At 41.9% G+C, this 474245-nt stretch overlaps 10 protein-coding genes, 3 long non-coding RNA genes, 1 other non-coding gene and 1 pseudogene across 52 annotated transcripts; 8 read left to right on the forward strand and 7 right to left on the reverse strand.

The window, feature by feature from the left end:
* The first annotated feature begins 8224 nt into the window (after window positions 1-8224).
* On the forward strand, window positions 8225-187317 carry DIP2B (disco interacting protein 2 homolog B). Of its 3 annotated transcripts, none has more exons than XM_054696612.1 (38): window positions 8225-8354; window positions 96372-96443; window positions 116253-116381; window positions 119471-119596; window positions 128339-128551; window positions 131524-131679; window positions 132158-132280; window positions 135774-135971; window positions 137382-137473; window positions 139339-139449; window positions 140693-140816; window positions 141425-141534; window positions 144160-144262; window positions 145304-145368; window positions 147304-147397; window positions 148090-148209; window positions 149769-149883; window positions 150458-150597; window positions 151397-151533; window positions 154038-154118; window positions 156285-156412; window positions 158484-158598; window positions 162703-162904; window positions 166385-166494; window positions 166609-166689; window positions 169707-169830; window positions 171044-171165; window positions 173172-173283; window positions 175571-175680; window positions 176128-176258; window positions 177787-177955; window positions 178701-178871; window positions 179745-179806; window positions 180534-180591; window positions 182641-182715; window positions 183959-184136; window positions 184969-185092; window positions 186792-187317. In XM_054696612.1, exons 1-38 carry the CDS (start codon window positions 8255-8257, stop codon window positions 187042-187044), a joined length of 4734 nt encoding a protein of 1577 aa, XP_054552587.1. In that variant the 5' UTR covers window positions 8225-8254; the 3' UTR covers window positions 187045-187317. The 3 variants fall into 3 exon arrangements, with proteins under 3 accessions (XP_054552587.1, XP_037370623.2, XP_037370624.1); XM_037514726.2 differs by having other exon boundaries at window positions 132158-132277; XM_037514727.2 differs by lacking the exons at window positions 8225-8354; window positions 96372-96443; window positions 116253-116381; window positions 128339-128551 and having other exon boundaries at window positions 119477-119596.
* Window positions 183050-202969, reverse strand: LOC119247914 (uncharacterized). Of its 2 annotated transcripts, XR_005125842.2 has the most exons (5): window positions 202600-202969; window positions 201703-201935; window positions 200502-200667; window positions 186907-187072; window positions 183050-183704 (listed from the first exon to the last, which is right to left on the reverse strand). It is a non-coding gene; the product is annotated as an uncharacterized LOC119247914 (long non-coding RNA). The 2 variants fall into 2 exon arrangements; XR_005125841.2 differs by lacking the exon at window positions 202600-202969 and having other exon boundaries at window positions 201703-202592.
* Window positions 202970-203183: 214 nt separating this feature from the next.
* Window positions 203184-234930, forward strand: ATF1 (activating transcription factor 1). Of its 2 annotated transcripts, none has more exons than XM_037514728.2 (7): window positions 203184-203290; window positions 210697-210795; window positions 220715-220815; window positions 226650-226780; window positions 230754-230936; window positions 231022-231181; window positions 234343-234930. In XM_037514728.2, exons 2-7 carry the CDS (start codon window positions 210703-210705, stop codon window positions 234485-234487), a joined length of 813 nt encoding a protein of 270 aa, XP_037370625.1. In that variant the 5' UTR covers window positions 203184-203290; window positions 210697-210702; the 3' UTR covers window positions 234488-234930. The 2 variants fall into 2 exon arrangements, with proteins under 2 accessions (XP_037370625.1, XP_037370626.1); XM_037514729.2 differs by lacking the exon at window positions 203184-203290 and adding an exon at window positions 203706-203748.
* LOC129146007 (uncharacterized) lies at window positions 205961-248131 on the reverse strand. Its single transcript, XR_008552305.1, has 4 exons — window positions 248100-248131; window positions 241050-241230; window positions 206175-206318; window positions 205961-205990 (listed from the first exon to the last, which is right to left on the reverse strand). It is a non-coding gene; the product is annotated as an uncharacterized LOC129146007 (long non-coding RNA).
* Window positions 248132-248281: 150 nt separating this feature from the next.
* TMPRSS12 (transmembrane serine protease 12) lies at window positions 248282-259543 on the forward strand. Its single transcript, XM_054696789.1, has 6 exons — window positions 248282-248496; window positions 248781-248979; window positions 249175-249370; window positions 253117-253385; window positions 256078-256220; window positions 258982-259543. The coding sequence occupies exons 1-6, from the start codon at window positions 248314-248316 to the stop codon at window positions 259225-259227; spliced, it is 1236 nt and encodes a 411-aa protein (XP_054552764.1). The 5' UTR covers window positions 248282-248313; the 3' UTR covers window positions 259228-259543.
* Window positions 259544-264166: 4623 nt separating this feature from the next.
* Window positions 264167-272445, forward strand: TMT1A (thiol methyltransferase 1A). Its single transcript, XM_037514731.2, has 3 exons — window positions 264167-264314; window positions 264542-265041; window positions 271069-272445. The coding sequence occupies exons 2-3, from the start codon at window positions 264544-264546 to the stop codon at window positions 271303-271305; spliced, it is 735 nt and encodes a 244-aa protein (XP_037370628.1). The 5' UTR covers window positions 264167-264314; window positions 264542-264543; the 3' UTR covers window positions 271306-272445.
* Window positions 272446-286201: 13756 nt separating this feature from the next.
* Window positions 286202-352169, reverse strand: SLC11A2 (solute carrier family 11 member 2). Of its 19 annotated transcripts, none has more exons than XM_054696614.1 (19): window positions 328017-328045; window positions 326506-326592; window positions 321855-321949; window positions 318717-318788; window positions 316147-316295; window positions 315468-315593; window positions 314969-315088; window positions 313012-313118; window positions 312784-312854; window positions 312613-312680; window positions 311381-311536; window positions 309083-309241; window positions 308197-308283; window positions 307432-307551; window positions 307131-307280; window positions 306496-306569; window positions 305736-305889; window positions 303915-303968; window positions 295198-298995 (listed from the first exon to the last, which is right to left on the reverse strand). In XM_054696614.1, the coding sequence occupies exons 4-19, from the start codon at window positions 318748-318750 to the stop codon at window positions 298918-298920; spliced, it is 1707 nt and encodes a 568-aa protein (XP_054552589.1). In that variant the 5' UTR covers window positions 318751-318788; window positions 321855-321949; window positions 326506-326592; window positions 328017-328045; the 3' UTR covers window positions 295198-298917. The 19 variants fall into 19 exon arrangements, 14 of the variants coding, with proteins under 14 accessions (XP_054552589.1, XP_054552590.1, XP_054552593.1 ...); XM_054696615.1 differs by lacking the exon at window positions 328017-328045 and adding an exon at window positions 327846-327972; XR_008552303.1 differs by lacking the exons at window positions 321855-321949; window positions 326506-326592; window positions 328017-328045 and adding exons at window positions 286202-286220; window positions 329963-330018 and having other exon boundaries at window positions 298830-298995.
* Window positions 292213-300953, forward strand: LOC119247919 (uncharacterized). The gene is made up of 3 exons (XR_005125843.2): window positions 292213-292274; window positions 293642-293714; window positions 300908-300953. It is a non-coding gene; the product is annotated as an uncharacterized LOC119247919 (long non-coding RNA).
* Window positions 352170-352349: 180 nt separating the features above from the next.
* Window positions 352350-362477, forward strand: HIGD1C (HIG1 hypoxia inducible domain family member 1C). 2 transcript variants are annotated; one of them, XM_054696622.1, is made up of 6 exons: window positions 352350-352470; window positions 353466-353543; window positions 354252-354322; window positions 355017-355118; window positions 359302-359436; window positions 360849-362477. In XM_054696622.1, the coding sequence occupies exons 4-6, from the start codon at window positions 355025-355027 to the stop codon at window positions 360911-360913; spliced, it is 294 nt and encodes a 97-aa protein (XP_054552597.1). In that variant the 5' UTR covers window positions 352350-352470; window positions 353466-353543; window positions 354252-354322; window positions 355017-355024; the 3' UTR covers window positions 360914-362477. The 2 variants fall into 2 exon arrangements, with proteins under 2 accessions (XP_054552597.1, XP_037370639.1); XM_037514742.2 differs by having other exon boundaries at window positions 354252-355118.
* A 3829-nt stretch (window positions 362478-366306) lies between these two features.
* On the forward strand, window positions 366307-375676 carry LETMD1 (LETM1 domain containing 1). Of its 2 annotated transcripts, XM_037514749.2 has the most exons (9): window positions 366307-366448; window positions 367003-367154; window positions 368666-368781; window positions 369667-369749; window positions 370449-370635; window positions 370754-370855; window positions 370944-371096; window positions 371522-371618; window positions 372407-375676. In XM_037514749.2, exons 1-9 carry the CDS (start codon window positions 366327-366329, stop codon window positions 372475-372477), a joined length of 1083 nt encoding a protein of 360 aa, XP_037370646.1. In that variant the 5' UTR covers window positions 366307-366326; the 3' UTR covers window positions 372478-375676. The 2 variants fall into 2 exon arrangements, with proteins under 2 accessions (XP_037370646.1, XP_037370648.1); XM_037514751.2 differs by lacking the exons at window positions 368666-368781; window positions 370449-370635 and having other exon boundaries at window positions 366317-366448.
* Window positions 373831-388705, reverse strand: CSRNP2 (cysteine and serine rich nuclear protein 2). Of its 5 annotated transcripts, XM_037514745.2 has the most exons (6): window positions 388689-388705; window positions 387990-388160; window positions 383889-384129; window positions 382568-382827; window positions 378742-379038; window positions 373831-377267 (listed from the first exon to the last, which is right to left on the reverse strand). In XM_037514745.2, exons 3-6 carry the CDS (start codon window positions 384037-384039, stop codon window positions 376344-376346), a joined length of 1632 nt encoding a protein of 543 aa, XP_037370642.1. In that variant the 5' UTR covers window positions 384040-384129; window positions 387990-388160; window positions 388689-388705; the 3' UTR covers window positions 373831-376343. The 5 variants fall into 5 exon arrangements, with proteins under 5 accessions (XP_037370642.1, XP_037370644.1, XP_037370643.1 ...); XM_037514747.2 differs by lacking the exon at window positions 387990-388160 and having other exon boundaries at window positions 388689-388704; XM_037514746.2 differs by lacking the exon at window positions 388689-388705 and having other exon boundaries at window positions 383889-384125; window positions 387990-388267.
* Window positions 388706-393558: 4853 nt separating this feature from the next.
* Window positions 393559-434899, reverse strand: TFCP2 (transcription factor CP2). 3 transcript variants are annotated; one of them, XM_037514753.2, is made up of 16 exons: window positions 434788-434899; window positions 434200-434339; window positions 414377-414528; window positions 412846-412922; window positions 411831-411936; window positions 409316-409422; window positions 408439-408591; window positions 406777-406887; window positions 405896-405984; window positions 403780-403828; window positions 403285-403378; window positions 402013-402103; window positions 399413-399537; window positions 398873-399015; window positions 396357-396408; window positions 393559-395962 (listed from the first exon to the last, which is right to left on the reverse strand). In XM_037514753.2, exons 2-16 carry the CDS (start codon window positions 434319-434321, stop codon window positions 395925-395927), a joined length of 1509 nt encoding a protein of 502 aa, XP_037370650.1. In that variant the 5' UTR covers window positions 434322-434339; window positions 434788-434899; the 3' UTR covers window positions 393559-395924. The 3 variants fall into 3 exon arrangements, with proteins under 3 accessions (XP_037370650.1, XP_037370649.1, XP_054552598.1); XM_037514752.2 differs by lacking the exon at window positions 434788-434899 and adding an exon at window positions 434517-434677; XM_054696623.1 differs by lacking the exons at window positions 434200-434339; window positions 434788-434899 and adding an exon at window positions 421506-421682.
* Window positions 396422-397746, reverse strand: LOC119247926 (mediator of RNA polymerase II transcription subunit 4-like; annotated as a pseudogene).
* Window positions 417664-417766, forward strand: LOC119248561 (U6 spliceosomal RNA). The gene has a single exon (XR_005125978.1). It is a non-coding gene; the product is annotated as a U6 spliceosomal RNA (small nuclear RNA).
* A 6724-nt stretch (window positions 434900-441623) lies between the features above and the next one.
* POU6F1 (POU class 6 homeobox 1) lies at window positions 441624-468102 on the reverse strand. Of its 9 annotated transcripts, none has more exons than XM_054696624.1 (12): window positions 467520-467581; window positions 462756-463744; window positions 458600-458686; window positions 457017-457212; window positions 452946-453067; window positions 451818-452043; window positions 451044-451297; window positions 450248-450376; window positions 449462-449665; window positions 446553-446694; window positions 445768-445936; window positions 441624-444840 (listed from the first exon to the last, which is right to left on the reverse strand). In XM_054696624.1, exons 2-12 carry the CDS (start codon window positions 462771-462773, stop codon window positions 444495-444497), a joined length of 1893 nt encoding a protein of 630 aa, XP_054552599.1. In that variant the 5' UTR covers window positions 462774-463744; window positions 467520-467581; the 3' UTR covers window positions 441624-444494. The 9 variants fall into 9 exon arrangements, with proteins under 9 accessions (XP_054552599.1, XP_037370653.1, XP_037370652.1 ...); XM_037514756.2 differs by lacking the exon at window positions 467520-467581 and having other exon boundaries at window positions 462756-462834; window positions 463581-466091; XM_037514755.2 differs by lacking the exon at window positions 467520-467581 and having other exon boundaries at window positions 462756-462860; window positions 463581-466091.
* Window positions 468103-474245: the final 6143 nt, after the last annotated feature.

The raw sequence follows: 474245 nt of genomic DNA on the forward strand, positions 1-474245 counted from the left end.
CCCCACCCCCCAAAATGGTATGACACATGCTCATGCATATTATGTTAAAATGAGTACATCCTTGTATTGTATTTTTGTTTTCAACATTGCCAAGGTGCTATGGGAAATTAACACAAAATTAGAAAAAAAAATAAAATGGTTAAAAAGCATTCCTTTTCTCTAGGTGGTTTGTGTCTAATAAGTACTTGTGTTTATTTCTGGATAATTTTCTGTGTTGACCTTCCTAATTGCATCACTATTCTGAACTCAGCTGTTTTTTGTTTTGTTTAGCCTTATTTGGGGAAGGGTGGTCTGGGGTTTGTGATATTTCATCTGTAAAATAAGGATAGCGAGCTAGACGATACCACTTCTTGATGCTGGGGTATCTTTAATTCTTTCAGTGTCAGAAGCAGTTATTAAAGGAGGAAAAATTGTAGGGCAATGTGCCCTACAATTTTTCAGGATTTTTGCTTTCATGAGTCTGATTATGGCCTGATAGGAGTATGCAAACTTTTATTTTCAAGAGAAAAACATTACATCACTGATCTTTTCAACCATAAGATTAGAGTGTATCAAACCTTAGAGCTAAAGAGTTGGGGAGCTTTTTAAAGGAATGCTCATTGGGAAATTTAAATGAGTCTTTAATTTTGTTTTTAAACTGTAAGAAGGCAAAAATGGGAAAACCGAGTGAATCTCTGGCTTTTTAACACCTGGTTTCAGTAAATTAATGTGACAGCTCAACTTTTATTGACTATAGTACTTCTAGAAAACACTTGAGTGTTTCATAGCTGTTATATCAGTTTATTCTCGAATTGTCTACTTAAGATGAACTTATTAATAGCAGAAATCTAAGTCTTTTATTACATATAAACTAATTCCAAATTAGATTCTCTAATTCTCAGAAATATTCAGAAATGTTTACTCTTTTACCAAATTATGGGATAACATAAATGTGTTTGTAAATAAGGTAAGTTTCCATGTGAACATTCATTTTGATAATTACTCATTTTGTTGGTAGCATTTCTCCCTTAAACAACTAAAACTTCAATTTGCTAATGAATAGTTACTTAAGGAAGATAACTATTATCAGTGAGCAGAATAATCCAGTAATAATAGGTAACGGGGTTATGTGCTAACAAAGTCTTAGGGTCTTATATCAGTGTTAAACTTTGCCCTAGAGAGGAGGGCACAGAACTAAAATTTCTTTATCATATCAGGAACTGAGTGTAATTGTGTGTTCTTTTTGGTGGACTAATAACCAAATTGGTAAGCATTGTTATGTAGGCTTTTGTGTTACATTTTAAATGAATGGTTTTGTCAACAGTCCCATTACTGAGGTACTTGACACCCTTTAAATAACTATGCCTTGTTGGACAGTATGTCAGTGTGTCTCCAAGGTTACATTTCAATTCAGTAATATGCTTGGATACTTTTATTAAAATCTTAACAATTACTACTAAAGGGTTATGAATTTCCTTAAAAGTCTGTGTAATGGAAATTATCTAAACTATCTTTATATGAAGGTTTAAAGGACCCTGGGGTCTTTTCACTTTCTTCATAGTATTGCTGAGTAAGAACCTTCATTTTCTTCTGGTGTAGGAAAGAGTAAGATACTCAAACTTTGATCTTGGAAAATTCATTTTCTGGTAGCTGCTGTACCAATCAGTGAAGCTGCTTTACTTGTATTTCCTTTGTATAGCAACTGTATCAGGCTTAACAGTAGTAGGACTCCAGCCTCCCTATACCATGAATAATTTTAATTATAATTTGAATAATTGTATTGCATTTTTAAACTGTAAGAAGATCAAAATTGGACTGAGTGAATCTCTGACTTTTTAGCAGGTGATTTCAGTAAATTAATGTGACAGCTGAACTTCTAGTGACTGTAGTACTTCTTGAAAACACTGAAGTGTTTCATAGCTGTTATACTGAAGTATAATTTTGAATTTTCTAGTTATCTTGCATTTCATATCCTCCGTGGACAAGCAAGCAACTATGACCTTCACTTGTCAAAACTGAGGGCGTTGATGTAGCATTGGAATTAATCATAAAGGATATTAACCAGAATTCATTTAGCCAGTTCTGTTGCATACTAAGTTATAGGCTTTGGGCCAGGCAGAAAAAATATCAATAGATTCCTGCTGCTTAACATGAAATAGTCATAAATGACTGCAAAACTAAACTAATATAAATATGAAAGCTGGAATCAATCTTTGTGCTTGAAGTAGGGAATGTACAGAGGGAAAATGCTTCCCTGAGAAATAGGACAAATAATTTGTAGAGAAGGAGAATTAAATGAACTGGAGGACAGTTGTTCTACACGAGGGAACAACTTACATATACCAATTTACAACGCTGTGGGAGAATTGTAGGATCCTGCAGATAAAGCATGGGGAACATTCTTCCATCTTCTGAGCTGACCCAGACTCCTGGATTTGAAGTTTGAATTTTAGGAACAGGTGGGAAACCAATTAGGATGTATCTGATGATGATGCATTGAAGCAAAGTGGAAGATTTGAAAACCATTTAGCAACAGAGCTTGAATGGACTTGGAGGAGAAAAGAGGGTGGTAGCAAAAAATGAGAAAGTTTTGACTTGTGGAACTGAATGAAAGTTTGTACCATTCACCACGATTGGATTCAGTGGCAAAACAAAAAAACTCGTGGAAAGGGAGACTATCAGTAGTTTTGAGATGATTGTGCTTGTTCTTTTGCATTATATTTGAAAACTAATGGAGAGGTAGAGGGGGGCAAAAGTAACAAACTAAAGTTGGTCTTTTTAAATTCAAAAGACAATTCATCTCCAGTATATGTAAGTCTTAGATTACATTTTCTCTAGCTAATTTTAAAAATGAATGTTGGGGATCAGGCTAAACATCATTTGGCTTTGTCTGTTCCTATTTCTCTTAATTGTTACGGCCTTAACCCCAGTATCCCAATCCTCATCCTCTCTCCTACCTAGTCTCCAGACCACCAGATATCCTAAGCACCTAACGTGATTTCATTTAAGACTTCATATTTCTAGTCCTCACCAATAATATCTGTCACGTATTGCAGATAATAAAAAGCATAAACCTTGTCATGACTTTAACCTCTAGACATTTTCTTTGTTACCAACTTTGCAAACCAATTGTGTCCTAGAAACCATGAAATCCACCCATAAACATGGCCTGAAGGTTGCAGAAATTGTTGATCTAAGGCTTTCCCCCATAGTGGGTTAAATATAGGCTTCCCATAGCTAAGACTAACTTGGTATATTTAGACAAATTAATTCAGCTTGTGTATACTCACATACAAAAATTAGAGAGTAATAGGAAATCCTCAGATTCCAGATGTAGGCTTTAAATTTTTAATGTTACTCTTTTAACACTATTTTACTGTGCTATTTATGCGGCATGCTGTTTTTCATCAATATTCAATTGTTTAAAAATACCCCTACACTAATAATGACCTTAATTTTCATTTATGCCCATTTTGATCTTGAATAAGTCTATAAACCAATAGGTACACAGAGTGCCATATTTATTGTCTCCACCCTTTATAGCTATACAGTCAAGCATTATAAGCCAAAATATTGCTGTAAAGTGTTTTGTATGCTTTGAAAGGAATACACAGAGTTGTCAACCCTCTGTTGGGGTCAGGCATTAACTTTGAATTAAGTCTTGATCAACGTGGTGGCTAGATAGACAAAAGAATGGGGCATACATACTAACGAAAAGGGCAACAAAGGCAAAGAGACTTGACAAATTCAGACTTGGCAAATTTAACACGTTAGTTTGGAATGGGTGTAGCATAGATGTAAATGATTATGGCAAGAGAAAAGCTGAAGAATTTGTAGTCGAGTCATGCCCAACCGCTAAGAAAATTACTTCTCATTTGATTCTGTAAGGAATGGGGAACCACTCAAAGTTTGTTTTATTTTGCATTTTCTTTTTAAGGATTGATTTATTTATGCACAAGAACTGGGTTACAGGCCAGAGGCACGGGGGGTGAGAGCATTCACCAGAGACTAAGCGGGGGAACAGAACAGGCGGACTGACTGAAATACACTGCTGAGGGGAGCAGTGGGCGAGTCAGGAGAGGTCTGTGCCATGTGGGTAGCTCCCTGGCCCGCTGGGGGGGATCGAACTCTTGCTGCAGAGGCTGCAAATAGCTTCCTTAGTAGTGCTGTGCTTAACCCCTTGTGCCACGAGGGCAGGCCCCTGTTTTACATTTTAAAAGGAACATTAGGAAAAGGATAAATGAAAAAAGAGACACCTGCATAGTCACAGAAAGGGAGTACTCAGAATCTTTCAGTAGAAGACAATATTTGAAAATGAGAACATAATTCTGGTAGCTATGAAAATGGCTTGGGGATTGTCCAGGTGAGAGAGGGGTTTGGAATTTAACAGTTAAGATTGATGTGATGGGCCCTCCCTCGTGGTGTAGCAGTAAAAGTTTTACAATCACACTCTCAGGAGCTAACCCACATGTGGCCCAGCAGACCTCGCCTGTCTCGCCCATTGCTTCCCTCAGCGTGTTTCAGTAGATCGCCAGTTCTGCTCCCCACTCTGTCTCTGAATCCTCTCATCACCATCCCCCGTACCTCTGGCCTGCACCCCAGTTCTTTGATGCAAAAAAACCCCAAAAAAACCTTAACCATTCAAAACATCCAGCAGACCAATGTTTCTCAAGATGCTGCTCATATCAGCAGCATCAAATTAACCATGGAACTTGTTAGAAATTAATGGGCCACATCCACAGCTATGAAATCAGAAACTTTGTGTTAGATGCAGCAAAAAAAATTTTTTTAAAGATATATTTATTTATACAAGCACTGGGTACAGTCAGAAGCGCGGGAGGGTGAGAGAATTCACCAGAGCCAGAGCAGGGAGCAAATCAGGCAGAAGGACCGAAGCACACTGCTGAGGGGAGCAGTGGGTGGCAGGAGAGGTCTGCACGCCATGTGGGACCCTCCGGCGGGCAGCTTCACAACCCAGTGCTCAACCGCTGCGCCACCGGGGAGGTCCAGCCAACTCTGTTTTAATAACCTTTCCATGTGGTTCTGAGGCATGCTGAAGTTTGAAAACCACTGCAAGGAAGAGTCTGTACAATTATAGCCCCATTCAGAAGAAGAGCTATGCAGAAGACATTGTTCCTGAGCTCATATCAGACCCAGTTATCAGCTTTTGCTGTGTAACAAAGTGACGAAAATGAGTAGCTTTAAATGACACCCATTTTTCGCTCATGTGCCTTTGTAACATCTCCATAAAAGGGAAGTGCCATTTTCCCTGCCCCACAACGATGGACAGAGCTGAGTGGCCAGGTGAAGTTATCTAACACAGAAGGCAATTGATCTTGAGGGGGAGACGTGGAGAAGAAATGCTCCCTTCTGTCTCAGCTTTGGACTTGCACCAGGGACTTGGGGAACTTGGAGCAAACAGGTGGTTGAGAGACATGGGGAGGCTGACAATGGGCAGCCATTATCTTGACTTGTACTTTGATTTTGCTCCTTTGGTCCCAGACTCACCTGACCCTTTTCACCCCCTTCTGTTTTTTTTTTTTTTTTTAAGATTTATTTATACAAGCACTGGGTACAGTCAGAAACGCGGGAGGGTGAGAGAATTCACCAGAGCCAGAGCAGGGAACAGAACAGGCAGACTGACAAAGTACACTGCTGAGGGGAGCAGTGGGCGCGGCAGGAGAGGTCTGTCGTGCCATGTGGGACCTTCGCTGGTGGCCAGGGATCAAACCGGCGCTGCAGAGGCTGCGGGCAGCTTCGCAGCCCAGCGCTCAACTGCTGCACCACCAGGGGAGGCCCAAATCATTAACTTTTGTTTATGCTAAATATGCTTTATCTTTGTGCACATAGCTGGCTGTATCCCTTTACAGTGTGAGTTTGAGAGTCCTGGGGTACCCCTTGGTGTGCATGCATGCTAACACATTGACTGGGTTGGGCTCACTTGTGGACTGATCAACTATCGGTGTATGGCCTTGTGGTTGGTTGGGTTTCGCCTGGAGCAACGCAGATGGTTAAGCTGTATCTCTCCATCCAATAGTCTAACTCACACTCATCAACCCCTGGTGGCCTACAGGTTAAATCTCATGAAATCTCAGCACTCTCACTGCTGCGGCCTGAATTCAGTCCCCGGCCAGCAAGCTGACCCACATATGGCATAGCAGAACTCTCCTGTCTTGGCCACTGCTCCCCTCAGCAGTGTATTTCAGTCAGTCTGCCTGTTCTGCTCCCCACTCTGTCTCTGGTAAACCACCTCTTTTTTTTTTAAACATTTATTTATTTATACAAGCACTGGGTACAGTCAGAAGCGCGGGAGGGCGAGAGAATTCACCAGAGCGGGGAGCAGAGCAGGCAGAAGGACCGAAGTACACTGCTGAGGGGAGCAGCGGGCGGCAGGAGAGGTCTGCGCGCCATGGGGGACCCTCCTCCAGTGGCCGGGGAGCAGCCGGGGATCTAACCGGCGCTGCAGAGGCTGCGGGGCAGCTTTGCAACCCAGCGCTCAACCGCTGCGCCACCGGGGAGGCCCTCTGGTAAACCTTCTCATCCTCCACACCTCTGGCCTACACCCCAGTTCTATGCATAAATAAAATAAACCTTTTAAAAAAACAAAAACTGCAACAATACTGGGTAAAATAGAGGAGGCAGATGCTTATATTCTCATAGATTCTCCATACATTGTAGTTATAAGGAAATTTCAAAGTCCACCCCTCAATCAGCCATGATGTCACCACCCTTTTTCAAGGTAAAATTCTTTTCTCAACTTAAAATTTTTTCTCTCTCCTTTCTATCCCATGAATGACAAAACACTGAACAGATACTGTACCTTGTTCTCTTAAAGGACCGATTTCGTATCAGCATGGAAATGAAGTGCAAACATTGAAATTCCTCAAATAGGGGATTTGACATTAAAAAAATGCAATACTATTTTTATAATTAATTTCTTTATTTGTATATATTTTATATCAGGTTTAGTCCCCATAAAATGTCCACCCCTAATTCACCCGTGCACCATCACCTTAGTCCCTTGTGCTCCTCCCACCCGCGTTTTTGCTCCCTCCCCTCCCCCTCCCCTGCAGCGTCTCTGATTTGTAGTTGTCTGATTATTTTTGTTTAGTTATGTCGTGTCTTTTTTTAGATTGTTATTTTTTCCCTGATCCCTTATTTTGTTCCTCTGTATTCCTCCTATAAATGAACCCATCCAATATTATTTTTCCTTTTGATTTATTTCACTCAGCATAATCCCTTCTAGCTCCATCCATATTCCTGCCAATGGCATTAGATTATCAAAAAATTCAATACTATTTTTTTTGGTAAGGATTTATTTATTAATGCATACAAGAGCTGGGGTACAGGCCAGAGTTGTGGGTGGGGGTGACAGGATTCACCAGAGACAGAGTGGGGAAAAGAACAGGCAGACTGACTGAAATACACTGCTGAGGCGAGACAGGAGAGGTCTGCTGGGCCAGAGCGGGGCTTAACCCCTTGCGCCACCAGGGGGGGCCCCTAAAAATTCAAAGGAAGAATATGAATGACAATATAAAGCATCTTCTCAGTGGTTCCTGGAAAATACACGCAAAGCTTTGGAGTCTCCTTTATACTGGATTACAGTAATAATATTTTCGAAACGCATATTAGGTAATACACTGAAGGTGATAAAAAGACAAGACTAAGTTCCCTTGTTGCCAGTAATTAGAAACCTAGGCAGGAGGACAGATTCTCCCTCTCCTGTCTTAAGCTAGAAGGAGGTAGAAACAAAACTGGCAGATGGGGCAGCAAAGCCCAAACAAGCAGTGGCCTGCGATCAGGTCCTTGTAAATGGGCAGGTGTCAATCAGGAGGAAACGGAGGCCCAGATAAGACAAAATCATACATTACCAAGCGAAGGGAACAGGAAAATTAAGACCCGGGACCCAGGAAGACGCCTTGCTCGTGCGTTTCTAAAAGGCAAACCGTACCCACCCGCGCTGACACCACCCAGAGCCCAACTTCGCGCCGGAGAACAGGGCGGCGGGCCGGGGCGCGTCGCCCCGGAAGCTGCCGGCAGGGGGCGCCGTCCGCGCGGGCGTGCGGGCCGGGCCGGCGCGGGGGCGGTGCGTCTTCCGCCCGGGGCGGGGCTTCGCCGTCACGTGACCCGCGCTCATGGCGGCGGCGGCTGCGACGGCGGCGCTGGCGGCGCTCGGCGGCCGGAGCCGGATTCTGTAGCTGGGGTGTGGGCCGCGTCAGCCGTCCCTCCCGCGGCCCCCTCTCTCGTCTTCCGGAGCGCGGCTGGCGGAGCCGGGATGGCGGAGCGAGGCCTGGAGCCCGCGCCGGCCGCGGTGGCGGCGCTGCCGCCCGAGGTGCGGGCGCAGCTGGCGGAGCTGGAGCTGGAGCTCTCGGAGGGTAGGAGCCGCGGCCGGCGCGGGCGGGAGCGACCCGGACCCCGGGGCCGAGCGCGCGCGGGAGACGGACTCGGGGCCCCGCCGCTCCCGGGAGGGCTGTCCCCCCGCCCCCCCGGTGGGGTTCCTCGCCTTCATTGTGTTTTCCGGGCGCGGGTTCAGCCAGGGCTTGGGGGCGAGTCCCCCCGGGCCCGGGCGGCATCTGCTCTCCCTGCCCCCCAAAACCTGAGACAAAGCTGCTCTCTCCGGCCTCAGCCCGGGAGGCTGGCTGGACACGGTGGGGGGGGGCGCGCCCGCGAGCGGGGCGCTGACAGCCTGCGCCCCGCGCTGCCCTCTGCGAGGGGCGCCCCTCGCCCGCGCTGCCCCCCGCCCCCTCGGAGACAGACCACGGGAAATCCGCAGCGTTTCTTCTCCCGGTAACAATGCGAGGTGCCTCCCCGGTGACAGGAGTGCGGGGGGGCCGCCGAGGGGCCGAAGCTGTGGCCTTCGTCCGGGGAGAGGCACCCGGGGCCGGGCTGGGACCAGCCTTGTCACTGGCGGCGGCGCCCGCCGCCCCCTCCCCTTCCCTCGCCTCCCCTCGCCTCCCCTCCCCTCCCCCGACCGCCTTTGGCCTGAATTTTCCGCATCTGGTCACCTTTGGGGTGAAGAGGGAAGAGAGGTGGCTGCGGGTTACAGGCAGATCCTGCCCAGCACCCTCTTTCTTTTGACGACGGGTTGGTACGAGGAGGGCTGGATTTATTTTCAGAATTCGAATAAAGGCCTCAAACAAGCCACTATTATTGGAGAAGTCCCTTGGACAACAATGAGAGAAACGATCTCTGTTGTGGGCATGTGATCGGGCTTCTCTGCAGTTGCGATCAGTTCTCCATAAAGTTCCTGTTTTCATCCCCGGCTGCCTCTGAGACAAAAGCAGCATTTTCTCCAAACTTGATGTCAGGACTATAGCCGTGTCCCCAGAGTTGCATATTCTTGCTGAATTCTTTGCCAGAGGCCCTCTTCACGAGCATTTTTTCAAGTGGATTAAAAATTGTTGATTGGAAAAGAAGAATGTGGACAAGTTCCCAGGAGAGTTCTGACTTTTTTGTTTACTTGTGGAGGCTTTATCTCCCTTCCCTGCCCTCCCCAATATGATAGATACAGTGAAAAGCCAGAAGTAGAGTTGAGTATTTAAATCCAGTTGGGCATGGAAGGAAATAATTATTTTTAATAACCCTGTTAGATTTTCCCAATGTATAGGGAGGTGTTGTTTTCATTTGAACTTAATTACCAACGTATTATTTTTCAATTAATCAGTTTGGGAAGTTACTCTTTGGCCAGTCCCCAGAACCCTTGGTGGTGGATGAATTTGTTCTTGTGAAGTGTTCAGGGCATGAACACAGGTTCTGTTTCTCAGGATACCTTATTCTTCTAGACTCAAGCAGTCATTAAATCTGTGATGACTTCCATTCTAATCTGACTTTAAACTGACTTTATAGTAACAAGTTAGCGATCTATGATTAGCCAGAAAGAGAGGTTTGGCTCGATGTTTGCGTCAGAGCAAGATTAAAAATAGGAGTTGATTGCTTTTACACAGAGAGGGAAATCCTGGAAGCTCCTTATTCTTGCTATATCTGCTTTCAGCTGATTATTGTTTACTTCTCTGGGTGTTTCTAGAGATGATTCTGAGGAACTATTTCTAGGACTCACACAGATTAGCTCACCTTTCTTTCCTTCAGAAAAGTGTGAAACTCCTACAAACTGGAATCAAGCTTAAACATTTTAAGTACAGATGCAGGGTTTGCTTTCGACTGCAGGATTTTTTTGGCACGTGACTTATTTTGAACTGGTTCCTTGTAGATCTGTATTATTCTAGTCTATATTTCATTGTTTAGCAATGGACAACTTGAACAAATGTAGTTGAAAAACCTTGAGTCTGCGTCTGCAGTGTCAACAGCTTGGCCATCTGTCTTTCTCTCTTGTCTCATGTAGAGGATGGTTGATTGCAGAAGTAGATAAGACATTTTGTAGAAATCCAAATAAAGTTAAAACAGCCCAGCAGTCCCCAGATCTGTAGCATGGTGTTATTTGTGGTGTTTGCAGCATATTTCAAATGAACCTTTTTTGTTTGTTTTACATTTTCTCCATAGTTACTGATCTGACAAGTTACTGGTCTCTCTCTCTCTCTCTCTCTCTTTTTTTTTTTTTTTTTGTTAAATTAACTGTCTATATCACATACCACCGGCTCTGGTGCACTCATTTCTTGATTTTCATATTTTAGGTTCAGGCTGTAGTTGATCCTAATTATAGTAATAGCCTGAGCTGTATACTGTTAAAGAATTTTCTTTGTGCTTGCCTGTATTTTTAGCTGCAGGCTTTGGTCACAGATCAGCCAACTCTGTGCTGAAATGTAGGTTTGTGCCTCCTTGGGATGTTTGCCGCAGAGCGTGTGTTGCAGAGCTTGGTGCTGTGTTTGGTGCCTCAGGCAGGTCACCCTGGACTTGGTGGTGAAAACCTCCTGCTTCTTGCACCAAAAAGAACAGCTGGATACTGTCTGGAGAGTTATTTAAAATTGAGCTTGCACATAATGATGAGCTTTCCTAGAGGTAAATTCAGTAAGAGGTTTGTTTCTAACAGTATTCCCATGTTTGGAATTTTTTTCATGACCCACATTTATTATTATATTAATCGTATATTAATTATCTGTTTGACAATAAGCTCTGTTTTCTGAACTTTAGTCATACATTTTAGATCGTGTGCGCACATAAAGTAACACTAATGATGAAAATTATTTGTTTAAATTTGCCTGCTAATACATTATATTTCTGTAATGATTTTATACATTAAGTCATTTGAGCTTTACTACAACTTTGTGATTAGGTAGAATAGGTAGCGTTATCACCTGTCCTACCTTTTCTATTTTGTTGGTTTAACCGAAGGGGAAAGTTAAAGGTTTTGTGTAAAGTTGCTTATGTAATAAGTGCTATTATCTCAAGCTGCCATGTAATTATGGCACCTGTTACCATCGAATGATTTGAATATCTTTACTGCTATTGCACAAGCTATTAACTCTAATTTTTATTCTAAGGATATGCTACAAACCAGTTATGTGCCACAATTCCAAACAGTCCTGTTGACTCTCTTTCTGAAATGTCTTTCAAATCTATCATTCATGTATTTGACCCAGGAGACACTTATTTTATGCCTACTGTGTGCTAGAGATATGTAGAAGTGAATGAGGTAATAAGTTAGCTTTGACGGAGGCTTCAAGTCTGATAGAGAAATCACTTAAAAATATCAACCAAGGGGCCTCCCTGGTGGCCTAGGAGTTAAGTCTCAGTGCTACCACCTGATGGCCCTCTGTAGTGGCCTGAGTTTGATCCCTAGCCAGGGAACTGACCCACATGGCGCAGCAGACCTCTCCTATCTTGCCTGCTGCTCTTGTTAGCAGTGTAGTTCAGTAAATCCACCTGTTCTAATCCCCATTCTGTCTCTGGTGAATCCTCTTACTCCCCTGCATCTCTGGCCTACACCCAGTTCTTCTGTGCAAGAAAAAATAAATAATTAAAATCTTTAAAACGAACAAACAATAACAACAAAAACCAACCAAACGGTACAAGAGACCATGATGAGTTCTGTATAGAGACTGCCTTCTAAGAAAAGAGGGAACTGTCTGTTTTGTCATTGTGAAAAAGAAAGAGCAGAACACTCTTAAATATAAGACAAGATTGGCTAGTAGAGAAGACTGATTTGGCTTGTACAGTTCAGTCCTAAGAGTGAAGACAAGAAAGAAGTCGTAAATCCCATACATCTGGAGCTCAAATTTTCCAGTGTCTGAGTCCAGAGATGGCGACTGGAAAGGTATTTAAGATGACACTTACAGGATGGGGTCCTCATTTGCCCACCTCTTTGAGCATAAATACAGCACAGTCACATCCTCCCTTTCTCCTGTGCATTTCGTTAACACATCTCTGTGGTCCTTACAGCTTGGCACAGAGTCCACCTTGAAGGCGTAGGGATCGGGGCAGACTGCTTCCTAGGAGTTGAAGTCTGTCGCCTTTTAGGAATGGGAAAGAGTGGGGGGAGTTGAAGAGGAAGATGGAAAGAGGCTGCATGGAAATTGTATTTCACAGTCTCAGAGGCAGGCAAGTAGAATGACACCACCAGAAAACTAATAAATTTTCTCACTTCACCTACAGTTGGAAAGTGGGCCACTCCCCCCAAAATGCATAGCATAGTCATGAGTGCATAGCATACGCCCTTATCAGAAAATTAGGAAAACATTTGTCACACCTGAAGTGATAAGTATTAAGGAAAGTCAGGTGTGCATTTTTAAATAACCAAAACCTGGCATCATCTACCCTTTAAAACTTGCATGTATCTGTTGGAACTCATCTTTAGGAATTGCTTCCTGGGCGCCTGGCACGTTCTTTTGAAAATTCTCATGGTGGCAAATTTTAATTCTTTGCAGGTAGACTTTCATTTTGTAGGTTATTTAGACTGAAATAGAGAAAAATGGGTTGATCTTTTTTGGAGCCCAAGCTAGTTGTGACTGAGAAGATGAGAGTGATTAAAAATTGGTTTTAGTTATGACTCTCCAAAAAATTAGAATGACCGTAAACTGATTTTGAGGGCAGTTTTAGAGGAGGCATGACAGGCAAATTTGTTGGAGGAGTAATCAGCTTTACTGTAAAAGGTAAGAGCTTGTTTGGACACCCTAGTTCTGGTGTGTATCTTGAAAAATTATTCTTATTTGACAGCCCCATACCATTGAGCTGAATAAGATAAATCATTAACTTTTCACTCTCAGCCCAACCATCGGTTTCTTTCCTGGCCCGTATTAGCGCAGGGTTAGCACCTAAGAGCTGAAAGTTCAGGTGATTGGCTAAAAAGGACCATATCCCTGTATGTGTAGTATTATTACTGCAGTTCTCCCTTGGTCCTTCTCATGATTAATTCAGGATTACTCTTTGAAATATTCCTTCCTGCTTGTTTGCACAACTTCTCATATTTCTTTGAGTTCAGTTGAAGTACTACCTTTTTTATAAACCTCGCTTTGACCACGGCAAACTCTCTCACTTTAAACCCTAGAGTACTTGTACTTGGCATCGTTTTTTTTGCCAATCTTATGTTTTGTAATTATTTAAATTGTTTCTCCTTTCAACTCAGTGTAAGCTCCGACAGAACTCATTCACAGCTGAAACTTCAAATAAGTACCCAACTCTTTCCCTCTTGTTTTAGGAGTGCAATAAATTTTTGCTCACTTCAATTTGATTTGAATTGAAACAAAGTCTCTCTGTCTTGGGAATTTGATTTTTGGTATGAAGCGCTTGTGTAATCATCTGAGAAGCACTGGTTTTGGCATCTGGTGGGTGTGAGTCTAAGTCCTGACCTGTCATTTATTACCTTGTGACCTTGAACAGACTGCGTACCTTTTTGGCTTTAATTTCCTCAACTCTCAAAAAATGAATGACAGCCTCATTAGAGTTATAATGAGATAAGAGGAGAAAAGCTAGCCCTAGTATGTAGCGTGGACGGAGGGGTTGAGTACACATAATCTTTACTGATTCTGATAGTGAACAGATGCATAGTGACTTGGCTGTTTTTAATATCTGTGTTACTTAGTAGACTCTGGTTGCATATGAAGTGATGAATGGAATCAATCTGTGTGTATATCAATTTTAAAAGTAAGACCTAACTTCATGAGTTGCTCCTGTGGGTACCTTCTACCCTTAGTGCAGCACATGTTGGGTCATTGCAGGTGGTTGGCTTGAACAAAAAAGAGAAGCTGTTTTTTTCATAGTGACATCTGGCATGTAATCATTTCTAAACCTGCAGATTTCTGTCAAAGGGCTCTGAAATTTAAGTATGGTTTTTGGGACTCAAACATCTCCAAGCTATGAAAAGGCAAATGTGGATCCTCAAAACTTTCAAATGGTTTTTGACTTACCCTTAGTGAACAGATTTTTTGATTCTTCCTTCAAAAATTTTCTTATATCCTCTTTTCCTGTGAGTTGCACCTACCACCAGCAATCGTCTGTCCTCTATCTTCAGACCCAAGGATCTGATTTTTGTCTCCCTTTAGCTCTGGGTTGCTCTTTAATCTTTTAAAAATACTTCAGCTCTTGCTGAATCTAAGGTTTTGTCTCTCATTGCCTTTCCATTATAGGTTTCCTAAAGGTGGGGATGGTTTTCTATGCCCTTATCCCTAGAGTCTAAGTCAAGTGCTTTTGTGCACATCAAGTAATCCATCTCTTTTTGGTGACTGGTTATGTCATAGAGGTTTAAATAGAGTTTTCATACTTTTGTGCTTATAAGAAATAAGTTGCTTTCCTGTGTGGATGTTTTCCTGTGAACAGAATTGGTTCTGAAAGGTTATTTTTTGGAATTCCATGGTGTCACATGGGACAGAATCTATGGATACGTGGATTGACTTCAGCAGACCTGGAAACTCTGAAATTGTGTACAGAATTTTGAATGTGAGTGCTTATGTGCCTTTTTGGGAGCAGAGTCCACAGCTTTCACCAGTTTCTTGAAGAGGAATATAAAGCGAAGTTAAGAACCAAGTGTATGTGTTACCCCTTTCATTTTCCCTAGCTTGTAAGGAGAGCCAGACTCCTTCAGAGACTTATCTAATCATTCCCACCCTTATCCTCTTTCCTTCTTTGCTCAGAGAAAGAAATCTCCCCTTCCTCATCTACACTGCGTCCATCTGACTGTCTTCTGAGTCTCATCCCTTCTCTGGGGTCTTGAGATCTCATTTCAGGAATTGATCTATTCAGTCACAGTCTTCTTGCATTTGTCCCCTTCTCTCATTTTCAGTCTCACTTAACACCTGCCTCTCAGCTCCTTCTCTTAAGCCTATAACATGCTGAAATTTCTCATCTCAAAGAAATAAAAGCAGCTTCCTACTCTCTGGCATTGGAATCTGCTCGCTCTCCTGTGTTCACATTCTTTCCCTCTGAGAGATCCTCAGAGGTGTAGCCTACATTTCCTTTATCTTATTTCTTACCTTTGCTCACTCCTCAGTGCATTGCTTCTGCCTTATCAAGTCTCTGAAAAAGCCTTCTCCAAGGCCACCAATGATTCTGATTTCAGACTGAAAAGTACTCACGGGCTCCAGCACCTTTCTGTGGCATTGGATACTGAGGATCATTATCTCTATAAAGCTTTCTCCTTCCTTAGATTTGATGGCATGTTTCCCTCCAGCTCCCTTATTGTTTCTTCTTACGCTCTCTCCTGGGCTTCCTTTTGCTAGCTCCTTCCTGTTACGGGTATTACATATATCTGTCATGATCCGTCATCTCACATCACATCCAGTTTGCTGAGTAATCTCATGGCCCTGCCTTGGCTCCTTAGTCTGTGTCTGGAGCCCTGAGTCTCTGCTCCAGACATGCCATTGGTCCCCCAATTCCTAGCTGTCACTTAGGAAGCCCAGCACTGTACTATACTCCTTTTCAGTCTCTCTCCATTCACTAAACAGATTCCCTATTTTAGACTGTCCATTTGCCCACATCAAAAACTTGGGTTTGTCCTTCCAGTGGTTCTCTTAAGTTCATTGATCCTGCTTCCTCCTCCCGTCTATTCACTTTGTTTCAGTCTTTGTTCAGCTTTTATCTCTCTTTGAGGGGGTGTGGTATCCTAACTAAACTGCCTCTCTCCCTTCTCTTCTCTCAGTCCACAGTCCCTCCTTCTCCAGGCGGTGGTGGAATGATCATTCTGAAGCACAAATGTAATCATACCCTTTTTCTTGTTTAAAATCTTTCATTGACTTTTATCCATGGCATAAAAATCAAAGCACTCCTGGGCCTCCCTGATGGTGCAAAGGGTTAAGACTCAACCTATGAAGCTAGTTGCAGCCACTGCAGCATGAGTTCGATCCCCAGCCAGAGAGCTACCCACATGGCGCAGCAGACCTCTCCTGACTCTCCTGCTGCTTCCCTCAGCAGTGTGTTTTGGTCGATCTGCCTGTTCTGCTCCCCACTCTGTCTCTGGTGAATCCTCTCAAACACCCCCCCCAACCCTCTGGCTTACACCCCAGTTCTTGTATGCATAAATAAATAAATCTTAAAAAAAAAAAACAAAGCACTCTTTATGTACCAAGACCTGCCTTCACTTCTAGCCTTATTCCTCTACCCCTTTTGTATTTATCCTCTGCTCCCCAGCCTTGTGAATGCTTGCATTTCCTTGACTGCTCTGTGCTTTTTCACTTCCATACCTTGTACATGTTGCCTTTCTCAGAAAAATGCCCACTCTGACTTGTTCTTCCCCTTTTTACTGCCTGGTTTCCGCCTGGTTTCTCTTCCACTCAGTTTCCTCTAAGAAGCCAGCCTTTCCTAAATTCACTTAAGAAGTTCTCTGTAAAAGTAGCCATCAATTATGTATTATTTAACAAGCCCTGTGCCTAGCACTTTCTCTGCTCTGTCTGACTGGTAGATCGGCGCTGAATAAATAGCTTCTGTTATCTTGATGATGAGGGAACAGAACTAGCAACAAGCAACTGAACCCTGAGTGGAACATAGTGTGTGCCACGTTCCGCCCTTTTGTTGGGCATGGCCTGATCACCCCCTTCTCCCTGCAGTAATGTAACATTCTCAACAATGAAAGGGGAAAGAAAACTGGACTGCAGAGTCTTTTGAACTGGGGACAAGTCCTGTTTTTGCTGCTTACTCTATGAAGTCTTTGAAATGTGCTTCTAATCCTGACAACTTCTAAAGATGGTTGTGTGATTTCCATTTGGTAGGGACCTGTTATAAAAAATAGGAAGCCTGAAAATACAGTGTGCTGGTGTTGCTTTCCTCCAAACCCCACCCCAGACTCCACACTGCTGTCTACCTCCATCTCCCTGAATATGATTCAAATAATTTCACCAAAATTCGTTTCCATCTTAACTCATGGGCCCTACTTTGCTGAGGATACAGTTTCTGCCTTTGGAGAAGGCAGAATTTTGGAGTTAGGGCTCCCTTAGGGAAAAGAATGGGAGTTTCTACCTATTCTCAGAGAAATAGAACTTGGAGTGAAGTTGGCTATTTTTGACCTTGCTTTGCCAGGACCAGAGAGGCTAACACTCTGAGCTATATTTGGAGAAGTTTCCTCATGCCAGCTTAACTTCTGGTAAGACGGAACTTCTTTATTTCTTAAAAGAACAAAAAATGTTAGGTAAAATCCCATAAGACTACCTATAAAGTGAAAAATAATCTAAAGTATTTATATTTTTATATGAAATTAATTTTTCTTCCATGAATTGACATGGGGATATAAAAGCTGGAAAGGGAAACCCAGGAGGAAAACATTAATATTTTGGATGGACAATACCTAATGTATTGGACAGCCCTAAGTGAAATCCACAGGTCTGGCACCTTGGAAAGATCTTCACTGAATTTGATCTTCTGGACTATTGACACATGATTGTGGTTACAATCTGGTTCAAAAGATTTTTAGTGTGTCCCCCCCCCCCCGGGATATTTTAATGTTAAATTATGAAATTAATGTATGTATTTATGTAAATGACATGTATTACAATTGATTTTTCTTGGAGTTATTTTCTTGTGAAGGAATAGTGCTCTAATATTTCTATTTTCAAGGGACTGTTGCTTCTAGGGATGAGTTAAAACATCTATGTGACTTTTTTCTTCATTTTTAGGGACCTTGGATTATGTTGTTTCAAGTTATTCAGAGACTCAAACTTGTAGGTTTTAACTCAGATCAGGCATAAATGTGTTTCATGGTACTGACCAGTCTTGTCACTAAAGTCTTCTTTATAAAGATGAAATCAGCAAGGGGCCTCCCTGGTGGCTCAGGGGGTTAAGTCTCAGCACTATGAAGCTATCAATAGCCACTATAATATGACATCGATTCCCACCCTCCACCCCACTGGGGAGCTGATCCACATACCGCACCAGACCTCTCCTGTCTTGCCCGCTGCTCCCCTCAGCAGTGTATTTTAATGGATCTGCCTGTTCTGTTCCCTACTTTGTCACTGGTGAATCCTCTCATCCCCCAGCTCTTGTATGCGTAACTAAATAAAATCAAATCTTAAAAAAAAAAAGACCCAGCAGGAATTGTTAGGCAGAAGCTTCTGATAGTTTCTTGTTTAGTAAACAAAGAAAAGGCTAATGTAAATATGCTGTCTTAAAATTTTAAAGAATTGCCATTCTTACTTTTTGGACTTCCTCTCTAGCTTGGAGATATTTTCTTTTTTAAATTAAGCATGTTGAAAGAGCATTAGTACGTGTTTTCCTCTCATAGTTCTTTGCTTGTTTTCTTCAAACAGACCAAGGGAAATGCTAGAAGATGAACTTCCTGTTAAAAAAGACAGCTTCCTCATTTGTTGGTTCTCTGAGCTCTGGTCTTCAATGTTACCCATATGTTATAGTTATTTTTCAGGTATCTTGAAGTTGTGGAATTATCCTTTGCTTAAGTAGTCTTAGCTCCACTTGTAAGCTGCATGAGGACAGTATGCAGCATCCTTTAGTGTAAGTGCTTGTTGATATTGCCCAGTCAGCAAATGAATCGCAACTCTGTCATCAACCTGCCTGTCCTACTAATGTCAGACAGACTGGTTTCCTCACTTCTTTTCCTGACAGGCTCATTTTACTCACTGTGCCTTTGCAGTGACTATTTTTTGTGTCAGAACTGCCTTTTCTCCTATTAAAACTTTTTTTTTTAATTTTTTTTAATAGAGGCATGTTTTATTTTATTTATTTGTTTGTTTGTTTTTGTTTTGTTTATACATGCACTGGGTACAGTCAGAAGCGCGGGAGGGTGAGAGAATTCACCAGAGCCAGAGCGGGGAGCAGAGCAGGCAGAAGGACCGAAGTACACTGCTGAGGGGAGCAGTGGGCGGCAGGAGAGGTCTGCACGCCATGTGGGACCCTCCTCTGGTGGCCGGGGAGCAGCCGGGGAGCAGCCGGGGATCGAACCTGCTCTGCAGAGGCTGCAGGCAGCTTCGCAACCCAGCGCTCAACCGCTGCGCCACCGGGGAGGCCCTCTCCTATTAAAACTTAACTAAGTTTATGGCTGGGCTAATGCCTCCCTCCTCATGAAACAAGCTGACTGCTTTATTCTATGTTAATTTCTTCTATTTTTAGACTATTGTTGCATTCAGTAACATAGTAACACTGAACTGGCCACTGTTTATTGATTCATTTACCTTATTTTTGACTCCTCAGTTAAACTTGTCAGTTTCCTGGGTGTAAGTGATAAGTCTCTGCCTTTTGAAACTTGTAAGTTTCCCTTGAAAGACATCAGTATATTAGTTAAGATGTATTGCACGCATATATTTACAAGATCTATTGAGAGATGATGTGTGAAAGGTAGATTCCTTGATTTCAAGGAACATTCACTTTAGTAACTTCTCAGTAAATAGCTGTTGGGGTTTTAAAAATACTAATTTAGGGCCTCCTCCGTGGCGCAGCTGTTGAGCACTGGGTTGTGAAGCTGCCCGCAGCCTTTGCAGCGCCGGTTCTATCCCCGGCTGCTCCCCGGCCACTGGAGGAGGGTCCCACATGGTGCGCAGACCTCTCCTGCTGCCCGCTGCTCCCCTCAGCAGTGTACTTTGGTCCTTCTGCCTGCTCTGCTCTCGGCTCTGGCTCTGGTGAATTCTCTCACCCTCCCGCGCTTCTGACTGTATCCAGTGCTTGTATAAATAAATAAATAAATCTTTAAAAAAAAAAAAAAACCAAGAGTTAGAATGGGAATCACAAAAGTAAAGTTAAAAGATTTGGAGGATTCGCCCAGAAAACCCAAAATGCAAATAAGAATTTTAGAAGGAGAAATAAGTAATAGAAGACAGATTCTTTGAGCTGAAAAAAAGATGGCAAATTAGAAAAGACTGCAGGTTGAATGAGTTCACTGTGTTCCAGGTAAGATTGATGGAAACAGGCACAGACCTAGGCATATTTCAATAACATTCCTGAATTCAGTGATAAAGGGGGGAAAAAAAACAACCCGTGTGCCCCTCAATAAAAAGATAAAGTTAAAGCTACCACAACCACAACAAAACAGATTGCTCTCATTTGCAGTGCTACAGCTTTGATGATGGTGTAAGAAACATTCAGGAGAAATGTTCTATGTGCCATGAATCCTATCTGCAGTTTAGATAGTATTTGCCTTTCAGAGAAAAGAAAGCTCTATGTACATATGTAAGGATTCAGAGATTATATCACCCACAGACTCCACTCTGATCAAAGTACTCCTAGGATGTTAAAGCAGGATCTAAAATTATGGAAATATATACTATGTTCCTGGATGGGAAGAATAAAATACACACACACACACACACACACACACATAAAATATATAAATTTAATGGAAATGAAGTGCAATTCCAATGGAGAATTCTTTTTGGGGTGACGAATTAGATAAAATGATCTGTGTTCATATGGAAGAATAAATGTTTTAGGGCCTCTGTGATGGTGCAGGGATTAAAGACAGAGCTATCTGCTGCCTACTCTTTCTGGTGAATCCTTTAACCCTTCACACCTCTGGCTTACACCCCAATACTGGTATGCATAAATAAATCTTAAAAAAAAATGTTTTACATAGTTGAAAAGTTTAGAAAGAATAATGAGGCGGTCCCTTCTTTATCATGTATTAAAGTAGGTTCTAATATTGTTATACTCAAAGCGGTATGATATTAGTATCCAAAAAAGGATGAGTGAACAGAATTAAGTGCCCATGTCCATATCCTTATATAAGAATAATAATTATGAAAAGTTTCATGAGCTTACACCAGTTGACTTCACAACTGTCTCAAATTAGAAAAGATCTTAAAATAAATTGGCTCGTCATTAGAAATACTGGAATAGGGCATTAGAAATACTGAAATTCCTGGCATTCTATTTATCCTGCAAAGAGGAGCATGCTGGAACTAGAAAGAAAGGCCCCTTCATCTTGCACTGTCTATCCAATATCCCTTACAGAGAAAGCTTAATTACCATCAGGCAAAGGACAGATACTTAAAGGGTTCATTTTAATTTTCACAGAACAGGCAGTGAGGGTAGCTTTGGAGGTGAGAAACAAAATATTGATAGTTGACATGTCCTCTTCATCAAACGCTCCATATGTAGTCCATCCAGTGTTTTTGGTGTGACCTTGAGAAATATCCTAAGTCTGATTCTTGCCATCACTAATCACTGCCAATCATTGCCTTGCCTTTACCTCATCTCAAGCTCACTAACTCCTTACTTAGTGTCCCTGCTTTCTTCTTTCTCATTTTGCCACATAGCACTGTGAGCTTTTTAAACTACAAATTAGATCATGCTGCTTCCTTAAAACCAGCCCTTCGATGTAGTGTCTTTTTAATAAATTCAAGCTCCGTGGTCTGTCTACAACGCCTGTCCTCTCATCTGCTCTCCCTCTGTGTTTTGGCCATGTTGACAGACTCTTTTTCTCTATCTTTTCCTCCCTCTTGCCTTTCTTTTCCTCCTTTTCCCGCTCTCCTATCTTTCTTTCCTTTTTTATTTATTTAGCTGCTATATATTGAGTGTCACCTATATGCCAGAAATGTCCAGGCAGTCTAGCAGTGGTTAAAGTAACAAAAATCCGTGTACTTAAAGGGACTTACATTCTGCACAAATAGACAGAAATTAATAAGTAATATATATTGTCTGTCAGGTGATAAAACTTTCAGTGGAGAAACTAATGTAGAGGAATAGAGAATGCTGGGACAGGGTAAATGGTACAATTTAAATTAGGGTAGTCAGGGACCAGCTCATGGGGAGATTTCATTTGAACCGTAACCTGGTGGGGAGGTGAGGTTTATTTTCCTCTTCCTTGGATTCATCATGCTCCTTCCTACTTCCAGTGCCAATGATGTTTCCTGACTTTTAGTTGCTTTCTAGTGTTTGTTTTTCCTTTGTTTTCCTCATCTACTTCTCTGTGCCCTCTGATTTTCCATGTGACTTTTATAGTTGGATGATGTATGAGTGACAGTTTTCCATTTCATCAGCCTCCCTGGCTGCTGTGCTCATTTACTGTGCAGATACTGACAGAAGACACAGCTCCACACCCTCTCCAGTGCTGGAATGAGCGTCGGAGCCCTGCGCCGAGGGCCTCTGCTCCCTGCATGTTCCCTGTGTTTCCTTGTGCTTGGCCCACGCTGTGATCCTCTTCTTCCCTACCTTAACCAAATGTGTTACCCACAGGGCCTGACCTGAGGTGTCAGTTGATTCAGTGGGTTTTTCTGTAGACCAAATATTATTAGCAAACTTTATTTAGTTTAACTGGTTAGTCCTGGTTCAGGAAGATTCAATATTCTACATGCCTGGTTTTCCAACATCTTTTCTTGACCACATTATATCTTTTGCAAAATGTTGGAATCTGGGGTAGGTGAACTATATGGTAAATATTGGGTTTGTTGAACTAAGTCAGACCTTTGGTCGGCTTGTCCTAGTTTAAGCAAACAGTGTGGCTAACTAGACTTCTGGCAACATTCATGGGCCACCCATAACATAGCCAACTGTACACACAGAGCATTTTTATTTAGATTTTACTGATTATCTCTCAGTTATCTATTTTAGAACCTATATTCTAGATAATGTTCAAACACTAATTTATGTAATTTTTCAATAGAAAAAATTCTTAAATATTCCTTTTGTCTATTATGAACTTAAAGGTTATCTTTGTGACTAAGAAAAAGAGCTTGTAAAGCATCTTAATAATTAATATATCCTATTTCAGTAAAGAGGGAAAGAAGCATGATTAAAATCATAATCATAGTGAAAACATGATTAAGATGATTAGTGAATGTTAATTAACAGAAGATCATTGAAGATGAAGTAAATTGCTCAGAATCCTGAATTTGATTTAATTATTTTACGTCTTTCCTTAACAGTTATTAAAAAAAGAGATGTTATTTCATTAGATGTGGGGATTTTTCCCTATATTCCCTGTCTCCTCTTTCCAGTTGCCTCAGTTTCCATATCTGTAAAATTAGGGTAATAATAGTGTCTACCTTACAGGATTGATGTACTTAATTAATACATAAAAGTATAGTGATTAGAACAGTGCCTGGTGCATAGTAAGTGTTAGTCTTATGCCACTGTGTTGCTATGTTATTTTATATTCCCAGAACTTCCACCAAGGCAGAAGTTGTGACTGGTGAATAGAGTATGTAAACTAAGTATGGACCCACATTTGGTTTCCAGCCTTATCTAAAACAGGATGATAGTTAAAGCCATGAAAATAGTTACGTTCACCCGGGAAAGAGGTTGGTTTTTTTTTGTTTTTTTTTAAGATTTATTTATTTATACAAGCACTGGGTATAGTCAGAAGCACGGGAGGGTGAGAGAATTCACCAGAGCCAGAGCGGGAAGCAGAACAGGCAGAAGGACTTAAGTACACTGCTGAGGGGAGCAGTGGGCGCGGCAGGAGAGGTCTGCGCGCCATGCGGGACCCTCGCTGGCGGCCGAGAATCAAACTGGCACTGCAGAGGCTGTGGGCAGCTTTGCAGCCCAGCGCTCATCCGCTGTGCCACCAGGGGAGGCCCTTTTTTTTTTTTTTTTTTAAAGATTTATTTATTTATGCATACAAGACTGGGGTACAGGCCAGAGGTGTGGGGGTGAGAGGATTCACCAGAGACAGAGTGGGGAACAGAACAGGCCGATTAACCGAAGTACACTTCTGAGGGGAGCAGTGGGCGAGTCCGGAGAGGTCTGCTACGCCATGTGGGTTGTTCCCTGGCCGGCCGGGGATCGAACACATGCTGCATACAGCTTCATACATTGCGTCTTAACTGTTCACGCTACCAGGGAGGCCCCAAAGAGAGTTTACAGTGAACAGAGGAGTATCTCAGACAGACCTCCAAGGACTGCTAACTTGAGAGGAGGGAAAAAAAGCCTATAAAGATGTCTAAGAAGAGACTGGAGGTTTAGCAGTGAAACCATAGAAGGACAATTTGGAGAATGGGGGGAAGGAGAGAGAGAGGGTTAAAAAGACAAAAGAGGAAATGATCAAATATTGTTGCAAATACAAGAATGGCAAGGGTAGGATGGGTTTAGCAACAAAGTGCATTATGAATTTAATGAGTGGTTTTAATGCAGCCTTGTAGGGATCAGAAGATTATAATGGGTTAAGGAGTAAATGGGAGGAAATAGATGAAATTAAAAAATTAATTTTTAGTAAGATGACTTATTGGAAGGGATAAGACATGACCATAGTTTTTTGGTAGTTTTTTGCAGAGATAAGATATTGCAAGCAGTACCTATTTATTGCACAGTAGTAAGTGCCATAAAGAAAGCATATACACATCCTGAGAGTGAACGAATAAGGAAGGGCATTAGTACATGTATACTTGTAGAACTCTGGGAAGATTCCTCCAGAATAGTGTCACCTGGACTTAGAGGTTTGATTAAGAGTTTGATGGAGATGGGGCCTTCCCAGTGGCGCAGCGGGTTGAGCACAGCGCTATGAAGCTGTCCACAGCCTCTGCAGTGCTGTTTCAATTCCCAGCTGACCAGGGAGAAACCCACATGGCACAGCAGACCTCTCCTGCCTTGCCCGCTGCTCCCCTCAGCAGTGTATTTCAGTAGATCTGCCTGTTCTGCTCCCCACTCTGTCTCTGGTGAGTCCTCTTACACCCCGCATCTCTGGTCTGCACCCAGCTCTTGTATGCATAAATAAATAAAATCTTTAGTAATCTTTTTTTTTTTAAGATTTTTTTTTATTATTTATTTATACAAGCACTGGGTACAGTCAGAAGCGCAGGAAGGTAAGAGAAATCATCAGAGCCAGAGCGGGGAACAGAACAGGCAGACTGATGAAATGCACTGTTGAGGGGAGCAGCGGGCGCGGCAGGAGAGGTCTGCGTGCCATGTGGGACCCACGCCGGCAGCCGGGGATTGAACCGGCGCTGCAGAGGCTGCGGGCAGCTTCGCAGCCCTGTGCTCAACCGCTGCGCCACCAGGGGAGGCCCAATAAATAAAATCTTTAAAAAAAAAAAAAAAGTTAGATGGAGAGACAGACAAAGGAGGAAGATACTAAAGCTTTGGAGAAAGGCATGGATTTGTGAATTATTGTACCATGTTTGAGGAATTACAATGATTTAGTAAGAGCCAGCACATAAAGTGTAAGTTCAGTATATCTAATAAGCCTGGATAGGTAGGCAGGATTTAAATGTGGCATGAGTGGGCCTTAGAATCTTAAATTTGATCTTACAGGTCCTTGCTTACCAGTAGAGGTTTATGTGGGGGTGCCAGGGGAACTCAAAGCTCTGGGGTGATGTGTTACATCTTGGAGTATCAATTTAATTAAATTTGGGGGAATAGTATTGCTATATTAAAACATGAATATACTGTAATGCAGAATTGAAAATCTGATAAAATTTAACCTTAAAATTTAGGGTGAAAAAAACATTTTCCCCTAGTGACTGGTTGGTTCAGGCTCTACCTCTTATACACCCTACATCCCCCATTAATTTCTTCATGTGAAAGACTTTATAGGTCATGCAGAGTCATTGAGGAATTATGAGCAGTAGTGGATTACACCTTTATTGGCAGGGATCACCTAGTAAAGGACTATTTTAGGTTCCTGTGTCACATAACCAAGGGGCACCATTCCCTTAGAATTCAATGCAAAATAGCCCTAAATAGGTATGAACAGGGTAAGAGGGCAAAATAGGTTTCAGAAACTTTTTTTTATAAGGAGACAACTGAAATGAGTGAGTGGTCCCTGCAGGAAGATTAGGGAAGAGGGAATGTAAAGAGCTATTTAAGGAAGCAGAATTGATGAGACTAGTGATGGACAAGGAGGAGGGCATATGATGTGATGAAACCACCTAGGGAGATGCCTTGCTTTCTGGTTAGGTATCTTCAGAGAAAGATGGCACCATTCATGCCTCCCCTAGAGGTGCAGGCGGTTGAGCGCCGCGCTGTGAAGCTGCCCGCAGCCTCTGCAGCGCGGGTTCAATCCCAACCGGCTGGCGAGAATCCCGCGTGGTGCAGCAGACCTCTCATGTCTCGCCCGCTCGCCTCTCATGTCTTGCCTCAGCAGTGTATTTCGTCAGTCTGCCTGTTCTGTTCCCTGCTCTGTCTCTGATGGATCCTCTCACCCTCCCGTGCATCTGGCCTGTACCCTGGTTCTTGTATAAATAAATAAATAAATCTAAGAAAAAAAAAAAAAAAGAAAGATGGCACCATTTCCCGATATAAGGAATAGAAGAAGAACAGTTTTATGTATGGGAGGAGGTAAACACAGTGTTACTGAGTTTGAGAGATCTTTGGTCCGTGCAAGTGGAGATGCATGGATCCACAGCAGGCAGTTGGCTCTGTGTATTTGGAGTTCTTTAGAAAGGAATGTCCTGAGGATAGTATTCAGTGTTCCTGAGGGGCCACCATTAACAGTGGAACCCAATGGCATGGCTGAGAGCTGGTCTGAGGAGAGCACATTGGGTAAGAAGAACCTTTAGAACAGAGCTTCAGGAAACATTGCCATTTAAGGGGGAAGCCAAAGGAAAGAAACTTGAGAAAAATGGTTAGAGGTATGTGTCACCAAAAAGGAGAGGAGCAAAGCAAATAGGATTTGAAGAAGAGCCTGCGCTTGTAAGGCGTTTAACCCGTTAAACTAGGGTTGATGTTGAAGGATTTCTCTCCTGGTGTTTTTAAGAGTGACCTGAGACATGCCATTGAGATGTATGAGCGGAGAAGGTCATACATCATTGGTAGAGACCTTTGCCTGAGTGATTTCAGTGGTATTGGGGATCGGGACTGGAGTCAGGAATCCAAGAAGGGAGGGGTGAGTAGAAGTTGCAGGCAGTGTACACTGCTCCTTTAAGTCTGCCTGAGTGACATGAAAGAGAGAAAGAAACAGAATATTCCTATCTTTGTCTCTTTGTTTTTTTCCCCACTAGAAAGTAAGTTGCAGGAGGGTAGGGATTTCATTTTATTCAGCTACTTTATCTCCAGGGTGGAAACCGGCTCTTGGCACATAGGTGCTCAGTAAATATTTGATGACTGAGTTAATCAGTTATGTTAAGGGAGAGATTTGAGCATGTTCATTTGTGGGGTGGAAGGGTAAGAGGTCTTGGAGGAGAGGTTGAAGCTCCAGAGCAGAAAGAATGTGATAGAACAAGGTCTCTGTGAATCAGGGTAGCCTAAGACCTTAAGCGCTGCTGGAGAGAATCCTGGAGTGACTCCTTTTCTGCTGAAACAAGAGAATGGGAAAGGGTGGGATGCAGAGGTGGGGGTGGGGGGGTGGGGGAGGAGGAAGTTGAAGGATTTCTATCCTGCTGGCCTACGAGTATTCCCTGAGTTAAAAGTAAGTTAGGAATGAATCTATATCCTTGGAAAACACTACGAAGAGCCCCATTTAAGCATGCGGAAAGCCATAGACATGCAATTGTAAGCACATACAAGGCTGTGATTAGTGACATAAAGGGTAGATGAGGTAAGGTTGTGCCAGAAAGGATGACTAAGTAGGTGAGACAAGAGGTCTCTCATCTCAGACGTGAATGTAGGGAGTGGTTGTGAGCTGAGAGAAGGGACTTCACACACCTGTGTGAACTCCATTTCATTCTGCTCCAGAAACAGCAGGAGACTGTCCTGGGACTCTCAGGGAGTGGAGCGGAGGAAAGACAGCCCATGAGGCTCACTTATTCCTCCTTGAGGTAAAATGAACAGTAACTGGAGTCTTGAGTAAAGTAGAGTAATTCATTGTCAGCATCTCCTCTGGTTCCAACCAGGCTGGTTTTCCAGTGATTTATTTCTGATTCATTTGACAGGAAACTGCTTTCTCAACTTTTGACAACTTGTTATCTAAAACAAGTTCAGAAGCAGAGGTAGTAGTGAGAAAGAGGATGTGAGAGTGTCACAGTGAGTCATGAAGAATAAGACATCACCTTATTTGTTTACCTCATCAAGTTTTGTGTTTTTTTTTTTTTTAAGATTTATTTTATTTATACCAGAACTGGTTATTTTATTTATACCAGAACTGGGGTGCAGGCCAGAGGGGCGGGAGGGTGAGAGAATTCACCAGAGACAGAGTGGGGAACAGAACAGGCAGAAGGACCAAAAATCACTGCTGAGGGGAGCAGCAGGCAAGACAGGAGAGGTCTGCCGCGCCATGTGGGTATCAGCCTGGCCGGTTGGGAATCGAACCTGCGCTACAGAGACTGCGGACAGCTTCACAGCGCTGTGCTCAACCTGCTGCGCCACCTAGGAGGCCCTACCTCATCAAGTTTTATCTAAGAACTAATTAAAAGAATAGTAACACATCTATTGTGCTTTAATTAGCAGTTGTTTAGCACTTGGTTCATTTGTTCAGAATTCTCCATTTTCAGTCTATCAAGTTTAAGATTATGTATTTCTCAGAAACTCTCTGAAAGGGAAATTGGAGCAGCATGGGTCTTATAGTGTTAGACTTCAGTTGAAATTAAATAAATCAACCAAGTCTGTTATTTTCTTTTTTGTAATTAACCTTACCAGTCTTTATTGCAAATGGACCTCAGACACTTAAGCAGGGTAGAGTGGGACTTGAATTTTGGCTGCTTCTGCTTTTGCATTTCTCACATGTTAGAACATGTTCCCTGTAAAGTAAACAAAATCCTTCAGAAAGGGAACAGATTCTAAGAATAAAGGTGATTTTGGTTCGAGTAAGTTGCAAATTCTAATCACTATTTAACTGCCCTATCAGGAAGGGAAATTTGTAGTGTGAAAAACACCTGCTGTTTTTTTGGAGATGCAGAGAAATAAGTTTTTCTTTCTCTGATAGAGGGTGAAATCAAAGGTGGACTAAGATGTGCTAATTGGAACTTGATATTACTATAGTCGGCTCAGTACTTAAAATACATTTTTTCTAAGCCATTCCAATTCTGATGGGGGTTGCAGGAAATCCAGCGTTCCCCCATCTCATTCCTCAAATTCTTTTTTTATTTTTTTTTTATTTTTAAAGAGGCACGTATTTTATTTATTTATTTGTTTGTTTGTTTATACAAGCACTGGGTACAATCAGAAGAGCGGAAGGGTGAGAGAATTCACCAGAGCCAGAGCGGGGAGCAGAGCAGGCAGAAGGACCGAAGTACACTGCTGAGGGGAGCAGCGGGCGGCAGGAGAGGTCTGCGCGCCATGTGGGACCCTCCTCCGGTGGCCGGGGAGCAGGCGGGGATCGAACCTGCACTGCAGAGACCGCGGGGAGCTTCGCAACCCAGCGCTCAACCGCTGTGCCACTGGGGAGGCCCTCATTCCTCAAATTCTTATAGTTAGAACTGCAGTTAGTCCTTTATTTGAGGGGGAAAGAATGATTATCAGCATTTAGGGGGAGAACCTGAGGAATAAGAATCTTCTGGTCAATTTGGCATCAGTACATTAAGCACTCATTTCTCATTTTTAGAGAACTTAGAGAACTAAGTTATAGCCAAGAGACCTGTTTTCCTAAAGTTTAGTTTATGTGTGTCTAAAAGGCTATATTCAGGTCTTTTTTTTTTTTTTTAATTTTTTTTTTTTAATAGAGGCATGCTTTATTTATTTGTTTTTTTTTTTGTTTCGTTTTGTTTGTTTGTTTATACATGCACTGGGTACAGTCAGAAGCGCGGGAGGGTGAGAGAATTCACCAGAGCCAGAGCGGGGAGCAGAGCAGGCAGAAGGACTGAAGTACACTGCTGAGGGGAGCAGCGGGCGGCAGGAGAGGTCTGCGCGCCATGTGGGACCCTCCTCTCGTGGCCGGGGAGCAGCCGGGGATCGAACCGGCGCTGCAGAGGCCGCGGGCAGCTTCGCAACCCAGCGCCACCGGGGAGGCCCTATATTCAGGTCTTTTGAAAGAGACCTGAGAACTAGACCCTTCTTACAGGTTCTCATTTCTGTTGGCTTTTATGGGAGTCAACCTGGAAAAGCCTTCTGAGATGAGAGGCAGAGGCATGTTTCACAGGCAGGGAGTGAGATAATGTGGAAAAAGATCTCTGGGTCATGTCCTATTTCTGCTCTTTGCAAGCTTTGTGACCTTAGGCAAGTTATTTGACCTCTCCTAGCCTCTGGGAGAGATGAAGTGGCTAGATGAGCATATTTAGTTCTTCTCAGCTCTTAATTCCTGGGATGACCTGTGAGTATATTTATGAAAATATACAACAATGGAAACCCTACCTTAAATTCACCAGGGTTGTTTTTTCTTTTTAAAGATTTATTTATTTATACAAGAACTGGGGTTCAGGCCAGATGTGTGGAGGCTGAGAGGATTCACCAGAGACAGAGCGGGGAACAGAACAGGCAGACTGATGAAATACACTGCTGAGGGGAGCAGCGGGCAAGACAGGAGAGGTCTGCTGCCTATGTGGGATTCTCCCTGGCTGGCCGGGATGGAACTCGCACTGCAGAGGCTGTGGACAGCTTCACAGCGCTGTGCTCAACCTCCTGCGCCACCAGGGGAGGCCCCATCAGGGTTGTTTTTTAAAGAAAATTCATGTACAGTGAGAACCATCACTGCTTAACTGATAGTCAAAATTTGTATGTTACATTTATAGTTAGTTAATAATATAGTTAATTTTTCAGGATGCCTGCTAGTGTGTTTTGGTCCGTTGAGGACTGGGAGACGGGACTTTAGTTCTCATTCTTTACAGCTTGTTGAGTTCCCCTCCTAATTCATCTCCTGTCCCCTTTCTCACCTACCCCACCCCCAGTCTCAGCATCTTGTGCTTTTATCTTTTGTAATGATTATCAGATTATGGTAGTTTGATCACCTTTCTCTTTATCCTGACCAGAGACTGGGGACCATGTCCCATTCATCTTTGCTTTCCTTGCTGTAAAATATTCTGAAGAAGGATGGTGAGATGTGAAGAAATAGGTAGTGGCAGAGTTAAGGGTGGCTCCAGTTTTGAGTTTGGGCAGCTGTGGGGTCGATGGGTGATGTGTAGGAACACCTGAGGTGCCAGTTCTAAGAGAAGATGATGACTATGTGGCATTGGCAGGATGTTCAGGTAGATTGTTCATTGGGTAGTTAGAAATAGTGATTGTATCCTGAAGCAGAAGGATTTAGGCGTCATCTTTATGAGATTCATCAGGATGAATCAGATCTTTGAAAGGGAAAGTTAAAAATGAAGCTAATGGGGGATGCCTAGGGAGCTAGAGGAGAAAGAAGAGTCATCCAAAGTGCCAGAGATGATTGCACAAGTTGGAGGTGGACTGGGGTGGGTAGTGTGCTGCTGTGTGGAGATAAATACTCCCCAGTGTTCAAGCTTTAGAGAGATTGGAAGAACCAGATGAGGGAACACAGATGATTGGATTAGTCAGTTCCGGTCCTGCGGCTGAATCAGAGCCAACATTAAAAAGTGATGAGGACATAGAAGCAACGAGTATAGACTTCTCATTTTAAAGATGGGAAGAAGGAATGGAAAGAACAATAGCAGAGTCAAAGGAGTACATGTTTATTTTACTTTATTATTATCATTAATAATAAAGGACACTGAGGAATCTTAATAGGCCTTGGGAGGCTAAGAAAAGATGGAGTTGGCTGGAGATATTTGGGCAGATTAGTGAGCACGACGGTGGGCTGTGGTTCTGGTGGAGTGGAGGGACGAGCATCCCCTTTTCTGGTTGAAAAAATTGGCTTAAGGAGGGAAAATTGTTGTGGGTTAAAGGGAAGAGATTCCTCAGAGAGATGAAGTATGGGGTTTTGAGAAATGTGCGCAGAGCGCCAGCTGTGGGGCGTTTGAGAGCAGTTCATGAAACGGTGAAGGCGAGGGCAGTGCTCACGTGGAGCCAGCGTGGCAGTGTGGGTTGGAGTGGGCACAGCTGTGTGTGGTGTGTGTCAAGCTGTGAGACCAGGATGCCATATGGGTTACCAGTACAAATGTTGGTGGCCCCAAGGAGGACTGCAGGACCTGGGGTCTTCTGACTTTTTCCCAGTTCCCTGTGCCCCTCGGTCTTATTCAGCAGCTATTGTTTCTCATACGTTATGTTGTCATTTTTCTTCTTTTTTAAAAATTTGGAGTATTTGGGAGGGTGAGAGGAAGGTGCCCAAGGGACATTGGAGGATTATGGGTGTTTTGTTGGTGGGTTGTAGCATACATCTGAAGAGGTGTGAATCTGTACACCAAATCTAATAGAATGTTGAAACCATTGTTACATCGATAAAAATAATGCAAATTCCCCCCCCCATTTATTTTTAATATGGGATGTATGAGTGTTACACTTTTAAGTCTGTGGCTTTCAGAAATGTTTCTGTCTCTTATTTGATTGTCATTTCTTTGGTGCTTATTTTTATAATCTGGGAGCTGTAGACTCTGTGTTTTATCCTTAGAGTTTGAAAATTTCATTAGGATGTTGTCTAGGTGTGTCTCTTCCCTTTCATCTTGGTTGGGCCCTTTCAGTCTGACTTCATAGACTGTCTTTTTGCAACACAGGGATTTTATTATTTTTTCCCTTCCATGTGTCATGTTTTAATTTTTTTTGTTGTTGTTTCTTCTTTTAAAAAAAATGGCTTGGGCCTCCCCGGTGGCGCAGCGGTTGAGCGCTGGGTTGCGAAGCTGCGCGCGGCCTCTGCGGCGCTGGTTCGATCCCCGGCTGCTCCCCGGCCACCAGAGGAGGGTCCCGCATGGCGCGCAGACCTCTCCTGCCGCCCGCTGCTCCCCTCAGCAGTGTACTTCGGTCCTTCTGCCTGCTCTGCTCCCCGCTCTGGCTCTGGTGAATTCTCTCGCCCTCCCGCGCTTCTGACTGTACCCAGTGCATGTATAAACAAAACAAACAAAGAAACCAGCAAACAAATAAATAAAGCATGCCTCTATAAAAAAAATGGCTTATTCTTTTTTATTTTTCAGATTTATTTATTTTGCATACAAGATCTGGGGTGTAGGCCACAAGTATGGGAGGATGAGAGGACTCACCAGAGACAGTGGGGAGCAAAACAAGCAGATCTACTGAAATACACCACTAAGGGGAACAGCAGGTGAGGCAGGAGACGTTGGCTGGGCTGTGTGGGTCACCTCCCTGGCGGGGGATGGAACTCAGGCCCTAGAGGTGATAGTGCTGAGACTTAACTCCTAGGCCTCAAGGGAGGCCCCTAAAAATGGTTTATTCTTGCCTTTATGGACAGTCTCTCTAAGCATACTAATTAGAATTTTTTTTGAAAGTCCTCTAACTCTTGGAATATCTAGTATTTCCTTTAGAGCAAATTTTTCGAAAATGTTGAGAATGATATGGAATAAAATAAATCTCAGGACAGGAAATTGTGAATGACTAAGAATTCTTTTATCAACTTCTTCGTATTTTTCCGTAGTTCCTTAAATGCCTTAGTTTTAGGCATTTAACTTACGGGATTTTTAGAAAGCACTTTTACATAGACTTATTTTTCTTTGGAAAAGACAGAAAAGGGTAAGAGCTAATAAGAGAAATTTACAATAATGTAGGAAGAATCAGTGTATCGTTCATGTGTTAACTATGGTTTTTGCACTTAATGGTTTTGTGGAATCATTGTTAATGCCATCTATATCAAATGAGTCTATTGTAAGAATTTCTAGCCATGAACAGTGTGTTGGTAAGTTTGTAACGTTAACAACTTCTTTTCTGTTATTTTCCTTTTCATCTACTATCCATCACTCAGTTTTCCTTTGTCAGCAATATGTAACCCATCAGAAACTTTTGTTATCTAAAGACAAGTAATATTTTAAAGGTTTAAAGAGACTTAGGAAAATTATTTCTTTTAGGTTAATTGAGCTTTTTGGATTGTAAAGTTTTTGATTTTTGTTTTGTGTTTTCATGCTCAGATTTTCAGACTAATGCATGCCCGGCTTTTGATAATAATTTTGACACCCTGCCTAAGTCACATAGGCTTATTTAGGGTAGAAATTTTTCTGTTCCTCACTGATTCAGCATTAAAGGTGATTGAGCATACAGTAGCATCCAAAGCAACTGATAACAGAGCTTGGGAAATTTTTACTCAGCTTTGATTTATTAATAAATAATAGAGCTCATGAATTTGGCTTCAGACATAATGAGAAATCCATTTGAAATTCTCTATTAACTTTGTGGAACAGTGTTATTTGACCCTCCTTTAATGAGGTACTCTCTCAGATAAGTGTCACTCAGAGGCCTTTGCGTGCTCTAAGGCAGGAATTGAAAGGTTTCCTGAAGTATACAGTGTGGTGGTACGTTCTTTTAAACCTAAGGTAGTTGGTTGGAAATTTCCTGATGATTACCATGGTAATTAAATTTGGTTAATGGAACTTGTTCGAACATGAGAAACTGTAAGCAGTTTCCCCAGCTGGGTTTATAAAAGAGCCTAAACCCCAGGTTTTGGAGGCATCCCAGAGGTCGTCCTCCCTGGCACCATCCCTTTGCAGCAACATGTACTGTACAAACTTGAACAAATTTGGCCAGAGTGCCAGTTTTAGTTCAGGAAAGTCAAGTTTCAGAGTTGGGGTGGTGAAAAAAGTTTCTTTATAATAACTCAGACGCATGTATGGCTCAAGAGATTAAAAAGTAAAAATTTAGGTTGATGTCAGTAACCCACTTAATGCCCATATTAACTCTTAAAATGTGAGCACTTCATTTCCTGTGCCATCTCCTTTTTGTATTTTATCAAAAAAAAAGTAATCTTTCTGTATGGGAAAATCTTTTAGAGATTATGGTTTATCCTGACCAACTTAAAAATATTTGTGGATGGATTGTAGAGCAATGTTACATTTTCCCATATAGAATATGATTAATGAGTGCCATTCCTAAGAAATTTATAGTCTGGAGGAATAAATGGGAATGACCCCAGATATTGTATGCAACATTTTTATGATGAATATAAGTGAAGGGGAGCAACATGTACTTGATTTGAGTAAGTCAAAGCCTGTAGTTAGTAATAGTTGTCATTCCAGTTTGAAATTTGCCATACTGTAGGATGAGAACTGAACTGATGTACTTAGAGTTGGAGAAGAAACTGTATTTAATTCACAGTCACGAATAACTTTTGTTGGGAGACCAGAGAAACACTACGAGAAATACAACTAGAAGATATTTAATACTGCATCGTGGCATTTCATATTCCCTTAAATTTTGGACCAGACTTTTATCAGAATTCTATTAACTTGAGGGGCATTTGTGACTGCCAAATGTCTGACCTTTTGGAACTTCTGGAATCTAATTCCTTTTACTCTCTAACCCATCATGTGGGAAAGTGTCTTGCTCTCGCTCTCTCTCTCTCTTTCTCTTTCTCTGACACACACACACACACACACACACAATTAGGGAAAGCTAGAAAATCTCATAAATAGAATGGTGAAAGGTTGCAGTTGTCTTAGAATTCATAAATGTGTTCAGACATTAAGTTTTTTACCTTTGTAGATTTACTTTTTGATAATAATTTTTCTTCTCTGCATTTCCTCATAAAAGGAAAAGATTTGGTAATCCCAAGGTATCACACGCCTAAAGTCTACTGTTTTGCCCAGATTTATGCTATGTATAGAGTGTTATGTCCCTGCCCACGTCTGATATGGAAGGAGACACAGACAGGCGAGTGGGTGACTGACTCAGAGAGATGTAAATGATCTTATTATACTTGAGCAGCAACCACACCTAGAAACCTTGACAATAACAGGGCCTGTGTTTGATATACCTCACTTGTTAAATCCTGTCTGGATTTTCGAATGTCACATGTGTGGTGTTCATCAGCAAAGTTGAACAGGTGCTACAACAATTACAAACTTTAATCAGAGTTATGATTACACTCTTCTCATTTTGACCATACAAAGGAATTGAAACAATAACTGAAACAAATTTCTAGTTGTTTCTTGTATTGTTGGTTCTGATTCAGTGGTTTTAATGCTATAAATCCTCTACCAAGATAGATTTTCATGGGTAATTTCATTACGGTGAGGAGAATCTCAATATCTGTAGCAAGCTGTTAATGTTTTAAAAATACCTCTTTCCTCATTATAAAAATAACACATGCTTAATGAAAAAGGAAAAGGGAAACTAAAGAAGAAAATGAATTTTTCCTCAAATATATAGCCCAAATATAAACTCTAATACTATCTAAGTAAATTTCCTTCCAGTTGTTTTTATTTATTTTTTAATTGTGATAATATAGAACATACACTTATGTCAACAGAAGAAAATTATTTTGAGCATATCCTATTTTATCATTCTTTAAAAACATGACCAAATTCCAATGATTTGGGTATACCATAATATTGAGATATTTACTTACTATTGGAATTATAGATAGCTTTAAATTTTTCTATAATAAACCTTTTTAAAGTAAAATTTTAATTGACATATAACATACATACCAAAAAATCAAATAATCAATGTGTAGCTTAGTGAATGTGTAGTGAATTGAAAGTGAACACACACACGAAACTACTACCTAGCTCAAGAAAAAGAACATTAATTCTAAGAAAAAGAACATTAAATCCAGAAATGGTTCTCAGTTCTGTCTTCCACAGAGCTAACCAATACTCTGACTTCTGTCATTAGGAATTGGTGGTGGCCTGTTTTTGAATTTCACATAAATGAAGTCATATGTGTGTTCTCTTTTGTGTTTGCCTTCTGTTGCTCATCTTTACATCTGTTTCATCTATGTTGTTACTTATAGCAGCAAACTAATTCCTTTTCATATTGTACAGTATTTAATTGTATGACTGTGCTGCAATTACTCTAGTATTCATGGACATTTGGTTTGCTTCCCCTTTTGGCTCTATGGATGTTCTTATATGTCTTTTGGTCCTAAATTTTGGATATATACCTTGTAATTATTAGGTAATGAAATTGCTTGGTCATAGGTATGTGTTTTAGGTTTCATTTTTAATAGATATTATCCAAAACTTTCTGAAGTGTTTATGTCAGCTTTCATTCCCATCAATAGCGTATGAGAATTCCACTTCCTCCCATACACCCTGACATTGGTATTGTTAGTTTTTTTTTTTTACCTTTACCATTCTACTGGATATGTAGTGGTAGTATTTCCTAGTGATTTTAATGTGTATTTCCTTGATGTCTAATGGTATTGAGCACTTTTTGATCTTTTTATTGACCTTTTTGATAGCCTTTTTTTTTGTGAAATAAGTGTTTTGGCAGTAATACAATCAGAAATTCTGTTGTATATTGTTTTGCACAGAATCATGATCATGGTTTGTGATGGAGTTCTGATGAGCTGTTAGGGTTTAGGTGAGTAGGGTCCTTGGGTTAACACTGAGAAAAGTTCCCCTTTCAGCAGAGCACCCCTTTCAGGGCACGAAGCAAATTTGCCAAGGAGACAAAGACATTTGGTTATATCCAAAGGGCAGGTGGTTCCAGTGGCTGCACCTGCCAGGGCCACAAGGAGGGGGACCAGGGCAGTTGTCCTATGTTTATGAGAAGAAAAGGCTATGTGATGGATTAAAGGCATAGGCATAGACTCACTGGATTCTCTGATGGTAATGTGTGGCGTCACAAACCCTAGGGAGCAGAGGCCTGTCCCTGCTGGGGGAAGTGTTTGATAAGCTGAGGTGTTGCAGAAGAAATATATGCCACTTTCTGGGACAATGGTGGCAAAAAGCTCTGTATCTGGATGGTGAGTTCTTTGGCTAATGCACTCCATCCCCAACCTTGTTTGAAATATGTGTGTAGCTAGTATCAGCTTGCAGCCATAGCCATTGACATCAGGGGGTTTGTGTAGTTATGATTTCTCTGTGCTTCATTTTGAGTTGTATGTTCTAGAAATAGAGTGTTGTGGGCTGGATCAAAGAAGAACTCTGTGTTGTTTGGGGATGAGGAGAACTTAAGACTTTGGCATGGTCCCTAGGGCCCAACCATCAGAGTTTGCTTGCAGCCAACAGGGCAACCGGTACATGATAGAGAAGTTGTGGAATTTGGATTAGAGAGGAGAGTTAGGTTTCAGGCCCTATTTATACCAGCAAACTAATGTCAGACCAGGGCATTAAAGAGTTCTTGGGTGGCTCGTATCCTTGTGAGGGGGAGATAAACTTTAGATGAATCTACCCAGAATACATGTTCACAAAAACATATGTAAGGCTTCCCACTGGGGAGCTGTCCACTGTGTGGGACACAGATCAGGTAATGAATGATGTTAGGAGTGAGTGTAACTTTAGTGAAGAAGAGTCCCTTGACTGGGATAGTGTTTATGCTTGGGGAAGCAGGAAAAAGGGAGAGGAGAAGTTGGATTTTCCTAGCCACAGATTCATGTGACTGGGGGGCCTCTGTGGATGGGTTTTGAGGTAGAAGCCCATTGGGGTGGTTGCTCACATTAGGACAGGAGCTGAGTTGCCATTCCCACTGCTTGGGAGTTCATGCGTATTCAGGGGATGCTTAAACAGTTGGTCTTTTAAGGTACTTTTGTGTTATCTTAGCTAGGGTGAATCCTGAGTGTGGAATCTCTTGGTCAGAGAGGACAAGGTGGGTAAGAATTACTTGAACTGTTTGGAGAAATTCTATGATAGAACTTCTTAAAGAGAACTATTGACAGAGGAGAGAAGAGCAGGCAGAAATTAAGGAAGTTAGAAGAATTGGAATGTCAATCCAGTTCCGATTTAGCTTGCCGCTCAGTCATTTCTGGACAGTTGCTGCCATCCCCATGATGGTCTGCAGTCCCCCTTTGTTGTCTTTTGAAGAGTCCAGGCCAGTTTTGCAGGAGTGCTGCTCCTCTGTTTTAGGTGATACCTGTGAAGGAGCTGAGAAACCTCCTTTATTGGAGACAGTTGAGTTCAGTCCAGCTAGTTTGACTGCTGTGGGAGTACTTAGAATGACTTTAAAGGGCCTTGTCCACTTTGGACTTAGCTAGTCCTTTTTAACAGCCTTCCAAGTTTAAAGGTAGTTACAGTTGCCTGGGGTGGCAGCTGTCAGAAAGTTGGTGTAAGGCTGAGGTAACATTCCGTCTCCATACTCAACCAGTCCTAAGCTAATGGTGTGAGTTAAAAGAGAATTGTATTCAGGGTCACATACTAGATCTGAAGTGAAGAAGGCTTTTCCTACCTCATTTCAAAAGGACTTAGCTGTAAACCTTTCTTAGGGGTTATGCGAGTTCTCAGAGATCCAGAGGGAAGGAGTACCATTAGCCAACTCTCCTTGATTTTTTGACAGTTTGGCTAGATGCCTTTTTATAGTGTGATTTGCCTTTTCAACCTTTACAGAGGATTGAGGGTGCCAGGCTGAATGTAAATGGTATTTTATGTTTAAGGCCATGGCCACTTGCTGAGTTATTTGAGCAGTGAATGATGGTCCATTGTCACTTTGGAGGGATCAGGGAATTCCAAACTGGGGGATTATTTCCTTCACTGGGGCCTTCCTTACCTCAGAGGCTCTTTCTATTATAGTAGGGAAGCCTTCAGTCCACCCTTTGAAGGTGTCTATGAATACTAGGAGATATTTATAACCCTGGCAGGGAGGCATTTGGGTAAAGTGTAACTGCCATTCCTCTCCTGGATCTGTCCCTCTTTGTTGAACCAGTTTTAACAGAGGAGATGGATGTTGGTGTTTGTTTCCAGCACAAAGGTTGCGGGCCCTAGAGTGTCCTTCACTGCCTGCTAGAGTCCCTCTCCCATAAAATTGGATTTTATCAGGGTCCAGAGGGCATTCAGTCCCAAACGTGTAGCCTCTTGGAACCCCTGCACTAACTTGTACTGCACGCCTTTGGGGACAAGTTACTGGCAACTTTCTTGAGTTTGGGTGGTTCCCTTGACACTGAGTGGTTCTCACGCTTCCTTCTGTAGTATGGTAACCACTTTTCTATATTGCCATGTGCCAGGAGAAGCCCCATCTGTAAGACTCCTTGGGCTGCTTGTTTGGCTGCCTCATCAGCCAGCGAGTTTCCTTGTCCCCCCCCCCCCCCGCTTCTTTTTTCAAGATTTATTTATTTATTTATACAAGCATTGGGTACATCAGAAGCACGGGAGGGTGAGAGAATTCACCAGAGTGGGGAGCAGAACAGGCAGACTGACGAGATACACTGCTGAGGGGAGCAGCGGGCGCGGCAGGAGAGGTCTGTGCACCATGTGGTACCCTCGCCAGCGGCCGGGGATCGAACCGGTGCTGCAGAGGCTGCGTGCAGCTTTGCAGCCCAGCACTCAACTGCTGCGCCACCAGGGAGGCCTGAGTTTCCTTTTTCTATTAAGTAGTCGTCTTTTTGATGCCCTTTGCAGGGCACCACAGCAAGTTCTTTTGGGAACTGGGCTTCCTCAAGGAACTGTAAGATTTCTGTACCATGTTTAATAGAGTTACATGTCATGAGGAGCTCTCTTTCTTTCCAAATGGCCATATGGGCATATAAAATTAGGAACACATATCTGGAATCAGTAAACACATTCAACCTTAACCCCTTTGAAAGCTGGAGTGCTTTCGTTAAAGCAAGAATTTCTGCCTTTTAGGCTGAAGTATTAGAAGGCAAACCCGTACTTTGCCGCTGTGGTGTGATTTAGGCTAACTACTGCCTAGCCAACCCTCTTGAGGCCTTCATCTATGTAGCTACTTCCATTTGTGTACCTAGTGTTATCAGAATTATCTAATAGTCAGTCTTTTAGGTCAGGCCTATTAGAGTACACCAGATCCATAATTTCAGTGGAGGGAGGGATAGGTCAGGGAATCTATATTAGGGACAGGCAAGAGAATACCTGGGTTTAAAGTTTGGCATACCTTAAGGGTAATTTCAGGAGAATCAAGAAGCACCACCTAATATTTGGCAAGGTGCCCACCAGTGGTGCCAGGCAGTGGTGACCCTATATATCTTGTACTCCCTGAACCTGGTGCAGTCTGAACTTCAATGGACATGGAGACAGTCCATTGAAGCATCCTCAGTCATGAGCGCAGTGGCTGCGATAGGCTGGACACCCCTGTGCTACTAGGTCCAGTTGTTTGGAGAAGTAAGCTGCTGGGCCAGTGATAGGTCCTACCCTTTTGGTAAGGATCCCTAAGGCATTTCCTCTTCTTTCTGACACATACAGGAATGGCTTCTCTAAGTCAGGCTAAAGCAGGGGCAGAAGTCAGATGGACTTTGAGGGTTAAAAGGCCTGTTGGCAGTCTCTGCTGCACTCCAGAGGTTCAGAGTCAGCACCCTTTAATATTTCATATAAAGGCTGTGTGGCGACCCCAAAGTTGGGTATCTATATTCTACAAAATTCTGCCATTTCTAGAAAAGTTCTCAACTGTGTTTGGATAGCTAGGGCACTAAGGGCAGTCTTCTTAGCAGCAGAAAGTCTGAGTGAGCTCTTGGCCAGACATGGGTGAAAGAGCCTCCCAAGGCAGGGGGTTTGCTCATAGCAGCAAAGGAAAGAAAGGATAAAAGCAGCAGAGAAGCCAGAAAAGGAGAAAAATCCACAACATAGAGGAAAGAGTCATAAAAGCCAAGTCTTGGATGAAAATCATAAAGCTGAGAAGCCATAGGGTGGGGCTTGTGGAATGCTCAGGACAAATTCCTACAGTGTCCCACCCTTTGTCTTTTAGCTGCCTGGGCTAGAACTAACCTGGGGTGCCTAGTGGGGGTGCCTATGAGCTTATCCTTTGACAGGAGCCTTAAGTCTTAAAAACCTTAAAGGTTTTAACTGGCTGTCCTGTTCCCATACTTTTAAGCCACAAATGAGACCTTTTTTGAAAGCAGAAGAGCTCAGAAGCAGGTACTTTTCCCAAAGAAAAGAGAGAAAGAGAATTGTCCCTTGTGCTGAGGGATAGGAAAGGCGATTAGAGAGGGTGAGAAAGGGGAAGAAAAAGGGGAGTCAGGTGTTTGCCCTTTCTGGGCTGAGGGCAACTGGGAGGTGAATCCCCCACTCTTTGGGACCTGCCAAAGAATAGCCTTGGCCGGGGACCATCAGTTTGCCGAGGGCAGCCAAGCAGTCACCAGACACCTCTTTCTAGAGAGAAGGCAGCAAAAGTAGCTGCCTCCTGTTTCCTTGGATGATAGGAAGGGGAGAGGGAAAAATCTTACCAGTGCTGTGAAGTCCCCGTGATGGGTGTTGGGAATGTTGGGGTTCAGATGAATGGGGTCCTTGGGTTTCTGAGAAAAGTTTTGGCTGAGTTCCCCTTTCAATGATATGTGGCAAGTTTGCCATGGAGACAAAGACGTTTAGTTATGTCCAAAAGGGCATGTTTATTAGGGGGAATAAAAGGAGACACAAGCACATACGCAAGCAGGCAGAAGGAGCTGCCTTTTGCCAGGGCAGGAATTATTCTGCATAGTGTTCCTTTTTGGAAGAGGGATTCATTCCTTTGTGGAATTGTTATCTATTGTTAAATGAATCAATGCTAGGGTGTGACTCGTTAATTTATAAGGAGCAGTGATTCTCTGTAATGGCCCTCCATCTCTGTATGCTTACCCCTCCATCTCTGTATGCTTACCCCTCCATCTCTGAATGCTTACCCCTCCATCTCTGAATGCTTACCTCCTCCTCCTCCCTGCATTCTCCATAGCAGTCTTCTGTAATGATGGACAGTTCCCCTCTCTCTCTCTCTCCCAGCCCCTTAAGAATTTTTCATCTCTGTAGCTGGTTTAATGACTATGTTAATCATTTCTACCCCCACCTCCAATTTCTAGTCTTGTGACTCCTTCATCTGAGCCTCCATTAGTTTGTATCCCCAGTGATACCAGCTGTCTTACAAATAAATGGAGACCCTTGGTTTTGAGGAGAACCAGGTGAGCATGTGGACCAATCAGTGTAAATTGATCTTTACCTTAGGAGACTTCCTGGAACTCAATCCCCACTCACTGAAAGTGGTTTAACCTGTATTACACATACAGGTCAGTGCTTAAATTGCACACAGTGGCTTTGGATCTTGATACATTTTAGTTTATTCATTTGGAAAGTATTATAAATCTGTAAAAATTTATTGTATTTTCTCCAGAGTAAGAGTAAAGTAAGAGCTGCCAGTGGGCAGGTAAAAGTAAAGGTAGTAAGGACAAAAAGACTGAAAGGTAGTATCATTTAGCGGTTGAGAATTTAGGTTCTGCAGTAGGTTGGAAAGTTAGCAGGTAAAGGAGTAAAAAGATTAAAAACAATTATTATTTTGTTAGAACAAATTACATATGCTTTCAGGAAAATAGTATTTAAGGGAGAAATAAAAAAAGATACTTGTGATCCCAAAGGTTTGAAATTTTATAAATTCAGAAATGTTTCATCCTACTTCTCTTTAGCTGCCAGTCTTTAAATTTCACAAATGAGTCTTCTTCCCTGACTCTGCCACATTCTCACCTTTTATCCTTCCTACTTTGATGTGCCTTCTACTCCCATCATATCTCTGGATATTATCTAATATATTTGACGTTCTTTTATTTTAAATCTTGTTCTTTCCCTGTACTTTCTTTTCCTTATCCGAATATAAGTCCCTGAAGGGCAGGACAGTTCCAGCATCTACTACTTAGAGTAAGTGCTCAGTGAATGTTGTGAAACTGTAACTAGGTTTTTTAAATTAAGTGTTTTCTTTATTAATCATTTACAAGACTTCAATTCTATTATAATACTTAACCTCTTTATATATTTCAGGAAACGAAAAGACAGGAGGTTAAATAATTTTCTTAAGCTCATACTTGTCCATCCCTCTCTGACTTTTAAACCAGTGCTCTTTCCATTATACACCACACCCCTTAAAGGCCTGATGTGTCTGCAGGGGTAGAGACTGATATGAAACCTGCCTTTGCCTCCTGATACAATATTCAAGAGTAAGCCAGCAGGACTGAGTTGGAGGTCAGTTATCAAGAAAACTGTGTAAAAACATTTTCCATGAAGGGACTAGGGAGATAGGAAATAGAAAGGGAAATAAATTGGGAGGGTCAAAGCAGGAAAAGCTGCTTAGTTAGACATCAGCCTGGAAGGACTGCAGCAGATAGGAGGCTGGAGAGACAGTGAGAGAGAACAGAGAATGGACAAGACACAAGGCATATTACAACTGGTGTATGTCAGCTCTCACAAACATGAATTTCCTTTATTTGCAAGTCCCGTTAAAAAACACAGTTGGATGTTTTTGCTATTCCGGAGATGGGTTTGCAAAGTAAAACAGATTGAATACAATTTGAGAGTCAAGAACCAGGAATGCCTAATGAATATTGGTAGCTGCATGCATGATGCCTAGCATACCATAGATACTTAATGCAGATTTATTGAGTTAATTCAGTAATGACTTTATTTCTATTTAGCATTTCTGATGTGCAAGAGATGCTGGTAACACTGTGATTTTGTAAAAATACATTTTCTGTTCTCAGTTGGCAGTATTCAAAAAGGAAAAATAGCTCAGCTTGATATGTGAGGCAGAAGTTTAGGAGAAATCCTGAAAGGTAATGTTCAGAAAAGAAGTTCTTAATTGGACTTTAGAGAAAAGGGGCAGGATAGCAGAAGTCAATGCCTTAATGCTTGGTCACTGTAGGGTCAATGAAGTTGATTAGGCTTTTAAGCCATTGGCCTCTGTGGCTATCACCTGTGGCCTTAATTTTGTTAACATAGAGGGTGCATGGGTGCGTGGCATGCGTGCCTGACTATGGACGTCGGAGCGTGTGTATGCGCGTGCAATGTGCAAGTGTGCACACCTGAACCTGGAGGGCACTGCCATAAGGGCAGCGTTAGAGCGGAGGAGCGAAGGCTACGAGAGGAAGAAACAAGGAGAGAACGCCCGAGAGAGCCCAGAGAAAAGAGCACATAGAAGTCACAGGGGGCTCAAATAGCGGTCTCCCTGTTGGCTTGTGTTCTCTGCAGACTGTTAAAACCTGTGAAAATGATGCCAAGGGCTCCAGAATTCTCTTTCAAATTGCTAGAACTGACGGTGAACCTACCCTGCCTAGAATGGTTGCAAAACAGTCGCCAATATAATTAAATTCAGTAAGTATCTTTTGAATATCTACTAAGCGGCCAAGACAGTGTGTCAGGCTGTGCTAGGCTAGAAATACAGGGATTGATTAGATGGTCTGCTCTTTGGAAACTCAGTCTAGACTACAGGGGTACTGAGAAAACAATGGCAACCCTTGTCATTGGAATATGCCTGACGAAGAGAGGAACAGAGAAGTTCTTTGTTAGAATCAGGTTCAACTGAGATAGTCAAGAGAACCAGATTAACAGTGATTTAAGTGAGATAGACTGTTTCGTGTTAGAGGATCCATGTTGCTGCTCCACCATATGTAGCCTCAGTCTCTTAGCATGAGATGACAACATTTTTATTTAGGCAGCAGGATGGGAAAAGGAATGAAGAAGAGGAGGTGTTGAGCTGTCTCTTAAAGTAGGTCTGTGGAAAGTTGTGCTTGCATTTCATTGGTGAGCTTTGTTGTATGATTCCATGTCTAGCTAAAAATGGGGACGTCCCCTAACTTAGAAGGGGAGTATGGATTTTGTAAATCAACTAACAACCTCTGTCATTAATACCAAATCTTACCGTTCAGAGGAGGTGATCCCTAAACTGGGACCTGGTTGTGATTGGAGGTTAGCCAGGGGTGATATAAACCAGGGCATGAGGGAGGAGATGGGCAATTCATGGAACTTCAGGTCTTAGGTTTGGCCTAAAATGGTCTCTGACCATTTAGAATTACTTTTTGTATTTTGGGATGAAGTAGGGGGTTCATATTGCTTCTTTTACAGATGGATATCCAGTTGTCCTAGCACCATTTTTTGAAGACTTTGTATTTCCCCCATTGAATTGTCTTGCTCTCCTTGGCAGAAAGTAGTTTTGGAATTGAGTGTGAGTCCTTCAGCATTTTTCCCTTTTCAGGATTTTTTAACTGCCAAACTCTTTATTACTTGCTAATTTTGTTTGTTTTCTTTGCCTGGAACACTTCTCCTGCCCTTGTTTTCCTGGAGAATTTTACTTTGCCTTCCGGATTCAAATCAGTACAGCTTCTCAGTGAAGTCTCTTTTTTAACCTTTGCTGAAGCTGCTCTCGTCTTCAAGTCACCACTTGCCAGCCTTCTGAACACAGGAATGGGCAGGCCAGGCCGGAGAGCCAAACCTTGCTCTTCATTTTTTTGGTTTAATGACCTCGGAACTAAAAATGGTTTTTACATTTTAAAATGGTTACATTTTGCAGTAAAGGTTTTTGGGTTTGTTTCAATTTAGTTTTGTCTATTCCTTTGTTTTGTCTCTTTTTAAAAAAATTATGTGTAGCTTTAAAAATGTTTTTTCTTCAATATTATGACCTCTTTCTATTAATTTGAAGCACAGGAAAGAAACATTGTGATACTTTGGAAATTCAGTGGCACAAGGTACACTGCCATGCCTTGGGGTGGAGAGGGGTGCATTATACAGTTTAAGAAAGATGAAACAAAAAGGAAAATTAATTTATATAAGTTCTGTAAGTACCTATATAATAACCTGAATTTTGCTTTTTGGCCAATAAAGCCTAAAATATTTACTGTCTAGCCCTTTAAGAAAAAGATTGCTGACCCATTCATCGCACAGTGTATGTATTATTTTTTTACTTGTCTCATAGTAGACTGAAGTTTCTAAGGACAGGGGCTGCATCTTATTTTTCTATTACTGTTTCCTGGGAAAATACTGGTATATAGCAGGAATTTAGTGAATTTTCTTATGAAGGTTTGACACAAAATGCTAATTAAAAAAATTTTCAAGTTTTTTGCTTTAACTAGTTTCATTTTGTTTAAGTATGAATTATGTAGCTTTCAGAATTTCTATTTTAATTTTATTTACTTTTTAAAAATATTTTGTAGAACTGGGGTGTAGGCCAGAGGTGCAGTAGGTGAGAGAATTCACCAGAGACAGAGTGGGGAGCAGAACAGGCAGATCTACTGAAAGACACTGCTGAGGGGAGCAGCGGGCGAGACAGGAGAGGTCTGCTGCACCATGTGGGTCAGCTCCCTGATCAGGGATCCAACTCAGGCCTCAGCGATGACAGCACTGAGACTTAACCCCTAGGCCACTGGGGAGGCCCTTCAGAATTTCTTAACATCTTAAAGATTTACAGAACATTCTGATGGGACACCTTTTGACAGAAAAAAATCATAATACAAATAAAGAAATATTGAGAAATCGTATAGCATGTGAAGAAACAAAAGTAGAACTTAATCCGTTGATTTTAGTTTCTTCTGTGGAAAAGATCTGAGTACTGTCGTGTAGAAGGCTGCTTTGCCGATAAGATTTGTTTCCACTCTGCATGTATTCCATTATTTTGCCATATTTTAGGTTAACCAGATGTGCTTCTTGTGTCACATAAAATTAAAAGAATTTGTTGCATCTGCACATTTGCAAATATGCATGTTTCCAGAAATACCATTAACCTAGCAGTGAGAGGCAGCACAGTGTACTGCAGGGATGGCATACAGTTTTAGGTGCTAACTCATTCCTGTTGGAGTTACATATTGTGAGGAAACTGAGGCCATCGGGCCTGAAAGCACTGAATAGTTGTTTGTGCAGCAGGAGTGACAAGCGTGTCACGTAATTACCTGCTGTATGTAGTGGAATAAGGCATGTTGCAGAACATGACCCTGTCTGATTTAGATATAAGTAACACTTGTTTTTAGGTATTATTTTCTTCTTTGGGAGTCTCACCTTTCCTTAGAAGTTTCCTGAATTGAGTACAGTAATACCTCCTTTACATTTTTGTTAGGAATTAATACATGTGAAGTATCTACTCTGCGCCTTGCAGGTAGATAATGGGTGCAGGTAATGGTTAGTTCCCCAGTGGATATACTTTTAAACCAAGGATGATGATATCATGACCCCGTGTCTTATATTTCAGGGCTAATGTAGGAAATAGTGGAGAAAAAAATAACACAGATATGTCTTTTGAACTTATAACTGGCTTTATGTGTAAATACTTTAGCAATGCATTACTTACAAAACAATTTAAAAATACACCACTTTCTATTTGAATTTTCCCCTACTTTACTGAAGCTGCTTACTCAAAGGTTAATAATTCACACTGGCCTCTTTTTACTCCTTTCCCTCCTTGATATTCACCAACTTTCTTGAAACCTTTTTTATCCTTGGCTTTAGTTGAAACATCACTTTCTAAAGCACTGAATTTCACTCTTGTGTGTTGTGTGTGTGGGGAAAGGATATCCTTTTTATAGAAACAAGAAATTTGTGTATTTAGTGACTGACTATTGATTCACGTGGTAGTTAAATTAAGTTTGGCTCAAAAGAATGAAAAATTTCTGGGAAGTAATAATTTCCCTGTGTAATTGAATGATGACTGTATAACACAAGAGCAATTTAAAAATACTTAAAGGAAATATTAATTGGTACCTTCTTTTTTGGAAGATAAGTTTGGTAGTAACTCAGAGCAAGGTTATTTTTATATAATCTAGCACCGACAGTTGTTTATCAGGCAATCTCTCACAAAAATAATAGCGTGAATGATATTACTTGAGATGTAAATCACATCATTACTTATAAGAGCAGAAGTGGTAAACAACTTAAACATTTGTCAGTTGAAAAATAGTAATGTTATGATTTATCTTTACTATGTTTACTATTAATCACGTTTAAAAAGTAAGCCAGAGCTATATATGTATTGAGCTAAAAAAGATCTATATTGGGCCTCCCCGGTGGCGCAGCAGTTGAGCGCTGGGTTGCGAAGCTGCCCGCGGCCTCTGCGGCGCCGGTTCGATCCCCGGCTGCTCCCGGCCACCGGAGGAGGGTCCCACATGGCGCCAGCCCTCTCCTGCCGCCCGCTGCTCCCCTCAGCAGTGTACTTCGGTCCTTCTGCCTGTTCTGCTCCCCGCTCTGGCTCTGGTGAATTCTCTCACCCTCCTGCACTTCTGACTGTACCCAGTGCATGTATAAACAAAAACAAACAAAACAATAAATAAAAACATGCCTCTATTAAAAAAAAAAAGATCTATATTGTTTTGTTAACTGAACATAATCAGGCTGTGACATAGTCCATGTAGCATCATTTCATTTTTTGTTTAAAAGTTATTTGCATGTGGGTTACATTTTGTGCAAGCATAGAAATAATCATAATCGTGACAGTGATTTCTACTGGGGTTGGGTTTGTAGAAGCAGCATAAGGAACTTTCACTTCTTACTGGATATGCTTCCAAAAAAGATTAAGTGGTTCCGGGTGACTTTCACATATTATGTATGTACTCTTCTGTGATTTTTGAAATAAAATAATCTTAAGAATAAACAGAAATTAATAGAATACTGAGGGGAAGATACAGGTCTCCAGTAGCCACTTTATTAATTTTTAGCTTAATGAGGATGTCCTTTAAAATTGTATATATTTATATGTATACTTATGAATATATGTAAGTATGCATATATGCACAGACATACAGAGAGACTGTAGTTGGACCTTCAATTAAGCTACAAGATGCATTGTATTGACATGCATTTTGAAGTGCGCTGTACAAAGAAGGTTTTTTTTTCTTCACACAACACAATGTACAATAATGGTTTATGTTCTTTAAGTGACAGCATTTGTTCTGGAAATGTACAGTTTTCTAGTGTCACAGTAATATGTATTCAGTTTTCCTTGATGCAGGTTACAGCTTGTTCATGTGTCTGAGTTAGATTTAAATTTTACGGTAATTAAGCAATTGCATGACCTTTGAAACTGAGCAAAGAAAGTATTCCAGAGCAAAGAAACTCTCAGTACAGCTGCTCCGGGTTTGGACTATAAATTGGAATTCCCTTCCATTAACTAAGTCAGGGATGAGAGTAAGGCTATTTAAAAAACCTGTGTGAATTCATGATTTCTGAATTTTATTTTTAAGAGAACATTGGTAGCTTATTTAAATTTATTTTTTAATGTTCTCCTTTGCACATAGAAATATGTGGTTACTGTATTTTTTAATTTTGTTTTACTCTGATTTTTAAAGAATTGAATTTTAAAAAAATTGAATCTTTTTCTCAGACACAGAGATTTAAACTCCTTCTGTAACAAAGGGAAAATCTTATTCCAAATTCATTAATCAAAGTACCCTGTGTCAGATTTGGAAATTTTCTGAACTTTCCCTTCATTGTCATAGGCATTTTAGATTTTCTAGGGACTCCTCACTTTGTAAAGTGTCCAGGCTTCTGCTTTCCTCCTCCAGCCTCTGCCTGCAGAATAGCAACCATTTGTTCTGTTAGTTCTTTGCCTAGTAGAGGAAAATAGAAATTATTTTCCTGTTTTAGAAACTGTGAATTTTGTTTTTCGGATTGGTTTATTTTGTGAATAATTGATAGCATTAAGCTTTAAAAATTTCCATGCAATCTCTTGGGTTGTAAATTTATGGTTAATAATGGTGTACAGCAGAGCCAACTTGCCTTTTCAGACTTGGTTTCCTGCAGATTTAGATAGTTTCTTTGTTAATTTTTTTCATGACACTGACATTTACAAGAGAATTGAGAAATTGAACTACTCATATTATGAGTGTTTAATGAGAGTCACCCAGTCTAAATAGAACAATTAGCCTCAATATTATTCAAAACCATTAGTATATTAATAGCCTATAAAAACTTCCCATAGTCCAGGGTTCCTGAAGGTAATGGTCTGGATAACCTAACAGCATTTGCTTCTCTCATGATTCATTTTACTTATTGAAAAATTATTTTAAACAGAAGGAAATCAATAGGCCTGCTAAGACCATATTCTAAACCCTGTTACTTTAGTGGGAAGGGAGCGGTTAGTCAGTCAGTGCTTGTGGGCTGTTAATCCGCAGTCAGCACACGGCCAGCTTCTGTGTGGTTAGTAAACACTGCTGTGGGCCTGCTACAGGGGCGTCTGCAGGGATCCCCAAACCAAATGACAAATTGTTATTTTTCTAGGGATTCTACTTAGCTATAAATTGAAAGCAGTAATATTTTCAAAACATACATTTTTTTTAATAAATTTTATTTTTATATTCCCCATACAATTACAATCCCCTTATTTTGACCCCAATCCCTCCCCTCCCCGCCTCCCGCCCCCCATAGAGTGTCTCTGGTTCATAGTTTTTTGTTGATTTTGATTATCACTTTCTTATAGTTATTAATTTTCCTGGTCCCTTATTTAAGTTTTCTAGATTCCTGCTATAAAACATACATTATTTTGAGGACCAGATTCTATCATTTAATTTTTTTGAAGTCTGTAGCCAAAAGCAAAGTATGTAATATGTATATACATTAATAATGGCTTATAATTATTGACTGCCTGCACTGTGCTGTGCTTTTGTATACATTATTTCTGCAAAAACCCTGCAAGGGGCCTCCCTGGTGGCACAAGGGGTTAAGTTGCAGCAATATAAAGCTCTCTGCAGCCACTGCAGCATGAGTTCGATCCCCAGCCAGGGAGCTGGCCCACATGGCACAGCAGACCTCTCCTGTCTCACCCGCTGCTCCCATCAGCACTGTATTTCAGTAGATCCGCCTGTTCCCCCCACTCTGTCTCTTGTGAATCCTCTCATCCCCGCACTCCTACACCTCTGGCCTACACGTACCCAGCTCTTATATGCATAAATAAATAAATCTTTAAAAAAAATCTACAAAACTACAAAAAAGTAAAAGTCACAGATAAGCAAAAACAATATGAAAATTATTCATGTATCACAGATAACCATTTTTCCCCCCAAAGGACAGGTTTGTTATGAAAAAAGGAAAAAGATACTCGTGTAGATACAGATGCCAATCTTGGGAGAGCTGCCACCATTGTTAGTATTTGGTGTATATACCTGTATTTATAAATATATGGAGGTATAAACATGTATATAAGGACTAAATAGACCTCTTTATCTGGTTTTAATTTTTGCCAAATGAAATTAAATCATATCTTGTAATCTGCTTTACATTTGAATTATATTTTGGACAATTTTTTTTCAATAAGCAAACATGTCAAAGAATTATTACAGTCTATATAAAGAGAATCCATACGGCAGACAGTTATGGACCATCAGGAGTGCTGAAACAAATTTACTAATAGATGTAAAACTTGTTTTTTTAGGGGGTGAAGGGAGGTGAAATGGCAAGTGTGAGTTATATGCTCTCTGAACAAATTTCATTTCTGAACAAATTTCACCAATTTTCCACAATTGCAGAGTTGTAAATTGCTCAACAGAATTAGCTCAGTCAGTGACAATGAATGGTCCAGACCCCTGTAGTGTCAGAGAACCTGATGTTTCGTAGAAAGAGCACCCATTTTTACAGAATCATTTTTAATCTCATGCTATTTCATGGTATGTTTATAATGTAGCCTATTTTCTTTTTTTTTTTTTTTTGGATAATCTTCCCTTATAAGTGTGAGTGGGAAGCTTATTATGTTTTTGATTTGTATTTCCCTGTTAATTGGTCATGCTCAGCATCTTTTCATATGCTTGTTGACTATTTAGCATTTTTAGAGACATGTCTATTCAAGTCCATTGCCCATGTTTTTGGTCTGGTTATTTAATTTTTGTTGTAAGAGTTTTTGTGTCTATGTATGTGAACTCTACATTCAGAATAGAATAATTTAAGTTAGCACTCACATAAACACATTGCATCTAAGATAATGAAATACCTTGATTTTTGGAAGTATTCCTGAGAAATTGTACAATAATTTTTGTTTATATAAATTTGTTTTATCATATAATTGGGCATATTAATTGACTTTAACGTAATTGCATTAAATCCGTTTTTTGAGTTTTTTTTTTTTAAGATTTATTTATTTATTTATACAAGCACTGGGTACAGTCAGAAGCGCAGGAGGGCAAGAGAATTCACCAGAGCCAGAGCGGGGAGCAGAGCAGGCAGAAGGACCGAAGTACACTGCTGAGGGGAGCAGCGGGCGGCTGGAGAGGTCTGCGCACCATGTGGGACCCTCCTCCGGTGGCCGGGGAGCAGCCGGGGATCGAACCTGCTCTGCAGAGGCTGCGGGCAGCTTCGCAACCCAGCGCTCAACCGCTGCGCCACCAGGGAGGCCCCGTTTTGTGATTATTGGTCTCTGTTTCCCATTGAGGGATTTGTGGTCTAGCAAGAGATCGTGTTTTTTAATCTCTGTATTGCTAGTACCATTTAGTTCGTGTTGATTGAATTAAAGAGAATAAATAATAAAGTATCATAGTTCAAATATTGGAATCACTTTCCAAAATGACATGTAGGTTTTAGTTTTAGTTACCTCTCTAACCTTTTTTTTTTTTTTTTAAGATTTATTTATTTATTTATACAAGCACTGGGTACAGTCAGAAGCGCAGGAGGGTGAGAGAATTCACCAGAGCCAGAGTGGGGCGCAGAGCAGGCAGAAGGACCGAAGTCCACTGCTGAGGGGAGCAGCGGGCGGCAGGAGAGGTCTGTGCGCCATGTGGGACCCTCCTCTGGTGGCCGGGGATCGAACCGGTGCTGCAGACGCTGCGGGCAGCTTCGCAACCCAGCGCTCAACTTCTGCGCCACCAGGGAGGCCCACCTCTCTAACCTTGATGGCCAAGGGGGTGTGGGGAGAAGCTTTTGAATAGAGGAGGGGAGAGAGGTGTCTTAAGCTGTTCTTTCAGATTTCAGAGCAAGTTTTAAATGGTGATTATACTCGATTCTAGAATACAAAGCACTGTGGGGCACGGTGAGGGAGTATATATGATAATAAAGATAAGAAGGAAGTTATAATTCATTTCTCTTAATGTACATGGGGTTGGAGCAAATGCTTAAAAGCATAGAGCAGGACTTTCTGATCCCTTTCTAGCAGTGCCGATTATATATTTGAAAGTCAAGATATTAGTTTTCTTTTTGAGATATCCTGAATTGTTTTTAGTAGTTAGATTAACATGTCATTTAAATACAATGCATTAGTATGACTTTATGACCATTCTGTGTGTCCGGGAAGGGGCAGGTGGTTGGTAGTGGAGGACTAATTATAATACAATACTGAAATGTAAGCAAAATGAATAGTTCTGTTCATGCCAAGGGAATAATTTTAACTACTTTTGGGCCACCAAATACCCTGTAAAACAGTATTTCAGTTGACCTTACTGTCACAAAGAAACCTCTAATACTTTAATAAATTAATTGTAGAATAATTGCTAACAATTTTAAGATTGTAAACCACAGCTTGATTTACTCATTGAAACATCAGAAGACCAGTGCATCAGTTTTCATTTGGTTAATTTGGGAGCTGGTGGTTGTTTCAACAAATGCTTAAGTTTTGTTTAAGATGCAGTTTCTACCACATGTTTCTTTTCTTGCTCTTGAAAGCTGTTATACTGTGTACCTTAACTTCCTTGCTTTTAAAGTTTTGAAACCTTGACATTACATGTGGTGAATATATTTTTCAGTCCTTGGGTGGTGAGGATTAAGCTAATAGTCTCAGTTCGCAGTATACCATTAGCCATTAGCATTGGTCTATGTGAGTCCTCTCTTTTAGCTTTTAAAAAAGGTAATTAAAATTTTCCTTTTAACTCCACTTCCTACTTCACTTCCCTGCCCCATAAAGTTAACTGTTCTGTATTTATTTGATAGATAGCTTGTATTTATGTATGTTGTTATCACTATATGGTGGTGGTTTTTTGGTGTATGTTGTTAAATTTACCTAAATGGCACTCTGCTTTGGTATTTGCTTCTAATTCTCCCATTCCTTTTTATTGTTTAATGGCTAATTAACAGTTATCTTTGTTGCTGTTGCATATTCTAGTTCTTTGTTTCTGACAGCCTTCTGTTCTTCCTGTAAATGATTGTTCTCTCAGTCCACACCTTGCTTTGGCCCTTTTTCCCAGTCCTCTGGCCAGAATGAGAAAGTTTCTCCCAGCATTTTCAAGTGTGTACGTGTGTGTCTGCTGTACCATTTTATGAATTGGGCCTCCTGGACCAAGCTGTTCTTGGGTGAAGGAACTAAAAATGCAGGAAACTCACTGGCAGTATAATGCAAGCTTTGACTTCCCTTACCTATTTTTTTTTTTTTAATAGAGGCATTTTTTTTTTTTTTATTTGTTTGTTTTGTTTATACATGCACTGGGTACAGTCAGAAGCGCGGGAGGGTGAGAGAATTCACCAGAGCCAGAGCAGGGAGCAGGCAGAAGGACCGAAGTACACTGCTGAGGGGAGCAGCGGGCGGCAGGAGAGGTCTGCGCGCCATGTGGGACCCTCCTCCGGTGGCCGGGGAGCAGCCGGGGATCGAACCGGCACTACAGAGGCCGCGGGCAGCTTCGCAACCCAGCGCTCAACCGCTGCGCCACCGGGGAGGCCCTTCCCTTACCTATTTGCTACTTCTTTACTTTTCCCTGGCAATTTTTTGTTTTGCTTTTTAAGATTTATTTATGCATACAAGAACTAGGGTGCAGGCCAGAGGTGCAGGGGGTGAGAGGATTCACCAGACAGAGTGGGGAGCAGAGCAGGTGGACCTACTGAAACACACTGCTGAGGGGAGCAATGGGTGAGACAGGAGAGATATGCTGTGCCATGTGGGTCACCTCTGGCAGGGGATGGAACTTGTGCTGCAGTGGCTGTGGATAGCTTCATAGTGCTGACACTTAACCCCTTGCCCCACCAGAGAGGCCCAGTTTTGTTTTTTTTTTAAATTCAGTTGAGAGTTTTTAGTTGTGATCAGTTGGAGAGATAGGACTGTACAGGACATCCTCCATCTTGGCAGACTTCAGAAATATGTATCATTTTTCAAGAATGCAAAATTTGGTAAAATAATTCCATAAGAGTTGTAGTAGAAAATTAAGCTTTGTGTGAATGATTTCAAAGGACATAGCTTGATTCTTCCCAGTTGGAACAGATTACTGATAAAGCACTTTATAACAGGCTTGTTTGTTAACTTTTTCTCCATTGGAATTTCCCCATATATGCCACAGGGAAAAAGTGGCATTACTGCACAGAAGTGATTCTCTCCCTTCCCAACTACTAATTTGAAATAGTGTTTCAGTTAGTTGTGTAGGGAGATTTGTTTGGTAGAGTATAATTTAATTTTAGGGCAGAAAAGCATCAAATAACAAAAACTAGTTAATAGCATGGATTCTAGAAGTAGAGAACTAGCTGGTACTGAATGTAAGTTTTTTTTTTTTTTTTTTAAGAGTTTTTTTTAAGATTTATTTATTTTTATTTATACAAGCACTGGGTACAGTCAGAAGCACGGGAGGGTGAGAGAATTGAGCAGAGCAGGCAGAAGGACCGAAGTACACTGCTGAGGGGAGCAGCGGGCGGCAGGAGAGGTCTGCGCACCATGTGGGACCCTCCTCTGGTGGCTGGGGAGCAGCTGGGGATCGAACCTGCACCGCAGAGGCTGCGGGCAGCTTAGCAACCCAGTGCTCAACCGCTGCGCCACCGGGGAGGCCCGGTACTGAATGTAAGTTTTCTGTGGAATTGTCTCCGACTCCAGGGAGAGTGTTGAACTGTTCATACCCATTGGTGTGTTGAAACTTATGGGTGGAATGTGAGTAGTGATCTGAAATGTAAGCAAAAGTGCCTGGGTCACTTTCTGTAGACAAACATATTAGATGGAATCCTATGAAAGACAATCAAATACTGGCAGTTTCATATGATCCAGCCTATATTTTACTCAGTTGTGAAATGTTTGAAAAAAGAAAATGAAACCTCAATTTAAAATATCTGCATTAAATTAAGGCAGTACTTTACTAGAAACATTCAGGGTCTCACATATATAACACGGTAAAGGACAGGGAATTGGGGAAACTGCTCAGTGAAATCATTCAGAGGCCCAGGGTGATGACTTTTGTTTTTTTAAATACTCAAAAGAGCAGGTTTATTATAAAAAAGGATGGGACGTTAAGGATGCTTGCACAGACACAAGTGGGCAAAAAGAGCTGCCCCTGAAAGGAACAGGTTTGTTACAAGAGAGGCTGCCTAGTCCCAGGCAGGCAGCCTAGTCTCGGAGAGCAGCCTCAGTGCTTTGCCAAGGGAGAAGGTTGGGGAAGAGCAACACCTGCTGTGTTGGAGGGCTGCAGGAGGGCAGGAGGGCTGCTGCTGCTGATAGCTGATTATTCAGACATGGTTGCCAGGTGGCTAGGAAAAGGAGATGGTCATGGAAAGAGTGAGAAAAGCATGCCTACTTCTTAATTTCATTCTAAAGTGCACCTACTGGGTTGGTGAAAATCAGCCTAATTACAAGGCAGGACGGGAAATGTAGTCCATATGTCAGCTGCTTTCTAGCACCAGTTGTGAAGGGAAACATGAATCTCAGGTTGTCAGCTAAACTGTCTCTGCCACACCACTCCTTATCATTTGGAAGCATCTTTTTACTGTGGGTACTGTTTTGCTAGGGCAAATACCACAGAGCGGGTGGCTTAAAAATTTTACAGTTCTGGAGGCTAGAAGGTCAGGGTGACGGCAGGCTTGCTTTCTTCTGAGCCCTTACTCCTTGCCTTCCTGCTGTGTCTGCACGTCCTTGGTGTCTCTGCGTCCAACTTCCTCTTCAAGTAAGAAAACTGGTTCTAATAGGGGCACCAGGACAAGGCTCCATCTTAAACTCAGCTCTGTAAAGCCCCTGTATCTAAATGCAGTCACGTTCTGAGATATGGGTGGCTTGGGCTTCAGTACATGAATTTGGGGCGGTGGGGTGCAGGCACAATTCAGTCGTAATGCACATTGTATGTTATAAATGAATGTTTTCACTAAAGTTGTGACCCTCCATTCAAAAGAAAAGAAAAAAAATGTTAGATCTGTACTTTTAATGGAGCAGTAATCAGTCTTGACATATAGATCAATGAAGATTGCCAGTCCAAGGTATTTTTCCTTTCTTTGTTAGTCAAAGAAAAAAAAAAAATCTAGTGATGGAGATAGTTTAGTTTTATTGTATATGATCATTGATCTCTCTTCCTGCTTCTTTTAAAAGTTGAGTTCTTGTATCTTATGTAAGGGGGTATTATGTTAATTAATGATATTAAAAGAAACTTAACATAAGTAAAGAGTTAGCTAACTGTGTATTTTATATAGAAATTCTGTATCATGGGCCATCTCTTCTCACCACTTTCTATATTTGGGGAGAATTTTGTTTCATTGTGATTTGTGAAGTGACTTTACGTTACTGAACACCCAAGCCAGTGTGGATTGGGAATGTCCTTTCAGCCTATTAGACATTTGAAGGTAGAGGAGAAGGTGTCTGTGAATTCCACCATCTGAACCATGGGGCCATTTGTCTCGGCTAGCTGTGTTTTGTGAGCTCTTTTCAGTGTGTAAGAGCAAGGCCGTGAGGAAAAGACAGGGCCCTTCAGCCCCAGTAGAGGTAGCAATTAGAAATTGCTGTCAGTTTTTTTCCTCCTTCCTTTTTTTCTTGACTTCTCAGGATTACCATTTACCAAATCATGACTTGAGATTTGGCTCTTTTACAAAATGATACCTTTAAATGAGCTATTACTATTTTTATTTTTATTTTATTTATTTTTATTTATTCTTTTTTTTGGTGGGACCCTCACCGGCGGCCGGGGAATGAACCAGCGCTGCAGATGTTGCGGGCAGCCTCGCAGCCCAGCGCTCAACCGCTGCGCCACCAGGGAAGGCCCAAGCTATTACTATTTTTAAAAATTAGTATATAAATAAAATTGGTCTCAAGATTTTGCTCTTTTCATAATTGCAATTTTATTTTTATATCCAATAGGGGAGATTTATATAAAAATGAAAGGGAAAAAAGGATGCTTGCATAGACACAGACAGGTAGTCTTGAGATGAGAGCTGCTCAAAATTACAATTTTAAATAAATACTGGTCTTTCAAAATATTTTATGTTTACATGTTTTTATATTTGTTGGAAAACTAATAAGTTTAAAAAATCATTTGACTTTCAAGAAGGAGTTGGAAATCAATGCTAGAAAATTTTCCAAGTCCTGGTTAAAACCGAGAAAGGTATCTGATTTTCCTTTATAATTTATGTTAAATCACATCTTGAAAATAGATTTGTCTTTTATATTTTGTAGTATATAGTAAATATTCTGTCTTGGTCTATCTATTTGTGTGTATTTGGACATGCATATTATTCCAGATGTATTAATTGCATCAGTAAATATTTGAGCACCTACTAAGTGCAAACAGTATTCTGCATAAGATAGTTACTGGCATTTTAAGGTATGGAGATACAGGCAGACATTATGTACAGCTATGATGCATAAACAGATGTTTTTCAGTGCCATGGGTTACTTGAAGCCTTCCATTGAGTGATCAACCTTGAATTTTTAAAACAAGATTCTCAGAATTTTTCACTATATTCTTTCAACAATACTTTGACTGCTTACTACTGGTAAACACAGGGGATAGTGACTATGACAGCTGCTGTCCACAAAGAGCTCATTGTCTAATCAGGAACTTATTTATGATAAAAAGGAAATGAAATATGATTATATGCTAAGGCAAGTGATAATCGAGGTATGAACAGAAAATGCCGTGGCTCATGGGGGAGGGGTTGAGTAAAGATGGGGTTGACAGGAAGGCCTCACGGAGAATAGATTATTATAGTCTTTTGAGCTACTTTGGCTCTAGGTAGATGGGGGTCAAATTTTCTGTGATTGTTAAAAGCTGACTTTTAAATAATTCATATAACTTTAGCATATATGAAAGCAGGACTGGGATGTATGCATCTATCATTCCCATTTAACCTTTAAGTTTAACTTATCCTTTAGGAAAAGATACATCTGTGCTACACAACAGCACTAGGCATTTGCTATTTTAATGCATCACAATACAGTTCCCTTTACATTGTTTTAAGTTGCTTTCTCCTTTTTTTTTTTTTTAAGATTTATTTATTTATATAAGCAATGGGTACAGTCAGAAGTGCGGGAGGGTGAGAGAATTCACCAGAGCCACAGCGGGGAACAGAACAGGCAGAGTGACAAAATACACTGCTGAGGGGAGCAGCGGGCACGGCAGGAGAGGTCTGCTTGCCATGATTTCTCCTTTTTAACACACTATTTTTCATCTAGTCTCTACAAAGCAAAACTTTTTTTTTAATCAGACTTGGATCTACGGTTTTATTCTTACCATGTTCAAGTATCTCTTTTCCTTCAAAACTAAGAGGCCCATCACATGCTGTTAATATTACCCCTAGACTAAGACTGTAGTTACCTCAGACTTTGCTGAGTGTGTGTGTGTGTGTGTATGTGTGTAGATATATATATATATATATATATATATATATATATATATAGTTTCCCTTTATGAAGGAGAGAGTTTATTTCCCTTACTATAAAGTTAAGATGTATTTCCTAGAAAAACACTTTCCTATAAGCAGAACTGAAAGCATTTGCTAAGGAGAGTTAAGGGTAAACTTGTAGTGTGCTGGATTGGTGCTGTGCTGAGAATGCTTTTGAAACAATTTGATTCAGCAAAAATTTACCGGACGCTGTGATCAGAGCACTACTGCCACATGCCGCTGGATAAGAAAACTGAACAAAACACAAGTTCCGTTTTACAGGACCTTCTGATTTATGGCCCTGTTTCTGAATCTCCTCTCTTCCATCTACTTCTTTGCTGTTTCCTAGATAATGAAATTAGAGCTCTGATATATCAATTCTGAGAGTTGGAAAGTCTGTACAATTGGTTTGCTTAAAATGTTGGTTGTTGGTTCTCTTTTGTGCTGGCAGAATTAGAAATAACAGAAAACATTTTGGTGTCCCAGTGCCTCCTTCCATAAATTAACATTGATGTCAGTGGCAGCTTTTCACGGAGCATCTTGATCCAGCTCTTCTCATGCTGTTACTCTTCATTGATATTATTAAATCAGATCCGAGCAGCTCTAGGAGACAGCTGAGAGTATGAGAATATGCCCAGGGTCAGCATCTTGGCTAGAGCATGCTGTTGAAACAAAGAACACTCTTGGCACCCAAAAACTGATTAGACGTGTAGCAATCTACATGTGAGCTCTAATAAATAGAGTCGTGCAGGGTATTCTGTGTTTCTGTTTGGGTGGAACTAAATGGTTAAGTGTCCTGTTAGGCTTTCCTCTAAATCTAGCCCAGAAAGTTAGCACATGAACCAGAAGAAGTAAATTGTACATCTTCCAAAAACAGCCACTTATCCAGAAGCTGGAGCGGGGACTTCACCAGCTACAACACTCAGTTTCATTAAACAGATAATTACTTGAACTATGTAAAGGTCTGTGCTGGGTACTTCAAGGTGTAGAGCAAGTAAGATTGGGAACCTGTCAAGTTGCTTACAGATTTAGTAAGTACCCCGCTTTAGTCAGTTCATTCTGCGTTCTATTGTAAGTCCATTTCTTCCTGGCAATTCTGATTCCAAACTCTTATGCCAATACAATTTGTTTAACCTTATCCTTAATGTACAGTAGGTATTGGAAACCGTAGAGTTGTGCCTTGCACCCTACATAATATCTGCAGTGATTCGCGGAGTTCTATGATTGTCATAAGTAAGGCGATCTTTAAAAATGGTTAGTTCATTTTCTTTACATTTCCTTTATATAGATCATGTATTTTTCCTTCCTCAGACTGAAAACGGTGTAATGGTATGACTATATTGCATGAAATCATTAAATATTCAAATAATTAGTCTTCTCAAGTTGTTTTTGAGTGACTAGAGATAAACATTTATGATAGTTAAGTGCTTGGAGGGCTTTTTAGCGTTGTGTTTTTCTTAAGAATAGAATGTGCTATGATTTACATAAATGTGTTTAATGATATTAAGAGTTCCTAGAAATTTGCAAAGTCTTGCAATCTGAAAGGAAATGAAAATTTGAAGTTAATTTCAGATGTATCTTTAATGGCGATGTTTTGCCTATTTCATATTATAAACAAATGTGAAGCACAGCACTCACTGTCAAAATAATGAAGAAACTTTCATTTAAAATGAAAATCAGGCACTAAAGTAATCTGTTTAAAAGTCTTACATTTTGTTTGGATTATGCTAGATTGATTAAATGTCAGGATCTGGAAGAAAGGGAAGAGCAATAAATACTATCTCTCTTCCTCACCTGGTTCTAAAAATAATGAAAAAACAAAACAAAACCTAAGGGATTAGCAGATGGGAGTCATAATTTTTTGATAAAAATGGAGGTAAAGGAAACAATTTAGTTTCGGAGCCAAATTAGAATGCTGAATTCCAAAATTAGGCAGACCATCTCCCTGGTTAAGTAGTTTTGGATTGGAGAAGGCATATGTGGTATACAACCCTCCATCCAACCCAGCTCTACCGGCAGCTCATTCATGAAGGACACAGCTGGACTCTATTTTTTCCAAGTTTGCCAATCAGGTCAGTTGCTCCCTTCCCCAGTAGAGAATCATCTAAGTGGCAGTGAGGTGTTACAATGCTGGACCTCCATTCATGGAGGGAGACTTTATTTATTTACTTATTTTTTTGTTGAAAAGTCAGCAGTTTCATGTTTTTTCTTTCTTTCATTTTATACATATTCTACATCATTCTTCCTTTTTGTGCAGTGTATGCTTTTTCCTCTCGGGTGTGGTCCCTGTAGAATCCCACCACCAATTCACCCCTGTACCCTCACCATAGTTCCTTGTGCTCTTCCCTCCCCTGCAGAATGTCTCTGATTTATAGTTGCCTGTTAATTTTGGTTTTTAATTTATTATAATTATTTTGTTTCCTGATCCCTTATTTATTTCCCCTACATTCCTCCTATAAGTGAAACCATCCGATATTTTTCTTTTTCTTTCTGGCTTATTTCACTGAGCATAATCCCATCCAGTTCATGGAGGGAGACTTTAGAAGTGAGGAATAAACATGCCCATCTGTACAGAGTCCTTCCTTGCATGGTTTATAGGAAGAAGGCGTTGGTGCCAGGGTAGGAAATCGTAGTATAACTAGAACAAGGAGTAAATTTTGTTTTAGAGAAGAGACCTTGAGACAGTTGGTCTTTTGGAAGTAATAGCAAACATTTGTTTACCAGAATCATGGGATGTCCTTGCTGCCCTCTGAAACATCTGTGATTTTCATTCCTTCCTGGGTGATAAATGATGGCCTCCAACTTGGTTTTCGGCTGCCCTTTAGTATTTAGACATAGACCTGACTCTCAGTCTCTTCTTACTAGTTTTCTTCACAGGCACACTTTTTATTCGCTACCCTCAGACCCTAGTGTTTCCTGTGATTATGGCCAACTTTCTTCTCATGTCACTCTCTCACCTTGGTGGTCAGCCACTACTCAGTTTCAACTGTTTTCTGTCTTGATTTCCAACTGTCTTTCCTACCCAGTGTTCTGAGCTCCAAATTTATTTATCAAGCACTCTATTTAACAGTTCACCTGGCCCACCTAAAACTGAACTTACCGTTATACTCACCCTCTCAACAACTCAGAAACCTTTGACTTTTATTTTGTGTTTGGTCTTTGTGAGTGTGTCCACTAGGTAACACCAGAAGCCTCAAGCTGTCCCTCCCTTAGTGCTTCTCAGATCCCAGATCAGGGGTCAGTGGGCTTTGACTTCTGGGTCAAATCTGGCCAGAGACCTGTGAGCCAAGAATGATTTTTACATTTTTAAGTGATTGCTCAAAAATAGCATTTATATACACACACATGCACATATGTGCCATATGCATGTCACACACATATATGACAAAGGTCCTGTGTGGTCTACAAAGTCTAAGTATTCTCTGATCCACCCCGTCCTACATCAGCTAGCGCTGCTGTCAGTTCTCCCTCTAAAATAATACTTTTACTTCCCTTTTTCTGTCCCCATTATCCCCCTCGATCTCACCTGCCCTGTTTTCCCCTTGGACTCGTATGGCAGCCTTCTAGCTTGTCTTTCTCCACACTGTTGTCAGTTATCTTTATAAAGCACAAATCTAATCACATCTTTTCTTGTCTAAATATTGCAGTGTATTTATGCCCTTTTCTGTTTTTTTTTATTTATTTATTTTTATTTTTTTAAAGATTTACTTATTTATACAAGCACTGGGTACAGTCAGAAGCACGGGAGGGTGAGAGAATTCACCAGAGCCAGAGCGGGGAGCAGAGCAGGCAGAAGGACCGAAGTACACTGCTGAGGGGAGCAGCTGGCGGCAGGAGAGGTCTGCGCCCCATGTTGGACCCTCCTCCGGTGGCCGGGGAGCAGCCAGGGAATGAACCGGCACCGCGGAGGCTTTGGGCAGCTTCTCAACCCAGCGCTCAACCACTGCGCCACCGGGAAGGCCCCTTGTTTTGTTTTTTGGCATGTAACAAGTTCTTTATTTGTTAGGATTCTGCTCAGTTGTCACCTTCTCCATTAAACCCACGTGACTCCTAGAGTTATGCCCCCATTCAGCCTTGTGTGTACTTACATTGTTGCACATTCCAGATCAAATTCTGAGAACTCATTTGCCATTCAGTCATAGTTATTGGATAAGGCACACCTTGAGGGCAGGTCCATGGCCTATTCATTTTTATATCCTCTTTACCTAGCAATGTCTGACATGTTACAGGACCATAAGGAATCAATACTACCAATGGGTGCTTTCAGGAATAGTTTTTATTCCTAAGATAGGAAAAATATTGGTAGTCTGAAGATATTAATCAGTTTGAGTTGGTAGGCAGGAATAATAGCACTTAGATTTTGATAGTCATCTTTTAAAAAAAAATAATTACATTTATTTATGCATAGAAGAACTGGGATGTAGGCCAGAGGTGCTGGGGGTGAGAGAATTCACCAGAGACAGAGTGGGGAGAACAGGCGGATTGACTGAAATACACTACTGAGGGGAGCAGCGGGTGAGACAGGAGAGGTCTGCTGCACCATGTGGGTCACCTCTCTGGCCGGGATCAAACTCATGCTGCAGGGCTGCTGATAGCTTCATAGTGCTGAGACTTAGCCCCTTGTGCCACCAGGGAGGCCCATGAATGATTTTTTAAAAACATCATACATTGATTATTTGGAAAATACTGAATCCCTAAGTTTCTTTAATTAGGACAAGTTTTACTATAAAATATCAAAAATCATATATTTTTTTAATGTCACTTTGAATCTTACCAAAAAATGCTAACTATTGGGAAACTTGCACAGTTTTTCTAAAATTTTGAATTTTTGCTTGAAACCATTGTCCGTTCATTGAAATTGATCACTATCAATGCTGACAGCGACAGATTTACTTTGTCCATTTTCAAGAAAATGCCTGTGAGGTACGACATCTGAATAACCAAATTTGCCTACCTTCATTCTTTGAAGTAGAAATAGTATTAAATAAAAAAACGTCCAGTTCATCTTACAAACAGTTGAACAAGTGATTTTCTTCAGGACCAAGCACTGAGAAAGATACGGCTGCCTCGGGGTCGAGATGTAAATACGATCAGCAACTTCTGTGAGAGCATCGCCTGGGTTCTCATGGTCTTCACTCGTGCTAAGACTCCACCGGTTTTACTCCCCAGTGCTTTTCAGTGCAAATAATTCAAGATTGTAATGTTTGAGATCCAAAAAGAGGCAAAAAGGGCAAATAATGTCTTACTATTAAAATTATTTTGTAGACACCTGTAAATTTTTGAGGGGGTCCCCAGAAACCCATGGACCACATTTTGGAGAGCTGCTGATTTACAGTAGTTATTTCTGACCTCTTTCTTTCTCTCGTATAATTTCTTCTCTTTGTCTTTCCTTACTTGAGACAGACATAAAAACTTACAGATCTGGGTTGAGTGATCAGATTTACATTCAAGACTGGCAGCCTCAGGATGGGGGCACCAGACTGATCTTGGAAATGACCCTGGACACAAAGGAGCCTCACCTCTGCCTTGAGGGACAGAAGCATCAGGGAAAGGCCACAAACCTGCTAACCTTGTTGGCTTACCCTGTGTGCCTCAGAAACTGGTCACATCACATGGACGTGAGTCCACAGGGAGACATTAACTATGAGTCAAGTGCTTCCTTCTGAAGAAGTCGTCTTTGAGGCTCCAGGGCAGGAGAGATTCTCAGGCTAAAAAGGGCCCCTTCCAAAGGTCTGTCAGAACTACACTCTAGTTGCAGACCGTCTGAGTCATTTTAGTCTTTCATTCTAATTATCTCCAGGAAAGGGCCCCCAGTTTCCTGGCTGTGATAAACCTTAGGAGTTAAGAGGCTTTTCCTTGAGTACTCTCAAATGCTGCTTTTTATAACTTAAGCCCACTTTCTTGGGTTTTGTTTTTAATACTCTATTCTCTTGCATTATATTTTGAAGACAGTTTCATTTTCTGTATCATCCTCCCCTGTCTACTTTCGCCTTTCTTCAGTGCAATGGTTCTGAGCTGAGATGCCCCAGGGGATATTTGGTAATGTCTAGAGACATTTTTTGTTGTCACAACTTGGGAGGATTGCCACTGGCATATGGTGAACAGAGGTCAGGGATCTTGCCTTCATTTCAGCAAAATCATTTTGTTATTAAAATAAGATTTTCATAGAATTTATGTTAAAATGATAGGAACTTCCCACAATGCACACAACAGCCTCTTATCAACAAAGAAGTCTTCTATCCAAAATGCAATAATACCACTTTTAAAAGACTTTAGTCCTTCCTTGTAATATTTTAACTCTTTGCTAATGTTTTTCTCTGAATTAACAACTCGGTTTTACTTTATACTATTATCTGGAATTGTGGTTTTATTTTGGAGAAATTATTTTGATTATGTTCAGTAAAACTAAAGCTTTTTGAGGTGGGTCAGTCTTTTGAATTATGACTTAGTGTTTGTACATTATGTTGTACTACATCATTACTGTCTTTTAAAAATTAATTTTTAACAGATAATATTTGAATACCCCCATCAGGTATTACCACCATAGTGTGTCCACCACCATATCACTTAAAGTCCACCTCCATAGTCCATTGTGCTTCCTTCCCTCTTGTTCTGCCCTCCCTTCCCCTACCCTTGGTGCTTCTGATTTGTAGTCAGCTATCAAGGGTTAGTTTTTAAGCTTGTCTTCATCTGACTCTTATTTTAGTTGCCTTATATTCCACATATCAGTGACACCATCCAGTATTTATCTGTCCCTTTCTGACGTATTTCTCTTAGCATTTTCCCTTATAGCTTCATTTATGTTGCCACAAGTGGCATGAATTTATCTTTTTGATTACTTAGTAATATTCCACTGTGCATATATAAACATTATTAATTTCAAGCCTGAGTGAGCATAACTACCTGATGACTTTTTAAAATACAGATTTTTGGACTCCCAACTGAGTCTTAGAGATCTCCTCCTGATTTTCCTACAGTTAGCCAGATTTGGGAATCACTGAGGCAGATATCTAGTCATAAGCTTAGAAATTGATGATCTTTTAAAATAGTTCCTATGAAAAGAAATGTTCTTTGTGGTTCTCAGAGATAATCTACACCCTCCTGGATAACCAGTTCTGTCAGTAAAACAAGTTAAGTAACCCTCACACTGGCACAGTTGAATGAGAGCAGTGGTGTCTAGTAGGGATTTGTTTTTTTCCAGCCACATGCTGAACAGTTCATCTTATTTTGCTACAAGATTGGTTTTAGAAGGGGAGGGGTGAAAAGGATGTGGGAGAGGATGGAGAATTGCTAATAGAATCAAAGAAATACTATATGCCTTATTTCCCAGAAGGGTAGTTACTCAGTGCTTATTTCTCCTTCAAAGCATCCATTTGCTACCCTCATTTACCACAATGTAAGTGTCCTTAAAAGCTGCTACTGGTATAAATTAACCTGACCAAGATAACAGAGACGCAGGGAAGCACAAAGTTCTGTCCACTCTGTTCTCACAAAGATGCTTGAGGTCCTAGATCTTTATTTCTTAACCCCTTGCGCCACCAGGGAGGCCCAACAGAAATTTTAAGGAAAATTGTCTCTTGAAATCATATGCTTTTATAAAAATACATTCTGTAGCCTTGCTTAAAATTTATTTTGATAGCTATAGCTACCAAAGTTTAGCAAAGCTAATGTTGAAATAATACATTGGTGAAACAGCTGAGAAATTGTTTTGTTAGTGCTTCTACTATGCAGTAGTTGCTTCCTTAAACTTTAGCGAAGATTAAGAGGACCTCTTTTTAGGGAAAGCTATCTGAACGAGACATCTTTTATCTCCTGAGTTGTATAACTTTCCTGAGTGGGGAACAGTCACCACAACAAGACCATGTTAACTAGAATCTCAACCCGGTTGCTGAGTTCTGTTTGTAGCCTTTATTGTTCAACTGGGTTTTATACCTGTTTCTATAGAACATTGTAAGTTTGAAGGGTTGGGTGTTGGGCCTGGTAAAGTGAAATATAAGGGAAATTTTCTTAATGTTCAGAACTTACACTTCCTCAGCTTTAAAGGTAGTTGACTGAATGATATGATTGCCAAGCATGTGTCTTAGTAATTTAAAATTGTGGTAATCCTTTGGTTGTCTTACGATGTCTGGTTTTCCTTAGCAAATAATTGCCATAGTGTGTTATTTGCTGTTTTCAATACGGCAAAAATGGAGGGTTAGAGAATGCTATTTTTTCTCTAGGATGATCAGGAATAGCCTTTTGAAGATGTGACATTTGAGCTAAGATGTGGGCCATCAAAGAGCCTGTTTATGAGAAAATCCAGGGAAAGTGTGTTTCTGACACAGAAAATGACTAAATCAAGAATCCTAAAACTTGGTGTATTCAAAGAACTGCAGGAGTGTGAGAAGGGTGAGTCAACAATGTGGGAGTAGATAGGGTCCATGAACACAGGTAAACAGGGGCCAGGTGTTGCAGGCTCTTGTAGACTGGGAGAGGATTCTTCCTGTTACCTAAATTTTTAAACAATTGAGTGATTTAAGACCTTTGGGAAGGAAAAATTGAAGAAGCTAAGGGAGGAACATTACCTGAACATTGGCTTGGTATGTGCTAATTAGGAGCTGCTTAATCTTCCTAAATCCCTATACTTCTTTCTTTCTCTTTATTCTCTACTTTGCAGCTAGGGAAAGTTTGGGGGTGGAAGGGATGATAGGCAGAATGTTTTTTTATAGTGTGATTTCTTTTTCCCTTTAAAGATGCCATTTGTGGCCTCCATTAGAGACATGATTAAGAGTTCATAGTTGTGGGCCAAGGAGTGAATCCTTGGTTTAATTGTTACAGCACCTGTTACTAGAGCATCATTTATGTGATCATTTGCAGTGAAAGCTTTTTTAAAAAAACAGATATTTAGACTTTAATATAAAATTACAGATTGATGAAGTTTTGATGTTGTAAAACTTTAGCCTGTATGTGAACCAGAACCTAAGTTGGAAACTCCTTTTACAAGTAGAGATAGCATCTATTCTTATTAAAGGAACTAAATTTGTCTCACTTCTCCATGTATTTTGAAGGCCAGGAAGCTGGGGGTGCTAAATCTAATGCCCCGTTGTTGAACCTGAAGTTACTGTAGGGTTTTCTTGTATTGATTTTTGGGGTTTCTTTCTTTCTTTTTTTTATTATTCTTATGTGTTATTTTAATTATTGTTCTTTAGTGGGCAACTAAATTTCAGTCTGAGCTAAAACTACATTTACATTTCTACAGCCTTTGTATACATTGTTTTCTATGCTTGCTAGAATTAAACTCATAACTTATGAATAGCTCCTGAACTTAATGTCCTGAGATAAGACCAGAGTTGATTGTAGTCTCCTAGAAATATAAACGAGTTGTCTTTATGTTAATATAAAGCAGCAGTTAAAGGTACTGCCCAGCCTTACAAATGTTTCCACCCATTTTGCATATGAGAAAAAAACAGTCAGAGGTGAGTGAATCACCTAAGGCCACAACTGGAGATGCTAAGTGGGAATTATCTGGAAGTCAATAGTTCCTGTTGGGAACACACCCCTTTGTTTCTTTTCAAGTGAGGTGTGAAAGTCCAACCAGCCCTTCTCTGGTGCATCCTAATTAGAGCATAGAACCAAATGTCATCCTGAATTTGAATGTGAACCATGACATTTTTACCTATTTTCTCTTTCATCTGATTCACATACTTGTCGGGGTAAGTGTTTACCTCTGGAGATTTTGTGAGAATTAATTTAGGTTTACTTTTGTAGATGGGTCTCTAAAAGGAATGGAACTCTTCCCTTTTTCCTTTGACTATGTCTGGGCCAATTTTAGAATTTAGGGGAATTTTCTTTAATTTTACGAAGTAAAGTCAATGTGTATTATTGTGAAACTTGGTATATAGTATTACCTACTCATATAGGCCCAGTTCAAATGTGGCATATTTTAAAAGATTTTTAGTAGTTTGATATGTGATAAAATGTTTTGCTAGTCTCTTGTTCTTAATTCAATTTAGATATTTTGCTATTTTTTATTTTACCTGACTGATTCTTAGATAAGATTAATCTGGTTAAATAATGTAAAAGAGTTTAACAGAGTCAACCCAGGTATGTCTTGAATGACAAATTGTAATGGGCTTGTCTTAGTTATCCATCTTCTAGCTTTAAAAAAAAAAAAAAAAAGATTTTTATGTATTTTTACATAGAAGAGCTGGGGTGTAGGCCAGGAGTGGGGAAATGAGAGAATTCACCAGAGACAGAGCGGGAAGCAGAACAGTCAGATCCACTGAAATACACTGCTGAGGGGAGCAGCAGGTGAGACAGGAGAGATCTGCTGCACCATGTGGGTCAGCTCCCTGGCTGAGGATTGAACTCAGGCTGCTGAGGAGAGCCTTGATGGTGGTAATGCTGAGATTAATCCATAGGCCACCAGGGAGGTTAATCCATAGGCCCCATCTTATAATTGTTAACATTTTTTTAGTTTGTTTTGACTTTTCTTTTCCTGTTGAAAGGGAGGAGCTCCACTTTGTGTAGCATGCTGTGCTTAAATAATTATTTTCATAGTACTGTTATGGCCATATAAATTTTCATGGAGCACAGGTTCAAGGTCTAAAAGGAATTACACTTCACAGCTGTTGATGCTAATGAGTATAAAGCCTTGCCAACTCTGTGGATCTGTGTTAGCAAGCTAGTGGTGCAAATAGCTGGGAGGTTTCCTGTCCTTTTGTCTATTGGTGAATATATTTAGAACTGGAGAGTAAGCCGGTAAGTTTTTACTAACAAAGTTTTCAAGTATACAAATACATACTTTCTGTGGTCATTGAGGAGAATACTACATATATGTTGCTTAAGTTTATTTCTTTTTTACTTTGTGATGTATTTTTGAATGTACTTTTTTAATGTATTAACCAATGGTTCTGTATTGATTTACATTGTAAAAACAAGTTATTTAGTCACAGAAGAAAAGTCTCCAGAAGGATTAAAGTGAAAATGTATGAGAAAAGAATTATCTCTGGCACAAGGTCTCCTGGGAGTGTATTGAAGGGCTCCGACCATCTCCTTTACTCTCAGCTTTCCTCCTTCCTCCCTCAAATAGTAAAATTCTTTGTGCCTTTGTGATCTCAAAACTCAAGTTGGCCCCTAACTCAAAACTCAAGTTAGATTCTTTCCCCCTGTGTTTTAGGTATTTACAATGTCCTAAAACTATAGACTGGTAAAGGTATAGACTAGTCCTAAAGGTATAGAACAGCAAAGCTGAATGAGTCTGTAGCACTTTGCCGGTAGGTACCTCCTGTCTTACACAGTGTTCTGGGCGAGTGCTCCCTGGCTTTAGGACTTTGGTTCATGTAAGAATTCCATCTCATTTATCATTGTTTATATAACTTAGATAATTCACAAAAAAAGATGACTTTGGGAGGGATAGAGTTTCAGAAATATAAAATTAAAAAAATAGAAATATAAAATGAGAATCCTAAGTAGAATGAAAAAGTGAAAAGTTGGGAGAGGGTCTTGAAGACAAGCTTTTGAGTATGGGTCAGGTTGTGTCTATTTTGCACAATGATAAAACAGGTTAATAGAAGCTGTGTGGATGGGTGGTTGGAGGCCTGTCTGTTCCATAGACTGGGCTGATCCCTTGTCTCTTAGAGATTTCTTGCTTGTCTTTTCCTAATGACAAAATTACCAGGCCAAACTGAACTTACCCTCTGCTACGTGCCCAAGACCAAGAGACTGAGAATGTTTAGATGATCCTAAAAAGACAGTTTTCAAATGGAACTAAAATAGACAAAGGATTGGGTAACTAAGGAGTTTGGTAACCCATGGTATTTAGATACATTTGGTTAGCATATTTTTAAAAATAGCCTTCACTTGTCTTTTACTTCTTTGAAACTTGGTTATTTTATTTTTTTATGACAGAATAGGTAATATTTGCTTCAAATGTAGTCAGATATTTATATAAAGTCAGTAAAAATTACCACTAACTTTTAAACATTATCTTGGGTAGATTAAAACTCAAACATTTCTCCAGACTTTTGTGAATCCTTCAAGTTTTCCCTTTAGGCAAAACTTGCATATACATGCAGGAAATACTCTATATGAAAGGACTCCACTATATAAGCCCTTCTGCACTTTGTTTACATTCATTTAACTGTATCTTAAGAGAACTTTTCATGTCAACATACATAGATTTACTTCATACTTTCTAAGGGTTGTAATAGTACATATTGGAATGATTTATTTAACAACATAAGCTCCCAAATCACTGTAAAAATTATTTTACTTTAAGCAAAGATGTTAGAAAATCTGTCATCTTACTATATTGAAATATTTGGGTTGTTTGCCAGCATTATGGTGCTCATTTAGATGACTTTCTTCATTTATCCATTGTGCTCATGGTTTGTACACAGCTTCCACTTCACTATCCTGATTACTCTAGAGAAGGGCAAAGTTCAAAATGGGAATGCCATTTTAATGTAAAATATTGGGTAGTGCTGTAGCCTTCTGTGCTTGGAGTGTTATTTAAAAAGAAGCATCGCTTTTTTGAGTCAAAGGGTGGTGTTTGAATGCATGTTATCCCATCCTTTGAGGGAGTAAGAGAGGAGGGTTGGGGAGAACTCACATTGGGAGCCGGGATGAGGGCATGAGGAGAGCACTCTCTGACCTTTCCTGTGGCCCGGGCTATTGTCACTGGTGACCTAGTGTGGCATGAGGTGAGTGCTGACACCTCTAGCTCAAACAGTAGAGTGCTTTAATGATATTCTTAGCATCTTTTCATAATTACTTTTCCAGTCTTTGTGAATATGAAGTATATGTTGTATTAAAGTGAATGCCCGCATGTAAGGGAGAATGTTGACAACTGAACTGTGAAGTTCTTATGACGATTTTACTCATCGATTTGGTTGTTTTCAGCCTCCCAGAGTTTATCAATTTGGCAAGTGTGCTTTTCTACCTCCCACTGGCCTGAAGTGAGTGGTCTTGCAGAATGTGGTCACACTTAATTCAGTCAAGTTGAGTTCAGTCATGTGGCTGGCTGTAAGATTCAGAAATCACTCAAGTAATTTCTGAGTTTGATTCATTTTGCTTTCCTTAATGCAAACAAGTTATTCACATCTGCCTATTTCCTCAGTAGTAAGCAAAGGACTTTACCTTTAAGGAAGGACAGATTAGGAATCCTGATGATTTATAAAAGTCTGTAATCCACTTTTTTTTTTTTTTTTTTATTATAGAGGCATGTTTTATTTATTTATTTGTTTGTTTCTTTGTACTGTTTACACATGCACTGGGTACAGTCAGAAGCGCGGGAGGGTGAGAGAATTCACCAGAGCCAGAGTGGGGAGCAGAGCAGGCAGAAGGACCGAAGTACACTGCTGAGGGGAGCAGCGGGCGGCAGGAGAGGTCTGCGCGCCATGTGGGACCCTCCTCCGGTGGCCGGGGAGCAGCCGGGGATCGAACCGGCGCCGCAGAGGCCGCGGGCAGCTTCGCAACCCAGCGCTCAACCGCTGCGCCACCGGGGAGGCCCTGTAATCCACTTAATTAAGGTAATGATAATGCTAGTGCTGTGGGAACAGTGGCTAGCTATCACCTGCAGCCCGAGATGTACTGCTCTTCTTGAACATGATTTTTTTAAGTATTCTAAGTCCTGGGACTTCTACCCTTGAGTAGAACCTAACACAAGCTTTGCCTCCTGTCCCTTCAGCATAGCATCTTTCTCCACCTATTTCTTAACCTCCTCTGCTTAGAGACTTTTGGAACATAGTATTTTTCACTTTTTCACGGCTTCTCACATTGCTCTAAATGTGTCTGTACAACTCTACACTCTTCCTGAATGTAACCACTTCATCTCTGGTCATCTGTAAACTGGTAACTTCACAAGGCAGCCTGCTTTCCTTTTCTCTTGTATGTCGAGAATATAAAATACTTTCTTTATGTTTTAGTTTTTTCCTTTTAGGCGCAATTTTGATGATGATCCTTTACTAACATCTTTCAAAGATTTTCAGACTTTGTAATTTCCTTTGGTTCTCTCTGACTCTTGCACTCTTTCTCTCTCTCCCTCACATCCATCCACCCCCCCCTCACATACCACTGTGAGGTGTGTTGGGTGTTCATATCCCTAGTTTATAGAGGAGGGTACTAAAAGAAGGCTGGAAATGACTTGATTAAATTCACACAGCTAGTTAGGAATACAACCAGATGATTTCATTCCAAAACCAATGCTTTGGCACTGCACTATGCAGTCTCATGTTTCCATCAGCTGTGGACCATGTTTGCAGTGATGGTCCTAGAAAGTCATGCCATATATCCTTGTAGTAGTATAGTAGACTATCTTGTCTGGGTTTGTGTAATTATTCTCTGTGATCTTTGCACAAGAATGAAATGGATTTCTCAGAACCTGTCCCTGCCATTAAGTGCCACATGACTGTACTGTCTATATTCTATATTAAAGTCTTTTCCTAAACAAAGATAGTTCCCTTCTAGTAGAGGAATTCTTAGTAAACATCTTTTTACTAGATATATACTATTCCAAAATATTTTTTTAAACTGTTCCCACTTGTTCATCACTTAAGATTTTTTTTTTTGCAATTTGTCACTAAATAAAACATTGAGTGGATAAATTTGTCTTTCATTTGGGTAGATTCTGAGAAGATGTAATGAATCAAAATATACAAACCGTTTTGAACACTGAACAGTTGTTCCCCTTGAGGGAATGTTATAATTTCATATTAACCAGAAATCCATATAACATAACCTAGAAAGCCTTTGTGTAGAGTGATTGGAGTCACTGGTTGTTATTTATTAGTTTAACTGTTATCATCAACACCATTTCTATAAAAATTACCAGTTTTCTGTGATGGCAATAGGAGATTTTGAGATTATGATCTTTTGTATTGTTTTGCTCTTTTCCTGATCATGTAATTTATTACAACAGTTCTGTAAGGACATCCGTATTTACATTCACATTCAACTGCTTCCATTTCCTGCACTTCAACTGAGCAGAAAAAAATTTGAAATATTTGGTACCTTTGTTTTTAAATTAGTAAGCCTGCTCACATGGTGGGGAGATGGTGTTAGTTTGTAGAACCAGTAGGAGCTATTTTCATGATGGTTATCAATTAACATTTATTCACTCATGGTAGAGGACAGGTAAATTCAAAAATCATGTTTGAAGTAGATGCATCTTTGCCCTTCAGTTTGTACATATGAGGAGGGTGGTTAATTTAGACAACTTTTGCTGTTTCAAGTGATTTCCAAAGCCACCCTTTAGCCCCTACTTAACTAGTACCTGATGAAAACAAAATATTTTCTTAGAATTTACTGTTTTAATTATTAACAGCATTAATACCAGAATAAGTTGATTGCTCTTCTTCACTGAAAAGCCATTGTTGTGCATAAATGTGGGTGTAAATAGCACTTTACAAATGAGAAAAACAAATCTCCCAGCTATCAGTCTCAAATTCGATGTGCTTCCTGTGTGGGGGCGCAGCCTGATAGCAGAGTGAAGATCTGTCCACTCCCTGGAAGCACAGGCTACAGCAGGCCTGACAGAGCAACAGGCAGGCTGGGCTCCCCAGGGCTCACTTCTCCTGTCCTACCCCCAGCACGTTGGCTAGTTCACAAGAACATTCACCTATCTGTTTAGTCATCTTAGTTTATTAGTTTTTAATTTGGTGGCTTCTTAAAATGTTTCTATAAAATGCAAATATTGCTGTTTATCTTTTTTTAATCCCCTCAGAAAATTATGTTCTAAAGATGAATGAGCGAGAAAAGCCTGGTATTTGCTTCTTGTGTTCATGCTTACATGTGTATATTTCTCAATGTACTGATTTGCATACTTCTTTCCTGTTCCTGGAAGACTCCTACTGGAAGGCTTTTCCCAAGTTAAACCTATGTGTCTAACTCCACCTTCAGGTCTTGCTCAAGCTCACTTTCTCCAATGAATTCCGCTTGATTGCTCTGTTTAAGTACATTTAGTCTTCTCCCTCATCTGTATCCCCTATACACTCTCCTTTCTTTAACTTTTTCCATAGCATTTTCCACCTTCTAACACCATATGTATCTACCTGTTGTGTTCATAATTTGTTGTTTGTCTCTTCCCTCAAATATAAGCCCTACAAGGAATCTTTGCTTTGGCACCCCCCAAGTATCTAGACCATTGCCTGACTCCTAGTGGACAATCAACGCTGGCTGAAAGCTGTAAGCTGTATGTGTGTACTTGTGTGTGCTCTTGTGGACTGTCCAAAATGTGCGGAATAGGATGACCAGAGAGACCGCTCTAACTTAAAGATGCTTGCTTTTTGTATTTTATATGAATGATTTTATTCTTTTATTTATTTTATTTTATTTATTCTTTTATTTATTTGGTTTTTATATCTTAGCCTGTTCAGTGAACACTTCTCTTGCTTCTGTAGGCTAAATCTGTATAATTTTGGTGCTAGGCCTTCTCTGCTCTGGCTTGTCATTATTGCCAGAGTTTTTGCTCCTGTTATATGTAACTCACCGTTCTGATCCTGTGATCATAGGAAAAATCCTCTTGTTGTTACTAGTGACTCTGGGCTGGATCAACAAAGGAGCTCTTGGTGTTCTGGAAATCTCCCTTGTCGACCTTGTGCAGGTTCATATATTTAAAATCCAAATTTGTACATTATTTTACTGAAGTAGTTCCCACCTTTTTATAAATTAGCAAAGAATATAGTGTTGCCTTTGATATATCCTGGTCTTAAAAAAGGACTAGGCAGGGTTGTAGAATTAGGAAGTGAGAAGATCACAGTATAGGGAATGGACACTTATTTTTGTTTCCATATGACACCTACTTCTGTGGATTAAAAGTAAGTAAAGCAATTGGGTCTTTTATAAAAATGACTCAGGTTGGCTAGTGACATTTATCTTGGAAAGGAGAAGGGACAACTATGACTTGCTGTGCCATTTCAGCAACAAAGAAGATTTTTGACTGTCTTTCACAGTATTAAGCTAGTTGGTCACTCAGGTGATTGAAGCCAGCTCCTATTTTCTGTTGGGCCCAGGACCTGGTGGAGGTCTTTTCTCAGGAACTACTCAAGGATAAATCCACAATGATGATAAAGCCATGGACTGGTTCCAGGCTTGGCTTGCTGAACTAGAAGAACACATTGGGGAAATGTTGACCTTGGCACTGACCAGAGCACCAAATTCCTTTCTCTGCATTGTTTTGCATCTCAAACAAGAGCCTCATGAATTGTGCACTCCAGATAGTAATAGTGCACTGAATACTCTGTTAAATTCAGAGTAAGCTTTTGAAAGAATGAGTATAGACAAGTTAGGCAATAAATATCTATAGTACCAAAAGATTTACTCTGTGAAGCTTTTAAGTAGCAGGCTCCCTAATGCTCTGAACTATGATTGATTATATATACTTTTTGAGAAATATGTTAAATATAATGAGGAAATCTGTTGGCAGTGTGCAAACCATATACCCAACCTCAGTCCATTTCCTTATGAACCAACATTATCAAATGATAATGCACAATGCACAGTGTATAAATGATACAGTAATTGACTTTTTAAAGGCTTGCCTATAAAAAGTTATTTTTTATTGAATTATAATTTGATTGTACTGTTGGCGGATCAAGTTGCCTGTATGATCCCAGTTTTTCAAAATTTTCATAATTTGCTTTGTGGTCATATGTGTTCAGTTTTCATAACTGTTCTATTTGTCTTCAAAGAATAAAATCAGCTAGGGTTCCACAAGAGAATTAGGCTCTTTAAAAAAATGAGTGCCTCTTAGTTTTTCTAAGTTTGGTACTGAGCTGATTATCTTAAATGCATGAGAGAGAAGGCATGTAAGTAATGAATAGAAAGAAATAAGAAAGATAAACCATTAAAGATTCTTATATGTGACTTGGAATTTTATATACACATATCTACAGTCTAGTCTGTCTTCTAGATGACAGTATAGTTGATTAGTTATGATTTGAATCATTAAATTTTAGATGCAGTTTTTACTTTTCAAGGAAGTGTTACTGGGGTATAATTCACATATTTAAAGTATATAACCCAGTGTTTTCATGTAAGTTCATGGTGGCATGCAACCATCATATCTACAGAACATTTTCATCACCCCTAAAAGAAACTGCATGCCCATTAGCAGTCACTTTCCATCCTCTCTGTGAATTAGACTATTTTGGACATTTTGTATAAATGGTATCATACAAAATGTGGTATTTTGTGAAAGGCTTGTGTTACTTAGCATGTTGTAGCATTTCATTCCTTTTTATGGCTGGCAAATATTTCACTGTTTGGACATATCAAATTGTGTTTATCCATTTTTCATTTGATGAATGTTTGGATTGTTTCCATTTTTGGGCTATGACTAATACTGCTATAAACTTGGCAGGTACAAATTCTTGTGTGATTGTCTATTTTCATCCAGGGAATTTTTTTTAGCTGCTCTTAAACGTAAGTGTCAACCATTCCAAAAAGGTTCACAATCCACATCACAGCCCTTTCATTTGTAATTTGTTCTGAGATTTTGATGCTTGGTGGTATGGGCAGAGTGGGTGGACATTTATTGAGTATTCACTGTGGACTAAATACTTAGCACCTTTGCATACATTATCTCTTTCAACCCTATCAACAGTCCTATGACATGTGCTGGTTTTCTCATTGTACGGATGGAGAAAAGAAGAACCTAGAAACTTAATAATATTTGTCCAAAGAGACAAGATGGTAAGATGTTAAGTGATGAGCAAGATCTAGAACCTTACCTGTCTGATTTCCAGAGCATCACAGATGTGGAAGGTCCATAAATTTTTAGACAATAGAAAAAAATAGGATAATCTTACTACTTTTCATCAAATTAGGCCTTTTTCATGATTTATCTTTGCTTCTTTACTTGACAGCATTTCTTTTCTACTGAAAAGAAGTCCATTGCTCTATGCCTATTAGCCTATTAGCTGTATATTTAGTAGTTTTAAAATCTTTGGCTAAGGTGAGGTCTTTTGTTCAGATACGGTCTTATACTAAAGCATGTTTGAATATAATTGGTAAATGCAGAGATGCTTTAGTTGAATTTGGAGAATTTCCTGGAATAACTAATGGCTCTGGTATAGCAGGTTCTTAGTCTGAAAACAATGGAAAAGCATCATTCCTCACACAGCTTGCTTGCTGTAGTCCTTCAATAATTGGCAGTTAGATTAGTAATTGGAATTTGTGTTCACACATCTATTTTTAACTGATGGTTTATTTAGATAGTATTTTTGCAGGGGAACTCATCATATCAAATGCTTGCTGTTTTAACTTCCTGAATAAAAATAAATACAAGTACAAAGTAGAAATGCCATTTTGATTGTGTTGAACCCTTTCATGAAAACAGCGTTTATTAGCAATGTTAACATTAACATAGTCTGTTGATGAACTCAGCTCAAGACTTATACATTAAATTAAGAGTTGCTCTGCAATATTCTGATTTAAAATAAGTAAGCCAGATTCACTTTTGTAAGAATTCAACCTAAATGAGATCAAAATCTCATTTATGTGAGGCCGGATGTGAAGGTGGATTTATCAAGTGGCTTCACAGTGAAAAGTTGTGAGGAAATATCTCACTTATATAACAGTTAAATTAACGTTCAATAGTTTTAGTACAATAATTTGTGTTACTGGTGGGGACACCAAGTGTAGTAGCAATTATTTACTGCCACAAGCTGGAAATCCTCTCATTTACTGTGTACTGGTTGGATTATAGATTTGACTGTATGTAAAAGAGACTTCAAATAACAGGGACTTCAGTAAGATTGAAGTTAATTTCTATGTCATCTAATAGTCTGCACTAGAAACGCTTGCTTTTTGAGGCCCTGGGTCCCTTTCTATCCTATTCACCATCCTTGGATCTGGCCAGCAGTTTACCATAATCCCACTTCAGCCATCAGGAAGGAAGAAAAAGGGAGGCTGTACCCTTTAAGGGCAGGATCTGCGGGTTACACACTTTTCTTCTGTTTATACCACATTGACCGTACCTGACTGTAAGGGACTGGGAATATGAACTTTATCCTGAGTGGTTGTTTTTGCCTGACTAAAAATTCTGTTATGGAAGACTAAAGAAGGCGATGATGGTACATTTGTCTCTTCTTAAACCTCTTGGCACAAAAACTACTTATGCCTGGCTTATCTTTCTTTTATACTTGGCTTTTATATTAATGTTTCCTCATCTTCATGTTCTGTTAAAACGACGTAATTGCATTCTTAAAAAGATTCATTATGAAAAAATCTGCATTACAAAAACTCTTGTTTGAGATGGGAGAGGGAACAAGAAAATAGCATTTCAAATTCACAATGACAAGAATTTTTAATGCAACAATGTTAATAATAAAATTTAAAAAATTCTAAGTATATAGCTAAAACACCTATATGTGTAATTGAACAAATTCAACTTTTGATTATTTCTCGCTTTTATTCTGGAATAATGTTTTATTTAATACTCATAAGAAATGTTTATCCTGCTTGATACTGACATTTTCATATATTGACAGTATTCAAAGTTTATTTTTCAATAATATGTTCAGATGTGTGGTGATATTTTGTTGTTAGGGTAAGGGTAGGAAAAGGATGGTGTCCTGGGCTTTTTGTTATTGAGAGTAGGTAGCAGCGGTGGTATTTTTTTTCCCCTTTTAATTCCTAGTTTTGAATGTGATTAGTACATTTAGTGCAGTACAGGAAATATCTGTTCAAACTCTGAAGCATTATTCTTCACATTGTTGTCTTTGCTATTTTAGGAAGGCATTTGTTTTTTTTTTTTTCAAGTGAAATTGCAGGAAAGAAGTAGATTTTTTTGGTAATGATATAAGAGATTTAAATATCTCTAGGGGAACAATAGCCTCATTACAGAAAGAGGGGAACCATACTCTTTTGGCCAAACCAAAAGTTACAGCTCCTAAACATTGGTGTATATGTGTTTATAAAATTTCAAGTCATCTATAAGAAACCTTAATGTATTTTTTCTTGGATGGATTGATCCTTAATCGTAATCCTTCATCGTATTTTTTCACTATACACTCTTATCTGCTAAGAATCTCAGCTCTTGGATTACTAAAATGCCAAGGGCAGCTTTCTATTGCACAAGGTCATTGGTATTCTTTTTGCGTGTTTGGCCTCCCTTGTTTAGAGATCTTCTATTGCTAAAAGAATTATTAATTAACATTCTCTCACTGAGGTTGCTTTGAGGGCTGTGGGTTGTTTTTATTTGTTTTAAAAAAATAGTTACCACCGCTAGTTATTTAAAATTTTGCAATTGTAAAAGAGGAACCAGCAGTAGCATCTGGTTGTCTTTTATGAATGTTTGCTCCCTGGTGCACACTACTGGGTTTACAAACTCTCTTTCCTTCTCACCCCTGCCTCTGATGGTTTTAATTCTCCTCCTCTCCCTCTTCTTTCCTCTGCCTCTTTCCTAGTAACATCTCCCTTCAGTCACTCTTTCATCAGACCCGATCCTTGTCCCTGTCCTCAACTTCTACCACCATGGCACCCAAAGCCACTCTCTGCACCAGCAATAATCTCCTCTTTATTCTTTATCACCTTTCCACGGCTTTTGTCTTTAATAGATTTTTTTGTGTTTGCTATATTTCTTGGTCTCTAATGGGTTCAAAGTGAGAAAAAGAAAAGCAGGTGTGGAAAGTAGGAAGGGAGAATTAGTCTAGGAGGGAATCTTTATGTCCTCCTGATTTCTCTTTCCAAATTCCTTACAGCTTTCTCTCCTTTGGGAATCCTGTTACTGCTTTCGGAGAGTGATGTGTTCTGCCACCCCAAGATGAATCTTAAGTGTATTTCCCATAAAACTTACATAAAAGTTGCAGAAGTTAGGTTGCTAGTACTATAGATCATTTATTCAGTGAATATTATGGAATGATTATTGATCAGCAAATACTTGTTAGCCTCAATCCCATTATCCTCTGTGCCAGCCTCTTTTCCTGTTCAGTCCCAGCTCTTATTCACATCATCAGCCTTCTCTTCCAAGGGCTAAGGGAGAAAATCACATAACCGGAAATTGTTCTTTTTTTTTTTAAAATATCCAAAAGGGAGGCTTATTATAAAGGAAAAAAAAAAAAAGAGAAAGGAAAGAAAAGGATACTTGTACACACAGAGGGCAGAAAGAACTCACCACTGTAAGTTCTGCTGTCTCCCTGGACCCTCCACAGTGCCTGGCACATGCTGCATTTCATTGGTTAACTCCCTCTGCCTTTAGAGTAGCAGATGTCTTGGAGTATTTCCTTTGTGCTGGGCACTGAGAATTTGCATGCTTTATCACTTTAATCTTCATAACAATTAGTATCTTTTTTTTTATAGTTAAAGAAATTGAGTCTTAGATTAATTTTTCCAGACACAGCTGATGAACAACTAGCAGAGTTGGGAGTCCTGCCTACATCACCTTGAGAGCTTGTGCCTCCCATTCCTCCTAGTGTCTAGAGAAACCCTCTCTTCCAGCCCTCGGTCCCTCTCATAAAGAGCCTTACAGAAGCAACTTTGAGTAGTGATTAGAGCCTAGAACCTGGAACCAGACCCTCCCAGCTGAAGCCGCCTCCAACAGTGCTGTGTCCTTGTCATTTAATCTGCCTGTGCCTTATTTTCACCTAAAAGCTGGAATTAATAATATCAACTGCATGGGATTGTTTCGAAGATTAAATGAGTTAATGCACGTGAATGCTTTAGATAAGTGGTACCTGACATAAGTATTGATTGAAGGTAGAGGGAGAAAATATTCAATAGACAAAAAACCTTTACTCTGATTTGTAGGCAGAAAGAAATTCGGACCAGGGCCCCATCACCTTCTGGCCCATTACACCTTCTGGCCATCTGTACTTACTTGCCCATCTTTATCTCCTTTCTTAGAGAAAAAAATGTATCCTCCAGGCCCTATAAGATTTCCAACCTTTTAAACAAAACTTGACAAACATAGAAAATGATAGTATTTGTTCAATACAGTGGGATTAAAAAGGTTGTTTGCCTTATTGAAGTGACTGCCCCAGGATTCCCAGTTTCTCTGAGCTCTGTCAGGCAGCCCCAAGGGCAGAGGATACGTGTTTATACACCTATAAAGCACTCACGAATCTAGGGCACAGAGCTTGGGGAGCCCTGGAGCTTAACCCGTGAAGTCACCCAAGTCCCCAACTCTTGATCTTTTTACTTCTCATGAGGTTTCAGAAACCTCAGTCTACAGTTTTACCTTTTCCTTTGCTATATTTGATCTTGCTACTCTTCTTTTTTATTAAAGCCATTCAATGGCTTGCTTGCTCATTTATAATAATACCCCATATCCTTCAGATGGTCTTCAGGACCCTTCAGGATCTGGCTTCGGGTGCCTCCCCTGCCTCATCATAGGATACTTGCTGTCCTGGCCTTCAGCTCTGTTCCTGCCCAGATCCACTGCATTCGTGGTCTTCACAAGAAATATGCTTAGCATACCACTGGAGGCCTACAGGCCGTTACCATCTTTTATTTGCAAAATATTTAAAAATATTTATTTATGTCTCAGCTTAAATGTTACTTCCTCAGAACAGTTTTTCCAGCTCCCCCATAAATTTCAGATTTGGGGGTTAAGCTTGCCTGCATTTGGCAGTGTGCCTGCTAACGTCTGTCAGAGGGCTCTCAGTCCCCCGGATGACTTCATTGTAGCCTTATCATACTTACAATGGAATCATTAATTATATAATTGGCTTTGGATGTCACTCTATGCTGGAAGACACTATAAACTTCATGACCATGACTACAAATTTCAGGGCCATTTCCATCTTTTTCCATCTTTAATAACCTCTAAAGTAGTCCTTTCGGGTAGGAGTTATTATTTCTTGGTTGAATCAGTGTTTCACCTTCTTTCTGTATTTTATAAATTTGTATATAATATAAATTTGTCATCTCTGAGGAAAAGAAAAAGACTGTCCTTGACTCTTGTAGCCTTCTGTTGATACTGCCCTGTATCATGTCCATTTTATAGCAAAATGTATTATAAGAAATCTTTTACTCACACTTCATCTCTTTTTTCTTACATATTTAATATATTGAATATTTTATTTATCCCCCACTACCATCCTCAGTGTTCCTTCCTCCTACCCTGCTTAACCTCAGAGCCCTTAGGATATTTTTTGATGTCCACTGTTCGTTTTTTTTTAAGTGTTTTATATTATTGGGCCTCCCTGGTGATGCAAGGGTTAAAGACACAGCACTATTGAGCTATCACCAGCCATTGCAACATGAGTTCGATCCCCGGCTAAGGAGCTAACCCACAAGGTGCAGCAGACCTCTCCTGGTTCACCTGCTGCTCCCCTCAGCACTGTATTTCAGTAGAACTGCCTGTTCTGCTCCCCACTCTGTCTTTGGTGGATCCTCTCAACCTCCCTCTCCCATACCTCTGGCCTACACCCCAGTTCTTGTATGCATAAATAAATAAATCTTAAAAAAAGTTTTATATTATCAAATTGCCTGCTATGTAAATGGCCAGTATTTTTATTTTTCTGACTTTGCTACACATAATTCTCTCAAATTCCCTCCATTTTGTTGAAAATGGCTACATTTCATCCTTTCTTATGGCTGTATAATACTCCATGGTGTTTATATTATAAATAATGCTATGAACATTGTTGTGTGCTGTTCTGTTCATGTGTTCTCCAACATTGTGTTTTTGAGCTCATTAATTCTCACCATTGCTTGTTTGTCTGCTATTGAGACCTTCAATTGTATTTTTTAAAACCAGTCATAGTATTTCTTAACTTTGTTATTTCTAATTATAACTGCCTCATATTTCCCTTATCTTTATGCTGTTGTTTTATAGTCTCCATTGAGTTGTATTTTTTTTGGGGGGGGGGAGAGTTCCATGACCATTGTCAGAATTGTTGCCCCGAACTCGCATTCTGTCATGCTCCCTAGTTCTGTTGAGTTGAGATTCTATTCAGGATTTTTATGCTCTGACGTTTGTGATGTGTTCCTCTTTCTCATTTTTTTTTTCTTTCTCCTCATTTTTAACATCTTAGGGGTTTTGATAGGGGTATACTTTCAAACTGTTGTCTTTGCATCTGTTCAATCTGCGGGCCAGTAGCAGCGAGGATAGTAGATATCAGAGGATTGAGGCAGTAGGACACCAGATGACTCCATTAGACCCAAGAATTTCAACTTTGCTGTGTTGTTGGTTCCAGAATTGTGGATTCTTTCCTGTAGGCCAGCCCTTAGTCTTGTGTGTCTTACAGTCTTGTGTCCATTTCTGGTCTAGGCTATTTTTAAGCTCTAGATGCAGCATTGGGTTTTTGATATGGGGGTCACAGACTGGGAGTTTTCTTTTCTAGCACAGAGTCTCATCCAGGAGTGTTTGCTTCTGTTACTGCTAGGTGCTTGAGTTCTAATTGGTTTTTGTATTTCTTTGTTTGGGTTTTAACCTGGGAGTGGGGTGGGGGACCAAGTGTTTTGGATATCTCCTTCTGGACTTGAGTAGAGGACTCTACTCACCATCAGGTGCTCTGACCTAATTCAGGCTACAGCTATTTTATATTAAGAGCCTCAGGCTCAAGCCAGTATCTCGCTTGGTGTCCCCACCCCTGCAGCTCTCCAGCAATGCGCCTTCCACCCTGAGTGCCTGCTTGTGCACCCCTATATTCTGTGCAGCGCCAGATCTCTGGAGTCTTGATATTGGTATGTGCGGAGTCAGTAGCTGTAGGGGGCTCTGCGCAGCAGCTGCTCCTCCCTGTTGTGGGTTGTGCTGTCCCGTTACACTAACCACAGTTCACTTAAAAGTTTTTCCTACTCCTTTCCACCCGACCAGTACTCCTAGTGTGTGCTGTGGTTGTCTTTTTCCCTTGGTGGTTTTTCTGTCTTTGTTCACAGTTAATTAGTTGTGACTATCTAGAGCAGGCAAGCCCAGTGTCTGTACTTGGCCACCATCTTGCTGGGTCCCCTCTTTTTATTCTTCTACTCTTAAATAATCTGTCTTCTTTCTTCACTGTCCCTTTAAAACTGTCTTAACTGTGTCATGAGTGATCTAGCTGCCAAATCCAGCAGGTGTTTTTCTATTCTCATTTTATATCTTTGATGATGTGAGTTTTTCACTTTCCTTACCCTTTTTTCTCACTCCTTCTTGGTCTCCCTACTGTGTCTTGGTATCATCTTTTTTCCCTCTGCCCATTCTTTAAATGTTAATTTTCACCAGGATTCCTTTTCTGGCCTTCTGTTTGCACTCAAGAGTTCCTTTTGATGATGGGATTCACACCCAACCCTTCAGTTAACCACCTCTTTACACTGATGGTGTAAATCTACTTATCTGTCCCAGCGTTTGTCCACCCTACTACCTGCTGGACATTTTCCCTTGTTTTTACCTTGTGGCAGGCATACATAGTGGCAGGCATGCGCATTCATCAAAATTGACCAAGAAGCAGCTTTAGAGCTCATTTGATTCTTTCTTGTACAGATGAAGAAACTGAGGCCCAGAGAAGTATAATGGCTTGCCCAGGGTCATAGTAGTTTGGAACAAAATATGGAAGAAAACATAAATCTCCCCAGTTCTGAAATATGAGATTATAAACACATAAAGATAATTAATCTGTTTTCTGTCTCCTTGGAAAGGCCCTTTTCCTCCTGACCTGAACAAGCTGTTTATTTTGATCCACATCTTATAGCACTGGCAGCATTCTCCCTGCTTGGGTTTTGTCTGGATGTCTCTCCAGAGCAGTGTGAATTGGCTACCTCCTTCATCTTCAAAAATTTCACTTTTTTTCTGTACTTGTAAGAAGACATACTTAGATTTTGATCAATTTTTAATTTTTTTCTACACCATTGACAATGAATTCCTGACACATCATTTAATTCAAATTCAGTGATTGGTATAGATGATATTATTTATTGCCTAGTTCTTGAAAATTATTCTGATGCATTCCCGAATAAAAATAATAATTGAATATACCTAACTGTTCCAGAAACAGTTTTCTAATTCTGAGAAAAAGATCAAAGTTAAGTAAAAGAAGAAACCATAAAGAAATATTTTTTTCCCCTTTTTTTTTGTACTGGGAGTTTTTCCCTCCCAGGGAAGGAGCATTTAAAGTTCTAGCCTAAATTAAAATCAGAACATCTGTAGTTAGATGCATTCGATCTTGTTTTGTGCATAATGACACTGTTTACGTAATACATTTTCCATTTATTCATTTTTAACTAATCACTGCTCATTACTAGTTTAGATTTGTACCTCCTCTGTGATGTCGGTTTTCCTTCTTAGAGTTAGAAACCAAAGGCACTAACTTTGTTGGCTCTTACTGCTAAGGGTCCAGCACCATTATGTCTTTGCAGACACATAATGCATTCTCTCTCTTTTATAAAGAGAAGTTACCAACTTAGAATTTTCTAAATAACCCTATTAAGAATAAAGTTACTTTTCTCACTTAGGGTGGGGCTGGGACTAGGGTGGTGTCAGTGGAAACGAGTTGAATGTGTGTATGTGCCAGGGATTTTGCATTTATTCTCTCACCTAAGACTCATCACAAGCACTTCAGGTAGGAGTTATTCCAGTTTTACCTCTTATGAAACTGAGGCAGAGTGGTTCGCTCACTTGTCAAGGAGCCAATAAATGGCAGCATGATGGTCCAAACCCAGGTCTGCCGGATGCTGAAACCCATGCTTTTTCAGTCAGCTGAACCAACCCAGGCATTCCTTCTGTTCCGTTTAAACATTAGGTCATTTGTATAACAAATTTTTTTGTAGACATAGTTTTTCTAATGGACAAATGAACATACCTTTGGTGTTAGATGGATTCGTTTAGCCAGCTGCCTGATGATGTCCTCAGACTAGAGTTCAGTTTCTCCCTGTGTTTCAAGTGTTTTACACTGTTGCTTTTTATTTGTTTGAACTTGCTTGGTGCCTTAGGTGAAATACCATCTGTAAGAAGTCATATATATTTGACCTAGAAAACAGAACTGTGCAACCAAAACAATTCTGATTTGAGTTTTGGGAGAAACTCTTTCTTCTCAAATTCTTGACATGGAAAATGTCTAGATATTATTCTAAACAAGGTGAGAGGACATTTGAGCATGGAAATTTGAATGATCTGAAGTTACCTTCCTTAAAAATCTTTTGTAAGATTAGCAAGGTTGAGTTAAAAGTAGAGGAGACTTTATATATCTATAGACTCTAGTTAAAGACTTTCAGAACTGCTGGCTTTTCCCCAGAGGAAAAATTCAAGTAAAAATTTTCAGCTTCAACAGATTGAAATATTTTAACAGTTTCTGGCTAAACTATGAAAATATTGTACTTTTTCACCCTTCTTTCAACATGAGATTAAGTCTATGTATGTGTAAAAAACTAGAGAGTTTTTAAAATTAATAAAAGTTTTTAATTTTTTGGAGCCCTCTTGGCTACTTTTCATTTCAGATATGGCAAGAAAAAAAGGTAGACAAAAGCCAAAATGCCCTGTAGCTGGTTTAAGGGTTGTTTTGTGTGACGGAACCCTCATTTTGTGTTTGTGACTCTTTGTATCACCTCTGGAAGGAGAATGTTGGAGGTTGGGTTGCTATGACATGTAATTCATTGAATAGAACATGATAAAACTTTGATAATATGCTCCAAAATTCTCAGTCTTTCTTAGTTTTGCTAATGTTGGCTACATTTAAATTCTCAGATATATTTTTGGGTCTTTCTCTACATGTGTCTACTTATGTCCCTTATGTTCGAATAGTCATGACCCCAGTCCTATACTACCCATCTCTAGCCATAACTTGTACCACCTTCCTGGTTTCAGATATATATGTAGAGGATAGAATAGGTCTGTTAGATTCAGGTATGGATTTACAGGTGATGCCTCTAGAACGTTTCCCCCTTAGTTTCTCATTTCTTTTCCCTCCTTATTACTCCTTAACAGAACAGAAAGGCCACATTCTCCGTTAGCTGAATATTTATTAATGATGTATAATGATGTTTAATTGCAGTTGGACACAGTTTCTACAGTTGGCTCTCTCATTTAAAAGATTATTAAAAGAGATAATTCATGCAGGACCCTGTTGGTCGGGGGGTGGTTTAATGTCTTCTGGAAAGTCATCTGTATTTTGGAGTGAGTCATAAAAATTGTTTATCCCATGTTATTTACTTTATGAACAATAGGTTAGTTTTATACTGTTATTGCATCTGATTTGGGGGCCACCTACAGTTTAACAATGGACAAAGAACAATAAGAAAAGACCAGAGACCCAGATTCTACTTTAGATGTATGTCCTTAAGACATTCTAGAGTCACTACATTCAACTTTTTTCTTGTCTGAGTTTTTTGTTCTGTCATAAAGGATTTTTATCCTTTTCTGTTTATGGAAGAGGATATTTAGGCAAATCAGTGAATTGATGTCACAATATTTTGAGAAGTTAGACTGCTGATGGCTGAGTTATATAGAGGTATTTAATGAAGAAGGAGGTAAATTGGTGACCCACTGGATAAATATCAGCCCTAAACTTCAAGTATGTGAGGACTCCACTGTGAGGCACAGAGTCCTCTTATCTGACCAGAAGGGTCAGGATCCATTTAATTGGAGATTGAATTTACAGTTTTAAAATCCTTCTGTTAGTTTTGAGGAACTGTATCTTTACCCTCGCTGGCGGTATCATTTGGCTCTTCCTTGAAGACGCAATCCAAGAGCAACTTCTGTGACGTCTTTAAAATCTTTCTAAAGCCAAATTTGAAACTTCTCTCTGAAAATGAATACTGGGTAGTATTTAAGAGACGGGGCCCTGGAACTAAGTCTGCCAGTGTTCAAACCCTCTTCACAGCACTTTTTAGGTATGGCAGGTTGCTCAAATTTCCTGTGTCTCTGTATCCTCACTTGTAAAATGGGAGTGATGACAGTATCACCATGTAGGATTGTTGTGAGGTCTTTAGAATAGGCTGATACATACTAAGCCCTCAATAAAAGTTGTTATATATTTATTTCAGATTATAATTATTTTTATCACATTATTTCTTTTATACTTCCATAGGGCTTTATATATAACCTCTAGGGTAGCCTTGTCACTTTTTTTTTTTACTTGTCACTTTTATTGTACTTATTTAAACTTCTTGAAGACATAGATACATAGATATTGTTAATCTTTGCTTAATACTTTATCTTCATTCATTAGGTACTCAAATATGTTTTCACTGCATCCTGAAAGTCCCCCCAGACATTACAATTTTTGACTGAATGGTAGGTGTGACTTTGAGGCAGGGCCACAGTAACATACCATTTTATTTCTATTGGTGCAAAAAGTTTGTGGCTAGAGCTATAATCCTTACTACTTGGTGACCCTGCAGAATTTCCCAAATCCTTTTTTTATAGTGCTTGATCTCTCAGGGTGCTGTGTAAGGTCATGTAAGAAAATTATTTATCATTGCCCTTCTCTCTGGAGGTAAGAATCTGATAGTAACTGCCAAATGTGGCCATACCCATACAGAGCCAGTCAACAGGAAAACCAGCAAACCACTAGGTAACTGCATCATTCAGAGTTTGTATCATCATTGTGATGTTCCACTAAAAAGTCACACTCCAATCTAATGTCACCTACCCTGTAAGCCCTTCCTTTGCCTACCCAGGCAGAGATGATGAGGCTTCCTTCTTGGTTCTACAGTGCATTTGGCGTGTGTCTCTCTTGGGTCACTTAATTATTGAGTATTACCACTGCCAGTTTGCCTGCATCTCCTTTCTTTGCTACTTACTTGCATAGCCCTACCCCAGCCTGGCCAACAAGGTAGGTTTCAGCCGACTTTCAGTAAATGGTTATTGAGAGTGGAACTTTCTATAGCCCAGACCCTATACTAAATGCTTTTTTTTTTTTAAGATTTATTTATTTATGCATACAAGAGCTGGGGTACAGGCTAGAGATGGGGGGCGTGTTTGAGAGGATTTACCAGAGACAGAGTGGGGAACAAAACAGGCAGAATGACCGAAGTACACTGCTGAGGGGAGCAGTGGGTGAGTCAGGAGAGGTTTGCTGCACCATGTGGGTTGCTCCTTGGCCGCCTGGGAATCGAACTCATGCTACAGAGGCTGCGGATTGCTTCATAGTGCGGTGCTTAACCCCTTGCACCACCAGGGAGGCCCCTCTACTAAATACTTTTAATAGCAGTAAAAAATGTTCCCCATTTTACAGACATGGAACCTGAGACTTATCAAGAGGTAAAATAAAACTTAAGTTGAGGAAGTGGTAAGGCTGTCGTTCTGTCTAGCTCAGGTTGTTAAGTTATTAACCACAGCACAGTGCTGCCTCAGCATTGTAAACATATGCTTGAAAGGTTAACTGATTGCAGGACTATTCTCCTGTCAGGACTGGTGTTTAAGAGGCTTGAGTTGACTAGTAGACTCACCCCACCAACCCCAGTTCCTCTTGTCAATCTGCTTGAAGATGCTTTGTGGGCTGCTTGTGCCAAACTGCTTTCATTGATCCCAGGTGGTTAAGAGAGAAGTTAAGAACATGTTTCCTGTTTGTTCCACTCCACACATGTATCTTGCCATGTATGGTATTGGCTCTACAAAATTGTGGTAGTTTGAAGCAATAGACAGTCTCAAGTCATGTGAATCCCAGGCTGCTCAGGGCTTGTCTGTGGTTGTTTGGGTCAGTATCTTATCAGACCAGGTGCCTCCACACATTCCAGGTGCAGCAGCCCCTGGAACTGGCTACTTTTCTGAGTGTATTCCTGGTTGGAGAAATACATTACCCCAGTGGGAGGGGAAGGCTAATCCTCCCATTATTTGTCTGGTTCTCAAAAAACTTGAACAACAGGTTTAACTTACATCTGTGCCATTTTAATGCACATTTTTTACAGGTATACTTATGGCACTCCTTTTTGCTCCATAGCCAGATGGCCCCCCCAAAAAAATCTCTTCTGAGTAAGAATGCCTGTGGTATGACTTAGTGTCTGTGAGCTCCCGTGAGGCTTTAGAGCCAAGACAGCGTTCTTCCCCTCCTCTTTTGTACCCACCTCACATTAATTCAGCAGAACCACCCAGCATATTATAGATGTGATTCTGTAGTGCAGCAGTTTCCAAACTTGCTTGATTTTAAAGAGTCATTGGAAGGGATTTGTTACACACACAGGTATCTTGAGTATTAATCCAGACTTAGTGAATCAGAATCTTTATGGGAGGGGCCTGGGAATTTGTATTTTTTTTTACAAGTTCCTCAGGTGATTCTTAAAAATTGAGCAAGTTTAGAAAACATTGCTTCAGTGCAGCAAAAATTGCTCAACTATAGGTGGTGAAAATATTTAAGCACACAGACTATAAGTGGACAGAAATGTAGAATAACACATCAGTTCTTTGGGATAACTGGATTCCTTCTGTTTGCCCTTGCCTTCTAGCTAAGGGATACATTGCTATCTGGTGGAGTTCCTTCTGCTTTTATTGCTCAGTGGTTTGTGTACTGTTCCTCTCTCCAGGCAGTCCAGGTGGTGCTTCTCTGGCCACCTTTTCAGGTCCTAGCTGTCAAGTTTCAGTAAACTTCTGGTTCACTAAATTCTTCTCCATAGGTCTTTCAGCTTCTTCTAGCGAAAAGACCTCTTTTTCCTCCCATTTCTAGTTGTCCATTCAAGTATACATGTCTCTTTTATTGTTCTCTCCGTGCTTCCATTTTATGAATTCATTCAGGCATTCATTCAACAAGTGTCTATTGTGCCCGGCTGTGGGCTGATTACAGAGATGAAAAAGACACAATCCTTGCCCTCAAGTCTACTAGGGACACAGATGTGTAAACAAATAATTAAAATACCAGTGATGTGCTTAGTACTATCATAGAAGTGTGTGCAGATTTGTAGGGGCTCCAGGAGGAAGCGACAAGCAGGTTGTGGCAGGTGCAGTGAGGTGACTGAGCAGGCTCTTGTGACCAGAGAAAAGTGGAAGGCATTTTTAAATTACTGTATGGCCCATCACCATACTCCTCACATTCTCATTGTCGTTCATCTTCTGGGTCTTCTTAGTATCTTTGCTATCTATGGTCTAACAGAGCCAATTGGAGTGACTGAATTTTTCTCTTGATTGACTTTCCGAGATGGTCATAGTTGATATCTAAGACAGCATGTGTCACCCTTTGACCAATGATCATTGACTGACAGTGCATGATTGAGAGTCTAAGCATTTAAGAAAGCTAAAAATTTTAAAGGCCTTTCTTTCACTTTACCAAATGTGTTGTGAGCCAGCAGAAGGGGTGTTTTGCCACTTAAGGGAAGGGAGAGGAGAGAGAAGCTTGTGAGTGGAGAATAGAACAGGAGAATACTCTGTTGTTTCTTTTGCAATAAAAGATATGATTTCCTGTTTCTAAGGAAGATTTCCTTGATAGGTTCCAGTGTTTCTATTGTGTGTGTTGTTGAACTCTTGGACTTGCTAATTTGAAAAAATTTGGTTTTATTACTGCAGTTTCACTTGAGAAATAGAGATGAAGGGCCATTGTGGTTCAATATGTACAGTCTAATAAGGAGTCATGATTGAAGTTATGAAAGAGTCATTGTTTCTTGAAATAATGGATGTTCATATTAGAAAATACAGGGATGCAAAAAAGGAAAAAAAAGCTAAAACAATTCCATAATCTTGCAAGTCATAGCCAGCGACTGTTAGTATTTTGGTGTATGAATATCCAGATTTTTAAAAATATATATGTGTGTAAAAGTATTGTTTTTCCAAAACTTCAGTGTACTGTATAAACTGTTTATCTTGCCTTTTTTCTCTCATATATTGTGAGATCTGAGGTTAGCAAGTATGTAACTACAGAACTCTTTCATTCTTTGTTTAAAAAATGTTTTGTTTTTGATATCCTGGAAATCATTCAGGCTTTTTTTTAATCAAAATTTTTTGATTTGCCATTCATTTACATAACTTTACAGGTCACCCCCTCCCCTGCCCCATCAAACACTGTTCAACTATATAAGACAAGTGAAAATCCTCCACCTCTCATTCCCCAAGGCTAAACATAATTTAGTGGGTATGTGTAGATCTATTAATGTAGTTTACAAAATTAGTTCCTATTTTACCTGATGTTCTGCAGGCTGCCTTTTACACTTAGTGTGTTTTCAGACATCTTCCTGGGCCAGTGCCTTTGGAATACCTGCAGATGATGATGCAAACGAGGATTTCTCATCCTCGGTGCCCCTGACGTTTTACATTGTGTAATTCATTGCTGGGGGGTTGTTGTGTGTTTCAGGATGTTCAGTGGCATTCCTAGCCTCAATTCCTTGGATACCAGTAGCACCCCCTCCTCTAGTTGTGACAGAATGTCTCTAGACATTGTCACTTGTCCCCTGGGACCAAGTCGAAAGCCACCAGTGTAGACGTGTCTGTAAGAAAAGCATCAATAGTCCTTCCAGTTTTTCCATTATAAAGAATGGCATAGGGAATATTCTCATATTGGTTTTTATGCACCTGTGTGAATATTTTCATTAAATTCCTAGATGTGCAGTTGCTGAATGGGAATTTTGATTTATAGGAGGAATATAGGGAAACTGAACAAGGGGTCAGGGAAAAAAAACTAGCAGGCAAATTATAAATCAGAGACATAAAGCCTGGAAGGTAGAGAGGATCAAAATAGGGTAGGGAAGAGCACAGGGACTATGGTGGTGGTGCACCAGTGATGTGTTGGTGGGAGTTTTATGGGGACTACACTTGAGGGGAGAAATCAAATATTGTACAAAAATGAACAATAAAGTAAGAAAAAAATCCACAATGCTTAGGAAAAAAAAAGGCCAAATTACTCCAAAATAGTGTGTCAATTTTTTCTTCAGCTATATCCTGATGATTCCAAATCTGTATTTCTTTCTTGAGTTCTAGATCTATATAGCCAACTGTTGATTTAACATCTCTTGTGGATCCCACTGGCCTTTCCTAAACTTAACTATTATCTTGTTTGACCCACCAAACATGCCCTTCTTGCTGTATTTCTCTAGCAGAGAATATTACCACCATCTGCTTGGTTGTACACTTAGAAACCTTCTCCAGCTTACATCCAAACAGTAGTTAAAGCCTATCCAATCTTCTTCCCTAATGTCTTTCTTCATCCTTTTCTTCCCTGCCACTTCTTTACTACTGCTCTCTTTAAGAGTGAAGCAGTGAAGTAAACTTGCCCAAATCAGTCTCTTCTGGCTCTACCCTTGGTCCTGTTTTCAGCAAGAGTGAACTTGCTGCCCTATATGCTCTGTCAGTGTTGCTCCCCTGTAAGTCTCTCAGTGAGCTCTGCTCTGCTGCCTCTCCACCGTCTTCTGGCCAACCTGATACTCATCAACCTTGGTTTCAAATCTGTGTCCATCAAAATGTGCTTTTTACCCCCAATTGACTATGTAATAAATAAGTGTTTAAAAGTATAAATTTTTATGCTAAAATTTTGACTTTTAAATAAAGTTTTCTCTGAATTAAAAAAAAAAACTTTGGAAAATAATACTTTATCTTGTCACCTCACCACAAATATTTATTCTCTCAGCCTTGAATTGCTTATTCTCCCTTGAATGTCCTTTCCCCCACTGCATCTCCCTTCCTTTTAGTTCTCTCCACCCATCCATTTGTTACTACCGTTTCCTTAGTATCTAGCATATTTCTCAACACCTCACCCACACATCACCCCCACCCCCAGGTAGTCAGTTTATCTTTGCTGCATTTATTGTATTTACATTTCTTGTATGTTTTATGTGTACTTTATTAATTTTATGAAAAAGGTATGCTTGTGTATGAATAATGAAACTGGTGAACCACAGGGAGATGTGCAGATTTTAGCCCCTATTCCAGCATACGTGATAAGATGCAGAAATGTCTTTCAAATATCCCATCCCAGTGCCTGAACCTTGATTTCTCTTAATTGAATGTCTAGTTTTATGTGGTTCTGTGTAGCAATTTAACACCTACTTATTTGCTGCATTCATTTGGTCACGCTGAAACTTTGGGGAGACCATCATTTGTCCACCTCCTTTGTAGCCTTCCACTTTGGTATCTCTTGAATACAAAGGAAATAGGGGTAGGGCTCCTAGAACCTAGGAAACTGTCTGCCAAGTGTGCAGCATATTGCTTTGCTGGATTGGTCTAAGGATAATCCTTACAGTCTTCACAAGAACTCAGCTCCAAGTCTGTGGGAAATCACACATAGCAAAATCCTTGGCAAGGAACTATACATCTTTCCCCCTATTCTATATGTGGTAATTCTATAACATTCTAAATGTGGTAATTCTATACCATTCTGTAATGTGGTAATTCTGTAATTAATTTTATTTTTATAGTGAGCAACCACAGAGGAAGAATAATGGATAATCTGTTTCTTTTTCTTGCTATTTCAGGGGACATCACACAGAAGGGATATGAAAAGAAAAGGTCAAAACTGCTGTCTCCTTACATCCCGCAGACACAAGGTAGGCAATGAAAAGGCATTTAAACCTATTTGGTATTTTTACACCAAAGACATGCTGTCAGAGACACAAGAGATGTGTCTTTGGTTGGTTCCTGTTTTTTCCCTCCCTCACCAGGGGAGAGGAAAAAACGGAAGGAAAGAAAGGAGGAAATGAATCTTTATTGAGCATCTGCTGTGCGCTCGGCCCTTGTAAAAATCCACCGTCATCAAATCACTTACATGGAGCTTGGGTGGGAATGTGTCTGTGCAGAACTAACGTGATTGGGTGGCAGAAAATGCCAGGCCGTGGAAAAGCTGCGTATTATGCCTGAGCATGAACTGTAATGGAGAGGAGCAAAAGGAGGAAAGGTCAGGAGGAAGGACAGTTCAGTACTGCAAGGCATCCCAAGGATTGGAGAATCTGAGGATTTGGTTCTAAGAACCCTAAATAAAATTTTAAATTGATTCACAGCCAGACTTATTCCTTTTACAAAGAGACTGGCACGTTCTTTATCAGAAAGACCTGAGTCATTTTTGTGCTTATTCCGAAGGCTTTAATTCCTAGGGCTTGCCTCTAGGCAAGGCTGTCTGTCTCTAAGTCGTCATTTTTTTTAAAGTTAAGCTGATTCCAGAGTCACCTTTGATAACCTGTTTCTGCTTGAATCACTTTTACTAAGAGAAATTTTTTCTTGATTTCCAGTTTCCCTCCTGCAGGCAAAGTCCATTTCCATTGTGGAGCTAATTGCATTTATTTCCAGATTACAGATACCTTGAGGACTTTGTATCCCCTGTGGTTCTGATATCAAGCCTTGCACAGGGTATATAGTCTGTAAATATTTGCTGAATGAGTAATGGAATAAATAAGTGAATAGTGGTATAGTCAATTGTTTTATTTCCTGAATTATTCTTAGAAATTCTTCCCTATAAAAACTAAACTAGTAGGTCAGTGCAATCATAGTCAGTTTTAAATACCTTAATCATGAGTGGATGTAGAAATGAATTAAGAGGGAAGAAGTAGAAATTGGGCCAGTGACAGCTAATGAAAAATCAGCTTTTGCTGAACAAGGCATAACAGAGAAGGCGAATACTCAAATTGACTGTTGAATTGTCAATCTGGCCCATGAAGGCCCAGAATTTTACTTTAGGCACTTTGTGCAAAAGCAACCAGATCCTGAGAGAGTAACTGAATAAGAAATCTAACTACAGACAGGACCATGATCTGCCTGTAATCTGTAGGCAAACTACACAGAAACCAAATCATGTTCTAAAACCAGTTTATCAGTTTACTATGAGAAATCACAGAGACATACTCCAAGTCTGTGTGGTCAGCACATTTTTACCCCGAGGGCAGGCCTGTGTAGGGTGCCAAATAACAAATAGAAGGTTGCTTAGTAAGTATAGATTTGAGGAATCAGACATTTAAGTGCAGTAGGCCAAGAGAGTGCAGCATAGCCATTTCACAGTAGGGAAGGTCTTGCTGATGACCTCATGGGGGAAATAGAAGCTATTTGATGGTATCTCTTTGAGCTTCCTATCAAACTTTTCACATTTGTCCATCACTTTGATCTCCTTCCTTCTTGTTAAAAAGGTGATTTCCCCTCCTCATCAGAGCAAATGCTTATGCTTTGGGTCTCTTCTGTTCCTCCCCTTTCATAAGACTTGGTATCATTCAGTGACACCAAGGACAGACCAGAGGACGTGACCACTCCGGTATAGGTAGTCACGGTACAGTGTCTATAGAGCGTTTAAACAGCCATAATAAAACCAACAAGAAGTTGGTCTGCTTTTTATTATCACAGTGTGTAGTGATTCTAAACACTGTCAGCAATAAAATGCTCTATGGTCCTCCTGCTGAAGCAACTGCATTGTCCTCTTGGTGTGCCTTTGCTGTCAGTTCCTCGTCTCTTGTGCACTCTCTCTTTCCCTTTCAGCCATATTCTTCCCCTCAACAGTTCATCATACTCATTACTGTTGTTTTTTAAATCCTTGTCATCCACGTCCATCTCCGCCTTTTTTCTTTCTCACCTTAATGAACAGCAGCTCAGAACTGCCTGTACTCACTATTTTCTCAACTTCTACTCATTTGTCAGCCCGTTCCAGTCCCTTCTGAAGCTATCATAGTTGACGCCTCAGTGGCATATCCTCATCTTCCTCTGTTAAACGTTGGAATTCTTAGTACAAAGTCCCAAGTCCTCTTAACGTTTCACTCTGTATCATTGGTTTGCAAATTCTGGTCTGCATCAGAATCACTACAGGACATGTTAATATACAGATAGCAGGACTCCATTCTCAGGGATTCTGATTCAGTAGGTCCAGGGTAGGGCCCAATAACTTGCATTTCTGTCCAGTTCCCAGGTGATGCTGAGGTTGCTGGTCCAGGCACCACACTCTGAGAATCAGTGCTTATCTTCCTAGAGTATTTCAACCATACCTGTGACTTTAATTGCCATTTGAATACTGCTAACTCTCAAATAAGCATTTCGGAGATTTCTCAGTGCAGATTTCTCCTGAGCTCTTGATCCATAGATATCCAATTGCATATTTAACACCTCCATTATTTATCTTAAAGGAAACATAGCCATGAAATTTATGACTTCTGCACACCATCCCACCACCACCAGCACCACCACCTGCTCCTTACATACACAAACACAGAAAACAAAAGGCGAAAAACAAAAAAACAGTAACGATGACATTGAGCCTACTTCCACACTTTTCTTCTGGTTTTCCCCTTCTGAGTAAGAGGACTTACATCCAGCAAACCCACAAGACACATTCTTAAGTCATTCTCGGCATCTCTTCATCTCGTCTTTTGCTAAGTTTTATCAGTTTTCTATTTATTCATGAATGGTTTTGGTAATTAGTGTTTCCTAGGAATCTGTTTTTGTATGTTTCCAAATTTATTGTTTGTTAGTTATTATACACTGTTGTCTTTATTTTTAATTTTTAAAAAAATTGTATATATTGTTTACTTGTATTTCTTTTCTTTTTTCTTTCTGTTGGTCAGTTTTCCCAGAAGCTTGTCTTTTTGATTTTAATTTTATCTTCTTTTAGTATATATTTTCTGATTTATTTTCAGCCTCTCCCTATATTTCCTTTCTTGAACTCTTTTTGTTTACTCTCTTGTACTTTTTCTGAGTTTCCTGAGTTTTGGATGTTTAGATTTTCTGTCTTCTTTCCTACGATGAGTATTTCTTAATTCTACTCTGATTAGAGAACACACATATACAAAATCAAGTCTTTGTTATTTGTTAAGACATGCCTATTGTATTTGGCAAATTTCTATAACATCTATTTGTATTTTATTTGTTGAGTGGGTTGTTTGGATCCATTAATTCAAAGTGGTTAACTGTGCTGTTCAGATCTTTGCTCTTTATTTTTGTATAGTTGAGCCGTCAGTTCTGGTAGAAGTGTGATAATCTATACCATCACTGTGGCTCTGTCAGTTTTCCTTGTACTTTTGTCAAGTTTTGCTTTATACATTTTAAAACTGTTTCTAGCCTTTGTGAATTGTTCCTTTTATCATGGAACTGTCTTTGTCCCTGTAAAATTTTTTATCCGAAGAATTAAAAAAAAAATTCTCAACTGTTCAGAGTTATTAGATCTCTAATTCTCCTCCCAAACAACACAAGGACTTTAAAAAGATTTTCGTGTTGACTGCCATCACTCCCACCTTATATTTTAATATCACCTTGTTTCATACCCCCTCAATTGTCAGTTACTGTTTTTTACGTACTTAATGATAGTCAATATCCGTTTCTTTGTTCCCTCTTTCCTCTCACATGTCACTCCTTCCTCTCAGGTCAATTTCCTCCTTCCTAATAGTAACATATACATCCTATAGTAATGACATATTCTAACGAGGGTTTCTTAGTGATAAGTTCTGTTAATTCACGTTAATCACTTTCTTTGCACATCTTTGTTCTTGAATATGTTCGCGTCTTCTGAAAGGGGATTGCTTGTAGGTTAATCTGTATTACATAGGTTCTCTTGCAAAAAAAAAAAAAAAACCAAAAAATTACCCTCTCTGGCGTATTTACCCCATATAGTTTTGTAAATTTTGGAGAAGGCATTTAGTTTGATGTTTTGAATAGCATTGGAATTTGTATTTTAAAGTTATGAAATTATTGATGTCTCACATAGGATGAAATGAAATGAAAGTCATTTTAATATGTATTTTTAAAAAACATATTTATTTTGTAGAAGAACTGGGGTATAGGCCAGAAGTGCAGGAATGAGAGGATTCACCAGAGACAGGGTGGGGGGCAGAGCAGGCAGAGCGACTGAAATACACTGCTAAGGGTAGCAGTGAGATCGGAGATATCTGCTGACCATATGTGGGTTAGCTCTTTGGCCAGGATGGCAATCAGGTCACAGTTGTGATAACCTGAGACTTCACCCCTAGGCTACCAGGGAAGCGCCCCCTCATTTTAATGCTTTCGATAGGAGTTTCCTACTTCTTATTTCTAGAGAAATTTGACCTTTTCCAAACTATAACTTTGTTAGATTTCATTCACTCCAATTGTGCATGCCCTCTTGAGTATAGTCCATGCAGGTAAAATTTTTCCACTAATCTTTTTTTTTTTTTTTTTTTTTTTTTATAGAGGCATGTTTATTTATTTATTTATTATATTTGTTTGTTTGTTTTGTTTATACATGCACTGGGTACAGCCAGAAGCGCGGGAGGGTGAGAGAATTCACCAGAGCCAGAGCGGGGAGCAGAGCAGGCAGAAGGACCGAAGTACACTGCTGAGGGGAGCAGCGGGTGGCAGGAGAGGTCCGCGCACCATGTGGGATCCTCCTCCGGTGGCCAGGGAGCAGCCGGGGATCGAACCGGCGCCGCAGAGGCCGCGGGCAGCTTCGCAACCCAGCGCTCAACCGCTGCGCCACCGGGGAGGCCCTCCACTAATCTTTTTTGAAACAAAAATTAATATTGACTGCAGCATTGTATTACTAGAATAACCATATGCATGTGCTTATTAAAAATTTTGAATTATCTGAAAATTTAGTGAGTGATTTTTCTGCAATTGATATGGTTGAGTTATCTTGGGCTATTTATGTATATTTTAGATTGCTTTACTCATATTTTACATAAATCTTAAAAATAAGACTTTAGGAAAAAATTTAATAGTGTGCCAGGGAGTGGGGAAATATGAAAGAAAACACAGGCTAAAGAATACATTTACAAACAGGTAGTGGAAATCGAGTAAGAACAGTGTTGGTTAATAATAAATGTAACTTGGGCCTCCCCGGTGGCGCACTGGGTTGAACACAGTGCTGTGAAGCTGTCCGTAGCCTCTGCAGCGCGGGTTCGCCAGGGAGAAACCCACATGGCATGTCAGACCTCTCCTGTCTTGCCCGCTGCTCCCCTCAGCAGTGTTTTCGGTCATTCTGCCTGTTCTACTCCCCACTCCATCTCTGGTGTATTCTCTCGCCCTCCTGTGCCTCTCGCTCATACCCCAGTTCTTATATAAATAAATAAATAAATCTTTAAAAAAAATAAATGTAGCTTAATTCAGTAGCACCACAAGAGTTAGTGTCAAAAGTCAGTCTATGACAAATGTGATGTGTCAAAACTAGTCTTAAAAATCACTTAAACCTCCCAACATTGGAACTGATTGTTGTTTATATGGTATTTGAGGTCATGCTATCTGAGAAATGCAAATCTTGATAAAGATTGAAATCATACTCCGGGCCTCGGGATGTGCTCACTGTGTGAGGCAAGGGAATGAATGCACAGCAAGTGCATGTTTCATTCTGAGTTACGTGCTCTTCGAAAGGAATGATCCTTAGAATATCTTTCAATAGTTGAAAGCTACAAGAGCCTGCGTTTAAAGCTTCACACATGCCTCACTTAGCAGACTTGCAGGAAAAGGGGCCAGAAATTAGCTGTCTTTTGGCATGGCCCAAAGAATTGAACCACATGTGCTGTCTTACTCCTCCATAAATTAACCACTCTTGGAGCTGCAGGAAAATGAAAGATTTTGTGTAGGGAGGAAACTTTCTGAACTGATTCTGTGTCTAATCTTTAAGACTCTTTGGATACAAATTACTGATAATTCCAATTAGCTTTAATAGGAAAGAATTTATTTAATACACAGGGCTTACTGACAGAACCTCAGAGGAACACGCAATTACTAAGTGCCGTCTGTGTTCCAAATACTATTAAAAGCAGTAGGCAGACATCACTGGACAAGGCCAGTGACAGCCTGGGAACCCGGTGACTTCCACAGAGAACCTCCTTGACCAGCCCTATTAAAAACAACTCATTCCTTTTATTTGAGCTGAATTTATAAAAAGTTCGCTCTGACCTTCCCATAGATTATGGTTTGCATGTGTGTCCTACTCCCTTAATGGATTCTTCAGGTATTTAAAAGTCAGGAGCATTCTCATTTCATCATTATCATTATTTTTTATGTCCCTAGTTTCTAGCATTAGTGCTTGCATAAAGTAGATGTTCTATAAATAGCTGTGGAACTAAGCAGAAGGGACATCTAGAATTCTAATACTTTCTTTAGCAAACAAATTGGAGAGTGATTGGTCCTGACTATGTTTCTCCAACCTAAACGAATCTTTTAATTTAGGCTAGTGAAAAACTCCAGAGAGTGAACAGTATGTTGATTCATATTGAAATTTATTTATTTTTTTGTGGGACCCTCGCTGGTGGCTGGGGAACGAACCAGCGCTTTAGAGACTGCGGGCTGCCTCGCAGCCCAGCGCTCAACCGCTTTGCCACCAGGGGAGGCCCGAAATTTAATATTTATCTTTAATTTTTACTTTTAGATGAAATTAATACATCCATTTTAAACAGTCAAATAGTAGTACAAGGTTTGTAACAGCAGCAACCAAAATGAGCAGTGACTTCTATACAGGCAGCTTCTTTTCAGTTTTTTTAAGGGTTTGTCCTGGCATTTGCCTCTGTATTTCTAAGTAACATTTACTGCTGTTTCTTGACTTTTTTTTCAATTTGAAGCATTATTTATTTCATACTGTAAAAAATTAAAATTGGTCTCTCTCTACATATTCCCACCTCAACCACACAGATCACACCTGTCCTCCTGTCCCCTCCACCCCTTGCTTCACTTCTCTCATCTCATACTAATTCTTGGCAATATTCTGAACATATCACCCTTTTTGTTGTTAAATCAGCATTCACTCTTTGCATTATTATGATTGTGTAAATATAGTTCACAACTAAGTCACTTGGTTACTAGGATTACATTTCCTTTCTCCCCCTCTCCCCATTTAATCCATCGGTTTTATTACTGTTTTTGTAGAGACATTTACTATCATCTCTATTCCTATAGCCTTCTGAGCTGATAGTTTTGTTCTGTTCCAGGCCTTCATTACCATTCTAGTAGCCTTTTGGGAAGGAGTGGGGCTACTCCTTCTTCCTTCTCCAAAGGAGATATTTAGGTGGTCAACGGACACATGAGAAAACACTGATCATCACTTGTCATTAGGGAAATGCAATCAAAACTACAATGAGGTGCCATCTCACACCTTTGAGAGTGACCTTATTGAAAAGACCAGAAACAACAAGTGCTGGTAAGGATGTAAAGAAAAATGAGACCTCACCACTGTTAGTGAAATGTAGATAGGTCCAGATCCTTATGGAAAACAGCATGGAGATTTCTCAAAAAAATTTTTTTTACCCCTTCTCCATGTAAATTTTTTTAAGATTTTATTTATTTATGCATACAAGAACTGGGGTATAGGCCAGAGTTGTAAGGGATAAGAGGATTCACCAGAGACAGAGTGGGGAGCAGAACAGGCAGACTGACTGAAATACACTGCTGAGTGGAGCAGCAGGCGAGACAGGAGAGGTCTGCTGCGCCATGTGGGTCACCTCCCTGGCAAGGGATGGAATTCATGCAACAGTGGCTGGTGATAGCTTGATAGCACTGAGACTTTAACCCCTGCGCCACCAGGGAGGCCCCCTCCCCATGTAAATTCTTTAAAAATGTTTTATTTATTCTTAAACATCCTTATTTATTTTTTCACATTTTAGGACTTCTCCCCTCAGTTGCGGTCACAATAGTTGTACCACTACCGGAGTACTCACAGTCCACCACCACACTCCACTATGCTCTCTACTCACCCTGTTGTCCCCCCTCCCACATCTCCCTCTCCTCCTGAGTGTCTCAGATCTATGAGACTATGGGTCTGCTACCCAGGGGCAGTCTTAGAGTTTGTATTTGTCTCATCCTTTGTTTGGTTTCTCTAGATTTCACATATAAATGAAACCATCCTGTTGTGGTTTTTGGAGTTAGTGGGTTTGGGGTGCGGGGTCCTTGCGTTCACTCTGGAAAAGGTGTCACCAGAGCTCCTGTTTCAGTGACACGTGGTGAGTTTCCCAGGCGAGTTTTTCCATGAGACAGAGACGTTATTTTTAAAGAACAGGTTTATTAGGGAAAGGGACGGAAGAATAAAGGAAACTTGCATAGACACAAGCGGGCAGGAGGAGCTGCTAAGAGGCCTGCATGGTTGCAGGCAGGCAGCCTTGAGGAGAGCGGCCTCCACTGAGGGAGGTCAGTGAAGAGAAGCCATGGCAGGTACAGGTCACCTGCAGGCAGGAAGGCTGCTGCCCTGCAGAGGAGAGTTGGTGAAAAGAAGTACCTGCATAGTCACAGGTGGGCAGATGGAGTGCTGCCCCGAACCAGTGCAGAGACTGCACTGATATGGTCTTCTTCTGTTTGGGAGGGTCTCACTCCTGGTGAGCCTTCAGGTTAGTTGCTGATTTTGGATAACTATGTAGAATCTGAAAAGGACCTGAGATTCCACAATGGACTCAATCTCCATATCTTTACCTTTGGATGCACCTAAGGATCTTGGCTTCCATAGCTGTGTCCTCTGTGCCTAAGGATCTTAGTTTCCATAACTGTGTCTTCTGCACCTAAGAATCCTGGTTTCCATAACTGTGTCGATGGTTGTGCTAATAATAATCTCTTCTACCCCCACCTCCTTGTGTGAGCCAAGTTTCTGGTCCTGTGGCACTTCCTTTTTCAGTTTTTTTTTCCCTGTTCCTGTCCTTCATCAGAATTGCTGAGTCATATGTTAAATCCATTTTTTAGTCTTTTGAGAAGTCTCCACACTCCTTTCCATGTGTCTGGACCAGACTACCTTCCCATAAACAGTGGAATAGGGGTTCCTTTTTCTCCACACCCTCATCAGCGCTTGCTGTTTGTGGTCTTTTCAATATGCCGTGAGATGTCATCTCATTGCAGTTTTGATTTGCATCTCCCTGGTAAGTGATGATGAGCACTTTTTCACATGTCTGTTGGCCATCTACATGGTATTCTCAAACTATTTTGAAAAAATGGTCTGTATGATTAGCAATCTATTCCTAGGCATCTACCTGGAGAACACAAAAACATTAATTTGAAGGGATACATGCACTCCTGTTCATTTTAGCACTATTTACAATAGCAAAGTTATGGAAACACCTAAGTGTTCAAGGACAGATAAGTAGATTAGGAAAATGTGGTATGTATACATAATGGAATACAATTCGGCTATAAAAAAAAAAGTTGAAATCTTGCCATTTGTGATAATGTGGATAGAACTGGAGGGGATGATGTTAAGCAAAATAAGTTAGGAGGAGAAAGACCAGGGCCAGATGGTTTCACTTGTATGTGGTATATAGAGAGTCAAAGCATCAGACAAAACCAAAACCAATAACAGACCCTAGAAAACTGACTGTGGGATCAAGGCTGCAAGAATGTGAGGGGGATACATCATTGGGAAGGGGTACAATGGACTATGGTGGACTGTAGGGATCTTGGTTGTGAGTGTGACATGGGACAGATATCTGAGGTGTGACCCTGTGCATCTGAATTACAGTGTTGGACACCAATGCTACCTCAATAAAAAAAAAATTAAAATTGCCCTTGAATTGTAATGGTGTCAGCTTCTCTTGGACCTCCATATCATTTGCTTTAGGGCATGATCACAGCTTCTGTTTTTTATGGCATTGGTGTCAACATTCCACTCTGTGTATCTGAGATAATTTGTGACCTTTATGTATTTGTTTTTCTTTCTTCATCCTCTGACTTTGTTCTACTATCTCACTTCATTTAAGTGTGTTTGTCTCCTGCTTCAGAATTGGATTTCACCTTTTATGTCTGAGATTTCCACATTATTCCCCCCCACCCTCCCACCCCAGACCCTAACAAGATATATCAGCTTATGAAATGGTTGTTTTCTCTAGCTTGTCCTTATCAGAAGTTCTGGTGACCCAAAGGTTTTTCTCAAACTTGGATTCCTTTTGTGATTACTGCTTGTTTTCCTGGAGGGTATTTGCTCACCCATATTCCAGTATGTACACATACACAAGCGCCAGTTGTTCCACACCCTTTCCATCACATTCTTTTGAGTTCAGTCCTGCTTTTGAGATTGTGCAAGTGTATATATGACCAAATTAAAATAAAATGAAGGAAAACCCTTGTGCTTTATCAAACTCTTTCTAAAGCCTTTGATGATTTTTCTCAAGGATAGTCTATCACCTTATTTTTCTTTATGCTCTCATGTAAATATGTTAAAATTGTGAGGCAACTTTTGACAAAAAACTTGTAGCTGTACAAATAAGCAGGATTTTCAGATAAACATTTAAATCCTTTTCTTAAACTGCTGTCTCTTCATACTTGACTTTGTTTTTCCCAGCCCCTCCTTCCTTCCCCCTACCCCAACCCCCCCAGCCACTCACTACCATTGGTAGTGGTAAGGAGACAGATAAGATCTTAATTATTTATTTTAATCAAAATATTGGGTGACCACAGTGTATCAGACCTAGAGCCAATTAGTGGGGAAGATATAAGATGAATTAAAACCAGCCTCTGACTTCAAGGTGTTTATACTGTACAAATGAGGACAATAAAAGAGTAAAATAAGCATTGTAAGAGCTCTAAACAAAGTCCTCTGGAAATTGAAAGGGACATGAATTTAAAGTCAGCTATTGAAATCAGAAATGGCATTTTGGAATCCTCTGGAACATTTCCAACTACGTAAATATTAAGTAGGCAGTGTGCCTTTGCGTGTGTGGGTATATAGCAGTGTGGGGGTGGGTGGGGTCTATTTTATTCTATCTATCCATTTTGATTAAAAGTTCCTTCCCAAGTGTGGATCATAGCGTAATGGAAAGAACATGGAATTTTTAAATTCCAGGTCTAGTCCTGCTCTTTCATTTGCCGGTTTTAGATAGTATTATTTTCACTATGTGCTGGAATATACACATTGCTGTCATATCTTTCTCCACAGACCTTATCAGAAGGAAGTCCACTATCTTCCTCTTGGGGCTTTTCTTTCCTCTTGAATTGTCCAAGAACCCCTGGGGATACTAGGTAGTGCAGAAGGAGAGGTGATCAGTGCAGCTTCTGTACCTGAAAGGGAAGAGCCCCATAGTCAGCTGGTGCGTCTCAGTGTCTTGGGGTGTTCCTGAAAACTGGTCCTCCTTTTGACCAGTAATCCTGACCCACACTGAGTCTGCTTTCTGAATCAGTCACTCCGATGCATTCTGAAGGAGGAGTCTGTTCTGCTTGACTCTGCCAGATTTCCCCACCGGTTTTCTCAGGGTAGAGTTCTTAGTATTGTACTCATTTGTAGCCCCATGTACAGCCATTTTCTTCATGTCAAGTGACCCAGGAACCCTTGGTCAGTAACCTGCCATTACACAGACCCAGAACCCCTAATATCCCTCCTTCCCAAAACCCATCCCTGGGATCAGGCAGGTGGCTCCTTTTCCAAATTTCAAATGCCTCTAGGTATTCTTTCCTCCTTCCCCTCACGCTGTGATATTCATCACCCATTCTTCTAACAAGAAAGGCTCTTCTCACCTTTAACTTTCCAGGGTAGATTCCATCAGTGATTCAGAATACCCTCACCATCATTCTTGGGTGCAGTGAGAATGGGAGGGGAAGCCGAAGATGATTCAGGGTAATTACTGACACCTGATGGGTGTTCTGCCTCATGAGTGCTTGGTGTAAATCCCTTCAAAGGTTGCTCCTTTGGTTTAGGATGAGTGACCAGACCCCTTTATACTTCTCTGGCCTTGCTTTGTATCATTCCTCCTCTTTTCTGTGCTTTAGCCCGTCAGTATTTCTTAGACTTGTTGAGTTCTTTCTCCCTCGCTGGACTTCTACAAATACCATGCCTTTGTATAAGGTGGCATTTCCATCTCTCTGAAAATACAACAGTATTTTCTTTCAACCAACTTTTCCTGAAATTCTTAATTTAGATCCCCCATTATGTGGGCTCAGAGAGCCTTGTTCTTTTCTTTTTAGCACATAACATGATGTAAAAGATACGTGTGATTTGGTGATTACTTATTTAATATATTTCTTCTCTGGATACCAGCACTAGCCCACTGAGCATGTTTGTTTAAAAATTTGAATTATTATGTTTCTTGGTTCTCAGAGTATATTCTGCTTCTTTCTGTTACTCTTGCTGGTGAGAATATCTGTGAAATCACAGGCAGACTTGAAAGATAGAAGTTAAAAAAAAAAAATAAAAAAAAAAAAAGATCAAAGCTCAGCTTCGCCTTCTTCCCTCTACCTGAGTGGAAATTTTGTAGTTTTATACTGCTATCAGCTGCTTTTCAGGTTTTCATTGTTATTATGTTCAAACTATAGACTCATAGAAGACTCAGCTGTCCCTTTCTATAAAAGGGACATAATGTACATGTTGATCATTAAAAGGGAAGGCTTTGTGTTGTAGAAGAAATCAAAATTTGTGGTATCACTTAAACTTCTTATTTAGCATTAAAACATCATCACTGTTTAAACATGATGCTGACACCTAGTGGATATTCTGTATAACAGACTCAGAAGACAGGAACCCCCAAAATAAAGCTGTTATGATGGGCTAGTGAGGAGTTTTTTATTTTGAATCTCAAGTATGTTTAGCTTGAATTTAGGGGTTTTGAAAAAGACTTGATCTGTAATATTTGCAATTTCTGGACAGTGCCATCTGCATTTAGTATCATTTAAAATTACTATGATTTCACATATAACCCTCTATAAACAAAACAAAGAAGTGATCAAAAATTACACTATTTCATTTCAGATACTTAAGGGATTTTATGCCCCATTTCATCCTTATAATTGTATATAGTTTTTATATACACAGTTGTGATCATATATACAATATTTTGTGTTCTTTAATCATTTGACATTTAGACCTTTCAGTGTGTCTGTATAGTCAATAGGTTCTAATTGTTAATGCATGTAATTCTCTTTGATTTTAACTTCTTACTATGGGGGGTGAAACTGTTCCTATTCAAAATACAGAAATCTGTTTTTAGGCCCCAGGTAATTCCTGAGATCTGGTGGGAGTGTACAACCCTGGCCAGGAAATAAATCATTTTTAAGCAGTATCTTGTTTGCCCAGCTGACACTGGACATGCTGTTGAGTAATGCCCTATGGTGCGCTCATGTCCCCAGCCCCTGCCTTCTCTCTCAGAGGGGACCTGCCGGGCACTGTTTCCTGTCCCCATCCGTGATAAATGTTACCCTGGCAAGTAAGCTAAGGTGGGAATAAGCCTTCCAAAATTCCTCAGATGCAACCATAACATAGTTCTGGTTCATTCTCCAAAATGCACTGATTTGCCACTTGCTTTAGGGAAAGAAAGTAGAGACAACTGATTTTAGAAGATTAGGAAATCCTGCTCATAGTGTCATAATTTGTCTGGGAAACTGAACTTTGAGTAAGATAATTGCTATTAACTTTACTGTATTTGCTTCCTTTTTTTTTTTTTTAAGATTTATTTTTATGGGCCTCCCCTGGTGGCGCAGCGGTTGAGCGCTGGGCTGTGAAGCTGCCTGCAGCCTCTGCGGCGCCGGTTTGATCCCCGGCTGCTCCCCGGCCACCTGAGGGAGGGTCCCACATGGTGCGCAGACCTCTCCTGCCGCCCGCTGCTCCCCTCAGCAGTGTGCTTCGGTCCTTCTGCCTGCTCTGCTCCCCGCTCTGGCTCTGGTGAATTCTCTCACCCACCCACGCTTCTGACTATACCCAGTGCTTGTATAAATAAATAAATAAAATAAAAAATTAAAAAAAAAAAAAAGATTTATTTTTATACAAGAATTGGGGTACAGGCCAGAGATGCGGGGGGTGAGAGGATTCACCAGAGACAGAGCAGGGAACAGAACAGGCAGACGGACTGAAATACACGGCTGGGGGGAGCAGCAGGCAAGACAGGAGAGGTCTGTCCCGCCATGTGGGTTTCTCCCTGGCTGACCGGGAATCAAACTCGGCTGCCTTGGCGGCTGCGGATTGCTTCGTAGGTTGCGTCTTAACCCCTGCGCTACCAGGGAGGCCCTGCTTCCAATTTTTTCAACGCAAATATAAAATATATTTAAAGATCTTACATTTAAAAAAATTAACACCAATACATGGGGGTAAAGATTTACACAAATCACATAAATTGAAGAGTGATTATTTATATTAGAGATTCTACTTTCTACCTAGTTTCATTGTTAAGCTTCCTGTTATATATATGAAAGATTAGATTCCTAAGAATTCATTTTACTCCTCTTTTTCCTTTACGTCATCTCTCTTGGATAGCATCTCTGGAATTTGAGTGTTCCATACATTTGAACCAAGGCTGCTGGGTCAGAAACCCAAGTCTTTGCAACATTGTGCTCTGGGCATCTGAGGAATGCTCACTAAACCAACTTGTTAGCCACTTATTGAAACTGCAAATTGACCTTTTGGTTTCAATTGTAGCAAGCTACATGAAATGTTTGTCATAATTTTAGACCCAGAAGAGACCTGCTTTGCTTGGATGACTAAATTCCTGTGGGAACTGAGATAAATACTGCAGATACTAATGTTGCTTGGTGAATAGCATGTCGTGAGGCTTTTTGTGTTTTGTTATTCATTTTTGTACCAGTTTAGTACTCCTCTTGGCTAAGTGTCATCTACTCTCACTTCTCATCAGATGTCTGCATTTGTGTTACATTTCCTTATGGTTTGAGCTATGATAACCTCTAGATAATCCCAAAGGGAAATTTTAATCTAATTCTTCCTCAAACAAATGTGACAACTTCCACATCCTTACTTCTCATTTCTTTGTAACAATTTGTACTGTTTAGCCTACATTGTCTTCTTTCTCCTAATTAATTACATTGAAAAATACAAAGTGAAAGTATGGGGTTTGAGAAGAATGGTAAAAAAAAAAATGCATGAACATTTTCTGTCCATCATTTGTGAAGTGAGAATCTAGTCATTCTTTTTACCCTCTGGATTATTAGCTATTAAGTTTGGAAGCACCACGTTTCTTAGCAGGGTAATCGATCTGTCCTGAATCATTTAATTAAAAAATCAGTTGGTAATTAGTTACAAATTCACTATGACACCCCCCCCAAAAACGCAAAGCTTATGCTTTAAACTTGTTGCTGTAAAAAAATAAACTTGTTGCTGTAAGTCAAACTATTTTGACTTATTTGCAAATTATTTGCATGTTTATAAGCAAAGTAGCTCATGTGGGCTAATCTGATTTTCTTATGTCATCTGACTTTAAAATAAAAATTGCCCCTTTATTTTTTTGTTCTTTATTTTAAGTTAATTAGAAAATGTTTTAAATAATTACTGTAGCGAATGACTAAAAACTTTATCTGGAGGATCTTTTTAAATAGAACCTCTCACATGATAGCAGGGGACTTTTTAAAAATTGTTTCTAGCTACTGACTGTAAATCCTGAAATAGTTAGACAGTCCTAAATGAAATCATTTCTTCTGGTTGAAAATTGGTGGCATTAGATAATCTGGGTTTGAATCCTGAATCTGCTATTCCTTGACTCTGACTTTGGATAGCTTCATCCATTTCTTTGTCCTCTCTATAAAAAGACGGTAGTGATAATGCTGACTTTGTGGGATTGTGTGAGGAATAGATAAGAATAAAGGTGAAAACTATAATTCACAATGCCTGGCACAAAGCAAGTACTTAAACGTTGCTTTTATGATTATAGACCAGAGATAATGTGTGTGTGTGTGTGTATGTGTGTGTGTGTGTGTGTGTGTAGATAGTAAATATCTAGACTTGGAGCACCCCACCATCTCTGTCACAAGTTAATTCTGCTTTTACAGTGTGAAAGCATTCATAGGCAATATGTAACAGGTGAGGGTCTCTGTGTTTAGATAAAACTATTTTTCAAAACAGAAATGGGCCGTAATGTGTTGATCCCTGTTCTAGAGTAATAAAGCTAACAAATGAACAAGGTATGGAAATATAAATTCAATAAAGCTCTCCTATGTAGTAGATATCAAGAGAATTTAAGTTGATTAAAAACTTCAATTTATGGAAAAACTTTACTGAAATTCATAGGGGCCTCCCCGGTGGTGCAGGGGTTAAAGACAGTGCTATCATGCTATTGCCAACCACTGCTGTGATCCCAGGCTAGCCAGGGAGCTTACCCACATGGTGCAGCAGACCTCTCCTGTCTCACCTCTGCTCCACTCAGCAGTGTATTTCAATTCTGCTCCCCACTCTGTCTCTGGTGAATCCTCTCACTTCCCCTGAGCCTCTGGCCTGCACCCCAGTTCTTATATGTATAAATAAATCTTTAAAAAAAATTCATAGGCAATCACAAAAGACCCCAGATAGCCAACGCTATCCTGAAAAAAGAGAGGGAAAATAGGAGTATTACACTTCCAGGCTTTAAAGTATGAAGCCATAATAATGAAAACAGAGCAGATACAAAGACAAGTGGAATAGAAATGAGAACCCAGAAATAAACCCATACATTTATAGAGAGCCAAACTATGACAAAGGAGAGAAGAATATACACTGGAGAAGGGAAAGACTGCGATAAATGGTGCTGGAATTATTGCAGTGATACCTGTAAAAGAATGAAACTAGACCACTCCATCACACCATACACAAACATCAACTCAAAATGGACAAAAGACTCGGATGTAAAACCTGAAACCATAAAACACGTAGAAGAAAACACAGGCAAAACACTCCACAGCATAAGCCTCAGAAATACCTTTACAGATTCATCCCCTGCAGCAAAGAAAACAAAAGGGAATATAAACATTTGGGACTACATCAAACTAAAAAGCTTTTGCATAGCAAAAGAGACTATAACTAAAATGAGGAGATTCCCTATTGAATGGAAGAAAATATTCACACACCATGCATCTGACAAGACTGACATCAAAGATCTGTAAACAACTCATACAACTCAACAAAAAGAAAACAACCCAAACAATAAATGGGCAGAGGAACTAAACAGGCACTTCTCCAAAGAAGACATAAGGATGACCAATAGGCACGTGAAAAATGTTCATTACTTAATCATGAGGAAAATGAAAATCAAAACCACAATGAGATACCACCTCACACCAGTGAAAATGGCCAGAACAGAAACAAATGCAGGTGAGGGTGTGGAGAAATGCGGGCTGGCCCAGCCCCTTTGGAAAGCAGTATGGAGGGTTCTCAAAACACTGAAAATGGGTCTGGCATATGACCCAGCAATCCCACTCCTAGATAGCTGTCCATAAAATACAAGAACACTAATTCAAAAGGACACCTGCACCCCCATGTTTATAGCAGCATTATTTTCAATAACCAAGAGTTGGAAATGACCTAAATGCCCCAGAACAGATGAGTGGATCAAGAAGATGAAGATGTGGCTTTATATTATTAGTGGAGTACTACTTGGCAACCAAAAAAGAAAAATGTATGCCATTTACAGTGCCACCGTTGGAGCTAGAAGTGAAATAAGCCAGAAGGAGAAAGATAAATACTAGGTGTCACTTACTGTGGAATATAAAAACTAACAAACATAGAGTCAGACAAAGACAAAATTTAAAACCAACCCTTGACATGTAGCAGGGAAGAGGGAGGGAGAGTGGTCAAATCAAAGGACTGTGGCTCACAGGTGCTGTGGTAGTGGGAGAATTATGGGAACTACACCTGAGGGGAGAAATCAAGTATTGTACAAAAGTAAACAATGATGTAAGAAAATAAAAGTTTACAAAATAAATCAATCCTTGAAAATTGACTATTGATCTTAGCCTTTCGGGGGGGAAGGGAAGAGGAGAGGGGGAAACAATGGCATGGGGGTGGACAGCACAGTGGACTGTGGTAAAGGACTGTGGGTGCTTGGGTGGTGGAAGGGCTGCAGTGAGAGGGGAAACTCTGTGCTGTCCAGACAATAGCCAGGGTGTAAATTAATGGTACATTAGTAACAGTATACAAATAACTTGAATTTACAACCCAAGATATTAAATTTCAAAATCTCGGCATTGAAACACGTTCTGTTGAGTTAACATATTGTATAATAAAAATCTCACCTATCTGGACCATCAAAAATATATATTTCTAGATCTATAAAAGCACTTTACTGTAGAGCATTTGTGAAAACATAGATGAAGTTGAGTGAAAGAAGCCAGTTACAGAAGAACAAATACTATGTATGTGTGGTTCCGTTTACATGAGGAATAGAAAATAGTCCAACTCAAAAGCAGAGAGTAGAATGATGGTCACCAAGGTCTGGGGGGAGGGGAAATGAGGAGTTTCTCTTCAATGAATAAAAAGTTTCAGTTATGCAAGATGAATAAAAGCTCTAGAGAGTCCAGCATCATACCTATAGTTTATACTGTCACATTCTTAAAATTTTATAAAAGGGTATATCTCATGTTTAATGTTTCTGTTACAATTAAAAAATATTTAGGAGCTAACACCATTTGAAAATAAAGGTAGTGAAATATCAGAACTTAAGTGTTTTTCTTCTGCTTATTTTACCTGCTTATTTCCCTATCCCCTATATTCTTTTTTTTTTTAAAGATTTATTTATTTATTATTTATACATGCACTGGGTACAGTCAGAAGCGCGGGAGGGCGGGAGGGTGAGAGAATTCACCAGAGCCAGAGCGGGGAGCAGAGCAGGCAGAAGGACCGAAGGACACTGCTGAGGGGAGCAGCGGGCGGCAGGAGAGGTCTGCGCCCCATGCGGGACCCTCCTCCGGTGGCCGGGGAGCAGCCGGGGATCAAACCGGCGCTGCAGAGGCTGCGGGCAGCTTCGCAACCCAGCACTCAACCACTGCGCCACCGGTATCCCCTATATTCTTGATAAGACAGTAAATGTTGGGAGACAGTATATGGGGACTGGAAAGGGACAATTTCAGTGGTGACTCCTGCTGGAGGAGGGGATAGCAGACTTGATTTGAAGCTATGTTTACATAATAAGCATACAGTTTTGTTTAAATTTGTTTATTTAGAGTAACATGGTAGGGAAACTAAAGCTTTCCAAGCTATTTTTTGTACCACTATGCTGAATAAGAGGGTCCTATGTGCCCCACTGACTCTTAGTCTCTCAAACAACTTTTTTCACATATATCTTCATGCTGTTTCTCTCTTAAAATCTTTTTTTTTTTTAAGATTTATTTATTTATTTTTACAAGCACTGGGTACAGTCAGAAGCGCGGGAGGGTGAGAGAATTCACTAGAGCCAGAGTGGGGAACAGAACAGGCAGACTAACGAAATACACTGCTGAGGGGAGCAGCGGGTGCAGCAGGAGAGGTCTGCCGCGCCATGTAGGACCCTCGCCGGTGGCCAGGGATTGAACCAGTGCTGCAGAGGCTATGGGCAGCTTCGCAGCCCAGCGCTGAACTGCTGGGCCACCAGGGAGGCCCTCTCTTATAATCTATTGATAATTATAGTGCTAAGATATTTTCTAGCCTAGATGACTTCGCATAATTTTATGTATTTGTATTAAAGTTCTCCAACCTTATATTTATCTCAAAGTGTTATAAGAGTGCTATGAAGTGCCCAGAAAATGTTACCTATAATTGTTATCAGATAACCATCTTCCAAACTTACTTTTTTTAGAAACTGATTCAGCACTACAGAAAGAACATAGAAACCAGACACCTGCTCCATCTGCAGCTCAAACTTCTGGTCCTTCTAAGTACCACCGCACTCGATCTGGGGGAGCCAGGGATGAACGATATCGATCAGGTGAGAAGGGACTGTAAAATTACCAGCAGAATAGTTTGCACTGACGTTAGTTTAAACTGTGTATCCTGAGAGCTTCTAATGCTTATTTTGTTATGTTTTTTCCTTTAAGCACCAACAGTTCCATATCAATTCATTCATCGGTCACTTATTGAGTATCTGTTACGTGCCAGATGGGATAGGTACTCTATATTTGCTGGAGATATAGCAGCAAATAAGACCATCTCTGCCCTCAAGGGCAGAAGATGAAGCAGACAGTTAAAAAGACAATGTGAATAAATAAATATACACAAAGACTGAGTTAGGGTCATGCGGGGTATTACTGGCAGAGCTCAGTGGACTCTTTTGGAAGAGACCAGTCCTGTTGTCTTTGCCAGAGTTGTTGATTAACTAGTCTCTTTAACTGGTGGAGCTGGAGTAACAGTTCATAATGAAGTTTCATGTAGTAAACTCTTAAACTTTATTTCTTCTGATCCCAGAAATACTCATGGGAAGGAAAAAAGCAACTTACAGTGGTTGGCAGTGGCAGCATGTTCCTGCCATGCTATGTCCAGGCCTGAAGAGCTGAGAAACAAGTCGTGGATGTGCAAGGGGGAGTGTGGTGTTGCCAGAACTCCCAGCCCTGCACTGTCCCCTGTGCTCACCAGCCCCTGCAGCATATTTTTTGTTTAAATGGCAGAATTAAGGAAGACTAACCAGAATGTTATTTTACAAACTCAGGTTTTTGTCCCCTTTATACTAGCCAACGTTGCCACAAGCCTTTCTTGAACTGAAAAACAGGATGTATATCATATCCTTTGAGAAACCTTGAGAGAAAATGAGGAAAAGGACCTGTTTGCAGAGCAGATTCAATCCTTTTGTGAGCTGAATTTGCTGGATATACATGTTACACATTGGAAGGAAGGAATGAAAGCATTCGATCAGAAAAACAGACCTTACATGCCACCCCAGAATTTTCCTTTGTCTTTAGCCTGGTCTTGAGTGATCAAGGGAAGCTTTCTTAGAGAATAGGACACCTAACTTCAGTCTTGGCCAACATACCGAGCTAGGGAAATATTGTTAGATGTAGATGTGAAAGCAGTTTATTAGAACTGGAACTTATAATTCAAGGACCCAGAAAAAGGTGGGAGATGAGTGTAGGAGGATTATCAGGGAATGAATTTGAGAAATCTTCAATATCCTGAAGGATTTTCAGCAAAGAACAGCACAGGCAAATTTGTATTTATTCTAGTAGTTCACTCCAGCTGCCGACCGGTGCTCTACCATGGCTGGGCAACAGTGCATAGAGCTTTAAGTATGTAAGAGCTAAATAGATATTTTGGAGAAAGGAAAGAATAAAAGTAGTTATTAGTTGAGGAATGAATTATATGGTGGTAAGGCTGGGTGTAGAAAAGCATATCAGGAGCCCTTGTTTGTCACCACACACCCAAGCCCAGATTCCCACGCGCCCCCCCCCCCAGTTGTCTTTTGAGACTGGAGCCCAAGTTCAGCGGCAGTGTATTCTGACTCAGTCCAGAGGACTCTAGTCTTTTCAGCCCTAATTTCTAGCCCTCTTACCCTCATTTCCCCTCTTCACTGTTTTTTCCTTTGTTTAATACCATGTAATTAAAAAGTTTAATAAGGAACCTAAAAGGTGATTCTCTGCATCTTCTGCCCAAGCAGAAAGAGCTCATTCAGTAGTGTAAAACTTTGACCTTATCCTGATAAAACCCAGCTGTAATCTCCTGCTCCTGTTCTTGTATGCCAGTTCTTTCAAATTTATCCCAAATGTCAGAAAGTGTAGTCTGTGAATCAGATACTGTTCAGCAGACTGTGGAATTTCTTGGTTAAGTGGAGGTTAGTCCTCAACCCATGCTGGTCAAGGCTGGTGAGCCACTGACTACAGGAGCAGTTACGGAAATCTCCTTGTGTTCCCTAGAATAACTAGGAACTTTTCTACTTTCAATAGTAGGTTTTTTTTTTTTTTTTAAAGATTTATCTATTCATGCATACAAGAACCGGGGTACTGGCCAGATGTGTGGGAGGGTGAGAGGATTCACCAGAGACAGAGCTGATTTTTTTTTGGTATTGTGCTTTTTTGTTGTTTTTAATTAATTATTTTGAATTGATATAATATTTGTATACCCCCCCTCAGTTATTACCATCGTAGTACACCCACCTCCAAATCACCCATAGTCCACCACCATAGTCCATTGTGCTTGCTTCCCTCTTTGCTCTAATTACTTCCCCATTCAAAAGGCAAATGACAAACTGAAAGAAATTATTTCTGAGAATCTTTTTGGCCCAGCTTCTATAGGGTCATATAGCACAGACAGGACTTTAAGGATGATTTGCGTGTAGCCTGGGCCCTTTCCTTAAGAGGAGGAAACTGTTGTGGGTTAGAAAGCCTTATCAGTTATTATCTATCTCAGGAGAATTTTGAGTTAAAAATAATCAAAACAGTGTATAGTGTGCTCACAGAGCACTGTGTGATCCTATTTTGTAGAACTGTAGAGTGGATTTTTGGGTGGAAAAACGAGTTCTGTCTAGATATGTTAATTTTGAGATTCCTAGTAGACAGTCAAGTGGAAAACTGTAATCTTTCATGACCGAAATGGCAAAAAAAGTTACATCAGTCCTTATATTTTTCTAGATCAGAATTCCTTCTGTTCAGAATCCGTTCTGTTCCTGTGGCATAGAACTGAGGGTTCTCAGCCATGTCTTCTTTCAGACAGTTAAACAAGTCATCTCTTCTTGAAGAAGAGCAGGTGTCCTCTATGTCCCTGTACCTCACACTTCCAGGGAGTAGTGGGTCCCCTGCTTGGCATTCACGTTAGACCCTTCCCTCTTTCCTCCCCCTCCCCCTTCCCACCCCTTCCATCAACTCCTTGTCTGGTGTGTTAAGCAGTCATCATCCTGGATTTCATTTTCCTTCCTTATAAAATTATCCTGGATTCCTTGTGTCTCTACTTTTGGCTTTTATTTTTAATGGATCTAAAAGAAATGATAAATGAAAATCACCTAAAGTCCTTTTTTGGCAATGGAAGCATAGTTCAGGCTACAGAAGTAAACAAGATCTAGGAGCTAATAATTGCAAATATTTACTCCTACAGATATCCATACAGAAGCGGTTCAGGCTGCACTGGCAAAGCACAAAGAGCAGAAAATGGCTTTGCCCATGCCAACGAAAAGGCGGTCCACGTTCGTCCAGTCTCCAGCCGATGCCTGCACGCCGCCCGGTGGGTTTATCAGAACCTGTTCTCTCTGACTGTTCCTACTTTGATGCTTCAAAAATAAGTTCTGCTTTTTCTTTCCTGCAGTAGCCAGAATTCTCTCCTCATCATCGGAGGTGTGTAAAACACATGGAAGGTGGCAGGTTTTGATTGTCACATCATAAAAACCATAAAAAGACAACAGTAAAGAGTAAAACTATTACGATTTTTTCCTTTTGAATTTCCAGCATTTCCTTGATAGAATCCCCAAATTCATATAATCACCAACAGGTTTATGCTCCTAAATCAGGTGCTTTGTCTCTGCAAGTCATAGGAGTAAGAGAACCTGAGACAAAATTTTGTGTCATTAAAGATGATAGAGCAGTTGTGCCAATTGTAATTTGTTGAAATTGTATGTGTGTGTGTGCAAATATATTTTGTATACATTTATGTATTTTTAAGAATCTGCTTTTTTTTTAAATTGAGATAAAATTGGTTTACAACACTGTATATCACGAATCCACTTTTTAATGGGGTCACAGTATCAGTGAGAACTAAGCACTTTTATTCCATTCTCATTCCCCAGACTTCAAATCCTTACCCCAGACAGTAAATCTAAGAGTTACAGCATTATTTGAGGAACAGTGAAATAACATTAGTTGTCTTTATCTATTTGGAATCTCTCCCACAGTTTTTTAAACCCTTAAAAATATGCTTTTTTTTTTTTTTTTTTTTTGGAGTGAGCGCCTGGGGAATGAACCGGCACTGCAGAGGCCGCGGGCAGCCTCGCAGCCCAGCGCTCAACCACTGCGCCACCAGGGGAGCCCCTAAAAAATATACTTTTAAGGTCTTACTGTGTCTTTCGGGGGAGATTCCTAGGAAGATTACATTATTGTGATTAACTTCGACTGACATCGTCAAGTTGAGCTATTCACACTCATCCTGTTCCCAGTCTAGGTTCATATTAATAGTTTTCTCCTAGGTTTTGGCTAACTTCTCAGAGCATTTGGGTGTGCTGTGAGCTCATTAACTGTGTGTGCTTTTTTCCTTTATATGTGTGGTGTCAATATGTTTGAAAGAGAAATAGTTCTGTGGCTTCAAGTGTTTCTTAAATCGTAACACAGGATACCTCGAGCAGACCATCACAATAAGACATTCTGTGTCTGTGGTGGTGCATACTTCAGGCCCACTCATTCAAAATCTTGGATGACTTCCATTTTGCATTAGTATAGCACTGGTTGGGCCCTTCTGGACAAAGGGGGTTCTCAGTTTGTTAGCTAGTCCTTGTTGGCAGATTCTGCTGCTTGCAGCATGGCTGAGAGTTCAATTGTAGTAAATGGCAAAGGGTAGGGAGCTGTGTGACTCGGAGTTCTTAGAAACAATCCTGTCTATAGCTGTATTAAAGAATTGCAACTTCAGAGAAATAGAGCCTGCTCTCATGGCCTCAGATTAAATGTGAGAGTGCAGCAAAGGATCTTGAGAATGCTTAGAAGGAATGGAAACTTTTTAAATCCCCTTTCAGAAACGTCACTGCCTAAGGGGAATTTACCAACTCTAGAAACAAATCATGGCTGTTCCATTGCTGAATGAGACCATAGTCCTTTGGAATTCACTACAGACCTCTGTATTTCTAAACACTGATGTTCTACTCTGCCTGCAACCTTAAACTACACACACACACACACACACACACACACACACACTCACTCACTCACACCCCACCATGCTTCCATAATGTTCTTGAGTACCTTACATGTTTTAATAATTTCTTAAGTATAAAAATAAGGCCCTTTCTTCTAAGATCTACCTGTAGTTAGCAAAGTAGTAAAAAAGTTTCTATCCATTTCTCTCCTGTTTTGGGAATTTCTGAATAGTATATGAGAAGCCTTGATGAGCTACCAGGGACGTCCTTATAGTCAAATAGAATCAAATAGAAGAGGCATTTCCCCCAACATGAGGAAATATTGAGAGCGTCCAACAGTGGTTTCTGACACAGTCCCCACATGGAGCTCGATCTTGATGCCCTTGTTCAACAGCTGCCCATGTGCCTAGGGCAAATACTGTGCCCTGGTGTGAGGGAAGGTGGCAAGAACTGTGTCGTGAGGCACCTTTCATTTCTATTCCTTAAGTGCCTTTCATTTTAGGGGAATAGAATTTGCTGTCTTCAATTTAGGATTTGGATGCCAGTCTCTCATTGCTTAGAGAGCCACCATTTAGAGACTTGGCTGTCTCCCATTTCTTTTGCAGTTTAATCCTCTACCACTATCTCCCTGAACCTCTAATAACCTAACCCAGAGATCCAGGAAAACTTTATTATGCATATTTACTCTGTTAGCCTCTGACTTACTGAAGTCTAGAGGAATGCCAAGCCTACACTCAAGAGACTGAGGAAGAAGAGAATGGACATTGAGGATTACAGGCTGTTTTTTAAAAATCAGGTTCAAAAAAATATTTTAAAATATTTTTAAAATAAGTTGAAATCCAGGTTTCTGTCCAGGTTTCTTGTTTTTCTTGGTAGAAAAACTGTGCCACTCTGGCTGCTCACTTAACCTCAAGTTTCATAGTATTTTAGTTGTGCAGTTTTGTGCTCTGCCTGTGAAGATATACCACCTATCACAGAGCATGCTTTTGGGCAGGACCCACTTTCGGCACGTGCTGTCCAGCGTGAACCCTAGTTCCTGGGATACCGGCTAGAGTGTGCTAGCCAGATGCTACTTTGGGAGGCACTCAACACATAGTGGAACTAGTGAATTCATGAAAATCCAGAGCAGATTTTGGAGTCATTTGATAAAAAAGGATTTAAGGAGTAAAATGTCATAAATCTTGGCTTCATTTATAGTATTCTATAGTCTGGAAAATATGGTAAATAGTTGGCATAGGGAATAATTTGCCTTTGGTTCATAAATCATTCTCCAGTAGTAAAATGTCAACTTGAAATTTGCTTATCAATCTATACACTAATTTTTATCTTGTGGATTGGAAAATTTAAATTCTCCAACGTATTAGTGATCTGTGGTTATTTTAGTGCCTGTGGCCTTTTTCAGAGTCTTTCAGACTGCTTGAATTACTGCCATCCAGTTCCCTTTATGTGCTGAAATCATTTACTAATGTCATGAGACAATTACCTCAGCTCTTTCTTTGTATGGCTTCTTTGTGTAACACTGTTACTCATTCATACATACAAATACAATGCAAAAACTGCAGTGTATATTTTTTTCTTCTCTAAGCTTTTCTGCACCATGTAGGCTTATACTATGCTGCATTCTGAGGGTACACAGATAATCAAACAGACTGCATAATGACCCCGAAGCGCAGTAAGCTGTTTTGACTGGCTTGGATAGAATAAAGTTCAAGTTTAGTTGCCTGTTTCACACAGTGACTATATTAGTAATTTGTGGGACCAATCAAGGAGAAATTTACCTCTCTGTATTTCTATACATGAAAATGATGCCCAAGGACAGACTGGGGTATTGTTATACCCTTAACATACTGTAACAGTGCTTTAGGAATTACAGTACATTACTCTGTGAAAATGGCTTTCACATACTACTGGTTACCCTGCATCATTTGTTCCTCATAAGCATTCTGTGAAGTAGGAAGAGCAGATTCCTTTAGAGAGTGGAAACAAACATGGTCATAGTAACTAAGTTATTTGCCTCAGATCAAGTGCAATTATGTGTCGGACTCTAATCTTGATTTTGTATTTTACTTTACTAAAGTAAATTCTTTTTTTCCCAAAAGAAAAGAACTTTGATAGAATTAGTGTGCACAGCATAGAAAGAGAGAGGGGAGAAAGGATAATAGCTTCCCAATGAAACACCCAGAGTTACCTGGCCCAAAGTGAGGCCACTGAGCCCCAAAGGCTTGCCACAAGTCTGAGGCATCTTCTGACAGGGAACTATAAGAAAGGGGCAAAAAGGACCAGAAAAGTCTGTAAGGAAAAAAGAGCACAATCAAAATACAAGTCAAGATAAAGGACGCCATTGTCAGCCTCCTTTTGGTTCTCTCACCCACGTCTCCTCCAAGTGTCTCAACAACCTTCCATGTTCCCCAAGTCCCTGGTACAAGTCCAAGGCTGAGAAGCAAGTAGCTTATTCTTTACATGTCTTTGCTCCATGTGCCTCCTCCAAGTCTTCTCTCTGGAAATTCCTTTCTTAATAGATAATCATGTATGTATGGTGCTGGAATGAGTAGTATTCCAAACAAATTAGTTATCCCATCCGAGAGAGAATAGCCCAAACATTTATCAGCCAGTTAACTTGAATTTGGGAGCGATTGTCAGTCTAAATTACCAGTCTAAATTGGGGGCATAGTCTCCCCAAATATTCTAATTTTGACAATTAGGCCTTGATAAATATGCTCTGTTTTAATATTCAGATCATTTTAATAGCAGGCTTTCATTTCTGGTATGGGTTATGAGCAATGATCCACAATTATTTGAGAGACTAGTAAACAATATCCTTTAAGCCAAAGTACAATTAAAACCCACTTTATCAGATTGAATTAATTTCAGTAGTTGATTGTAAAACGTAAGGTTTGCTAGTAAAAGTAATTTCATAGCTATCATTTATTAAATATCCTCTGTGTAGCAATGAAAGCACTAAACACCTATAATTTTTCATTTTTAGTTCTCTTAACAAACTCTATTCCATTTTACAAATGAGAAATCAGATTAATAACTTGCCAGACTTCTGTTTCTTGAATATGTAGTCAATTAGATACCTTGAAAATTCCCTCCTAGAAACAAGAGAAGGAAAACTTCCCTTTAGAAAATACTAAATAAAATATAAACCAGTTTTTAAAATACAGATAAGATGGAGAGAGAGCGAGAGAATTATCATTGAAAGTCAGTGATGGGGTGGAATTGTGTGAACCCAGAGGCAGACTCTGTCTTTCCAGAAACTTGTCAGCTTCTCCTTGGTATATTAAGTGACTCAGATAATACTGTCCTTTTACCAAGGCATCATTTCTCCCCTCACAAGTCTTTTTAAGTTTGTCTTTTTTATAGCTTAATTAAATTATAAGTGACACAAAATAAACAGCACATTTAAACTATATACTTGTCTAAGTTATAATACAGCAAATTCACACACCTTTAGCACAGTTCAGGTAATGAGGATATCAAAATATATCATTTCCCCAAGTTTTTTAATCCTTTTATAATCTCACCTGTAGACTTGTGGTACTTATGTCAAGGCTTAGGCAAGGGACTTTAGTTACGATAGGTAAGCTTTGAGTTTCATGTTTAACCAAAGCAGTGTCAGTGGGGAAATGTGGCCTTATTTCTATGAATATTAATTTAATCTTACCCATATGGCTAATCATAGCAATTTCCTGCATAACACTTACCCTAAAAAATTTTTTAAAGCTGCCAGATAAACATGTATATTTAAGGTAGCTCATTTTTATTTTTATTTTTTTAAAAGATTTATTTATTTATTTATTTATTTATTTATTTATTTATTTATTTATTTATGCAAGCACTGGGTATAGTCATAAGTGTGGGAGGGTGAGAATTCACCAGAGCCAGAGCGGGGAACAGAACAGGCAGACTGACAAAGTATACTGCTGAGGGGAGCAGCGGACGCAGCAGGAGAGGTCTTCACGCCATGTGGGACCCTCGCCGGTGGCTGGGGATCGAACCAGCGCTGCAGAGGCTGCAGGCAGCTTCACAGCCCAGCGTTCAACCACTGTGCCACCAGGGAGCCCCTCATTTATATTTTTAAAAAGGACTGTCCCAGCCCAGTGGCTTACATTTCACATGATCTAAACACATGAACAGGACCTCCCTGGTAGCACAGGGGTTAAGATGCAACCTATGAAGAAATCCGCAGCCACTGCAACACGAGTTCGATTCCCGACTGGCCAGGGAGAAACCCACATGGCAGGACAGACCTCTCCTCTCTCGCCCGCTGCTCTCCTCAGCAGTGTACTTCAGTCCATCTGCCTGTTCTGTTCCCCGCTCTGTCTCTGGTGGGTCCTCTCACCCCCTGCATCTCTGGGCTGTACCTAATTCTTGTATAAAAATAAATCTTTAGAAAAAAAAATAAACACATGAACGACTTTAAGTTTTGCTCAGCCGTTTTGTGTCTGTGAGCTAACTTAGGATAGTTTTTTTTCGGGGAGAAGGGAAACTAATGTTTGTTGGCCAGCTGCTGTGTTCTGATACTACTGGTGGTGCTTTCAGTACTTTGTCTCATTTTGTGGGCTCCTGCTGCACTTAAAATAACGCGGAGTTTCCTTAGCATGTGTTACTTAGCCCTTAGCAGCCCGATGTTGTCGAGCAGTCCAGCCTCATCTTTCATCACTATCCTGTGCTTCAGCTAAGTCTCCTTTCTCTCAGATCTTCAAATGTGCCTTGTTTTCTGTCCCCTCCCAGCTTTCTCACATGATGTTCTTGCTCCCTGACTCTTGTTGCCCCCTACCTCTGTAGCCCACATAACTGAGTCCTGCTTAACATTCTGGCTTTGGTTTAGGCCTCACTTCCTCAAGGTCCCTGCTTTGAAATCTAAAGTCTCAGTCCTCTTAGAGTAGGAACTCTGTCATCTGCTCACCGTTTTATTCCTACCAGCAGTGTAGTTCCCAGTAGCATTTGTTGATAGATGAGCAATAAACCACCTTCTTGGAGGGATAATTTTGTCCCCAATTCACTTAACTAGTAAGTGATGGATCCCAGAATTCAAATGGAAAATGGACATGAAAGCCATATTATTTCTGCTATACTAATCTGCCCCCACAGTTGTACTCACCAAATCCTCTGAGGAGAACTGGCAAGCAAATGAGGTAATTGAATTGAAACAATACACCTAATTACATAATTGATCCAATATAGAAACATAATGAAGCCAATTTTCCATAAACCTAATCATGAAAATACTGGTTTTACTATCTTTTAAAAATTGGGTTATTCTGATTTTAGACTTAGACAAATTAAAATAAACGATGCAATAAAGACAGCCTGCAAATCCAGTGGAGTTTGTGGGATCCCAAGAAGTACTGTTGTAAAAATGCTTAGGGTCAGATTCACCTGTTCCATGACAAGCCTCCACCCACCCCCTTTTTCTTTAGCATATATGCAAATAGCATATAGGCAGAAATTTCTTCCTCCAAAAGTACAGAGGAAATGTTAGACTAATACCTGAAATTTTGCAAAACACTTTGCTTAAATAAAAGGTTATACTTTACCCTTCTCTTTAATCAATTTTCTTTTTTCTTTTTTCTTTCATTTCAGATCTCTTTCCCCCTTTAAAGAATTTCTTTGCTAATTCCATTAGGGTCTGGCCACTACCTCTCCTGCCTCATTTTTACCCCTTACCTCTTCAGATGTCTTTACCCATTTACATAGAAGTACTCAAAATCCCTAAGATTGGTGTCTTTCCTGTGAAGCCCTTTCCTTACCCCATTTCTTAGCATTTCTTGCACTTTTTTGTCTCTGGCAGTAGACTAAGCCTTTTTAGGGAACTTGTCTCCTAAGAATTCATGCATCTCAGACTCTTTGGAATATGACATAGTTCTGGGCTTATATTATAGTATTATTGTAACTTGCAGAAAACAAAAGCAATAAGTTTTGAACCTCCGCTCTCCTTTAACTTGAGATAATAAGTTGGAGGTGATCCTGAGCAAGAGTCAAGGATAGAATCGTTATTTTAGCTTTCCTTTGCTGAATCTATAAATTTTGACTTCTAGATTAAATTACTCATTTATGTTCAAATTTCTGTTTTTGGGTGCTAGTAGTATATAGCCGCCTTGTTAGTTATCTCTGACTCTTTGAACCAGAGTAGAACATAAACTACAGTTAAACATGGGTTAGAGAAAAGTGTTTAGCAGGACTAACCACAGAGTATTTATTTTTTTTTTTTTAAATTGAATGAAAATCAGTACACAGGTCACAAATTACAAGAAGGCCCCACATTAGACCAGATACCCTTGAACTTGTGTGCTTCATAAGCTTAGAGCCCTGGAATTAATTCCTAACTTCTACTTCCCTCAACTATTCTATATTTGGTTGAACTTTTCTTTAAATTCTTTTTCAACATGCTTTTCTAATTTAGGCCTTATTTTCCTGAAGTCAGAGCCAGGCTAAATACAGACATCAATGAATTTATCACAAGTCTTCTCTGACTGAGAGTTAAGAAGAGAAACACAGATCTGTTCTATCTCCTGCCATGTTTCGAAAGCTTACCTGTGTGTGGCCTTTGGCCAGGCAACCTTTTCACTACACTAAAGCCATGACTGCTTCTAGGCTAAGACAGTTTCTTGTTCCGCATCAGTGTACCAACCTTACTGGTCGACGCTTAAGTTTTTGCTAATAAAAAAATAAGTTTTTCTATTTCCCTATCACGATCATTTCCTTGTAAGAAGACGCTAATTAATAAGTACTTGTCAAAATCAGGGTAGCATCCTATCACAAGGTACTCTCAGAGACTGAGAGAGATACATAAGCACTTCAGTACTGTTTGGAACATAAGTAGATATAAGTCAGGAGAATTTAGCTACTAATTAAGCTCAGAACAGAAAAAGCAATGAAATTTAAATACTTAAAGGGTTTTTAAAAAACAAACTTTAAATTGCCTATAGATTTGGGCTGTCTTACTTTTGCCGATTTTGTTCTGTGGACTTTTACTCAGGATTCTTGAGAAAGACATGTTAAACTACCTTAATGGGAATGTTTTGCTGGTGTCAAAATTGAATGTGTGGTCAATGAGCAAGAACTGAAAGGTCTGTATTCTAGGCAGGATCGAGAACTTCTTTTTTTCTAATTCCACACAGACACGTCTTCGGCCTCTGAGGATGAGGGTTCTCTGAGACGCCAAGCTGCGCTCTCTGCTGCCTTGCAACAGAGCTTACAGAATGCTGAGTCCTGGATCAACCGTTCAATTCAGGGATCGTCCACTTCTTCATCTGCATCTTCTACGCTGTCCCATGGAGAGGTCAAAGGAACCAGTGGGTCTCTAGCTGATGTTTTTGCCAATACTCGAATAGGTAGGCACTGGATATATCCAAGAAGTCCAAATTGTTTTCCATTTGGCTCCCAATATCCAGGAAATATTTTATGATTTGTAGTAGGTTTTTCAGAGTGCCCTAAAAATTAGAGTCAGAAAAAAACTTAGTGAGGCAAAGAAGGAAACACCAGCAATACATTTGGAGTGATAGGTATTATCTGCTTTGTTGGTACATAGGATTGCCCACCTGAAGCCATAGCTATTTCCATAAGCAATACTCAAGCTGCAAGATATAACACCAGTCTTAGCACGGGGTTATCCCTGTTGAAGAATATTCCCTGTACTCAAAGTGATAAAACCTGTAACATCTTAGACATTTGCAGGATTGTTGTCTACATTTTCTCAAAACAAAACATTTACCCAAAAAAATTCTGCACTAAGACAAAGCCCTTTGTCTTTATTATAAAGACTGGATTTATTGTCCTTGCTGCTGTGTTATTGCTACAGCTGGAGTGTGCAGACTGACGATGTTGGTACTCTGTGAGCTGCTGCTACCTGCTGCCAGTGCTCCTTTATGGAGTGTAGCTTTTGCTTGGCTCTGCTTTATGTTTTTGTGTGTGTGTTTTTTAAGAGTTTGTGACATGTGTAGATAAAGATAGAGCTTAGAACTGTTTTTGCTTAATTGGTTTTGTCCACATTGCACTGAGTGATGTATATGAACATCATGTGTCTGTGATACTTTTCCCTTTTTTCTTAACAATCAGTTGCATTTTGGTGTCTTAATTTTCATAGCAGTGATCTTTCTCCATCACTTTGTGTCTATCTTTATTCTAATAATGGATTTCTGAAAACTTGGAAAATTTTAAATTCAAGCATGTAATTTTTAAAGGAAATAGCTACCTTGAGGATATGATTGCCCACAGTAAAAAGCCAAGTGCCAACAGCTGATGGCAGGTCCTGTATTCTTAGCTCTGCCTGTAACTCACGGAACTTCCTAAAGCAGCTGCACACCAGCGTGCTCACCACCTTTTCTTTTGGGGAGGGTAGGCAACAGGGTCCTGGTTGAGTCAGGTTTTATTTCCACATTTGTCTAAAAAAATTTCACTTGTTGAAAATATTGTCCTGATAGCCAATTAACTGTACCTGCCTTTATGCATAGTACCTTTTAGATGCTTCCACTAACAGAAGTAATCATGTTCCTAACAGAAAATTTGAAAATACAGATAACAGGAAAAGTAATCTATAATCTACCTTCCCAAGATAACACTTTTAACATCTTCACTTCAATTTACATCCTTCTATACTTTATTTGCAGATGAATATGTAAGATTTTTTGTTTTATTTTTACAAAAACAAAATTGTACTTAACAGTATTTATAACCTGCTTTTCTTAGCAGCATATCACAAGCATCTTTCATTTCATTAATACAGAATTATACTATTGTTTTTATGGTTTCTAAATGTGCCATTCTTTGACAGTGCCAGGATGTATTTAGCCACTTCCCCATTTTGTACTTTTAAGTAGTATCCAGTTTTTGCCATTATAAAAACTGCTGGAATGAATATACAACTATGTATTTATCTGATTATTCCCTTGGGATGTATTCCTATAAATGAAATTATTGGGTCAAATGAACATTTTTTAATGCTTGTTACCATTATCCTATAGAAAGAATATTTAAAACTTTAAAATCTACAGACTTTTTTTTTTAAAAGATTTATTTATTTATTTGTTTGCTTGTTTATGCAAGCACTGGGTACAGTCAGAAGCGCGGGAGGGTGAGCGAATTCACCAGAGCCAGAGCGGGGAGCAGAGCAAGCAGAAAGAAAGACCGAAGTACACTGTTGAGGGGAGCAGCAGGCGGCAGGAGAGGTCTGCGCGCCATGTGGGACCCTCCTCTGGTGGCCGGGAGCAGCCGGGGATCAAACTGGCACTGCAGAGGCTGCGGGCAGCTTCGCAACCCAGCGCTCAACCGCTGCGCCCCCAGGGAGGCCCAAAATCTACAGACTTTTTTGGACATAGATGGAAACTTTACTCCCAAGTTGATTTTAGAAATTGTTTTTTTCCTTTTTTGAATTTTTGAGTGGCTTTTTGTTATTCTTATGAGTCATAATTTACTTCCTCTAATTTTCTTTTTCTTCTTCAGGTGTTTTCTTCAACTTTCATTCTAATACATTCCTGTTGACTGGCCCTCTTCCAGTGGTTTCATTTGGTTTCTTCATATGAAGAATCCTTACATGTAGCAGAGCACAATAACACTTGATAATCACACTTACAGCAAGGGAAGTGCCTTGTCTGTCAAGTCGATCCAAGTTACCTGTGTGTTATTTTGTAAAAACTATTAGCGGACTTTATATGGTTTTCTTCATCTGGAAACCTGAATGAAAACACTCTTAAGACATTACTTGTCTTTGATGGAAGAGAAAACATAGATAAACCACCAGACATGTGGAAACACTCAAGCGAGTAGAACATTGGTAGCCATTATGGTCATTCTCACTTTGGTGTCCTTTTGAAGTCACTTTGGCAATTTTTTATTATGATTATTTTTATAGCATGGATTTCTCCCAGAGTTTCTGTGTAAAAAAGAATGTATGTGTGGTTTTTTTTTTTTTAATTGAAGGAATGTTTTAACATTATATAAGTTTCAGGTATGCATCATGAAGAATCAACCTGTGTATATGCGACATTAACAAGTTTACTACTAAATGTCTAATTCTAACCTTCAGCATGCTATCAGTCCCTTTGTCTGAATGAAGAGAGTGTTTTTAAGAAACATTTCGTATGTGATTTACTAAGGCTACTGGATTTCTTGAGAATAATAATTTTGGAAAGCTAATAAGCCTGAGCTAACCTCTTGCTCTCCTGTTATGTCTTGCTAGAAGAATTTGTTTTGAAATACTGTTTTACATGAATTAGTGCCCTATTTATATAGTTGTCTTCCTTATTAAAAATTATTATTTTTACTGCTGAAGTAATATAATTCTGAATTTTGTTTTCTTCTCTCTTAGAGAATTTCTCTGCTCCCCCTGATGTCACAACAACTACCTCTTCCTCCTCATCATCTTCCTCAATACGCCCAGCAAATATTGACCTGCCCCCCTCGGGGATAGTTAAAGGCATGCACAAAGGATCCAACAGGTCCAGTCTTATGGATACAGCTGATGGTAGGGAGTTCTTTTTAGTAACTAAGTAGGGGCTTAAGTCAAACTGGAAAAAATCAGACTATAAGTGTAGCACCTGACAAGTCCAGGAGTTGCAGAACTACATGGCATTTGCCCCACTAACCCAGTCATCTTGAGAACCCTCTATTCAGTAGTCTGCATAGGGGCAGCACTGACACTTGTTCAGGATTAGCCTATACTTTCCAAAATACTTTGAGCAAAAAGCTAAATATGGAGAAAGAAAAGAATAGATAAAGATTAGATGAAACCTTTAAGCAATGTTAAAAATAGCTCTGTATTTGTTCTCCAGTCTCATAAAACATGTCATGTGCATATTTGTTCCTATTTGGTCCTATTGAAATATAATGAGATTGTAGGCAGAGATCAGAATTCATTAGAAGTAAAAGCTCCTAAGAGAACTGAGGAACTGAAATATCCTTAAAAATCAATGAATTTTAATTTAGCATTTTCTCCCCTGTAGGTGTTCCTGTCAATAGCAGGGTATCCACAAAAATCCAGCAGCTTCTCAACACTCTGAAACGACCTAAAAGACCTCCCTTAAAAGAATTTTTTGTGGATGACTCTGAAGAAATTGTGGAAGGTAGTAGTAATAATACAAAAAATATATATTCCTTAATATTTCTTTTTTTTTTTTTTTTTTAAGATTTGTTTATTTATTCATACAAGCACTGGGTACAGTCAGAAGCGCGGGAGGGTGAGAGAATTCACCAGAGCGGGGAGCAGAGCAGGCAGAAGGACCGAAGTACACTGCTGAGGGGAGCAGCGGGCAGCAGGAGAGGTCTGCGCGCCAGGTCTGGGACCCTCCTCCGGTGGCCGGGGAGCAGCCGGGGATCGAACCGGCGCTGCAGAGGCTGCGGGCAGCATCGCAACCCAGCGCTCAACCGCTGCGCCACCGGGGAGGCCCCTATTCCTTAATATTTCTTAAACAAGTATTATATGTAGGGTATAAGAATGGAAAAGACATCATTTTTTTCCCCAAAGATAATAGTTCTCTGTTCTTCTTCACCTAAGAATCATTTATATTTTAGATCTCAGATGAAAAATAAGGGGGAGGGAGGAAAGAAGTAGGCAAAAAAATAACTATGGAACATAGAACTATCCATGGAAATGCGCGTTTGAAATTAGGAACTTCTTAAATAATTTTAAAAATTACTTATAATTGGCATTATCCTAGGATATGGATATCAAATTTGATCTCAAAGGTTTGCTTTGTATTTTGGGTATTATCCAGTCCTTTTATTAAATCAGCCACTCAGCACGTGTGTGTCAGCTTTCTACAACACAACCTAATAGGTGGTGAAAAAGGTTCAAAGATTTATGAACTTACAGTCTCTTCCTTTGTGTTGTTTACAACTTAGACTAGCGCTGATATATGTCCATATGAAACTTAAGCCAATAAGTATGTACTATATAGGCAGTTGGGAGAAAACAAGAAATCATTTTCCTCTGTGTGGTTGAGGAAAGCTTCATAGGGGAGTGGTGATTGTCAGTGGTTTATTCATTCAATAATTAAAACAATTATGGATGAAATTATATGATGTCACAGTTTAATAGGAAGGATTGGGAGGAGAGCTTATAGATCAAATGAGGGCTGCCATTTGGTAATTATTGAAGCTAGGTGATAAATAGGTCCACCTAATGAAAACTTTTGTCCAAAGAACTTGGCCGTGGTAGCTTCGTAGTCCTTTTTAACTCCTTGAGACTTAAGTAGGCTTTAATCACATACCAGTTAATGCAACTAGGAACATTAGTAGCCTAGAGGTGGTCTTAGCCTATTTTATACAGCAGGAAGCAATGTGATCTCACATAAGAAGTTAAGATGCATTTCTGCTTCTTTAGGTGTCACTAAATTCAAGGAACTATGGATATGTTTCTTGATGTATTGATGTTCACGGTGCTTATGTGTCAGTAATGGCCTCTCCTGTCTTCCTAGCATTGTTTTTGACCAGGCAAATGAAGTTCAAGGTTTAATAGGAATCATACCTGCATAGTCTTCATTGGCAGAATAAAACTATCAGTTTTCCAGATTATAAATACGAAGCAGTTGCATACAATTATCTTTGGAAAAGTAAAATACCTATAGAGTCTTGAAAGTCTTGAGGATGTGCCTCAGGGTCTGCATTGAGGCCTAGTGGATGACAATATGTGCAAACATGTGACCGGTAAACTATGCTTATATAGTCTGTGCATAAAAGCAAAGCTTTTTATGTAGAATCAAATCTTTTTTTTTTTTTTTTTTAACAGCTTAACTGATGGCTCAGGGTTTGGGAATATACAAAGTAGAAAGGCAGCTGAAACATTATTTACCCAGGGCAAATTTATTTTTTGTATCAGTTTATGTCAGTAGAAAAATGAATCAACACATTTTAAGTAAGATTCCCAAATGTGTTGTTAAGTTGAAGGTATTTATTTTCTATTATATTTGTTTATCTGATGCTGATTGATCATTCTGTCCATTCTAAGCTCCTTTCATTTCCCATAGCCTGGTCAATTCTAACCTTTCCTTTAAGACTCATTGGTGGCCTCACAGGTAGCTCAGGGTTAAAGTCTCAGTGCTATCAAACTAGCGCCAGCCACTGATGCATGAGTTCGATCCCCAGTCAGGGAGCTGACACACATGGCGCAGCAGACCTCTCCTGTCTTGCCTACTGCTCCCCTCAGCAGTGTGTTTCAGTAGATCTGCCTGTTTTGCTCCCCACTCTCTCTGGTGAATCCTCTCACCACCTGCACCTCTGGCCTACATCCCAGTGCTTATATGCATAAATAAATACATATAAATCTTAAAAAAGATTCATTGGGTGACCATCCCTTAGCTGGTGATTGGCCCTCTTCTGTCTCTCATATGTATCTGTCATGTGTGGCTCGTGTTTATTCGGAGAGAGAGACTGTGTGCGTATGAGAGACATGCTGCCCTCTGGAAACTACTTCTTGTACTTAGCACTTGTTAGAAACAATATGTTTGTTCAAAGAATGATATGTATGGTATTTCCTCAGTGTTTTCCACATCCTGTGTACATAACTGACACTTAGTAAATATTTAACTTTTTGTCCCATGTGTAAAATTAACAAATTTTTTTTTTTTTACTATTCAAATAGTACCTTTATTATAAAAACAATTAAGTGGAGTTTAGTTTTATCTATCTGAAAGAACAGAAATATCATTCACTTTCAATTTCCTGGAATGACCATGTTAATAATGCAGTGTTTTTTTCCCTCCAGGTTTAGTTCAATTTAATTAACATTGATTGAGTAGGCAATAAAGAAGAATTACCATGGCTTCTCTCAAGAAGCTGTCAGTCTTAGGGGGAGAAAAACTTTTGTATAGTAGAAGCCCTTGAGGATCCTCAATGCTCTGAAAAGGTCAGACTAGCACCTAGTGTGGGAGTGCTCATTCAGAGGACTGGGGATGGTCCAGGGATGGTGCTGTTTAAACTGCATCTTGAGAAGGATGAGTATGAGCTCACCAGGAGGCAAAAGAATGAGAGATATGTGCAAAGGTAGGAAGACATGGAACCCTATTGGACCTGATACTGTTTGAGTCTAATAATGACTATGCTATAAATGTTACTATTTCCATTTTACAGATAAGGAGAGTAAGGCCCAGGTAACTCATTTTATCTAAGTTCACATTAGTAAAAAATAATTGTAAACTTGGGTTTTGTGACTCACCTTTTCTTTTTCATTAGTCATAACCTTTTAAGTAGGACCTCGCTTTCTAACATTGGACACAAACTTTAAGGGTTTAAAAACAAGTTTACTAAAAATTGTAAAATTGCTTAAAAAGGAAATTTGTACTTTGTTCTTTTCTATATGGTCAGTGATTTGCTTTGTCAGGATTTGCTTGTTGTTTAATGTATTTTAAGAATGATTCACAGTTCTGTGAGAAAAATAAAGACCCAATTTTATCAGTTACTATTTCTAATGATGTCCTTTCTTTCCTCAGAGTGAGTTTAAACTAGATAAATATGAAGGTGAAAGGGAAATATATTTGAGATTAAAGCGCTAAGTTGTGTTAGTGGATATATGTACTTATTTGACATTTTATTTGCATAACCTCTTTGGGTTTTTTGGTGCAGTACCTCAACCAGACCCCAACCAGCCTAAGCCTGAGGGACGGCAGATGACCCCCGTGAAGGGAGAGCCCCTGGGAGTCATCTGTAACTGGCCTCCTGCTCTCGAGTCTGCCCTGCAGCGCTGGGGCACCACTCAAGCCAAATGTCCCTGTCTAACTGCACTGGATGTGACGGGGAAGCCAGTTTACACTCTGACATATGGTGAGTTTGCAAGATTGCTGCTCCTTTCTTTCCTCCAACAGATCTTCAGATTATCATGGGGAGTGTTTTCATCTTGACATTTAGCAGTTGCTCATCGTTGTGTTTCAATTTGTGTTTTAAATTATTTCATTGAGATGCTAAATTCCAAGTACAACCATCACCAAATATTTTCTTTTGCTAAAGTGTCATTTAAAAGAGTAAAGTGAAGAGATGGGCTTCGTAACTCTACTGATGCTTTAACATAAAAAGATTTTAGGAAGATATTTGGGCAAGATTAAGAATGTATGGTAAAAATCAGATCGTTTTATCTAAAAATAGAAAATGATTACTTTTTAGGTCTTTGTAATTTACTTCATCTTGCCTCTTGTGTATAATAGGCATAGAATTATCTAGGGAACCAAGAGTCAGTGCTTTCCCATTTAGTTTTGCCTCTCATTTCTTTAAAAAAAAATAAAAGCCATTTATTTTTCCTTTTAAATAACTTTCTTTTTTTAAATAACAAAGTATTCAACTAATTATGAATGAGATTTTATTCTATTTTATTCAAATAGGTTGCTTTTCCCCTTCATATATGGAGTGCTCTGTATCTATCTCTAGAGGCAGAATAATTTTAGAGGATAGATATTTTTTATTTAAAGAATTGTACAGTTTGACGTGAGTTTAACTTTAGATACTTCTCTAGATGAGTTATTTGTAGAACTAAAATGTCTATTCAAAGTAGCTGATTCTTCTTTCCTTTTTGTAATCTAAAATAAGAGTTTCTAAGGGTGGTTGTGGGGGAGCAGGCACAGGGGTAAATAGGCCTCCTCCTAGTAACTTAGCATTCATTCCAGTAGCTGTATATTAATATCATCCATATATCCCTTAAAGAAAGCAGTGAACTGGCTAATTTTTTTCATGTTTGTTTAAAATCTGTGAATGTAGCTGCATGTTTCATGTGATTTCCATTTCATTGTCTATAAATACAGTGGTATGAAATATGTAATCATTTGAGTCATACTTTTGCTTTGTAGTTAACCTCAAGTATCTAAATAGCTTTCTATAAGGAAACACATAGTTTTTAGTGTTGTGTTAAAAAATTTTTCCCTCCCTTTAAATATGATCTGCTCACATCAAATTATTTCTAAAGATATTCAGGTTACTTCAGAAAAGAATTTGAAATATTATCTAGAGTGGGTGTCCAGTTGTATTTTCTTTTTGTTTGGAGGCAAGACTAAATTTTGTAAACTAAAGTGAATGTAATAGCACTTTACTAGGGGAAGCGGCTTTCTGTTTGTCAGAGATAGTATTTCTCCTGCCATCATTTGGAAGTGAACATTGTCTTCTTAAATGTGCTGCTGAACTGAATGCCCTCTCTCTAAAGTAGGCCCATGTTTTTTCTATATAACACCTTTTTTTTTCTTTTTTCAGGAAAGTTGTGGAGCAGAAGTTTAAAGTTGGCCTACACATTGCTTAATAAACTGGGGACCAAAAATGAGCCTGTATTAAAACCTGGAGACAGGGTAATTGTTTTTTTTGGTTTTTGGGAGATGATGTTTTGTGTTTTCTAATATACTCATTCTGGATTTTTATATATACATCAGCACAATTCTTAGAAAATGAAAATAGTTTGATTCCAATCCAGATTAACCTAATGCCAGGTGATAATTCTTGCATTCGGATTGAAGGAAATTCATATGTCTCTTCCTGTGGCTGCTAATCAGTAAGCTCTTGCCATGTTAATTTAAAGAAGAGAGAAACCTAAGTATTTTGTTGTCAAAATACTGTTATAGTTAGCTTTCAAGTTTACTCTTTAATTTTTTTCTTTAAAAGTGGCCATAAAGCTTTTAAAATGATTTTCTGTTTAAAAAAAAGTTAATTCTAAGAAGAGACATTGACATCATTTAATCTTTAATTGGAGGTGACATGAAATGTTTTTTAGATTTTTGAAGATTTTTTTTCTTATTATTCTAAATATGATTACATCTTACCACCAATTATTAATTTTTTTAAAAAGATTTATTTATACGAGAACTGGGATACAGGTCAGAGGTGGGGCGGGGGGGTGAGAGGATTCACCAGAGACAGAGTGGGGAACAGAACAGGCAGACTGACAAGTACACTGCTAAGGGGAGAGGTACACTGCTAAGGGGACAGGAGAGGTCTGCCACGCCATGTGGGACCCTCGCTGGCTGTCTGGGAATGAACCGGTGCTGCAGAGGCTGCGGACAGCTTCACAGTGCGACGCTCAACCACCTGCAGGGGAGGCCCTAATTACTAATTTTTTATTTGGAATTTGTAGAATGAAGCACTGTAACTATGTAATAGTTCTTCCAGTAATTATGGACTCATAATGATTGGATCTTCTAAAATAGTCTTTTTAAAAAAATTTTTGCATTGTGACAAAGGGTACCTAAAGGGTGACTTCTGTTTATAAATATGACTCCTGAGTGTTTCCTAATTCTCACTGAACGCTAAGAAGGTGATTTTATATCTTCCTAGCAACATGGACACATGTGGGAGGAAGATGAGTTGTTTGGATTAGTGTCTTATGGAATTTGTATGTTTTAAAACTCTAGGAGGTTCAACATTGAACTTGGGAGTGGGCTAAGAGAATTTGAAGCTAAAGAAGGGAAAATCTGCTGGCATAATTAAATTTCAAATGTTAATATGTGAATATCAAAGCCAAATAACAAACTCTATAATGATAGTAATTTCTGTGTTTTGCATTCCTTGAGTAAATTAGGAAGTCAGTGATCACAGGTTTGGCTATATTATATAGAGGTTTTCACTGTTTTTTGTTTTTTTTTAAAAATAAATTAACTTTATACCTATAATGGTTTCTGCCAGTATTGCTTATAGCTGTTACCAAATGCCTTCATTCCAGAATACTTGCTTTGTTGGTGAAGTGAGAAAGGATTAATGCAACAAGTTTGTCAAATAGTAAGAAACCTTAGGCTCACCCTGAGGTGGTAATCAAGTCACTCAATGCTTGAAGGTCCTCCCTGAGAGATAGACTAGCATATTTAATATGCTAGTCTATCTATAGAGATCCATTACATTTATTTTATCTCTAGCCCTCTTCTGAAACATTGTTTTGGGTTTCACAAGTAATTAGCTTACTGCTTCAGGTGAATTGTTTATGGCTAACTCACCAGTACTATTAAGTGAAAAATTCTTATGACCATGATGATGAATTGCATTATGGTTCCCAAAATGTGTCTTAGATTTGTGCATCCCTTTTGATAACTTAAGTTCCCTTAGGCTATTAAATAGTTTGATTTATTGTATTCATGATAAATGTTATATATAAGTGTTTATCCTAGGGAGTGACTTTGAAAGCATTAATCTGTTCTTAGTTCTGTTAGTGAATGTCATTATGTTTTAGGTTGCCCTGGTTTACCCCAATAATGATCCGGTCATGTTTATGGTGGCTTTTTATGGATGTCTCCTGGCAGAAGTGATTCCAGTGCCTATAGAAGTACCCCTTACCAGAAAGGTAACATCGCTTAATTTAAGAGGAATGTAGCCTGAGTGACATGTTGGGCATCAATCAGGTTCTTGCATTGACTGGCTCCGTCAGGACACTGGGAACAGTATGACGATTTTCTTAAGTGCTCCACTTTCTAAAAACATGAAAGTTGTAAAAATATTATTTATTAAGAGTTTCATGCAAATAACATTTTCAACCAAGAATTCTTGTACTATTATATATACTATTATATATGATTTTACTTAAAAATCATCGGGGCATACTTGACTTTGCAACAGTTACCATGTGCAGTAGGTGAGACTGTTTTGTAAAGGGATTTCCTTTAACTCTTATAAATTGAACTAGGATTGCCATTAAGTCAAACAATGATGCTCTGATGGCTTGTTACTCCTCCAGGGTGTAAGATTTTAGTCTGACCACACTTGAGCCCTACTGAAATGAAGCATCTGTAGCAAAGTACACTTGTAACTTCAACAGAATGATTTTTCCACGAGCTGTTTGACTCTTAATTTTCTCATGTGGTTTATTATTCACAGTTGATGATAAAGACAAATATGGTACAGACTGGATTTACATGAAAATTTTTTTGAAAGGAATTATATTGGTAATATTACTGAAACTCTGGTTGATGATATAGTGTTTTTAGATTGATCAGAAATCATAGGGTTGTTCTTTGTTTTTAAGTTGACTGTGTGGTTTCATAAGATAGTTTTAAAATGATATTTTAATGGTGATATTTTAGACTTTATCTTTGGTTGTTTTTGCTGCTGATGTTGTTAAGTAATCTACCACTTTTGAAATGGAGTAATAAAACAAGCATAACGATCCATTCACTTTCATTGGACATTTTGTGTCTATAATATTTATTTTATTCTAACTTAAATTGCTCTGTTTTGGGATTTGGGGTGGAGGTAGGGCAAGGCAGCTTAGCCATGTTCACATTCATTCATTTGCCTGAAATTAATCAGTGTTTTGTTAACCTTTGAGTAAAATAGTCTTATTTGTCTGAAAGAATTCATCATTAGTAATGTCAGGTTAGTAAAATATTTGATTTTTACTCAGAAAATCATTGTATTGTAGAAATTATTTGGAGGAAACATATTTTCAGTGGATTTTGCTGATTGCCAGATATCAGTGGGGTTCCACGAATGTTATTAGGCAAGTGCCAAAGCATTGCTAAGTGTTAGATTGTGGACATGGGTGTGCTCATGTTCACTCACCTACTGTGCTCATTATCTTCTCTCCGCAGGATGCTGGAGGGCAGCAGATTGGCTTCTTGCTAGGAAGCTGTGGTATTGCTTTAGCTCTTACCAGTGAAGTTTGCCTAAAGGGACTGCCAAAAACGCAGAATGGAGAAATAGTACAGTTTAAAGGTTAGTCATAGTTATACCTGAATTATCTGTTAAAACTTAAAGCTGAGTACTTTAGCATTTTAATTTAATAACTAAGTAATTTGCGTATATTTTCTTATTTGATTCTCACAAACTTATGAAGTAGGTACCATTATTATCCCCATTTTACAGGTGAGGAAACTGAGACACAGAGAGGTTAAGTAACTTGCCCAAAGTCACAGCTAATAGATGGCAGAGCAGCGATTTGAACCCAAATCTGTCTGATTCCACAGCCCACACCCTTAACCTTTATGCTGATGATTGGAAAAAGCTACCACTCTGTTCACTAAAGCTAAATGCTACATGTAGAGACAGAGGATAGACCACTAACCTCAGTGGACTTCCACTGCCAAATGGACCTCCCAATTGTTGAGGTAATGTCAAGACCTGGGTTAGCATGTGGAACCATTGTGCTTTTAAAAGAAGGTATAATTGTCTGGTGATTTATCACTGAAAGCTAATAAAAGTAAAGTATTTTACCAATTAATGTGACCTTGATTTAGTCTTTTGATATTTATAATGACCAGTTCAATGTAAACTCCTTCCCCTATGCCTTAGGCAATTCAATTTTTATTTTGGGTTTGATTTAGGTTGGCCCCGGCTCAAGTGGGTTGTTACAGATTCCAAGTACCTTTCAAAACCACCTAAAGACTGGCAACCCCACATCTCACCTGCTGGTACAGAACCTGCATACATTGAGGTGAGTCCTGGGACTAGATACACATTCTGGCTTTTCTTTAGGCATTAGTTGCTAGCTTACAAAACTTAAAACTTAACTTTTTGGAGTTTTAATATTAGAAGGTTGTCCTGCTTTGTTAGATTTCCATCTTTTGGCTTGTAAAATGCCTTGACATGGACTTTCTATTTTAATTATTTTTAACAAATACGCGGTCAAGAGAAAGACAGCAAAGAATTTGCTTCTTGCCACATAAGATAGTTACAAAAGATTTAGGGAAGTACAAGGTTTAATAAATGATTTACTGGCAGTGATATTTTTCCTGCTCTTTTGGGGAAAAGAGGAAGCCAGATTGTGGAACAATGACGAGGTAAACTAGTTGTGCCTCAAAAGAACAGATTCAATAGATGAAAGAAAAAGAGCAAGAATAAACAAATGGCTAGAGGGTTTGGCATTGAAGGTCAGTATAAGAACTTGATCCAGTGAGGGATTAATTCATTTTGCATACCAGACACTAGGCCAACTGCCTTCAATGCATTTTCTCAATCAGTCCTCACAAGTACCTTGTGAGGCAGGGATTATTAATAAACCTGTTTAGTAGATGAAGAGAGTAAGATGTCAAGGAACTTGAGTAACTGACCAAAGTTCCTAGACTAAAAATGATTGAGCTAGGACTCAAACGCACATGTTTGAGTTTTTCACTCCAGAAGCTATGCTCTCTACCATTCTGCATCCTGCTTGAGACACATTAGTAAATGTTCACCAAGTGTTTGCTAAATTAATGAATAAACAAGCCAAATAACTTCAAAAAAATGGGGGAAAAATTCACCCAGCCATGAGTCTTGTGGTAACAACAAGGTTAGACGGTTTTTTTAATAACTTTGGCTTTAAAAGGGGAGAGGGTGGGCAGTAAGTAGCTTTGAAAGGTGATGTGATAGTGTATGCAAGGATTATTTTTTAAAAATGGGAGAGATCTGAGTATGTTTAAATGACAGACAAATAAGCAGACAATTAAAACGCCAAATTTGATGGAAAACTCTGAATCCATCTCATCTCTCAGTGATGACATGGTTCAGTACTCCATCTTCCCTAAAATTGCTCCCTGGCCTCCTGGACTGCTCTGTCAAGTCTGCTGCCTCACTGACTGTGCTTTTCCATCTTTATTGGTGAAGGGCCCTTCAATAGGTGGCTTCCCCTTTATTCTCTGGCCTCCCTTAGAGCTACTACCTCTACACACCCTGATGTTCTGAATGAATTAACTGGCAGTTCTCACTTGGGATGACCCTCCTATTACCCATAGGACATTACTAGTGAAGCTCAAGTGTCCTGTGAAAAATAGGGAACTACTAAAGGCTTGTTGGTAGATGTGTGATAAGAATAAACAGCTTATTAAAAAAATTACCTAGTTCCATTGGGTTTAGAAGGAAAATGGAGAGACCAGTTTTTACATTTACTGGGTGAAACCCAGCTCACGGTGGTGGGGATAGAGACAACTGGATGGAGCCTGGAAGACAGTGAGAAAGTCAAATAGGTAAGACTTAGTGACTTACTCTGGAGAGGGAGGAGGCAAGAGAGACCCAAGTATCTGACTTGGGCAACTGGAAAGATGGCAGCCTCCTTCACTAAGATAGAAAACAACAAGAAAAGTTTTTATGGGCAAAGGATTGGTGAAGTGCTGGGTATATTGGGTTTCCCTGGATCTCTGAAGAGAGGTCTGGTCTAAACGCAGAGAGTTGGGAGTTATCAGGACATGGTATCCTGATGGAAAAAAGTGAAGAGGAGGAAGGAGAACAGAATTTTAAAGGAATGCCAGCTTTTAAGGAATGGGCAGAGAAAGTAAGAGAGAGAGGAAAGAGAAAGTACCAAGAAAGGAAGTAGTCAAATGTTGCAGAAAGATCTGATAAGATAAAATATGCACAGCAGGGGAGGGGTAGGAGAAGGGTCAAAAGAGGGGAGGGAAGAACACTCAGGACTGTGGTGATGGATCACAGGTACTGTCATGGTAGGAGTCCCTGAATGGATCACAGGGACTACACCGGTGGGGAGAGATCAAATACTGTACAAAAATGAACAAAGATGTAAGAAAATAAATAAACTTAATTAAAAAAACATGAAGTATGTAATATATCCTTTTGATTTAAACAACCAAAAAATTGCTGATCTTGGTAAAAAGCAACTTGAATGAAGCATTGAGGTAAAAGCAGACTTACAGTTGATTGATCGATAGGCCATTTCTAGGTTTCCTCCTCCCAGTCTGGGAGCTTCTGACAGACCCGGGCCACAGCTTCCATGCCCTTAAGTGTGCCATGGCGCGCTTGCTGCGTATTCGTGCAGCGCTGCTTTTAATGCAGTTCAAGCTCTTACTTGTTGTAGCCTCGTTTAGTCACTTTACACTGATGACCAATTACACTTTTAAGGCTTTTTCACACATATTTTTTTGAACTTTGTCATTTCCCCAGTCCTGTCTTTGTGTGATGAGAGTTTGGAACCCAAATTTCAAGCCCGGAATAGTCATATAAAACATGTGAAGTTCAGCCCCCATTAATATGACTTCTTTGGTTTCATTTTTGGATTCTGGTTTTGCTATTTGAAATAACCCATTTTACTGTGTTTCTTATATCTTTGTTTTGTGTGTGTGTTTTTTCCTAGTATAAAACAAGCAAAGAAGGGAGTGTCATGGGAGTTACAGTGTCCCGACTTGCCATGTTGTCTCACTGCCAAGCTCTGTCCCAGGCCTGCAATTATTCCGAAGGTCAGACTCCATCCCATGACTGCCTCCCTGTGAGCACAGGCGTTTGTGACTGTGAGCAGGGTGCTCATTGATGGATTCCAGTTAATGAACAAATCAAGAGTGAAATTTTATAACACATTCTTGGCGTGCTTTTTGCTTTCTTCTCTTTCAAAAATATGCTGTAATTTAAAGGAACTAAAATTCCTGGCAAACCAAGTAGAAATCTAGAAACCATGATTTCTAGAGTACAGAAATAGAAAACTAATTTAAACCATGTGTTTATTAGCTGCAGAATGTCAAATATCTCTACCTTCTCCTATATATAGAACTACCATCAGCTATACATTTGGAGTTAGGGAAGAAATTCGACTACCAAAAAAAGAAATTAAAACACAAAAATGTATTCTGTATTGTTGAACTTTAGATGTATTGAGATAGAGATAGAGATACACTTTGACTATTTACCTTACAATGTTCTTAACAATGTTATTTTAGTGTTTTATTTTCCTTTCATAAAGTGAAACTAGTTAAGTGCATTATAGAAAAGCATTGTTGTGTGGTTAAAAAATGTATATAATGCAAGCGATCAAAATGCCAAGAAATTGGCATTGATTAAATACATCAGTGGTTGTACCTTAAGGTATTAAAGTTCATGTTCTTGAATATTAAACATGGGGAAATTGTTTCAACATATCATTAAGTGGAAACAAATTAGTTATACAAGTATATGGCCCATTTTGTTAGAGACGAAGCTATATAAGTGTGCTTAGAAAGATATGTGTGTGTGTAGCTTACATATGTATATGTATTTCAACATTTTAATATCTCAGAAGACAGTGACTAAGTCAAAGGAGTTTTGAACTCACTGTCTCTTTTCTGACCATATCATCATTAGCCTATGACCTATGATTATTAGTCCTGTCAATTTGAGGAGACCTCCAAGTTATCAAAAGCTCCCAAGAGTGATTTCTTTAAAAGTACAAAATTAGTTATGTGTCTTTGCTACTTAACACTAAAGAGGATTTCCTTTTTATTTTTTTTCCTTTTTTTTTTCTGTTTTAGGAGAAACAGTGGTAAATGTTTTAGACTTTAAGAAAGATGCTGGGCTGTGGCATGGCATGTTTGCGGTAAGTTGGAATGACGGCCTTTAGTGAAAATTATGCTTGTGATTCAAATCAGTAATGCATGCTGTGTGACCAGAACATTTCTCAGTGTCTGAAGTTTAAGCCCACAAAAGACCAGTAATATTTTCCAGAGGAATTTGATCTTATAGTACAAATAGTAATTTTTTAAAAATGAGAATATAATTCTGTTTTTCCTTAATTGTGGAAGAATTTAGGATTAAAATTTTTTAAAACATCTGCTGTGATGTCTCAAAGTATAAAAGATTCTGCAAGTGACTATTATGATTTCTAAAAATTGTTTGATATTTACCTTTTTTCTGATGAAAGGCTTACATAAATATGAGTCGAACTTCACGACTGTGATTAATAACATTTAACCTTCTCATTCGCAAAATGTATTGAATAAATTGCTGCTGCAGCTAAACACTAGAGTAACAAGGTAGATCAGGTTGCTTTCCATAGAGAGGAATAAGTAACAAGCATTCTGTGAGATTTAGAGAAAGGTGAGTGCCTGCCAGCTCTGGAATCAAGACAGTTTTTATGGAAGAAGTGACATTTGAGTTGGTCTTTGAATAATGGGTAAGATTTAGCCATAAAGAAATTTGGGGAGTAAACAGAGAGAGAAGGGACATTTCACATAGGAAAAGCTACCATACATAACATGCTGGTTAGGAGGGGAAGGTAGAGGTCCAGGATCCTATAGTTGAAAAGTAAGTACCTTGTTCAACTTCTTTACACATTGCAGTAGTCTGGAAAAGGATAGAAAATGAGGCATGGGGAAAGATGAGGAGGCTCCATTTTCACTTGTGACATTTTCACTTGTGACACCTCAAATTAAGATTCTTATTCCTCAAATGTACATACTTGCCTTCTCTTTTCTAAAGCCCTTTTTTAAAACTCATAGGTTAACACTCCTTGTGAGGAGTTAGAGGCAGTCTTCTCCCTATGATCTGAAAAGCAAGCTAGGAACATAATGTGAAGAAATAGTTATAAACATCATTCTTTCCCTGACATATAAAAGTTTGTCATTGTAGCTAGAAACCTGGGGGAAGGAGAGAAAAGATCTTAATTTATTTGGTTGGGTCACTTTGGTAATGAGCAAAATGACCAGCCTAAATGCAAGACTAGTTACTCTGCCAGGCTTGGTCTCTGGGTACCAGAGTTACCTAGGTATATGTTGTTTGGATGGCAGGAGAGAGACCAATGTGTAGGGCCCCTCAGCTCACTCAGCTTTATCACCCAAATGCCTAATAGGAATGGCCAGGACCTTCTCTAAGCAACAGGAAAATTTTTATTTCTTGCTTTTTAATACCCAACCCTTTGAGGTGGCAAGCATGAGCATGATGAAAGCGCTTAGTAGTTTGGTGGGCAGTGTGACACTGTTACATTTTTTAAAAAGTTATATCCTATGACCTAACAGTACCACTTTTCTGTATCAACCCTAGAAAAACACTTATATATGTGTATAGGGAAATAAGTACAAATAATGTTCCTTGAGACATTGTAATTGGGAAAACAAAAGTGTGAGAAATAGGTTCACACATATAAATTGTGGTATAAATTATGATATTCCATATTATCCTATGGAATACTGTTCAACAATTCAAGAATTATGTAGATTTCTTATATTGATGTGCATAGAATTAGTGCTAAAATAATTAGAAAAAAGCAGCTGTATAGTGTGATAACCTTTATGGACAATACACTGTTTTTATGAGGACAGATTCAGTGATTATCTCTGAGAAGAGAAAGCAACCAGATTTGAGGGAAGATAGCAGAAAGGTCTTCAGCCTTGGAGTTACTATTTCAGGTTATTTTCAAAGCGCATGATTTTGAATATTATGCATGATTAAAACCATTAACAAAATATTAGTTGAACTTTAAAATGCTCAGTGTGAATTAGATATTGAATACTTTTTATCTTTCTTTGCTTTTCAGAATGTAATGAATAAGATGCACACAGTTAGCGTACCCTACTCTGTTATGAAGACTTGTCCTCTCTCCTGGGTCCAGAGAGTACACGCCCACAAAGGTAGCTGTACACAGCATCTAAATTTTAGTTATGTGACTGTTTTTGAGCTAGGATTTTAGAGATTTTTCACTTTGTCCTTCTAGAGACGTAATTCTTCGTTTTGGTGACTCATAAAATCATATCATCACACCACCATCCTTCCTTAAGAATTGCAATGAACTGGCCCAAATCAGAGCCATGATTTGCTTATATTGCTTTGGTGTTCGGTGCTTCCTTGGCTGAGATGTATGGCCTGTCCACAGGTCACAGTGCGCAGAACATTTGTATATCAGTGAGACTCTGCTACCTCAGCACAGGTCCTTTAAAACCTTTTTTATTTTTTGGGCCTCCCTAGTGGTGCAGGGGTTAAAGTCTCAGCGCTATCAAGCTATCACCAGCCACTGCTGGCGTTCAGTCCCTGGCCAGGGAGCCTCTCCTGTCTTACCTGCTGCTCCCCTCAGTGTATTTCAGTAGATCCGCCTGTTCTGCTCCTCACTCTCTCTCTGGTAAATCCTCACACCCCCTGCACCTCTGGCCTACAGCTTAGTTCTATGCATAAATAAAATAAAAATAAATCTTTTAAAAAATAGCTTTTTATTTTCTCTAAGTGAAAATCAGGATCCCTAAAATAATTGAAAATCTTATTATAGTATATTAATCTGCCACATTTAACATGCATGTGTGTGTTAACTTTATCCCTTTTGAATTTATAGCTAAGGTAGCTTTAGTAAAGTGTCGGGACTTGCACTGGGCTATGATGGCACATCGGGACCAAAGAGATGTGAGCTTGAGTTCCCTTCGGATGTTAATTGTGACTGATGGAGCTAATCCCTGTGAGTATTCTAGAGTGTGTGTCTAGGATTATTTCTTTTGATAGGCTGAGGTTTTTGCCCTCTCTCTGTAAGCATTTAGAAAATATGTCTGTATTGCAATGTAAATCATACATCTTAAAACTCACCCATTTAAAGTGTGCCCGTCAATGGTTTCAGAATATTCAGTTAAAAGTATATGATGTAGGGCCTCCCGGGTGGCTCAGAGGTTGAGCACTGGGCTGCAAAGCTGCCCGCAGCCTCTGCAGCGCAGGTTCAATCCCCGGCTGCTCCCCGGCCACCGGCAAGGGTCCCACATGGCACGCAGACCTCTCCTGCCGCGCCCGCTGCTCCCCTCAGCAGTGTACTTCGGTCCTTCTGCCTGTTCTGCTCCCTGCTCTGGCTCTGGTGAATTCTCTCAACCTCCCACGCTTCTGACTGTACCCACTGCTTGTATAAATAAATAAATAAATCTTTTAAAAAAAAAAAAAAAAAAGTATATGATGTAAATTGTTACAGTATTTTATGATTTAAGTTTAGAACATCATCACCCTCAAAAGAAACCTGCTAATAGCCACTGAAAATCACTCCCCATTTCTTTCCAGCTACCCCCTAACTAATCTACTTTTATGTCTCTATAGAATAACCTATTTATCTGTTCTAGACATTTCATAATGCTGTATTTTGTAGTCTTTATGACAGGCTTTGTTCACTAGCATAATATTTTCAAGTCTTATCCATGTGTGTTTTAGCATGTGATCATACTTCGTTCTTTTCCATTGCCATGTAGTATTCCATTGCATAGGTAGACCACATTTCATTTATCCGTTCTTCATCTGATATAATGAATGAGATGCATATAGTTGAGTACCAGTGGCTTTTAAAACCACTCTTTCTTGCTCATTTACATTCTTTTTCTAACATGTAACTAAAAGAAGTGATTAAAAAGGTGACTTAAGTAATGAAGTGTCTGAACATTACATAAATTCCCCCTAGCAGCAAATTAAAGGAATTTGTGAAACCTTTTAGTGATCTTAGTATGTTTCTTGCTTTTCCCCACGAGCACAAACATTCTGATCCTCTACCCAATAGCATCAGGTAAGCATTGGATAGTGGCTCCTTGCCATAAATAGATATTTATCAATATTCACATTGCTAATCCTGATTTAAAACACAGACATGGAATTGACCTTAACTAGAAATAAATCAGAGAATATTACAGAGAAGGGGTAGAACTACTGCACTGGCTGAAGTAGTTCCAGGAAGAGTTTCTTAGTTCTAAACTTGCTGCCTCATGCCCACAGCACATCTCTACTATTGATGGGGCAGTTTGATAGGCATGAAACTTATTCCAGATTATAACGTTTAATCAAGTCTGTGACTTTTCATGTACTGGATGAGCATTCATTTGTCCTTTAAATGTATCAACAATCTCGCAGGCACAGTAAAATATTTGGATGGAATTAATGTACCATAGAGTTCTAATGAGAAGCAAATATGTCAGGTTTCTGCTCTTTGCCAGTTTCTTGCAGTAGTGAAAATCACAATTTCAGCTTTCAAGTTGATCTGTTCCAACTCCTTAGGGTCTGTGTCCTCCTGCGATGCCTTCTTGAGTCTGTTCCAAAGCCACGGGCTGAAACCCGAGGCCATCTGTCCATGTGCTACTTCTGCTGAAGCCATGACTGTCGCGATCCGCAGGTATTGTCCCAAATGTCAGTGCGCTCGATGTATGTCACAGCGCTGATCAAGTGTATAATATTTACCAGGCAGTGATGAACTGTGCTAATTTCTTCATAAGCCTAAAAGTGAAACTGACTTTAAAAAGCAGTTTGAAGCATCTCATTTATTTTTCCCACTCTTGTCCTAAGTGGTAAACTGATAATTTAATTATTTCCATCCCATATTTGTGAATTAGTTATTTTTGTGGTGTTTTGGTCTTCTGAAGCCTTAGTTGGCATCTTAGACTAGAAATAGACTATTCTTGATCGTAGCTTAAGTATGGAATGTGTATCTATAGTATGCCAAAGACCAATATATTCTGAACAGTTGATTAAAATTTACTTTTTTCTACCTGAATCAAAGTTGACCATACAGGTCATGTGAATTTTTACATGTGAATTTGATTAATCTGGCTTGTTCTTAGCAGAGAAAATGAAGATTGGGGCCGGGTTGGGGGGAGAAGAAGAGAGAGAGAATCAGAGAACTTACTTTTCTTACATATTCATACTTTTACTATCATTTAATTTACCAAATTTGATTATTTTGTTTTCAGGCCTGGAGTGCCAGGTGCTCCTTTGCCGGGGAGAGCCATTCTCTCAATGAATGGATTAAGCTATGGGGTGATACGGGTCAATACTGAAGATAAAAATTCAGCACTGACAGTCCAGGATGTGGGACATGTCATGCCTGGTGGTGAGTTCTCCGGGGCATCGTTTGGCTTTTCATAAAGTTCTGTCATTAGAGAGAGTACAGCCTGATAAAATATGAGTTTAAAAAGCCAGAAATCCAAAATTTAGTACTTAGTCACTTAATTTCTCAAAAGCTCTATTAGTTAAGTGATTCTAATTATACTTACCTTCTAGCACTAGAGTGTGATTTAATTATAAATGCTAATTACAGTTGTGTACATGGAAAGCTAAGTACTGGATGACAGTAAATTTGTCTGCTTTTCGCTGTAATTGCCAAACCCTTGCAACTGGCTGAAAGTTGGCACCCACTGCTCCATGTTTGAATTTTATCTGGCAAATTAATTTTACCTGTTTCTTTGAATTTTGCAGTCAATTCTAATATGTCACTGTCTTTAAAAGTTTTGTTCTGCATTGCATGTTTTATTTGTTGAACCTTAAAAAAATTATCAGGGCTAAAAGATGGAAATTTCAAATGTAGTTTCAGTTCTATTTCTGTGGCGTTTCATGTCTGTCTTTTTTTTTTTTTTTAACATAGCTGTTTGTGTTCTTCTTAGTAAATGTAAAAACCTTCTTGGGTTAACAAGGATGAAATGGTTATTTTGCCAAGGATTTCCAGAATCTATGTGTCTCTCTTTATTTTTTTTTTCCTTTTTTTTTTTTTTTTGTGGGACCCTCGCCGGCGGCCAGGGAACAAACCAGCGCTGCAGAGGCTGCAGACAGCCTCGCAGCCCAGCACTCAACCGCTGCACCACCAGGGGAGGCCCCAGAATCTATGTCTCTTAACTATAATTTCTGTACACTAGGGATGATGTGCATTGTGAGACCTGATGGCCCACCCCAGCTCTGCAAAACAGATGAAATTGGAGAGATCTGTGTCAGCTCCAGAACAGGAGGCATGATGTATTTTGGGCTTGCTGGTGTGACAAAAAATACATTTGAGGTATATGATACTAAAGTTTTGCAAGGAAAATGTTTTATGAGGGTTTTGGGAGGGCAGATGACCTGGCTCATGGAAAATAGCTTAAAGTGACAGCTAAGAGCATGTCCTTTACTAATTGATCTTAATCTTTCTGGACCTCAGTTTCCTTACCAAGTGCGAGTGATCATAGTATCTACCTCATAGGATTGTTCTGGGAAGTAAATGATGGTGATTGTCAGGTGCTTAAAACAGCACTTAATTGGGTCACAGGAAGTGCTGTTGTTTATCTGTTAAATAAAGCATAAGATGCCTCACAAAAATTCACTCCAGTGACTGTTGGTCTGAGTTTCATAAGCCCCCAAATTTAATTTTGAAAGTACAATGAGAGTGGACCCATGCCTTAAAGAGTAGTCAAGTTAATGTAGCTTGTAAAAACAGATAAAATTCAGAATGTCTGGTTACTAATAAAAATGAAGAACTGTCCTGTCACAGGGCAGATTGTTCCCATTATTCAAACTCTCAGACATATTTTCTGGGCACCTTTTATATATCTGGCACTGTTCTAGATGTTTGGGCTCCATCAGGAAAAGAAACTAGCAAGGCTCTTGGAATAGCTCATATTTTAGTGAAACTAGCACGGTGTTTCCCTGCAGGATGTTCTGCATACAGAGCCAAATAGTAATGAAAGTTTGCCTGGTGAGTCTGGAAATCAGAGCAGCATAATTAGTTGTCTATATTTTGTAGCTGGGGTTAATCTGCCTCAGGCTGACTGCAAGGAACAGAACACTTCAGTTTCTGGCCCACATCCCCTTCACACTGGACAAGGCTTACAAGAGTACAGTCAGTTTTCAATTCTTCAAGCTATGTTTTTCTCCAATCTAGACTACTGGCTCTCAGCATGGCAGGACACGTTGTCTGTATGAATAGCGTGGTAGCTGAAAAAGGTTAAGAACTCCTGAGCTGACTGTCGTCTGTGTATACCTAGCTTAACATGATATAATATAAATTATTAAATGTCTGCTTTTGTTATTCATCATCATTACCTTCTTGTCCTACCTTCAAAAATTGTGATCATTGGGGGCTTCCCTGGTGACACGGGGGTTAAGTTTCTACGCTCTCAAGCTATCACCAGCCACTGTGGCACAAGTTCGATGCCTGGCCAGGATGCTGACCCACATATTGGGCAGCAGACCTCTCCTATCTCACCTGCTGCTCCCCTCAGCATGTATTTCAGTCATTCCGTCTGTTCTGCTCCCCATTCTGTCTCTGGTGAATCCTCTCACTCCCTGCACCTCTGGCCTGTACCCCAGTTCTTGGATGCATAAATAAATTAAAAACAATAATTTTACAAAAAAAATTGTCATCATTTCAACTTGAGAGATGTAGACATTCATAAGCTCTTCAGGTATGTTTACTGCCTGTCTTTTGGTTCACTTTCACAGGTAGCTCTCTGCTGAGTGTTTTTTACTAATTTAAATTTCACCCTATTTCTCTGATTTTTAAGTCCTTAGGACTACATGTTTCTAATACCTGAAATTTTTTTCATTGTGTATTCCTTACTATAAACAAAATCCACAAGCAGTGTTTGAATATCTGATAATTTTTTTTTTTACCTGGGAAGGCAGCTGCCTAACCAGAAGTTTCAGATTTGATACCTGCTAGGTCCACAGCAAGAAAGAAATTTTGGTTATATTATAAAGGCATTGGGAGTTCCATTTTATGACCATAGAAACAGGTTTGGAGAAGTCCAGGAACTTGCCCAAGGTCCACATTATTAGTAACTGGTAGGGCCAGAAATTGAGCTTATGGCCGACTCCAAGGACTATGTTCTCTTGCCACTGAACACACCCTCCCAATGGTATATTACAGAACTATGTACAAAGGAAGCCACTCTGACTGTTACCAGCTTGCAGGGGTATCCATGATACATATATTACATGAAAAGTATGTATTTGTAAAAAAGCAAGTTGTGCAACAGTGTTTATAATATGATACCTTAAAAAAATTCTCATATGTTAGTATATCTAAAAATATCCAGAGAAATAAATAACAAATTATAATTATTGTTATCTCTTATTTGTTATCTCCAGGCTTACTGGATTACTATTACTATTTATATAATATTTTTTCAACAAGCATGCATGAATGTTAAAATTTTTTTTAATAACTCTAAAGATTGGGGCCTCCCTGGTGGCGCAAGGGGTTAAGACACAACCTATGAAGCTGTCCGCAGCCACTGCAGCACAAGTTCGATCCCCAACCAGGGACATACCCACATGGCACAGCAGACCTCTCCTGACTCACCCGCTGCTCTCCTCAGCAGTGTATTTCAGTCAGTCTGCCTGTTCTGTTCCCCACTCTCTCTGGTGAATCCTCTCACTACCCCCTACCTCTGGCCTATACCCCAGTTCTTTTATGCATAAATAAATCTTTTAAAAAAAAAAAGTTTAAAAAAAAAACTCTAAAGATTGAATGCATTTTTAAGAAAAAGCTAAGACTTACACTTCGTTCTTTCTTCTTTTTAGGTGATTCCAGTGAACTATGCAGGCTCTGCTGTTGGGGATGTGCCATTCATCCGGTCAGGATTGCTGGGATTTGTAGGGCCAGTAAGTGATGCTTTTATTTTGGTGCATCTGATCCAAATACATGGTCATTCATAGACCATAACAAATTCTGATTAGTCTAAGAGTGTAATAGGACCACTTAACTTAGAGCGTTTTCTGTAAGAACATAGTAACATGATTTAATGTTTATTGCCTTTATTATGCAAGTCCAGTTGACTTTCCAAAACTCTTTTCACTTATTCTTGCTACCATTCTTTCATTTGATTATATATTCCAATAAGTTAGAAAGTGCTGAAAAAAGTTATCTTCAATAGCAAAGGAAAACTATAATAATGTATAAAGCATTTTCATACAAATTATCATACTACACCATGTAGTAAATCACTGAATGAAAATGATTTGTTTTTAAACAATTGGTGTTTACAGGCACTGGAGTTACAGTTACTGGAACACAGAACACAAAAAGCCTGTTCTCAAAGAGCTCACAGTTAGCTTGATGAGCCAGCAGGCGGCGGTGAGCCAGATCACCAAGGGCTTTGCATGATGTAATGGGAAGGTTGGATTTTATTTCTAATAGCAGTCTTTATTGTAGTTGAGCTCATATACCTCCATCCATCTCTAATTACCTTCCTGCTCTCTCTTCTCTTAACAGCTTAAGTTATATAAGAAAAGATCTAATTTTACTTTATTTCTTCCCTGCCATTTATGGCGGGAAGGGGGCAAGAGCATGCCTCTGAGAGACTCACTCTCCTAGAAACAAATCTAGATTTACTGTCTTCACTCAGCACCAAGAAATCCTTCGCTCCTTTTAGCTTACCACTCTACTATTAAGGTCCAAAATGGAGCTCCAGCTATCACATCTGCATTCCAGGAAGCAGGGCAGAGGAAAGAATGCAGTCCTACTCTCTCTTAAGGAAGATTTCCTGAAACTGCTGTGCCACACTTCCATTTATATCTCATTGTTCTAAACTAGTCATATAACCACATCCAACTACAAGAAGGCTGAAATGCAACCTTCATTTTGGTCAGCCATGCCCAGCTGGAAATTCTGTTACTCTGAAAGAAATGGAGAAATGCACTTGGGAGGACCAGTGGTGACTCTCTTGTTCTCTTATTTCCACACACTTATCAACTTTGTTGGAAATAGCTGGTCCTTTTCTGTCATCTGAGATTGACCAGTAGCTTCTTTTTTTTTTTTTTTTTTTTTTTTTTTTAAAGATTATTTATTTATTTATTTATTTATTTATATAAGCACTGGGTACAGTCAGAGGTGCGGAAGGGTGAGAGAATTCACCAGAGCCAGAGCGGAGAGCAGAACAGGCAGAGTGACAAAGTACACTGCTGAGGGGAGCAGCGGGCGGCAGGAGAGGTCTGCGCGCCATGTGGGACCCTCGCCCTGGGTCGGGGATTGAACCGGCACTGCAGAGGCTGCAGGCAGCTTCGCAACCCAGCACTCAACCGCTGCGCCACTGGGGAGGCCCATTGACCAGTAGCTTCTTAAGGCTAGAATCTGTCTTTCATAGCCCAGTGTATGGAACTGCATTATGTTCAATAGTAAATCAATAAATGACATTGATAGTTTAATGACTGCTAGGTCTTTTAATATATGTCAGTAGCCCAAGATCTAATGAAAGGAAAGGTTGATTTGCTGCAAATTGGTATGGGAGGATTATTGACAAGTATTATTCATACAATGATGCTGTTAGGGCGTTGACAGCAGGTTGCCCTGCAGCTTTCTTAACTTCTTGAGGAGAGACTCTTACGCGTTACCTTTCTTTACTAGCTTGTTTCTAATATTGCCAGATTGAAACAGCTTTACTCTTATAAACCTCAAGCAGTCATTCTCATGTTCAAACTATTCTAATCTCTAATTCCAGTAATTATTGAATTCATATTTTATATTCATATGTTTGTATCACAGAGGTACTTTCTATGAATAGGTGCAGATGAACTGATACATAATCATGATTGGCAAAATAAACTATGCCTGTGTGGGATCTTGGTTTTTATCTTATAAAATTCCTCCCAAAGAGTAAATATAAGTGGATTTCCTCATTATATATACTGTGGACACCATTAATTCTAATATTCTGCTGATTCTTGAGAAGTTTCACATATTTTGGTGAGATCTATTTCAAGGCAGGAAGTAGAATGTTTGTTTTACTATTTAAATCACGGAAATCAAGGTAAATTGTTTTTACCTTTCAGGGCAGCCTGGTATTTGTGGTTGGAAAAATGGATGGGTTACTGATGGTTAGTGGTCGAAGACATAATGCTGACGACATTGTTGCTACTGGATTGGCAGTTGAATCAATAAAGACTGTTTATAGAGGAAGGTGAGTAGTACAGAATCCAAAAGTTAGCACTTCCCACAGAATCTAAATATATCTCCACAAGGTGACTTGAGTTGTGTCTACAGATTCTCTTTCCAAGTTACTGAGTTATTTTTGGTTAAGCATAGCAGAAATGGGGCTTTGAATATTTATTTAAAATATCTGGTTCCTTGGATTTTATTGAAAGGAATAAGACATAACCATATACTGTATTTCAGTTTTGTTTTTTTTAAGATGTATTTATTTATGCATACAAGACCCGGGGTACAGGCCAAAGATATGGTGGGTGGGAGGGTGAGAGGATTCACCAGAGACAGAGCAGGGAACAGAACAGGCAGACTGACTGAAATACACTGCTGAGGGGAGCAGCGGGTGAGACAGGAGAGGTCTGCTGCGCCATGTGGGTTGCTCCCTGGCCGGCCAGGGATTGAACTCGTGCTGCAGAGTGCTTCATAGTGTGGTGCTTAACCCCTTGCGCCACCAGGGAGGCCCCTGTGTTTCAGTTTTTAATTTATTACTATTTGTTTTAAATCCTGAAGACTGAGGAGAATACCAAAACATCGAGCTTCCTATACTCCTTCAATAGGAAAGGGGTGCCATTTGGATTAATGGAGATAAGATGCTACTCTGTAGGAGTTTTACAATCTGTGAATGATTTCTCTTACTCATCTCTAAATTATTTTAACACAAAATTTTATGCAATTTTAACACAGAAATTAACATTATATCTGAGCACTAATTTTAACTTATGTCCATGAAATCAATTGCATATCCTTTTTTCTTTGCTTATTAATGTGAGAAAAGAGCCAGATACTTGGCTCTTATTTGAATAGTGGATATCCTGTTCAGTAGTTTATGATCATGGCTATGTGTCTTAAAGCAATCTTGGTGTCCCTTTTAGTTTTTTAAGAAGTAAGGAAAATTAAGCCAATAGAGAACCAATACCTGAAACGTATAGTTTTTGAAATGCTGTGGCTTCCTGTGAGATAGATGGCAGCTCCCCGGGCTCTAGGCCCTCTGTCTCTGGTCACAGTTCTGTCCCCAGCACTCAGCATGGTGCCTGGTGCATAGTAGCTCAGAAAGTGTGTATAGGAGGAAGGAAGGGAGATGGTCAGGCAGACTGGCATATTCTCTGTTGAAAGAATTTGCCATTCTCTGATGTATTCATTCCATAAGAATTTACTGGGAGCCAACTGTGTGCCATTGTTCTAGAAGCTCAGGGTGTGACAGTGAGCAAAACCAACCAAGTCTTTCGCAGTGAAGCTCACACTCTCATTGGGAGAAACAGTTATCACAGAGAGAAATAGATAATACATGGGATGGTAACCATTTTGCAGAACAAACACATGGCGCTGGGGGTGGAGGGGAGAATTTGCCAGCTTAAATAAGGTGGTCTGGGAATGCCTCACTCTTAGGGAGACATTTTGAGTGGAGACCTCAAGCAGAACAAAGTCCATCCCTCCTGTGGCCTGCCAGGTCCTCCGAGACTACCCTGGCCTGGATCTGACTCTCCCCACCACTCTCTGCTTCACCACTCTGCTCCAGGCACACTGGCCTTCTTGCTGTTCCTCAAACCTGCCAAGCTCGTTCCTACCTCAGAACCTTTTCGCTTTCTGTTCCTTCTGCCCGGAAACCTCTTCCTCCAGAACTCCGCATGGCTCGCGTCCTCACTTCATTCAGGTCTCTGCTCCAGGGTCCTCTCCTCAGGGAGGCACTCCCCAACCACCCTGCCCTCATAGTACGACCCTGCACACCACTCCACCCCCTCACCCTGCCTTAGTTTTACAGTATGACATTGCTTTATATTTATTTGTCTGTTCTGTCTTCCTAACATGCGAGATCCACAAAGTCAAGGACTTTGTCTTATTTATCACTGTGTGCCAACATTCACGACAGTGGTGCTTAATACATTTTTTTTGAGTCCTCATTTGATGGTAATGATTGTGACATGTTCTTTTTTAAACTGCTCATTTCTGGGTAGTGTGGTGGGGATGTCTCCTCATAATTCCAATGAGCAAAGCAAATAGGACTGGTTGTGAAGGGAGTCCTGATGTGTTTGATCTGTCTCTCTTAGAATTGCTGTGTTTTCTGTGTCTGTGTTTTATGATGAGCGCATCGTGGTGGTTGCGGAACAAAGACCCGACGCCTCCGAGGAGGATAGTTTCCAGTGGATGAGCCGTGTGCTTCAGGTGAGCACCCAGCCTCTTTGTCCCGTAGGCTGGCTTTGTTGTCAGAGATGACAGCAGGGACTGCATAAGCATCTTTTTTTTGACGGGCTGTTTTTTTCCTTTCCCGGTAACTCTTCAAGTGTTCAGGGTATTAGCAAAAGTTGTGTGAAATCAGGTAATTAATACCATTTCTCCTGTGGGCCACGTAGGTTTGTGGTTTTTTGTTTTTTGTTTTTGTTTTTTGCTCAAGTTGCCAAGAACAATTTACTTGACTTGCCTCAACAAACTCACTTTTTTGTGCTAGAGTGTTTATTACCCATGAAAGTTTTAATCGTCCGTATGTGGAACACATTGTTGACAGTGATCAATCTACTTGTCAGCAGCTCCAGTCTTACCAAATGCTGTAAATGCTGCCTAGAGTGCAAGATTCCAATAAAATATATAAAAATATAAAGGAGTTTTACTGTCAAGTTAGAGAGGTGGGTCATATAAGCCATTAGGGAAGGCTAAAGATCTGGGTTCAGTATAAGGAATATGTTTCTAGGGGATGACCGGGGAGAATGATGGGAAGAGCCCAGTCCACTCTGGGATCATAGGCTTTGAGTCCTGGCTCCAGTCCTCAGCAGATAGGTGCCTTAGGCAAGTTACTTAACCTCACTGGATTTGTTTCCTAACCTGTAAAGTGGGGATAAAATTATCTGTTATAGGCTATTGGAATGATTGAGATAATTAATTGAAGTATATAATGCCTGCATTTAGTAAATAATGATTATTATCAACATCAAAAATATTGGTCATAAGCATAATCTCCAATAAGGAGCTTAGAGAAACCCATTCTGTCTTTAAATAACATTTCCTTTCCCTCTGTTCCCTCAGTCATCTTTATTTTTCTCAGTATTTATTATCATGTAAGTGTATATTATAAACATGTAATGTTTATATTATGTATTTTAAACATTATATTCATCATATATTAATTGCTTTCATTATATGGTCATATATTAATTTTTTTTCTACATCCGCTACACCATAAGCCCCATGAAGGCCAGGTCTTTCTCTTTTGTTCCCTGCTCGACTCCCAGAGCCTGATAGCTCTGCCAGCTCATCATCGCAGAAGGTTTAGTAAATGTTTGTTGGCTAACTGCATAGTCCGAAGAAAGCATGGATTGTCCTTGCCACAGCAATTTATGTGTTAGTGGCAGTGTTCCCAGCATGCATAACTTCTCTGTTTGCCGCATTTATATTTATTAACTGCCAATTAGCAGTACTGTTAGAAATGATTTAAAGATGAGATGCGTGATAGAGCTAAATAACTTTTAAGATTCTCCTCTATGCTCTGAGTCTGTGATTCTGAAGTCTCAGCTGGTACAGCATAGGCTCTTTATAGTGGAACATCACAGAGAAGAAAGAGACCCTCCTGGAGCTAGGCCATGCAGAAGAGACCATGTGTCGAGTGGGACTGGGCCGATCTCTGACACACGATTGAGAGTCAGATCTGCAAAGAGACTATGTTTTCATACCATTCATATTTTCAGACAAAAAAAGCTGCTTATTTCATTCAGAATGAACTTTGAGGCATAATGATAGAATCTTGTGGTAAATTACACATTTTTTCCTATTACAGGAAACTAAAATTCCCCAAGATATTTGTTACTTTTCCATGGAAAGAAACTATAGGAGGGCCTCCCCGGTGGCGCAGCGGTTGAGCGCTGGGTTGCGAAGCTGCCCGCGGCCTCTGCGGTGCCGGTTCGATCCCCGGCTGCTCCCCGGCCAGCGGAGGAGGGTCCCATATGGCGCGCAGACCTCTCCTGCCGCCTGCTGCTCCCCTCAGCAGTGTACTTCGGTCCTTCTGCCTGCTCTGCTCCCTGCTATGGCTCTGGTGAATTCTCTCACCCTCCCGCGCTTCTGACTCTACCCAGTGCATGTATAAACAAAACAAACAAATAAAACTTGCCTCTATAAAAAAAAAAAATTATAAAAAAAAAAAAACTATAGGAATTAAATGCACTGCTAACTTCCTAATCCAGATTCTTGTAAAAGTCATTTGGCGTCTACTTTGGGCATGAAATAAGAGGGCATTATTTTCCCAGTCCTGTAGCTTTTCAATCTGGGACATTTGGATCCACAGTAGAACACTAAACACACTGTGTGTTCTGTAGGTTAGATCCCAGAGATTGTTTAATTCCAGGTTTGTGTATAATATGAAGCAGATACCTAACACCTAAGGAAGGTGTTTAATAGATAACTTACAGAGTATTTTCAGTGGGGAATTCAGACTATATATAATATATTTGTTAACTTTCTGTATATTCAGAGGTGCCAGACTTAGGAACTCTGACAGACTTTCCTTTTCTCAGTTTTCTCTGTTGGTTAGTAGGACAGTCTGAGAAATATGATTTTAAAGTTTATTCCTTTGCCCATTTAAGTTATTTTAACAGAAGATCTGACCTTTTTATTACTGTCAGTCCATTCTTCTTTTGAAGACTGTATGTCCTTTTCAGTAAGATTATAGGTAAAAAACAGTGATCGTTCTTAATTGAAAGCAATTAATAAATATATGATGAATATAAACAATATATTGATAGTTAATCAGTTATTTTTAAAAGATAAGTGAAGCAGAAAGTCATAAAAAATGAGAAATTCTTTAAGTATTGTATTTTATTTTTTTCCCCCACTCTTTTATGTGTGTGTGTGTGTTTTTAAGAATTATTTTATTTATACAAGAACCTGGGTACAGGCCAGATGTGCGGGAGGGTGAGAGGATTCACCAGAGACAGAGTGGGGAACAGAACAGGCAGAATGACCGAAATAACACTGCTGAAGGAAGAAGAGGGCAAGACAGGAGAGGTCTGCTGCGCCATTTTGGTTGCTCTGTGGCAGGTGGGGATTGAACCAACACTGCAGAGGGTGTGGAAAGCTTCACAGTGCTGCCCTGAACCGCCTGCACCACTAGGGAGGCCCTCGAGTATTATATTTTAATACAAAACATACCAATATGTTGTCATTTTATATGCCAGGTGAACTTATTTCTGTAAACTACATCCCAACATACTGTCTTTGGTTTCCAGCTTCGTTTCTTTTAAATTAGTCTAGAATATAAGTATTTGTAGGGCCTCCCTGGTGGCGCAGCAGTTGAGCGCTGGGTTGCGAAGCTGCCTGCGGCCTCTGCGGCACCGGTTCGATCCCCGGCTGCTCCCCGGCCACCGGAGGAGGGTCCCACATGGCGCGCAGACCTCTCCTGCCGCCCGCTGCTCCCCTCAGCAGTGTACTTCGGTCCTTCTGCCTGCTCTGCTCCCCGCTCTGGCTCTGGTGAATCCTCTCACCCTCCCGCGCTTCTGACTGTGCCCAGTGCATGTATAAACAACAAACAAACAAATAAATAAATCTTAAAAAAAAAAAAAAAAAGAAAAAAAAAATAGAATATAAGTATTTGTAAAGGGACTTTTAGATTTAACTTGCCCATACCTGTGAATAGTAGTTTTTTAGGAGCTCACCTTCAATGAATCTTTCTAAAACATAACTCTTTTTGCACTCATCTTTTATCAACTGATATATTAGTTAAATTTTATGTACATAGTAACAAGAACAGCTGGCACAATAGTTGCAGAAGCACTGAGGGAGCTTATGGCCTTCATGGCCCAGTGAGCAGGGGCCACACCTGGTTTGCAGAGTGGATTCCTGGTAACTTCTTGAACCACCTAAGCAGAGGCCTTTTTACAAAGTTTCTGTTGTAGTCATAATAAAAATACTTGATGGGATGCTGCCAACTCATGAATCATTTAAGAAAGTCAAAACTCAAAAAAAAAAAACAACTTAGCCTCTATTTAACTGACCAGTGTTAGACAGCTAAAATCTTAAAAGCATCTAAACAAATTTCAAGGTTTTTTGACCTTATCACACAAGACAGAATATACTAGGATATGTAGACCAGTATGTACCTTTGTCCATGCTTACCCCTTCTGTTAATTTCTGCCATTACTGAATATGAGATTTTAATAATTAACAGATTCTAGACCTGGAATAGATAGAAAAAGAAAATCCAAGTGAAATAATGGAGTATGTCAGGAATATGTCAAATGTAGTCAAATTAATCTCATTGAATAATTTTCTTTCTGTTTTTTCTAGGCCATTGATAGCATTCATCAAGTTGGTGTTTATTGTCTTGCTCTGGTACCTGCCAATACATTGCCAAAAACTCCACTAGGAGGGATCCATATATCTCAGACTAAACAGCTCTTTCTGGAGGGCTCTCTGCATCCTTGCAATATCCTCATGTGCCCACATACGTGTGTCACCAATTTGCCAAAACCCCGGCAAAAGCAACCAGGTAATATGCTGGCTTTGTATATTTATCAGTTTTTGCTAGTGGAAATAGGAGTTTATGGAGGCTAATTTTCTGAAGGGGTAGTTAAAAATCAAAAAGTCTGTACATTACTAATCAAGAAATGTATAAATAGAAATCTCTTCAAAACACATTGTTTGCCTAAATATCTTACACATGTATAAAACACACAAATCCCCCTCAAATCCTGTTACACTGAAGTCATGTATTTATTTGCCATATAGGTGAAATCAATTTAAATAGTATTTAATCTAGGATTCTCTTAACAAAACTTTGATGTCACATTATATGCTACTTAGAGACATAGTAGCTGCTTAAAACTGTTTTGCTAGTCAAATTTCAACCAGTTTTATTAAATGATAAAACCTACATGAAAGGTTTATTCCACGCCCCCATAGGTATAGCAACAGTCTGATGAAAGCATTAGGTTTGGAGTCTGTATTTTTGCTCTCCATTTTGATTGCCCTCTAAGATCTTAATGGGGTGCCTATGAGTCAGACCAAAGCAGTTTGAAAATCATGGCATTGATGAGATGTGGGTGATGTGGGCATAGCATGAGAGGTTGGGGGTTAAGAATACAGGAAAGTGAAGATGGGTAGGAGTGAGGTCAGAAAGGAAAGAGAAAAAGGAAGATGAAAAAGGTATTAAGAGACAAGTTTGTTTCTTTCTCAGGTAAAAGAAATCTAGAGCTAGGCAGTCCAGGGATAAGATGGTAATTCCTCAATCATTGTGTTCTAGTTTCCCATCTTTTTGTTCTGCCTTAGGATTAGTGAGTTGTTACTCATTAATTGTTATAGGTATGCTGCATAACAAATGACACTGAAACTCAGTGGCTTAAACATGATGTACAATAATATAAGATTAGTTGCTGAACTGACAGTTACATCTAAATAACTGTGGTAAGCAGTTCACACAGCAGATCATGGAAGTAAATATTTGCGGATCATAGTAACAGTAATTTAATACCCTCATAAAAACATGCTAAAGAGTCAACCTTACCTTATATTTTATTATTGTACATCATGTTTATCTTTAGTAAAAGGTATCTTACAGAAATATAATTAAATGCCACACTTTCTCTTCCCTTCCTAACCTTCCCACATTTGGTTGCATAACAATGACACTGAAACTCAGTGGCTTAAAACAAGCTTTTATTTTTCACTCATAAGACGTAGTTTGGCTGAGATAGACAGGGGCTGGCTTGGCTCCAGCGTGAAGGCTGGGTTCACTGTTCCATGTGTCTCCTCGCCTTGGGACCAGCAGCTACCTGGGCCACATTCTTCTCAAGGCAGATGGCAGAAGCATGAAGGCAGGCCAAGCCATGCAAACACATCCAAGCTTCTGTTTGTGTCATGTCTCCTCACATTTCATTGTCTGAGACAAGTGAGACCATGCCCAAAGTGAATGGAGCAGAGCAGTGTGCTCCTCCCGTGTAATCACAGCAAGGGCAGGTAGGAAAGCATGTTAAGAAAATGAAGTCCTCTGCCACAGCTTCCTTCACATACAGAGTCAGGGCCCAGTGAGGCTTCCTGACCTCCGGCCATCCTTTCTGCATTCCAGGTGAGAGAAAAAGGCAAAGACGGGAATACCCTTCCTGTTTCATTGTATTTTCTAGAGTTTCGTGGATTACTTCCTCTTATGTATTGTTGTCACGCTAAAGAATACAGTCTTTATTCCAGGCATTGGCCAACTGAAAAGTGGCAGTTCTGTTATTAGGGAGCAATGGAGAATAAATATTGGAATTGATGAGTAGCAATATTTTCCAAGGGAAATTTACAATTCTGTGGGGAAAATAAAAAGGTATATTACAGCAGTAAGCAATAAGCCCCCTAGATGTTACTGCTTTCAGTTATGTTTTCATTTTCTGTGACCCGTAAACTCAAGAAATGACACATAAGGAACTCAAGAAAATTGCTGCTATATTTTTTTGTTTTTTAAGCGCCACTGAAAATTTCCCTTTTTAAAATGTCACATCTTTATTAATTTTACTGGATTGGACAACTTACATAGTCAAATATTCTGAGATCCTGTCTCTATAAAAGGCTATCTCCACCTTCATGTAACTATAATTTATGTAGTTTCTTAGGAAGGAATTTTGCAGATTATACTTAAAAATTGCAATAGACACTTTGGAGACCAAAAGTATTCAGCAGTCAGAGAGCTGGAATATTACCTCCTTTTTAAGTTTTATAGTTGATGTTTAATTTTTTAACTTCATTTTGAAATAATTCCACACTTATAAAAAAGTTCCCAAATAATCCAGTTACACCCTTTCCCAGCTTCCTCAAATGTTAAAAAGCATAATTTCAGTGATTTTTCTTTCAGCTGGAAACAACAGGACCAACATTCAGAACCAACAGATTTTAGAAATAAAAATTATTTAGTAAGCCAAGTGTAGCATCAGCGTTATTAAAAGCTCAGCTGGCAATAAATTTTATCTTTTAGCCATCTTCTTAGTTTGAGACAGTAGCATCTTAACCTTTAAGTAACCTCTAAGAAAGTTATCCAATTCCTAGCACTTCTTTTCTTGAGAGGAGGAGAGTTCTTCCATTTTATTTTGAAGTTTCAAATCCGTGGGGAAAAGTTAAAAGAATAGTGTAATGAAGACCCATATACCTTTCCCTAGATTCACCAAACAACATCTTCATACCAAACTTTGTAAGTAAATTGCAGGCATGACACCTAGCCCCTGAGTATTTCCACAGTGTAGCCCCAAAAAGCAAAATAGTCTCTTAAATTTTTCCTTACCAGCCATAATGCCATTATCCAATTAAGAAATTTAACTTTAATATAATACTATCATCAAATAATGCATACTGCATATTCAGGTTTTTCCACTTGTTTATGTTTGAATTTTTCTTTTTAAATCCACTGTTAAGTCAAAGTCATACATTGCATTTGACTATTGTGTTGTTTTAATTTAGACTTCTCAGCCTTATTTTGACATGGACATTTTTGAAGAATCCAGGCCAGTTTTCTTATTGAATATCCCACAATTTAATGAAAATCTTCTGCTATTCCTGCAATCTCATGGATGGCAGCCTTCTTTCCAGGCCCAATATTCATTACTGTTAAGCCCACTTTAAGGGTAGTATGTCTGGAGCAAATGAGATTATTTATCAACAGGAACCAGTGAATAATGTACCTCCCTATATCCACCTACAGGAGCCCACCTGCTCCACTCACCCTGCTCCCTTCCAATCCCTCTGTCTCCCATAATCCTGGATTTTTTTCCCCTAGCATTTCCTGCTACTCGACAGTATTTATTTGTGCATGTACTTATTGGTTGCCTTTCCCCAGTAGAATATAAGCTGTTTTCTTCTGTTGTATTCCCAGTGCCTCAAGGAGCACTGAATTGGCATTGATGTATGAACATTTGAACCAGTTTGGGTCAGTCTGGGATGCTTTGGGGCTACTTGGCTCCATCTCCACCTCCAGAGAGTTGGTTTTTGCCTTTCCTTGTAGGTGTCGGTCCTGCTTCTGTGATGGTTGGGAATCTGGTTGCTGGAAAACGTATAGCACAAGCTGCAGGGAGAGACCTTGGGCAAATTGAAGAGAATGATTTAGTGAGAAAGGTAAGCGTTCCAGAGCATTGATTTTTATAAGCAAGTTAAGGACAGAACTTACACTTAAGGTAACTTTTTAAATCTTGCTGACTCTGATTCTTTTTTTCTGCTTCGTGACTTTAGCACCAGTTTCTGGCCGAGATTTTACAGTGGCGAGCCCAGGCAACGCCTGACCATGTACTCTTCATGCTGCTAAATGCCAAGGTATTAACAATCCAATTGTATCTCTAATGAGCTAATTATTGTCAGAGTATTTTAGGCATTCTTGATCTTTCATCAGAAAAATTTCAGTTGCCAACTTTGAAGAAGTAGCTATAGCTTTCTCCTTGTTTTAACATATGAGGATAAATTGTGCAATACTTCAAGGTCGAAATGAGACCCGATGGAGTGTTATTTAATACTGTCTCTTCTTGTTACAATCAAGTTCTCTTTATTCAGGTCTGATAGGAATGGTGGGGCCAGCGTTGCAGTTACTTAGATCTGTAGATGTATAGAAGGCATTACGTCGTCAAATTTTTTATCCAATTTGACATTTTTAAAATTTCTGCCAAAGAGAAAATGACTTTAAATCAACATTTTAAAAAACAGGTTTTTTAATACATGACTTAAAAGATTTCTTGCTAACAGATGAAAAACATATGGAAAATTATATAAGAATGTATTTAATATCTTTTAGTGGAGGGTCACCAGATTATTGTGTTTTAAAATAATGCATTCTGTGGACATTTACTTTAATAGCTGAGTCAGAGGCTAAAAGTACTGTGCCCGTGGAATATAGCAGTATTTCTCACCAGCAGGGAAAAGCCTGGAGGGCCTATTAGATTCTCTTAGGGAACCTATCCAAATTGCCTCCTTATGGAGGCCCTCTCGGTTCTGATAATGTGTGTGTGAGTGCATGTGCGCATGTAACACATGTGCGCATGTGCATGTAACACACACCTTTAGGAACTTCAGTGATAGACTGTAATGAGGGAAATCTGCTGTACGTCTTAGTGAAAAGTAATCAAATACCTTCAGAAGCAGTGCTCTAGAATGGAAAACTTGGAGACTTCATTGCCCCACCTCTGCATGAAGTGGGCTTCTCTTCAAGTCCATGGGTTCATTTCAGTAAGAGGATGTCGGCTCCCCTGTTCACTTCTAAGCTGGCTACAGTTAGTTATGGCCCTACGAAATCCATGCCACAGATTTTTTTTTGTGAGCATGAGTTTGAATTTGCCTCTTGGTTAGAGAAATATTACATGTGGATGACTAAAGGACATGTAATCTATTTATTCTTCTGCATATTCTAACATTTACTTTGGGCTGGCCCAGGTCACTAGGAAGTTTAGTAACCATATGACATTGTTCCCTCAAACCCAGAAAATTATTTTACTCGAGTTTAATTTGCTCTTGTACCATGAACCCAAAAGAGGAATGTTCTAGGACATGATTTTATTAGCACTACCTGTGGCAGTTAGTAGAGTATGATATTCTTTTCTTTTTTTTAATCTTGCATGTGAATTTATGTAATATATAAATTTTAAAAAGCCAGGAAAACATGCACTGAAATGTTAATAGTGTTTACATCTTACTAGAAGGGTTATATTTATATTTTCAAATTTTCTATATTGAATATATACTACTTTATATAAATGAAATAAACACATTTTTAAAAAGAGTGACACAATAAAACTTATTTTTAATGTTTTTTTGAGTTACAAAGTTATGACACTTAAGAGAGTGTGATACTGACACAGTAGACAAAGGATAACTTGACATCATCCAGTAAAGTTTGAGATATGTGTACCCAGTGACCCAGCACTTCCATCTCTAGGTCTGTACCCTACCAAAACTCATATATTTATGCACCAGGGTCTATGTACAGGAATGCCAGTGTCCATCAGCAGTCAATGGGTGAATAAATTGTTGTACATTCATTATTATACAGCAACAAAAATGAATGAACTAGACACGCACAGCAGCAAAGATGACTCTTAAGATAATGTTGAGAAAGAAACAAAGGACAGAAGTATAGCAGCTCAATTCTGTGGGTAGTAAATCCCCAATTTTTCATGGATAGTAAAAATATAAAGGAAAAGAAATCAGTGATTAATATTAAAAAAATCAAGGTAGTTTTTTCTTATGGAGGGAAATAGGAAGCTGAGTGGGGTAACCCATGCCATGCTTTTGAGCTGTGTGGAGGTCTTTTTTCATGTCACGCTAGTTCTCACACGTTTGCTTTTAATTTTTCATTAAGCTACACATTCTTAATCCCATTTGTGTGTTAGGTCTTTCATGGGAAAGGGGTTCAAAAGGCCCAGAACTGTGAAACTTGAATTGCAGATAAGGATGGAGCATTTATGAAAACCCACAGGAGAACTTATCCTCAGGGAATGATTGGTCATCTCCTAATCTGCCTGTCTTTATTACAGTGGACTTGCATTCACTGTTATTGCTTACACCTTGTTGTTAGAAAACTTACAAGCAAACTTGTGGTTTCTGGTTTTGGGGTGTGATTTGTTTGTTTATTCAAACCTGTTTTATGTGTAGCAAGTACTTGGGACTAGATGGTCATCATTTATTGTCCTGACCTCACTCTGCCTTCCTCCTGCTTTCAGTTCATTTATTTTCCCTCTATTCTTGTTTCTTCCTTTAAATAGATCCCGATGTGTTTCTAAAACTACCTTGAACAAGGGATTTAAATACATATGCTTGATTTAAATAATGTTGATAGGGCCTCCCTGGTGGCGCAGCTGTTGAGCACTGGGTTGCGAAGCTGCCCGCAGCCTCTGCAGCGCCGGTTCGATCCCCGGCTGCTCCCCAGCCACCGGAGGTCCCACATGGCGCGCAGACCTCTCCTGCCGCCCGCTGCTCCCCTCAGCAGTGTACTTCGGTCCTTCTGCCTGCTCTGCTCCCCACTCTGGCTCTGGTGAATTCTCTCACCCTCCCGCCCTTCTGACTATACCCAGTGCTTCTATAAATAAATAAATCTTTTTTTTTAAAAAAGAGCTTAATAAATTTGTAAAAAAAAATAATGTTGATATTCCTTAATTACCTTCAGATACTGATAATAAAAAGAAATAGCACATACACCTTTGGTTCCAGGGAAATTTTCCCGGGGATTGATGCTTTGTTGAGATGCTCTTCCCAGGCATAAGCCTTGCTGTTATCGTGGGAAACTGGCTTTAATTGTGCCTTATTTCCTTGAGTCTTGACTAGCTTATACTTTCTTTTGTTCAAAGGGAACTACCGTGTGCACAGCGAGCTGCCTTCAGCTTCATAAGCGCGCGGAGAGGATTGCATCAGTGCTTGGTGACAAGGGTCATCTGAATGCAGGAGACAATGTGGTGTTGCTCTATCCACCTGGTAAGTGTCGTGTTGGTGGGCCGGATTTCAGTGCCATTACCAGACTGCAGACTCTAGGGGGACAGGAACTCAGGGATGCTATGTATGACTGTGTAGGGTGCACACGCCCCTCTCTGGGAGCAACCACATGCAGGCTAGGGTGCAAGCCAAGACCACCCCACCATACCCCCAAGCCTTGTAGCCCGCTGGCTCTGCTGGGGCCTGTCTGTCTCACTGTTGTATCCAGCACAGTGCCGGCACAACGGTCAATACTGAATGAATGAAACAACTTTTGGAAATCCTCAGAAGAGATGCTTTGTCTTTGGGAGTGTTTAGGAATGGGACCACGTCACACAGTTTCCAAAAGCATGAAGTCTTTTGATTCAGTATTCTTTATGTTAACCGTATGTTTACTATTCTTTGATAATTACTGCTTTCAGCTTCCTTGCTTTAATTCAACAATCTGTTTTTCATACTAAGAGAGATTTAGAATTATGTGGTGATCATTTGGCATAACTATTCAAAATTTTAGCTGAAGTATTTGAGTTTCCCGCATCGTCAGTCCTCTGTCACCTCCTCATGTCTCAGGCCTTCGTTGGTCTTTTATCTCCCGTACTTCCTTTGCTCTGTGATTCTTACTGTCCTGTTTTATTTACACTGGTGCTAAGATTTCTTAGAAAGTCATTTGGTAAAGGGGCCCTCCTGTAATATTCCTGTGTGTTGTCTTCCATCTCCTGGTGAGTGAGGAGGGGAAGCAGAGCCCCGGCTGTGGAGGCCACGCACCATGTCCTGGTGTCACAGGGCTGTCTCCATGTGGTCATGCTTTGCCTCCCTCAAACTAGTTGTTTTTCACATAAGGGCCTTCTAGATCCTTGAAGTCCAGCCCTTCTTCATCTCTCCTTTCCCTATTATTTTGCTTCCCAAGTTAAGCAGCCCCTAATTTCTGCAGTTATTTCTTCTAAGTATATCAAATAATGATGCCAGAATACCTTCTAGAAGTATCTTTCAAGAGTTTCCTTTACTTCTGACTTTGTTCCTTGTTATTTACTCTGGCTTCTCTTTATCCATCATATTTTACATGTTCTTCCTTAACTTTTAAAAAATTTCTTCAATTGCCTCTGCTAAATTGTCATCTGAATAACCCATCTGGTACATGATTTAATAAACAGGTTTTAGAAGATCTGCCTGTTAGTTTCTCAGCGATACTAGGCAGGCACGTGACTCTGTGTTGCAGGTATCGAGTTGATCGCAGCATTCTATGGCTGCCTGTACACGGGGTGCATACCTGTGACCGTCCGGCCCCCTCACGCCCAGAACCTCACTGCCACGTTGCCCACCGTCCGCATGATTGTGGATGTAAGTACCGGTATATCTCGCCTTGTCAGCTCATAAAATCCAGATTTAAACAACTGAGGAGTCTTCTAATTTTCAAGTTTTGTTGAGTTGGGAAGTCAAATCTGTCTCCTTAAAACTACCTCTATTTCCTTAACTTGACCAGAGTGGCCAGTATTATTCAGTGAAGGAGTATGGGAAAGTGGTTATTGGTGAGTTACAGAATTCTGCACGTTTATCATGAACATGTAGGTGCTAAGGCTATCAGTAGTAAGTCTTGATAAAATTTTCTTTTCCCCATTCAGTCTTTTTTAATACTATTTCTTCACAATAACCCAGGTTATTATGAATGGAAAGCCACACATAAAAAAATGAAGTTAGGTCACTCTCTTAACTCCACACACACAACTAATTACAAATATTTTAAAGATTTGGGTATAAGACCAATAAAATATGTAACAGAAAGCACTGGTAATATGTTCTGTGACATAAATGATAATAAAGATAATTTTGGAGACTTGGCCCTTTTATCATGGGAAACAAAAGCAAAAATAAACAATTGGGGTGCCTCAAATGAAACACTTTCATGCAGCAAAAGAAAATAGATGATTAAAGAGGCATCCTACTGAATGGGAGAAAAATATTCACACAATATGTAACTGATAAGATGTTAATATTCAAGATATATAAAACAACTCACACAACTTAGCAGTAGAAAAAACAATTGTTAGTAAATGAGATATGAGCAGATATGAGCAGTTTGCCAAAGAGAATATCCAGCAGGTGCCAATGATATGTGAAAAAATGTTCATCTTTGCGTCCAATGAGAGAAATGAAATTTGAAACCATAGAAACCATCTCATATCCCTGAGATGTTAAAAAGGAATAAAATAAATAAAACCAACAAGTGCTGGAGGGGGTGTAGAGGTAGGGGAACCAAGGAGAGCATTCTGGATTCACCTTAGAAAAATAAAAATGGGAATATATTCTACCCAGAAACTGGGGTCTTGGGCATGTAGTCGACAAGTATGAAACCATCCAGGCAAAATACGTAGGCCCTACGGTGTTTATTACAGCGCTGTCGACAATAGCTAGAACATGAAAGCAGCCCGAATGTCCACCAGTGGGTGACAGGATCAGGAAGATGCAGTTTTTCCATCAGGAAAGGAAAGTGGAGTTATTTTCAGGAAAAAGGAGCAAGTTTGGGAGAATTATCCACAGTACGGTATGTCAGAATGAAAAAGAAATAGTGGCCATTTTGCACAGCACATGATTTGATAAAGTAAAATACTTAGAAAAACTAATGAACATTAGCAAACACCATGAGGGTTCTGAGGTTAAGAGGGGAGGGAGAGGAGAGAGGGACAAGAGGGCCTCTCAGGGACATTGGGGGGAACATAGGATGGTCCAGTGAAAATAAATAAAAGCCATGCTGGCCACAGATGGTTTTATTAGAAAAGTTCATTTCCACAAATTGTCTTGTTGTATTCTGCAAAGTAGGAGGAGAAGCAGAGAGGGGAGTGGGGGTGCCCTTCCACCGACAGTTATGGGGGGCGTCGGGCACCTTGCCTTTGTTTCCATGTGCAAGCGCGCAGGAAGCTCAGTTTCTGTGAGCACACGGTCTCTCACGTTTAGACTCTGCTCTCGGGCTAGCAAGTTTCGCCGTTCACTAAGTTGTTGCAAAACATTGACTCCTTCAGACATGATCGTCTGACTCCTCAATCCCTGAGCGCTACAAAACTCTGTATTTTTATTTTATCATGGTCTTCATGCAATCAAAAAACTGGGAGATCAATACTAAGATAACTGTGGAATGTTGGAGAGTTACCATTTTCAACAGTAACTTGCCTTGTGAGCAGTCTGTCGTTGTGAGACAGTCAGGTGTTGCACAGTCCAGGATAAACGTCAGGGAAAGCACTGACCGGCTCTGTCCTATGTGTGCTCTTTAAACACTGACGCTGCTGTCTGGAATGCTGCACAGGTGCAGGTAGCGTTAGCCAGGTGCTTATTTCTGTCCATTTGTGTTCTAGGTCAGCAAAGCAGCCTGCATTCTTACCACCCAGACACTGATGAGGTTGCTGAGGTCCCGAGAGGCAGCGGCAGCTGTGGATGTGAAAACTTGGCCAACCATCATTGACACAGGTGAAAGGGAGACGTCTCCAGACTGTTGGGGAGCAGGAACATTCACCTCTGAAATTTCCTAGATTCTCAGGCCAAGGCTGTTCACACAGCTTTTAGGTTGCATTACATTCCACATGCTAAAACAGAGGCGAAACTTAATACCCAGTCAGCTTATATTTCCGAAGGGCTGGATACTACAGCAGCCAGATCCAAAGCAGCAGAGACCAATGTGCTAAAAACTCTTGAAACAAAGTGTTTTGTCATCATTAAATGGTTTGGTAGGTTTACGCCAGATGCGACAGTGTGCATGGAGGGCCCTGTAAAGTATTGAAAATCTCTGATTCGTGTCTTCCGGATGTGGTATAGTTGAAACAGCATTTGACTTGAAGTCAAAACTCTGCTTCTAGTTCAAGATCAGCACTGCCTGTATAACCTCATCTGAGATTGCCCTCCCTAAAATGCTGTCTGACTCGTGTGTTTATTAAGAATATCAAAAGCTTGTCATGTTGGGCCTCCCCGGTGGCTCAGCGGTTGAGTGCTGGGTTGTGAAGCTGCCCGCAGCCTCTGCAGCGCCGGGTCGATCCCCGGCTGCTCCCTGGCCACCGGAGGAGGGTCCCACATGGCGCGCAGACCTCTCCTGCCGCCCGCTGCTCCCCTCAGCAGTGTGCTTCGGTCCTTCTGCCTGCTCTGCTCCCTGCTCTGGCTCTGGTGAATTCTCTCACCCTCCCGCGCTTCTGACTGTACCCAGTGCTTGTACAAATAAAAAAGTGAATCTTAAAAAAAAAAAAAAAAAAAAAATCTTCAAAAAAAAAAAAAAAAAGCTTGTCATGTGAAAGCACTTTGAAACCCATCAAGTGCGCGAAATTTAGGTTTAGTCATATTAAAGAAGGGATAATACACATGTGGGTTTTGGGGTCAAGAAGATGTGGTTTAAATCCCGATACATCTGTTAGCCTCTGTAACTTGGACAAATCGGTCTATAAAATTGGGGGTTGTAAAGATTAAATGACATCATGGAAAGAGCCGACACATAATCATAACAACATCTGATTTCTGTTGTGCCCTTTCCACATGCCAGTCATCTAAAATGTAGTACCTGCTTTTGCCCTTACCCCCGACCTGTTGGATAGGTGCTCTTTTTATCCTCACTTTACAAATGTGAAAACTGGGGCACAGAACTGAAATTCAAACCCAGTCAGTTTGGCTCCATTCCCAGCCTCTTAACCATTCCATTTCTTCCCTACCTGTCTTCGGTGAGCACCACACAGTGCCCCTCTCAAGAATAATCTCTGTGGATTTCAGTGCAGGGAGGCCATGTATCTGTGGCTGTTGTGTGCCAGTTGAACCACATTTTTTATTTAGGTTTGAACATACTTTATCTACTTTTAAAGCAAATTTGGGAATAATGGAGAGGTATTATAAAGAGCAGGGGAAACAATTCCAATGCTAGATTATCAGTCTCAAAAATCTGCCATGTTAACATGTTGACATGTCCAGCTTTTAAAGCAATCCATGATTAATGTAACATGTCCTAAACCATAAATCATGAAGCTTAACTTGAAATCAGCTTGATGACAACTGAAGCTTTTTGAGTTGTTTTAAAAATGCTTTATGTGGGGGCCTCCCTGGTGGCAAAAGGGGTTAAGATGCAACCTATGAAGCTGTCCGCAGCCTCTGCAGCACGAGTTCGATCCCCGGCCAGGGAGCTACCCACATGACCCAGCAGACCTCTCCTGATTCACCCGCTGCTCCCCTCAGCAGTGTATTTCAGTAGATCCGCCTGTTCTGTTCCCCGCCCTGTCTCTGGTGAATCCTCTCACCCCTCGCACCTCTGGCCTCTATCCCAGCTCTTGTATGCATAAATAAATAAATCTTTCCCCAAAAAAATAATAAAAATGCTTTATGTGAATTAATTTCCATTTTGAGGGTAGGTGTTGTGGCCATTTTAGAAAGACAGAAACAGGTTAAGTAAGTCCAAGGTCACATCACTGAGAAGTGGCAGAGCTGGGATTTGAATACTCTTCCTTAAGTCTGCTTCCTTGGTCCGTGTTCTCAGCTGCTGTGTTACATCCCACCACTACCCTAGCAGCTGCGGCTAGCTGACCAGCCTGTTGCATGTTTGTATTGTCTAGTGGTGTCTTCAACCCCTACATATCTGAGCTGCTTAGATGTGAGAAGCCTAAGCTTTAGCAAATCCCAGAAGTTAAATTTGACCTTAGCAAAGCCACAGAAACAGAACATTGGTTGAAAAACATTGATTTTCACGTCCCGTGTCTGGTTGACATCAGGTTTTTTCTTTTTATTGCAGATGATTTACCCAGGAAAAGGTTACCTCAGCTGTATAAACCCCCGACTCCTGAGATGTTGGCCTATCTGGATTTTAGTGTCTCCACGACGGGCATGCTTACAGGAGTGAAGGTAGAGTGGCCTGACACATTCACGGGGCAAATGCCAGGTTTGCAGAAAATAAAGATGACCACTGCCCCGGGGACTTCAGATGCAGAGGCCAGCTGGTCGTGCCAGAGACCAGTAGGCGGAGGATCAAGGGTCCCTGCTATATTTAAATTAAAGCATTGGCTCTTCCGGAATAAGTTATCCCAAGGAATTTGTGTTATGAAGTGTTCTGAACCTACCACAGAAGCTAACTCTGAGCTACAGTTAAAGCCAGTACCAGATCAAATTCCTCTTTTATAAAACTCAGGAATGACTAGTGAACAAAAATGTTTTGAGTTGGATTAGGCTGTGAAGCAATGAAGAAGGTACATCATTTTGAGGAGTTTGAGGGAATGGAAACTTCTCAAAATGAACAGCGTGGTTCTTGCGTGAGATGCCAGTTCATCCCCGGCCCGTGTCCTTCCTTTGCAGATGTCCCACGCCGCGGTGAGCGCGCTCTGCAGAGCCATCAAGCTGCAGTGCGAGCTCTATTCCTCGCGGCAGATCGCCATCTGCCTTGACCCTTATTGTGGACTTGGCTTTGCCCTCTGGTGTCTCTGCAGGTAGGCATGGGGAAGCCAAGAAGCCAAAGGCGTGGGGTTGTCTTGGGGGCTAGAGCCATCTCCCCTTTCTCCTTGCTCCCTTCATTTGGTAAAGTTTTGAGAAAATGCCCACGTCACCAGAATTGGTGCTTCTAATGCGTTGCTGGTGTTTGTTTATTTTTTGGGGATTTCCTTTGTTCCTCTAATGTTGGTTTTAGGCCTTCAACAAAAGGACAGTGATCTTGTTACCTGCTCTCTGCTCCATCCTAATCCTCATGTTAGAAGCAGAGCCAAGGAGGAGGGAGAGCGAGGGTGGAGCATGTCATGCTTCGACAGCCAGAGCGCACCCTGGGCTTGGCAGGAAGGAATCTGAGGGTGACAGCGTGACTGCGGAGCAGCACGTTTGTCCCGTCAGATTGTTTTCACGGGAAAGCAGATCCCCACTTCTTCCGCCTTCCAGGGAGCCTTACCTCAAACTGCATTTCTGCCTCCACGGTAGACATCGCCACGTGTGTTTGGCGGACACCTGTGTCTCCGCACCCCTCCACGTCTCCGTGTTAGCTGGGAGGAGAGCGTTCGGTGAGAGACGCAGACCAGGAGCCGGGGGATTGTCTTCTATTTCTTGATGTCTCTCATCCAATTAAATGTCACGTCATTGACTCAGTTGTTCCTAAACCTATCTTTACGTAAAGATCACCTGGGAGTCTTTAAAAACTACAGCGAATGGGCCTTCCCCAGACTTACTTAGATCTCCAGAGGCAGGGGCCACAGTTTCAGTATTTCTTGTAATGCAGGACTCCTGGGGTCCTTGTGAGTCAAGTTGAGGAATCGTGGCAGTGGATCATGCGTGTGATGCGTGTGACTGCAGTTCCTCCTCGTCCTGGCTGCCGTGTTGCAGCCTCTCCTGTCTCAGCCTCTGTCTCCTGTCTCCAGTCCCGCCTCCGTGTTGCTAGTGTCACCGCAGCTTAAAGCTGCAGTGACGGCCTGCTGGGGAGGTCTGAACTCCGTCATAGAATCATCAAGCCCTTTCAGTCAGTCTGGCTGCTGCCCTCGGGCCCTAGCACTTAGCTCTCCCCGTCGCGTCCTGTGCCCTGGCGGTGCAGACGGGAACACCGTTGCTGACAGCCTTAAACAGCGTGTGCTTTTACACCTCCCTGCCTGTGCGTGTACGCGTCCTCTCTCTGCAGTGCCCTCGCCACGGCCCAGCCTTCCTCCAGCCACTGTCAAATCGTGGTTCATTCTTCCATTCCCAGCTCCGTGTCGGCGCTGCAGTGGAGCCCCGCCCCGCCCTGCCGCACACCCCAGTTGGAACTTTTCATTCTGTGATTTGGCTCTTCAGTCACATCTTAGGAAATTAGTGCACATTCCAGTCTGCTCTAAGTTTTTGCATCCTGTGATTTGTATAGGAACGAGCCTTATTCTTTTTTATAACTAATACAGCCCTACACTGTCCTTCATATTCAGTCGATATTTGTGAAGTGATGGTTTCTGAAACATCGCGGCGTCTGGGATCAGTCGCTCACGTCGCTCTTCTCTTTCCTCACTGCAGCGTCTACTCGGGCCACCAGTCCATCTTAATTCCTCCTATGGAGCTGGAGAACAACCTCTTCCTCTGGCTGTCCACCGTCAGCCAGTACAAGATAAGGGACACGTTCTGCTCCTATTCCGTCATGGAGCTCTGCACCAAAGGGCTTGGGAACCAAGTGGAGGTGCTGAAGGTAAGGTGCTTCGTAGCAAGGGGCCGGTCCCGAGAGCTTTAAGGAAAGGGAGCAGGTCGCGGTGATCCCAGGTGGGGCTGGGCTGGTCGCCATGCCTGCGCTTGATGGCAGCCAAAAGGCCGAGCTGTGGTTCACGGACATAGCTGCCTGCTTATTTCTAGCCTGAGGCTTCGGAAGCCTCAGGGAGTTTTGTTCTACTTTCTAATTTCATGTACTCGTCTGGAGTTTAATCCGCGTGTTGCTCTGGTTGGGAAGCTGAATGGAAATGCTTCACCTAAAGATAAGAGAAACTGTACCCGCCAGTGAGATTTTTCCCAAAAGAATGTGCAGCTTCAGTATTAGCTACTGGGGGCCGCCCCCCCGGGAAAGGTTGCACAGGGATCGTGAGTGTGACTGGCACGTGAGAGTCAGAAAACACGGAATGCTGCCGCGAAGAGAACTGCGACCCTAAAAATGAAACAGACGAGAGTCTCTCTCCAGGCTTCCAGCTAGATTTTCCCCTCAGCCCCAGGTCTCCATTTTGGAATAGGGAGGATTAAAGTCACACAGGTGCAGAGGCCAGCAATTCTGAGAGGAGAAAGAAGAGCATGAGCACGCTGGCCAGTGGCCATGATGGTGGTGGAATGCCTGGGCCTGCTCCCAAAACATTTGGCTTTTGTCCGGGGTGAGCGCGGGGATAGGGCAGCGGCCCCGCCCGGTCCAGGCTCGGCGGGGCCCGGTCACCTTGCCGCGTGCTGTCTTGCAGACCCGAGGGATCAACCTGTCCTGCATCCGGACGTGCGTGGTGGTGGCCGAGGAGCGGCCGCGCATCGCCCTGCAGCAGTCCTTCTCCAAGCTCTTCAAAGACATCGGGCTGTCGCCGCGGGCCGTCAGCACCACTTTCGGGTCCAGAGTCAATGTAGCCATATGTTTGCAGGTGACTGCTCTGACCCTTGCGTGGTAACAGGGAAAGAGGTGTGTGGGGTGTGGTGCAGCGGCGGCCTCCAGCTGCTTCTGCCTGGCCTGAGCCTTCACGCTAAGTTCCACTTGCCATTTTGCGAACAGCGCGACCCTTGGCAGGGTCCCTCCGTAGGGGCCGCCGCAGCTCCTGGAGGGCTCCTCTTCGTCCTCAGGGCGCTGCCCGGGGGCTCGCAGGCCGTGGGCTAACGCTGAGTTCCTGGCCTGCGAGGATGAACCTAGATGATTTGAGTCCTATTTGAATTTATGTTATAAATTCAACATATTGAATTTATAATTTATTTTGTTTCATAATGTTTGCAAAGGAAAAAAGCACCGCAAAAGCCCGTATTCGTTTCTTTAGCCCAAATGCAACCATTGCCGGGTTATTCTTGGTATGTAAATAACAGGAAAGAGATTGAAGTAACGAAAGAACCGAATCTGATTTTGCGCAGCTACAGGTGCCCCGCGGCGGCGGCGGCGGGCGAGTAACTTCCCGAGCAGCGCCACACCTGCTGCCGCCCCGGCCAGCACTGGTTTTGAAACCCGCTGGGTTGGGACCTGTCTCCTCCTCGCTCTCCTCCGCCTGGGGACCTCTCAGCGCTGCCACGGCCCGTGGGCTCGGGCCTCGGGCCTGCTGCCCGGGAGGGAGGGAGAGAGGGAGGTGAAGCCAGGGTGTGAGTCTTCGAGTTTTGCTGCAGCCGCGCCTCACCTTGAAGAGGGGGCAGCTTTCGGAAGAGCTTTCCTTCTTCATGGATGTGGCCAAATGATCCATTTCCTGATTTGAAAATGTAAAATATGAAAAGTTTCTTTAAATGTTCAATGAACAATGTATTGATTTATTTTTCTCTAGGGAACCTCAGGGCCTGATCCAACGACCGTGTATGTAGACCTGAAATCATTAAGGCACGACAGGTACAGTGCATGGACCTCCCCACCCGCCTCAAGTTCCCAAGAATCGGAAGTCCTGAGCCTCAGGAAAGCCCGGACTCTCCCTCTTTCCTCTGGGACTTCCCGGGGGCTGGGGAGGGGGTGCCCTTTGTCTTCACAGCCTCAAAGCTGCTGGTAGGCGTTACACTGAAATGGGTAGCTTCCTCCCGGGAGCTGAGGAGATGGGACGAGTTCAAAGAGGCAGTGTCGGGTTTCTGAAGCAACACTTTCCCTGAAGTCTTCCCCTCGTCTGCATCCGAGGGAGTTTAAGGGAGTTTAGCGGTGTCTAACGGCGGACACCTGGCCTGAGGCCTCTGGCGACTTCTCCCAGGCCTCAGTGCTCCCCGTTGTGCCCTGCGGCACCGGCCCAGCCTGCACAGGCAAAGCTGCTCTGTCATGCCTCAGTTCTTAGCCGAGGGAGATTTTGCTCCCCAGAAGACATTTCACAATGTCTGGGGACAGTTCTGCTTGTCACAACAAGGGGATACTACTGACCTCTAGTGGGGAGAGGCCTGGGATGTTGCCAAACTTCCTGTAATGCACAGAAAAAAATAATCTGATCCAAAATGTCAGTAGTGTTGAGTGTGAGAATCTCTGCTCTAGTGTGAGACGAGGAGACAAGACAGAGGCCTTGGGGAGCGGGCATACAGCTACCAGTGGATGGGAATTCATTTTTTTAAGGCTGATCTATAGTAAATTTGTTTCTCTGCAGGGTTCGGCTTGTGGAACGGGGTGCCCCCCAGAGCTTACTCCTCTCAGAGTCTGGAAAGGTAATTTGTTCTGCTAACCACTGGGCAGGTGCTCTGTGTAGAGAAGCTCATTTTTTTTTTTTTTTTAAAGATTTATTTATTTGTTTATGCAAGCACTGGGTACAGTCAGAAGCGCGGGAGGGTGAGAGAATTCACCAGAGCCAGAGCGGGGAGCAGAGCAGGCAGAAGGACCGAAGTACACTGCTGAGGGGAGCAGCGGGCGGCAGGAGAGGTCTGCGCGCCATGTGGGACCCTCCTCCAGGTGGCCGGGGAGCAGCCGGGGATCGAACTGGCGCTGCAGAGGCTGCGGGCAGCTTCGCAACCCAGCGCTCAACCGCTGCGCCACCAGGGAGGCCCTAGAGAAGCTCATTTTAAACAAATCTGAAGTCATAGGATATACCCAGGGCAACAGATACCCACGGCAAGTCTTAGTTGAAATCTGGAAATTATTCAACAACTTCAACTTAGCCAGTACTTTCTAATTCCTGTGGGTATATAGCTTAAGCGAATACTAGATTTAAACTCCTTGATTTTCACAATTAAAAAAGAGTTCGGCTTACGTGTTCTCTTTATTAGACAAGCCAGCAAAATTCAATGTTCATTGCATTTAAGGTGGTGTGATGAGCAACGCCAAAAAAAGCCAATTTATCTTTATAAATGCTATGAGGAGAAAAACAGCGCTGGCGGATAGGGCTGTGGTTTAGGATCAGGGCAGGTCCACACGTATGTACTGCTGACAGGGAACCCAAAATGGGAAACAGATGAAAGATTCCAGAGTGATTTTCTATGAGGGTAGGATTCCAAGATTAGAATGAAGCTCTAACATGTTCAAGGAGACATTTAGTTATCGTCTTTGCTCTTTCGAGCTACTGTAACTACTAATACTGTTGCGTGTGGGGCTTCAACACAACGGGGAATAATCTGTGTGTGGAGGCTGGGACATCCAGGCTCACGGCACTGGGCCTTGGTGTCCGGGGAGGGATTCCTGACTCCCAGGCGGCCGTCTCGCCACTGTGTCCTCACCAGGTAGAGCGGGCGAGAGAAACCTCCGGGGTCTCCTTCATATAGGTCGCGATCCACGCAGCCCTCGTGACCTGTAGTCACCCTGACACTCTGGCCGCCTCCTACATCACACTGGGGATTAGGTTTCAATGTGAGGGGGAGGTGGCGCGGAGACACACAACTGTAGCAGTTGGACTAAGAGTGGCAGAACATCAGCTTGAGCTATTAAGAGAGTGGTGATGCCCAAGAATCCCTTCGAGTAATTCTGGAAGAGAAAACTGGGCATCACAAAAGGGATCATGTCTAACCCTGTGTGGATTAACCCCAAGGGGGACTTACCCCGTTTCACCCTTTGCTCTGAAGTGGAGGCGGGAGGATCTTCTCACCTCCTGGCCAAGCTTACGTCCACCTCAGCTGGTGTTTGGATGCCTCAGGAGCTTTAGCACAATGCCTGGTCCAGATGTGCGGACCCAGTCATCATTGTAGCTCTTTTCAAGTAATCCCATACTCTAGAAACCCAGTTTAAAAAAGGCGGCCTAAAGGGTGCAATGCTGGCAACCAGGAAGGCTTGTCAGGCCCTGAGCCGTTCTCAGCCGGCCCCCGCTCCCTCCTCACGAGGAGGCCCCAATCCGTGATGTTTGTCAGGACCCATTTTGCAGCTTCCGCTGTCCGCTCTTGCTGTCACATCTAGTTCCTCTAACTCTCGCGCTCACTGTTGACTAAGAGGCCTCCTTGGTCATCCCTCCCTGCTGCCCTTCCTGCTTTCAGGGGCTTCCCTGGTGTCGCTCTTGTGGGCAAGAGAAATCATGAAAAAGGGGGGTTACAAGTTCTGATGTTGTGGTTCTGGGTTGACATTTCTCATCCCTTTGAAGACATGGGAGGCTGGTTGGTTCCCGCATTCTGAGGATGAGCCTAACACTCGTTTCCACTGAGGATGGTCCCGTGAGAGCCGCCTCAGCGCCCTCCCTTGTGCACTTACCAGAGGGCGAGCAGGACCGGGAACTGCATTTCCTACAGGTCATTAGAGAGAACTGAACCCAATCTTTGTGCTTTTTCTTCAATTCTTAGATTTTACCTGGAGTGAAAGTGGTTATTGTTAACCCTGAGACCAAAGGGCCTGTTGGAGACTCTCACCTTGGAGAGGTACGTATCAATTTCTACCTGTGTTCTGAAAAGTCAACAAAAATACTTAAAGGGTTCACATTCTAGAAGTCAGTGAACTGTGGAGCTCACCTTTCTCCCATGGTGAATTTCATCTTTAAAAAGGTTTGAATTTTTCTTTGTAAGGTACAAGACTGCAGTGGACAGAAGGGGGAGACTGAGCTCAGGACTGAGAGACTTGGGTACCCAAACTAGAACTAAACCCAGGTTTGCCCTCTGACATTCCCTTAAATGAGAATGGGCAAATCTTATCTGCTCCCCCCTATTAAGGAATGGCGCTAAAAGGAGCAAATACAAAATACACAAATACAAAATTTTTAAATTCATATATATTTCATATTCTATTCCAAATTATATCCATTTTTGTGTTTTTAAAATTTTTATTTTTTAAACATCCTTGTTTATTGTCAAACCACAATGTAGGATTTCTTCTGTCAGGTGCATAAAAAAAATTTAAAGACTAATTTTCCTTTCCCCAAGTCTCTGAGGGACACGGGTTTCACCCCGTAGCTTACTAGGAGGAGGGTTCGATGCGGAAGCCAGGTGACCTGGCCTCTGTCAGCTTCTCCGTATCGGGCAAGTTACTTAGCTTCTCAGAGGCCTCAATTTCCTCACCTATAAATAATAATTGCACCTGCCTGACCACCTAGAAGAATTGTGTGATAGTTCACAGCATGCGTCTGTAACGCCTGTCCTGTAGAAAGTTTTCAGTGAATACTGGTGCTATTATCATTGTTAGTTACTGCTGTATTTACATTGTAAATTCAAGTAGCCTGTAAAGTTTCCTTGAGGGCTGCGTACTTTAGTTTCAGAAGCACAGATGTGAGGCTCTGGAAGAGGCGGAGAGATGAGGCTGGGAGACAGCGTAGCGTCGTGGTTAGGAGCGTGGCCTCTGTAGCCGTTACGGGCTTGGGTGTGCGTCTCCTGGTTTCTGCATCAAAGGCACGTTACTAAGCTCCTTGTTTTTCCATCTGTAAAAAAGAGGATGAACAGTAGTGTGCACTGGATCGTCATGTAATACATGTCAGGATGAATGGCGATAAGGCATGTCAAGCACTTAACTCACCTTCAACACACAGTAAACACTTGATAAATATCAGCCACTTTAGTTGTGTTAACAAAATATTAAGATTCAAAAGCCAAAAAGGATGTGTCTCACGAGAACTGGGTTGGTGGAGGTGTGCATTCCTGCTGACCTGTGACCGGTGCTCCTTCCTTACTGTAGATTTGGGTCAACAGTCCCCACACGGCCAGTGGCTATTACACCATCTACGACAGCGAGACTCTTCAGGCTGATCATTTCAACACTCGCCTCAGCTTTGGGGACGCTGCTCAGACACTGTGGGCTCGGACAGGATACCTGGGTTTTGTCCGCCGAACTGAACTCACAGCGGCCACCGGAGGTATCTTCCAAACCGGTTCTCCCCCTTGTTCTACTTTGCAGTTCGGGCTCGTGGCTGACCTTCTCCAGCCCGAGTGTGTGTGTGAATGATTCCTTCCTGTGACTCGTGAATGCACACTTGAATTTGTATTTCGCTCCATGAAGGGTACCTAGGAGGTTACGTACCCAGCACCCCACATATAAGCCATGCGGCCTTGTGTGTTCAGTATGTGCAGAAAATCCTTTTTGAAAAGGGGCTCTGGGACTGTGTCCTAGCCAGAGTACAAGCCTGTTCACAACCAGGCCAAGACTGTGGATATTCTCGATCCTACTCCTGGTGTCTGGAAACGACACGGCCACCTCTTCGGCTCCAGTCCGCTTCCACCCTCCCCAGCTGTCGCCTGGCTAGCTCCTCCCTATCTGTAAAATTTCAGCCTGGCTTGTGCTTTCCAGCCTCTGAACCCTTGAGCTGAGCTGAGGGACGTCCGTTTCCCCGCAGACGGTGTCGTCACAGCAGCAATCACGTTGTCATCTTGTTTCTGCCCAGTACTTGACATCATTCCAGGCACACGTGAATACTACCTAATTTTTTTTTTTTTTTTTTTTAGCACTTACACTATACCCGGCATCCCATTAACTACCTTCCGCGGATTATCTCATTTCCTTCTCACAGAGCCGTTTGTTATCACCCATCTCACAGATGGGGAAGCAGGACTAAGACTGGAGTAACTGGTCAGTTACGCAGCTGGCAGGGGTGGCTGAGGTGACGTGCTTGGCAGCACGAGTCCTGTGCACTCAGCTCAGACCCGGTCACACTCAGCGTGTCTGACCAGCCGCATTTCTCTCTCTCTCAGAGCGTCATGACGCGTTGTATGTGGTGGGAGCTCTGGACGAAACACTGGAGCTGAGAGGATTACGATACCATCCGATTGATATTGAGACCTCAGTGTCTCGGATCCACAGGAGCATTGCTGAATGGTAATCCCCACACAGAATGCCTTTCCACCTCCGCTGTGGTGTCAGTTAGCGGCCCTGGTAGTCCGCTGCCTGTACTGCGTGTCGCGTACAGACGGAGCACTCCAAGGGGAGTAGGAAAACAAATGGGCCGGTTCTTGTCCCAGGGTGCAGTGTGTGCAGCCGGCCGTCAGACAGCGGCACCGGATCTAAGGCGCCGCTGTGGCGCTCGGTCCTTTTTAACGAGAGACTCCCGTGTGGGAAGGGCCCTCCCGACCATCTGCCTCTAGACCCAGGGGTTATAGCGAGAAACACCGTGGCGTGAAGGTCCAAGATGAAAGGCCCCACTCTCCCTCACGGGCTGGCTCGCTCCTCTGCGAAATACTTTCTGTGCTTCCTAATTATCAGGAAGATCAAATGAGAATGTGCTTCATCAGCTGGTAAGTGGCGAGCAGCTGCGGAGGGATCAGTGTTCTTCCGTTTCCCCTCAGTGCCAGATGCCCCCACAGTACCCTGGTGGAGGATCATTCAACCTCATGCTGACTTAAAATTCCTTAAAACTATAGTTTTATCTGCTGGTTTTCCTCCTGTTCTCCTGCCCATATAGAACCAACGATTTCTTTTCTGCATTAAGTCAGTTGGTCTTTCCTCTGCATGTTAATAACCACAGTTCCTCACGCTTTCCAGAGGCTTCTTTATCTACATAAGATCTTGCTTGATCAGTCTGTCTCTCAGTCCACAATGCCCATGAGGAATAAACAATGCAGAGAAATTTGGGGCCACGTCTGCCCTGATTTTAGACATTTGACTTTTCATGTAGCCACATATTCTGCACTGTTTTGTTTTTTTTTAATGACTGGAGCCCTTTTAATTGTGTCACTTATTACTGAGGACACAGGCTACAGGATGGGGTCACACCCTCCCAGGTGCCTGTCATCGCTCCACGCACTGCCAAAGCACCTGTAATCCTCCACCATGGCCCACTGGAACCCGTAGTTCCCCAGCCTCCTCTTTTGGTCACCTCAGTGCTGTCAGATTCCTAGGGGTTTCCCTGGTTTAGTTTCACTGTTCCTTTTTCCTTCACACGGTACCTGTTTTACAATGCATTTGACACTGCGTATCACGGTCTACTCTGCAGTCCCACTCGGGTAAAAGGACGCTCTACCTTATGGTAGATGCAAGAGATGCTTGTGGGGGGGCACTAAGCTCGGATGAAATCAGGCCAACTTCTTACCTAGTAAGAATCTTAGGAAGAATATTATCTTAGTTAAAACTCTGTTTCAAACAGACCCTCTCCAAAAAAAACTTAAATGAGAGTTAATGGAAAGAGGTTCCTAAAAGTCTAACTCTGGATCTCAAGAAAGTTAAAACAAGGACTAGGAAAGCCAGCAGGACACGTGCTCATACTTTCCAAAGCCCTGTAGCTTTCACATCGTTCGTTCTCTCCTCCCTGACGAGCCAATCTCTGCTCTCCATTGACCTGGCTGAGAACTTGCAAGTCCACATCTCCCCAGTACAGGTGACCAGCTAACAACTTCCAGATTCCCAAGAGATTGGATGACTTAGCTAATTAGCTGTGCTCAAGGGTCATGATCATATATGGTCACAGAAGTGACTGCTTCTAGAAAAGGCAAGTGTAGGGAAACCGGCTTATCTTGGGCAGCGGTTGTGAAAGACGACTGGTAAGTGTAGTGACAGTAACTGAGTGTCATTGGAATTTCAGTGCCGTGTTCACGTGGACCAACTTGCTCGTGGTGGTTGTGGAACTCTGTGGCTCTGAGCAGGAAGCCCTAGATCTGGTTCCTCTAGTGACAAATGTGGTCCTGGAAGAGCATTACCTCATCGTTGGTGTCGTGGTTGTGGTGGACCCAGGTGTTATTCCCATCAACTCCAGGGGAGAGAAGCAGAGGATGCACCTTCGTGACAGCTTCCTGGCTGACCAGTTAGATCCCATCTATGTGGCTTATAACATGTAAGCAGCCTTGTGGGGATTCCGGGACCATCCTGAAAACCACAAAGACCAGAGACCCATGACTAGGAGCAAGCTTTCAAATGATGTGAAATAAGCTGAGACAGCTACATTATATCCTTCATCTCATCCTGTGGAGTTTTGAAATCACATGACACAGGAAAGCGCAATCCTGTGGTGGCAAATGAAAAAAATTTAACAGTCTATATTAGTCATAATCTTTGACATAGGGTGAGCAGCACATTACTAAAGCAATTACATGCATGTTGCATTTTTTTCATCTGTTGTATATACTTGTATTTTTACCTAATGCGGTTTTAGAATTTTGTAAGGGAGTTTAATGAATTCACATGAAAGGGGTAGTCTGAGTTACACAGTTCCCCACGCTGAACTATACTTTGCCATTTTACCATAGTTCTAGACGTTCTGCAGGTTTCGTTAACATGGACCTACTCAGCTTACTTTCATTCGACACATAAGCAAGTCAGATAACCCACTGAATATGAGAATTACTTTAAATATATAAAATTCTTGACTATAGTAAACATTTTGATGAGTGTTTTAAACATGTAAATAAGAATACACATAATTTAGCTAGAAAATTGAACTGGCTTGTATAGTTTTAACAACCAAAATAGAAACACTTCTACTTTGAGAGAATTTAAATATTCTCTTAGTGCGTGTAATTGAATAGGTGACTACAAAGTGCAAACTGTTTGCAGGTTTTGCTGCACATTGTACTATGTCTCTGTTGGCTGGTGTATTTTATAAACTAAAGCTGCCTCTGTTTGTTTTTAAAGCTTGCATTCCCAGAATCAGCTTAAGCTTTTAAGAATTCAACCAGGTTTTACAAGCTGAAAGTCTCAATTTAAAAATCGCAATGTTATAAAAAGACAACAATTCATTAGCTCCCACCTTATTCTAAGGAACTACAATATCTCACTGTGGCCCCCAGTGTTGAAACTGTCTTTCAGATGTAAGAGCGACTTCATAAGAATTTAGAATTTCCTCTTTTTTCAGTCCCATTGTAAACTGTAATCACAGTTTATACATACAGCTTCTCTTTTCTGAAAAGTGCAGAGTGTCCTCTGTTCTTCGATTCATGAGAGCAGGGATTTTAGGAGCAAGCTGGGAAGGCTGTGGGATCAATTGTCATTTGACACCATAAGGCCACATACATCCACATAGCAAAACTGACTACTTTGGGTTGCCAAAATAGCAGGCTTATGCTGTAACAGGGGAAGTCAGGTGTATATGCAAGAAACTCTTTTGAAATAACTGCGGTGCCCTGGCCAAGCAGACTGAGCCTGGGACTGAGTTTGGCCTCCAGCTCAGTTTCCTTTCTTTGGTCTGACACTTCATGTATTTGAATATAGTTGAATTTTATTATTTTTTTCTTACAGAAATATTTTTAAAAATTAAAAAAAAAACTTCAAAGTGAACAGAGTTAACTTGTTATATCAGAATGGTTCTCTTTGACCCACTCTGGTCTATTGTGTAAATATTTATTTAGACTATTTTAATAATACATATTATTTACCCCAGTGTAACATCATGTAAACTAAATATGTTTTTAAACAATTTTTAAGACTTGTAATTACCCTGAAAATAAGGTTTATAATGCAAAGACCAGATCTCTCACCAAGGCAGCACGCTTAGGGGCTGCCCTTACACAGTCTTGTGACTCAAAGCCACTTTATGACTTCCTTTTGCATAATCCTCTTTTTCTCCGAACTCATTCTCCAGAGAGGGCAGACCTCAAGACATTTTCCAGTTCCAGATCTCTTTTCCAACATTTTGGATGAAATTAATTTACAAGTGATATGGGAAAGGTTATAGGATATATGGGGGGGAAAAGGCACTTACATTGGGATAAGAAGTCCCAGTGACTAGCAATGGTTTTGTTCGCAGAGCTGTAACTGCCTGCTTATTTGGAAAGTAATTTTCTTAAATGGTTCTTAAGGACTCATAAATGAAGCAAGGGACCCTGGGGGTTATACCGTTCTGTTCTTTCTCCATAATCCATAGTTCTAAAGGGACTATGGGTTGTTTTGCTAATTCTTACTACACAGTTATGGTGTCTGCTTGAAGGATAAAGTGAGCCACATCTGTCATTTTAAGTTTTCTAATAACCACATTTTTAAAAAGTGAAAAGAAACAGGTGAGATTGATTTTAATATATTTTGTTTGACCAGTGTATCAAAAATATTACAACATGCAATCAATATGAAAATTATTGAGGTATTTTACTTTTTAAAGTCTTTGACATCCAGTATGAATTAAGTTAAACATCTCAATTTGGACTAACCATATCTTAAGTTTTCAGTAGCCACAGGCTAGTGGCTATGATGTTGGATGGTGCGCATCTATACTCATTCCTTAACTAAGATACTTCATTAAGTGTGGCCAATTCCCAGTTATTTAAGGGCTGATTATCTAGTTTTGTAGTTCCTCGGGCCTCTGATTTATCTTTATTTTTTGCTTTCTGCCTATGGCTGTTTTATCAATCTCTTGCATATTCTCCAAAGCCAGAATATGCTAGTGGAGGTTGGGGGGTGCAATCTGTCTTTGGAGAACATCATCAGTAACTCTGGTAAAGAAATCTTAAGGAATGGGAAGAGAGTTAAGTTATTAGCTTAGAGGTGTTTATAGGGCCCCCTGCAGATTTAATGCCTAGTCTGTGGCAGACATAGGTAAGAAAACTCTTTGGATGATACAATGATCTTGCTCTTTCCAAATACTGTTGGGCTTCAGATGGTGAAGCCCAAATACACAGAACCTTTGTGGTAGAACTGACTCTTAAGGCAAGCCCAAAAGCCATTATTGATTTGGGGGGGGGGGGGACCCACAACCTTGCCAATCCTGGGAACACATTCTGTCTGGGTTTTTAATGCTTGTGAAAAAAGAAAACTAGACAGCAAGCCCCCATCTCAGTTAAGAGCAGTCTGTTCATCTCAGAGTTTCTTAACCTCTTTTTGCCTCTCAGCAGAAGTAACTGAGATAGATTGGGAAGAGGCTGCCTCAGGAAGATTCCTAGGCCCTAGGGATTCCTATAGCTGCACAAATGCCGTCTCCTACATCAGTGAGACCCTAGGGGATGACCAGCATACCAGTGGATATCACAGAATCTAGTCTTTATCACCTGCTTTATAAAGGGCCCTGGTTCTCCCTTAGAAACAAGTCCTTTTATTCTGAAGTTGTGCTGCCTCAGGCTATTTAGGGACCATTCCCTGTCTGCTGGTCATAAGAGTTATGTCTCCTAACTTAGTCCCTGGGCAATGCTTGCTTAATGCTTTTGTTAATCAACAAAGGGCCTGAGGCCATACAGTTTTTCTTAAGGTCTCTGCCCCAGGCATGGTGCTCAATATTTTGGCCAAATAAATTACTTTCCTTGAATATCCAGGAATCTTTCAGACTAAAGCAATGAGGAGTTATCACCTCACCCTCAAACTCCAACATGATCAATGCCTTAGTGTTCTTTTTGTTGTCTGCATTGATGTACAAGCAACAGTATTTGGAGCAAGAAGCTGCAATGCTCCAAATACACTTATAGGCCTTTTCTTTATCATTCATTCAACATTTCTGGTTTAGGTATATGTTAGACGGGCCATGTTACTTGTCAGAGGAAGAGAGTATAAAGATACAAGAATAATTTTTTTGTCCTAAATGCTGTTATGTTTACTTTCTGTCAAGATATTTACCAGTGTCAAATTCAAACAATAGTACTGTGTAATTATGTATAAAGTTTTTTTTATTTATTTGAAATTAGACTAGATATACATTTTTAAATTTAACATCTGGCTGGACAGTGTTCTATTAACTCATTGAATGTGTTTCCTTTGTCTTGTGTTAATAAATATTGATGCCTGATTGTGTTTAATGCGTCACACATTGGGAGAATTGATAAATTGGAATTGAAAAAGTTTAAATTTAACTTCAGATGGTGAAGCCCAAAGATAGATGGCATGACCTAAGGAAAATAAGCAGATATCCAAAGTCATAGCAAATCAGTGCTATGAAAGGAAGCCAGATAAAGAAACAGTAAAGTCAAAGAGACAGTCTTTTGTCAGAAACAGCTGTAGCTTAGTTTACCCATATGGCATTTGGTAGTTTTAAACTATGGATTGTAGTTTGATTTTTCAAAATCTGCAATAGGAATGGATTTCATTTTTTCCAGAAGTGGTACTTCATTTGCTCTTCCTTTTCCTGGTTTCAAGAAACTTAATGGAATCCAAGCAAACTGTGCCTGTTTTCAGACCCTGAAACTGGTACTTGAATTATGGTCTGAGCTATTTAGGCAGCTGCAAACATTTTAATAGATATTTATCAAGTGCTTACCCACCAAGTACAAGGTACTGTAATAAAAACTGAAGCTAGAGAGAGGTATCAAGTCACTCAGGAAGATACAGAAAAACCTTAGTTAAGGGTTAAGAGTAGAAGGAGAGGGGCTTCCCCGGTGGCGCAGCGGTTGAGCGCTGGGTTGCGAAGCCACCCACAGCCTCTGCGGCGCCAGTTCGATCCCCAGCTGCTCCCCAGCCACTGGAGGAGGGCCCCATTCAGACCCTGAAACTGGTACTTGAAATATGGTCTGAGCTATTTAGGCAGCTGCAAACATTTTAATATTTATCAACTGCTTACCCACCAAGTACAAGGTACTGTAATAAAAACTGAAGCTAGAGGTATCATCACTCAGGAAGATACAGAAAAACCTTAGTAAGGGTTAAGGGGAGAGAAACAGAGGGGCCTCCCCGGTGGCGCAGCAGCTTAGCGCTGGGTTGCGAAGCCGCCCGCAGCCCCCGCTGCGCCAGCTCGATCCCCGGCCGGCTAGCGGCTGAGCGCCGGGCTGCGAAGCCGCCCGCAGCCTCCGAGGCGCCAGCTCGATCCCCGGCTGCTCCCCAGCCACTGGAGGGGGGCCCCGCTCAGACCCCGAAACCGGTACCTGAATCATGGTCTGAGCTATTTAGGCAGCTGCAAACATTTTAATATTTATCAAGTGCTTACCCACCAAGTACAAGGTACTGTAATAAAAACTGAAGCTAGAGGTATCGTCACTCAGGAAGATACAGAAAAACCTTAGTAAGGGTTAAGGGGAGAGAGAGAGAGAGGGGCCTCCCCGGTGGCGCAGCAGCTGAGCGCTGGGTTGCGAAGCCGCCCGCAGCCCCCGCGGCGCCAGTTCGATCCCCGGCCGGCCAGCGAAGCCGCCCGCAGCCTCCGCGGCGCCAGCTCGATCCCCGGCTGCCCCCCAGCCACTGGAGGAGGGCCCCGCTCAGACCCCGAAACCGGTACCTGAATCATGGCCTGAGCTATTTAGGCAGCTGCAAACATTTTAATATTTATCAAGTGCTTACCCACCAAGTACAAGGTACTGTAATAAAAACTGAAGCTAGAGGTATCGTCACTCAGGAAGATACAGAAAAACCTTAGTAAGGGTTAAGGGGAGAGAGAGAGAGAGGGGCCTCCCCGGTGGCGCAGCAGCTGAGCACTGGGCTGCGAAGCCGCCCGCAGCCTCCACGGCGCCAGCTCGATCCCCGGCTGCTCCCCAGCCACTGGAGGAGGGCCCCGCTCAGACCCCGAAACCGGTACCTGAATTATGGTCTGAGCTATTTAGGCAGCTGCAAACATTTTATTTAATAGATATTTATCAAGTGCTTACCCACCAAGTACAAGGTACTGTAATAAAAACTGAAGCTAGAGAGACGTATCAAGTCACTCAGGAAGATACAGAAAAACCTTAGTAAGGGTTAAGGGTAGAGGGAGAGGGGCCTCCCCGGTGGCGCAGCGGTTGCGGGCTGGGCTGCGAAGCCGCCTGCAGCCTCTGTGGAGCCAGCTCGATCCCCGGCTGCTCCCCAGCTGCTCCCCAGCCACTGGAGGAGGGTCCCACATGGCACACAGACCTCCCTTGCCGCCCGCTGCTCCCCTCAGCAGTATACTTCGGTCCTTCTGCCTGCTCTGCTCCCTGCTCCGGCTCTGGTGAATTCTCTCACCCTCCCGCGCTTCTGACTGTACCCAGTGCTTATATAAACAAAACAAACAAATAAATAAATAAAACATGCCTCTATTGGAAAAAAAAAAGAGTAGAGGAAGAATGGAGGGAGAATATGAAGGAATACATGCTGGAAAAGGTGACCAGAGTTTTTGAAGAACGAAATAGGTAAGATAAAGGCAACAAGCAGGAAGACGGAGACACACATTCCGGAGTTTGCAATTCATTATTGGGATGCAGAGAGAAAAAGATTATCTGTGGAGATCTGAGCCAAGGACAGATCACTAAGGGTCTTATGTATCATGCTAGGAATTTTGAGCTTTTATCCAGAAGTCCAAGGACAGCCAACAAGAGATTTAAAGCAGGAAAGTAACACACTCAGATCCTTGTAGTCATGTAGAAAATGGATCAGTGTAGGTTGGGAGAAAGAGGTAAAAACCAAAGATGGGGAGGCCTTTCCAATAACTGCAGTGACAGAGCTAAAGCTGCCTTCAACCAAGGCAGCGAAAGAATGAAGATCAGGTGTTGCAAACTTCAGAGACAGTTAAGTACTATTTCAACTGCTGGGTACGGGGGAAGCAAGAATCCAAAATAACTTCTAGGTTTCTCACCTGTAGAGTTAGCTCCATAGCATTTACCAAGGCAGGGAACAAAAGATTTAGGAACAGATTTAGAAAAGGAGATGCTGTGTTCCATCTGGTCATGTTCATTGTCCAGTGCCGGAGAACAACATGCCAGTGAAGAGGATCAACAGGCAGCTGAACAATTAGATCTCTGCCTCAGGAGAGCTCTAGGGTAGAGCTACTTGGGAGACAGCCTTTTTAAAAGTGGTCACTGAGGCCATGGAAGTGGGTAATAATTGCAAGGAGATTACGAAGGGCGTGCGTTTGTGAAGAGTGAGAAATGGAGTCATGGAGAACAGCAGCATTTACAAGCCAGTGAAGGGAGAGCAGACCGCGAAAGGAATGACTGGAGAGGTAGGGACAAAAGCAACATTCTGCCTAGGCGCAGAATGTACGACAAGTTTTAAAGAGGAGAAAGCAGTCAAGGCTACAGTGAAGCAGAGTAAGACAGACTTGCCTGCATCCTTTGTATCTGACAACTAGGTGACTTGGGTCATTGTGGTTTCAATGCAGCTAATGGGGCAGAAGCCAGAAAACTGGTTCAGGAGAAGAATGATGGGAAGTGTGATCAAAGGCTGCTCTTTCCTATTTGTCTGCAAATAGGAAGGAAAGATGGGACAGCAGTTAAGAGAAAAGTAGAATTAAGGAAGGTTGTTTAAAGATGGCAGAAATAAATGCCTTGCATCATGAAAGAACAAGTAGAGAGGGAAACTTTTGAAATTTAGCTATAAGGGATAACTGACAAAGCAAAGTCATTGACGAAGCAGGAGACGCTGGGATCCAGAGAACAGGTGGAAGGATTAGCCTTTGAGGGGAGGACACATGGAGCATTTTCAAGATTCTACCTTGGCACACAATTCAAATGTTAATAAAACTACAAAGATCAAAATTATACCCAGTACTTTCTCTGAACATAATGCCATAAAGTTAGAAATCAACTATAAAAAAAAATGAATACATGGAGACAAAACAGCATGCTTCCTGATAGCAATTAGAAGAGGAAATCAAAGCAGAAATTTAAAAATGTCTTCAGACCATTGAAAATGATGCTACAAACTACCAGAATGGTAGGATGGTGGGATGCAGCAAAAGTGGCCTTAAGGGGAACGATAATTGGAATACTTAGACCCATATTAAGAAGAAAAATTCCTGGGATCTCCCTAGTGGCACAAAGAGTTAAGCATCAGCACTATGAAGCAACCTGTAGCTAGTGCAGCACCCAGGCCATGGCGGTGACCTCTTGTCTTGCCCACTGCTCCCTATTCTGTCTCTGGTGAATCCTCTCATCCCTAGCACCTCTGGCCTACACCTCAGCTCTTATATGCATAAATAAATAAATCTTTTTAAAAAAGAAGAAAAAATCCCAGGGCTTCACTGGTGGCTTAGGGGTTAAGTCAGCGCTATCACCATGAAAGCTGCCTGAGTTAGATCCCAGGCCAGGAACTCTAGTGAATCCTCTCACCCCCATCCCCTGCACCTCTGGCCTACACCCCGTTCTACTACGCAAAAATAAAAAAAAAAAAATCTAACAATAAAAGAATAATTCTTCGGCCTCCCCGGTGGCGCAGTGGTTGAGCGCTGGGTTGCGAAGCTGCCCGCAGCCTCTGCAGCGCCGGTTCGATCCCTGGCTCCTCCCCAGCCACTGGAGGAGGGTCCCACATGGCGTGCAGACCTCTCCTGCCGCCCGCTGCTCCCCTCAGCAATGTACTTCAGTCCTTCTGCCTGCTCTGCTCCCCACTCTGGCTCTTGTGAATTCTCTCACCCTCCCACGCTTCTGACTGTACCCAGTGCTTGTATAAATAAATAAATCTTTTTTTTTTAAAAAAAAAAGGAATAATTCTTTAAAAAAAAAAAAAACCCAAATAAACAGTCTTATATCACAGCTAAAGTAACTTGAAAGTGAGAAATAAACAAGGACCAAAGTTAGTAGAAGGAAGGAAATAATGAAAATAAATTTGAGATCAAAAAGTCTATATCAAAAAATGATGAAAAAGAACAGCTGGTTCTTTGAGAATATAAAACAGAAAAACCTCTATTTAAGCTAACCAAATAAATAAATAAATAAATGAAAGATCACCACAGCACAGAAAAACAAAGGATCATAGAATTACTATGAACAACTATATGCCAATAAATTCAATAGCCCTGAAGAAATGGATAAATTTCTGTATCAAGACTAGCCCGGGAAGAAACAGATCAATAAACTAACCACAAGCATGGAAACTGAAACCTCAAAAAACCCGAAAAACTAAAGCGCAGGACCAGATGGGTTTACAATGAATTTTATTAAACTTTTATAGAACTAATGTCCACCTGCTCAAATTGTTTAATGTAAAAATACAAGAATGCTTACTCCTCAAAATACAAAACCAACATTACCTTAATACCAGAGAAAGGCAGCATAAGAAAAATAAACCAATAGCCTTGATTAACATCAATGCGAGAATTTTCAACAAAATACTAGCAAATGAAATTTAACAGTATAACTCAAGAATTACACACCATGATCAAATGGGATTTATCCTCGTGATGTAAGGGTGATGTAATTAATGTCAATCAATGTGATACATCATATCAAAGAAAGTTGAAAACCATATGGTAATAGCAGTAGATGCTGAGAAAGCATTTGATAAGGCTCAGCAACTGCTTATGATAAAACTGAAAAACATGTTAATAGAAGGAGCCTAAATATAAACCAATAGCCAATGGAACATTCAATAGTGAAAAACTGAGAACTGTCTCCTTAAGATGGGGAACAAGGGGTCTCCCTGGTGGCGCAAGGGGTTAAGTCTCTGCACTATAAAGCTATCTGCAGCCACTGCAGCACAAGTTTGATCTCCAGCCAGGGAGGTACCCACAGAGTGCACCAGACCTCTTCTGTCTCGCCTGCTGTTCCCCCCAGCAATGTATTTCTGTCAGTCTGCTCCCCACTCTGTATATGGTGAATCCTCTCACCCCCTGCACCTCTGTCCTGTACCCCAGTTCTTGTATGCATAAATAAATAATCTTTAAAAAAAAAAGATGGGGAACAAGACAAAGAAGCCCATTGTCACTACTATTTAATCTGGTGTTAGTGATTTGGGCTAGTAATATCAGAAACACAGGAAATAAAGGCAATCCAAGTCAGAAGAGAAGTGAACCTATAACTATTTGCAGATGATGATATACACAGAAAGAAAATCCTAAAGACCCCATCAAAAAGTTATTAGAAACAATAAATGAGTATAGGTTAGAAAACCAACATACAGGGCCACCCCAGTGGCGCAGGATTATCACCTCTGTGGCCTAAGTTCAATGACCAGCCAGGGAGCTGACCCACATAGCGCAGCAGACCTCTCCTGTCTTGCCTGCTGCTCCCTTCAACAATGCATTTGAGTAGACCGGCCTTTTCTGCTCCCCACTGTGTGTCTGATTAATTCTCTCAATCCCTGCACCTCTGGTCTACACCCCAGTTCTTGTGTGCATAAATAAATAAAAATAAATTTAAAAAAAAAGACTCCCATGCAGTGAAAGAAAATATAAGATGGTTAAACAGACACTACTACTGAATGGGACAAAGTGTTTATACAATATATAACTGACACAGGTTACTAGCCAAGATACATTAAAAAAAAATCATAGGATTCAACAACAAAGAAAACCAATTAGGGCCTCCCTCGTGGTGCAAGGGGTTAAGCACCACACTATGAAGCAATCCGCAGCCTCTGCAGCATGAGTTCGATCCCTAGCCGGCCAGGGAGCTACCCACATGGTGAAGCAGACCTCTCCTGTCTCGCCCGCTGCTCCCCTCAGCAGTGTATTTCGTCAGTCTGCCTGTTCTGTTCCCCTCCCTGTCTCTGGTGAATCCTCTCAATCCCCGCATCTCTGGCCTGTGCCCCAGCTCTTATATGCACAAATAAATAAATCTTAAAAAAAAAAAAAAAAAAAAAGAAAAGGAAACAGGAAGCAGATGTAAATAGAAAATTCATCAAAGAGGGTATCTGGAAGGCCAAAAGATATATGAAAAGGGTTCACTGTCACTAAATGAGATGCCATCTCACACCTGTGAGAATGGCCCATAGTAAAAAGACCCTCAACAAGAAGTACTGGAAAAGATGTGGAGAAAAAGGAACCCTATTACATTGTTGGTGGAAATGTGAACTGGTATAACCTTAATGGAAGACAATCTGGATTTACCTTAAGAAACTAAAAATGGGAATACCATATGACTACACAATCCCACTCCTAAGTATATATGCACGGAATATGAAACCATCAACCAAAATACCCTGTATGTTCCAATGTCCCTAACAGCATTATTTACAATAGCTAGGACACAGATGCAGAATACATGTCCACCGACATAAAATTGGACCAAGATGATACTATGCTGGTATGTATGTATATGGAGTTGTTTTTTTTTTTTTTTAAGATTTATTTATTTATTTATTTATACAAGAACCGGGGTACAGGCCAGAGGCACAGGAGGGTGAGAGGATTCACCAGAGACAGAGCAGAGAACAGAACAGGCAGACTGACGAAATACACTGCTGAGGGGAGCAGCGGGCGTGACATGAGAGGTCTGCCGCGCCATGTGGGACCCTCGCTGGCCAGCCGTGAGGCTGTGGACAGCTTCACAGAGCTGCGCTCAACTGCCTACGCCACCAGGGGAGGCCCTGTATATGGGGTTTTACACAGCCATAAGAAAGGATGAACTGCAGTTATTATCAATAAAACGGAATTTGAGAGAATTGCATACAGCAAAGTAAATTCAAAACAAAATTCTGCTTAAAATAGCCTCAAAAGGAATAAAATACTTAGTAAATACAACCAAAGTGTAACTTTGTACACTGAAAACTACAAAACATCGAAAGTCATTGCTGCGTTCATGGATTTGAAGATTTAAAGTTGTTACGATGGCAACATTTCCTAAATTGATCTACAGATTCAATGCAATCGCCTTCAAAAACCTAACTCCCTATTTTGAAGAAACGGATAGACTGACTCTAGAATTCGTATGAAAATCCACCTTACGTAAAATACCCAAAACAATTTTGAATACAAAAAAAGTTGGTAGTATTACACTTCCATATTTCAAAATCTACAACAAAGATGTAATGCCAGTTTGGTACTGGCATAAAGATAGGCCTATCAATCAGAGAACTGGAAGTCCAGAAATGGAGAAGCCTAGGAAAGTTTCCAAATCCAACCAAGATAATAAATCTGTAACAATAATATTACATCTCAAGGGGAGAGGGTAGGGATTAGTGCCACCCTTTAAGGATATCAGGAGTCAGACGTAGTGGTGCCTATCACTGCTCTGTTTAATTCACAAGTCTAGTCCCTCCAGAAACTCATGGATCCTGGAGGGTAACAGTCCACCACTGCAAGTTCAACCAAGTTAACAGCCCTGATTGTAACTGCTGCACCTTATCTAATATCTTTGTGAGATCTGACTAATTTGGGCTGCACCTTATCTAATATCTTTGTGAGATTCGACTAATTTGGTCTCCCTGCATGGTATGTTGCCATTGATCTGATAAATGTCCCTTTCTGTTCCAGTGAAGACAGATAATCAGAAATAGTTCACATTCAGACATAATGGACAAGAATAATTTATGGTGTCTCAGGGTTATGTTACATCAATCTGATCAGACAGACAAGAAATGGTTAATATAAGCTACATCAATACAAATGATGGGAAATAAACTCTATGAAGATTAAGAGTTCTAGAGATCAGGGACATGCCAAGACATCCCCTAATACATAAAAAAAAACAAATCATTGCATCTTACATCCCCTTTCTCAAAGAAGGAAGCACAATCTTTAGTAGGCCTCTTCAGGTTCTGGAGACCATACATTCCATGCCTGTTTAGGTTCAGATTTACAGGGTTTTTGGTTTGTTTCAAGATTTTTATTTATTTAGGCATAGAAGAACTGGGGTATAGGCCGGGGGTGCGGGGGAGAGGGCCAGTGAGAGGATTCGCCAGAGTAGGGAGCAGAACAGGCAGAATGACTGAAATACACTGCTAAGGGGAGCAGAAGGGGAGACAGGAGAGGTCTGCTGTGCCCTATCAGGGTCAGCTCCCTGGCAGGGGGGACTGGCCTCAGGCCATAGCGGTGATAGTGCTGAAACTTAACCCCTATACTACCAGGGAGGCCCCAGATTTACAGTTTTAAGTAAGGTTGGAAGCCATAACTCTGACAGTCCCAGGGTGGTGGAGGTGGCAATTTTGTAAAAAAGAAAAAAAAAAGGGAGTGTGCAATTTGACATTTATGACCAAGATCTAGTAGGAGAACCATAAATGTAAGCTACTGGGATTATAGAACAAGAACCCCTGCGCCACCAGGGAGGCTCCTATAGTGTGACTTTTAATTGGATTGATTAAAACTGTCAGCAGCAGCTCTCCTGCCCACCTCTGACTTCAGGTGTTGCTCTTCACTAACCTTCCCCTTGGCAAAGCACTGAGGTAGCTTTCCTCCTGAGGCTGCCACCTGGGACTAAGCAGCCTCTCTTGTAACAAACCTGTTCCTTTCAGGGGCAGCTCTCTCTGCCCGCTTGTGTCTGTGCAAGCATCCTTGACGTCCCTTCCCTTTTTATAATAAACTGCCCTTTTGAATATAAAACAGAACAAAATAAAAAACAGAACCCTGACTGTCCTTTCTAAATGTGAACTGGAAACACAGAACTTGATCCAAATCTTGAAGGCCTGAACACAACAGTTGTGCACAAATACGTCCAGCACAAAGCCATCATAAGGCAGAAATGCTATACCTGAAATTGAGCATAAGCAGGACCAGAGGACACGCAAGCTGCGTGAGCAGGCTACCCAGAACCCCATGTAACACACCCCAGTTGCACTGGTGTTCTTCACTTACCGTATACATTTAGTGATCTTGGAGTATGGAGAAGAATCCACCAAAAGCAGGCAGAAAAGGCTGAAGCTTGGTTTATGGTGTGTTATGGCCATTCACAGGCATGACTTTGCAAGGCAGTTGTAAGGAAAATCTTCATAGTGGGCAAATATTAAAATCACCAGTCATTCTGCATGGAAGAAATGCTCAAAGTGAGAACATACAGATTCAAGGGCAGTGACATGGCCTACGACATGAACGTAGCAGCCACATTGGCAGAGATGGGGACCATGCAAAACCTCAGTAGTGTGGGTTTCTAATTACCAAGGGTTTAGCTACTATACTCTCCGAATCTTCAACTAAAGACTAACTCTCTCCATTCCTTTTACCTGCCCTTTTTTTTTTTAAAGATTTATTTATTTATTTATACACGCACTGGGTACAGTCAGAAGCGCGGGAGGGTGAGAGAATTCAACAGAGCCAGAGCGGGGAACAGAACAGGCAGACTGACGAAATACACTGTTGAGGGGAGCAGCGGGCGCAACGCTAGAGGTCTGTCATGCCATGTGGGACCCTCGCCCGGTAGCTGGGAGTGGAACCAGCACTGCAGAGGTTGCCGGCAGCTTGGCAGCCTAGCGCTCAACCGCTGCGCCACCAGGGGAGGCCCTTACCTGCCTTTTTTTAATGGAAGACAACTTTCTTTATATACAGAGATAACTCTCCCTTATTATTCCACTACTTTTAATTTCATACTTTGATTAACCCTTAAAGCCATAATTTCTAAATGGTAAGCATTTGTGAAAGCTCACATCAGTTTGCTTCATAATATAGTTTTCAAGGTGACACAAAACCCATTTCATTTATAAGACACATTTCATTTATAAACAGAATTCTTTCAATCTCTAATAAAAAGTCAAAAGTACACCTAAAAGTTCAGTAATTAATACTTCAACAGGATGATTTAAATAATCAGTGAATTCCCATTATTAAAGTTAATAAAACCTTAATTTTCCCAAAAGAGAACTAGGAAACTAGTGTTAAAAGAAACCTTTAAAATGGAGTTATCAATGTTAAAATTCCATCAATCCTTAATATTCACGAATTTGTATTTTCTGTTTATCTCAGGAGTGACATCTCCTAAATCAGTTTCCTACACTGGAAATCTCAAACTCGTTCAATTTCAGGAACAGTTTGAAACTTTTTATTTTGCCAAAAGCATACTAACCTTTTGTGTGTTGGCAGTGCCAACCGAGGAGAGCGAGCCATGACGTCCTCCAGCATGCCATGATAATACAAGGTGGTGCCCTTTCGCCCCCAAAGGCTGCATCCACACTGCCCCTATACTACATGCAAATCTTCACTTAATCATTTCTATGCCAAGTCTTGCACCTGGTACTTCCTGCCTCAGATGAAATCTTCAGGGGACATTGTCTACTGGAGCAAGTGTTCCAGAAACCCCTATGCAGGCGAACAACATGGGAATATGCTATTATAACTCCACAGTGACAACACGCTCTAGGAACGCCGGGGCTTGACCACCTATGCACCATCACCCAGTGGTAGAGTGACACAGGGTGCTGGGCACGGTCCCAGGACCCCTCCAACTAGCTCCAACTGGATGCTAGATCCTAATCTCCAGGTGGAGATTAGGCGCCATCAAGTGCCTGCTGGTGAGCAAGCGGTACCACAACTCCAAGATGAAGTTTCCAGTGCCTCACTCCTGTCCTGCCTCACCAGCACAAGCCAATAGGCCCAACCCCTCCTTTTAGCTGCAGCCCCCCCCCAACATGGGTCTGCCCAAATAAACAACTGGGGGAAAAAATTGCATACTACTATGCAATTACCATTTACTACTTACTGCTTATTACTATTTACTGCTTACTGTTTACTACTTATCACTACAAAGCCTTAAAGGAACATTTTCCAAGGAAAGGAAAACAATGCATAACTTTCTGCAGAAAGGCTGACACATGCTGAAGTGAGGGTGTGACATTTTCCCTGAGAACACGCCGAGGCAGCTTCTCCGCAGCTGATGCGCGCGTCGGCCCGCCCGCCGGGGCGCGGCCCCACACGCTCCCGCAGCGAGTTGTCTTTCTCCCTCAGGGGTCTTTGCAGCAAGTACCTTCACAGGGGTTACAGACACGCACGCAAGGCTATCTTGTGGGGTTAAGAATAGCCCGGGTGAACTAGGAAGCTGAGGAGAAGCTTCCATTCAAATCACTTGTTTCTACAAGAGCGGGCGGGTCAGGCGCGGGGCAGGTCGCGGGAGCCACAGCTGCGGGCCGGACGCCCCCGCCCAGCCCCGGAGGAGCTGACTGCTCCGCCGAGCGGCCTCCTGATCCGCCCAGAGGTTCTCTCCCCCGCGAACAAACGAGTGAGCGCCTCCCGGCGGAACGGAACCGCAGACCGCTTCCAACCCCAACGCCCGCCAGGCAGGAGCCTCAGGAAGCGCCACTCTCCCTCCTGAGGAAACGGGCGCAAGATGGCGGCGCAGCACGTGACGACGCGCTGACGCCACGGCCCGCGCGCGGAGGCCGCCCGGCCCCGCCCCTCGGGCGCTCACCCGGCCTCGCCCCCTCCCCCCGCCCGGGCCTGTGGAGATTATGCCGCCAGGGGCGGCCCCGGCTGCCGCGGGAACAGCAGCCTAGGACGGTCGGCCAGTGACACTGCGCCCCCCGCCCCGCCCCGCCGACCCCCGAGGAGGAGGCCCGTCCCGCGCCGCCCGAGGGGAGGGGAGGTGGGAGTGAACTCGGAGCCATCTGGGAGGGGGAGTGGAGTTCCCGCCCCGGACCGCGGCGCGGCGGCGGCCTCAGGTGAGTGGGGGCGGGGTGGGCGCGCGCCGGGCCCGGGCCGCGGGAGGGCGCGGGGACGCGGCGCCGGCGGGGACGCCGAGCCGGCCGCGCGGCGGGCGGGGGTCGCGCCGGGCGCGGGTGGAGGAGGGGCGCCGAGGGCGCGCGGCGGAAGCGGGAGGGGCGGGGGGGCCGCGGCCGCGCGCGCTTCCGGCGGGGCCGCTCTGGCCGCCCGCGGCGCGGGGCTCGCCTCCCGCCGCCTGCCCCTCGCGGAGAGGAGACCCGCGGCCGAGGCCGCCCGCCGGGGAGCGTCTCCGGGGTGGGCTGGGCAGCCCGGGGGGCGGCGTGGACTTGGCCTCTGCCCGGCGGGACCCGAGGTCGTTGGGCCCCACCGGGGAGCGGGGAGAACGCGGGGTGCCGGGCCTCGGGCTGCTCGGGAGCGGCCCTTCCCCTCGGGGAGCCGGCGGCCGAGGCGGGAGACGGTAAATCGGACACGGGAAGCGGCGACGGGAAGGGCAGCCGCGGAGCAGCGAGGCGGGGTGCGCAGAGGTCGTCCCTGCCTCGGGGCAGAGGGCCCGGCCGCGGACGCGCCCGCAGACCCCCTCCTGTGTCCCGAAGAGCGTGTGTTTCCCACGCCAGGAAGCGAGCATGCCGCTTAACTGCTTAAGAAAATTTGTAAATGTTAAAAAAAAAAAAGTCTGCTGGTTTTGTTAGCTTCTGAGAAGCAGCGGGCTGGTGGCAGCCGTTGCGAGCCTTCCCCTTGGAAAGCTGCTCCCGCAGAGATGTGGCAAGCGTCTCTGTTAACTGGCCTCTCTTAAGAGTTTGTGCAGCACGTTTATGTTCACAAAAATGCATCTATCCTGGGCAGTCAGTTCCCAGCAGAAGTATGCAGTTCTACTAAAATGTTACTTTTCTTACACCTTTTCCCATTATAAACAATCCTATAAAATGTACAGTCCCCTCAGTCTCCATTAGAATCACTATGCTGCTGTTCCAAAGCCCAATGTTCTGCTCTGTCCGTATTTATCCTTTAAGGTCATGTTTGGCCCGTGTATGCCTGTAGCACTGTATCACCTGTAGGGGGTATTCCCTTTTAAAAATGCTCTTGCGCATGTCATCTCATTTGATGAATTTTTAACTCTGAAGTAGGGTGTTTTCTTTGGCCGAAATTACTATTTCTATCAGTTTTAAGATGGGTTAACCCAACCGAGCACGTTGGTTTATTCAGCAGTAATAAATGTGCAAGGTATTGGTGCTATATTGGGAACAGAATGTCATCATTGACTCACCAGAGCTTGCTTACTGGCGGGGAGATGGAAAACAGGTCATTACAATACTGTGGTAAATGTCATGAGAAGAGAAGGGAGACAAGTGCAGTGGGGATGCAGCCAGAGTGAGACCAGGCTAAGGGGAGTTAGGAAAGTGTGCCTGGAAGAATAACTTAGGAAAAGGCCACATGCAGAGACCAGGAATAGTGTTTCTGGCTGAAAAATAGCATATGTGAAAGCCTGAAGGTGAGAGAAGCAAGGTAGGCACATCTGAGTATCTGCAAGAAATTCAGTATGACTAATAGCAATTTTGAGTGGAGATAATGAATTCAGTTGTGGAAATGTTAAGCAAGACTCCTGCCCTCAAGATTACCATAGTTCAACTTCCTCTGCAGGTGAGGGATCTAAAGATCCTCTTCATTCATCAGATGAGTGTGCTATATTGTGGTGTATTTGTTGATTTTTTGTATTTACTGCCTATATGAGGGTCTTAGCTGGACACACAAAGGAGGTGCCTTAAGACTGAGGGAAACACATGTGTTAATAAAGTCAATTCAGAGTGTTAAGTAACCTCAGATATATCTGCAAGAGGTAGTGGAAGCATCTTGCCGAGGAAGGCAGGACCTGGAGCAATTGGGAACATGTTTGGGGTAGAACTTGAAAGAAAAGAGAGTAGGAGTTTGATAGGTGGACAAGTTGGGGGCAGGGGTGTTCCTGGAGGGGGCGATATGCATGAAAAGAACTTGGGCTTTGTGTCATACAGGTCTGGCTTCAGGTCTTACATTCATATCATTGTGTGATCCACCTAAATGGCAATTTCTTCAACCTTCAATTTATACACCTCTAAAATAGGAAGTCTAAGATATGTAATGAATTAAAAAGCTGTTAATTTAGTGCCATACATACAATCCTTTCTTTTAAGTTTTCTTAAAAATGTCATGCCTTTACTTGTATTCTCTATATATCAGCAGGATCACAATCTGGCATGATTTGCAGCTCTCCAAATTTATTCCCATTTAAACTAAAAACATTCTGTGTTTGTGGTGATTTTATACTTTTTCTGAAAGGCTAAAAATAATAGTTTCAATCTAGATGTAAAGAATGAATTTCTGCTTTCTTTTTTTTTTAATTTTTTTTTAATTTTTTTTTAATTAAGGCATGTTTTATTTATTTGTTTGTTTGTTTGTTTTATACAAGCACTGGGCACAGTCAGAAGCTTGGGAGGGTGAGAGAACTCACCAGAGTCAGAGCAGGGAGCAGAGCAGGCAGAAGGACCGAAGTCCACTGCTGAGGGGAGCAGCGGGCGGCAGGAGAGGTCTGCACGCCATGTGGGACCCTCCTCCGGTGGCCGGGGAGCAGCCAGGGATCAAACAGGCGCGCAGAGGCCGCGGGCAGCCTTGCAACCCAGCGCTCAACAGCTGCGCCACTGGGGAGGCCCGAATTTCTGCTTTCTGATCTTAAAATTAAAAAAAATATATGAAGGTTTAAGCTCCACGTTTTATTAGTGAGTGGAACTCTTATTAAAAAAAATTTTTTTATAGCCTTGTCCAGGGGCCCTCCAGACACCAACCCCTTCCTAGAGAAAGACAGTAAAGGCTGCTGTATGTCTCTCGATTGAAGAGGAGCGGGAGAAATCTTACCTGTGCTGTGAAGGCTCCACACTGGGTGCCAGTTTTGATGATGTCTTTTTGGAGAGGTGTTGGGTTCTGAGAGCGGGGTCCTTGGGTTACGTCAGAGCACAGTTTCCCCAGAGCTCCCCTTTCAGCAGCACACAACAAGCTTCCCTACGAAGCAAGAGACATTTAGTTATATCCAAAAGGACAGGTTTATTATGTAAAAAAGAAAGGAAAGAAAAGGATGCTTGCACAGACATAAGTGGACAGAAAAAGCTGCCTATGAAAGGGACAGATTTATTAAAAGATGCCTGCATAGACACAGGCAGGCAGGAGAGTGGCCTGCTTTAAAAAGTTTATAGTGGTGGTAAAATACAACATAAAATTAGCCATTGTAACATTTTTAATTACACAATTCAGTAGTGTTAATTACATTATAGTGTTATACAGCCAATCTACAGAACTTATTTTTTAATCTAAAAATCTTTAATATTTATATGCCAGGTTGATAAAGAATACCTTGTAAGAATAACCATTGTGAAGATTTTTTTAAAAATAATTACGGTATTTGTTCATGTGCATGGTGTATGTGTACATGTTTTTTTTTAATTTAAGCATCTTGAGATATAAAGAATCAGAAGAAAAGAATTTTCTTTAACGATTTGCTAAATATATGTTAAATCTATACAGCACAACAGTTAAACCGGCCAAAATCAAAATCTCTGAACTTAGAGACCTAAAAAACAGCTAAAATTCTAAAGTAGCATTAATAAAGCAACTGTTATGAGTATTATTGAACTATACCAAAACAAGATAAATGTAAATACCTTTTTTGTACTTAATCTGAAGTGTTACCACTGAAATTGATTACAGATGTTTATTCTGAAGAAACTACTGTGATAATATTTTTTCAAAAACAAATGTATGGAATACATGGAAAATAAGTTGAATTGGAAAACCTGTGGACAGTTTTATAACAATAATTTTTCAAAGACATAGAAGTTTATTATTTTAATATAAATTAGAGGTTTTAAAATCACAAACAAGATGCAGTTCCTCTATTTTTATGAATAGCACACTACAGTAAACCACGGTTATATTCCATTAAGTATAGTTCCCTTTGATGGGTCATTAAGAATACCTTCATAGGGCCTCCCCCGTGGCACAGGGTAAAGTCTCAGCACTATCAAGCTCCCAGCAGGCAGCAGACCTCTCCTGTTTTACCCTCTGCTCCCCTCAGCAGTGTATTTAGTAGATCTACCTGTTCTGCTCCCCACTCTGTCTCTGGTGAATCCTCTCTCACACACCCCCCTTGCACCTCTGGCCTACACCCCAGTTCTTATATGCATAAATAAATAATAAATCTTTAAAAAAAAAAAACCTTCATAAGCAGTAGTCTCATCATTACCCTTCCAAATATCCAGTGAAAGGTTTGAGCTTGGAAGAAACGGAAGACACTGAACCTGTTGCACCACCTTGAATTCTGTTTGTAATTTTATTTTTTTTTTTTTTTTTTTTTTTTTTAATAGAGGCATGTTTTATTTATTTATTTGTTTGTTTGTTTGTTTTTGTTTATACAAGCACTGGGTACAGTCAGAAGCGCGGGAGGGCGAGAGAATTCACCAGAGCCAGAGCGGGGAGCAGAGCAGGCAGAAGGACCGAAGTACACTGCTGAGGGGAGCAGCGGGCGGCAGGAGAGGTCTGCGCGCCATGTGGGACCCTCCTCCAGTGGCCGGGGAGCAGCCGGGGATCGAACCGGCGCTGCAGAGGCTGCGGGCAGCTTCGCAACCCAGCGCTCAACCGCTGCGCCACCGGGGAGGTCCTGTTTGTAATTTTAGTAGGGCAAATAGACACTGGATGTTTCTCATTGTAGAAAAATTAATTTTATCTTGGTTGAGCTAGAAATTTTCCTGACAATTCAAGAGGTTGGCTGGATAAAAGTTCATTCTTCATGCAAGAAAAACCTTTTTTTTTTTAAATTGTAACAAAAATTTTATTTTTTTAATTATTCCACTTTTTAAAATGTTATATATATTCTACATCATTCTTCCTCCTTGTACAATGTATGCTTTCTCCGTTCAGGTGTCGTCCCCATAAAATTCCCACCACCATTTCATCCGTGCACCATCTCCATAGTCCCTGTGTTCTTCCCTCCTGTTTTGATCCCTCTTCCTCTCCCTCCCCTGCAGAATGTCTCTGATTTATAGCTGCCTATTAATTGTGTTATGATAATTATTTTTTTCCTGATCTTTATTTGGTTCTCCTACATTCCTCCTATAAGTGAAACCATCTGATATTTTTCTTTCTCTTTCTGGCTTATTTCACGGAGCATAATCCCTTCCATCTCCATCCATGTTGCTGTGAATGGCATGAGTTTATCTTTTTTGATTGCTGAGTAATATTCCATGGTGTATATGTACCACATCTTCTTGATCCAGTCATTTATTTTTGGGCATTTGGGTGGTTTCTAGATCTTAAGCTACTGTGAATAGTGCTGCAGTAAACATAGGGGTGAAAGTATCCTTTTGAATTAATTTTTTTGTCCTTTGGGTAGATTCCCAGGAGTAGAATTGCTGGGTTATATGGAAGCTCTATTTTTAGTAACTTTCCATAGTGGTTGGACCAGTTTGCATTCCCACAGGCGCCATAGGAGAGTTCCTTTTTTTCCACATCCTCACCAACATTTGTTCCTGGTTTTTTAATATGTGCCATTCTCACTAGTGTAAGATGGTATCTCATTGTGGTTTTATTTGCATTTCCCTGATTATAAGGGAGGTTGAACATTTTTTTATATACCTGTTGGCCATTAGCATTTCCTCTTTGGAGAAGTCTTTTTAACTCTTCTGACCATTTTTTTGACTGTATTGTTTACTTTGTTTTTGTTGAGTCACATCAGCTCTTTGAAGATCTTTGTGATCTCTCCCTTATCAGTAGTATTGTGTGCAAAAATTTTCTCCCAACCAGTAGGGTTTCTCTTTGTGTTGGTTGATGTCTCTTGCTGTACAGAGCTTTTTAGTTTGATGTAATCCCATCTGTTCATCTTTTCCTTCACTTTCTTTGCTTTGGGGCATGTGTCTTTGAAGATGTTACTGAGATGTGTGTTATGTAGTGTTTTGCTTAGATTTTCTTCTATATATTTTACTGTTTCAGGTCTTCTGTCCAAGTCTTAACCCATTTTGAGTTGGTTTTTGGACATGATGTGAGGTAGTAGTCTAGCTTCATTCTTTTGCATGTAGCATTCCAGTTTTCCCAGCACCAGTTATTGAATAAAATGTCCTTTTTCTATTGCATATTCTTTGCTTCTTTGTCAAAGATTAGTTGTCCATAAATATGTGGGTTTATTTCTGGGTTTTCTATGATTCCATTGGTCCATGCGTCTGTTTTTGTTCTAGTATCATTCAGTTTTAATTATAATGGCTTTGTAGTATAGTTTGACATCTGGGAGTGTGATACCTACATTCTCCTTTTCAGTCAGGAGACCTTTGGCTATTTGAGGTGTTTCATAGTTCCATATGAATTTCATCAATATTTGAAGAAAAACCTTTTCAAAGAAGATCATGGCTTTCAAAAGGTCCACTTGCTGAAAGCTCAGTGACTAGAACACTGTATTTTAGCTGAGATCCAAGTCCTCTGGCATTCATCATCACCTTGCTCTGCGAACACCCACTCGTGCCATTCCCGTCAGATGACCTCTACAGAATTTTCTTCATACCCATTAAACATTTCCTAGGATATTATGGTGTGATTTCTCAGGTCCCCAAATTCCCATTGATGACACTCTAGCAGCTGTTTCACTGTCCCTGTGTGATTCTACTCTACTTGGGGTTGTCATATGTTAAGCTTACACCTGCTGCCTGGGCTATATTTTTATGTGTTCAAAATGCCTTTGAACACAAAATTCATTCTGTGTTAGAGCAAAATTTTAACATCTTGTTAATCTTCACCTCATTTTTTGAATTACTAGCTTAAAAAAAAGATCAGAATAAAGATTATACTCTGATAACATAAAATACAGAGTGTATATAGTTGTTTGAAACTATAATACTGTTTTCATTTTGGGGAACAAAAAGCTGATTGGTTGATTCCTCTTTTTAAAATATTAGAAAATAGCTTTTCTTTCTTTAGGAAAAATGATTGTAATAATTGTCCAAGATAGTGTGGTTTTTGTTAATAATGTTAATAATGATACTTTCTATCTCTGCACAATAAAACTACAATTCTCTCCCATGGAGACAACCAAGTTACCAAGTTTTATACAACTATGCAGTATATTACACATATTCTTTACCACTTTTTGCCATTTTTTAATATATTAGATTGCTAACACCTATAACAGAATTGTGGGAACTTATTGAGACTGGATAACTTGGCTGTTTTCTCATATTGAGAGTGGATAACATATTGAGACTGGATACTGGATAACGTAGTATAGAAAAGCTTTATCTGTTCCTCTGGAAAAAGGTATGCATGTTATTAAAAGAAATGTGTTAAGATTTCTTGAAAGTGAAGTTGGAAAGCAACTTTTAACTGATGTTTTTTTCCCTTATAGTTGATTATGGAAGATTCCCACAAGAGTAACACTTCAGAGACGGCACCTCAACCAGGTTCAACAGTTCAGGGAGCTCATATTTCTCATATTGCTCAACAGGTAAGGCAGGGACCAATTTAAAGATTGAGCAAGTCAGAATATTTTATATGCACATTAATCTGTTGTTTAAGCTCTCTAGGTACTAATGTTCAACAAAAGAACCAAGCCTCCACCACAAAAACGTATGGAAAGAAGGTATAGAGTTGATTTAAATATCCTGTGAAGATCACTTGGTTGTATTTTCTTTTTCTTTTTTTTTTTTAAGATTTATTTATTTATTTTTAAAGATTTATTTATTTATACAGGCACTGGGTAGAGTCAAAAGCACGGGAGGGTGAGAGAATCCACCAGAGCCAGAGGAGAGAGCAGAGCAGGCAGACTGACAAAGTACACTGCTGAGGGGAGCAGTGGGCGGCAAGAGAGGCCTGCGCGCCATGTGGGACCCTTGCCCGGCGGCCGGGGATCGAACTGGCGCTGCAGAGGCTACGGGCAGCCTCGCAACCCAGCGCTCAACCATTGCGCCACTGGGGAGGCCCTGGTTGTATTTTCTTTTATACAAAGAATATTTAGTTTTAATATGTATATACTCTGAAAAATTGGAGAAATAGCCAACAGATTTCATTTTGTGTGGTGAATTACTTCTTTTTTCAGACTAATTTTGTTGCTACATAAGAAATATTAAAAATCATTTGACTTTTTGAGCTAACTTGAAACAGACACTAAGTAGTCTTAGGAGGTGGGCCTCCCTGGTGGCGCAGGGGTTAAAGTCAGTGTTGTCAAAGTATTGCCAGCCACTGTGTGGCGTGAGTTCAATCCCCGACCTGGGAGTTAACCCACATGGCAGCAGACCTCTTATCTCACCCACTGCTCCCCTCAGCAGTGTATTTATTTCAGTAAATATACCTGTTCTACTCCCCACTCTGTCTGGTGAATCCTCTCACTCCCACATTCAAGATAAGCCTAAAGCTGAGAATGGAGCAAGAACTGAGAAAAGAAACCTTTGGAAAACCAGCTACTACCCTTTAGAGGAAGGTAATACTAGAGAAATTTGCAGCTGATAATGCACTGAAGGTAATCATAAAGTCAAACCCAGCATGATTCTTGAATAAATTCAGTACCCTCTCCCTCACATACACAACAGCCTAGTAGAAGAGGTGTGCCCATTTTTAGGCATAAACTCTATTTTCTCAGTCTGTACTCTATTACATATGATGCCCATGATTCAGGCAAAAATTATGAAACATTAAAAAAAAGCAAGAAAGGGCCTCCCCGTTGGCGCTGCGGTTGAGCGCTGGGTTGCGAAGCTGCCTGCAGCTTCTGCAGCGCCGGTTCGATCCCCGGCCACCGGGTGAGGGTCCCACATGGCGCAACAGACCTCTCCTGCTGCCCACTGTTCCCCTCAGCAGTGTGTTTTGTCAGTCTGCCTGTTCTGCTCTCTGCTCTGGCTCTTGTGAATTCTCTCGCCCTCCCGTGTTTCTGACTGTACCCAGTGCTCATATAAATAAATAAATCTTTAAAAAAAAAGGGGGGGGGGCAAGAAAAAATAAACCACAGTCAAAAATCAAAATAATTGAACTAGACCCAGGCTTACCCAGTTGTTGGAACTACCAGTGAATCTAAAATAACAATGAAAAACATATTTAAGATCCTAGTGGAAAAGGTGGACAAATGTATGAACAGATGTTAATTTCAGTAGAAGGGTGAAAACAATATGATCCGAATGGAAATGCTAGGAATAAAAGCCATAGTGAAATACTTGATAAAGTATCTTTGGGGACTTATTAATAGACTTGACACAGCTAAGGAAAGAATCAGTGAACCTGAAGACAGATCAATGGAAATTATCCAAATTGAAAACAAAAGAGAACCGTTCTTTGTTCCTAATCTTAAAGGAATCTTTTTTCACTAAAGCTAATGTTAGCTGTAGGTTTTTATTAGATGCTGTTTGTGAGTTTAGGGAAGTTCTCTGTGTATTACTAATTTTGAGGGTTTTTTTTTTTTTTTTATGAAATGATGTTAGATTTGTTAAATGCCTTTTCTGCATCAGTTGGTATAAAATTTTTCCTCCTTTTACCTGTTGATATGGTGGATTGAATTGATTGACTTTCAAATGTTGAACCAGTTTTGCATACCTGAAATAAGTAGCTCATGGTCATGATGTCATATTCTCTATGTTGCTTGATTCTATGTTGCTTGATTCTGTTTGCGGATAATTTTTTGAGGATTTTTGTATATGAATTCATAGGAGATCTTTGGCTGCATAAAATGAATTGGAAAGTATTCCCTTTTCTTTTCTGGAAGAGATTGTATAAAATCACTGTTAGTGTTTGTTTAAATGTTTGCTAAAACTGTCCCGGGAAACCTCAACCTGGATATTTCTTCTTTGGGAGGACTGTCCAGGCTGTCTATTTCATCTTGACTGAGAGTAGTAGTTAATAGTTTTTGAGAAGTTGATACATGGCTTTCGAGTTGACAAATTTATGTAGAGTTGTTATGAACAACTTGTCATCTATTTAATGACTGCAAAGTCCAAAATGATAATCCTGTATTTCCTTATGCTGGCAGTTTGTCTGTCTGTCTCTCTCTCTTTCTCTACACACAAACACACACTTTTGTTAGTCTTACCAGGGTTTTATAGAGTTTATTATTTTCCCCTCCAGGAACTAGCTTTTTTGTTTCATTAGTTTTTCTTTGTTGTTTTACTGTTTTCGACTTGTTGATTTCTGCTTTTATCTTTGTGTTTATTTTGTTCATCTTCTAGTTTCTTCAGGAAAGAAATTAATTTTAGCTCTTTCTTCATTGTTAGTGAAAATATTCAGTGTTATGAATTTCCCACCCAGCACTTTTTTAGATGCCTCACATCTAAAAAAATTGTTATGCTGTACTTTCATTTTCATCCAATTCTAAGTAATTTTAAATTTCTTTTGAGACTTTCTCTTTGACTAGGTGGTTAATTACAAGTGGATTGTTTATATTGCATGTGTTTGAAGATGTTTCTATTGTCTTTCTGTCATTGATTTCTAATTTGAGGTCATTAATTTCTAATATGGTCAGAAAACAGAATTGTACAATTACAATTCTTTTCAATTTATTAAGGTTTTTTTTTCATTATTTAGGATATGTGATCTTGGTGAATGGTCCACAGCAACTTGAAAAGATAATTTTTCATTTTGAAAGCAGATTGAGTTATGTACAACTCAGGTTTTTTTCTTAATCCATTTATTTTGTAGTCAGCGTGAAATATTTTGTTGAATGACTTATCTTGAGAAAGTATGAGAAAATATGTATATGAGGAAGGTATTTCTTTAGTGGAATGTGAGATAAGTATGATTTAGAAATATGCTGTAATTTTTACCAAGCTAGACTTTTAAAGTAATTTAGATATATCATCTTATCATTATAATTATGGACTTGGCCAAAAATGTTAAATTATAGTCCATACTTACATAAAGTAATATGATTAAACTAACAGACCAAAAGCGCTCATCGTTTTTAAATTAACCAATAGAAGTGGAGGAATTTAACATGAGAAGCCTCATTTTGACAATCTGTGTTGAGTTAAATGTTTCCTAAAATATAGTGAATGTTCTAATCTACATTTAAAGTGTAATGGTAGCAAAATTGTATCATTATGTGTTAAGATAGTGTTGATAAGGTTACTAAGAATGTCTGGATGTTGGAAACCAAAGCTGTCTTACATATATGTGGCTTTTTCCAGAGGAAATTGAGTACAAACAGTAGCATTTTTTGCTATTCAAGGTGGCTTTTGTGATAATAGAACTAAGAACAATTGTTCCTTTAAAATATTTATTACATTGTATCATATGCATGCAACTATTTGGAGGAGCCAATAAATTTCTGCCCAAATTTGCAGAATTCATTAAGACTCCAAATTTGTAGAATTCATTAAAAAATACTGAGTTTGTATCTCAAAATTTTCATATCCAGTGCATTTTTCTAAATAAAATTTTGAGTACTTAGGATGCAATTTTGTGGTCCTTTGAGATCCCTTTATTAAATAATAGAATGTGTAAGATTTTGATCACAAGACAGTAAATCAGGATCTAATCTGCAATACAACTTTGCTCTCATAGAAGCTAATAAATTTTTTAAAATGTCTAGAATGAAGGTATATGGTACTTTGTGTGACTGGTTATTTTTTATGATTGTCCATTAATTTTGAAAAATTGTGGGATTTCTTTGTGACCAAGTATGAGAGTAGAATTTACTCTGTTTCCAGAAAGAATTTTCTATTGCCAGGAGCCTGGGGAACCACTTTTGGGGTTTTGAGACTCTTTTTGTCATTTTGCACCACCCGAGTGTAATTAGTTTGGACTATAAGTCTGTCAGAGAGCCTGTGTCTTCTTCAGCCCTTCTCTCCTCCTACCTAAGCAACTTTCTTTCGGTAACTTTACCCAATGTTTGACTCTTTTAAGTCCCAGCTTTAGAGGGGTCTACCGTCTTTATCTCTAGAAAACCCCGATCTCTTGTATCCTCCTCTCTCTCTCTTTTCCTTCAATGAGCTAGGTAAGACAAACCATCAGACTTGCTGTAAACCATCACAACATAGTCACAAAAAAGGTGCAGAAGTATCCCTAGAAAAGCAGTCATTTGTTAGGGTCATAAGAACTTTTTGTATGTGTACTGATAGTATCTTTGGCTTTGCCACATAACAGACACAGCATGGTAGACTCCTGAAATTCATCCCTGATACTGAATGTGTTCTCATGCCTCGCTACTACATGATGACAGTTCCTACACAGATGGCCATGGGTAACTATTTTGTCTCCTTTTCTTTCAAAACATGTTTGTGACCCACATAACAAAAATCCTGCTTATTGCACACAGCAAGAGTTCAGCAAGAAAGATCTGTTCTTCGGACTGATAGTATCATCACACAGTCAGTCCCCACATAATCTGGACGACATTAATAGGGAAGATACTTTAGGGCTTCCTGCAAATCCTCCCCCACTTCCTTTGAGAGCAGGTTGATATTGTTGTACATGGCGTTAGGTAGTGATCCAACTTCATTCTTTTACACATAGCCTTCCAGTTTAGCAAAGAGACTTTCCATTCTCCATTGTATGGTCATAGCTGCTTTATTGTTGATTAAGTACTGATATGGATATGAATTTATTTCTGGGCTCATGGTCCTGTTTCAATGATCCATATGTCCATTTTTATGCTGGTATCATCTTGTTTTTAATACTATTGTTTTATAGTGAAGTTTGAAGTAAGGTAAATTGATGCCTGCATTTTGCTTCTTTTTTTCTCAGGGCTGTTTTTGCTATTTGTATCCTTTCATGATTCCATATACATTTTAATAATTTCTGTTCAATTTCTTTGCAAAATATTGGTATTTTGATGGTGATAGCATTAAATTGATGTATCATTTTAGATAAGATAGTCATTTTGATTTATATGGATTCTCCCCATCCATGAGCAAGAGATCTTCTTACAGCACTAAGTTCTTTAATGACATCTTGTTGTTCTTGTTGTATAGGTCTTTCATCTCCTTAGTTATGTTAATTCTGAGGTATTTGATTTCATTAAGTATTATATTGACTGTTGGTTTATAATATATGGCCTTTATTATGTTGAAGTAGGTTCCTTCTATCTCTATCTTATTTAGAGTTTTTGGTCATAAACAGGTACTGAACCTTCTCAAATGCTTTCTTTTGAAACAATTATTGCTGTCACACAATTTTAATCTTTGCTTTTGTTAGCATGGTGTATTACATTGATTCATATGTGTTACATCATCCTTACATCCCTGGAATAAATCCAACTTGACCATAATATATAATCCTTGTGATATATTATTAAATTTGATTTGCTGGTATTTCATTGTAATTTTTTACAGCAATGTTGATTAGGGATATTGGTCTATAATTTTCTTGTGCTGTCTTTATCTCTTTTTGGTCTTAGGGTAATGTTGGCATTGTAAAATGTGTTAGTGGTCATTCCCTCTTATATTTTTATAAACAATTTGAGCAACTTGGGTATTAGTTCTTCTTTAAAGGTGTGGTAAAATTCAATTATAAAGCCATCTAGAGTTGAGAGGTAGTAAAACTCCTTGATTGACAAAAGGGATAAGATGTACTTTAAAAAGCACTGGGCTTGCAGGACCAACCACTTATATGTCCACTATTATACTAGGTTTTCAAAAACACTGACAGAGATTTTCAAACATATTCAGAGAAAGAGACACTAGGTTGAACCATTATAGTTGCCATCACCCAGTTTCCATTAACTCATGATTTCACTCATAACTTCTTATCCTCTCCTTCCCTTGGGTCCCCTGGAACCAGCTGTGTTATACTGAAGTATATCCTAGAGACCCTCATTAGAACTCCTTTAAACAATGAGACCACAATATTGTTACACCAAAACCAAAATTATTCCCTAATATCACCAAATAGTCATTCAGTATTTTTTTAATGTTATTTACAGTGTGTGTGCACACACACACATATTTTTAAGCAGTTTGTTGAACCAAGATATAAACAAGAGACAAATTTGTAGATACGATTGCTTCACCCCCCTTTTGTTTTTACCTTATAATTCATTTTCTATTTTCTACAACTGTAAAAAATATTATGTTATTTTTATAAAACAGAAAACTGATGTCTAAGAAGTTAAATAATTGCATAGTAATCCAGAACTATAGGAAAAATCAGCCCAAACCTGTCATTCCAAAGCCTTTGTGCCTTTCTGAAGTTAGAAGATTTTGGATTCAAACTCCGGCTAACTAGAGTTTTTTTTCCCCATGCTACTCTCTTCTTCTCCACCTTGCCTTATCCCTATGTTTATGGTCTCCTGGATCCCAGAATTTGGTAGCTAAGAAATATGCCAATTTTTTGTCATCATCTATATAAGGACTTGGAGGCTACCCCCATGGAATGAGAGGATATCAGGGAGCATTAGTCCGCAGATCACAGTTTAACCAGAGTAGCTTCAGAAAAATCCTTCTCTTTCCATTTCTCCTAAGAGGGACTCTGAGGTTGAATCCATGGTATACTAGTAGGATCTACAACTCTGGGAGATCTAGACCTGCACTGTTGAGTGATGGTCACTAGCAAAAGTGGGTATTTCAGTTTTTTTGTTTGTTTTGTTTTGTTTTTTTGTGGGACCCTCACCGGCGGCCGGGGAACCAACCAGTGCTGCAGAGGCTGCGGGCAGCCTCTCAGCCCAGTGCTCAAAGGCTGCACCACCAGGGGAGGCCCAGTATATCAGTTTTAATTAAAATGAAATAAAGTTACAAGTCAGTCCTTTAGTCACAGTAGCCACCTTTCAAATGCTTAATATTTGCATGTGGCTAGTGACCACTCTGTTGGAAAGTGCACTTATAGAGCTTTTCCATCATTACACAAAGTTCGGTTGGCACTGAAAATTAATGGGTGAAGGTAATCCTCTGTGTTTGGGCCCAACTCCTTTTCCTCCTTTGAGACAGATTTCAGGATTTAGATTAGCAAGTTTGAGGGTGGAGAGTGGGAAGGTACCAGGCTTTGGGAGCCCAAGTAATGAGCATTTTGTAAGATTAGAACAGTGACGGGGGGGACTATTAGCTAAACAAAATCTGGTGCCTTTTTCCATTTTCACCTACCAGGCCCTCAGTCCCCACAAAAGCACAAGGATTGCCAGAAATCCTGGAGGAATTATTGCTCTTTTCCTTTCAGAAATGTAAATTATCCCCACTACAAGCTTATCCTTTTGTTTTGAGCAACTGGTGTCAACTGGTGTCAGTTGGGGTCTGAAAGGTACCATTGATTTATTTTCTGTGTTGTAATGGTATCTCTAAAACTGGACTCCCAAGATTTGTAAATTCTTTATTTTCATTCTTTAATTTCTGTAGCCCCAAATTGGAATACTATCAGAGAAAAACAGAGGTGGATATTTTGATTACATTTCAAAGGAATGGCTTCCTGGTCCTTGGGAAAAAAAAATTTTTTTTTAAGATTTTATTTATTTTTGCATAGAAGAACTGGGGTGAAGGCCAGAGTTGCAGAGGGTGAGAGGATTCATCAGAGACATAATGAGGAGCAAGACAGGCAGATCTACTGAAATACACTGCTGAGGGGAGCAGTAGGCGAAGTTAGGTCACTGGCCAAGGAGCGAACTCAGGCTCAGGTCACTGAGGAGAGCTGCTGCTGCAATTGGTAGCACTGAGACTTAACCCGCAGGCCACCGGGGAGCCCCCCCCCCCAAAAATTACTTTTCAAAGGTTATAAAAGATTTATATCTCAAGGAGTAGAGAAATAATTTACAACAGTAAATTCTTTCAGAAAAGGTAGAGGGCCTTCAGTCAGCTTTTTGCTGGAACAAACAGTAAATTCTTTTGGTAGCAATGAACTTTATCAGGCAGAGTCATCCAAGGATGTGACCTTGAGCTGGTAGAAGCTGTGCTAGAGTTTGGTCATGTCTGTTAGTGTGGGGAGAGGTTGGATGGAGTTGCTAGAGCTGAGAGTTCGCAGTACCTGGGAAGAAAATTTCATGACCCTACGCATTTTGAGGAGTGATGAGACTCGATATTAATGCAGTTTTTTTAAGGTGATTATAAAACAGTGTTCTCTGGAAATTTATTTTTTTTTAATAGAGGCATGTTTTATTTACTTATTTGTTTTTTTGTTGTGTTTATACATGCACTGGGTACAGTCAGAAGCGCGGGAGGGTGAGAGAATCCACCAGAGCCAGAGCAGGGAGCAGAGCAGGCAGAAGGACCGAAGTACACTGCTGAGGGGAGCAGCGGGCAGCAGGAGAGTCTGCGGGCCATGCGGGACCCTCCTCTTGTGGCCGGGGAGCAGCCGGGGATCGAACCGGCGCTGCAGAGGCTGCGGGCAGCTTCGCAACCCAGCGCTCAACCGCTGCGCCACCGGGGAGGCCCCTCTGGAAATTTAAAATCTAAAGTCTAAATAGTTTAGGGGAAAGATTTTTGTAGATATTAACTGAAGTCAGGTGCCACAATGTATGTACAGATGTGGGAAATACACATTTTTTAAATTGAGAATAACTTGTTTTCTCAGTTGTAAGATGTTATAACAAAACTTGCATATGGTTACTGTGTTGACAATTTTAAAAGGCTTCATAGTTAACATTTAATGTGCTTGCCTTACGCCATTCACTAAGTGCTTTGTATGTATTAACTTATTTGTGAAGTGAGATAAAATTCTATAGATTTTTAAGTTGTATATGTTTATACCTACCCTTGCCAGTGACCTCCACCTTGCTAAATCTAATGATCTATCTCTGTCCTTGTTTTACTTCCTCTAATTGCAACATTTGACATGCTGATTATACTTTCTCCTCAATACACTGTCTTTACTACTTTTCCAAAGTTCCCTCATTTGGAATTCTTACTACCTCATTTGTAGCTCCTTCTCAGTCTCATTTGCTGATCCTCTTCTTCCTGATCTCTTATTGTAAGAGTATTCCTGGGTTTTGACCTTAGGCTTCTCTGTATTTATTTAGTGCACTTATTCAGCCTCACAACTTTAAGTAGAGCCAAAGAGATATGACTCCCAACTTTATGCTTCTTACTCACAGACTTGAATATACAGCAGTCCCCTCAATATCATTATCTAATAATTAGATATTAGTTGGGTACCTAATAGTATTTCAAATTTGGTATGTCCCAAATCCTAATTAGATAGTGTTCATGATTTTTTTTTTTAAGTGAATAATGTACATCAGTGCAGAAATAGCATAGAAATCAGACACTGGTCTTTGTAACACTAGTGAAACGTATTGCTTTATTTGAGGAATAGACTTTCTTCTTAGTTCTGACTCAATAATTTATGTTCTTTCAGTTAGTTTGGGCTCCTGAAATAAGCCTTATCCTTTTTCTTTTTGTTTTCTTCTTTTATACCTTAGCTTTAATGACAAATAACTTTGGGTGTAGGAGATAATGTTTTCTGAGTAAAAATTATATTATTTTCCCAACTCCATTGTTCATCATAGTAAAACTGGTTTTGTTTTTCAGGTATCATCTTTATCAGAAAGTGAGGAATCTCAGGATTCATCTGACAGTATAGGCTCCTCACAGAAAACCCACGGGATCCTAGCACGGCGCCCATCTTACAGGTGAATATTCTCTTGCATCAAACCTTGTATGTGTTATGTTGACAAATGATTGCAAATGGTACTGTGCAAAGCAAGCTGTATAAAAAAGGAACATGTTATTTGTATAGAAAGTACAGTGTTGAAGTAAAATTGGTGAACTCAAAGTTCTTAAAAGCTTCCAAAGAGAAAGGACAAATTACCTTGAAAGGAATGACCATTATACTGACAACAGAAAATAATGGACTAAAATCCTTAAATGATAAGAGAAAGTGACTATTAGCCTGGAATTTTATACCCACCTAAACAATCGCCCAAAATGATGGTGAAATAGAAGTCATTTGAAACAATTTAAGAAACTGCAAATGGGGCAGTGGTCAAGGCCACAGTCTAAGCTCAACCATGGTGGGACTTAACGGCTAAAGAGAACTAGCAGAAGGTCTTGGAACAAAGAGCCTGAGACAAGTTTTGAAATTGTTGTATTATGATCACAGTCAACAATTTGAAATGGTCAGCTCACCTGGTAATCTTTTTTCCCCAAACTTTCTTAAAGTCTAACTCAGTTTTATGAATCTTTTAAAAGCATTAATCTTCTGAGACCTGATAGTGAAACCCTGGGGTAAACTGAATTATTATTACAGAATTGTTAGTCAACCTTGCTGCCATATCAAGTCCAGCCACACGGCTCTTTTCCAGTAAAACTTGCTGGTAATGATGAGAAGTTGGAGCCTGGGATTTGGCTCTTACATACAGATAAACTGATAAGGGAATGTCTCATGAACTGGTGTAATCAACTATAAAATGTATGGAAAGGATTCTCTACTGCTGTGTGTCAGACTTATAAAGCCTAGCACTTCAAATAGTATCCATGCCCAACAACACAGGTGATGAAGTCCTCCCCAGTGAGGATTATGGTCATCTTCAGATAAATGCAATGTTCTATCTCCTTTTACCTCATAGAAATGATTTCCTCAGGTTTCCAGAGTATCGATAACACTGACGAGCCTGTTATCTTGCAGTTCAGTCATTCTATAAGAGCAACTAATCCAAGTTCTAATGTATTTTTTATATGCATTTAAAATAAAAACACCTCACTAGGGCCTCCCCTGGTGGTGCAGCAGTTGAGCTCTGGGCTGTGAAGCTGCCCACAGCCTCTGCAGCACCAGGTCAATCCCCGGCCGCCGGCGAGGGTCCCACGTGGCGCGACAGACCTCTGCTGCCACGCCCGCTGCTCCACTCAGCAGTATATTTAGTTGGTCTGCCTGTTCTGTTCCCCGCTCTGGCGCTGGTGAATTCTTTCACCCTCCCTCGCTTCTGACTGTACCTAGTACTTATATAAATCAATCAATCAGTCAATCTTTTAAAAAAACCTCACTATGCTGCAACTGTTTTGCCACATTTAAACATCTGTATAATGACATATTTAGACTCCCTGAAATTCTGTACCACGTGTTGGTAATATGCAACTAAATGCCTACTAGCCAGTCATTCTCAAATATTAAGTGAATACCTACTATGTACCATGTCTTTGCTTGGAAATTATGTTTCTTTTATAATATAGTATTATTATAAATGATTTTTTGGCAAATATTTATACCCATTTTTAAACAGTACATTTGAACAATTCTTAGATCGCAGCTGTTATCTTGAGATTGCTGTCACTTCATTCATCTCATAGACTAAATACTTATGTCTAAATTAGTATCTTTGATTTTTTTAAAAACTAAAAGGAAACTTTCAAGTTATTATGTAGAAATGCATTTGTAATTTTTGTTGGATATGTGGTTATTATTCAATAAACTTAGGGTTATCATATTTAATAAAACATGTGACAAAGTTATTTGTCATACAAATAATAAGGGAAAAAAAGAAACCAGTGAAGGGTATACTTAAGGAAGAATATGAAGCCAAATGAAAGGAATGTGAATATAAGTAAGATTGATGAACAAAGACATTCATGATGATCATGATGATCATGATGGTTAAATTGGGCACTTTAAAAACAAATGGGGGACCTCCCCGGTGGTGCAGCAGTTGAGCGCTAGGTTGTGAAGCTGCCCGCAGCCTCTGCAGCGCTGGTTCGATCCCCGGCTGCTCCCCGGCCACCAGAGGAGGGTCCCACATGGCGTGCAGACCTCTCCTGCCGCCCGCTGCTCCCCTCAGCAGTGTACTTCGGTCCTTCTGCCTGCTCTGCTCCCCACTCTGGCTCTGGTGAATTCTCTCACCCTCCCGCGCTTCTGACTGTACCCAGTGCTTGAATGAATGAATGAATGAATGAATGAATGAATGAATGAATAAATAAATATAAAAACAAATGGAAGGGCCTCCCTGGTGGTGCAAGGGGTTAAGCACAGCACTGTGAAGCAATCCGCAGCCTCTGCAGCACGAGTTCAATCCCCGGCCGGCCAGGGAGCAACCCATGGTGCAGCAGACCTCTCCTGACTCACCCGCTGCTCCCCTCAGCAGTGTACTTCAGTCAGTCTGCCTGTTCTTTCTCCCACTCTGTCTCTGGTGAATCCTCTCACCCTCCGCATCTCTGGCCTGTACCCTAGCTCTTGTATGCATAAATAATCTTTTATAAATAAATAAATAAATAAATAAATAATAAATAAATAAATAAATAAATAAATAAATAAATAAATAGATAGATAGATAGATAGATAGATAGATAGATAAAAGAAAGAATATACCAGACAGAAACATGTAAGGCAGGGATGGTCTATTGGAGTCCTGTATTACCTTTAGACTTAGTTTATTAGAGGCTATCACCAAAAGAATACAGCTTTATTTCCAGCACAAATCATTTAGCTCCTGGATGAAATACTTGTTGATGCATTGTGCACTTACAGGAAATAATAGAAATCTATCACCCTCTTCCAATAAACAGTAAACCATATACATACAATAAAGAAACCAAATGAACAAATAAAACAAAAACTCTTAGATATAGAGGGCATATTAGTGGTTACTAAAGGGGAAAGGAGCTGGGGGTAAATGTCTGGTGGTGGGAGGAAACTAGTGATGATCATGATGGAGAATATACCTCTGGATATACAGATGTCAAATTGTAATACTGTATACATGAGACCTGTAGAATGTTATTAAACCAGTGCTACTCCGTAAAGATTTATTTTAAAAAACCCTATATACATGAGCTGTTACCAGAATGGAAAGCAGAAGCAAATATGAAAACCAAGTTATATCCATTACTACTGCAGGAAGGGATTCTAAACCTGAGATTTGTGGATTAAGCAGAGATGCCTGCAGGAGACTAGAACATACAAAAGGAAAATTAAACTTTCCACAGATTAGGAGCAACCAAATATTAATTCATAGCTATATGCCCAAGAGGAATAAAAACATTTACATAAAGCTTGTATGCAAATGTTTCATAGCAGTATTTTTCGTAATAGCCAAAAAAGTAGCAATACCCCTGGACCTCCCCGGTGGCGCAGAGGTTGAGCGCTGGGTTGCGAAGCTGCCCGCAGCCTCATCAGCGCCAGTTCGATCCCCAGCTGCTCCCTGGCCACCGGAGGAGGGTCCTACATGGCGCGCAGACCTCTCCTGCCGCCTGCTGCTCCCCTCAGCAGTGTACTTCCATCCTTCTGCCTGCTCTGCTCCCCACTTTGACTCTGGTGAATTCTCTCACCCTCCTGCGCTTCTGACTGTACCCAGTGCTTGTATAAATAAATAAATAAATAAATAAATAAATAAATAAATAAATAAATAAATATTAAAAAAAAAAAGTAGCAATACCCCAAATGTCTATCAGCTGATAAACGGATAAACATGATAGTCATACATCTGAATACTGGTTTGTTTTTTGCGATGAAAATGAACAGAATACTGATATATGATACAACATAGACAAACCTTGAAAATACTAAGCTAAGTGAAAGAAGTTGATCACAAAATACTGTGTATTGAATGGTTCCACTTATAAGAAATGTCCAGAATAGGCATTTATAGACACAGAAAGTAGGTGAGTCACTGCATACAGCTTGGGGAAAGGAAGACTAGAATGGGGACTGACTGCCAATGGGTACTGAGTTTCTTTGAGGGGGAGGAAAAAATGTTCTAAAATTAGATTGTGGTGACAGTTGCACATTATAATAAAAATAATGAATTGTATAATTTAAATGGGTTAATTGTATAGTTTATAAATTATATCTCAAAACTTTTTTTTTAAATCAAGTTATTAGCAATTCACTTCAAATATAATGATTACACCTAGGTTAAGATAACAGGGTAGCTAAAGATATACCATGAAAACACTAATCAAAAGAAAACTAAAGTGGCTATATCAATATACAAAATAGATTTCAGAGCAAAAAAAGCTACCAGAGATAGATCACTAAGAAGTAACAATCATAAATGTGTATGCACTCGGGGCCTCCCCTGGTGGCGCAGCGGTTGAGCTGGGCTGTGAGGCTGCCTGCAGCCTCTGCAGCGCCGGTTCGTTCCCCGGCCACCAGTGAGGGTCCCACACAAAAAAAATGTGTATGCACTCAACAACAGTTTCAAAATACATGTATCAGAAACAAACAGAACTAGAAAGTGAAGTAAACAAATCCGCATTTATAACTGAAGGTGTCAGCACACTTATCCCAGAATCCAACAGAAGCAGTAGTCAGAAATCAGCAAGGTTACTGCTGATTTCTGAACAATACTGACAAGAACTGAACAATACTATCAACATTTTAAGACATTTTAAGAGCAGTTCACCCATGGACACAAAGAACATCCACTAAGAAAGCACATCCTGGGCCTCCCCGATGGCGCAGCGGTTGAGCGCTGGGTTGCGAAGCTGCCCGCGGCCTCTGTGGTGCCGGTTCGATCCCCCGGGCTGCTCCCCAGCCACCGGAGGAGGGTCCCACATGGCGCGCAGACCTCTCCTGCCGCCCACTGCTCCCCTCAGCAGTGTACTTCAGTCCTTCTGCCTGCTCTGCTCCCCGCTCTGGCTCTGGTGAATTCTCTCACCCTCCCGCGCTTCTGACTGTACCCAGTGCATGTATAAACAAAAAACAAACAAACAAATAAATAAATAAATAAAACTTTAAAAAAAAAAAGAAAGAAAGCACATCCTGGGCCATAACAAATCTTAACAAATTTAGAGGAACTGAAATCATGCAACTTATATTCTACCATAGTTCTGGAAAGAGATTATAGACAGATAACTATTTTTTTTTTTTATAAATTTTATTTTTATATTCCCCATACAATTGCAGCCCCCCCATTCTGACCCCAATCTCTCCCCTCCCACCCCCGCCCCCTTAAAAGTGTCTCTGGTTCGTAGTTTTTTGTTGATTTTGATTTTCACTTTCTTATAGTTATTCGTTTTCCTGGTCCCTTATTTAAGTTTTCTAGATTCCTGCTATGAGTGAGACCTAGACAGATAACTATTAATAGCTTGCGGTACATCATAGTATGTACTAAATAACCTGTACTAACCTAATGCCAAGGTTAGGAGACTAGTAATTTATTGTACTTTTAACCTGAGATTGAAAAAGGCTTCGCGGGCCTCCCTGGTGGCACAAGGGATTAAAATGCAGCCTGTGAGGCTGTCCAAAACCCCTGTAGCACAAGTTCCATCCCTGGCCGGCCAGGGAGCAGCCCACATGGCGCAGCAGACCTCTTCTGCCACCCACTGCTCCCCTCAGCAGTGTACTTCGGTTGATCTGCTTGTTCTGTTCCCTGCTCTGACTCTGGTGAATCATCTCACCCCCCACACCTCTGGCCTGTACCCCTTGTATGCATAAATAAATCAATCTTTAAAAAAAAAAAAGAAAAAGGCTTCGCAATTTCTTTTTACAGAGCTGTCCTCCTTACCAACATTAATAGAGTTCTATTTTTCACAGAAAAATTTTGAAAGACCTATCTTCTGAAGATACACGAGGCAGAAAAGGAGACGGAGAAAACCCTGGAGTTTCTGCTGTCACTTCTATGTCTGTTCCAACTCCCATCTATCAGACTAGCACTGGACAGTACAGTACGTATAGGAAACAGCTTCCACATGGTAGACACACAAAAAATAACTTACAGAAGTAATGTGTAGAAAAATTGTCATACTTTAATTGTGATGATTATTAAAGGATACTATTTTAAGCCAGAAATAATGCAAAGTACTTTTTCAACATTATCACATTTACTCCTTACAACAACTTTGTGAGGCGGGAAATTATCAGTTTATGAGGGAACCGAGGCTTAGATTTAATGTCCCTAAAGACACCCAGCTTCACAAGGATGGAGCCAGGATTCAATTTCAACTTTTCTGACTCTAGATATATAATTTTATCCCAACTACACTGCCTCTTACAAACTTCCCTTTTGAACACTAGCTAGATATGTCTACTATCTTAATTCTGGCAGGAATTATTTGCATTAGTCACGTGGTAAAAGGTTTAACACTAATGCTGAATTTCAGTTTGAAGTGTGGCTTACAACTGATTGTAATATATTTGCAATGTGATTTGCAGCCCACTTTATATAATCAGGGACTAATCAACTTTAAAAACCTCTTTCTGAAAAATGCTGTAAGGAAAGCATATGAGATCCTTGCTTTTTAAAAGGAAAACTTAGGGAAACCAATAGAAATGAAATACCACAAACAGATATGTATATATTCATCTAATATTCAGTAAGAATCAATTGATCAGTTATTTGTACTTGTAATAACACTTAGATTTTTTGCTTAATAATTTAGTGAGCTCTACTGGCTTATCAATGACATTTGGCAAAACAAATAAGATAATGAATATAAATTTATATTTCAAATTTAATTTTTAGTTTTGCTTTCAACATTTTATTTCAAATATGCAGCAGACACACACATCTTTTTTTCAGTGACTTTTGGATTTGGAGTCAGTGCTTATAAAGCCTTTTCCGTATTTTTTATTTTCCCAGTTCCTACTTTCATTTTTTGTTTGTTTTTGACTTTTAAATCTTTGATCCATGTTAAGTTTATTTTGGTATAAGGAGTGAGGTAGATAACCATTTCTTATTTTGCCTAGTTGCCTACCCAGTTTATGGAATACCATTTACGTATTTAAACCTACCTTTAGGTACTGATTAGAAATTATGTCCAATGAGGTATGTCTGTGAGTTTTGATAAGTACATGGGATTGTCTGACTATCATCATGTCAAGATAGAATTATGTAACCCCAATAAATTCACTTCTGCTTTCCATGTGTAGCTACTCTCTCCTCATTCCTCATCCCTGCTCTTTGTCTGACTTTGTCTCTTGTCACGAAATAGATGTCCCACTTGACCCCTCTCACCATCTCCAATGTCCACCAACACCTTGGTGTCCACTCTTATTTGACTTACTACAGTAGGCAACCTGTTAGTCATCTTGCTTCCAATTTTGTTCTACTAGTTTTCCACAGTGCAGCCAAGGCAATTTACGTAAAATGTGATTTAGATCATACCATGCCTGCTCAAAATCTTCCAGTGACCTTCCTTCACACTTAGAGCAAGTCCTGCTTTCTAAGGCATCATATTCAGGATCTGGCCTTCCCTGCTACTCTGGTCTCATCTTCTGACACTTGATGACATTTGCACCACACATTTTCTTGCTTTTTCTCAAACATATGAAGCTTGTTTCTACCTCAGGTTCTTTGGGATTGTCATCCCCATTGTCTGGTCTGACACTTTCTTCTCCCAGTACACACCTGGCTCACATCCTGACTCCTGCTCTGCTTAAGTGTCACCTCCTCAAAGAGACACATACAGCTCCTCCCTTTGATTTGTTTTTGTATTTTTTACAGCATTTATATGTAATTATAAGAAATTGCATACTAATTATATAGTTATAGTAATTATAGATTTGCTTATTTCTGATCTGTTCTCAGGGAATATAAATTCCTTGAGGGAAAGAACTTTGTCTTGTTCATAGCTGCACCCTTGACATACAGGGCCTGGGACACACTGGGCTTTCAATAAAATTCATTATGAATAACTAAAAGAATATATATGGAATATTTTATGGAGACACATGGACACTGGAGATAGCAGTTGCAAGAAAGGAACTTTGGGAGCAGAGCCAGGGAACTGGGGGGTTCATTTTAAATTTTTAACAATTTTTTTAAGCCATAGACATGTAGTACTCTTTCCAAAAAATGTTTTTAAGGTAGCATGTTAAAAATTATGTCAATATGATTAATTCTAGAATCATTAAAAATTATAATAATGGAAACTATATAGAAACTTAGGCTAATATAAGTTATAATTACAATAAGTGCATACAAACTAGTACTTAGGGCAGACATGACTCAATAAAACTTTCTTAATGATGGAAATGTTCCATAGCTGCACTGTGCGGTACAGTAGCCCATGTGTGACAACTGAGCACCAGATGTGGTGAGACTGAGAACTGAATTTTTTATTTTGTGCAGTTTTTTTTAAAGATTTATTTTATTTATTTATGCATATAAGAGCTGGGGTGCAGACCAGAGGTGTGGGGGATGAGAGGATTCACCAGACACAGTGGGGAGCAGAACAGGCAGATCTACTGAAAGACACTGCTGAGGAGAGTAGCAGGCAAGACAGGAAAGGATAGCTTCATAGTGCTGAGATTTAACCCCCTGCACCACCAAGGGGGTCCCTATTTTGTGCAATTTTAGTTAACTTAAATAAACACATGTTGGCTAATGGCTACTGTATTGGACAGCATAGATTTAGAGTAAATTCAACCAGATTAATGTACATGTTGAAGAAGAATGGGAAGATCTATTGCAGAAATGAAAGCCATTCTATATTTTCACATATTTAGCATCAAAAGATACATATCTATACATGTGTATATACACATATTTTCATATTTATTAGTTATAAGTGCCTAGATGAACATAGGAAAATCTTGGGAGGAATGTATAACAGAAATAACAGGATCTAAGGATGGGGGTACAGGTGGTCAGTGTAATAAATAGGGATAATGGGAATTTATCTTACATATTTGCATAATAGAAATATATATGAATATATAATACATATTATGTATTGCATACATGGAATTTTAAAAGTAATTGCTAATATAAGTCTAAATCTCTGCAACTGAAAAATTTAATGTCATTATTCTTAAAGCCATAAAGTGTGTGGGACAGTTTGTTGTGTGGCATTGGGGAAGGGATACTTAAACACATAAATAGAGACATGTATTTTGGCTTCCTGATAGCCTCATTATCATTATAAAAGAAAAAAAGAATTGTGTAATTATAATCTGAGAAGGGGAGAGGCATTAGACTCTGAAGGGATTTACTGTATGGGAAATGCATAATGCTTAAAATGTTTTCTATTTGGCTCTGCTTTATAGGTGTTTAATTTAGGGTATGAGGGGAAAGCATTATAAATATCAGTGAAAAATGCTTCTGGAGAGCTTAGTAATGTGATCTGTATAGCGGTTTTCTGATGACTTCAAATTTTACTGGTGATTTTCACTAAGAAATGACTGAATAGATTACATTTTAAAAATATCACTTATGTAATACACTTAACAGTGGTTGCCAATTGAAAGTGGAGCTAAGAAACAGTACAAAAAAGGCTTATTTATGTCCCTAGGTACACTTACACATTTAAAAAGTACTTTTATTACAAACTATGTAAATGTTATTTTCTACTTACTTTTCCTTCAAGTTAGCCCTCAATGCCTTTGTATGCCCCAGAACAGCAGTTAGCATGGAGTGCTTCATAGAGCCCCAAAGGTGTTTTGACCAGTTAGTTATGTTGTAGAGCTTGAAACTCAAGATTAGTGCATCTGAACTATAAAATTTTATTTAAAATGTCGTTTTCTTTCTTTTACATCTAGTTCACCCAAAGTCAACAGTTATCAAGTAGAATTGCATTCAAACCTATATTAATGAATAGTGTTTTTGTTTCTTGTTGTTTGTGGGGGTTTTTTGCCAGTCCTTTGCAATTAGTGCATTGTGTAGTCTGACAAAAGCTATGTTTTCTTTTTTGGTTCAAGTTGCCATTGCCCCAAATGGAGCCTTACAGCTGGCCAGTCCAGGCACAGATGGAGTACAGGGACTTCAGACATTAACCATGACAAATTCAGGTAGCGCTCAGCAAGGTACAACAATTCTCCAGTATGCACAGACCTCTGATGGACAGCAAATACTTGTACCCAGCAACCAGGTGGTTGTACAGAGTAAGTATTCTTAAGTATCTACGAAAAACATCCCTGAGTGCTCTGAAAAACACTTGTAAATTTACTCATTCTTTTGACCACACAGCTGCATCAGGAGATATGCAGACCTATCAGATTCGTACCACACCTTCTGCTACTTCGCTGCCACAAACTGTGGTGATGACATCTCCTGTGACTCTTACCTCTCAGACAACTAAGACAGATGACCCCCAATTGAAAAGAGAAATAAGGTTGATGAAAAATAGGTAGGTAGTAAAACTATATTGCCAGAATGGGTAACCTTTTTCTAAATCTCAAAACATAAGCAAATGTTAATTGCAGTTGTATATTAGAAATAAGGAGAGAGGTTTATATCAGCTTTATTTTACTGTTAGATTTATTTCCAATGGATCAGAGAGTCCCATTGCTCAATCTACTTATTTAATATTTAACCTAAAGTTCTTCCATTTCAATTTTTTCTTTGAAAGGACTTATTGAACAAAGATTTTCAGGTAATATATTTTTTTTTTAATTTTTTTTTTCATAGAGGCATGTTTTATTTATTTCTTTGTTTGTTTATTTGTTTATACATGCACTGGGTACAGTCAGAAGCGTAGGAGGGTGAGAGAATTCACCAGAGCCAGAGCAGGGAGAGAGCAGGCAGAGCAGCCAGGGAGGCCCATACAGAAATGCTTTTAAAATTAATTTTAATCATGGAAATATAGCCATAATTTCATCCCCAGAACTATTTACCTTTAAAATTTAAATTTTGCTGGATGTACTGAACATGTATCAAGCATGAAAGACCACTGATTTGTTGAGAAAAAGAATATAGTGGGTACTCTGCCGTGTACTCACAGAAAAGAGAGAAAAAGGAATGATACCAATAAGTCTATTAAGAACAAGAAACAGCAAATAACAAGATTCAATAGTTTTAAAAATCACAATAGGGCCTCCCCTGGTGGTGCAGCGGTTGAGCGCTGGGCTGCGAAGCTGCCCTCAGCCTCTGCGGCGCCAGGTCGATCCCCGGCCACCGGCGAGGGTCCCACATGGCGCGCAGACCTCTCCTGCTGAGCCCGCTGCTTCCCTCAGCAGTGTATTTTGTTGGTCTGCCTGTTCTGTTCCCCGCTCAGGCTCTGGTGAATTCTCTCACCCTCCCGTGCTTCTGACTGTACCCAGTGCTTGAATGAATGAATGAATAAATAAATAAATAAATAAATCTTTTAAAAATAACTAAAAATCACAATAGTATTCAATTTTCATCTCCTCATTAATAGGATAAAAAGATAATTTTCTGAGAGCAATAAACGTTTCCATAAAAGGATCATTTAGACATACTCACTTCAAGATAAAAATGTCTCTTTACTATAAACTAACAACAAGCATCACTGAATGAATTTGGTAAGAAGGCAGGTACTGTGCAATCTGTTTTGGCATTCCAACAACTGTAATAAGATAAGGGAATGTGAAGTTAGTTATATAATTATTAGAAGAATTGTTTTTCTTTGTTGATGGTATGATTGTGTACCTAGAAAACCCAAGAAACTAGTTAAAAATTATTAGAATGAGACCTCTTTTCTGACTGGATCGAGATGTGGTATATATATATATATATATATATATATATATATATATATATATACATGATGGAATATTACTCAACAATCAAAAAAGATAAACTCATGCCATTCGCAGCAACATGAATGGAGATGGAAGGGATTATGCTCAGTGAAATAAGCCAGAAAGAAAAGGAAAAATATTGGATCGTTTCACTTACAGGAGGAATGTAGGGAACCAAATAAGGGATCAGATGAAAAAATAATTATAATAAATTAAAAAACAAAATTAACAGGCAACTATAAATCAGAGACATTCTGCAGGGGAAGGGGAGGGATCAAAATGGGAGGGAAGAGCACATGGGACTATGGTGATGGTGCAGGGGTGAACTGGTGGTGGGAATTTTACAGGGACTACACTTGAGAGGAGAAAGCATACCTTGTACAAAAAGGAAGAATGATGTAAAATATATTTTTTAAAAAATGAGACTTCTCTTTCAGACAGTATGACCTAAGCTATAAAATATTTTTTAAAGCTTAATAAAATAAAAACCATTCTTGCAAATGATGCGATGAGGCTGTTGGAAAGTAAGCGAAATCTAGGTTAGGAGTGAAATAGGAACACAAGACCATGAGATTAATAAGCAATGAAGTCGCCCCGTGTGTCTTAGAGATAAATTTACATCTTTGTGATCAGAAAGAATCAGATCAGAACTTTTGTAGGCACAGGGTACTAGGAACAGAACCTGGGGCCTCTATGCAAGGTGGGGAATTGGATCAGAATTATATCTCATGCATTTTTCTTGAGATCAATATCCAAAAAGTGCTGTATCTAGAAGCTGAGAATTCTGTCATATCAAGGTTTCCTGTGTTTATGCTCAGTTTCTTAGCTCTCTATTTCATTTATCTCATACTATCACACTTATATCACAGCTTTAAACAAAACTTAGTATCTCCTCACCTTATTTTTTTTTTAAAGATTTATTTATTTATGCATACAAGAAAGAGGGTACAGAACAGAGGTGCCAGGGGTGAGAGGATTCACCAGAGACAGAGTAGGGAGCAGAACAGGCAGACTGACTGAAATACACTGCTGAGGGGAGCAGCGAGCTAGTCGGGAGAGGTCTGCTGTGCCCTCTGGGTTGCTCCCTGGCCGGGGATAGAACTTGTGCTGCAGTGGCTGCGGTTGGCTTCATAGGTTGCGTCTTAACCCCTTGCGTCACCAGGGAGGCCCCTCCTCACCTTATTTTTGTGTAGGATATTCTGTTCTTGGCAAAGACAAATAGTGCAGATTTCTGGGGGAAGGAGGGAGTCTGGTGCTAAGGTAATTGGATATCTGTATGTGAAAAAAAAATTTGGATTTCTTCTTCACCCAACATACAGAAATATTCCTGATGGACTAAAAATATAACTGTGAAAGATGGAATTTCAAAGCTTTTAGGTGAAAATATATAATGACATTAACAAAGAGCCCAGAAATAGCTTCTTGTTCTGGCTAAGTATACTTAAAAAGGACAACTTATTAAGTGATACTGACACAATCAACTCCACATTTGGAAAAAAATTGGAGTCCTATTTTTTACTAAGTAATTCAGACTAATTAAAGACGTAATGATGGGGGTGGGGGGAGCAATAAAATCTTTTAAAAAGTGTAGAGTGATATATATATTGCGTGACATTTTAATCTAAGCTGAGAAAAAAATTAAATCCTAAAATTAATGTCTATGTATTTTAACACTGTACCTACATGAGGCCTTAACTTTTTAAGTGAGAAAGAAAAGATGACCAGGAAAAATTACTGAAATGTTTTTACCATTTTTGTTAAGAGTGTGATTTTTTTTCTAACATCGGTTTTTTAATACTTATATTAGAGAAGCTGCTCGAGAATGTCGCAGAAAGAAGAAAGAATATGTGAAATGCTTGGAAAACAGAGTTGCAGTCCTGGAAAATCAAAATAAAACTTTAATAGAAGAGTTAAAAACTTTGAAGGATCTTTATTCCCATAAAAGTGTTTGATTCTTAAGAAAGAAAACATTTTTCGTGGACTTGCCTGAAAATTAGATGGATTTCTTTTTAGTGGAGCTTTATAAATTAAAAGGTCAAAAATGAAGCCTTTTATTTAGGCTTTAGCAACTCAAGGATACACTATCTTATGCAAGAGATGTGGTGATAGAATAAAGTGGAAAATGACCTCAAAGAAGTTACTGGCACAACTGGAAATGCTATAGAAATTACAGCTTACTCAAGCAGCAGGAAATGAACTTTCAGCAAAATTTTCTAAACAACAACAGTTGTCAATAACCCAAAAATGGCAGAAGATGAAATCTGGTAAATTGAATTTTTAAAAATAAATCCTCTTATCCTTTAAGTTTGCATTTTTTACTGTTTTCTAAAATTTACCTTTTCCAAGTTTGTGTGTATATATGTTTTGTTTTTGCCAATAAATTCTAAATTACAAATGTAAAGGAAAAGCTAATGCATAACTAGATATATAAATTATGTGTTCTGATTATGTGTTCTGATTATACTTGTTCTATTAGCAAGTCTTTTAAATGAGTTTTTAAGTTTGTTTTACTGGATTTGAGAGGGTTTTGCAACTGGGTTATGTTTTTGAGGCCTTGTCCTAAAAGGTTCATGTAAGGTACATGAATGCAGTGGTGATTTTGTAACATTTTTTAATCAAAATAGAAAGAGGATTGTTTAAAAGTTTTATACTTTTAAATAATTTGTTTTAGTTACTCTGGGACTGGTAATTTTCTACAAATACAAATTGTTTTTTGATTATTCTGTATGCAGTTGAATATACATTTCTCACTCTGTTGTGCTTTAATAGAATGGAATGTTTACAGGCCCTTGAGGTGATATTAGAGTATTTTTAAAAATTTTTGTGAAGATATGTACCAAAGGTTTCCAAGAAGATTTTATAATCAATTTAATGTAAGTTTTATCAGATTCTAAAATAGTGCAGTTATTAAGGCAATTTTATGTTGAGAGTCTATTTTGTAATGTAGTGAATGGTACATTTATAAGAAAAGTGACTGCCAATATATTTTTATAGCTAATCTTTATAAATTCTAATGTTGAGTTTTTAATGATTATTTTAAAGGTTTATATAGTTTAGTATAAAAAAATATTTTGCATCTCAAAGTATCATTTTATATTATGGAAAGCAAAGTTTTGTGATTGGCTAATATTTGAATTGTAAGTTTTATATGCAGTTTACCCAAAATTTTAAAAATGCTGTCAGTACAACAGTATTTAACCTCTGTATTCCAGTTTGTATACACTTTGAAACTGTACTACATAACTGTTGTGTGCTTCTTATACAATGCGTCATATTGTTGTTTATGAAATTAAAGGACATTTGATAAAATTAAGTTTGCTGAATGTAAAATATGTATTAATTGATAAACGAATGACAAGCTTCCTGACAGCCATTCTGTTACTTAAACTATAGTGCATTTTAACTTTAAAATGAGAATAAATTTATAGTTTTGGTCTACACAACCTATTTTAAGATGGGTTATGTTTGCAAGATTTGATTCATTCAGAACCAATTACAGTAAACTAGGGAAAGCTTAAGTTTTTTGTTCTGTAACTATTTAGGACATGCATGGTTCAGGAGCCTACAAGGTAGAAATATTAACCTAATTGACAAGTTTATGATTAGTCCTAATGAAAAATTTCATTAAAAGTGTTTTGAAAAGTGGAACTCCATTAATTTGGCAGTTTATGAAAGGGGCCAAAAAAGTTAACTTACTACCTTGTATTAAGCCAGACTCTCAAACAGATGGTCCATTACACCTGAAAATTTTAAGGAAGCATGAGGTAACTTGGGTTATAGCAAGTGTTTTTTTTTTTCTTTTTTAAAGATTTATGCATACAAGAACTGGGGTACAGGCCAGAGATGCGGGGGGAAAGAGGATTCACCAGAGACAGAGTGGGAAACAGAACAGGCAGACTGGCCGAAATACACTGCTGAGGGGAGCAGTGGGCGAGACAGGCAAGGTCTGCTGTGACATGTGGGTAGCTCCCTGACCGGCCGGGGATCAAACTCATGCTGCAGAGGCTATGGATTGCTTCAAAGTGCTGTGCTTAACTCCTTGTGCCACCAGGGAAGCCCACAAAAAGTGTTTTAAAAAAACAGTATATTGGGGGCCTCCCCTGGTGGCGCAGCGGTTGAGCGCTGGGCTGCGAAGTTGCCTGCAGCCTCTGCGGCGTCGGTTCAATCCCCGGCCACCGGCAAAGGTCCTACATGGCACACAGACCTCTCCTGCCACGCCCGCTGCTCCCCTCAGCAGTGTACCTCGTCAGTCTGCTTGTTCTGTTCCCTGCTCTGGCTCTGGTGAATTCTCTCACCCTCCCGCGCTTCTGACTATGCCCAGTGCTTGTATAAATAAATAAATAAATCTTAAAAAAAAAAAAAGACAGTATATTGGGCAGATATTAAGCTCGGCTGCCTCAGAGCTAGCCTAGTTCTAAGTGCCTTAACAGCAGACACCCACAAATTTTGTAAAATTTCTGCTGCCTGCAGACTATAATGTTACAGGTTTGAGCAAGCCATAGATGACTCCATAAGTACAAAGTAGGTTTTTACTTTTCATACTATCAAATTATCTTTCTAGATGTTTCTACTTTGAATCCAGTATCAGACTTACCAGATTTTAAAGGTGATTATAGTCCACATCTGAAATTAGACTTCAAAAGTTCAATAAACAAGTTATTTCCTTAGCTCAATTTCCTATTTTTTGTAAGTTTACTATTAACTATTAAATTATACACTATATTGATAGCAAATGCATTGTTGCCCACGAACATATCTTGAGCATACAAAGAAAGGTATCTCTTTACTTTTTTTTTTAAAGATTTATTTACACAAGCACTGGGTCCAGTCAGAAGCACGGGAGGGTTAGAGAATTCACCAGAGCCGGAGCAGGGAGCAGAACAGGCAGACTAATGAAATATGCTGCTGAGGGGAGCAGCGGGAGGCAGGAGAGGTCTGTCATGCCATATGGGACCCTCGCCAGGTGGCCGGGGATCAAACCGGCACCGCAAAGGCTACGGGCAGCTTCGCAGCCCAGCACTCAACCGCTGTGCCACTGGGGAGGCCCTCTTTTCTTTTATTAATTACAGTATGAAGAATAGGCACGTGGTTAGAGCTTTGGCTATCTTAGTATAATTGTTTATGCATTCTGCAATTATATGCAGGTTACTGATTGAACTTATGTTTTTCTTTAGTTAAAATACTATGGACATAGGAAGGACATAAAGATATGTATTATGACTTAGAATTATATAATCAGTTGTAGCAATGGCAGTTCAAAAGTCCCAGGAAAAGGTGGTGTAAATGATATAAATTGAGTGCAATTTGACTAAGGGCTTGATAGCTTTTTTTTTTTTTGCTAGCTATTTTAAAGGAAAAGTCACAGGTTATAGTGAAACAAAGAGTCAAAGCTTACAAAAATCTAATTGTAGTAATCATTTAACATTCTTTTATACAAAGTTTCATTTTGAATACTATAAAAGTGAAGGAACAGCAAGACTGTACAGTTCAGAAGGAGAATTTGGGGAGGAATTCAGGGAGAATTTGGCAGGAATCTTTGAGGGCTAGTCATTTAGAAGAGATTTAGGCCATTTAACAGCCCCTTTAAGAAAAAAAAAAAAATTCTGATAACTAACTCTTGTATATCGGTAAATTTCTTCGTAGCAAACTAACATAGGCATTAGGATCAAGTCTTTGCCACTACATATTTAAGGTCCTTTTCCTCAAAATTGACAATGTACTAGTGTCCTGCCTTCAATGAATGAAGCTTATTTCACAAGTTTTTTAACTGCTAAGTTATGTAAATATCACCTTTCATTGTTATAAATCTGTGGTTGCCTATATACATACTACACAGTCATGCTGTTTCCTTACATTGACTATCTACTGAGTATCTCCAGTGCATCAGAAACTGTTTTTAAGGAAGAGCATTCATTCATTTAGCAATTATTTATTTGAGACCTCATCTATGCCAAGCATTACTAGAAGAATGAACAAGGCAGCGTTACAGCTCTTGTGGAACTTAGATTTTTTTTTAAGTTGTACTATTTTTATTGAGGCAACAATGGTTTCCAGCCATGTATATGATTTAGAGTTATAGGTTCACACCTTTTCAGACATGTAAACACTAGGCCCACCACCTGAACACCCATCCATAACCCTCCCTCATCTGCCCCACCCCTCCCCCTCCTGGTAGCTTCAGTTCTACAGTCAACACTGGGATTTGTTTATGATTTATTGTTTAGTTTTTTTTTTAAGATTTGTTTTTATTTATTTATACAAGCACTGGGTACAGTCAGAAGCGCGGGAGGGTGAGAGAATTCACCAGAGCCAGAGCGGGGAGCAGAGCAGGCAGAAGGACGGAAGTACACTGCTGAGGGGAGCAGCGGGCGGGGTAGGAGAGGTCTGCGCGCCATGTGGGACCCTCCTCCAGTGGCCGGGGAGCAGCCGGGGATTGAACCGGCGCTGCAGAGGCTGCGGGCAGCTTCGCAACCCAGTGCTCAACCGCTGTGCCACCTGGGAGGCCCTGTTTATGATTTATTGTTACAAGACACAGATAGCTTTGATAATTTGCCCAAGGTCACATAGTAAATAACAAAACTAGGGCTCAGACCTACAGCTGGTCAACTACAAAGCTTGTGGTTTTAAGCACCAGAGTCTACCTTTTTTCTTATTTGTGGTGTTGAAGCAGCTGCAAAGCTTTGTTTCATTTTATTGTTAGGCACTCAGTATCAAGAATTTTAAAGGTTCTACTGAAATGTGTCCACTAGATGGCAACCTTCATTTTAAAAATACATAAAAATACACAAGTTAATATATCAAATCCATATACCCCCACCGCCCAAAATTAATAGATATTAACATTTTGCTATCTTTATATCATTTTCTGAAGAAAAAATGTACAGGTGAATGCACCACCTTCTCTCCCTAGTCACATTTCCCTCTGCAATGGAAACCACTATCATGAACTTAGTGTGGCTCCAGGACACATTGTTGTATTTACTAAGTGATTCCATAAATACATGTTTTCTGAAGTTCATAAATGGTAGCTTTATAATGTACCATTCTTTAAATGAAAGTGAAGCAGGCCAAAGAAAATAGGATTTTAGCTATGGCAATTTATCCTTTTGTTGTGGGGATAAAAACTAGCCATCCAAGCTTTTTTTTCAACTAATAATTCTTATAATTTAGTATCACATCTAGGTAAAAATACCAAAATCTATTAATTCAGAAAATGTGCAAATAACAGTCTAAGTTTACAAAATACCATACCCAAAGGACACAGAAACATCAATTCCAAAGAACACCTGCACCCCTATGTTTATAGCAGCACTGTTTACAATAGCTAAGCTTTGGAAACAACCCAAATGCCCAAAAATAGATGACTGGATCAAGAAGATGTGGTACTTATATACCATGGAATATTACTCAGCATTCAAAAAAGATAAACACATGCCATTTGCAGCAACATGGATGGGGCTGGAAGGGATCATGCTCAGTGAAATAAGCCAAAAAGAAAAAGAAAAATACCGGATGGTCTCACTCATAGCAGGGATCTAGAAAACTTAATTAAGGGGCCAGGAAAATGAATAACTATAAGAAAGTGAAAATCAAAATCAACAAAAAACTATGAACCAGAGACACTTTTAGGGGGGCGGGGGCGGGAGGGGAGGGATTGGGGTCAGAATGGGGGGGCTGCAATTGTATGGGGGAATATAAAAATAAAATTTATTATTTAAAAAAAGAAATTATAAAAATGATAATCAAGTATACAAAAAAATAAATAAATAAATTTAACAGAAAAAAAAAATAAGATTACAAAATACCAAACAAAAATTGACTTAAGACTTTTTAGCAATGAATTGTAAAGAGTAAAAAGAAAAAGGCAGCATCACTACTTTGCCCATTATCGGTTGCCATCACAAATAAGTACAATTTCTATAAATCAACTATGCACAAAGTACTATGCTCAATGAAGGGTAGCCAGAAAACAAGAAACACCTTCTTTCACAAGAGCCCGCTACTTTTCACTAATCATTGCACATAGGGAAAACACCTGGAATTCTCTACCCAGTAAAAACACTCATCAGTCTAAGATGAAAAAGCAGCAGCAAATAGGACAGACAGCCCAAAATCAGATAGTAGGATATGTGTTTCAATAATCATGAAAAATGTAAATGCACTGGGCATTTTTAGTTAAATATCAGAGATTTCAGGTTGAATTGGAAAACAAAACCCAGTGACATTTGTTAAGGGGTAAATCTAAAATTAAGGATACAGCACGATTGAAAGTAAAAGCACAGAAAAAGTCATACCAAACACTAGTCAAAAGAAAATGCCGATAGAGCTATATATGTTGGAAAAAACACACTTTAAAGCAAAATTTACTTGCACAAAGACTGTAAAATGATAGGCTATTCAATTCACCTGGGAAGATAGAACATCTGATTACACCGAACACAACAGAGGCAGGACAGTAAGCAAAATGTAGAAACAGGAGAAAGAAAAGTTCACAATCTTAGATTTTTAACATACCTGTTTTGCAACCAAGCCAGGCCGGGTAGGTTCACCATGGATTCAGGTAGCGCTGGGTAAGTGGACTGGTCCGGCTTTTATGCCTCTGGCCTCTGCGGCTGTCACCTGAGGTCTTGACTGTGGCGATGCAGAAGGCACCTGGGAGCGCGGGCTGGGGGCACGCAGGCCTGATGGTGGACACCTGGAGTATGGTGTGGGCCTGGGTAAGTGCACACCTGAGCCTGGAGGTTGAGGCTATGAGGGCGGCATCTCTCAGAGAAGCTGCAGCAGAGAACGGTTCCAAGAGGAAGAGACCACAAGAGAAAGCCAGAGAGAGCCCAGAGGAAAGAGCATATAAAAATTTGCAGGGGGCCCAAGTTGCTGTCTCCCTGCTGGCCTGTTTCCCCTGTGCACTGTTAACAAACCTGTGGGGATGTCACTCCAAGGTTCTCTGTTAAGCTGCCTGGACCCGGCGGTGAACCTACCCAGCCTGGGCTGGCAGCAAAACAGGCAGCTTAACAGAGAACCTTGGATCCCCACAGGTTTGCTAACAGTGCGCAGGGGGAACAGGCCAGCAGGGAGACAGCAACTTGGGCCCCCTGCAAATCTTTATACAGGCTCTCGCGTAGTCGCTTGGTCCTGCCTTTCTGTAGTCACTTTGTCCTTTCGTAGCCCTTCTCCACTGCAGCCTTTTCTGAGTGACTCGGCCTCCAGGCTCAGGCGTGCCCACTTAAGCATGCCCACACCACACTCCAGGTGTCCACTGGTAGGCACGCGCGCCCCAGGGCCCACACGCCTTCTGCATTCAAGGCCGCGAGTGATAGCCACAGAAGCCAGTGAACTAAAAGCTTGACCAGTTCCCTTACCCTAGGTCATACCTGATAGCAAAAACAAAAAGATAGGGCCTCCCCTGGTGGCACAGCAGTTGAGCGTTGGGCTGCGAAGCTGCCTGCAGCCTCTGCAGTGCCGGTTCGATCCCCGGCCACCGGGTGAGGGTCCCACATGGCGCACAGACCTCTCCTGCCACCCGCTGCTCCCCTCAGCAGTGTACTTTGGTCCTTCTGCCTGCTCTGCTCCCCGCTCTGGCTCTGGTGAATTCTCTCACCCTCCCGCGCTTCTGACTGTACCCAGTGCTTGTATAAATAAATGAATCTTTAAAAAAAAAAAAAAAAAAAAAGGCAAGAAGATAACCAGTACAGAGATTTGAAGTTAATAAACCTGACCTTATAAACTAAATTTCATCAACTGTAAGTCACCACTGACTGTAAGGCACATTATTTCCTTAAATAGCACTAAGATAAACCTCTGCCTGTAAACTATGACATACCACAATGCCTGGTTACATGATCACACTGATTTTGGAGATACTTAAATGTGAAAAATGTGCATTCTATCAATGACATTCCATAGAAAACACACCACTAGAAATAGTTCATTTCAAACACCTGAGTGTGAAAACAGACCATACACATTAACAGTGTCTCAATACATTTTCCAAGGACTGGTTTCATACAGACCATTTTTCACCAAAACCAGTCTTGATTATTGTAAATTTATAGTAAGTCTTGAAATCAGGATGTTTGAAGTCTTCAAGCTTTATTTATTTTTTCTCAAAGCTGTTATCAGCTGTTCTAGCTGAACTCAGCTATTCTGCCTTTCTATATAAATTTTAGAATCTACCTATATCTACAAAAATTATTTTTTGGGCCTCCCCAGTGGCGCGACGGTTGAGCGCCCCACTGCGAAGCTGTCCGCAGCCTCTGCAGCACCGGTTCAATTCCCCGCCGGCGAGAGAGAATCCCACACGGCGCAGCAGACCTCTCCTGCCGCCCGCTGCTCCCCTCAGCAGTGTACCTCGGTCCTTCTGCCTGCTCTGCTCCCCGCTCTGGCTCTGGTGAATTCTCTCACCCTCCCGCGCTTCTGACCTGTACCCCAGTTCTTGTATGAATAAATAAATCTTAAAAAAAATTATTTTTAACCTTGAAGGGATTTTTTATTTGGATTGTGTTAAGCCCATATGTAGATCAATTTGGGGGGAAACTGACATCTTAACGAAAGATTGCGTCTTCCAATCCATACATACAATGCCTCCATTTTTTTTAGGTCTTTGATGTTTTCATCAGAGTTTTATAGCTTTCAGCACACTGACTACACATACTTTGTTCGATTCATACCTTGTGGCTCCTTTTTGCTCATAGCTGTTTTAACTTTAAATTTCAGTATCTAGTTGCTCCTGGATAGTATTTAGAAAGAGAGCTTATGTTTTGTGACCTTACTAAATTCACTTGTTAGTGGTTTTTTTTTTTATAGAGAGAGTTTTATTTCCTTAAAATCTGTATACTTTATCTTGTTTTATTATACTGCCTAGGATTTCTAGGTAAATAGGGTTCATGAGTGTAGGGGCAGGAGAACATGGAGCAGGTTCTCTATGGTCCGAGCAGACGGGGTAAAGGAGGAGCGAGTCCTGGAGCCCTTGGTGGCTTTTCAGGCTTCTATTGGGATCTACCAGGTACACGGCAGGCAGGAGTGCTGGGGGGCCGGAAGGCCGGCAGGCCTCCCAACCACCAGCAAGTCTTCACTCTTTCTGGGCTTACTGGCGTTCTCTGGTGGTCTCTGCTTCTCTTTCGCTCTCTCTTAGCTGTTGTTCTCTCTGCTTCTCGTGGTTCTGTTCTCTTTTCATGGTTTTGCTTCTCTGCTCTTCTCTGTTCTTCTCGTGGTTCTGCTGGCGTCCCCATGACTCTGACAGTATAAGCTCAGTCTCTCAGCCCAGGTGTACCCACTTACGCACGCCCACACCCTACTCCAGGTGCCCGCCATCAGGCATGCATTCAGGACCTCAAGGATCCATCATCCATCCTAATGGTGGGAGGGCAGAAAAGCCTGACACTTTACCCTACAATGAGCATGGACTTTTTAACTTGTTCCCAGTTGTGGAGGAAAAACACTCAGTCTTTTAACATTTAAGCATGAGAAAAGCTACAGGGATTTTTGGGTAGGAGCCCTTTCTCATCTTAGGGGTATTTCCTTTTTTCCCAGCTCATGAGTTTTAATTCAAAGATAGGTGTTGAATTTTATCAAATGCTTTTTCTGTATCCAGTGATGATTAGAATAGGTGCTTTTCTTCATTAGTCTGTTTATATGATCAATTTTATTAATTGATTTTCTAATGTTGAACCAGTGTCATATTCTCAGAAAAGCTACCACTTGATCATAATGTATAATCTTTTTTAAAAATATATAACTCTGCTCATATTTACTGAAGGTTTTTGCATCTCTGTTCATAAGGGATATTGGTTCTGCAATTTTCTGTTCTTGTAATATCTTTGCTTTTGGTAACAGGGTAATGCTGGTATTACTTAATGAGTTGCTATTTGTAGGGTAAGGAAAAAGTATCAGGATTTTCTGCCCTCCTGCCATTAGGATAGATGAGGGAACCCTGTGGTCCTGAATGCATACCTGATGGCGGGCACCTGCAGTGGGTACACCTGGGCTGAGAGACTGAGTTTTTAAGGGCGGTGTCATGAGGACGCCAGCAGAAGCCAAGAACAAACAGAAGCCGAGAGAAGAAGAGAAGCAGAGAGACGCCATAGAGAGCCCAGATAGAGTGAGGATTTGCAGGGGGCTGGGAGGACTGCCAGCCTGCTGGTGCCCCAGCACCCCTGCCTGCCATATGCCTGGTAAATCTAAATAAAAAACCTGCAAAAGCCACTGAGGACTCTGACTCCTCCTTTACCCGGTCTGCTGGATCAGAAAACCTGCTCAGTAGTCCTTCCTGCCCTTACATTATTAAAGAATTATAATTCATATTTTAAGTGTGATAATAATATTGTGGCTGTTTTATTTTTTTAAAGATTTATTTTATTTTATTTATTTATACAAGCACTGGGTACAGTCAGAAGCGCGGGAGGGTGAGAGAATTCACCAGAGCCAGAGTGGGGAGCAGAGCAGGCAGAAGGACCGAAGTACACTGCTGAGGGGAGCAGCGGGCGGCAGGAGAGGTCTGCGCGCCATGTGGGACCCGCCTCTGGTGGCCGGGGAGCAGCCAGGGATCGAACCGGCACCGCGGAGGCTGCGGGCAGCTTCGCAACCCAGCGCTCAACCGCTGCGCCACTGGGGAGACCCAATAGTGTGGCTGTTTTAAAAGACCTAACCTTATAATTTTTAAATAAGTATTTAAGTATAGATAAAATTATATAATTTTTAGCATTACTTCAAAATAATTTTGGTAGTGAGGAAAAATAGATGGGAATATAATTATAGTAAGACTGGCCATGAAATAATTGCCAAATCTGTGTGATGGGCCCATGGGGTTTATTATTTAATTTTTGTTTGACATTTTCAGACAGAAATCTCTAAAAACTAAAGACACAATGCTAGAACTATCAGTTATTTACATAGAAATAAAGGAAATAATTCCCCACCATGTTACCAACCTTCCTGACCACCGTAACCTTACTGTTCCCTATTGCTGAAGATGAATAGGGGCAAAGTTCAGTATAGCTCAAGATAGCAGCAATAAAATAACGTAAACCCACACATTCGACATCATTGTTCTTAAAAACCGTGGGTCAACTTGCCACTGGGAAACTCTCACAGACACCTTTTTGGCCCAAATAATAGCTGCCTATTTCTTTATTCCCTTTCCCCCAGTTTCCTTGGCACATTAAAAAAATTTTTGCATTATGCTGGTGTAGGGTAAGGCAAAAAAGTATCAGGCTTGGGCCTCCCCGGTGGCGCAGCAGGTTGAGCACAGCGCTGTGAAGCTGTCCACAGCCTCCGCAGCACCGAGTCAATTCCAGGCCTGCCAGGGAGAATCCCACATGGCGAGGCAGACCTCTCCTCTCTCGCCCACTGCTTTGGTCCGTCTGCCTGTTCTGCTCCCCGATCTGTCTCTGGTGAATCCTCTCACCCTCCCATGACTCTGGCCTGTACCCCAGCTCTTGTATAAATAAAAATAAATATTAAAAAAAAGTGTCAGGCTTTTCTGCCCTCCTGCCATTAGGATGGATGATGGATCCTTGTGGTCCTGAAAGCATGCCTGATGGCGGGCACCTGGAGTAGGGTGTGGGCGTGCGTAAGTGGATGCACCTGTTCTGAGAGACTGGGCTTATATGGGCGGCGTCAAGGGACGCCAGCAGAGCGGGAGAACAGAAGCAGAGAGAACCAGAAAACGCCAGAGAGCCCTGAAAGAGTGAAGACTTGCTGGGGGTTGGGAGGTCTGCCAGCCTCCCGGCACCCCTGCCTGCTGTGTGCCCAGTAAAATCCCAATAAAAGTCTGCAAAAGCCACTGAGGGCTCCAGGACTCTCTTCTCCTTACCCTGTCTGCTCGGATCATAGAATACCTGCACTGTGCCATTCCTGCCGCTACAGCTGGACAATCAGCCCTCAGGTTGTAGGCATACTACCATGTATCCAAAAACCTTATTAAATGGCTCTGCAAAAGGGAAGATTCTGGACTCAATACAGAATCAATTCAAATACATAAACAGGAAAAACTTTCAACTTAAACTTAGTTTTTTCTCTTACATATCCTGATTAAAAAAAAAAAAAGGCATGGGTTCTCCTTTACCTCTGTAAGATAACAGAAAACAGTAAAAACAATAAAACTATTCATACATTGCTTTATTGTCTGCTACGGTTAATGTTATGTGTCAGTTTGACTAGGTTATACCATGCCCACATAGTTGGAAAAATAGGATGTTTCCAACAATGTTTGTGAGGGTGTTTTAAGAAAAGATTATCATTTAAATTTAACTGAATAAAGACCTCCTCCCTTGCCAACATGGAGTGATGTCATCCAATCCAATCCAGGGCCCAAATCAACAAAAATGAGGAACAGCATATTTTCCCTTTCTTCTAGATCTGGGACATCCACCTCTCCTTCCCTCCCACATCCGAATTCCTAGTTCTCAGTCCTCAGGACTCCAGGACTCCCCCACTCTCCTGCTTCAGACTGTGACTTCATTATACCACTGACTTTCCTGGTTCTCCAGCTTGGAGATGGCACATCATGGGATTTCTCAGCATTCATAATTGTAGGAGCCAATTTTCACAGTAAATCTCTTGTATATCTCTTATGTATCCTATTGGTTCTGTTTCTCTGGAGATGAATAGATACATAGCCAATCCTCTGCTTGTGTTTTAGCCTAACCTGTCTTCACTACATCATCTTCTCCTTGGTCTCCCCCTCATAATCTAGGCCCAGCTCACATCCTCTCCAACGGGGAGAGCCTTCCCAGACCGTCATAACCCACACCAACCCCTTGTGTCTGAGTTGGTATTTGGCTTAGGTATCAACCATAAACCAGAGACACACTGGGGGAGAGGGGCTAGGGAGGGAGTAGGCTCAAAACAGTGGTGGGAGTGGGAATTGTATGGGGACTATAACCCAGATGAAAATGCATACATTGTGCAAAAATGAAAAATGATGTGAAAAATATATATAAAATTTAGGGCCTCCCTGGTGGCGCAGGCAGTTGAGCGCAGCGCTGTGACGCTGTCTGCAGGCTCTGCAATGCCGGTTAGATCCCTGCCGGCCTCGGAGCAGCCCACATGGCGAGCAGACCTCTCCTGCCTCGCCCGCTGCTCCCCTCAGCAGTGTATTTCGTCAGTCTGCCTGTTCTGTTCCCCGCTCTGTCTCTGGTGAATCCTCTCACCCTCCCACACACCTGGCCTGTACCCCAGTTCTTGTATAAATAAAATAAATCTTAAAAAATATATAATTTAAAAACTAGGGGCCTCCCTGGTGGCGCAAGGGGTTAAGCACCGCACTATGAAACAGTCCTCTGCCTCTGCAACACGAGTTCGATCCCCGGCCGGCCAGGGAGATACCCACAAGGCGCGGCAGACCTCTCCTGTCTCACCCGCTGCTCCCCTCAGTGGTGTGTTTCAGTCAGTCTGCCTGTTCTGCTCCCCACTCTGTCTCTGATGGACCCTCTCACCCCCCGCATCTCTGGCCTGTACCCCAGCTCTTGCATGCATAAATAAATCTTAAAAATAATAAAATTTTTAAAAATAATAAAAAATTGAAAAGTACGTCTAACTTCAGTAGCGCGGGAAGGCCAGACTCACCCCAAGCCCCGCCAGCCTCCGGGCCTCTCCCGTCGTCCCGCGGACCCGGGCACAGCCCCACCCCCACACCTGCCCCGACCCCCGCCGCGCACCTCACGCACCTCACGCACCTCACGCACCTCACGCACCTCACGCACCTCGGCGCCCGGCCGCGCGTCACCAGGCCACGTGCCAGGCGGGAACTCGCCGCCATCTTGCGCACACGAGTCCCGACATGGGCCCGGGGCTCCTGAGCGCCGCGCTGGTGTTTGTGGGGACCTCGCTCCTGTACGCGGAACTCCCCCCGCTGCCCGAAAGGAACGGGGGTGCACCTGCCCGGGGACAGGCCGGCGGCCCCGGGGAGGCCAAGGCCCCGCCGAGCGGCGTGAACGGATCCGCCCAGAAAGGGGAAGAGCTGGTCTCCAAGGGCAGTGTCTGCTCATTCCTCTCTTTGGCCAGCCCGCGCGCCTTTCCCCCGCTTCTATGGCATTTAATTTGGGTCCTCCCCGTGTGTTGTGCCTGTCGTCTTTAAAACTACCCGGCTGTCCCGCTGTGACGGGAGGCGGAGGAGGAGGAGGGCCGGTGGTGGCGCCCTGCGGCCGTGGTAGTAAGAGCACCGCGCGTCGTGGGGGCGTCTGTGTGGGCGCCTCCATAGGCTGAGGTTCGTCGTTCCTGTTAAACACAGTTCATTGACATTCGGGGTTGAAAGTTATTAGGCGAGCTTTTATTAGGAAGGGTGAAATTTTCACCTTGATTCACCACGCCCAGAGTCATGACTCGCCATTTAACACAAGGAGGAACGTGATACCTGGCCAGAGAAACCTCTCTCAGTGTAAAACTTTTGGGGAAAATACAGTTGTAAAACCGAGGGGAATTGCGTCAATTGAATCTCTTCCTATTTGTAAGTAACGGGCCACGTCTGTCTCAACCTTCCTTTAAGGTTTATCTCAATATATGGGCCTTCTATAGGTGTCCTGCCTACTTTATCAGTTTTTAAAACAAGGATTTAGCAGGTTATGATTGTGTATTAAGACTAGGAAATAATACATATATTAGATGTTCAGACGTCTAATCATTTTTTATTTTTTATTTTTAGCTTGTGGAACAGCACCGCTTATGAATGTGTTAAAAGGGTCTCGGATTATAGGGGGCTCAGAAGCTCCAATTGGTTCATGGCCATGGATAGTCAGCCTGCAAATTCAGTCTGGCAGGACTCTTGTTCATATATGTGGAGGCAGCATAGTGAAAGAAAGGTGGATCCTCACAGCTGCTCACTGCATTAAAGACACCAAGTATGTATCTAGAATACAACTCTCATTTTATTCTCCTAGGGGTTATTTTGATGTGGTAAAGGCCCATCTTACTTCAACCATGTTCAGTTAAACCCTATTTGTAAATATTGAAATTTGAACAAAATACTATTTTATTTGGATTTTTTCCAACCATTTAAAAGTGTAAAAAAGTTCTTTGTTTATGGGCTAGTAGAAAAGCAGGTGACAAACTGGATCTGGCCTGTGGATTAGAGTTTGTTGGACCTTATTTTAAATAATTAAGTCTTTCTTTTAGCTTTTAAAATTATTATAACCACGTGTTTGTATTTCTTACCATTAGAGTAAGTTCTTTGAAGACAAGGACTACATCTTTTATTTGATATTGCTGGTATTAATGTAGGACTTGACCTACTTTATAGGAAACAATATTTGTTGAGTCTGCAGGTAATGTTAGTTTGGGAGAAATAGGAATCATCACAGAATGAAATGAAACAAAATCATACAAAGATGTAAGATAAATCCTCTAGGAAACATGGTTCCTGTAATTCAGTCTCCATTAACAATTTAACTTTTAAGAGAATTTAACTTTTTTTTAAAGATTTGTTTATTTATACAAGAACTGGAGTACAGGCCAGAGGAGTGGGAGGGTGAGAGAATTCACCAGACACAGAGCGGGGAGCAGAACAGGCAGATGCCTGAAAACACTGCTGAGGGGAGCAGCGGGCGAGACAGGAGAGGTCTGCCATGCCATGTGGGTATCTCCCTGGCCAACGGGGAAACAAACCTGTACTGCAAAAGCTGTGGATAGCGTCACAGCGCTGTGCTCAACCCGCTGCTCCACTGGGGAGGCCCGAGAATTTAACTTTTAACAGCTATCTTGGAGAAGACTGAAAAGACTTTAAGACTAACAATTTCAAAATTCAGATGGGGGCAACTAGCTTTATGGTGTACATAAGGCTTTAATCTGTGCACTGCATTTTAAAACATGCAATTCAGTTCTATAAACTAGCCTTTTGAGGACTAGAGATTAGAAAAATGGGAAATATTAAGGTATAAACCAAGAAAAAGATTTAGGAAAAAAGTTTCAGTGTTAGCAATCAATTCTGTTCTTCCCAGGGTGGATGCTTTATGACTCTTTTCTGGCATACTGGCTGAAAAATGGCTTTCAGCAGTTTTCAGATCTTAACCTGAGGGAGGAAAGACCTGCTGGGTATGATATGAAGATTTTTTAAAAAGCTCTTCTCTCATATTACTAAATCCTAACATTCCTAACATTGCACTTTACTGGTTTGCTGCTTTGATGCAGTGTGGAGAACAGTAAGTTTGGAGTAGGGAGACCTGCATTCTAGACCTCCCTTGCAGGTTCCCCAACCTACTAGACATATGACCTTTATCAAATAATATGACTTTGTTGTATTGTCATAGAACCTTGGATTTCAAAAAGACATTTTAAAATTTTAGCTCCATTATCTGCCCTCTGTATTAATTCACATATTATTGGATGTTACTCTCTTATCAAATACATGATTTACAGATATTTTCTCCCATTCTGTGTCTTGCCTTTTTACTTTCTTGATGCTCTTCTGAACTCTCTATTATTTCCCACTGGTGTAATGTCTGGCATTGTACTAGGACCACACTGTTTACTATAGCTTCAAGTAAGTTTTGAAACCAGGAAACAGAGTCCTCTACCTCATTTTTATTCCCCCAAGGTTATTTTGATTATTTGGGATTACTTGACATGATATGTAAATTTTAGGACACCTTTCTCTATTTCTGGAAAAAAAAAACCATTGGGATTTTTATAGGGGTTGCATTGAATATGTAGATGACTTTGGGGAGTGCTGTCTTAACAATATTAAGCAATCTTTCTGATCCATGAATAGGGAGTGTCTTTCCATTTGTCTATGTTCTTTAATTTCTTTTGGCAATGTTTTGTAGTTTTCAGTGTATACAATATGTTGGGGTTTGTTTTTTTTTTTGAATCTTATGGTCTGAGTATAAATTGAAGCAAGTAATAGGACCTGAGTATGTTTGGAAAAGAAAAAATGCCATTATTTCAAAGAAGCTTAAAGCAGTGCATTAAAGCAAAATATGTCATGATAGATTTTCATTTGATGTGGCTTTATGTTAATGAGAGTTGGATTAAACTTTTTGTTACTATTATTGATGAAATTCATATGGAATCACCAAAAACCCCGAATAGCCAAAACTCTCCTGAAAAAAAAAGATGGGAATGGAGGCATCACACGCCCAGACTTCAAACTATACTACAAAGCCATAATCATCAAAACTGCATGGTATTGGAACAAGAACAGACATACAGACCAATGGAATCGAATAGAAAATCCAGAAATAAACCCACAGATGTATGGTCAACTAATCTTTGACAAAGGAGCAAAGACTATGCAATGGAGCAAAGAAAGTTTGTTCAATAAATGGTGCTGGGAAAACTGGGTCACTACATGCAAAAGAATGAAGCTTGACTACTACCTCACACCATACACAAAAATCAACTCAAAATGGATTAAAGAACTAGACTTAAGACCTGAAACCATAAAATACATAGAAGGAAATACAGGCGAAACACTACGTGATATTCACATCAAAGACATCTTTACAGACACATCACCCAAAGCAGTGATAGTGAAGGCAAAGATAAACAGCTGGGACTACATCAAATTAAAGAGCTTCTGCACAGCAAAAGAGACAATAACAAAAACAAAGAGAAACCCCACCAAGTGGGAGAACATTTTTGCACACAACACTAATGATAAGGACTGATCACAAAAATAAAGAAAATAATCCAGTCAAAAAATGGGCAGAAGAGCTAAAAAGAAACTTCTCTGAAGAGGAAATGCAAATGGCCAACAGGCATATGAAAAAATGTTCAACATCACTTGTCATCAGGGAAATGCAAATCAAAACTACCATGAGATACCATCTTACACCAGTGAGAATGGCACATATTAAAAAAACTAGCAACAACAAATGTTGGCGAGGGTGTGGAGAAAAAGGAACTCTTCTGCACTGTTGGTGGGAGTGCAAACTGGTCCAACCACTATGGAGAGCTGTGTGGAGATTTCTGGACCTACTAAACATAGAGCTTCCATATGATCCAGCAATTCCACTCCTAGGTATTTACCCAAAGGACACAGAAACATCAATTCCAAAGAGCACCTGCACCCCTATGTTTATAGCAGCACTATTTACAATAGCTAAGCTTTGGAAACAACCCAAATGCCCAAAAATAGATGACTGGATCAAGAAGATGTGGTATATATATACCATGGAATATTACTCAGCATTCAAAAAAGATAAAACACATGCAATTTGCAGCAACATGGATGGTGCTGGAAGGGATCATGCTCAGCAAAATAAGCCAGATAGAAAAAGAAAAATACCGGATGGTCTCACTCATAGCAGGAATCTAGTAAACTTAAATAAGGGACCAGGAAAATGAATAACTATAAGAAAGTGAAAATCAAAATCAACAAAAAACTATGAACCAGAGACACTCTATGGGGGGTAGGGGGTGGAAGGGGAGGGATTGGGGTCAAAATAAGCAAAATAAGGGGGTTGCAATTGTATGGGGAATATAAAAATAAAATTTATAAAAAAAATAAAATACTGTGCTATATAATTTGATTTCAATAAAAAAAACTTACTGTTACTAATCTAACATGAGAAAAACAAAAGATAGTGGGAGATTAAGAGTAGCTACTTAGTTAAATAGCATGTTTCTAAAAACATTTATTCTCTTTCAGCAATCCTTTGCTATGGAGAGTTGTGATTGGAACTAATAATATAGGTGGGAGACTGCCACAAACCAAGAAGATGAAAGTTAAAGCCATCATTATCCACCCAGCCTTCAATTTGCAATCTTATTTCAGTGATATTGCACTTTTTCATTTAAAAAAAGCAGTGAGATATAATGACTATATTCAGCCTATTTGTCTACCATTTGATGTTTTTCAAAACTTGAACCAAAGCACAAAGTGCTTTATAAGTGGCTGGGGAAGAACAAAAGAAGAAGGTAATTATAGCCTGAATTTTATTGATTAAAACATTCCTTATTATTGGCAGAGGGTAAATATTTTGTATATTTCTTTACCTCTTTATATCATGAATTTGAAAAATAGATTCTATATGAATTAGTGAATAGGAAATGCCTTTTTTGGTCTGTGAATAGTATTTTCTTCCTTGGGGGAAAGACAAAATTATCTTCTAAGACATAAATAGAATTTTTTCTGATTTCATGCCAAGACACTTGAACATTTAGACATTCTCAGAGAAAATGATTTCAAACATTACTGTAGTTTCTGAGACTCATGGGTAATGGAGTGTTGCAAATCTTGAACAATAACCTCTGGCTCTGAGGAATCAGATTTTTAAGTTTGGCTCTGTCTTTCCCTAAAAATAGATCTCTCTTATGATCCAGCAATTACACTCCTACATATCTACCCAAAAAGTGCAATAACACCAATTCAAAAGGCTATATGCATTCCTATAGTCATTGCAGCCCTATTTACAAACTTTGGAGACAACCTAAGTGTCCCAAACAGATCAGTGATCAGGAAGATGTGGGTTATGAACACAGTGGAATACCACTCAGCTATTATCAAAGGTAAACTCTTGCCATTTGTGACAACCTGGGTAGAACTGGAGGGGATAATACTAGGTAAACTAAGTCAGAGGAGAAAGACAACTATTAGATCGTTTCACTAACATGCAGAATATAGAGAAAAAAAACAAAGATCAGACAAAAACAAACCCTCTAAGTCTGATTGTAAAATTGAGGCTACCAGAGAGTTAATGTGAGGGCGGAGAACAAAGACAGGAGGTGGCCAGTGAACTATAATGGAGGACTCTGGGCGCCTGGGTAAGGGTGAGGTGAGGTAACATACTCTGAAGGTGGCCATCCTGTACCTCTGGACCATTTACAAAGGTATAAACCAGTGTTACCTCAATTAGAAAAAAAAGATCATCTCTGTAAGTGTTAAAAATGCACAACAGTATACACATAGAATTTCCTTAACCTGGTTAAGATTGTCTACCTCCAAACTGCAAACATCATTATTACAGAAAACAACTTCCTTTAAAATAAGAAATCCTTTCCCCTACCATCACCACCTTGATTCAAGATTGTGGTTGAGATTACAGCATGTACAGTAACACTAAAAAAAAAAAAAAAAAAAAAAAAAAAAATGCAAAATACATACAACTAGAAAGGTAATAACAAAACACTCATTATTCATGGGTAATATGATGGCTCTAAGAAACATCTGTCTAGGAATGTGAATGCCATTAGTACATACTGCGTTTCTGTTTCCTTATTCCTGTTCTCTCTGCATTCTGAGACTTCACGCTCTCAGAATGCTTGTCCTCGTGAGGTTGGAACTGTGGCTACAGGCAGCTTTGAACTTAGAGCTGAACGTCATGTGACTAGCTGGCAGCTTCATTTAAAAAAATGTTGACATGTTCCAACCGAGTAGACTTATTCCATGTAGGATCACCCCTGGACCAAACAGTCTCAGCAGGAGGATGGGATTCTGTGAATGGAGAAGCTGAATTACTTGCTATCTAGAGTCAAAGGAACAATGTCTATTACTAGAGAAGTTGGGAAAGGATGCAGGGCACACAAAATACTCAGCCACCACATGTGACAACTCTGAGACAAGCTGATGGGATCAGATGCTGTTGGCTTAGTAGCTTTTCTATGGATTAATTTTCACAATACTCTGTATTCTAATGGTTCCTTGTATTTTTGTATATTAAACCACTTTATATTCAAGAATTAGCAGAGAAGTTAGTGTTATACACTAAATCTCTTTTATTTTCATGTTGACCATCTTTGAAGACTTCATATCATGGGAAAATTTAGTAAAAATTATTTACAACTTAAAACATAAGATTGATTTCTTCTGCCTTTTCTGTTCTCTATTCTGTCTCTGGTGAATCCTCTTATCCCCCACATCTCTGGCCTACACCCCAGTTCTTGTATGCATACATAAAAATAAATCTTTGCAAAAAACCCATAAGATTGATCTCAATATTTACCTCTTTAAGCTTTAATAATTTTGATAATAGGTTTATTTTGTAAAAACTACAGATCCTTGGGCCTCCCCAGTGGCACAGTGGGTTGAGCGCAGTGCTGTGGAGCTGTCTGCAGCCCTGGCAGCACAGGTTCGATTCCCGGCCGGCCAGGGAGATACCCATATGGCGTGGCAGACCTCTCCTGTCTCTCCCACTGCTCCCCTCAGCAGTGTATTTCGGTCCGTCTGCCTGTTCTGCTCCCCACTCTGTCTCTGGTGAATCCTCTCACCCTCGTGTGCCTCTGGCCTGTCTGTACCCCAGTTCTTGTATAAAAAATAAATAAATCTTAAAAAAAAACCCCACCATAGATCCTTTTGTGAGACCTTCAAGAAATAAATGAGCAAAAATAGCAGAAATAACTAGAAACTTCAATTATTTAGAGATAACTATCAATAAAATTTTGGTGAACACACTTTCACAGTCTTCCTAGGTATACATATATACTTATATGGATGCAATGTTATGTAACTGTTGAATCAGTCACTTTGGAAAGAAAACCTATTAAATATGAATACTTTGGGCTTTTTTTATTGAAGTGATGTTGGTTTGCAACACTGTAAAAAATGAGCATTATAAATCAGTCAAAAAGGCCTGCTCTCCAAAATAATCTATTGATATTTTTTTGTTAATAGGTAATGTTACAAATATGTTACAGGTAGCAGAAGTGCATTATATTTCTCGAAACATTTGTAATTCTGCGAAGAGTTATGGGGGAATAATTCCTGACACTTCGTTTTGTGCAGGTGATGAAGAAGGAGCTTTTGACACTTGCAGGGTAAGACCAAGTAATTTTCCTTAGAAATATTTTCTAAAGTCACCAGATCTTGAACAAGGTCTTTGACGACTTTCTGGTGAAGTCTTGATTATCAAGACTAAAAGTACTAAAATTCTTTTTTTCCCCCCTGTTTATTCCAACAATCCAAATCCTCTAGGTTTCCTGACTCCTTGGTTTCCATAATCATGGTCAACCTTCAACAAAATTTGCCTTGAATCTTTTTTTTTTCCTTTCTGTTACCACCTTTTTTGAGTTGTAATTTCCATACATACAATTCACTCACTGAAGGTATACAACTCAGTGGTTTGTTGTTTTTTTCCCAGTATATTTATAAAACATACAACCATCTCTACAATCCAATTTTAGTACACTTTGTCAACCTTAAAAATGACCTGCATGCATTAGGAATCACTGCCCTTAGCCTATTCTTGAAATTTTATATGAATGGAACCATTCAATATATGGATTATTTCACTTAACATACTGTTTTCAAGGTTCATTCATATTGTAATTTGTGTTAATATTTTACTCATTTTATTGGCAAATAATATACCATTGTATGGAAGTGTCACACTTTATTCAACCACCAATTAGTTGATGTGTATTTGGACCACTTCCCCTTTGGGGCTGTTATGAGTAATGTTGCTGGAAAAATTGTGTGTGTATTTTTATGTGTGGGTGTGTCTTTATTTCTCTTGGAAATTTCACCTGAGTTGAACTGCTGAGTCAATACTTAACATTCTGAAGAACTTCCAGACTATATTCCAAAGTGACTGCTCCAGTTTATTTTCTCACCAGCAATGTATGAGGTTCTAATTTCTCCACATCCTTGTCAACACTTGTTATTGTCTTTTTGATTATAGCCATCCTTGTGGGTTCATGAAGTGCTATCTAATTATCTTTGTAATTTGCATTTCCCTAATGATGAACAATGTTGAGCATTTTTGCATGTGCTTGTTACTATGTCTACTAGTCATTTATTTTTCTTTAGAGATATCCAAATCCTTTGCCCATTTCAAAATTATTTATCTTTTTATTAGAAACTCACAGTATTATTTATATAATCTGGATACAAGCCCTTCCTAGATCTATGATTAGCAAATATTAAAATATTAAAATATTCTGTTTAATATTTTCTTTCTTTTAATATTTTGTGATTGACTATTGACTCTTTTTATTCTCCTGATGTTATAATTTGTAGCACAAAAGTTTTCGATTTTTTTTATGAAGTCCAGTTTATATTTTATTTTCTCTCATGCTTTTTGTGTCTTTTTTCATTTTTATTTTCTTTTTTTACTTCTGAATTTATCAGAAGTAAACAGTGTCTCATGCGGTGATCTTTGCCTACTTATTCTGATGTCTGAAATCCAGAGTTTATCTTTCTGTGTCCTTTTCCGTAATAATATTGCTGAGTAAAACAGCAAAGAATCCAATTCAATTTCATTGCATTCATAAGTGCATTCTCATCATCAAAAAATAATTATGCAATGCCTTCCTTCTCTAGAGAATTAGAACCACCTTAGAAACATACTCTAGGGCCTCCCTGGTGGCGCAGCGGTTGAGCGCTGGGTTGTGAAGCTGCCGGCAGCCTCTGCACCGCTGGTTCGATCCCCGGCTGCTCCCCGGCCAGTGGAGGAGGGTCCCGCATGGAGCGCAGACCTCTCCTGCTGCCTGCTGCTCCCCTGAGCAGTGTGCTTCGGTCCTTCTGCCTGCTCTGCTCCCCGCTCTGGCTCTGGTGAATTCTCTCACCCTCCCGCACTTCTGACTATATCCAGTGCTTGTATAAATAAATAAATAAATCTTTAAAAAAAAAAAAAAAAGAAACATACTCTAATCTTTAGGCACAGAAGCAGTTATCTCAGTGTCCTGGTGGTTTCTGGTGATGAATAGTCCTTAAAAAATAATGTTGGTACATTAATAGTCTTGTAGAAACAATGACAGATTTGCTACTTCCTGTTATCCTCCATTAGCCAACGTTACCATTTAGATTCCCTATCTTACAAGATGCCCAATAACTTTTCTTCTAACTAGAAAACCACATACACACACACACACACACACATACACACAATCACGCTCACACACACACAGACACACCCCTAAACTAATCCATCCGGTATCTTTTATTCAATCAAACATTAATAATCCAGTCACTTATAAAACTAATTTTGGAGTACATCTTCATACCTTGATGTGTGTACATACTACACTTACCACCATTTAAGCTCCAGTGCCACTTCTTTCAGAACCTAAGAGTTATTTTTGATGTGTTTTGCCAGCTTGTTTTCTCTGTTTTTTTTATTCCACAAATAAGTGAGACCATCTGGTAATTGTCTTTCATTTTCTGACTTCTTCACTTAGTTCCAAAAGGCATGTTTTCATCTTTTTAATAGCTGAGTAGTGTTTCATTCCTTAATACATCTTTGTACATAGCATTAGGCAATAGAAGTATCCTAAAAGACAAATTTACAGTATTTTGCACACTTCCTAAATTATATTTTTCCTGAGTAATTGTACCTAAAAAAAAAAAAAAGGATATATTGCTTTCTGGGTTCAAAATTGTACAAATAGAAGTTTATCCACCTGCTGTGTGATCCTCTTCCATGCCAGACTAAATACTTCTGAGTTGGAATATAAAATTCAAAATCTTTGGATTTTTGTAGGTATATTGAAATGTCTAATGTGGTTAATTTATTCCAACTTTACTGTTGCTTAAACACTACTAAAAGTAACTAACGCTATTTTGGGACTCTTTTGATAGGGTGATAGTGGTGGACCATTAATGTGCTACTTACCAGAACATAAGCGATTTTTTGTAATGGGAGTAACCAGTTACGGACACGGCTGTGGTCGAAAAGGTTTTCCTGGTGTGTATAGCGGGCCGGCCTTCTACCAAAAATGGCTGACAGAGCACCTCAACCTGGAAAGCAATGGCATAGCCAACATCCATGTTCTATTGGGACAGGTCCTTGTGTTCTTAAGTTCTGTTGTCTTACTAACTCCATAAAGAAATTCTGAAGAATATTTTTTATGGTGACCCCCCCATGTTCCATATAATGAAAATCATCTATTCTTTTTGCAAGTTATTGTCCACTTCAGAGTTTTCATGTGAACAATTTTGGAATAAAAGGATTGTGACATATTGTATATATGGTTATAAATTTGGCACTGAATCACATGCTTCTGGAGGTATCTGTTGCATTTAGAACACTTTCCTAGAGTTTGTATCAAATATTCACTTAAGTGCATACTTTGTATATAAATACCAAATGATAAAATTTATAATTGATTTGAAAGCTGTTCTTTTGTTAAATTAATAAAACTCTCCCTTTAAGTTTGATCTTATTTTATTCAAATTAATTTGTTTATATTACTCGTTTGAATTTCATGTTGTTTCTAGTTCTCAAAGCCTGTTTTGTTACCATACACTAAGGGCTGATTGCTTGGTCTGCGTCAAAAGACCAGACCACATTGAGAGTTCTATTACATGAACAAGCAAGGAGTCAAAACTTCCAAAGCACTGTTAGGATATTAAGATGTTTATAGAAGCATTGGTGTTTGGACAGGGCAGCGACAGGGTAGAATGTCTGCAATCTTGGCTGCCCAGGCAGTGTAGTTTCATAACAGATCACATGTAGAAAATGGTGGCGAAGGACCCCCTTGGGCGGGATTTTATTATGCAAATACATGTTATTCAGCCTAAGGTAATTTTAGGTCACTGAGGGTCCTTTCCTCTCTTTGTTGCTTTAGGATTTAATCATTTTAAGCCAGAAGTTCTATAAGACCCTTAACAAACAACTCTAAATAGTTTTAAGGGTTTTTCCTGATAATACAAGTCAGCTTTGTCAGACGTCTGTCTTCAGGGCAACAACCCCTCCCCCACCCCCACCACCAAGGAGAGATTAAGAAAAAAAATCCCCCAAAGCCCTATACTCCTCATTCTTGAGGGGTTAAGGGCACAGGTCAATTTTCTGTAGCTGTTTACTGCTGAGAAGAGTCCTTGTTTATTCCTGGATTAGAGTAGTGAACTTTCATCGCTGGGTTAAGATAAGGCCTAGGATCTGTATGGCTGATATGCAAATGTTCATCATGCTGTGGCATATACAGTTGTGAACTGTAGTCTAGTGGACACCTGCTGAGCCATTAGCTTCAGAAGGCAGGGTCCAAACTAGAAATCCTAGTTATGGGAGGAGCCAGGTGGCTCTCGGTATCTATTTCCTTATGGCTCCCCAAACTGTTAAACTGGAAGAATTTTTAAGTCATGTAGCCATCTGGTCTTATCATGTATCTCTTTCATGTTAGATTCAGCCGTCCTAGTGTTATTTATCTGTGTACAGTAGGAGGAATTAGCTACAGCACAGACTCCTTGTTCAGGTAGGTGGTAGTCAAGGGCTATTCAGTTATCCATAACAACTTTGGCTAAGGAATTGAATGAAGTTTATGTAGCCCTTCAGCATAGATTTGACTAGCCATTAGATTTTTTAGGATAGTTTCATGATATGCAAAACCTCCCAATGGCACGGCCAGACCTACTGACATTCCCACCTAAGCCAGCATCAGTCCAACTGCTTTTTTGGTTTTGTGCCCTGGAGAATGATTCCCAGAATTCCCTGGATGGTGATTCCATTATGCTCAATGAATTCCCCAGTAACTTTTACATTGGGCCTATACTTAATGGCCCCTGAAAGTATAGGCTATAAAAGGAAAAAATAAGTAAATTGGACTTTATCAAAATATAAGACAGAGTTTAAGAGGTAGTCTTGCAGGTCATGTGATTCTCCACCACCACATTCAGACACTTTCTCTTACTTCCTGAGAAAAAAACACATTCTTTGGCAGGTGAGATATTTGCCGGTTTTAAAGTGAACATTTCTCTGTCCTTTTTAGTTACACTAGGCACCCAATTCTAGATATCAAGGTAAGTCATGGGCTTATCCAAATGCTGAAACAAAGTGTAATTCCTCAGACCCTCAAGGAGTGCACACCCCCACAGGGCCTGAGGTTAAGATCTGCTCAATGTTAAATCCCACCTGCAAGGCAAAACTTAGAGATACTCAGAACATTTCATACCAGATACACCCACACGATTTCTCCTTGTCTCCCCAGAGGGACAGGGGCAAGTTATTAGTACAAGCATAAGAGTGATTGTCTTTCAAAAATCAGTTTTAAGTCTCCCATGCTCTTGGTGGCCCATGGATCCTCAGGCAACTTCAATCTGGTGCCATATTGCCAAGGCTTCACTCCAGCAAGCTTCACTGCCGTTGGTGTTACCAGGAATACTTTCCAAGGATTATCCACTGTTTAGGTAGTTGATCTTGCGGTATTTCTGTTTTCCAAATTTTTTGGCAGAAACTGATCACCAGGTAAGTAGTTATGCATAGGGGTGTCTGTGAGATGCTGTTGCTTGTCAGAAGCAAACTTATGCAATACATTTAAATAGTAAAATGTTGGGATCCAGTCCAATTCGCAGGGAAAAACAAACAAGAAGACCAAAGAAGACCAGAAAGTGGTATAAAAATATGTAACTGAAAAAAAAGAAAGAAAAAAAGAAGTTACTGAAACAATTTCTCTGTACCCCCCACTCCAGCTATACTGAAGAGTTATTGGGAATAGAGTCTATACCGCCCATTCTAACTAGAAAGAGCTCTGTGACAGAACACAGCAGACCAGAACAGCAAGGTACTTCAAACCAGAGGTGAAACTGGCTGTAATCAGGGAACCAGATCAGAAAAACCACAGAACAGAAAGCACAGTGATTCAATTTGATTTGATAAGAGCAACAGGAGGTATAGGAGCCAGGTGAAATCACCTGGCAGTGCTGCTGGGAGCCATCCAGACCAGAATCCAACCTCCCACTGCCACCCCCAGTCCAGGCAGCCAGTGGGACTCCCCACCAACTCAAAATGACTTACCAGAGAGTCCTGGAGACTTCCCGGATGAGTCACTAGCAATGTAACCTGAAGGCCACAGCTCATGCCACCTATCACCACCAAATGCCAATAGAGACAGGACTCTTTAAGGTGAGCTTCAGACAGCCGACAATCTAGAAGATGAGGGTTAACATCCTAAAGAAATTTCCAGTTGGCTTTTATAATGAGTTGAACAAAGACAGTTGCTCAGCAGTAAGCAGACCTTCGCTGCAGCCAGGAGCCGTAATGTCCAGCTCCAGAGCTCCTTATCGCTCTGCTGGACACCAGGCCTCACGCTCGCCCCAGCGAAGAGGCTGGTCTTCACGCAGCACTGGCTCCGTGCACTCCTCCACATGTGTCCTTGGGCTGGAAGATTAACTCAGAGCAGACAGGCCATAAACAACGTGTGTGCGGATTTCCTACTGTACCGTGCATAGCACCTTGCCTGAACCCTGCTTCCTAGCCCTTATCAGAAGTAGAACAACTAAAGCTCTCGTAATCTGCTAGTGGGACAAGACTTAAAAGTTAAAGACACACCTACCAGGTAGCCCCTACATCATCCTTGTAGGAGAAACGAAACCATGTGTCAATAGTCAAAAACTAGAAACAACCGAAATGTCCATTGATAGTGAATGGATAGCCAAGCTCTTACACATTCATAGGATGGAATATTACTTAGCAATAAAATCATCTGATGATTTTATCTGATAAAATCATCAGCATAACTGTAAGGCAGTTATGCTGAGTAACTGGCAGTTATGTTAAGCAAAGGATGCAAGACCAAGTACAGGACTCCACATGCATGAATGCTGCCGGGACATGCAAGTTCATGTCTGGTGAGAGAAAGCCTTGGGATGGGGTCACAAGGGTGAGAGGAAACTTGCAGGTGCTAGCTTCAGGAACTTGAAATGGTTTTACAGATGTGCACGGATCAAAACTTATCAGACAACACACTCTAAGTATGTACATTTATTGCACGTCAAGTTCACCTCAAGAAAGCTGTTGAGGGCCTCCCCGGTGGCGCAGCGGTTGGGCACTGGGTTGCGAAGCTGCCCACGGCCTCTGCGGCGCCGGTTCAATCCCCGGCTGCTCCCCGGCCACCGCAGGAGGATCCCACATGGCGCGCAGACCCCTCCTGCCACCCGCTGCTCCCCTCAGCAGTGTCCTTCGGTCCTTCTGCCTGCTCTGCTCCCCGCTCTGGCTCTGGTGAATTCTCTCACCCTCCTGTGCTTCTGACTGTACCCAGTGCATGTATAAACAAAACAAACAAACAAGCAAACAAATAAAGAAAAAACATGCCTGTATTAAAAAAAAAAAAATCAAAAAAAAAAAAGAAAGCTGTTGAAAATGGAATACATATAATATTTATAAAATGCCTGGGGTATAACAATTAATGAACCACAGAACATTCCCTGTATCTACCACCCAGTTGAGAAAAGAAAACATGGGCATTATTTTTCTTTTTTTTGGGAACGAACCAGTGCTGCAGTGGCTGCGGGCAGCCTCGCAGCCCAGCGCTCAACCGTTGCACCACCAGGGGAGGCCCCAACACGGCCATTATTTTTTAAACTGTTTCCCCTGACCACCCTGGTGCTCAGACTTGCTGGTTAAAAGAAGAGGGATGCCTCAAGCTATTTTCTGAAATCTTTAGGCTCCCAAATGTGAATATCCTGGGGCTACTGTAAGTACATTAGCTGAGAAATGCAGTAGCTGGGCACAATTTGAAGTTGAAACTTTTCCTTTAAAACATGGATGGCTCCCAAACAGTGACTCGGGCTGAATAATCCTGTTATCAACGTAGGAGAGCTTCAGCCGAGAATGCACAAGGGAAAATTCTTAACTATGTGTGGCCAGGCAGGCATATCCCTTCACTTCCTTTTTAAAAAAACAGGGAGGGGTGTTCATGTGTGCATGTGTGTGGAGGCTGATAGAGGGGTGTTGGGGGGGTTGAGGGGGGTAGGTGGGGGGCGGGCAGAGATGGAGTAGGCGGGGTGGTGACGTTGTAAGGGAGCCCGGGCAGCAACCTTCTGATTTGACCTGGCTCCACCCACAGATTGCTTTCCTTGAAGAGGCCATTGGGAGCCCGGATGGGGTCGGAGTGCCGTGTGCATATAAAACTCCAGTGGGAAACTAGCTGTCCTCTGCAAGCCCAGAGAAGGGGAAATAGGATTGGAGTGGCAATAAGGTAATTCAACTTTCCTTCTAAAGAGAAGCTGGGAACCCTCTCATTTGGCTTCATGAAAATTAAGCAATGAGTCAGCTTTTGCTAGCTGCCTACTAATTAGGTGAAGTGGACGCTTGCCTTGTACTTGACTGGAGCAGGGTGTTTTCAGCACCACTTTCATCGGGCAAAGTAAAGGAGTTGAGTCTCTAACTTTTTTGTTTTGTTCTGTTTTTTTTCCCTCTTCTGAGTAATGGCACTTACTATCTTTATCCTCCGACTGGCTGTCGGCGTCCTGACGCTTCCCATATACCTGCTGAACTTTCTGGGGGTGTGGAGTTGGATATGTAAAAAATGGTTCCCCTACTTCATGCAAAAGTTCACCGTGATGTATAATGAGCAGATGATGAGCAAGAAGCGGGAGCTCTTCAGCAACCTGCAGGACTTCGCGGGTCCCTCCGGGAAGCTCTCCCTGCTGGAGGTGGGGTGTGGCACCGGGGCCAACTTCAAGTTCTACCCGCCCGGATGCAAGGTAACCTGTATTGACCCCAACCCCAACTTTGAGAAGTTCTTGATCGATAGTGTTGCCAAGAACCGACACCTGCAGTTCGAGCACTTCATAGTGGCCGTGGGGGAGAACATGCACCAGGTGGCTGACGGCTCCGTGGACGTGGTGGTTTGCACCCTGGTTCTGTGCTCAGTGAACAGCCAGGAGAAGATTCTCCAGGAGGTGCGCAGGGTGCTACGGCCGGTGAGTGCGGGGCGAGGGTGCCTGGCTAGCAGTGACCCCACATCTAAGGCAGTTTCAGAAGGAGTTAGATCCCCGGCCAGGGAGCTACCCACATGGCGCAGTAGACCTCTCTTGCCTCGCCTGCTGCCCCCCTCATCAGTATATTTCAATCTGCCTGTTCTGCTCCCCACTCTGTCTCTGGTGAATCCTCTCACACACACCCCCCACACCTCTGGCCTGTACCCCAGTTCTTGTATGCATAAATAAATCTTTAAAAAACATTCTAACAGGGCCTCCCCGGTGGCGCAGCGGTTGAGCTCTGGGTTGCTACAGTTCAATCCCCAGCTGCCGGGCGAGGGTCCCACATGGCGCCACAGACCTCTCCTGCCGCCCGCTGCTCTCCTCAGCAGTGTACTTCGTCAGTCTGCCTGTTCTGCTCTCCTCTCTGGCTCTGGTGAATTCTCTCACCCTCCCGTGCTTCTGACTATACCCAGTGCTTGTATAATTAAATAAATAAATCTTTAAAAAAAAAATTCTAACATAAAACTATAGAGAAGACACTTGAATTTTTTAAAGCCTGAGAACAGGACAGGAAAGATTGATAAATCTGAATAGTTTAGACTTTAAAGCTTCTGGCAAGAAAAAAGTATAAAAAACCAAGGTGTGAAAACAAACTTGGAAAAAGTATTCTCTGGGGCTCGCAGACAAAGGGTTAACTTCCTTTATATTAAAAGAAACAAGTCAATAAGATCAATGGGACTTTTTAAATCAGTAAGGAAAACACAAGAGAAAAATAGGCAAAGAACTGGAACAGAAATATAGGTAAAACTAGCCAATTATGTGATTAACATGCTCAACATTATTCTCAATTAAAACAACAAATTAAAGCAAGTGACTGTTTTTACATATTAAATGTCAGAAACTTTTTTTTTTTTTAATAGAGGCATGATTTATTTATTTGTTTGCTGGTTTGTTTGTTTGTTTTGTTTATACATGCACTGGGTACAGTCAGAAGCGCGGGAGGGTGAGAGAATTCACCAGAGCCAGAGCGGGGAGCAGAGCAGGCAGAAGGACCGAAGTACACTGCTGAGGGGAGCAGCGGGCGGCAGGAGAGGTCTGCGCGCCATGTGGGACCCTCCTCCGGTGGCCGGGGAACAGCTGGGGATCGAACCGGCGCTGCAGAGGCCGCGGGCAGCTTCGCAACCCAGCGCTCAACCGCTGCGCCACCGGGGAGGCCCAAATGTCAGAAACTTTTAAGGTCAATATAGTTTTGGAGTGGGGATGGGAGATGGGGTGGGGATCCGCCATCTCCCCTTGTTCTTGAGATTTTGCTTGGTGCCCAAAGTTGCTGCTGGTTAAGCTCAATGTAGAGTCAGGCAGGGATCCTGGACCAGGAAAAAGTCTTGGTATGAGGAGATCCGCTGAAAACAGCAGGCAACGTTATGGCCAGATTGGTATCACCAGCTGTACCCCTTGACAGGAAGTTAAGTGTTAACAGGGACTAGAGGCAGGATATTTTGTTTTGTTTGTTTTTAAAGATTTATGTATTTATGCATACAAGAACTGGGATGTAGGCCAGAGGTGCGGGGGCGGGGTGTGTGTGTGAGAGGACTCACCAGAGACAGAGTGGGGAACAGAACAGGCAGATTGATCGAAGTACACTGCTGAGGGGAGCAGCGGGTGAATCAGGAGAGGTCTGCTGTGCCATGTGGGTAGCTTCACAGCGCTGTGCTTTATCCCTTGCACCACCAGGGAGGCCTGAGATAGGATGTTTTGATCAGCAATAGTGGAGGCCTAAGCAACAGCCCCTATTCACTCCGCCCCAGCTTGTGCCAGACTACTATACATCCCCATCTACATCCCCACCAAGCACATTTCTCCATGGACCTGCCCACCTTCCTTGAATTCTGACCCCCAAATAAATGTGAGACAGGCCTGGAAATTGGCACTATATCTCCAGAGATGTTGCTCTTCTAGGCCTCTCTCTCTCTTTCTCACTACTTGAACTTTGAGTTATTTTTCCTCCACCCTGCGCCACTCCCAATGTTGCCGTCCCACAAGGCGACAAGGGGGCACCCCATGCACGTTGGAGGTAGTACCTTCTTTGGAGGGCAGTTTGATAGCATCAAAATTTTAAGTACACATACTCTTTTAGCCACTAGGATTTATCCTGTAGCTATCCTGCACAAATATGCAAATATTTATCCACATGCAGAGATATTAATTACAGTACTTGTAATTGCTCAAACTGGAAATAACCCAAAGGGCCAACAATAGGAAGCTATTCAAGTAGATTGTCACAAAGTATAAAGGATTCCGTGCAGGTGACAAAATGACAAGGAAGAATTATCTATGCTATTATGAAAAACAAATCTCCAAGAAATAATGTTAACATAAAAAAAAAAAAGGAATCAAGGGCCTCCCCGGTGGCGCAGCCGTTGAGCACTGGGTTGCGATGCTGCCCGCAGCCTCTGCAGCACCGGTTCCGTCCCCGGCCGCCGAGCGAGGGTCCCACATGGCGCGACAGACCTCTCCTGCCGCCCGCTGCTCCCCTCAGCAGTGTACTTCGTCAGTCTGCCTGCTCTGCTCTCCCCTCTGGCTCTGGTGAATTCTCTCACCCTCCTGCGCTTCTGACCATACCCCAGTGCTTGTATAAATAAATAAATAAATCTTAAAAAAAAAAAAAGGAATCAAGGTGTAGAATATTGGGAGCTTATTCTATTATATATTCCATATAGTCCATTATATGTGTTATTATATAACACATATGAACGACATACTGATAGAATGACAGACAAGCTATTGACAGTGGTTACCTCTTAGAAGTGGGATTGCAGGGGAGAAATTAGTTTTCATTTTATACCTTCTTGTTTGGCTTGAAAATCTTTATACTAATATGTAATTTTCACATATTGCCTTTAGTTTTCAAAAACTAATTTAAAATGATTTTATTCTAAACATGTTGGAACATAAAATACTTTAACCTTTGAATTTACTGTTCTAGGCTAAAAGGATGTTATGTAATGCCCAGTTTTATTCTTCTAGTTGAGGAAGTTCCTGAGGACAAAAAGGATTTGGTGATAGGGCAGTAATACAATTCTGTCTCTGGTTCAAGGATAGGTCAGCATCAAAGAAGTAAAGGAAAAAGTCCTGATTCTTATGCTGAGCCAGTCCTTACATCCCAAGAGCAGGCACTGCAGTGGCACTAATCTTACAAAACCCCTGCAGGGCAAGGGACAATTAATCTGTTCTTCTAGTCCTGGTAATACTCTTAGCGGGATCATATTCTTGTAGTCTTCCTTAGCTCCTGCAAAGCACCTACTTTCTGCTGTGGCACTTTCTCACATGTTCTTCTAGCCCTCACAAGTCCTTTAAGGCAAGCATCTTCATGTTGGCTTGAGGAAACAGACTCACAGAGATTAAGAAACTTGTCCAATTAGTGGTTACCAGATAAGAAGGGGACCCAAGAGGGTAAAAGGGGAAAGTTGTACGTGGATAGAATTGGACTCTCGGTGGTGAATTTAATGTAGCAGACACACGTATTGATTTTTAATGATGCACACCTGAAGCATATAATGTCAGAATGCAATGTTACTTCAAGTGAAGGAAAAAAAGAATCTTCCCAGAGTTGCAGGACTTTCTGTAATGCAGCTATCGCATCACAGTGCTTGTCACTGGGGCTCTTTCTCTCTCTGACATCAACATTTCTACCTCTTTTGCTGGCTGGCCATCCCCTAAATGCTAGAGTTTCTTTTTTTGGCTCACCCTGGGCAATCTCATGACTCTGCAAGTTTTCAATTACCACAAATACACAGATGGTTTCCAAACCTAGATAGTTAGCTCAGCTCCCTCTTCTGACCCCAAATTTGCATATCCAGGTATTTACTGAACATCAGCTTCAGTGGGTGACAGGCACTCTGGCTGAATGTGTGCTATAAGCCACCTCTCCTGTCTCTTGTCCTATTCTATGGAACTTTTTTTAAGATTATTTATTTATGCACACAAGAATCAGGGTACAGGCCAGAGGTGCTGGGAGTGAGAGGATTCACCAGAGACAGTGGGGAGCAGAACAGGCAGATCTACTGAAATCCACTGCTGAGGGGAACAGTGGGCGAGACAGGAGAGGTCTGCTGTGCCATGTGGGTAACTCCCTGGCCGGGGATCGAACTCGTGCCACAGATAGCATCCTAGTGCTGCGTCTTAACCCCTTGTGTCACCAGGGAGGCCCCACTGCCCGTTTTTTAATTAGGTTTGTTTTTTTTCATTGTTGAGTTGTATGAGTTATTTATTCATTTTGGATGTTAATCCCTTCTCTGACAGATGATAAAATCATGTTTTAAAATAATGTTAAAAACAGATTACAGGGGCCTCCCCGGTGGCGCAGCGGTTGAGCGCTGGGCTGCGAAGCTGCGCGCGGCCTCTGCGGCGCCGGTTCGATCCCCGGCTGCTCCCCGGCCACCGGAGGAGGGTCCCACATGGCGCGCAGACCTCTCCTGCCGCCCGCTGCTCCCCTCAGCAGTGTACTTCGGTCCTTCTGCCTGCTCTGCTCCCCGCTCTGGCTCTGGTGAATTCTCTCGCCCTCCCGCGCTTCTGACTGTACCCAGTGCATGTATAAACAAAACAAAGAAACCAGCAAACAAATAAATAAAGCATGCCTCTATAAAAAAAAAAAAAAAAAAAAAACAGATTACAAAACAGAATATATGTTACAATAGTAGTTTTAGGAAAAAATCAATATTCATATAAAAGTATGCACAAAATCCTAACAAAAGTATCCCACAGTGATGGGTGGTGCGTGATTGTTTCTTTTAAAATTTTTCTGTGTTCTCTAAAATTTTGATGACACGGTTTTGCCAACCCCTGCAGCCAGACTATCTTGGTTCAAAACTTGTCTGGTATTTACAAGCTTGTGACCTTCGAAAAGTTGATTATTTTCTTTATGACTTAGTTTCCTCATCTATAAAATCAGGAATGATAATAATAACGCTGTAGGGTAAGGTAAAAGGTATCAGGCTTTTCTGCCCTCCCGCCATTAGGATAGATGACAGAACCTTGTGGTCCCGAAAGCATGCCTGATGGCGGGCACCTGGAGTAGGGTGTGGGTCTAGGTAGATGGGATTCCACTGGGCTTTTAAGGGCGGAGTTAAGGGGATGCCAGCAGAAGCTGAGAGAGAAGCAAGAGAAGCAGGAGCTGAGAGAAGGCCGGAGAGCCCAGAGTGAAGACCTGCTGGGGGCTGGGAGGCCTGCCAGCCCCCAATCCCCCAGCACCCCTGCCTGCCGTGTACCCGCTAAATCCCAATTAAAAACCTGCAAAAAACCACTGAGGACTCTGACTCCTCCTTTACCTGGTCTGCTGGATCCTAGAAAACCTGCTCCGGGCCATTCCTGACCTTACAAAGGCTTACCAAATATGTTGATGTGAGGATTAAGCGAGTTAACAGGTGATAGGCATTAAGGTATAGCACCTGTGTGCAGCTACTGTTATGTATCACTTTTATGATCATAAAATGTGTTAACTGTTTGATTGGCAACCTTACAAAAGTCGACAAAAGATGAAACTATAAATCAAAAGGTGGCTCAGTAAGTTTTCATTTATCCATCTCTTTTCCTCAAGTTGGCCTTTAGGGCCATTAAAATCTGAAACTTCTGTCATTTTATTTTTTTTTTTTTTTTTTTTTTTATAGAGGCATGTTTTATTTATTTATTTATTTGTTTGTTCATTTGTTTTGTTTATACATGCACTGGGTACAGTCAGAAGCGCGGGAGGGTGAGAGAATTCACCAGAGCCAGAGCGGGGAGCAGAACAGGCAGAAGGACCGAAGTACACTGCTGAGGGGAGCAGCGGGTGGCAGGAGAGGTCTGCGCACCATGTGGGACCCTCCTCCGGTGGCCGGGGAGCAGCCGGGAATCGAACCGGCGCCGCAGAGGCTGCGGGCAGCTTCGCAACCCAGCGCTCTACCGCTGCGCCACCGGGGAGGCCCACTTCTGTCATTTTAAATATCTCTTTTCCAAAAACTAAAATTCTTGAAATGTGTTTTTCTTTCTCAGGGAGGGGCTTTTTATTTCATGGAGCACGTAGTAGCTGAACGGTCTACCTGGAATTACTTCTGGCAGCAAGTCCTGAATCCAGCCTGGTTCCTTCTGTTTGATGGGTGCAACCTGACCAGAGAAAGCTGGAAGGCGCTGGAGAGGGCAGGTTTCTCTAAGCTGAAGCTCCAGCACCTACAGGCCCCGCTGCCCTGGGAGCTGGTGCGCCCCCACATCTATGGATATGCTGTGAAATAGTGAAGGGGGAATAGAGAGGTGAATGGCTCAGATTACTTAAGGCTTCAGTTTTACACTTAATATACTGCTTGGCAGAAGAGAAACCATTTTTTTTTTTTTTTTTTTTTTTAAAGGTAAAACTGAATTTCACTCCTATGTTTATTTTGTGACCTATTTAGCCATTTTCTCCAAAGAATCAAAACCAAACCCACACAAAAATCACCTTCGAACTCTCTTAAAAGCAAACAGTGGAATTTCCTACTTAAAGTCTACCATTCTCAACTTTACATTATTAAGTAACTTCAAAAACAGTCCAACTATTTTACTTACATTGTTACCCAAAAACTTTTAGTTTTTCCCTCTTTGAAAGTTTGGTGCTAACAGGCAGTTAACTCACTCAAAAGACTGACTGGCAGGAGAAAAGTGAAAAGATTTTTCACAAATTGAATAAAGAAATACTAGTCGAAAATCCAAATCTAAATAGCACAGACTTTAAAAATAGAAATCTGAATTGATTTGTTATTCTGAGTAATCGCTGGGCTGGCTTTCAAAATGAATGTACCAGGAAGATACACCTAGTTCTGCCCTGCTTTGTTACATGGATTATTCTAGTATTGTTTGTTCTTCAGCATTCCAGTCTTAATTCTTAACATAAATATTGTACTTAACACTTGAGTAGATCCATAAAACTATTTGAGGCAGTTAAGTTCTTGGGTTCATTTTGTTATCTAGCATGTACTTTACTGAATATAGTGGACTGCAGTCAAGAAAAGGTCAACTCTAACTAGGAAAACCAGGTGTAATCAGGTGCACTAATTACAGGCAATTGTTAAGCTTGTAGAGAAGTAAACAAGTATTTTTATATTATTATTCTGATCAAATTTACATTCCTGCCCCAAGATGATTTTTTTATTCCTTGCAATTATGGAAATGACTATGTTTTTATTCCTTGCAACTATGGAAAATCATCACAAGTGCTTAAAAACAAGAGTTAGATTGGTCAGCCATAAGGTTTAAGATTAAGATTTTCTGCAATAATTTGTATTTTATATAGTTTATTTTCTGAGATTTTTTGCAAAGGGACTATTTTAAATGTCAAATCAACCAAATCATACATTTTAGGAATGGAAATAAAATTAATGTTTATATCTCTGCTGGCTTGGTTTCTTTCTTTTTTTTAAAGTTTCTGGGAAGGCTTTTCTTCATTGTGAAGACTTAAACTTTAAATGTACAGATTTTCTCTCCATTGCCAGGTAACAATAAACACAGCTAGTACATTTTAGAAAAAAACAAATTTGGTAGGATCAAAATGGGTTTTGAAAAGTAAAAATTCAGGGCCTCCCCTGGTAGTGCAGTGGTTAAGCGCTGGGCTGCAAAGCTGCCCTGCAGCCTCTGCCGTGCCGGTTCCATCCCCGGGCCACCGGGGAGGGTCCCACATGGTGCACAGACCTCTCCTGCCGTACCCGCTGCTCCCCTCAGCAGTGTATTTTGTCAGTCTGCCTGTTCTGCTCCCTGCTCTGGCTCTGGTGAATTCTCTCACCCTCCTGCGCTTCTGACTGTACCCAGTGCTTGTATAAATAAATAAATAAATCTTTAAAAAAAGAAAAAAAAGTAAAAATCCAAAGATCCCATTTGTAAAATGTTTGGAGCAGAAAGAAAAGCAGCTTACTATTTTAACTCTCTTGAACATGAAAACAGTTATCGTTGGACAGAAATTAGGACACTTATCTCAGGCTTCCTGAACTCTGCAACATTTATCTCTTTCCCCTACAATTTCCCAGAGTAGGACTCTCCTTAGTCTACCCATCTCACTATTGGTTAAGTCAGTCTAGTGACTGAGAAATATTAAAAGGCACTTGCAGACATGGCAAAATGTCACTAGCATCTTGGAAGGAAAATAACATACACAGTACTGGTCACATTCTTATTAAGTCTCTCTTGCCTAAGTAGTGTGACAAATATCCTCACTTCCTATAGACAAAACTGAAGTGTACAGCAATGAATTTTACATTCTACAAATTATTGAGAAAATCTTAGAAGCCCTGATTGCCCAAATCACAAAAGCTGTTTTAATAATCATCACTGTTTTCCTCCTTGGGCTCAGAAAACACACGCTTATGATCATCCCAAGAATCTGAAAAGTGACTAAGCTCATGCAAAGTGAAACAGAAACATGTCCAGTATCTTTTAGATCCTGCGTTTCTTAGGATTCCTTTGATTGCAAGTGTCAGAAATCCCAACCAAAAAGGCTTAAGCAAAAGAAGGGTTTTATTGACTCAAGTTAGTGAAAAGCATTGGGGCAGAGAAGTGCAGGCACAGCCTGAGCAGAGCTCAGATAACATTATTAGGAGCTAGACAGTGTCTACCTTCATGTCTGACTGCCTCTGTTTAGCCTATCAGGTGATGAGGCCATTGAACTTGTGCCAATCTTTGTGCTTCTGGGGTGCAAAATCAGTTGGAAAGATCAAGCCTACTTTTGCAAAAGTCCAACCAACATTCTAGTCCAACCAACATTCTAGATTGAGTCTCAGCTGGCTCTTACTACTGATACCGGAATTGCAGGTTTTCAGGCCTAGTGTTCCAGCCAGGAACGGATCCCAGGCTGCAGTGGCAGTGCTGAGTCCCACTCGATTGTTCCCCTCACTAGTACAAATGGCCAACCTTAGCAAGGACACTTTACAGCACAAGGCTACTTGTTTATACATTTTTAGTTTTGTTTTCCTAACTTCCTCTATTAGGATAAAAAATTGTAACTAAATTCCAAACTAGCAGCCTCAGCCACTATTGGCTTTCCTAGCTGCTGCTACAAAAGATAAAAATGGTACTGAAGCCCTAGTTCTCACTGATTCTGTCATTTTGGCTTCTACACCTCCAGGTGTTTGCAATAGTAGCCTAGCAATGCTCCTTAAAATCCCTAGTCTCAGTGGTTATGTAAAACCCCAAAGCCCTAGACCTGCTGATGGCTAAAGTTAAAGGAGTTTGTGACCTCCTTACTCTTAAACTAAAACCTTTTCTTTTCTCCATTTTTCTCTTGCTTGGGCCCTACATCCTCAATGCTCTCATCGAGATCATCTCTTGCCTGGAAACCATCAAACTCCATAGGGTCCTACAGATGTAACCCACTATAAAGCCTACACTGTCCTTCCAAGTTCCCTTAGATCATTGCCCTGCTGTGGAGCCCTGACTGCCTCCCCACGTCGCCCACTTTCAGCAGGAAGCAGTCATTGACCAGACCAACGTCCTTTGCCCTAACGGCAGTTAGGGGCTCCACTGTAGAGGGGGGAAATAAATCCTAGGGCAAGTTAGGGATAATTAGGCAGCCTCAAGGACAGTGCAGGGACTACAGGAGAGTGAAGGAAGGCTCCAAAGATAAGGACAACAAATTCCAAAGGGGACTAATCAAACACCCCAGAACTTAAGACATTAGGGACTTATTTTATGAACTTAGGGTCAACAAGACATTCCAAATAGAGGACAATGAAGAAAAAAAGATACGGGCTGGGACACAGAGACTTAGTTCTGGGCACAGAGACATTCAGGCAATGAGTGAGACAACCGAAAACTAACCAATCACAAAGAGACTGGTGGAGCTTTAGAATAATTAGGGAAAGAAGGTCTATGTTCCGTAAGACACGGCTCCACTTTGGCTTCCTTGCCACTCCCTGGCCTGGTTCCATGGCCTGGGAGTCCCACTTTATTTCTGTTCCTTTTCTCCTCAGTAAACGTTTTCTTCCTCTAAACAAACCTGCCTCTTCTTGCTTGCTTGCCTGAGCGACTGCGAAGTTCCTGCTGCAGCTTCGTGAGACACCAACCCTTGGTCTAGTGGCTGGGACTCAGCGCTGCCCCTGCAGCCTGGGATCCGTTCCTGGCTGGGACACTAGGCCTGAAAACCTACAATTCCGGTATCGCTACTGATAGTGCTGGGTCACAAGCACATCCCTGACCCAACAATAATGTTTCAAGGAGATGGATTTTGTTGATTGGCTCAAGTATGGGTCACAGTTCTTCACCCCTGGACATACCCAGACCATGTGTACTGAACAAGGAAAGCTGTATATACTCCAAATGAAAACAGGCATGGGCTGGGAAAAGTGGAAACGGTGTTGAGAAAGCCCACAACAAAAGTCCTTTTTAAGCGCATTGTTACATTTTGATGGGGCCCTCTGTGTGCTTTCCTGTGTAGTTGGTGTCCTGAGATGAATTTCCAATGGGTGGGTGGACAGATTTCCCTACACCAACAAGCAATTCTTGGACACCAGCAGGATGGCTGAGAATTCAACCCATTTCTGACACTACCCGGATTCTTTAGACTAAGGACTCAGTCTCTCAAGAGTCTCTCCACTTCAGTCTGTTGCAAGCCCCAGACTTCAAACTGGAGTTTCTCTGTCAGACTTGAGTGCCTGGCAAGACCAGATTATTACCTGTGCTTCTGAACAGCTAGTTGCTATAAATCAGGTTCCCAAACACCCACCTCCAGTTTGCTAGAACAGCACATAGGAATTGGGAAATCCCTTTAGTCACTAGGTGTCTGAGTTGTCACAAAGAATATTAGCATAATTTCAGGTTGTCAGGCCTAGTCTTGGGAGACTAGCCAGGAACGGATCCCAGGAGACGGTGGCAGCACTGAGTCCTAGCCCCGAGACCACCACGGGTTGGTGTCTCACGAAGCCAGAGCAGGAATTTTGCTGACTCTCGGGCAAGCAAGCAAAAAGAGGCAAGTTTGTTTAGAGAAACAGATATGAAAAGAAAAAAGTTTATTAAGGAGAAAAGAAACAGAAACAAAGTGGGACTTCCAGGCCCACAGCCAGGGAGGCGCAAAGACACCATAATGGAGTTGGGCCTCAGAGAATATAGACATTCTCTCCCTAACTATGCTAAAGCCCCATCAGTCTCCCGTGACTGGCTAATTCTCAGTGGTCACACTCACTCTGCCAAATGCCTCTGTGCCCAAAAACATTACATCTTGTGTCCCAGCCCTTATCTTAGAGTCCCTTTTTCTTTATCGCCCATCCGGAATATCCTGTTAGTCCTTCACAGCCCTTAGTCCAGGGAGTGTCTGGTTAATTCCCTTTACAATTTGCTGTGCCCATCTCTTGAGTCTCCCTTATCGCTCTGAGGCCTTTTCCCATGCTATTCTGACCCTATTTGAGTGACAGAGGATGTTAGAGAAGCACAGGACAAGGTATGGGGGAAGAGGAGTGGAGCTCCTCTCCAGGGGCACCACTGTCCCCAAATCTTCTCTGAACTGGAGTCTCTCCTCTTGGGTTTTTATGGAAGTTTCATTACCAAGGCATGGCTGTTAAACTCACAGGCCATTGAACACGGCGTCCAGCTGCTCTCCCCTCCCTGAGGTCAGCGGTTGGGACTGAAAGTTCCAGTTGGTTTCCCTGGTGACTAGGCCCCCTTAATCCTCTGGTGTTTGTTCCAGAGTCACTTTATCAACATAACAAGAGACACTCAAGGCACTCTTAACACTCTCAATACTAAGGAATTTCCAAGGCTTTGGGAGCTGTGAGCCAGGACCTCTGGAAGAAGACCAAATATGTATGAGAAATACCACATCTCCTGTGGAAGATCACACAGGAAAATCATCATTCAGAACTCACCAGTCCTTGGCCAACATTAAAAAAACTGGAAATAACAAATACTGGCAAGGATGTGGAGAAAAAGGAAACTTCTTACATTACTGGTGGGACTGCAGACCAGTCCAGCCACTATGGAAAGCTGTGTGGAGGTTCCTCACCACACTAAAAATTGATCTACCATTTGACCCAGGAATTCCACTCCTAGGAATCTATCCAAAGATACCCAAAGAATACAAAAACACTCATTCGAAAAGAAACCTGCCCTCCTATGTTTATTGCAGCACTATTTACAATTGCCAAGATAGATATGGAAACAACCAAAATGCCCCCAAAGCAGACTAATGGATGAAAAAGTTGTATATATACACATAGTGGAATACTACTCAGCAATCAAAAAGATAAACTCATGACATTTCAGCAACATGGATGAAGCGGGAAGGGATTATGCTAATCAAAATTAGTCAGAAGGAAAAAGATAAATATGGGATGATCATGCTTAAATGTGGAATACAGAGAAACTGAAAAAAAAAAGTCAAGAAAAAGAAAAACCTTGCAAGCTGACCATAGATCTTAGGGATACAGCAGGGGGAGGTGAAGAGAGGGATGAGCACAAGGCACTATGGTGATGGCTTACGGGTGAATATGGCAGGAGAATTACAGGGACTACACCTGTTGGGAGGAAAGATGTCCCAAACAAACTCCACAAATGGGTTTTATGGACCCCACCCCCAATCCAGACCAAAGAGATCTAAGACACCAAGGACTACAAATCCCATAATGTCATCACCACCAAAGGGAGGAGCTGGGGGTGGAGTTAAACAGCCAGGCTTGGTATCACCAGACATGTGGGCCTTGGGGCCCTTGGTTTTTCCCCGGTTTTCAGTGTGCTATTGGGGATCCAGGTCAGTGGAAACAGTAGGACACATTCACCAAAGGGTTAGTCATTTCTGAGTTATTCATTTCTTCACTTCCCCCTTTTGTAAATAAACCCTTTATTAACCTTTTTGTGTGTACCTGTGGTTTTTTGTGTATACGTGTGGTTGAATCTCATTATAAGTCCCTTTTAAATATGTGGGTGACGCCCCACAGTCAGGCCAACCCATTTCATATTGGGGTTGCGGAGAGAAACCAATTACTGCGCAAAAATGAACAATGATGTAAGAAAAAACAAAGTACTGTATCATCAACATGAAAAAAAAAATCAGGAGAAAAAAAAAGAATTCACCATTCTTAAAAGTAAAACATTTCTCACATCCAATAGCTTTAATTCAGACTGCATCCTTGCCAATCTTTAATGTGTATCTGGGAACTTCCCTGGTGGCGCAAGGGGGTAAGTCTTAGCACCATCCAGCTATCACCAGCCACTGCTGCATGAATTCGATTCCTGGCCAGGGAGGTGATCCACATATGCAGCAGACCTCTCCTGTTTTGTCCGCTGCTCCCCTCAGCAGTATATTCCAACCAATTTGCCTGTTCTGTTCCCCACTCTGTCTCTGGTGAATCCTCTCACCCACCCCCACCTCTGGCCTATACTCCAGTTTTTGTATGCATTAATAAATAAATCCTTAAAAAAAAATGTATCTGGCACTGATGTCAACTTCTCCTAGGAATGATACTTTACTCCATTTATCACACGCTTTCTTTATACCAGGCACTAACTTTTTACACAGCTATATTACATAGTACTCATAACTCCAAAGGCAGGTATAATTATCTGCATCTCAAAAATGAGAAAGCAAACCAGTGGCTATTCTGTCACTTGCCCAAGGCCATACTAGTGTACCCATGTAATTTATCTGACTTCTAGCCTAGGTCTCCCTCAACATTGTGCTAGTCATTAAAGTCTTCTGATTCCAAAACCTCTTTATTTCTGTCTCTTCCTAGCTCCACCATTTCTGTGACTACTCCATTAGGACTCATTATGTCTGTGTTCAATCCCTTGAGCCTTTCTTACTCTCTTAGAATTTAGAACACTGGCTTTTCAGTGGGATAATGCATGCAATGCGGAAAACAAATGACACTGTCCTTGGCATCAACATGACCTAGGTCCAGTCCTGACTGTGCAATTGCCTGACCTGAGGCAAGTTCCTTCTCTAGTCTCACTGATGAATATTTACGGATAAGGTTATTGTGAGGAGTTAATGAAGTGAAGCACATGGTGCTTGATAAATGTGGGGACTTCATTCAGCAAAGATTTATTCAGTGCCTCCTGTGTACTCTGCTCTTGGTGCTCAGTTGAAAGCCCTGAGTAAGCTAGATACTGTATCTCGCTCTAGGGAGCAAACGGTTGTGATGGTGCTTTCACACCAAGAGATTGAATCAGCTCCTGAAAGAAGTGACATCTTAGCTGAACTCCAGAGGATAAATAAAGGTTATTTCAGCTTAATGAAACTGTTTGTGCCACAAATAGGAGGAAATGCAGTATGTTTAAATGTTTAGTGGGGACTCCCTGGAGGCACAAGGGATTAAGTCTCAGCTCTATGAAGCTATCCGCAGCCACCACAGCACAAGTTCGATCCCCAGCCAGGGAGATACCCACGTGGCACCCCAGACCTCTCCTGTCTTGCCCGTTGTCCCTTCAACAGTGTATTTCAGTAGATCCGCCTGTTCTGCTCCCCACTCTGTCCCTGGTGAATCCTCTCACTGCCCCCCATCTCTGGCTTACACCCCAGCTCTTGTATGCATAAATAAATAAGATAAATATTTTTAAATAAATAAATAAATGTTTAGCAAGCAGGCAGGGCTCACCATCAGACTATAAGGACAGAGTTGGGGATAGCTGTTTCCATCAGCTTCTTCCTAATTTTGTTGAGACCGTGGGCCCGTATACCCAATTCTTTTTTTAATACCTAACAACAACAAATTTAAAATTCTATTATAAAGCATTCTGTTCTTAAGTTTTCTAATATTCTAATTTTTTTTTCTGAATTCCTACATATTTCACACTTGAATCGAGAGTGAAGCAAACATTTCACAATAGTTTCTTCTGTACTTTTCACCCTGAAATAAACCTTTCCCTCTGATATTGCTTTGGAAAACACAGAACTTAGCATAACTGAAATTCAATTCTTGTTGACCAGTGAAGGCAATTGAGAATAATAGCAAGCTAATGTCAACAAAAGCAAAAAAGAAAACTGCTCAGTAAGTATCACTTTATCTTTCATACTGAAACCCAAAGTTTTGAAGCTATATTAAAGAATAACCAGAATTCTCTGAACTATGGAACCACCGGAGAATCTCACTAACTGAGGGCAACAGGAAATGAACAGAAGGCCAATGCACTTAAAGTTGGGGTACACTTTAATTAGCCTCCACTCCTTGCCCAGAAGACAGGTTTGGGAGGCTGAAATAGACAAGGAAGTTGATCCTAAGTTGTCCCTAAGGTTGGCTTAGGGACAAGACCATAAAACTGACCACGATGGCCAGAAAAACCAGCCTAGCTCCAGGAATGCAGAGGCAGAGGCCAGGACACATTCCGAGTCAAAGGCCAGTGCCTGAGACCAGATATCCCAGCAGTGAACTGGTGCAAACTGGTGTCCCAAGTTAGAAAGCCCACAAAAACACTGTATAAAAGAGAACCTCAAATCCTCCTTCAAGAGCAGACCTCTCCTGTCTCGCCCGCTGCTCCCCTCAGCAGTGCTTTTGGTCCATCAGCCTGTCCTGCTCCCCGCTCTATCTCTGGTGAATCCTCTCACCCTCCTGCGCCTCTGACCTGTACCCCAGTTCTTGTACAAATAAATAAATCTTTTAAAAAAAAGAAAAAGAAAATTACTATTCAGAATTCACTATTTTTAAAAGTAAAAAATCTCAGGCCTCCCCTGGTGGCGCAGGCAGTTGAGCGCCACTCTGTGAAGCTGTCTGCAGCCTCTGCAGCACCAGCTCGATCCCAATCCCTGCTGGGCGATGAGGGTCCCACATGGCACGGCAGACCTCTACTGTCTCACCTGCTGCTCCCCTCAGCAACATATTTCGGTCTGTCTGCCTGTTCTGTTCCCCGCTCTGTCTCTGGTGAATCCTCTCACCCTCCCGCACATCTGGCCTGTACCCCGGTTCTTGTATAAAATAAATAAAACTTAAAAAAAAAAACTAAAAAATCTCTCACTCCCAATAGTCTTAATTAACCCAGACTGCGTCCTTGTCAATCTTTTTTTTTAAGGATTTTTTAAAATTAATTTATTTATTTATACAAGCACTGAGTACTGTCAGAAGCACGGGAGGGTGAGAGAATTCACCAGAGCCAGAGCGGGGAGCAGAGCAGGCAGAAGGACCGAAGTACACTGCTGAGGGGAGCAGCGGGCGGCAGGGGAGGTCTGCGCGCCATGTGGGACCCTCCTCCAGTGGCCGGGGAGCAGCCGGGGATCGAACTGGCGCTGCAGAGGCTGCGGGCAGCTTCACAACCCAGCGCTCAACCGCTGCATCACCGGGGAGGCCCATCCTTGTCAATCTTAATAATGTATCTGCCACTGATGTCAACTTCTCTTTGGAATGATCCTTTTACTCCATTTATCACTTGCTTTATGCCAGGTACTAACTTTTTACACAGCTATTTTATATATGACTCAATATTCCAAAAGGCAGGTATAATTGTCTGCATCTCAAAAACGAGAAAGCAAACTTGTGGCTATTCTGTCATTTGCTTAAGGCCACACCAGTGTTCCCATGTAATTTACCTGACTTCTAGCCCAGGCCTCCCGCAACGTTGTACTGTTTACTAATGTCTTCTTCTGAATCCAAAACCTCTTTAATTATGTCTCTTGTTCACCTTCCCTGTCTCTTAGCTCCACCATTCCACTGGGTATAGTGTGAATAAGTGTGCTAGGATCCTTGTGTCTGTTCAATCCCTTGAGTCTTTCTTATTCTCTTAGCTCTTATCCCTTAGCCTCTCTTATTCTCTCTAGCTTATGCTTCTGCCATTCTTTTGATATTTAGAACTTAACACATTTTTTAAAAAGCGTTTCCGATCTCTCTCCCTAAATAAACAACATTTTCCGACTTCCCCCATACCTATGATTATTTTCCAAGGGTCAGATAGCATTCCATGGTTGTTTCAAGAAGTACCCATTAATGCCCACTGGAGTGAATCTACCAATTTCGTCTTCTTTGTTCTGTATGCCAAACACAGCAGGTGCTCAGAAAGCAGGTCCATCAAGCCCTGCCTCTTTTTTTTACATACACTCCAGTTTGTCCTTCTGTTACAGGGCAGCAAGGGGCACTAAAACTGGCCAAGGACACTGACCAAATAGTTTATTAGTCACTGTTCGAGTTCTTCACCCACACGCACAATTGCCAAGACTATTCAGATCCATAGAACCACAGTAATGGGATTTATTTAACAAACCAGGGAAAAACAAAGAGTTACTGAGGCCAAAAATGGCTGCTTACCTCACCTGAAGCAGTGTCCAGTGTTTTAAATCCTAAACACAAACACTCCCAAGATGTCATTTTCCCAGCACTGGGGACCTGGAGCACATGGCAGCCAGCCTCTAGGCCAGGATCCAACTCACTCAGACAGCAGAAGACACACAGGAGATGCTTCCGGAGCTGCTGAGTTGCCCCAGTACAGCACCAGACAAACGACGCTCAAAACAGCAGCTGCAGCGGCCAAATGACCCCACAAACGGCAATACTCACACAGCTAAGCCAGGCTCAGCCAGGTGCCCGGCTCCTGGTCTTCGCCTTCTCTGCCAGACTAACAGCAGCAAAACTGGGAACAGTTTCAGTCACTCAGCTACTTGCAAAGCCTCCGAACTTTTCCTCTCTGAGGCTGGCTGCTGGAGGCCTCTCCCTGTCCTTCAGAGGCCCATAACAGCCTTCTGGGAGATCGGCATGGTGCATGGTGTAGGCAGAAATTGCTGACCCCCAAATCGCTGAAGATCTGAAAATATTGAAATCCTGAACACTGAATCCTCGAACGCGCAATCCCAGGGGCTGCTTCTGCAGTGGCTTATATTTTTTATAGGAGTCTCCACCCCCACCAATACTTTGTTCGCATATTCGCTGGGGGTCTCCATACTCACCAGCAAGCCCCTCCAAGGGGCAACACCTGTAACGGTTTTTGGCTTCAGCCATGGGTTACACTTCTACTGCATTTCCATAGCCACCCTCCTCCTCTGAGAATTAGCGCCTGGAGGACCACATGTATGGACTGAGTCAGAAAGGCTACACAAACCATTTCTGCAGGAACTTGCCGGTACTGCATGATACTCAAGGATAGAACAGGAACTCTAAAGTGAGGGAGAGGCAGCACTCCCACTGTCCACCTGTGACTATGCAGGTGCCTCTTCTTACCAACTCTCCCCCTCTGCAGGGCAGCAGCTTTCTGGCTGCCCATGATGTGTACCATGCCGGGACCTCTCTTCACTGACCTCCCTCAGCGGAGGCAGCTCTCCTCAAGGCCGCCTGCCTGCAACCTCTCTTAGCAGGCCTCTCTTAGCAAAACCTGTCCCTTTCCCTAATAAACCTACTCTTTAAATATAAACAATTTAAAAAATTTAAAAATGAAAATAATATGAGGGAGAGAAATTGCATCTGGAGACACAAGTAGAAAAACATTCCTTTTGCAACTGACTTAACCTTCTTTGCCCCCTTCACCATATTCTCCCCACTAACGTAGCATGACAAAAATAGAAGCTCAGCAGACAACTTTCCTGGTACAAAGAAGTGGCTTTCTAGGCAGACTCCCAAATCTGACACAAAGCATGGACTCTCATACCAGAAAATGCTTTAAACTGGGCTCCATGCCTCCACAACCCCTGTCTCATGCTCTTAATTCCCAAAACAGTTTAGTTTGGCTATCCCCAGAACTCAAAATTATGAAGGCATAAGGCTGAGATTAAACTACTAATCTCCCTAATTAGGGCCACCTGTTAACCGACACCTCAGTGCTCCCGCCCCCCACCCCAGCTGTGTGTTTGTGGAAAAAGCATGAGTTTTGGAAAAAGGTGAATTGAATCCAAACCTCACGGTTGCATCTTACTGGTATTTCTTTCCTTTAGTGTTAGAGGACAACACCATCCACATCTCCCGTGGCTCTTGTGAGGATGATGTGAGATCAGTGCAAAAGATGCCTCAGAAGCTACAACATGGGGACAAGCTGCGGCTTCCTCAGTCCCTCACCTGCAAGCCCTGTCTCCTTGAGCATTCATGAGAGAAATGGAATGAAACTTGCTTTTCTCTCAGAAAAGATATCTTACTCCTGGGCCTCCCTGGTGGCGCAAGGGGTTAAGTCTCAGCACTATGAAGCTATCAGAAGCCACTACAGCACCAGTTTGATCCCTGGCCCACATGGCACAGCAGACCTCTCCTGTCGCACCTGCTGCTCCTCTCAGCAGTGTATTTCAGTAGATCTGCCTGTTCTGTTCCCCACTCTGTCTCTGGTGAATACTCTCAGCCCCCATTCCCCGTACCTCTGGCCTGTACCCCAGCTCTTGTATGCATAAATAATAAATCTTTGAAAAAAAGATATCTTTCTATAAATGGAGTTTCAATCATCTGGCTTATTACACACTAAAGTTTTCTGAAGATTCAATATATGTTTAAAGGAATTGCCCAAAAAAGATAACTTGGCAGTTCTCGTTTTTGCACGTAACAAGAAGTTAGGCGCCTTCATACACTGCTGTCTGCACTTGCTGCAAATCACTCCCACACGCAGCACTGGACAGACATGATCTAAACCCCTCTAATCCTGCCTCCCATTCTGGCTGTCAGGCTAAGCAGCCAGCACTAGGAGTGTAAAAGCAGCAGCATTAAGTTCAAATTCTATCTTACTTCTCAGGTTATGGGAAAAGAGTATTATCTCTAATCTCGGAGGAAGAGTTTTTTTCACCTGTATTGTCCACTACAGCTTAGGAATATAGGAATCTAAAAACCCTCTTTTGAAAAAAACACAAGCTGTAATATTAAAACAAACATCTGCATGCTTTTATTTGTAAATATAAACGATGTCATTTATGTCTACCACACTGCCTGCCAGTTTTAAAAGTGGGAGGGAGCATTGGAGAAAGGGAACATTATTAATAAATTATTAACTTGTCAGCCTACATTTTTCTACTTTTTTCCCTTCATATTCTGGGAAACAGCCCTTTCATCTGAGTAAAAAATTTTAAAGAAACATTTGCCTAATACTCACATAGCACTTGAATAACAGGCATGTCTGAAAATGTGAGAATGAAATAAAAACCGTGTCACCTAGAAACAATTCTTAAGTTTTCATAAGAGACTCTGAGAATCTGATGAGAGATGTAGGTTCTTTCCCTGGGAAAAATATGCCTACAAATTTCTGGAGGAAAACAGCCATGCCAAGCTCCCATCTGTGCATATTGTCATCACCTCTAAAGTAACACACAGGAAATTTTAAACTCTGACGTCTCATTCTTGAAACACAGCATCCTAGCTTCATGCCTTTCCCACGAAAGCTGTCCTTCCTCCTCATGATCTCTCCTGCCTCCACCTGCCACCCACCCACATTCACTCCCACCCACATCCACTCCCGTCTGCCACCAGGCTGGACTGCAGAGTAAATCAACCCACATGACTCTCCTATTCATATCCTGTTTGCCAGACAAATCTGCCAATCTCTGATCCTTGGATCTTTTTTTACCCCAATCTGCTTCTATTCTCTGTATTTTTAAAATCTTAGCAAATGACAAAATCATTTTTGTCACTGTCAGTCAAGCTGGAAACCAGGACATCGTCCTAACTTTCTCTCTCTCTTATCTCCCCCCTCCTTTCTTCCTCTCTCACTTCTGCACATATCACCCCTTCCTGGGAGTAATCGGCTTAGCCTGACACACGCCCCTCCCCCCACCCCACCCCCGGCTGTCCTCTGCTGCTTCTAGAACCTAAATAGAAAATGTACCTGAAAGTCTGATAGTTTCTGACAGCTTTCAAATGAAAGTTCAAAACCCTTAACTTAAACCCAAGACTCCTGGGATCTGGCCCTGCTGGCCGTCACTCTGTCCTCTCCACACATCCTGCCGTTCGGCTATTTGCCTCTGTGCCTTTGCCTGGATGTGCCCTCTGCCTGGAATATACCTGCCCCCCTTCATCTAAAATTTAGTCGTTCTCTAAAAATATCCCATAAGTCATTTTCTTAAAAACAACAACAACCCGACTTTTAAAATTTTCTAGTGTTTTACAGGTCTCTTACCTAGACTCCTGCTGGCCCTGCCTCTGCCCTATCACCTTCTCCACGTGCTCTCACTGTCACTTTGTTCATCTGTCTGCCCAGTTTCATGCTAAGCTTCTTGAGGACCAGGCACTGTCTTAACTCATCTTTGCACAGGCAGCTCTCAGGTAAGCTCCGTTGAACATACAAGTGACCCAGCTCCTCGGCACTTCAGCTGCTGCTCTCTGGAGAAAGCATAAAACCCAAGTTAGACTTTCAGAGCTGCTCGGAAATCTTGTCATTTTACCTTCAGCTGCCCCAGAGGTCAAATCTTTATCACATTCATTGCTTTTTTTTTTTTTAATTTTATATGTTTTTTACATCATTTTTCATTTTTGCACAATGTATGCATTTTCATCTTGGCTATAGTCCCCATACAATTCCCACCCTCCCCCTTGTTTGATCCTCCCTCCCTCCTCTCTCTCCCCCAGTGTGTCTCTGGTTTATAGTTGCTTGTTGATTTTGATTTTTTCTTGCCCCTATTGAAGACTGTGAACGCTTGCCTCCTACTGAGATTCCTGCCCCAAGGAAGCCTGAATGTGTGTGGGACATCAGATGCACTGGGGTGAAGATAACTGAGATGCTGACAAGTTCTGGGGCTGAACATGACGAGTACAGAAACATCAACCTTGTTGGGCTGTTTGCTTATGACTAATGTCTCTAACCCACTATACAAGGCCAGCCCGAGATGAGATGGTGCAATGGTCTCTTCAGGGTGCTGTGGCCATCATTCTCTCAGATCAATGGCCAATGATCTGAAAAATGAAAGTGCTTATAGATTCAATTCTTTCTCTGTTTGTTGGCTTTTGGGGGTGACAGGCCACAGGACCCAGATGGATTCTGTAAGCAACATCAACTCAGGAAAGGTGAGGACCTTCCCAATTTTGCGAGAATGGTAGCTTGGATTGGAATTGGGGTAGTATTTAAATCATGGAAATTGGCAAATGTTACAAATCAGGACATTTTTTTCCCTTGGAGAATCAATTAGATATTTTTCAGTATAACACTGACTCAGTTATTGAAGCCCTTCAAATCCAGGAAAGGACATGACCTTGTTCATGAATCCTCGCTGGTGAGTTAACATTAATTGTAGGACATGACTCAAAAGCAGACACACAAGAAGAAACAATGGTGACAGAATGTATTTATAGGGGGTGAGAAAAGGGAGCGAGAGAAAGTTTATAGGTGGGCATGAAGCCAAACACAGTCTTTCCCAGCCCAGACAGATATTGTCTGTGTTGCAGAACCCAGGCCTGGTGGAAGGTGGCACCTGTCCTCACTTAACATCATCAAAAGGTTACTGGAAACAGTGCCTTCAGCTACATGATAGGTAACAAAAACAGGTCTTTGAATACATCATTTCTTTCGAGGTCTACCAGGCCGGTCTTTTTCTCATCAATGTTATAGGGATATTCATTATTTGAGAATTTGCTGTACAACCTCAACCTAATGACGAGAAAGCGTCAGAAAATCTATGATGACTAAGCAGTAGCAAAAAACAGAATTGAGAGAGATCCTACAAAATAATTAGCCTGCATAAATAAAATATCAGAGTTGTGAAAGACTGTGATGGTTAATAATTAGCTGGGCTAAGGGACACCTGGGTAGCTGATTAAAAATGACATCTGAGGGCGTGCAGACCTCTCCTGCCGCCCGCTGCTCCCCTCAGCAGTGTATTTCAGTCCTTCTGCCTGCTCTGCTCCCCGCTCTGGCTCTGGTGAATTCTCTCACCCTCCCGTGCTTCTGACTGTACCCAGTGCTTGTATAAACAAAAACAAACAAACAAACAAACAAATAAATAAATAAAACATGCCTCATTTAAAAAAAAAAAAAATGACATCTGAGTATGTCTTCCAGGGTGTCTGGGAGAGAATAGCACTGAAATCAGTAGACTGAATAAAGACGCCTCGCCAGTGCTGGCCAGGAGCATCCTTTCCACTGAGGACCCGGAAAGAACAAAAGACACAGGAACTCTGAGTGTGCTGAGGTGGGACATTTCTCATCCTGCCTTCACTTCAGTGGAATTTCAGCCAAGTTCCATTTGTCAAAATGTCTTTGGCATCAGGAAGGGAGGTGTTATAAGAATTCATTTCATTTTCCCTGTCACACAAAAGCTATGGGTCTCTCTAAAATACTGCTTTAAATTCTCCCTTAAAAAGGCAGTTACTCGCCAATCCCCTGCTGTGCAAAGGCAACCGTGTTTCTGAATTCAAAGTCAATTCCCCGCTGGCAGAGACACTGACTCAGCAAACAGGAAAGCAGATCTTGTAATCAGGGAAATGCAAATCAAAAGTACCACGAGATACCATCTTACACCAGTAAGAATGGCACATATTAAAAAAACCAGCAACAACAAATGTTGGCGAGGATGTGGAGAAAAAGGAACTCTCCTGCACTGCTGGTGGGAGTGCAAACTGGTCCAACCACTATGGAGAGCTGTGTGGAGATTTCTGGACCTATTAAACATAGAGCTTCCATATGATCCAGCAATTCCACTCCTAGGTATTTACCCAAAGGACACAGAAACATCAATTCCAAAGAGCACCTGCACCCCTATGTTTATAGCAGCACTATTTACAATAGCTAAGCTTTGGAAACAACCCAAATGCCCAAAAAATAGATGACTGGATCAAGAAGATGTGGTACATATACACCATGGAATATTACTCAGCATTCAAAAAAGATAAACACATGCAATTTGCAGCAACATGGATGGCGCTGGAAAGGATCATGCTCAGCGAAATAAGCCAGAAAGAAAAAGAAAAATACCGGATGGTCTCACTCATAGCAGGAATCTAGAAAACCTAAATAAGGGACCAGGAAAATGAATAACTATAAGAAACTGAAAATCAAAATCAACAAAAAACTATGAACCAGAGACACTCTATGGGGGATGGGGGGCGGGGAGGGGAGGGATTGGGGTCAAAATAAGGGGGTTGCAATTGTATGGGGAATATAAAAATAAAATTTAAATAAATAAATATATTTAAAAAAAAAGAAAGCAGAGTCAGCTGTGGGGGGGCTGGCCCCCTAAATCAGGAAATACCCGTGGAAGAGACTGAAGTTTCAAGCTACAGGATGGGAATAAATATGTCACCTGTGAGGGGGTATGGGGAAGTGTCGCCTGAGCGAGGGGGATGGAGAAAGAGAGGGGAAGGGAGAGGGACAGAGAAAACACTTAGGGAGAGAAACAAAATACAAACACGGCTAAATGTAAAACAAGTGGGGCTGGTTTTCTGGGAACTCCTGAGTAAATCGGAAATCACTTAAACATGAAAAGTTATAAGGAGGGGTTTCCCTGGTGGTGCAGGGGTTAAAGTCTCAGCACTATGAAGCTATAGGCAGTCACTGCAGTATGAGTTCCATCCCTGGTCAGGGAGCTACCCACATGGCACAGCAGATTCTCCTGTCTCACCTGCTGCTCCCCCCAGCAGTGTATTTCAGTAGATCTGCCTGTTCTGTTCCCACTCTGTCTCTGGTGAATCCTCTCAACCCCCCACCCCCATCCCACACCTCTGGCCTATACCCCAGTTCTTCTACACACACACACACACACACACAAATAGAATTGATTGAATGGACTTTAACTCTCCCATGATGGTGAAGGACCCTCAGCAGCAGAATCAGGCTGCTGTACTGAAAGTCTCTTAGGGACTGTTGAGATGTGAGCCTTTTTGTCTCAAGCCTTTAAATTCTTGTGCCTGATGTTTATTGAGTTTTCTGTTTCTTCCATTACTGTCGGGTGCCTTCAGAAACGACTGCTTCCAATGTTCTGTGGCATCAGATGCTAGCTGCCCCAGCTTGAAAGGACTGTGAGTCAATTCTGAGTAAAGAAGCTGATCGAGGGCCTCTCTGGTGGTGCAAGGGGTTACGCACAGCACTATGAAGCAATCGGCAGCCTCTGAAGCATGAGTTCGATCCCCAGCCAGGGAGCAACCCACATGGCACAGCAGGCCTCTCCTGCCTCACCTGCTGCTCCCCTCAGCAGTGTACTTCAATCTGCCTGTTCTGTTCCCCACTCTGTCTCTGGTGAATCCTCTCACACACACACCACCCCCGCATCTCTGGCCTGCACCCCAGCTCTTATATGCATAAATAAATACTTTTTTTTTTTTAAAAAAAGAAGCTGATCGAAAGCCTGGGCCCACTGGTACACTGAGAGCTTGAGCTTTGAGGGTTGGTGCTCAGAGCCTTTTTGCTGACATCATGTTCCATCTGTTGTGGTTGATGGTGAGGTCCAGTCCAGTTTGAAGAGCGGTATTATAATTAGACCTGGCGTCTTAGCCTCTCTAGCTTGTCCCAAAATACTTAGCATGTTTACAATTGCCACAAACACTACACTGATGTGAACACCAACTGACAAAAGCTAAGCACCAATATTACGTTTTAAAAGCAGAAAAATCAGAATTTTCTGTTTCTTTTCTTTCAGAAGCTTAAGCCACCCTAAAAATTATTATCTACTGTAGCCACGTGTCTTTCCTTGTGTTGACTTTGTCTGGAAACATGAAATATGACTTATTTATCAGACTCACATAAGTTTCTGAATGTATTAATTCCATGAAACTTCTAAATAGGCATAAGTCATGAGTTTCCATTAAGTGTTATTGGAAATCTAGCTACTCATTATTCACATATCAACCAGAATCAAAATTTTACTTTATAGTCTATATTTAGAAGTTTCACTTAATTTTTTTTTATAGAGGCATTTTATTTGTTTGTTTGTTTGTTTGTTTGTTTATACATGCACTGGGTACAGTCAGAAGCGCGGGAGGGTGAGAGAATTCACCAGAGCCAGAGCGGGGAGCAGAGCAGGCAGAAGGACCGAAGTACACTGCTGAGGGGAGCAGCGGGCGGCAGGAGAGGTGTGCGCGCCATGTGGGACCCTCCTCCGGTGGCCGGGGAGCAGCCGGGGATTGAACAGGCGTCGCAGAGGCCGCAGGCAGCTTCGCAACCCAGCGCTCAACCGCTGTGCCACTGGGGAGGCCCAGTTTCACTTAATTTAATTAAGAAAACAGCAAAGGTTCTGACGTTAATCACTAAATGAAACAAACCAATTTAAGAACAGTTTTGATTTAATCAAGGCAAGAAAGCCAAGTGTTTGTTAGAAATATAAATAATGATAAAACTTGGATATATATTATTGAATAGTTTTTAGCTAATCCACTATGTATTTCCTGCTGCAGGAGGAAATGTTTTGTACAGATAATTCACAAAACATTTGTGTTTTCCTAAACGCCTCTATCACTGTCATCTTTTTATATTGTTTAAAAATTTCTCACGATCAGTTAAAGTCTGTGTAAGCAGAATATGTATTTAACCTCTGTGTTGATAGATTTGGGTTTTCTTCTTTAACTTCACATTCCTTAGGTACATTTCTGTGCATTAGTATTTCCTATACTTACAATTTTAAGCAAGAACAGTAGCAGTTCTTCCTTTTTGGCCAATTTAGGTTTTAGTTTGACTACATGGTGTAACCATAAGCCTCTTTGTGTCAGCTTCTTTCTTTTGCTTATTTCCTTGGAGTATGTTCCCAAAATTAGTATTTCCAGGAAAGAAAGCACATTCAGATTAACGTCACTTCTTGTGTATTGCTAGAGATACATAAGATAAGCTCTTATAGATCTTCCAGAAAGATTTGTCCAAACTTTTCAGCATTGTACCTGTGTTTCAATATACCTGTTATTGTTGTCTTAATGTATTTGATTTTTGGTATTTGTCATTTTATTTCAATTCATTAATTGCTAATCAGTCTATAAAATACAAATATGAGCAGCACTCTGTCTGCTTACCTGTGACTATGCAGGTGCTTCTTTTCACCAACTCTCTCCTGCAGTGCAGCAGCTTCCTGCCTGCCCGTGACCTGCACCATGCCCAGAATACTCTTCACTGACCTCCCTCAGTGGAGGCAGCTCTTCTCAAGGCCACCCAGCTGCAATCATGCAGGCCTTTCTCAGCAAACCTGTCCCTTTCGGGGCAGCTCTTCCTGCCCGCTTGTGTCTATGCAAGTGTCTTTTACTACCCTATCCCTTTTCTAATAAACCTGCTTTTTAAATATAAAAAAAATACAAATATGAATATTCACTTTGATTCTTATTTCCACTTATTAAATGGTTCCTGAAAGAATACAGAATGGGAAATGGGTTCTAGAATGCTGAGGATTCAGCAACTAAATGACCGGGGAGGGGAAAGAAGGCGGATTCCACAATGACTCCTGTTTCTGATTAGGCACCAAATGGAAGGTTTGCTTTTCTCTAATAAAGGATGAACAGATTTGGTGGGAGAATGGATGTATATTGGACAAAACAATAATAGCTAACAATGATTATTTATGATGTTCTTATCATTCTGCTTTATATCAATATATCATCTCATTTAATCTTAATGCCTATTTGACACCCTCTGGTATCAGGTCATGTGCCCTTCCTAGCATATCAATGTGTTTACCAACCAAGAAACTCTGCTAAGCTTCAGTGTCTAGAGTTTTTATTGGAGTTTCATTATGCAGGCATGACTGAAGGAATCACTGGCAATGTCACTGAACTCAGCCTCTCCCTCTAAGTCGAAGAATCCTCTAATCACATGATTGGTCTTTGTTTTTTTAAAAAAGATTTATTTATTTATGCATACAAGAACTGAGGTGCAGACCAAAAGTATGGGGGGTGAGAGGATTCACCAGAGACAGAGTGGGGAGCAGCACAGGCAGATTGGCTGCTGAAGGGAGCAGCTGGCAAGATAGGAAAGGTCTGCTGCGCCATATGGATTAGCCTGAACTCCTGCTGCAGTGGCTAAGGATAGCTTCATAGTGCTGAGACTTAACCCCTTGCACCACCAGGGAGGCCCCATGTGGAATGTATTTTGAATGAAGCAGACTCCATCTTGTCTCCAACTGCTGAGTTGAGAACTAAGTCAATGAGTGGGACTCAATTCTCTATCTTCTCCTTGTCTATAAAAGCAAGTCACTGTTCTTTTCCGTAATCTGGAGCAAGACAGGGAACCACCTGCAAACTGGGGCAAAAGGCTCCATACTTCATACCTGTAAACTAATCCAAAAGTTTCAAAACAAGTGGCCTAAGCTTTGACCACAACTATACCTGATACTTTAAAATTTCCCTGTGTCTTGACCCTAATGGACACATTCTGGGACTGCCTCTTGATCCAGAACCCAAAGTATGATTGCTATTCTCAAAAAAGTCACTGTCCTGTTTATATTGCAGCCTGGTTATTTCTTAGTCAGCAGATTTCACAATGATTTGTTTAAAAAGATTTTTTACTTGAATTTTATGAATCCATGATAGCTATGATTTCATTAGAAAAATTATGCAGACATCTGTCTCACTTTGCCGTTACGTTGAGATGAGAACTAACCTACTGACACTTTATCCTGTGTATACTCTTCGAAGGTACTAATGAGCAATGTCCAAAAGAAAGCAGAGGGAAAAATAAGCCAAAGGTTTAGTTTAGACTATCTACTAATAGGTGATGTCTTGATAGCTGATATGGATAGGGACAGGGGTGAGTTGTAGTTTAAATCTGTGACTCCTGAACTTGTGTGGGGATATTTGCTGACATCCCTGGAATCCATTAAATCAACTCCTCTCTTTCTCAGGCAGTTTCCCCAGTTACTTCCCCCTTTCTGCACGGACTTAGGACTGCATCCTTGAGGACACATATAAAAGATGGTGAGTACCTAGAAGAAGGGATTAGAACCATTCTCCTTTGTGAATGTTCGCTAAGGACTTCTTCAAGGGCTCTAGGTGGTGGTTTTTTTTTTTTGTTTTTGTTTTTGTTTTTGGAGCTACTCATATGATCACAGCCAAAGCTGGTAAGAGGGACAGCATTTATTTGTAAATTGTGGGCTAGTTTTGGAAAACTACAAGTGCAAGAAATTCAGTGTTTGTTTCCATGGCTTCTCTGTTGATAAGCATCTTTTAATTTCTATGTGTTCTCCATCCTATATATAAAGATTACATTAGACCTGGATCCTCCAAAGTATCCAAAAAGGCAGTCATACACAAAAAAGGTAGAAAGTGGGCCTTTCTGGTGGCGCAAGGGGTTAAGACGCAACCTATGAAGCTAGCTGCAGCCACCGCAGCACAAGTTCAATCCCCAACCAGGGAGCTACGTACATGGCACAGCAGACCTCTCCTGACTCGCCCACTGCTCCCCTCAGCAGTGTATTTCAATCAGTCTGTTCTGCTCCCCACTCTGTCTCAGGTGAATCCTCTCATCCCCCACACCTCTGGCCTATACCCTAGCTCTTGTATGCATAAATAAATAAATCTTTAAAAAAAAGGCAGGAAGTTTTCTGAAAACTATTAAGAATAGTGAATTTTCAATATATAGCAAATTATGCTTCAGGAGTATCAGACAGAATTTTCATAGCCTTGTATAGTAAGTCTCAATTGTTTAAATAATTTATTTCCAAATAAGATACCATAGCCAACTCAAAAATATCTTTGGTGATGTATTTCCAAACTTAGGACATGATTTTCTGACTTAAATTTTTTATTTTCTAGTTAGTAACAGAAAATAATCTACATTATGTCAAAGCAATCTGAAAATTAGTAGTTATGTAGTGACTACTGAAAACTTTTCTATGACCATGATAAAGGTGACACTCTATTCATTACTTAGTGAATGTATCTTTCCCAAATAGAACAAGGTATTAAGAATTCCATAATTTATTTTTAGAATGGGCAACAATTACATCAGAGGAGACAGCCATGTTGCTATTTAATTATGTTAAAAAAACATGCTACTTATCATGCTAGATCACCACTCTGCATCTCACTCATATAAAAACTTGACCATTTTGCCATAAGCATAAATGTCTAACATTTAACTATACATCATTTTACCCTTCTTGAAGGTATTTCTAGGGATGCAAAGGTAAATTGCTAACAAACCCTTTTTCCACTGATGGAGGTATTTTGGGAGTGAAAGGATTGAGTCTAGAAGCGCTATTGCTGCTCTGGTATGACACTGTAGAAAACACAAGAAACCGAAATAGACAGTAAATGTTAAGTAAACCTGTGGCCTCAGACGCTGCTGGCCCTGCCCTGGGTTCTGTAATGGTGACCAGACTGTGTTGAAGTTATAACTGTCGTGACTCAGACTTCCTCAGTAAGATTCCAACCTTGGGGGGACGTTTTCCCTGAAATAAAATGAAGACACAGTGTCTGAACTGTAAGAGAACGTGTGGTGGTGACTTCCTTCTTAATATTCCCTGAAGTTAAGGGTGACCCTCACGGGGAGGTGAAGTCTGGTATTTGGGGAAGGAAAATCAAAATCTATGTCTGCATTCTAGGCATTAACCCACTGTTCTGTGTACTATATGCACTCTTCTCCACTTGCCTGAGTAATTACTTAGTGTTGTTATTTGTAGACATCATGAGGCCCATCTAGTCCCACCAACAAGTATTCATATTTTGGTCAACACTGTGCTCTTTGGAAAATAGACAAGGAAAAAAATCCAACTGCTTTATTCATTAAGTAAATATTCCAGTAGATGCATCAAAACATGTTCCATGAAGATCAGGTAAGCTGAGGATGGGTGGCAAGAGAAGTCATCCTTCATGACGATTACACAATGAAAAGGTATTTCTAACCAAGTTATAAAAAAGATTCTAGGCTGCCAAACACACATTGCATTAGACCTGGATCCTCCAAAGTAACCAAAAAGGCAGTCATACACAAAAAAGGCAGAAAGTGGGCCTTTCTGGTGGCGCAAGGGGTTAAGACGCAACCTATGAAGCTAGCTGCAGCCAGCAGTGTTTAATGAGATTAAGTGTTTAATGAGAAACTGGCTTTTCTCATTGAACCCAACAGGCTCCAGAATTATACAATCATCTCTGAGATTCAACATACATCTGTAAATTACTATATTTATTATCTGAAAAAGTCAATGCAAAGTATTTATTAAGAGTAACTATGAAAATGCACAATTAAATTAAAATGGGGTTTAAATTAAAATGTAAACTCACATTTGGGGAATGTTAGAAGCATGAAGATACTCATTTACTCACATTAGCTTGGGTAGAGAGGGAAGGTCATTGCAGGGATACCCTATAAATAGAGAATACATAGTACTAGACTTTGGAAAATATTCCCGGGGCAAAGCTTTGGCGATTTAATATCAGAATGTTTGAAATTGAGAAGGGTATTTTCATGGCTACTATAACCCCGATGTCTCACTTGCTAAATAAACTATTTTATATTTAAACTACTAAACCTCTTATGTGCCTGGCTATATACTGACTATTTTTTCTATCAGGCTGACACACAGTTATGTAGCAGCAGCTGCTCAGTAACAATTACTGAATTGCATCTTTCTGGCCTTCTGGGTATATGCAGTCAGAGCATATTTTGCAAATTGAGTCCACAATGTCAGGCACTCAGAAGAGTGTATGGACATAGATTAATCTCAAGATTGAATATATTAACAGGTATAGTAGCACATGATACAAAAACCCCAATTTGTAAATCATAAATTAAGGAATAATAAATAATTAAAATTAACTCAGCAAAATATTTAGACTCACTCTTTAGATATCAATCTCCTCTACTGGTTTTAGCATGATTCAGTTTGCTTTATTATCAAATTTTCTGATTAAAGGAGTCACATGATCTAAGAGATACACTTGTAAACTTCTGTAAACTCTTATATGTTACTAACAACATTCAGTTAAAGAATGAGATAAGCTATAGAAAGCCCCCACATACTTAATCTCTGTTGTACAATAATCTTACCTCTTTAGGATTTGTGAAAAGGGATTTTATTTTTTGTCTTCTTTACTTTCCTTATTCTCTGGTAATGAAACTAGTGGGGCATGAAATTGCCTAGGGAAGAGGAAAACCCAACTGACTGGTTCAGTTTGATTGTTATCTGCTTATGAAGAAAATATAAAACATTGATACATTTTAAAATTTCTCTTTTTTTTTTTTAAAGAGGCATGTTTATTTATTTATTTATTTGTTTGTTTGTTCTGTTTACACATGCACTGGGTACAGTCAGAAGTGCGGGAGGGTGAGAGAATTCACCAGAGCCAGAGCGGGGAGCAGAGCAGGCAGAAGGACCGAAGCACACTGCTGAGGGGAGCAGCGGGTGGCAGGAGAGGTCTGCGCGCCATGTGGGACCCTCCTCCGGTGGCCGGGGAGCAGCCGGGGATCGAACCGGCACCGCAGAGGCCGCGGGCAGCTTCGCAACCCAGCGCTCAACCGCTGCGCCACCGGGGAGGCCCTAAAATTTCTCTTTTAAAGCTGACAACTGATGTTAATGTAGCTTCATCTTTAAGATCACAAGGATGTCAGTGTGTACAGAAAGGCTACTGCTCTTGTCAGAAGTTTCAAGAGACTCTGAAGTAGAATTTGGAAATATCATTTAGAAAAACTCACCCCCATGTGGAGGGCCAGGCATTACACATAAAGAGAAACAGTGTTGGTTTGAAAAACAAAACACTTATTGAAAGGCACCAAGCTGTAAAATAAGGCAGAGAGGTCAGGTTTTTTTACCCTGAAAATTGATGCTGAAGTCATAGAAGGCTGCAGGGTGTGCAAACTCAAGGCCTTTGGGTCTGGAAAGAAAGGAGGTGTGTGGAGTGTGTGCCCCCCTGATGTACAGTCCATTAGAAATGGACAGCTGCCGTTCAAGCCAGTCGACTACACTCTCTGCAGGAGCATTGAAAATCTCACTTTTCAATCAGTCAATTTTGTAAAAATTTTTAGATATTTACATTTTTGTTCTAATGAAAAAAAACCTGCTGATTAGGAAGAGAGGTAAAAAAAAAAAAAGACCTAGATGTAGACAGGTAGTTTGTAACGTGTGGGCTAATTTTCCAAGTCCCAGTCCAGTTTTCATCTCACAGTACTTGGTGAAAATACCTTAAAATAAAATGCTTAGACTTCCTTAGGAGATGCCCTAATAGATCCAGGAGCCTTTCCTGGATAGAGATTTTGGACCAGAAATGGTGTTTCAAGTATTAATGGGAAAAGTGAGAAGAAAAGACAGGGTGACACTATTCAATCTTTAGAAAGAAAACAAACACATTATCTTCTCTTCCATCTTACAAAGTCAAATGTTAAATGTTCCTTCTTTCTTTAACGAAAACTTGAATCTAGAAGGGAATGACTTACAATGCAACACGGAAAACAGATCATTAGTTAAAAATCTGGTCTGGGTCTTGTTACTTGGTATTAAGTTCTTTTCCAAATAACAACATATCTATGAAAAACAAGCCAAGTGAAATGAGAACCAAAAAAATCATGATTACAAAGCACACTGATAACCAAAATTAAATATGATTACCAAATGGAAGAAATGTTTTCTTTAGAAATTATGTACCAGTATTAAGTTACTAAAGGTCTGGTCAATTAAAATCAAAGTGAAATTTAACTGGCACAGTAAAGCATCACTATATATTTATAAGGTAAGTCAATTTGACCAGATGTTTCTGACAAAGATCATTTGTGCTCCAGACACAAGTATCTGAATTACTGTACAATACATTAAAAAAAAGTTCAAAAGATGGATCAATTTTATATATCCTTAAAATTCTACCCAAACGGGTATGTTCAGGTTTACATAAATAGATACACAACATAGTTTTCAAACCAGAAGTGAAGTCACAGGTCCATAGGGGTGTGCGGCCTTCCTAGGCCCATTACTTAACTCTGGCTGTTGCAGGACTGTTGTGAGGTTGGTAGGTCTTTGACCTACACTTTGAGCTGTCAGCTCTTAACATGCTTTCCATGAGGAAATCTTTGCCTTTTGTTCAAAACATTTGAACAAAACTCACCTCTGAACTAACAGAGATATGTTAACAGGACTCCTGGCACCAAAGGACTAAGAAAAAGTTATTCTTATACAGTCTCTCAGGCTGTCAGTCATCTTGACACAAACGAGTCGGCATCCACAGTGTCCAGAAGGTAGAGTTCAGGCTGAGCTGTCAATCCCAGGTGGTACTAAGGACAAAAAGATAGAAAGGGTTAGACTGATTTTGAAGTATCTAAATACTGAAATTGGCCTTAACTACCTATAATCAACCTATCAGTTTAGGCCTTTTTTCAATGCTGTTATTTTTACTTCCCCTCAAAAAAATGCATTAGTAGACATCATTTCAAATATGTAAGATAATAGCTAGGAGCTGAAACAGTTAATGGTTGAGATAATGTCTAATGCCTCAGCAAAATCTGCACTTTTATTATTCTTGTGGTACGCTGTGCTTCCGGATGGGCGTTCCTGATCAGGGCATTAAGCAATCACAGATCGACTTTTGCTACTGTGTGTTCTAAAAATCAAATTTCAAATGGTCTAAATCCTGTGCCCTATCTTCCTGGCCCCACTATCTTTTGGAAGCTGAGCAGAGAAAAATCTTACATTAAAAAAATTCATAAAATACCATATTTAATGAGGAATATGGTCTGAAGATTTTTTCGGGCTGCATCACAATCACCTTGGCTCCTGTTAAAACACATTGCTAGACCCCATCCTAGAGACCTGACCCATCAGGATCTGTGATGTTGCATTTTTCTCTTTTCTCTGCATATACCTTGGAGCAATCATTCAGTCTGCTTTTAGCCTTACTGTCATTTTGAGGCTTTAGGAATGTTATTGTTCCTCAGAGTGTTAATGCACACTGCAAGACTATACATCTATACGAAGAAAATATTCCTATTATAATGGAAAGGGATTCAACTCTGCCACTTCTTATGACCCTGAGCAAGTTACATATCCTTTTGGAATCTTATCATGTGTATTGGTAAAATGGGAATAAATAGGATGTACACTAACATGCTATCTCGTATTATTCCTCAATAAATAATACCTAACAACTTGCTTGTATACCTCACAGGCTGGTGATGATGCTGAAAAGACCAGGGTAAACTATAAAACTATTCCCAACGAGTGGATTAGGAACACACTGAAACACTTCTTCAGCTTGCTTATTCACTTCTGGGTATTGTACCTCAGGTTTTAACAACTAAGAGCAATTGTCAGATACACTGACCATTCACTGCAGCCTTTTCTCCAGTGAGCTTAGGTGGTAGACTTTCTCATTAGGTAGCAAGCGAGGGTTGCAGTGTTAGTAACCTTATCCTGCCGTTTATCACTCATACTGCTTAGTAGGCTGAACTCCTTCTTTGGAGAAGTGGGTCATGGTGCATTGAGACATTGAGAAAAGGGGTTAAATGGCACAGGGGTAAGCTAAAAAGCTTTCAGGTCAGAGAAGTAAAGCAAATGAGAAAGCAATTACTTGTAGCTATTGCTGGGATGAGATCATAAGGGGCCTGCCCATTTTCTATACCTACCAGAAAGCATTTAAAGTTACTCTTTAAATTTTAGTACAGGTCAAACAAAATTGGTCTACCGCAGCTGGCACGTTCTGAGCTAAAATATATTCTAGCACTAAATCAGAGTATCAAGCAAATACTTCCATGGTTTCATGTTTCTGGTGCTGCTAAGCATCAGTGCTTGGTGTCTTAACCCCACGAAGGGTGTACTACACATTATATGCATTTGTTAGGTAATGACAATGTGGGTTCCGGAGTTAAAACTACTTAAGTTCAAGTATCAATTGTCCACTGATCAGGGATGTGATTTGGGAAGTTATTTTAGTTTCACAAGAGGCTGATCCTCTTGTTGGTATAAGAATTAAATGAGAAAACAGAAGTGCTAAAATCAAAAGTAGCAAATAGTAGTTGCTAGCCATTTTTAAATGCTTAAGCTAAAAGGACAGAGGAAGCTAAATCCACGGGTCCTGTCGAAAGAAGGAGAAAGGGTCTGCAGAGGGCAGAGCGAAAGGCAATGTCTCAAATCAGGATCTTTCAATTGTTTTACATCCTATTTTAATTCTGAAATTAAATCCAAATCAAGGAGGGCAAAACAAGGAAGAATATGGAGAACATCCTCCCGAGACTACTTTTACGTGTTGCTTGGAGTATTCAGCTCGTGTAAGAGGCAGAGAAAGTTTGCAACAGAGAAAGGGAAAACGAAGATCTACTGACACTCTTGTGACAAATGAAGACTGACTTAAGATTTTCAGTCATGAGTCTGGTGACAGGGCCAGTAGTGTACTGTGCTTTAAATTTTTATTTATTTAAAAGACTTTGTTTTTATTAAACAATGCCAATAGTCACACTTATATCAGGTCTTCCAAATTGATCATTCATATTTACACTCAACACTTTGACTTCTCTATCAAATAGTCTGTACTTTTTATGGCAGCATATACAGAATGAAAAGGTCTACCTTGATGGGAAAAGGATACAGATAGAAAAATGTTCAGCTTAAAGCAGAATAACATTTTTTCCCCCAAGTCCAAACCTATTGATACCACCTTTAGCAACAGAAGAATACTTGACTAAGTGGGTGAATGGAAATTAGTGTCTTAGTGTCCGCAATTTATTGAGTCTTCTGGAGACTAAATCTATGTATTTCTCTCTCCCTTCTAAGGAGGAAATCACTAACAGTGTGGGCCTCATACGCAGCCCAGCTGGTAGATGATGTTTCTATATTTCTGTATCAAAGCTGTTGAGACTTCCTAAGATTCTCATCAAACCTCATTAGCATATTCCAGGTTAAAAAAATACCCAGGAAACCAAATTGGAAAAGGCAAAAAAAATTTTTAATTACAAATCAAGTTTACATAGTGCTAAATGGTCACTAAAAAGTTGGTTGCAACCATTCCTAACACAACTAGCAGGACCTCACAGGAGTCCAGCTGCAGCTCCTCCATATCCCTGGTAACCCTCAGTATGCTGAAGAGGCTCAATTATTTCACGTCACATTTATGGATGACAAGTCAATTTAAACAAAGTACAATTAATTATCCTCAACTTTCCACAAAAACACATTGGAAGACTTAAGTTCTAAACATCATTTATTGCACCTAGAGTACTAAGAAAATCAAGTGGAGTATGGTATGGGCATGTTCACACTATAAAACATCACACACAGAGGATTTACAAAATGCCATTTAACTGGGAAATTTTCCATCCTTGAAACATAACTTCAAAAAGAAAGCTAGCAGCTTTTATGTAGGTTCTAAATAGTGTGATTCTGACACTGACAGGACCCATCCAGGCTCAGGGCAAAGGTAAATGTTACTGTGCTCTTTACAAAAACTTTCTGGGTTAGCTTGGCCTTCAACTACTGCAACCTGATGAAGATGGCAGTCCCCAGCATCTTCTCAGAGTGCCCTTTTATGCAGTTTGGGAAAGAGCGGGGGAGGAGAGGAGCGGATGTGGGGGAAGATTTAGGGAAACTTCTGTGACCTTCTGCTGTAATTACTGGTGGGTCTAAGATGAAGGGGTGGTCAGTGAAACACAATTGTTTACCCTCAATGTCTCATGAAAGCCAGTCCACTGACTATGGGTTTGGAGTGTGTGCAAAATATCAGCAATGGCTTCTTTAAGGGGCTCAGGTGAGCAGAAAACATCAACCAGCCAGGACAACTGTTGTGAGGAGGGACAAGTCCTTCAGTGCCATCTCCGTTACTGTTCTTACAGTCAATGGAGACTGTAAACATTTGATTACTCTTCTCCACCAAAACAAATGATTGGATTTGCAATAACCAGTCTCAGGCTCCGCATGTAAAAAACGTCAGAAGTGGCTGAAGAGCAGCAGCTTCATACTGAATGGAAACATTTCCTCTGACTCCAGAGCTCCACCACATGGTCTCAGAGATTTTTCTCCCGAGGAAATGACTGAAGAGATGTATGTAACCAAGTGCAACCTTGCTGAGCAAGAACTCTGCAATCAGTGATACCTAGTGACTGGTGAGAGAGCTTTACAACAGTTAGGTCCATAGCTCCTTAGATTGCCTTGCAAGTAAGTCGTCCTGGGCAGGAAGCAGATCGGAGCTTCAGAAAAAAATATGACTGGTAGGAGATGGCTTTCAGGAATGAAACTCTTCTCCTTTTGAGTCTTTTCTCCTCATTCCCAAAGTCTCAGTCATAAACATTACCATCTTTTTTGTACCACCACCCTCTGGACTAGGATGGTGATTTTATAATCATATGAGTTGAGAGTAAATAACATCAGGAAAGTTCTGCACGTACAGGAGGGTCGTTAAAATTGGAATCTCATGAAAATCCTGATTAGCTTTCAATCTCTGAGGAATATCTCTGAAGTGATTTTCCAAGGTAGTTACTAATCACCACCTACAGGTGAGTTTTGCTATTTGCCTACTTAGCACATTCTTTATGCTTTCTCACCCCTCTTAACTTCCACTGAGAAATTTAAAGTGGAAAAAAGTTAAAAGAATCTTGGACCTAATAGAGGTAGATCTCTCATAATGTTATATTTAATATAAATGAAACCACTCTAATTGATATTTAAATTTTTATAAGTAAAATAACTGAGAGGGTATGCATAAGAAAAGTATTTCTCCGATTTATTATTTCATTACCTTTTGAAAAAACAATTTGCATACCCATTCTCTAATTTGTATTATGAAAAATTTATTATTTTCCAAGTATGTATTTTTAACATATTGCTTGGTTAAAAGTAATATATAGTAGCTTATTTTTCCAAGGGGTAAAACAAGCTTTACCTTGGGCAGCTATTTAAAAGTTTAGTGTTGAAATGACAGCAGCAATTGTGAGCTTTTTAAAAATTGCACCTAAACCAGTTCTCAGATTAGGAGGCCAGGAAGAAAAAACTTTCCATCTCTTAAAGTCTTTCCCAATAAAAAGCTGAGCCCCAAAGGTGGTTTAGTCTGTGCAACAGCACATACTTTTGCCTATGGTCACACAGTAAACCATAGAAACACACTTGTTTTGATGGCTACTTGTGGAAGACAGCAAACTGGTCCAGTGTTTGTTTACTTAGTGTAGTCACCACTGGTTTCTTCTGTCAGCAGGACTTTAGAGATGCTTACCGTGTGTCCACAATCCAAGAAGGACACGCCCAGTGCAATCAAACATTGCCAACTCTGAAAGATAAAACACAGTCATCTTTTGTTAACCTCTTTGAAGAGCTCTCTTACCCATCATGACTGTATTGCTCACATGCAATCCTACTCTCTTCAGTGAACATCCAGCTTTGCCTGTCTCTACCACCAACTGTTGCACAAGTCATTTCCCCAAACCCACTCCCTGTCAGAACATCCTGGACTGCCTTCCTCAGCAAAGTCCTCCATCGCATCTTCAATGCTGACTTCCCTCTGTTCCTACTGTTTGTAGTGTGCTTCTTGATGCAACTGGGAGTTCCCTTAGTAGTCCTGGTCCATTCATCAAAAAGGGGAATGACTGACAGACTAACACAATTCAACAGTTTCCTGAGCTCCTTTAGGAAGTACACGTTTTAGAGCTAAAAAATAGTAAACCATTTTAGAAAAGAGCCCATTGGTTTAAAAATGGGTCTCAGGTGCCTTGATAACCAATTTGTGTGGAGGATTTTAACTTCTATAGTAAATTTTAAAAACAACTCCTATGAAGGGCATATTCACTTGGGCTTCCCTGTGGTTATTCCCTAGATTTTAGGCTGAGCATCATCTTAGTAAGCCCTAAGTTTACTGGGGGAAAAAAGAGAAGGGACAGGGCCTCCCTGGTGGCGCAAGGGGTTAAGATGCAACCTATGAAGCTCGCCACAGCCACTGCAGCATGAGTTCGATCCCTGGCCAGGGAGCTACCCACATGGCGCAGCAGACCTCTCCTGACTTACCCACTGCTCCCCTCAGCAGTGTGCTTCGGTCTATCTGCCTGTTCTGTTTCCCATTCTGTCTCTGGTGAATCCTCTTGCCAGCGCCGCCCCCACCCCCCGCACCTCTGGCCTTTACCCCAGTTCTTGTATGCATAAATAAATAAATCTTAAAAAAAAAAAGAGCAAGAGAAGGGATATATCACACTGGTATATAACTTTTCAATAGTCACTAAAGTGATTTTCTCAACAAGATATCTAACCTGTGGCAGACACTGGCATGGAACTGAGCAAGTATTATAAAATCAGTCAGCCCCCATCCTTAACCATTCTCTGCAGCAGGTATGTATACATTCTGCTATCCCTAATCCTCAATCCTTGCGTTTTGGGGTTATTGTTGCTCATTAATATAGTGTCTTGTTTATTAATACAATGTTATAAGAGACATGGAAAACAGAGGCAAGAACATAGGCATAATCCCACCATCCTAAGGTGCTATTATTTTTACATAATTTAAACAAATTTTTTCATCATCTGGATACAAATAATTCTCTATTCTCTATGTAGGTTATAGTTTTATAAGCAGTTTTAAATAACTCTAAAAGAATCCATGAAAGAATATCAGTATTTATTTACTTTCTGAAGGGACAGCTATTAAGTGGTAGAGCTGAGCAGGGTTGTAAACCCAGGTGTCCCACCCAAAGTTCTGAAACCACACTGAGCAGCTCCCTTCGCCAACGCCACTTTGTACCGCTCTTTACTCTCTACATCCCTGGCCTTCTTTCCCTCCCCACACAAACTACACTCTCTTGGTAGAAATGATTAGGATTGGAAACCTGATAGAAATAACAAATAGGGAAGTGGTAACTGTTAAGTTACCAATGTAAATTTCATGGTTACAAATATTTAACCACAGCTGATGCACAATTTCACATAAATTGTTTCAATATTCTGGAGATAGACTATGACGTTTTGGGGTACCTTCATTTCTGAATGTTAGGAAGCCCCCACCTTTACCATTCTTGATACCTATGCCCCGCCCACTCCAGACTGCACTTACCAAGTAAAACACAAAACTCAGATAAGCCACGCTGACCACAGCAGCCACCACATACAGAGCAAAATGCCCTAGGTCCTGGACGTAAACCACTACAAAGTACATGTTGATGGAACACACAATAAGGACGAGGATGCCACCTGCAATCTTCCAGCCCCTGTAAAAGAATTAGCATAGTAACTGATGGAATAGTAGAACCTGGCCATAAACAGAAAAGGACACTGATCTTGTAGTACAGATGTCACAAGAGTAAGAGGCACTTTTAAATGAACCAAAAAAAAATAGTTTTTAATATGTTCCAGATATGGGTAAATGAGACAAAGTTAGACACTGATAGATCTAAAGTACTAACAAATAAATAATCCCTAGTATTGAAATCCCTAGAAATGCAAAATGCCTTAGAAGTACAGAAGTCGCTACTAATGCAACAAGTCATTTCAAATACCGCATATCCTTAAAGATGTATACAGAGGGTCCTTAGTTTATGCCTTTATCATTAAGATCATTTAACATGGAATTAAGGTGCTTTAAGCTTTGATGGATAAAGCTGAAGAGTTAAAGCCCTAAAAGCTGATCTGTCCCCCCAGGAAATGAAAAACGTGCTGTGCTACTTCACTACACCTACAGGTCGTTTTTCTAGGAGGCAGCGCTAGCAATTACCTCTCAAAGCATACAGTTTCTCAATAACTCATTCTCTGACTGGCCTGCTTGATGAAGATACCGCCCCCCATACTCTGTAGGAAACCGAGAGGAGTATACTCACAAGCCATTGGCAAAGTCACTCATTACTGGCCGCAAGCTCGTAAATGTAAGGATGGGTATAAGAGCAAAGGGAAGCTGAAAAATAAAGAGCTAAGATCAGACTGGGGTGCTGGGGGTCCTTGTATCACCCCAAAGCAAAGCAGCCCTATTAACAAACCCTGCCTAGCCCTACTGTAAGTAGACTTTGCCCTTGCTACTCCATGAGAAATAATTATCTCTATTATCCCAACATAATCCAGCATTATGCTGAAACCTACAGAGCTACTATTAACCTAACATCAATATGATAAGTGTCTTTACAAATATTTGTACTAAACTTGTCTTCCTAACCTCCACAGGACCTAGTATTGTTCTATATGTTCACTTAATGTTTGCTTGGATTAATGAACAGAATTTTGTGTTCTATATAATTACAATTTATAACTCACATCAATGGGATTAAGAAACCAAGTCCTTTCTAAAGCCCACTGAATGCTAGGGAATCCATATACATTCACTATAGGCCAACACCACACCTCTTCTTCCTCTCAATTTCCCCTCAGCCCCTAGGCACCCAGCACCAGGCTTGATACCTAAGGGAAGTATATAATGCTGCCTGGCTAAAAGGGAGGTAAATTTCTAAAGCTCCCTCATCACCTGTAAGCTCTGCAGAACATTCAGGAAGTCATTCATTCCCGTTAGATGTTCTACATCTTGGAATACAGCAACAAGCAGAGTAGGGATGATGGCAATAGAACGAGTCAGAATCACTCGGGCAAACCGTGACCACTTTAGGTTTAGGAATCCCTGGAAGAAAACGCAGAGGCAAGATAAATATCTGGAACAGGAAACAGAAAGTGGTGTGGGGAAGTTCAGGAAGACCTTAGAAGCAAGGGATTAAAAAATAACAAAAGGGCAACGTTCCCGTCTATTCTATACCAGTCAAGACAACACGAACCTCCATGACAAACTGGCCAGAATAGGTTCCTGTCATGGTGGAGCTCTGTCCTGCAGCAAGGATCCCCACTGCCCAGATATAAAGTGTAGCAGGTCCAAAATAACAGCCCAGTACAACACCCTGGGAGAAGCAAGGGAGAAAGATATGTTGTGTCAATGATTTGCTTAGCTAACACCCAAAACACCATCTCTCCCTGCTCTTTGCTTGCACCCACCTATACCACATGCTGTGCTGGCTGGCCACTGTCCCAAAGCTAGACTCAGGTTCTAACCTTATTCTAGAGGCCTCAACCTCAATTTTGATAAATTCTTCAGTCTAATCCTTTCTCTTCTCCAAGTACCTAAAGCCATCATCCTCAACCTATGTGTTAAAAAAAAAAATTTTAGAAAGGCTACACATTTCTCAAAGTATATTCCTCAAGACACCATTGTGGAAATTGGTAATAGGAGTGAAGAGAAATGTGAAACTGATTTGGTAAATGCTACCTGTAAACACTATTCCTGGCAGTTTACAATGAAAGCAGCTAAAAGGGTGACTTCTCTGGTCACCCACTCTCAACACAAACTTGGCTGGTATGTTTCATCTTTTCAGTTGATCCTCTATTCCCGCCCAGGTAAAAAATGCTGCTCTGGCATCTAGACTTCTGAAATCAGTGACACTCCTAAGGAAATATGCTCAGCTCTGAAGCAAACCCCCAGTGAAATCTAGACAATATGCCAAGAATCTTGATTCAGAAACAAAGATCACAAAATTGAACAAGTTTACCCCTTTATAGATGTCCACAGTCAATGTTGAGTTATCATCAGGAAAAAGGTCAGTGTGGGGACTGCTGCTATTTCTACAGACTTCAACCTGGAACACAAAGCAAAGCAGTTTAGGAACAACTTTTATTTTCAAAGCAAGGGTTGGTAAGCATTCTCCTACAGATCACATACAGTCAATTATAAAATACAGGCTGCAGGTAAGACACAGGAGACAGGTTATGATGTGGGCAGATACTGATAGTGATGTCACTTGTGGTTATGTTCTCCCTCCATAATCTCTCTATGCTCTCATTATGTATGTCATCAAAAATTTTTACTAAATTAGAACATGTATGGTATTACATGAATGCTGGGTTTTTAAATAGTGACAGGAGAGGGTCCTTGAGAAAGTTTTGAATATGAGCAGACATCCAGAATAGAAAATCCTGTCAAAGAAGGGTCAGAGGTCTTATAGATGGGAAACATCATGGTGATCAAAACTAGACAGGCAACCAGGAATCAAGGTGACTGAGAATTCAAAATGGAAAGAAAGTCTGCCCTAGCCACAGTTTCTGTTAGCTGATTCTTCACCAAATAATGGTACTGGCAAGCAGGTTGGCAATTGATAAACGGGAAACAAAAAGGGATGACAGAGCCAAACAGATATGAAGCCCCTAACATAACAGCATGAGTCTGAAGCAAACTCTCTTTTCAGTCAAAAGCTGGGAAAGATGGGTCCATGCTTGGGAGACCCAACATTGTAGACCTGGACTGGTCTGTGCTCTAGGGAGCAACACTGAAGCTACAGACCTATTTCCTGTGAGCACCAAGTCACTGTAATATTTTCCTACCCCATTCCAGCCTTTACTTGACCTTCACATTCACTACCATGACCCTGGCTTACTCACCACCTGCTCATTGGTTTTCCCAAAAAATGCTTCAGCAAAAACTGAGACAACAAAGACGTTGATGATGAAGGAAACAAAGAGAGCGATGCAGGATTCGATGAAAAAGTACTTATTGGCTTCTCGAACTTCTTCCTTCTTTGCACGGTTTACCTGTCTGGACTAGAGAGATTACAGCAGCAATTAATTTTTTGACTAGTTGAAACAAGTTTCCTGTAATTTGGAGTCAGATGAAAGATTTACAAGTCAAACAATTGACCAAATAAATGGAGAGATCCAATATTTGCTTACTTCCTAGATGAAGTAAGAACTTCATGACCTTTTGATGACACTGTATATTCCCCCATTAAGGAATGTGATGACTAAGTGATGAAGTGATTACTAAGCTCTCAGTTTACCGTGACTTGAAAAAAAACTACTGTCCTGAAAAACAACCCATCAGTCCAAAAAGACCTTAAGTATAAAGGTCTCTAAAATCTTTGATCAAATGGTAAGGGCCTCCCCTGGTGGAGCAGCGGTTGAGCGCTGGGCTGCGAAGCTGCCTGCAGCCTCTGCAGTGCCGGTTCGATCCCTGGCCACTGGCGAGGGTCCCACATGGTGCACAGACCTCTCCTGCCGCCCGCTGCTCCCGTCAGCAGTGTATTTCGTCAGTCTCCCAGTTCTGTTCCCCGCTCTGGCTCTGGTGAATTCTCTCACCCTCTCATGCTTCTGACTGTACCCAGTGCTTTTATAAATAAATAAATAAATCTTTAAAAAAAAAAAAAAAAAAACCTAACTGGTAAAAGCTGGTTTGGCTTATTTACTGCAACCACGAAGCCACTTAGACTTTTGAGATCTAAATACAAGAGATGTGGGTGCAGTGATTTAGAGGGCTACATTGAGGGTAGAGATCTTATCTCAAATATTCTGCTCTACAATCTTCTATTTGATTTGAAAAAAAAAAAAAAAAAAAAAAGGCCACAAACGCTTCTGCAAAGGCTGAGATGATAAAGTTGTTGCGGATGAAAACAGAGAACTATACCGGACCTTTACAGTAAATATACCAATGTTCTTTCCAAACATTATTAAAAATTACTAGTGGGAGGGCCTCCTCGGTGGCGCAGCGGTTGAGCACTGGGTTGCGAAGCTGCCCGCAGCCTCTGCAGCGCCGGTTCGATCCCCGGCTGCTCCCCGGCCACCGGAGGAGGGTCCCACGTGGCGCGCAGACCTCTCCTGCCGCCTGCTGCTCCCCTCAGCAGTGTACTTCGGTCCTTCTGCCTGCTCTGCTCCCCACTCTGGCTCTGGTGAATTCTCTCACCCTCCCACACTTCTGACTGTACCCAGTGCATGTATAAACAAAACAAACAAATAAATAAATAAATAAAGCATGCCTCTATTAAAAAAAAAAAAAAATTACTAGTGGGGCCTCCCCTGGTGGCGCAGCGGTTGAGCGCTGGCAGCCTCTGCAGCACTGGTTTGTTCTCTGGCCACTGGCAAGGGTCCCACAAAAAAATAAATAAATAAATAAATAAATAAATAAATAAAAATGACTAGTGTAGGGCCTCCTGATGGCCCTAAGGGTTAAGACTCAGCACTATCAAGCTATCACCAACCACTGCAGCACAAGTTCGATCCCAGGCCAGAGAGCTGACCCACATGGCGCAGCACACCTCTCCAGTCTCATCCACTGCTCCCTTCAGCAGTGTATTTTGGTGGATCCGCCTGTTCTGCTCCTCACCCTGTCTCTGGTGAATCCTCTCACCACCACTTCCCATCTCTGGCCTACACCCTGGTTCTTGTGTGCATAAATAAATAAAAATAAATCTTTAAAAAAAATTATTAATGCAGAAAAACCTGTTAACATTATTGCACGCACGCAAGCTTCTTACATAAAAATGCATTTAATAATCCTCATGTTGTTTTTAAAATACATACTTGAAGTATACTATATTGCAGGATGTCATATTTGTGGCAAATAAGGTAATCTAAGCTTGGGAAACATGGAATTAAATAAACTTCTAGAGATTTTGTTATTACAAAAAAATTCTCATTGGTTTTGAAAACTTCCTGCTTATTGCTCAGTTCTTCTGCTTGTACTTTCATATCTTATGAAGAACTTTAGTCCCAGCTTCTCAGTGGGTCAGTTATCTTTGGTCAGCTTGGTGATAAAATAGTGTCCAAGTGTATGAAGTTTATAAATATCCAACCAAGTTAAAATTCCTGGCTCCTTCAGTGCTCTAACAGTTCTAAACTAAGTGTTGCAAGTAAAGCAAAAAATCCATGAGCTATACAGGAGGCCACTGAGGTAGGGTCCATGCTCACCTTGACTAAGGCAGAATGCAGGTACATGTTGTGTGGCATAATGACAGCTCCCACAATGCCCACAGCCTGCTCGACCTGTGGGGTGCGGCAGCCTGAACAGGACGGCAGGAACATGCCCTTGAGTACCTCGCTCTGGTTGGGTTTCACTGTAACATACTATATACCAATATAACATCTATTAGTCTTTACAGGAATATGAGACCAAGAGAAAAACACAGTATTAGGAAACATTCGACATCCTTTACTACTTACCATAATCTTCACCAACAACTAGGACAATGAGGATTACAGAATCATCAAAAAACCAAGTGACAAAGAGGCTAGTTGCCAAAAGTCAGACTTCAGGAATGGGGTATCATTTTTTTATTTAAAAAATCATATTTTTAGGTATACAATATACAATCTATAGAATGTGATTAAAACTCTAAAGAAACTTAATGGTTATTAAAGGCCTTATTGATAATAACTTTACAATAATATCTGTGAGACAGACCCAGCAATATAGCCAATTCCTGATTTTCTAAATCTATTAAACCATGTTTATCTAAAATCACTTGTTTGCCCTTATATACTGAGACCCTTATAAACACTTCCCATAAATACTTCTCCTGGCTTAGCATTCACTGAGTTGCATAATTGCTCATAAATTAGGTATATTTTTCAAAGTTCAGTTTGCCAATAAGCAGAAATCAGTGTATTAACAACCAGACATAGGAAGGTGCTATTACTATGTAAAGTAGTGTTGATTCCTACGTTTGTCTGCACTGGGACACAAATCGAGAAGCATCCACTATATTCCCTATAGCTCACCAAAACTGTTGTAAAACAGAGAAAGTTTAAGTTACAGTTAGTTAAATCAGGATAACCAAAACCAGGATCTCTGTAAGTTAACAGCTAAGAATGACCCTAGTGCCCTCTGCATAAGCTTCTCCCTGTATAAGACTCCCACAGGTTATTCTGTGATTGGGATGGCCTACTTAGAACCAGGCAGTCTAGTCTGGAAAGTCCTAGAAAAATCCAAGCATTTTTTGACCTACCTGTTTGCTATAGATCATATTCCTTCAAAATTGGCCCAGGGTTGAGTGGCTTTTGTTAATATGTGTCATACACTAAAACCACCTCAGTATTATACTGTCATTTATTATAAAAGGAACAAAGTATTTTTTGTTTTAAAAAGCTAATGAACAATAAATAAATAAATAAAAAGCTAATGAATAGCCTGTAACACTTGCCTCATATCCAAATGTGAGGGCCATAATAGTGATGAGAAAGCCAAAAAACGCTTCTAACTTCCGCAAGCCTAAAGAATTTGAAAAGGCAGCAGTGAGCACACACAGGCAGACTTCTCTAGTCACATGGTGGCACATTCCTCCCTACAGCACACTCATTCCCACTCTCCTTACCATATTTGTCCAAAAAGAGAAACACAAACGTATCTGCAATGGTGATGAGAACTCCACCCCACAGAGGAATCCTAGGTCAGAGATAAAAATTGGAGAGTTAAGGAAAAGACAGGAAACAATGAGAATATTACTTGAATTAAATGTTGAAAATTGAAAATTATTTTTCATTTTTATGTTGACTTTGAAGTCTAGCAAACATTGATTCATTTTTGATGAAACCCTCCTCACCTTCCTACAGACAGGAGATTGATGGCGATGGCTGAGCCAATGACTTCTTGCATATCTGAACCAATGATAGCCAACTCTACCATCAGCCATAGGATAATCCGTGGAACCTAAACACCAAGCAGCAGAAAGACATGATTCTAGTTAATCATTTCCAAGAAATCGGTGCCAAATTCACATTTTGGCACTAACCATAAAGAATCCTTTATAAGCCTGTAGGCTAGACACAAAGTACCAGAACTTGGCACTACATGGCCTATCACTGCACTGTGGCCGGCTGGAGCAGGCAGAGGTAACATGTAACAGAGACTATGAGTCAAGGCCAAGGAAGCAGCTGATCCTCATTTCTTTGCTCATTCCTTTTACTCAAAAGAGGAATGGAATTTTTCTATCCACTGATTTCCTACCTAAAGACAATCCTAAAGTTTTAGGGGAAAATGAGAATCCTAATGTGGTGAAAATACTGTTTAGAAGAGAATAGAAAATGACCGAAGAAAACCTCTATCCTAACCATCGCTGACGAGTCAAACAAATGTGAAAAGGAGGGGGCCATCTTAAATGAAAGAAAGGACAGATATACAAAGGGACCTTGGGTAAAGTGGTTGGAACTGAGTGGCTTATAATAAAATAGGAAATGAACCTGGTCAAACAATCCAGGTGAAAGATACATTTACTTAATGCTGGCTCACCAAGGCCAGGGAAAAAAAGGACCTTAATTTATCAACTAATCAATAGCTGTGTAGCAAAAAGCAACTATCAAGAGTCACGAAGAAAATATATACATGTTAATTTTTAATGAAACACACCTGAAACTCATATAAATAATGCAATGTTACTTCACTTAAAAGTAACAAAAAAATAAAGAAAATCCAGGTATAAAAAAAATGAAAAAAATAAATTAATATGGAATGGGTATAGATGAGATAGAGGCTCAGGGAAAAGCAAGCAAAAACACACATGAAAAAAGAAAAGTTAGGGGCCTCCCTGATGCCGCAAGGGGTTAAGAGGCAGCACTAAGTTAACCGCAGCCGCTGCAGCCGTTTGATCTCCAGCCAGGGAGCTGACCCACATGGTGCAGCAGACCTCTCCTGCCTCCCCGCTGCTCCCCTCAGCAGTGTATTTCAGTGGATCCACCTGTTCTGCTCTCCACTCTGTCTCTAGTGAATCCTCTCACCCTCCACACTTCTGGCCTGTATCCCAGTTCTTGTATGCATAAATAAACAAATATTTTTTTTTAAAAAAGAAAAAGTTAAAAGAAATTATAAGGGTTTTAAATATAAGGGGATACTAGGTTTTTAAATATAAGGGGAAAAAAGCAGAAAAGGGCACTTTCTCACAGCCAAGAAAGGAGATTAAACATTAAAGACAACCAGAGGAAGACCAGTTATCTAAAGATTAGGCTAGGCTCAAGGGAATCTTCCAGATACAGTATCGATCCTTTCCTTATATGCCTATATAAAAAGCCCCAAATGTCCAGAAGGAAGCTATAGAGGACAGTGTATCTGTCAGGGTACCCTGAAGGTCAGGGTAAATTGAATAATCATTACTTGCAAATACAAAGACACTGCCACATACAGCTTTTCCCCAAAAAGTCAAGTTAAACAGAAACATTAAACATAAAATGCAAGGAGACTGAGTAATATGAATGTATGACTAAAAGTGCTTACAGACATTATCTCTGCCCCTCCATGGGCTGGTCACTGCTAAAAATTTCTTCAAATAGATTTTTCTAAGGAAATTTTCTGAGGAAAAGTGAATCTCAAGTTAAATTTTGAAGGAGCAGAAAAACAAAACAAGGCTTGGCAGCAAAAGGGGCTATATCATTCTATTACTGGGACTCCCAGTATTCCTGGACACTGACCCCAAGTCCTGTTTCTATACAGTGAGGTCAGCACTCATGGCCAGACACACAGACTCCTGTGATGTGAGTGACAGAAACACAGGACAGTGCAATACTCACCCTGGGGTACTGGCGGTGACACACTTCAGCCAGATGCAGTCCAGTGACCACTCCCAGTCTGGCAGCAAGGCGCTGGAGCAGAAGCCCCACAACGGTGGCCAGAAGAAGAACCCAGAGCAACTGGAGAACAAAATCCCACCACAGCACTCATTAGACACCTGGCATTTTTGATCTGGTTGTTTAGTCATGTGATGGGAAACACTACATTCAGGAATCAAACGACCTGAGTTCTGATTCAGGTTTTGCACATGACCTGCCTGGTTGCTTTGTACCTTTCTGAGCAGTGGTTTCTCCCATCTGTACTTTCTCCTTGTGCAAGGAAACAACGTGGATAAAATAAAATTAAAAACCAGATGGGGAAAGCACTTTTCATGTAATGTCCCTCCCGATAAAATGCTTACTTATAGCCCCTGAAATTGATACCCAGTAGGCAGAGTAAAGGGTATGAAGAAGTACTGGGTTTGTTTAAAAGAAACCCAAGTAGGACCTTGATGTTCACCTTAAATCCAGCCACTGCTCCAGACTGCAAATCAGATTCGATGTTTCCTGGATCCAGGTAGGCAATGCTCATAAGAAAGCCTGGTCCCGTGAAAGCCCAGAGCTTACGAAAGCTGAAGCAAGAATACTAGACGAGAGGAAAAGATTAAACTGATGATCACCTCTAAACTACTAATCTCATTTGTTATTTCATCACACAGTAGTAAAAGTATCAGCTTTGCAAGGACAAAGGACGTGGGAGGCTGGATACTGAGTGTGCCCATGGATACTGTGCGCTCACTTGCATCTCATTCACTTATCAATAATCTGGTCACTTCTCTGTTCAAGTAAGAGCCTTTCCCTCATCTGCTCTTTCCACCAGCCTGTCATTTGAAAACCACAGTATTCGCATGTCTAATACTACCTAAATGGAACCACTACCAACCACTACCTAAAAGGAACAGAAGTCACCAAAAAAAGGAGTAAGAAATTCATACTTTCTCGATCAAAAAGCTATCACTGTCCAACTTGGCAACTATTTTCAAGGCCCTCATTTTACTCTTCTAATTACAAAAACTCAGTGTTCAGAGAATACATGCAAAATTAGGTCTGAAGCTGTTGCTGTTGAGTTGTCCAGTTGACTTTTCACTGACGGGTTTTTCCCTAGATAGGAATGGTTTCCTCTAACACCTATGACTAACCTCCTCCTCAGGAATGGAAATCTTCTCATCAAAATAGGTGGTGAAGGGTTCTTCTGAGTGCCTGGTGGACTGAGGAAGAGAGGAGTTACTGTAGGCAGGGTTGATGGCACCAAGACTGGCAGAATCCCCATGGTCTCCAGAAGCATCATCTAGATGAACAGATTTGAGAAGAAATAAAGATGAATAAAACATACTAACAATTCACCGTTAGTAATACTGAAATAAATCTTTCCAATACCTAAATGTACAAGACAGCTTGATTCTAACTCAACTTACTTTTAATAATTTATGTTTATATATTTAATAAATTAATTTTGAATAGGTAATACATTCACATGGTTGAGAAACTGGAAACATAAAAAAGTTCCTTCTCCCCCAGTCACCCTCTTCCCCCAGTCACTCAGCTCTAAATCAATTTTAATACTTCCTATCTTAAAAAACTCAACCATGTAAAGCACTAACTGGTTTCATTAAATGATTCATGAACTAGGTAACATCCCATTTTGTATAGTACCCAAAGGGACTATCGTACCCACAGGGACTATACAAAATGGAAGGGTTGTATACTGAAAAAGATGGCAGGACAGGGAAGTTATTTAGCAAAAGACTGTATCAGGCAAGGCCTCCCTCCTTTAGGGTAAAGTAGGGGCTTCTTAACACACAGAGTGCTGACCAGGAAATTTCATATTTTTTAATCTTAAATTATAGTTTGGGGAGACAATGAAAACTGTAAATTAGGTTACTTATTAAATATTAGTGAGGCTTAGCACAATATTTTTTTGGCTGTTGTTTCTCTTTTTTCTTTAAACACTAATCTCACAATGATTTTCCTACTTTCATACTTCTCACTTGGCAATTTTTAAGAATATTTCATTCTCTTCTAAAAAATAATGATATCTATGGCTCAAATATAATATTCCTAGACTAGCCATTTGGTAATTAAAATCCTAACTTTTTGAGAGAAAAGAACTAGTTCAGCCTAGTGAAACAACCGTTACCCCATTATGTGCTAGGACTTAGTCAATGAATCCTCCCTGGATATTACCTCCCTCAGGCATCTCAAAAAATGTGCAAGTTTGCAAAATCCTGCCACAGCTCAAGCTATAAACTAACAAGCAGGAACCCTTCACCTCCTCATGAGCTCCGGGTCACAGGAGGCTGGCATCCACATGATAGGAGGGCTTGTCTCAGACAAGCTGATTTCCCTAAGTACTACATTTTGCAGTTAATCTGAATGTAGGGAAGGGGAAGAGATAAGAGAAAAAAGGCTAGGGGCCTCCCTGGTGGCCCAGCGGTTGAGCGCTGGGTTGCAAAGCTGCCCGCAGCCTCTGCAGCACCGGTTTGATCCCCGGCCACTGGGCGAGGGTCCCACATGGCGTGCAGACCTCTCCTGCCGCCTGCTGCTCCCCTCAGCAGTTACTTTGTCAGTCTGCCTGTTATGCTCTCTGTTATGGCTCTGGTGAATTCTCTCACCCTCCCATGATTCTGACTGTACCCAGTGCCTGCATAAATAAATAAATAAATAAATATTTAAAAAAAAGAAAAAAAAAAAGAATATGCCTCTGTCTTCTACAATAAAGTGTTTTTAAGAGAAAAAAGGCTAAAACAGCAAGATACAAAACCCAATTTGATGTAGCCATCAAAGGGCTTATTGTGAGTCACAAAGCTAATCTCAGTGTTTGCAAGTAATCCTTGTAACCTTCAATTAGAAGATCAAAAACTTTCTTTCTATATGGAGCTGCCTACTTCACCCTAAGGACCCCTGAACTGATGAGAACATTTATAGAAAAGGAATAGAAATTTTAAAGGGGAAGCTGAGAATCAGGAAAGATTAGTCAAAGCACTTAAAAAACTCTAGTCCAATGCACAGTATAAGGTACTTGCCCTTTATTTTAGTACTTCACACATATGTGAAACATTAGAAGTGTCTTGAGCAGTCAAAGTACTCTGGAGGCTTATATGCTAGAGCTGTGAATAATGCAACCTTTGCAAGCATTATTGCCATAGAAATCTAACTTGTAGGTAATCTTGGCTCATCTTAGAATTAGAAATAAGATATGAGGCAGGTCTCTGAGGTTATAAATCCATTTTTACTTATAATTTAAGTGACCATATGTTAATTTCTGAATGGAACCGGTCTCCAGGATGATACTGTTGACTGGGGAAGAGAAGATGAGGATAATTTTTGTTGAAACAGACAAAAGGGAAAAAATATGGTAAGTTTCTGTTACTGACTAAATGCTGATTCCAAACAGAAGGTAAACAATGTGTCTCCCTGGTGGCGCAAGGGGTTAAGCACAGGACTGTGAAGCTAGCCACAGCCTCTGCAGCAGGAGTTCCATCCCCCGGCCAGGGAGCTACCCACATGGTGCAGAAGACCTCTCCTGTCTCCCCCACTGCTCCCCTCAGCAGTGTATTTCAGTCAGTCTGCCTGTTCTGTTCCCCCTTTGTCTCTGGTGAATCCTCTCACCTCCTGCACCTCTGGCCTGTACCCCAGTTCTTGTATGCATAAATAAATAAATCTTTAAAAAAAAAAAGAAGGTAAACAATGACAAAGAACTGTAAATTACCATCAGGCATCTTCTGTTCAGGATCCAACACCATGCTGGATACCCGAGTGTCTGAGTTCTTAGAGTAGGATTCTAGAAAGAAGAAATGGAAGAAAGGAATTAGCAAGAAAAAAAAAAAAAAAAAAAAAAAACAGCAAGTTCAGAACCAGCATTTTGTTACTGTGCACAAAGGATTGCTATGTGAAAAAATAATTCTACTACTGAATTAGATAAACTTCAAAATAATTAGTTTTAGAGTATAAAGAAGAGATGTTAGTACAAGTGAAAAAGTCTTAACCATATTTTTGCTGCAAAACTTCACAACCAAATAGAAGCAAAAGGTATTTCTGTGAAATAAGCAAACACTTTTTAATAAGCACTCAGACAGGCTGCTAGGCAAACACCCATTCTCTGCTTTTGCCTTCACAGAAACCCAAATATATAAAACCAGACTGATTCTCCCCTATTGCTTTTACCATTTTTTAATGACTATTCCTCTCTTTGATCTGTTCAAAAAAGTAACAACAGGTCCAAAATGGTGTCACCTGTGCTGACACTTAGTACCTCAACCCCTCTTGGCCAGTCTGGAATCTCCCTTTCCAGATGAGTAGAGCAATCTGCCTCACAGATGCTGCAGTTCCCCAAGGAAGGTGATCCGAACTGAAACAATTCATTCTTTTCCTTATGACAGCAGCCCCTTACCCCTGCTCTTTGTCTATAAAAGCCATTTTGTACAGTCTTCTGCTCCATGCTAGTTGCTAGGTAGAATGTTGCCCCATTCATGATTGTGTAATAAAGTCAAATCTTTTCAATTTACTGGGCTGAATTATGTTTCATTTTTAACAGGTTTAACTAACAATTTAAGCTTATTCATCCTTCAGTTTTTTGGACAGAAGGGACAATCACTTCACCAGTGTACTGGTAGTGAAGGGCCACTATTTCCCAGTCTCAAATTTTCCTGCACAGAGACTTCAGCTATGTTTCAGGCCCCATTCCTAACCTTTCAACAACTGGGAATGAAACTACTGATCATGGCCTAGCTTCTCCTGGGCTCTGAAGAAGAGCTGAGGCACGAGAAGGCTTAGACAAGATCTGCCGAATGCCAGCACTTTCTCAGTCCTGTAATAAGCGGCCTTGGGGAGGTTGGGATGAGGGTAGAAGTGGGGTATGTCCTAGATGTCCAGCATCCTGTTGGATTAAGTTTAACTATGGAGAAGAAGAGATATTAGCAAACCCATTTGGTCACAGATCTCTGGCATATTCACCAGTGAGCGCCCCACCAATAAGGCTGACTTTTGAAAAACTTCCCATCACACAATGAAGGAATCTCAGTTGGTTCCAAGTTCAGAAGAGGAAAGACAAGATAACATTTATCAGTTGTGCTTATTTTGTAGCACAGTAATTAAGTCTCCATGAAAACTTATAAAGACATATGAAAGTGTTACAAGGCAGGGAAAAGGGCGCCATCTTTGATCTGGCCACACAGTCCCATGAACTACCATCTTTGGAGTAAAACTGCTACACAGAACAATTTCACAAAATCAAACCTCTGAGCACGTGGCTATACACAGACACACACAGCATTTTCACAAAGCCCAAACCAGTTTGTTTGTTTTTTTAACAGCAAATTTATACATATCTGAAACACATTAGAGAAACAAAATCACATTTGTGCTTATGGTAGCCAGTGACATGGGGAAGTCACATTTCCCCACAGGGCTAACCACAGATGGTTCTGCCCCATCTGGGTCACCAAATCTGTTACAAGGCAGGGAGAGGGTCACTCCAGAACCCCCAAACCTGCCTGCTCTAAATAGGTTCTGCCATCCACCGCATCAAGACAAAACATGTAAGACGTTTAATGGCAAGGAACTTTAATACAATTACTGTGCAATACAGACAAGACAATGAATAGTTTCCAAATCTTGCACTCAAAGTTACCATCCCCTTGTGGGTAAAAGTCCACCCAAACAGGATTGGCCCAAAGCAAGGCTCAGAAGCCTGCCACAGGTCTAAAGCACCTTCCAGCAGGGACCCAATGAAAAGGTCAGAAACAGACAAGTCTGGGAGGAAAAGAGCAAAATCAAAATCAAGATAAAAGCTGCCATTGCTAACGTCCCCACGGGTCTCTCACCCACATCTATTTTAACCAGTCCAGGACAAGAAGCAAGAGCAGCTTCTTCACATGTCTCTCTGCTGCTAGTGCCTCCTCCAGGTCTCCTAGCTCTGCATCCTGCTTCCTTCCTTCTCCAGTCTCCTCTCCAGCTTCTTCTCCCCACTCCCACACAGCTCCACCCTCCCTTGGGTGGAGCAGGGAACCTGGAACCTCCCCTTTTCCTGGGGACCACCCCCTTACAGGAGCAGTTAATATTAAAACAGTTTTGCTCTCCAGTAAAGTACCACCAGGTCTTTTCAATCATTTAATTACATTATAGAAAATATCAAGTTGAGATAAAAGCAACCAAATCAACATAGTAATACTGTGGTAATTAAGATTAATATTGCTTTGTTATTCTAGCTCACCACCAGTCACCAAGTATCACCTTCTCTTAAATCCAGTAAGTCTCCAATCAAAAAGCAATCAACAACAGAAAAAGTGGTACTTATGATTAAATGTAATATGGGTATATTATCCCATTTCTTTTCAAAAGTAGCAAGACTGTTATACAATAAAAAAATACTAATAAAGTTACCTTTTCTATACAAAATTTAAAAAGTCTACCTATCCTTTACCCAGCTATTTCACTTCTTAGGATACATCCTAAAGAAACCCACATACAGGTATGTGCAAGGATATTTCTCACAGCATCATTTGTAATATCAAAAGGCTAGAAACAACCTAAGCATTAATAGGGGCATGGTACTGGTTAAATAGTTTATTCATAGGATGGAACACCATGCAGTTATTATAAATAATGCAGATCTTCATGTATTTGTAGGAGATTCTCAAAGATATGTTGTCAAATACAGTATGTTACCATATATGTAGCAAGAAAAAAAAATACACACCTATACAGACTATCTCCCAAAGAACACCCCCAAAACTGGTAACGTCCCTAAGAGTGGCAGGAGCACAAATGAGGTCAGGTGAAAGGAAAACTTCTCACAGAATATACACGGTATACTGTTTGCACTTAAACAAAAAAAATTACCATGTACCTGTATAACTTATTTTTTACATAAAGGTGATATGGATTCTCTCAGTTTCTCAGCCAATACTTCAGGGATGTTCAGTTGAACTCTCTCCATAGTTTCTGTAATGAATAATCAGAGATCTGCAGCTGTCCAGTTGGCAGGCACTTACTGCCTGAAGCTTAACTTAATACTATTTTGTCTTAGTGCCCAGATAGCCAAGCTCTGAAGCTACGATTTGCGAGCTCCACCTGAATGCAAAGAATCAAATAAGATCCCCTCAGAGAAGTGTTTTCCTGACTTCCTAATTGGGTTAAATGGCGCTCTTCTCCAAAGCACCTGCTTCTTGCCATGATCAGTCTTCTTTATGTTATTTTGAAATGATTTATTCCTTGACATTCCTTGATACTATTTTACAACCCTTCTGTAAGTTTAAGTATCTCCCCAAATACATAGCAGCTATAATAAATTCTGAACATCTAATTAACAATAATCATGTTATTCTCTTAACATTTATTAAGAACTCTGGAAGAACAACTAGGCTAATCCAAACTTATAAAAAAAAATTCCCCCAAGAAAGTCTGAAATACTGCATTTTACAACACATACAAGTTGAAACATTGTCCCCCTAGGGTTAAAAAAAGGGTTTGAGATAAATTTTTTTTATTAAATTCCCCCTGTAGAGAGCAAAGGCATTCAAAACAACCATTTCACTGATTTTTACAGATGTGTTCGACGTTGCAAAGTTCTCCCTAAAATTAATCAGAAGGTTGAGAGGAATGTTTTTTCAACAGTCCTTTAATTCTTGCCTCCCCATCTCCTCCCCTTCCCCAGCCCCATCTCAGTGAAGTCAAAGACAGCATTATGTAAGAGAACTTTCATAGGGGCAACCAGAAGAGCATTTGCAAGGAAGCCACTGATAAAATAAATGTGAAAAGGAAACATTTAAACTTGACTAGCAAAGTCATTTCTTTTCCCTATTGACCCTCTATGTTTGATGCCAGTGAAATGCTGGTGACAAAGTGCTGGTGACGCCCCATTGGGAGAGAGGGGAGAGAAAGAACTTAGCTACACAGATGAAGGCTTGAAAAAACAACATCCAAGTAACTAGAGTGTAACAAGGAGTTGGGATTTAAAAATTCTATTTGTTTTGAAGAAAACCTAAAGGTTTCCAGATTAGCTTAAAATTTCCTTTTCCCTAAAGGTCTACTTTCAGGCTAAAGTACTGGATATTCCTAAGACCATTACTATTAATGCAAAGTCTATGTTGTATAAGATGTTTGTGAAAGTGAGCTCCTGCCCTTGGAAGTTTGGGAATCAACAAAATTCTCTAAAATATTCAAGTGGTTTAAACAGAGCTAACTGCTTATAGAACCTTGTGTGTGTGTGTGTGTTTTAATTTAAATTTTATTTTTATATTCCCCATACAATTGCAACCCCCTTATTTTGACCCCAAGCCCTCCTTTCCCCCCCCCCCCCCCGCCATAGAATGTCTCTGGTTCATAGTTGTTTGTCGATTTTGATATTTTCTTTCTTATAGTTATTCATTTTCCTGGTCCCTTATTTAAGTTTTCTAGATTCCTGCTATGAGGAGACCACCTGGTATTTTTCTTTTTCTTTCTAGCTTGTTTCGCTGAGCATGATCCCTTCCAGCTCCATCCATGTTGCTGCAAATTGCATGTGTTTATCTTTTTTGAATGCTGAGTAATATTCCCTGGTGTATATGTACCACATCTTCTTGATCCAGTCATCTATTTTTGGGCATTTGGGTTGTTTCCAAAGCTTAGCTATTGTAAACAGTGCTGCTATAAACATAGGGGTGCAGGTGCTCTTTGGAATTGATGTTAGAACCCTGTGTGTTTTAATAAGGAAAATGACTAACCACTTTTTAAAAAATGAAAGATTATTACTTCCTCTGTTTTTCCTTTCCAAGTCAGTGAAGAAACACCATTTTCAGTGTCTTTCCATAGAGGATATCCGTCTAATTAGTTCTAAAACTCAATCTTCCCCTATTGGGAGTGAGGGGAGAGAAAGAACTTTGAGAATCCATGTGAATTTCTGTATTATTCTTGACGATGTGGAGTTTGGAATTAATTTTTAAATTAATTTGGATAAATGTATACTATTTTTCCCTTGTGGAAATAAATTTGACATAACACAGTAAAAAAGGCAGATTGAAGACTGATTACATCTACTTCCGAAAGGTAGAATGTACGTTTAGTGGTGAACTTAAAGTAGTCATGTTGACGTTTAATGACACACACCTGAAACTTACTTATGTTATAATTCTGCTACTTCAATAACAAAATTAAAATTTTTAAAGAGGGCCTCCCTGGTGGCGCAGTGGTTGAGCGATCCGCGGCTGCTCCCCGCCACCGCCACCAGAGGAGGGTCCCACATGGCGCGCAGACCTCTCCTGCCACCCGCCGCTCCCCCCAGCAGTGTACTTTGGTCCTCTGCCTGCTCTGCTTCCTGCTCTGGCGCTGGTGAATTCTCTCACCTTCCCGGCGCTTCTGACTGTACCCAGTGCTTGTATAAATAAATAAATAAATCTTAAACAAAAAAAAAAAAATCTACTGAAGTCTCCAAAATTTAAAAAAAAAAAAAAATTTTTAAAGAGATCCCAAAACTCTAATCCTCGCTACCTAACTGGATACTAGAATGCCTTCAAGCAAAAGGAACACAAACATGCCCAGTTCATGAAGTACAAACAGTGCTGCTATTGTACGATGTGCTTAATACACACCAGGGCGTCTGGGGGTGCCAGCCAGCCTGCCTGCCTGCCTGCCTCTCTTTCTCTGGCACAGTGGCCACTAAAGCACCAACATAGACCTTTATTTGCTTTACTACCTTTGCATGTAACAATAATCTCAAAATTGGAGACACTCTGCTTAATCTACCAGAGAACCAATTTCAACTCAGTGTCAACTGTTTGCTGCTTCTCACCAGAGCTGGACTTTTGAGAATTTATTTAATAGTTAAAAAAAAAAAAAAACAACCCTGACATTGAGACCATCTAAAGATAAAAAAGGGAAAATGTTAGCTGCAAGAAGAGGAGAGTATAGTTGATAAAGAAGCTGGCTGCTTGGGTGTCGAAAATGATAACACTTGACAGAAACATGGTCAGACTGCCCAGAAGAACTGATCTTTTAGACAAAAATACCACTCATCAACAAGAAACTTCAGTATTAGAAAGGGCTGCTACCTGCTGAAAAGAACTCTTCACTTCCTCTGCTCAGCACTCTAAGCTTAACCAGAATCCAACTGTCTTGATTACTCACAAGTCAGGGTCACAAAAGTCTTATTTGCAGTAATGGTAGCTTGCTTCGTCTTTGTTCCTCCCAACTCAGTGTGAGCTTCCTCTAATTTCCTTCAAAAGAGAAGTTGACAGCAGTCTGTTTCCCATTCAGGGGCCAAACCGGCACCCTGGCCTATCCCATCTATCATGGAACACGACTCCAAGCTCTGCAAACAACTTCAAAAATACTTTTCTGCAGAAATAAGAAAGTCATTGCTTGCCTCAGAAACAATGTTTTGCCCTCATACTTTCTTAAGCAAATGTATGGCAAATGTAAACAATGATTACCATTAGGATACATTAAATTCACTTATTCCAGTGACAGATATTGGTCCTGGGATGACACCTGGCCTTAACAATTTAAAGTACCTATTTCTCTCAGAGTTTCTTTCCTTAAAGCAAAGAAAAAAAATAGAGAGCTAGGGTACAAAAGCCATAAGCTTCTCCGGCCTCATACATACTTCCTTCTGCTCTCAGGGACCTGTCAAATTTTTTAAATAATTAACTTGCAGCCTTCTCCTTTCATTACCTAAGAATTTTAGCAGACACTTGAAAATTGGTGATAAATGGGACAAAAGCAAACAAAAATAACTGGAACGACCTACTAGCAATTAGCATAGAGACTAAGGACTAGTTAAGTTAGGCCTCTTTATGTTTTTGCTGGAAACTGGTGATTAAACTAAAAAATAAGTTATTCTGACTTTAAATTAAAAGTAGAAAAGGAATTAGACAGTAAATACAGTTTTATCATTTCTTGCTATTTTATGTTCCATTATTATTTTATTAATATATAATTCATAATACGTATATGTTGCTTTATTTTACCCACGATATTCCTAATGATACTTGGAGGACTCTTCTTTGTGTTTGCAGGGGCCAAAAAATGCTAATTGTTCAGTTTATGTTTGTTAAATGATCAGAAGAATAAACGGCATTTGATGAGTGAGACAAGGTTCCACACATTCTAATTCCTTATGTTTTGTATATTCAAAGGCTATTCAAAAAGCAGATGATAAACATGACAACATGACATGCTATGACAAATATGACAACCACCTCACACACTCAACTCCTGAAAGATGTCACTCTCCTTGTCCAAGCACAAGTAGGTTTCAAAAAGACACTAACACAGTAAGCAATGTTCCTTTTGTAAATTCAAGTTTTCGCATTTTGTGATTATTTTTTATAATGTTGGCTACACAGCAGCTTACTTGGGAGACTGGAAGACAAAACAATCTTCCCTTAGATTCTTGCAGACAGTACGAACAGAACTTGAGAGGGACATTTACCCTCCCAGAAAGAGCCTTAGTCTGTCAGCAGTCATTTACAGGTGTGAGAGAAGGGAGGGAGCAAAGACCTCTTTGATTCCATAGCACTCACCCAAGCAGAAAAGGTGCTACTTTGTGGATACAAGTTTCCAACCTTGGCTTCATGGAGTCCAAAGGGAACCAAAGATGCTTAGCAGCTCTGCAGAGTAAAACAAAGGACTACTGCTCATTTCTATCAGTAGAGTAACATGAGATTTCTACCAGCCTTACCCATTCACTAACAAGAAGCGCTGCCAGGCTGCCCAGAAATTCCCGTCCAGAGTCACACAGTTATTCGGGAAACATGACAAACCAAGTCTGCTGCAATCATGCCCTTCCTGGTACTGGATTCAAAATAAACTCTGCATAGGCCAAGACTGTAAATGAAATATTATCCAGTGAAAAACTAACCAGTCTAAAAAGTTCTCAGGTTTCATTTACCAACATAGTTACCTCAGACAGACCTACTACAGTGAGTTTCCAACCTTATTTAATGACTCTCCGCTCCAAAAAAAAAAAAAAAAAAAAAATACCACAAAGCCGAAGCATGTAGTCACTTGTAATTATAACACATCCTCAAAGTTAATGACCTGGAGGGAAAATACTGGCCTAAGGGTTCACTGTAACAGGCTGATAGGATTCTGAGTAAATGTTAATTAGGTGAGAATTCTTTAGCATGGACTCTTTAAGTGAACAGAAGGCAAATGAAGGCACTAGCATAACAACAAAAACTCCTGCATGCCAAGAGCTGTTGTTAAGACTGTGTGTATTAACTCATTTAATACTCCCCAACCCCTATTTTTATTAAGCCCCTCTCTTAGTACGTGGAACTAACAGAGCAGAGAAGCTAAGCAACGTGTTCAACAGCTGACACAGCCAACTAAGCATTTGGCTTGAGATTCCGCACACGTCAAGGTAAACATACACTCCCCTGTTTTCACCCAATTCACTAAAATTATGACCAGCAAAAGCTCCCGGAAACCCATCATCCCTTGCCTGTGGCCCACGTAAATCTAGCTTTTGTTCTCTACTTTCAGAGACGTCAAACTCTTTTAACTTCGTAATACTCCTCTGAACGCAGTGGACGGTAGGTAAAATCTTCATTTTAGACACAGAAAACTCAGCTCAGGGTCATCAACTTCTCCCCTAAGGCTGCGCTTTGAAACAGTCATAATACATTATGCACATAATGCATTTTGTTGGGAAAAACAAAAGGGAAGAAGGAATCCAAAGCCGGAAATTAAAAAAAGTAAACGTAAGGGACAGCTTGCAAAGCAGGGACCCAGGTAACCGAACACTTGCAGCGCAGACACCCCACCTACCCACCAGGTGCAATAATGCCCCCCCCCCAAAAAAAACCTGCCCTTCTCCTGGGCCCTGGGAGCTACACAAACAGCCCTAAAATCCACACACCTACTGAGCGGCCTGCACTCGAGGCGCCCCCTTGACATCGGCCACACTAAACTGAATTTTTTTAACCGGTGGCATCACACACCGCGAGGGCGCCGAGGTCAAGCGCGAGAGGAGGGAAAGGAGATAGAGAGACGGTGGGGGAGGGACTAATAAAAAGCCTTATGGCCGCACCAAAAATTTGTTGTTGAAGTGAAGCTGCACAGAAAAAAAAAAAATTTTTTTTTTTTCCTCTGTTGTTGCGGGAGGCCCAGGGCGCGGAGCGGCCCCGGGAGCCTCAGATAAGAAGGGGCCCGCGGAACCTCGCCCCGGCCGGGCCGCGCTGCCACGGCGGCGGGCGGCGAGCGCACCCTGCTCTCGGGTCACGGGTCCAGGCGCGGCGGCAGGGGCGGCCCGGGGCTCGGCCATTTCTCCAGGCGGGCGGGGACGGGCCGAGGCCCCCGGGGTCTCAGGCGACCGCCCCTCACACCCGGCGCCTTCCCCGCGGCGGCCCGTCGAGTAACGCGGCTCCAGCTGGCCCGCGCGCCCGGCGCCTCGGGGCCTTCCTGCCCTCGGGGGCCCGGGGCGCCCGGCCCGGCCCAGGCACCGGCCCCCCGGGCGGCCCCCGCCAGCCGGGGGCGAGCGAGGCCGCGTGACCCCTGACCCCGCGCGCCGCTCACCTCACCGGCTCCACCGCCTGACGGGTCGTCCCCGCGCCGGCGTCTCCATGTCCCAGGAGCCGACGCCGGCAGCCAGCCCCACGCGCCCCGCGATTGGCGGGCGGACGCGGGGCCGCACGTTCCTATTGGCTGGATCCCGGGACGGGCCGGCGGCGCGAGACCTGCCGAGCGCGAGGCCCGGCCCCGCCCCCCAGGGCCGCGCAGGGGCGGGGCCGGCCGGGCGGGGAGCGCGGCCCGAGCCCGCGCGTGGGCCCCTCGCGCCTTCGGGCGGCCGCTGGGCAGGGGCGCCTCCCGCCGTGCGGAGCCGCGGCGGCGCGCGAGGCGCTGGCAGTAGCCGCGGCCTCGTGGAGACGGGGCTCCGCGCGGCCCAGCTCCGTCCTAGAAAGTGCAGCCGGCCCCCCGCCCCGCCGGGGGCACCCGCCGGGAGGAGCCGCGGGCAGCCAGGCGGCCGGCCGGGCCTCCCCAGATGCCTCCCCCCGAGCCTCGGCCGCGGGGGGTCCCTGCGCCCTCCCTGCAGCCGCTTCTCTCGCCCGCGCCTCGGTCTCCACCGACCCTCCGTGCCCCCGGCCCCAGCCTCCGCCCGCAGAGGCCCCAGGCCGGCGGTGCCTCAGAGGGGAGAAAATAAGAGATCTGACGACCCGCCCTCATCGTCTACAGAGCTCCGAGGCGATCCTGCAGCCTCTGCGCCGACAGCAAAGATAACCAGGCTGGCCTGAGCAAGCCGCTGACCTAGAGGGAACAGGCATAACCCCCTCCACCTTCTTTCTTGGTGTAAAAACTGCTGGGGGGAAATTTTATTAATCGGTTTCTAAAAAGTACAAGAAGGGGCCTCCCTGGTGGCACAAGGGGTTAAGCACCGCACTACGAAGCTATCCGCAGCTTCTGCAGCACGGGTTCGATCCCCGGCCGGCCAGGGAGCAACCCACAGGGCGCAGCAGACCTCTCCTGTCTCGCCCGCTGCTCCCCTCAGCAGTGGATTTCTATCGTCTGCCTGTTCTGTTCCCTGCTCTGTCTCTGGTGAATCCTCTCACCCCCGCACCTCTGACCTGTACCCCAGTCCTTGTATAAACAAATAAATCTTTAAAAAAAAAAAAAAGTACAAGAAGGGAGGGAAAATAGAGTGAAGCGCACAAAGAGATATCCCCAGTTGACAGTAAAGTAAAAACACGCAGGACTTCCCCGCCCCCCTCCCCCAAACTGGGTGAACTAGTGATCTGTACTGGCAGGTTTCCATAAGGAATTTCTTCTGGAGAGAAAAGAAAATGAACAAGTTAGTTCTGAGACGCTGCAACACATCTGGGGAGCTTCCGAGGGGCTTCATGAAGTTCCTCCAGGCCAGAAGCTTCGCTTGGGCAACTTGTGCTGCAACAGAATAAAGCGGGGAGAGACGTTCTTGGCGCCCGTACGGGGCTGCTCGGCGGGGCAGCTTTCCTGGGCGGTCGCGCCTCACTGGCTACTTACTCAGCTCACAGTGCGGAGCTGCCTCGGTCTTAGGCTGCTTCTGCTTCATTGTGCAGATGGGTTTGACTTTCCCGGTGAGGGCTCCGGCTGCTTTATAAGCCGCAAGCGCGCCTCCCTTGGTCAGATAAGCGCACCCGGGGCTTCTCTGGGCGATAGCAGACGTGGGACCCGCGGATTTTCAAGAAACACACCACACCCTTCGAAGCATAATCAGATTTCATCTTTGACCCAACATGAAAAGGGACGCATTAGACCTGCCACTCCTGTATATTAATGAACAGTTAACTGAGCTTAAAAACTTTTCTTCTAAGGTTTCATATCTGTTCCACTTGGCCGGCGCAGGAGGCAGGCCTTTGAGTAACCCGGGAGGAAAGGGGTGGAGTGAAAGAAATTACTTTCCTTCAGCGGGCCAGCCCCTTGGAATGAAGCTGGTTAGGGCACCTGTAACAGGGGTGTATTGCATTAGGACTCTGCTCCTCTGAGACGTGAGCTGAAACCAATTAACCTCAAGCCCGACAGTCCACAACTATTTTCCCCATAGGTACGTGCAGCACTGGTGCAATTAGGAGGAGTCTGAGTCTGGGTGAAAATGCTGCCTGGTCTCTTTCTTAAGATCTGAAGGATCCGCTGGCATTGGGACAATCAGTGACCCACAGTGGATGAAGCCAGAAAGGCCAGGTTTCAGTGCCTGATGGAAAGATAAGGAAAAAATGAGGCTGCAAAAAAAATAAACCCAGGGCAAGCCCAGAATTTCTCAATCTGGGAGGAGAGGAACTGAAAGAATGGGGAAATTGCTTCTGGCATAAAATCTTACTGGACCAGCTGGAAGCACAGCTGGAAAGGAGAGGTGTTAGGGTGGGGTGAGAACTGGGTGGGATACAGGAGGGAAGAAGTAGCTGCTTTCAGTAAGTATTCTGATAGTTTTAAAGAAAATCTCCTAGCACCATAATCATGTGTGCAAATAGGTGTGATAGAAATAAATATCTTAAGAATGGAAAAGAAAATAAGAGTAATCAATTCATATCAGTCAAGGCAGGCTTCCAGCAAGTGGCTTGGTTCCTATGAGAAACAGCCATAGAATAAGGGAGGAACTATTGGATCTTCTACTCTAGACCCCAGATGACAATTTCTTTATTCTAATGCATCCTCAAAAGTGACCACCAAAAGTCCTATCATTTTACTGGCTCTGTCTTCTTGTCTTTGTTCTATCTCACATGATTTTCCTAAGGCAAAGCTACCTTGACATTGGGTTGGGCACCAATTTGTCCCCCACTCACAAGAAAATGTAAGTATGAGTAAAATCATCCATAAATTACAGGAGAAAAACATCCCAGATAAGTAGGCATTCCAAAATAGGAATGAATTTTACGAGACTCTACCCCTAGCCCCTTGCTTCCTTGATGCAGTGCTTCCTCCCAACGTACATGCTCCACTCTTGCCTTCTACATCCTGAATTCTCACCTACAGAAACCGACAATGTTAACTAAATTCTTATTATATATCAAACACCGTATTTAACCTCTCCCAAACTTGAATTAAGCCTCACTAATTTTGAGAGAGGAACTTTTACCATCTCCATTTTGCAACTTAGGAACCTGAGTTCTAGGTTAAGTAATTTGCCTAGGAATACACAGCTCATTCGTGGCAGAGTCAACCATGCAACAATCTGTTAGACCAAGGAATCAGCACTCAACTGCCATATCAGACCACCTCCATCTTGGACAGATCATCCTCAACTTATGATGGGATTCAGTCCCATTAAAACCATTTTAAGTTGAAAATACTGTAAGTAAAAAGTGTATTTAATATACCTAACCTACCTTAAAGGTCACCAGAACACAACATTAACCTGTTCTAGAGAGAAGTGGTAGAGGTCTGGGACTTCAAGAAAAGAAGGAAGAAATTTTACAGAAAGGCAAGAAAAGCATTTGAGAAAAGAACTAACTCACTCCCCCTAGTCTTTCACTTTTAGGTTTTCACTTTTTTAACTGTGGTGACACCTTTTTTCCTTGAATATACTCTATCTAAATTATTTTAAGCAATTAAGACAGAGGTAAAGAAAAGTCTTCCTGAATCTGCTGGGTCCTAATTTCCTTCAGCTCATAACAACCCACAAATCAAAGTGACAAATTTTAGGAGCAGACTGTTTTGCTCCCTGACAGAACCTAATGTTTCTCTCCCTTACAGGGTTATTGATTTTTTGCCTCCTTCTTTTGCTAAATTTAGAGGTCCTCAAAAGGGGACATTTTGATGCTAGCACATATATAGGTATTCCATAAATGTCTTATCCCTTTTAAAATAAGTTTTGGGGGCCTCCCGGTGGCGCAGCGGTTGAGCGCTGGGTTGCGAAGCTGCCCGCAGCCTCTGCAGCGCCGGTTTGAACCCCTGGCTGCTCCCCGGCCACCGGAGGAGGGTCCCACATGGTGCGCAGACCTCTCCTGCTGCCTGCTGCTCCCCTCGGCAGTGTACTTTGGTCCTTCTGCCTGCTCTGCTCCCCGCTCTGGCTCTGGTGAATTCTCTCACCCTCCCGCGAATCTGACTGTACCCAGTGCTTGCATAAATAAATAAATCTTTAAAAAATAATAAAAAAATAAAATAAGTTTTGGCTGTCAAGCAATGAACAATAATAATGAGAACATGTCTGTTTATGTATCTATTTCCAAAGTCAAGTTTTATCCTAAAAATATTCCTCCCTGATTCTGCCAGAATGAAGAACTATTCCTGTGGTAAGGGCACAGGCAGAAAGTGAATAAATGACCCCAGCTTCTTGGAATGGCATTGTCATTGGCCCTCAGTTGTCATGCTTTGCCCCTTTCTCAGCAGCCCATATTCAATAACTCTCACCCTAGTGGGATGCACTGAAGGTTGGCTGAGCCTTTATCCTGCATCACAGCTTGACTTCTGTGCAGAGCTGCTCCCTTCCCTAGTGTTGATCCTAAGATCACTTCCTCATAAATCTACTGCCTCTGTCTGAGGGAGACTTCCCTTTTGATTTCTTCCTGTGACCTCAAGCTTTTTGCAAAAGTGATCTGCACTTACTCTAGTTCTTTAAAACTGATTTATTTTTCCACCTTTTGTGATCCATACTGGAAATTACTTTCTTGTGGCTATATGTCATCGTCATTGGCCATCTACAGTCAGAGCTCACTACCTCTAACATTTTCCATGTTTGGATATGTTATACCACTCCGTTCACAACTCTTCCACCACACTGTGCTATCTGGGTACTTCTATTGGGATATCTCTCTCTCTCTCTGTCTCTCGCTCTCTCTCATTTTCTACTTTTCTTCCACCTAGTCTTTAACTGTAAGCATTCCTTGGGTTCAATCCTCAATTCTTCCAATTCCATACAATCTCTCCGCAATGTCAAAGTAATAATACTAGGGAGACTCATTCAGCATCAGCATATTCACAGAACAGATTGCAATAATGAAAAGAACAACCTCTTAAGGGTAAAATGGACCTGTATTCCAGGCCTAGCCAGTTGGGAAACTGAAGGTAAATCATTAAATATTTGTGTTTTCCTCCACAACGTTGGCTTCAAGTATGTCTTTGGGGACTTGGCTCCAAAGGCAAGGAAAATAAAAGGAAAAATAAACTAATGACACTACGCCAAACTAAAAAGCTTCTGTAGTGTGAAAAATACAGTCAATAAAACAAAAGAATCCCTACTGAATGGGAGAAAACACTTGCACATCAGACATCTGACAAGGGGCTAATATGAAAGATCTACAAAGAACTCCAACAACTCAGGACAAAGAGAAGAAAGGACCAGATCAACAAATGGGCAGAGGAGCTAGGCACTGGAGCTAGGCACTAGGAGCTAGGCACTGGAGAAGTGAAGACATACAGATGACCTATAGGCACGTGGAAAAAATGTTCATCACCATTTATCATCAGGAAATGCAAATCAAAACCACAATAAAATAACACCTGTAGTAAGAATGACCCATATTAAACAAAGCAAAACAAAAAATAACAAATGTAGGCGAGGGTGTGGAGAAAAACGAACCTTGACACACTGTTGATGGGAGCGCAGACTGGCCCATCCTACGGAAAATAGTATGGAGGTTTCTCAAAATATTAAAAACCGACCTACCATTTGATGCAGTAATTCCACTCCCTGGGGTTTATTCAAAGACTGCAAAAATACCAATTTGAAGGCATATATGAATTCCTATGTTCATTTGCAGAACTATTTACAGCAGCCAAGTTATGGCAACAACCTAATTGCCCAACAACAGATGACTGGATTAAGATGACATGATTAATTTACACAATGGAATACTATTCAACTATTTAGAAAAAATGAATTCCTGCCATTTGTTACAACATGGATGAGACTGGGAATTATGATAAGTGAAATAAGCCACAGAGAGAGAAAGACAAATATGGGATGATTCTACTCATATATAGAATACAGAAAAACAAAAGTGTAGAAATGTTTGCAGAATTAAGACCTGGGGTGGAGGTAGAGGGGGGAACGTGGGGAGAATTCCTTTTGGTGTTTGTATTCTCCTCCCCAAGATCCAGGACTTTGTCCCATTCACTGCTGGCCCTCAGGGAGGACTTCAGGACTGGCAGCCTCCCTCCATGGCACCATCTCACCTTCTTCATGATGATTCCCAAGGTCACTCTCTATAGCCTCTTCCCCAGAGCTACAGCTGCCTCTTGGACCTTCTCCTTCAATGCCAAGCTAGAAATTCAACACTGATATTTCCTAAACTATCCTCCTCTCTACTCAAACCAACTTCTTCCTACATGTCCTGTGTTCTAGTTTCTGGGAATTAAAAACTGAAAGCAATTGTGAATATCTTATCCCTCTTTATATCAAATAATGCCAATTACTAGCGTCTACCTGCTCAAGGTCAGTTGTCCTTTCCATTCCAACCACTACTTTGGTGCTCAAGCCCCCACTCCTCTGACCTCAACAAGCTCAATGTCCCCCTGATCAATCTGCTCATTTCTCTCCCCCTCTTGAAAACTTCCAATGGTTCCCGACTGCCTGCAGAGTAAAGGAAAGAAGGGAAGGGAGTTCTCATTAACTGCGTGCCGACCTCATGCCAAAGTGGAGGATGTTTTATACACATTATCACATTTAAACACAGAACAGACTTTTCATCTGATGTTCAAGGTTCTCCACACCATGGTTCCAACCTTCTTTCCATTCATCTACCATCTCTCCACCATGTAAACCCTTCTTTCCAGTTGAATTTCATATTCTCTTTTTTGAAAACACACTAGCCTTGCCTGACCCCGTGTCTTGGCACTTGCTATTACCTCTAGTCACACCTCTTTTTTTTTTTTTTAAAGATTTATTTATTTATTATTATTATTGTTTTTTTTATACAAGCACTGGGTACAGTCAGAAGCACAGGAGGGTGAGAGAATCCACCAGAGCCAGAGCGGGCAGCAGAGCAGGCAGAAGGACCGAAGTACACTGCTGAGGGGAGCAGTGGGCGGCAGGAGAGGTCTGCGCGCCATGTGGGACCCTCCTCCGGTGGCCGGGAGCAGCCGGGGATCGAACCGGCACCACAGAGGCCGCGGGCAGCTTCGCAACCCAGCGCTCAACCGCTGCGCCATCGGGGAGGCCCTAGCCGCACCTCTTAATATTGATATCCCTTCCATTTTTCAAGACCTAACTCAAGCAGCACTTGCTCCTTAAGACTGTTCCATTTCTCAATAACCTTATCTGTTCTTGAATTTTTTTTAACCACTATGGCTCATATTTTTCATTTTATTAGTTACTTGAATTTATTTGATTTCTGCCATAGCCTGTGAGCTTCATAAAGATCGCTGAACATGGGCCTCCTGGTGGCACAGGGGTTAACATCTCAGTGTTATCAAGATATTGCCAGCCACTGCAGCATGAGTTTGATCCCTGCCAGGGAGATAACCCCACATGGCACAGCAGACCTCTCCTGCCTCACCCGCTGCTCCCCTCAGCAGTGTATTTCAGTTGATCCACCTGTTCTGCCCACACTCTGTCTCTGGTGAATACCCTCACTCCCCTGCACCAGTTCTTGTATGCATAAATAAAAAAATTATTAAAAAAGATAGCTGAACATTATTATGTCATTCACTGTGCTTAGCATTATATATAGCATATCATTAATTCTCAAACATTAGTGATACTGAACTTTATCTTGATTTTATTTTACAGATATGTGACCTACAAGAGTACTATAAAACTGGGTCTCAACCCATAAGGACTAGGAGATTGATTTTGTGGATCACAGTGAGAATTCTATTTATTTATTTATTTATCTATCTACTTATTTTTAAATATATGCATACGAGAGCTGGGGTGTAGGCCAGAGGAGTGGGAGGTGAGAGGATTCACCAGAGACAGAGTGGGAAGAACAGGTGGATCTAATAAAATACACTGTTGAGGGGAGCAGGAGGCAAGACAGGAGAGGTCTGCTGTGCCATGTGGGTTAGCTTCCTGGCCGGGGATTGAGCTTAAGCTGCAGTGGCTGCCGATAGCTTGATAGTGCTGAGACGAGGCCCACAGTCAGAATTTTAAAAAATGAAGTAAGAAATATCAGAAATGTGACAAACACTAAGATTTCTTTCATAAAAACTTTCTTTAATAGTGTGTGTACTAGGTTGATGTAAAATATAATTCTTATCGTAGTATTGGAAAAAGTAGAAAACTACCACAGTAATATGTATTATTTCAACTATCTGATTACAAATCCTTGATGAAAGAAATCAAATCTGGCAAATCTAACCTTACAATCAATGAGAACCAATCCCTAATTAGAACCCATTCATTGCAGGAAGCTGCTCCAGTAACTACAAGAGAGAGTCAAGTCAAACAACAAGGTCCTGTCTTTAAGTATGCTTCTCTTGAGAGAGACAAAAATTAAATTCATGCAGAAACTCTCCAAATACTTAGAAATGCCAGAGACTAGGCCTTGGATTTAGAGCCAGAATATGTACACTAGAGCCCTCACTCTGTTGTTGATTAGCTAGATAATGTTGGATGAATTGCTTGGTTTCTCTAAATTTCAATTTAATTAAGTAAAAAAAAAATCACATATACTCAGCTTCATGATTGTGTGAAAACCAACCAAGCCTTTCCTGGTGGCACAAAGGGTTAAGACGCAGCACTATGAAGCTATCCACAGCCACTGCAGCATGAGTTTGATCCCCGGCCAGGCATTTGACCCACATGGTGCAGACCTCTCCTGTCTTGCCCACTGTTCCCCTCAGCATCTGCCTGTTCTGCTCCCCACTCTGCCTTAATGAAACCTCTCACCCCCTGCATCTCTGGCCTGCACTCCAGCTCTTGAATGCATAAATAAATAAATCTTAAAAAAAAAAAAGAAAACAAGTGATAACATATCTGCAAGATTATTTTGTAAACTATAAAATGTTCCAGTTTAGGTAAAAACAGGCATGTGTGTGTTGTTCAGTAAACAAGTGAAAATTTTCAGTACAGATTATACAGCTAAGTGTTCATTAAGCATGATTTTTATTTTACAGATTTTGGTTGGCAGTAATAGAAACCCAATTCAACTGGTTGTGCTCAAAGGAAAGTTAATCACTCACATAACTAGGGAACCCACTAGTATTGTTAGCTTTGGATCTGTGCCAACCCATGGGCCGCCTGTCTCTTTTTTTCTAACTGTCTCTCACTCTGAGATCTGCCTCAGTCCCAGCATAGCTTTATTCTAAGGCAGGTTCTCCCAGCATATGGAGTGATGATCCCCAGAATTGTCATCTGATGTTCAAGGTTCTCCACACCATGGTTCCAACCTTCTTTCCACTCATCTACCATCTCTCCACCATGTAAACCGTTCTTCCCAGTTGAATTTCATATTCTCTCTTTCTTGAAAACACCCTAGCCTTGCCTGACCCTGTGTCTTGGCGCTTGCTATTACCTCTAGCCACACCTCTTAATATTGAAATCCCTTCCATTTCTGGGGATCATCATGACATAATCCTACATGATGACACTCCAGGTAGATAAAGTAATCTTTCCCTATCATTCCAGCAAAGTCTCAGGGCAGGCTCTGCCTGATGCCCAGCTTGAGCCGTTAATCAAGTCCCAAACTGAAAACAGTGGAAGTCAAACTTACCCTTGGAGTTAAGGGTTTCCCTTAGGCCTCTTTGAGTTACCTAGACTGAAAAAGAGGTTGGAGAGACGTCTTCTTAAGTGGTGAGGGTCAGAGATTCAGAATGGCTAAAGTCCTAAAGTTTAATAGAATTTCTTAGAAAGATTTCTTGGTTTCATGTGTTTAACTTCATCATATATTAGAGCAAGGACACCCAAACACATGTGTTTTGTTCCATTATTTCATTCAGTGAATAAATACATCATTGGGGACCTACTGTGTTCCAGGCTCTGTTCTGGGCACTAGGATGTAGCACTGATCAAGAACTCCTGCTTTCTAAGAACTTACATTCTGTGGGGGAGACAAATAATGAACAAACAAGTCAATAAATATGTCAGAAAGTGATAAATTCTATTTCTAAAAATAAATTTAAAATGCAAGGTAAAGAGAAACAAGCACTTGAGATGGGAAATAAGGACTAGTTCAGAAGGGATAGCTTTGGGAAGACCTTGCTTGGTGACACTGAGGCGTAAATCTGACCAAAGTAAGACAGCAAGTCAGGTGAACAGCTCTTCCACTCAGAAGGAACAGCAAGTACAAAGAGCTAAGACAAGGACAACAGCTCCCCCCAGGAGCAGTAAGTGTACACTTATTAACATACATATTTCTGTGTGTGTGCACACATTAATCCTTTATTTCTGTACATTAAAGCAGTGACATTACTATGCAAAGCCCTTGAAGTCTTTCCAGTAGGGATTCACTTAGGCACAACAATTATGACTCTTGCTGATTGTGCAAGTGTGCCTAGCCTGAGACTACCTTGAAGCGGGGGCTTCCCTTTTCCCATAAAAACTGAATCCAGGGGAGAGTCAGTAAATGGTGCATGTGGACTAGTGAGCAATGCACCACAGTGAGTATCAAGACTGATGGGTGATCCTGCCAGATTCAGGTGGGGAGAACTTCCCTCTAGGAGTTCCCTTACCTCTGTCCTATTGCTCTAATTGCTGTGGACGTGCCTGGCAGCACAAAGTGGCTCCTTAGGGTGGTTCCTGCTGATCCTGGGTAAAGGTCCCCTAATTTACAGCCAAGGACTAACAAAGTAAAAATTCCTCTGATCTCAAGCTTTAGAAAGGGTTGTGTTGCCTGAAAGGGGAAAAGCTTGGGGTGGAGCATGCATGTGGAGGGTGGAAGGGAGTGGGAGAAGTTGGAAGACAAGAGTCCCACCCTCTCTAATTAATAGGTGACAGTTTCTCTGAACTTGGAACCCCTATAGCCAATCACTACTGGCACTGCTCCTTGCCCAGCAATGCCCTTATTCTAAAACTCCACTGATTTCTGGCATGTTTGATGTTCATTCTTCACTGTCCACAGTCACCAGATTGGTCTACCTGTTTTCTATTGTCGTGGAATGTCCTTTGCTTATTCTTTTCTTAGCCCATGTCTATGAACAGTACATCCTAAATTCCGTTCAGTGTCTCCTTCCTTTGTGGGAAGGCACTAAGACAGGCTTTTAGATGATGAGACAGGCTTTTAGATGCTTACATGTAGAAACCAAGGCTATTTCTTGTCATGTTAGAATACTACCCCTCTGGAAGGGCTAACCTCCTTTCTTACAGTTCTCTCACTAACTGGTTTTAGTTGGACTTACCTGAAACCTTTCAGATAGATGGCCAGGAGACCTGGGTTCTATTTAAAAAAAAAAAAAAATTATTTATTTATGCATACAAGAACTGGGGTACAGGCCAGAGGTGCGGGGGGTGAGAGGATTCACCAGAAATAAAGTGAGGAACAGAACAGGCAGATCTACTGAAATCCACTGCTGAGGGGAGCAGTGGGTGAGACAGGAGAGGTCTGCTGCACCATGTGGGTTGCTCCCTGGCCTGTAGGGGATCGAACTCGTGGTGCAGCAGCTGCTAATAGCTTGATAGTGTTGTCTTTAACCTCTGCGCCACCAGGGAGGCCCCGAGACCTGGGTACTAATCTTAGATTCACCAACAACTCCTCTGTGACATACATGCCACATCTCACAATCTTCGAATGGAAGACAGAATAAGCTTACAGGACTCAAGGGAAGGAAGGAGAGCTAGGTAAAGCAAGAAAGTGGGGATGGGAGGGCTTTAAAAATAGGACATAAGGAGCCTGTCGAGATCTGCATCTCCTTTTTTTCAGGGCCAGGCCTCCGAGACACTTTTTTTCCTCCCATGAGCATAATTCTGCTGCCAGGATCCTCAGGTTCTTGGTGTGGAAGATGAAGAACCATCCTGCAAAACATCTTTTACACAGAGTCTTCCCAATGGCTCCCTTTTCCTCATCTTTGCCACTCGCTTCTTTGCAGCCTTCAAAGAGCTCCTTTCCTAGGCTTGGGGTCTCATCTGTATTCCCCTTCTGTTAGTTCCAAGAGAAAGACTCAGAGGGAGGAGGTGGTCAGATGGGTGGCGTGCCAGAGATAAATACAAGGCTGAGAAATGTGGTGAAGAGTCAAAGGGGGAGCCCCGCAGGCTTGAGAACAGAAAAGGAACAGGCAAATATAAACTCTAAGTGAGTAAAAGCTCTAAGCTGTAACACAAAAGAAGACCTGCAGAAAAATCTGAAAAAATATAGAGTATCTTTGTGACCTTAGAATTCCCTAAATCTTTATGAAAGAGTCATAATGGACAATTTTGAGAAATTGTCTATAACAAGCATTAAAAACTCCTACATAAAGACACCTCGTTCAAGCTTAAAATACGACGGACAAATGGGGAGTCAGAGAGGCCAGATCTACATCATACATGTGTATCAGAAAAAAGATGGGTAATGAGTATCTGTAATGGACTTGTACAACCCATAATGACAATAAAAGAGATAACACAACCCGTCAGAAAAATGGACAAAACACACAAATAGACAATTTTCAGAAGAAATCCAAAAAATCAATAAATGATTTAAAAATCTATTCCAGGCCTCCCTGGTGACTCAAGGGGTTAAGTCTCAGCACTGTGAAGCAATCTGCAGCCACTGCAGCATGAGTTCCATCCCCGGCCAGGGAGGTGACCCACAGCCCTCTGCTGTGTCCTGTCTCTCCCGCTGCTCCCCTCAGCAGTGTATCTCAGTCAATCAGCCTGTTCTGCTCCTCACTCTGTCTCTCGTCCCCCTCACCTCTGGCTTACACCCCTGCTCTTGTATGCATAAATAAATCAATCTTTAAAAAAATCTACTCCATGACTATAGTCATCAGGAAAGTGCAATGTAAACTGAGATTACTTTCCCATCATAATCTGAAAGCGTGAACACCTTAAATGATGGTGAAGGAGAAATTAAAACTCTCAAATCTTGTGAAATTGATACAGCCACTTGACAACATTTTTTCAAGTGAAAAATATAGAAATCCTTTAATCCACCAAGGTTGCTGCCTTAAAGCAGTGTTTTTTTCAATCTATTGGTAGGTCATGACCAGCATTGTGCAAAAATGACACAGAATGGGGTAGTGTGCTTATGTATAAAGTAGGTTTCATTTCATATATGAACTGGGTTGTTAATTTTTTTTCATTCAGATCTGTTTTTTTTTTAAGATTTTATTTATTCATGCATACAAGAACTAGGATACAGGCCAGAGGTGTAGGGGTGAGAGGATTCACCAGAGACAGAGTGGGGAGCAGAACAGGCAGACTGACTGAAATACACTGCTGAGGGGAGCAGCGGGTGAGTCAGAAGAGGTCTGCTGCGCCATGTGGGTAGCTCCCTGGCCAGGGATGGAACTCGTGCTGCAGTGGCTGCGGATAGCTTCATAGGTTGTGTCTTAACCCCTTGTGCCACCAGGGAGGCCCCCAGATCTGTTTTTCGAAGAGCTCCTGCAGCGAGGCGTGCAGTGAGTGAGCAACCTCAGCTGCAGCTCCTTTGAGATCTGTCAAAGTAAGGACATACTCTCTTAACTCTCGACTAACTCTCCTAACTCTGGCCAGTGACTGAGCATGGTGAGGGTTCAGTGATGCCCAACATAAGACTCACGCAAAGGCAATTTTTGCTTTGCAGAATAGCTCTCTGTTGGAATGGCAGTAAGATGTTCACAGTGGAGGGATAGTCTGGGCTCTTCCTAGCAAAGCCTCCTCCTCACTTCCTTTCCTTTTATAGGTCAGATTGCATTTAGCATTGAAAACATACCCTGCCACTCCTGCTCCCGCTTCCCTATCCTTCACAGTTATCTCCACACAATACTTCTCTTCCACTTCTAACTCTGCTTTGACCACTGCTTCCTGGACACTCATGCATGTTATACACTGGAGGGTCCAGCAATCCATCAGTATCACATTTACTTTGTCTATGGGATACAAGTTACCAGCCCTTGGAAAATGTTACTTGTGTCAAGTTCAAACAGATTCTCCTGTTTACATTTAATCTCATGCCTATGTTTATCTTCAAGTTTCCCCAAACTGGCAATTATGTTGTCTATTTATTCTCATCTTTTCTCTGAGTGTGTTTTCTTACTCCAGTCTTTACTGGGGTTCTCTAAGACAGATGTGCGGCTGTCACCCTGGAATTTCTCTTCACAGCTCTTGAGGCAGAAATTACCACTTATTCAGGCCCTGGATCTTCAATTTCCTTTACTCCAATAGTGGGTTTGCTGGGTTATCCAGTATTTCTATTTTTTTTTTAAGATTTATTTATTTATTTATACAAGCACTGGGAACAGTCAGAAGCGCAGGAGGGTGAGGGGATTCACCAGAGCCAGAGTGGGGAACAGAACACACAGAGGACGAAGTACACCGCTGAGGGGAGCAGCGGGTGCGGCAAGAGAGGTCTGCACACCATGTGGGACCCTCACCCGGTGGCCGGGGATCAAATGGGAGCTGCAGAGGCTGCAGGCAGCTTCGAAACCCAGCGCTCAACCGCTGCACCACCGGGGAGACCCCATTTTTTGTTTTTTAATGTATTTGCTGATCCATGGGCATTTAGGTTGGTTGCATGAATGGGCTACATTAAATAGTGTTGCTATGAACTTAGTGGTTCATAAACCTTTTGCATTTGTTTTCATATTCATTGGGTAAATACCTAGAAGTGTTATTGTCAGATCGTAGGATATTTCCTTTTTTCTTTTCTTTTTTTTTTTGAGAAATCTCCATGCCATTTTCCATAGCAGCTCCACCAAATTCCCTTCCTCAACCAGTGGTTGATTGTTTCTTTTTCTCAACATCCTCATCATTAATTTGCTGTTTCCAATATTTTTTATATAGGCTATTCTCAAATGGGTAAGGTGATATCTCATTGTGGTTTTGATTTGCATTTCCTTTCTAAGTGATGTTGAGCAATTTTTCATAACCCTATATCTGTATGTTTTCTTTGAAGAACTATCTATTTTGGCTTTGTGTCCATTTTTGACTTCTCTTTTGTTATTGAATTGAGTTCTTCATGTATTTTGGAAGTTAACCCCTTGTTGGATGCATGATGTGCAAATATCTTTTTCTAGTCTGTAGATTGATTTTTGTGACAGTTTATTTCCCAGTATAAAAGCTTTTCAGTTTGGCATAGCCCATTTTGTTTATTTTTGCTTTTGTTTCTCTTGTCACTGGAGCTACATCACCAAATACATCTCTATGGCTGATGTCCAGAAGTGCATCTCCTGTACTTTCTTGGATGTATTTTATGGTTTTAGACTTTATATCCAACTTTTTGAATTAATTTTTGTATATTAAGTTAGTGCCATTTGCTAAAGGTTCTTTCCTTTATCCATTGTATGGTCATAACTCCTTTGTCAGATTAACTCTCCCTATTTCTGGGCTCTCTATTGTATTCCTCTGCTTCTGTTTTTCTTCCAATGCCATACTGTTTTGATCACTATTACTATTACCATGTAGTATGTTTTGAAAGCAGGGAGTATGATATCACCATTGTTCTTTTTTTCCTCTCAGGACTGCTTTGTCTATTCAGGTTTTTTTCTGTTTCCACACAAGTTTTGTAATTGCTTGTTCCATTTCCTTGAAGAATGTTATTGGGGTTTTGAGAGCTATTGCATTGAATCAGTACGTTCTTTTAGGTAATATAGCTAATTTAACATGAATATTCTTCCAGTCCACGAACACAAGGTATCTTTCCTTTTCTTTTGTGTTTTATTTCCATTGGCAGTGCCTTACAGTTTTCAGTGTTTAGATTCCTCATCTCCTTTGTTAAGTTTACTCCCAGTTATTTCATCCTCTGTGGTACAATTAGAATTGGAGCTGTTTCCTTAATTTCTTTTTCTTCTTTGTTCACATTTTGAAATGCAACCAATTTTTGTAAATTGATTTTTTTTTTATAGAGGCATGTTTTATTTATTTATTTATTTTATTTGTTTGTTTGTTTTTTGTTTATACAAGCACTGGGTACAGTCAGAAGCGCGGGAGGGTGAGAGAATTCACCAGAGCCAGAGCGGGGAGCAGAGCAGGCAGAAGGACCCAAGTACACTGCTGAGGGGAGCAGCGGGCGGCAGGAGAGGTCTGCGCGCCATCTGGGACCCTCCTCCAGTGGCCGGGGAGCAGCTGGGGATCGAACCAACACTGCAGAGACTGCGGGCAGCTTCGCAACCCAGCGCTCAACCTATGCACCACCGGGGAGGCCCTAAAGCTGTCTGTTTTATCCTGGTTCATTCATGGAAGTTTGTATGATTCTATAAATTTGTTTGCTTCTTTTAGGTTTTACAGTTTGTTTGTATAAAGATGTTCATAGTTGTCTTTTATGATCCTTTTGTGTTTATTGTAGTATCTGTTGTAGTTTTGCCTCTTTCATTTCTGATTCCTTTTATACGGATTTTCTCTTAGTGAGCCTAGCCTAGAGGTTTATCAATATTGTATCTTTTAAGGAGTAAGATATTGGTTTTATCTTTTGTATCAGTTTTTTGTTTCTATTTTTAAATTTCTATTCTAATTTTTATTTCCTTCCTCCTAATGATTTTTTTTCCATTTGTTATTTTTTTCATTCATTATTTTTCTAAATTCCTTTGGCTGTAAAGTTAGATTGTTTATTTAACATTTTTCTTGTTCATTGATGTGGGCCTGTATTGCTATGAACTTCCCTCTTAATACTGCTTTTAGTGCATCCCATAGCATCTGGCAACTTATCTTCATTTTTTGATTTCCAGATAATTTTTATTTCTTCTTTGAATTCTTCATTGGCCCATGAGTTATTCAAAAGCATTTTGTTTAGTCTGCATATGTTTGGGGTTTTTCCATATTTCTTTTTTAAAAAAGATTTATTTATTTATGCATACAAGAACTGGGGTACAGGCCAGAGGTGCGGGGTTGAGAGGATTCACCAGAGACAGAGTGGGGAACAGAACAGGTAGACTGACTGAAATACACTGCTGGGCCTCCCTGGTGGCACAGCGGTTGAGCGCTGGGTTGCAAAGCTGCCCACAGCCTCTGCAGCACCTGTTCTATCCCCGGCCACCGGGTGAGGGTCCCACATGGCACGCAGACCTCTCCTGCCGCCCGCTGCTCCCCTCAGCAGTGTACTTGTCAGTCTGCCTGCTCTGCTCTCCCCTCTGGCTCTGGTGAATTTTCTCACTCTCCCGTGTTTCTGACTGTACCTAGTGCTTGTATAAATAAATAAATATTAAAAAAAAAGAAAGAAAGAAATACACTGCTGAGGGGAGCACAGGGAGAGACAGGAGAGGTCTGCAGCGTCATGTGGGTGGCTCCCTAGCCAGCCGGGGATTGTACTCGTGCTGCAGAAGCTGCGGATAGCTTCATAGTGCTATGCTTAACCCTTTGCACCACCAGGGAGGCCCCCTTTTCCATATTTCCTTTTGTGGTTGATTTCTAGCTTTATGCTGTTGCGACCAGAAAAAATGTTTGAGGGCCTCCCCGGTGGCGCAGCGGTTGAGCGCTGGGTTGCGAAGCTGCCCGCAGTCTCTGCAGTGCCGGTTCAATCCCTGAAGCTGCCCGCAGTCTCTGCAGTGCCGGTTCGATCCCCGGCTGCTCCCCGGCCACTGGAGGAGGGTCCCGCATGGCGTGCAGACCTCTCCTGCCGCCCGCTGCTCCCCTCAGCAGTGTACTTCGTCCTTCTGCCTGCTCTGCTCCCTGCTCTGGCTCTGGTGAATTCTCTCACTCTCCTGCGCTTCTGACTGTACCCAGTGCTTGTATAAATAAATAAGAAAATCTTAAAAAAAAGTTTGATATAATTTCAAGTCTGATTTTTTTAATGCATATATATTATTTTTTTAAGATATATTTATTTATTTATACAAGCACTGGGTACAGTCAGAAGCCTGGGAGGGTGAGAGAATTCACCAGAGCCAGAGCGGGCAGCAGAGCAGGCAGAAGGACTGAAGTACACTGCTGAGGGGAGCAGTGGGTGGCAGGAGAGGTCTGCGCAACATGTGGGACCCTCCTCCCGTGGTCGGGGAGCAGCTGGGAATCAAACCAGTGCTGCAGAGGCTGCGGGTAGCTTCGCAAGCCAGCGCTCAACCGCTGCACCACCGGGGAGGCCCAAGTCTGATATATTTTTGAGACGTTTTGTGTCCCAGCATATGATCTAAACTAAGAAAGTTCCATGTGCTCTTGAGAAGAATATGTATTCATTTTTTTTGGAGGATGGCTTTGTACATGTCTACTAAGTAAGTCTATCTGATCCACAGATTCATTTAAGACCATTATTTCCTTTTTCATTTTTTATCTAGATGACCTATCCATTGATGTAAGTGATGTCTCAAGATGTCCTGTTGTGATTATGTTGCTGTCAATTTTTTTGTTTATTTCTGTTCATAGTTGTTTTATATATTTGGGTGTACCTGTTTGTGTGTAAATATTGATGACAGTTTTATATGCTTGATGAATAGTCCCTTTGATGATTATATTGTGCCGGTCTCTGTCCCTGATTACCTTTGTTGACCGAAAGTCTAATTTATCAGATATGACAGTAGTATTTCCTGATATTTACTCTGTGTTATTGACTTGAAATACTTTGTTCCAGCCTTTCACTTTAAGTATACATATTTGGATTATGCATTTAAATCAACCTGTCATTCTGTATTTTTTTAAAAGATTTATTCATGCATACAAGAACCGGGGTACAGGCCAGATGTACAGGAGGATGAGAGGATTCACCAGAGACAGAGCAGGGAGCAGAACAGGCAGACGACAGAAGTACACTGCTGAGGGGAGCAACGGGCATGACAGGGGAGGTCTGCCACACCATGTGGGTATCTCCCCAGCCAGCTGGGAATCGAACCCGTGCTGCAGAGGCTGCGGACAGCTTCACAGTGCTGTGCTCAATTGCCTGCACCACCAGGGAGGCCCCTCATTCTGTATTTTTAAACTGGTGAGTTCAGAACATTTGAGTTTAGTTTAAGGTGATTATTGATAGATGAGGCTATTTACTGCCATCCTTCCTTTGGTGTTTGGTGGTTTTATCATTCTGTTGATCTCTTCCATATGGTTCTATCTTCCATCTCATTTTGATTGCTTTCCAGGGTGGTTCTCTAAGTGTCTTCATTTCTTCTTCTAAGTTCTCTATTCTAGGTTTTTGTTTTGTGGTTACCATGAGGGTTGTATCATACTTTCTATATCTAAAATAGACCTTTTTGTGCTGTCTTGATTCATTATCATTTGACTATGCAAATTCTGCCCTTTTCTTACTCTCTAATATTTTACAGTTGTCTTATTATTCTTGTTTACTTTTCTGCTTCCATGTTACTATTTATCACCTTGCTTAAGGTTTTGTGGTCATATTTCTTTCTTCTCATGTACAAGAACTCTTTGCAACATTTCTTGTAGGGCAGGTTTGGTGGTGGTAAATGCCATTAACTTTTGTTTTTCAGGGAAAGCCTTTATTTCTTCATCATATTTAAAAGATAATTTTGCAATGTAGATATTCCTGAGTATAATTTCTATCTTTCAGAATTATAAATATGTCATTCCACTCTCTTCTAGCCTTGTCTGTATCTGCTGATAAATTTGGTATAGGTGTGTTTGTTACATTCTTTCATAGCCTTTAATATTTTTTAAATCATTGACTTTTGATAATCAACAGTGATGTATCTTGGTGAAAGCTGCTTTACATTTAGCAATTTTGGTATTCTTTCAACTTCTTTGACATCCAAGTTCCAGTCTTCCCTTGGGTTTGAGAAATTTCAGCTATTATTTCTTTGTATTCATCATTTTTCTTCTGGAATATTCACTACCCTTATGTTTCCTCTTCCAATAGAGTCCTATATTTCTCATAGAATTTCTTTTTTTTTCTAGATTTTATTTCTCTCTCTTCTTCTACTTAGGTTATTCACACATTTGGGGAGGGAGGGTTTTTTTTTTTTAAGATTTATTTATTGTTTATGAGTACAAGAATTGGGGGTGTAGGACAGAGGTGTGGAGAGGTGAGAGGATTCACCAGAGACAGAGTAGGGAACAGAACAGGTGAATCTACTGAAATATACCACTGAGGGGAGCAGTGGGCAAGAAAACAGGTCTGTTGCACCATGTGGGTCAGCTCCCTGGCCAGGATCCAAATAACTTCATAGTACTGAGACTTAACCCCTTGTGCCACCAGGCCTGAGGGTTATTGCAGGTAGATTTATACTGTCTCTTCAACCCTTGCTCTGCTAAGCAAAACATTGATCACGATGGGGCCTCCTGGGTGGTATAGGGATTAAAGATACAGCGCTGTCAAGCTATTGCCAGCCACTGCAGTATGAGTTCGATCCCCGCCAGGGAGATGACCCACAATGGTACAGCAGACCTCTCACCCGCTGTTCCCCTCAGCAGTGTATTTCAGTCAGCAGTGTATTTCAGAACAGCCTGCCTGTTCTGCTCCACACTGTCTCTGGTGAATCCTCTCACGCCCATACCTCTGGCCTATACTCCAGTTCTTGTATGCATAAACAAACAAATCTTAAAAAAACAAACCATTGTTCACTGCATCATAGAACTCAAATGTCTGGCCTCCTTGCTGGTCCTCTCTGTAGGGGGTGGGATGGGCTCACAGCGCACAGCAGGTCATTCTCTCAGACATTTCCTCCCACATTATTCACAATCAGATTCTCTGCAACTGAACCAACAGTCCCAGCACTGTGTCCCAGTAGTTCTGCACTCCCCCAGTCAGGGAAAAATTAACCGCCCACCCCAGTACATGTATCCACATAGTCTGTACATACTCCCCAGCTTGCTCACCCCCAGGGCTGCAGCTTCCTTACTCTCCCTCCTCCAGTCCCCAACCTCAGTGTTTTCCATCACTAGTGGCAAACTGATGAGACTTCCTGAGAGCAAAATTTAATTTTTCTGTATTTATGTTTAGGGAAGACATTTATCAAATCTCCCAACTCTACTATGTTGTGGGTGAAGTCCTGTTTCTGGCTTTTTTTTTTTTTTGATGAATTGTTTTCACAGAAAAAGGTGCCCTCATACTCAGATATATAAAGTATTTCTCAATTAATAAATATTTATGATTGCAATAAGAATATTGCAATCATTCCTGACTTTGTTTCTCTGTATGTCAGATGTCTTTTCTCTAGCTACTTTTAAAGATTTATTCTATTCATTTGTGCCTACAAGAACTGGGGTGCAGACCAGAGGTGTGGGGGGGTGAGAGGATTCACCAGAAAGTGGGGAGCAGAACAGGCAGATCTACTGAAACATACTGCCGAGGAGAGTAGTGGGTGAGATAGGAGAGGTTTGCTGTACCACGTGGGTCACATACCTGGCGAGGGATTGAACTCAAGCTGCAGTGGCTGCCTATAGCTTCATAGTGCTGAGACTTTAACCCCTGTGCCACCAGGGAGGCTCTCTCTAGCTACTTTTATAATTGTCTTTTTATCATTGACTTTAATATGATTATTATGTTCCTTGGTGTAGTTTTATTTGTGTTGCACATATTATGGGTTCATTGAGCATTTTGGATCTGAAGTTCTATAATTTTTATCAAACGTCAACAATTTGGGAAAATTTCGCTCATTATATCTTCAATTTTTTCTGATACTGCCTCCTTCACTCTTCAGATATTCTAACTGCTTATTTGACTTGAAGTTGACCACAGTTCACTGATAGGATGCTCTTTCTTTTCCAAATCCTCTTTTTTCCTCTGTGTGTACTATTTGCAAAGTGTCAACTTCACTAAATAAAAAATATTTAGTGAACACCTCTTGTGTGACAGGCACTGTGCTAAGAACTGGAAATACAGTGAGTGTAGGATCCCACGGGAAGAGTGTCTTTAGTGTACAATGACAGGAAATTAATTATGGTCATTTTAAGTACTATAAGGAAAAGTATAGTAAGTACAGATGAGCAACAGGGAAGCCTTAATCTGTGGGGTTAAGAGTTTCCTGTAAATAGTATGATTTACACACAGTGTAGCAATAAATCATGTGCCCATTGTGTCTGGTTTTAAATGCTGACTCAAATCTTCAATAGGTTACTTAACCTCATTTTCCTCATTTATTACATGACACTATCAAGAGTATCTACATCATTAAGTTATGGTCAGAATGGAAAGCCATAATACATGCAAAGCACAAGAACAATGACGGCATGTGGAACCTTTTCTAGAAATGTTATTTTTTTTTTTAATTTTTTTTTTTTATAGAGGCATGCTTTTTTTTTTTTATTCATTTGTTTGTTTTGTTTTGTTTATACATGCACTGGGCACAGTCAAAAGCAAGGGAGGGTGAGAGAATTCACCAGAGCCAGAGCGGGGAGCAGAACAGGCAGAAGGACAGAAGTACACTGCTGAGGGGAGCAGCAGGCAGCAGGAGAGGTCTGCGCACCATGTGGGACCCTCCTCTAGTGGCCAGGGAGCAGCCGGGGATCGAACCAGAGCCGCAGAGGCCGCAGGCAGCTTCGCAACCCAGCACTCAACCACCGCTCCACCACCGGGGAGGCCCTAGAAATGTTAGTTATTAATATAATTTCAGCCCCGACCAAAAGACAAGCACGGCAGAAGGGACGAAACTCCAAGTAGAGACAGCAGCATGTACAAAAACCCATAAAGTTGCTGGGGGTAACAGTAGAACTGAAAAGCCAAAGTTTCTCAAATCAGACAGGAGCTAAGGAGAAAGAGGTACCAGGAGGCATGAGATGAGGCTGGAAAGGCAGGCTGAGGCCAGTAATACAAGGCCTTGCAGGCCAGGTTAAGGTGTCTGGACATTATCCCAGGAGTCAGAGGAAACTTCAAGGGGGAATGGCAAGCTTTGATTTGCAATAAAAGCCATCTGTGGCTACAGCATGGAGCTCCACATGGTGGAGGGAAGCCAACAATGACAAGGAAACTAAGTAGACTACTCCAACAGTCTAGAGCATAGGCTCTGGGCATAGATGAGGGGAGTGGCGCACAGGAGAGAAGCGAGGGGGGGTGACTGAAGAAACAAGGCAGAGCCAAAAGGACTTTGTGTATGCAGAGGAGACAGGGTTTGGAGGAGGCAAATAAACAAGTATTTGAGAAAGCATGAATTCCTGTGTTCCTGTCTAGTTGTTGGGCTTCATAGAATGCCATCTGTCTGCTCCACACTCCAGGCACAGTTCTCTAAGTTGAAAGAACTTGAGAGGCCTGGTCGCTCCTGGAGGCAGCTCAGTGCCACTTCTGGGGGGTCCTTCCCAGTTTGAGGTATTAATTCATTTATTAAACTTGCATACGCAGCAGGAGCAACGCGCAGTCAGGGCACCCAGAGTCGGGGTCAGCATGCAAGAAGGTGCCGGCGCTCAGCCCAGTGCCGGGCGCCGCCAAGCAAGGAGAGCAGCGCACACGCGCGCAGCTAAGCGCTGCAGGAACACGCACAGGGGTGGGGCGGACTCGGGGTTCCTTCAGCGGGTGCTACTCCGCAGAGGACCGCCGTGGGCCTCAGGACGCGCCAGGGAGCACCTCCCCACAAGCCCCCTGGGGAAGGCCCGCCAAGGAGGCGCCCGTAGCCCGCCGGGCGCGCGGGCCCCTCCCAGGCAGCGCCTCGCCCAGGTCGCCGCCACGAGGGGGCGCGCCGGGTCCGCCCGGCCCCCAGGGGGCGCTGTGCGCACGGGCGCGCAATGGCCGCGACGCCCACAGGCAAGTGCCCGAAGCCCGGGGAGGACGCGGGGCAGGGGCGGCGCCAGGAAGCCCGAAAGCCCTGGGGGACCGCGAGGGTCACCGGCGCTCAAGGAGAGGATGTCCTCACACTCGCAGCCGAGCCCGCGGCGGACGTCCTCGCTCCCTCGGGAAGAGCCCCTTTCCGGCGCCTCCAGCGCTGGAGCGACGGGCCGCGCCCAAGCCCCGCCCCCCGCCGCGCCCAAGCCCCGCCCCCCGCCGCGCGCCCGGAGAGCACCAATCAGCGCCCGGGGAAGGCGCATGCGCCCCAGCGCGACCTGGGCCCCTGGACCGGAAGCCGGCCTCGGCGGGCGCCCACTCGCTCGCGGCGAAGATGGCGCTGTCCAGGGTGTGCTGGGCTCCGGCTGCTCTGTGGGGCTCGGCCGTCACCCGTGGACCTTGTGTCGCCCGCAGGCTGCAACTTCTCCGCTGCGGCCGCGCCTGGGGAGCCCCTCGGTGAGGGCCCGGAGCGAGAAAAGCGCTCTTTGGCTTTCGGTCCCTTCCAGAGTCCGCCGTGCCCGCGGCTGCCGCCTCCTCGCGTGCGTGCGCTGTCTCGGCGTGCGGGGTCCCACGCCCGGCCCGGGGATCTGTGTTCTGCTGGGAAGTCGCACCCGGATCCCCGCCGGTGACCTGACTTCTGACCCTCTCAAATCTCTGTGCCCCACATTGAATTTCCCGCGAATCCAGCGCTCACCTGTCAGCCTCCCCGCGCGTCTCCGGTTTTACCTGCTGTTGTCTTGATCCCACCTCTGCCGCTCTGGTCTCCTGCCTTGTGCCCGCTGTAGATTCCCGCCACTGCCTGGCATCCCTTCCTATCTGATCGCCCTTTTGTCTGTCCTCTTTTTCTCAGGTTTATTATAAGAAGGGAAAGGAAATTAAAGGACACTTGCACAGACTCAAGTGTGCAGAAAGCTACCCCTGAAAGGGGCAGGTTTATGACAAGATACACCTGCCCAGTCACAGGCGGGCAGGAGAGCAGCTCACCCAGAGTTTTAAAAGGGAATATAGATCTCACTTCTCCCTAAGACAAGTCCCAGAAATTTGTGGCCATTTTTTACATTCAATCATCAGACTTGGCATTAAGTGAACTGGTAAACAGATTTGCCGTTTCCTTTTTATATGCACACGAGGGCTGTGCAATAGTTTGAGGTCGCCACCATGACACAGAGGTCAGCTCTGTTGGCACTCTGTCCAAAATGTGTCTTTCACACACTTTTTTCAAACTTATCAGATTGCATTGTATTAAGCCATCACCCTGCTTCTTCCTTTCTGATAACCTCAGTCATGTTGCTTGATATGGTATCTTGAAGCCTTGTCCAGAGACTTAGTTATAAAAAGGAAAACTGAGGTTGGGATATGTCTAGTCTTCCAAATGTCTGCCAATGCTTTCTCTGTTCACTTTGAAAGATGCCAGTTTCAGCAATTGACTCTGTGATTCTTTTTCCTTTCAGGTATCTGTGTCCTAGGCAACTACTGGTGTTTCCTCTAACCATCCGCTGAGCATGATGCAAGTGGAGACTTTGCAGATGGTGAGCACTTAGAGACTTCCTTTTTCCACAGCCCCACCTTGCCTCAGGTCTTTGCTTGCTGATTTTTCCCTATATTGTGTCCCAAAAGCCTTGAGTTCAGCCATGCTGCTCACACCATACCTGCCTCCTCTCTTGAAACACACTGCTGTGTTTCACCAACTGGACATGGCTATGGCAAAGTTGGAGATTGGCACCTTCCCCTGCTAGTTTGCACTTAACGATTTAGTAAATACCTCATGAATGTTAGCCATTTTTATTATCACGGGGCTGACTTTCAGCACCTCAACCCAGGATCTGGCCGCAACACTGTGGAAAGCTCATATTCCTAAAGGGACTATAATCTGAGCCTCCGATGGCTACCTCCCCAACCACTCAGATCCAGTGTTACAGCCCTGTGCCGACTTCCCTCTCAATTTTGAACCTGGAATCAGGTAGGAGGACTCAATAGCCTGAGAGGAAAGTTAGGATTTTCCCTATGAAGGCAGAACTAAGGAAAGATCTTCAAAAGGCTTCAGTGTTTCCTTAATGTTGTGGAAAGCCTTAAGTTTATGCCAGGTGCTGGTTCTACTAAGTGTCTAGCAATGATTGTGGAAACCCTGGCCAATGCCAGCAGGCCACTCCTTGGGGGGTTGGGGGGGGCGGGGTGTTTCTGAGCTTTCCCATTGTCAATTAGTTGAAAATAGCACATAAATGTGTCTGACCTTCCAGTGTCTGTTCTGATCCGGGCTTTGTTCTCAAGGAACATCAGGAGACAGACAGCAGGAGTGGGGTGAGTAAAGGTACTGTGCTTTGTCCCGTACCACTTTACATTTTCTGATGCTCATTCTTGGATGAAGTCATCATATTTGAAATGTTGGGTTGAAATAGGCTGCTTGGATATCAGACCGTATTGTGATTGTAGTTTCTCACGTGAATTTCCTCATCATCCTGGGTAGACAAGGACTGTTTCCATTGTCTAGCACAGCCCCTGGCTTCTATGGGGGTGTTTGGTAAATAATCTCAGCGTCTCGTACCGACCTGCACATTTTGCAAAGTTGGAGTGATCCTTTTCCCTTCACCTGTAAATCTGGAGGGATTTTTCCCTGTGTTGGCACTGCCATCGTTGTTTTAAATGCAATTTTGGGAAAGAAACTGTGTTCTTCGCCTTTGTGGCAGAAGTACTGACGTTTGAGATGATGTCAAGTGCTGAGCCATTCAAGGAGACTGAAGGACACGATTGTGATCTGTGTGTTTACTGTTTTCATGGAATTATCACTTTTCTTTTGCTCCATCTTCCCAACAAAATGAAAAGATTCCATCATGAAAAGTGTGAAGGGAAGATGAGTGTTCATTTCAGCTGAGCAGGCAGGCATGTCAAGCAAATGAAGGCAGAAGAAAACATAATCAGGAGTACATTGGGAGTACATTGGGAGAGGGTCAATAGAGTCTTCTTAATGGTTCACAGCAACCATGTTTATCCCTTACTGTTGCTAGAGAGAACAATGTCTTCAGATAACCAGTGGTCAGCAGAGGAAGATGAAGGCCAGTTGTCCCGACTGATCAGGAAATCTAGAGACTCCCCCTTTGTCCCTGTAGGTAAGTATAAGCCTTGACTACATACTGGAAAACTGTAATATCACAAAAATACCTTATCCAATATCTTTGAGGCTTGAACTGTCTTATATAATTCAATCTTTTGAGATAATGAAAGCTAACCCCTAATGAGCACAAATATAAGTTTATAAACTTTCAGCACAATTTCCAGTATTTAGTAAACTCCTCAAGAATGTTGGCCATTTTTGGGCCTCCCCTGGTGGCGCAGCGGTTAAGCGCTGGGTTACGAGGCTGCCTGCAGCCTCTGTAGCGCCAGTTCGATTCCCCGGCCACCAGCGAGGGTCCCACAAAAAAAAAAAAAAAAATAATGTTGGCCATTTTTATTATGAAGCATCAATTCTTATCTTATTTAACCTATTTTCACTAGAGATCTATCTAAAGCTACCAGTGCTTAGCCAATCTAAATAGAATTAATTGATTGGGGCCTCCCTGGTGGCCTAGGGGTTAAGTCTTAGTGCTATTACCTCTACAGCTTGAGTTTGATCCCCAGCCAGGGAGCTAACCCAAATATGGCACAGACTTCTCCTGTCTTGCCTGCTGCCCACCTTACCAGCATATTTCAGTAGATCCACCTGTTTTGCTCCCCACTGTGTCTCTGGTGAATCCTCTCACCCCCCACACCTCTGGCCTGCAACCCAGTTCTTCTATGCAAAAAAATAATAAATAAATAAAATAGAATTGATTGAGTGGACTTTAACTTTCCCATGATGGTGAAGGACCCTCAGCAGCAGAATCAGGCTGCTGTACTGAAAGTCACTTAGGGACTGTTGAGATGTGAGCCTTTTTGTCTCAAGCCTTTAAATTCTTGTGTCTGATGTTTATTGAGTTTTCTGTTTCTTCCATTACTGTCGGGTGCCTTCAGAAACGTCTGCTTCTAATGTTCTGTGGCATCAGATGCTAGCTGCCCCAGCTTGAAATGACTGTGAGTCAATTCTGAGTAAAGAAGCTGATCGAAAGCCTGGGCCCACCGGTACACTGAGAGCTTGAGCTTTGAGGGTTGGTGCTCAGGGCCCTTTTGCTGACGCCTTGTTCCATCTGCTGTGGTTGATGGTGAAGTCCAGTCCAGTTTAAAGAGTGGTATTATAATTAGACCTGGCGTCTTAGCCTCTCTAGCTTTTCCCAAAACAGACTTAGTATGTTTACAATTTCCACAAATACTATATTGATGTGAACGCCAACTGACAAAAACTAAGCACTACTATGTTTTAAAGTGTGCTTAGCTTTCTTTCCTCTTGGAAGTTTAAACTGCCCTAAGAAATTGTGCTGTTGTCTACAGCAGCCATGTGTCTTTCCTTGTGTTAATTTTGTCCTGAAACTATTAAAATAACATTTAAATCAGACTTAATGTAAGTTTGTGAATGTATTAATTCCATGAAACTTTTAAATAGGTGTATATCATGTGTTTCCATTAAATGTTAATGCAGATCTAGCAATTTTATAAGTGTCATTATTCAAATATCAAGAAAGAATATTTTAACTAACAGTAACATTCACTTAATTTGTTAAAGATTTGTAATTGCAACCAGTATACATTAAAACATAATTTTGTAGTAACTTATTCATCCTTTTTAGTATTTTTAACTAGAAAAAAACAATTGAAGAGCTCATTACTACTTGAATAGATTAGTGTAATGAACAAAGATAATCACTGTGTCTATTTTAAATTAAATTATTTTTCCAGAGACAGTTTAAGGTGATTAAAGTAAAAAGATAAAAGTACTTCCAACTAAATTCAATTATATACCAACCACAGAAACATTATATGGAAAACAGCAAAAGTTCTGATGTTAATCATTAAAAGAAACAAAACCATTTAATTGAAAACAGAGCTTTGTTTTTTTTGATCAAAGGAAGAGAACCAACTTTTTGCTAGAAAAAGATATAATACTAAAATTTGGATTCTATTATTGAATAGTTTTAGTTTTTGTTACTTTACCTATATCTAATATGTATTTTTGCTGTAGGATGAAGTGTCCTATGCAGATAATTTATAAAACATTTTTGTTTTCTTGAATACCTTCCATCATTATTTATATTGTTTAAAATGGTGTTATCGGGCCTCCCCAATAGCGCAGCGGTTGAGCACTGGGCTGCGAAGCTGCCGGCAGCCTCTGCAGCGCCGGTTCCATCCCCGGCCACCAGCGAGGGTCCCACAGGGCGCGCAGACCTCTCCTGCTGCGCCCACTGCTCCCCTCAGCAGTGTACTTCGTCAGTCTGCCTGTTCTGCTCCCTGCTCTGGCTCTGGTGAATTCTCTCACCCTCCCATGCTTCTGACTGTACCCAGTGCTTGTATAAATAAATAAATAAATCTTTAAAAAAAAGAAAAAAAAAGCTAAGGAAAGAATGGATTGGAAGAATCAATTTTGACAAAGATGTCAATTTCCCCCATGTTGTTTTATAGATTTCATGTTACACCTGTCAAAAATCTCAGCAACTTTTTATATAGACATAGGTAACATTCTAAAATTTATATGGAAAGATGCACAAGTCTAGAACACTTGAAGAAGTCTTTTTTAAAAAAGGGTAAAGTAGGAGAAATTACCCTACGTGATATTCCAGACTTTTTGTCTAGCTTGAGAAATTAAGTGTGGTACTGATAGAAGAGTACATGCATATCTCCCTCATCTGGAAGAAGAGATAACCCAACAAACAGACCCACACTTGTATTGTGCAAAAGTGTTCTTTAGTCTTATGTCAAAATAAAGCATTTTATTCTTGTCATTTTCAAAGTTTACCTTATTTTGTCTTAGATGTTATAAACATGCTATTCCACTCTCTTCTAGTTTTTATATTACGTTCTCACGTATTCAAAAATATTTTGAACTCTGGTATGAAATACAAATCCAACATTCTCTATACCCATGAATTATATACTAAAGATATTTATTAAATACTGCTTTATTTGTTATGCAGTTACTTTAGATTTAGCATGGATTGTTTCTCACAGATTTAAAATCTTTCTAGCTCTTTCCTATTTGGTTGATCACTCGTCTATTTATTTATTTATTTTAAAGATTTATTTATTTTTATACAAGAGCTGGGGTATAGGCCAGAGGCACGGGAGGGTGAGAGGATTCACCAGAAACAGAGTAGGGAGCGGAACAGGCAGATGACAGAAATACACTGCTGAGGGGAGCAGTGGGCACGACAGGAGAGTTCTGCCGCACCATGTGGGATTCTCGCCAGCCAGCCGGGATCAAACCCGCACTGCAGAGGCCGCAGACAGCTTCGCACTGTGGCTCTCAACCCGCTGCGCCACCGGGGAGGCCCCACTAGTCTGTTTTAGAACCCACTACATAGGATCTTGGTTGTCACAGCAATAATTGTTTTGGTTTTGGTTTTTTCAATACTGCTCTTAAATAAAAGAAGTACACAGAAAATCAGTAAATATGAAAGATTTTAACAAGATCCCCAAGTGATCTGTATGCACATTAAAGTTTGAGAAGCTCTGTTCTACCTGACTCATAATGACTAGAAGCCCATGTTTAGGTCCAATTCTGGAAAGTTTTTCTGTTGCCTTCTTACTGGTGTCATCACCACTGGTGTTTTGTCTGGCTTTCAGGCTAAGTAGCAACTAGAGAGGCATTTTCAGGAAGGTTAATCTTAAAAGATAAATCATAGATTTTAGAGATTGGAGATTCAGAAGTATTTGTATGAGCTTTGGCAGTTTTTTTCCCCCAGAGTCACATACTTCTTGTGCATAGATTTATTAAAGTTAAATATCTCATTTCTACATAAAAATATAGTTTCTATCACTGTCTTTATTTGATGACAAGGGTGGGAGGGAGGAAGCTACTCAAAAGCTTTGGATGCTGGAGTGTTTGGTTGGTTCACTTGTTGGCTACATGACTTGCTTCAAATAAGAGCCTAGCAGTTTGTGCCACCAACACCATGCCTCAGGAAATGTAAAAATTGTAACACAAGTTACTACACTATATGGTTCAGGTTTTTCTGGGAAGAGAAAATTGCAAATTTTGAATCTATGAGTAAGGGTTCATTTTAAAATCTGCCAAAACAAATCCAGACAGCTTCTTTTAAAGGTATTGCTTGGTACCTTGCCTGCTTGTTTTCCAAGTGCCAGTTCTTTAAGCAGTCTTTTACTCAACTCTAACTCTTGGGGTTTCTAGCCTACCGTTTATATAGCCCCTTCTTTTTTAATTCACAGGGATAGCAGGCTTTGTCGCGGTGGTGTCCTATGGTCTTTACAAGTTAAAGCACAGAAGAGATCAGAAAATGTCCATTCATCTTATTCACATGAGAGTTGCTGCCCAAGGATTTGTTGTAGGAGCCGTGACTCTAGGTAAAGTCTTTAACATACATTTTGTGTTCAGCTGTCCTGGACAGTATTTTTATTTCATTCATTTATATTAGAAGCTGATAATTGGGTGAAGATAAAATAGCGGAGGAGGAATGGTAAGAAAGACAGTAATCTTCACTTGGTTGAGACTGCCACCCCATCATAGGCTTAATTTCTTAGGATTTTAAGCACTGAAGAAAACAATAAATCCAGAAAGAATGAGAGTTGTGGATCCTTTATCCTCTGTAGTAAAAGGCGCAGTCGATAGTTCCTACCCTTTTGCAGTCATAGTTCCCAGCCTGCTTGAACAGCAGATAAAATTATTATTTGTTAGTCTATAAATTAAGCAAGACTTACACAGTCAAATCCAAAGCACAGTTATAAAATTATCTGGTGAATTCAGGTAATATCAACAACTAAATCAGACAGTTCTAAAAAGAAGTCCACTTTGGGACCTAAATCATCTAAAATTGCATGAATGAGAACATGCCTCAGTGTAAATAGCTCCCATTCATACTGTGCAGAGTAGAATCTACCTAAGATAGGTCTAGGGTTACAGAACGGTAGGTATGTGACTTGCATTTAGGGAGTTACATGTAAATTATCTTATTAACATGAGTTATGATATGCAAGTATTGAGTAAAATATGACAAAAGATTTTACTACAAAGTTATAGTTCACATTTTCATCATCAGCAAACCTTACTGAGTACTTACTATGTGCCAGACACTGTGGCTGGTCTAGCAATACAAAGTAAGACTCAGACCCTAACCACAAATGTTTAGTCTCACTTTGGGTTAAGACCAAGAACAGAAGACAGTATAAAGTCATAAATGTTGTGACACCGAGAGCACAGGCTGTCATAGCAACGAGCCCAAAGAAGGGGCTTTTTACTGGGGCCTCAGAATCCGGGGTGGCTTCTCTAAGTTTACATCTAAGGAAGTAAACTAAGCCAAGAATGTGGAGGAAGAGATCAGAATTCTAAGCAGAGGAAAAAACAAAGGCACAGAAGCTTAGATTGTTAGTGGCGTGCTGGGCCAGCAAATAAGCAAAATTGTCCAACAGTGCCTTCCATGAGTATATAGGGATTGTCTAAGGCTTCAATTATCCTTCTGAATTTTAGGCAGAATGCCTCTTAGGCAATAATGCATGCTTAACTACGCTGACATAATACGAATCCATCACTCTCCACCCCTTGTCAACCAGGTATCCATCTACACCTCTTTTTAATTTCAAATAAAGAAAATGACAAAAATCACTCATCACTGTGTCGCCAAAAACATGCACATTCTCTCCCCAAAGAGAATGAATATAAAATCCCTTCATCCATCTTTGGATAAATACACAGAGAAGAAATTCAGTTTTCGTTTCCTTCCCATGTACACTTTACTGATAATGCATCTTTTTGTTTCTAGGTGTTCTCTATTCCATGTATAAGGATTATATCAGACCTCGATTCTGCAATGTGCCCAAAAAATGAAGCTACATCAAGAAAGACAAGAAGCTTTCTGAAAACTAGTTATTATGAATGAATTTTCAATATGTAGCAAATGTATGCTGCAGAGGTATCAGATAGATTTCTCATAGTCTTCATAGTAAATCTCAATTGTCTAAGAAGTTAATCTCTAAATCAACCAGCATAGGCAGTTCAAAAATATCTTTTGTGATGTCTTTTCAAATCTAGCACATGATTTTCTGACTTCTAAATTTTTTATTTTCTAGTTAACAGTAGAAAATAATCTACATTATGTCAAAGCAAGCTGAAAATTAGGAGTTAGTTATACAGTGACTACAGGAAACTTTTCTATGACCATGAGAAAGGTGACACTCTATTCATCACTTAGTGAATGCATCTATCCTGGGGGAAAGTTTTCCCTGAAATAAATAAAGACAGTGTCTGACTTCCTTCTTGACTTCCTTCTTGACTTCCTTCTTGCTGTTCCTGGAGTCAAGGGTAACCCTGACAGGAAGGTGAAGTCTGGTGTTTGGGGAAGGAAAATCGAAAACTATGTCTGCATTCTAGGCATTAACCCACCGCTCTATTATATTCACTCTTCTCCATTTGCATAAGTAATTACTTACATGTTGTCATTTGTACCTCTCATGAGGCCCATCTAGTGCCACCAAGTATTCATATTTGGTCAACACTGTGCTCTTTGGAAACAAAAAAAATCCAACTGCTTTGTTCCACTAAGTAAATATTCTAGCTGATGGACTGAACATGTTCCATGAAGGTCAGGAAAGCTGAGGACAGGTGGTATAGAAAAGTTACCCTTCATGATGATTACACAATGAAAAGATATTTTTAAACAGCTACTGGAAAAATTCCGTTCTCTGAATATAAGCACAACATTGAAAATAGATTAATGAAGTGTTTAATGAGAAACTCACAGTACCTAGTAGGTACCAGGGTTGTTAACTTTTACTCTGAGAGAACTGTAGTATTCTATTTATTGTTTGAAAATAGTAACGCAAAGTATTAATAGTGGCCATGCGTGAACACTCATAAATTGTATTTAAATCAAAATGTAAATTCAAATTTGAAAAAAGGGAGTATGAAAATGCTCATTTATCCATGTTAGCTTGGGTAGAGAGGGAGGGTCATTGCAGGAAGACCCTATAAATAGATAATATAGTGTTTGAATTTGCAAAATATTTGTGCCAAAACTTTGGTGGCTTAATATAACGTTTGAAATTGAGAAGGGTATTTTTTTTTGAGAAGGGTATTTTCATGGCTACTGTAACCCCTGATGTCTCACTTGCTAATTAAACTAGTTTGTGTAAACTATTAATTATGTGCCTGGATAGACAATGATTACCTTTTATATTAGACTGACTCACAGTTATGTAGCAGCAACTGCTTAGTAACAATTACTTAATTGCACCTTTCTGAAATTCTGGATATGTATTGTCAGAAAATCATTTTTGCAGGAGGGTGGAATGGGGCCCAGTCCTTTATTACAGAACTTGGGTCTCCAGCCATATCCCATTCTGTGATATCTCTACTTGAGCTCCTCAGGTGCCAGATGAAAGTGGGGTAGCTTGTGGTGGGGCCTGGTCCCAGGGAGGGCCAGAGATCTTACCCAGCCTGACACTGGGACAGATGAGCAGCCCCAGACCCTATCCCATTCATGAGAGGGAGTGGACAAGAAACAGGGTCAGGGTTGTGGATCCTAGGACTGATAGCAAAGGTCTGAGTGTCAGTTCAGGCTGATGCCCAGTTCTGAGTGGGTCCCTGCCCCAGCCCTGGTCTCCCCACCTGGAGGATCAAGTACCAGGGAGGAGAGGAGTAAGGTATCTGGGCACAGTCAGTTACGGAGAAAAGGTCTGACGGAAGCAGTGGGTGGGCCAGCCCTCGGGGCAAAGTATGATCTGGCTGCGTGTAGATGATCTCCATACCTGGTGGCTGGCAGGTGGGAGGGGTTCTACAGTGGGTGTGACCAGGCCCCAGGCCTGGATCAGGGCATGGGGTGCACCATTCGGTGGTGCTGGAAGGGTATGCAGTGCAAGACTTTGCTGCTGGCAGGAAAGTGTGCTAGGCCGGTGTGTGCTCACGTGCATGCTGAGAGCACGCTTCTGCGTGAAGAGCTTGGCACAGATTATGCACTAGAAGGTGCTCATGCCCATGTGCCTGGCCATATAGAAAATATTTAGAGATAATACTTTTCACAAATTTTGAAAGTTTCATTCAAATTATCAGTGCTTTCATCATCACTCAAGCCATCTGTATCATCACCTCGTCCAGTTTGCAAATCACGTCATCCTGATGAGTATCTAATTGAATGTTTTCTTTTCCTTTGTAATTCATATTATGCTTGCACACTGCTTATCTCCATAATTTAACTTGTGGAAAGGCTTATGAGCAAAAATATCTAACACTTGAAACTGAGAATCCTGATCCCAGAATAATCCATTAAATCTGTATTAGCATTTTTGCCTTCTTTTTGTTTTTAACTGATCCCATCTAGTGACCTCTACCAGCTTGAAGACCTAGCATGAAGTGAGGTCATTACAGGTGCATCCTTCCTAAGCAGTACTTGCATTCAAGACAAAATATCATGTTAAAAATCAGACATCATGGACTATAGTAGGACACTATGTAAAAACATGTAATATGAGACAATTTGCTTTCTGATGAATTGTTTTCATGGCAAAAGGCGATCTCATATTCGGATATATAAAGTATTTATCAATTAATAAATATTTAGTGAACACCTCTTATGTGAAAAGCACTGTGCTAGGAACTGGAAATACAGTGAGTGTAGGATCCCATAGGAAGAGTGTCTTTAGTGTACAATGACAGCAGATTTATTATGGTCATTTTAAGTACTATAAGGACAAGTATAAAAAGCATAGATGAGCAACAAGGAAGCCTTATTCTGTGGGGTTAAGAAAGTTACCTGGGCCTCCCTGGTGGCGCAAGAGGTTAAGCACAGCACTGTGAAGCTACCCTCAGCCTCTGTAGCGTGAGTTCGATCCCCGGCCGGCCAGGTTGCTGACACCCACATGGTGTAGCAGACCTCTCCTGTCTTGCCAGGGTTGTGGATCCTAGGACTGATAGCAAGTGTATTTTTGTCAGTCTGTCTGTTCTGTTCCCCACTCTGTCTCTGGTGAATCCTCTCACCCCCCAGCATCTCTGGTCTGTACCCCAGTTCTTGTATGCTTAAATCAATAAATCTTTTGGAAAAAAAAGTTTCCTGTAAATAGTACGATTTATACACATGTAGCAGTAAATCATGTGCCCACTGTGTCTGGGCTTAGGCTGACTCAAATCTTCAATAGGTTACTTAACCTCATTTTCCTCATTTATTATGTGACACTAACAGTGGTATCAACATCATGAAGTTATGGTCAGAACAGAAAGCCATAACACATGCAAAGCACAAGAGCAACGGTGGCATGTGGAACCTTTTCTAGAAATGCTAATAATATAATTTCAGCCAGAACTAAAAGACAAGCACGACAGAAGACATGAAACTCCAAGTAGAGAGAACATCAAGTACAAAAAACCCATAAAGTTGCTGGGGGTAACAGTAGAACTGAAAAGCCAAAGTTTCTCAAATCAGACAGGTGCTAAGGAGAAAGAGGTACCAGGAGGCATGAGATGAGGCTGGAAAGGCAGGCTGAGGCCAGTAATACAAGGCCTTGCAGGCCAGGTTAAGGTGTCTGGACATTATCCCAGGAGTCAGAGGAAACTTCAAGGGGGAATGGCAAGCTTTGATTTGCAATAAAAGCCATCTGTGGCTACAGCATGGAGCTCCACATGGTGGAGGGAAGCCAACAATGACAAGGAAACTAAGTAGACTACTCCAACAGTCTAGAGCATAGGCTCTGGGCATAGATGACGGGAGTGGCGCACAGGAGAGAAGCGACGGGGGGGGTGACTGAAGAAACAAGGCAGAGCCAAAAGGACTTTGTGTATGCAGAGGAGACAGGGTTTGGAGGAGGTAAATAAACAAGTATTTGAGAAAGCATGAATTCCTGTGTTCCTGTCTAGTTGTTGGACTTCATAGAATGCCATCTGTCTGCTCCACACTCCAGGCATAGTTCCTTCCCTGCTCCTAAATCTCTCTGGTTGATCCTGTCTTCTTCCTTCCAGGCACCATCTAAAGTTTTAGAGCTAAACATTCTTGAGAGATACGTAGTTGCTGATAGGCTTAGCATCTGCCTGAAGATGGAGATCATGTTTTAGTCAATTTTCTCTGTCCATGCCGTCTACCTAACCCTGTGGAGACCCAACCACTTGCAGAACTTCTCTTACTATGAGGGGCACAACCCTAAACAATCTATGCTAATATAAAGCTCAGTGACTCACAAAGGATTACACAGATGTCGATGCTTTCATGACCATTTTCTTCTTGAGTCATCACTGAACTCTTACAAACATGTACGAGTAAAGAGGACATAAACTCAATATTAAAGTGACATGTTCAAGGTTACACTCACTAGAGAAAATGCTGATCCTAATCTTCACCTAGATCCTTGCTTCCAAATGGGTAGCCCTTCCTAACACCCTTCACAGATGAAATATTCATATGTAACTTTAAGAGGCCTGGTCGCTCCTGGAGGCAGCTCAGTGCCACTTCTCGGGGTCCTTCCCAGTTTGAGGTATTAATTCATTTATTAAACTTGCATACGCAGCAGGAGCAACGCGCAGTCAGGGCACCCAGAGTCGGGGTCAGCATGCAAGAAGGTGCCGGCGCTCAGCCCAGTGCCGGGCGCCGCCAAGCAAGGAGAGCAGCGCACACGCGCGCAGCTAAGCGCTGCAGGAACACGCACAGGGGTGGGGCGGACTCGGGGTTCCTTCAGCGGGTGCTACTCCGCAGAGGACCGCCGTGGGCCTCAGGACGCGCCAGGGAGCACCTGCCCACAAGCCCCCTGGGGAAGGCCCGCCAAGGAGGCGCCCGTAGCCCGCCGGGCGCGCGGGCCCCTCCCAGGCAGCGCCTCGCCCAGGTCGCCGCCACGAGGGGGCGCGCCGGGTCCGCCCGGCCCCCAGGGGGCGCTGTGCGCACGGGCGCGCAATGGCCGCGACGCCCACAGGCAAGTGCCCGAAGCCCGGGGAGGACGCGGGGCAGGGGCGGCGCCAGGAAGCCCGAAAGCCCTGGGGGACCGCGAGGGGTCACCGGCGCTCAAGGAGAGGACGTCCTCACACTCGCAGCCGAGCCCGCGGCGGACGTCCTCGCTCCCTCGGGAAGAGCCCCTTTCCGGCGCCTCCAGCGCTGGAGCGACGGGCCGCGCCCAAGCCCCGCCCCCCGCCGCGCCCAAGCCCCGCCCCCCGCCGCGCGCCCGGAGAGCACCAATCAGCGCCCGGGGAAGGCGCATGCGCCCCAGCGCGACCTGGGCCCCTGGACCGGAAGCCGGCCTCGGCGGGCGCCCCCTCGCTCGCGGCGAAGATGGCGCTGTCCAGGGTGTGCTGGGCTCCGGCTGCTCTGTGGGGCTCGGCCGTCACCCGTGGACCTTGTGTCGCCCGCAGGCTGCAACTTCTCCGCTGCGGCCGCGCCTGGGGAGCCCCTCGGTGAGGGCCCGGAGCGAGAAAAGCGCTCTTTGGCTTTCGGTCCCTTCCAGAGTCCGCCGTGCCCGCGGCTGCCGCCGCCTCGCGTGCGTGCGCTGTCTCGGCGTGCGGGGTCCCACGCCCGGCCCCGGGATCTGTGTTCTGCTGGGAAGTCGCACCCGGATCCCCGCCGGTGACCTGACTTCTGACCCTCTCAAATCTCTGTGCCCCACATTGAATTTCCCGCGAATCCAGCGCTCACCTGTCAGCCTCCCCGCGCGTCTCCGGTTTTACCTGCTGTTGCCTTGATCCCACCTCTGCCGCTCTGGTCTCCTGCCTTGTGCCCGCTGTAGATTCCCGCCACTGCCTGGCATCCCTTGCTGCACGATCTCCGTTTTGTCTGAGCTCTTTTTCTCAGTCCTGTTGGTTATTTCTCCTTGGTCCAAGATCTTCCTAGGATCTCAGAAGCTTCAGGTCTCAGCACTTACTCTCAGAAGCTGGTGTTTCGTATTTAGGGAGCCTTGTCTTTAAGGCTGGCAGGACTGATTCCCAGATAGTCTCTTTGATCTTCCTTGTAGGTCTTCACAGCTTCACCTTTCTCCAAAGGCAGATGTGAAGAGCTTGATCTCTTATGTGGCGACCAAGACAAAAGCGATTAATGGGAAATACCATCAATTCTTGAGCCACAACTTCCCCCGCTTCTATGTACTGTACACAACCTTCATGAAAGGTAAAAACATAAGTAAAATAGGAATCCCTTGAATCAGTCTTGGGCAATGTCAGAGAGTTAGAAGGTTTGCAGGTTCTGCTATGGGGTGGTGACTCTGGATGTTCTGTTTCTTGAATGTTTGAGTATTAAAAGAATTCTTACAAGTTCCCACATGGAGGGGATGTTTTGAGAGAGTTGTTATGAGAAACAATTTGCAATAACATTCAGGAATTATAGAGGTATTTTTGCACTTTTCATAACCATACACCTGACTCAGGTAGACAGTCTTTCTCAGGTACAAGGGCGGGGATCTATGGCTACACAGTGCTGTGCTGGGTACCAGTTGGCTTGGCCCATAAAATAAGGTGGGTTAAGGCTTATCACAGATCTATCCTGGCAGTGTTTGGAAATAGCACTACCTATACTTGGTTTTTGAATGTTTGGGGTAATATCACATATCTGCTGGTTACTTGGAGATGGTATAGTGTGTCCAGTATGGAGCCAGACAGGTCACTGACTATAACTGGACAAGTTACAAGAACTCATGTCCCTTGGTTTTCTTATCTGTCAAATGGAGATAGAAATAAAAACTTAAATATTGACCATCAGGCTGTGAAGTTTCAATAAATCAATACATGTCCTTAGGGCCTGGTTTATGAATCAATTAGTGTAGTTATAACTATTGTTATACTCTGTGCTTTGAGTATAATTCCAGTTACATTAAAGTACATCATAGTTATTACCAGCTACGTGGACTTGCAGAATTACTGATCCTTATGTTTAAAGTAGTGATACAAATCGCTGCTTTGTTTGCTCCCAGATTTAGAAAGAGGGTAAAATAAGAAAGGGTTTTAAAGTACCTTGGTTGGTTTGTCTTTAAGCCTTGTGTTGTGGAAAATTTTAATTATACACAGAATTAGAGAGTGGTATAGTGGAGTTCCTTGTACTGAACTGACATCAACAATTACAATAGTGTGGCTGCGAGTCCCACACTTCCCTTCTTCTGTATTACTGTGAAACCTTCAAAGACTTTATATCATCTCAGTGATAAATATGAAAGCATTTGCAAAAACTAAAGTCCTAGTTGAATGTAAAGATTATCATAAAAAGAAAATTAAAACTGCAGTCATACAAATACATAGAATTACAATAATAATAAAAATGCTAGAAATGAAATAAGTTAATATCTGGCTGAGGAATGCACAGTGTTAATTGAGCAAGACTTCCTGAGGGTAGGGAGCTTTGACTGTTCATTTTAAAAAGAGAGTGAGTAAAGTAGACTTCACAAGGCCAACTTGGCTGATGAGGGGTGATGTGCTAGGGAGAAAGGGATGAGAAAAGAGAAACAGGTTGTTCTCACAAGAGTTTCCAGACACATAGTTTAAAACTTCAATTAAGATTAGTGCTGGGGAGGGATGTGTGTGTGTGTGTGTGTGTGTGTGTGATATGTGTGTGTTTGTGTGAGAGAACATGGAGTAGGAAGAATCAAACTGGGATAACAGCACACTATGTCCTCTACTTTAATGAGGCAGGATTGCAGATGTTATGGGCTGATGCCAAAAAAGCTAGAAGAATAAAGGCAAATATGTGGAAGCACAATATAAAGTTTCATCAACTTTCATACCGGGAGATGGAGCATTTGAGACAGGTATGGGCCAGGGACAGATATCAAAAGTTCACGGTGAGGTAATTAAAGTTAACCAAGTTTTCAAGTTTTTTTCTTTCCTTTCTTGTTCACCACTCATGAAGCTGTTGCCCTTTGTGTGAGATGAAAGCAATGAAATAATGAGAACTTCAGAATATTTGTCAGAATTGGGTTCAGAGTCCTCCACTGCAGAGTTCTCCATAGACTTCCTGGCACACATTTTGAACAACATTAAAATCTAACTTGTTTCTGAACTTATAAACACCCTCAAGACCCAGTAGGCAGCAGGAGAGTAGTTTTTGGTGGTGACTGATGGGTATTTTTGAAGCTGAGGTAAGATTTAGGATCCATTCTGCAAATCAGCAAGAACCCATGGAGGAACTTGGTAGTGTCAGGCCCTGTGCTAGACATTGGGATACAAAAGTGAATAAATCTGGGCTGCTCGCCTTAAGGAACTTAGAATCAAGAGGTCAGGAGAGGGCCTCCCTGGTGGCGCAAGGGATTAAGCACTGCACTGTGAAGCAATCCACAGCCTCTGCAGCATGAGTTCGATCCCCAGCTGGCCAGGGAGAAACCCACATGGCGAAGCAGACCTCTGCTGTCTCTCCTACTGCTCCCCTCCACAGTGTATTTTGGTAAATCTGCCTGTTCTGTTCCCCACTCTGTCTCTGGTGGAGCCTCTCACCCCCCCCCACCACATCTCTGGCCTGTACCCCAACTCTTGTATGCATAAATAAATAAAAATCGTACAAAAAAAAGAGGTCAGGAGAAATAACTTGGATCCTTTCTGGGCTCTAATAGAATTTACTGTACAGTGGGATGGAAGTATTGGCCATATGTGAAGAACTTACCTGGGTTAAATAACTCTCTTTGTTTATTTCTGTTTAGTTTCGACGAGACATCACCAAGTGTCTTTTCCTAGGTATTATTTCCATCCCACCCTTTGCCAACTACCTGGTCTTCTTGCTAATGTGAGTACAAACTTCTGTATCCTATCATATCAAAGATACGTAGGTTGTTCATATATTAGCATTATATTGAGAAGAACTTTCCATTCAGAAGCTAGGCAGATTTATTATTTAAAAAAAGAAGAAAATTAAAGGACACTTGCACAGACACAGTGTGCAGAGAGAGCTGCCCCTGAAAGGGACAGGTTTGTGAAAAGATATAGGTGCCGAGTCATAGGCGGGCAGGAGAGCTGTTTACCCAGAGTTTTAAAGGGGAGCACAAATCTCACTTCTTAAGATAAGTTCCAGAGATTTGTGGCCATGCGTTATAGTCAGTCATCAGACTTGGTATAAATGAATAGAAAAACAGATTTGCTGTTTCCCTTTTATATGCATTCAAGGGCCGTGCAATGGTTTGAGGTTGTCACCACGACACGCAGCATTCAGCTCTGTTGGCAACTCTGTCCAAAGCGTGTCCTTCACACACTTCAATTCAAACTTACCAGATTGCATTGTACTAAGCCATCGCCCTGCTTCTTCCTTTCTCATAACCTCAGTCATGTTGCTTGATATGGTATCTTGATGCCTTGGTCTGAGACTCAGCTATAAAAAGGAAAGCTGAGATAGGGCAGTGTCTGGTCTTCATGTCTGCCAATTCTTTCTCGGTTCACTTTGAAAGATGCCAGTTTCAGCAAGTGACTCTGTGACTCTTTTTCCTTTCAGGTACCTGTTTCCTAGGCAACTACTGACCCAATATTTCTGGACCCCAAAGCAACAAATTGATTTCTTAGATATCTATCATGGTCTCCGGAAGCAGTCCCACAAAGACATCCTTAAACACTTAGAAAGGGTCATCCCTCGCATCTCGGATGCAGGGCTCCAGTGGCATATGAAGGAGCTGTGTGCCAAGGTATCTCCATTAATGCTTCCTGCAAACCAGTAATCTCATTAGATCCAGTTTGCACTAAAACGAGTTAAGAGGGCTAGCAGGAGCCTCCTAACATCTGCATCTCTTTACTTCCCCCCAGATTCAGCGTGGTACCCACCCAGCAATCCATGACATCCTGGCTTTGAGACAGTGTTTCTCTAACCATCCTCTGGGCCTGATGCAACTGGAGACTCTGCAGATGGTGAGCACTGAGAGACTTTCTTTTTCCATAGCCCCACCTTGCTTCAGGTCTTTGCTTGCTGATTTTCCCCTACATTGTTTTGTCCCAGAAAGCCTTGAGTCGAGCCATGCTGCTCACACCTTACCTGCCTCCTCTTTTGTTGCGACACCGTTTGAAGTCTCATACCACTGTGATTCACCAACTGGACAAGGCTTTGGCAAAACTGGGGATTGGCCAGCTGACTGCTCAGGAAGTGAAATCGGTAAGAGGTGGAAGCAACTCTTGCTGGGCCTTTGAGTTCGCAGGGGCTCAGGAGCTTACAGAGAGCAACGGTCATGCTCATTATAGCAACACCCAACCTCTGTGTCCTCTCACTGCAGAATAGGACCTGTCTTTTTTCCTCAGTGAGCTTCAGTAGTAAGGAGGAACTGCCCATAATAATTTGACTTTTATTTCCTTTCAACTGGCTCTTCAAATAACCAACAATATACTTTAGACCACTTGTTTTAGATCATCCAGGGCTCTTTGCTTTCTTCTTGTCCATTCTAGTTCAAATTATGATGGTGAAAGGTTGCTTGAAGGATGAGTTGCGACTTATGTAAAGGGATTGGATTCCTTGTGGGTTTTCCCTTCCTTGGAATCCTCACTTTGTGACTATTACTGGCCATTTCTCTTCTGAGCGCATAGGCTTGTTATCTTCGTGGCCTGAACTCCACCCATATTGCTGAAGAGCGGTGTCGAACCTGGCTGGGAGAATGGCTGCAAATTTCCTGCAGCTTGAAAGGTAAGACAGATTCCTACAGTTAAGCTACCTAAACCCAAGTCATTATTGTAAGTGATTCTTAGATTATTTTGGAGTTGATTGCAGTGGCTAGGCAGGTGTAGTAGTAGTGATTGTGGAAGCAGGTAAGGAAGCAATTTCTCCACCCCAGTATTATTGATGCTGTGTGGGAGGTGATCCTGTGCATCATAGGATGCTTAGCAGTGTCCCTGGCCTCTACCATCTAGATGCCAGTGGCACCCTTTTCTGACACCAAAAATGCCTTCAGACATTGCCACATGTCCGTGGGTGAGGTGGGAGCAGAACTGTCCCAGTTGAGACCAGAAACTCTCATTTGGCCAAATAAAAAAGTATCCGAGAGTGAGTACTAGGCCTGTGGATCTCTTGTTTGGAGACCTTGGTTGGCTAGACTTTGATGTTTTCTGAGCCTTTGACTATCAGGGTAACCTTACTAATCTCCTTGGAGCTGAGAAATGTCCCGAGAGCACCAACTTCTGCCAGAAGAATCCCAAGGGAGACAATGGTATTTAAACCATCATTACCATCTTTGAATTTTCTCTTGCCATCACATGAGACTCAAGAATATGGATGAGTAGATATGAATATATAGTAGAAGGGAAGGAGAATATGGGCTGGAACAAAGCAGGGTACACAGGGCACTGCTTTGTCATACCTCTAATGTCATACCTCCCTGCACTGGCTTCAACCTCTGGTATCAAGCCCAGTATACCAAGGCAGTTAGAAGGCGAACTATTCCTTGGCCAAGACATTAACACTGATGGTGTCTTCAGAAGCAGAGCTGTCCCTCCTGCTGCACAACGTGGTCCTGCTTTCCACCAACTACCTTGGGACAAGGCGCTGAGTGAACATGGAGCAGATGACATTGTCCTGCAGTCACATAGTACAGCAGCGTGGGACCAAACAGCACTTGCCAGCAGAGTCTGTGTGTACTGTTAGGCGTGTGGGAGGCAGAGGAGCAGGTGTTTCAGGCTTCACAGTGTGGAAGCTGGAATGGAAACAAACCCTCTTACCAGGGGTGGCCCAAGTGAGGTGTCACCCCAGCTCCTTCAGAACTGGCTGGAAGAGGCAGCAACCTCTGCTGGGCTTTGACTGTGATGCTTTAAGTTCAGGTCCCAAGAAGTGAGTTTCTGCCCCAGGCGGGAATCCTCATTTGCTTAGGACTCATCCACTGCCGTATTTTTTACAGCTTGTTAAAGACAATTTTTGTTAAAGACAATCTCTGGCTGGTGTGGGGAACAGCACTAAACTGGGAAACTGGGTCATTTAATCCATGCATGTATTTCAGTGCCTCCCCAATCTTTCCAACATGACCAAATATAGGGATTTTTTTTTTTTTTGTCCCCTCGGACTAACCACACCCTTTCCTTTTTAAATCCTTTGAACACTTTCTTCCCCCTCGTGCCCCTCTGAACTATGAGGACGTTAACTATGTTAACTTCTGGCAGATAAAGGGAAACTACAATTGCTTCTCCACTCCTTTCCAGTACTCATGGCCTTCACCCCCGCCTTGTCTTAATTTCTGGGCCGTGGTCCAGCCTCTGTGGATCTTACTCTTTGCTACCCTCAGTACAACTGTAACTGATGGTGGCTGCCTTCTTTAAGCCTTGGGTCAAACCTTTAAAGTACTAATTACTGCCCAGCCAGGGAGACCATGAGAGATCTGCTTCAAGATAGTAAGTTGGGTTAGCTTGTGTGTGTGTACATTTGTGACTTGTAGTAACTTATTGTAAATGCATGAAGCACTGTTTTTAATCCCAAGTAAAGACTGCTTAAAACCAGTTGCTGGAAATTACTTATACTCTATAATCATTTTGCTAAGGCTCCTTTTACAAGACTTAACCTTACTAATGGGGAGAGAACTCTGGAATAGTGTCTTCTGATAGGATGGAAGTTAGGAAGTATGTGATTCAAAGTTGATCCTCTTGGTGGATTTTAAGATGGTATCTAGGAAGGAAGGATTTTATATATGAATTAATGGATTATAAAATGGGGCCCGAATAGGGACTGTAGACTAAGAACAGGACCCACGCCTGCTTCAGCTGAGGAGGTGCTAAGGGCATAAAGGGTGACCAAGTCAAGCTCTTGATGCTGTAAACAGAATGTTCTATTTTCCTACCACAAAACATTCCTGTTTCCATTTAATGCCTAACTGACGTAATTAGTTTTATATACAATGCTGGAGGAGCATCCTTTCTCTTAACAAGTAACCGGATTGTGACCTGCCAATATAAAGTATAATACACCACTCCTTTGAATATTTCTTTATTATTACATTTAAATATTCTCTTTAAATACAGCATTATCACAATGTAGGACCTAAAAGGAAAACAAAAATTGTTTTCAGAAAACCAGACAAGCTTTGGATTCACATTGAAAATACTACCTGTGTACAGTATGTGAGAAAGGAGACTGGAAAATGAGTTGCAGTATAAGTCATTTCTTTTATCTAGGCCTATAGAGTGGGACTGAAGCTATCTGCTTCTGTGTGCAGAAGCTAGCTTTCCCAGCAACCATGAGTTATCGTTCTGTCCAACTCAGGTAGCACCAGAAATGAGATGGACTAGGTTGTAGAAAAGGCCTGTGCTTGACAAGACAATTAATGCTAAATGTTACTATTCAGCATTTTAAAGCTTGGGGTCAGTGAGTCAGAAGTGCAGGCAATGAATGACTGGGCTCAGGTTAAGAAACTAGTTTTCAGAAAAACATCTTGGGCTTGGCAATGAGTTTAATAATCAGATTCAAATTTTTTGTTTGATCCCAAAGGCTAATGTCTCTTACTGACCTGCAGGAATCTACCTCCCAGGTTAGGTTGGTGCCGCCCTAGGAGGGAGTGTAGAGAGCTGACCCTTCCCTTCCAAAGCAGACTTTCAGAAAGATTCTTCTCTCTGTAGAGTCAAATTCCCAGTTCAGCTTCGGTCTTATATTTGAGGGTACCGGTCTAAGATGGAGAACTGTAGCTCAGTTTGGGATAGCATCTGGAACACAGGTATTTAAGACTCTCAACTTTGATTTATGAGGCTAGGGGGTGGGGAGAGCTCAGGACCTTAATTAAAAACTCTGCTCCAAATGTAAAAACCAAGCAAAAATAGGAATGAACAGGAAAGACAGAATGGGCTAAAATACCTATCTGTGTTAAGTACGAGAACTTCCAGGCTCAGTTTAGAAATTGTTGAGGTGAAACACTGCTGGGACACATGAAGGCTGCTTTAAGACAGTCTTAACATCCACAAGAAAAGGCTTTATGCGCAAGGTAAGTAGGAATAGTTATCTCCCCCATCCCCAAGAAAGTGTTTCACTTTGTTCTTTCCTGATAAATTAACCATGCCAGAAATGAAGGAATAGTGAAACACGAGAGAGTAGTGTTTGAAATGGCTGCCTCCATTTCAAAACAGTCAAAGATAACTTTACTAATAAAGAATTCAGTGGTGTAAAGTGGAGCAGATGCCGGAACGTGAGTTGGACATAAGAGAAACAGGAACCACATGCCCTCTACAGAGGCAAGAACTGAACTTGAGTCCCAGTCTAAAAATCCTCCAAGGTTAAGAGTCAGAAAACTGAATTCTTTGGAACCTGGAGTTGAACATCTAAGAATTGGTTTGCCTTCCAAATTTTACGTATCAGCAAAATGGTCTGATAAACATTTGCAATTTGGAGAGAAAACTGGAGTAGTATAAAAACTCGAATCTGGTATACCCAAGGACAAGGACAGACACAGGGAAAAAAAGACAAAAACGAATTGTTGACCTTAGGTTGCCACATCCTACATTCCATTAAAGCTCAAATCTCCCGAAGAGGGAAAAAATGACCTAGGTAAGAAAGCAAGCCTGGCCCAAGTTAAGTCATCTTTCCAGGCAACAGCCTATCCCTGCTGCCTCTTCTGGACGTGATTAATGCTCCACATATGCCTCTGAGGGATCTGTGTGCTCGAGCCTAAAGCTGCCTGACAGCTAGTGTGGACACACACAGCTGACTTGCACTCTTTATAACACATTCCCAGCAATTTAGCTCCTTTTCTTCAAAGGAAAATGGAGAAAAAAAAAAAAAAAGACAAATAGACATGTTTCTGTCTAGTACCTAGAACATGTGAAAAAAACAATTCAAGTTACAGACCAGGAATCCCCATTGTGGGGAAGAGAACACCAAACATGTCTTATTTACCAGATAGGGTGGCCAAAGGAAAGCAGGTAAAATTTTTTAAATCCTGGAGGTTCTGTACAGCAGCAGAGACTCTTCTACCCTCTCCTCTATAGATCTGATCAGGTGACATCTCCACTGTAGCACTGATACATCAACATGGGCTATCAGCATAACCACCAAGAAAAGCAAGCGTGTACCTCTGGAGCTCAGAAAAGGAGTTTGGCTGTGCTCCTCACGTATTCTGTTCTGGTCCCTACATAAAAAATAACTGCTTGAATTACCCAGCTCCTCTGAGATTCTAGTTCTTTGTTCCGATGGCCCAGAAAGCTCAGGATCGGCACTATGCAGCCTTCTCTGCCCCGAGACTATCTCCAGATCAAGTTGGGACTGGTCTCCTTGGTTCTGTTTCCCTTTTAAAAATAACTTGTACAAACAATCCTTTCCCACACCAAAGACCCCAATAAAATAACATGGGAGCAGCAGGTGCTTCTACAGTTCCGTTCTGAAATAGTGTTAGATAAAATAAGGGAATAAATAGAGTGGGTAAGAGGCAGAACCTCCAACCCCATTTCACACTGCCAGAGGGAGCTCAAGGGAAGACTCTTCGGAGGGCCGGTCCTCACTCTGCTGCGACGTCTTCTCTGCCACACAGCCCTCTTCACCGTCCGTGCAGAAGGGGAGGTTCGAGGGGGTCCAAGAGGGGCAGAAGTCTTCACTCTCAGGCTCCTCAGGGTTACAATCTTCGGGCACTAGCGCTTCTAGAGTGGAGGTTTTCCCCACCTCTGATTTACAGAGGGCAGCTGGGTCTGTGGGGCTACAAGCCACCAGTGAGGTAACAGGGAGAGAGAAGACATTCAGATCCTTCTCCTTGGAGAAAGAGGATGGGACCTCTTCTGTACTAGACTCTCCTTTCACCCCCAAAACCGGCCTCTGCTCCACCTGATAATAGACCAGGGGCCCACTGTTCAAGTAAGAGGGGTTGTTCACTGCTGAGGCGGCTGCGTGGTCCGAGTTCTCGGCAAAACAGAGGACAGAGGAGCCCGGGGGCAGCTGGGCCTGGATGAGAATGGGGGCTGGAAGGCCTGGGCACAGCTCTTCTGGAACGGCCAGGGGCTCCTCCAGGATGCACACCCCAAGGCTTTCGATGCTGGAGTCCAGGCTGGCGCTGGAGCCACTCGAGTCTTCCTCTGCCTTAAGCCGCTCTAGTTCCTCTGCACTCTGCAGGTGCATCACTGCCGTCTCGTTCTCAGCAATGAACTCCTGGAAGTCCTGCGTCTCAGAGCCTTGCGCGCCTGACAGGCTGCAACTGGCAGCAGGCGAGGGCTCCTCATCGGGGGCTGGCAGGCGGCTCCCCTGCCGCTTGCTCTCCAGCTCCAGCTTCATGATGGTGTGGAGGTAATGAGTCCGGACCCGGATGGGGTTGAATTCAATGCGTCCAGCCATGTTCCCACAGCCATCCCGGGAGCAGCCACATGGAAAGGACATGCGATCCACCTGAGAAGGGCAGCGACAGGGTCGAGATGAGACCAACAGATTTAACACTGCAGCTGGGAGACTTAGTTGCTGGCAAACACAGGCAGCTGGGATTTGAGATTTTACAAGAGAAACAAATCAAAACAAAACATGCAGTGTGAGCTAAGAGGTGCAAGACGGTAGTTATCAGACCACTGGCGTTCCAGTCCCAGCAGAGCCATGAGGTAGTGTAACTTCCGGGAAGTCATTTACGTCTCTAGGGCAGTGTTTTCTCAACAAAATATGAGTAAAAACAACGTCAAAGAGTCCTTCCAGTTAAAAAGTTTAGAAATACCTCTGTGCTTCAGAGACTTTGAAGAATTTGCCAGGCATATCGGCAAAACAAAAAAGCTAGGGTCCAAGCCTGCTGCCTCCTGCGGTGACAGGCAGGGGGGGAGGAAAAGACCCAGCGAGGCCAGAGCAATGCATTCTGAGCAAGCTAAAATGGGGGTTCAAAGTAACAGTCAGTTTTTCACTACCTGCTTTATTTTTCCCTGACGGTTGACCAGTCTGTTTCTGAAGCAGTTACCAAGATAATGCACAGACCAGGGAGTCTCCGGAAAGGACACTTTCTCCCTCCTTATTTCTCTTCTGGTTCCCCAAAGGGGAAAAACAGCCACACATACCAAAATTGAAAATTTACATTAAAAACCCAAGCAAGCAAATAGTATGTACAAACACACAATGTTTTCCTATGATGCCAACTTATGGAAGTCTCCATTCTAGTTCTTCAGAACAGTCTAGAGAACAGACTGTTCTTAGGTTTGTGTGTAACAGACTGATTCATTATGGGACTTCAATCTGAAAAACAATTATTTGGCCAGATCTGATAGAGCTATTTGTTACTAACCTAAAATTAAGACATTTGGTCAGGATAAATTCAAGCACAAAGACTCGGCACCCACATTCTTAGCATACAAAATTCCAGATAAAGGTCATTCTTTGGGATGGTTCTGCTATATTCACTTGTGACGTCTCTTACAACTGCCCCTTGTCAGAACAGCCAGGGGATGAGGCTTTCTACCTCCAGGACACATGGATTTAAGCTCTGCCAGGTCTGATTCTGACTGATGGGATCCCAGAAGTATTTTGACTTTGACAAACTGGAGTGAAGGTACTTGCAAATAAATATTTGCAAGATAAAAATCTAAAGGCCTCTCTTATTTCTCTGCTTCCTTTTAGTTCAAGGGATCGGTAGTTAAGGAACAGCTATTAAAAGTTAAACTTACTAACACCCCTTCCTCTGTTTGCTGACTGCTATTTGTTACCCCTCTGAGCTGTGAAACACAGCCCACGAATCCTGCCATTCTTGTTTTCTTGGCTAGAGGAGGGCTGTACGCTGGGGAGGACTCAATCATGGGGAACCCACCCATGGAGGGCATCCTCCCATCTCCACTGGTACCCACACATCTCCCAGACTCTACTGACTTCCCGTCTCAGGACAGTGTGGACCGACCTGGCATTTAATCCCCGCCTGGCTACAGGCACATGCTTCTGGATCACAATACAGTCGACAGTCACAGCCACACTCTTCCCGGGACAGGCGGATGGCTCGCAGCTCTTGCTTCTCTTCAGCATCAATGCGGTGCACCCCAGAAGCCCTCAGCAGGGCCCGTCGCCGTTTGGTGGGCAGAGGCTGCAGGAAGAAGTAATCATCCACTTCCACATTTTCCACATCAATGTCTTCGTCTGAAACATCATCCAGCGTCAGGCCATCGGCCTCCACGGACTCCACTGTCCCGTTCTTGGTGAGCTGCCAAGAGACAGGCAAGGTTAGCCTCACGAGCTCCGGCAGCGTGGGGCTCCTCACAGGAGCAGCTCAGGCCGCCTGGCCTGCTTGAGCTGGAGGCAGCTGTGAAGCACCTGTGAAGCCACCAGCACATGAGACCACCGGGCACTGTAAACGTGGCAAGTGCGAGTGAGGAACTGAGGTTTTAATTTTCATGCAGTACAAACAGCCACATGTGGCAAGTGGCTACCATGCCGGGTAGTTTAGGTCAAGCAAGTAAACCTAGAGCAGGTAGACAAGGAGGAACCTCACCCAGTTCTACCAACACCCTGTCAAGACACGGGACACCACTTTTCCAGATCTAAGTATCTGAAGCCCAATTCAGCTATCTCCTAGGAGATAATTTTTCCCACAAATAGGAAGGTGGGAGAAAGGCATCTATCAATAGCTAGATGTTCCTTGGACATATAAATAACCTTGCAAAACACCCTTTAATTTGCCAAAAGGACTCAAAACCACCTTTCTTAGAAGAAAAGTAAAGTGTTGTTCAAGGTGGGGCTTCCCTGGTGTTGCAAGGGGTTAAGCACGCAACTATGAAGCAATCTGCAGCCTCTGCAGCATGAGTTCGATCCCCTGCCAGGGAGCTACCCACATGGCGCAGCAGACCTCTCCTGACTCGCCTGCTGCTCCCCTCAGCAGCGTATTTCAGTCAGTCTGCCTATTCTGTTCTCCACTCTGTCTCTGGTGAATCCTCTCACCCCCTGCATCTCTGGACTGTATTCCAGCTCTTTTATGCATAAATAAATCTTTGAAAAAAATAAAGTGTTGTTCAAGGCTACCAGGTCTCTGTCAGTGGATCTGAATCTGCACAGTGCAAACAGTTATCTATGCATACAAATAAGGCTTCACTTCATTGGGAGGGAAAAAATGAGGCAATTAGTAATAGCTATACAAGAAAGCTCTCAATTCCAACCTAAACGCATTCTCCTTTCTAATGCCTTTTTTTAATATCAAAAAAGAGTAGTACGTTAGGTAGGATGGCATAGAGGACACTGTGTGTACTATCCACAGGCAGAACGCTGGGTCCTCTGCCCTGGAAAGAACAGAAAGCCGGGAAGGGCATCATAGTGGAAGAACAGCTGAAGACAACCTGGGGCTGGATGAGTTTTGCAAACTCACTGGAGAATTCAAGTAAAAAAATGAAGCTTTGTTAGTAACCTCTGGGGCTCTGGAAGCAACTAGCAGGTGGAAGCTAAGATACTGGAGAGTGTAGCTTATTTCATCAGACGGCCAGAGCAGTGCTGGTACAGGAACAACCCCTGTGGGAGGTGTGATGTAACAGACCTGGGTAAGAAGTTACACACCTGGTTTTTTGTTTGCGGGGAGATGGCAGAAACATGAGAGAAATAAAGTGGGGGTTCTGGGGTTGCCTCACCTATACTTCTGGTATAGGTTATACCTGTATCAGGGAGGCCAACAGTAAGAGGCCTTTCCACAGGCCCTCAGATTATGCCTGTCTATTTCACCAGGGGCGGCTCTCTCTTAATCACCCTCCCACCAATATCTCAAAGGAAAAATTAGAAATGCAACAGAAAGAAACCCATGTTGGTGAGAATTTGCTATGTCATAATAGAGGTGGCATTTCAAATTAGTGAGAAAGAGTCTCTAGTCATTAATAGTACTGGGACAACTGGTGGTTCTTTTGAAAATAATTAAGATTAGCTTCCCAACTCATGTGATTCATAATGATAAATTCCATAAGGATAAAGGCTGTAAAGTAAAACAAAAGAAAGTAAGAGTATTAGAAAAGCTATGGGTCATGAAAATTGCAGAGCTCCAGCACCATTTTTTCTTTTTTGATGGCAGTCCAAAAGGAAATTAGATGGCATATGGGAGATGTAAAATACACAGAGCTGAAACCTACTGCCTCCCCTGTAGAGTGCTAATGACAGGGGAAAAAATCCAATGTCTAATGTGCACCTAAGGAGGGCAAAGTAAGTTTTCTATTGGCAGAGCAAGATGTACTAGATGTCACCATTGCTGCTGCTCCCTGAATCTGCTCCTAAGTAGGAATCCTACAGCTCAGGCTTAAGTTTGCCTGGCTTTGTCCCTGGACCGCGAGGGAGGCCACAGAACAGAGTGCTTTTCCTGCTTTGACAGCTCATTCCTCTACCATATGGAGAGAGGTTCTTCTAGGGAAAAGGAAGAAAAGTAAGCCTTCCTTCAAGTGATGAGTGTTTACTTGCCACCTGTTGCCAGAGCAACACAAAGGTGACAAGGTCAGTGATGGAATTCCTGAGAAGAAACGGAAGCCTGAATGTCAGTCTAGTTGCTAAAACAGGTGTCGGGCTTTAGGAGAGGCTGAGGAAAGTGGACGCGGGGCTCTCCACAGGAGGAGCAATGAGATCCAGACAGCCTACATCCTCTGCCGCCAGCTCGCCAACCCTCCCCCATTCTGCTCTCATTAGAATTTCACCCACAACCCTTAGAAATAATGCAGCCACTTGTTTTAATATGGGTCAGCATGCTCTGGACCCTGAAGAACCCTGACCTGGCCTAATGCAGTGTTCACCCAAGTTTGGAGCCAGAAACTCTGGGGAGAATTTCTGTGAGCCGGCGGCTGTGGGTGCCAAACAGTACCAAGATCAAATGGGCAGCTCCACGAGCCATGGAGATGGGTCCTCCTCCAGCCGTCTCCTAACACGAAGAGCTGGTGCTGCGTCAAATGACAGGACCCAGACTCTACAAATCAAAGTAACTATTTGGCAATGCTGTGCTCACACCCAGAAGACTATCACCTAAAGGTGACGGGGGTCATAGAGACGATGGGATCCTTTCAGAGAATGTAAAAGATCTTCACCTGTTTTGTACATTAGGGCAAAGGACAATCATTTGATAAGAAACGGAAACTTGTGGCTTCCCCGAGTTACAGCAATGGCAGACTTGAAGTATTCACATTTTAAAGTTTAAAAATAATTGTTGGGCCTCCCCGGTGGCGCAGCGGTTGAGCACTGGGTTGCGAAGCTGCCCACGGCCTCTGCAGCACCGGTTCGATCCCCAGCTGCAACCCGGCCACCGGAGGAGGGTCCCCCATGGCACGCAGACCTCTCCTGCCGCCCGCTGCTCCCCTCAGCAGTGTACTTCGGTCCTTCTGCCTGCTCTGCTCCCCGCTCTGGCTCTGGTGAATTCTCTCACCCTCCCGTGCTTCTGACTGTACCCAGTGCATGTATAAACAAAACAAACAAACAAACAAATAAATAAATAAAACATGCCTCTATTAAAAAAAAAAAATTATATATATAAAAAAAAATAATTGTTGAGGAGGGAAGGAATTTTAGGAAGTCATTTTGCTATCTCTGGCAGACTCCCCACCAGAGACAGTAAGAAGGGTTTCATCCTGAGACTTCTCATTAGAAAGATTTGAAGTCTCTGCACACCAAGGACAACAGTCAAATTAAAAAAAAAAAAAAAAAAGAGTCAATGGACCTAGATGGTTTCCCACTTTATTCTGGCACACAGGAAGTGCCAGCCCAGACCCCTACCCCTTAGGTACCTTCATCTTCTTGGCATGAAGTTTCTCCTCCTTCAGGTGCTCACGAAGAATCTCCCGATGGTTCACCTCCTGCTCTTGAGCAAACTCACAGAGTGTGTAGCTTCGTACGGAGTTATGGCGCTGGGCCATGCCCAGAGAGCTGCCACCCTGGCTGGGCACACTGGTGAAACCCTGACGCCGGGCAAAGTAGTACACCGTCACCTGGTCAAAGCGTACACTCTTCCTCCGGAGCTGCTTCTGCCGTTTCAGGATGGAAGTAGCTGAGAAGGAAGCACAGAGCAGTTTTATTAACCCAGAGATGGCTGGTTTGGAGACCTTATTCCTTCTCATCCATTGAGGCTCTCGACAGGACCCTTCTACCTACAGACAACTCTCACTTTCAAATCATAAAGCACAGTTGGCAGGGATCTTGAGCAGCAGCAGCTCCATTCCACTGCCTCCAGACTGGGGTTACCTAAACAGATGACCCCAAAATCTATCTTTAGACTTCAGCTGGGAAGAGAAGCTCTAGGTAATCTTTTTGGAAGTTAATAATATACAGCTTCCCGGTTCAATATAACAGCTGTTAGCCACGTGTGACTATTTAATCTATGTTAATTAAAATGAAATAAAATTTAAAATTAATTCCCTCAGTTACACTAATGACATTTCTAGTGCTCAAAAGTCACACGTGGCTACCGTAGTGGCCAGTGCAGATATAACATTTCCGACATAACAAAATTCCATTAGACAGCACGATAGCAGGGAATGGTAAACAACTTCCACAAAAGGCTAAGAGTAAATATTTTCGGTGTTGCAAGCCAAGAGTCTCTGTTCAACTACATGACTCTGCCATCACAGCACAAAAGTAATACAGACAATGAACGTGGCCATGTTCCAGTAAGACGTTACAGCAGGCTAGATCTGACCCACAGGCAACCCCTGATGCACAGTATCAGAAGTTCTTTCCAAGAACTAATTGAGCCATAACAATCAAGCTAGCCAGGGTTGCCCATTTGTCCGGGCAGGAAGCATTTATGTCCTACCAGAGTTATCATTTCATGGAACTCTATAGCACTCTGGTGGGAAAGGAAAGAATCTTGAATTCCTTGTATAATAATTTAATTCAATTCATCCTGGGGACCCACAAAGCACAGCATCAGTAAAATCAGCTGGAATAAATCAGATTTAAGTCTATGATATTAAAGCAGTAAGGTCCTCCCGAGAACAAGGTTGAACTGAGTGGGAAAGATCATGATTAAGGGCAAATCCCCAAACTGGGTAGAAGAGGCTCTGACACTTGGGGTTGTGGGTGCAGACAAGGAGGGAACAGCTCACTCACGTGTGAAGCTAGCAGTTGTCGGAGGATTGAGGCTGTCGCAGCTGTCAGCACTGTCACTGCTAGAGATCTCATCGTCTGAGTTGGAAACTGATGAGCCCACATCCACATCATCAAACTTTCTCTTGAGACCCGAGACCGTGAACGCATCCATTGGTTTCAAAGGGATTCCTTTGGGGAGCCCACCAAGTTGGCTCCGACGGCCCTGCTCACCACCAGCTAGCCAGGTGCATGAGGATTCTGCCTGGAGGAGAAGAGGAATCAGCATCCTTTGCAAAGACAGCCTTCGCCAAGCCGGTACACACAGAACTCTCCAAATGGAGGAAGCAAGCGCCTGAGCTAGCCATGATGTCTGGTCTCCGGAGAGGTCACCTCTCTACTTATCCAGCCAACATTCTCCTACTTTCGGTTCCCCTCTGCCCCGCTAATATCAGCGACTCTTAGAATAATGAGCTGAGAAGCAGCAGCACCTTTCCCCGTGGAGTGAAGGCCTTTGGTTCCACGCCAGCTGGGCTCTGGGCTTCATTAGCCCGGGGAGAACAGTAGCTGCTCTCCTGATCCCATAGAAAAGCTTTCCAAGGGGCCAGCAGGATGGACTGGGGATCAAAGGCAGAATTAGCCTGTACCTAAGCCTAGACTAGATCTAATTATTTTTCCTAGTGAAAATACAGCTAGCATTTCCCAAAGTGTATCTATTAAATAAACTAGTTCCATGGATATTAATAGCTTTTACTTGGAAATAGGACTGCTGTGTGAAAATAGTTCAGAAAACTGCTATGGGAGGACCTCTCAGAGGCTTTTAATATGCTAATGAGCACGGTGAACAGTGGCAGAAAGCGGTATGCAGTTTCACACCCCTGATTATGGAACCCTGCAGCTCCCAGGGTATCTGAGGGGGCAAGTGATCCTCCTCGGGAAACACTTTGGAAAATACTGCTCTAGGCTCTCAATTTCAAAGTACACTGGAGGCCAGAGAACCTTTTATCCAGCTCTTCACAAGTATAAAGTGGCTCGCCAGGCTCCTAAAAAGGTCAAATTTGGTTTGAAAGAATGGAGTGTAGATTAGAATCTGCACTGGTTTCAAAATGCAGAATCTTTCCCAATCTCATACTGTTCCATAAAATAGGACTCAACTATCTATCCACATTCTCTGTGTGAGGAGAAGTTAGCTTTACAATCTTAGTGCCCCCTGTAAAGAAACCAGCAGGGGGAAAACAAACCATAAGAAGTGCCAAGCTACTGTGGTTACATCAATATGGCAGACAATGTTTTCAGCATGCTGTCACACACCAAGAAGTCTGAGATGGTCCATTCCCCAGATACAAATCTTTCTCCTTCTCTGTCTTTGGGTTGAAGCCCCCCAAGGATATGAATCTGCTCAGCAGAAACGCTGTCAGAGCCGAGCCACATGTGATGATAGGAAGCCTCGCCAGAATCTCTCCAGACTGTGATCTCACTAGTTGCTAATTATGCAGCAGGAATAACACTGCCCAGAAAGACAGGGCTGCATTACTGCAGCACAGACACCCAGAATACACTGGGTGTCAAGAAGTGCCTGCTTCAGAACTGTTTCTGGACTGTGTCTCTTAGCAATTTGCCTGCCTTGGATCAGCTCTACATAGTCAACCAGACCTAATAAGTACTTTCGAGAAGATATTTCCTAATCTCTCCAGATCTCATCAAAAGTGTACATTCAAGTCATGAGATGTACCTAAGAAACCTCAGCCATCACAGAGCTCAGGCAAGCACATTGCTGAAGTAAATAAAGTATTTGATAAGAATTGTAATTAAATTTAAAAATGAGCCCTAAGTATCAATTCTGTTCTTCAGGTTACTGATCTTACCATCAGAGGTCACATTCCCAGGACATGATAAGAATGGAGAAAGCCATGGACTTAGGAGTTACAATTTCAGCTGGGTTTAAAGATACCTACTAGCTAACAAAGTTCCCATCCCGTTGTATCACTGGGGAGTGCTTATGTACTTACAGTTCAGTACCTATGTGGGTAAGATAAAAAATAACAGGGTCATGCTGACCACTGAATAACTTCTCCTTTCCGCCTACAAAAATTACCACTCACATGAAAAATCACACTGAACTAAAAATCTGCTTTTTCAGATGAGAAGGGCTTATGTGCAGCTTCAGTTTTAAGTGAGATCCAGTTAGTGTTGCCTCTAGGAAAAGGGTTTTTCCTCCGCCTGGAAGCACTCAGGGATTTACGATGACCAGCAAAGAAATGTGTATTCCCCCGTCTCTCCTCAGGTGTCCCTTTGCTTCCGGTGGCGGCGTGGGTTTCCTCTGACTATTTCTCGTTAAGCCCTGCAAGAGGTTGGCTCTGGTCCAAAATCATCTTTCTTATTAAAATTCTCTATTCTTTTACCCAAGTTGCCCTCAGGGGTATCATTTCTCTTCAGGTTACTCTCTGTGAACTCTGATGCAGCAAGGCTGGCTGGCTGCTTGCTCCATTCTCCTTCACCCTTTTTTCTCTTTCCCACTTCCACTTTTGAAATAATGGCTTCTGGGGAGTGATAGGCGGTAAGAATAAAAGAAAGCATAGGAAAAAAGTGAAACCTTGGAGAAAAATATTTTCCTTATAATGCCTGAGAATAGTCTGCATCTGTGGCTCTATGTGCAAATAATGTGCTCATCGACTTAGCTCTCTTCACCCTCCCCAGGATCTGTTAGCACCACCATCTCTGACATTAACTCCATTATTAAAAAAAAATAAATCCATCTATTATGCCCTGACAACCAATGTAAGTTTAAATTTCAACCTTGTCCTTACCCAGTGCTCCAGTATGAAATTAACTTGTTAAAGAAGTTCACCAGGCACCAAGAATGAATCACACATCCATGCCACAGTGGCCTGCAGAGATCTTTCTTTACAACAGCAACAACTAAAATAGGTTCCACATTTCCCGTCTTATCAACCAACCTCCTTTCAAACCACAATTAGAAATCAGTCATTCCTACCTCTCTCAACTGTACATCGGCCAAGGATCAATGCCTAAGTTCAAGAGAAGCACTTATAATCCAAGCCTTAAAGCTATTCTGAAATAATCAAGGTGAGACTGGAAATGCAGGTCATAACTGACAGTTAACTGTCAACATGACCAACTCAAACAGCAAATGCTTTTAGAGAAAATAATGCCAACCTCTATAAAAGCATTTAAATGCGAGTAAAATGAAAGGTCAGCTGATACCTCCTGGCTACATGCCTTACCACCTTTTCTCAAGTGTTTCGAGGTGAACAGTTCCCAAAGGTATATGCAATAATTCAGGTCCACAGTACCTAGGTTAGGCTAGCACCAAATAAAGCAGATCTAGAGCATGCGTGTATTCTAGCACAGATCCAAGAAGGCCTCTCAGGCCTCGGAGGATTCCTATAACAATCCCTCCAAAAAACAACAAACAACATAGGTGAGACTAGCAAAAGGGACTGCCCAGAAAAACATTTGTGATTGCAGAATGTATTTGCAAAGTTAGGTGATGAAAGCTTCTCTCTTAAATGTGTCCGAAATAAGAAGACAAGGCACAAGCCTCTCCACTTGACTTAAACACAACCTTCTGTGAAAGGTCAAGGGACCTAAGTCCCTAGTTAAGATCATCAGGATGACCATCTGTAGCTGGGTCAGAGGAAGGCAGGCTTGCTGCTAAGTGTTATGATAAACCTGAATAAGGTGACCTGGGTTTTTTCTCCCTTTACGAGATACTGTAGTTGGTTCTCAAATACTATGAATTTTGCAGATCCACGTGTCCTTGTGATTTCCAGCACATGAACTCACTATACAGGGCGCAAATGAAAATGTCCTGATTAAACCAGGTCTTTCAAGAAGGCCCCTCTCCATCCCGCAGTCCCTGATTTTTATCCTTTCACTGACACAAGGTTAGAATTTGCTTTCCAAGCCTAAACCACCAGAGCATGGAGGGCATCAGATCTCTGTGAGAGAACTGGAACATGATGCTGCAGGAACCATTAACTCTCAAGGATATTAAGTCATTTATAACTCTGGCACACACCAACCACATCTTCCTGGCTTTGGAGATTTGCAAGATGGAAAGTCAGTCAAGAAAAGGAAAGTCTGAATCCACTACCAATTTACCTTGAACTAAAAACTACAGTACAAGGGGACGCTGTGTCTCTTGGGGACAACTTCTAACATTTCCTACTGAAGAACGGTCTGGGCATCCCCCTGCCACTCGGACACCTTTAAAAGCAGGTTCCAGACCGCGGCACGAGAAGGGATGCGGGGCAGTCGGCTGCGTGCTTGAGCCTGGGGGAAAAAAAGATGAAGCTCGCAGGCAGGGCCAGCGCTGCTTTCGCTTTCCCACACAGCCCCAGAAAAAACGGGAGACACCCGGGGCCGGGGCCGCAGGGCCGTGTCAAGGCAGCGGCTCCCCTGCAGGGCGCCGGCCGAGCCCCGGCGGGGTCCCGCGGCCTCCGGGCTCTCCGCGCCGGCGGCAGCCCCTGCACGGCCGTCCGCCCCCGGCCTGCGCCCCGCCATCCACCCCTCCTCGCCCCCCACCTCTTCCCCGCTCCCGCCCCTCCCCGCGCCCCCCATCCCGGCAGCCCCGAGCCGCCCCGGCCGGGCCCGCCGCGGTCCTGCCCCCCCGGCCCGCACCGGGTCCCCCGAGCCGCCCCGGCCCGCGCGCCCCCCGCTCCCGCGGGCGCCCCCGCCCGCCCGCCCGCCCGCCCGCCCGCGCCCCGGCCCTGCGCCGCCAGCCCCGCCGCCCACCCCGCCCGGCCGGGCGCCCCCGCGACGGGACGCGGCGGCCCCGCGCCCGCACCCCGGGCCCATTACCCGCCCCGCCGCGGCAGCCTCCTCGGTGGTCGCCGCCCCCGCCCGCCGCCGGCCCGGGCTCCGCGGGCAGAGAGCGCGGCCGGCCCCCGGCGGCCGGCGCTTCCCGGGGCGCGCGGCCGGAGGAGGACGGGCGGGAGGCCCGCCGGCAGGAGGCGGAGGGCGGGCGGCTCCGGCAACGCGGGCGCCCCCGGCAGCAGCCGCCCAGAACCGCCCCGGCTCCGGCTAACAATAGGCTCCGGCCGCAGCGCGCTGGCTCTTATAGGCGCCGGCACGTCCCGGCCCGGCCCCGGGGCACGCTGGGAAGTGGAGTCCCGGCGCGCCCCCGCCCCGCGGCCTGCCGGGACTTGGAGGCGGCCGGCGCGGAGCCCGCAGTGGCCGCCGCCCGCCCCACCCCGCGCCGCTGCGGCGGACCCTGGGGAAGCGGGTTCCGCGCCGCTGCAGCCGGCGGGCGGGGACGCGCGACCCTCAGCCCCACGTCTTCCAAGACTGAACGAATTCTCCTCTGAACCTCCTTTCCGCTCCCCAGAACCGCATTCCCGGGCCTGAGGAACATAATCCCCCTAATCCTCGTTTATGGGATTTTAGTCTAAGCAGCAAGACGTGCTGCAGCCTGTCCAAGGCAGGGAGGAGATGCGAGCAATGGATTATCTCGGTGATGGACTGACGCATTGATTTAAGTGGTTTCTTTCAAATATAGTTCGGCATGATCTCTGAACGCACATCTTTGCAGCCCATCTTGAGGATGGGGAAAACGAAGACTTCGAAGGCATTACCTAGATGTCAGCGGCCAAGGACACGCAGCCTGGCGTCCTGACTCGCTCAGAAGCGTGCGTCTGACCTGTAAGGCGCTGCAAAATAGAGCTGCACCTTCTGGACCTACGGCCACCCACTCCATCCTGTCATCCTGTTTCCTATTTTCCCCTCCCATAGTGGCTTTTTTTTTTTTTTTTAAGATTTATTTATTTATGCATACAAGAACTGGGGTACGGGCCAGAGGTGCAGGGGGTGAGAGGATTCACCAGAGAGAGTGGGGAGCAGAACAGGCAGACTGACTGAAATACACTGCTGAGGGGAGCAGCGGGGGGAGGGGGGGAGGCAGGAGAGGTCTGCCTCACCATGTAGGTCACCTCCCAAGTGGAGGTTAGAACTCGTGCTGCAGAGGCTGTGACAGCTTCATAGTGCTGGGTCTTAACCCCTTGTGCAACCAGGGAGGCCCCTCCCATTGTGTTTTAATGTCACTGAACACTGCCCTGCTTGCAGATTGTCTACAGGACAATCATGCTGTCACCAGGGCCTTTTACCTAGAACACTTTCATGAGCTGGCTGCACACTTGAAACTTCTTCACTTCATATTTGCTCAAATGTTCCCTTATTAGAGAACTTCCCTAACCATATTTCTGAAATGAAGCTTCCCCTTAGTCATTGTGCTTATACTTCTCTTTAGCATTTACCACCTCGTAATCTTCACTATTTTTTGTTTTCATTTAGTTGATTAAGCTCTATGACAGCAAGGAATTGTTTTGTTTACTGTATCTTCAGCACCTAATACAAATCCTGGAATTTGACATTCAGGAGTTCAGTGGATTTTTACTGGGTATTTATTGAATGGGTGGATGGCAGCATTTAAACTCGGGTTAAGCTGTTTCCAAAGTCTGGTGCACTTTTCACTGCCACCAAGAAACAATGCACTACTGAGTACCAAGCCATCTCAGTTTTAGAATTGAGAGGTTGGGTAGCTTGGAAAAAATGCCAAGAATTCCAGTCCTCTCTCCTGGGTGACACTGGAGACTCCAAGAGGTTAGGAAACAGCATTGCAAAAACAAAACAAAAACAGCAGGTCACACACAAAAATGTAATTCTTAGGGTACCATGCACTGATCATCTCCCTATCTGTTGAAACTTAGGTGTGATCAAGAGCATGGGCACTGGAGCGATACTGCCTGAATGTAAACCCCAACTCTTCCCCTCACTGGGGGTGTGACCTTGGGAAGGTTCATAACTTCCCAATGCCTTAGCTTCCTTATTCCCAAAATGGGGTAAGTGTATGTATCTCATGAGAGTTTTGTGAAGATTTAACAGTTAATATAGTATAAAATATTTCCAACATAGTCAGTGCTATGTTAAGTGCTCATGAGAAGGCCCAGACCACACTATAGGATCAATAGATTAACATAAGGCAGTCAAAAGGCCATATTGGGTAGGCTTAAAAAAATATCATATGCACACACAGCCAGAGTCTGAACGGTCATGAAATTTGTCAGGGTGCCATCAGCCTCAATACTCACGTTTCAGTGGTTAATGAAAAGAAAGTAGATGGCCAAAACAAAGTTGGCACATCCTTCAAGAAGATAGCAGAATCCAATTTGGCAGTGAGCTTTACATCATCGGGCCCTCTAAAAAACATGACAAATACTTATCAGAATCATTTAGTCACCAGATATCATTGTCTGGATTGATTTACGATTAAGTTACACAATGGTGCTGAATTGCCAATCATAACTGCAATTCTGCTTCCTGTCTAAGCAGGGTGCGTGAAGGGCAAGTGACCAGAAATCTCAAGTGCAATAGAATAGAGAATACTAAGAAAAGTGGGGGGAAAACACTAAGTTATTAATATGTAAATAAAACTGGACATCCAATTCTAAATGTCACGACTTTGTTTCAGACCTATGTATAGTCAGTCCTTTCGGTGGTCAATAGGTTCTAGGAAACAAAACAAAGTATAATGAAAGAAGATCCTCAATGTTGTTTCATTCTAAGTCTGCCAGGATTGGTTTTTTTTTTCTCATCAGCATTATAATGAAATGATGTTGAATGAAACTACATTATTGAGAACCTGCTGTGTATTCTTAGCTGTATGGATTAGCTAAGAATATGCAAATCACAGATGTGTGGTTGTTTTAGGAATAAAAAAGCTAAAGCGGGATAGGTAGAAAACATATGCTCAAAAACAGCAGTCACAAATGACAACCAAAAGTGAGTTTCCAGGTCCTGGGTAGTGTTTACATATCTGTATTGCAATCAATAATATCCTAAGTTTATTGAGCAACTGAGTAAGTGTGTTAAGTACAAAATAAAACTGTTTTATACTCATTATCCTTTTTAAACTTTCCAACAAACCTATCAATTCAGTATTATCTCCTTTTTAAAATGAGAAAGTTGAAATTTAAGAGATTATATGGTCCAGGGTCTATTCTAGCAAAAAAGATTAAGAGGTGGGGGGAGGAAAAAAGAAAAAAAAAATATTAAGATCTGGGATTTAAACACCAAAAGATAAACAATAATGCACTGGGAGGTGAGGAGGTAAAAAATACTACTATGAGGCAAGCTTCTTAAAGAAAAAGAGTTAAAAATCTAAGGTACTGTATTTACTTTTCTGATACAGAACCTACAGATTTTGTCCTGAAGTTGTATGTTGACATTTAATTGTAATTTATATTTAATTATAATATAGCTCAAGTCAAATTAGTTCTTCATGACTAATTCCACACACCAAGAGGGCAATGTGTGAAAATCTGGAGAGAGCCATAGCAATTTAAGAGTACAAACAATGCAGAAACTACATGGATGTTATCAAGGAGTTTCAAAAAGGATATTCACAAATTGATCTGTATCTATTGAAAAAGTAAAAGGTTGGCCCTCCCTTGTGGCACAGGGGTTAAAGTCTAAGTGCTATCAAACTATAGCCAGCCACTGTGGCATGAGTTCAATCCCCGGCATGGATGCTAACCTACATGGCGCAGCAGACCTCTCCTGGCTTGCTCCTGGCTCCCCGCAGCAGTGTATTTCAGTAGATCTGCCTGTTCTGCTCCCCACTCTGTCTCTGGTGAATCCTCTCACCCCCCACAATTCTGGCCTGTACCCCAGCTGTTGTATAAAAATAAATAAATCTTAAAAAAAAAAGCAGAATTATGTAGGATTATTCTCTAAGAATTAGTATATAAATGATGTGGCTTGGGGGACATTTGTGCCATTTTGTTGGGAATGGAATTCTCACCTGGGACCAAGAGGCCATAACACATTCCTATAAAGGAACTACCCATGGCCCAGGAAGCTGAGTAATGATTCAATAAACTGATAAAATATCGCTCAGCTTCATCGTTTGGGCCCCAAGCTCTGTGGAATTGTTAGGTACTAGCTGGAGACAAAAGCTACAGGGAAGAGGGAAGCAGCTCAGCTCTGATGTCAAAGGTTTGCACCAAAATTTGTGTTACTTTCAAAACTGAATGCTGAAGTTTCATTTAATTCCTCATGGTAGTTGTAAGACAGCCCAAATCTCCACAGCAACCTTATACAAAAGACTTTCTCAGAGTCCTTGGAGGTACAAAGGGTTTCCAGAACATTCATCAGGCATAAATTAGAAATAGCTTAGTTCCCTTTGCTAAGCTTCTGCATGTGCCTCCACCTTAGTGGGAGATCATGCTCAACATAGGCAGTGCCTGACTGTGCCCAAGATCCCCAGGAATCAGAACACCTGCCCCGTTTCTCATTTGTCTTGTGTCTGTTGTACTGTAATCTCCTAGACAATATGACCAACTCCTTTTCTTCCCCCCTTTAAATGGCATCTTAAATAAATCACTCATGTAGGCAAACTTCATTGGACATATTGGACATTCTTATAATAGCCACATTTCATGTCGTGACTAATACTTCATTTTTAGAGTCCTGCCATGATTCCACCACTCCCTTAATTTCCCAATAACTCCCTTTTAATGAGCAGATCTTTATACATCAGATTCTCCTAAATGGGACCTATTACACTTCCAACAGACTATACAGTCCTGTCATACAGGATGCTGTTGCAGTTCTCAGGAGGGTCTAAAATCTAACTATTCTCACCTTCATATACCTTCACAGTAAGAGAAACATTAAATCATGTATTTTGTATTTTATTTTAAATATCAACTGTCACATTCTAAAAAAGATGAAATTAGCAAATTTTACTTCTAGGAATATATTTTACAGATACAAGCAAAAAACTTACAAGGATGCATGTTCAAAATGACTTAACCTAAATTGCATCCATGAGGAATGGTTATTTTAAAAAAGAGAATGATGTATAACTATACATTCTAATATAGGAGGACATTCAAAATTTCAAAAGAAAACTTGCAGATCATTAGTGTAACATGAGCCCGAGAGTGGGATAAATTTTTTGCAATAGAAGTAGGAGGTCAGTAGAAAAAGTTATACCCTTCTTTATTGTTTGAATCTATCACTTTAGGTATTACTTTCATAATGAAAAAGATAATTTAAATTTACATTTACTTGAGAGGAAGATTCAGTTTTTTAAAGAAAGTTGAATAATCAAAATATTCTAACACAATACCAATTTTTATAAATTATACAGCTTTGGCACTATAAGTATTCTTTTTAGAATTAAAGAAAGTCTAAGAGAATTTCTGGATAACTTAAGGATCTGTAATTACAAAGTCATATAAATACATCTCTATCAATTTGAAGATTACTCTTAAAAAAACCCAACTCCAAGTAAAACTTAGTAAGTATAATTTATAGTAAATATATTAATAGCACTGTGTGTATCATTTGCAGTAAACAAGAGCCAGTTTCAAATTTAGAAGGGACCTTAACAGTGATCTAGTCAAATCCTCTCAGCCTAGCATTCAGATAGAATAAGAAGAAAAAAAACCCAACCCAGTAGCAGCCTGCTAAGAAGAGAACTGACTTCCCTGAAGCAGAGAACCAGTCCTAAAAACATAACACAACTAGAAATATCCCCCCACAGCTGGGACATCTGGTAATCATTCCCTAAAAAAGTATTTTGGCCTATGTGTCAAGTTGCCCAGGTCATTTGACTTGATTTTCTGGTTTCAAAGTTTTCAATTTGTTTCAAACTGAAAGAAATCAGACCATATTGCCGGTTGATTTTAATGAACAAAAATCTCTGTATAAAAACATTTAAACTTCATCAAATGCTTTAAACACACACACATCCAAGCCCAATACAGAATCTCCGAACATTATCTTTTTTCACTTCAACATAATGTGTAAAGAGATTTCTGGATAAAACTGTACATATGAAAAAAAAAAAGAGGACCCCTAGTCTTTTACACACACACACACACACACACGCACATTCTCTCTCTCTCTAAAGAAAAAATTTAAAATATCTAAAAGTATGAATGGGATTGGAATGAACTTCTTGTAATGCTTATATAAAAGAACACTGCAAGAAGTAAGATGTAGAACGTATAATCAGAAAGCAGATGTTAGCCAAACTCAATAGTTTGATATCATTCAAGAACAATGAATTTTAGGAGTTACAAATAATCCCTAGTTTTCACCACCTCAGATTCTATAAATCAGATGACTGATGATGCTTAAAAAGCATCTACGCTTTTATTTTGTGTCGCCTTTGATGCATTCATCACTAGGTTTATCCCTTTCAGTGGTTGATTTCTCAATTTTTATCAGTTATCGCCTGTTCACAAGAAGAGCCACAGTAAGAAAGGATGGCAAGCAGGGGGGCTGCAGTGAAGGGTGGTGGTTATCAAGAGCCGGACAGCCTGGGTTTGGATTTCAGTGCCACTACCTCCTGGTTGCCTACCTATTACTTAGCAAGAACTTAGCCACTATGTGTCTCTAGTCCCTTATCTTCAATTAGGGATCAACATTACCTACTTAATCTGGGGTTATTGAGATTTAAACAAGATAATCCATTTAAAGAATTGATCTGTTCGGCACAAGTAAATGCTCAATAAATGTAAGCTAAAATATTAAAGGGGAACAAATTTTTCCTTTCATGAGGTTTTCAGGGCCCAATTGTGGCAAAAAGCCACTAAGTGTGATGCAAAAAGAGATTGAGGATCTAGTCTTAGGAATATAGGTGTTCACTTTTATATTAGAAAAAATTACATGGCTCCATATTACAAAAATTTAACATCTTTCCATTAAACATCACACAATTCTCATTATCACGCCCTACATACAGCCTAGATGGTATGTAGTTTCTAATAATATTCAACAATGACAGGGTCCAGAAATTTTAACCAAGAAATAGCTGCAGAAATGCATGTTGGGCAGTAATCTGTGTGCTACAAGAGCGTGCATCAACACAAATGGCTGGGATTCTGCCTCCACCGCCTGGACTCCCCACACAGTCAGATGAGTCAGGTTCCTGCAGACCTTCATATTTCCATTTTCACCCCTTCCAAGAGAGGGAAGTTTCCAAGAGGTGAAGGAAGCAGAAGTCACTGAGGATTGAAGGCCCCACAACTACTTCAGTATGATATGATAGCTATCATTGGTTTCTGCTGTAAAAGAGAGAGAGAGAAAAAAAATCTTCAGTTACCTCTACAACATAGGAGAAAAAAGAATGGTAAGGTTCTTTTGAGAAGGAAAAAAAATACAGCAGGGCAAAGGACAGTATGCCTATTAATTATCACAGGACATATAATCAATACATATTATAAAACATGACTCAATTTCCTCATCTCTCCAAGGAAGGGGGAACAGAATGACAGAGTCATCACTTACACTTCTACTCTGATAATGGCAGAGTAGAAGAATTCATACAGAGAAACGATCTCTAATGTCACTTTTTCTACTTCAGATAAGGTCGTTGATACTTCCCTTTTTTTCACAAAGAAATATTTAAAAAGCTCTTAAATGCCTTACAGAAAAGCATTTGTTTTACTATTGTATTACCTTTCATTGTGTCCAGAATAAAACAAGCTTCTTCCTGAAAGTTTTGTATCATCTGCAAAATGCAAGAAAATCTGCTGATTATTAGAAACTTTGGTTTGTTGTATCTATTTTGACATTAGATTTAAATAAAAACAATCCTTTGTCTTGTTATATTGTCATTCGCTTAATTTTTAGGTTTAAAAAACTAAGCAGACTAAAACAATGATTTTTAAATTGTAGTATTTCTGGGTTAATCCCAATATTTTCCAAGGGTTACAGACATTATAGAACTACATGGAAAACTGACTTCTAGGTCCTCAACTCTCATATGCATTCTTTCCTAAAACCACCTGTTCAGATTTCCTTTGCCACTTTCCCTTCTCAAACACCTTTTCCCAGTTTACGAAATAAAGGCATGAGTCTCACCTTCTTGGAATCCTACTAAGATACACTGCCCTGGAGTATTAAAGGCTCTAGGATGCCAAAGTGTAAATGCAAATGTGAACTATGATTACTGGACAACAAACTCGTGTGAGTCACGTGGTTTCCTTTCATCAGAATTAAAGAGTGACCTAATCAGATTGTCAAGTGACTGGAGATTCAAAATACTTTTTTATAACATCACTGTATAATTTTTGGACACTGTGGAACAAGGATATCTGGCGGTCTGCCTGCCACAAGTGCATCCCTGGCAAATGACCCTTCATACCATTATAGGAAGGACTGCTCATTTGATCCAATAATCCACTTCTCATCGCTAAGTTGGATATGGCCTCTGTGGGTCCCCTGAAGCCCAGGTCAGTGCGACACACACAGAATTATCTTCACTAATCCTATATGCATACTTCACTATTTCTTCAGAGGAGACAACACCCTTCCTTACTTTTTCTTTGAGTTTTTCCTTCGTTTGGGAAATAGCTGTTGGGAGCATTTCTGCTTCCTTTAACTGTTTTTGCAGTCCTGAATATCACTGTGCTCTCCTTTACCTCTTGTCTAAAACTTGCATTTCATGATGGATTCTTCCCTGAATTAGTGCCAGTTTCATCAGTTCCTGAAATCCCCCATCTATGTGAACTAAAAAAGCTAGTACTTGGTTTCTCCTCTAGATTGTAACAACTTTTAGTTTCTCAAAATTGCCAGCATTTCTGTAGGAACCTTAGATAAGGCCTCCAGCTGTTCCAGCAAAGACATCAACTGCTCCTTCTTGCCACTCAAAGACGGTGCCAGGTCCCTGACCACCCCTGCAGCCAGAGTGTGTGCAGTCATTTGCTGGTCCAAGGACCGTCAGGTTTCAGAGCAAGAAATACTTTTCTTAATGTCTAATAATTACTTTACAAAATATGTAATACATGTTGTCTTAATTGATTGTAACATTACGATGATAATTCTATTCAGAATAACTGATCAAATTTTTTATTGAAACAAGTTTTTTAGCTGAAATAAATTTTCGTTTCAAAGAAATATGGTAGGATAATTAACAAAAGATGTTCAAGCAGAAAAGGTAGAGTGAGGCAAAATTCTATGTGGAGGATGAATGGAAACATGTATTCAAGGACACAAAGAATGATATAAAATTCTGTTAAAGAAAAGTACATTAATATATTTTCTTTTCAATGGATGATAATAGTGTTAAATAACTCTTGTATATAGGTAGAAAGTGTATGACATTTTTAAATGTCATACAATATATATATATTTTTAAAGATTTATTTATTTATACAAGCACTGGGTAGTCAGAAGCGTGGGAGGGTGAGAGAAATCACCAGAGTCAGAGCTGAGAGCACAGGAGGCAGACTGACGAAATAACACTGCTGAGGGGAGCAGCCGGCGGCAGGGGAGGTCTGTGCGCCATGTGGGACCCTCACCCGGTGGCCGGGGATCGAACCGGCGCTGCAGAGCCTGTGGGCAGGCTTCGCAACCCAGCGCTCAACCGCTGCGCCACTGGGGAGGCCCTAAATGTCATACAATATTCCCAGAAATTACAACTTTTTCAATTATTTAAGCAGAAAACAAAAAATATTAAGTCAACTAATAATGTGCAAGGGGATACATGGTGTTGTAAAATTATTTTAGGAAGTAGGGCAAGCAAAACACTTGAAAATCTGTGATCTAGAAAACAGCACTCTGCCTTAGTAGAACTACTCTCACTCTTTTTTTTTTTTTTTTTTTTTTTTTTTATAGAGGCATGCTTTATTTATTTGTTTGCTGGTTTGTTTGTTTGTTTTGTTTATACATGCACTGGGTACAGTCAGAAGCGCGGGAGGGTGAGAGAATTCACCAGAGCCAGAGCGGGGAGCAGAGCAGGCAGAAGGACCGAAGTACACTGCTGAGGGGAGCAGCGGGCGGCAGGAGAGGTCTGCACGCCATGTGGGACCCTCCTCTGGTGGCCGGGGAGCAGCCGGGGATCGAACCGGCGCCGCAGAGGCCGCGGGCAGCTTCGCAACCCAGCGCTCAACCGCTGCGCCACCGGGGAGGCCCAGAACTACTCTCACTCTTGCCATGTGCCTTGACAAACGTATTGTCGCCTGAAAAAGTACCTCATCACTGATGAGCACATGGATTCCTGTTGGCCCCTGCTTGTAGATCTGGCTGATCTGGTGAGGCGAGATACTGAAAAGCTGTGCAATTTTCTCTGTCAATTCAATAGCAGTCAATTCTTCTAGATAGATGGCATGATACACTGCAAAAGGACAAAGGAAGGACAGTCAATACAAAGCTCCTTTGCTCTTAGTTAATCTGAGCACCAGCAACATCCACTTTTCTGAAGGGCTCAGTCAGACTGCCTGAATTCAAATCCTAACTCTACCATTTGCTAGCAAGTTACTTAACACAGCCTCATTTTCCTCATCTAAATATTGGTAATAATAATAACATCTACTGCAAAGAAGAGATATTTGTTGCAAAAAATTAAAGTATGTAAAAGTGCTTGAGAAGAGTGCCTGGCATATATTAGGAACTCCAATATACATTAGCAATCACCTTTGCCTCTAGCAAATGCTAAATGTGCTTTTGGTAAATTGCCAACACGCATGCTCAGAAGTCATCTCTTCACATTTGGCCCATCCAAAACGACCTACCGAAGAAAGTACCATTTGAGTCTCCATCCTCATGCTTCTGCTGCTGTTGCTGCTGCTGTTGCTGCTGCTCCCTCAACTGCAAGGACTCTTGACAAACATAAATGGTCAGTCGTGGCCGCACCATCCTGAGGAGGGAAAAAAGGTTGTTAGTCTTACAGTTTTCATGGTAAACAAATTTTAAAGGAGAAATTGTATGTCTACGTTAATGCTACAGAGCAGGGGTTGAATACTAGCAGTCCATGGACAGCTCATTTGCTATGTTATTTATTTATTTATTTATTTATTTATTTTTTGTTGGACTCTCGCTGGTGGCCGGGGAATGAACCAGCACTGCAGAGGCTGCGGGCAGCCTCGCAGCCCAGTGCTCAACCGCTGCGCCACCAGGGGAGGCCCAATATGCATTTCTTTTTTAAAAAAAGATTTATTTATCTATGCATACAAGAGCTGGGGCTCAGGCCAGATGTGCGGGAGGGTGAGAGGATTCACCAGAGACAGAGCGGGGAACAGAACAGGCAGACTGACGAAATACACTGCTGAGGGGAGCAGTGGGCGAGACAGGAGAGGTCTGCTGCACCATGTGGATTTCTCCCTGGCTGGCCGGGATCAAACCCATGCCGCAGAGGCTGCGGACAGCTTCACAGTACTGTGCTCAACTGCCTGCACTGCCAGGGAGGCCCTCATTTGCTATGTTTTATTAGTTCCCAGCTGGTGAATATTAAGTTTTGTTTTTTTCTTTAAACTGAATTGTATCTAGTAGAAGGTATCATATAAACCTCTGAATTTTTGCCTTTCCTTAAAAAAATTCAGAGCTGGCATATATCACTCTTAAAAACCACAGTCAGCTGACCTTGACTGTCACTCACTCACATGTGGCCACTACCATCATTTGACCTTCAGTGTAAAGGTTACAAATATTCAGAATGTGTGATCTACTGTTTTATGAATCAGGTTCAAGATATGCCTTTTTCTTAAGCGTGCCAAAACAGTGAACCAGACAATCTTATTTTCCTCATTACATTCTCCTAAGTAGTTTAAGACTTCTTTTTGTTCGTATCTTTTAGACAACAGTATCCAATTATTGATCTGATCACCTCATTCCTTCCTATTTCTAAACTCCCTTTATTTTTTTTTAAAGATTTATTTATTTATTTATACAAGCACTGGGTACAGTCAGAAGCGCGGGAGGGTGAGAGAATTCACCAGAGCCAGAGCAGGGAGCAGAGCAGGCAGAAGGACCGAAGTACACTGCTGAGGGGAGCAGCGGGCGGCAGGAGAGGTCTGCGCGCCATATGGAACCCTCCTCCGGTGGCCGGGGAGCAGCCAGGGATCGAACCGGTGCTACAGAGACTGCGGGCAGCTTCACAACCCAGTGCTCAACTGCTGCGCCACAGGGGAGGCCCTCTAAACTCCCTTTAAACACTTAAAAAAAAGAAAGATTCTGGGACACGTAAACGTTGCCCTTAGAATGCTTATTTTTTTGTTATTGGAATTTGTTCCCTGGTAGGATGGGGGTTGTAAGGAGTTTGACCTTCGTCTTCCTCAATAAATGCCAGTTATGACATGTTGTGTGCACACAGCCACAGAATTTATTCTCCAATCCCCCAGTCAACCCCTGAAATTCACCATTTTCCTTCAAACTTTCTAAGATTACAGCCAACCTGATTCAGTATTTGTGATATACACAAATATACACACTTCGCAATGTTTCATTATTTAGTCATTGATGCGATTCTATGGCACTGACCTATATGTGTTTGTCATCAATATTACGACTACCTATTTGAAATTGTAAATCACAAGTAGGAACTACAAAGCATTCTGTATTACAGGTAATATTTGTAAGTAGACACTTAAACAATTTCTACGCAAATTTAAGAATGACCCTTCTCCAGTTAAAACTGACTCTGGGCCTTTGTACCCATTGTTCTGCCCAGGACACACTTCACATAACCCCATATTCCAATCGTTCTCATAATTCAGTTTAAGTACCCCCCTCCTCAGAGGTCTTTCCTGACTATATTCAGTGTACTCAATAAACCACAACCTTATTTTTGTTTTGTTTTCCTTCAAAGCACCTATCACTACCCAAAACACTGTTTATATTTTTGTCTTTCTCCCCATTATAAAGAAAACTCCACAATAATGGGTACCCTGTCTTTTTTGCTCACAATTGCATCCCCTAAGCCTATAGTAGTTCGTGGCTCACAAAAGAATATTTATTGGGCCTCCCCTGGTGGCGCAGCAGTTGAGCACTGGGCTGCGAGGCTGCCAGCAGCTTCTGCAGTGCCGGTTTGTTCCCTGGCCGCCGGCAAGTGTCCCACCAAAAAAAAAAAAAAAACAAAGAAAAAAAAAAGAATGTTTATTGAATATTTTTTAAATGTTTATTGAATGAAAAAACTACCTGGAAATGAAAAATGGGATATCATGGGGAATGCCTTGAATCAAATGTAGGAAAGGATATTTTTTATCTTTGCTCATTTGGTACAGACTGGCATTCAAAAAGAATGCTTTGACAAGATGAACTTAGCTATGCAAAGAATATTATGAAGAGCTCCATGTGAAATCCAACCTCATTGGTATTTTAGACACTAATTACATACCGGCCTTTTAATGCATTAAAAAGTCTGATTCCATCCGCAGGACCACAGATCTGAATTACATCATCTCTAGTTAGTTTCAATAAATCTGCTCCTAGAAAATAGAAAAATGGGTGATAAAGGCAAAGATTCTCTTTGTTAATGATTATTAAAATGGGATCTACTTCAAGGACACCCATTACTAGTAGGTTACAGCCCATACTCTTCTGCATGGTGTATAAGGCCTTTCCTCCCTACCCCCCACCCCCCCCCCCAACCCCGCGCAGTGTCCTGGTCCCTGCATCCTTTCTCATCTCAATTTCCATTCAAATTAACTACTGCACTTAACCCTATTATTTCACCATTCTGATGTCTTCTTAACGAGTAAGCTGTTCTCCTGTCTAAACTATCCTTCCACTATCTGACAAACAGATCCCGCCTCATCATTCAAGATTCAACTTACACATCACACGTGTTCCCTACTGTATTACAACTACTCATTTACCTTTTGGGGCAGTGATATTTTGATTTGATTTGGATTTTTTTTAATATTAGATGATGACTGATCAGGAACTACATCATTCCATTTGTGTATTCCAACCAACCACATAGAGTATACAGAAGGAGCTAAATAAAAGTCAAATGTACAAATAGAACAGAATGTGATAACAAGGGAAAATTTCAGAATACCTGAAAATGTTCCTTACTAAATATTATATGAAATACACATTCTTAAGTGTTATATAGAATAAGTATTTTAATCAAAATGAATTTAAACTAAGAGGTCTTTTTTTTTTTTAAAGTATTTTGTAGCAGTTGCAGCTGGTGAGAAAGTATAAAGAGTTCTGTGACACTCATTTAATCAGGAAATTTCACTAAGGGCCTCCCTGGTGGCATAAGGGTTAGGTCTCAGCGCTACCATCTTGAAGGCCCACTGCAATAGTCTGAGTTCGATCCCCGGCCAGGAAGCTAACCCACATATGGCGCAGCAGACCCCTCCTATCTCGCCCGCTGCTCCCCTCAGCAGTGTATTTCAGTCAATCTGCCTATTCTGCTCCCCACTCTGTCTTAGGTGAATCCTCTCATTTCACCCCCACCCCCGCACCTCTGGCCTGCACCCCAGTTCTATGCAAAAATAAATAAAATATTCAAGAAAAGAAAATTTCAGTAAGATGTCTCTCTCTCTCACATACACACACAACCCCCCCGCCCCCCCCTTTCACGTGAATGACAGAAAGCCCTAGAATATCAAGGAATATCCTGTGCTGGGGATAGGAGCAAAGAAGTAAATTTAACCTGAGAAGTTTGTAAAAAGCCTTGTGAAGGTAGAAAACCGGTTTCGATGCAACCACTGTTGAGCTTCCTGAGGTGTGGTTGTTGGCAAGAGGTTCTGAAAGAGAGAAAACATTTTTTATTTTTGGTGACTATATAGAATTTTCTCTCACATCATTAGGTAACACAGCCAAACATACCCACACTCAAATAGGCCTAGTTTGCCTGAAAGTCATTTGTTTATACCCCCTCAGTCTTCTCTGACCATGCAAGCTGTCCTTGGAATTCCACATCTTTATTTTCCCCTCTGGACTGTCAGCTCCTTAAATGCCAGTGTCCTGATTACTTGTTTCCTGTCTTTAGTCCCTAGCGTAGTATCTGGTTCACAGTCAATATTCAACAAATGTTTAATGAATGAACAAGTAATACTTCCTCAAAGTTGGGCATTTCTACTAAATTGGACAGTCATCAAAATATTATTAGACATTGCAAATAACTGACATTTAACTTCAGACTTACATCTGTGACTGGAGGGGGTGGCTCTGGCTGGTGGTTTGGTGAACCATTTCTAAAGAAACATTTAAAATGAAAGGATGAGTCCATGATACACACTAGGGTTCATCATCATCTCATTCTCCATCCCCCTTGTACATCTAAAGCTAGAGATTGAAAAGAATCTATGCTCTCTCATAAGAACTCTTAGACCCAATACTTCTATTATTGTTCATCTGATATAAAAACTTTATTTAGGGGAGGGGAACAAACTGTGTTATTTGTGGTATTTTTTATTATTGGAGAAATTGAACAAAATCAACGTTTCAGTAAGTTGGGACTGATGAGATAAATGGCATATGGAATATTTAACAGAAGAAATTTATTAGAATGAAAACCAAAATAAGAGTATAAAAATAATCAGTAACACAGGAAAATTAGAAAATTTACGCACTGCAATATGCTCACATACTTTTATAATAAAAAACACAGTAATTATTTTAAAAGCTGCTTCAGAAATTAGTACTGCCTAAGTTGTGATCCAAGGGCTATTGCCATGCCCATGGTTTTCCCTCATACTTTCCTTTGGTCTACAGACTGCCTCTCTCCCCTGGTGTATAGTTTTTTTTAAATGATATTTATTGAGTTAATATTAATTAGTTACACTGTATGTTTTAGGGTACAGGCTACACCCCTACAAATGAATGTTTTCATGGTATTATCACACCATGCTCACCGCCAAAGCACTGATAAACCTTTATCCCAGTCCACTGGGCTACCAAGCCCCCAGCCTTCCCTTTCTGGTAGCCTCAGTAATGAGTACTTATTTTCTGAAACCAAAATTTCATCCTATTAATGATGCCACGACAAGGAGAAGAGATAAAATTTTAAAACAGGACTCAAATGCAACATTGGTTTAAAATTGCCTGTAAGTAAACTGCATACTCCAGGTGGGTGGCAAGATTTTTTTTTTCTTTCAAAATAACCCTTTTTCTTCTTTTCTGCCGTAGTTGCAAAATTCAAATTCAGCACTCAAATTAAATAATCTACTTATTTCAGGGCCCTAGTTATCTATTCTTTCTACATCTTCTATTTTATTCTTAATTGTTACATTTTGAATATTTATTTTACCTAAATTAATTAAATACTTTAGGTAGTTGAACATAGAACATATATATAGCTTCAAAAACAAACACTACAACCAACCAATATACTCACAAATTTAGTAGCCTATTTCAAATTTCAATATGGCCTCTTTGGAATACGTATTAAATGCTAAATCAATTTATTGTAACTGGAGTAGGTAGCTATACCAATTTGTAATTATTTATGAAAATAAAAGACAATAAGGCTAAATTAACTGCACCCCCCATAGATAATTGTAAGATTTCATGTTAGCTATCATCTTTAACACTCTTTCCCCAATTATCAAAGATTTGTAATAACTAGGTATTAGGATCACTTTTAATAAATAACAAAACAGGTTTTAGTATTTATATAACTGTTTCCATTCCCAATGACCACTCCTCCAGTGAAATTATGATCAGAAAGTGAAATAGTTAGCAGCAAACAGGTTAGTGGCAAATAGGGAGAAGTGAAAAGCCCAGAAAATCAGTCCATGAATCACTAAAAACTGACCATAAATACTGTATTTTAATGGGAGAAAAAAAGAAGGAGGTGGAGAAAGGGTTACATAAAAAAATTTTCAGTTTCTCCTGAAGATAATCCAACTCTCAGTTAATATAGAAAGCCATCAAAGACTTTATACAGAGGGCCCCCCTGGTGGAGCAGGGGTTAAAGTCTCAGCATTATCAAGCTATCACCAGTCACTGTGGCATAAGTTCAATCCCAGGCAGGGAGCTGGCCCACATGGCGCAGCAGACCTCTCCTGTCTCCCCTACTGCTCCCCTCAACACTGTATTTCAGTAGATCTGCCTGTTCTGCTTCCCATTCTGTCCCGAGTCAATCCTCTCACCCCCTGTACCTCTGGCCTATACCCCAGTGCTTGTATGCATAAATAAATAAAATAAATGTACAAAGAAAAAAACATTATATAGAAATATACAGTGACTTGGTAAGATCTTGTGAATGGAGCGGCAATGAAAGAATACATATTTAGGTCAAACACATTTCCCAGACTTACCCTTCTCCAAGAGAAAAACTGCTATGGGAACTATTAAATCCAGGTGATGGGGAATTATTGACATATGTGATCTCAGGCCATGGAGAACACTAAAAACAAAAGAGAATTGAAACACTGAAAAGTATGTTTGACCCTTACATTCTACCAAAACATTGTAACTAGAATAGTACATCTTGACTATATTTTACATCATTCTTCCTTTTTGTAGAAAGCATGTTTTCTTCTCTCAAGTGTAGTCCCCATAAAATTCCAGCTACCAATTTACCTGTGCACCATCACCAGAGTCCCTTGTGTCTTCCCTCCCATGTTTTGATCCCTCGCCCGCCCCCTCCCCTGCAGAGTATCTCTGATTAATAGTTGCTTGTTAATTTTGGTTTTTAGTTTTATAATTTTTTTCCTTATCCCTTATTTGGTTTCCCTACATTCCTCCTATAAGTAAAATCATCCAATACTTTTCCTTTTTTTTTTTTTTTTTTTTTTTAAATATTAAATTTTATTTTTATATTCCCCCATACAATTGCAAACGCCCCATTCTGACCCCAATCCTTCCCCTCCCGCCCCCCCACCCCCCAAAAAGTGTCTCTGGTTCATAGTTTTTTGTTGATTTTGATTTTCACTTTCTTATATTCATTTTCCTGGTCCTAGTAAATCTTAATTCCTCTGAGGCACCCACAACTGATAGAATATATAATCAAGACAAAATTCTGTCTAGGTGAGATGTGATTTTTTTAAAATTGAAATATAATTGACATATAACATTGTGTTAGTTGTAGGTTCATAATATATTGATTTGATATATCTCTATATTGCAAAATGACTGTATTTTTCTTTCAAGAATAAAAAGCACTGGTTGAAATTACCACCAAGGGAATGCTTTTTACCTCTGTGAGTATAGTTGTCTCATAGGAAGGTTGATATTTCTCCTTTTCGTGAGGAGTTCGTTTCTCCATTTTCTCCCTATCTGTTTTTTGCTTTCTGTCTGCACCTTTGGGCTAAAATGAGAAATATTTTAGTTTAAATTCAAGTATTCACCCTTTGACCCAACAATATTACTCCTGAAAACTTACATGTGAAAGAAAAATATGTGTACACATCACATAAAGACAAGATGCATCATTTTCATTTTTTAAAAATTTTATTTATTTATTTATGTATACATACATACATACATACAAGCACTGGGTACAGTCAGAAGCACGGAAGGGTGAGAGAATTCACCAGAGCCAGAGCGGGGAGCAGAGCAGGCAGAAGGACCGAAGTACACTGTTGAGGGGAGCAGCGGGCGGCAGGAGAGGTCTGTGCGCCATGTGGGACCCTCCTCTGGTGGCCGCGGAGCAGCTGGGGATCAAACCGGCGCTGCAGAGGCTGCGGGCAGCTTCGCAACCCAGTGCTCAACCGCTGCACCACCGGGGAGGCCCACATCATTTTCATTTTGAAAACAGAAATTTAAGAGTTTGATAGAGTGGAAGAAGAAATTTATAGCTACTGGTAAGGAAAGATCTTCAAAGCACAGTTAACTGAAAAAAGCAAGCCTCAAGACAATCCATAGAATAAAATCCCACTTGTATTTCAAAGAAAAGAAAACATCTGTATATCTATGCACATGTATATAAAAAGCACAGAAGGGGAATAAGGGATGCATACTAAATTACCACAGTGGTTGTTTCTGGGAAAAAGTCTGGGGGTCAGGGTAACAGTGTGAAAGGTGTCATGCTTTGGATACTTTTGTATTAATAAATCTTTTGCAATGAAAATATATCTATCCACATGATAAAAATAAGGAACATAGAGAAATAATTAAGTATGAATGTAACCAAAGCTGTCAGCTTTCCATAATTTTTGTGAGCTTTTACAAAAGCTTTTAACTTCAATAGGCTTTAAGAAATTTTAATGTGGGTCTCCCTGGCACAGGTGGTGGTGGAGCGATGTGCTGTGAAGCTGTCCACAGCCTCTGTGGTGTGGGCTCAATCCCAGCCGACCAGGGAGATGCCCACATGGCGCTACAGACCTCTCCTATCTCGCCCACTGCTCCCCTCAACAGTGTATTTCGGTTAGTCTGCCTGTTCTGTTCCCCACTCTGTCTCCAGTGAATCCTCTCACCCTCCCGCACACCTGGCCTGTACCCCAGTTCTTGCATAAATAAATAAATCTTTTTTTTAAAGGAAAAAGAAATTTTAATGAAAATCCATGTTTTTGTTTCTAGCTCCTTTTTCCTCTTCTCCTATAACCAAGCCTGGTTAAATCTCTTTACCAGGTATCTCAGTAGTTCCTTCAATGATTCAGCTTAGGTTGAGTTTTCACAGTTTTGTTTTTGTTTTTTTTTTGTGTGTGTGGGACCCTTGCCACTGGCCGGGGATTGAACTGGCGCTGCAGAAGCTGTGGGCAGCCTCGCAACCCAGTGCTCAACCTCTGCACCTCCAGGGGAGGCCTCAGTTTTCATAGTTTTTGAAAAATGACGAGTGAAATTTCTGACTTGGTGTTTAGCAGTAAAAATGAAAGATGAGGGAAAAGGTCCAAGTGTCAAGACAATGCCCAGGAAATACCTTGAAGACTTTGATCTGGCAGCTGGCTGAGTGTAAGTGCTCAGTATATTCCCCATTCTCATTCTCCTTGAAGGTATCAATCTGTACTCGGAAAGGCACTCCCTTTTCCCCACCATGTTTCCTCATGGTGAACTCCGTGCTGATGCAGTGCACCTGGAGAGAGCATAGCACCCAGTGCTCAGGACTGGTGGCCAAACCGGCCGGCAACATTTTGTGAGCAATTACTAACAACGAAAACTTTAAAATGCATTATAAACACCTACAAAAAAAGCTTTTATTCTCTCCTTGATCATGATGAGTTTGCATGCTAACAGAAAAAAAGGGGAAAATTTAAATGATTTACAAATGTAGTAAAGTAAATGTATAGATCTAGTGCTAACAAAAGCTGCTGTGAAGAATTAATTCATTAACTGTTTCAGAGACTACAGAGTAAACATAAAAGAAATTCGGTTAATAAAAGTCTCCTGAGCTTTAAAGAAAATTTTAGAAAGAGGAGACACCATTTTCAAGGACTCTACCCAAAGGACATAATCCCCAGCTATGTGAATTAAATTCTAAATATGCAGATGTTCAAAATAGCTTCATGGATTATAGTGAAAAATCAGAACAACCTAGATGCTAAAAAAGCATTAGGTAAATTACAGGACACCCAAAGAATAAAATACTATGCTGCTATTAGCAAATATTTTTGGGAAACAAAAATAAATTGGAGAGAGCAATTCAGAAACTCCTCATGACTTTCAGATATATGTTGAGAAGCCTGCACTTGATAGGTTGGAACCCTGTAAGATTTGAAATTTAACATGTTTTATCCTTCAAGAAATAAACTGGTAGTAGAGATGCTCTTCACAACTTAACCTCATCTGCAATGCCTTACCTGAATAAATACAGATGTCCTTTTTGCAGGGTCCCACAGGAACTCCACTGTGTTTAGTTGTGTTGGATTAGCTCTCGGATCGATTATACCCACAGACATGGGGATATCTGAGAAACAAAATTGTAAGTATTGAACAACTTTGAAGGCTACTGTGTTTAAATAAGGAAACATGGATTCCCATATTATCAGTCCCTGTTTACCAAGACTTTTGTGTATCACACCCTAAACAAACCTCTTCTGCCAATGAAAGTGGTTTGATTAGAGCTAAATTTTAAAATTTAAGCTAATTTAGAAACAGCTTCCCATTGATTTGCCAATATTCTACTTAAAGATAGATTAAATCTTCACACTAACTCATGAAAATTTTAATTTATAATCTGCTTCACTTAGTTTTAAGATTAGTGTTGCTGCAGAAGTACACTGAAAGGACTGCTGTAGAAGGATAAAGAGTATCTGAAAAAGACAGAAGGCACTGTATCACAAATAGAAGTGGGGAAAATTTAACATAAGGATTGATGCTAACTTGTACAGTCATCAAATAACCTTAAAAAGGAATGACATATCTTATATTCAAGAGGGAAGCAAAAATGAATGTACTTTAGAACTCTGCTTTCCATTTCACATGACATATTTTGAAATAGCATCCCTTGACGTCTATTCATATTGAAACTGGAAAGATAAAGCCAGGTTGATAATACTTATTATTGTAACTATGCTACAACTAAACTACTATTGTAGTTTCAATGATTCAAGCAAGAAAGCAGTAAGTGGGTCCCCCTTCACAGTGTTAATTAATTGGATTCATCCTGAAGTCAATTTATCAAATGGACATCTATATGAGAACCACTGTTTTCTCAGATAAACCTGGTGGTAGCTATTTATAACAACTCTATAGTCCAATAGGAGGTAATAACCGATAGGAGATCGAAGACACAGATACCAAATTTAAAGCACATTCATAAAGAACAGCTAAATCTGTGTAAAAAATCCTTCCCCTACTCCCTATGATTTGAGAAAAATAAAATTCTACTCTGTGAAGCCAAGTAGGGAAAAATCCTGACCTCAAACCAAGAGACAGATTCTAATCACAGATCTCTTTGGGTAAGACACACTATTAATCTGGCCTTCTAGTAAAATAAAGTAACTTTCAGCATAATGAGAAAAAAACTGGCCCTTTTACATATTACTCAAAACAAAATATGAAGTCTTGAATAGGGCCTCCCCAGTGGCTCAGCGGTTGAGCACTGGGCTGCAAAGCTGCCTGCAGCCTCTGCAGCGCTGGTTCAATCCCCAGCTACCGGCGAGGGTCCCACATGGCGCGCAGACCTCTCCTGCCGCTGTCAGTCTGCCTGTTCTGTTCCCCGCTCTGTCTCTGGTGAATCCTCTCACCTGCCCCCCCCCTCCCCGCACATCTGACTGTACCCAGTGCTTGTACAAATAAATAAATCTAAAAAAAAAAGGTTATTAAAAAAATAAAGTTGCCTCTCCTTTAAAAAATAAATGAAGTCTTGAATAGCCAAAACAATTTTGGAAAAAAAAAAAAGTTGGAGATCTCTTTTTTCCTGGTTCTACAAAATTGCAGTTAGCAAAATAGTGTGGTATTTCATAAAGATAGTCATGAAGATCAATGAAATAGAGACCCCAGAATCTATCCCCACATATTTGGTCAAATGATTTGAATTTCTGACACACGCAAGAATTTCTGACACATGCTTGCCCCTTATGGTAAGTAAAATAAGTCAATCACAAGACAAAAATGGATTATTTATTTCACTTACATGAATTACCTAGAGGAGTCAAATTCAAACAAAAAAGTAGGGGGGTTGGAAGAGGAGGGAATAGGGAGCTATAGTTTAAGGAACAAAGAGTTTACTGAAAGGATGGTAGTGATGGTAGTGATGTGAATGTACTTTATGCTACTGGACTGTATTACTTAAAAACTGTTAAAATGGTGAATTTTACGTTAAGCATATTTTACAGCTAAATGCAAAAAAAATAAACTAAAATATCACCCTGCAGTAATGGGTACAATTTTTATGAATTTTAATTGTTTACACTTCTAACTTCAATTTTTTTTTTAAAAAAAGATTTATTTATTTTATACAAGAACAGGGATACAGGCCAGATGCGCGGGAGGGTGAGAAGATTCACCAGACAGAGCAGGGAGCAGAACAGGCAGAATGTCAAAATACACTGCTGAGGGGAGCAGCGGGCGGAAGGAGAGGTCTGCCATGCCATGTGGGACCCTCGCAGGCCGGCCGGGATTGAACCAGCGCTGCAGAGGCTGTGGACAGTTTCACAGCGCTGCGCTCAACCGCCTGCACCACCAGGGGAGGCCCCTAACTTCAACTCTGATTCATCAAACCGTTAATTTTTTATGCTTAGTCAATAACCACTTCCATATTCATGTTATCTGAACCTCTACAGCACTGTGAATCACAACATCAAGTAAGAAAAACCAATTTTCAATCCACAGTTATAGGCATATCTTGGGCAACAGATTCTCTTATCTTACCTATGTCAAGGATCCTGTCTCCGGGTCGGTTCCATCTCCAGCCCTCCAGTTGCTGGTGTTCTGTGTACTGTAGCCGTCTGTCATGGAAAACTACTCGGAATATACTCTAAAAAGAAGCAATAAGACAATAGAATCTCTTAAAAAGTCAGTGCTGACAAAGGGAAACCAGCAGGAATAACTCTGTTGGTTCCTAGACACAATCTGAAACCATTTTTCTTAAGATGTTTTTACTCTAAAACCATACCATATCAAAAAAAAATATATATATCAGATCAAGCTCTATTTCCAGGTAAACTTTTTAATTGCTCAGTTATAGTTAACTGGTACTGTATTTAAAATTTGGCTTAAACATTAATCCTGATGGTAACTAGGCATAGGGATGCCTATTAGAAACATTTCTACATGCTTCTGTTTCCATGTAATAATATCCAGCTCAGCTTTTCATATGTATTGAACACTTACCAAGTCCCCTGCTTGTTAACTCACCATACAACATGTAAATACTGAAAGCAGGTATGGGCTGTATCCATCAACTTTTCTTTGGTTACTTACTTTGTAGAGGTACCTATTAATATCCCTCCTATTCCTCTTTTATATCTGCTAACTAAACTCTGTTCCAACTGTGTTGTGAATTTTTAAAATCATGACTGTAAGTCTAGATTAAAAAAACAGTTATTCATCAATGGTAGCTGGAGCTACCACTGGAAAGAAGTTACTTGATTCTACCTGAAAAAAAGAAAAAAAAAAACCACTTCACTGAGCCAAGAGACTACCCCGACATGGGTTGGTAAGCCGCCTGTTTCTATAGCTCTGAAATATCCATGTGACTAGAGAGGCTCACTCTAATCCCAAAGAAATAACACATCAGTTCACCACAGTGCCAGCAAGTTGTGACAGGTGAGCAGTAACACCAAGTTCCTTGGTATCTCTTTTTTTTTTTAGCAAAAGAATAGTATCCAAAAAGGGTCAGTGAAAGGATATTGTGCAGAGGAATACTGTGCTCATTTTCCTTTACCTTCACTAACTTGCCATTAATTTCTGGAAGTTCTCCAAGCTTCCTATTATCTAGCATTCGAATTTCATAGGACTGTCCTAGAAGAAAAATATAATGACATATTATATTCATCACAAATTAACTTTGCAAGATACAAAAAGAATAAAATTCATTTGGTAGAATATGCAAGGGTAAAATATTATTAGTATTAGTAACAGCAACTGTAATCCTTTACTATATGCTAGGTACCATGCTAATAATCATTTTCATACATTATATTATATAATTGATACAACTCCCTGAAAGTTATACAATCTCATTTTTATAGATAGGAAAACTGAAACATAAGAGTTTAAACAATTTTTTCAAATCCACACAAATGGTAAATAACAGAGCTGGATAAGGTAATACTTCTCAGATAGTAACCAATAGTGGGGGCCTCCCCTGGTGGCACAGCGGTTGAGCGCTGGGCTGCGAAGCTGCCCGCAGCCTCTACAGCGCCGGTTCAATCCCTGGCCACTGGCGAGGGTCCCACATGGAGCAGCAGACCTCTCCTGCCGCCCACTGCTCCCCTCAGCAGTGTATTTCAGTAAATCTGCCTGCTCCGCTCTACCCTCTGGTGAATTCTCCAACCCTTCCACGCTTCTGACTGTACACAGTGCTTGCATAAATAAATAAATAAATCTTAATAAATAAATAAATAAATAAGTAAAGTAACCAATGGAGGTATCTAAGAGATGTGGATTAGAAAGAAAGAGGAACTAAAATGGACAGGTAGACAAAGGAAGCAAGTAACATATATCAAATGTGGGCCTCCTTGGTGGCGCAAGGGATTGAGCGCCGCACTATGGGGCAGTCCACAGCCTCTGAAGCACGAGTTTGATTCCCGGCCGGCCAGGGAGCAACACACATGGCACAGCAGACCTCTCCTGTCTCGCCTGCTGCTCCCCTCAGCAATGTATTTCTGTCAGTCTGTCTGTTCTGTTCCCCGCTGTCTCTGGTGAATCCTTTCATCCCCCGCATCTCTGGCCTGTACCCCAGCTCTTGTATGCATAAATAAATAAATCTTTAAAAAAATATATAACAAATGTGATATTAAGACTCAAATCTCTGAAGTAAGGTTTCAATTTTAACAGGCACACTAGAAATATGCAGTTTTGGGCCTCCCCTGGTGGTGCAGCGGTTGAGCGCTGGACTGCAAAGCTGCCCACAGCCTCTGCAGCGCCAGTTTGATCCCTAGCCGCTGGCGAGGGTCCCACATGGTGCACAGACCTCTCCTGCCGCCTGTTGCTCCCCCCAGCAGTGTATTTCGTCGGACTGTCTGTTCTGTTCCCTGCTCTGGTTCTGGTGAATTCTCTTACCTTCCTGCGCTTCTGACTTTACCCAGTGCTTGTATAAATAAACAAACAAACAAACAAACAAACAAATAAATAAATAAATAAATCTTTAAAAAAAAAAAAAGAAATATGCAGTTTTACATATTGGGGAACCTAATAAAGGATCATGAACCCACATGTTTGCAATAATACTAATGAATAAGGAAGCAGCTAACCTTGATTGAGATATGTTAGGGTTTCATCATGTAATTTCACTGCTGGCGAGGTAGCAGCACAAAGCACATATTGAAAAGGTAGGATTTTATTCTCATTATCAGGAGGCAAACTTGACTCTTCTTGCTTGAAAATGGGCAATGCGAGGACATCACTGAAATAAAACAAATGACTTCACATTAACATCTGACAATAGTGCAAGAGCAGATTTGTTGTTTAAGTATTTAACTTCGGTCTGCTTTGGAAAACTATAAACATTACTCTAGTTCAGATTACCTGCTCTGATAACCCCTTGACCACAACAATGTAGGCAATGACAGTTACTCACTGCTCAAAAAAAACCTAAATGTTCAAACAGAGAAGTTTTTTTGGAATCAGACCAGAGTTCCTAAAAGGGCTTTGCGCATTATATGCAGAGTTCTAAAATGTTAATTTAGGTCACTCAGTGATGTATTTTTTCTCTGAAAGGTACCAACTATAATATCTTCATAACCACATCAGCTGATTTATTTTAAGAACTAGAGTCAAGAATTTCTAAAAGCCACATGAAAAAATACAAATCAATGACTATATATTTCAAGGTCAGATTATATTCTGTTAATACAACTGATAATAAGAGATCACTATCAGTTACCTCCTCTGAGAAAAAGATTCATATACCCTTATCAGTTTATCTAAGCCTGCAAACCAAAGAGACATAATGAATGAATTCTAGTACTGTGCTACTCATTCTGTGAAAGTAGTGGACCAAGTTAGAAGTTCTAGATTTTGGTCACCAAAACCTTAAGCAACCTCTCGCGTCTTCATTTATAATGAAGAATGGGAACAATGGGAACCCCATTTGCAGTCAAGAGTGGCTATATGAGAAAATACTTGGGAAATCATAAGATATTCAAATGGATGTACAGGGTTACCAATAACTTTTTCTCTTCAGCTCTAGCCAGGGAAAGCCAAACTCTAGCCATCAGTGGGAAAGACTGTCCTGGGCCTTAGAGTCCTATAGTCATGATCGGTATTTATCCCAAACCAAATGTTAAAAGGATCTTAAAGAGATGCACCAAATTAAAGGGTATTTCCAATTATCTCAAGACATGCCATAAAAGTCTCAAAATAAAATGTATTTTAATAGAATATGTATAGCTGCACACTAGACCAGCTAAAATTAAAGAGAATGACAACCTAAATGTTGATAAGGATCAGGAGCAACCAGGACATTCTCATCCTTTGCCAGTAGGAATGTAAAATGACACAACCACTTTAGAAAAAGTTTGGCAGGTTCTTAGAAAAGTAAACATGCATTTTTCCCATCAACCTAGAAATTCTTCTTATAGGTATTTAGCCAAGAGAAAAGAACACATAAGTCCACCCAAAGACTTGTACATGAATATTCATAGCATAAAAGCAAAAAGTAAAAAGAATCTAATGTTCTTGATTAAGAGGATGCATGCACAAAACTACTCAGTAAAACAAAGGAATTCCAACAACAGGCTTCCTGGAAGGGCAAGGATTGATTTGAAAGGTATGAAAGGGAACTCTCTCAGGAGATAAAAACAGCTAGTACTTTATTGGGTGTGTGGATTTCATGGTTATAATTGTACAGCTGAAATGTGTGCATTTAAATATATATAAATTTGGGGCCTCCCTGGTTGCTAGTGTTGTTAAGTCTCAGCACTATCATGGCCACAGCCTGAGTTCGACCTGGCCAGGGAGCTAACCCACAATGGCTGGCATAGAAGACCTCTCCTGTCTTGCCTGCTGTTCCCCTCAGCAGTGTATTTCAGTAAATCTGCCTGTTCTGCTCCCCAATCTGTCTCTGGTCAATATTCTCACCGTACCTCTGGCCTACACCCCAGTTCTTCCACACAAAAAAATAAATTAAAATTAAAAAAAATTCTTGTTGGAAAACAAAACAAGGAGCAAATGTTCTGATTATTGGCCTAAGAATCCAAATAGATGTGATGAAAATTTAATGTCATGAGTGCTGAACTAGAAAGGGGAGGGGGGGAGATTTCTCTTTCTGCTAATGTCTAAATAGCGAGGTTGTGTGTCACTTCGTTGGATCCAGGCAGCCGAGATGCAAACCGGCTGTTATGAAATACAGCATTTGTGTTACTAAAAAGGTAATTGAAAGGGCTGAACAACACATGTGCTCTGCTCATATGGGTGGTTTGGATGAAGAAAGTGGTGAATCCTTTCTCTCCATATTAATTTCTCAGGTGAAATATACTATTGTTCACTTGAGATTATTTAAAACTGCAGAAGCATGGGGTTTTCTAGAAAAGTACTGGGTCCCAGTTCTTTCATTTCTCAAAATCAGGACACTACACTACTCCCACAGCAAACAGGATAGAAAATGAAGCAAAGACACCACAAAACCTGAGAAACATGACATTATTCTTTGGTGCCATATCATCCTCAAATACATCACATCTGATGCTTCCTTGAAAGATTAGTGAAGAATACCAGGAATCAAGGCAAACTGCATTTTTGCAACATAGCAACAGCACAACCTTTACAAAGGTTGGATATATTTTTCTTCTTCTCAAATGTCACTTCCTAGTGAGGTTATATAGAGCAACAGCTCCTAGTCTTAAGCATAATATGGCGTTATACCTAATTCCTCGAGACGAAGCAAAGGAGTGTCATTTGAGGCTAAAATTCTAAAATTGATTCTGAAAGTTACTCCTAAAATTAACTCACAACAGTACAGCCAAACCAAATGCATAAAATTGTATTTTCTTATCAAAGATTTTAAGATCTAAAACCTCAAATATGTTTGAGTTGTTGCTACCCTGCATTTCTTTTATACTGTGTGGGAGCATGAGTGCATTTCGGTTCCAGTTGCTAATGGCAAAGGCTAAGGGTCAGTGGTTAATAGTTCTAAGCCCTCGCTTACACTGAAGTAATAACAAATTCACTGTGAAACAATTTTAGAAATACAAGTCTGCTTCTTCTCTGAGCTAAACTGAGTTTAGACTAGGAATCCCTACCGTAGTGGGCACTAAATCGTTTTTATCAATGTGTAATTTAGCATATTATAGTCTCTCATTACTTCGTGTCTTTAATTCACTCCAAAAAATCAAGCTATTTGAAAGAGTAACTTCTTTTCTGTGCTTAATAAATGCCTGTAAATATGATTTGTATTTTCATTTGGCTGACTCCATTATATTCAACACTAGTATATCCTAAACATTTGGAATTCCTGACATCTCAAAGTGTCTCTGATCAAAATAAGGATGTTGAAATCTTACCTTCTAAAAAAATAAGCTGAGTTTATGTTTAAAATGTGGTGCTTGCTTCTGCAACACATATACTAAAATTGGAATGATGAAAGATAAGCATGGCTCCTGTGCAGGGGTGACGTGCAAATCTATGAAGCAGTCCATGTTTAAAAATTAAAAAATGTGGGGCCTCCCCGGTGGCGCAGCAGTTGAGCGCTGGGTTGCGAAGCTGCCCACAGCCTCTGTGGCGCCGGTTCGATCCCCAGCTGCTCCCCGGCCACCGGAGGAGGGTCCTGCATTGCGCGCAGACCTCTCCTGCCGCCCGCTGCTCCCCTCAGCAGTGTACTTCGATCCTTCTGCCTGCTCTGCTCCCCGCTCTGGCTCTGGTGAATTCTCTCACCCTCCCGTGCTTCTGACTGTACCCAGTGCTTGTATAAATAAATTAATAATAAATAAAATTAAAAAATTAAAAAATGTGTACCACTAAGTGGAAACCTATGAGTGGCAGCATAGCAGAAAGCAATTGAGAGGAAGTAACAAAGGCACAGAAGCAAAGATCAGGAGTGATCTTTCCTGGAGAGCTGCTTCATGATCCCCTGAGGTATAAATTACCCTTTTGAGGTAAAGCAGCCCTCTGAATGGTCTCTATTAATTCACAACTAGGACTTAAGCTCTCTCAAGCCTATCTACCAGCTATTGAATGCTCTCTTCTACAGAGAGCTTAGAAAAGGGAAGGGAGAGGTCTAATGAACTTGAGCTTGAGTAAGACAGGCAAATAGAAGACAGGTATCCATAGCATCTAAAGAAATTAGAAACGAACTGGGGACAAGAGGTACCATGGACTTATAACTTCCCTATTTGTACCCCTCATTTAGACCCCACCAAGATGAAAATAAAACACCTGAAACAAAACATGCCAACATCCCTATGCTAATTACAGCATAAAAGCTCAAGAACAGTACTCTGAATCAGTGTCAAAAGAGAAAATATCCAGGGCCTCCCTGGTGGTGCAAGGGGTTAGGTCTCAGCACTATGAAGCTATCCACAGCCACTGCAACATGAGTTCGATCCCCGGCCAGGGAGCTACCCACATGGCATAGCAGACCTCTCCTGTCTTGCCCACTACTCCCCTCAGCAGTGTATTTCAGTAGATCCACCTGTTCTGCTCCCCACTCTGTTTCTGGTGAATCCTCTACCCCCTATACCACTGGCCTACACCCCAGCTCTTGTATGCATAAATAAATCTTTTTTTAAAGTCCAATAAATAACTGGTTAAAATATCTTTAAAGAGGAGAAGAGAGTGGATTCATTACTTGGGATCTGTGAGAAGGATGGAAAGAAGATCAGAGGGGAGAGCTAGCTAGGACAGATGTCCCTGCAAGTTTTAACATGAAACCAATTAGATGCCCTGAGGAAAAAGCAGTGGCAAAATTAGCTTACCTTCTTGGTTAAGAGCCCTCTGTCACAAAAAGTAATGAGATTTCTGTTACCTAAACATCAACTGAAAAATGTCATTCAACTAAAAAGTAGCATATATAAAAAATATTTTGCCTTGCTAATTATTCTATCACCCAGAAGGCAGAAGAATGAGTAGAATTATAATCCTGAACCTAATTTGACCAAAAAGAAATTGATCAGAAAAAAGGAAGTGGCAGGAGCTTCAAAATAAAGCCAAATAGGCAGGAAAATGAGGAACACAGCTAGATGTAGTTCCTAGACTCTTACACAGCAGGTTCAAACAGTGATGCAGGCAGGACCCAAGCACATAGTCTGAGCTGCTAAAAGGAAAGACAGGATTGAAGTTCCTCAGAATGAAATTCTGCCAACCTCACATTATCTGAAATAGAGGGGTCAAGAAGAGAAGTATCTAAAGGAACTAGATGGAAGACTCACCAATCAAGTCAGAATCAGAAGAACATGCACAGAAAGTATATAAAAGAAACTACTTTTATTTTTAAGTGGCACCCACATATATAAAGAGGCAAGCTTGCACTGAAGCCCAGAATATGCTGAGACTTGAAAAAAAAGTAAGGAAGCCAACACCTACTCTTTAATGTGAATGGCATGTCATTAATTAACATAAAGAAGGGACAGAACAACAGCTCAATTTCTAACTTTCTTTTTTCTTTTCTGCAAAGAAAAATCATTTTAAGAGAGAGCAAATACTGAGGCAAACAGATTATTGACCAAGATAAATAAGGAAACTATTGAAAAGTGCCTATATGTCTAAATAAAAATATCCTGGATGAATTTACCCACTAGGAGAATTAAAGAATCTGCAGATGAGATCCATGAGTAACACTTTGTAAACTCAGATGACTCTCATGATTCTAATAAAGACTAACATCACATTACCTTTTTGCTTTTTGTCGTAATAACAATTTTCAAAATGAGGAGAGAGTTTATCTCCACACTTTACACCAGTGATGTGACATGAAGTCATAGCAAGACTATAGAACAGGTTATTAAAATAAGTATGAGTATTTAGACAGGGTACCTGGGAATCACTGCAAGACATAACCAAACTAACTCATTTTCCTTTATTTATGTGGTTTGACAAGGAGTGCTGCAAACATAAATATATCTGGATGTCAGCAATATATAAAATAACATTTATTTTGTTATTCTTCAAGGTGAAAAAACATGGATTTTAGTGGCGTCACGGATAACTATACAACTATACCTAAAGAGTGTAGCTAAAGTGTCAAAAGTAGGAGCAGCCTATCCCTCTGCTACATTTCTTCATAAATGACTTGGAAGAGGACACTAAAGAGGATAGTGATCAAATGTGCATATGCCAGGAACTGGGATGGGGAAACAAATATCCTGCACGGTAATATTAACTTTTAAAGTAATTCTAATTGGCTAGGACAGAAGGCTAAACTAACTGGGTAAGATTTAATAAGGATAAATATAAAGTCAAACACTTGAATATGCCAGGAAATAATTTTCACGTCATCTTCTGCCATACTTGTAGCAGGCATTACTAAACTCAAAGTCAGCTCTGTATGGAAGACGTATAAATGCCAGTGGCGCTCAACCTTGGTTACATATTAAGAATCACATGGGAGCTTTGAAAAATCCCTTCCCGGCCACCTCTCATGACAATTCAGTCAGAACTGAAAGGAGAAGTTGCTATGCTTAACTACTCAGTGTTGTGTCTTAATAAATAAAGGTAATGTGTTTGATCTCTGTCAGCTAGATGACCATCTTCCTATACTGTTACAGGAAAGAATTGTTATACAGTTTTCTCCACGAAAGGGGAGGTACCAGGTTCTCTGCCCTACCTAATGAAGGGCAGAACTGAGTGGGGAGGGGAAACTGGAAAAGACTTAGAAAGTCTTGGAAGAGAAGACCTGGAGGAGGAACGTGGAGCAGAGAGACATGTGAAAAAGCAGCCATGCTTGCTCCTCAGCCTTGGACCTGCACCAGGGACTTAGGGAACATGGAAGGAGACACTTGGAAGAGACATGGGTGAGAGACCTGTGACCTTCTCTGACAATGGTAGCTCTTACCTTAATTTGTATTTTAATTTGCGCCTTTCATTCCAGACTTGCCTCACTCCTCTGTGGTTCCTTACCAGAAGGTACCTTAGACTGGCGGCAAGCTCTTGGGTCTCATTGGTCCTGCTTTGGGCCAACACTGTTTGGCTGGGCATTTACCCACGAGGGGATGGGTAACATTGGAAACTATATTCTTTCTCTTTTCTCTATTGCACGCTAATTCTATTAAAGTTCTTTTCTAGTGAAGGTCTTATGCACTAACAGTATGTTTTGTCTATATGCAGCGATGGCAGAACCCATTTAGAGTACGTAAGGTTTGGGGGCCCCAGCGCAACCCTCAGTCTGCCCACTAACAATACCAAGAGCTGGTTGTACAGAGTACCCAATGAGCCACCTTGAAACATTACCACTAAGGGTGAAGAGTTTGTCCAGGCCTATGCATGTCCATCACCACTACAGCAGGGGGAAACACTCAGCTTGACGTCAGTCAGTAAATCCTTTCAAAACCTTTGGTTTTGTTTTTCATTTCTTCAGCAAAAAGTCTTGGAGCAGCGACTGTATTTTGCGTTCTGTTTTACGTGGCAAAGAAATAGTAATGGCAAGTTATAAATCAGGTCCTCTTACAGAGCATAGCACCATTGTCATCTAAATTTCTATATGCACAAATCATACTAAATTATTCCAGTTCATTGTCCTTATTATATTCCTAGTACTTTAGGAAGAAATATGGATTATTTAAAAATATATAGTAAAAATGAAGTAACTCAAAGGGGCCTAATATGGTAATTTACATAACTAGTAAAATACCTACTAGGTATTTTACATAATTCTTCCTTGAACAGATTAACTCTAACTTCCTCCACCTTCAAATGAGAACAAGGAATACTGAATCTGATTCAAAATGAGTAAGCAGTAGATGAAACACCATATCTGGTTTTTATGTGAATGATGCTGCCTCAGAAATACTGGTCGTTGGACAGTTGGACAAGTCTTTCCTTAGGAATGCTGTATCTGGAACTTTTCCCAAATCTCAACTGGACTTACTGTACTATAAACACCGTAAGAAGTGCTTCATGTAAATCATTCTATTTCTTTCAGTAGTTTGAATAGTTATCATTCATTATGTACATCTCAAAGTTTATCCCCCCTCAAAAAGAAGCTAATTTTTCTTTCCTCTCTCTGTCTTTGAATCTCCCTCATTTCTACTCTGCTGAATTGTTTGCCAATTATCATTCATTTACTTCTTTAAGAAATGTGATTTTTATTTTCCTTTAGCTTAGAAAGTCATTAAAAACATCTAATTTTAGGGCCTCCCTGGTGGTGCAGCGGTTGAGCGCTGGCTTGCGAAGCTGCCCGCAGCCTCTGTAGCACCGGTTCGATCCCCGGGCTGCTCCCCGGCCACCAGAGGAGGGTCCCACATGGCGCGCAGACCTCTCCTGCCGCCCGCTGCTCCCCTCAGCAGTGTACTTTAGCCCTTCTGCCTGCTCTGCTCCCCGCTCTGGCTCTGGTGAATTCTCTCGCCCTCCCGTGCTTCTGACTGTACCCAGTGCTTGCATAAATAAATAAATAAATCTTAAAAAAAAACAAAACAAAAAAAAAAAAACATCTAATTTTAAATCCGTCTGCAAACCTTATTTTGGAAACTGAAATACATATGACCAATGTCAGATACAAATTTATTTCCAGAGAGCTTGCAAGATATTAAAAGTTTAATCAAAGATATCTGAATCATCAAAGCCCTACCTTAGGAGATTTGCCAGATACAATTTCTCAGTTTTTTTCCTACATTATAGGATTAGCTCTCACCAGCCTACAAATCTCATTAAAACACTGATAATTGAAAACATCACCTGTGGCATCATTAGTATCAGGGTCTTTTATTAAATTTCTGAAGTCACTGGCTCTTCCCATTGAGGTGACGAATGACAATTTGTAACAATAGTCACGGATTATATATTCCAGGGAATCTGATAATGTTGATATAGAAAGAACTTCCATTTCAGTATTCAAGATCTGACAGTTATCATTACAATATGACCTAACTGGGAAAACAACAGAAGTTTTTTTGTGTTTGTTTTCCTTTGACTCAGAGAAACCATACTTGGCCCTTTATAATTTAAGCCTCAAAGCTTCTTTTCAGATTCAAAATGTCTACCAGTTCATTCTTATTTTTTTTTTTTAAAGTTAAGCTTTCTTCCAGCCTAGCTTCAAAGCTGGACAATCTCCCTATCTCCCTATTTATCCCTGCAGTGAAAGACAAGCACAGACATTTTTCTGGGTTAAAGTTTTTACTGCTAATGACTTTAGGGGAAATTCTAACAGGACCAAACATGAGCCCTATGAAACAGTAAAAGGGCTTTATGTCCTCTTTGGGAGGGCTTGTGGAATTCTCTCCTCCTCCTGCTCCTTCAGACCACATCTTTGATGAAGGATCTCTTTTCTATAATGGCCAACAACCCTGGAGATGTCCCCAGTCAGACTTGATGATGCAATAAAAGCAGGTTATTTACTCCCTTTCTTTTATAGAATTAATTTGCATTTCTATGATATGTAGAGCAGAAGATAGCCAGTTCACTAAGCTTCCACCCTTCTCTAGAGTGGTAACTGGCTTTTTAAGGTTATCCCCAATCTGTAGCCAGAGTAACCTTTTGAAATTGTAAACCTAAATGTCACTTTGTTTATAATGCTTCCGTGGCTTTCCAATGAAATCATGATAAAGTGCTAGTTCCTCAACAGAGCTCCTTAAAGCCCTTCCAGATTGGACCCAGTTTACATTTTCAACTCATCTCTCCTTTTATTTCCCAACTTTCCTTCCACTTTTTAAAATTTCCAGCTGCCAAACTACAGTTCCTTTCCCGTGTCCTGATCCACTCTCACTCAACTACTACCACTGATTTTTCACACATAAACTCACACTTAATCCACACTATAATGCTGTGGGCTAGGAGGAATTGCTTCTCCCCTGTTGTTTTCCAGTTGAAGAAATTGAGGTTCAAGTAATTTGAGATGCTAAGTAATTTGCTCAAGGTTACACAGCTAGTAAATAGCAGATCTAAATCCAAGTGTATTCATCCATTCTTTCAATTAGTATTTTGTGAGCACTTATGTGCCTGGCACTGCTTTAGACAATGGGGAGACAGTAAACAAATTTTATCCAAGTTTTATCCTTCCTTATTATTTCTCAATGCCTGGCATAAAGCAGTACCTGCTCAAAACATTCCTGATGGTAAATGCAATCAAAAGTTCCCATTTAATGCTCCAAAGATATTTCTAAAGGTGATACACCCAATACTTACACATCTCATACTAATAGAATGATTCTATCATTTAACTGATCTCACTAAAAAGATTCAAAATTTGCAGTATTTGATTCTAGTGGTTCAATTTCCAGATATCTGGAAATCTGGTTGGTTCTTTTTCATCATTCAGATATCTGCTAAATTGTCACATCTCCACAGAGATGTTGCTGATGACTCCACCTAATGTAGACCCTATGTATTTTCATCACTCCTTTCTGAAATTTCCTTACCTCCCTGACTGACCTCTCTTCACTACTCCTCCCATAAGAATGCCAGCCCCAGAGTCCTGTACCTAATTTGTCTTGTTACCCTCTTAATAAGGTCTGACCATAGCAGGTACTCAGTTAAGTACTGTCCAAATAAATGATTGAAATAACAATAACGATATGGCCATTACAAAATATGGGTCTTTATAATTAGGCTACTCAGCAAAAGTGATCAGGTTATACTTGTAGACGGAGTCCAGAAATGCTATCATTAATTATCATATCTGTATTGGGCACTTTGCTATCTATGATGTCTGTGAAGAGCTCGATTATTTTCACATTACTGAAATTACATGTAATGCCTCTCCACATATAATTTTATTAGTTAAAACTCTCATACCAACATTTTTAAGCATCTTCACTACCAAACCGATTAACCCACTTACCCTTGAAATGATTTTCTCTTTTGCTCCTGATACAGTGAAGACAAAATTCCTCTCTCCCTAGGAAAGACTGATTGATACTTATCTAGCTAGGGATTTGAAATCTGTCCCATGATCACCATCAACCTCCTCTATTGGATTAAACATACAATCATGTTTGAGTATCTTTCAAATATGTAACAAGTAAATTTTCTCATATTCCCCTTCAACTACTATGTCATTTCTCTGTGCCTTTCACAGCCAAAAGTCTCTATCTATACAGACCCCTCATTTCCTCATATCTAAGTAATTTCTCAGACTGTGACAACTAGGCTTTCACTCCACCACCCCATGGGAAGTGCTTGTCATGGTCACCAATGACTTCCATGTAGCCAAACTCAAAGGTCACTTTTCAGGACTCATCTTACTTCGATTCTCAGCAGCATTAAAGACAGCAGTAGGGCCTCCCCGGTGGCGCAGCAGGCTGAGCACAGCGCTGTGAGGCTGTCTGCAGACTCTGTGGGGCAGGTTTGATTCCCAGCCAGCCAGGGGGATTCCCACATGGCGCAGACCTCTCCTGCAGCGCCCGCTGCTCCCCTCAGCAGTGCTTTCGGTCCGCCTGCCTGTTCTGCTCCCCGCTCTGTCTCTGGTGAATCCTCTCACCCTCCCATGACTCTGACCTGTGCCCCAGCTATTGTATAAATAAAAAATAAATCTTGAAAAAAAAAATAGACAGCAATAACTCCTAAATTTGCCACTCTTCTCTCTGGCTTTCTGAATATTCTTGATTGTCTTTCTACCTCTCCAGAAGCATCTTCCCAATCCCCTCTTCCTCTTTAAAACATCAGGATTGATTCTGGTTCTTTTCTTTCTACACTCCCAGATGTATGATGAGATGATCTCATTAATTCCTCTACATTTGCCTATCAGTTTATTCTGATGACTCCCAAACATTTCTCCTAGGCCCAGACTTCTATTTTGAACTGCAGATTTGCATACTTACATATCTACCTAACATGGTGTCTTTGATATCTCTCAGGGATATAAAATGGCCTAGCTTCAAAAGAGAACCCTTGATTTTCCTCAAAACCTGCATAGACTGTGTCCTCTGAAGCCCCTCCACCCCTGTATGGCAACATGGTCCATCAAAATGCTCAAACTAGAATCCTTGGAGGCATCCTAGATTGATACTTTTCCCTCATCCTCACTTCTATTACCAAGTTCTAAGAATTTTTATCTACAAAATGTATGAGTTTATCTTCTTTTCATCCTCTTCTCAATATGTATTGTGTTCACCTTGAATTAAGAGGGCAGGCTTTGGTGTTAAGCAAAATTAATTCACAGCAATAATAGCTTGAGTATTCACTGTGTGTCTGGCACTATCTTAATTATTTTACATATATTAACTCCTTTAATCTTCATAACGACCTCACAAGGTAGGCACTATAAATATTATTTTCTCCATTTTAATTTAAATCAATCCTAATGGAATCAGAATCCAAACTCCCAAATCTGGTTCCAGATCTCACTATGCTAGGTTGTCCCTTGGAAAAAAGGAGACTAAAGATAAAGAGATGAGCTCAAATGCAATAGTCAGATAAGAAATAATGAAAATATAAGCCAGCAAGGAAAACAGATATAAAGGAGAAATTTTTTAAAAACATTTAGGTAAGACTAAATACAGTTATATCATGTTCAATAATGGAAAAACTGACCATAAAGGTATCAAATTTTCCAAAAATGAGCTACAAATTCAATTCCTACCAATATCACAACAGATCAACTTAACTAACAGACTTTAAAAGTTCTATCCATGAGTAAATCCAAAATATTCTTGAAGAATAAGAGATTTACTCTCAGACATTAAGGATTATTTTAAAGTTTTAGTAATTAAAACATCATGGTATTGACTCAGAGAAATTAACCTAGATAACAGAATACAGAAACCATAAACTACCACACATATGCAGAAATTTGATTTATAAGAGCAGGTATAGCTAGAAGGTGAAGAAGTGAACTTTTCTATAAATGATGTTGGAAAAATTAGATATCAGTATGGATAAAATGGAACTGGATCCTTACCAACACCCCAACACACACACACACACACACACACACACAAATTAATTAACATATAAAGTGAAATTACAAACCATAAACTGGGAGAATATACCAGATACACACATAACTGACAAAAGACATGGCATGTATGTAGGGGATTACATGGTAAAGGCTCAAAGGTACATATAAAATCTGTATAAAATCTGGCATGTAGTAGGCACTTTAATACTTGTTGAATGAATAAAAATCTGATTACTGACTGAGGGAATCAACCAGCACTTTCTGTGCATACAAAATATGAGCAAGCAAGGAAAGGAAAATCAGAACCCCAATTTGTATACTCAAAGTCTCAAGTTAATTTCTCTTCCAGATCAGATGCATGAACAGTCAGCTATCAGCTGCAAATGGAAACTACACAAACAAGGCAGATAAAGACCAACCACAGGAAAGGAGGAGGTTGAAAAAGTAAGAGAAAGTAACAAAGAGAATGAAGGGAAGGCAACATTGTCAGATTGCAGGTCATCTTTCATGAGAATTAGAACAGGGCAAGAAAACAGAGAAATCTACCGAACTTCAGTAAAAAAACAACAAATGATAGGACAACTTTAAAAGATGAGGAAATATAGATTATGGATATTGATTATGGGTAGATGCTTTTTTTTCTTAAATGTATTATGTAGTATATCAGATAAAAATCAGATATACAAAAAGGTTTTAAAAAAACAAACAACTAAGAAATAGAACGCTAAGGCTAAGACATCACTAAGACGTCTTCGGTGTCCTTCTTCAGTTATATCCCCCTCCAGAGGCAACAGTATCCTGAATTTGTCCACTAGTTTTTGTAACTTTATCAAAAACTGTCTCTGTGTGAATGTCCAGTATTTGTTTTGCCATTCTGACTTGCTTTACTACACATAACTCCCTCAAACTCCCTCCATTTTGCTGAAAATGGCTGCATTCCATCTCTTATTATGATCGAATACTATTACATCCTGTGGATATACCACATCTTGATCCAATTGTCTATGACATTTAGGCAGCTTCCACATCTGTGCTTTTGTAACTAGTGCTACAATAAATATTGTAAAGCTATTTTGTGTGTTGATGTTTCATATTCTTTGGATAGATGCCCCAAAGTGGGATAGATGGGCCATACAAGTATTTCCAATTTTGGGCTTTAAAAATGAATTCAGATCACTTTCCGTAACAGCTGTACCTGTTCATATTCCCACTGACAGGGTAAGAGGGTTCCTCTTTCTCTGCTTTCAATCACTTGTTGCTGGAAATATGTTCTATTCTTACGGATGTGAGATGGTGCCTCACTGTAGTTTTAACCTGCATCTCATTAGAAATGATGATGAGCAATTTTTCATATTATGGCCTTCTGGATATCCTATTTTTGGTGAATTGTCTGTTCATATCTGCAGCTCATTTATTAATATGGGATGTTTTTCTGTGTATATTGTATGAGTTTTTTTGTGTATCTTGGATATTAACCCCTTGTCAATTATATATTGTGTTCATATTTTTCTCCCATTCAGTTGGATGTCTTTCTAACTTTGTTGTATTTTCTTTTGCTGTGTAAAAGTTTTTTAATTTGAGGTAGTCCCAATTGTTTTTTTTTTTTTTTAAATAGAGGCATGTTTTTATTTATTTATCTGTTTGTTTGTTTGTTTTGTTTATACATGCACTGGGTACAGTCAGAAGCACGGGAGGGTGAGAGAATTCACCAGAGCCAGAGCGGGGAGCAGAGCAGGCAGAAGGACCGAAGTACACTGCTGAGGGGAGCAGCGGGCGGCAGGAGAGGTCTGCGCGCCATGTGGGACCCTCCTCCGGTGGCCGGGGAGCAGCTGGGGATTGAACCAGCGCCGCAGAGGCCGCGGGCAGCTTCGCAACCCAGCGCTCTACCGCTGCACCACCGGGGAGGCCCAGTCCCAATTGTTAAGTTTCCATTTTATTTCCCTTACCATAGGGATTAAGTCTCTAAAAACATCTTTATTGTTGATGTAATGGACATACTGCCAATGTTACTGGTGAATTCTATCAAACATTTAAAGAATTAACAGCAATCGTCCTCTAATTCTCCCAAAAAGGACAAGAGGAAGGAACATTTCCTGACATTCTATGAGGCCAAGGTTATCCTGATACCAGAGCAAGACAAAGACAATACAAGAAAAGAACATTAGAGACCAATGAATCTAGACAGAAACATCTCTTAAGAATATAGACAGAAAAATCCTCAACAAATTACTAGCAAATCCAATCCAATAGCACATTAAAACAATTATACACTATGGCCAAGATTTGTCACAGGAATGCAAGGGTATTTCAACACAAAGAAATCAGTCCTTGTAATACACCACATCAACATCTCGACAGAAACAGAAAAGGCATTTAACACAATACAACACCCTTCATGATAAAAGGACCCAGTGAAACTTTGAAGACATTATAAGTGAAATAAAGCAGTTACAAAAAAAGATGACTGGGGCCTCCTTGGTGGTGCAGGTGGCTGAGTGCAGTGCTGTGAAGCTGTCCGCAGCCTCTGCAGTGCCAGTTCCATCCCCTCCGGCCTCAGAGCAACCCACATGGTGAGCAGACCTCTCCTGTCTTGCTCACTGCTCCCCTCAGCAGTGTATTGTCAGTCTGCCTGTTCTGTTCTCCACTCTGTCTCTGGTAAATCCTCTCACCCTCCCACGCATCTGGCCTGTACCCCGGTTCTTGTATAAATAAAAATAAATCTTTAAAAAAAAAGATGAAGGATGACTGTACAATAATGTGAAGGCACTTAATGCCACTGAACTGTACAATTTAAAATGGATAAAAGGGAAATTTTATGTTAAGTACATTTTACCACAATAAAAGAGTAAAGAGACATGTGAGTGGGAGAAATATGTAAGAGAATATGTATACATTTCTAAATAAAAAACATACTTGTACAATAATGAGTGCTGCTAAGAAAATTTCCATATCCAAAATAAAAAAGAGGTAAAAACAAATAAATAAAAATAAAGCAGTCACAAAAAGGACAAATTTGTATCATTCCACCTATAGGAAGTTTCTATAGTCAAATTTATAGATCTTTTTATTGTCTCCATAGATCAATAGATCAACAGATCCCCAGAGGTCAGGGGAGGAGCAGGGAAATTAACAGATAGAGCAGAGAGAATTTTTAGGGTAGTGAAAATTCTATGATGATGGATACATGTCATACACCATGTCCAAATCCACAGTATACCAAGAATGAACCCTAAGCTAAACATACCTGATCACAATGTATCAATATAGGTACAGAGTGTATACCACTTTGGTGGGGAATGTTGACAATAATGGAGGCTGAGATAAATGGAAATCTCTCTCCTTCCTCTCAATTTTGCTGTGAACCTAAAGCTGTTCTAATAAAGCCTTCTAATTCTAGGTATACACCCAAGAGAAAGAAAATATATGCCTACACAGAAACTTGTACATGAATGTTTATAAACATTTCAAGGTCATTTCACTGTATAAATACAATCCTGTATTAGCATTATTCATGATAGCCCAAAGGCACAGACAACCCAAACATCCATCAATAAATGAATGGATAATCCAAACTGTGATACATACATAAAACATGTGTTAATCATTAAAAGGCATGAAATTCTAAAGTATGAATACATGCCACAATGTGGATGTACCCTGACAACATTTTGCTAAGTGAAAGATGCCAAACACAAAGTTCACCCATTGTCTGATACCACTTAGATGAAATATCCAGAAAAGGTAATCCAGAGACAGAACACATATTGGTGGTTACCAGGGAGAGAGGAGAGAGCAACTGCTTAACAAGTACAGGGTATTCTTTTGGGGTGATAAAAAAGTTTTGGGGGCCTCCCCAGTGGCGCAGCGGTTGCTCGCAGCCTCTGCAGCGCTGGTTCGATCCCCGGCCATCGGGCGAGAGTCCCACATGGCTTGCAGACCTTTCCTGCTGCACCCGCTGCTCCCCTCAGCAGTGTACCTCAGTCCCTCTGCCTGTTCTGTTCCCCGCTCTGGCTCTGGTGAATTCTCTCACCCTCCCATGCTACTGACTGTACCCAGTGCTTGTATAAATAAATAAATAAATCTTAAAAAAGAAAAAAAAAAAGAACTCTTTAAAAAAAAAAAACGTTTTGGAATTTGACAGCAGTGGTAGTTGCACAACAGAATGAATAGACTAAATTCCACTAAATTGCTCACTTTAAAATGGTTAATTTGGGGCCTCCCTGGTGGTGTAAGGGGTTAAGACGAAGCATTATGAAGTTGTAGGCAGCCTCTGCAGCACGAATTTGATCCCCAGCCAGGAAGCAACCCAAATGGCGCAGCAGACCTCTCCTGTCTCGCCCGCCGCTCCCCTCAGCAGTATATTTCATCAGTCTGCCTATTCTGTTCCCCACTCTGTCTCTGGTGAATCCTCTCACCCACCACACCTCTGGCCTATACCCAGCTCTTGTATGCATAAATAAATAAATCTTTAAAAAAATAAATAAAATGGTTAATTTTATGTCATATAAATTCCACTTCAACTTAAAAAAAATGAAAGGGAAAAAAATTTTAATACAAAACATAAAATTTAACTTTATGCTCTTTCAAAACAACAGCTCTATTGAGATACAATTCACCCAGTTCACAATTCTCTGTGTCTTTAGTGTAATAACAGAGTTGTACAACCATCACCACGATTTTAGAACACTGTATCATCTCCACCTCCTCCTCCCCTCAAAAACCCCCAGTGGCCATTACCATTCATTCTCTACCTCCTGCCCCCCACCCCACAGCATACACTCATCTTTCTGTCTCCATAGAGATGCCTTTTCTATACATTTCACAGACATGGAATCATGTTCTATAGACCTTTGTGCCTGACTTCTTTCATGCAGCATGTTTTCAGGAATCTCCTATACTTTAACTGTGCCATATTATTATACAGTCTGTGCCATTATTAACATATAAAGGGAAACATAAAGAGAAATTTAAAGGACCACTTATGAAAAGACATTAATACAAAGGCAGATCAAGAGTCAAAAGGGAAATTAAGTGAGGATGAATCTTTATAAAATACAAATCAATAGATGTGAAGCAAAACCATTACAAGATATATGGAAAATAAGCAAACTAGGGTAAAAGAAAAAATTTTATAAAACAAATTGTCAACGAGAATATTTCCCCAAACAAAGGTATGGGAAAAGAGATGACAGGGCCTAATTAAAAAGAGAAAAGGAAGAACTAAGAATAACTGATTACCTTTGTGGATAAAAACTTTTCCTTCCAATGAGTATTTCTCAAAATGTAATCCCTGAACTGCAAGAACCAAAATCACCTAAGAACTTGTTTTAAAAAATCAGACTTCTGGTCTGTGCCCCACACAATCACCAAAGATGGGACACTGGAAACTGTATTTTGTAAGTACAACAGATGATTCTTAGGAATACTAATTGGGAACTAATCTCTTGCGCAAATTAATGCAAAAGATTGAATGTATGTAAGAGTCTAGAAAACAGTGATACGAGTAACGCACGGAAACATAATTGAAAAAGTCGAGGGGAAAAAAACACTTAAAATTTTGGCATATTGTGTTGTTCAAAAATCTTGTGAATTTGCTGTTGGGAAAAAAAATCTAAATGTGTAAGTATGCAAACCATTTTACTAACACCCGTGAAAACTACCCAGGGTATGACGTAGGGAAGCACTCTTAAATGTACGGCCTGTGGTACAGAGAGTACATAGGTAGATGTGAAATTGTTGACCATGTTAACTATTTTTATAACAAGTACAGTTACATTTAATTATCCCCATCCCCAAATCTGATAACCTAACAAAGCCAAACTTTTTGCCACTGTACATAGCACGCTACATGGACAACAGCACAAATTATCAAATACTATGTCAGACACTGACATGCAAACTCAGGAGCAGGTTATTTACTTTCGGACCAAGTTCAACCCTATTTTTCTGATCACACTTAAAACTAGAGTTAAGTTTCTCAATATTGAGATTATTGCATGGTAAAACTCAAATTTCCCTAAAAAAAATCACTAAATGTGTATATAAAGATAGCCTTTATTATGCTTGTTAGCAAAGATTCCTGAAGGTTCCAACTCACTTTAGTGAAGAAGTTATACTTTGGGTTAGCAGGGACAGAGAAAGGAAGTTTATATTATGTAACTCTCAAAGCATCTCACTAAAAGAATGTAAAATTTGTCTATTTTCCCCATATGAAAAATCATCCTTCGTCTATAAACACAAAAACCCAACTGAGGCTTATTTAGATCACCTTTATGATGCATTTGGAAACCCAATTATAGTTCATCTAACCCTAAGATGTAGATGTTTTCAACATTTCCAGACACGAATTTTGCATATCTTATCATGAAACAGCTATACTGTGGGAATGAATTAGCCCAATAGAAGTAAATAAGCTACATGGTAAGTTATGCTGCTTTCAAAGGAAATTTTTATTTATCATCACCATTTGGCTTGATGCATGAAGGTCTAGAAGCATCTGAAAATTCTCTGACACTTTTTTATTTCACAATTAATGTTTCAAAATTCAGAACTCCATAATTAAGCTTTAAAAGCAGACTAAGACACAAATGTGTGGACTTTACCAAGATCTCACATTTCCTTCCCAACAAGCAGTAAACCAATAATTCATCATTCAGTCCCTAAACCCCACTCCCCGGCTCCCTAGACATCCCTCCTATGTTCACTAAAGCCTCTTCCTCACACAAATCCAGTCTTTCTCTCTCTCTCTCTCTCTCTCTCTCTCTCTCTCTCTCTCTCTCTCTCACACACACACACACACACACACACACACACACACACACACACACACGTCTCCAAGTCTCCACACTGGCAAAACAGCCTTTCAATATTCATCTGGTTGCTTCCTTCCACTAATACTGCAGATTTGACACTCCCTACACCCTCGTTCCATTCCTACAACATTCACTACTCAGAGCCACAAAGAAATCAGCCCCTTTCCGTAGCTGCACAACTTAATTCCACACACCTCCTTCCCTGCCCCCACCCCGCCCCTTATTCGCTCTCCTGCCTTTGTTATTCAAAAGCTGCAAAGTCTGGGAAAATCTCACTCACCTCATGCTATAGGCACCAGCACCCAGTTCCTGGCCGATCCCAGACAGACTAGCATCAAAGTCCTGCACCAGCCCGGATTCAATCACTTCATCGGCCAGAGGCAGCTTCAGAGCCCAGGCCATTCTGGCTCCTTCCTGGCCCTAGGAGACACGGTTTCTCATACAAAAGGCGAGTGGTGCGATTCCACCCCAAAAGAGCAAAAACACAGACAACTCCAGAAAGCTCTCCCACCCAGGACCCACCGGCCACCCCTAAATCCGACCCGTCCAAGCCATGCCCGGGACCCTGGCTGCGCTGACTTCCAAATTCCCCCTCACCCAAGCGCTCTGCAGCCACGCGACTCCCCCTTTGCTTAACAGTTTCCAGGCGGCGCAGAGGCAGGGCAGGGTTCCGGCACCTCCGGCCCCGGGGCTGCCCCCTTGACCTCGTGGTCATTCGTTTCTCCGCCAGCAGCCCCGCAGCAGCGCCCGCCGCCCGCCCGGCCCTCGCCTCTCCCGCGCCCTCCCCGGAGGCCCCTCCCCGCGGACCAGCCTCCCTCTCCCCCCGGGCCCCGCTTCCGGTCAGTCCCACGATCACTTCCGGTCACACCTTCTCACACCCGCGGCTCCTCGAACCAAATCCACATTTCCACCGCGCCCACTCCCGCCCTCTGCAGCGCCCCGCGCCGCGGCCACGAGACGTGGAAGGGGAGCGCCCAGCGCCGGCTTGCGAAAGCCTCGTCAGAACCCCCGCGTCAACCAATCATGGCACCGCCTTCCTTTGCGGGTCGCGGCGAACGTGACGTCACCCCGTCGCTAGCCAATGAAGGCGAGACCTCGTCGGCATGCGCACTGATGATTGGCTAGCTCTGCGACTGTTCCCCGCCCCCAGAGGCGGGCCGGGCGAGCTGGGCGAGGAGTCGGCGTGTTCGCGGCCACGCGGGGTGGGGAGGCTGCTGTGGTGGTGGCTCCGGTGGCTGCCTGAGGTGCGGAGGGCTTTTTCGCCTACGCAACCGAACCCTGCACCGGAGGACTTTTTTTTTTTTAAAGATTTATTTATTTATGCATACAAGAGCTGGGGTACAGGCCAGAGATGCAGGGGGTGAGAGTGTTATAGGGCAGCCCCGATACTGAACGGGTTGCCTGGCTGTGGGTCCTCACTCGCGCGCTTACAAGGGACTTATGAATACTCCACTGCAGGCACACACAAAAGGTTAATAAAAGGTTTATTGACAAGGGAAAAGGAAAATGTACAACTCAGGGAGAAAATGGGGAAATAAAGTCTTTCATGCGTCCTACCCAATCCGCTGACCTGGAAACCCAAAAAGCACTGTGCGAGCTGGCGGAGAGCCAAAATGGGGATCCCCTCCAAAGCCCACGTGTCTGGCTTTATACCAACCTGGCTGCTTACCCCACCCTCAGGTCCCAGCCACCTTCCCTTGGGTGGGGATGGGATTTGGAGTTCCCAGTGCCTTTGGCTTTGGCGTGGGGTGGGGGTGGAGTCCACAAAGCCTGTATGGAATTAGCTTTAGGACAGCCTTTTCCCCCTAACAAGAGGACTCACCAGAGACAGAGTGGGGAGCAGAACAGGTGGATTGACTGAAATACACAGCTGAGGGGAGCAGCCGGCGAGACAGGAGAGGTCTGCTGCGCCTTGTGGATTGCTCGCTTGCCGGCTGGGGATCGAACTCATGCTGCAGAGGCTGTGGATTGCTTCATAGTGTTGTGCTTAACCCCTTGCACCAACAGGGAGGGCCCTCCTCCCCCCCCAACTCTTGACCCTTGACAGGCGCTCGTTTGCTCCTGGAACACTCTTTAAACTCACCCTCTGGAAGTCGATTTAAATCGCTTAGCACGTTAGCTTCCATTCTGCGTAACGCATTGGAACGGAGAATTGGAGATGCTGAAAGCGGTGTTGTCTTTAATAGGTGCGAGTCTCACGCGCTTGCTTTGCCTGGCATCTTCATTTACTACTTTGAATAATCGCGTAATCGCCCTGAGATTTAGTGTCCTCGTTTGAAAATTCGGGATAACACACCTATTCCCCCTTCGTCCCTGGAGGGTTAATAATAATGTCTTTTATTAAGCGTCAGCTGCATGTCATCGGTAACCCTCAAACAATCTTATGACTAGAATTGTAATTCTAGAAGTATTATGATCCTTATTTTACCACTAAGGAGAGGAGGTTAGGGGCTTCAGGTGTCCAGAGCTAAGTAGGCAAGAACTTAACTGATTCCAAACGCTGACATTTTCACCACAAGACAGTGCCTATATGTGAGAGTATTAATTCATCATTATTATTAGAAGATTTTTTTTTACAATTTGTCTCGAGTTATAATTTTGTATATGTCTGCCTTTTCCACTAGACTGATTAACATTAGAGAAGATGTCTTTTTTAAGCTTGTATTCTTAATATCTCCTGAAATAGTTTCTGCATTCAACAGGACTTTAAAATGCTTATTGAACTGAAAAAGACAGAAGGAATGCCCCTGCGCCCCGCCCCCAGCCGCGTTTCAGCCACAGCCTTCTCTCTTCAAGGGCATTAGTCTTGACCATCTTCTTACCTTACTAAGTCCAAGCATTCAAGTCTTGGTTCATTCCTGTGATATTCAGTATCTCTTCAAGTTGCCTTTTTTCTCCCTTGAGCCAGTTTTATCTCAAAACATGTGCTTGTGGATAAAGGAATGGGTTCCCGGCCCAGAGACCAAAAAAAGATGTCAAGGTCAAAATCCTTTGTACTCAAGCTTTGTATCCAGATTTCTGTGTTCATTGGGTATCTGCCTGGGATTGATTCCAGGACCCTGTGCAGATACCAAGATCCACAGAGGTCAAGTATTTGCATATAATGTGTATTTTTAATAATTATTCCTGTATTTTACAACCTATTAATTAGTACCATGCTCTATTTAACTATAGCTCTATCACTAGATATCTAATCTTGGGCAAGTAACTTTATACATCTCTAAACTTTAGTGTTTTTAGTCTATTAACTAGTGAAAAATAATGAGTTCTGTTTAAGAGTTTTGTAAATATTAAATGCAGTGCCAAGATGCCATATAATACATAATTACTCAATAAATGTTAGCACCAATTTCTCACTAGCCCATTGCTGCTTCTCTGTTAAAATTGGATCCATATTATTATCCTATTTAAAAATATTATGTTGTATGATGTGTTATGGTTGTAGTAACACTTTAATATATTGTCTCATTTAATCCTCATAGAGGTTTTTGTTTTCTTTTTTAATCTGAGAAAAGTCTCATAAAGGACAGAGTAGTCAAACTCCAGCAGACTACAAAATATTTAGAAATTATACTGAAAATTATCGGTGATTCAACAGTTCCACTCTACATATATGCCCTAGGGGACTCTCACATATACATATCAGGAAAGTTAATGAGAATGTTCATGGCAGCACTGTTTACAGTAGGAAAACAATAAAACAAATGTTCACAAACAAGAGAATGGCTAAATTGGAGTGAAATGGAATATTACACAGCAGTGAAAATGAACACGGGTTCATACTAACATGAATAAATCAATTTGGAATGGGGGGGAATTGTAGAAGTCCTTGTACAGTGTGACATCACTTTATGAAGCACAAAAAACAAAATTGAGGAATGTATTATTTAGGGAAATACACATACATTCCTTCTTAAAGGAATGAAATATTAAACATAGCTCTTAGGTGGTAGTCACATCTAAGGAAAAGCAGAGAGGTGGCTAGGGGAAGAATTCAAAAATATCTTCAACACATCACTGATGATTATTTCGGTATTATGCTTCATAACTTACCAAAAAAATCAATTCTTAGTTATGTAACACCTTATATAAATTAACAGCTGAGCCAGGATGTGTAGTTAAGTCCCTGATTCTCTTAACAGGCTTTGCTTACAGTGATGCCTCCCTTCTGGTGGTATAGTCAGTCTTAGGATCTGTATGTGTTCAGAGTAAATTACCAATAATAATGACAACTTCATATTTACTGAGCCCTTCCTAACCATCAAGCCTTGACGAGGTGCTTTATGTATATTATCTTATTTCATCTTCACATCACCCCTGTAAGGAAGGTGCCTTTATTGTATAGAGTTAATTTCCATAAAAGGGGAGGTTCCGTGTTCCCTGCCCCACCCAATGAAGGGTGGAGCTAAGCAGTGAGGAGAAGCTTAAAAAAATTTTGCAAGACATCTTGAACTTTGAAAAGAGATTTGAAGGAGGCATGTGAAGCAGAGAGACAAGTCCCACTTGCTTTTTAGCTTTAGACTTGCACCAGGGACTTGGAGACATGGAAGGAGACACATGAAGTTGAGACACATAGAGACTCTTGGAAGAGATGTGGGTGGGAGACCTGTGGGGAGGCTGACAATGGCAGCCTTTATCTCGATTTGTACTTTAATTTTGCTTTTTTCATTCCAGACTTGCCTGGCCCCTCATCTCTTTTTCCTATGGGTCCCCACCAGAAGGTGCCTTAGACTTGTGGAAAGCTTTTGGGCCTTAATGGCCCCACTTTGGGCCAATCCTATTTGTCTGGGCAGTCACCCACTAGGGGATGGGTAACTATGGGTGTTTCATTGGAAAACTATTATCCTTCCTTCCCTTCCTTCTATTAAAGTTCTTCTGCACTAAGAGAATGCTTTATCTTTATGTAGCGGATGGCAGAAACCCTTTAGAGCATGCAAGTTTTGGGGTCCCAGGCTTCCCCTCATTCTGCACACTAAGATTATTAGATTCACTTCATAGGTAAGAAAACTGAGACATAGAAAAATGACATGACTTATCCAGGTTGCCCTGCTTGAGAGTGAAGTTCGATCCCTGCCTGCCAGGAAGCTACCCACATGGCGCGGCAGACCTCTCCTGTCTCACCTGCTGCTCCCCTCAGCAGTGTATTTCAGTCAGTCTGCCTGTTCTGTTCCCCTCTCTGTCTCTGTGAATCCTCTCACCCCCCACATCTCTGGTCTGTACCCCAGCTCTTGAATGCATAAATAAATAAATCTTTTTTTAAAAAATCCCTTTTATACGTAGTCTTTTCAAAAATGAATTTTGAAGTTTGTGGAGATGAGATGTTGAATTTTCATAAAACTGTACCCATGAAGGAATATTGGAAGAAGCATGTCTTCTCACCTGCAAAAAAAAAAAAAAAAAAAGAAGCGCAAAGGGCCTGGATTCGAAATAAAACAAGAACTATTTTTATTAGACATCAGGAAGAGAAACTTGTGTAGTGAAATAGAACACTGATTCCTAAAGCCCTGACCCCTCCCAACTGGCATGCAGATCACCCTTGAGATTTTTGTCCTTGAGCTCAATTCCCCCTGAAGGGAGCTCTTACAGACTGTTTACCCCTAAATTCTATAATTGTTTGTTGGAGGTTTTCCTTCCTCTGCCTTCCCCAATGTAAGCAAAAGTGAAATTGGGATGCCAGAGCTAGAAATAGGAATTCCAGGGGCAGCCCTGGGGCCTCTGGCTCCCAAACCATCAGGGTTCCCCTGGACATCCAGCAATGCCTGTCAATAAAGTTTTTGTACTTAAAAATTCCTTCCAAAACAAGAATCAGCACCCATCCATCTGCCAGGCTTCCCGTCTCACTCATTTACTCTAGTCAGTCCTTACTGCTGGGTTCCCACAGCAATCGCTGGGCATTTTCCTCCAAGTACAGAAAGAAACCATTATCCAGGCAGCCTTTTGAGGGACTGACCATCTAACTATAACTCTCCACACCAGTCTACGCCCTCCCCAGGGAGTCTGTGAGGCCAGTCTGGCTTCTCTGAAGGACCCTGCAGTTCAGAGGAAAAGAAATCACAAGTGTTTATAGCCATGCAGTTCCAAGCGGCTGCAGGTTCCCTTTACTCCTTATCTCTAGTTCAGAAACCAGCCCACTTCTCCAGTCTGTGAAAGGCCAGTTCCCCCTTAACAGCCATCCACAGTGCAGTGGACCTTCCAGATCTGGGAGTAGAAACTATACTCTCCACAAACCCACCCTCTTCCTTTAAAGTCCTCCTGGGCCCTCTGCCAGAGACCACACTCAGCATGTCTGAGACAGAAATATCAGCTTCCACTGACTCTTCTGGTGGGAGCTGCTGGGAGCTGCCTTTCTCCAGTCAGGGCCAGTTGCTACACAGCTCTGGACACTCCCACAAGTCACGGTATAAATTGTGCAGAGCTCAGCAGAATCCTCTTTACCTGCTTCCTCCCTCTAGCCTGAAGTCAGGGACTCAACTCTCTTATTTCCTTGAGGAAAGGCACTCAGACATCTATCTGACATTTATTGAGCACCTACTAGTGTGCCCCTGGCTTGGGTACCAAGGAGTTACAGACTTGTATGAACAGGTAATATGCAGCAGTCAGTGCAGGTTTCTGTTTGCGTTTTTGCCCCATTATTTGCTGTAAATCCTGTTGATCCCTAAATCTTGCACCAGGATCTTAGATGTCTATTGCCCTTTGGGTGCAGATGCAGTGGTAGCCAGTGATCCAGAACCCAGCACAGTGCCTGGCTCAGGAATGCTGTTTCTGTGAACTCCAGGTGAGGTCTTGCTCTCACCCGTCTAGAATGTAATTCAAAACTCCCCAATACCAGATGTGGAGGGGGAAGCATCACATGAACCCCACTCCTGGAAGGTAGACAAGTAAGGAGAGACCCTTATTACAGCCATGCTCCCCCAGCTCTATGCTCAGGTGGCAGACCTGCCCCTAACATTTGCAGGCACAAGTGTTGGAGGGGAGGAGCACTAATGAAGACCCATTTTCCATCTATTCAAATTTTCTAAAGTATAAATCGAGCTCACTGTGGATGTTCTAGCCTCCTATCGTGAAAAGCATGTCTTTACAACCACCTGGAAGATCAGGGTTGAATTTGGACTTCCAGGACTCCTTGAATTTCTCTGTGAGAATGGCCCCCAATCCTGGTCCCCAGCCCACAACCTGCCTTCTCTTCCTCTTCACAGCCCCATGAAGCAAAGGCTTCATGGCTATGTTAGACACTGCAGTCTACACATCCAAACCTCATCCTCCCGTCTAACTAACAACTGCCCCTTGGCCGCCTATAGGCTTAGGAGTCTCACACCAACAAGACATCTGTTGTGGCACCCAGAGAAGGGTGAGGAAGCAGGCACTTCTGGGGTCCTAGCTACCCAAAAGCTGCCTAGATAGAGAAAAGGCACACTCCCCTGACCCTGCACCCCACGGAGAGGGGTGGGGCTGGAGGGCTGGGTTTTCTGAGTGGGAATCCCTGGCACTGACCCTCACCCTCTTGTAATGGGATTTTTCCAGGCTAAAAACTCTAAGAACAAAGGCCACTCTTGACACTTCCTTAGTCTCTGACCCTTGTTCCTTTATATCCCTACCCTGAGAGGTGAAGGAGAAACAAGCACACCTGTACAAAAGAAAAATACTGTTTATTCCACACAACTACATCAAGTGCTTCTCCCCCTCCCAACCCCCCGCCCCCGCCCCCACGCCTCACTCCAGCCCACAGCAGGCTTTGGCTCTTGTCAGGGACAGTCAGAACCTTCTTGTCAGAGCCTGATCCAAGAGTCAGGAAGGGGATCCAGGTAAGGGAACGTGATTGAATTTCCAGGACACAAAAACATCAAGGTCTTTCATTCCACATTCAAGTGTGTTCCTCAATCCACTCGGCAGAATTCTTTCCCTGAACCCCACCTGGATAAAATGCTTGGTTAGTGCAGGATCAAAGGCCCCAGCTCATTCACAGGACCATAGAAAGTTTTGGTCTTTCATTTAAAAAAACAAACAAAAGAAACTACACACAAACAAAACCACAAACAGTTAAACCATTTCTGCCCATTCTCCTGCCTTTTCAAGGCCAAGGAGTAACTGAGCTCTGGCATAAGTCCAGAAAGGAGCTTTCAAAACAAAAATTCATATCAGCCCCCTTCAGAACCTGATACCACCCAAAGCAAACAAGAAAACCACCTCAGGGCCAGGGCTGCTTCCTGGGGATCCCATGGTGGGGTTGGGGGAGTAGGGAGGGAGCAGAAGCAAAGATGGAGGGCTGGCCAGTCCCCCTGCCAGGAGAATTCAACCAGCAAACATTCTGCCCCAGTACTGTTCCTCTGAAAGCTGACCCAGCCTTCTACCAGATGAGAAACGGTTAGTTCCAGCCTTGGGAAGACAGATTTAAATGAGGGAAGAACTGAGAAAGCAGGGCCAGGCCTACCTTTTCCTGCCTTGACGCAGGATGCTGTCCTAGATGTGTGTTCTGTGCATCCACCTCCACGGACACACCCTGGATTATATGCTATTCCTGGGGCACCAGCGGGACCCCTTATCTCTCCCCCAAAAGAAAGCATATCTGAAATTAGTGTTTGAGGGTGAAAACCTGCATCTCTCTAACTCACTGAAGTTTAAGTCACTGAACCCTGTCCACACGCCAGTACTTTAACTACTCTTATTGAAAACGTGTTTACAATGCCCCTCCCAGGGGAGGGCCTCATCTCAATAAGACAGGTGATAATCCTGAATTTGAGTATGTACCTCCCCCTTGGAGATTTAGTCTCTGCTGGGAGGCAGCAGGGGGAGACAAGATGCCCCCTAACTTCCTCAGTCCCTCATGCCCTTCAATGCCCCCACCCTGCCCCACTTCCTGCCACACTGTGAGAGGTTTGGTTGGTCCAAATATAGCAGCAGGGGGTGGGGGGGCGCAGAGAGAGAGAGAGAAATAGAGGGGAGGGGGGGCAGGCAATTTGATACACAACTGTCCTCTCATTGCAGGGCTTATGAAGAGGGTAACCACCCTGGCATTATGGAGCCAGCTGTGGGCAGTAAAGGAAACGCAGCATGCAGAGGAAGCAAGCAGGCTAAGGGGCTCTGCACCAGTGACCAACAGAGAGGGCCAGGTGCTCTCTCCTGGCAGTCACCTCAGGGTGGATCAAGCGAGGCGCATAGACACCTGGCTTTGGGAGGACAAGAGCATGAAGAGGGGGTGGCTGACCTCTGTGACCTGTGGTCCTTTAGGGACAGTCTACGCAGCAAGCCTGGGCTATGTGAGCAGCCCCCTCAGTGTTCTCCTACTAGATCTCACAGAGTTCCAGGGAGCAAGCAGCTCAGCCACAGCAAGACTGAAACACACTAAGCAGCCTGGCTGATGTGCCACAGCTCCCTCTGTAGGGCAGAATGTACCCTGCTCCAGGGGCATTTTCTCAGCACTGGGACATTGCTCCCACAAACACAAGGTCAAGAGTCTGGACTAGATATTTCTCCTCCAGGATCCAGGGTTTAAATTTACAGCGAAAATTAGAGTTAAGTCACCTTCCATGAGAGACCTTTGTGGGCTGCCATCCCATCAGCTCCTTCTGTAGGTTCACCTTTCCCCCAGGCCTTGCTGTCTAGTTATTGTTTAATTTGCCCCTTCTCGTACCAGGTTGGAGGTGAGTGTCAGGACAGGAGGAGAGTCAATGTTCCTCTCGTCACTTTACTCCAGGTGCCTGCTTGCTCAGGCAGTAGGATTTTCTAGGGTGCCAGTTCTCTTACTCACATTGTGTGTGGGTGGGGAGGTGCTGGGGAGGGCAGGGAGGTTGGGCCATGGACAAGGATTAGATTAAAATCTGCAAAGATGACCTTACTTACTAAGTTCCCCACCTGCTGCAGACCCAGGTCAATTGCAACATGGCTGGAGTTCACTGCTGAGTCCTCCTAACACTGATCACAAAAGGTTCTGCTTTAGTGTAATCCTCCCCCTGACTGCCTCCCCCGCCCCACAGGAACAGGGAGAGGGGAGAGGGGGGTCACATGCTCTAGCACAGGGCTGTGTGGGAAGCTTCTGACCTCAAGGTCAAGGCAGACACTGAGTCTGACCCTCTGAGCAGTACATCACACTTTTCTGCACGGGTCCTTCCAGGGGCCTTTGCCTGTCAGCAAAGCAGGTGCAGCCGTGCTCCGGGGAGGAGCGCCGTGCCTGCACTCACACAGAGGAGCAAAGGAGAAACAGGAACAGAACCACCAAAAACAGGAACGAATGGCCAGTGGTCTGCGAGGGAATCCTCACAGGCCACCCCACGACAAGGAGGTTCTGGTTCCCAGCCAGAATTCACCCTTCAAAGACCAAGCTAGCAAAGTGCTTCTTTAAATGACACCACAAACCCTCTCCCTCAGCGCCCCAGCCCTGAGCCTGGGGCTCCGGGTGGGCCCCTCTGCCCTCCCCGTGACGTGAGCTATGGGGGACTGATGCACATGCACACAGCGGAGCCTCACGACCTGGGACAAGCACGTTCGCGTGTGGCAGAATGACAGCACAGTCACAGCGGTGGCTGCAGCTGGTGCCAAGGGACAAGTACAAAGTGCTGAGACTAGGGCTGGGGCCGAGCCCTAAGGAATCTGAAAGACATTCAGCTTGCTGGTGTTCTTGAGCGTCTGGCGCCGGTTGCAGAACCAGACCCTCACCACCTCCCGGTCATAGTTGAGCTCCTTAGCAATCTCGGTGATCTCCTGGCCCGTGGGCAGTGGGTTCTTCTCGAAGTAGGCGTTGAGAGCCTCGATGGCCTGGGGGGTGAAGGAGGTGCGGCGTTTGCGTTTCTTGGAGGGCTCGCCTCCCACAAACTCCATCAGGTTCTGCTGACCTTCCTGGTTCCGGAGCTCAGCTTCATTCAGCCACTTCTCCAGCACCGGTTTCAGCTTCTGGGCACTCTTAGGTGTGATGTCCAGCTTCTCGAACCTACAGGGAACCCAAGGCCAGGAAGGGGTCGTGAGAATGTCTTAATTCCCAAAGCCACTGCCCTCTCAGAGCTAGTGAGGCCCACTAGGTGTCCCCCTCACTACTTCCACCAACACCCCTCAGGCTGGGCTGGGCCGGGCCTGACTCCTCAGTCTCTTCTGAGTCCCAGGTCGGACCAAAGAGACCATTCTCACAGCCTCAGTTCAGTGATGCAGTGATAACAGCGTGACCACTTTATGGGAAGACGAGCGAGATCTCTTGAGGGGTCATCTTGGGAGGCCTCCAGACAGCACGTGGATGTCCTGTGTGCTGCCCGCCTCCGGTGATGCTCTCACAGCAGTGTCCCTAAGTCAGACCACCCAGGTAGGGCTGCAGAATCCCTCAGGGAACTGACAGACAGGTGGGGCCTCTTGGCTACCCCCGAGTCATGCACTGGTTCTCATTCAGCCACCCATCCTTTGATAGTAACATCAGATCTGGTTCATACATTGCACACAGAAAAGTCAGCAATAACACTTCAGGGTTGCACCTTATGTGGGGGGAGGTGGGAGCATAATAGGAGTGATGACAGGCTGCTGTGCAGAGCCAAGCCAGAACTAAAGGTCTCATTTTCGTAAAGAATTTCCTAAGCTGTATTCCTTTTCCTGTAGAATTCCTGAATGGATTACGGTCTTGGTTTCCCCCCAAAAGACTCAGGCTTCGAGAATAAACTTCAGAGGACCAGCTCAGAAGGACCGTATCAGTCTTTGACTACTCCAAATGTTCATTCAACACTTAGAACACCCTTCCTCACCTGGAAGAAGGCAGGAATGGTGGGGGGATGGGATATCTGGAAAGAGGCCAGACACCTGGGATCGAGGGAGTGACTCATGACCCAGGTACCTCAGCTGGCCCTAAGCAAGCCCTGTCCGGGGCAACCTTACTCACCGGCAGATGGCTGACTGGCTGTAGGCTGGCCCTTCTGTCGCAGTCAAAGCCTGACCCACCTGGGTCTGTGTGAGGCCCAGAGAGAGCCTCCGGATCTTGAAGTTCTTGGCAAATTCCCGGATCTCTTCTAAGTTGATGCCATCCTCATCCAGACTTGTGGTATGTGGCTCTAGGCCAGAAGAAGGGACCAGAGGTGAATGTGTAAGACAGATAATCTTCACTACTTATTTAGCCCACTGGCCTAGTCAGGTGCAGTGGTGAGGGAGGAGCACATTTGGCAAAAGGCCTGTGCATCCTTAAGACCCTCAGGGGTGCCTGTCCCCAAAATAATCAAGACTTGGGGGGAGAGGGATCTAGACCAACTTGTATGGAGACAGGGGTCTACTTTAAAGTTGCTCCAGCTCTAACTGCTGATTCTTCCCCCATTTTCCCTACGCCTGGCCCCAAGCACACCTGTTGGCCATTCGCATTCCTCAAATACTGGGTGGGAGGTCACAGGAGAGGCAAGGCTTAGCTTCTCAGAGAAGCCAGCTGGACAGCCAGCTAAGCAGCCTGCACTATCATCATGCCTAGAATCCAACTCGACAGGAATGAAAATAAGAAAGCTAATCCCTGCATTGTGTCTCTGCCCTTCCTCTTTGGACTCTAGCGTTTTTTGTTGGTTTTCTTTACCTCCCACCCCCTGAACTCCAGGGTTTTTATTAAAAAGAAAGGCTTCAAAAGAGGTCAGGGTGCCTGAGTATTGCCTTTCGCCTTTTCCACAACCTTCTCCAGGAGCCACTTACTGGACACCAACTGGCTGACAGTAGGGGTCTCTGAGCAGGTAATTGGAATAGGAGCAGAAGGAGATGGCTTGGCCGCTGGGACTGGGCTGGCGATGACCACACCGGGCTGGGGTATGGCTGGCGTGGGCTGGATGGACTGCACCTATGAGAAGAGAGTCAGTAAGCCCCCACTGCCCACCTACCCAACTCAGGGGGTTAGAGTCCCTGGGTAGACCAGAGGGGCAGGGCAAATACAGGCACAAAGTCTTCACTCATTCAGCACATGCTTACTGCATTATCACCCACCCAATATAATGACCTCTAAAATAAGCACAGGGCCTCCCTGGTGGCACAAGGGGTTAAGCACAGCACTGTGAAGCTATCCTCAGCCTCTGCAGCACAAGTTTGATCCCTGGCCAGCCAGGGAGCTACCCACATGGTGCAGCAGACCTCTCCTGTCTCGCCCGCTCCTCCCTTCAGCAGTGTCTTTCAGTCAGTCTGCCTATTCTGTTCCCCACTGTCTCTGGTGAATCCTTTCACTCCCCCACACCTCTGGCCTGTGCCCCAGTTCTTGCATGCATGCATAAAGAAATCTTTTTTAAAAAAATAAGCACAGCGACAGCCCTACCATAGTGCGGCCTCAAAGCCACACATGCAGGTCCAAGACTCTGGACCGGTTGGTATACTTGGTCAAAGTCCCAACAAATGTCCCTCCTGGAGACAACTGTCCTCAAAAGAGAAACCTAAACCCAACTTTAGAGTTCCAGGCCCCAGATGTCCATTAATAAGGAATGACTGCTGGGACCTCCCTATAAGATACCTGCACTCATTATAAACACACGGTATGTCTCCTAACTATTGACATGGAAAGAGCTCTGAGTTACAGAGCTAAATGGGGGTTAGGAGAGGGTGGGGGGGGAAGTAAGGTGAAAAAACATTATGGAATAATTTCTTTGAAGAGCACGTGAATTTCCAGGAAAAAAATCTTGAGCCATAAATCAAGCTGTCAACAAAAGTCATCTCTGGTGGTTAAACTAGGAGAGATTTTTTAAACTTTTTACATTTCACATCATATTGAAATTTTTATCAAAATCATGTATCGGTTCTAATCAAGAGAAACTATAAACCAAATTAATATTTTTAGTATGATTTTTGAAAAAAAGTTTCCTGTAAAATGCAAATTTCTCTGGGTTGGGTCCTGCAACCTGGATTCTAGCCCTATTAGCTCTCAAGGCCATTCTCTCTTCGGGGGCATTTGCCTAAGTTCAAAGCTGCCTGCCTCCTGCTCCAACTGTTTATACTGCCTCCTAACAGACAACAAAGACTCAAGTTTCAGAACAGTCCATTTCTTGGTGCCACCTGAACAGATGGAATTTATAAAAAAACACTCATCTAATCAGTCATTCCCAGCTAGAAACTCTTCCTTGACTCCCCACTACCAAGTAACAGCAACAACAACAAAAACATTATTTTTAAAGAGCTTTCTGGGCACCAGAGGGTTCGTTGCCTTAGGCCTAACTTCTCCTTTAACATTCATAACTTTCTGGAGTTGGTACTCTCATAGTCTCCACCTTACAGATGAGGTGAAGGGGTTATTCATAAAACTGGGAAGCAGCAACCACACTTGAGAATGTGGCCTCTCAACATCATCTGAGAACGTTTTAGAAATTGAATTCTTGGGCCTCCCCGGTGGCGCAGCGGTTGAGCGCTGGGTTGCGAAGCTGCCCGCAGCCTCTGCAGCGCCTGTTTGATCCCCGGCAGCTCCCCGGCCACCAGAGGAGGGTCCCACATGGCACGCAGACCTCTCCTGCCGCCCGCTGCTCCCCTCAGCAGTGTACTTCGCTCCTTCTGCCTGCTCTGCTCCCCGCTCTGGCTCTGGTGAATTCTCTCACCCTCCTGCGCTTCTGACTGTACCCAGTGCTTGTATAAATAAATAAATAAATCTTTAAAAAAAAAAAGAAAAAGAAATTGAATTCTTAAGCTGCACTCCAGAACTACTGAAAAAGAAACTGGGTGGGGCCCGGGAATCAGCATTCCAACAAGCCGTCCAGGTGGCCCCAAGTTACCCTCAAGTTTGACAGCTCCAACTTGGCACACTGTGCTTCTTCCTTAAAGGTAGAGTAGTCTCAGGGGTGGGGGCGGAGGGAGAAGCAAATATTGTTTAAAAATGAACAATGATGTAAAAAATTAAAAAAAAGATTTGTTAAATTCCTCAGGATCATTAAACAATTCAGTTGTGAAGTCTTCAAAAAAAAAAGGTAGAGTACTCTCTCATCCGACTCAGTCCTTTATATGAGTTCAATGAGCCTCCTCTAGGAAGCCTGCCAAACCCCAGTCTGTGGATCTTCCTCATCTGGGTTCCCGAAGCACCTATCATGCCCCTATCACAAATGGTCTTTGTCACACTGACTTGTCATTGCCTCCACCGCTGGCCTAGCTAGGAAGGCCCTCTCCTTCATCCCTCTCTCTACAGCACCTGGAGCACAGCAGGCACTCAAAGACTGAATAAATGAGTAACCAAAACCGCAGTGGAGCGGAGGGGTACGGGTAGAGGGCGGGGAGATGAGAGAAGGGGGTACAGAGCTGACCTCCCAGGCCTTGTCCAGCAGTTTGTTCATTCTGGAGCTGATTTCAAGGCCCAGTTTACTTTGACCACGTCCTCCCTGGCCTTCTCGGAATGGTGCCAGTCTCTGAGGGCACGTGTACATGTTTTGGTGTGTGGGGCAGGGGGTCAGGTGGGTGCTGTTTTCCTGGGCCGAGCAAGGATGACACACATGGGCCTTCTACACTGGGACCTCACCTCACTTTGGGGAGGTGCCCTGATTTCCCATGGGCTTCAGAAAATAAAGTTACTCTGCCTGGAGCCCAGAGGGAGTCAGCTCATGCCAGATAGCACTGCCTACCTCCAACCCCCAACCCTGCCCTTGTACCTCACTCTTAGCTGGGCACTCAGGCGTGCTTGGCTTCCGGACAGCCACGGGCGGAGGCAGGGGGCTGCTGGCCAGGGTCGCAATCACCTGGCCTTGGGCATTCAACAACAGCTGTGGGGTCACAGCCTGGACCTGCAGGCTTTGGGCTGGTGCTGGGGCCGCCACACTAGCCGAGTTCACTACCCACGGAAGTGTTCCAATAACCTGGGAGGAAACAAGGCAGGGACCCCAGGTGTGAGGGCAGTGTCCAGTTCCACCCCCAACCCAAATTCCCGCCCTGGCAGGAGGAGGGACCTAGACAATTCATCTAATCCTTCTGGACTTCACTTTTCTCATCAGTAAAGTGAAGGCACCACATTCCAGGAGCTGCTTCCTTAATTCTATTTCCAGAGCTCTGATGGAGCAGGAAGAGGCCTGCATTTGACTCAGACAGCCCTGGATGTAAACCTCGGCTCTGCCATGGTTTATCATGTGGCCCAATTTCTCTGAACCTCAGCCTGCAGAATGGGAATGAAAATCTCCACCAGGTAGATCTAGCTATACTCGAAAGGAAGTGAGATCATGTATGGGACAGCACCTAGCGCAGAACCTGTCACTAGGCGAGTGCTCCACCAATAAACCCCCAACTAAAGAGAGCACCTCTGGGGCCCCCCCAGTGGCTGAGCGCCACCACACCAGAGGCAGGACGGCGTTTGACATCCTGTCTGCGTTTGTATGACCCTCAGCCCAAACTGACCGCCCCCCTCAGGCTTTTCAGCCCCCACCCCTCAGCCTTTGACCACTTGCCTGTCCCTGAGCGTTGGTGAGGATCTGACTGCTGATCCCCGGCATGCTGGGAATGGCGTTGGCAATGACCGGAGTTGTAGTGAGGGAGCCCAGGATCTGGGTCTGTCCCCCGAGGGAAGCAGCACTGATCTGTGGGTGGAGGAAGAGCCTTGCTCAGAGGCCAAAGGGTGAGAAAGAGCCCAAGGCAGAGGGAAGAGAGCTGGGGGCCTGGGGCTGGGGAGAGAGGGATGCTGGGCAGGCGTGAAAGGTGGGCTGCAAGCCCATGTCCACCAGCTGAGAGTATCCAGAGCTAGGGGTCAGCAAGAAGGGTGGGGCCACAGTCATGGAAGAGTAACTCTGGCTAATCTTTCGGGCTGGGCCTGGGAGGGCACAGGAGCCAGACTGGAGCGCCTGATGTGTTTCTAGTCACATCGAGCAGCTCCACTGCCAAGCCAAGGGCCCCCTCAGACAGATACTGGTGGGGGCTGCGAGCCTCTAGCTCCACTTTAGTGACACTTCGTAAGTTTGCAATCTCTGGACATCACCCCACCCTCCAAGGCTGGTCCAGTGGTTCAGGCTCTAGAGAACTGGCCTAACCCTCTTGGCAGAGGGTGTCTGCTCTTGTCTGGGATGGACGGGTGGGCAGCGGCAAGGAGCAGGTCTCAGAGGGAACCCATCTCTGCTGGTGTGTTGGAAAAGAGTCGCATTCGGGGGCTGGTCCTCCACCTCCTTCCTCCCCTTTAGGAAGGGTCAGCGCCACCCTTGGCCCGGGATCCAGTCCTTCCCTGGTCAGTCCTGGGTGAGGGCAGCAGCTTACGATTCCCGGGCTAAATGCGAAGCCTGCAGGCTGGACGGTGATCTGTGGGGGGGTGTCCACCGGCTTGGGGGTGGGGGCAGTAGCGGCGGCAGCAGTGGGCTGCGGTAGGATGGCAGGCGTGGTCTGCAGGAGCGGCTGGGTCTGGAACAGCGGCTGGGGCTGGGCTGGTGGCCGGGACTGGGCGGGTGACGAGGCCTGCACTGGTGGGGCGGCTTGTACGGGTGCTGGGAGCGCGGCATTCAGCACGGCAGCTGCTATGGAGCAAGGCAGAGACAGGGGTGCTCAAATGCCTAGCCGCAGCCCAAAGCGGCTCCAATCCCAAGGGATCTGGCACAAGCATGAGGGGGGCCGGGCAGTAGGGCGGGGGACAGACAGCTGTGGCTCCCTTGATCCTTGCAGGCACATGTGAACATCGCTCATTCCCCCCTCCCGTGGGCCTGGAGATGTGTAGGTTCAAAACCAGAAGTTGAATCTTCTTGCAGTCATTCTCAGGAGGCTGGTCATGGGGTGAATTCTGGCGTGGGGGGAGAGGGGCAGTCTCAGACATCTGGCTGAAGTGAGAGAGGCCTCCTGGGCCAGCATGGTGCCATGGCCTAGAGTCCCGAGGTGGTGCAGCAGCTCTGTGGCCGGACGCCTGGGACACTGGATCCAGACTCCAGGGTTGTCACCCTGGGTGGGCCGTGGGTTCTGAGTCCAACATGGCAAGCACGCGTGCAGGGATGGTGTGTAGGGTGGTAGGGGGCCTGGTGCAGTCCTGGGGAGAGTTGCTGTTACCTTGGAGACCGGCTAAAGGTGGCTTGAAAATTCCCCCCGTAGGAGAAGCAGCGGTCAGTCCTGGGAGGGCAGCCACGGTTGCTGTAGGAATTGTCCACACGGCCAGCCCCTGCTGACCAGCCACTTGACCTGCAATACTGATGGGGATAAGAAGAGGTTGAGTAACTGCCCCTGCTGGAACCATAACTCCTGTCAGAACTGTGGCTAAGTTTTCCTGAGTCAAGACCTGCAAAAGCAAACAAGATTTCAAAAAGAAAAGAAAAAATAAAAAATCAACATCGACGGCACAAACACTGGGTCTCTTAGACCCAGTTGAGCACAAATAAAGCATTCTGAGGGCAGTGGGGGAAAGGCCACGTGAGGGTGGGGAAGAGACGAGCCCTAGCTGGAGGCCCAACCCTGAGGGGGTGCTGGACCTCAGGATTCTGCTTGCAGAGAAGCAGCCCAGATTGGGGTAGGGCCCACTTTGCTCATGGGACAGGAGAGGGTGCGGAGGCCCCTTTCACCACAGACTGCTGCCTCCCAAGCCCTCCCTGGCTCTTTGCTCCCAGGACCCATGCTGTGCTTTGTGGTCAGGGAGCTGGGGACGGGGCCATTTGCAACCAAATGGACAAGGGCCCACAGAGGCCTCCAGGATGCTCCGATGGAGGATATACTCCTGGGGGCTGCCTCAGAGATCCATGCAAGTGGCAAATGGCCACAGGGAGCTCAACATGCCTGGAGGATCCCAGAAACAGCTTCTCTCTGCCCTGGGTCAGCCCCCTGGCTCTAAGTGAGGCACTGTGCATGATCCATTAACTCTTGCAGGCATCCACTGGAGAGGCTGACAAGGTTATCATTCATTTAGCTATTAAACAGTAAGGCAGGGGGCATGAAAGAGTTAATGTCGTCTCTGCGATCTCTGCTGGACCTCAGGTGAGTGACTACCTGGCAAAGGCAGATCTACTTTTTGCAAGTGGGCCTGATCTGGGACAGGGATGAGGCCAGGGGTGCCTAGTAGGAGATTCCCTCCCTCAAGTCACGGCCCCTTCCCGGGAAGGTTCCAGATCCCATGGACAGCCCACCTTAGCTGTCCCATGCCTTGCTCCTGCCCACTGCCCTCTGTTCAGCTCCCCGGGTGGCCCTTACCTGGGGGGCAGCTTGAACAGCCAGTGGTGTCAGAGTCTGCGATGCCTGAGGTTGGCTTGGGGCTTGGCTGAAGGTGGCAACGGCAGGGGCAGGGCTTGGAGGGATCCCAGGGAGTGACTTCACTTCATGTGGCATTAAGAAAAAGAGGACAAGGAGTGAGTCTGGTGTGAGTGAAATGTCTTGTTTGCAGCTCGAAGTAGCAACTCTGAGCCTCACACTGTATTTCTGCATAACCTGAGACCAGTCACTAGCCTTCCCTGGCCCAGAAGGCAGCTTCCCAGTGCTACTGGTGGGAGGCTGGAGAGCCCTGTGCCAGCTCTGGAAGGCAGACCACCCTCGTCCCACATCTAGACAAAATGAATGCAAGCCTTCGAGCGGCTGAGGGTCTGTCTCTCACTTCTTGGCCCATCAGACACGTCAGTAAAAGAGTCTGAATGAACGTGTGTCAGGAAGAAAAAGAACGTAGCTACACTCAATGGGAGCAGCTTGAAGCTCACCAGCAACTGGGTCATTGTTTACCCCTTCATTGGGCTATTTTTTGGAAACAGGTGCTGGCAAAGAGAAGAGGCAAAGATTCCTACAGGGGAGGCCCCGAAAGCGACAGAAAATCAGAGGTGTCTTTGCCACACTCAGGATCCCAAGGACTCTTCAGACCAGGCAGCTTTGCTCTGCCAGCCCTTGAGAGCTGAAATCCAGACGAGCAGTTTCTAAAGGAACTTCCTGTGAACCAAACTTTTTCACCTAGGTTATAGCTTCCCATTGCTACCTTGCTGTATCAGGTGTGGGGACCCTACGGGGAAGGCTATTCAAAACCACACAAGGAGTAGAAGAGTTGCTATTTAATATATGGTTAGGTGTCTATTTCTGGGTGATGGGTATCAGACCAGGTCAGTGACCCCCTCATAGATTTCTAGGCCCTAATCTAGGCCTGTTGAATCAGAATATTCAAGACTGGAGGCGAGCAACCTCTCCTCTCTCTCTCTCCTTTTTTTTTTTTTTTAAAGATTTATTTTTATTTATTTATACAAGCACTGGGTACAATCAGAAGCGCGGGAGAGTGAGAGAATTCACCAGAGCCAGAGTAGGGAGCAGAGCAGGCAGAAGGACCGAAGTACACTGCTGAGGGGAGCAGCGGGCGGCAGGAGAGGTCTGCGCGCCATGTGGGACCCTCCTCCGGTGGCCGGGGAGCAGCCGGAGATCGAACCAGCGCTGCAGAAGCTACCGGCCGCTTCACAACCCAGCGCTCAACCGCTGCGCCACCGGGGAGGCCCTCCTCTCTCTCTTCTTTCTGTTAAACTCTCCTGTGATACAGCACACGAACAAAGTGGGAACCACTAACTTAGACACCCCCCCGCCATGCATCCCCAGCCCATGTTTTATTCTGGAAAGGCAGCAACCTAACTCAGGACTACCGTTACAGATGGATAAGAAAATCCAGTTTCTCTAAGGAATTACAAACAACAGTAGAAAACTTATAAAATACTAAAACAAAATAGCAGATTTATCTCTGCTATGGAGGGAAGACACATTTCTAGCTATGGGGGAAAATTGCAGAAGATAAATTATGAAAATTTAAAACATTTTGTTTGGGGGAAAATGTAATGAAACATAGAAAAGCCAGAAAGAAAACGAGAATGTGACAATGGACATAAATGATAAAAGCTTAGCATCTAAAGAAATGGAATGTTCACTTTATTAGGATATGTTTCCAAAGCTGGACCATGGGGTCCAAGGGTTTGCATATATTGGAGTTTTTGTCACTTCCAACTAGATAGCTTTTCAAGGAGGCTGAGCCAACTCATGGGACCACCAGCAATGTAACTGCAGATCGGTGGTACCCCCTAGTCAAGCACTTTCCCTGTCATTGAGAACAAAATTTTGTATTTTCCCACATCATGACTTTCTTCTATACGAACAACTGATTTCTCTTCAAAAGAAATTTGAATGGCCACACCTCAAAGGAAAAAGAAATGTTTAAAAGACCATACAGGGGCCTCCCTGGTGGCACAAGGGGTTAAGACACAACCTAGGAAGCTATCCACAGCCACTGCAGCATGAGTTCCATCCCCAGTCAGGGAGATACACACATGGTGCAGCAGACCTCTCCTGCTCACCTGCTGCTCCCCTCAGCAGTGTATTTCAGTCGAAGTCTGCCTGTTCTGCTCCCCACTCTGTCTCGGGTGAATCGTCTCACCCCTCACACCTCTGGCCTGTACCCAGATCTTGTGTGCATAAATAAATTAGTCTTAAATAAATAAATAAAAGACCAGTACAGAGACATTCAGAGTCGCACTGTTCATGATGTGAAAAACCAGGCAGTTTGACAATAATCTCATCTGTGAATCTATGTCAATAAAGGAAACAGGCATATGAAATAGCAGGAGTCACACTACACTGCCTTGGTGGCCGCAATTATGAAATATGTATGTGTGACAAGGACGAGATGGTAATATTTTTCTGATGAGTAATGTAGGACGAGACAAATCACTAGTCTTCATCATGAAAGTTTCCACTAGTTTTGTTTTAAGAGGAAACACTTCTTAAGATTGCCTACCTAAAAAGGTTCTACCAAGGCGCCACTCTAAGTTGACAGCTTTTTAGAAGGTACCATAAAATACCTACCTTCTTTGCTTGATGCTGACTACACTTCTTTACAGAGCGGATTTTCACGAAAGGCTTGAATACACAAGCCTCGAGGAGAAGGTAGGCACTAGCATCGGCACCCATGCTAAAGTGTAAATAATTAATTTAGGATCCATTTCTGAGAGGAGGTTTGGATAAAGAGCATAGTTAAGGCACCAAAAGAAATGAGATAGATTAAAGGGTGGAAAGGGATAAACCTCCCAAATTTTCTGAAACGATGTTCCACCCCCACAGTGGAAAGGAATAGAAATGGTGGCAGGAACATAGAGGCCGTGTCCTCCCTGCCTGTTCTCTAAAACACTGGTCCATGGGGGCAGGTACTGACCCACCCTGACCACAATGTGGGAGCAGAGTATTCCAGGTCAGGGGTAAATGTCATGTCTTTTGTGATTCCTTTATTCAAAAGAAGAGAAAAATAACCTAAGTTACTAGGGTCCGAAGTGAATCTGCATTCTGGTTTGCAGGTAGAGCAGGGATATGAAGTTTTCTTGTTAAGGAGCTGCTAATTCCCTGAAGCTTGTCTGTTCTCACTAGTGCTCTCTTGGCTCCTGCTCTTAGCCCAACCCCAGCAGCCCGGCTCTCCAATCTAGGGAGACAAGAGGCGATGCATCATGCAGCTCTGGGGGAAATGAGAAGGGAGGCTTCAAGCAAAAGATGTCTAATATGCAAGGTGTTAATGACTAAAGGGTGCCCTGTGCTTCGAGGGCAGTGACTGGTACAGAGCCCCAGGCTCCATTACAGCTCTGGCTGGTTCACAGGTATCCTGGGGATATCTGGGGGACATAATGGGGGTGCATCAGCCACATCCGTTCCCCCTGCAAAAGAATCAAACTCACTTCATCAATCTCAAGCTCAAAGGTCATCTTTGGAGAAGGATAGTACAAATAAGTCCACCAGGTTGACTTATGTAGGCCCAACTGGGAGTGAGGTTTGGGAATTCTCCAAGGTCCTACTTAACCCACATCTTTAGTCCAAGGTAGGTAAGATACCTTCCCATCTCCAGCTCCTGGCATGTCCCAGATCTGCCACAAAAGGTACTGAATTAGAAGGGCTGGCAGGATCCTGAAAGTCTAGTGCTCTCTGCATTAAGGTGTGGCCTAAGATGTGGTTTAGACCTAGGAGCCCTCTCTGTGGTTAATTCAACCCCCGTAGTTGAGTCCTACTACTCTCCTCCAACTGCACCCCGATCCACCCCAGTTTACGTCTGTAAGTGACTGAAACCAGAACTAAAGTTCTAGGGGCGAGGAGTGTAGTATCACCCAAGGAGCTGACCCAAAGTACAGGTTGTTGCCAGAAGCTGTCTAGTGGAAAGAAAAACATGAAGACCCTAAAGCCACCTCGGCCCCAGCAACTCATACTAGGTCCCCAGGGGGAGCACAGGAAGGAACTCAGGTAGGACAATGCCAGATGTGAACAGTGGCCTCGTACCAGTTGCCTCCGCAGAGGAGTTTGGGTTGTCTGACCCTGCTTCACCACCAGGCTCACTGGCTTCAGCTGGGCCTCCGCTCTGGGAGCCTTCAATGGCCACCCCCTCCAGTCCTTTGCCCTCCTCCTCAGTAGGGATCTGGGCATCCACTCCAACTTCCAGCACTCGAATGGTCTCATGGCCTGACATCACGATGACCTGCAAACAGAGGACAAGGGACACTGCTGTGGGGAGAGGCTGGCCGAGACTGGCAGGGGTCAGGGAATGGAATCAGAGCTTTGGGATACCAACCTTCTGTCCCTAGGACAGTGTGCCCTGTGAGAATTGCAGAGCCTGGGGAACCCTACAACCCCCTGACTCCAGGGAGTTCTCCCAAGTTCTCCCAAGTTTCAACATAAGAGAAAGTAGAGCTGATAACATAAGCTGGAAAAAGTCCCATGGAAGCAACCCCCTTAAGGATATTTCTATTGGCTCCCTGAGTGGGTCACAGTTCAGGGAATGGCCAGTGGCCTATCCCACAGACTTGCAAGGATTGCCTCCTGGCTACCAGGATACTGGAGTGTGGCCATGAAGACCTCACCACAGCATCCACAACTTAAGTGGGGCCAAGAAGCAAATCTTTCTTTATTTCCCTTGAAACCCTGGAGAAGTTCCCTCAAATATAAAGGAATGAAAAATGAATGAGTACTCCACAATGCTGAGTAACTTTTATATCTCATGATTACTTTATTTCCAAGACTCCGGGACAAAGGCCAAGATTTCCTTGCAAGCTAACTTCTTGAAATTAGAGTCAGGAATCTTGAAGATGGAGCCTCTCCTCCTCCCACCCCTGGACTGAAGCTTTGTGCCCCGTGGTGCTGTAGCTCCAGGCATGCTATCTGCTCTGCCTATGTGCATGCTCTGACTCTGAGGGGGGCCTCTACACCCTAGGAACTACAGGCTGGGCCATAGGCCTCCTCAGAGCATAACCCTGCTCAGCAGCCAACAAGGCCATCCAAGAATCAGGGACACGCTGTCTGCTAAACAGCTCTGTGTCCAAATGCCCCTGCCCTTGGCCTGTGCCCGAAGTCACTCCCACAACTCTTTCTTAAGCCTGAAAATTGGATCCAGCCAGAGATGCTAATGGAAGAGGTGACAGTTTGGCCCGTCAGGGGGGGATGACAGAAGTAACTCCCCGAAGCAGCTCCCTTTCTGACTCAAACTTGACCTCTAAGGGACTTCACACAAATTACATTTTAAGAGTTGTTAATCTTCATTCTCCTTTTAAAAATTATTTAAGTAATAAATGGCCCCTGCAGAAAAAGTAGAAAACGTGTATGTAAGGAGACAGAAGAAGAGTAAGTTACCCCGTGACCAAATCTTCCCCCCATGGGCTTATCCGTATTGGTACATTTTACGTTCACTTTTTAAAAGTCTCAGCTTAAATCCTCAAACTCAGTCCTTGAGAAATCCTAGCTGCCAACTACATCTGCAGAAGTGAAGTCGCCACGAACTTTGACAAGAAAGAAACCACGAGGGCTCTGTGGACTCTCCCCGCTTGCCCATGCCCTCTGATTCATCATCCTCTTCCTGCCCCGGAAGATACCTGCTCGTTGACAGTCAGAGACGACTCTGGCCCGGTGCCAGGATCCATGGTCCCTTGCTGATGTGGGTGACTCACGCTTTGTACATCCTGTGGGTAAGAAAGGGGGTGGGGAACAAAAGCCAATGTGACACCGTAATACACTTTTCACGCCATCTAGAAAAGTCAGAATTGCAATGGCAAGAACAGAGAAACAAAGTTCTCCCAAGTTTCAACAGAAGTAGAGGAAGCAGGATTCTAAGAACTTAAAAATTAAAGTGTCTGGCATCCCAGGAAAACCCACATCCAGGAACAGCCAAAGTGGCAAGTGGAAAGAGGGTCAGGTATCTGCCCCGAAGAGTTCCCCAGTCCAATAGGAGAGAAAAGACCTAGCAGAACCCAAGGCGACTCTGACCCAGACCCCCAGACCCCCAGGCACAGGTAATAAGCACTCCTGGGTATCCTGGTTTCTCCCTGAAAGAATCTGAGCAGACTTCTTGGAAGAGGTGGTAAAGACAGGAATAAAACAAACAACAGCAGTATCAAACTTTAATACATATGATGATCTCCAGGAGCACTAATTAAAAAGTGCAGAGCCCCAGGTTGTCCTGGACCAAATAACCCCAGAGAGTTTGATTCAGCAGGGGGATCCCAGTTTTCAGGTGATTCTATACGATGGCTCAAGGACCATGCTGGCCATTAACATTCCAGATGGTGAAGCTGCCCGCCATCTGCAGTAAGGAGCAGTAGCCCCTGTGAGATACAGGTTGTCTGGCTGGAGCCACAGACCATAAAGTCATAAGAGATACAGATAACAAAGGCTAGTAGGCCTGGGCACTTATATAGAAAAGAAAGCAACTAACATTTATTTTGAGTACCCACTGTGCACTTTCTGTAATGCTAATCCACGTATTACTCAAGTCAGCTGGGCGCATTGTTATCACCATGTTACAGTGAGTCACTAAGCTCAGAAAAGTGTTCTGGATTCAGCACCTTCCCCTTCCTCATCCGCTTTCACCCAGGGTTGTCTGTTTCCTTTTAAAATCATTTAAATTGATTCATCTAACATAAAATTCACCATTTTAGCCAATTTAAAGTACATGGTTCAGTGGAATTGTTGTGCAGCCACCACCATTCTTCAGTTCCAAAACATTTTCATCACCCCAAAAGGAAACCCTGTGCCCATTAGCAGTCACTCCCTTTCCCTATGAACCCTGGCCCCCAGCAGCTCATTTCTTTTGTCTCTATGGGTTTCCCTAGTCTCAATATTTCATATGAATGTGCTCATACATATGTGGCCTTTGTGTCTGGCTTCTTTTACTTAGTAGAGTGTCTTCAAGATGCATCCATTTTGTAACTTGCATCAATGCCCGTTGTCTGAGCTTGCTGCATCCTGGGGATGGCAGAGGGAGAAGTAAACCAAGATTTCATTTCCAGGATGAAAACCCATCAGACTCAACTGTGATTTTACCTAACACTCCATGGCCTGTGCCAACCCACCAGGTTCCTACACAAACAACTCAAGGAAACGACCTATGAGTGCAGCACTTAGTAATGATAAAGGAGAAGAAGCGATTCCTTTAGGTCTTACTATAGCATGGTGTAACATCTTCAAATAGAGAAAGGAAGAAAACCATCAGTCTTTTCAGAAAAACCCACCTTCAGCAGGAGAAAGTGTTTGTAATTTTAAGAAAATTTTAAACAAAGAGACAGTGAATTTGAACCAAGTACATATTTGAAAAATACCTTCAAGAACATCAATGCTGGGCCTCCCTGGTGGCGCAAGGAAAAGACAGGTTAAAGACAGAGCTATCAAGCTATCGCCAGTCACTGCAGCACTTGTTCGATTCCCAGCCAGCCATGAAGCAACCCACATGGCGCAGCAGACCTCTCCTGTCTCGCCCGCTGCTCCCCTCAGCAGTGTATTTCAGTAGATCTGCCTGTTTTGCTCCCCACTCTTTCTGGTGAATCCTCTTACCTCCCCTGCAACTCTGGCTTACACCCCAGTTCTTGTATGCATAAATAAATAAATCTTTATAAAAAGAGAGAGAGAAAGAGAACATCAATGCTTGTGAACCAAAATCACTGACACGGAGTCACGGAGAAGCTTCCAAAAAGAGTTTCTGAGTGAGACCCTTTCTAAAAGCATTAAGTGAAGGAAAGGCAACCTTGGTGAAGATGGCCCTGAAAAAGGCCTTTTTGGAGGTTAAAACTAGCCAACATATATAGCTCAAAGAAGGGCCTGTCTCAGTTACAGCTGTTGATATAGAAGTGGAGAAGCTGCAGCCAACTAATGCTTTACGAGTTGCAATCCGTTATGTCTGAAGGGAGAAAGAGATTCAACCTGGCTAGGTTGATGGTTAGATGACAAATTGCTACACAACAGCAGAGATAAAGAAGAATTTATAGGTATTTAATTCATAATTTTTTCTCTGGAATATTTTTGATGAGAATGGCAATTCATTAAAAGTCACACATTTTAAAGGGAAGATATAAACAATTAGTGCTTAGAGAAAGGTATTCTGATGAACACCAATGTAGGGTAATCAGTTATAGAAACATAAATGAAGTCCTAAAATGTAAATTTAATAGTTTGAGTAACGTTGCCAAAGAAAACTTGATATTTAAAGAAATGAAAACAAATTAAATCATGCTTTTAAAAGTTGGGACAATTCTGGAAGTCAGTTTTAACACATTGTTTTGTTTACCATGTTAAAAAGTTTTACTTTGAAAAAAAATGTTGAAACTCCAACTTGATGAATGTCTAAACTTAAACTGGTCTAAAAATACCTTCCTCTCTCCTAATTTTATAACACTGGCTTCCATGCATTTACCACATATTTCTATCTGGATGGTTAAGGAGATAATTAAACTCTTTTGTCCAAAAAAAATTTTTCCCTTTGTATGTCTATACCACGTTTTGCTTATCCATTCACCAGCTGATGGGTGTTTGGATGAATTCTACCTTTTGGCTATTGTGAATAGTACTTCTATGAATATCTACATTTTTTTCTTGAACACCTGTTTTCAGTCCTTTAGGGTATGTACCTTTAGGGAGTGCAATTGCTGGTTCATCCTAGGGAGGTTAGCATCTTTGCCCCTTGGCAGAATGTCGCCAGGCCAACCTCACAAGGCACTCCTTGAGGCTCTGTTACAGGGCCCTGGATCCTGGTCCTTATTTGTTACCTTCCTGCTGCTGAGTTTGTTACAGGACCCCTTTGAGCTCATGCTGCCAGGTAATGTCCACAGCCTGATGGCCACTGAGGAAAGACAATCAGTTGTCTGTTTTAAGAGAAGGGGTTCCTGTGATCACCCCAGCACTGGAACGCCTACACACACAGATCACAGGAGTTGCTCTGGTCAAAGTTAGGATGGGAGCCAGAGGTCACCCAGAGCCTCCCTCTCTGCTTCCTTTCTCCCCTGACATGAGTTTGAAAACATCTGAACCAAACCTGCCAAGGCACTTTGTTTGGCTAGCAAATGGCTCAGTTGTTTGTGATTTTCCTGCGCTAACATTAAGAAATGCAGGAAAATGCAGGGAGGTAATGAACTGCAGGTGCTGAAACCATGTGCCTACAACCCCAAAATCTACAGAGGTCCTGGACCATGCAGGACTTTCAATGGTAGGGGACAGAGTTAGCCTGCTTCTACCTATAGCTCTCCCAGCTTTGGGCTTAGGGCAACATTTCAAGATGCTGGGAGGAACATGGGAAATCCCAAACAAAACAGAGTCCACTAGAACAGCCTGAGAGTCTACTAGGAAACATGCTGGAATGCTTAGTCCTTGTTTATTGAACAAATACCTCAGGGGCTACTGGTCATTGGGAATCTAATAGGGGGAGAAAACATTCCCCACCTTTGCTAAGAAGCCTGGAGTTTAATATGGGAATCACTGAAATAAAAAAGATAAATACAATACAGTGTGTTTAAGAACCCAGTGGAGCACAGGGTGGTAGAGGATCCACAGAAGAGACAGCTAATGCAGGTTTGTGTGGCCCCTGTCCCCTTGCTTCTGGATGGCATGTGTTTCAGACATAAAATTTTATGTACAAAGAAGAGTGTGCCTTGTAGAGCAAAGTGGAACTTGTATGGGATTCCGATGTTTAACTCAGACTTATTTCTGTGGTTTCAATCCCTCCCTTAACACTCATTGTGGTTGAGGTTTTCAAAGTATAAATACCTTCTCGTTATTAGTCATTTTCAGGGGATGAAGGGTACTCTGTCGAAAATCAGCAGCCTCCAAAGAATGACTGGTTAAGCTGAAATTGATTTTACCAGTATTCAACTGAAAGAGAGTCACGTTTGTTATCACCCTTCATATCTTTGACATTGTAATTCTCCCAGGTTAGTCTGCTTGCTGACATCAGCACTTAGTTCTACACAACTCTTCTATTTAAATTGTGCACCCACTTACCGCTTGCAGAGCCGCCTTTCTGAAAGTCTATCAGGGCAGGAAGCAGGAGAGTGGTGTAGGTTGGGAGCTGGGGCTCTTCATTGCCTCCCTAGATGGTCTCACCTGGTACCACATCTATATCACCAGCTTGAAACTCATCTGGAAACTTCAGGCTCATCTATCCAGCTGCCTACACCTGCTGGTATCACCTCCTACTCCTCATGTTCAAGCTCAAACTCCTGATTTCCATCTGAAATTTGCCCTGCCTACAGACCACCTTTTTGGTCTCAGCCTTCATCCTTCCACAATGCCTCCTGCCAATAATGTTGTTATCATCTTTGCCTTCTTTCTCCTACAGTTCACATTCGCTCCTCAGCAAATCCTGTTGACTCTCCCTTCCAATATGCCCAGAATCCCCCCACCTCTTACCCTTACTACCCTAGTACAAGAACACCACAGTCCCTGCTCACCCTAGTATCATCTGCCCTTTTCTTAAACCACCAGACTCCGGGCAGACCACTGCCCTTTCAAGTGCCACTGCCTGATGGATTTCCTACGTGTCTTCCCACCCTTATCCACTGATGGCCCCAGGACCCAAATTTCCCTTCTTACCTCCTAAAGAATAATAATCATCGACAGTTTATTGGAACCAGGCCCTTAAACACATAGAATTTGGCTGAGCACCCTCTGAAGACAGACTGGGATTCATGACCGCAGCTTTGATATTTATTAGTTGTGGGATTTGGGACAAATCCTCTGTGCCTCAGTTTCTTCATCTGTAAAAATGAGAATAATAGCACCTATTCTATAAGGTTATTGTGAGGATTGAATGAATTCATGCATGTAAAAAGTTTAGATCACTGCCTGGCACATACTTAGAAATGGTAGATACTATAATAATTTACACACATTATCTCATTTCAATTTAGAGTAGCAGTTAAGAATCTAAGTTCAGCTCTCAGTTCCACCATTTCTTAGCAAGGACCTAACCTCTCCATTTCAAATACAGTTGGGGAGAGTACTATAGTAAATTGCATAAGGGTTCAATAAATGTTAACTGCTGTTATTCAAGTCTATTACCACCGTATCAGAGCACAGAGCTCCGCAGTTAACAGATACTGAAGCTTGACCAATTGTGTGACTGTCTCCAGGTGGGTACTTGTCTATTTCTTCAGGGATAAATAGTAAGAGAGCTTACCTTGTAATTGTTGTACAAAACACTAAGAACGACTGGCTATTATTACCTCCTTTTTTATAGACAAGAAAGTTGAGGATCAAAGAGAGGCAGGGTATGGGTTTCAGAGGAAAACCGAGATTCAAATTCCAGTTTGGCCATGAAATAGCTGTGCAAGATTTAATCTCTCTGAACCTTAACACTGTTTTTGGTGTTCTTTTTAGATTTTTAAAAATTTATTTATGCATAAGATAAGTGGGTGTAGGCCAGAGGTGTGGGGAGGTCCGGAATGAGGGCTGGTGGTGAGAGGGTTCACCAAAGTGGGGAGCAGAACAGGCAGACCTACTGAAATACACTGCTGAGGGGGGAGCAGATGAGCCAGGAGGGGTCTGCTGTGCCATGTGGGTCAGCTCCCTGGCCTGGGATCAAACTCAGGCAGCAGTGAGTCCTGATAGCTTGATAGTGCTGAGATTTTAACCCCTGCACCACCAGGCAGGCGCCCAACACTGTTAGTTTTTAAATGGTGATTACATGGGTAAGTCTTAAAGGTTTGTTCAGAGATAATATGGATCATGTAAATAAAATACTTAGCATGGTACTTTATTATGATCCCCATTTTTATTTGCAGGGAAACAGAAGCAGAAAGTGGTCAGGTGACTTGCCCAAGGACACCACACACCGAGCCTCCTTTCAGGAAATGGGAGAACCACTGAGGGCAGCTGTTCTGACCCTCCAAAATCAGGTCACATAGGAATACAGAAGCTCTCAGTTCTGCTCCAGACCCCTTGCAGAACCTTGGATTCATGGGCAGAGATAAACGACTTGCTAAGGTGTTGGTAAACCAGCTAGGCACACAAGGGCTAGAGGAAGGGGAATTGGAAGGGTCGGAAAGTAGTGGGTGACTTTATTTCCCCTTATCCAGTTTCCCATTTGTGACCTTAGTCAAACAGTAAAAACCAGTTTAATAAGGACTCATTTAGATTTAGCTTCTCCTCCTGTCCCCTTCTCTCATGCCATCATTGATTCATCCCTGGTAGGGTGAAGAAGGGGCAAATGAAATGTGAAAAATAGAAAGCAGATGTGCTCCCCCATTAGTCTGTAAGCTCCAAGAAGGCATGCTCACTTATCGTCAAAATACAGTACCTAGGGTAACACTTGGTACATAAGAGGGTTGATGAATATGAGCTGAAGACATAGATTAAGAAATCAGGTCATATCATTTACCCCCCCTCCTCATATTTTCTACCTTCTCCCTCAAAAGGAACATATCCTAATCAAACTTCTTGCTCCCATTTGCACTAAGGGTATTTTAAAATGATTTCAAAGACACAGTACTGTCTAATGAACCCTGAGCACAGCCCTGTCCTAATGTTCCCACCCAGCTCCTATTTCCAGCCTTCTCCCCCTTGGCCAACTTCTCCCAGCCCCACTCATGTGGCCTCCCTGACCCTCATTTTGACACAGAAAGAGCTTGAGACTTAAAGGCAGAAGTCCCAGCTTCACTACTGCTGCTATCATAGGTGGCCTCTTTAAGCCTTAGTTTCCTTGTCTATAAAATGAGGCTAAGTTATAGTTATAGCACCCATCTCATGGGTTAGCATGAGGGTGACACTGGTAACATATATTTAAAGCACTTAAAACAGGGCTTGGCACACAACAAACACATATAAATGTTTGTTACTGTTGTTATTTTTTATTGAGATAAAGCATGCATATAAAACTTTTTAAAATTAGAGAAAATGTTATAAAAATGTAAACAATTGGGCCTCCCCGGTGGCGCAGTGGTTGAGCGATGGGTTGCGAAGCTGCCTGAAGCCTCCGCGGCGCCGGTTCGATCCCCGGCTGCTCCCCTGCCACATGGAGCGCAGACCTCTCCTGCCGCCCGCTGCTCCCCTCAGCAGTGTACTTGGGTCCTTCTGCCTGCTCTGCTCCCCGCTCTGGCTCTGGTGAATTCTCTCACCCTCCCGCGCTTCTGACTGTACCCAGTGCTTGTATAAATAAATAAATAAATAAATAAAACTTAAAAAAAAAAGTAAACAATTACTATTAAGATTTTATAGTGAGTAAATCTTGGGGAGGAGGATAAATTAGAGAAGTAAATTTCTTTTGAGGTTTTTTTAATCTGAGAAAAAATAAGCCTTTCACTCTCTCTTCCTCTTTCTCTCTCTCATACACACTCACATGAACACACTGATTTATCTTGTTTGTTTTCATGTTTATGATCTACTTGGGAACAATCCCTCCAATCCTAAAATAAACAAAAACCTGACAGGGGAAGCTCTGTCCGTATTGTTCCGAGCATGGCACATAATGGGCATTTTTGTTTGGACTAATGAACAAATAAATGAAGTTCTCAGGTAGATACGCAAAGTAGCACCAGCTCACAGAAGTGACCACCCGAGCACTCAATAAACCTAGAATATATGGAATTATTGCTCAGAAGGCCTCTGCCTGTCAATGTTGGCGGCTTCAGAAGACCAACATAAGGGGAGGATTTATGCATAAGAACAAATGGAGACCAGCCCTACTTTTGCAACAAGGAATCAGAAGAGCTGATGAGGCTAAAATCTCTGCAAAGAGTTTCTTTTCATTTGCCCAGGAAGGCTTCCAGGTGGCTTTTCTTATTATCTTCCCCAGCCCGGCAGCTGGGAATATTCTGTGCATATTTCAGGCTTCCAGTCCGAGCAGAGTGGGGGAATCTACGCGCCGGTGCACCCTGAGGCTCCCTGGTCTTGCCAGGTGAGACTGCTCAAGGAGCACATATTGGGGGCCCATTAGTCTATTTATTAATAATAATATTGTTATTAAATATTTATGAAGTGCTCATGCTCTGCTCGACGGTGACCCTCCCACTTACTCCTCCATCCGCTCAGCGACGCCAGGTCCCGAACCCCAACCCCACCAGCCGTGTCGTGACCCGGAGGATTCTGACAGGTCGCCCTGGCGGCCCCAGGTGACCCCGACAGCGAGAACCCAGGCGTCCGGGGTCTCCCGCGGGGCGGCAGCCTCCCCCCGGCCGTCGGGGTCCCCTCCGGGGGGCACCCCACGGGCTCCAGGGCAGGAGCGGGGCGGGGCCGGGCCCGCGCCCCCCCGGGGTGCACCTGGCGGCAGCGCCCTCCCCCCCCTCCCCGGCGAGGGCGCGGCCCGGGGTCCGGCTGCGGCTGCGGGGGGCGCGCGTCCCGCTCCCGGAGCTCGCGCCGCCCGGGCCCTGCATCCCGGCGCCCCAGGCCCGCGGCGGTTTTTTTTTTTCTCTTTATCATAAATATATAAATTATGCTAATTACGGGCATTGCATATTAACCAAACCCGAAACCTCCCCTGCCCGGCCCCCTCCCCCTCCGTGCAAACCCCTCCCCGCCCCGGACCCCGCGACTTACCGGAGCCCTCGCCGAGCCGCCTGCGCGCGGGGACCCGGCGCCCCGATTAGGGATTCGCCTCACAGCGGGGCCGGGCCGGGGGGCCGGGGCGGCCGCCGCCCGCAGACAAAGGAGCCAGCGCGGCCGGCGGGGCTGGCGCGGCCCGGGAGCCGGTCGGGACCCGCCGCCGCCCCCGGGCCCCAGCCCGGCCGGGCGCCGCCGAGGGCCCCGAGCTCGCGCGGGCAGGGGAGGCCGCGAAGTGGGGGGAAGGGGGGCGGGCGGTCAGGTATATGTGTTTTTCTGCTTTCCCCCCTTCCACGGCCCCCCCTTTCCCTCCCCCCCTTTCCCTCCTTCTGCTACTTGGATTTTTTTAGCTGCTGCGTCATGAGCATAATTTATGCAACGGGCCCCGCCGCAGCTGCACCGCGCGCGCCGGCCGCCGGGGGCGGCGGGCTGGGCGGGGGCCGGGGGGCGGGGAGCCCCGGGCCGGGGGGGGGCGGGGAGGAGGCCCTCCGCGCCCGGCCTCGCCGGGAGCCCCAGAAGTTACCTCCTCGCACAGGAAAGGGGGTCGGGGGGCCGGTCTCGCAGCCTCCAACGAGGTGCCCCTTGGGGTTTCATTTTGGAAGGTGCGCAAGTGGGCGCCGGGGCGCGGGCGCCCCGACTGGGACACTTTGCCGCGTTCCTTTCGCCCTGGGGCTGGCGGGGGCGGCAGGACTCCTGGCTGCCCCCCGCCTCTGCAGGTGAGCTCGGCGCCTGCTGAACGCGGACAGCCAAGTTCGCGTCCCCTCCGAGCCCGGGCCTGGCCCGCACCCCGAGAAAGGCGCGCGGACGCCTCTCGGGGCCGCTGCGCCCCCGCTTCATCTCAGGGAGGGGAGCCCCGGTCCTTGAGGCTTCAGCCGCCCCCGCCCAGTAGCTGTGTGAGCTGTGCTAAGGACGCCCCCCCGCACCCCCACCCCACCCTACCCTGCCTGCGCCTCCTTTTTCATGAAACGTAAAAGCAAGACTGCGACGGAGGTTCACAGTCTTGGGGAGCAGGCAGGGCCCCGCGCCCCTGCGCCCCTGCGCCCCTGCGCCCCTGCGCCCCTGCGCCCCTGCGCCCCTGCGCCCCTGCGCCCCTGCGCCCCTGCGCCCCTGCGCCCCTGCGCCCCTGCGCCCCTGCGCCCCTGCGCGGTGGTGCTGGTGGCGGGAAGGGCTGGTTCACCCGGGAGCTGGGGACGGTAGGGAAGCGGCAGGAACAGGAGCCAGAGGTGGGGCCAGGGGTTGGCGGGCTGGAGGCTCCTTGGGCCAGTGGAAGGGGAAGGAGTTAGGAGACCGCAGGAGAAAGGGGAGCATGAGGGGAGACTCCTGGGGAAGGAGAGAGGCTCTGTGAATCCAGCGAGTGTGAGTCCCCCGTTGACGCAGCCTGCTGCACCCCCTCAGCCTGCCCCGCCCCCTCTACATGTATGTGTTATAGGACAGGGAGAGGGGCAGCCCAAACCCCGCAAGGGGACCACCCTGTTACATATGGACTTGGGAACTGGGGGTACATGTGTCGGAGGAACTTTGAAGAACATGGAAATGCTCTTCTTCAGGCGCTTCTTTAAGCTGCCCGGTGCACCCGGTGGCTCCAGACCATCACCACACACTTTGCCAGTATTTTCCCCAGAACTTGCTCATAGGGCCGAGGCCCTGCTCACGGAGGCTTCCCTTTTGAGACCTTCTCAACCTGCCTCTCCAGGAGAGCTCAGTTTCTGTCAGCTTCTTGTTTCCATGTAGGGTTGAGGACGTCCTGCTTGGGACAGATTTATGAATAACCAATAAACTCGAGTCAGAATACCTAGGGCTTAGTCCCAGCTCTCACACTACCTGTCTAGGCAAGCAATGTACCTTCTTTATGGTTTATAAAATGACGGCGAGGTCTGTAATCACTTAAGTGTGACTATGTGGAAAAAACTTAATTGTGAATATGTGAAAAAAACTTTTAAATTGTAAACTCTACACAATTGTAAGGTGTCATTATCTGTATGAACCCATTTTAATGACCTGTGAAGCTCTAATATATGTCAAGCACTGTACCTCAGGGATTTGGTTTGGTCTGTAGCGCCTGTGGTCTAGCTTCTCAGACTACAAATTCTTCAAAAGCAGAGATTGTGACTTACTCATTTTCCTATTTCCTAATGCTCTTAGTCTGAAGAAGGGATGCAGTATGCCCATCGAAATTGTCACTTGAAGGCAAAAATTCTTAAGTCTGTTGGTTTTGTGCTACACACAGAGCAAATGCTTTGGATAGTTTAAAGAAAGTAATGGATGTGAGCAAAGATGATCGGGGAAGAGTTGTCGAAATGTTAATTGTAGTTTTCTTTGGGAAAAGGAAAACTTTAATTTATATTGTATATAGTGCCTCTCTGGTGGCCTGGGGGTTAAGGCTCAGCACTATCACGCCTGTGTACCGCCTGAATTCGATCCCTGGCCAGGGAGCGAACCCACACATGGCACAGCAGACCTCTCCTGCCTCGCCCGCTGCTCCCCTCAGCAGTGTATTTCAGTAGATCTGCCTGTTCTGCTCCCCACTCTGTCTCTGGTGAATCCTCTCACTCCTCACACCTCTGGCCTACACCCAGTTCTTCGAAGCAAAAAAAAAAGTATATATAATTCTGCATTGCTTGACTTTTTGGCAATGAGTATGTTACTCTGCTGTTTAATTTTTCATCAGGGTATAACACGCACACAATAAAGTCCACAAATCTTAAGTGTACGACTTGATGGCTTCTTACAAACATGCACACAACAGGTCCTTGAGTGTCATTTCATTCAACATTGTTTCATTATAGTGTGATGGAAAAAAAATGATTGAGTCCCAGCTGGAGTTGACATGCTGTTCCCAAGTCTGGTGGGTTTCCTCCGGATACTCCAATTTCCTCCCACATTCCAAAGATGTGCTTGTTAAGTTCATTGGTTTGTCTAAGTTGTCTCAGTCTCTGTGTGTGTGTGTGTGTGTGTGTGTGTGTGTGTGTGTGCCCTTTGATGGACTAGATGTCCTGCCCAGGGTTGGTTCCTGCAGAGATAGGCTCTGGCTACCAGAGATTCTGAACTAAAATAAGTGGGTTGGATAATGAATGTACAAAAATGATTACTGAATATTGGTATATGATTATTGAATATTTTTAATGGTAATGTTTTTATGACCAGAAAAACACAATAAGAACTTAACTTTCGTTGTATCAGTTAGCCTCTGGTAAAATTGTACGTGGATTCATATGTTGAGGATGAGAAGTCAGAGTTGCAGTTTCCAAGAATCCATCAATGACATTAAGTGAGGACTTATTGTATATGTATAACCAACACCCACAAGAAGATATAAAACATTTCTAACACCCTTAGAAGCCTCCCCTGTGCTCCTGAAGTTTGATAAGCAACCAGTTACCCGCTCTCTCCTGCGTCTATCACTATAGATTAGTTTTGCTGGTTCTTGAACTTTATAGAAATGAAATCAGACGGTAAGTTCTCCTTTGTGTCTGGCTCCTGTCATTCAACATATGTTTTTGAGACAAGCGTGCTGTTGTGTCTAACAGAGAGTGCTTGTTCTTTTTCTATCGCTATATATACTCCATTGCATAATTATACTACAATTTATCCATTCTTCTATTGATTGGCATTTGGTTTGTTGCTCGTTTTGTCACTTATGAATAAAGCTGCTATGAACTTTCTTGTACATGTGTTTTGGTGAACATGTGCATTTAGTTCTCCTGGGTAAATACTGAGGAGTGGAATCCCTAGGTTTGTAGATACTGCTAAATAATTTTCCAAAATGTTTGAACCCATGTATAGCCTCACCAGTAGTATCTGAGGGTTCCAGAGCCTCATCAATCATTGAAACACAGTCTTCCCTCTCCCCCATGTTGCAATACAATCTTTTCGAAATAAGTATCTTTTATAATTAAAAAACCTGAATAAATAAAAATAAAAAATAAAAATGAGGGAAAAAAAAAAAAACTTCAACATATAGATATTCCCACGGAGGATAGGAAGGAGGCCAGAGATGACGCCACCATGGCTTCCTTCTACAAATAAAACTCCTCAGCTGTATCCTTGGCCCAGCATATTTTCTTTTTTTCCTGCACTCCCACTTTCCTGCCTTCTGAGCCTACCTTAATTCAACAAATATTTAGTATCTACTATGTACCAGATACTGGGTTAAGTGTCCAGTGGATAACAAAACAAGCTGTTCTCTTGGAATTTGTGGTCTACTGGGAAAACAGATATTAAACAAAAAAGAAACATATAAACATGTTATTACACATGATGATTAAGAAAACAAGAAGGTGATATGAGAGAGAATAACACAGGGCAGGGACAGAAAGAACCTCAGAGGTGGCTACATATTAAATAAAGCTTAAAAGATGGGATAAACAGGAGGCACAAGGAACAGTAGAGGCAGAGGCAGAAAAGAACTTGGTGTTCAAGAAACTTAAAAGGGGGCCTCCCTGGTGGTGCAGGGGTTAAAGTCTCAGCTCTATCAAGCTGTCTCCAGCCATTATGACGTGACATGAGTTCAGTCCAGCCAGGGAGCTGACCCACAGGAGCAGCAGACCTCTCCTGTATCGCCCACTGTTCCCCTCAGCAGTGTATTTCAGTAGATCTGCCTATTCTGTTCCCCACTCTGTCACTGGTGAATCCTCTCACTGCCCGCACCTCAGGCCTACACCCCAGTTCTTGTATGCATAAATAAATAAAAATAAATCTTAAAAAAGAAAAAGAAACTGAAAAGGGGTCAGTGTGGCTGGAACATAGCCAGCGATCAGGGAAACCTGCACAAATGAGCTGGAAGGATAGCAGGGCCCAAATCAGGCAGGCTTAGCCATTATACCATTACTCTTTCTAATTAATGGGGTTCCTTCTTTGCAAAGTCTACTTAAGATTTCCTTTTGGCAAAAGAATCCATTTTGTGCCAAATGATGCCACATTGTTCAAATAACTTATTTTAAGAACATCATTGGTCTGGTAATTTCATTATATAATCTGTAGTTTGTAGGTTATTTATTGTGCTTCCTGGGACTATATTGGTTTACCCAACAGATGTGGTTCAGGTGTTGTTTCCTCTTGCCTGATCTCCAAGAACCCAGCACATAACAAGGGATACTCGACAGAGTCTCTCTTGGCACTGTGCTTTATTCCAAGAAAGCACTCAAAATCGAAGTGGATAATCCCTGAGCTTCTGTCTTCCCTGGTTTGAGAACTGACCCAATTTCAGGTCTTCATCTTGCCTTGGAGCAACCAAATTTCCCCAGGTTCCAAACACCTTTCTTATTTACATAGTTATCTTGCCACTGGCCTACCTCCTCCCCCATCTCCATTCTCCAGCTTACAGGCATTGCTGTAGTTGCTAAGGGAATGAGGCTTGGGAGTGAGTTGAAGTAGAGAGGTTGGTCAGCAGGAGAAAACCTCTCAGCCGTGAGGAGAGGGAAGCCAGCAAGGCATTTCCAAGTGCTTCTCTGCCAGTTTTCATAAAACAAGGACGTGGTTATCATTCTTGACCGGTCATATTGAAGTCTTTGTGGGGAGAATGAGCCACGGAGGAGACAGTCCCTGCATGCTATTAATAATGCAGGGATAGTTTAAGGTGAGAAGCTAGAGTTTTTGAAAATTCTGTATGTGCTACAAGCAGTGTGACTATGCATGTTCCATTATTTACAAGCCTTCACCCCAAAATGCATATTTTTTATTCTATTTATTTTAGTAATGATGTAAAACTGTATTTCTGGGCTTCTGTCACTCTGACAGATCACCTTATCAGCTCAAAGGGTAAATATGTTTTTTCCCCATAATTTTTGTACAGTAACAAGGTGAGGAACATTTTAGCTCATAAATTATTTACCAAACCTCACAGGCATAATAGGCTGTGTGCATATTCATCAGGCTATCATCCATTATTCATAAGAAGTTCACTTCAACTGTTAGAGGAAAATGAGGTTGTTGATTGAAATGCTGAAGAAATGTGGGCTTTTTGTTCTCCCCCTTCCTTTCTCCCATCTGAGTAAGTACAGAAGTTTCTCCATTAAAAAATGATATTGGGGCCTCCCCGGTGGCGCAGCGGTTGAGCGCTGGGTTGCGAAGCTGCGCGCGGCCTCTGCGGCGCCGGTTCGATCCCCGGCTGCTCCCTGGCCACCGGAGGAGGGTCCCACATGGCGCGCAGACCTCTCCTGCCGCCCGCTGCTCCCCTCAGCAGTGTACTTCGGTCCTTCTGCCTGCTCTGCTCCCCGCTCTGGCTCTGGTGAATTCTCTCACCCTCCTGCGCTTCTGACTGTACCCAGTGCATGTATAAACAAAACAAACAAAGAAACCAGCAAACAAATAAATAAAGCATGCCTCTATAAAAAAAAAAAAAAAAAAAAAAAAATGATATTGTAAGAAAAGAATTTTATTCCTGACACGCAGATGTGTAGATAAGAGGAAAAGAAAGCTTGGAGTAGAAAATAAATTGGCAGAATCAACCACCATTCATTTAAATGGGCCAAAGACCCCTGAGTTCTGCCTCCACAGAGATCAGGACCAGGAAAAGGGGCCTATGAGGGTCCTCTACCTGGCAACAAAAAAGCAATTTCAGCAAGTTTGATAGACTCAGTACCTATATTAATTAAAATACAAGTTGCATCCTACAGCTCAGGAAGTATGTATCATTCCTCTTCTTATTCGACCTTCACATCAAGTCTGTAAGACAGGGATAATTTTTAGGAGGTTCAGAGATTTTTTAGTACCTAAAACAAGAAA

Source organism: Talpa occidentalis, unplaced genomic scaffold, assembly GCF_014898055.3.
Source record: "Talpa occidentalis isolate TD23 unplaced genomic scaffold, MPIMG_talOcc4v2.1 talOcc4.16, whole genome shotgun sequence".
NCBI classification, from domain to species: Eukaryota; Metazoa; Chordata; class Mammalia; order Eulipotyphla; family Talpidae; genus Talpa; species Talpa occidentalis.

Coding starts and splice junctions, on each gene's coding strand:
- DIP2B (XM_054696612.1), top strand. CDS start 8,255: ATGGCGGAGCGAGGCCTGGAGCCCGCGCCGGCCGCGGTGGCGGCGCTG. Junction 149,884..150,457: donor ATGACTGTCGCGATCCGCAG/GTATTGTCCCAA, acceptor TTTTGTTTTCAG/GCCTGGAGTGCCAGGTGCTC. Junction 158,599..162,702: donor GGATGAGCCGTGTGCTTCAG/GTGAGCACCCAG, acceptor TGTTTTTTCTAG/GCCATTGATAGCATTCATCA.
- ATF1 (XM_037514728.2), top strand. CDS start 210,703: ATGGAAGATTCCCACAAGAGTAACACTTCAGAGACGGCACCTCAACCA. Junction 226,781..230,753: donor GACTAGCACTGGACAGTACA/GTACGTATAGGA, acceptor TTTTGGTTCAAG/TTGCCATTGCCCCAAATGGA. Junction 230,937..231,021: donor CAACCAGGTGGTTGTACAGA/GTAAGTATTCTT, acceptor TTGACCACACAG/CTGCATCAGGAGATATGCAG.
- POU6F1 (XM_054696624.1), bottom strand. Junction 445,937..446,552: donor TGTCAGCCAGTTGGTGTCCA/GTAAGTGGCTCC, acceptor CTTCTGGCCTAG/AGCCACATACCACAAGTCTG. Junction 444,841..445,767: donor AGCCAGTCAGCCATCTGCCG/GTGAGTAAGGTT, acceptor GGTTCCCTGTAG/GTTCGAGAAGCTGGACATCA.
- TMT1A (XM_037514731.2), top strand. CDS start 264,544: ATGGCACTTACTATCTTTATCCTCCGACTGGCTGTCGGCGTCCTGACG. Junction 265,042..271,068: donor TGCGCAGGGTGCTACGGCCG/GTGAGTGCGGGG, acceptor TTTCTTTCTCAG/GGAGGGGCTTTTTATTTCAT.
- TFCP2 (XM_037514753.2), bottom strand. CDS start 434,321: ATGGCCTGGGCTCTGAAGCTGCCTCTGGCCGATGAAGTGATTGAATCC. Junction 412,923..414,376: donor CCTAACATATCTCAATCAAG/GTTAGCTGCTTC, acceptor TTTTTCTTCTAG/GACAGTCCTATGAAATTCGA. Junction 406,888..408,438: donor GCCAGATCAAAGTCTTCAAG/GTATTTCCTGGG, acceptor TTCTCATTTTAG/CCCAAAGGTGCAGACAGAAA.
- LETMD1 (XM_037514749.2), top strand. CDS start 366,327: ATGGCGCTGTCCAGGGTGTGCTGGGCTCCGGCTGCTCTGTGGGGCTCG. Junction 370,856..370,943: donor AACTGGAGACTCTGCAGATG/GTGAGCACTGAG, acceptor GTTTTGTCCCAG/AAAGCCTTGAGTCGAGCCAT. Junction 371,097..371,521: donor CTGCTCAGGAAGTGAAATCG/GTAAGAGGTGGA, acceptor CTGAGCGCATAG/GCTTGTTATCTTCGTGGCCT.
- CSRNP2 (XM_037514743.2), bottom strand. CDS start 384,153: ATGCTGATTCCTCTTCTCCTCCAGGCAGAATCCTCATGCACCTGGCTA. Junction 379,039..382,567: donor TTCATGCCAAGAAGATGAAG/GTACCTAAGGGG, acceptor GTCTCTTGGCAG/CTCACCAAGAACGGGACAGT. Junction 377,268..378,741: donor AGGCGGGGATTAAATGCCAG/GTCGGTCCACAC, acceptor TGCCCTTCTCAG/GTGGATCGCATGTCCTTTCC.
- SLC11A2 (XM_037514736.2), bottom strand. CDS start 330,011: ATGAAGCAGAAGCAGCCTAAGACCGAGGCAGCTCCGCACTGTGAGCTG. Junction 316,296..318,716: donor TGAACAGAAGATGCCTGATG/GTAATTTACAGT, acceptor CTGTTCATCTAG/ATGATGCTTCTGGAGACCAT. Junction 312,855..313,011: donor AATCTCCTGTCTGTAGGAAG/GTGAGGAGGGTT, acceptor TCTCTGACCTAG/GATTCCTCTGTGGGGTGGAG.
- HIGD1C (XM_037514742.2), top strand. CDS start 354,905: ATGAAGGCAGAAGAAAACATAATCAGGAGTACATTGGGAGTACATTGG. Junction 355,119..359,301: donor CTCCCCCTTTGTCCCTGTAG/GTAAGTATAAGC, acceptor TTTAATTCACAG/GGATAGCAGGCTTTGTCGCG. Junction 359,437..360,848: donor TGTAGGAGCCGTGACTCTAG/GTAAAGTCTTTA, acceptor TTTTGTTTCTAG/GTGTTCTCTATTCCATGTAT.
- TMPRSS12 (XM_054696789.1), top strand. CDS start 248,314: ATGGGCCCGGGGCTCCTGAGCGCCGCGCTGGTGTTTGTGGGGACCTCG. Junction 249,371..253,116: donor CACTGCATTAAAGACACCAA/GTATGTATCTAG, acceptor ATTCTCTTTCAG/CAATCCTTTGCTATGGAGAG. Junction 253,386..256,077: donor GGGAAGAACAAAAGAAGAAG/GTAATTATAGCC, acceptor TTTTGTTAATAG/GTAATGTTACAAATATGTTA.